This window comes from Arabidopsis thaliana, chromosome 3 (genome assembly GCF_000001735.4).
Source record: "Arabidopsis thaliana chromosome 3, partial sequence".
NCBI classification, from domain to species: domain Eukaryota; kingdom Viridiplantae; phylum Streptophyta; class Magnoliopsida; order Brassicales; family Brassicaceae; genus Arabidopsis; species Arabidopsis thaliana.
Window position 1 is genome coordinate 4,838,940 of NC_003074.8, and position 464,603 is coordinate 5,303,542.

At 36.9% G+C, this 464,603-nt stretch overlaps 137 protein-coding genes, 17 long non-coding RNA genes, 9 other non-coding genes and 9 pseudogenes across 276 annotated transcripts, besides 1 other annotated feature; 101 read left to right on the top strand and 71 right to left on the bottom strand.

Moving 5' to 3' along the window:
* The first annotated feature begins 10,599 nt into the window (after positions 1-10,599).
* CID9 (CTC-interacting domain 9) lies at positions 10,600-12,739 on the top strand. Its single transcript, NM_112305.2, has 9 exons — positions 10,600-11,193; positions 11,290-11,397; positions 11,485-11,529; positions 11,710-11,782; positions 11,890-12,002; positions 12,108-12,167; positions 12,245-12,361; positions 12,457-12,518; positions 12,602-12,739. Exons 1-9 carry the CDS (start codon positions 10,849-10,851, stop codon positions 12,660-12,662), a joined length of 984 nt encoding a protein of 327 aa, NP_188063.1. The 5' UTR covers positions 10,600-10,848; the 3' UTR covers positions 12,663-12,739.
* A 17-nt stretch (positions 12,740-12,756) lies between these two features.
* On the top strand, positions 12,757-12,873 carry AT3G14452 (uncharacterized protein; the record flags this gene model as incomplete). Its single annotated transcript, NM_001125153.1, has 1 exon — positions 12,757-12,873. One exon carries the CDS (start codon positions 12,757-12,759, stop codon positions 12,871-12,873), a length of 117 nt encoding a protein of 38 aa, NP_001118625.1.
* A 177-nt stretch (positions 12,874-13,050) lies between these two features.
* AT3G14460 (LRR and NB-ARC domains-containing disease resistance protein) lies at positions 13,051-17,511 on the bottom strand (the record flags this gene model as incomplete). Its single annotated transcript, NM_112306.2, has 1 exon — positions 13,051-17,511. Exon 1 carries the CDS (start codon positions 17,323-17,325, stop codon positions 13,051-13,053), a length of 4,275 nt encoding a protein of 1,424 aa, NP_188064.1. The 5' UTR covers positions 17,326-17,511.
* Positions 13,352-14,259, top strand: AT3G14463 (uncharacterized protein; the record flags this gene model as incomplete). Of its 2 annotated transcripts, none has more annotated exons than NM_001338117.1 (3): positions 13,352-13,537; positions 13,583-13,818; positions 13,917-14,259. In NM_001338117.1, 2 exons carry the CDS (start codon positions 13,352-13,354, stop codon positions 13,706-13,708), a joined length of 312 nt encoding a protein of 103 aa, NP_001327721.1. In that variant the 3' UTR covers positions 13,709-13,818; positions 13,917-14,259. The 2 variants fall into 2 exon arrangements, with proteins under 2 accessions (NP_001327721.1, NP_001327720.1); NM_001338118.1 differs by having other exon boundaries at positions 13,352-13,818; positions 13,929-14,070; positions 14,169-14,186.
* Positions 17,512-17,597: 86 nt separating the features above from the next.
* Positions 17,598-17,984, top strand: AT3G14467 (uncharacterized protein; the record flags this gene model as incomplete). The annotated part of the gene is made up of 2 exons (NM_001338119.1): positions 17,598-17,654; positions 17,847-17,984. Coding segments are annotated over 2 exons (192 nt in total), but the record flags the coding sequence as incomplete, so codon positions are not given.
* On the bottom strand, positions 17,599-17,944 carry AT3G02945. The gene has a single exon (NR_140957.1). It is a non-coding gene; the product is annotated as an other RNA (long non-coding RNA).
* A 540-nt stretch (positions 17,985-18,524) lies between the features above and the next one.
* Positions 18,525-22,354, top strand: AT3G14470 (NB-ARC domain-containing disease resistance protein). Of its 2 annotated transcripts, NM_001338120.1 has the most exons (2): positions 18,525-18,756; positions 18,972-22,308. In NM_001338120.1, exon 2 carries the CDS (start codon positions 19,001-19,003, stop codon positions 22,163-22,165), a length of 3,165 nt encoding a protein of 1,054 aa, NP_001319549.1. In that variant the 5' UTR covers positions 18,525-18,756; positions 18,972-19,000; the 3' UTR covers positions 22,166-22,308. The 2 variants fall into 2 exon arrangements, with proteins under 2 accessions (NP_001319549.1, NP_188065.1); NM_112307.3 differs by lacking the exon at positions 18,525-18,756 and having other exon boundaries at positions 18,806-22,354.
* On the bottom strand, positions 21,950-22,070 carry AT3G14475. The gene has a single exon (NR_141592.1). It is a non-coding gene; the product is annotated as a snoRNA (small nucleolar RNA).
* Positions 22,355-23,213: 859 nt separating the features above from the next.
* Positions 23,214-23,741, top strand: AT3G14480 (glycine/proline-rich protein; the record flags this gene model as incomplete). Its single annotated transcript, NM_112308.1, has 1 exon — positions 23,214-23,741. One exon carries the CDS (start codon positions 23,214-23,216, stop codon positions 23,739-23,741), a length of 528 nt encoding a protein of 175 aa, NP_188066.1.
* A 459-nt stretch (positions 23,742-24,200) lies between these two features.
* On the top strand, positions 24,201-24,402 carry AT3G02955. Its single transcript, NR_140958.1, has one exon. It is a non-coding gene; the product is annotated as an other RNA (long non-coding RNA).
* A 271-nt stretch (positions 24,403-24,673) lies between these two features.
* On the bottom strand, positions 24,674-27,010 carry AT3G14490 (Terpenoid cyclases/Protein prenyltransferases superfamily protein; the record flags this gene model as incomplete). The annotated part of the gene is made up of 7 exons (NM_112309.2): positions 24,674-24,988; positions 25,084-25,329; positions 25,408-25,546; positions 25,628-25,846; positions 25,929-26,313; positions 26,386-26,659; positions 26,765-27,010. The coding sequence occupies 7 exons, from the start codon at positions 27,008-27,010 to the stop codon at positions 24,692-24,694; spliced, it is 1,806 nt and encodes a 601-aa protein (NP_188067.1). The 3' UTR covers positions 24,674-24,691.
* Positions 27,011-27,466: 456 nt separating this feature from the next.
* Positions 27,467-27,883, top strand: AT3G14500 (annotated as a pseudogene; the record flags this gene model as incomplete). Its single annotated transcript has 1 exon — positions 27,467-27,883.
* A 321-nt stretch (positions 27,884-28,204) lies between these two features.
* On the bottom strand, positions 28,205-29,701 carry AT3G14510 (Polyprenyl synthetase family protein). Its single transcript, NM_112311.2, has 2 exons — positions 29,103-29,701; positions 28,205-29,029 (listed from the first exon to the last, which is right to left on the bottom strand). The coding sequence occupies exons 1-2, from the start codon at positions 29,364-29,366 to the stop codon at positions 28,439-28,441; spliced, it is 855 nt and encodes a 284-aa protein (NP_188069.1). The 5' UTR covers positions 29,367-29,701; the 3' UTR covers positions 28,205-28,438.
* Positions 29,702-30,184: 483 nt separating this feature from the next.
* AT3G14515 lies at positions 30,185-30,876 on the bottom strand (annotated as a pseudogene). Its single transcript has one exon.
* Positions 30,877-30,901: 25 nt separating this feature from the next.
* AT3G14517 lies at positions 30,902-33,200 on the bottom strand (annotated as a pseudogene; the record flags this gene model as incomplete). Its single annotated transcript has 1 exon — positions 30,902-33,200.
* Positions 33,201-36,717: 3,517 nt separating this feature from the next.
* AT3G14520 (Terpenoid cyclases/Protein prenyltransferases superfamily protein) lies at positions 36,718-39,399 on the bottom strand. Its single transcript, NM_112312.5, has 7 exons — positions 39,050-39,399; positions 38,688-38,958; positions 38,191-38,575; positions 37,888-38,106; positions 37,654-37,792; positions 37,315-37,563; positions 36,718-37,228 (listed from the first exon to the last, which is right to left on the bottom strand). The coding sequence occupies exons 1-7, from the start codon at positions 39,302-39,304 to the stop codon at positions 36,929-36,931; spliced, it is 1,818 nt and encodes a 605-aa protein (NP_188070.2). The 5' UTR covers positions 39,305-39,399; the 3' UTR covers positions 36,718-36,928.
* A 752-nt stretch (positions 39,400-40,151) lies between these two features.
* AT3G14530 (Terpenoid synthases superfamily protein) lies at positions 40,152-41,544 on the bottom strand. The gene is made up of 2 exons (NM_112313.3): positions 41,018-41,544; positions 40,152-40,944 (listed from the first exon to the last, which is right to left on the bottom strand). The coding sequence occupies exons 1-2, from the start codon at positions 41,507-41,509 to the stop codon at positions 40,354-40,356; spliced, it is 1,083 nt and encodes a 360-aa protein (NP_188071.1). The 5' UTR covers positions 41,510-41,544; the 3' UTR covers positions 40,152-40,353.
* An 836-nt stretch (positions 41,545-42,380) lies between these two features.
* On the bottom strand, positions 42,381-45,073 carry AT3G14540 (Terpenoid cyclases/Protein prenyltransferases superfamily protein). Of its 2 annotated transcripts, NM_112314.3 has the most exons (7): positions 44,752-45,073; positions 44,395-44,665; positions 43,911-44,295; positions 43,617-43,835; positions 43,399-43,537; positions 43,066-43,314; positions 42,381-42,974 (listed from the first exon to the last, which is right to left on the bottom strand). In NM_112314.3, exons 1-7 carry the CDS (start codon positions 44,995-44,997, stop codon positions 42,675-42,677), a joined length of 1,809 nt encoding a protein of 602 aa, NP_188072.1. In that variant the 5' UTR covers positions 44,998-45,073; the 3' UTR covers positions 42,381-42,674. The 2 variants fall into 2 exon arrangements, with proteins under 2 accessions (NP_188072.1, NP_001325469.1); NM_001338121.1 differs by having other exon boundaries at positions 42,381-43,314.
* Positions 45,074-45,623: 550 nt separating this feature from the next.
* Positions 45,624-48,548, bottom strand: GGPS3 (geranylgeranyl pyrophosphate synthase 3). 3 transcript variants are annotated; one of them, NM_001338122.1, is made up of 4 exons: positions 48,213-48,548; positions 47,439-48,115; positions 46,515-47,145; positions 45,624-46,405 (listed from the first exon to the last, which is right to left on the bottom strand). In NM_001338122.1, exons 3-4 carry the CDS (start codon positions 47,004-47,006, stop codon positions 45,815-45,817), a joined length of 1,083 nt encoding a protein of 360 aa, NP_001319550.1. In that variant the 5' UTR covers positions 47,007-47,145; positions 47,439-48,115; positions 48,213-48,548; the 3' UTR covers positions 45,624-45,814. The 3 variants fall into 3 exon arrangements, with proteins under 3 accessions (NP_001319550.1, NP_001326728.1, NP_188073.2); NM_001338123.1 differs by having other exon boundaries at positions 47,439-48,548; NM_112315.4 differs by lacking the exons at positions 47,439-48,115; positions 48,213-48,548 and having other exon boundaries at positions 45,627-46,405; positions 46,515-47,056.
* On the top strand, positions 48,034-48,347 carry AT3G02985. The gene has a single exon (NR_140959.1). It is a non-coding gene; the product is annotated as an other RNA (long non-coding RNA).
* A 1,575-nt stretch (positions 48,549-50,123) lies between the features above and the next one.
* On the top strand, positions 50,124-51,276 carry AT3G14560 (uncharacterized protein). Its single transcript, NM_112316.3, has one exon. It carries the CDS (start codon positions 50,429-50,431, stop codon positions 50,891-50,893), a length of 465 nt encoding a protein of 154 aa, NP_566489.1. The 5' UTR covers positions 50,124-50,428; the 3' UTR covers positions 50,894-51,276.
* Positions 51,277-53,470: 2,194 nt separating this feature from the next.
* Positions 53,471-63,941, top strand: GSL04 (glucan synthase-like 4). Of its 3 annotated transcripts, NM_001202964.2 has the most exons (42): positions 53,630-53,956; positions 54,083-54,183; positions 54,263-54,384; positions 54,461-54,548; positions 54,650-54,760; positions 54,898-55,017; positions 55,101-55,193; positions 55,276-55,367; positions 55,454-55,580; positions 55,683-55,820; positions 55,894-55,970; positions 56,063-56,228; positions 56,614-56,745; positions 56,825-56,942; positions 57,017-57,345; positions 57,524-57,576; positions 57,666-57,726; positions 57,828-57,909; positions 57,997-58,046; positions 58,118-58,204; positions 58,304-58,438; positions 58,554-58,648; positions 58,746-58,830; positions 58,912-59,072; positions 59,164-59,287; positions 59,382-59,503; positions 59,605-59,651; positions 59,730-59,752; positions 59,845-59,996; positions 60,114-60,220; positions 60,302-60,424; positions 60,524-60,592; positions 60,670-60,838; positions 60,934-61,045; positions 61,146-61,265; positions 61,346-61,461; positions 61,569-61,652; positions 61,743-61,855; positions 61,937-62,166; positions 62,243-63,091; positions 63,187-63,372; positions 63,459-63,800. In NM_001202964.2, exons 1-42 carry the CDS (start codon positions 53,704-53,706, stop codon positions 63,687-63,689), a joined length of 5,853 nt encoding a protein of 1,950 aa, NP_001189893.1. In that variant the 5' UTR covers positions 53,630-53,703; the 3' UTR covers positions 63,690-63,800. The 3 variants fall into 3 exon arrangements, with proteins under 3 accessions (NP_188075.2, NP_001326811.1, NP_001189893.1); NM_112317.3 differs by having other exon boundaries at positions 53,471-53,956; positions 59,605-59,752; positions 63,459-63,941; NM_001338124.1 differs by having other exon boundaries at positions 53,510-53,956; positions 57,714-57,726; positions 59,605-59,752; positions 63,459-63,874.
* A 72-nt stretch (positions 63,942-64,013) lies between these two features.
* On the top strand, positions 64,014-65,290 carry AT3G14580 (Pentatricopeptide repeat (PPR) superfamily protein; the record flags this gene model as incomplete). Its single annotated transcript, NM_112318.2, has 1 exon — positions 64,014-65,290. The coding sequence occupies exon 1, from the start codon at positions 64,073-64,075 to the stop codon at positions 65,288-65,290; it is 1,218 nt and encodes a 405-aa protein (NP_188076.1). The 5' UTR covers positions 64,014-64,072.
* A 40-nt stretch (positions 65,291-65,330) lies between these two features.
* On the bottom strand, positions 65,331-69,128 carry NTMC2T6.2 (Calcium-dependent lipid-binding (CaLB domain) family protein). Of its 5 annotated transcripts, none has more exons than NM_001202965.1 (11): positions 68,919-69,015; positions 68,511-68,585; positions 68,203-68,346; positions 67,964-68,059; positions 67,756-67,887; positions 67,516-67,668; positions 67,385-67,426; positions 67,212-67,263; positions 66,989-67,081; positions 66,593-66,900; positions 65,331-66,510 (listed from the first exon to the last, which is right to left on the bottom strand). In NM_001202965.1, the coding sequence occupies exons 1-11, from the start codon at positions 68,940-68,942 to the stop codon at positions 65,509-65,511; spliced, it is 2,121 nt and encodes a 706-aa protein (NP_001189894.1). In that variant the 5' UTR covers positions 68,943-69,015; the 3' UTR covers positions 65,331-65,508. The 5 variants fall into 5 exon arrangements, with proteins under 5 accessions (NP_001189894.1, NP_001326569.1, NP_001326568.1 ...); NM_001338125.1 differs by having other exon boundaries at positions 68,222-68,346; positions 68,686-69,015; NM_001125154.5 differs by having other exon boundaries at positions 65,339-66,510; positions 68,686-69,128.
* Positions 69,129-69,791: 663 nt separating this feature from the next.
* On the top strand, positions 69,792-71,582 carry AT3G14595 (Ribosomal protein L18ae family). The gene is made up of 4 exons (NM_112320.5): positions 69,792-70,254; positions 70,848-70,917; positions 71,014-71,122; positions 71,225-71,582. Exons 1-4 carry the CDS (start codon positions 70,098-70,100, stop codon positions 71,285-71,287), a joined length of 399 nt encoding a protein of 132 aa, NP_566490.1. The 5' UTR covers positions 69,792-70,097; the 3' UTR covers positions 71,288-71,582.
* Positions 71,583-71,689: 107 nt separating this feature from the next.
* Positions 71,690-73,350, top strand: AT3G14600 (Ribosomal protein L18ae/LX family protein). Its single transcript, NM_112321.3, has 4 exons — positions 71,690-71,848; positions 72,294-72,409; positions 72,504-72,567; positions 72,653-73,350. Exons 1-4 carry the CDS (start codon positions 71,834-71,836, stop codon positions 72,992-72,994), a joined length of 537 nt encoding a protein of 178 aa, NP_188078.1. The 5' UTR covers positions 71,690-71,833; the 3' UTR covers positions 72,995-73,350.
* Positions 73,351-73,384: 34 nt separating this feature from the next.
* Positions 73,385-75,733, top strand: CYP72A7 (cytochrome P450, family 72, subfamily A, polypeptide 7). Its single transcript, NM_112322.3, has 5 exons — positions 73,385-73,899; positions 74,025-74,242; positions 74,329-74,576; positions 74,651-75,023; positions 75,139-75,733. The coding sequence occupies exons 1-5, from the start codon at positions 73,626-73,628 to the stop codon at positions 75,562-75,564; spliced, it is 1,539 nt and encodes a 512-aa protein (NP_188079.1). The 5' UTR covers positions 73,385-73,625; the 3' UTR covers positions 75,565-75,733.
* A 116-nt stretch (positions 75,734-75,849) lies between these two features.
* Positions 75,850-78,237, top strand: CYP72A8 (cytochrome P450, family 72, subfamily A, polypeptide 8). The gene is made up of 5 exons (NM_112323.5): positions 75,850-76,327; positions 76,434-76,651; positions 76,733-76,980; positions 77,051-77,414; positions 77,486-78,237. Exons 1-5 carry the CDS (start codon positions 76,039-76,041, stop codon positions 77,912-77,914), a joined length of 1,548 nt encoding a protein of 515 aa, NP_188080.1. The 5' UTR covers positions 75,850-76,038; the 3' UTR covers positions 77,915-78,237.
* A 150-nt stretch (positions 78,238-78,387) lies between these two features.
* On the top strand, positions 78,388-80,763 carry CYP72A9 (cytochrome P450, family 72, subfamily A, polypeptide 9; the record flags this gene model as incomplete). 2 transcript variants are annotated; one of them, NM_112324.2, is made up of 5 exons in its annotated part: positions 78,388-78,823; positions 78,915-79,132; positions 79,243-79,490; positions 79,598-79,967; positions 80,045-80,470. In NM_112324.2, 5 exons carry the CDS (start codon positions 78,394-78,396, stop codon positions 80,468-80,470), a joined length of 1,692 nt encoding a protein of 563 aa, NP_188081.2. The 2 variants fall into 2 exon arrangements, with proteins under 2 accessions (NP_188081.2, NP_001319551.1); NM_001338127.1 differs by having other exon boundaries at positions 78,559-78,823; positions 80,045-80,763.
* Positions 80,764-80,817: 54 nt separating this feature from the next.
* CYP72A10 (cytochrome P450, family 72, subfamily A, polypeptide 10) lies at positions 80,818-83,009 on the top strand (the record flags this gene model as incomplete). 2 transcript variants are annotated; one of them, NM_112325.2, is made up of 5 exons in its annotated part: positions 80,818-81,193; positions 81,293-81,510; positions 81,598-81,848; positions 81,966-82,338; positions 82,423-82,848. In NM_112325.2, 5 exons carry the CDS (start codon positions 80,851-80,853, stop codon positions 82,846-82,848), a joined length of 1,611 nt encoding a protein of 536 aa, NP_188082.2. The 2 variants fall into 2 exon arrangements, with proteins under 2 accessions (NP_188082.2, NP_001319552.1); NM_001338128.1 differs by having other exon boundaries at positions 80,917-81,193; positions 82,423-83,009.
* Positions 83,010-83,191: 182 nt separating this feature from the next.
* Positions 83,192-85,755, top strand: CYP72A11 (cytochrome P450, family 72, subfamily A, polypeptide 11). Its single transcript, NM_112326.4, has 5 exons — positions 83,192-83,543; positions 83,644-83,861; positions 83,967-84,214; positions 84,349-84,718; positions 84,801-85,755. Exons 1-5 carry the CDS (start codon positions 83,267-83,269, stop codon positions 85,224-85,226), a joined length of 1,539 nt encoding a protein of 512 aa, NP_188083.1. The 5' UTR covers positions 83,192-83,266; the 3' UTR covers positions 85,227-85,755.
* An 82-nt stretch (positions 85,756-85,837) lies between these two features.
* Positions 85,838-88,668, top strand: CYP72A13 (cytochrome P450, family 72, subfamily A, polypeptide 13). Of its 3 annotated transcripts, NM_112327.3 has the most exons (5): positions 85,838-86,297; positions 86,400-86,617; positions 86,714-86,961; positions 87,098-87,467; positions 87,547-88,668. In NM_112327.3, the coding sequence occupies exons 1-5, from the start codon at positions 86,021-86,023 to the stop codon at positions 87,970-87,972; spliced, it is 1,539 nt and encodes a 512-aa protein (NP_188084.1). In that variant the 5' UTR covers positions 85,838-86,020; the 3' UTR covers positions 87,973-88,668. The 3 variants fall into 3 exon arrangements, with proteins under 3 accessions (NP_188084.1, NP_001326384.1, NP_001326383.1); NM_001338129.1 differs by having other exon boundaries at positions 86,400-86,961; NM_001338130.1 differs by having other exon boundaries at positions 87,098-88,666.
* A 74-nt stretch (positions 88,669-88,742) lies between these two features.
* On the top strand, positions 88,743-90,079 carry AT3G14670 (uncharacterized protein; the record flags this gene model as incomplete). Of its 3 annotated transcripts, none has more annotated exons than NM_001338131.1 (2): positions 88,743-89,372; positions 89,696-90,017. In NM_001338131.1, 2 exons carry the CDS (start codon positions 88,893-88,895, stop codon positions 89,927-89,929), a joined length of 714 nt encoding a protein of 237 aa, NP_001327682.1. The 3 variants fall into 3 exon arrangements, with proteins under 3 accessions (NP_001327682.1, NP_001118627.1, NP_188085.1); NM_001125155.4 differs by having other exon boundaries at positions 88,908-89,372; positions 89,699-90,079; NM_112328.1 differs by having other exon boundaries at positions 88,908-89,372; positions 89,696-89,929.
* A 5,311-nt stretch (positions 90,080-95,390) lies between these two features.
* On the top strand, positions 95,391-97,705 carry CYP72A14 (cytochrome P450, family 72, subfamily A, polypeptide 14). Its single transcript, NM_112329.4, has 5 exons — positions 95,391-95,815; positions 95,932-96,149; positions 96,251-96,498; positions 96,635-97,004; positions 97,098-97,705. Exons 1-5 carry the CDS (start codon positions 95,539-95,541, stop codon positions 97,521-97,523), a joined length of 1,539 nt encoding a protein of 512 aa, NP_188086.1. The 5' UTR covers positions 95,391-95,538; the 3' UTR covers positions 97,524-97,705.
* Positions 97,706-98,232: 527 nt separating this feature from the next.
* CYP72A15 (cytochrome P450, family 72, subfamily A, polypeptide 15) lies at positions 98,233-100,932 on the top strand. 2 transcript variants are annotated; one of them, NM_001338132.1, is made up of 5 exons: positions 98,233-98,747; positions 98,864-99,081; positions 99,167-99,414; positions 99,504-99,873; positions 99,946-100,932. In NM_001338132.1, the coding sequence occupies exons 1-5, from the start codon at positions 98,366-98,368 to the stop codon at positions 100,369-100,371; spliced, it is 1,644 nt and encodes a 547-aa protein (NP_001325567.1). In that variant the 5' UTR covers positions 98,233-98,365; the 3' UTR covers positions 100,372-100,932. The 2 variants fall into 2 exon arrangements, with proteins under 2 accessions (NP_001325567.1, NP_188087.1); NM_112330.4 differs by having other exon boundaries at positions 98,378-98,747; positions 99,946-100,865.
* Positions 100,933-101,378: 446 nt separating this feature from the next.
* On the top strand, positions 101,379-102,459 carry AT3G14700 (SART-1 family). 2 transcript variants are annotated; one of them, NM_112331.2, is made up of 2 exons: positions 101,379-101,591; positions 101,694-102,459. In NM_112331.2, the coding sequence occupies exon 2, from the start codon at positions 101,769-101,771 to the stop codon at positions 102,381-102,383; it is 615 nt and encodes a 204-aa protein (NP_188088.1). In that variant the 5' UTR covers positions 101,379-101,591; positions 101,694-101,768; the 3' UTR covers positions 102,384-102,459. The 2 variants fall into 2 exon arrangements, with proteins under 2 accessions (NP_188088.1, NP_001319553.1); NM_001338133.1 differs by having other exon boundaries at positions 101,769-102,459.
* An 82-nt stretch (positions 102,460-102,541) lies between these two features.
* AT3G14710 (RNI-like superfamily protein) lies at positions 102,542-104,125 on the top strand. The gene is made up of 3 exons (NM_112332.2): positions 102,542-103,514; positions 103,611-103,751; positions 103,838-104,125. The coding sequence occupies exons 1-3, from the start codon at positions 102,606-102,608 to the stop codon at positions 104,114-104,116; spliced, it is 1,329 nt and encodes a 442-aa protein (NP_188089.1). The 5' UTR covers positions 102,542-102,605; the 3' UTR covers positions 104,117-104,125.
* A 2,536-nt stretch (positions 104,126-106,661) lies between these two features.
* Positions 106,662-110,103, top strand: MPK19 (MAP kinase 19). 3 transcript variants are annotated; one of them, NM_112333.3, is made up of 10 exons: positions 106,662-107,141; positions 107,234-107,642; positions 107,728-107,855; positions 107,957-108,016; positions 108,218-108,367; positions 108,444-108,599; positions 108,754-108,962; positions 109,078-109,179; positions 109,266-109,426; positions 109,570-110,103. In NM_112333.3, the coding sequence occupies exons 1-10, from the start codon at positions 107,118-107,120 to the stop codon at positions 109,965-109,967; spliced, it is 1,797 nt and encodes a 598-aa protein (NP_188090.2). In that variant the 5' UTR covers positions 106,662-107,117; the 3' UTR covers positions 109,968-110,103. The 3 variants fall into 3 exon arrangements, with proteins under 3 accessions (NP_188090.2, NP_001326969.1, NP_001326968.1); NM_001338135.1 differs by having other exon boundaries at positions 109,078-109,426; NM_001338134.1 differs by having other exon boundaries at positions 109,078-110,103.
* Positions 110,104-110,238: 135 nt separating this feature from the next.
* AT3G14730 (Pentatricopeptide repeat (PPR) superfamily protein) lies at positions 110,239-112,407 on the bottom strand (the record flags this gene model as incomplete). Its single annotated transcript, NM_112334.2, has 1 exon — positions 110,239-112,407. One exon carries the CDS (start codon positions 112,405-112,407, stop codon positions 110,446-110,448), a length of 1,962 nt encoding a protein of 653 aa, NP_188091.1. The 3' UTR covers positions 110,239-110,445.
* Positions 112,408-112,657: 250 nt separating this feature from the next.
* On the top strand, positions 112,658-112,758 carry U6-1. The gene has a single exon (NR_141593.1). It is a non-coding gene; the product is annotated as a U6-1; snRNA (small nuclear RNA).
* A 306-nt stretch (positions 112,759-113,064) lies between these two features.
* Positions 113,065-114,571, bottom strand: AT3G14740 (RING/FYVE/PHD zinc finger superfamily protein). 2 transcript variants are annotated; one of them, NM_112335.3, is made up of 2 exons: positions 113,390-114,571; positions 113,065-113,293 (listed from the first exon to the last, which is right to left on the bottom strand). In NM_112335.3, exons 1-2 carry the CDS (start codon positions 114,365-114,367, stop codon positions 113,246-113,248), a joined length of 1,026 nt encoding a protein of 341 aa, NP_566491.1. In that variant the 5' UTR covers positions 114,368-114,571; the 3' UTR covers positions 113,065-113,245. The 2 variants fall into 2 exon arrangements, with proteins under 2 accessions (NP_566491.1, NP_974313.1); NM_202584.1 differs by having other exon boundaries at positions 113,122-113,299; positions 113,390-114,484.
* Positions 114,572-114,607: 36 nt separating this feature from the next.
* AT3G14750 (structural maintenance of chromosomes domain protein) lies at positions 114,608-116,815 on the bottom strand. The gene is made up of 4 exons (NM_112336.5): positions 115,815-116,815; positions 115,567-115,730; positions 115,324-115,409; positions 114,608-114,951 (listed from the first exon to the last, which is right to left on the bottom strand). Exons 1-4 carry the CDS (start codon positions 116,432-116,434, stop codon positions 114,826-114,828), a joined length of 996 nt encoding a protein of 331 aa, NP_566492.1. The 5' UTR covers positions 116,435-116,815; the 3' UTR covers positions 114,608-114,825.
* A 594-nt stretch (positions 116,816-117,409) lies between these two features.
* On the top strand, positions 117,410-118,367 carry AT3G14760 (uncharacterized protein). Its single transcript, NM_112337.3, has 2 exons — positions 117,410-117,959; positions 118,059-118,367. The coding sequence occupies exons 1-2, from the start codon at positions 117,501-117,503 to the stop codon at positions 118,104-118,106; spliced, it is 507 nt and encodes a 168-aa protein (NP_188094.2). The 5' UTR covers positions 117,410-117,500; the 3' UTR covers positions 118,107-118,367.
* Positions 118,368-118,394: 27 nt separating this feature from the next.
* On the bottom strand, positions 118,395-120,765 carry SWEET2 (Nodulin MtN3 family protein). Its single transcript, NM_112338.5, has 6 exons — positions 120,203-120,765; positions 119,810-119,846; positions 119,506-119,722; positions 119,261-119,419; positions 119,058-119,177; positions 118,395-118,964 (listed from the first exon to the last, which is right to left on the bottom strand). The coding sequence occupies exons 1-6, from the start codon at positions 120,261-120,263 to the stop codon at positions 118,848-118,850; spliced, it is 711 nt and encodes a 236-aa protein (NP_566493.1). The 5' UTR covers positions 120,264-120,765; the 3' UTR covers positions 118,395-118,847.
* Positions 120,766-120,778: 13 nt separating this feature from the next.
* Positions 120,779-121,023, top strand: AT3G02995. Its single transcript, NR_140960.1, has one exon. It is a non-coding gene; the product is annotated as an other RNA (long non-coding RNA).
* A 1,814-nt stretch (positions 121,024-122,837) lies between these two features.
* On the bottom strand, positions 122,838-124,630 carry AT3G14780 (callose synthase). The gene is made up of 5 exons (NM_112339.4): positions 124,286-124,630; positions 124,045-124,145; positions 123,741-123,862; positions 123,315-123,636; positions 122,838-123,215 (listed from the first exon to the last, which is right to left on the bottom strand). The coding sequence occupies exons 1-5, from the start codon at positions 124,524-124,526 to the stop codon at positions 122,958-122,960; spliced, it is 1,044 nt and encodes a 347-aa protein (NP_188096.2). The 5' UTR covers positions 124,527-124,630; the 3' UTR covers positions 122,838-122,957.
* Positions 124,631-125,165: 535 nt separating this feature from the next.
* Positions 125,166-128,136, top strand: RHM3 (rhamnose biosynthesis 3). Of its 2 annotated transcripts, none has more exons than NM_001338136.1 (3): positions 125,166-125,368; positions 125,545-127,402; positions 127,493-128,136. In NM_001338136.1, the coding sequence occupies exons 2-3, from the start codon at positions 125,843-125,845 to the stop codon at positions 127,934-127,936; spliced, it is 2,004 nt and encodes a 667-aa protein (NP_001326092.1). In that variant the 5' UTR covers positions 125,166-125,368; positions 125,545-125,842; the 3' UTR covers positions 127,937-128,136. The 2 variants fall into 2 exon arrangements, with proteins under 2 accessions (NP_001326092.1, NP_188097.1); NM_112340.4 differs by having other exon boundaries at positions 125,169-125,368; positions 125,852-127,402.
* An 84-nt stretch (positions 128,137-128,220) lies between these two features.
* AT3G14800 lies at positions 128,221-131,335 on the bottom strand (annotated as a pseudogene; the record flags this gene model as incomplete). Its single annotated transcript has 1 exon — positions 128,221-131,335.
* Positions 131,336-132,004: 669 nt separating this feature from the next.
* Positions 132,005-135,595, bottom strand: MSL5 (mechanosensitive channel of small conductance-like 5). 2 transcript variants are annotated; one of them, NM_001202966.1, is made up of 6 exons: positions 134,133-135,595; positions 133,557-134,033; positions 133,340-133,463; positions 132,967-133,254; positions 132,677-132,879; positions 132,051-132,587 (listed from the first exon to the last, which is right to left on the bottom strand). In NM_001202966.1, exons 1-6 carry the CDS (start codon positions 135,275-135,277, stop codon positions 132,284-132,286), a joined length of 2,541 nt encoding a protein of 846 aa, NP_001189895.1. In that variant the 5' UTR covers positions 135,278-135,595; the 3' UTR covers positions 132,051-132,283. The 2 variants fall into 2 exon arrangements, with proteins under 2 accessions (NP_188099.2, NP_001189895.1); NM_112342.4 differs by having other exon boundaries at positions 132,005-132,587; positions 132,967-133,260; positions 133,557-135,582.
* A 2,346-nt stretch (positions 135,596-137,941) lies between these two features.
* AT3G03005 lies at positions 137,942-138,254 on the bottom strand. The gene has a single exon (NR_140961.1). It is a non-coding gene; the product is annotated as an other RNA (long non-coding RNA).
* A 1,532-nt stretch (positions 138,255-139,786) lies between these two features.
* AT3G14820 (GDSL-like Lipase/Acylhydrolase superfamily protein) lies at positions 139,787-141,302 on the top strand (the record flags this gene model as incomplete). Its single annotated transcript, NM_112343.2, has 6 exons — positions 139,787-139,850; positions 139,952-140,137; positions 140,223-140,353; positions 140,442-140,666; positions 140,764-141,016; positions 141,106-141,302. 6 exons carry the CDS (start codon positions 139,787-139,789, stop codon positions 141,300-141,302), a joined length of 1,056 nt encoding a protein of 351 aa, NP_188100.2.
* A 2,346-nt stretch (positions 141,303-143,648) lies between these two features.
* AT3G14830 (epstein-barr nuclear antigen) lies at positions 143,649-146,921 on the top strand. Of its 4 annotated transcripts, NM_001338137.1 has the most exons (9): positions 143,649-143,814; positions 143,973-144,235; positions 144,360-145,016; positions 145,415-145,654; positions 145,752-145,841; positions 145,931-146,080; positions 146,175-146,299; positions 146,382-146,511; positions 146,602-146,918. In NM_001338137.1, the coding sequence occupies exons 3-9, from the start codon at positions 144,447-144,449 to the stop codon at positions 146,725-146,727; spliced, it is 1,431 nt and encodes a 476-aa protein (NP_001319554.1). In that variant the 5' UTR covers positions 143,649-143,814; positions 143,973-144,235; positions 144,360-144,446; the 3' UTR covers positions 146,728-146,918. The 4 variants fall into 4 exon arrangements, with proteins under 4 accessions (NP_001319554.1, NP_001319555.1, NP_188101.2 ...); NM_001338138.1 differs by having other exon boundaries at positions 143,973-145,016; NM_112344.5 differs by having other exon boundaries at positions 143,663-144,235.
* Positions 146,922-149,068: 2,147 nt separating this feature from the next.
* Positions 149,069-155,170, top strand: AT3G14840 (Leucine-rich repeat transmembrane protein kinase). 2 transcript variants are annotated; one of them, NM_112345.7, is made up of 24 exons: positions 149,069-149,431; positions 149,524-149,698; positions 150,151-150,222; positions 150,314-150,382; positions 150,483-150,554; positions 150,655-150,726; positions 150,835-150,906; positions 151,003-151,074; positions 151,175-151,246; positions 151,354-151,425; positions 151,517-151,588; positions 151,682-151,753; positions 151,854-151,919; positions 152,013-152,072; positions 152,159-152,200; positions 152,293-152,333; positions 152,442-152,827; positions 152,907-153,102; positions 153,199-153,360; positions 153,462-153,580; positions 153,672-153,882; positions 153,984-154,221; positions 154,309-154,459; positions 154,554-155,170. In NM_112345.7, the coding sequence occupies exons 1-24, from the start codon at positions 149,332-149,334 to the stop codon at positions 154,950-154,952; spliced, it is 3,063 nt and encodes a 1,020-aa protein (NP_188102.5). In that variant the 5' UTR covers positions 149,069-149,331; the 3' UTR covers positions 154,953-155,170. The 2 variants fall into 2 exon arrangements, with proteins under 2 accessions (NP_188102.5, NP_566494.1); NM_112346.4 differs by lacking the exons at positions 150,314-150,382; positions 150,483-150,554; positions 150,655-150,726; ... (16 more) ...; positions 154,309-154,459; positions 154,554-155,170 and having other exon boundaries at positions 149,168-149,431; positions 149,524-150,174.
* Positions 155,171-156,486: 1,316 nt separating this feature from the next.
* Positions 156,487-158,846, top strand: TBL41 (TRICHOME BIREFRINGENCE-LIKE 41). Of its 2 annotated transcripts, NM_202585.3 has the most exons (5): positions 156,487-156,938; positions 157,607-157,778; positions 157,866-158,041; positions 158,135-158,293; positions 158,372-158,846. In NM_202585.3, the coding sequence occupies exons 1-5, from the start codon at positions 156,676-156,678 to the stop codon at positions 158,670-158,672; spliced, it is 1,071 nt and encodes a 356-aa protein (NP_974314.2). In that variant the 5' UTR covers positions 156,487-156,675; the 3' UTR covers positions 158,673-158,846. The 2 variants fall into 2 exon arrangements, with proteins under 2 accessions (NP_974314.2, NP_188103.2); NM_112347.4 differs by lacking the exon at positions 156,487-156,938 and having other exon boundaries at positions 157,002-157,778; positions 158,372-158,754.
* Positions 158,847-159,201: 355 nt separating this feature from the next.
* On the top strand, positions 159,202-159,273 carry AT3G14855. Its single transcript has one exon. It is a non-coding gene; the product is annotated as a tRNA-Cys (tRNA).
* Positions 159,274-159,364: 91 nt separating this feature from the next.
* On the bottom strand, positions 159,365-162,107 carry AT3G14860 (NHL domain-containing protein). Of its 2 annotated transcripts, none has more exons than NM_202586.3 (7): positions 161,829-162,107; positions 161,642-161,713; positions 161,372-161,539; positions 160,926-161,096; positions 160,585-160,797; positions 160,382-160,470; positions 159,365-160,293 (listed from the first exon to the last, which is right to left on the bottom strand). In NM_202586.3, the coding sequence occupies exons 1-7, from the start codon at positions 161,953-161,955 to the stop codon at positions 159,652-159,654; spliced, it is 1,482 nt and encodes a 493-aa protein (NP_974315.1). In that variant the 5' UTR covers positions 161,956-162,107; the 3' UTR covers positions 159,365-159,651. The 2 variants fall into 2 exon arrangements, with proteins under 2 accessions (NP_974315.1, NP_188104.2); NM_112348.4 differs by having other exon boundaries at positions 159,418-160,290.
* Positions 162,108-163,331: 1,224 nt separating this feature from the next.
* Positions 163,332-166,938, top strand: AT3G14870 (hypothetical protein (DUF641)). Of its 5 annotated transcripts, none has more exons than NM_001035619.2 (3): positions 163,332-163,594; positions 163,874-163,991; positions 165,232-166,936. In NM_001035619.2, the coding sequence occupies exon 3, from the start codon at positions 165,232-165,234 to the stop codon at positions 166,645-166,647; it is 1,416 nt and encodes a 471-aa protein (NP_001030696.1). In that variant the 5' UTR covers positions 163,332-163,594; positions 163,874-163,991; the 3' UTR covers positions 166,648-166,936. The 5 variants fall into 5 exon arrangements, with proteins under 5 accessions (NP_001030696.1, NP_001327077.1, NP_001030697.1 ...); NM_001338139.1 differs by having other exon boundaries at positions 163,571-163,594; positions 163,673-163,991; positions 165,232-166,938; NM_001035620.2 differs by lacking the exon at positions 163,332-163,594 and having other exon boundaries at positions 163,968-165,103.
* Positions 166,939-167,586: 648 nt separating this feature from the next.
* AT3G14880 (transcription factor-like protein) lies at positions 167,587-169,098 on the top strand. 2 transcript variants are annotated; one of them, NM_112350.3, is made up of 2 exons: positions 167,587-168,032; positions 168,423-169,098. In NM_112350.3, exons 1-2 carry the CDS (start codon positions 167,626-167,628, stop codon positions 168,748-168,750), a joined length of 735 nt encoding a protein of 244 aa, NP_188106.2. In that variant the 5' UTR covers positions 167,587-167,625; the 3' UTR covers positions 168,751-169,098. The 2 variants fall into 2 exon arrangements, with proteins under 2 accessions (NP_188106.2, NP_001118628.1); NM_001125156.2 differs by having other exon boundaries at positions 168,444-169,098.
* Positions 169,099-169,736: 638 nt separating this feature from the next.
* Positions 169,737-174,326, top strand: AT3G14890 (phosphoesterase). 2 transcript variants are annotated; one of them, NM_112351.4, is made up of 17 exons: positions 169,737-170,162; positions 170,269-170,331; positions 170,420-170,701; positions 170,829-170,894; positions 171,003-171,131; positions 171,260-171,553; positions 171,794-171,856; positions 172,001-172,078; positions 172,170-172,238; positions 172,338-172,421; positions 172,560-172,616; positions 172,700-172,776; positions 172,978-173,059; positions 173,150-173,266; positions 173,579-173,712; positions 173,881-173,950; positions 174,053-174,326. In NM_112351.4, exons 1-17 carry the CDS (start codon positions 169,812-169,814, stop codon positions 174,119-174,121), a joined length of 2,085 nt encoding a protein of 694 aa, NP_188107.3. In that variant the 5' UTR covers positions 169,737-169,811; the 3' UTR covers positions 174,122-174,326. The 2 variants fall into 2 exon arrangements, with proteins under 2 accessions (NP_188107.3, NP_850586.2); NM_180255.3 differs by having other exon boundaries at positions 169,803-170,162; positions 170,829-170,864.
* Positions 174,327-174,351: 25 nt separating this feature from the next.
* On the bottom strand, positions 174,352-176,403 carry EMB3120 (uncharacterized protein). Its single transcript, NM_112352.4, has one exon. It carries the CDS (start codon positions 176,336-176,338, stop codon positions 174,503-174,505), a length of 1,836 nt encoding a protein of 611 aa, NP_188108.1. The 5' UTR covers positions 176,339-176,403; the 3' UTR covers positions 174,352-174,502.
* Positions 176,404-176,471: 68 nt separating this feature from the next.
* AT3G14910 (Rab3 GTPase-activating protein non-catalytic subunit) lies at positions 176,472-178,922 on the top strand. The gene is made up of 8 exons (NM_112353.4): positions 176,472-176,837; positions 177,034-177,168; positions 177,266-177,457; positions 177,570-177,631; positions 177,754-177,914; positions 177,996-178,144; positions 178,223-178,363; positions 178,445-178,922. Exons 1-8 carry the CDS (start codon positions 176,493-176,495, stop codon positions 178,625-178,627), a joined length of 1,368 nt encoding a protein of 455 aa, NP_188109.1. The 5' UTR covers positions 176,472-176,492; the 3' UTR covers positions 178,628-178,922.
* Positions 178,923-179,001: 79 nt separating this feature from the next.
* AT3G14920 (Peptide-N4-(N-acetyl-beta-glucosaminyl)asparagine amidase A protein) lies at positions 179,002-181,537 on the top strand. Its single transcript, NM_112354.3, has one exon. The coding sequence runs from the start codon at positions 179,336-179,338 to the stop codon at positions 181,163-181,165; it is 1,830 nt and encodes a 609-aa protein (NP_188110.1). The 5' UTR covers positions 179,002-179,335; the 3' UTR covers positions 181,166-181,537.
* On the top strand, positions 181,522-184,207 carry HEME1 (Uroporphyrinogen decarboxylase). 3 transcript variants are annotated; one of them, NM_112355.3, is made up of 7 exons: positions 181,522-181,758; positions 181,845-181,996; positions 182,295-182,677; positions 182,761-183,045; positions 183,141-183,376; positions 183,461-183,644; positions 183,727-184,207. In NM_112355.3, exons 1-6 carry the CDS (start codon positions 181,736-181,738, stop codon positions 183,636-183,638), a joined length of 1,257 nt encoding a protein of 418 aa, NP_566495.1. In that variant the 5' UTR covers positions 181,522-181,735; the 3' UTR covers positions 183,639-183,644; positions 183,727-184,207. The 3 variants fall into 3 exon arrangements, with proteins under 3 accessions (NP_566495.1, NP_850587.1, NP_974316.1); NM_202587.1 differs by having other exon boundaries at positions 181,652-181,758; positions 181,841-181,996; positions 183,727-184,020; NM_180256.2 differs by having other exon boundaries at positions 183,461-184,207.
* Positions 184,208-186,244: 2,037 nt separating this feature from the next.
* On the top strand, positions 186,245-190,947 carry PPC3 (phosphoenolpyruvate carboxylase 3). 2 transcript variants are annotated; one of them, NM_112356.4, is made up of 11 exons: positions 186,245-186,427; positions 186,601-186,812; positions 187,001-187,395; positions 187,482-187,566; positions 187,663-187,885; positions 187,973-188,076; positions 188,160-188,250; positions 188,357-188,511; positions 188,685-189,686; positions 189,770-190,156; positions 190,241-190,947. In NM_112356.4, the coding sequence occupies exons 2-11, from the start codon at positions 186,645-186,647 to the stop codon at positions 190,535-190,537; spliced, it is 2,907 nt and encodes a 968-aa protein (NP_188112.1). In that variant the 5' UTR covers positions 186,245-186,427; positions 186,601-186,644; the 3' UTR covers positions 190,538-190,947. The 2 variants fall into 2 exon arrangements, with proteins under 2 accessions (NP_188112.1, NP_001326778.1); NM_001338141.1 differs by lacking the exon at positions 186,245-186,427 and having other exon boundaries at positions 186,444-186,812; positions 190,241-190,867.
* A 100-nt stretch (positions 190,948-191,047) lies between these two features.
* Positions 191,048-194,163, bottom strand: TTL2 (tetratricopetide-repeat thioredoxin-like 2). Its single transcript, NM_001338142.1, has 7 exons — positions 192,941-194,163; positions 192,666-192,861; positions 192,401-192,585; positions 191,981-192,314; positions 191,703-191,907; positions 191,514-191,620; positions 191,048-191,429 (listed from the first exon to the last, which is right to left on the bottom strand). Exons 1-7 carry the CDS (start codon positions 193,951-193,953, stop codon positions 191,277-191,279), a joined length of 2,193 nt encoding a protein of 730 aa, NP_001319556.1. The 5' UTR covers positions 193,954-194,163; the 3' UTR covers positions 191,048-191,276.
* Positions 194,164-196,901: 2,738 nt separating this feature from the next.
* AT3G14960 (Galactosyltransferase family protein) lies at positions 196,902-199,175 on the bottom strand. The gene is made up of 7 exons (NM_112358.4): positions 198,663-199,175; positions 198,348-198,500; positions 198,164-198,246; positions 197,970-198,069; positions 197,757-197,870; positions 197,509-197,651; positions 196,902-197,401 (listed from the first exon to the last, which is right to left on the bottom strand). Exons 1-7 carry the CDS (start codon positions 199,010-199,012, stop codon positions 197,313-197,315), a joined length of 1,032 nt encoding a protein of 343 aa, NP_188114.1. The 5' UTR covers positions 199,013-199,175; the 3' UTR covers positions 196,902-197,312.
* Positions 199,176-200,131: 956 nt separating this feature from the next.
* Positions 200,132-200,794, bottom strand: AT3G14970 (RING/U-box superfamily protein; the record flags this gene model as incomplete). The annotated part of the gene is made up of 1 exon (NM_112359.1): positions 200,132-200,794. The coding sequence occupies one exon, from the start codon at positions 200,792-200,794 to the stop codon at positions 200,132-200,134; it is 663 nt and encodes a 220-aa protein (NP_188115.1).
* A 78-nt stretch (positions 200,795-200,872) lies between these two features.
* ROS4 (Acyl-CoA N-acyltransferase with RING/FYVE/PHD-type zinc finger protein) lies at positions 200,873-206,586 on the bottom strand. 6 transcript variants are annotated; one of them, NM_001338143.1, is made up of 10 exons: positions 206,185-206,586; positions 206,014-206,083; positions 203,605-205,935; positions 203,261-203,378; positions 202,861-202,943; positions 202,435-202,676; positions 202,225-202,311; positions 201,931-202,030; positions 201,526-201,727; positions 200,873-201,461 (listed from the first exon to the last, which is right to left on the bottom strand). In NM_001338143.1, exons 3-10 carry the CDS (start codon positions 205,870-205,872, stop codon positions 200,992-200,994), a joined length of 3,570 nt encoding a protein of 1,189 aa, NP_001326245.1. In that variant the 5' UTR covers positions 205,873-205,935; positions 206,014-206,083; positions 206,185-206,586; the 3' UTR covers positions 200,873-200,991. The 6 variants fall into 6 exon arrangements, with proteins under 6 accessions (NP_001326245.1, NP_188116.1, NP_001326246.1 ...); NM_001338146.1 differs by lacking the exon at positions 206,014-206,083 and having other exon boundaries at positions 200,887-201,461; positions 203,605-205,577; positions 205,713-205,935; positions 206,185-206,581; NM_112360.3 differs by lacking the exon at positions 206,014-206,083.
* Positions 206,171-206,389, top strand: AT3G14981 (uncharacterized protein; the record flags this gene model as incomplete). The annotated part of the gene is made up of 1 exon (NM_001125157.1): positions 206,171-206,389. The coding sequence occupies one exon, from the start codon at positions 206,171-206,173 to the stop codon at positions 206,387-206,389; it is 219 nt and encodes a 72-aa protein (NP_001118629.1).
* Positions 206,587-208,436: 1,850 nt separating the features above from the next.
* On the top strand, positions 208,437-211,032 carry DJ1A (Class I glutamine amidotransferase-like superfamily protein). 3 transcript variants are annotated; one of them, NM_112361.5, is made up of 8 exons: positions 208,437-208,591; positions 208,696-208,896; positions 209,171-209,320; positions 209,415-209,600; positions 209,692-209,772; positions 209,939-210,139; positions 210,255-210,395; positions 210,485-211,032. In NM_112361.5, exons 1-8 carry the CDS (start codon positions 208,571-208,573, stop codon positions 210,680-210,682), a joined length of 1,179 nt encoding a protein of 392 aa, NP_188117.1. In that variant the 5' UTR covers positions 208,437-208,570; the 3' UTR covers positions 210,683-211,032. The 3 variants fall into 3 exon arrangements, with proteins under 3 accessions (NP_188117.1, NP_001030698.1, NP_850588.1); NM_001035621.1 differs by having other exon boundaries at positions 208,461-208,593; positions 210,485-210,938; NM_180257.1 differs by lacking the exon at positions 208,437-208,591 and having other exon boundaries at positions 208,650-208,896; positions 210,485-210,938.
* Positions 211,033-211,255: 223 nt separating this feature from the next.
* RIP1 (cobalt ion binding protein) lies at positions 211,256-213,516 on the top strand. Its single transcript, NM_112362.4, has 4 exons — positions 211,256-211,770; positions 211,942-212,039; positions 212,124-212,189; positions 212,548-213,516. The coding sequence occupies exons 1-4, from the start codon at positions 211,382-211,384 to the stop codon at positions 213,180-213,182; spliced, it is 1,188 nt and encodes a 395-aa protein (NP_566496.1). The 5' UTR covers positions 211,256-211,381; the 3' UTR covers positions 213,183-213,516.
* A 269-nt stretch (positions 213,517-213,785) lies between these two features.
* On the top strand, positions 213,786-217,078 carry AT3G15010 (RNA-binding (RRM/RBD/RNP motifs) family protein). Of its 2 annotated transcripts, NM_112363.4 has the most exons (2): positions 213,786-215,123; positions 215,667-217,078. In NM_112363.4, the coding sequence occupies exon 1, from the start codon at positions 213,905-213,907 to the stop codon at positions 215,117-215,119; it is 1,215 nt and encodes a 404-aa protein (NP_188119.1). In that variant the 5' UTR covers positions 213,786-213,904; the 3' UTR covers positions 215,120-215,123; positions 215,667-217,078. The 2 variants fall into 2 exon arrangements, with proteins under 2 accessions (NP_188119.1, NP_974317.1); NM_202588.2 differs by having other exon boundaries at positions 213,786-217,078.
* Positions 216,802-219,310, top strand: mMDH2 (Lactate/malate dehydrogenase family protein). 2 transcript variants are annotated; one of them, NM_112364.4, is made up of 7 exons: positions 216,802-217,442; positions 217,569-217,742; positions 217,894-218,062; positions 218,209-218,270; positions 218,360-218,481; positions 218,652-218,769; positions 218,865-219,310. In NM_112364.4, exons 1-7 carry the CDS (start codon positions 217,200-217,202, stop codon positions 219,000-219,002), a joined length of 1,026 nt encoding a protein of 341 aa, NP_188120.1. In that variant the 5' UTR covers positions 216,802-217,199; the 3' UTR covers positions 219,003-219,310. The 2 variants fall into 2 exon arrangements, with proteins under 2 accessions (NP_188120.1, NP_001078156.1); NM_001084687.1 differs by having other exon boundaries at positions 217,129-217,442; positions 218,652-218,775; positions 218,870-219,309.
* A 3,431-nt stretch (positions 219,311-222,741) lies between these two features.
* On the top strand, positions 222,742-225,213 carry TCP4 (TCP family transcription factor 4). 4 transcript variants are annotated; one of them, NM_112365.4, is made up of 3 exons: positions 222,742-222,837; positions 222,982-224,659; positions 224,742-225,176. In NM_112365.4, the coding sequence occupies exon 2, from the start codon at positions 223,369-223,371 to the stop codon at positions 224,629-224,631; it is 1,263 nt and encodes a 420-aa protein (NP_188121.1). In that variant the 5' UTR covers positions 222,742-222,837; positions 222,982-223,368; the 3' UTR covers positions 224,632-224,659; positions 224,742-225,176. The 4 variants fall into 4 exon arrangements, with proteins under 4 accessions (NP_188121.1, NP_001189896.1, NP_850589.1 ...); NM_001202967.1 differs by having other exon boundaries at positions 223,158-224,659; NM_180258.3 differs by having other exon boundaries at positions 224,753-225,099.
* A 551-nt stretch (positions 225,214-225,764) lies between these two features.
* AT3G15040 (senescence regulator (Protein of unknown function, DUF584)) lies at positions 225,765-227,806 on the bottom strand. Its single transcript, NM_112366.4, has 2 exons — positions 227,663-227,806; positions 225,765-227,342 (listed from the first exon to the last, which is right to left on the bottom strand). Exon 2 carries the CDS (start codon positions 227,235-227,237, stop codon positions 226,506-226,508), a length of 732 nt encoding a protein of 243 aa, NP_566497.1. The 5' UTR covers positions 227,238-227,342; positions 227,663-227,806; the 3' UTR covers positions 225,765-226,505.
* Positions 227,807-227,939: 133 nt separating this feature from the next.
* Positions 227,940-229,074, bottom strand: IQD10 (IQ-domain 10; the record flags this gene model as incomplete). Its single annotated transcript, NM_112367.3, has 4 exons — positions 228,879-229,074; positions 228,689-228,805; positions 228,283-228,624; positions 227,940-228,185 (listed from the first exon to the last, which is right to left on the bottom strand). The coding sequence occupies exons 1-4, from the start codon at positions 228,951-228,953 to the stop codon at positions 227,940-227,942; spliced, it is 780 nt and encodes a 259-aa protein (NP_188123.1). The 5' UTR covers positions 228,954-229,074.
* A 280-nt stretch (positions 229,075-229,354) lies between these two features.
* Positions 229,355-229,428, bottom strand: AT3G15055. The gene has a single exon. It is a non-coding gene; the product is annotated as a tRNA-Ile (tRNA).
* A 736-nt stretch (positions 229,429-230,164) lies between these two features.
* RABA1g (RAB GTPase homolog A1G) lies at positions 230,165-231,601 on the top strand. Its single transcript, NM_112368.4, has 2 exons — positions 230,165-230,520; positions 230,654-231,601. The coding sequence occupies exons 1-2, from the start codon at positions 230,300-230,302 to the stop codon at positions 231,084-231,086; spliced, it is 654 nt and encodes a 217-aa protein (NP_188124.1). The 5' UTR covers positions 230,165-230,299; the 3' UTR covers positions 231,087-231,601.
* Positions 231,195-234,501, bottom strand: AT3G15070 (RING/U-box superfamily protein). Of its 2 annotated transcripts, NM_112369.4 has the most exons (7): positions 234,315-234,501; positions 234,021-234,101; positions 232,688-233,426; positions 232,277-232,599; positions 232,073-232,171; positions 231,807-231,962; positions 231,195-231,697 (listed from the first exon to the last, which is right to left on the bottom strand). In NM_112369.4, exons 3-7 carry the CDS (start codon positions 233,403-233,405, stop codon positions 231,533-231,535), a joined length of 1,461 nt encoding a protein of 486 aa, NP_566498.1. In that variant the 5' UTR covers positions 233,406-233,426; positions 234,021-234,101; positions 234,315-234,501; the 3' UTR covers positions 231,195-231,532. The 2 variants fall into 2 exon arrangements, with proteins under 2 accessions (NP_566498.1, NP_001189897.1); NM_001202968.2 differs by lacking the exon at positions 234,021-234,101 and having other exon boundaries at positions 231,334-231,697.
* Positions 234,502-235,276: 775 nt separating this feature from the next.
* Positions 235,277-237,627, top strand: AT3G15080 (Polynucleotidyl transferase, ribonuclease H-like superfamily protein). The gene is made up of 9 exons (NM_112370.4): positions 235,277-235,466; positions 235,566-235,635; positions 235,735-235,813; positions 236,188-236,269; positions 236,470-236,578; positions 236,717-236,805; positions 236,882-236,946; positions 237,063-237,141; positions 237,221-237,627. The coding sequence occupies exons 1-9, from the start codon at positions 235,380-235,382 to the stop codon at positions 237,386-237,388; spliced, it is 828 nt and encodes a 275-aa protein (NP_566499.1). The 5' UTR covers positions 235,277-235,379; the 3' UTR covers positions 237,389-237,627.
* Positions 237,628-237,684: 57 nt separating this feature from the next.
* On the top strand, positions 237,685-240,220 carry AT3G15090 (GroES-like zinc-binding alcohol dehydrogenase family protein). The gene is made up of 7 exons (NM_112371.6): positions 237,685-238,138; positions 238,448-238,675; positions 238,777-238,850; positions 238,992-239,151; positions 239,246-239,365; positions 239,482-239,590; positions 239,753-240,220. The coding sequence occupies exons 1-7, from the start codon at positions 237,908-237,910 to the stop codon at positions 239,929-239,931; spliced, it is 1,101 nt and encodes a 366-aa protein (NP_188127.1). The 5' UTR covers positions 237,685-237,907; the 3' UTR covers positions 239,932-240,220.
* Positions 240,221-242,840: 2,620 nt separating this feature from the next.
* HCF243 (Serine/Threonine-kinase pakA-like protein) lies at positions 242,841-245,301 on the top strand. Of its 3 annotated transcripts, none has more exons than NM_001084688.1 (2): positions 242,841-243,099; positions 243,351-245,142. In NM_001084688.1, the coding sequence occupies exon 2, from the start codon at positions 243,453-243,455 to the stop codon at positions 245,109-245,111; it is 1,659 nt and encodes a 552-aa protein (NP_001078157.1). In that variant the 5' UTR covers positions 242,841-243,099; positions 243,351-243,452; the 3' UTR covers positions 245,112-245,142. The 3 variants fall into 3 exon arrangements, with proteins under 3 accessions (NP_001078157.1, NP_188128.1, NP_001118630.1); NM_001125158.1 differs by having other exon boundaries at positions 242,969-243,287; positions 243,671-245,301; NM_112372.3 differs by having other exon boundaries at positions 242,841-245,153.
* A 37-nt stretch (positions 245,302-245,338) lies between these two features.
* AT3G15110 (uncharacterized protein) lies at positions 245,339-247,003 on the bottom strand. Its single transcript, NM_112373.4, has 4 exons — positions 246,537-247,003; positions 246,150-246,371; positions 245,749-245,774; positions 245,339-245,659 (listed from the first exon to the last, which is right to left on the bottom strand). The coding sequence occupies exons 1-4, from the start codon at positions 246,882-246,884 to the stop codon at positions 245,455-245,457; spliced, it is 801 nt and encodes a 266-aa protein (NP_566500.1). The 5' UTR covers positions 246,885-247,003; the 3' UTR covers positions 245,339-245,454.
* On the top strand, positions 246,921-247,037 carry AT3G15111 (uncharacterized protein; the record flags this gene model as incomplete). The annotated part of the gene is made up of 1 exon (NM_001125159.1): positions 246,921-247,037. One exon carries the CDS (start codon positions 246,921-246,923, stop codon positions 247,035-247,037), a length of 117 nt encoding a protein of 38 aa, NP_001118631.1.
* Positions 247,038-247,052: 15 nt separating this feature from the next.
* Positions 247,053-248,557, bottom strand: AT3G15115 (serine/arginine repetitive matrix protein). Its single transcript, NM_112374.3, has 2 exons — positions 247,757-248,557; positions 247,053-247,642 (listed from the first exon to the last, which is right to left on the bottom strand). Exons 1-2 carry the CDS (start codon positions 248,411-248,413, stop codon positions 247,280-247,282), a joined length of 1,020 nt encoding a protein of 339 aa, NP_566501.1. The 5' UTR covers positions 248,414-248,557; the 3' UTR covers positions 247,053-247,279.
* Positions 248,558-249,153: 596 nt separating this feature from the next.
* Positions 249,154-257,026, bottom strand: AT3G15120 (P-loop containing nucleoside triphosphate hydrolases superfamily protein). 2 transcript variants are annotated; one of them, NM_001338149.1, is made up of 6 exons: positions 254,834-257,026; positions 254,247-254,387; positions 252,362-254,123; positions 251,976-252,214; positions 250,830-251,689; positions 249,154-250,730 (listed from the first exon to the last, which is right to left on the bottom strand). In NM_001338149.1, the coding sequence occupies exons 1-6, from the start codon at positions 256,541-256,543 to the stop codon at positions 249,548-249,550; spliced, it is 5,895 nt and encodes a 1,964-aa protein (NP_001327597.1). In that variant the 5' UTR covers positions 256,544-257,026; the 3' UTR covers positions 249,154-249,547. The 2 variants fall into 2 exon arrangements, with proteins under 2 accessions (NP_001327597.1, NP_188130.1); NM_112375.3 differs by having other exon boundaries at positions 249,427-250,730; positions 254,277-254,387; positions 254,834-256,778.
* Positions 257,027-257,462: 436 nt separating this feature from the next.
* On the bottom strand, positions 257,463-260,432 carry AT3G15130 (Tetratricopeptide repeat (TPR)-like superfamily protein). Its single transcript, NM_112376.2, has one exon. It carries the CDS (start codon positions 260,281-260,283, stop codon positions 258,214-258,216), a length of 2,070 nt encoding a protein of 689 aa, NP_188131.1. The 5' UTR covers positions 260,284-260,432; the 3' UTR covers positions 257,463-258,213.
* Positions 260,433-260,486: 54 nt separating this feature from the next.
* Positions 260,487-262,941, bottom strand: AT3G15140 (Polynucleotidyl transferase, ribonuclease H-like superfamily protein). Of its 2 annotated transcripts, none has more exons than NM_112377.2 (6): positions 262,500-262,941; positions 262,001-262,203; positions 261,653-261,733; positions 261,273-261,398; positions 261,052-261,175; positions 260,487-260,973 (listed from the first exon to the last, which is right to left on the bottom strand). In NM_112377.2, exons 1-6 carry the CDS (start codon positions 262,776-262,778, stop codon positions 260,773-260,775), a joined length of 1,014 nt encoding a protein of 337 aa, NP_566502.1. In that variant the 5' UTR covers positions 262,779-262,941; the 3' UTR covers positions 260,487-260,772. The 2 variants fall into 2 exon arrangements, with proteins under 2 accessions (NP_566502.1, NP_001327308.1); NM_001338150.1 differs by lacking the exon at positions 262,500-262,941 and adding an exon at positions 262,301-262,472 and having other exon boundaries at positions 260,505-260,973.
* Positions 262,905-265,220, bottom strand: HPY2 (RING/U-box superfamily protein). Its single transcript, NM_112378.3, has 7 exons — positions 265,054-265,220; positions 264,760-264,831; positions 264,289-264,399; positions 264,084-264,194; positions 263,855-263,994; positions 263,507-263,589; positions 262,905-263,413 (listed from the first exon to the last, which is right to left on the bottom strand). Exons 1-7 carry the CDS (start codon positions 265,141-265,143, stop codon positions 263,271-263,273), a joined length of 750 nt encoding a protein of 249 aa, NP_188133.2. The 5' UTR covers positions 265,144-265,220; the 3' UTR covers positions 262,905-263,270.
* Positions 265,221-265,427: 207 nt separating this feature from the next.
* Positions 265,428-269,570, top strand: AT3G15160 (AP-5 complex subunit zeta-1). 2 transcript variants are annotated; one of them, NM_112379.6, is made up of 16 exons: positions 265,428-265,744; positions 265,837-265,983; positions 266,079-266,170; positions 266,289-266,385; positions 266,678-266,721; positions 266,795-266,883; positions 267,123-267,220; positions 267,300-267,446; positions 267,616-267,763; positions 267,863-267,939; positions 268,160-268,231; positions 268,395-268,442; positions 268,508-268,635; positions 268,740-268,884; positions 268,983-269,187; positions 269,291-269,570. In NM_112379.6, exons 1-16 carry the CDS (start codon positions 265,643-265,645, stop codon positions 269,338-269,340), a joined length of 1,689 nt encoding a protein of 562 aa, NP_188134.2. In that variant the 5' UTR covers positions 265,428-265,642; the 3' UTR covers positions 269,341-269,570. The 2 variants fall into 2 exon arrangements, with proteins under 2 accessions (NP_188134.2, NP_001327408.1); NM_001338151.1 differs by lacking the exon at positions 265,428-265,744 and having other exon boundaries at positions 265,786-265,983; positions 269,291-269,534.
* A 1,272-nt stretch (positions 269,571-270,842) lies between these two features.
* Positions 270,843-272,669, top strand: CUC1 (NAC (No Apical Meristem) domain transcriptional regulator superfamily protein). The gene is made up of 3 exons (NM_112380.3): positions 270,843-271,171; positions 271,685-271,968; positions 272,047-272,669. The coding sequence occupies exons 1-3, from the start codon at positions 270,973-270,975 to the stop codon at positions 272,494-272,496; spliced, it is 933 nt and encodes a 310-aa protein (NP_188135.1). The 5' UTR covers positions 270,843-270,972; the 3' UTR covers positions 272,497-272,669.
* Positions 272,670-272,933: 264 nt separating this feature from the next.
* On the top strand, positions 272,934-277,129 carry AT3G15180 (ARM repeat superfamily protein). 2 transcript variants are annotated; one of them, NM_001202969.1, is made up of 18 exons: positions 272,954-273,067; positions 273,167-273,230; positions 273,380-273,488; positions 273,614-273,676; positions 273,776-273,879; positions 274,112-274,178; positions 274,276-274,347; positions 274,430-274,591; positions 274,698-274,771; positions 274,861-274,958; positions 275,067-275,162; positions 275,264-275,371; positions 275,542-275,639; positions 275,823-275,960; positions 276,069-276,116; positions 276,350-276,464; positions 276,576-276,673; positions 276,778-277,068. In NM_001202969.1, exons 1-18 carry the CDS (start codon positions 273,013-273,015, stop codon positions 276,862-276,864), a joined length of 1,656 nt encoding a protein of 551 aa, NP_001189898.1. In that variant the 5' UTR covers positions 272,954-273,012; the 3' UTR covers positions 276,865-277,068. The 2 variants fall into 2 exon arrangements, with proteins under 2 accessions (NP_566503.1, NP_001189898.1); NM_112381.5 differs by lacking the exon at positions 275,067-275,162 and having other exon boundaries at positions 272,934-273,067; positions 276,778-277,129.
* Positions 277,082-278,676, top strand: PRPS20 (chloroplast 30S ribosomal protein S20). The gene is made up of 3 exons (NM_112382.4): positions 277,082-277,466; positions 277,616-277,776; positions 278,216-278,676. The coding sequence occupies exons 1-3, from the start codon at positions 277,277-277,279 to the stop codon at positions 278,471-278,473; spliced, it is 609 nt and encodes a 202-aa protein (NP_188137.1). The 5' UTR covers positions 277,082-277,276; the 3' UTR covers positions 278,474-278,676.
* On the bottom strand, positions 277,755-278,236 carry AT3G03025. Its single transcript, NR_140962.1, has one exon. It is a non-coding gene; the product is annotated as an other RNA (long non-coding RNA).
* Positions 278,550-280,121, bottom strand: AT3G15200 (Tetratricopeptide repeat (TPR)-like superfamily protein; the record flags this gene model as incomplete). Its single annotated transcript, NM_112383.1, has 1 exon — positions 278,550-280,121. The coding sequence occupies one exon, from the start codon at positions 280,119-280,121 to the stop codon at positions 278,550-278,552; it is 1,572 nt and encodes a 523-aa protein (NP_188138.1).
* Positions 280,122-282,363: 2,242 nt separating this feature from the next.
* ERF4 (ethylene responsive element binding factor 4) lies at positions 282,364-283,623 on the top strand. The gene has a single exon (NM_112384.2): positions 282,483-283,623. The coding sequence runs from the start codon at positions 282,533-282,535 to the stop codon at positions 283,199-283,201; it is 669 nt and encodes a 222-aa protein (NP_188139.1). The 5' UTR covers positions 282,483-282,532; the 3' UTR covers positions 283,202-283,623.
* A 718-nt stretch (positions 283,624-284,341) lies between these two features.
* AT3G00330 lies at positions 284,342-284,902 on the top strand. The gene has a single exon (NR_143801.1). It is a non-coding gene; the product is annotated as an uncharacterized misc_RNA (transcript).
* Positions 284,903-286,469: 1,567 nt separating this feature from the next.
* On the top strand, positions 286,470-287,459 carry AT3G03035. Its single transcript, NR_140963.1, has one exon. It is a non-coding gene; the product is annotated as an other RNA (long non-coding RNA).
* On the bottom strand, positions 286,891-287,161 carry AT3G03045. The gene has a single exon (NR_140964.1). It is a non-coding gene; the product is annotated as an other RNA (long non-coding RNA).
* A 191-nt stretch (positions 287,460-287,650) lies between the features above and the next one.
* AT3G15220 (Protein kinase superfamily protein) lies at positions 287,651-293,391 on the bottom strand. Its single transcript, NM_112385.4, has 21 exons — positions 293,212-293,391; positions 292,719-292,856; positions 292,508-292,564; positions 292,221-292,248; positions 292,017-292,139; positions 291,754-291,865; positions 291,624-291,661; positions 291,458-291,511; positions 290,920-290,988; positions 290,672-290,788; positions 290,517-290,585; positions 290,348-290,427; positions 290,037-290,165; positions 289,694-289,961; positions 289,341-289,433; positions 289,088-289,252; positions 288,803-288,933; positions 288,593-288,725; positions 288,375-288,499; positions 288,132-288,287; positions 287,651-287,990 (listed from the first exon to the last, which is right to left on the bottom strand). The coding sequence occupies exons 2-21, from the start codon at positions 292,811-292,813 to the stop codon at positions 287,960-287,962; spliced, it is 2,073 nt and encodes a 690-aa protein (NP_188140.1). The 5' UTR covers positions 292,814-292,856; positions 293,212-293,391; the 3' UTR covers positions 287,651-287,959.
* Positions 293,392-293,507: 116 nt separating this feature from the next.
* Positions 293,508-294,030, top strand: AT3G03055. Its single transcript, NR_140965.1, has one exon. It is a non-coding gene; the product is annotated as an other RNA (long non-coding RNA).
* Positions 293,832-294,030, bottom strand: AT3G03065. The gene has a single exon (NR_140966.1). It is a non-coding gene; the product is annotated as an other RNA (non-coding RNA).
* Positions 294,031-294,504: 474 nt separating this feature from the next.
* On the top strand, positions 294,505-297,093 carry AT3G15240 (Serine/threonine-protein kinase WNK (With No Lysine)-like protein). Its single transcript, NM_001084689.2, has 7 exons — positions 294,505-294,917; positions 295,009-295,062; positions 295,557-295,691; positions 295,853-295,958; positions 296,058-296,099; positions 296,192-296,248; positions 296,340-297,093. The coding sequence occupies exons 1-7, from the start codon at positions 294,742-294,744 to the stop codon at positions 296,856-296,858; spliced, it is 1,089 nt and encodes a 362-aa protein (NP_001078158.1). The 5' UTR covers positions 294,505-294,741; the 3' UTR covers positions 296,859-297,093.
* Positions 297,094-297,322: 229 nt separating this feature from the next.
* On the bottom strand, positions 297,323-298,256 carry AT3G15250 (TPRXL). The gene has a single exon (NM_112388.2). The coding sequence runs from the start codon at positions 298,242-298,244 to the stop codon at positions 297,564-297,566; it is 681 nt and encodes a 226-aa protein (NP_188143.2). The 5' UTR covers positions 298,245-298,256; the 3' UTR covers positions 297,323-297,563.
* A 9-nt stretch (positions 298,257-298,265) lies between these two features.
* AT3G15251 (uncharacterized protein) lies at positions 298,266-298,379 on the top strand (the record flags this gene model as incomplete). Its single annotated transcript, NM_001125160.1, has 1 exon — positions 298,266-298,379. The coding sequence occupies one exon, from the start codon at positions 298,266-298,268 to the stop codon at positions 298,377-298,379; it is 114 nt and encodes a 37-aa protein (NP_001118632.1).
* A 1,365-nt stretch (positions 298,380-299,744) lies between these two features.
* On the top strand, positions 299,745-303,934 carry AT3G15260 (Protein phosphatase 2C family protein). 2 transcript variants are annotated; one of them, NM_202589.2, is made up of 6 exons: positions 299,757-299,947; positions 300,242-300,496; positions 300,579-300,855; positions 300,942-301,096; positions 301,166-301,315; positions 303,457-303,934. In NM_202589.2, the coding sequence occupies exons 1-5, from the start codon at positions 299,903-299,905 to the stop codon at positions 301,301-301,303; spliced, it is 870 nt and encodes a 289-aa protein (NP_974318.1). In that variant the 5' UTR covers positions 299,757-299,902; the 3' UTR covers positions 301,304-301,315; positions 303,457-303,934. The 2 variants fall into 2 exon arrangements, with proteins under 2 accessions (NP_188144.1, NP_974318.1); NM_112389.4 differs by lacking the exon at positions 303,457-303,934 and having other exon boundaries at positions 299,745-299,947; positions 301,166-301,902.
* Positions 301,426-303,384, bottom strand: SPL5 (squamosa promoter binding protein-like 5). Its single transcript, NM_112390.5, has 2 exons — positions 301,992-303,384; positions 301,426-301,904 (listed from the first exon to the last, which is right to left on the bottom strand). Exons 1-2 carry the CDS (start codon positions 302,315-302,317, stop codon positions 301,685-301,687), a joined length of 546 nt encoding a protein of 181 aa, NP_188145.1. The 5' UTR covers positions 302,318-303,384; the 3' UTR covers positions 301,426-301,684.
* AT3G03075 lies at positions 303,778-304,165 on the bottom strand. The gene has a single exon (NR_140967.1). It is a non-coding gene; the product is annotated as an other RNA (long non-coding RNA).
* An 860-nt stretch (positions 304,166-305,025) lies between these two features.
* Positions 305,026-305,811, bottom strand: AT3G15280 (uncharacterized protein). Its single transcript, NM_112391.3, has 2 exons — positions 305,594-305,811; positions 305,026-305,519 (listed from the first exon to the last, which is right to left on the bottom strand). The coding sequence occupies exons 1-2, from the start codon at positions 305,729-305,731 to the stop codon at positions 305,205-305,207; spliced, it is 453 nt and encodes a 150-aa protein (NP_566504.1). The 5' UTR covers positions 305,732-305,811; the 3' UTR covers positions 305,026-305,204.
* Positions 305,812-305,998: 187 nt separating this feature from the next.
* Positions 305,999-307,921, top strand: AT3G15290 (3-hydroxyacyl-CoA dehydrogenase family protein). Of its 2 annotated transcripts, NM_112392.4 has the most exons (4): positions 305,999-306,300; positions 306,589-306,810; positions 306,920-307,032; positions 307,311-307,921. In NM_112392.4, the coding sequence occupies exons 1-4, from the start codon at positions 306,115-306,117 to the stop codon at positions 307,672-307,674; spliced, it is 885 nt and encodes a 294-aa protein (NP_188147.1). In that variant the 5' UTR covers positions 305,999-306,114; the 3' UTR covers positions 307,675-307,921. The 2 variants fall into 2 exon arrangements, with proteins under 2 accessions (NP_188147.1, NP_001327595.1); NM_001338152.1 differs by lacking the exon at positions 305,999-306,300 and having other exon boundaries at positions 306,556-306,810; positions 307,311-307,917.
* Positions 307,922-308,304: 383 nt separating this feature from the next.
* Positions 308,305-309,401, bottom strand: AT3G15300 (VQ motif-containing protein). Its single transcript, NM_112393.3, has one exon. It carries the CDS (start codon positions 309,269-309,271, stop codon positions 308,612-308,614), a length of 660 nt encoding a protein of 219 aa, NP_188148.1. The 5' UTR covers positions 309,272-309,401; the 3' UTR covers positions 308,305-308,611.
* A 3,758-nt stretch (positions 309,402-313,159) lies between these two features.
* AT3G15310 lies at positions 313,160-314,703 on the bottom strand (annotated as a pseudogene; the record flags this gene model as incomplete). Its single annotated transcript has 1 exon — positions 313,160-314,703.
* Positions 314,704-315,268: 565 nt separating this feature from the next.
* Positions 315,269-316,132, bottom strand: AT3G15320 (annotated as a pseudogene; the record flags this gene model as incomplete). Its single annotated transcript has 1 exon — positions 315,269-316,132.
* A 1,103-nt stretch (positions 316,133-317,235) lies between these two features.
* AT3G03085 lies at positions 317,236-317,481 on the bottom strand. Its single transcript, NR_140968.1, has one exon. It is a non-coding gene; the product is annotated as an other RNA (long non-coding RNA).
* Positions 317,482-319,809: 2,328 nt separating this feature from the next.
* On the top strand, positions 319,810-320,658 carry AT3G15330 (annotated as a pseudogene). Its single transcript has one exon.
* A 100-nt stretch (positions 320,659-320,758) lies between these two features.
* Positions 320,759-324,006, bottom strand: PPI2 (proton pump interactor 2). 3 transcript variants are annotated; one of them, NM_112397.4, is made up of 8 exons: positions 323,711-324,006; positions 323,034-323,379; positions 322,786-322,962; positions 322,546-322,692; positions 322,258-322,452; positions 322,069-322,167; positions 321,470-321,973; positions 320,759-321,391 (listed from the first exon to the last, which is right to left on the bottom strand). In NM_112397.4, the coding sequence occupies exons 2-8, from the start codon at positions 323,364-323,366 to the stop codon at positions 321,077-321,079; spliced, it is 1,770 nt and encodes a 589-aa protein (NP_188152.3). In that variant the 5' UTR covers positions 323,367-323,379; positions 323,711-324,006; the 3' UTR covers positions 320,759-321,076. The 3 variants fall into 3 exon arrangements, with proteins under 3 accessions (NP_188152.3, NP_001326301.1, NP_001118633.1); NM_001338153.1 differs by lacking the exon at positions 323,711-324,006 and having other exon boundaries at positions 323,034-323,703; NM_001125161.1 differs by lacking the exon at positions 323,711-324,006 and having other exon boundaries at positions 322,786-323,426.
* A 3,229-nt stretch (positions 324,007-327,235) lies between these two features.
* Positions 327,236-330,290, top strand: AT3G15350 (Core-2/I-branching beta-1,6-N-acetylglucosaminyltransferase family protein). Of its 2 annotated transcripts, NM_112398.3 has the most exons (6): positions 327,267-327,402; positions 327,507-327,615; positions 328,136-328,887; positions 328,992-329,067; positions 329,149-329,264; positions 329,438-330,212. In NM_112398.3, the coding sequence occupies exons 3-6, from the start codon at positions 328,311-328,313 to the stop codon at positions 329,941-329,943; spliced, it is 1,275 nt and encodes a 424-aa protein (NP_566506.1). In that variant the 5' UTR covers positions 327,267-327,402; positions 327,507-327,615; positions 328,136-328,310; the 3' UTR covers positions 329,944-330,212. The 2 variants fall into 2 exon arrangements, with proteins under 2 accessions (NP_974319.1, NP_566506.1); NM_202590.3 differs by having other exon boundaries at positions 327,236-327,615; positions 329,438-330,290.
* SPA3 (SPA1-related 3) lies at positions 330,156-334,166 on the bottom strand. 5 transcript variants are annotated; one of them, NM_001338162.1, is made up of 7 exons: positions 332,834-334,166; positions 332,547-332,704; positions 331,482-332,442; positions 331,251-331,397; positions 330,821-331,132; positions 330,677-330,736; positions 330,156-330,579 (listed from the first exon to the last, which is right to left on the bottom strand). In NM_001338162.1, exons 1-7 carry the CDS (start codon positions 333,539-333,541, stop codon positions 330,388-330,390), a joined length of 2,538 nt encoding a protein of 845 aa, NP_001327624.1. In that variant the 5' UTR covers positions 333,542-334,166; the 3' UTR covers positions 330,156-330,387. The 5 variants fall into 5 exon arrangements, with proteins under 5 accessions (NP_001327624.1, NP_683567.1, NP_001327621.1 ...); NM_148725.4 differs by having other exon boundaries at positions 331,275-331,397; positions 332,834-334,098; NM_001338163.1 differs by having other exon boundaries at positions 332,547-332,734; positions 332,834-334,062.
* Positions 334,167-334,556: 390 nt separating this feature from the next.
* AT3G15359 (uncharacterized protein) lies at positions 334,557-334,866 on the top strand. Its single transcript, NM_001125162.2, has one exon. It carries the CDS (start codon positions 334,654-334,656, stop codon positions 334,840-334,842), a length of 189 nt encoding a protein of 62 aa, NP_001118634.1. The 5' UTR covers positions 334,557-334,653; the 3' UTR covers positions 334,843-334,866.
* Positions 334,867-335,462: 596 nt separating this feature from the next.
* On the bottom strand, positions 335,463-336,584 carry AT3G15356 (Legume lectin family protein). The gene has a single exon (NM_148726.3). It carries the CDS (start codon positions 336,477-336,479, stop codon positions 335,664-335,666), a length of 816 nt encoding a protein of 271 aa, NP_683568.1. The 5' UTR covers positions 336,480-336,584; the 3' UTR covers positions 335,463-335,663.
* A 424-nt stretch (positions 336,585-337,008) lies between these two features.
* AT3G15351 (P53/DNA damage-regulated protein) lies at positions 337,009-338,782 on the top strand. Of its 7 annotated transcripts, NM_001161146.1 has the most exons (5): positions 337,120-337,185; positions 337,780-337,870; positions 337,944-337,999; positions 338,087-338,354; positions 338,447-338,689. In NM_001161146.1, the coding sequence occupies exons 4-5, from the start codon at positions 338,087-338,089 to the stop codon at positions 338,590-338,592; spliced, it is 414 nt and encodes a 137-aa protein (NP_001154618.1). In that variant the 5' UTR covers positions 337,120-337,185; positions 337,780-337,870; positions 337,944-337,999; the 3' UTR covers positions 338,593-338,689. The 7 variants fall into 7 exon arrangements, with proteins under 7 accessions (NP_566507.1, NP_001327626.1, NP_001327625.1 ...); NM_112399.3 differs by lacking the exon at positions 337,944-337,999 and having other exon boundaries at positions 337,009-337,185; positions 338,447-338,782; NM_001338154.1 differs by having other exon boundaries at positions 337,009-337,185; positions 337,780-338,354; positions 338,447-338,782.
* Positions 338,783-338,871: 89 nt separating this feature from the next.
* AT3G15358 (uncharacterized protein) lies at positions 338,872-340,027 on the top strand. Its single transcript, NM_202591.2, has 2 exons — positions 338,872-339,106; positions 339,204-340,027. Exon 2 carries the CDS (start codon positions 339,266-339,268, stop codon positions 339,698-339,700), a length of 435 nt encoding a protein of 144 aa, NP_974320.1. The 5' UTR covers positions 338,872-339,106; positions 339,204-339,265; the 3' UTR covers positions 339,701-340,027.
* Positions 340,028-340,418: 391 nt separating this feature from the next.
* COX17 (cytochrome c oxidase 17) lies at positions 340,419-341,726 on the top strand (the record flags this gene model as incomplete). Of its 4 annotated transcripts, none has more annotated exons than NM_112400.3 (2): positions 340,419-340,616; positions 341,326-341,726. In NM_112400.3, exon 2 carries the CDS (start codon positions 341,327-341,329, stop codon positions 341,549-341,551), a length of 225 nt encoding a protein of 74 aa, NP_566508.1. In that variant the 5' UTR covers positions 340,419-340,616; position 341,326. The 4 variants fall into 4 exon arrangements, with proteins under 4 accessions (NP_566508.1, NP_001327630.1, NP_001327631.1 ...); NM_001338158.1 differs by having other exon boundaries at positions 340,419-341,242; positions 341,326-341,551; NM_001338159.1 differs by having other exon boundaries at positions 340,419-340,803; positions 341,326-341,551.
* On the bottom strand, positions 340,594-341,347 carry AT3G03095. Its single transcript, NR_140969.1, has one exon. It is a non-coding gene; the product is annotated as an other RNA (long non-coding RNA).
* MT3 (metallothionein 3) lies at positions 341,703-342,647 on the bottom strand. 2 transcript variants are annotated; one of them, NM_001202970.1, is made up of 3 exons: positions 342,343-342,647; positions 342,081-342,128; positions 341,703-341,997 (listed from the first exon to the last, which is right to left on the bottom strand). In NM_001202970.1, exons 1-3 carry the CDS (start codon positions 342,384-342,386, stop codon positions 341,886-341,888), a joined length of 204 nt encoding a protein of 67 aa, NP_001189899.1. In that variant the 5' UTR covers positions 342,387-342,647; the 3' UTR covers positions 341,703-341,885. The 2 variants fall into 2 exon arrangements, with proteins under 2 accessions (NP_001189899.1, NP_566509.1); NM_112401.2 differs by having other exon boundaries at positions 341,728-341,997; positions 342,337-342,598.
* Positions 342,082-342,359, top strand: AT3G03105. Its single transcript, NR_140970.1, has one exon. It is a non-coding gene; the product is annotated as an other RNA (long non-coding RNA).
* A 2,054-nt stretch (positions 342,648-344,701) lies between the features above and the next one.
* Positions 344,702-347,990, top strand: UBC25 (ubiquitin-conjugating enzyme 25). The gene is made up of 7 exons (NM_112402.3): positions 344,702-344,990; positions 345,508-345,663; positions 345,754-346,509; positions 346,595-346,658; positions 346,741-346,880; positions 346,974-347,285; positions 347,401-347,990. Exons 1-7 carry the CDS (start codon positions 344,919-344,921, stop codon positions 347,728-347,730), a joined length of 1,830 nt encoding a protein of 609 aa, NP_188154.1. The 5' UTR covers positions 344,702-344,918; the 3' UTR covers positions 347,731-347,990.
* A 152-nt stretch (positions 347,991-348,142) lies between these two features.
* On the top strand, positions 348,143-348,850 carry AT3G15357 (phosphopantothenoylcysteine decarboxylase subunit). Its single transcript, NM_112403.2, has one exon. It carries the CDS (start codon positions 348,225-348,227, stop codon positions 348,654-348,656), a length of 432 nt encoding a protein of 143 aa, NP_566510.1. The 5' UTR covers positions 348,143-348,224; the 3' UTR covers positions 348,657-348,850.
* A 451-nt stretch (positions 348,851-349,301) lies between these two features.
* Positions 349,302-350,897, top strand: TRX-M4 (thioredoxin M-type 4). Its single transcript, NM_112404.5, has 2 exons — positions 349,302-349,770; positions 350,199-350,897. The coding sequence occupies exons 1-2, from the start codon at positions 349,509-349,511 to the stop codon at positions 350,516-350,518; spliced, it is 582 nt and encodes a 193-aa protein (NP_188155.1). The 5' UTR covers positions 349,302-349,508; the 3' UTR covers positions 350,519-350,897.
* A 717-nt stretch (positions 350,898-351,614) lies between these two features.
* EXPA12 (expansin 12) lies at positions 351,615-353,258 on the top strand. Of its 2 annotated transcripts, NM_112405.3 has the most exons (3): positions 351,617-351,842; positions 351,933-352,242; positions 352,728-353,258. In NM_112405.3, exons 1-3 carry the CDS (start codon positions 351,710-351,712, stop codon positions 353,041-353,043), a joined length of 759 nt encoding a protein of 252 aa, NP_188156.1. In that variant the 5' UTR covers positions 351,617-351,709; the 3' UTR covers positions 353,044-353,258. The 2 variants fall into 2 exon arrangements, with proteins under 2 accessions (NP_001327548.1, NP_188156.1); NM_001338165.1 differs by having other exon boundaries at positions 351,615-352,242; positions 352,728-353,230.
* A 1,005-nt stretch (positions 353,259-354,263) lies between these two features.
* On the top strand, positions 354,264-357,652 carry AT3G15380 (Plasma-membrane choline transporter family protein). The gene is made up of 10 exons (NM_112406.5): positions 354,264-354,564; positions 354,848-355,206; positions 355,286-355,431; positions 355,532-355,715; positions 355,807-355,880; positions 355,987-356,100; positions 356,184-356,543; positions 356,628-356,888; positions 356,970-357,197; positions 357,305-357,652. The coding sequence occupies exons 1-10, from the start codon at positions 354,380-354,382 to the stop codon at positions 357,494-357,496; spliced, it is 2,103 nt and encodes a 700-aa protein (NP_566511.1). The 5' UTR covers positions 354,264-354,379; the 3' UTR covers positions 357,497-357,652.
* Positions 357,583-361,455, bottom strand: SDE5 (silencing defective 5; the record flags this gene model as incomplete). Of its 3 annotated transcripts, NM_112407.5 has the most annotated exons (12): positions 361,223-361,455; positions 360,037-360,600; positions 359,900-359,925; positions 359,351-359,419; positions 359,185-359,255; positions 358,848-359,089; positions 358,675-358,754; positions 358,512-358,568; positions 358,352-358,419; positions 358,124-358,245; positions 357,969-358,030; positions 357,668-357,869 (listed from the first exon to the last, which is right to left on the bottom strand). In NM_112407.5, the coding sequence occupies exons 2-12, from the start codon at positions 360,590-360,592 to the stop codon at positions 357,750-357,752; spliced, it is 1,473 nt and encodes a 490-aa protein (NP_188158.4). In that variant the 5' UTR covers positions 360,593-360,600; positions 361,223-361,455. The 3 variants fall into 3 exon arrangements, with proteins under 3 accessions (NP_001189900.1, NP_188158.4, NP_001327652.1); NM_001338166.1 differs by lacking the exon at positions 359,900-359,925 and having other exon boundaries at positions 357,750-357,869; positions 361,223-361,436; NM_001202971.2 differs by lacking the exons at positions 359,900-359,925; positions 360,037-360,600; positions 361,223-361,455 and adding an exon at positions 359,498-359,666 and having other exon boundaries at positions 357,583-357,869.
* Positions 361,456-361,699: 244 nt separating this feature from the next.
* Positions 361,700-362,575, top strand: AT3G15395 (HrpN-interacting protein from malus protein). 5 transcript variants are annotated; one of them, NM_001035623.1, is made up of 4 exons: positions 361,700-361,818; positions 361,912-361,941; positions 362,031-362,150; positions 362,265-362,575. In NM_001035623.1, the coding sequence occupies exons 3-4, from the start codon at positions 362,075-362,077 to the stop codon at positions 362,366-362,368; spliced, it is 180 nt and encodes a 59-aa protein (NP_001030700.1). In that variant the 5' UTR covers positions 361,700-361,818; positions 361,912-361,941; positions 362,031-362,074; the 3' UTR covers positions 362,369-362,575. The 5 variants fall into 5 exon arrangements, with proteins under 5 accessions (NP_001030700.1, NP_001078159.1, NP_001319558.1 ...); NM_001084690.1 differs by lacking the exon at positions 361,912-361,941 and having other exon boundaries at positions 362,066-362,150; positions 362,265-362,504; NM_001338167.1 differs by having other exon boundaries at positions 361,701-361,941; positions 362,265-362,568.
* A 107-nt stretch (positions 362,576-362,682) lies between these two features.
* Positions 362,683-364,258, top strand: ATA20 (anther 20). Of its 2 annotated transcripts, NM_001338169.1 has the most exons (2): positions 362,705-363,033; positions 363,088-364,258. In NM_001338169.1, exons 1-2 carry the CDS (start codon positions 362,739-362,741, stop codon positions 363,987-363,989), a joined length of 1,197 nt encoding a protein of 398 aa, NP_001319559.1. In that variant the 5' UTR covers positions 362,705-362,738; the 3' UTR covers positions 363,990-364,258. The 2 variants fall into 2 exon arrangements, with proteins under 2 accessions (NP_188159.1, NP_001319559.1); NM_112408.3 differs by having other exon boundaries at positions 362,683-364,258.
* A 7-nt stretch (positions 364,259-364,265) lies between these two features.
* AT3G15410 (Leucine-rich repeat (LRR) family protein) lies at positions 364,266-368,635 on the top strand. 2 transcript variants are annotated; one of them, NM_001202972.1, is made up of 22 exons: positions 364,353-364,505; positions 364,671-364,688; positions 364,769-364,832; positions 364,923-365,059; positions 365,147-365,233; positions 365,325-365,400; positions 365,487-365,561; positions 365,680-365,749; positions 365,832-365,909; positions 366,021-366,081; positions 366,186-366,264; positions 366,392-366,482; positions 366,596-366,656; positions 366,761-366,828; positions 366,904-366,974; positions 367,072-367,209; positions 367,327-367,431; positions 367,518-367,642; positions 367,723-367,819; positions 367,970-368,044; positions 368,122-368,177; positions 368,265-368,620. In NM_001202972.1, exons 1-22 carry the CDS (start codon positions 364,441-364,443, stop codon positions 368,338-368,340), a joined length of 1,773 nt encoding a protein of 590 aa, NP_001189901.1. In that variant the 5' UTR covers positions 364,353-364,440; the 3' UTR covers positions 368,341-368,620. The 2 variants fall into 2 exon arrangements, with proteins under 2 accessions (NP_188160.2, NP_001189901.1); NM_112409.4 differs by lacking the exon at positions 364,671-364,688 and having other exon boundaries at positions 364,266-364,505; positions 368,265-368,635.
* On the bottom strand, positions 368,636-369,570 carry AT3G15420 (Transcription factor TFIIIC, tau55-related protein). Its single transcript, NM_112410.3, has 4 exons — positions 369,267-369,570; positions 369,141-369,191; positions 369,009-369,060; positions 368,636-368,901 (listed from the first exon to the last, which is right to left on the bottom strand). Exons 1-4 carry the CDS (start codon positions 369,348-369,350, stop codon positions 368,765-368,767), a joined length of 324 nt encoding a protein of 107 aa, NP_188161.1. The 5' UTR covers positions 369,351-369,570; the 3' UTR covers positions 368,636-368,764.
* Positions 369,571-369,619: 49 nt separating this feature from the next.
* On the top strand, positions 369,620-372,840 carry AT3G15430 (Regulator of chromosome condensation (RCC1) family protein). Of its 6 annotated transcripts, none has more exons than NM_001338170.1 (8): positions 369,620-369,879; positions 369,986-370,021; positions 370,176-370,807; positions 370,935-371,144; positions 371,230-371,340; positions 371,426-371,794; positions 371,885-371,992; positions 372,294-372,840. In NM_001338170.1, exons 3-8 carry the CDS (start codon positions 370,469-370,471, stop codon positions 372,621-372,623), a joined length of 1,467 nt encoding a protein of 488 aa, NP_001325716.1. In that variant the 5' UTR covers positions 369,620-369,879; positions 369,986-370,021; positions 370,176-370,468; the 3' UTR covers positions 372,624-372,840. The 6 variants fall into 6 exon arrangements, with proteins under 6 accessions (NP_001325716.1, NP_974323.1, NP_001325717.1 ...); NM_001338172.1 differs by having other exon boundaries at positions 369,717-369,879; positions 369,986-370,090; positions 372,294-372,806; NM_202594.3 differs by having other exon boundaries at positions 369,620-370,021; positions 372,294-372,806.
* Positions 370,230-370,376: a sequence feature (AT3G15430.uORF1).
* A 15-nt stretch (positions 372,841-372,855) lies between the features above and the next one.
* On the bottom strand, positions 372,856-373,567 carry AT3G15440 (RING/U-box protein). Its single transcript, NM_112412.2, has one exon. It carries the CDS (start codon positions 373,413-373,415, stop codon positions 372,984-372,986), a length of 432 nt encoding a protein of 143 aa, NP_188163.1. The 5' UTR covers positions 373,416-373,567; the 3' UTR covers positions 372,856-372,983.
* Positions 373,568-374,044: 477 nt separating this feature from the next.
* Positions 374,045-375,185, top strand: AT3G15450 (aluminum induced protein with YGL and LRDR motifs). Of its 3 annotated transcripts, none has more exons than NM_112413.4 (3): positions 374,045-374,316; positions 374,407-374,771; positions 374,869-375,182. In NM_112413.4, exons 1-3 carry the CDS (start codon positions 374,111-374,113, stop codon positions 375,057-375,059), a joined length of 762 nt encoding a protein of 253 aa, NP_566513.1. In that variant the 5' UTR covers positions 374,045-374,110; the 3' UTR covers positions 375,060-375,182. The 3 variants fall into 3 exon arrangements, with proteins under 3 accessions (NP_566513.1, NP_001030702.1, NP_001030701.1); NM_001035625.2 differs by having other exon boundaries at positions 374,407-374,704; positions 374,869-375,180; NM_001035624.3 differs by having other exon boundaries at positions 374,407-375,185.
* Positions 375,145-377,322, bottom strand: AT3G15460 (Ribosomal RNA processing Brix domain protein). Its single transcript, NM_112414.3, has 8 exons — positions 377,053-377,322; positions 376,828-376,969; positions 376,370-376,448; positions 376,110-376,234; positions 375,911-376,012; positions 375,755-375,823; positions 375,569-375,667; positions 375,145-375,474 (listed from the first exon to the last, which is right to left on the bottom strand). The coding sequence occupies exons 1-8, from the start codon at positions 377,247-377,249 to the stop codon at positions 375,340-375,342; spliced, it is 948 nt and encodes a 315-aa protein (NP_566514.1). The 5' UTR covers positions 377,250-377,322; the 3' UTR covers positions 375,145-375,339.
* Positions 377,323-381,335, bottom strand: AT3G15470 (Transducin/WD40 repeat-like superfamily protein). The gene is made up of 7 exons (NM_112415.4): positions 379,355-381,335; positions 379,166-379,256; positions 378,916-379,073; positions 378,753-378,804; positions 378,581-378,663; positions 378,386-378,479; positions 377,323-378,289 (listed from the first exon to the last, which is right to left on the bottom strand). Exons 1-7 carry the CDS (start codon positions 380,927-380,929, stop codon positions 377,691-377,693), a joined length of 2,652 nt encoding a protein of 883 aa, NP_566515.1. The 5' UTR covers positions 380,930-381,335; the 3' UTR covers positions 377,323-377,690.
* A 5,886-nt stretch (positions 381,336-387,221) lies between these two features.
* Positions 387,222-388,996, bottom strand: AT3G15480 (fiber (DUF1218)). The gene is made up of 3 exons (NM_112416.4): positions 388,638-388,996; positions 387,870-388,075; positions 387,222-387,781 (listed from the first exon to the last, which is right to left on the bottom strand). The coding sequence occupies exons 1-3, from the start codon at positions 388,725-388,727 to the stop codon at positions 387,550-387,552; spliced, it is 528 nt and encodes a 175-aa protein (NP_566516.1). The 5' UTR covers positions 388,728-388,996; the 3' UTR covers positions 387,222-387,549.
* A 1,188-nt stretch (positions 388,997-390,184) lies between these two features.
* AT3G15490 (Regulator of Vps4 activity in the MVB pathway protein) lies at positions 390,185-391,707 on the top strand (the record flags this gene model as incomplete). The annotated part of the gene is made up of 3 exons (NM_112417.2): positions 390,185-390,917; positions 391,053-391,156; positions 391,248-391,707. Exons 1-3 carry the CDS (start codon positions 390,846-390,848, stop codon positions 391,705-391,707), a joined length of 636 nt encoding a protein of 211 aa, NP_188168.2. The 5' UTR covers positions 390,185-390,845.
* Positions 391,708-395,517: 3,810 nt separating this feature from the next.
* On the top strand, positions 395,518-397,257 carry NAC3 (NAC domain containing protein 3). The gene is made up of 3 exons (NM_112418.4): positions 395,518-395,972; positions 396,066-396,334; positions 396,440-397,257. The coding sequence occupies exons 1-3, from the start codon at positions 395,792-395,794 to the stop codon at positions 396,941-396,943; spliced, it is 954 nt and encodes a 317-aa protein (NP_188169.1). The 5' UTR covers positions 395,518-395,791; the 3' UTR covers positions 396,944-397,257.
* Positions 397,258-400,282: 3,025 nt separating this feature from the next.
* On the top strand, positions 400,283-400,704 carry AT3G03115. Its single transcript, NR_140971.1, has one exon. It is a non-coding gene; the product is annotated as an other RNA (long non-coding RNA).
* A 3,788-nt stretch (positions 400,705-404,492) lies between these two features.
* NAC2 (NAC domain containing protein 2) lies at positions 404,493-406,571 on the top strand. The gene is made up of 3 exons (NM_112419.4): positions 404,493-404,946; positions 405,109-405,416; positions 405,502-406,571. The coding sequence occupies exons 1-3, from the start codon at positions 404,757-404,759 to the stop codon at positions 406,096-406,098; spliced, it is 1,095 nt and encodes a 364-aa protein (NP_188170.1). The 5' UTR covers positions 404,493-404,756; the 3' UTR covers positions 406,099-406,571.
* Positions 406,572-409,953: 3,382 nt separating this feature from the next.
* On the bottom strand, positions 409,954-410,548 carry AT3G03125. The gene has a single exon (NR_140972.1). It is a non-coding gene; the product is annotated as an other RNA (long non-coding RNA).
* On the top strand, positions 410,173-410,815 carry AT3G15518 (uncharacterized protein). Its single transcript, NM_001125163.1, has one exon. It carries the CDS (start codon positions 410,282-410,284, stop codon positions 410,600-410,602), a length of 321 nt encoding a protein of 106 aa, NP_001118635.1. The 5' UTR covers positions 410,173-410,281; the 3' UTR covers positions 410,603-410,815.
* Positions 410,660-413,853, bottom strand: AT3G15520 (Cyclophilin-like peptidyl-prolyl cis-trans isomerase family protein; the record flags this gene model as incomplete). 4 transcript variants are annotated; one of them, NM_001338175.1, is made up of 13 exons in its annotated part: positions 413,831-413,853; positions 413,320-413,613; positions 412,908-413,168; positions 412,731-412,820; positions 412,445-412,540; positions 412,128-412,235; positions 411,989-412,038; positions 411,806-411,908; positions 411,641-411,694; positions 411,360-411,518; positions 411,162-411,284; positions 411,026-411,075; positions 410,800-410,932 (listed from the first exon to the last, which is right to left on the bottom strand). In NM_001338175.1, exons 2-13 carry the CDS (start codon positions 413,491-413,493, stop codon positions 410,800-410,802), a joined length of 1,401 nt encoding a protein of 466 aa, NP_001326694.1. In that variant the 5' UTR covers positions 413,494-413,613; positions 413,831-413,853. The 4 variants fall into 4 exon arrangements, with proteins under 4 accessions (NP_188171.2, NP_001326694.1, NP_001326693.1 ...); NM_112420.5 differs by lacking the exon at positions 413,831-413,853 and having other exon boundaries at positions 410,660-410,932; positions 413,320-413,758; NM_001338174.1 differs by lacking the exon at positions 413,831-413,853 and having other exon boundaries at positions 412,908-413,173; positions 413,320-413,758.
* AT3G03135 lies at positions 412,218-412,707 on the top strand. The gene has a single exon (NR_140973.1). It is a non-coding gene; the product is annotated as an other RNA (long non-coding RNA).
* AT3G15530 (S-adenosyl-L-methionine-dependent methyltransferases superfamily protein) lies at positions 413,760-415,623 on the bottom strand. 2 transcript variants are annotated; one of them, NM_112421.3, is made up of 3 exons: positions 415,377-415,623; positions 414,768-415,270; positions 413,760-414,693 (listed from the first exon to the last, which is right to left on the bottom strand). In NM_112421.3, the coding sequence occupies exons 2-3, from the start codon at positions 415,252-415,254 to the stop codon at positions 414,314-414,316; spliced, it is 867 nt and encodes a 288-aa protein (NP_566517.1). In that variant the 5' UTR covers positions 415,255-415,270; positions 415,377-415,623; the 3' UTR covers positions 413,760-414,313. The 2 variants fall into 2 exon arrangements, with proteins under 2 accessions (NP_566517.1, NP_850590.1); NM_180259.2 differs by having other exon boundaries at positions 413,936-414,693; positions 414,768-415,519.
* Positions 415,624-419,775: 4,152 nt separating this feature from the next.
* AT3G15534 (uncharacterized protein) lies at positions 419,776-420,415 on the top strand. Its single transcript, NM_001338177.1, has one exon. It carries the CDS (start codon positions 419,937-419,939, stop codon positions 420,141-420,143), a length of 207 nt encoding a protein of 68 aa, NP_001319560.1. The 5' UTR covers positions 419,776-419,936; the 3' UTR covers positions 420,144-420,415.
* A 1,368-nt stretch (positions 420,416-421,783) lies between these two features.
* Positions 421,784-422,383, top strand: AT3G15536. Its single transcript, NR_143940.1, has 2 exons — positions 421,784-421,870; positions 421,976-422,383. It is a non-coding gene; the product is annotated as an other RNA (non-coding RNA).
* Positions 422,384-425,061: 2,678 nt separating this feature from the next.
* IAA19 (indole-3-acetic acid inducible 19) lies at positions 425,062-426,756 on the top strand. Its single transcript, NM_112422.4, has 3 exons — positions 425,062-425,569; positions 426,163-426,256; positions 426,349-426,756. The coding sequence occupies exons 1-3, from the start codon at positions 425,161-425,163 to the stop codon at positions 426,437-426,439; spliced, it is 594 nt and encodes a 197-aa protein (NP_188173.1). The 5' UTR covers positions 425,062-425,160; the 3' UTR covers positions 426,440-426,756.
* Positions 426,757-428,123: 1,367 nt separating this feature from the next.
* On the top strand, positions 428,124-428,225 carry AT3G15548 (uncharacterized protein; the record flags this gene model as incomplete). The annotated part of the gene is made up of 1 exon (NM_001125165.1): positions 428,124-428,225. The coding sequence occupies one exon, from the start codon at positions 428,124-428,126 to the stop codon at positions 428,223-428,225; it is 102 nt and encodes a 33-aa protein (NP_001118637.1).
* A 39-nt stretch (positions 428,226-428,264) lies between these two features.
* Positions 428,265-431,179, top strand: AT3G15550 (trichohyalin). Its single transcript, NM_112423.5, has 7 exons — positions 428,265-428,570; positions 428,700-428,815; positions 428,896-429,014; positions 429,110-429,272; positions 429,356-429,564; positions 429,645-429,963; positions 430,052-431,179. The coding sequence occupies exons 1-7, from the start codon at positions 428,412-428,414 to the stop codon at positions 431,154-431,156; spliced, it is 2,190 nt and encodes a 729-aa protein (NP_188174.4). The 5' UTR covers positions 428,265-428,411; the 3' UTR covers positions 431,157-431,179.
* On the bottom strand, positions 430,910-433,045 carry AT3G15570 (Phototropic-responsive NPH3 family protein). Its single transcript, NM_112425.4, has 2 exons — positions 431,991-433,045; positions 430,910-431,915 (listed from the first exon to the last, which is right to left on the bottom strand). The coding sequence occupies exons 1-2, from the start codon at positions 432,759-432,761 to the stop codon at positions 431,328-431,330; spliced, it is 1,359 nt and encodes a 452-aa protein (NP_188176.1). The 5' UTR covers positions 432,762-433,045; the 3' UTR covers positions 430,910-431,327.
* AT3G03145 lies at positions 431,319-431,816 on the top strand. The gene has a single exon (NR_140974.1). It is a non-coding gene; the product is annotated as an other RNA (long non-coding RNA).
* A 1,541-nt stretch (positions 433,046-434,586) lies between the features above and the next one.
* On the bottom strand, positions 434,587-436,156 carry APG8H (Ubiquitin-like superfamily protein). The gene is made up of 5 exons (NM_112426.4): positions 436,031-436,156; positions 435,881-435,936; positions 435,668-435,720; positions 435,313-435,431; positions 434,587-435,224 (listed from the first exon to the last, which is right to left on the bottom strand). The coding sequence occupies exons 1-5, from the start codon at positions 436,059-436,061 to the stop codon at positions 435,136-435,138; spliced, it is 348 nt and encodes a 115-aa protein (NP_566518.1). The 5' UTR covers positions 436,062-436,156; the 3' UTR covers positions 434,587-435,135.
* On the top strand, positions 434,752-434,934 carry AT3G15578 (uncharacterized protein; the record flags this gene model as incomplete). Its single annotated transcript, NM_001125166.1, has 1 exon — positions 434,752-434,934. The coding sequence occupies one exon, from the start codon at positions 434,752-434,754 to the stop codon at positions 434,932-434,934; it is 183 nt and encodes a 60-aa protein (NP_001118638.1).
* A 53-nt stretch (positions 436,157-436,209) lies between the features above and the next one.
* On the top strand, positions 436,210-436,282 carry AT3G15585. The gene has a single exon. It is a non-coding gene; the product is annotated as a tRNA-Phe (tRNA).
* A 165-nt stretch (positions 436,283-436,447) lies between these two features.
* AT3G15590 (Tetratricopeptide repeat (TPR)-like superfamily protein) lies at positions 436,448-439,080 on the bottom strand. Of its 2 annotated transcripts, NM_112427.5 has the most exons (4): positions 438,933-439,080; positions 438,691-438,749; positions 437,980-438,532; positions 436,448-437,879 (listed from the first exon to the last, which is right to left on the bottom strand). In NM_112427.5, exons 2-4 carry the CDS (start codon positions 438,717-438,719, stop codon positions 436,629-436,631), a joined length of 1,833 nt encoding a protein of 610 aa, NP_188178.2. In that variant the 5' UTR covers positions 438,720-438,749; positions 438,933-439,080; the 3' UTR covers positions 436,448-436,628. The 2 variants fall into 2 exon arrangements, with proteins under 2 accessions (NP_188178.2, NP_001327555.1); NM_001338178.1 differs by having other exon boundaries at positions 436,462-437,879; positions 438,691-439,052.
* Positions 439,081-440,492: 1,412 nt separating this feature from the next.
* AT3G15600 lies at positions 440,493-442,478 on the top strand (annotated as a pseudogene; the record flags this gene model as incomplete). The annotated part of the gene is made up of 3 exons: positions 440,493-441,002; positions 441,123-441,284; positions 441,375-442,478.
* A 2,028-nt stretch (positions 442,479-444,506) lies between these two features.
* On the bottom strand, positions 444,507-446,828 carry AT3G15602 (annotated as a pseudogene; the record flags this gene model as incomplete). Its single annotated transcript has 1 exon — positions 444,507-446,828.
* A 1,555-nt stretch (positions 446,829-448,383) lies between these two features.
* On the top strand, positions 448,384-452,032 carry AT3G15605 (nucleic acid binding protein; the record flags this gene model as incomplete). Of its 4 annotated transcripts, NM_001202973.1 has the most annotated exons (12): positions 449,049-449,075; positions 449,140-449,235; positions 449,322-449,507; positions 449,617-449,703; positions 449,826-449,994; positions 450,101-450,283; positions 450,376-450,656; positions 450,841-450,867; positions 451,093-451,185; positions 451,348-451,426; positions 451,535-451,625; positions 451,723-452,032. In NM_001202973.1, exons 3-12 carry the CDS (start codon positions 449,352-449,354, stop codon positions 452,000-452,002), a joined length of 1,446 nt encoding a protein of 481 aa, NP_001189902.1. In that variant the 5' UTR covers positions 449,049-449,075; positions 449,140-449,235; positions 449,322-449,351. The 4 variants fall into 4 exon arrangements, with proteins under 4 accessions (NP_188181.2, NP_001118639.1, NP_001189902.1 ...); NM_112430.2 differs by lacking the exons at positions 449,049-449,075; positions 449,140-449,235 and adding an exon at positions 448,384-448,642 and having other exon boundaries at positions 449,322-449,703; positions 451,348-451,432; positions 451,723-452,002; NM_001125167.1 differs by lacking the exons at positions 449,049-449,075; positions 449,140-449,235 and adding an exon at positions 448,384-448,642 and having other exon boundaries at positions 449,322-449,703; positions 451,723-452,002.
* Positions 448,441-448,605, bottom strand: AT3G15604 (uncharacterized protein; the record flags this gene model as incomplete). The annotated part of the gene is made up of 1 exon (NM_001125169.1): positions 448,441-448,605. The coding sequence occupies one exon, from the start codon at positions 448,603-448,605 to the stop codon at positions 448,441-448,443; it is 165 nt and encodes a 54-aa protein (NP_001118641.1).
* AT3G15610 (Transducin/WD40 repeat-like superfamily protein) lies at positions 451,908-454,302 on the bottom strand. The gene is made up of 7 exons (NM_112431.3): positions 453,740-454,302; positions 453,453-453,588; positions 453,262-453,343; positions 452,935-453,110; positions 452,701-452,838; positions 452,471-452,610; positions 451,908-452,372 (listed from the first exon to the last, which is right to left on the bottom strand). The coding sequence occupies exons 1-7, from the start codon at positions 453,855-453,857 to the stop codon at positions 452,137-452,139; spliced, it is 1,026 nt and encodes a 341-aa protein (NP_566519.1). The 5' UTR covers positions 453,858-454,302; the 3' UTR covers positions 451,908-452,136.
* AT3G03155 lies at positions 453,091-453,763 on the top strand. 2 transcript variants are annotated; one of them, NR_140975.1, is made up of 1 exon: positions 453,091-453,284. The 2 variants fall into 2 exon arrangements; NR_140976.1 differs by lacking the exon at positions 453,091-453,284 and adding an exon at positions 453,568-453,763.
* Positions 454,303-454,316: 14 nt separating the features above from the next.
* UVR3 (DNA photolyase family protein) lies at positions 454,317-457,872 on the bottom strand. Of its 2 annotated transcripts, NM_112432.2 has the most exons (14): positions 457,250-457,872; positions 457,078-457,149; positions 456,886-456,966; positions 456,615-456,794; positions 456,464-456,535; positions 456,157-456,243; positions 455,973-456,071; positions 455,813-455,896; positions 455,631-455,717; positions 455,478-455,549; positions 455,292-455,405; positions 455,070-455,157; positions 454,893-454,988; positions 454,356-454,714 (listed from the first exon to the last, which is right to left on the bottom strand). In NM_112432.2, exons 1-14 carry the CDS (start codon positions 457,607-457,609, stop codon positions 454,536-454,538), a joined length of 1,671 nt encoding a protein of 556 aa, NP_566520.1. In that variant the 5' UTR covers positions 457,610-457,872; the 3' UTR covers positions 454,356-454,535. The 2 variants fall into 2 exon arrangements, with proteins under 2 accessions (NP_001030703.1, NP_566520.1); NM_001035626.2 differs by having other exon boundaries at positions 454,317-454,714; positions 455,070-455,405; positions 457,250-457,697.
* Positions 457,873-457,901: 29 nt separating this feature from the next.
* Positions 457,902-458,912, bottom strand: AT3G15630 (plant/protein). Its single transcript, NM_112433.4, has one exon. The coding sequence runs from the start codon at positions 458,570-458,572 to the stop codon at positions 458,249-458,251; it is 324 nt and encodes a 107-aa protein (NP_566521.1). The 5' UTR covers positions 458,573-458,912; the 3' UTR covers positions 457,902-458,248.
* On the top strand, positions 458,457-458,847 carry AT3G15635 (uncharacterized protein; the record flags this gene model as incomplete). The annotated part of the gene is made up of 2 exons (NM_001338179.1): positions 458,457-458,578; positions 458,766-458,847. The coding sequence occupies 2 exons, from the start codon at positions 458,457-458,459 to the stop codon at positions 458,845-458,847; spliced, it is 204 nt and encodes a 67-aa protein (NP_001325655.1).
* Positions 458,913-460,051: 1,139 nt separating the features above from the next.
* Positions 460,052-462,806, top strand: AT3G15640 (Rubredoxin-like superfamily protein). 2 transcript variants are annotated; one of them, NM_112434.3, is made up of 6 exons: positions 460,052-460,511; positions 460,728-460,813; positions 461,008-461,058; positions 461,930-461,996; positions 462,123-462,202; positions 462,364-462,806. In NM_112434.3, the coding sequence occupies exons 1-6, from the start codon at positions 460,334-460,336 to the stop codon at positions 462,430-462,432; spliced, it is 531 nt and encodes a 176-aa protein (NP_188185.1). In that variant the 5' UTR covers positions 460,052-460,333; the 3' UTR covers positions 462,433-462,806. The 2 variants fall into 2 exon arrangements, with proteins under 2 accessions (NP_188185.1, NP_001078161.1); NM_001084692.1 differs by having other exon boundaries at positions 460,171-460,511; positions 460,731-460,813.
* Positions 462,807-464,603: the final 1,797 nt, after the last annotated feature.

Consider the following 464,603-nt stretch of genomic DNA (forward strand, 5'->3'; position numbering starts at 1 on the left):
AAATACAGTTGCCGGTCAAAGAGTCAAACTTCCATGTTATTGATACGTGGACACTTAAGATTGGAGGACACCAACCCGACAAAAGATTTCGTCTCCATGTGTTACGCACGCTCATGTCAGACCATATAACACTAAGATGTCCAAACGCAGCCAATTTCAGTTCAAGTTTATTTTGTATCCATTTTTTAAATAGCTTGTATTTCTCTTTATAGTGTTACGAACGTATAATCATTCACATAGCATTACAGAATCATATATATTGATCAGATTTGAAAATAGTTGATTTTTGAATGGAATTTGGTTTTTGCAATTCATTCAAAAAGATATTATAATTTCGGAAAAGTATTTACATCTGAAATAAGAGAAACTCTAAAATAATAAAGAAATAAGACTAAGATTGATTTTGAATTGAATAATTAAAAAATTTATATACTTAAAGATGTATTTTGCTTGATATTTGTTTTTCGTAATCAAGAAATTTTGGATTGAAATTCATAATCTTTTAAAATCAAAGACCCGACGAGATTAATATTATAATTTATGTTGCAATATTCTATTTGAAATCTAAAAATAAATAAATTGTTGGATAATGGTGATTCGACGGGTGCTCTCGGATACATATACATTTGATCTCTTATGTAGTCTATGAAAATTAAAGATAATAAAGTCATAACTAATATTTAACTAATATTACATGTTGTGATTTCGAGTATTAAGAAATTACGGACTTTTGGTATTCAAAAAAATAAAATATATATTTAATTGTTTCATATGCAAAATTCATGTCTCGCTGCTCGTGTATATATTTTTTTTCTTTTTGTTAAATGCTCGTGTATATCTTGTTTATACATTTTTTCTTTGTCACGAGGATAACAAATCTTTTAATAGTTGAAACTGAAAGGTGTTGACTCCTATTTTGCCTAAATTCTTCCTTTCTATTTTAATGTTTCAGATGTGCGCTGATGCAAAAGGAATTAACGCGTATACACATATAAGTGTGCGTGTATTCAAATTAGTATAAATCTTGTTCTTGTTTTTTTCTGTCATATATAGTTTGTCACAGAATTTGTTTTCCTTTGCAAACTATGGTCCTAAATAAATGCAAATTATGTGATAAACGTAATACGAAGTGAAATACGTAAAATAACTACGCATAACTAATTATGGATATCCGCTGACCATGAGTTGGGTATATTCTAAGTGGCTAAGAATATTTTATATAGTTACTTTAATATATTTTTGTTTGGCTGGGGTTATTATTCCCATGTTATTGGACAAAATGATGATAAAAAAAAAGGCTGCACCTGATATATATATATATATATATATTAAAAAGTAGCTCCAATCTAAAATTAACCAAAAATAAAAACAACCGTGAGTTTATGATAATGGGCCCACATTATTGTGCTGTGTGTGGGACCATCCAAGTGCTCCTGAGTCACTTGACTTTTTGTTAGCCTTGCGCCGACCGGCCAATCAGCGTTCAGATATACCATTCACATACATGTGCGTAAGACCATATCTCTCTCTCTATATATAATCTATATATATAATACAATTAGTTACATGTGTGTTTATCATATGTTTAATTAGATGAATGCTCGAGTGTTTTAAAAAAGTTTTATGAATGGTTGAGAATTAAAAATGGTGAAGATAAAGAGGGATTTATTTATAACAGTTAGTTTAGTACCCACAAAATGCTATTAAATTTTCGAAACGTAAAGTAAAGATACATAAAATGCATATCATAAATTAAAAATAATGTAAAACTGAATGTATAAGCTTTCAATATTATAAAAATTGTAGAAATATTATTTCTAACTATCCAAAACGTTTTACGTCACCAAAAAAATTGTTTGCATCGATCACAATTTTTAAGCGTCAGTCTTTCTCTATAATGATTGATAATTCACAAAACTTTCATTCAATTTTTATCTGAACAAGTGTTATCTAGACAACTCTAACTATATCTATCTAAATTTGGTCACAATCGGTGTCGCATATTTTTTGTTTTGGAAGTTCTTAATCAAAATAGATCGAAAACTAGCTATATATGCCTTACGATTTTTTTTCCATATGTTTATATATGTGAATATAAATAATTGGAGCCAATATGTGTGGGTATGAGTATGACGACATTGGAAGTTTGACCATGACCTACTTGGAGGAGAGACAAGCACGAGAAAAAGGGGAGCAGAGTTAAGGACATGTTTGGCAGGTGTCAATATCAAGCTTCTGTTACTACTAAGAGTTGCAGAGAAAACGCCACAATTTGGCCCCCACTCCAAACGCTGCCTTATTTTATCGTGCGCATGTTTTTTTTCTTCGAAATGCATTCTCAAGTGTGAAGAACAAACTCAAATTGAACGCTGACATTACTATCGTCAACATAATTTCTTTGATTTCTCGTTATAATGCGTACAAGTGATCATTAAAGATGTGTGTGCCGTTGAAATGGTAAAGATAGCTTTAATCCGCACAATGCTTGTTCTTGACAAAAAAAATGTTTTAACTTTTAAGTTTTCTTTTGTAAATTATATGTTAAGAAAAGGAAAAAAAATGTTAGGGGAATAATAGAAAATTATTATTTTCTTTATTAAAAATGTATACAGATAAATAAATATGATGTAAGAAAAGATAAATGTATATGTGCCCGAATAGTGCCTAGAGTAGGTATGCGAATATGCTTATTATCCCATATGTTCATTATGCTTCTGTTTATTCATATGCATTGATTTTGTCGTTGATTAACTTCCACGTAATAGAATTTCTAGAAAGACCTTTTTAGAAAAAGTAAATGGCTTAATCAGTCAAAAGGAAAGTAAAAAAGGGCTTTTCAATGAAATTACCAAAAGAAGGCTTTTCTAATCCTCATTTAATTTGTTTAGTCTTTACATTTAACTAACTTTGCTATATGAGGAGACGATATTTATTTTCCTCCATCAGCCAGTAAAGTTGGTCAAAGTTCAACGTATTTATATACATCACTAATTCTAAGATCAAAATCAAAGTATTACGTCTCACTAATATCTTAATTAGTTTTTTTTTAATTCGTAGGTATCGATAATAATCGTCGTCATTATCTTCTCCGGATGAGATATACTAGTCAAACAAAAAAAAGTTATCAAAAAAAGATTCTAGTCAAACAATTTCCTTTTTTCGTTTGTTCGAAATGATTTCCAAAATTAATGAGCTCGACTATATCATATCATATGGATGTCTCGTTCTCTATAATAATCGACACACATCACAACATTCTAAATTAGTTTTATCAAAAAAATAAAATTCTAAAAATAGTAAGCTCGACGTACCAGAATTTGTTTGTTACAAGAAAATACAAGTGTAAATTTATAAATGACAAGCACAATTGCACAAATCACCTTATCAACAACATTGTGACACGTCTCATATTTTATAACACTAATGGTCTTATTAATAATATTGCAACTCATGTAAATAAACAAATGTTTTTTTCTGTGTGTCAAATCAGGCCAAACAGTTTGCTCCATCCGATGTGGCTATCTATATGATTTAAATCAAGTATTTTGATACATCTTAATTTAATTATTTTTTATATATTAGTCTTTTCTTCTCTTTTTGCCAACATATTAAATATTAGTCATAACAAGGAATTAGTGGAAAAATACAACAATTTTTTAAAATTAATTCAATAAAATCCATAGAATAACGGTTGACAGTAATAAATTTGGAGGAATATACATTAAAAGTTACTGGTTCAAAAATTAAGTATGCATTGTATAACTACAGTTTCTTACCGTTGCATGCAATTATTAAATACGACCAACGAACTAAACGACTGCAAGCACTGGAAACAAAAAAACACACTGAATTTTTGTTTTCTTTCTAAAAGCAAACTTCTGATGTCGGCAAACGATCACTAAAATGCTATTATATATAATCACTGAATATCATTTGCCTGATTGGCTAATTTGATGTCAGTTAAAATCACTAAATCAACTCTAATTAAAAAAAAAAATCCCACCGTCGAATAGTTGTCGTTCCAAAGATATGTGTTTGCGTGGTGAGCTATCGCACCCGAAACCGCGTTCACGTTCATGAGACACACAGTTTCTGGAGTGGGATTTATTAATATTAGTTCCTTTTTATTATTATTTAACTTAAGCGAACACAAATACCTAACTATTATTTGTTTGAATTACATTCTTAACACTACCTGTAGGCAAAAAGGGCAGTGTTTTGTACCACACGGAATTTGTGCAGTACTAGTAGATGTCACTAATAACAATAATTTATAATAATAGCAACATTAACGTTAAGATACATACTTCCACTGCTAACTCGTTTTTTCTTTTTATTTTTAATTTCTTAAAGTTATTCTTAACGCTCTAGATGAGAGTAATGGAGGTGATGACAATTCCCAGATGAGTATATAAAATTATAAGAGATGTGACAAAAATAAGATCTTTCTTCTTGAAGAGCTTAGTTGTCGTTCGTTTATTCGTACCTAACCAAGAGTGACTTATATAGTTAGTATGTAATATTCTCTTTGTTGACCTAATATTGTATTTAGCAAAGCCTTATCTTTGTAAGCTTTTTCATTTTTCTATTTTGATTTTTGTAATCTATGGTTCGGTGTACTTGATCACACTTTTCGGGATAATCAAAGACTGCTTTTGATATGATACGGATTTAATCACATTTTGAAATAAATTAATTAAAAAGGTTCAATTGATAAAGCTTAGCCTACTATGTATAAACAATTGGGAGGGCCGGGTTTATGTTTCTGATATAAACTTTTAAAGTTAATCCACTTTTAACACAATATTATGTATCCCGTACTGTTTGACATGAAAAGGACAAAAATTCATACATTTATCTAAAACTAAAATAAATTTGGTAATTGTAGCCATATGTAGCTAAATCTTAATTCTTCTTCAATAGCACCAAAGAAGTTAAACAATGTTTTTTTTTTTTTTGGAACTTTCTTCTCTTTTTATATTCTTCGTTTTATGGGGTGGGCTTTAATTTAGGTCCTAATTGCACTGATGAGTTGCATCTTCAGTGCCCCTACATCTTTCAATGTAGCTTCAAACAAGCGAATAAATATCTAGACCATTGTTTATCACTTTATTCACATCAAAAGACATGTGTGTTGTTTCTATTTGAATCACAACAAAACTTTCTGTGTTAGATATTTTGGCATAACTATTATATTATATATCTCCTGATACTTTTATAGTCCTACGGTTAAGATCTTGAAATCGCTCAGACGTCGACCATTTTCCAGTGCAGTTGTCTGTTTATATATGTTTTAGTTTGTTGTGAAATAACACTTCTCTTATATTTAAATCCTAATAATCAACCAATTATTGTAGAAGGAAATTCATATCTTAGACTCGTTTATTTGTATTTATATCAGAAACATTGTGGTGGTGGAAGCATAAGTATTTTTGACTGGATCAATATTAATATAATTATATATCATGACAATTTAAACCCTTTAATTAGGCTTAGTTTTGTTTTTAAAATAAAATGAAAAAAAAAAATTTGGTTCGATAAACATTTTGCATTTTTGAATATATGAGTTGCCTTATCATCCATTCCTAAATATTGGTGATAAATATGGTAAGACATGCTTTTCTTGACAAAATAGTTATGTGTATAAAAGCATAATTTTATTTTCAACATTAGTTTATTGTTGTGTCTACTGAAAGATTCTTTTAGGTGAAAGATATATCAAACAATTTTCATCATTATAGACATTAAAACATTTAATAAGAACAAAAAAAAATCAAAAGCAGTTGTGATTTGTGAGAACTTTATATTTTTAGGAAGAGAAAGCTAAGGAAGAATGAAGACTCCTTTAAAGATTCTGCATAGCCATATCAAAAGCAAACGAAACAAAAAAACAAACGATTAAAGGGAAAAAAATATCATAAAAGGTGAAAGCATATGAAATATCTTTAAAGATGGGGTCAAAGTCAAACTTACTAAATAAGCATGCAAACAAAATTTTATAGAGGTCAATTGATCCTCGTCTGAGAGTTTCGACAAACAAGAGTAATTAGAATTCTAATTAACTTAACGAAGCCGTATGTGGTTTTACTATAGTCTCGAATGCAAATGCACGTTCAGCTAACGAACCATTACAGTTTTTTTTATTTTTTTTTATTTTAAGAAAGGGTTATAACCATTATAGTTTTAATTGATATTGAAAACTGAAATTTGTACTGGATACTTGATTAATTGTTTCAATATAGATGATTGACTTTATTCTATATATGTTTTATATAATTGTGATAAACGAACATAACCTCCACATTGTTTCGACTTTTCTCATGGAGAGAGAGGACAAAATAAGGTATGATTAAAGAAGGTGTGTAAAATAAAAGATAGAGACACTCACTACCTCACTTTTTCATTGATTCATGCACTCCTTTCATTTTAATAGCTCTCTTCCAATCAAATTTCTTTTTCTGTCCCACTCTCTCCATATCTCTTCTTCTTATTTTAGTTATTTTCATATTTTCGTTTTATTCGACCGTCTTGTCCAATCAGTGCATGTCGTTGAATATCTATTTACTTTAAGATTCCATATTAAATGAAAAAAGAGAAGAATAAAGGTCTCTATCAAATTCTATAATCTATCTACTTAATTAATCATGGATTGGCGGAGAGAATAATTCTTTTCTCTTTTTTTTTTTCTTTTTTTTTTGTTACATGTGGGTTTATACACCAAATAGCGAATTACTTCCGATAAACAGCTTCAATCGTAAGCTTAACCGAAAAAAATAAAATAAATTAAAATCTATAATATACTATTTTGGTATATATAGACAATATTAAGTAAAATGAAAGTGTATTATCGTAGATCTTTTTTTTGGTCAAAGTATTATCGTTGATGTACCAAAAAAGAGAGTGTATAATCGTAGATTTCAGACAAGTAAACGTCACTAAAGCATGGAAAAACCGAAAGTAGACAAAAGAAGAAAAAAGGCATTTTATGTATTTGTGATACTTATTGATGTATATATCATTACTGTTCTTTGAAGAAAAGAAAATAACAATTATCATCGAACAGTAAATAAAAAACAGAGTAAAGATGGGGTTCTCCAACGGCTCAAAACTGCCGCCAAAATGTACGATACCGTTATTAAAAAGACACGTCACTTCCGACAGAAAAAGACACGTAGGAGAAAACGTGTCCGTCTCACCAAGAAAATTGACCAACACGTGGCTTGGCGTGATTTTGTGATTTTGTGCTTTTGAGTCTTTGGAACGCGTTTCCATAACGGTCATCAAAACGCTTTAACCGACCGCACTTAAGTTGAAACTTCTAATTGCTTTAATTATTTTGCTAACGCAATCCTACAATTTACGACCTCTTTATATTCCAGTGTTATACATGTGGCACTAATTAAACAAAATTATCAAAACTTATTTTGTAAATTGGTCATTTAAATTTGATAAGAAATGTAAGTGCTATTATCTTCAAAATTGCTTAGTGTTGCATTGCATACGAAAACATTTTCTAGAAGTATTACAAATTTAAAAAAATGTGAAGTATTATTTTTTTGGGTAGTATTATTTTTTTGGGTCATTTTCAGTTTTTATTAGTTAACAGGATTGATTTTTTTTAATAAATAATGGTATTTCTTCTTCTTTCTAACTTCTCGATGTTAATAACTATAATCATATATATGGTTATATAAACATTCTTACGGGTTTTACGTATTAAGTATGTTATTAATTTGAAGTGAATTGATCGAAGATACACATTTAATCAAATACAATCTGGTAGTTTTCCATGCAATTCGTTAAAAACACACACATGTAATCAATGAAAAAGATAGGTCACGTTGATACATTTCCGTTTATTTTCTTGTGAAACGTATATAGTTTGTCTCACCTACGTACCATTTGTGGTCAATTCTTCTTTCACTATAAAAAGACGTTTTCATAGTATATAAATGTTCAAGGAAGTTTCTTAGAATTTGTTTTCGAAGAAAAATAGAAAAAGGAACTCAATTCCAATTTTGTTAGCTCGAAACCTCGAATAAAAATTTGGTACGTTGGTTGATTTGGTATCTTCGAGAAGTCTTCCGATAAATCGAGAATGTGTTCATATTTTTTTTTTTTTAAAGAACGGTGGGAAATGATTGTATACGTAACATAATTACACGTGAATGAAACCAATCAGTGATTAAAAAAAATCATTTATGTTAGAAACCAAAGAAGCTTTTTGTTTGGTTGACTTCTGGTATTTAGTGTAGTTAAGGGATGTAGGCCCATGAAAGTTAGGCCTAAATATTAGAACCCAATATAAATGGTCTCTTATTCGATTAGTGATGTTGAGTTTTTGGGAAATAATGATGGGCCTAAATGGCCAATGTGTTGTGGGACGATTGTTTGGACTTTTTGAGTGACTTTGCATGTGTTCATAACTTAAAATAAAAATTGCATTCCCATACCTCTTTAAGAATTCAAACTTCTAAAGGCCTTTAACTCGTACAATAATTTAACGTGAGACGGTCATAATTCAGTTAAGAACGGATTGCGAGGCTTGGCCAAACCCTAAAGGTGTTGGCCTGCTCATGAAATGCAACATTAGTTGGATCTTACGAGACCGTACGTGGGAAACCAAGTTCCATGGACAATGTTCACGTTTTGAGGCCAATTTACTAGTTTACAGTTTACACTGGGCAATTGAATAACAGTAAACGAAAACAAAAACAAAAACAATCGTATCACTAATTACTAGAATTTGTCGAGTAGGGATTGAATGTTTATATATATGAGATATTAATACAACGGCCAACACGTGTGTATCTGAAAGTGTACATACTAACATTTATGGTAGAAAGGAATTCGTGTCATCAAGTCAAGTAAAACCTTTTTTGTCCGTTGTGTAACCTACACAACGATATATTCAAACAAAACATATGACACATATAATCGTATGTGTCATGTTTATACATATACAATATGAAAAGCAAAGAGAACGACACATTAGTTGTTTTTAGTTACGTTTGGTCTTAAAATTAACAAGTCCCTCGTTAAACATCAGCCGTGTGATAATTAACAAGCATCCATCGTTAAACACTTCCAATATAACATTTTTTGTCGTGAAAGTTGATTTTGTTCAAGTCTTCTTCGATAGGAGTTACTCATTTAAAGAAAATAGCATCTCTTGTATGTAAATTTGATCACTCCTTCCAATGGTCCAGACTCCAGAACAAAGGAAACTGTATTCACAACGAATAAATAGATAAAGGGATCCAGAAAATCATGTAATGCATGATACATTATTAGAAATATATATAGAATAACTGAGTAAAAAAATATATATATATATATATATATATATATATAGAATAAATGAGTGACAACTGACATCACATTAGTATTCTCTGTATATATAAGATAATTTATATTTAGATGAAAATGTACTCAATCGAGAAAAATGTAATAAACGAAACTAATTAGTTGACAAAAAGGGAAAATCATCAAAGATAAAAGTTTAACTACATAAACATTATAAATTCACTTTCTACCAAAAAATAATAATTATAAATTTACTTTATTCCAGTTTCGACGAGGAGTGTGGATTCTGTTGTTGAATAAGCAGATATTTGATTCGCCGAGATTTTAGATTACAATATTCAAATAATTTCGAAAATACTGGAGAGGAACGAGATTAACGATAATTAGAGGAAAAAAGAAGACAAAATCCTAACAAACGCAAAACTTTATGCAGCAGTAGCAGCAGGCAGCGGACTTATTAGTTATTTAACGAGTCTATGACTCAAAAGACAAATACGAAACAATAAATTGAAAACAAACTATAAGAAAAATAAGAAGAAGAGTTTAACAAAAATGAAAAGAAAAGCAAAAGAGAAGAATATAACCACAACGTGGAATAAAATAATAGCATGGTCGATATTGTCACTTTATATGATTCCTTATACGATAACATATGAAGTAGATTTTTTACTTAGACACAGATTGCATCGAAATTTGAAAATCGTATCAATATAAAATCATCAAGTGTGCAGTATTTTCGATATCTCTGCTAAAAATATCATATTTACTAGTAGAATAAATTTGCTATAGAACCAATAGATACACAATAAGTTAAGTAGGAAAATCGTAAATAAGTGACAAATCATTTTGTTTTCACGGTTTAATGAAAAAGTCATCCGCAATCATACATGTATTAATTAAACAATGTGTCATTGGATAAAATGAGATAAAACCAAATAAAATCTAAAAAATGTTATTTTATCCAAAGATTATTTTGCAAGGAAAACTTGATAGGGAGTAGTATTTTTAGTGAGTGTAAGCTATTTATTAATTCCATTATTTAGGGTCTACGTAAACTATGAGGCATTCGTGCAAACAATAAAAAGATAGCGGGACTCAAATGTAAATTAATTATGACACTCACAACAAGAATAATTCTCATTTTTTTTTTTTTTCAGTCTTATGAATGAAAGTTAGCGTCTTAGCGAAGTAGAAAAGGCCAAAATAGAGAGCGGCCAAAACGGAAGCAAAAAAAACCTCATCATTCTTCATCTCCTCTCTTCTCTTCTCTTATTCATGCTCACCGCCATAACCACACCACCACACATAAGCTTTCTTCTGTAATCTCAAACTCTTTTATGGGCTAATTATTACATTTTCACTATATACGTCTACGAGAACGAGATCAAGCACTTGCTAATTATTTTGTTGAAGTTCTTGAATGGTTTTCCTTCAGTGTGTCACATTTTTGGATTTAGCTGAATTGTTTTGATCATAAGGAGAAAACTTTCTCTTCCTTGTTTTTTTTTTTGGTCTAAATTTTCTCTGTTTTTTTTTTATCCAATGGCTACGGTCACTGAGATGCCCACTGATGTTGTTGTTGTCGACGATGTTAAGGAAGTTAGTACCAAAAGCGAAAAGATCATCGATGAGGGAATTGAGAAGAGCTCGATCACGGATTCTAAAACCGAAACTGAATCTCGGCTTGATATGCACAAGCTTGTGGCTATGTTCAAGAAACTGAATCCTTTGGCCAAGGAGTTTTTCCCTTCTTACTACGATCCGAAGAAGAACAATCAGGTAGCTAAGGCTAACCAATTTCTGCCGGCTGACGATTTTGAGACCACCAAGAAGCAATCTGGTGAAGAATTTGATCTTGATGCCAAGAAGGATGACAATACCCGCAAGGTAAAAATGGATTTGATGATTCCAATGTGAGTTTTGTTGTAAATCTTTAAACTTTGACTAAGGGGTTGTTGTGTTTATTGGTGTTTGTGATTATAGAGAAGAAACTATAGCCAAGGGAGAAGGAGGTTAACTGGAAGAATTTCTAAGGCTCAAAGAGAGGATAGTATTAGAAGAACAGTTTATGTTTCTGACATTGACCAGAGTGTTAGTTTTGTTTTTAGTCTTTTAAGGTTTTGGGAAGAATTCGAGTTAATATTCATTAATGTAACATAATTCTGCTTTGCGATTTAGGTGACTGAGGAGGGTCTTGCTGGCTTGTTTAGTAACTGTGGACAAGTAAGATGATCCTTAAAATCTTTAAATGTTGGTTATATCTTTCTATTTCATGTGTTTTGGACAATGTGTTAAATTTAGACTAGTTTTTGAGTCCGTGCCAAAGGTTCTGTTGAAAAAATGTTACTTTGGTGGTATAGTTGTGTGTGTGAAGTAACGTTAAGTTCTTCTTCTTTTGTGAAGGTTGTTGACTGTAGAATTTGTGGCGATCCACATTCGGTTCTTCGATTTGCGTTTGTTGAGTTTGCTGATGACCGTAAGTTTGGCTGCTGGAATCTTTAAATGCTTTAACAAAAATGTGCATGTCACTTTTTTAACCCCTATAGTATACTATTCATTCACATAGTAAGTTTGTTTCTACAGAGGGCGCACATGAAGCTTTAAGCCTTGGTGGAACAATGCTCGGGTTCTACCCGGTGAGGGTCTTACCCTCAAAAACTGCCATCCTACCAGTGAATCCCACATTTCTTCCAAGGGTAAATGCTCAAATGTTCCTCTGAAGTTCCACTAATCAATTTTGGTTTTAAGTTTTGAGTTTTTTCAATCTTACTTTGACATCTTCTATGTTGTGGTTAATTCAGTCAGAAGATGAAAGGGAGATGTGCACAAGGACAATCTATTGCACCAACATCGACAAGAAAGTAAATGCTGAACAATCTAATCTATATATATTAATTTCTAAATATCTCCTGGTTTAAGATTTTTTCTACAATTGCAGGTTTCTCAAGCTGATGTGAGAAACTTCTTTGAATCTGCATGTGGTGAGGTAACTCGTCTGAGGCTTCTTGGCGATCAATTGCATTCAACTCGCATAGCTTTTGTTGAATTTGCTCTGGTGAGCTCTTTTCTCCATGGATGTGACACAATGTCTTGGCATTGTTTTCACCTAAAAACTCAAAAACATATATTTTGTTTTTCTCTTCGAAACAGGCAGATAGTGCACTTAGCGCGCTCAATTGCAGCGGAATGGTCGTTGGATCACAACCGATAAGGTAAACTTCCATCAATACAATGTCTTAAAATCTTTCTCTGAATATGTCCAATTGTTAAACACTTGGCTCTGTTTCCTTTTCAGGGTAAGTCCATCAAAGACACCAGTGAGGCCAAGAATCACTCGACCACCATCGACAAACTAGAAAGAGGCCCAACTAGCTCAGAAGAGAGATTTCATTTTCTTCAGCAATTTTTTTCCCCCATTATCTCTACGTTTTAGAACAGTTATCTCCAGTTATGTTAGTTAGCTGGAAACACTATGATCCTGCTTCTGAATTTGGAGTTCTTGTTAGGCTTTGTCTTTCGAGTTTCGATTGCGATACTTCCATCTCTTTCATCATCTTTCTCTCTTAAGGGATTTTTGAAGCATTTGCTTTTGAAAGTTCTTTGCCTTACATCTTTTATATTGTTCAAGGTTAGATCAACAGTGGAGATCTCTGAGAGAAGAGCTCTGTGAAATTTACAATGTCGTGTACATCAAGTAAGGTCTCTAATGTGTACATATTACAAATAAATAAACAATCTTTTTCATCAAGAGAAGATCTCGCCATCGATTTCCACGTATGGAATGTTCAAAACCTTGAAGAACTCTGTTTCCACTTCAGCAAAAGTCTCAGTCAACAAAGAACATGAGCTTATTCTCAGACAAGACAAAGGAGGAAGATCTTCATCTATCGATATCTGTAGCTTATCACAGCCGCTGATCTCCATCGTCTCAATAGCTTTTGTATCATGAAACCCTTTTCGATTCAGAGTCTTGAGGTTCTCGAAACGACTAATCCGCAGAGAAAAAACACTTTTTGGCAATAACCCTTCCTCAGGAAACGATTCAATGTCTTCGTTTCCTCCATCAATCTCGAGATTTCGAAGATTCTCCAAATCTCTCAATCCCCATTCGATTCTCGGTGTAAGCTTGTCGCAAAGGCTGATGCAAAGTGTTCGAAGATTACTTGGGAACCCTCCACCAGGAATCGTCTCGATTTCTGGGCATTTGATTATAAACAGTGACAAGAGAGAAGTGAGTCCAAACAATTTCTCAGGTAAAGCTTGAAGCTTTTTGCAGTTTGAGAGTAACATTGAAGAAAGTTTCGGTGTTGGAAGGCCTCCTTGTGGGAAAGTTTCCAGATTTGGGCAATCCCTAATCTCAAGAGACTCGAGTGCGATACGATCGTCTCCGAGTCCTGCGTGAATCGAGAAAGTTTTGAAGCTTTCACAATCCCTAATTGAGAGGCTTCTCAGCTTCGGAAACAATGATAGAGGGAAATTGACGAGATTGCTGCAGCTACTTCCGATGAAAAGGTACTCGAGCTGTGAGTAACTTCGTGTTGGTTGCAAACTCTCTGTGAAATTTAGTTTCTTGCAGTCTCTTATGTATAAGGTTTTCAATGTGGTTGGAGGGTGGCTTCCAGGGAAAGATTCTAGAGAATGACAAGCAATGATGAGTAGTTCATGGAGGTTTGGATAGCTTTCTGTTAAGTTCTCCGGTAAGGAAGTGAGTCCGTCGCAGCTGTCGATGTGGAGTGACTGCAGATTCTGAGGAAGCTCCATGAGGTGAGATATGTCTGTCACTTTTAAATATTCCATGTCTGTTTCATCATCATCATATTGTGACGGCTTTATTGCTTCACTTGACCGTGGACTCGGAACAGATGACTTAATCCCATATTGATGGTACTGGTAGCTACTACTTCCAGGAAGAATAGAACCTTCATTTTTGGGATCTGGAACAAGTGATGTTCTTGACATATACGGACTTAACGTGCTAGGTATATCCGAGATATATCCTGAGTATCTTGCCGAGATCACAGCAGGTTCTTCAAATTGTTGTGGTAAGCTTCCAAGTTGAGTTTCATATTGGTCGAAATCTTCTGTTTGACGGTCCTTTGGTAAAGATGACAAGCTTGATGTTGAAGTTACTTCATTGTCATCATTACTTTGACTACTTGAAGCAAAACCTGGCTGAGCACTGGTACTTGCATCTGATTTTGGATTCCCTGTAGGGGAAGACAGTTCCCTTCTGCTCATAGAGGGAATGCTGGCTGGACTTTCTGGAATATTTGTCAGACTCCTTCTGAAGGAATTTTCTCCTCCAGAAACTGCTCTTAGGGGACAATCAGAGATGGTGACTTCAGTGGATGAAGGGAGTCCTTCTGGAAACTTTTTTCTTAAGCTGGGGCATCTTTGTATTATGAGTTTTTGGAGGCAAGGAAAGATCCCATCTTCTAGTTCCGGACAAATCCATTCGTCCCATCTTGGCATGCCATAGAACTTTAGAATTTGCAAGGATTGAAACGGTACACCTCTAGAGTTGTTCTCACCGAAGAAGAAGTCTAGACCAACCTTCTGCAGAATATTAAATTTTTCAATGCTGAGATACTTGAGTGAAGGCAACTGCCCCACTGGAGGCAGTGATATGCAGAGGTTGCAGCTACTGAGAGTGACGGACGTAATACCGAAGAATGAAGAATCACCCAACCACTTAGGAAATGCTCCACCCTGATAAGATTCAATGCAGAACGTTTTCAAGTGTGGATGGGGTTCTAGCATCCTTAGGACCTCTTTCTGGTCACATGCCAATGCATTAAAACTACCAGGGACGAAGCCAGAACCTTTGACAGTCCACTTCAGGATTAACCCGTCAAGGAATGGCTTTCTTTTCAAACCAGCATCTTTTGCTTCTGAGGCAAACGCCACATTTTGTAGCTCAGAGATGCGAAGTGTCCCTCGGAGATGAGAAAGTTCTTTGAGCTCATGCAGCCCGGCACCACTCAGCCTTCCTATAACAAAATTTGATAACTTCTGCAAGCTTCGCAGCTTTTTTATTCCGGGTGGCATCTCTACTAAAGGAGTGCCAACGAGGTCAAGGAGGCGCAAATTGATAAGTTCGGCAATGCTTTTTGGCAGGCTTGTGAGGTCACGACAATTTGACAACAATAGTGTCTGCAGATTACAGAGAGTACACACAAACTCTGGGAGCTCTTTTATTTTGGTGCTTGACAGATCTAGATACCGTAAAAGCTTCAAACCTTTTAACGATTTAGGCAAGTTGGTTATCTGATAATGAGACAAGCTAAGAATTCGTAGGCCACTCAATGCATTGAGCAAAGGATTCAAAACTTTTTCTGTTAGTTGGAGAGATTCAAGACTTGTTGGCGAGTTGAAAGGAAGAATGGTTCTCAGAAACTCAGCTCCACAGATGGACCTAAAAGCCACAGAAGCATCACATTGGCTTCTAGAAAATGAAAAATGTCGAGTTGTGCTTGGTATCTCCGGAATGTTGTCATCTTCCAGTCTGAAACAAAAATCTCCTGAAACAGCTTTTGCCAAATCATTCATAAGATCATGCATCACAAAGCTCGTCATGGTGATATCCAATCTCTGAAAAAAAGATTGAGCAACTAAATCACCAAGGTAATCATTTCCAATATCTTCCAATCTTCTGCTGCTCCTTGGTTGGTATAAGAGGTCTATTGCCATCCATAGGAGTACTAATTCCTCCCTATCGAAAACATGACCCTTGGGGAATATCGAGCAGAGGGCAAAGCATCGCTTAAGTTGAGGAGGAAGAGAGTCATAGCTTAGTTTAAGAACTGGAAGGATACTGTTGGTGTAGCTTGAAAAATTCTTTGATACAGCATACCAGTCGTCAGGATTTGGCTTTGAACGGAGATGAGATGCAATGGCTCGTGCAGCTAATGGCAAGCCCTTGCACTGTTCTGCAATCCTTTTGCCAATTCCTTCTAGTTCTTGGTTGATAGAACCGACTGATATATTTCCAAAAGCGAATCTAGAGATCAGCTCCCAACATTCTTCATTAGTCATCAACTTCATTTGGTAGATTTTTTCAGCCTTTGCTACTGTGGAGACAATTTCACTTCGTGTGGTTAGAACAATCTTGCTTCCTTCCTCTGCATCAGTAAAGGCGACCTGGAAACTCTCCCATTCTGAATCACTTTCAGACCAAAAATCATCCAGAACAAGTAAAAATCTCTTCCCCGAGAGTGTTTTCTTCAGCTGAATTTGAAGTGAAGGTAGATCCTCAGTATTAACTGCACTTGAAGTGATATCCTGCAGAACTGCTTTTGTAACCGTAAAGACATTAAAGTTTATCCCAGCAGAGATCCACATTTTAACCTCAAAATGTTCGGTCACCCTGTAGTCATTAAAAACTATCTCTGTCAAGGTAGTCTTTCCAACCCCTGGCATACCAACTACGGAGATAACAGCTGGTTTCCCAATGCTTATTTCATCATCAGAAAGCAGCAAATTGACTAACGCTAGCTTATCTTCCACTCGCCCGACCAATCTGCCTTGTGGAAGATCATCAGGTCTTGACCGTGATGCTTGCCTCCATTGTGGTTCTCGAGTCTCGCTATATTCTTTCAATCCAATAACTTCAATGTGTTTCACATGATGTTCCAGTAGTCTAACTACTTTTTCCATCTTTGGTTCTATCTTTTTCTGAATGGCTTCTCGACCAGCCATGAGATTCTGGAATAGTCCTCCTAAGCCTCCTGCTTCAGCTACTACTCTTCTTCTCAAAGCTTCTGTTTGCAACTCATCAAGGATATCCTCTGCCTGGAAGAAAGCATCTTTGATTCCTGTAAGCCAATGTTTAACTTCCCGAACATGTTCTGCTCTCTGATCAGCATCCGCAAGCACCGGGTTTGCAGTCACCAAAGCAACCTTCAATCTCTTCAGCAATGCACTGGAGGACTTTCCTTTACATAGTTCGACCAATTCTTGAGAAGTATTAATCCGTTCAACCATCACGTTTGCACAACTTGATAAATAGGAGTTCGCCATGTTTTCCCTCGTAACTTGTTGGAGCCAAGGAGATGCAACAAGTCACACAGGAAAAACCCAATCCAATTATTGGAATAAGCAAGCAGAAAATGGTTTTTTGACTTGCTGTTCTTTATGCAATTTGTCAGCTGGCCTGCAGCAAATGATGATAATGTCAAGTTTCTTGAGATTCTCTTCTTCCATTTGATTATGATATTCATAAGTTTGCAGACATTTTTCCTAAAACTACTATTTACATTTTCTAAAAGTGTAATTACATTGTTTTTTGCAGTGACCATGGAGCATTCAACGAGTCACATTTAAGAAAAAGTAGACAAACTAAGGGGGAAGTAAGGTGAATCTGACCTGTTTTTATTTTATTTTTCTGCTCTGTTTTATGTTTACTCTATCTCGCTTGTGTTGTCTTCTTCCTTACCCCTGTTTCACACATTTGTTAAAAGAAGAATTTTTCTTTCTTCTTCGTCTTCCTTGTCCTCTTATTATGTTCTGCGTTGTGTCTAAACTTTAGAACCTTTGTGCAGCATTTAGATCAGACGAGGAAGCCAAAAAGGGTTTGGCTGCATAATATTGCGATCTTCTATGTTCCTAAGAAGGTCCAGGGGAAGAAATGGTCCTGCCAATCTCTCGGTTCGACCAATAAGTACCACATGACGTGAGTTTTCTTATATATCACACCATCCTTTTTTTCTTTTCTATCTTCTCTAAATTATCTATATTATCTGTAAAAAAGATTTGACAGATGGTGTTGAATTCACCACAATTCTGCATTCCAATGAAAAAAGAAATTTTGAATTAGAATTATGTTTCCCTATTTACAAGGTTTGTTGATTTGTTCCTTAAATTTACGTCTAATCTGGGCTCCAGAAAGACATTGTAGACCCTTCACGCCTTGACCAATAGGAGACAATTTTTGTTTTAAAGATCTTAACTATATACTAAAGAAGACTCCAAAATGTACCTCCGTTGATTTAACATATGGTTTTGCATTTTTGTGTTACCTTGTAAGATTGAATTTGTCTCCGTTGGTAGACCAAGACAATGTAAGACTTTTCATGCCAGCTCACGATGGAATCAATCTAGAATTTAATATTTTGTTTGTTTGTTGAAGATGAACCTTTGTTAATTTGAAGTCGTCTTTTGCATATTATTTAATCTTCCATCTGTACCTAATCAGAATTTTCAGACTATATTTTTTTCAAGTCAAATTGAACATTCCTCTGGTAGTTTTAATCCAAGTAAATGATTATGACTAATTCATAAGTTTCGTCCTTTACAAGATATCATCAAGTTTTCTCCATGGAAAATGCAGGCAACTTCCAATCATTTTCGGAGTAGTTTCAGTTGGTGATTGTGGAATACATTTCGGTGGCATGGTTCATGGTGTGTTTTGTCAAGTCAACGTAGTAAAAGAACTTCATTCCCTTAAGTAAGGTTAGTTTCTCTGAACTTTTCCGACCAAACTGTTTTGACCACTTGCTTTGTAATTTCTTAGTTATTGGAATGTTTGATTATACGAGTGTATTGCTTTGGCGAATTGAGCCCTGTGGATCAAATTATTTGAGGATGATAACACTGAAGAAATAGATAGCCTGCTGTGAAGTTGTTCTTGATTTTGTCTTTGTCTCTTGCTTGTTTTGTTTTTCCAGAAGGCTTTGTGTGTGGAAAGACAGACGACATGACCGGCATAGGAGAGATGTTCCTTGCAGCTTTTTTACAAGCTCTCTTCCAGACGCTGGTGTCTGAACCTTTCAGGAGCTTCTTCAAGAGGCGAGAACTGAATGAGAATTTACTCGAGAGGCTCAGCACTGCGTTGTTGACAATAACTGCTGTTCTGATAGATGCAGAGGAGAAGCAGATTACAAATCCGGTGGTGGAAAAATGGGTTAACGAGCTGAGAGATGTTGTTTACCATGCTGAAGATGCTCTTGATGATATTGCTACAGAAGCTCTGCGTCTCAACATAGGAGCTGAATCTTCTTCCTCCAACAGGCTGAGACAGCTTCGTGGCAGAATGTCCCTGGGAGATTTTCTTGATGGGAACAGTGAACATTTGGAGACCCGGCTTGAGAAGGTCACAATTAGGCTCGAGCGTTTAGCCTCACAAAGAAATATCCTGGGTTTGAAAGAGCTTACTGCAATGATACCCAAACAAAGGTTGCCAACAACATCTCTTGTGGATGAATCTGAAGTGTTTGGTAGAGACGATGATAAAGATGAGATAATGAGATTCTTGATTCCAGAGAATGGGAAAGACAACGGTATTACCGTTGTAGCTATTGTTGGAATTGGAGGGGTTGGAAAAACCACACTTTCACAACTCCTTTACAATGATCAACATGTTCGGAGTTATTTTGGAACAAAAGTCTGGGCTCATGTCTCAGAGGAGTTTGACGTTTTTAAGATCACCAAAAAGGTTTATGAATCTGTTACTTCCCGGCCTTGTGAATTCACTGACCTGGATGTACTTCAAGTCAAATTGAAGGAGAGATTAACAGGAACAGGCTTACCGTTTCTGCTTGTTCTAGATGATCTGTGGAATGAAAATTTTGCGGATTGGGATCTTCTACGCCAACCTTTTATACATGCTGCTCAAGGGAGCCAGATTCTTGTGACAACACGAAGCCAACGTGTTGCATCCATAATGTGTGCCGTCCATGTACACAACCTTCAGCCATTATCTGATGGAGATTGCTGGTCGTTGTTTATGAAAACTGTATTTGGTAATCAAGAACCGTGCCTAAATCGAGAAATTGGAGATCTTGCTGAAAGGATAGTGCACAAATGCCGCGGTCTGCCTTTGGCTGTGAAAACACTTGGTGGCGTTCTACGGTTTGAAGGAAAAGTCATAGAATGGGAGAGAGTTCTAAGCAGCCGGATTTGGGATCTTCCAGCTGATAAGAGCAATCTACTTCCAGTTTTACGTGTAAGCTATTACTACCTTCCAGCTCACTTGAAACGATGTTTTGCCTATTGCTCGATATTTCCCAAAGGGCATGCATTTGAGAAGGACAAGGTAGTTCTTTTGTGGATGGCAGAAGGTTTCTTGCAACAGACGAGAAGCAGTAAGAATCTAGAAGAGCTCGGGAATGAGTACTTTTCTGAATTAGAATCAAGGTCACTTCTTCAAAAGACCAAAACAAGATATATAATGCATGATTTTATCAATGAGCTGGCTCAGTTTGCTTCAGGAGAGTTCAGCTCGAAGTTTGAAGATGGATGCAAACTTCAGGTTTCAGAAAGGACCAGATATTTATCGTACCTACGAGATAATTATGCAGAGCCTATGGAGTTTGAGGCTCTACGTGAGGTCAAGTTTCTCAGAACTTTTCTACCACTCAGCCTCACAAATTCTTCTCGGTCATGCTGCTTAGATCAAATGGTCAGTGAGAAGTTACTTCCAACGCTCACCCGCTTGCGTGTTTTGTCTTTATCACATTACAAGATCGCGAGGCTGCCGCCAGATTTTTTCAAGAACATTAGCCATGCTCGGTTTTTGGATCTCTCTCGCACTGAACTCGAGAAACTTCCGAAATCCCTTTGTTATATGTACAACCTCCAGACACTTCTTCTCTCCTACTGTTCAAGTCTGAAGGAGCTGCCTACAGATATTAGCAACCTCATCAATTTGCGGTATCTTGATCTGATTGGGACGAAGCTAAGACAAATGCCGCGGAGATTTGGTAGATTGAAGAGTCTCCAGACTCTTACAACATTTTTCGTGAGTGCTAGTGACGGGTCAAGGATTTCTGAACTTGGAGGGCTTCATGACCTTCATGGAAAACTTAAAATAGTTGAGCTACAACGAGTTGTGGATGTTGCTGATGCTGCAGAAGCAAATTTAAACAGCAAGAAACATCTGAGGGAGATAGATTTTGTCTGGAGAACTGGATCTAGTAGCTCAGAGAACAACACAAATCCTCACAGGACGCAAAACGAAGCTGAAGTGTTTGAGAAGTTACGCCCACATCGTCATATTGAGAAACTTGCCATTGAGAGATACAAAGGAAGAAGGTTTCCAGATTGGTTGAGTGATCCTTCGTTCTCTAGAATTGTGTGTATACGCCTCAGAGAATGTCAATACTGTACCTCCTTGCCATCTCTTGGTCAACTACCATGTCTCAAAGAACTTCACATTTCAGGAATGGTCGGGCTTCAAAGCATAGGTCGCAAGTTCTACTTCAGCGATCAACAACTGCGTGATCAAGACCAACAGCCGTTTAGATCACTTGAAACACTGCGATTTGATAACCTGCCAGATTGGCAAGAGTGGTTAGACGTAAGGGTCACAAGAGGAGACTTGTTCCCTTCTCTCAAGAAACTTTTCATACTGAGATGTCCAGAGCTAACCGGGACTCTACCTACCTTTCTTCCTTCTCTGATCTCACTTCACATCTATAAATGTGGCCTCTTAGATTTCCAGCCAGATCACCACGAATACAGTTACAGGAACCTTCAAACGCTAAGCATAAAAAGCAGCTGTGACACTCTCGTTAAGTTTCCTTTAAACCATTTCGCCAATCTCGACAAGCTTGAAGTCGATCAGTGCACATCCTTGTACTCTCTTGAGCTCTCAAATGAGCATTTGCGTGGTCCGAATGCCCTAAGGAACCTGAGAATCAATGACTGTCAGAACCTGCAGCTTCTTCCGAAACTAAACGCTCTGCCTCAAAACTTACAGGTCACGATCACGAACTGCAGGTATCTCAGACAGCCAATGGAACAGCAGCCTCAATATCATCATCCTCAGTTTCATCTTCCAAGATCAAACGTGTCAGGCTCACCGAAGTCTCATGGTTCACACAGATCATATGATTCACGTTCATCTTCAAGATATGACTAAACCTGATTCGGTCGCATCAATCAAATACGTTTTTCTTTGTTCCATTTCTATGTAGCTTTTTCTTTCCCGTTGTGTGATATATGTGTACAACTTTTCTAAGTTTTGTCAGTAATCTTTTCCTCAGTAACAGGGATTTTCCAACTAAAATATAAAGCTTTGCTCATTCTCATCAAATATAGAAAATATCAGGGTGCAATTTGTAATAAACAAAAGATTGATCTAAAACGGCCCAAATGGGTGTAGCCTTATTCATAGCCAAGCAAACATCTTTTTCTCATTTTTCGGGCTCTCCGATTGGTGGACTCTCTCTAATTAGTAAAGGCAATCAACAAAAAACAATTTTGATAAAATGCCAAAACCTTAAAAACCCATATTTTTAGTATGCCGATAAAACTAAATAAAGAGCAATGATGTCAATGAAACAATTGGTTGATATATCATATGCTTCACTTAAGAAGAGAATATTTCTTATAATCACACCAAAATTGAAATTTTAACCCCAAAAAAAACATACCCAAATTGGATGAGATAATATTTATAAAATTCCTAAAAAAAGCATAAACACATATTACCTTATAAAGAAAGTTTTAGAGAAAAAAAAAACTCAATACAAGGCAGTCAATGACAAATCTATGAAAATCTTTGATTTTCTTTTTTGTTTGTAAATATTGATAAACATATTTTTGCTAAATCCACTATTTTTTAAAAATCTCAACTTTTTAAGTCAGTAAATCTACACATATCAATAACTTTTTTTTTTTGGTTTTAATGTTAAAAAAAAAGAAATAACTTTGATAAGCTTTCTGTATTATTTTTGAGGAAATAGAACAAAGGAAGGAACTGTTCTAATTTTGATTTTCATGAAACTCCCACATGTCATCTTCTAAAATTAAAATAATTTAGTTTTGATTTTAAAATTACAATTTAATTATTTCTTTGAAATATTTTAAAATAATAATACTTTCTTGTTAAGATACTCGTTTTGGTATGTAAGGATGGAGTTGGCGTCAATAGTTTGATTCAAGTAAATTGGTAAGAAACTAAGAAAATGTCGGATTTGGTTATTGCACTCGTAGCCTTCGCCGTTCTTTTTGTGGTGTTTATCATCTTAAGCTGCATCATGGGCGGCGAAAAAGATGTTCATTCTCCACCGCCGCTTCCACGACCAGGGCAACTCCGGATGCCTGTCTATAGAACCAAAGATAAAGATTTAGGAGGCGATGGCACCGCCATATCAGTGGCTGGAACCGATATCTATGGTGGTTCAGGTGTTGGTTCTGGCGGTCATGGAGGTAGAGGCATCATCACCAGCGATACAAAGCTTCCTTCTCCACCGCCACCTTCACCACTCCCACCACGACCAGTGCAGCGGCCGAAATCAGTGTCTAGAACAAAAGATCGAGAATTGATAGACACTGGCACCGCCATGTTAGTGGCTTCATCCCTTCTTACTAGTGGTTCCGCTAGTAGTTGTAGTGGTGGTGGCAGTCATGGGCATGGTTGTGGCGGTGGGGGAGGAGGTGGTGGTGGTGGTTTAGGTGGCGGCGGTTGCGGAGGCGGCGGTTGTGGAGGGTGATAAGCTCTTCTCTCGTTAAAAAGTGCGAATAATTACTGAATATGTTTCATGAAGTTAATATGTTTTACATTTTTTAACCATTTTCATTTTCTATTGCAACTTTTGATTTAAAATAATAAAATACACAAAAAAATAGAATTGTATAAAAATACAAAACATCTTAATACGTGAACAAGTGAATAATTAGAGTAACGGTGAATTAACAGAGAACAAAGGACTACTTTTTTTTTTTTTTTAATTTCACAACATCCCCGAATAGACCTAGAATATTGGTGTGTGTTCCACGTCATTATGAAAGGGGTATTAATTGGGTGGAGGTACAAGGATGTCATAAAGTTTTCGATTTTTCCTTTGGGATCACAGTATCCATCAACTTCCGTGTAGAACACGTCGAAGATACGTGCAATGTTGTGGCATCGCAGAAAAACTTGGCGCGGCAAATGATCATGTGTGTTCATGAACTCCTCCATAACCACTTTGTAGTTGTCTTTATTCATTTTACGCAACTCTTGGGATGCTTCTTCCTTGGTGACTCCATGTTGTTTCATGTAGAAGTCGAGCCCATTAGCCACCTCTCCTCTGCTTATCTCAGTCTGCAAACATCATTTATTCATGAGGACAAACAAGATGAGAAAACACACACACACACACAAGATGAGAAAACACACACGCACACAAGATGAGATACCTTTAATTTGAGGTGTACCTCGTAGGTTCCTACGTCATTTACTAGACGGAACATCAAAGTCAGAGTTTTGATGATTAGGGGTTTAGAATTGAGCCAGTCAAAAGTTTCCTTCTCATTGATATCTTCCAACCAATAAAGCTGTACGCTGCAAAATCATCCATCCCGCCTGACTTATATCCAACCTCCATGTCCTCATCAAAAGTTGGTACGTGACCCGTCCGTGCACATACAAGTATTTAATCTTAAAGTGTTTTCACAAATATCAAAGAGGAATTGGATGGATGAACAAAGAAGTGATGACTTCTTTAAGCATTCCGAAATAAGGATCTGTGAATTCATCTCTCTCCTTGTAAAAATGATGGATGGGTCGTGAAACGTTGAGGCATCGCACCAGAATCGGACGTGGCACAGCGGTTGTCGTCAAGTACTCCTCCATTATTATTTTGTAATAATTACTATAAATCTTGTTCATCTCTCCAATCGCCTCTTCTTTGGAAACACCATGTTGCTTCATGTAACAATTCAGCCCTTTAGCCACTTCTCCTCTGCTCATCTCTTGCTGCTCATCCATTACACTTAGTTACGTTAATGTGTAAGACAAAACCGGTTGATGATGTGATCGCTTATTGTCATGCTTTTGTATGTATCAATTACCTCAAAGGTGTTTATGTCGTTCTTAATACGAAACACACCATTCAGAGCTTCCATCATTTTAGGTCTGGATTTGTACCACTCGCACGTTTGATTCTCATCACAATCTTCCATCGCGATAAAGCTATAGGCTGCAAAATGATCCATTGACGTCTGCATACCAAACTCCATGTACTCCTCAAAGGTTGGCACGTGACTTGCGCGTGCCCATTTCGAGATAGCCAAGTATGCTTTCCCCAACTTCTTGATCTATATGCAAAGCACTCAGTTTTTCGTAAAGATACAAACTTGACTATAGTTATTGCTACCCCAGTGTGGAGGACTCACCTCATCTACCGCTACTTGCACAATGCGTGACCTTCCCTGTGGCCTCATTTCTTGTTCAATCTCTTCTAAAGTTTCAAATACACCTCGAAAGACGATTTTTACATAACTTGGTAGCTTTTCTATGTCCCCAAGATCCCACCTGGACAAGAAAATTTGCATGTCATTTTACCTATTTTTAAATTTAATCATGGAAATAGGAGTTAGGAGTGAAAAACAACACCTTTGGAAAGAATCAACGAGGCTTGTAACTTCAGGAAGAGTACCATATGCATCACATGTATCATTAAAAACAGTCACAATCATGGTAATTTTAGTGACTATAATTCTCCCTAGTGAATACCGTGGCTCAAAATACAATGCGAGTGCCCCAAAGTAGACCTCTACAATTCTGTCCCTGATGTAAGGCAGCTTAGATGCAAGATCTAGCTCCTTCCACCATCTGCAATTAATGAACATAAACATTTTAAATAAAGCAAGACATACAAATATAAAGATTGACGACATGAACTAACACAACCTACTTGGTCAGATCTTTTAGCTCTTGGATATAATGTAGCTGGCAATAGTTGAAGTTGAGTTTTGCAAACTTGAGCAGCGTCTCGTCATGATCTTCTTCTTGTTCGTAGAAAGAGATATATTCTCTTGCGACTAATATCTCCAAGTTATGATATCGAGCTCTATATAGTGCGTTTTGTATATGTTTAGAGAGATGGGGACTAGCAGTTGCTGTGTGATTACTTGTCAACGACTCTAAGCGATACCGAGTGAAGCTCAATGCTTCGTCCATAATATCTTCAGATGGTGTCCCGAGATGTGCTGCTTCGTACAACTGTAGCATTCCTCTAATATCCTCAGCTAGACTTTCCTTGAACCTCCCATCTTCACCTTTGAATCTATTGAATGCATCTACAGTGAAGTCGAAAGCCAAATTATATATGTGTATACATATATGTGAATCAAGGTCACCAATACTCTTACAGCAAGGCATATAGTAACCGCGTAGTCTGAAAACCTCAAACATGGTGGAGATTGTTTCCAAATCATTTTCCTTGGCTATTATATCGTCCAAATTCCCAAAAGCTTGGCCAAGAATCTCATCAATCTCAATCTCGAAATGATATGCGATTCCGAGGTTCATTAGCAAATGGATGAGACGGATCCTCTCATTGTCGCTGTTTTTGGAAGACTTGAGCATGTCTCTCACTTTTGGCTTCATCGTCACTTCAATCTCTCTTGAGAAATCATCAAATTCCTACAATTATTAAATATACAATGCAATTTATAAAAAAAATCGTTCATGTTGTCTGAACCAACAATTATTGGGGTCATCTTGTGCTTCTTATATCTATCTACTTACAGCGACATGGAGGGGAACAGAAAGGAAGTGATCTCCCCAAAGAGTGGGAGAAAAGTGTGCCAAGGGACGACTACTTTCAAGATTATCATTACTCTCAGTAGCCCTAACGCAGACCAAGTGGTGTTGTTTTGCCGGTTTCAAGGAAAGAGTGTGCTTGTGAAGCCAACGCCGAGGAAAAAGAGAGGGGTTTGTTGTGGGGCAGAGAGGGGCGTTATGAAGACCAAAACTCGTTCTTGTTGCTTCCATATTGTTGATGTAAAAAAAAAGATACAGGCGAAATAATATTTAGAGGTACTCTGTTTTGAATGTTCGATATCTGTTCCAAAATTTGCTCTGTTTTATTATGAAACCCTAGACGTGGACGTTTTTAATGGCTGATTTGAATAAAAACAATATAAGTTAACTATACGAATCGTATATATATTTTTATTTTTTTTGAACCGGGAAACATTGCGAGAAAAAATGTTAGACGATGATTTAATTTGATAATTTCATGGGGAATCGAAGCATTAAATTTCTTCACGAGGTAAACAGTGTTTATCAAAGTAGTATTGTTGTATTAAAACCCTAGAAGCTGCCTTCCGCTGGCGTTTGAAATGGATGATTTGTTTTTACTTTATTTTTGTTTTCTTGGGCTGGGCACATATGTGAACATTAAAAATTTAAAAGCAATCACTGGAAAATCTTAGACAATCATTTAATATGATTGAATTAATTGAGAATCCAAACAATCAATGTTCAATCTCTATCTCTCTAGCAGAACTTCGAGGAGTTTATTATGGGTTGTATCTTACTTGGGAAAAGAAGATTATGCGTTTAGAAGTGGAGGTGGATTCGGAGGTAGTAGTTGGGTTTTTAACGACAGGGATTGAGGAAATTGAGGAAACTAATCCGCTGTCCATCCTTGTACGCTTGTGTCATGGCTTTCTTAGAAAGGACTCGATAGTCCGAGTGTCTCATGTGTATCGGAAGGCTAACCGGCTTACAGATGGGTTGACTAACCATGCATTCTCTTTGCTTTTGGGCTTTCACGCGTTTGCTTCAGTACCTGTAGAAGTAGTTTCGATTTTGCGGGAAGACGTCGATGGAGTTTTACGCTCACGACTAGTCCCTTTGTAATTTAGTTTCTGTATATTTCAATAAACCCTGGAGTTTCTCCCGGTCACTCACCAAAAAAAAAATCTCTCTCTCTCTCTCTCTTTCTCAATGGCATTAAATTCCTTCCAAGTTACGACATAGCAGTGTTTGTAAGTACAGTATCATGTTCTGCAACAAAAAACCATTTCCGGTCGACTGTGATTTTGGTCCGTCTACATATGAAGGCTGGTCTTAATAAGGAGAGGCACACTTTGAACATAACTTTTTGGGTCCGAAATTCGTTCGTGCTACTACTTCAATAACAAAAACAAATATAGTGGCAGGAGTCGTACCCTGTTTTAGTTGAAATCTTCCGCACACTTGTTCTAAATTATCTGAATCCTTACACTATGATTTAGTTCCCATGAGAAACCCTTATTGATATTTGTTTAAACATGACATTAAGATTCACTATGAGAGAGATGATCACAACATATATGGTTCACAACTTCACAAGAAAAAAAGATCAGAGATCGAACTAAATGTACTTGTTAGGAGATCATATGCATTGAAGATCTGATAAGTCCATGAAAAGTATCAGTCGTTTCTGCAAGAAATGTAGCTAGCAAGAGCTACCAGAGGCGCCGCCTTGTCAGACTCAAACCCTAGAAGCTGCTCCTCGGCTTCTCTGCTCAGTTTCTCCGCAACTTCCCTGGATCTCTCCAAACCTATCAGCCTTGGATACGTCAGCTTTCCAGCCATTACGTCTTTTCCTGCAGTCTTTCCCAATTCCTCTGTAGATTTTGTTACGTCAAGAATATCATCAACAACCTGAAACAATAGTCCAATACACCTAGCATACTTTCTAAGCTTTTCGATCTCTTCCTCTGTTCCACCTCCCATTATGGCACCTATAACCGCTGCTGCCTCCAACAACGCCGCCGTTTTGTGGAGGTGGATGAACTCTAGACGCTCCAATCCAACGTCGTGTGGATTCAATCTTTCGCTGCTTAGGTCAACCACTTGCCCTGCCACTAACCCTTTTGTCCCTATGGCCCTTGCCAGCTCAACCACTGCCCGGATCATCCTCTCGGAAGCGACCAACCCACTCGACACAACCGTCATGTGCTCAAACGCCAAAGCAAGAAGCGCATCACCGGCCAAAACCGCCATGTCTTCTCCAAATACCTTGTTAGATCAAACACTGATTTAACACTAGTTCAACATTATCTCTGAGCCTTTATATGATTTAATAACATACCTTGTGATTGGTGGGCTTGCCTCTACGGAGGTCGGCATTGTCCATGCACGGAAGATCGTCATGAATGAGAGAGCTTGTGTGGATCATCTCGACCGCGCAAGCAGCTGACATGGCAGTAGCCTCGTCGCCTCCCACAAGCTCGCAGACAGCAATGCAGAGCAGAGGCCTCACACGTTTTCCGCCCGCTAGCAATGAGTACCGCACGGCTTCCTGGACCGTGAGGGGTTCTCGGAGCGGTACAGATCGAAACGTCGAGAGCCGCATTTACAGATTCGGCTTTGCGGATCATATACAACTTGAAATCAAAAGCAGAGTTGTGATCATTGCTTTTTCCCTGTGGTGGAATCATGTCTCTGCCACCTTGTGAGGTGAGGGCAGAAGAGGGAGACAAACCTGTGCGTTTTTTGAGACTCTTGACGGAAGATATGGAGTTGTCTCTTCTTCCTCTGGATTGGATGAAGAGGGAGAATGAGCTGAGATGAACAGTAGTAGCCATGGCCGATCCAAGAGTAATTGTGTTTGCCAATTAATAGCATGTGGAGCTCTTAATAGGTTTATTGGATTTGGAAATAGTATGAATTAAAAATGCATTATCTTCCAACAAAGTAGTATGAATTACGGGATGAATAAACAAGGTTATAATATTTAAATACAACATGGTTATAAGTTTTACGAGTTTACCTTTGTCCAATCCTTTAGTCCATGACTCATGAGATTGTGAACTATAAAATATGCAACATGGCTATAACTCAACATGTGGCAATCAATACTTGCGAATTTCGATACTGTCTAAAATATTTTCCTATAGAATATTAATAAACTAAATTTAATTGGAAAAGTGATTACATTCAACATCTATTAGTTTTGATTAAACGATAACGATAAATTATGAGGTGAATTTGCTATAACAACTAAATTGGTGAATATAACTTGCAGAAAAGACATGGTGGCATTTTTGGTTTCAGGAAGTCACAAAACAACCATTCTTTCTACTTTCATAAGAAATTTTGTTTTTTTGTAGAAATTATCTGCCTTGGCGTAGCAGTGAACAAACAGAGAACCTGCAAAAGGCTACACAACATCACCAAATAGACCTAGATAGGAAAAACGGAGTCATAATATTTCTTCTTAGAGATTATTAAAAAAGAAAAACAAAATAAGAAGAAGCAAGGATTAACTTAGAAAATTGGTGTGTGTTGCACGTCATTATGAAAGGGGTATAGGGTGGACGAACAAGGAGGTCATAAAGTGTTCAGTTTTGCCTTTGGGTTCACTGTATCCATCACCCTCTATGTACATCACATCGACGAGGCGTACAAAGTTGAGGCATCGCAGCAGAACCTGGCGCGGCACATGGTCATGTGTGTTCATGAATTGCTCCATAACCATTTTTTTGTTGTCGCTGTACATTTTAAGCAACTCTTGGCTTGCTTCTTCCTTGGTGACTCCATATTGTTTCATGTAACAATTTATCCCATTGGCCAGCTCTCCTCTGCTCATCTCAGTCTGCAAACATCATTTATTCATGAGGACTACAAGAAGAGGAAAACAAAAATCACAAGAACCAAAGATATCCTTTTTAGTTTGAGGTGTACCTCGTAGGATCCTACGTCATTTCCTAAACGGAATACTAAATGCAGTTTTTGGATGATTAGGGGAGTGGTATTAAGCCAATCTTTTTTTTTTTAATAAAATGTCAAATTATATTCAAAAAGAAAAATAACTTTTTACATCAGCTTAATCTTATGTGAGTTGAATTATTTGTTTTGATAAGAAATTACAATTTGAGAGCTTAACAGAAAGAGCAGAGAGAGTCTAGAGCCTTGTCGAGAACCAGACTTGTAATCCGTTCTCGTAGCGGCGGTCTCCTGTCGAGATTATGATGGAGAGTTGATTGCGAATCTGTTTGTCCATCCAAGTAATGAGATTGGCTGACGTTCTAGGCTCCTCACCATGGCGTCGATCATTTCTCTCCTTCCAAACCGTGTGTACTGTGAGTTGGAAGATATAACGTGACAAAAAGCTCCGAATTCGATCAGTTTGAGTCTCTGAGATGTAATTCACTATTGTCTGCCAATCTGTTGAGAATCGATGTTGTAAAACATTCTTTGCAATTGCAGTCCAAATCGCTGAGGCATAACTACACGAGAAGAACAAGTGGTCTCGTGTTTCAATAGATGTGGAGCAGAATGTACACTTCACATCAGAGCCATTATTCCAAAGCTGCATTCGATCTCCCGTTGATAACCTATTACGCAAAGCAAGCCAAGTACAGAACTGATATTTCGGAGTAGAGTGACTGAACCATACCCCTTTATACCAAGCCACCTCGTTTGATTTTTTACGAACCTGATTCCATGTGTCTTTGGTGGAAAAGCTTGTCTTAAAAACGTCCCCCTTACCTCTCCATAAAGCTGCATCTTCCCGAAGCAAAATGCGTGTCTGATATTTCTGGTTTAAGGCTGCCTCAATATCATTTAGCTGTTCTGTTCGATGTTTCCTTCTCCTTCTATTACTCCAAGCCTCGGCCACTGTTTTGTTCCGGCTTATTCCAAGGTCTATTTGCCCCCTCTGTCCTGTTACATCCATCAAATGGCCCATTCCCGACCAGTTATCAAACCAGAACGAAGTCCGAGCTCCATTATTCACCTCTACTCTGCTAAACGGCTTCGCTGTTTCTCTATACTTCAACATTTTTTTCCACATCCAAGATCCTAAGCTTGAGTTGGGCTTTAGAGACCAAAAAGACTCTTGTTTAAGCAGATTCATTTTTGACCATTTGACCCACAATGAATCATCATTCGAGGTTACTCTCCATATCAACTTTAAAACACTCACCACATTCGCCTCTGTTAAAGACCGCAGACCAAGTCCTCCTTGTTTTGGTTTGCAAATGTCATCCCATGATACCTTTGCCTTTCGACGATTTAGCTCTGGTCCTGACCACAAAAATGCTGAACAAATACTGTTTATCTCTTTTAGGCATGCACTTGGTAATCGAAATGCACTCATCCAAAAGTTCATTGTACTCCATAAAACAGAACTTATAAGATTTAAACGACCTGCAAAAGAGAGATAACGTGAGGTCCACGTTCCAATTCGATTGCGTATCTGCTCAAAAAGGGGGGAGAGGTCTTCTTTGGTGAGTCGTTTGGTTACTAGTGGGAGACCGAGATATCTAACCGGGAGCTGAGCCAAACCAAATGGGTAGCGACTGATCATCATGTGACGATTGTGATCAGAGACTCCAGCTGTGTACAATGTTGTTTTCTCCATATTGATTTTTAACCCTGAACGTTTAGCAAATAGGTTCATAACTTCGACAATGCCATCTACTGAACGGACTTTACCATCAGTAAGTATCATGAGGTCATCGGCAAAACAGAGATGAGTGAGTCCAAGGTTTTTGCATTTCGGGTGAAAACCAAACCGTTTCGCTCCCGCTGCCTGATCTAACATCTTTGAGAGAACTTCCATACTGATGACAAACAAATATGGAGATAGCGCGCATCCTTGTCGGATTCCTCTTGCACTTCTGAAATAACCTGCTAACTCACCATTGACCTGAACTGAAAAAGATGCTGTAGTAATGCAACGAGATATCTAGTGAATAAACTCTCCAGGGAAATTCATAGCAGATAAAGCATTGATAAGGAAGGACCATTGAAGAGAATCGAAAGCTTTCGAGATATCAATTTTCATGGCACAACGTGTTGAAACGTTACTCTTATGATAATCCTTGACCAATTCCGTTGCTAGAAGTACATTTTCAATGAGAAGTCTATCTTTTACAAACGCCGACTGATTCCCCGAGATGAACTTTGGTAAAATCCTCTTCAGCCTATTTGCAATTATCTTAGAAATCACTTTGTATAGGACATTACAACATGAGATAGGTCGGTAGTCCCGCATCTCCTTGGATTCTTTCTTCTTTGGAATGAGCGCTAAAATAGTAGAGTTCACCCCTTTTGGCAGAAAACCTTTAGCAAAAAAAGATTGGATCGCTATTATGAATTCACTTCCAACAGCTTCCCAAGCTTCTTTATAGAACTCAGTTGTGTAACCATCTGGACCGGGCGATTTATCACTTGGCATAGAAAACAGAACTTTTTTTATTTCTCATGTAAATCTTCCATACCAATAAAGCTGTATGCTGCAAAATCATCCATTGCACCTGAGATATATCCAACCTTCATGTACTCATCAAAGGTTGATACATGACCCGTCCGTGCCCACTTTGCTATCTCTAGGTATGCCTTCACAAGGATCTTGAGCTGTGTGTATGGACTCAAAGAACTAATATTAAGAGTCTATTAACCTTTTTTTTTCTTTGTCAATCAAGAATACACTAAGTCACTAACTGTATATATATAATCTCTATATACAAATACAAATATTGATTACCTTCTCTGTTGATTGTTTCACGCCGTAAGATCTTCCTTTTGGTCTCATTTCTCGTTCAATCTCTCCTATGACCTCAAACAAACTTCCGAGGACGATTCGTAAATAGTCTGGTAGTTCATCACTGACACCAATATTCCACCTGGTCATACCAATATTTTTTTCCACGCTTGCATTAATTTAAAAGAGAAAGAAAGAGCATATACATTGAGAGAGAGAGAGAGAGAGAGTACATCTGCAAACATTCCGTAAGAGCTGTAACTTCGGGAAGAGTTGCAGATGATGCATCATATGTATCATCAACAACAACCACCATCATCATGATTTTAGTCACGATGATTCTCGCGAGTGAATACTGTGGCTCGAAATACGCTGCCACAGACGCCAAGTGACACTCCACAAGTCTATCCCTAATGTAAGGTAACTTAGATGCAAGATCTAAGTTCTTCCACCATCTGAAACCATGCATAAAAGTAAATGAATTGGAAAAATTGAAACCGAGACCGATGTTATTAACAAGATGGAAGAAGAGTATGTCACTTGGTGAGAGTTTTGAGTTCTTGGATGTAATGAAACTGGCAAAAGTTGAAGTTAAGCTTTGCAAACTTGAGCAGGATCTGGTCGTGACCATCTTCTTGTTCGTAGTAAGATATATATTCTCTTGCCACTAGTACTTCTATGTTACAGTATCGAGGTGCGTATAATGAGTTTTGTATCTGCTTCAAGAGATGGGGACTAGCACTGGATGCGCTATTACTTGCCAAAGACTCCAAGTGGTAACGCGTGAAACTCAGCGCTTCGTCCATTATAACTTCAGAGGGTGTTCCGAGATGCGCCACTTCGAACAACTGTAGCATTCCTTTAACATCTCTGGCTAGATGCTCCTTGAACCTCCCATCATCACCTCTGAATCTATCAAAGGCGTCTACAATAAAACCGTATATATAGCCAATCATATATATAAGTAAACATATACATAATATACGAATTAATATGTTGCATGCATGTATGCGATTCAAGGAAAATGATATACTCTTACCACAAGACATCTTGTGACCGTAAAATCTAAAGACCTCAAAAATGTTGGAGATTGTTTCCAAATCATCTTCCCCAACTATTATGTCTTCCAACTTTATGAAACTTTGTTTAAGGATCTCTCGAATCTCCTTATCAAAATGATAAGAGATCCCAAGGCTGATAAGTAAATGAATGAGACGAATCTTCTCCTTGTCGCTGCTGTGAGAGGATATGAGCATGTCTCTCACGAGCGGCTTCGTAGTTTCAATCTCTTTTTCTAGCTCTTTAAACTCCTAGAAAATTAATAATAATAAAATAAGTGGCTGGTCAAGCAAGAATCATGTATTCTGCTGCAAGATAAGTGAATATAGGGTCATATCATTCACTTACAGTGATGTTGAGGGAAACAGAGAGAAAGTGATCTCCCCAAAGAGAGGGAGAAAAGTGCGTCGAAGGACGACTACCTTCAAGATCATTAGACCGTACAACGAACAAATTCTGTTTTGTGGGGCTCCAAGATAGAGTGTGGCTGTGAAGCAAACGGCGAGGAAAGAGAGAGAGGTTGTTCTTAAGACAGAGAGGAGATTTGTGAAGGTGAAATAAAGTTCTGTGACCAAAACCCATTCTTGTTGCTTCCATGTTTTATCACAGTCGTCGAGAGGGAGAGAGAGATAGCTATTCTGTTTTACTTGAAGTACTCTGTTATTAGGTTAGGTTTCTATTTCAAAAACTACTTCATATCTGCCGGCTGCTGCTCTTATTCCCGTTAAGTTAACAAAGGAAGCTAAACATTTTTGTGTAAAAAGTAAAAAGTAATAATATTAAGGAAATTTATGTATACAAGAAAATCCGGGAAAAGTGGGATACTTTATCACGTTCGTATTTTCGAAAAATGTGTTCCCTCCTAAGTCCTAATTTTCAACTAAATTATAATGCAAGATCCGGAAGTTAATATACAAACACGATGTCGAGAACACCATGACGCCATCAAAATTCAAATTCGAATTGAGTTAATGATTTTGGGATGATTTTGTTTTCTGAAATGTATTGAAATCATGCCTTATTGGATATAGTATTTGTTGAAGTTATTAGACTATTATTAATGGATCGATCATATATAAAAATGTTATGATCAAATGTCCTGAAATTTATACTAATCACATACTAAGATTTCTAATAGTAATTCTGCAAAATTATCTCAAATCATTTTAAATCCGTCTAAATCTCCACAGATATTTTAAATATTCATATAACCAAAATCACTAAGCCGGTATAGTCTTTTTTTTTTAATGTAATGTTAAATTATATTCAAATGAAAAATATCATTATTACAACAAGTGCAGCTTTGGATTGAAAACAGCTGAAAATCTACAAATCAAGAGAGGTTAATTGTTGGATTCAAACCACAGTTGTAGTCCCTTATCATATCGTCGATCGCCCATCTGTCTTTAGTGATGATTTGGACACATACTTCGATCTCTGCAGCTTTACATATATAATACATATAATCCAGTGATGCTTTGTGATCACGTTTGTATTACTCCAAGAAAGGTGATGCTTTGTGATTATCTGCTTTGCGCTAAAAGTGGATCCTGAGTCTCTTATCTTCAATACGAATATGTGAAGCTGCAGAGATCTCTTTCATCTCTATTTAAGGAGATGTTCCCATTGACTTTTTAGTGTCAGCGTTTTTTCAGTTCACTTGAATTTCTTAACAACATCTTTAATCAGGGATTCTCCATATCTTAAATAGTTACGTTCTGCTTCCTAGTAACTTGGAAATAGAGGTTAAAAACAAAAACAATCCCTAAAGCTACACTCTTCAAGTTCGTCTCTATCTCTGCTTCTATATGTGATGCATCTCAGCTCATACTCAATACGTCTAGTCCATTAATTTAACTGCTTTTAACGTTACTATACAGAGCTTAACAATATACTAATCTTATCTTCGGTTATTGTTGGACCCATATGTGAACCGGGAAAAATGGGAGGGACAAAGTCATACAATCATTTAAGTTGATTTATGGAGAATACAAGCTATCATGTTTTTCAGTTAACCGGTCACCTGACCTGTTCAATGTCTTAAGTGCATTAAATTGAGTATTCCCTCAAAGTTACGACATAACCGTCTTTACGATCATGTCCTGTAACAAGAACCACATCGGGTCAACTGATCTGGTATAGGCCTGTGTAGATACGGAGATTGGTCTTAAGATAGAGAGGCACACTCTTAACGTGAGCTAGCTTAAGAATGAACAAATTCAACATGGTTAGAAGTTTTACGAGTTAACCATGCAACAAAATGACTTTATATTAAATTAAAAATTAAGAATATTTTAGATATTCAGTCTTGAGGCAGGTAACAGAGTCATAAATTTCTTCTTAGAATTGGTGTGTGTTGCACGTCATTATGAAAGGGGTATTGGGTGGACGTACAAGGAGGTCATAAAGTGTTCGATTTTGCCTTTGGGTTCACTGTATCCATCACCCTCCGTGTACATCACATCGAAGAGGCGTGCAAAGTTGAGGCATCGCAGCAGAACCTGGCGTGGCACATGGTCATGTGAGTTCATGAACTCCTCCATAACCACTTTTTTGTTGTTGCTGTATATTTTACGCAACTCTTGGGATGCTTCTTCTTTGGTGACTCCATATTGTTTCATGTAACAGTTGAGCCCATTAGCCACCTCTCCTCTGTTTATCTCGGTCTACAAATATCATTTATTCATGAGAACTAAAAAAACAAAAATCACAAGAAAACCAAAGACATCCCTATATTTAATGTGCCGTGTACCTCGTAGGTTCCTACGTCATTTGCTAAACGGAACATTACATTTAGCGCTTGGATGATTAGGGGATTGGAACTGAGCCACTCAAAAGCTTCCTTTTCACTGACATCTTCCATTCCTATAAAGCAATATCCTGCATAACCATCCATCCCAGCTGTCACCAACCCAACTTTCATGTACTCATCAAAGGATGGTACGTCGCCCGTTCGTGCCCACTCTGTTAACTGTTTGTCCGCCTTTGCTACGTTCTTGAACTGTGTTTTAGAATCCAAGAACTAATTAGATTCCACTAACTATACATATACATTAATTGGCTTCATATTCAGCTTATTTGGCTACATTACCCTTTCCAACACTTGTTTCACGCCGTATGATCGTCCTTTCGGTCTCATTTCTTGTTCAATCTCTCCCATAACTTCAAACACACTTTCGAGGACTGTTCGTAAATAGTCCGGAAGTTTATCATCGGCACCAATATTCAACCTGGTCATGCCAAGATTTTTACACGATTGAATAAATAAATAAAGAAGAAGAAAGAGGCATATATTTATGAATAAACACATAAATATAGCAAGCACCTCTGCAAACATTCGGTAAGAACCGCAACTTCGGGTACAGTTGCATGTGCATCATAAGTGTCATCCACAACAACCATGGTCATGATGATTTTAGCCACTATGATCCTCCCAAGAGAATAGTGTGGCTCGAAGTACGGCCCCAAACCCCCGAGATGGCTCTCTACAAGTCTATCCCTAATGTAAGGTAACTTAGATGCAAGATCTAGGTCCTTCCACCATCTGCAACCATAAAAGTGACTGAATTGGGGAAATTGAAACCGAGACTAATGTCATCAACAAAAAGATTGGAGATGAGTATGTCACTTGGTGAGAGTTTTGAGTTCTTGGATATAATGAAACTGGCAAAAGTTGAAGTTAAGCTTTGCAAACTTGAGCAGGATCTTGTTGTGACCTTCTTCTTGTTCGTAGTAAGATATATATTCTCTTGCCACTAGTACTTCTATGTTACAGTATCGAGGTATGTATAATGAGTTTTGTATATGCTTCAAGAGATGGGGAGTTGCACCGGATACGTTACCACCTATCCAAGAATCCAAGTGATTCTGGGCGAAACTCGATGCTTCGTCCATTATATCTTCAGAGGGTGTTCCTAGATGCGCGACTTCGAACAACTGTAGCATTCCTCTAACATCTTTGGCTAGACTCTCCTTGAACCTCCCATCTTCACCTCTGAATCTATCAAAGGCATCTACAATAAAACCGTATAGCCAAATTATATACTGTTAAGTAATTAAATACATATGTCCTTTTATGAATATGCTGCATGCATGCATGCGAATCAAGGAAAGTGATATTCTTACCACAAGACATCTTGTGACCGTATAGTCTAAAGACCTCAAACATGATGGAGATTGTCTCCAAATCATCTTCCCCAACTATTATGTCATCCAACTTTGTGAAACTGTGTTTAAGGATATCTTGAATCTCCTTATCAAAATGATAAGAGCTCCCGAGGCTAACGAGCAAATGGATTAGACGAATCTTCTCCTTGTCGCTGCTTTGAGAAGACATGAGCATGTCTTTCACCAGTGGCTTCATAGTTTCAATCTCTCTTTCTAGTTCATCAAATTCCTAGAAATTGAAGACAAAATTGGCTTGTCAAGAACCATGTTTTCTGCTACAAGATTCGAGAAAAAAAAGAAGTTCATATGAATGCACTTACACCGCGGTCGAGGGAAACAGAGAGAAAGTGATCTCCCCAAAGAGAGGGAGAAAAGTACGTTGAAGGACGACTACCCTCAAGATCATCACTACTCTTTGTAGACCTTACACATACCAAGTGGTGTTTTTTTGCCGGTTTCAGGGGAAGAGTGTGCTTTTGAAGCAAACGCTGAGGAAAGAGAGAGAGGTTGGACGTGAGACAGAGAGGAACGTTGTGAACGTTAGGAAGACCAAAAAACGTTCTTGTTGCGTCCATGTTGTTACTCTTAACTCTGTTTAGAGAAGAAGTAATATCTAGAGAAACTCTGTTTTTAATGTTTGATGTCTATTTCAAATTACTCTGTTTGATTGGACACATTTGTGAAACATAGGGAGAGAAATGTCAGATGTTCATTGAATTTGGTTAAATGGCTTGGAATCCAAGCTATCATGTTAATTTACTTCCCATGTGCAAAAAACTCGCAATTGTTGCTTGCTTCCACACTGCTATTGCCGAAAACATACATATGATATTGATATTTAGAGGTGTACTCTGTTTCTAATGTTTGATTTCCATTTCAAACTACTCTGTTTTATTTTGTTTGGGCTGGACACATATGTGAGTGAACATTAAAAGCATTCACAGGCGCACATATGATTGAATTAGTTGAGAATGTTAGACAATCATATTAATCAATCATATTTAATATGATTGAATTATGTTGAGAATGTTAGACAATCATTTAATATGATTGAATTGATTGAGAATCCAAGCAATCAATGTTCAATCTCTATCTCTATCTCATAATTGCATTAAATTCTTTCCAAGTTACGACAAAGCAGTGTTTGTGAGTATCAAGGTCTGCTCTGCAACAAGAACCACATCGGGTCAACTGTGGTTTTGGTCCGGTACATACGAAGGCTGAGGCACACTTTCAACATGAGCTGGCTTTTTGGGTTCCGAAATTCGTTCTTGCGAAGCTTCAGTAACCAAAAAATACAAATCTATATTCTCTGTTTTTGGTTGAAGTACATTGTTTACTATAGTAGGAGATCTTTCAAACTCTGGTTTTAAATAAAGCTAACCTGCGCTCACATTTTAGTTCTGATTTGTCCGAATCCTTACGCTAAGATTTAGTTCCTATGAGCAAACCGTATTGATATTTTTCCAACATTACATTATTAAGATTCAAAAACATAATACAACTTGAAAACACATGAGAGAGATGATCACACAGCATTGATGATTTATAAAAAACAAGACCATAGATCCAAGTAAAAGGACTTGTTAGAAGATTAGATGCATTGATCAGTCCATGAAAAGTATCAGTTGTGTCTGCAAGCAATGTAGCTGGCAAGAGCCACCAAAGGCGCCGCCTTACTTGGATCAAACCCTAGAAGCTGTTCCTCTGCTTCTCTCCTCAGTTTCTCTGCAACTTCCCTGGATCCCTCCAAACCTATCAGCCTTGGATACGTCAGCTTTCCGGCCATTACGTCTTTTCCGGCTGTCTTACCCAATTCCTCAGTAGATTTTGTTACGTCGAGAATGTCATCAACAACCTGAAACAGTAGTCCAATACACCTAGCATACTTTCTAAGCTTTTCGATTTCTTGCTCTGTTCCACCTCCCATTATAACCCCTAAAACTGCCGCTGCCTCCAACAATGCCGCCGTTTTGTGGAGATGGATGAACTCTAGATGCTCCAATCCAACCTTGTCTGGATTCAATCTTTCGCTGGCTAGGTCTATCATTTGTCCAGCAACTAGCCCTGTAGTCCCTATGGCCCTGGCCAGCTCAACCACGGCGCGAATCATCTTCTCGGGAGCGACCAACCCACTCGACACAACCGTCATGTGCTCAAACGCCAATGCAAGGAGTGCATCACCCGCCAAAACCGCCATGTCTTCTCCATATACCTTGTTTGAGCAAAAGTTGGTTCAACACTAGTTCAGCATTATCTCTGAGCCTTCATATAATTAAACAACATACCTTGTGATTGGTGGGCTTGCCTCTACGGAGGTCGGCATTGTCCATGCACGGAAGATCGTCATGAATGAGAGAGCTTGTGTGGATCATCTCGACCGCGCAAGCGGCTGACATGGCAGTAGCCTCGTCGCCCCCCACAAGCTCACAAGCGGCAATGCAGAGCAGAGGCCTCACACGTTTTCCGCCCGCTAGCAAAGAGTACCTGACCGCTTCTTGGATAGTAAGGGGTTTCAGAAGCGGTACGGAAACGTCGAGAGCCGCATTTACAGACTCGGCTTTGCGGATCATATACAACTTGAAATCAAAAGCAGAGTTGTTATCGTTGCTTTTTCCCTCTGGTTGAATCATGTGCCCTGCGTCTTGTGAGGTGAGGGCAGAAGAGAGAGATAAAACGGTGCGTTTTCGGAGACTCTTGACGGAAGATATGGAGTTGTCTCTTCTTCCTCTGGATTGGCTGAAGAGGGAGGATGAGCTGAGATGAACAGTAGTAGCCATGGCCGATCCAAGAGTAATTGTGTTTGCCAATTAATAGCATGTGGAGCTCTTAATAGGTTTATTGGATTTGGAAATAGTATGAATTAAAAAATGCATTATCTTCCAACAAAGTAGTATGAATTACGGGATGAATAAACAAGGTTATAATATTTAAATGCAATATGGTTATAAGTTTTACGATCCTTACTTCCTTAGCCATGAGATTTTGAACTTTATAAAAAATACGACATGGTTATAAGCGCACAACATGTGGTAATCAAATTTTCCAAATTTTAATATTGTTTTAAAATTTGGTTAAACTACTCTGTTTGAACTTTGAACCAAGAAAAAAGAAAGATAAAGTACTCTGTTTTGGTTAAACTATGTTTGTATCGAAGAACTCGATTTTATGTTTGATTTCTATTTCGAAAGCAGTCTCTTTGCACTCTATTTTTCGTTAATCTCGAAAGAAAACTCGTTCTCAAGTTTCAGTTCCACTCACCTGAATCCCACATATGTCATTGACGAGGCTGAAACATTAATGAATGTATCTTATCTTCGACTTGGTTTCAATACACATAGGAAAATACTTACAACTTTGATAAGTCTTCAAAGAGGAATTGGTAGTATGAATTACGGAATGAATAAAGAAGGTTAGAATACAACATGGTTATAAGTTTTACGAGTTTACCTTTGTTCAGTCCTTTAGTCCATGACTCATGAGATTGTGAACTATAAAATATGCAACATGGCTATAATGTGGCAATCAATACTTGCGAATTTTGATACTGTCTAAAATATTTTCCTATAGAATATTAATAAACTAAATTTAATTGGAAAAGTGATTACATTCAAAATCTATTAGTTTTGATTAAACGATAAATTATGTGGTGAATTTGCTATACAACTAAATTGGTGAATAAAACTTGCAGAAAAGACATGGTGACATTTTTGGTTTCAGGAAGTCACAAAACAACCATTCTTGCTACTCTCATAAGAATTTTTTTTTTTGTAGAAATTATCTGCCTTGGCGTAACAGTGAATAAACAGAGAACCCAAAAGGCTACACAACATCACCAAATAGGAAAAACGGAGTCAGAAAATTTCTTCTTAAGAGATTATTAAAAAAGAAAAAAGAAGAAGAAGCAAGGGTTAACTTAGAATTGGTGTGTGTAGTTCGACGTCATTATGAAAGGGGTATTGGGTGGACGTACAAGGAGGTCATAAAGTGTTCGATTTTGCCTTTGGGCTCACTGTATCCATCACCCTCTGTGTATATCACATCGAAGAGGCGTGCAAAGTTTAGGCATCGCAGCAGAACCTGGCGCGGTACACGGTCATGTGAGTTCATGAACTCCTCCACAACCACTTTTTTGTTGTATATGTACATTTTACGCAACTCACGGGATGCTTCTTCCTTGGTGACTCCATATTGTTTCATGTAACAGTTGAGCCCATTAGCCACCTCTCCTCTGTTTATCTCGGTCTACAAATATCATTTGTTCATGAAAGACTAAAAGAAGAGGAAAACAGAAACCACTAGAAAACCAATGAGATCTCTAAGATTTGCGGTGTACCTCGTAGGTTCCTACGTCATTTGCTATACGGAACAGTACATTCAGAGCGTCGATGAGTAGGGGATTGGAATTGAGCCACTCAAAAGCTTCCTTCTCATTGATATCTTCCATTCCTATAAAGCAATATCCTGCATAATCACCCATCCCAGCTGTCACCAATCCAACCTTCATGTACTCATCAAAGGTTGGTACGTGGCCTTTCCGTGCCCACTCTGTCAACTGTTTGTACGCCTTCGCAATGATCTTGAACTGATGTTTGGAATCAAAGAACTAATTAGAGTCCACTAACTATACATGTACATTGGTTAGTTTCATGTTCAGCTTATACATTACCCTTTCCAACACTTGTTTCACGCTGTATGATCTTCCTTTCGGTGACATTTCTTGTTCAATCTCTCCCATAACTTCAAACACACTTTCGAGGACGATTCTCAAATAGCCTGATAGTTTATCATCGGCACCAATATTCAACCTGGTCATGCCAAGATTTTTCACACGCTTGAATAAATTTTAAAGATATGAATAAACACACACACACATATATATAGCACCTCTGAAAATATTCCGTAAGAACCGTAGCTTCGGGTATAGTTGCATGTGCATCATATGTGTCATCCGCAACAACGATTATCATGATGGTCTTAGCCACTATGATCCTCCCAAGAGAATACTGTGGCTCGAAGTACGGTCCCAGACCCCCGAGATGGCTCTCTACAGATCTATCCCTAATGTAAGGTAGTTTAGATGCAAGATCTAAGTCCTTCCACCATCTGCAACCATAAAAAGAAAATCAATTGGGAGATCGAGACCAATGTTATGAACAAGGTTGAAGATGAGAATGTCACTTGGTGAGAGTTTTGATTTCTTGGATGTAATGACACTGGCAAAAGTTGAAGTTAAGTTTTGCAAACTTTAGCAGGATCTCGTTGTAACCTTCTTCTTGTTCGTAGTAAGATATATATTCTCTTGCTACTAGTACTTCTATGTTACAGTATCGAGGTATGTACAATGAGTTTTGTATATGCTTCAAGATGTGGGGACTTGCACTGGATACGTTACCACTTGTCAAAGACTCCAAGTGATTCCGCGTAAACCTCAATGCTTCATCCATTATATCTTCAGAGAGTGTTCCTAGATGCGCGACTTCGAACAACTGTAGCATTCCTCTAACATCTTTAGCTAGACTCTCTTTAAACCTCCCATCTCCACCTCTGAATCTATCAAAGGCATCTACAATAATAATAATAAAGAAAACCGTATATCCACTATAAGTAATTAAACATGGTTCATCAATGTATTTATGTGAATAAAGGAAACTGATATTTTTACCACAAGACATCTTATGACCGTATAGCCTAAAGACCTCAAACATAATGGAGATTGTTTCCAAATCATCTTCCTCAACTATTATGCCATCCAACTTTGTGAAACTGTGTTTAAGGATATCTTGAATCTCCTTATCAAAATGATAAGAGCTCCCGAGGCTAACGAGCAAATGGATGAGACGAATCTTCTCCTTGTCGCTGCTTTGAGAAGACATGAGCATGTCTTTCACCAGCGGCTTCATAGTTTCAATCTCTCTTTCTAGTTCAACAAATTCCTAGAAAATGAATACAAATTGGCTAGTCAGTAACCATGTTTTCTGCAACATGATTCTTGAAAAAAGGCTCATATGAATACACTTACAGCGTGGTCGAGGGAAACAGAGAGAAAGTGATCTCCCCAAAGAGAAGGAGAAAAGTACGTCGAAGGACGACTAGTCTCAAGATCATCACTACTCTTAGTAGACCTTACACATACCAAGTGGTGTATCTTTACCGGTTTCAGGGAAAGATTGTGCTTGTCAAGCAAACGCTGAGGAATGAGAGAGAGGTTGGGCGTGAGAGAGAGAGGAACGCTAAGACCACCAAAACCCATTCTTGTTGCTTCCATGTTGTTACTGTAAAAAGGATAAAGACGAAAAACTATTTAGAGAAACTCTGTTCTTAATGTTTGCGCTGATGCTTCAAACTTTCAAATGGCTGATTTGAATAAAACAAAATAAAGTAACTACGAATCGTAATTAGTGGTTTTTTTTTTTTTTTTTTATGGTTGGACACATATTGCGAGGGAAAATGTCAGACGAAGATTTAGTTTGATTTAGTGGGAAAATCCAAGCTATTATTAAATTCTGTAATGTTTGGGTTGGGCACATTAGTGAACATTAAAAGCATTCATTAGACAAATCATTTAATATGACTGAATTATGTTGAGAATGTTAGACAATCATTTAATATGATTGAATTAATTGAGAATCCAAGCAATCAATGTTCAATCTCTATCTCTGACTGGCATTAAGTTCGTTCCAAGTTACGATACAGCAGTGTTTGTGAATATCATGGTCTGCATTCAACAAGAACCACATCGGGTCAACTGTGGTTTTTGTCTGGAATTCGTTCTTGCTGCTGCTTCAATAACAAAAATTCAGATCTTTATACTCTGTTTTGGGTGAAGAAAACCCATAAGCTAAACTTGCGCTCACGTTTTAGTTCTGATCATCTGAATCCTTACGCTACGATTTAGTTCCTATGAGCAAATCTTATTGATATTTTTCGAACATTACATTATTAAGATTCAAAAACATAATACAACTTGAAAACAAATGAGAGAGATGATCACACGGCATAGATGATTTATAAGAAACAAGACCATAGATCTAAGTAAAAGGACTTGTTAGGAGATTGATGCATTGAGGATATGATCAGTCCATTCAGTTGTGTCTGCAAGCGATGTAGCTAGCAAGAGCCACCAGAGGCGCCGCCTTACTTGGATCAAACCCTAGAAGTTGTTCCTCTGCTTCTCTCCTCAGTTTCTCTGCAACTTCCTTTGATCTCTCCAAACCTATCAGCCTTGGATACGTCAGCTTTCCAGCCATTACGTCTTTTCCTGCAGTCTTTCCCAATTCCTCAGTAGATTTTGTTACGTCGAGAATGTCATCAACCACCTGAAACAGTAGTCCAATACACCTAGCATACTTTCTAAGCTTTTCGATCTCTTCCTCTGTTCCACCTCCCATTATAACCCCTAAAACCGCCGCTGCCTCCAACAATGCCGCCGTTTTGTGGAGATGGATGAACTCTAGATGCTCCAATCCAACCTTGTCTGGATTCAGTCTTTCGCTGGCTAGGTCTATCATTTGTCCAGCAACTAGCCCTGTAGTCCCTATGGCCCTGGCCAGCTCAACCACCGCGCGAATCATCCTCTCGGGAGCGACCAACCCACTCGACACAAACGTCATGTGCTCAAACGCCAATGCAAGGAGTGCATCACCTGCCAAAACCGCCATGTCTTCTCCATATACCTTGTTTGAGCAAAAATTGGTCCAACACGAGTGAATATTTACTAAAATCAATGAACGATTCAAATCTAGTGAGCATTTCTTTGAGCCTTTATATGATTTAACAACATACCTTGTGGTTGGTGGGCTTGCCTCTGCGGAGGTCGGCATTGTCCATGCACGGAAGATCGTCATGAATAAGAGAGCTTGTGTGGATCATCTCAACCGCGCAAGCAGCTGACATGGCAGTAGCCTCGTCGCCTCCCACAAGCTCGCAGACGGCAATGCAGAGCAGAGGCCTCACACGTTTTCCGCCCGCTAGCAATGAGTACCGCACGGCTTCCTGGACAGTGAGGGGTTCTCGGAGCGGTACAGAAACGTCGAGAGCCGCATTTACAGATTCGGCTTTGCGGATCATATACAACTTGAAATCAAAAGCAGAGTTGTGATCATTGCATTTTCCCTCTGGTGGAATCATGTCTCTGCCACCTTGTGAGGTGAGGGCAGAAGAGGGAGACAAACCTGTGCGTTTTTTGAGACTCTTGACGGAAGATATGGAGTTGTCTCTTCTTCCTCTGGATTGGATGAAGAGGGAGAATGAGCTGAGATGAACAGTAGTAGCCATGGCCTATCCACCGTCTCTAATAGAACTTTATAAATGTGGAGCTCTTAATAGGTTTTTCTTTCTTCTTAATAGGTTTCTTGTAGTTGGAAGCAATGAGGGTCAACATCTTCAGCTTCACTGTTATTTTGAATTGTAATTTCTGCAAACAATATAGTATGAATATTTTTCAATTATGGGATGAAAAAGTAAACAATCTATGTACATACTTTAACAAAGTAAGAAGTTTAAAATAATGATTAGAATAATTGAATGCAAATCAGATTTCGTTTAAGTAGTGATAGGAGGAAATTCTAATAAAAAGATTGACATCACAAGTAGAGAAAATCAAGTACCCCAATTTGTGAAGTCCGATCCTAGAACATAATGATTGTCTTAACGTTTATGCCACTTGATCAGAGTAAGTGAAATACAGAGAATTAATTAAGTACTTACAGTTCATAATCGATTTGTTCTAGGAGAATATGTAAGTGAATTTTGAACTAACAAGTTACACGCCATGCTCATCTTCACAATTCTGCAGTTCATAGAAGTTAGATCAATGCAGCCAAAGCAGATGTTGTGACAAACACACACTACTGAGAGCACAGAGCTTTGGATGAAACTTTTTTCCTAAAGCATACATCTTATTAAACCAACGAAGCGCCTCCTCATGCTCTCCACTGCTGACAAACACAGATACTATAACGGTACAGTTGATATTGTCCTTATTTAGCTAACACTAAGAACAACTCCACAAATTTAGAGAGGACTCCTTTTCCTAGAAAATCCATTTGGTTATATTTGCCAAGGAAACCACATCTTTCTTCTAAAAAAGGTTCATAAGCTTCAAATATTTGGTCATGCTCAGACTCTAGAGGAAATGGAAGAAACGAACCCAAAAATCTTCCCACAGGCTTTAAACATGACAGCAAAAGTGCTTCAATTAACTAAAACCTCAACTTGTCTCAATTATCAGAAAACAAACCAAACCCATCTCTGAAACAAGCTTCAATCATATATATAGCAGTTCATGCAACCATATTTTTCTCAGGGCTCCTCTCTGGCTTCAACAAAAAAGTTCCCATCAAACAGCAAGCTAATACGATCTCAGAATTCTCTTCTACCACACCCTGAAAAAAAGATGCTAATAGCCTCGTTTAATTTGATTATTTTCAAATAACCACTTATCTAGGCGTTCGAAGAAACCATAAATATTCCCCCTTTTACCTAACGCTAAGTCACGTTTTTCTCAGGCATAGAAGCGAACACCACGTAGTAGTCTTCCTCCGACATCGAACTATAACAAGTTTAGTTGTGGTTCTCTCAGGCATTTCATCGAACACTTTGTCTGCTTTGATCATCTTACCATTTTTCATACATCGCAGCACAAGTAATTATATTTCAAAACGACATACACCTGAAAGATTCTTCCAGATTTGATATTCCAGAGGAAACGCCACAAGTATAAACCCATGTGGTTGAAATCGCCCGCATGAGTTGATTCCACGGAAAGGCGGGAAAATATCGAGGGTTTCTATCAGCGCAAACGCAAGCCCGTCGTATATATAGTAATTAAAGGGTATTTTATCTCCATCATACGTTACCGTTACTTCTTAATTTGTATTAGATCCTTAATTAATTAACTTGGTCAACACCATGCATATTGACCTGACATGTATATTTATTTATTTTGCTTATGTTCTCAAAAAAAGATTTCAAATCGATTATTCATCTTCTCAAATGTTTGTATTAATTAATTAGAAGGGAAAAAACACGAAATTTCTGTAATAATAGTTTGATGCGTGGTTTGATATTATAAGCTTGTAAATGTTTACAAGACGACTTTACCATAAACTCCGTATACTTTTAGTTTTAAGAATCAAAAACCATGTTCTATTAGATCACTATATATGATATAACCCATAAAATAATTTCCGATATAATTTTTGACACCATATCAACATTAAAAACTAAAAAGTTTTTTTGTCAAATATAGTATAGGACTCTAGGAGGTAATCCGACAAATATATTGGAGAATAATTGGAGAAGATTAAAGAAGAGCAAAAGAGAGGTGTAGACATGTGAACCGAGCGATAATTGATGCGACGAAGAAGGAGTGGGTCGGTCCACTATAAGAACCACCACTCGTGCTAAACGCTATGATGCTTCGAATTGGATCTCATTTATTCGGTCAAATCATTTCTTCTCCAACGTCCAACACCCACATGTGACACGTACGTACCTTATCAAGCATATCGTATACGACCCCCTAAATTAAAGTTTCCTTTTTGTATATCTTTATTTATCAATTTTGTGTCGGTACGTGTATTGTGATTGTGACATCCATTTGCATTCTTAGCCTGCATCATATTTATTTCAAGCCTATATACATGGTAGTGTCCCGAACCGTTTTTATTGGCGTGGTAATTGTTCATTTGTACAAATTATAAAACTTATGAAATTGTTATTTATTAGTTTGATTTAGACTTTTAATTTATTCTAAAGTAGATATATATATATATATATATATATAGCTTTTACAAATGCTGAGACATCACACACGAATTTGATTTTAGTTCTCTAGTCTATGATAACTCATAAAATAACTGGATTTCTCCATTGATTACTAATCATATGAACTTGTAGAATTTTGATATTTTTTCTTAAGATATCCGAATCATTCCATTTAATCTATTATACAAATGATGATGGTTTATGAATTAAAAAGATGATGGCATTGGTGTGTGAATTGAATTTTGACATTTCATTTAATTTATTCTTTCATATACAAATCAATTCCTCAAGAATAAAATCTTCCATAAAATAATTACTTTATGGATATGTTTTTTTATAGTAGTGGTTTTTTCTTTGTCTACATATTATCCGAAGCATTTAAAAAAGTTCTCCTTATAAAAATTAAATAATTCTACGTCCGTTGATTTGTTCCTAAATTAAATGCAAACACGAGTAAAGTAGATGTCTCGGCTTTGTTTCTTTGCCTGTCCTAAAACCATATCTATAAGTGGGTTGTGCATTGTACCAAACTTGAAAGATCTTGCCTATACGCATATTCCACTTGTACATTTGGAATTTGACATTCAACTAACTTTATTATTATATAAACATGCCCAAGAATTAATTTCATTCAGTCATGTCTCATCGATGGTCCATTATCAGTTGTTAGGCCAAAAGCTATACTATCCTATTCTTATAATTTATTGTTAACTATTATTATCATCATCAATATCATCATATCACATTACATATGATCACATGATTGGTCGTGTAGTGTGGGGGGACATCTTCTCTCATACGCCAATATGCCTAATTAATTAATTAACCTTTCTCTATATATAAGACGTTAGTTTTGGCTCAAGCCATAACATATTTCCAAAGTTATATACTATATTTGATCTTCTTGAACTCTTTCTCTCTTCTCACAAATGGCGTCTACGCAATATGGTTTTGAACATCAAGGCGGCATGGAGATTATCAACGATGAGCTTATCTTGTCGTTTTTGGAAGAAGAATCGCCCGTCGAAAATCATAGTAGCATCAACAAAGAGGAAGAAGAGAAACTAAACCGTGTGATTAGGTCGCTAGAAGTGGAGATCAACATGAGTTCTCCAACCATAGAAGCTAGGAAAATGAATATGCAACAGACGATATCCGGTCTTGAAGATGATTTTGGGTGGCTTAACGACTTTGATATTGGTATGATTTCGTTGCAAAATGATGATGAGATGATGAATTGGTGTACGGAACTTTCTTACATGGATGGTGTGGTAGATAGTGGTGTTCTTGAGATTGAAGGTGGTGATTATTATTCTCATATTAACTATGCACTCACATTTGAGGAACCAACTCTTTCTCTATGGCAAGAGAATAATGATGTAGTTATGTATTGATTGATTTCGTGAAGTCATAATATAACAAAGGCTGTTTCGTAATCCGTTAACCCCCAAAAAAAGAAGGAATAAGAGGCTGTTTCATTAATCTTTAACAAATTAAAAGGAAAGAAGAAAGGGAGGCTGTTTTAATCAGTTATCTAATCTTTTAAATTTTATGTATGTATTCGTAAATGTTATGTATGTTGACGTTACATGTTTTTATATATATATATATATATTATGATTGTTGAGAAAGCAATACCAATATACATAGAATTATTTTAAAAGATTCTCGTGATTATCAAGACTAGCATGCATCAAGATGTAACTGTAGCGGCCGGATGCAAACATATGAAAGTTCAAATGTTTTTTGTTTTTTGTTTTTAATGATTAATGTTTTTACAAAGTATATTTTAACCATAATATAACTTGATGTAAAAAAACATGATCGTGCTAATTACGGTAACTTTTAGGAAGTTTTTTTTTCTCCCTTTCTATCCAATGAATACCCGTTGACGATAGCCAGAACTACAAATTTGTACATTTTGTTGAATAGAAATAGTCGAATATTTAAATGGTATAAAATTAAAAGAAATTTGAAACGACATTAGCCATTGAATTCCCACCAAAATATTTATTGGATTTTGTTATTCATGAATCATGATTACATAATGGATGCATATTCGCATAATTAATTTATGATAAAAAGGGGTAGACTCTAGAGGCATGTCCACTGTCATATCAAATGATAGTAACATAACTTACATAAGTGATCAAATGGGCTGGTTTATTTGAGACTCTTGGTGTGGAATGAATGAATTTGGTTATAGAATCTTGAACGTAATCATAATTTCTGAGTGAAAATCATGTTTATTTTCATAGCAAAAAAAAAAAATCATGTTTATTGACTTTAGAAATATACATAACAACTTCTTTTTTTTTTTTTTGGTAATGAGAGCTTTTTTTTTGTCGGCAACATGAAATACGGGAGTTTGGATTCAGATCGTGACACATAAACAATATCCGTACATAGTGCTGATTGGAGGTGAAAGTTTTTTTTTAATAAAATTTTAAACCATAAGATATTAAAAATTTATTGGATAAAGATGATTTGAAAACTAAAAAGGGTTAAAGCATAGTATATTGATTTGCTTATAAACTGCATAACATAACATAAGGCCCACTTTAACCAAAACATAAGGCCCATAAGATATGGGCTTTTGATTAAACATAGTGGTGGATATACTCAAAAGTCCATTTCTATATATCAGGCACAGACATCAGCTCATCACACTAAATAGTGATACACACTTTTGGTTAGTAGTTCGTAACTAGCATCAATTAAGCTTCACTACAGGCCTATCACCTTTTTTTTTTTCGGGAGGCCTATCACCTATGCATTCATTATACACCGGTTAATGTATAGAAATTAAATTATTGTTTCCAGTACATCAATTATCCATAAATCTAGTGGCTATTTTTAGAATATAGGTTGTTGAATAAATAACGTAGGAGTAATTTTAAGACAAACAATAAAAATACAAAAAGAAAACTTGAGTTTGGTGGTGTTTTTTAAAAAAAGAATTGGTTTTGATTTGTACACCAAGTTATTTTTGTATAGTCCTTTAGTATATTCTTAGTGACTAAGAAATAGATACAAATGCACATCAAGTATATGCTTTATATTCCAATTCATTAGAAAAAGATTTGGCTGCTTTACAGTGAATAAACTTTTTCAATGTTTTTTCTTTTCCCATGCACGTTGATGGTGTAGATTAACAAACACTTTTTTTTTTCCCATCAACAAAACTAGTAAAACTACATGTGCCAAAATGCCTGTTTCTGCTTATCTTATTAACTTTCACTTTAATTAAGTATGTAATTTGTTTGTTTCGGAGAAAAAAGCTTACTTAATTAAAAAGCTAAGCTTTCCAACTTTAATCTTTCTGACATTTAAGACCAATTATGCAAACTAATTAACACTTCCCTCTATTGATTGATTTAATATAATAAATAATAAATCTCAACTTTCTTCTATATGAATATGACAATGATTTCAAGGATTTAATCACATCATGTACTAATAAAAATTTGGACCTACTACTTACAAGTTACAATTAGGAATCCAAATTACATTTCTTCCAAAATCGAGGTTTATTATTATTTTATTTTGTTTGTATGTGAATTAATTAACCCAATTAGACTAATAAAAAAAGCCGGTCAATATTTATATTTCTTCCAAATATACTATATCACCTATTTATAAATTACTAAAAGAGCTCTATGACGTAACTTTAAATAGCAAAAGGCTACAGTAAAGTGAAAATAAATTGTTTCACATATCCAACGATGAAAAAAAATGACAAAAAAATAATCATGGTTTTTTTAAAACAAAAATTCGCCGCAAATTCTATTACTGTAAATCAAGAATTTTATCATCTATCTAACTCCTAAATTTTTTTAAAAAGAATATTTTCTAAAAGTTTTCTCTAGTTATTAAAATACATATTGTTATTGTTACTGAGAAATAAATAAATCCATATAATAAATTAACCTATAGTTTTCCCTCTCAAAAAAGAACGGCCAACTAAATAAAAGAAAGCAAAAAGCCAAAAAGAGGAAATCGCACCCATTCATCATTCTCTCTTCAAAAAATTCCGCCATGGAAACTAACCTCACTAAGCAATTTCCTCTTTATATAACTCCTTCCTTCTCCACTCCTCTCTTCCCTCCTTCCGATGCTTCCCTCCAAAACCCCACCGACGACCTAATCCCTAGAACACGAATCAGCTTAATTCGTCTGATTCTGATTGATTTTCTCCCAAAACATGTCTCACGAAATCGTCCCCGTTGATCCCATTGATGTTCCTAGCACGAGTTACTCACGGCCAATTCTGGGTCCTCGTGAAGATTCGCCGGAACGTGCTACCGAGTTCACGAGATCCCTAACTTTTCGGGAACATGTGTCGTCGGAGCCTTTTGATAGCGAGAGGCTTCCAGCGACATTAGCTTCCGAGATTCAGAGGTTTCTTCGTATTGCTAACTTGGTTGAGTCTGAGGAACCTCGAATTGCTTATCTATGTGAGTTCACTCTCTCCTCTTCCCTAATTTTGTAGGTCAATATTTCACTGAGTTTTTCTTCGAAATTCAAGCTTTCTTGTTGAAGAATCATACTTGAGTACCAATGTTGAAATTCTGTCGCTGCAGGCCGATTTCATGCTTTCGAGATAGCCCACCACATGGATAGAAACTCTACCGGAAGAGGTGTACGGCAGTTCAAAACTTCTCTTCTTCAAAGGCTTGAACTGGCAAGTCATCAAACAGATGAGTAGAAAGTTTTTGAATAAGTCATGAAATTTCTAAAAAATCATCACTTTACTTTTGCAGGATGAAGAGTTCACTGTGAGAAGAAGAAAGGAGAAGAGTGATGTTCGGGAACTCAAACGTGTTTATCATGCTTACAAGGAATATATTATCAGACATGGTGCAGCTTTCAATTTGGATAACAGGTATCTAATGACTGTAGCTAGTTGAAGTTCAATTTCAGCGAGCTAACACTAACCTTTGGAATTTTTATCTTGATAGTCAGCGAGAGAAGTTGATTAACGCACGCAGAATTGCTTCTGTTTTGTATGAAGTTCTCAAGACAGTCACAAGTGGCGCTGGCCCGCAGGTTCTTGTCTAATCTTTTTGTTTCTCTCCACCAGAATCTATATAACTTTGCATTGATTTCAATTTTGCATGTCTAACTTGAAATATTTTTGTTCCTGGTAGGCCATTGCGGATAGAGAAAGTATTCGAGCAAAATCTGAATTTTATGTGCCGTATAACATTCTTCCTCTCGATAAAGGAGGGGTACACCAAGCAATTATGCATCTGCCTGAGGTATAAAGATACATGGCCTCATTGGGAAACAGAATTGTTGCCACTTGCTTATTATGATTTTCCATTGTAGTATAGTTATGTAACTCAGCATATTGAAATTTTAATGGTGAAATGTTCCTTTATGTCCTAAAATACAGATTAAAGCTGCTGTTGCAATTGTACGTAACACTCGCGGGTTGCCTCCTCCAGAGGAATTTCAGAGACACCAGCCTTTTCTGGATTTATTTGAATTTCTGCAGTATGCCTTTGGGTTCCAGGTACTTGTCAGGAACTTGCTATCGGTATTGTAAAGACTGTAATTACACATGGTGACCAGACTTTCAATTTTTTTTGCTGCTAGAATGGAAATGTTGCCAATCAGAGAGAGCATCTGATTCTACTACTCAGTAACACCATTATACGGCAACCACAGAAGCAGTCTTCAGCTCCAAAGGTGTTGTATTATTTCGACTCTTTATTAATTGATTAAGTTCTCCATCTTTGAAACTGACATTATCTTAATTTTTTGTAACCAGTCTGGTGATGAGGCAGTAGATGCATTGATGAAGAAGTTTTTTAAGAACTACACGAACTGGTGCAAATTTCTTGGGAGAAAAAATAACATTAGGTAATTTTTCATCTTTTCACTTTCGATGTTTTTCATCTCTTTAGCCCATTTATTTCTAACTGTTCCGTCTCACGATCTACCTGCAGGTTGCCCTATGTGAAACAGGAAGCCCTACAATATAAAACATTGTATATAGGACTCTACCTTCTCATATGGGGAGAGGCGTCGAACTTGAGGTTCATGCCAGAGTGCCTGTGTTATATTTTCCACCACGTAAGTGGAAAATTCTGTTTCTATGTTATTAATACATCTTCTTAGAAAGTTCATCAGTCAGTCTGATCAATATTCACAATGTTGATGTTGATGGTAATTCAGATGGCATATGAATTGCATGGAGTTTTAACCGGTGCAGTTAGTATGATAACTGGGGAGAAGGTTGCTCCAGCATATGGTGGAGGACACGAATCTTTCCTTGCGGATGTAGTTACTCCCATATACATGGTTGTCCAAAAGGTGAATTTCTGTTTGAGGAAGTGCTTGAATTAACTTTAAAGTGAGTAGTCAATTGTATAGTATATGCCTGCAGGAAGCTGAGAAGAATAAGAATGGAACTGCTGATCATTCTATGTGGAGAAACTACGATGATCTGAACGAGTTCTTCTGGTCAGAATATTCACCATATTACATCTCTTTGCTACCATATCTGTGTTTAAAAGCCGTGAACATCACTAATCAGTTTTTTACGTCTTCCACAGGTCTCTTGAATGCTTCGAAATAGGTTGGCCAATGCGTCCCGAGCACGATTTTTTCTGTGTAGAATCATCAGAAACCAGTAAACCAGGGAGATGGCGAGGAATGCTTAGATTTCGCAAGCAGACAAAGAAAACGGATGAAGAAATAGAGGATGACGAAGAACTTGGGGTACATGTTTTTGTAACTCATGGATCTCTTCCCCTGATTATGCATTTGCATATACACACTAAGTAACCTAAAGAATAATGGAAGCTTTATTCATCAGTAGCCTGTTCATTTGTGTCATAGCAGTATGGTGTTCCTAGCTTGTTCAAGAGACTACGGAGCATATTATCGCTTAATATCTAAGTAAGCACACTATTAAAATTGGTCAATTGGCGTGTGAACGGCTTCCAAAGTCAGAATTCAGAAAGAACAATAAATGGGGTCGTCAGTAGGACTAACATTCTTAGGTTCAGCAAATTGCATTGCTTTTGAATTCATAACAAATTCTCTTGTATGTTTCAAAACGCTACATAGTTATATATCTCATGTGATCTTCTCGTCACTGCAGGTTCTCAGTGAGGAACAACCTAAACCAACCTCAAGATGGCTGGGGAAGACAAATTTTGTAGAGACTCGTTCCTTTTGGCAGATATTCCGGAGCTTTGACAGAATGTGGAGTTTCTTTGTTTTGTCCCTACAGGTTCTTCTTCTGCTTTTTCATCATTCAAATTACATTCCCAGTAGATTTGCAAATGATGAATTTCCTATTTCTCTTTCAGGCATTGATAATTATGGCTTGTCATGATGTGGGATCTCCACTCCAAGTGTTTAATGCTAATATATTCGAAGACGTCATGAGCATTTTCATTACCTCAGCAATTCTAAAGCTTATAAAAGGTTATCAGCCATTTCTTCAAAATTAAACGTAAGATACAATACTTACTGCTAACATTTTATGGGGATTGTTGCAGGTATTCTTGACATAATCTTCAAGTGGAAAGCAAGAAACACAATGCCGATCAATGAAAAGAAGAAGCGGTTGGTGAAGTTGGGCTTTGCTGCGATGTGGACTATTATTCTACCAGTGCTGTATTCTCATTCAAGAAGGAAATACATTTGTTATTTCACAAATTACAAAACCTGGCTTGGTGAATGGTGTTTTTCTCCATACATGGTGGCAGTCACGATATACCTGACAGGAAGTGCAATTGAGTTGGTCTTGTTTTTCGTTCCTGCCATCAGCAAATACATTGAGACCTCCAATCATGGCATCTTTAAAACTTTGTCTTGGTGGGGACAGGTACTTAAATCTCAGAAACTCCACATTTTTGAGCAAATTTCTCACGGTTGAGCATGAAAGCACATTAATGTTTCGAACAATGTTTTCAGTTAGTCTGTTTTACTTTTGGTGCATTTCAAACTCACTTTACAAGTTACCATCCGATTACTTTCTAAGCTGCTAGCCGATTTGTTTGCAGCCTAGGTTATATGTTGGGCGAGGAATGCAAGAAACTCAGGTGTCACAATTCAAGTATGCCCCGAGCCAAATTTCCTCTATATTTGTTTAGTTAGTCTAGTCATTTCTATTTTTCTGTGGTTTTTATTTTTATTTCTGTTCAGATACACTTTCTTCTGGATTCTGGTTCTCCTGACCAAGTTTGCTTTCAGCTATGCATTTGAGGTAACGAACTGATGTATTTTCCAGATAGGTGCTACTGATACCTGATGTTGTATGTGTTGAGTTCAAACAGTTTCTTACATTTTCATGATCTGGAAATTCAGATAAAGCCTCTAATAGAACCTACACGACTGATAATGAAAGTTGGTGTGCGGAATTATGAATGGCATGAAATTTTCCCAGAAGGTTTACTCTTATACTTTATTTTTTCTCTTCTGTTGTAAATTATGTATTGCAGCACACTAAAGAACTTTTTGTTTTCTCCTTTTATAGTGAAGAGTAATGCTGCTGCAATTGTTGCAGTATGGGCGCCAATAATGGTGGTGAGTTCTCAGTAGGTGAATTTCCATCCCCATGCATACCTTCAATTCTGAGACAAATGCTAAACTTTCAGGTCTATTTCATGGATACACAAATATGGTATTCAGTTTACTGTACGATCTTTGGTGGACTGTATGGTGTTCTGCACCACCTTGGTGAGGTAAGCACATGTTTCTGCTATGCGTGAGTTGTCATTTTTTGCATTTTCCTGCCAGGTGTGCTGTTTCCAGAGTTAACATGTTCCTCTATTTCTTTTCAGATTCGAACTTTAGGCATGTTGAGAGGCCGGTTTCATACTTTACCTTCAGCTTTCAATGCATCCCTTATTCCACACTCAACAAAAGATGAGAAAAGGAGAAAACAAAGAGGTTTTTTCCCCTTCAATTTAGGCAGGGTAAGAGATTGTGTGAATCGACCATGTGTATATGCCCAAAGACTAAACTATACATCTTTTAATGAGCTGGACTATATATGAGTTTCATAAAAAAGTCGTGTACTTTGCTTTGCAGGGGTCTGATGGCCAGAAAAATAGTATGGCCAAGTTTGTCTTGGTCTGGAACCAAGTCATTAACAGTTTCAGAACAGAAGATCTGATAAGTAACAAGTAAATTGCTCCCTTCTGTATTGCTTGCATGTAAAGTTCTGAGTCAGAAACTTCTGACATATAAACATAGCTAATAAGTGTATATTTTTATCTTCAGGGAATTAGATTTGATGACGATGCCGCTGTCATCGGAGGTATTATCAGGAATCATCCGTTGGCCCATTTTCCTCCTTGCAAATAAGGTACATTTTAAAATATTTTCTACACAATTGTTTTGGTGGAACTTCGGTTTGTTGGTAAATATAGCTGCCCCATCTTACTAGTTTTCAACAGCTCTGAGCATTGCAAAAGATTTTGTCGGGAAGGATGAGGTTCTCTATCGAAGGATTCGGAAAGACGAGTACATGTACTACGCAGTAAAAGAGTGCTATGAATCTTTGAAGTACATTCTTCAGATTCTTGTTGTTGGTGATCTTGAGAAAAAGTAATGCCTTCTAGTAGCCTCCTCTAGTTACAACTTTTGCTTTTTTTCTGCTGGCTGCGGTATTTAATTTATATATTTGATATTGGCTCAGGATTATATCTGGTATAATAAACGAGATAGAGGAAAGCATCAGACAGTCAAGTTTGCTTGAAGAATTTAAGATGGCTGAGCTCCCAGCGTTGCATGACAAATGTATTGAGCTGGTTCAACTCCTGGTAATTATCTTGTGGCGTTGTGTCAGCTGTTTTCTTATAAATGTAGTAGTTCCAATGGGTATTTTTAATACGTAAGTTCTTCTGTACATTCCAGGTTGAGGGAAGTGCCGAGCAACTCCAGGTTGAGAAAAGCGAAGAACTGCATGGTAAACTTGTAAAGGCTCTTCAGGATATCTTTGAGCTAGTAACAAATGATATGATGGTACATGGTGACAGGTTAGTGAATTTCGAAGTTATGAAACCCCTGTTGCTTTTAGTTCTCTTTCTGTGAAGGATTGAACAGGCTAAACTTCCTTAATAATTCTTCGAATGTTTAGAATTCTGGATTTGCTCCAGTCTCGGGAGGGGTCAGGAGAAGACACAGGTATTTTTATGAGGGTTATAGAACCACAGTTGTTTGAATCCTACGGAGAATGGAGATGCATTCATTTTCCGCTGCCAGATAGTGCTTCATTGAGTGAACAGGTACCATATGAGCGTGCTGCAATGTGTTCTTAAATGATCCAACCCTGCGAAAATGCTGCACTGTGCTGATATTTCTATGTTGGTTTTGTCAGATCCAGCGTTTTCTGTTATTGTTAACTGTCAAAGATAGTGCAATGGACATACCAGAGAACTTAGATGCTCGGCGGCGCCTATCTTTCTTTGCTACTTCGCTTTTCATGGATATGCCCGATGCTCCGAAAGTACGCAATATGATGTCATTCAGGTCTGCCTTCACGACTTTACCTTAAAAAGATATACAAATTATTACTTTAGTCTCTAGGAAACTAGAAAAGGAGTACATGCTTGGATCATCAATTGATGACTAACACTTTGGTTGCAGTGTTTTGACACCGCATTATCAGGAGGATATTAACTATTCAACGAACGAACTACATTCCACCAAGTCTAGTGTGTCAATCATCTTTTATATGCAGAAGATTTTTCCAGGTAAGTCACAATACGTGTTCATTTTGATTTGTGACTGTCTTCTCTGTTTGTGTTTCAAGGTTCTAATTTTTGAATTGTTAGATGAGTGGAAAAACTTTCTTGAGCGAATGGGATGTGATAATTTAGACGCCTTAAAGAAAGAGGGTAAAGAAGAAGAGCTTCGAAACTGGGCATCATTTCGTGGACAAACATTGAGTAGAACAGGTGAGACGAATAAGTGTATGTGAAAATTGTCTAATTGACCCTTATCACACTTTGATAGCGAACTAACAAAATTTTGTTTTGTTTTCATGGTTAATACAGTTCGTGGTATGATGTATTGCCGAGAAGCTCTGAAATTGCAAGCCTTCCTTGACATGGCAGATGACGAGGGTTTGTCAGCTTGATTCTAGCCTATGATCTTTGCAATTTCTTTGGTTGATTCCAATATACTCCTGTTTCTCCTCTAGATATTCTTGAAGGATACAAGGACGTGGAACGAAGTAACAGACCTTTAGCCGCACAACTTGATGCATTGGCAGATATGAAATTCACGTATGTTGTTTCTTGCCAAATGTTTGGAGCCCAAAAATCATCTGGGGATCCTCACGCGCAGGATATACTTGACCTGATGATAAAGTAAGCTTTTAAAATTGTACATGATCTCAGTTAGATTTAGTAGCCAAAGTTGTACATGCTTCCCTAAAGCACTGTTACATGACTGTTGCACTTAGGTATCCATCTCTCCGTGTTGCATACGTTGAGGAGAGGGAAGAAATCGTGTTGGATGTTCCAAAGAAGGTTTACTACTCTATATTGGTAAAAGCTGTTAACGGTTTCGATCAGGTATCAATAACTTTCCTACAATGCTTGATAATTTGATGTACAAGTTGAACTGTAAAATCATAGTAACAGTCGATGACCAAACTTGATTTTGATAATCTAGGAAATTTACCGTGTCAAACTTCCTGGACCACCTAACATTGGAGAGGGAAAGCCTGAGAATCAAAATCACGCCATAGTTTTCACTCGAGGTGAAGCACTTCAGACGATCGACATGAACCAAGTAAGTTTTCTGCCTCTTGGATTTACAATATAATTAATGAACCGCCTTTGTGTCTTCTAAACTTCTGACATAAATGATAGGATCACTACCTGGAAGAGGCTTTCAAAATGAGAAATCTCCTTCAAGAATTTCTTCGAAACCGTGGAAGAAGACCTCCAACAATTCTTGGTTTAAGGGAACACATATTCACCGGAAGGTTTGTTCCACACATGCATACATGCATATAAATACCATTCTCCCCGTAACAACCAGAACATGGTATATCTCATAAACATGGAATTTACTGAGTTTCTGATATTGCAGTGTTTCTTCTCTAGCATGGTTCATGTCATATCAAGAAACCAGTTTTGTCACAATCGGTCAAAGGCTTCTTGCTAATCCTCTCAGGCAATAACCCTTAAGTCCTAAACCCACAAAATCACAGTTTCCACTTGCTGCGGCTACAAAAACCTAACTTTTTTTTTCACTGATTTATAGAGTCCGGTTTCACTATGGGCATCCAGATGTCTTCGACAGAATATTTCACATAACAAGGGGTGGCATCAGTAAATCATCGAGAACTATTAACTTAAGCGAGGACGTTTTCGCAGGTATGAAATCACATATTAAAGAGTTGTCTCAGCGATTTCATAAGATTTACTTGTAATTACATTCTTCTTTGTATTATGTAGGTTATAATACTACCTTACGACGTGGATGCATAACCTACAATGAGTACCTCCAAGTTGGAAAAGGTCGTGATGTTGGCCTCAATCAAATCTCAAAGTTTGAGGCCAAGGTGGCTAACGGAAACAGTGAACAGACTATTAGCCGTGACATATACCGTTTAGGACAACGTTTTGATTTCTTCAGAATGTTGTCTTGTTATTTCACAACCATTGGATTCTACTTCAGTAGCTTGGTAACGTTCATAAAACTTTAGCTGAATAATTGTTTCAGTTGTAGATGAGCTCTAATTTCTTTTGACGTGTGTACAGATTTCCGTGATCGGGATTTATATTTATCTCTATGGTCAACTCTACCTCGTACTCAGTGGGTTGCAGAAGACGCTTATTCTTGAGGCCAAGGTGAAAAACATAAAATCATTGGAAACAGCCCTTGCCTCTCAATCATTTATCCAGCTAGGTCTCTTGACCGGTCTACCAATGGTGATGGAGATTGGGTTGGAGAAAGGATTTCTTATAGCCTTTCAAGATTTCATACTCATGCAGCTACAGCTTGCTGCATTCTTCTTCACTTTCTCTCTAGGAACTAAAACGCATTACTTTGGCAGAACAATTCTCCATGGAGGTGCCAAATACAGACCCACAGGGCGTAAAGTAGTGGTGTTCCATGCCAACTTCAGTGAAAATTACAGATTATATTCTCGAAGCCATTTCATCAAAGGTTTTGAGCTCATGATTCTTCTGGTCGTCTACGAGTTGTTCAAGCATACATCTCAAAGCAACATGGCTTACTCATTCATCACTTTCTCAGTGTGGTTCATGTCTTTTACTTGGTTATGCGCCCCGTTTCTCTTCAACCCTTCAGGCTTTACCTGGGAAATAATAGTCGGTGACTGGAGAGACTGGAACAGGTGGATCAAAGAGCAAGGTGGAATAGGGATTCAGCAAGACAAGAGCTGGCAATCTTGGTGGAACGACGAGCAAGCCCATCTACGTGGCTCTGGTGTTGGAGCTCGCTGTTTGGAGATAATTTTGTCCCTCAGGTTCTTTGTGTATCAGTATGGTTTGGTATATCACCTTGACATTACCCAAAGCAACACAAATATCATAGTCTACGCGCTTTCTTGGGTCGTGATTCTCGCCACATTCTTCACAGTCAAGGTAAAATCTCTCTTTCTCTTGCTGTGAATAATAAGAAGATGCATAAAAACAGAACCAAACTCAAGCTAAACAATATTTTCTGTTTTCTCTCGCAGGCAGTAGACCTAGGAAGACAACTCTTCAGCACAAGAAAGCATCTCGTGTTTCGGTTCTTCAAAGTCTTCGTCTTCGTGAGCATACTTACAATCATAATCACTCTAGCAAACATCTGTCACCTCTCTGTCAAGGACCTTCTAGTCTCTTGCTTAGCTTTCTTGCCCACTGGTTGGGGTCTGATTCTGGTACCACAAATGAATCTACCTCTCACTGTTTCTAAAAAGAATATCACATTTACTTTCTTATGACATCCCTTAAATCGTTGTTGCAGATTGCACAAGCGGTTAGGCCAAAGATAGAAGGAACGAGCTTATGGGAGTTCACACAGGTTCTTGCTCGAGCTTATGATTATGGAATGGGCGTTGTTCTGTTTGCACCAATGGCTATCTTAGCATGGCTTCCTATTATTTCTGCGTTTCAGACTCGTTTTCTATTCAACGAAGCTTTTAACAGAAGACTTCAAATTCAACCTATTCTTGCAGGGAAGAAGAAGAATCGATGAACATATTCCTCTTTTCTTTCTTCCACTCTTCTGCTTTTGTACATGTTGTAACTATTTCACTTATTATTTGCTCTGTACAAAAATCCGGTTCATACCAAATATATCACTGTTGTTCAACATAGTGAATTAGGAGTCTTGTACATTAAAACCGCTCCGAACCAAAGTGGAATCCTAATTGCTGCTACAACTTGGAAGCGAATCAAAATGTTCGGTACATTTGTCTTGTAAACCGGAACTAAACCACAATTTAATCAAACAAACTTTCTGAACCGAAATATCTGAATACTTTAACCACTTGGTTTAATTTCTTCTTGGACCGTTTTGGTTTCAAAATCATATTTATACAGTTACTAGTTCAAGAGTTTGTGTAGCAAAAACAAACAATGATTCTTCGGAGGCTTGTTCTGTCTGCAACATCGAATTCAAATCCCAGAAGAAGCCAATCACTTTCATCTTCTGGTGTTCGTATTCTCTCATCATCATCTTCAGATAGATATACGTCGTCCTCGCAACGATATTCCGGTGACGATAGACTCGCCAGGCTAAGGCACAAGGACTGGTTAGCCCCAAACGAAGTTTTGAAAATCTTCGACAATGTCAAAGATCCGAGCTTCCTGCTGCCAGCTTACCAGCATTACTCTAAACGGAAAGACTATCAACCAACGGAATCTCTCTACGCCCTTATGATCAACAAGTTTGGCCAAGCTAAAATGTACGATGAAATCGAAGAAGTAATGAGAACTATAAAGCTTGAGAAAAGATGTCGTTTCTCAGAGGAGTTTTTCTACAATTTGATGAGGATTTACGGGAACTTAGCCGGAAGAATCAACCGAGCGATCGAGATATTGTTCGGTATGCCGGATTTTGGATGCTGGCCAAGTTCTAAGAGTTTCAATTTCATACTGAATTTACTTGTTTCCGCGAAGTTGTTCGATGAGATTCATAAGATCTTTGTGAGTGCTCCTAAGCTAGGTGTTGAGATCGATGCTTGTTGCTTGAATATACTCATCAAAGGACTCTGTGAGAGTGGGAATTTAGAAGCTGCACTCCAACTGCTCGACGAATTTCCTCAACAAAAATCACGGCCTAATGTGATGACGTTTTCTCCTTTGATTCGTGGTTTCTGTAATAAGGGAAAGTTCGAAGAAGCTTTTAAATTGTTGGAGAGGATGGAGAAGGAACGAATCGAACCAGATACTATCACGTTTAACATTTTGATTTCAGGGCTTAGGAAGAAAGGTAGAGTTGAAGAAGGGATTGATCTTTTAGAGAGAATGAAGGTAAAGGGGTGTGAACCAAATCCTGGGACTTATCAGGAGGTGTTGTATGGTCTCTTGGATAAAAAGAGGAACTTGGAAGCTAAAGAGATGATGAGTCAGATGATTTCATGGGGTATGAGACCCAGTTTTCTGTCTTACAAGAAGATGGTTTTGGGGCTTTGTGAAACGAAGTCGGTTGTGGAAATGGACTGGGTTTTGAGGCAAATGGTGAATCATGGTTTTGTTCCAAAGACATTGATGTGGTGGAAAGTTGTTCAGTGTGTTGTTTCAAAGAACAATGATGACTCTCAAGCAAATTTGGATCGTATTACTGCTTGCTAGGAAACTCCTGGTTAAGGTTTTTATACATTCTGCTGTATTGTTTAAAAGATAGAACATGCTGAGCACTGAAGCTGTCTGATCTTCAAGTAGAAGAAAACAGAAGAAGCAAACAGATTCTCGAAAGTAAGACGAAGACTCAAAACTAAAAAGCTGTACAAGAGTCCTTTGGAGTACATCTACAACTAACAAAATCAAATTTTTCATCCTCAAGCTTCTGATTATTTACCTATGATTCCTTTTCGATTCTTGGGGGTGGTGACTTTCTCGGCTCCAGCAAAAGAGTTCCTGGCATCACTATATGTAGTTTCCAAGTTTGCTAAATTTTTCTTTGTTTCCTTGTTTTTCGAATCGTCTTTGGAGTTCGCGGATGTATTTACATTATCATCTTCACCTGCCTTGACAGTCTTTCCTTCAAGTTTTGCTCTTCTTAGTGTCCCCAGGTCCTGCACATTGCTAAATGCAGATTTGTCATCAGAAGTTTCACTTAGACATTCAGAGTCTTGCTCTGACACAGTTGAACACTCGTCATCTCTTGATTTCCTTGATCCTTTATGCGAAAAAGCATGCTTAAGGTGTCTTGCAGACTTTTCAGCATGTTTTAGAATGCTTTTTGCAACATCCTTCATGTGTCTCTTGTGCTGACTGTCTTCAGAATCAAAGCTCTCACCTTTTGGACTTCTTCCTGTGAGAGGCCCCGATAGCCTGTCTTCAACGATGAACTTAACTCCAACATCCTTTTGATTTAACGCCTTCAAATTAATCCGAGGAGACCTGATATCCTCTTCAATGCTCCCTGTATGATGACATTCTTCCTTTTTTCCATTCTTATGGAACACTAAACCGATTTTCTTCAGCCCCCAACCAACAGACTTCATCTCGCTCTTCCCTTCCTGATTTTTATCAGTGCTGCTGCTTTCATTGTTGGGCGACGTAGATGCAGTGGAACGGACACTGCCAGCGCACTGTATTTTGTTATCAAGGCATCGACTCTTGCCTTTTCTTGGTTCCCAAATCTGTGAGACTTCAGTTCCTGGTTGATGTACCCAAATCCCAGTCTCTTCTTGTCCTTCGATGTTTATTGGTTCCATATTATCAGGAACCCTTGGAGACTTGTCAGATACCACTGATGAGAAGGAACCTTTATTTGTAACGTCGGAAGCAAAAGAAGCCCACATGTCTTCCTTACATATTGTCACTCCTTCAAACGGATCATCGTTCAACTGTAAAAGAATGCATATTGCATAAGAGTTGATCATGAAACTCTTACGTTAAAGAAAACTAAACAGAAGAAACTCAATCTACCTTTGCCTCGTCCTCAAGTACGGTTATAGCAAGGTGCAATCTCCCCATTTTAATGTTCTGAAGAGGCAACCACATATCATTTCTTTGGCCGCCTCGAAACTCTGCAATGTTCACTGAACAGTCGCCAAGACTGTCATCGCTAAATCGGTCTTTGTCTTGAACTTCAATGTTAAGAATATTTGCGGAGTCCCATGTGCAGATTGGTATCTTGAACTCTTCTTGCCATTTGGGAGCCAAGGTTTTCCATAGTATCTTGGTTTTGAATCTGTAAGCGCCAAGCTGCCCTTTCACGTAAGGATCAGCTAAACCTGAAGCATCCAAAACCAAGAAGTTCATAAAACGTAGTTCAAACTACTAAAGCGGAGGAAAATAACTCCCTGTGATTTCCAGACTAACCGTTTAGATCTGATGGTTTAACATCACATGCTTCAACGACTTCAACAAGAGCGTGTGCTACTGGTTCTTTCTCATCAACAAAGAACCAATTATCTGGAACAAACACAGACAAAGAAGGTACTCATATGGACTGATTGGATGAAGGTTTAAGAAGTTTGAGGAACCAATAAAAAGAAGTACAAGATAGAAGTCATGGATTGTGAGCATCTCCTGCAATAGTTACCTCCTGACTCTGGGCTAACAAATTTCTCCATATCAACTACCAGCATATTTGGCTGCAAAATTAGACACAAGCTTCATGTAGCTAGAGTAATTGTAATGCAGTGTTTGCTTAACTACAGAGGGGATTAATCCAGAGCATCCGAAGAGAAAGGCGACAAACAACAAGAATCTTACCTCAACAAGAGTCTGCTCAAATGCAACAGACAAAAGTTTGTCCTGATTGAGAAAGAAAGATATTGGTTGGAGTGTTAGAAGAGGAAAAACTCAAAAAATCCAGAGAAAGCTCATCAGGCGTCAGTACTTACTAGCCATCCTGCAATCCCTGGAAGCACAGCAACATCAAGTCCATGAGTGGTAATTGGTTTAACAGTCATTTGGAAATAAGGTGGCTCTGCAAAACACACTCGTAAACGCCCGAGAAAAGGCCATCGACGAAGGAACTTCACTCCAATCAACACCTTCAATAGTTAAAGATACCGATATGAAGTAAGATACTTCATTGAAGGAAGCGTGTAAGTGAAGCTGCAGAAAAGAAAATGCACTACCTTTCCTTCAACATGCATTCCTGTCAAATGCAACTTTGTCCACATTCCAAACCCAAGTCTTTTTCTTAACTTCACAGCGAGTATTGCGCTCATATCATCTGCTGTGAGGAAATTCATTCCAAGTTCCAGTACCTGTACACACTCCAATATAAGTTATACTTTCTCTATAGAACTTAGAGCTTATAGAACTGAAATTGTGCAACTATACCAAGTGATCATCACCCGTAGATTGCCGTAGAACCCTAATATCTGTCAACAAAGGAGGGTTTCTTCCCAAATAAAGGTGTTGTATCACAACTTTTTTCTGCACAAATTATCATTCCATCAATACTAAGTCGGTTTTTCGACTGTAAACTGAGCTACAGTTAGTGGCCTAGCTAGTACTACTACAAAGGGCTAACTAGACACAAAACGAAACTGGAAAGACTCAAAATTTGAAAGAGTTACCGCAGTCCAAGGTCTATACTTGTCCAAGAACCAAGGTATGATCGGACGAAGAATCTTCTGAGAAGCAATCTGTTCCATACAAATAGGCCATATCCTCTCCACGGCATGATTCAACCACCGCACCGATTCAGAATCAGATAGAACCTACAAAGTTGTATTTAAAAAATAAAAATAAAAAAAGATTACCATTTCATGCAAACAAAGGTAAAGTCAGTATCTTCCAATACAAGATTGAGAAGAACCCTAGAACTTGAACAAATGTATACACAAAGCAACTTAAAGTCTTAAACAACAAAGTAGAAAATTACACGTCTCTGGTTAGCTTGCTTCCTCTCTTCAAACTGCAATTTCTTCCTCAATCTCATCACATAGCGTTCATGAACCTAAAAGAAACCCACCAAAACAATATTTTTCACCAAATCCAATAAAAATTGAAGCTTTAACATCTAAAAGAAACATTTCTCCAGAGAAGGAACAACACACCAGGTAAAGATAAACGAGAGAGAGGACATAGAAAACCGCGTGTGATCGATTCAAGTAAGATAGAACCCAAAGTAACAGTAACACAATCACCACATGATGGATTACCGAACACTCCATTATTATTATACTTCCTTTGGTTACAAAACCCAGAAGTGAACAACAAACTAGTCCAAAGATTCTTGCTTTTTTTTCTTAAATCCAAAGGATCAAACAACAATCTCATGAAACAAAACCATCCGAAACGAGTCGCACTTCATGTGTGTTGGTTAGGAAAGGACAAAGAAACAAGTAATAAGATGATTTCAGTTTTTGTTTGTTCTCGTGGATTTTGATTAGTTAGTTCAGAGAAAAAGACACAGAGACAGAACCAAAGAAAAAAAAAACATTTCGATCTAAATTTACTCTGTTTTCTTCCGCGAAGCCAAAGAAAAACGCTGTCGTTTTTTGAAAAGCGAAACGCGTCAACCGCCTGAAAGAGTGCAAACGTGTCAGACACGTGTGAGGAGACAAGGATAAAGGTCCCACTCCAATGTCATTGTTCAATTAATCGTGAATTAGACGATCCTATCCGTTCATTTTTAAAAGCATTGATCTGATGGACGGCTTACAATTTGACTTGTTTCATATAATCTCATCTCCATAGAATATCTACTTTTATTAGATAACAATAGCTATCTATTCTACATTTTATATTAAAAATAATGAAATAATTCCACTAAATGGTCAACAAATAATTTAATATTAAATGTTATTCTAATCTATTGTTATGTAGAAGAACAAGTGGGATATTTTTCTATATTCATCTCTCTCTTTATCTCTTTTATTATATAATCAAATATTTTTTTGAACTTGCATAATCAAATATTATGCATCTCTTATTTGAACCCAAAATAAAAATGAAAATATGCAAATTAGAGGTGCATGTCACTTGTTTTAATAGAGAAGAAAATTGTCTTTTTTAAAAGTGAAAAATTGAACTAAAAAGAGTATAATTTATAAGGTGAATAATAGTGGAAGGTGCAGTGTCAATTGAGAAAGCCATTGCGACTGTGACATAAACATTAAAGCCAATATGATTAAACGATATATAGTTAGAGAATATAGATACAAGAAAGAAATTGAACAAAAAATTTCATTTCCGTCGGTGTTTGTTTTTATATTTAGGAAAAAAAAAGAGAAGCGAATGTTTCCCCTGGGATTACGCAAATATCAAAGATTATTATAGGAAAATCTGGTTGAGGAAAGCTGACTAACCACCACATAAAAAGCCACGTGGCACATGCACTTCCCCTAGAAATACGAAACTTTAATAAGAAGCATCCAGCAAAACCGAAATCTTGGTTCACCACCGTCTCCAGATCAAAGAAAACAGAGAAACATCTGTTTTTTTGTTTAGTTTGATCTGTTGAGAGATGACGAGCGGTGGCGACGATAAAAACAGATCTGTGGTGACAGATCATCAACATCAACAACAGCCTCCTCCTCCGTTTCAAGGCGTCTCTAACTATCCACCGCAGCAGCAGCCTCCCGCCACCGGTTATCCTCAGCCTGCTCAGCCCTACGCCCAAGGTTTCTTTCTTTCCTCATCTCTCATTATATGGACAACATCATCAAAGCTGTCGTTTTGTTTTGTTTTGTGTTTTGTTTGGTATAGAAGCTTCATTTTATTCTTGATCCATTATATCGAAGATCCTTTTTGATCAACTTTTTACCTCATCTAAGATGCTAAGATTCGCATTGGATTAAAATTTGATTATTTGAAAATTCGAGTGATCCAGTAATTAGAGAGAAATTGTATATTGCCTCTTCTATGATATAAATCAAGATGCTAGATTCACTTGAGAATAATGACATGAAGAAATGAATCTTTTTTATAAAAAAAAAAATCAGGTTTTTGAAATAGATAATGCAAATAGAAGGTTCTCTTTTGGCGTTTACGTCTTACAATTTGACAAATGATTTTTTTGCTTAGTATTTTGAACATTGTGGATTCATTTGGAAACAAACATCAGAATCTCTTATCTCATCTGCCAAAATTTCTAGCTAAACTGTAGTTTCTCAAAAGGATTGTATCATTATTGCAACGTACACACACCACTTGGCTGTTCTAAAGCTCGTTTTGGTTATCTCTAGTTTTCATCAACTATAGTCTTTGGTCGCAGGTTATGTTGTTAATGGAGTAAGACCAACAGAACACGGTCGTTGTTGCGGTATCGGCATTGGCTGGGTATTGTAAGTGATCTTTATCATTTATTTTTACCTAACTTCTCTTCTCATTACATTCTTGATAATTTTTGAGAGTTTTTTTTGGTTTGATGTGTCTTGAAGATTCATCCTTGGTTTCTTCTTCGCTTTGCCCTGGTACATCGGTTTCTTCCTTCTATTATTCTCTAGGAACCCGCGTGAGAGACCAGGATATATAGCTTGCGCAGTTGGGGTAAGTCCACTACTCTATATATCTCTCTCACTCAACAAGAACCATTTCTCTTTTCTTTATCACAAATATAAATCAATTCTGACTAACCCTTCCTTTTCGCAGGCTGTTTTTGCTACCATTATCGTCATCTTTGGAACCGTAAGAGGATCAGGGGTGTGGTCATGAAGGTGAAGATGTCAACAATCTGAATCCGTTGAGATTTTGTTTCAGAAGAAGATCGATCCATAATGTTTGTTTACATAATGTGTATTGTCTCTAGATTACAAAACAGTACTGTATATGTTTCTTTGAAAAGTTCTTCTTCTGAAAACATACTAGTGTTTGCATTTTCAAAGAATTTTTTTTATATAAAAAATTTGCATTTGTTTAGATGATACGAATTCAAATGAATCTGATTATAAGCTCATTTAGTAAATGTGTTTGACCTGAACCACTGACTCATAAAAACACTTGAGCTCATTTGACCGGCGACAGTAAAAAAGTAAATTTAATTTACCCGATTTACCCGCTGCAAATATTTTTGTAACGCCAATGTAATGAGAAGAATAATTAAAGGCCCAAGTAGGAAAAAGAAAAGCCCACAGAGACGGCCCCTAGGGTTTGTCCTTTAGAGAAACCTCTTTTATAGTTTTCTCATGAGCGCCACCGTTTAGCTCTTTTCTCTCTGTTTTGCTCTTGGCTGATTCGTTGGAGCTTGATCTCTCCGTGGAAATGGGTGGTTTCCGGGTAAGTTACTTCTTTAGTCTGTGTATAGGATACGTGATTCTGGGTATTTGGACTTCTGAAGATTTGATTTGGAGAATCATCAACTGTGCTCGGTCGGGGATAGTGTATTATAAGGATAAATAGGTTCTGATTCGCTTAGAAAGTATGAAACTTTTTCTATGTGCATCCGTTAAATTAATATGAATTTGAAGTGTTTATTTCCGGATTTGGTTTGTTCTGTATGAATCTCTAGGATGATTGTTTTAGTGCTTAATGTCTTCTAAAATGATCATTGTGAATCATTTTAAGCTTCATTAGCTATCCTTAGGCCCAGAGATCGGTGTTGTCTTGTGACTCACTGAGAGAGTTGATATGATGTAAGGATTAGGGTCTGGTGCTGTTTAAGGTTTTACCAAAGCTGATATTTTTGTTGGTTTGTGATTAATTGATTCAATGTACATTGCAGTTTCACCAGTATCAGGTGGTTGGGAGAGCCCTCCCGACAGAGAACGATGAGCACCCTAAGATCTACAGGATGAAGCTTTGGGGTAGAAATGAAGTATGCGCCAAGTCCAAGTTCTGGTGAGCCATTCGATTTGATACCAGTTTGTTAATGTAAACTCCATTTTGTCTTGTTTATTTCCTGATCTAAAATGGATTTGCTCGTTGTATCTAGGTACTTCATGAGGAAACTGAAGAAGGTGAAGAAAAGCAACGGACAGATGCTTGCCATCAATGAGGTATGGATTGCATTTTACTTAGATATCTTAGATATGCTGAAAGATGGCTACTTGTATCTGATCTTGTTGTTCTACTTTATTATAGATTTTCGAGAAGAACCCAACGACCATCAAGAACTACGGGATCTGGTTGCGTTATCAGAGCCGAACTGGGTACCACAACATGTACAAGGAGTACCGTGACACAACACTCAATGGTGGAGTGGAGCAGATGTACACTGAGATGGCTTCTCGTCATAGAGTGAGGTTCCCTTGCATTCAGATCATCAAGACTGCGACTGTCCCTGCAAAGCTTTGCAAGAGAGAGATCACCAAGCAGTTCCATAACTCGAAGATCAAGTTCCCTCTTGTTTTCAGGAAGGTCAGACCACCAAGCAGGAAGCTTAAGACTACATACAAGGCATCAAAACCTAACCTTTTCATGTAGAAGCAACCGACATGATTCTCATCAGAATAGGCTTCTTGTTCCTAGTCTGAACAAAACACTGGAGTTATCTTCTTTTGAACATTTTTCAACTTTTTTTTTGTTCTAGATATGATACAATATTAAGGTGACTCATCTCCAATTTTCGTCAGTTTCCAAAGTTTTGCTGCTTTAGTGTAATGTTGCAGAAAGTTCAAAACTGTACTATCTCCCACTATCATAAACCAATCTGCTTTGTATGCCAACGACCACTAAACTAGCAACACTTCATTCTCATTCTTGTATGAAACTATTCTCGCAATTCCATAAATGTCTTCATCTGCAGTCTGGTTTATGCTACATGTCCCCGGAGCTCTCGGCGTCTGACACACACTTCACCCAAAAAGGATTGAGAGCAGTTCAATTCATCATGCTCAGTGGATCACTTTTCATGATTTATCGATTAAAAAAATTGCAAGTAGACGAGAACAGATGGAAAACTCTTACACGCAAGTACACAGAAAAAGCCCCTTTTCCGGCAAAGGATTTGGAGTGTAACTTGTATAATCAAAACTCCAGTGACAGCCAAAAAGTCTCAATCTTTATAAAGACCCACAAAAACTTGCGGACTCCAGAGTGAGTGTGAGAATCGGAGATGTCTTTTTCAGTAGTAGCAGCTTTACCGGTGCTTGTAGCAGTAGTGGTACTGTGGACATGGCGGATCGTGAAGTGGGTCTGGATAAAACCAAAGATGCTTGAGAGTTCTTTGAAAAGACAGGGTCTTACCGGAACTCCTTACACTCCTCTCGTCGGAGATATAAAGAGGAATGTTGATATGATGATGGAAGCGAGATCTAAACCCATCAATGTAACGGATGATATCACCCCACGTCTCCTTCCTCTTGCCTTAAAGATGCTCAATTCTCACGGTATAGTGTCTTTTCTTTCTTTGTTTCAGCAGAGTTGGGAAGTGAATTGTGTAGAATTTAGTTTGACTTGAGATCTCTGTTAGGTTGAATTGTTGGTGCTTGATTGAGTTATGTTGGTGGAACAGGAAAGACTTTCTTCATATGGATTGGACCACTTCCAACGATTGTGATAACGAATCCTGAGCAGATCAAGGAAGTCTTTAATAAAGTCAACGACTTTGAGAAAGCTTCTACATTCCCTTTGATCAGATTGTTAGCAGGTGGGCTTGCAAGTTACAAGGGAGATAAATGGGCGAGTCACAGGAGGATCATCAACCCGGCTTTTCACCTCGAAAAAATCAAGGTTTTGGTTTTTTTCTGTTGTTTGAATTACGTTAGACTGTGCATATGTGTGTGTGATCGTTTAGTAACCTTTTGTTTGGTTTACAGAACATGATCCCTGCGTTCTACCATTGTTGCAGCGAGGTTGTCTGTCAATGGGAGAAGCTATTTACAGATAAAGAATCGCCTCTTGAAGTCGATGTTTGGCCTTGGCTTGTGAATATGACTGCGGATGTCATCTCACATACTGCTTTTGGAAGTAGCTATAAAGAAGGGCAGAGAATATTTCAACTACAAGGGGAATTGGCTGAGCTTATCGCACAAGCTTTTAAGAAATCTTACATCCCTGGATCGAGGTAAAACCACGATCTCCATTGTCTCTTTGTTCTGTTGCAAACTAAAGATTTTGAGAATTTGTTGTTTGGTGTAGGTTTTACCCAACAAAGAGCAATAGAAGGATGAAAGCAATAGATAGAGAAGTAGACGTAATATTGAGAGGTATTGTGAGCAAACGGGAGAAAGCGAGAGAAGCTGGAGAACCAGCAAACGATGATTTGTTGGGGATATTGCTTGAATCCAATTCAGAGGAATCTCAAGGAAATGGAATGAGCGTAGAAGATGTGATGAAAGAGTGCAAGTTGTTTTATTTCGCGGGACAAGAGACAACTTCAGTACTTTTGGTGTGGACTATGGTTTTATTAAGCCATCACCAAGACTGGCAAGCTCGCGCACGAGAGGAAGTGATGCAAGTACTCGGTGAAAATAATAAACCTGATATGGAGTCCCTTAACAACCTTAAAGTCGTAAGTGAAGAAAACACAACTTTCACCATTCTCGTCCATCTAACAACTGCGTTTATAGTTAACAAAGTCAGTTAAATTTCAACTGAAAGGTTGTCTTTGAATGTTTTTTCAACAGATGACTATGATCTTCAATGAGGTTTTGAGGCTATACCCTCCGGTGGCTCAGCTTAAACGAGTTGTCAACAAAGAAATGAAGCTCGGAGAGTTGACCCTTCCAGCTGGAATTCAAATTTACTTACCAACTATTCTTGTCCAGCGTGACACCGAGCTTTGGGGCGATGATGCAGCGGATTTTAAACCCGAGCGGTTCAGAGACGGGCTCTCAAAGGCAACAAAGAACCAGGTCTCTTTCTTCCCCTTTGGATGGGGACCTAGGATTTGCATCGGTCAGAATTTTGCTATGTTGGAGGCAAAGATGGCAATGGCTTTGATTCTACAAAAGTTCTCCTTCGAGCTCTCTCCTTCTTATGTTCACGCGCCTCAAACAGTCATGACCACTCGTCCCCAATTCGGAGCTCATCTAATTCTGCACAAGCTCTGATTTTGTATATCCATGGATATGTCATCAAAAGTCTCATATTATGTAACAAAAAGATGTCATAGAAAGCCCTGTAGCCATATGTTGTGAAATTGTCAATATCTTTGTCTGAAACTAGTCGCTATTCTATAAGGTAAAAGTCTTCTTCAGTCAAGTCTAAGGTCGTTTTCTATCCTGGCTGCATTATTAATCTTGAAAAGTCTATTCCAAGAAGCCAATTTCAACTCTACCATCTTTAGCATGTGTTTTAGATAAGCCAATCGTTTTTTATGTCATAGGCCAGTGGAGAAAGATTTAGCAAAAACATAAGTATTTTATGGATTTAGATAATCTAGAACATTCGTTGAATTTTCCTCTGCCTCACACTTTAAAATAACATCAAATCTCTATCTATTTATACAAACCCTTTTCATCTGGCATCTTCAGTTCAGTAAAATAGAAGAAAGCATCTAACGAATTTTACAAGTAAGTGCGTTTATGAGTGATACAAAGATATCAGCAGTAGCAGTTGCTGCTGCTGTAGTGGTGGTAACTACGGTTACGGTATGGATATGGAAAGGTCTGAATGTAGCTTGGCTTAGACCAAAGAAAAATGAGGCTTATCTAAAGAGACAAGGTCTCTCTGGAACTCCTTTCACCTTTCTTGTCGGAGACATTAAAAGGGAAGCCAGTATGGTGGAGCAAGAAAAGTCCAGACCCATCAATCTAACTGATGATTACACGCATCGTGTCATGCCTCTGATACAACAGACCGTTAAGGATCATGGTAAGAAATGGTTTGATCTGAACTCAAAACAGATATCCTCTGTTTTTCTAATTTATGCGTTGGTTAGTGTTAATATCCTCTGTTTCTATGGTTGGTTTTTGTTTAGGGAAGACATCTTACATGTGGATGGGACCTATAGCGAGTGTGATTGTGACGAAACCAGAACACATCAAAGATGTTCTAAACAGAGTTTACGATTTCCCGAAGCCGCCAGTGCACCCAATCGTTGAGCTCTTCGCGACTGGAGTCGCGCTGTATGAAGGAGAGAAATGGTCTAAGCACAGGAAGATTATAAACCCTTCTTTTCATCTTGAAAAGCTCAAGGTCTTACTTACATCAGTTCTTATGGTTTCACACTTTTTACCAATCCTTATCTGATTGTTTGCTTTTTTCTTTATTTTGTAGATTATGATACCTGCATTCTACGAGAGCTGCAGCGAGATGATAAGTAAATGGGAGAAGTTGGTGACCGAGCAAGGATCATCGAATGAGATCGATGTTTGGCCATATCTTGGAGATTTAACATCAGATGTAATTTCACGTACTGCATTTGGTAGTAGCTACGAGGAAGGTAAGAGAATCTTTGAGCTTCAAGAAGAACAAGGCCGGCGAGTGTTAAAAGCTCTTGAGTTGGCTTTTATCCCTGGAATGAGGTAAACGGTCTTTAGTGTTCTTTCGCTTTTATAAATATGGAAAGATCATATGCTTCTTCTCATTGTTTAGGTTTCTACCAACAAAGAACAATTTGAGGATGAGACAAATTAACAAAGAAGTGAAATCTAGACTGAGAGAGATCATCATGAAAAGACAGAGGGGTATGGATACAGGGGAGGCTCCAAAGAATGATCTGTTAGGAATACTTTTGGAATCGAATTCTGGAGATCATGGTATGAGTATCGAAGATGTGGTAGAAGAGTGCAGGCTGTTTCACTTCGCGGGCCAAGAAACCACCGCGGTGCTGCTCGTGTGGACTATGATAATGCTGAGCCATCACCAAAAATGGCAGGATCAAGCTAGAGAAGAGATATTAAAAGTCATTGGGAAGAACAACAAACCTAATTTTGATGCACTCTCTCGACTCAAAACAGTAAGTACTCTTGTGTATTTTTCTGATAATCAGAGGATTACCAAAACTTAGACTTACTTTTCTTTTGACAGATGAGCATGATCTTGAACGAAGTTTTGAGGTTATACCCACCAGGGATACTACTTGGTCGAACCGTAGAGAAAGAAACAAAGCTTGGTGAAGACATGACACTACCAGGTGGTGCACAAGTAGTGATTCCTGTTCTTATGGTTCATCGTGATCCCGAGCTCTGGGGTGAAGATGTGCATGAATTCAATCCTGAAAGATTCGCAGATGGTATCTCAAAAGCCACAAAGAACCAAGTTTCGTTTCTTCCGTTTGGATGGGGACCAAGATTCTGTCCTGGCCAGAATTTTGCTTTGATGGAAGCTAAGATGGCACTTGTCTTGATTCTGCAGAGATTCTCCTTTGAGCTGTCTCCTTCGTACACTCACGCACCTCATACGGTTCTTACACTTCATCCTCAGTTTGGTGCTCCGTTGATCTTCCACATGCTCTGAAATCGAGTCACAGAGTACACCAAATTTCGAAATTCCTCTGTCTTTTTTGTTTTTCTTAAATCAAATTTCAGTAGCATATATAACCCAATAATACCACGATGAAATCAAGTTCGATTCAAACATTTAGGGAATATTCTCAGAGAACATATCATAAACATTTGAGCATGAACACGTGATTTCTATAATAACTTTCCTATTATGTTAATATAGAATTTTTTACTTGACTAATTACTTTCCATAAAAACTTGAGAATACTAAACATATGACCATTTTATTTTATTTGCAAAAACAATTGATGACTCGTAATAAGTTAATTCATTTACTGCATGTGTTTCTCTTAGAATAAGATGGATTTCGCATGGCTTATTATTGATTAAGTCATTAATAAGTCTGAAGTATAAAAGTATAATATATAACAATAATGGCATATTAGTTAATTGTTTAACCAAGAATACAAAGACTTGAGGCATGGAAGACAGATGTGGCCAGAGGTCGTGAGGAACCTGAGTAAAGGCCAAAGTTCGACGGTTACAAACAATATTTTATTGTCCGAACACAAATCTATAAGTACTAAAGACAAATCAGCACATGCATTTTCTTCATCAAAATTCTCAAAAATTTTAAGAGACCAAAAACATCAGCAAATGGAGATAGTAATTGCATCATTGGCTTTAGTTGTTGTATTGTGGTGTATATGGAGAATTTTGGAGTGGGTTTGGCTTAAACCTAAGATGCTTGAGAGTTACCTGAGAAGACAAGGTCTTGTCGGAACTCGTTACACGCCTCTTGTAGGAGATGTGAGAAGGAGTTTTAGCATGTTGAAGGAAGCAAGATCCAAACCGATGAAACCAACGGATGATCTCATCTCACTTGTCATGCCTTACTCTTTTCACATGCTCAACACTTACGGTTGAGATTTTAAATTCTTTTTGTATTTACTAGAGGTCTAAACGGTTCTTCTTCTAATATATATGCATGTATGTATCTGTGGCTACAACAGGGAAGACATTTTTCACATGGTCAGGACCCATACCTGCCATAACAATAATGAATCCACAGCTGATCAAAGAAGTGTACAACAAGTTTTATGATTTCGAGAAGACGCACACGTTTCCTTTGACTTCATTGCTAACTGATGGACTTGCTAATGCCGATGGAGATAAATGGGTGAAACACCGGAAGATTATCAACCCGGCATTCCATTTTGAGAAGATTAAGGTTTCAAATCCTCTTCTCTAATATTGTCACAAAACCATGCATGTTAATATTGCTTCTGGCTGACGAGTGAATGGCCTTTTTTTGTGACCTGATTATGATTTTGTGTATAGAATATGGTCCCTACGTTTTATAAAAGTTGCATCGAGGTCATGTGTGAATGGGAGAAGTTAGTTTCAGATAAAGGGTCGTCGTGCGAGCTTGATGTTTGGCCATGGATTGTGAATATGACCGGAGATGTGATCTCTCGAACCGCTTTTGGTAGCAGTTACAAAGAAGGACAGAGGATATTCATATTACAAGCAGAATTAGCCCACCTCATCATACTAGCTCTTGGAAAGAATTACATTCCTGCATACCGGTAAGAAACTTTACTTGTTTTGGTCTCTAATTACTTAGCATGACTCTTGGTTACAATACTCTTCTTGGAACTGTGAATTTCATTCTTCTTTGTTTTTGTATGTGTAGGCATTTCCCAACTAAGAATAACAGAAGGATGAAAACAATAGTCAAAGAAATCCAAGTCATACTAAGAGGGATCATTAGCCATAGAGAAAAGGCGAGAGACGCTGGAGAAGCACCGAGTGACGATTTGTTAGGTATACTTCTTAAATCGAATTCAGAGCAAAGTAAAGGAAATGGACTGAACATGGAAGAAATCATGGAAGAGTGCAAGTTGTTTTATTTTGCGGGACAAGAGACCACTTCAGTACTTTTGGCTTGGACTATGGTTTTGTTAAGCCAACACCAAGACTGGCAAGCTCGTGCACGAGAGGAAGTGATGCAAGTTTTTGGCCATAACAAACCTGATCTACAAGGCATTAACCAACTCAAAGTTGTAAGTATTAACCAAACCAAAAAAAAATCAAGTTGATGCATTTCTTCAATTTTGTTTTGATGATTTTGTTCCTACAGATGACAATGATTATATATGAAGTCCTGAGGCTATATCCTCCAGTAATCCAGATGAACAGAGCGACTCACAAAGAGATAAAGCTAGGTGATATGACACTACCAGGCGGTATTCAAGTCCATATGCCTGTTCTGCTAATCCACCGTGACACTAAGCTTTGGGGCGATGATGCAGCGGAGTTCAAGCCCGAGAGGTTCAAAGACGGGATCGCAAAGGCAACAAAGAACCAGGTCTGCTTCTTGCCTTTCGGGTGGGGACCGAGGATTTGCATCGGTCAGAACTTCGCTCTGTTGGAAGCAAAGATGGCTCTGGCTTTGATTCTTCAGAGATTCTCCTTCGAGCTTTCACCTTCCTATGTTCATTCACCTTACAGAGTCTTCACTATACATCCACAGTGTGGGGCTCATCTTATCCTGCACAAGCTTTGATACTATACTCCACGTGATGTTATCAAAACTTATACATATGAGAAACAAAATTTCATAGAGGAATTTATTCAAGATAATAGTCATATTAACCATGTTTTGAATTGAGAATGCTTCCCTAATAACAACTAATCCATCTATTTTTGAGTATTATTTTATACCAAATAGAAATGCCTTAGTGGAAGAGATGATATTTAAATAAGAATCTACAAATTTGGGGAAAAAATCTATAAAGTTTAAAATCTCTCAACTTTTGAAATACACAGTTGTAACTCCCCAATAAAAGCAAAATTGATCAATTAGTGACTCAAGTAAAGCAAAATATCAATGAGTCAAAATAAAACAATTTTGTCCAAAACACAAACTATACAGTATTTTAAAACATGAGGGGTGGTAATATCCATATCCATACCTTCTTCGAAACTATCTCTCTTCTCTGGGAGAGAAAAATGGAGATATCAGTTGCATGCGTAACAGTTTCTGTAGTTGTAGTTGTTGTGTCATGGTGGGTATGGAGAACTTTACAGTGGGTTTGGTTTAAACCAAAGATGCTTGAAAGTTACTTGAGAAGACAAGGTCTTGCCGGAACTCCTTACACACCTCTTATCGGTGATTTGAAGAGGAACGTCAACATGTTGACGGAGGCAACATCCAAACCCATCAAACTAACCGAAGATATCACACCTCGTGTCCTGCCTCATCCCTTCCAAATGCTCAAGACTCACGGTATGTGTCCTGGTTGGCCTTTTGCTTCCTCTCTGTTTTAAACTGTTGATCAAGAGAAAAAGAGTTTCAAATTTTGTATATCTATGTGGTTTGAAACAGGAAGGACTTTCTTTACATGGCTTGGACCCAAACCAACCATCACCATAATGGATCCAGAGCTAATCAAAGAAGTGTTCAACAAAGTTTATGATTATCCGAAGGCGCAAACGTTTCTTTTGGGCAGACTAATAGCCACTGGAATCATTAATTACGATGGTGATAAATGGGCGAAACACCGAAGAATCATCAACCCTGCTTTTCATATAGAGAAGATCAAGGTTTAAGGCTTTATTTTTCAGTCATGAATCAAGTTGTATGCTCATTTTATTCTGAACTAATTTGTGCATTCTAACTTCTATGTATAGAATATGGTACCTGCGTTCCACCAGAGCTGCAGCGATGTTGTTGGCGAATGGAGCAAGTTAGTGTCGGATAAAGGGTCGTCGTCCTGTGAGGTAGACGTTTGGCCTTGGCTTGTGAGTATGACTGGAGATGTGATCTCTCGTACTGCTTTTGGCAGCAGCTACAAAGAAGGGCAGAGGATCTTTGAGCTACAAGCAGAACTAGTACATCTCATCTTACAAGCTTTTTGGAAAGTTTACATCCCTGGATATCGGTAATAAAAGATCTCAACCTGCCTGGTTTTAGAACTTCACTAGTGCTGCAAACTATTACAGATTGTGAACCATGATGTGTCATATACTCATATTCTCTCTGTCTTCTGTTTGTGTAGTTATCTCCCTACGAAGAGTAATAGAAGGATGAAAGCAGCAGCTAGAGAAATCCAAGTTATACTGAAAGGGATCGTTAACAAAAGGTTAAGGGCGAGAGAAGCTGGGAAAGCAGCACCAAACGACGATTTGTTGGGAATACTTCTTGAATCAAATTTGGGGCAAGCCAAAGGAAATGGAATGAGTACTGAGGATGTGATGGAGGAGTGCAAGTTGTTCTATTTCGCCGGGCAAGAGACAACTTCGGTACTTCTGGTCTGGGCAATGGTGCTGTTAAGCCACCACCAAGATTGGCAGGCTCGTGCACGAGAGGAAGTGAAGCAAGTTTTTGGCGATAAAGAACCTGATACAGAATGTCTTAGCCAGCTCAAAGTTGTAAGTATAAACCAAATCATAAACCTTCAGGTGACTTTAGTACTTTTATTGTGTTTAGATGGTTTTGCTGAATGTTTCCAACAGATGACAATGATATTATATGAGGTTCTCAGGCTATATCCTCCTGTAACTCACCTGACCCGAGCGATTGACAAAGAGATGAAGCTAGGTGACTTGACACTACCAGCCGGTGTTCATATCAGTCTACCTATAATGCTAGTCCAACGCGACCCCATGCTGTGGGGTACTGATGCAGCAGAATTTAAGCCTGAGAGATTCAAAGACGGTCTTTCAAAGGCAACAAAGAGCCAAGTCTCCTTCTTTCCATTTGCATGGGGACCGAGGATATGCATCGGCCAGAATTTTGCCATGTTAGAGGCAAAGATGGCAATGGCGTTGATTCTACAGACATTCACCTTCGAGCTTTCTCCTTCCTATGTTCATGCGCCTCAAACAGTCGTTACCATTCACCCGCAGTTCGGTGCACATCTTATTCTGCGCAAGCTATAATTCTATAACCACATGTGCTGTTGTCAAATAAACATAGGAAAATAATCCAGATCATAATATAAAACTCAAATCTTTTTCTTATTTGAAGTCAGAACTTTGTCCTCACATATGTCTTGAGAAACCAAAATATTTCCAATAAAAAGAGTGAAACGCATGGACCAATAGATTTCTTCCTCTTTTCGTCGCTTTTCACACAAAGTCCAAATATGCTTCTGCGCTTTGGTGGCATGTGACTGTGAGGGTCCAAGTAAAGCAAAAGATCAATTAAGCACAACAAAATAATTGTCCAAACCACCAAAATATAAAATATAAAATAATTTGTGACCATCATCACCACATCCATATCTTCTCCGATATTCTAAACCCTGAGAATGGTCACAAATTCTCTAACTCTCTCTCTCTCTCTCTAGTAGAAAACATGGAGATATCAGTTGCATCGGTAACAGTTTCTGTAGCTGTAGTTGTTGTGTCGTGGTGGGTATGGAGAACTTTACAGTGGGTTTGGTTTAAACCAAAGATGCTTGAGAGTTACCTGAGAAGACAAGGTCTTGCTGGAACTCCTTACACGCCTCTTGTCGGTGATTTGAAGAAGAATTTTAGCATGCGGGCTGAGGCAAGATCCAAACCCATCAACCTAACGGATGATATCACACCACGTATCGTACCTTATCCGTTGCAAATGCTCAAGACTCATGGTATGCTTCCTTGTTGGCATCTTGATTCCTCTTTGTTTAGAACTATTGTAGAGTATCTAGAAAAGGTTTCAACTTTCGTATCTCTATGTGGTTGAAACAGGGAGGACTTTCTTTACATGGTTTGGAGCCATACCAACAATCACCATAATGGATCCTGAGCAAATCACAGAAGTGCTCAACAAAGTTTATGATTTCCAGAAGGCACATACGTTTCCTCTGGGCAGATTAATAGCCACTGGAGTCCTTAGTTATGATGGTGATAAATGGGCGAAACACCGAAGAATCATCAACCCGGCTTTCCACCTTGAGAAGATCAAGGTTTAAAGGCTTTATCTTCCATAGTCCCCAATCAGATTAGATTGCTTTATGTATGTATGTTCATTTGGCTCTGAACCAAATTGTGCCTTCTGCTTCTATGTATAGAATATGGTACCTGCGTTCCACCAGAGCTGCAGCGAGATTGTTTGCAAATGGGACAAGTTAGTGTCGGATAAAGAGTCATCATGTGAGGTAGATGTTTGGCCTGGGCTTGTGAGTATGACTGCAGATGTGATCTCCCGTACTGCTTTTGGCAGCAGCTGCGTAGAAGGGCAGAGGATATTTGAGCTCCAAGCAGAACTAGCACAGCTCATCATTCAAACGGTTAGGAAAGCTTTCATCCCTGGATATAGGTAATGAAAAACTCAACTTATCTGATTTAATATAGGTCCTTCTGAGCTTGACTCTTGATCTTAAAATGTCGCAATCTATTCCTTAAAGATATGAACCGTGTTAACATTATCTTTCTGCCAATCTTTTTCTGTAGTTATCTCCCAACAAAAGGTAACAGAAGGATGAAAGCAAAAGCAAGAGAAATCCAAGTTATACTGAGAGGGATCGTTAACAAAAGGTTAAGGGCCAGAGAAGCTGGTGAAGCACCAAACGACGATTTACTGGGAATACTTCTTGAATCGAATTTGGGGCAAACGAAAGGAAACGGAATGAGTACCGAGGATCTGATGGAGGAGTGCAAGTTGTTCTATTTCGTCGGGCAAGAGACAACATCAGTACTTCTGGTTTGGACAATGGTTCTGTTAAGTCAACACCAAGATTGGCAGGCTCGTGCACGAGAAGAAGTGAAGCAAGTGTTTGGCGATAAAGAACCTGATGCAGAAGGACTCAACCAGCTCAAAGTTGTAAGTAAAAGCAAATCATAAACCTCTTGGTGACTTTTGTTGTGTTTTGATGATTTTTGATGAATGATTTGATCCCACGCAGATGACGATGATATTATATGAGGTCCTTAGGCTATATCCTCCAATACCTCAGCTGAGCAGAGCCATTCACAAAGAGATGGAGCTTGGAGATCTGACACTACCAGGCGGCGTTCTGATCAATCTACCTATCCTTCTAGTCCAACGCGACACGGAGCTGTGGGGAAACGATGCAGGAGAGTTCAAGCCAGATAGATTCAAAGACGGTCTCTCAAAGGCAACAAAGAACCAAGCCTCCTTCTTTCCTTTTGCGTGGGGATCGAGGATCTGCATTGGCCAGAATTTTGCATTGCTTGAGGCAAAGATGGCAATGGCATTGATACTCCAGAGATTCTCCTTTGAGCTTTCTCCTTCCTATGTTCACGCACCTTACACAGTCTTCACCATTCACCCACAGTTCGGTGCTCCTCTTATCATGCACAAGCTCTAATCGTTCGTAGCAACCCATTTTGTTGTTATCAAATATACTTTCCATTCACAGATGAAACAATTCCATATCAGTCTACCTATAATGCTAGTCCAACGCGACACCATGATGTGGGAATTCAAGCCTGAGAGATTCAAAGACGGTCTTTCAAAGGCAACAAAGAGCCACGTCTCCTTCTTTCCATTTGCATGGGGACCGAAGATATGCATCGGCCAGAATTTTGCCATGTTGGAGGCAAAGATGGCAATGGCGTTGATTCTACAGAGATTCTCCTTCGAGCTTTCTCCTTCCTATGTTCATGCGCCTCAAATAGTCGTCACCATTCACCCACAGTTCGGTGCACATCTTATCCTGCGCAAGCTGTAATTCTAGAATCCCATGTGCTCTTGTCAGATAAACAGAGGAAAATAAACCAGATCATAGTATAAAACTCAAATCTTTTTATTAATTGAATTCAGAACTTTGTGCTCACATATGTCTTGACAAACCAAAATATTTCCAAGAAAAAGAGTGAAACGCATGGACCAATATATGTCTTCCTATTTTCGTCGCTTTTCACACGAAGTCCAAATTTGCTTCTTGCGCCTTGGTGGCACGACTGTGAGGGTCCAAGTAAAGCAAAAATTAATTAGTCATTACAAAATAATTGCCCAAAATATCAAAATATAAAGTATTTAAGACATCAGGGGTGATGTCATCACCACATCCATATCTTCTCCGAAATTCTAAACATTTATACATCCTGAGAATGGTCACAAATTCTCTACCTCTCTCTCTCTCTCTCTCTGGTAGAGAAAATGGAGATATCAGTTGCATCGGTAACAGTTTCTGTAGCTGTAGTTGTTGTGTCATGGTGGGTATGGAGAACTTTACAGCGGGTTTGGCTTAAACCAAAGATGCTTGAGAGTTACCTGAGAAGACAAGGTCTTGCCGGAACTCCTTACACGCCTCTTGTCGGTGATTTGAAGAGAAATTTTAGCATGCTGGCTGAGGCAAGATCCAAACCCATCAACCTAACAGATGATATCACACCACGTATCGTGCCTTATCCGTTGCAAATGCTCAAGACTCATGGTATGCTTCCCGGTTGGCATCTTGATTCCTCTTTGTTTAGAACTATTTTGTAGAGTATCTAGAAAAAGTTTCAACTTTCGTATCTCTATGTGGTTGAAACAGGGAGGACTTTCTTTACATGGTTTGGACCCATACCAACAATCACCATAATGGATCCTGAGCAAATCAAAGAAGTGTTCAACAAAGTTTATGATTTCCAGAAGGCACATACGTTTCCTCTGGGCAGATTAATAGCGGCTGGACTCGTTAGTTATGATGGTGATAAATGGACAAAACACCGAAGAATCATCAACCCGGCTTTCCACCTTGAGAAGATCAAAGTTTATAAGCTTTCTTTTCCGTAGTCCCAGTTTAGCTTTATGTATGTATGTCCATTTGGTTCTGAACCAATTTGTGTCCTCTGCTTTTATGTACAGAATATGGTACCTGCGTTCCACCAGAGCTGCAGCGAGATTGTTGGCGAATGGGACAAGTTAGTGACGGATAAACAGTCATCCTGTGAGGTGGATATTTGGCCTTGGCTTGTGAGTATGACTGCAGATGTGATCTCCCGTACTGCATTTGGCAGCAGCTACAAAGAAGGGCAGAGGATATTTGAGCTCCAAGCGGAATTAGCACAGCTCATCATTCAAGCTTTTCGGAAAGCTATTATCCCTGGATATCGGTAATAAAATCCCAAACTTGTCTGCTTTTAGAACAAGGCCTTTTAGAGCTTCAGTAGTGCTGCATTCTACTAGAGACTTTGAACCATGTTTTGTAATAAAAACCCTAACTTGTCTCTCTGTCGTCTGTTCGTGTAGTTATTTCCCTACAAAGGGTAATAGAAGGATGAAAGCAGCAGCTAGAGAAATCAAATTTATACTGAGAGGGATCGTTAACAAAAGGCTTAGGGCAAGAGAAGCTGGGGAAGCACCAAGTGACGATTTGCTGGGTATACTTCTTGAATCGAATTTGGGACAAACAAAAGGAAATGGAATGAGTACCGAGGAACTGATGGAGGAGTGCAAGTTGTTCTATTTCGCTGGGCAAGAGACTACTACAGTACTTCTGGTTTGGACAATGGTGTTGTTAAGCCAACACCAAGATTGGCAGGCTCGTGCAAGAGAAGAAGTGAAGCAAGTTTTTGGCGATAAAGAACCTGATGCAGAAGGCTTGAACCAGCTCAAAGTTGTAAGTAAACCGAACCAAAAACCTTCAAGTGACGTGAGTTCTTTTGTTGCATTGAAGCTGAAAATTTGATCCCTCACAGATGACGATGATATTATATGAAGTCCTTAGGCTATATCCTCCAGTAGTCCAGCTGACCCGAGCCATTCACAAAGAGATGCAGCTAGGTGACCTGACACTACCAGGCGGCGTTCAGATAAGTCTACCAATTCTGCTAATCCAACGCGACAGGGAGCTGTGGGGAAACGATGCAGGGGAGTTCAAGCCAGATAGATTCAAAGACGGTCTCTCAAAGGCAACAAAGAACCAAGTCTCCTTCTTTCCTTTTGCGTGGGGACCGAGGATCTGCATTGGCCAAAATTTTGCACTGCTTGAGGCAAAGATGGCAATGACACTGATTCTACGGAAATTCTCCTTTGAGCTTTCTCCTTCTTATGTTCACGCGCCTTACACAGTCCTCACTACTCACCCACAGTTCGGTGCTCCTCTTATCTTGCACAAGCTCTAATCGTATAAACTCCTTGTTCACAAATATACTTTCCAATTTCCATACACAGATGAAACAACTCCATATTATCATACAAAACTCAAATCTTGATACGGTTTTGAAGTCACAGAACTCACGGAACAAATCTCAGTTGTGAAACAAAAACCCAAGACTATAGACAAGAGATCACAAACCCTTTTTTTGAGAATTGACTCAGTATTTGTTCTTCATCAACGACTATTCTCTTCCGGTTACTGATTAGAAGCGGCAACGCTTGTATCCAGAGAAGCCGTAGCCAAAACACTTCATACCAATCAAACATGTTGGATTACGTCGTGATTTCGCCTCAACAATGCTCAACCAAATCTTACAGTCTCTTTGAAACAGAGTAACCCATAGAATAATCGAACGACAGATGAGATTCTCCAAATCGATCGCTTCTGAATTCGCTAAAAACCCCAATTTCTTCATCAACGGTGATATTCGCGGAGGAGAGGTTCTATATGACGGCGCAATGTTATAATTTGAGAAAATGTCTGAAAACTCCCTTTTTGTCAAGAGCTAACCTCATATCTCCCCAACGAAAACAGAAAGGAATTTTGATTTATTTTTAATTCGTTTTGTATGGATTTTACTTGTATACCCCAACTGAAATCGAATATTTACAATAAAAATTTGGATCTATTCGATCCAGACCCGATCCATTATCCCAAAGAGAATATATTTTATTGGATCTCTCTTCTATTCTTCGGTTTCTTTTTCTTTTGAAAACGAAACTGAAACTTCTCCTTCTCAATTTCAAAAGCTTTTCGATTTATGTTCCTCAAACCTCAAACCGCTCTCGATTTCAATCCTCTCCCTTCTCTACTCAAATTCTCAACAAGAATCCTAATCTCTTCTTTCTCAGAATCTTTTCTTCTCCTTCTTTAACCCTAACCCTAATGCCGCTGAAAACAATGCTGAGAGGAGTAGGAACGAAGGAGAATTCAACGACGGAGGAGCCTCCGCCGGGAACGAAGCCAATCGATGCTGTCACAAAGGCAACGACGGAGCCTCCGATGACGACGGAGGAGCCATCAGCGTCGAAGCAAAATCCGGTCGTAATTGAGGGAAGAGGAGTTGAAGAAGAACAAATCCCGACCATAATCACGACCGTAGTGGAAGAAGGAGAGAAGTCTGACAACAATGAGGAAGAAAATTCTGAGAAGGATGAGAAAGAAGAGAGTGAAGAAGAAGAGAGTGAAGAAGAAGAGAAAGAAGAAGAAGAGAAAGAGGAAGAGGAGAAAGAAGAAGAGGGGAATGTTGCCGGAGGAGGATCCTCCGATGATAGTAGTAGAACCTTGGGCAAAGAGTCCTCCTCCGATGAGAATATGGATGATGAGACTGCAGTGGGAAAGCAAGTGGATATTCCGGCGGCTATGGTAAGGATTTCTCAAGTATTTGAATGGTGTGAAACTGGTAGAACAGGATAATACTATGATTTCTGTAGAAAACTGTCATTACTAGGATATAACTATGTGTATGAATTCTGGGTAACATTGGTAGTACTAAGATAGAACTATGTGTATGATTTCTGGGTAATACTGTCATTACTAGGATATAACTATGCGTTTCTGGGTAATATTGTCATTACTAGAAAATAACTACGTGTATGATTTCTGGGTAATACTGTCATTACTAGGATATAACTATGTGTCTGATTCTAGGTAACGTCGGTAGTAATATGAATGAATGTTTGTTGCAGAAGATCAACGAGATGGGCCAAGAGAATGATGGGGATCCGAAAGAGAAGGATGGTGATCTAGAGAAAGATGGTGATCAAGAGAAGGACCCGAAAGAGAAGGACCCAAAAGAGAAGGATCCGAAAGAGAAGGACCCAAAGAGAAGGACCCGAATGGTCCTTCAAAACCCGTGGAAGCAAACTTCACAAGAAGGACCACTCAGAGAACCAAGAGTTGAATTTGGTTGTACTTGTTAGGATTTGAATTTGGAATGTTTGGTTTTAGGATTTGAATGTGGTTTGTTTTGTTTGGATTTGACTCCGGATTTGTTATGTTAGGATTTGAATTTGATAAGTTTTTTTTGAATATCAATTTGGATATGAATTGGAATTTGATATGTTAGGATTTAACGATAATACTGAGAATACAAGAGAATACTAGGATTTAACGATAATACTGAGAATCCAAGAGAATACTAAGATTTAACGATAATACTGAGAATACAAGGGAAAACTAAGACTTAACGATAATATTGAGAATACAAGAGAATACTAAGATTTAACGATAATACAGAGAATACAAGGGAAAACTATGATTTAACGATAAAACTGGGAATACAAAGGAATACTTAATGACGATAATACTGGAAATACAAGGGAATACTCAATAAAAGTCTTACAAACCAAAGACAGAAATTAAGTTCACACAAACCCAATAATTCCTCACTTTCCACAACAAACTCTCCACAAAGTCCCCATCTTTTTTTGGATCTCATCCAACTCCGAACGCATTTCTTGGTTAGAGTACTCCAAGCTTTGAATCTTTTGGTGATGGTTATCAACTTGCTCTATCCCATAGCTTTATCCCAAAGTTTCCGAATGTATAACCCATCATTCTACAAAACATGAATTCTTAATAGAAATCAATTATTCTAAAACAAGATTGATGATATTTATATCTTCAATTTACCTTATACACGATGCATTTATAGTATCTTTTTCCTTTGTCACCATCGTTCTCAGAGATTTTGTCAAGGATTTGTCCACCACAAGGACAAATTGCCGGAATTCCTTCCATCATTGCAACTTCTTCAAGTTGCTGTATTATCCTCTTAGCGCTCTTCATCTCATCATACCATGGATCACTCTCACACAATCGATCCATAAATGATTGGAGAGAAGAATTTTTGAGTGAGAGAGAATGAAGAGAATGAAGAGAAATTGAGATCGGGAGAGAGAGAGAGAGAGAGAGAGAGAGAGTGAATTTCGAGAGAGAGAGAGAGAGAGAGAGAGAGAGAGAGAGAGAGAGAGAGAGAGAGAGAGAGAGAGAGTTTATTTCGATAGAGATAAATGATTTCGAGAGAGAGAGAAGATATTTTGTGGGAAATTGGTTTTGGGGGGAATTTGGTTTTGGGGGAAAATTTGTTTTGTTTTGGGAGGAAATTGAAATTGGAGGGAAAGTTAATTTTTGGGGGGAAAGGTGTTTTCCACGTGGGCGCAGATATTTAGACATGTGCGCCGTTTTTTTAAAGTTAGTTGTACTCTAGTTTTTGGTTGTACAAAATGCCCACATAGTTGTATTTTTTGTGTTTTCCAGTTTAGGCAGTATTACATATCTTTTAAGATGATTTATCTAGTTGTTCAGATTAAGGAAGTCTATCATTATAGAATTCTAAAGGTTTAATGTAATTATATGTAGACAATATATGAAATTGTAAAATTTCAATCTTAAGTTGGAGTTTATATCAAACGTGAGCTTAAAAGTATAAGGAATATGTAGGATAGTGTCTATTAAAATGTGTTTTGACCAAATATTTTTTTTCCTAATTTAATTTGTTTTAATTCATTTTTAAGAGTTCTTCATCTTTGCATAATCTATTTAATATTTGATGTTTGAAACAAACATAAATTCGAATTTTAATATCCTTCAATAGTATTCCCTTGTATTTCCAGTATTATCTTGTAATCATAGTATTCCCTTGTTTTCCCAGTATTATCGTCTAATCATAGTATTCCCGTGTATTCTCAGTATTATTGTTAAATCATTGTATTCTCCTGTATTCTCAGTATAACCCTTATGCCAATAAATTAAAACATAGTATTACTGAAGGAAAGTCTAGTGTTACATAGCTGCACAACACGAATAAGGTTTACAAATCATAAAATCAAATATTATGGGTGCCAAATAACAACCATTGCAGCGACTGCCTCGGCCTCCTTTTGTCTGAGTCTTTTGACGTTTTGGATGTCTTTCTCCGGTGGAAAGAAACCTAAGCACTTCTGTTCTACCCTTCTTCTTTTTCCGAGGCAGAGGTAATACCTTCAACGCTTTGATGTCATCCGGGATATCCCACTGTGATCTATTCGGGACAAAATAAATAGTCCTATAATACGCTAATGCCCACAACTCCGCCCAATAATTCTTTGAAACCAATTCATGTAATTCCATATCTCGAGTTCTTGTTGTATCGTGATCCAATCTCAGGATCTTGAGTATCATCAACCTCCACTATTGCCTCATTTTGTTCTGTTTCTTGTCCCTCCAATTCGCCCATCACGATGGCAGCATTATCTCTCATTTCATCATCATTTGAACCCAAATCAGCATAGTTCTTACCAATAGAACTTTTATTGACGACCTCCACTCTCGACAGTTACTTGGGCAATTCCGGTGGAGTGATGACGTCAACAGTCAAAGGATATCTACTAACCATTTCACCTGAAGATATATAGACACCGACATCCTCATCATCACTAATGTGTATCTCTTGAGTTGGTCCCAACATCACTGCATTGCACTTCATTTGCAATTTAACCATACTTTTATCTAATCCAAGCTTCGTGCAAATCCTACTTTCTAACATGGAGAGAGTTATTTTCCCTCCTGGTGTATTCATCAACAAGTTGTACGCTCGATCTTTCCATATAAAATATATAATCACCTTCTCCACCATTGTATCCTACAAAATCAATACAAAAACCTCTATCAGATATACTAGTTATACTACAATTCTGGGTAACACAAGTATAACTAGTTATACTACACATATCTGTATAATACAGTTATAACTAATAATAGTACATGTAAATGGGTAATACTACTGTACCTAAGAAATACTACATGTAAATGGTTAATACTAGTGCAACTAAGTCATACTACATACATCTGGATAAAACTAGAGCTACGGGTAATACTACATATATATTTTTCAATTGAATCATGTGCAATTCTACTCAGTTCTACCAGTTGTATTTCCCGACAATAACTCAAATCGCATGGTTTCGGGTTCAAAACTACAATTCACTCTGATTCAGTTGTTGTAATCCATTTCTTACCCATTTTACAGATCTATTCAACCCAGGCAGTATGCATAAACTTCCAATGTGCATACCCAAACACAATTTGCTTAATCTCAAATCTAATTGACAACAATCTCCTAGTTTTCTAGGTTCAAAACTTCAATATTAAGCTCTATGCAGCTCGAGTAAGATACCTTTTCTTTCTATCTCGACGCAACTCGTCGGAGGGAGAGGATACGACAACAATGGCGACTGAAATCAAATTTCGATGATGAGAGCGATGAGAGCTCGAGCGAGAAGAAGCTGAGAGGAGAGAGAGAGGAGAGGCAAGAGAGAGTCGAGAGAGAGTCGAGAGATTTTTTTTTTCCTGTTTTATTTTTTTTTTCTTTTCAAAAACTAAATAATTTAAAAATGAATAAAATAAAGAAGGAGAGGGTAAATTCGTCAACTCACAATTCATTAATAGAGTGGGGGATATGAAGACAAAAATAGGATACAAGAGGTTAGTGTTTGGCAAAAAAGGAGTTATAAGATTATTTCTCTTATAATTTAGACTGAACGACGCCGTTCGAATAGTTTTTTTAATCATTGTTTTTTTCCGTTCCAAACTATGTCGTTTGATCAAACTCAATTTGTGCTACCAATTATTAATTTGTGTCATACTTATGCTAAGACCATGCTAATCTTCTTCTTTTTTCTTTTTTGAAGCTAATGTACTCGGAGGAACAATCGATATATCCACTTCAAAACTGAAGCTATTTCTAGGTGATTTAAGATTTTTAACATCGTTAATGAGTATTTCATGGGAAGTTCACTATAAATTATAAAGTAACCCTATAATTATGGTTATTGGTGAGTTAATTATATTCAGTAGCACTTTAAAAAGAAATGTACGTTCAGTCCAGAACAATTACAGCTTACGATCGAAATCTGAAATCAAATCACTCTAACTTTAAAAAAAAAAAAAAACCTTAAATGTGTAGGTTTTTCTTTTGGAATGAAAAAGAATAATCCTTGCGTAATAAGATAGCAATTGATTGAAAAACAAAATAGCTCATGTCGGCCTATACACTATAATATTCTAGACACGTCCCTTTCTGTTGGTTGTTAACTAAAATAGCTCATGGCGGCTATTACAAAATGCACCACTTGAGATGACTATGAAGGTACAACAAAATAAATATTTGTCATATGTGAGAGCAAACTAATTGGAAAAACAGGATGAGATTGAGATCATAACAAATGAGCAATACTAAAATACACTAAACCAGGTTTAGTAAACCTTATGTCCTTATCAGAGTTTTACGCCATTTTATATAGTTTGTGTTTTTGAGGGAGTTGTATATTATTTCTGACGTTGGAGGGATTTAGTAGTTTTACTTTTCTTTTCTTTTTTTTTGTCGTTTTACTTTTTTTTTTGATATTTCTTTATTTCACGTTTCTATTTAACTTAGAGTTTTTTTTATATATTTATGTTTTTAGTTTCTTCTCTACATATATAAAAATTCTTAAGTTATTTGTAAGATACGTTTTATTATCTAATTAATAAAAGTAAAGAGTTTTTTTTCTCTAATTGGTAGAATTTCAAGAATTTCAATCCTTTCAAGTTCGACAGTTTGACATAATACTTGTTATTCCTATCATAGACATAATGCTTGTTATTCCTAGATATTCTAAATGTGTCAATTTCTCAAAACATTGTAATTCTCAAATTTAAATATGAAAGTTTTTAGTTATTTTTCTTTTTTGAAAAAAAACTCTTACGGTGATCATCGACAATTTTGTTACGATGATCGTAAAACAATATTGTTACGATGATCGACAGTTTTTATTCATTATGATATATTTTAGATATTAATAAGAAGCATATCCTAAGATCTAAGTTAAGAAAAATTTAGATATTTTATGTGATTATTTATCAGTTTTAAATGAATATGTTAAATTTACTTTAATCAGTGTTTGTTTAGCTAATGTGCTGAGACCGGAGAGTGCTAAGATACAAGGTCTAAAAGTAAAAAAATAAAATATATAGATATTAATTTATTTTTAATAATAGATATTTTAGGTTTTTGTATATATAACAGCATTTGGTCTATAAAATATATGAGCAGGGCCTGACTTTAATGCAAAAACAACAGTAGCCTATGTACATGTACAAAAAAGTCGTTTTAGTCAAATGTGAAAATCAAATGATTTTGTAATTATTTTTGTTTTAAAGAAATGTCAAAAAGTTGAAGACGTTCATGTCAGAGCATCTTTACTGGTGATATATCCAATATGGATGTCTAAAACATTTTTTATAGTTAACTTATTATATATTTTTTTGTTTGGTCAACATTATATTATATTTTAATACGAGTAACTAAGAAACAGGATGGAGTTAGGCGAGATGTCAAATTTTGTTTATTACGGCTTCGTGGCAAGGGACTGTGAACCACGACATCAGGGGTGATGTAATCAACTAATCACCGCATCCATATCTTCTCCAAAAGTTTCAACTTTATGTTCCTAGAACTTTTAGCAAATTATCTACCTCTATCTTTCTCTCTTCTTTAAGAGAAAAAAAAATGGAGATATCAGTTTCTTCGGTAACATTTTCACTAGCTGTAGTTGTTGTGTCTTGGTGGGTATGGAGAACGTTAAAGTGGGTTTGGTTCACACCAAAGATGCTTGAGCGTTCCCTGAGAAGACAAGGTCTTTCCGGAACTTCTTACACGCCTCTAATCGGCGATTTTAAAAAGATGATCAGCATGTTCATTGAGGCAACATCCAAACCCATCAAACCAACAGATGATATCACCCCTCGTGTCATGCCTCATCCCTTGCAAATGCTCAAGACTCATGGTATCCTTCCATAGTTCGCTTCTTGATTCTTCTCTGTTTAGAACTTATAACAAAACTGTTGCAAAGTATCTGATCTATATATAAACTTTTGTATCTTTATTATGCTCTTGGAACAGGAAGGACTAACTTAACATGGTTTGGACCAATACCAACAATCACCATAATGGATCCTGAGCAAATCAAGGAAGTGTTCAACAAAGTCTATGACTTCCAGAAGGCGCATACGTTTCCTTTAAGCAAAATACTAGGCACGGGACTCGTTAGTTATGATGGCGATAAATGGGCGCAACACCGAAGAATCATCAATCCGGCTTTCCACCTTGAGAAGATCAAGGTTTAAGGCTTTATTTCTCAGTCACATATCAAGTTGTATTTTTTCATTTGGCTCTTCTGACCCAACTTTTGCGTGGATCTGCTTCTATCTATTATATATAGAATATGGTACATGTGTTCCACGAAAGCTGCAGCGAGCTTGTTGGTGAGTGGGACAAGTTAGTCTCGGATAAAGGGTCCTCATGTGAGGTGGACGTGTGGCCTGGGCTTACGAGTATGACTGCAGATGTGATCTCCCGTACTGCTTTTGGTAGCAGCTACAGAGAAGGACACAGGATATTTGAACTCCAGGCAGAACTAGCACAGCTAGTCATGCAAGCTTTTCAGAAATTTTTTATTCCCGGATATATGTAATGAAAAAACTCTACTTGTCTAGCTTTAATATAGTGCTTTTAAATCTGGATTCTTGATCTTTAACTTTTAGTGCTGCAATCTATTAGAGATATGACCTGTGTTGTCATAATCATGTGCTTATTGTTTGTGTAGTTATCTCCCAACAAAGGGTAATAGAAGGATGAAAACAGCAGCCAGAGAAATCCAAGATATACTGAGAGGGATCATTAACAAAAGGGAAAGGGCAAGAGAATCTGGAGAAGCACCAAGCGAGGATTTGCTAGGTATACTTCTTGAATCAAACTTGGGGCAAACGGAAGGGAATGGAATGAGTACCGAGGATATGATGGAAGAATGCAAGTTGTTCTATTTGGCCGGGCAAGAGACAACATCAGTACTTCTGGTTTGGACAATGGTTCTGTTGAGCCAACACCAAGATTGGCAGGCTCGTGCACGAGAGGAAGTGAAGCAAGTTTTTGGCGATAAACAACCTGATACAGAAGGCCTTAACCAACTCAAAGTTGTAAGTATAAACCAAATTTTTTATAAAACAAACTTTTTCAAATGACTTCACTACTTTTGTTGCATTTTGATGATTTAAGCTGATCCCTCACAGATGACGATGATATTATATGAGGTCCTTAGGCTTTATCCTCCTGTAGTCCAGCTGACCCGAGCCATTCACAAAGAGATGAAGCTCGGAGATCTGACTTTACCAGGCGGTGTTCAGATCAGTCTACCTGTTCTGCTTGTCCATCGCGACACGGAGCTGTGGGGAAACGATGCAGGGGAGTTCAAGCCTGAGAGATTCAAAGACGGCCTCTCAAAAGCAACAAAGAACCAAGTCTCCTTCTTTCCCTTTGCGTGGGGACCAAGGATCTGCATTGGCCAGAATTTTACATTGCTTGAGGCAAAGATGGCAATGAGTTTGATTCTACAGAGATTCTCCTTCGAGCTTTCTCCTTCCTATGTTCACGCGCCTTACACAATCATCACCCTTTACCCACAGTTCGGAGCTCATCTTATGCTGCACAAGCTCTAATCACATAACCCCTTGTTTTGTTATCAAATAAACTCATTATCTTTTTATGTATCCAAGTCAGAACTCGTGTCATAGTTTAATAAAACCCTTCAAGATGTGTCAAACCCTGGATTGCAATATAATCATCGACTGTTGCTTGACACTTCTTTTCAAACATCACTAACAAGAGACAAACTATGTCTTTATTAACTCTGATTCTTCCTCCCTAATAATTATGTGTTGCACCAAAAGATATTAGACCGAACTCGTGTCTCTCAAACTATTATGAAAACTTCCCACATTAACATTACCAAAACACTTGGAATTCATATCTTTATTTGAAAAGCAAGACCCGAGATACAGAAATGATCGAAATGAATAATACAGTCTCACAACAGAAGAAACTAAATAAAACACTTCCAGAGATACAGAACAAAAACAAAGGGAACAGAGAGATATGTAACTTTTTTTTTTATTGAAGTAAAATATTATAACAACCCGTTGAAGAAATACAGAACAAAAACAAAGGGAACAGAGAGATTTAAAGTTTACTTTTTATTTTATGTCGACAAAACAAAATACTTCAAGTTCAATGTTTAGGTACCAAAAAACCCATTGATTGGATGGTGGTGGTAAATGACAAAGACACGTCACAAAGTTGAAGACGTTCGTCCCTTGCCCGCCAGTCAAGTTATGACTTATGAGAGTCACATAACCAATATTAATATATCTCCTATTTTGTCTACTTTTTTTTACAGAAGTCCAAATTTGGTTCTTGCGCCTTCGTGGCACGCAAAATATCGATTACTTCAAAAGAATTATATCAACACAAACACTATAAAGTATATAAGACATCATCGGTGATGTCATCACCACATCCATATCTTTTCCAAAGTTTTCAACCTTTTATTCCCCGAAATTTTTTAGCAAATTCTCTACCTCTATCTCTCTCTTCTCTGGGAGGAAAAATGGAGATATCGGTTGCATCGGTAACAATATCAGTAGTTCTAGCTGTTGTGTCATGGTGGATATGGAGAACTTTACAGTGGGTTTGGTTTAAGCCAAAGATGCTTGAGCATTACCTGAGAAGACAAGGTCTTGCCGGAACACCTTACACGCCTCTAGTCGGCGATTTGAAGAAGAATTTCACCATGTTGTCGGAGGCAAGGTCCAAACCCCTCAAACTAACGGATGACATCTCACCTCGTGTCGTGCCTTATCCCTTGCAAATGTTCAAGACTTACGGTATGCTTCCTGTTATGGTATCTCTCTTCACTGTTTAGAAGTTTAGAACTGTTGCAGAGTATCTGATGTAGAGAACAGGTTTCAACTTTTGTATTGCTATTATGTGGTTGGAACAGGAAGGACTTACTTTACATGGTTTGGACCTATCCCAACCATCACAATAATGGATCCTGAGCAAATCAAGGAAGTGTTCAACAAAGTTTATGATTTCCAAAAGCCGCATACATTTCCTTTGGCCACAATTATAGCTAAAGGACTCGCTAATTATGATGGTGATAAATGGGCAAAACACCGAAGAATCATCAACCCGGCTTTTCATATAGAGAAGATCAAGGTTTAGTAACCCGGAATCAAGTTAGATTGTTTATATGTATGTACATTCGTTTGGCTCTGACCCAACTTTGTGATTCTATGTTTAGAATATGGTACCTGCGTTCCACCAGAGCTGTAGGGAAGTTGTTGGCGAATGGGATCAGTTAGTATCGGATAAAGGGTCGTCATGTGAGGTAGACGTTTGGCCTGGGCTTGTGAGTATGACTGCAGATGTGATCTCTCGTACTGCATTTGGCAGCAGCTACAAAGAAGGGCAGAGGATATTTGAGCTCCAAGCAGAACTAGCACAGCTCATCATTCAAGCTTTTAGGAAAGCTTTCATCCCTGGATATAGGTAATGAAAAACTAAACTTGTCTTCTAGTACTGCAATCTATTAAAGTAGAACGGTGCTCTCAGAATCTTTGAGCCAATTTTTTGTGTAGTTATCTCCCAACAAAAAGTAACAGAAGAATGAAAGCAGCAGCCAGAGAAATCCAAGTTATACTAAGAGGGATCGTAAACAAAAGGTTAAGGGCCAGAGAAGCTGGTGAAGCACCAAGCGACGATTTGCTGGGAATACTTCTTGAATCGAATTTGAGGCAAACGGAAGGAAACGGAATGAGTACCGAGGATCTGATGGAGGAGTGCAAGTTGTTCTATTTCGCCGGGCAAGAGACAACATCAGTACTTCTGGTTTGGACAATGGTGCTGTTAAGCCAACACCAAGATTGGCAGGCTCGTGCACGAGAAGAAGTGAAGCAAGTGTTTGGCGATAAAGAACCTGATGCAGAAGGACTCAACCAGCTCAAAGTTGTAAGTAAAACCAAATCATAAAGCTCTTGCTGACTTTTGCTGTGTTTTGATGGCTGATTCGATCCCACGCAGATGACGATGATATTATATGAGGTCCTTAGGCTATATCCTCCAGTAACCCAGCTGACTCGAGCCATTCACAAAGAGCTGAAGCTAGGCGATCTGACCCTACCAGGCGGTGTTCAGATCAGTCTACCTATTCTGCTAGTCCAACACGACATCGAGCTGTGGGGAAACGACGCAGCAGAGTTCAATCCTGACAGATTTAAAGATGGTCTTTCAAAGGCAACAAAGAGCCAAGTCTCCTTCTTTCCCTTTGCGTGGGGACCGAGGATATGCATAGGCCAGAACTTTGCCCTGTTAGAGGCAAAAATGGCAATGGCATTGATTCTGCGGAGGTTCTCGTTTGAGATTTCTCCTTCCTATGTTCACGCACCATACACAGTCATCACCATTCACCCACAGTTCGGTGCTCAGCTTATCATGCACAAGCTCTAATCAGACAACACATTTGTGTTGTTGTCAAATATACAATAAACTTGTTATACAGAGATGAATCGAGATAGATCATAATACAAAACTCAAATCTTTCCTTTTATGTTCAAATCAGCACTCGTGTCACACAGATTATAACCCTTGAAGCAGTGATTCCCAAGGAACAAATCTCTGTTGTGAAACTAAAACCCAAGATAAAAGGATCGAAATTTACGACTCGCCCAGTATTTGTTCTTCATAAGCCATAACCAAACATGCAATGCCAATCAGACGAGTCGATTACCTTTTGAAATTGTGCTCAACAGTGCTCGCCTAAAATCTTAGAATCTCTTGAAATTTTGAAACAGAGCACCAATAGAAAAATCGATAACAACATTGGAGATTCCCCAAAATCATCGCTTCAGAACGCCCTACGGTTTGACTCGCTAAACCCCCACCCTCCGGAACCCTAATTTCAGAGAACAAATCGAGAGATCAACGGCGAGATTCGCGACAAGGTTCTGACAGCGTTTAAGTTCGGACTGAACGACAACGCTGTTAAGTGTTCGACTGTTGGTTTTTACTTTTTACTCTTTCCGTTTATCTAAACGACGTCGGGTGGTCCTGCGCTTGAGGTGAAAATTCAATTTATTGGCTTTGGGCTTGAGGTGAATTCAATTTTATTGGTTTGTGAAAACATGTTTAGATATGACCATGTTTTCAAAAACCAAAAAAACTAGACAAAAACATCTCCCAGACTATTGCAATTTTTGACATAAAACTAGTCTTTTCTCAAGTTTTATTTGGAAAAAAAAAAAACTACTTTAATCCATCGGATCTAAAGTTTCTGATTCCAAATCCGGATAGTTTTTCTGGTTGGGCCTTTTGTAACTGGAGAGCTACATGTAAAGTTTAATAGCCTTCCCATTTGAGAGAATTATAGTATTAAAATTATTATGTTTTTGTTAAAAAAACTACTTTCATATTTTCCTCTAAATATAATGCACGGTATATACCCTGACGTGGATTTCGGCTTTTATTTAGTTTCGGCTCGTGCGGTGCAAGGAAATTCTTCTAGTCATCATCAGCCACCAAAACTGGCTTCTCAATTAGGGCTCTTGGTCAATCCTTAAAAGTTCTATTGATTTTCATCGACTACACTTTTTTGGCGAATTTATGTGATTGAAGTGGAATCTAAGATTGAGGTTCTTTGTGGTCTTCGGTTCTCGATACATCATCATAAGGTATTGAAAGTTAATTTTCTTATTCTTGTTAGGATTTCTAACTAAGATAGGTCAAAATATAACCTAGATCTCTCGTATCTCTATCTATATATACGTCACAAGGTATTGAGAATTCACTCATAGCTTCTGAATTTCGCGGTGTCGTGTTTCTGTCTCATCATCGGGGTTTTGATAAAGATGTCTCAGTCCAAAGTAGCTATGAAAAAAGATTCGATGAGGAAGAATAAGAAATTGGTTATAAATATTGCTCTAGATAAAGAAGTTCTTGCTTCGAGAGTGGAAGCTGATCATGATCTTGGTTCTGTAAGAGATGAGAAAGAGAGGCTTGAATCATCAGAGAGACGAAGAGAGGTTTGTTCCAAAGCTGAAGATATTGTTGATAAGGCCATTGATAATCATTCTAGGGTTAGAGGAGATGGGATTATGCGGGAAGCTGATGTCGGGACAGGGTTATCGGGCGCGTTAAACCGTCTTAGAGAGCAAGGAACTTTCAAGGAGGAAGGCAAGGTTGTTGGTGTTAAGGACAATAATCATGAAGATGACAGATTCAAAGATAGATTTAAGGATATACAGATTCAGAGGGTGAACAAGTGGGGAAGGATAATGACTGAGAAAGAAGCGTATCGGTCACTGTGTCATGGATTCCATGGGAAGGGACCTGGGAAGAAGAAGCAAGAGAAACAGAGGAAGAAGCATGAAGATAAGTCAAAACAGATGGAATCTTCAGAGAGATCTGTGGAAAGAATAAGAGAAATTCATGCCATATCCAAGACTCCTTACATTGTTCTCTAGTCATAAACTTCTCTTTGATTACGATAATCTCAAAGACATTTAATTAAGAACTTCATAAATTTGGTATTTTGCTTTGATATTCTTAAGAGTTCTTGGATGTTTTTACATCACATAAAACATTGCTTTTCACCTATATATGTTACCATTTATTTTGGTATAATCTAACGTTTTTGCATTCTTCTTTGGAATTATATTTTGGTTTTATTAGGGAAACGATTTTCAATGCATCCCGAGACAGAGCAAGCCTGTTTAGTTCCATCTTCCAAGAAGACTAAGCTATGCAGTGAGAACTTTGAAGACAAATTCAGCAGCTTGCTTGAGAGTGTTGTTAGCATAATTCTTAGTCAACTTCCAACTGCTGAAGCTGTTAGTACTTCTGTGTTATCAAAGTCATGGAAGAACATTTGGACAAACATCACAGATTTACATTTTGATGATACAAAGCAGAGGGATCCGAGTGATTCTCGATTTACTGACTTCGTTGAGCGTGTGGTTGGCGACATTGGAAGTCCGCACATTAGCAGTTTCTATCTATGCTCTGTTAATACTTTCGATGAGACTCTTCTCTTCTCGTGGTTATCAAAGGTACTAAAGCGCAATCTTCAGAGACTTGTTGTCACTTGCAACGATCTAGAGATCATCAGTTTTTCTTCACTTTTTCCTAGTTTTGTTTCGCTTGTGGAGTTAAGGCTCCGTACAAAAAGCATTCTTGACATTTCGGCTCCCGCTATTCTCCCGAACCTTAAGTTCCTTAGTCTCGAGGATGCTAGAATCTTCAACATGTCTTCTGTCTCAAAGAACCTCGTTCTGAACTTTCCTGTCTTGGAAACTTTTGAAGCCTCTTATTGCCGCTGCTTTAGAACCGATACTGTGATCATAGACTCTCCATTGCTTAGGATCTTTGAGATGTTCAAGTGTACATCTGAACACGTACCTAATCCTTCTCAAGTGTGTAAGATCAGGGTGTTAGCTTCAAAGCTTGAGAAAATCACATTCTGTGGAGACGAACCCCGAAAAATCCATCTGTCTTTTCCACCGTCTTTACCTGATGCTTATCTTGCCCTCAGCAGATCCGAGTGGCCCAAGACGTTTCTACGTAGCTTCACATGCGTGACGAGTTTGGCTCTCGTGGTTAGATAAAAATTACATTACATCTTCCTCTTAACTTTTCAAAGCTTTTAATGGCTCAAGTCACTCACAACTCTTTATCTCAATGCCCTTTCTTAGCTTAGCAAGGATTTTCATGTGATGGCAGTACCCAAATTCAGCCAGTTGGTATACCTGCATTTGATATACGACATGACACAACATTTTAGATTAATGCAGTTCCTTAAATCCGCACCAATACTCGAGATGCTCAGCATCCGCGTAAGTCTTAACTATATCGAATGTTGTGACAGTACCAATATCTTTTCTCTTTGGCTGATCTTGCCCTTTTCCGGTGAAACAACCAGGACCTGACATCTCCTCGTTCAACACCTACTGCAAAGTCCTTGAAGGAACTACGTTCAGTAGAATCTCCGGATTGCGTTACAACAATGCTCAAAGTCCTGCAGATCAGGAACTTTAAGCCAAACAGGCTACAGATATCAGTGTTGAGGTACGTGTTGGACAATGCTGAGATTCTTGGATCAGTCATCCTTTCCTCGCCCAATCCAATCACAGAAGAAGAGAAAGCAAGAATCTTGGCTTTTCCTAAAGCCTCTCCCCATGCCTCTGTCTTGTTCGAATGACCAAAAGTTGACCTTTTGCAATTCTCAGTTCCTTGTGGGTTACGGCAAAGTTATTATCTTTGTTTCGATCATCACTGAAACTTTGATATTAAAACTCTATGTGGATTCTCTGATTCAAAGAAAAGAATATGCCTTTTGGACAAGTTTTAAAGACAGAAACAAGTGTTGTTGATGTGCCCTTAACCACATGCAACTTCTTCTGCCACTCCCACTTGGACCACTTCTATGCATTATATTATGATTTGTTTATATGATGCAGCATCCTCTATTGTCTTCTTTTATCACCTAGTTTATTGCATTATTTTTTGTATAGTAATATAATTATTTAGACTAAATCTTATGATAAGAAATGGTCCTCTGTTTTTCTGGTTTTAAAGATTGAAAAAGAAGTTTTGGAGTTATGTGTAAAAGATACTTTTATTTTAGTTGATGTAATAGGTGACACAAACTTATTAGCGTAATAATTTTGATAGTGATGTGTTTTAAATATTGAACTATAAATTAGGTTCGTTGATTTTAGAAGGCCACCAAACAAAACAAGAAAAAGTTCTGCTTGGCAGAGATATTTCGGCTCTTATAATTTACACCACTTTAGAATAAATCCAAAATCAAAGAAAAGTTATGTTTCATGTGGTCGATTTTGTCATCTCTACTGTCTTGATTGTTTTAAACGGTAAAAATAGTAAGTGAAAACAAATAGAAAAACCGTAATTTATGATCATTCTAGTGGATTTCTGTTGGTTTAGTTTTTTTTTTTTTTTGGGTGTGTTTGTTGTTAGTATATATTATCAGTTAGATTTACAGTTAAGTGATGTTTTTTATTGGTTTGCACTTTGCAGCTAGTAACCAAAAAATATATATACTATAAACTAATTTTCAATTATTGAAGTTGCTTAATCCGAACTAGAAGAACTCCAAAAAGGTATATAATCTGAATCTGATCAAGGTCAACAAACCGGAGAGTCATATTTTATGTTCAAAATTTTTGTGATACTTGTTGATACTTCAGCGGTGACATATTATATTGAGCAACTCCCAAACGTATGGGAACATTTTGTGATACCCGAGTTATATAAACCAAAAATGTAAGACTAAATCAGCCATTTTTTGTGCAGTGACGTCGAGACACCGAGGTTCACGTTTTGGTAATACAACCTATTAACAAATACAAAATATAAAAGAGACAATTGGAGAAGTTTATTATTTAAAAAGGGTCACCGGAACGAAGAAAGCGTGATGGAAAATGAAAGTTCAACTTTAGCTTAAATGTTAAATTATTATCACTTATTTGACACCTTGCCTTACATTTTTATTAATATATACAATTTGTGTGGCTTACGAGTTGAGATTCTTTTTCATCTATAATATGTAAATAAGTCTTTTTCATGCTTTTAGCTAATGGACCGACTTTATATCTCACCCATATGTTTACAAAAATCTAAACTTGAAGAATTAAATTATTCATCCAATAAACTTATATCAAAGTCTTTAATATTAAACTTATAATAAACCATGAGTTAACGTAATTACGTCAACAATATAGGCTAAAAATGTGAATGGCGAAGTTAAAATATAGTACATTTTAGTCCAACCCTAACAGAAAACTTAGTCTCTTCGTTTTTTTTATTATCAAATTAATTAATTACTCAAATACAGTATAAACAATCGATCATTTGCATAAATTTGACCTTGACATCGATAATAATTAATTTTCACAAGTAATATTATACTTATTTTGTTATTTATTTATGTTACACTTGAAAGAGAGCCCAACGAAGACTTGCAAGTAAGTTACAATTTTATTTACCTTGAGCTTAACGTTGTAGCGGCAACAACAGTAACTAAGGAAGGTCGCAGATCACTTGCGGATGTCATTATCCTATTTTGACACTTAATCACTACTATACATTATACAAGAAAAAAAAACTAAAAACTCTTTTATCATACTATTAAATTTGCGACATGTGTATATACATATATAACACATGTGAAATTAATGTTAACGATGATTAGGTAAGTTTTACTGCTATGTAAACTTGTCGGATTTATTATGTTATCTTATCTTTATCAAATTTATTGAACCATTAATAATGACAGAGATCAATTTAATATGTTATCTTATCTTTATCAAATTTATTGAATTACCATTTATAATGACAGAGATCAAGCTAATAACGACTTAACTGCTCTGAGATCTACACTTTTGGTAAAGTTAGATAGAAAATCAAAATTACCAATAAATATTACATAATGTATTTTTAAGAAAATAGTGGTTGAATTTTTATGAGTGAAATAATTTGAGGGTGACACCTAAAAATATTGAAATTGCAACATAGAAATATTTTAAATAGTAAAACCGGTCCATCGGTAGTTGCCTCACAACGGGTCAATTTCAAAAAGATCACCGACAGTGGACCTAACAAAACTATCAACCCTCAGAGTTTTATTAAATTACGAAATTGCCATATCATTCCTCGTGACCTGTACCCCGTACCCAATAAGTACCACGAAAATTGCTAAATTTAGGAAAATCACTTCTTCTTCTTTTTTTTTTTGAAGAAACAACAAAATTAGAATACACGGAAATTAAAAAGAAATCACATTGCTTATAAAAACATTTCTCATCTTCAGATTTTTATTTTCCTATCCGTCTTTTCTCCGATCGCTGGATCTTGAAGATCTCTAGATTTTCTCATCTCTCTCTGTTCACGGACTCTGTGTAGATAGAGTTCGTCTGTTTTTCGGAGTTCTTGTGAGAATCTAGGGTTTTTTTCTTAAATCTCGATCGGGTTTTGGTTTCTGTGATTTTTTTTTAAAATTTGTGATTCGAAGAATTGCCATTTTCTTTGATTAGTCATATTTTTTAATTGCGATCTCTACATAGAGATCATCGAGGGGTTTTTAAATTGAATTTTTTGAAATTGACGAAGACGATAGAGTTGTTGAGCGGTATTGATCTTTTGGTGTGAAGACGATAGAGTTTAAATTTGATTTGAAGAGGATGCAAAAAACTCAGGAGAAGAAGGTTGGTTGCTTCTTATTCATCGGAGGACCTTATGATTCCTTTGTTCTTGACATACGATTTTTGATAATTTATTTGCTAATGCTATGTTTCAGAACATGAAAGAGATGGAGTTTTTCACTGAGTATGGTGATGCTAATCGTTATCGGATTCTTGAAGTTATTGGGAAAGGAAGCTATGGAGTTGTATGTGCAGCTATTGATACACAAACAGGAGAGAAAGTTGCTATTAAGAAGATTAATGATGTTTTTGAGCATGTCTCTGATGCTCTTCGTATTCTCCGTGAGGTTAAGCTTCTACGGCTTCTTAGGCACCCTGATATAGTTGAAATCAAAAGTATCATGCTTCCGCCTTCTAAGAGGGAGTTTAAAGATATATATGTTGTTTTTGAGCTCATGGAATCAGATCTTCATCAAGTCATCAAAGCTAATGATGATTTGACTCGTGAGCATCACCAGTTTTTTCTTTATCAGATGCTTCGTGCTTTGAAGTATATGCATACAGGTGAAAATTCTATCCTTTTTTCCCTCTCTCAGATTTGAGGTGATTCGTAAACTTCGTGATTTAACTGGATTCTGTTTGGATGCAGCTAATGTTTACCATCGTGATCTTAAACCCAAGAACATACTGGCAAATGCAAACTGCAAGTTGAAAGTCTGTGACTTTGGACTTGCAAGAGTGTCGTTTAATGATACACCTACGACAGTCTTTTGGACGGTATGCACCCTTGTCTACACATTTTGCTGTAAACTGTTAATTCAGTTCTGGTAATCTCTCCAGTGTTTTTGATTTCCTTCTCTTTGTCTTTTTTGTTCCAGGATTATGTTGCCACAAGATGGTACAGGGCACCTGAGCTCTGTGGATCATTCTGTTCTAAGGTTGTTGTAATTCTTCTTCTCCTTCCTTGTATGCTTGTTCCATTTTTCTGTGTGGTTGTTACACGTTAGAGTTGTGTCCTATTGGAGATAGAATGAACCACCCACACATGAAAATAATTCGTGTTCAACCTCAGGTAGCCTAGGCACTTTTGTCAGAATTGGTCGCTCAATATTCTAATATGCAGTTTTTATCTTTTGCAGTATACTCCAGCAATTGACATTTGGAGCATTGGCTGCATCTTCGCTGAGGTATTAACAGGGAAGCCTTTGTTTCCAGGAAAAAGTGTTGTCCATCAGTTAGACTTGATTACCGATCTTCTTGGCACACCAAAATCAGAGACCATTGCTGGGGTATGTTCTTTTTGCTTCCACATTACCAAGTTCTTTTTTCTGCTGGGAGGAGACTAATAATATGTCTCTAATGCAGGTGCGAAATGAAAAGGCTAGAAAATATTTGAACGAAATGAGGAAGAAAAATCTTGTCCCCTTTTCGCAAAAGTTTCCTAACGCAGATCCTTTAGCATTGCGTCTTCTGCAAAGACTGTTGGCTTTTGATCCAAAGGATAGGCCGACTGCTGCAGAGGTGTGTGTTCTGTCATTATATTGTCAGTTGTTACTAGTAGATTCTTTTTCTTTCGTCCCTATTAGAACAACTGACTTGCTTCTAGTGCAGTAAGCTCTAGTTCATATTTCAGCTCCTTACATGGTGATGTTAACACTGTGATGTTCTTTGACAGGCGCTGGCTGATCCTTATTTTAAGTGCCTTGCTAAGGTTGAAAGAGAACCCTCTTGTCAGCCGATTTCGAAGATGGAATTTGAGTTTGAAAGAAGAAGGTTGACAAAGGATGACATTAGAGAACTAATATACAGGGAGATACTGGAATACCATCCACAGCTGCTCAAGGATTATATGAACTCTGAAGGCTCAAGTTTTCTATATCCTAGGTTTGTTACGTCTTCCCCTTATAAACCATAGTCATGTCATTCATAGCAAAATAAATGCGAGACACTGCACTCTCTTGTTAATCATTTAACTGATTAATTCAATTTTACATTGCAGTGCCATCGGTCATTTGAGGAAACAATTTGCGTACCTAGAGGAAAATAGTGGCAAAAGTGGGCCAGTCATACCTCCAGACAGGAAGCATGCTTCACTTCCACGGTATGTTTTCTCATCCATTCATACCATACATCTCTGTTGATTCAGTATGACACTTGTGATTAATATTTACCTCTTCATCTTCGTAGATCTGCAGTTCATTCCAGTGCAGTAAACTCCAACGCTCAACCCAGTTTAAACGCATCAGACAGTCGACGTGTTTCTATCGAACCTTCAAGAAATGGAGTGGTTCCATCAACTTCAGCATATTCAACTAAACCTTTAGGGCCTCCACCAAGAGTACCATCAGGTAATTCCCGAATTATTATCTATGAATGTAATTGACTTTTTCTCTGGGGATGAAAATTTGTAGCAATCTCCCATCACAGTTAAAATCATAAATAGATGCACAGTATTGTTCTCAAAGTCAATCGCCTTCCTTATGTCTAACAGGTAAACCAGGCCGTGTTGTGGAATCATCTGTAACTTATGAAAATGACAGAAACCTCAAAGAGTCGTCCTATGATGCAAGGACATCATATTACAGAAGCACAGTACTCCCTCCACAGACCGTATCTCCTAACTGTTACTTCCTTCCAAACACCATGAATCAAGAGAAGCGCAGTGGTACAGAAGCTGCATCTCAGCCAAAACCGCAGTTTGTCCCCACCCAATGCAACTCTGCCAAACCAGCTGAGCTGAACCCAAACCCTTATGTCCAATCACAACACAAGGTGGGTATTGATGCTAAGCTGTTGCATGCACAATCCCAATATGGTCCTGCTGGAGCCGCCGCGGTTGCAGTAGCAGCACACCGGAACATTGGAGCTGTTGGGTATGGCATGTCTTAGAATTTAGCACATTGGCGCTGTTGGCTATTGCCAGAAACTCCTCTTGTTATAGTCGTTATGTAATGTAAGTATTATTCGATCAGGCCTGATTTGAACACATTTGAGATTGTAATAAAAATGGTTCAGTTTTAACCCCACCAAACGTCTCAACGAAATCCAAATGTGCTCTCGGAAACTGCTCCGGTAAGCCTGGATCATCCAGGTGACATCTTATGGGAAGAGACTAATTGTGGTCTTTCAAGATCAGGACGTTGTTTTTCACTATGTCAAAAAGAAGAAAGGATAACAACAAAAAAAAGTTGATGTTAGTACAAATTGACCTCTTGGCTAATAAAACAGAGCAATGGCCAAAGAATTTACAAGTCCTAAGATGTGGTTGGTTCGTAGATTTTTATAGTCCGTAAACTATTGTCTTTCGCACAACAGAAATAGTAAATTATTACTCAATGGTTACAAACATATCTGATGTCTACCTAAATTAGTCGTCGACCGTCATATACTCATGACCGTGCATATGAGAAATCACTAGGCTTAACCAATCGTGGATAGATTTAAATTCCGGGTGAGTCTGATTGCCGGTAAAGAACGTGTGAACACCGTTCTTGAGCACAATCCAGCTGCAACCTGGTGTCTTCTTCACATTCTGTTGTCTCATTGCGTCTCTAACGTCCAACACTTCCTCGTACTTCCCAGCTTCCACATAAACATTAGACATTAATACATAACCGCCACAATGCTCTGGCTCGAGCTCATGTAGCCGCTTTCCTGCCACCAGTGCGAGATCTTTGTTCCCGTGGAGACGACAAGATGACAATATTGACCGCCAGACTACAGGATTATCGCAAATGGGCTTTGATATTGCTAACTCATATGCTTCCTCTAGCTTGTCTGCACGGCCAAGCATGTCTATTACACAAGCGTAGTGATCACTTGTTGGGAGAATGTTATATACCGTCTCCATCTGTGCCAAAAAATTTCTCCCTTCGTTCAAAAAACCAGAGTGGCTACACGCTTGTAGCAACCCAACAAATGTGATTTCATCGGGTTTGACACCGGCTCTGCACATACATGAAAACATATCCAAAGCTAACTCACCGCAGCTCTGCACACCATAGCCATTAATCATAATATTCCAAGAAGCTGAGTCTTTAACCCTCATTGAGTCGAAAACCATCCGAGCGTCCCTCAAGTCCCCGCATTTCACGTACATATCCATCAAAGAATTATGTATAAATTCATTACTAGATTTGCGGTTTAGAAGTCCACTGACGATCATGTACCCATGAATCTCTCTGCCCTGCCTCAGTGAAGCTAGACGACCGCAGGTGGGCAGAACAGTTGTCAATGTAACAATATCAGGTCGGATTCCAGAACAAAGCATCCTTTCGAAAAGAGCTAATGTTCCATCATGATCACCACAGTAGTCATGAACACATAAAACAGAGTTCCATGTAAACAGGTCTCTCTCATCCATTGCTTCGAATATACTGTTTGCCTCTTCTAGCCATTTACTCTTCCCATACATATCAATCAATGCATTTGACACAACAATATCAGAACCAGATCCCGTTTTCACCGCAAGGCCATGGATTGACCTACCGTTGTCAATATCCCCTGAAACAGTAAATGCTGATAAGACGCTTGTAATGGTATGCCTGCTCACACCTACACCTTCTTCACGCATTTTACTAAAGACTAATAAAGCATCCTCAAATCTAAAAATCTGTGAATACCCATTAACTAAAGCATTCCAAAGCACACTGTCATCTCTATCAGGCAATTCATCGAACACCTTCTGAGCATCCTCCACTGACATGAACTTCGAGTAAGAAGTAACTAAGCCACTCCCCACATAACAATCGGAATCAAACCCAAGTTTAAACGCCAATCCATGAACCTTCTTAACATCAGAAAGCTCCATAGCATCGCTTCCTTTTAGCAAACTAGGAAATGTATACTTATCAGGTAAAATCCCATTAGCTCTCATTTCTCTGTACGTCTCCATCGCATCCAAAGGAGACCCATTTACCACAAACCCAGAAATCAAAGCGTTGTAACCAAATACATCGCGTTCGGATCCACCAAAGACCAACACCGCACGCCGCATGAGACCACACTTAGCGTACATGTTAACGAGGCTCGTGCCGGCGCGTGGCGAATCATCCAGAAACCCTTTTCTAACCATGAAACCGTGGATCTGTTGGCCGGAAACGTAATCTTTGCGCTGTGCACAGCGTTGCAATGTGGCGATACATGTAGCAACATTGTGGTGCTCGTATCTCTTCGGGTTTTCTTCGATTTGCCCAGAAACAGTCGAATATAAAGATGCTAAAGCAGAAGAAGGCTTTATAGCTGCGAATAAATCTGGGTTCCGTGGGAGAAATCTCAAAATTCCGGCAGAACAATTTTGAATCTCGATCCGTAGAAACGAGACGGTCATTGTTTTAGTTCCACCACGATTATATTTGAAATTTACGTGAGTGTGAGTGAGACTTGCATAAGAAAATAAAATCTTTAGTTGGGAAAAAATTCAATAATATAAATGGGCTTGAGAAGGAAGCGAGGGATAGGCCTTTTTCTAAAATAGGCCCATTTAAGCTATTAACAATCTTCAAAAGTACCACAGCGCTTAGGTAAAGAAAGCAGCTGAGTTTATATATGGTTAGAGACGAAGTAGTGATTGTCCCTTCGGGGACATCCGATAAAATTGGAACGATACAGAGAAGATTAGCATGGCCCCTGCGCAAGGATGACACGCATAAATCGAGAAATGGTCCAAATTTTTTTTGGCAAAAATTTTCAGATTTTTTCTTCATCTGTAGATTTCTGGGTTTTTTTTTCCGTTTCGTGAATCATAAGTGAAGTTTTGGATGCAAATCTGCGCGAAAAAAGTTGGACCTGCAATGAGCTTATTTAGATAGCTAAGACAAAGTGATTGGTCCGTTGTTTCAGTTCTGATTGTCAGAGAGTTTGTTTCGAGACGGCGACACCAATGCGTTTTGTTAACCAGATTTCGGGTAAGAAATGTATCGAGAGTTTGTTTCGAGACGGCTACATCATTTTCTTATGAAGGGTGAAATTAGATAGACCAAAGATTGAAACACAACATTTCTTTCACAAAAATATAATAAACTTGATAGCATTTAGGATCAGCTACTCTCACTAATCAGATAAATAAGAAGAACAAACGTTTTAAAACAATCAAATACATGAGTGGAAGCTTCAGAGTTGCAAGCAAAAAAAGCATGGTCTTCAGGTCATGGCCCTTGAGCTTTCTCCTACTTTTTATCTTCTTCTCTGGCAACAATCTTGTACTTTCCACTTTCCTGTTGCTGACAAAAAAAAGTTACCATCAAAAATTGAGCCCTATACAAAACATCCACAACTACACAGATCAGAAGAAAGTTGGATACAAATCTTACCCTTTCCCAAAGTTTGGTATGCTCATTACAGAAACCAACAACAATACCACCACTCTTCTTCCCTTCACGATACTCAATACAAAGATCTTCCTTTAACCCACAAGTAACATGAAAAGCCAACTTACATCTCATCTCCGAACACTCAATAACACAACCGCGTCTAACCTTACACAAATAACACCTATCTTTCCATCTCTTACTCAATACCTCACTACAACAAATCCCTTCTCTTCCTTCAGGATCCTCAAAGTAAACTTCCGGAACAAACAACGCACAAGTAATATGAGCCCATCTACCATCATTCGTAGGTTTCATCGCCCCGCCTTTAGTTGTACACAAGCAGCAAGAGAAGATCTTTTCTCGGTTCTTCGACGATAAACACTGTCTACAAAACCAATCACCTTCTGGAATAGCCTTAACAAGAGGATTCCCATAGCAAGAAGCATGAACCATCAAATCACAACCATCACAGAACACAATTGGATTCAATGGATCACCATCTGTACTTTGACATACAGCACACATAATCCCATCTTCATCTTCTACTTCTCTATCAGAGAGATCTAAAGCTTTTCCTTTCCCTAGAGGATCTATATTCTCTTTATCATCATCTTCTTCTACCTCTAGACTAGATTCAACATTTAGAGTTGACTTTTTCTCAATTGATTTCTCTTCAACATAAGGCTTATACTCTACATTTAGATCAAAAGGCGAAAAGGGGTTACCACCACCGGAGAGAAGATCGGGATCAATCGCCCAGATCCTTTTCTTCGCCGGAAGACAATGATAGGTGGGATTGGAGTTCTCTGCGTCGTCATCGTCATAATCAACACGAGTCTGCTTCCTCTTCTTTGCCGGCAACTGCAACGACTTCATCTCCGGTTGGTTCGGTAGCTGGTGCTGTTGAGCAGCTTCGAGATCTCTCTGCAACAGTCTTAATCTTTTGAGAGGAGGTAGATCTTGATATTGAGCATCCATGGCTTCTTAGTTTCAGATCTCTGGGTTTGTGTGAATGGAACAGTCGTAGATCTCGGAGAAATTAAAGGCATGAGAAATTGATATTTACCCGCCAATTGACTTCTTTGTGCGCCAAATTTCTGAAATTTGTTCCGATTTTAAAATTTCGTTAATTTTCTTCTTCTTCTGTTTTTGGTTCATCAACTGAAACTAAAATTTTAGAATTTTACCCGCCAATTGTTAAAAAGAGCGAGGGAGGTGGTCTCTTATGGGCCTTTATTCGGTCCATTGAAGATGTTAATGGGCTTATTTAAATTAAAAAAACTGTGGTTTCCAAGTTTCTTACTTAACAACACTTTAATATGTTGGCTTTGTTCACAATCTATCAGAGACTATCAGAGTATACAAAAGGGAGGCTGCTTTAATTTCATGAGAGTCGCTTGAAAAATGGGCGACTTTGACTTTGAATCTTGACTTTTTCATCGATGTCCTTGTCCTTGTGGTGGCGGCTGCTGCTGCTGTTGCTGTTGCGGATCGTAGCCACCAGCCCACGCAGCCTGTGGTCCGTAAGGAGGAGGATAATAGCCAACAACGCCTGTTTGTGCCTGAACCAGCATTGTTATCATATCAGCACATTACTTTACATGTGTATGAATGTATGCACCTAAAACTACAAGAATAGGAGATATATGAAGATAGATGTTGTTCAGTTACATATTCTGTCACAGGTTTCATCGACATCAGCTCACATTGTTGACTTAGATTGGTCTAATAAATCGATTAAGCCAGTTCCGTTTTACATCAGATTGACTTGTTCGAACTTTAGGCTGTACTATTGGCTACTGAAATTCGGTTTAAATTCAAAGTTCAAACAAAGTGTGAAACTGTGTAGAGAGAATTATGGTGCGTTCAGACATATCATCTACTATGCACACGCAATGTAAAAAAATATAAAAAGTCAAAATTTTATAACTTACTGGATTCATGGTATAGTTGGGTTGATAAGGATTCACAGGATACCCAGCCTCAGGATTTCCATATCCACCACCATAAGCAACTCCACCTGATCAAAACCATGTTTTTTGATTAACATTGCTATATGCATTCAACTGTTGATCGACTGTCTATTGCTAGTTATTAGTTTTCCTTTCTACTTGTGCATTTAATAGGCATTGTGGTGACTGCTTATAAAGGTTTACACTTATTCAAGTTTATCATACCAGGATTCCCAACAGGACCATTAGCATAAGCACTCGTTTCTGAGTTAGCAATCTCTGCTCGAAGCTTCTCCAGTTCCCGAGCCATTGCAACTAATTTATGCTCCATAATTTTGCCATGCTCGTAGTTTTCCGCGTACCCTTTCTTCTCATAATCAATAGCCGCTCTACAAAACAGAAATCACAGCTTAACATACACATTATCATCAATATGAACAAAGGCAAATCTTAAAAAAGAGACTGGTCAAAACCTTGCGCGTTGCAGCTCTTGCTTTGTGTTCTCAATTTCTGCAGTTAACGTTGGTATCTGCTGCAAATCTGCTGTAAGTCTAGCTAAATCTTGAGTCATCAGGTGAACCTGACTCGTTAGTTCCTGTCTACCTGAAGTAAACTCTTTGATATCCGCACGGATCTTTTGAATCTCAGCTCGCATAGCATCGACTTCACGCAATTCCATTTCGGATCGCATAGATTTATCATACATCTCCCTCATCATAATCTCTTCCTCAGCTCTCAAGGAATCAATGTAATGCATTATTCTTTGCAATTCATGCTGAGCAACTTCTAACTCCTGTTTAAGCGCAACATGAGTCGCAGCCAGTCTCTGGTTATCAGCGAGTAAGCCCTGAACATCTTGATTCTGAGCAGCGAGACGATCCTCCAGAATCGAAAATTGTGGAGGAAGACCTCTTGCATCTACTCTAAATTGAGGTTCTCTACTATCATCAATCATAGAAGGATGAGGAGGAGGAGGCACTGGTCCTCCTCCTAAGCCTCTAACGAAAGGCGGTTGATGAACCGGAGCTTGTAAACCACTGTAAGATCCACCTTTCATTGATGGAGGAGGAGGTCCACGATTTCTTCCAGACATTATCTTAATGTTCAATACTACGCAGAATCAAATTCTAGTTTCACTTCCTGGAAAATTCGAGTGCCAACAGAGGAAACGAAAAGGTGTACAAACTCAGAATCACGAACTGACCTTCGACGACGAACAACAGAAGTTTTCACAACCGGAGAAAACAAATTAGGGTTCTTAAGATGACGCCTAGTTCACTAAATCGGAGATCGATCAACTAAAAACTTATTATAAGAACGTTCGCACAACTGTAGAAAGAATCTCCGATTTGCTCAAGGAGATCAAAACCCTTCCAATTCGCCGGAAAAGTAGATAAAGCGGAGGTTTCGTTTACTAATAGTAATATTTTAAATTACTCCTTTTAGTAATTTGTATTTACACATTATATCTCCATGATACTACCTGAGTTTCAATTTGCACCAAAATGTTTTGGATGTTTCAATTTGATCCTTCATCTTTAATTTGTGGTACCACAAGGTCCACTAGGTCCACCCAACAAGAACATGAATAGACATTGTATGGCTCGTGATCTCATCAAAACCTTCTGTCCCTACAAGCTATATAGATTCCATACTACAAATCATGCAAGTAACCTCAAATCTTAAAAAAAAATTAATCAAAATTTGACTACCTACCTGATTACAATTTGATCATTCATTTCTTTGCTAATCTTGAACCAAAATTTTGACTACCTTCCTGATTAACTCTCAACTTAAAAACAATACGGAAGGTTACACAACTTTCCAAAACCTTACAATCATACAAAACGTTACAATCATACGACTAATAACAAATGTTACATTTAATTTTTTTTCGTATGCACAATAAATTTATATAGTTTGCGTTACGAAGACTACAACGGATATATTTAATACCCCACTTATATCTATACCCAACACAATGAATCAACAAGGTGAGATGAAAGATTTTATTGATGGGTATATAGAAACTATAGGTTATAAATACCATAATGATGAATAAATCTATAACGGTGGAATTCACATGAAGCTCACCAATTTCACCTATATACTTAGCTCTCAAGATAGACTACTAAAAAAGACCCCAAATTTAGCAAAAAATGGAAGCCTTGTGGAAGTTGGAGGAGAAACTGAAGCTAACTACGAAAGAAGCCGTTGTGATCTTGGTCGGAACAGCGGCTGCGGTAACGCTACTCTGCATAGCCGCAGCGTTTCTCAACCGCAATTCTCGAGGGAAGCAAGTAGCAGACGCAGAGTGGGCGTCTGAAACAGCGTTTGGGTCAAGGACTATGGAGGAAAAGAGGAAATGTAAGTGGAGCAAAGTGAAAAGAACGTTGATGGGTTCTTTTTGTTGGAGCTCTGCTGCGAAGTGGATGGAGATGGAAACAAGGCGGCAGCCACCATTGCTTGCGGTTAAAGAAAGGAGTCTTAATGCGGTTGATCCGGTTTGGCAGCGACCAATTCTGATGGGTGAGAAATGTGAATTGCCTCGGTTTAGCGGCCTTATATTGTATGATGAATGTGGCCATCCGCGTCATCATCCTCAGCTTCAAGAAAAAGTGAGTGTTAATTTACTCCTGACCTAAATTTAACAACAAAAGTGTTTTTTGGTTTTGGTCAGAGATGGATATAAGTTCTTGTCATTGCTGTTTTTGTAGGTAAAACAGAGTTCTGTGGTAAGAACAACTCTGAGAGATTTGCTTTGACAGTGATTTTCTCTAGAAGGAAGTCTCTTGAAGTTTCGTGTACTACAAGTTATAAACCACAATGAAATTAAAGGTCAGATTCTGAGAGCGCTAAAAAAATGTGTATGTATCAATGTCTTAAGTGATGTAGATGCAAATTTTCTTTCCTTTGTTTTTTTTGTGTGTGTTATTGATTGCTTAGAGGTACAAAGGAAAAGCACAATCTTATGAACAGACAATTTGCTCCAACTTAGATGGTTTTTGTGTGTGTGTCTTTTTGATTGCTTGGAGGGACAGAGAAAGTGGAAATCTTATGAACAGACAAAATAGAATAATCCTTAACAAACGTCTTCAAATCAACCCACCAGAGATTTCCATATCAAAGAAAAAAAATCTTATGAACAAAAAAATAGAGTAATCTTCAAAAAAAACAAACAATATATGGACAAACGTTATCGACCCACCATGAGATTTCCACCACACAAAAACAAAACCCACGTACACCAGTGAATCTGTCATGTGTCTTCACATAATCTTCAGCAATTGAGCCATCAAAACTGAAAAAGACTTCCATCCTTCGATCATGACAGAAGCAGAGAGAATAAACATCTTCACGCCATGAGAGAATGAAAGCCGGTAGATAGTCACAATGAGCTACACAGAGTAGACAACAATAACAACAACAACAAAGAATCTTGATGTCACCACATTTTCTGGTTTCTTTTAATTTCCCCACTATAAATTTGCTTCTTTGCGCGAACCTCACACGTAAGAAACAATCAAAGGCTCTTTTGTTTCTTCTTCTATAGAATTCCTGTGGTAGTAACAGTACAAAGCCAGCTGCACAATGCCAAGAATCGTTCCTATTCCATTTGGTGTCTGAGTGGCCAAAAAAACAACAAGTTTTGTAATTAGTACTATCTAATGAAAGAAAACAGAGATTCCAATAGGAAATATTGTTGAGTAACTTACATAAACAAAGGCATCGCTGTTGAATAACCCGTAAAGAAGGAAGGAAGCACTCATCAAGAAAGTCGATAGCGAGAGATAAAACGGCATAAACTCAACGCTCTTAGTCCGAATCACTAGGTTCTGCAAAGACCAAACAAGTCAGGCAATCAAGAAAGCTACATATATATTTTGAAAAGATTTGTTGACATTTTTTGGGAACTTACAATAACAAACAACGGCGAGGCAAACATTGAAACAAGAGAACCGCAGCTCAAGAACCCGACAAAGTACCACCGTGTGAGCTGGTCAGGTATCTGCAAACTTCCAGCTACAATCACTCCAACCACAGCAAACACCACAAAAAGCAAACCAAGCATCTTCATCTGCCATGATCAAAATGTTGATTTAGAGTTAGAAAAAAAAACAATAATTTGTTTGTGTGAGTAAGAAGTAGAAACAATCCAAAAACCTTGTTCTTCTTGTCTGTATGCATGATGAAGAGGATAATGTAGCAAAGCTGAAACGTAGCTCCAACGGAATTCACAGTCATAAGCATGGCATTGCTGTGTGATATGAAAGGTGTGCCATACCAAAGGCAGATCAAGCAGTTTAAGAGAGCGTAAATGTATGGTAAACCGGAGAATTGCTCCGTCGATTTGTTCCTCATGATCCTCCTAAACGTTGGCCTGAAAGAAGAAAAAACAGTCAAGTCCATAGACAAAGAAAAACTCTGTTTAATACATACAACGAATAAGTGAATAAGAAGAACTCACATTGGTGAAACGAAGAGTCCAAATGCAAATATGTTGCCTGAACACAGAAGAACAAATGAAACAGTGATATTAACAAATGGAAAAAAGTTTCTATCTTTGTTTGTGAATTGCATCAATTTGGACTCTACAGAAGCAGATTTCTAGAATTTTTCCGACAAAATTCAGAAACAAATTTGAATCTTATTAACGTTGTTTCAGTGCCTAGAAAAGGAAAATATGCGGACCAAAAATGGCCAAAATATATACTGATTTGGGGATATTCATGGAACCTAAGCCAGATCTAGTTATATATATTACATGGAATCAAAAAAGGAATTTGAATATTGGGTTTTACCACAATTAGCTTAAAATTACCAAACAAAAAAAAAACAGTGAATAGGATAAAGTTATTACCTGCGATTCCGGCAACATCTTTACACATGGATAAAGAAGCATTGAAAGCAAAAACATCCATGAGCTTCTCTCTGTCTTAAACTCTCTGTTTTGTTTGTTTTCTCTTCAGAACAACAAAGCTTGTGCTTTCTTTTTTTTCTTGCTCTGTTATGTTCTTATGGAAACGGATCAAAACGTTAAAGAGAGAATTAAACAGAGACGAGATTTCTTCTTATAGAAACTTTTATTTTAAAAAAAAAAAAACTGAAACCCAGAAACTTAAAAGAAGACTTTCTTAAAAAGGTAAGGAGCAAAAGGCTGAATGTGTACGACTATATATATGCGGTCCATATTTGGCTTTGTCTACTGTTTAACTATCTTACAAACAAATTAATTACGAAAAAGTGTCGTAACGTTATACATATTTGTTAATAAATTCCATTTAAAATAATATAGATCATGAAAAAATTAAGGTAAACATATGCATAATGGTCTAAAAATTCTCTTAAAAGTCTTAATGATATTCGAAATTTGATCCCATTGATTAAAAAGATTGAAAAAACTCGAAAGGTTTTGAAAATCATGCCTAAAAGAGACACTTAAATAATATGTCTTCTCTGTTTTATAGCCTGAGCTGTAACGTTGATCCCCGTCGACATTGATCTCAACTTGATTATCTGAAAATAGTTGCTGACCAATCAATTTTTCTCGTTTTTTGGATTGAGTTTGGAGCTTCTTTTTTTTTTCTTTTGAGTGGTCTACATTTGACATTCTCTTAGAATTTTAAAATGATAAAGAATAGAATAATATTAATTAACATTTGGTGGTCGTATGTTCTAGTCTACTTCAACAAGCGTTCGGGATTAACTCATGTGTCTCGCGCTGAGTCACTCATCATAATCTTAAAACCCTAAGGAAAAAGAAAATCCAATGGCACACGTAAATTACACTTTCTTTCTTTTTATAACAATTATACTGTTTTTAAGAGCATCGTTAATAAAACCCTTCGAGTGATCAAATCCCATTTGGTTTCCAGAAAACCATCATAAACTTATTCTTCTTTCAGGATCTCATTTGCGGATTTGCCTCTCAATTTGGTCAACACGTATACTATCCTAGCGAGACGCTACTCATACGCTCATTATTACAATTAAAGTACAATCATTTATATTATGAGTGAAGTTATTATCTACGTTATCTGAAATTATAACTTACGTACGCGAGTGAATACATATACTCCAACTTGTGAAGAAATTAACGTTTTTCCGATAAATCACTTTATTGATATATCAAATTACCGATGATATAGTTGATTAAGCCATGTCGCTGTTTCGCTGAAGTATGTTTAAAGTACGACGCCACGCGATCTGTATAACAAAGCGTGGGACAATCAATCTTTCAATCTAGCTAACGTTACGCTAATATCACGAATTTTTCTATTCTATATATGTATTCAATGGGTTTGACTTTTACTTTGTGACACATTTATTCTTCATTAAGCTGATTGGTTAAACAGATTTAAACCTTTCTCTTTACAATAACCATTATAACCTATATAACATAACTCATGTAATAAGCCGATAATCGAGCGCGAGACACATGAGTTTATCCATTAGTCACTGTCAGTCTGTCACCAACCATTCAGAACATTTGTTTTAAATTTTAATTACGTGAATGATCTAATTACGACATTGTAGTAATCAAGTGGCTAAGCACTTAAGCTTATCCAATTTTCAGAAATTATATATACCATTCGATTTCGGGTGTATACAAAATGTATACGGCATTAAATAAAATAAATATTTGATTTATAATGTAACGTAGAATATATTTTATTTTTGAACAATTACGTAGAAATATCAACTAGATTAACCAGAAAAACACGTGAATTAAGCAAAAGAAAAGTCATTAGGAGACTTTTGCTATTGATTTTAAAATATTTGTGGCGCTCTGAATGTCTTGGTTTTGAATATGATGTTATTCATTATATAATTTAATTAAACGGAGAAATATATAACCTTTTTTTTGTCAAAAGGAGAAATATATAACCTAAGTAATCAAATGTGTCTAGTTTTGTTATTTTTCTAAATAATTATGACCAGGCCTTGTCGAATTAAAAGTTAACAAGTTATGATGAATGTGTCCGAAAAAGTTTGAGATACATAAATCAATAAATCACATCACGTAGACATCAACAAATAATTTGTGTATTTCTAAACGTGCAAATATTTCCTCTGTCGCAATTTCCTTGAATCGTACAATAAAAAAAAAAAAACGCATGGGTTAAAAAATAAGTGTGGCTGAGAATTGATAGGTAGAAGTTGTTGTTAAATTATTGAACAAGCCAGCTCCATCGGTAGTGTGCCATATGCACCGCAAAAAAAGTGATTATCAACTACGATGGTTAAAAAAGAAAAATCTTCTCTTACATTAAAAATAATAAATTCTTTTTGTTTTACCGTTTCAAAATGGATTATATTTCCAAGCAGTATCTATACAAAATTAATTCCATACATACTCTAGTTATTAATATTTTCCATATTTAAAATAAAACTTTGATCTACTTTTCTATTCTTTTATCAAATAGATCCGTATTTTGAATATATGTTTTAAGGAATTAGATCTCTCTCTTTTTTCCTGTCATGCAATTCGTAGACAAAAATATAATTTGTAAACTAATTAAATATTCGAAAACATAAGTTCAAAGATAACTTAAATGTAAATATTTAGTGTCTTACAAACCATAGGAATAGAACAACTAGATAGAAGATAAAATTTAAAGGCTTAGTTTGTCGTTTTTGTTGTTATCGGTTTGGTTTGCTCTCATAGATGGAGGTACTTGGTCTGGAAACATGTTTTGCATCATGTTAGTCCAAAAGTCGACATCCTTGAGTTTCAGCTCCATCTCTTCAATCTTCTTCTCCAGCTTGTTCAACTTTTCTTGTGTCTCGAGATACTTATCTTCGTAAAACAAAGATGGAACCGCCTTCATTGATCCATATGCAAAACGTTTGTCTTTCTTTATTTGAACCTCCTAAAACCCCCAAAAAAATACTTTTAAAAGAAAGTTAGTTGATAACTTATAAAATTATTGTTAGAAAATAAATAATTTTTAAAAATTCAAAAGTGTCACCTCTTTGTATATGTCATCTTTTTCATCTTGGGTGAGATATTGGTGGTCTCCTTGAAACATTTGAGTTAGTCTCTCGTCCTCTAAGACTTTGCTCTTCTCAACTACCAACTCGGCTTTTTGGTCGACAAAGGTCTCGTCCGAATTTATCTTGTTGGTCTCCTCCATTGAGGTGTCCATATCAAGGAGCTCACCAATCTCCTCATCCCGGTTTAATTGTATACTTTCTGGGGTTGAGGCACGGCCCATACTTGATTCGATTTTCCTTAGAATTTCATATAAAACAGAAGCAATGCTGCGTGCATTTATCAACTTCTCTTGCTGACTATATTCAGATAAATTTCCATAGGTTAATGTTGGTTCGTTGAAATTGAACTAGAACTAGCAATAGTCAGTAGATTTTTTTAAAAATGGAGGATATATATATACCTATTATCCAAATTGAATGATGCACCATGTCTGATGATGTATTCATTGTAAGCATGATAAACACGTTTGAGTTCCTTATGATCATTTATTTCCTTTCTTCTTCTTATAGTAAACTCGTCATCCTACTACAAGTAAACAAATTAAAGATCAAGACAAACAACATAACAACTTAATATATAAGGTTAGAAATTTCATGAATTATCCGGAGACTGATCCACACCATTCATATGATCGGTCATATCTTAAAAAAAATCAAGAAACTAGCTAGAATCAGTGTCACGTTTTCTACTCTTAGGTGACTTGCCTTCTCTAGCCTTCGAAGAAGAGAATTTTTGAACTGTCGTACACCTCTTCCGTTAGATCTACTGTCAATGCGGTGAGCTTCTTCAAAAGTATAAAAACGGCCTACGACCAGAAAAAATAAAAAGATTAACATATAAATTATGATTCTTTAACAAGAAAGCGTGAATTTCGACTCAAAAACAGAGAAAATCCTAAAGTAGTACTCAAATTTAGGGAATTAGACGAGAGTAAAGTAAACTCACATAGATAAGCAACACGAGGATCATCAGACTCAACCAAGTTTGCTACACGAAGAAACCTTTGAATCCCTGAGGCTAATGTCTCCGGAAGCTTCTCGCTGTCATAGGGCTCCCACACATATTGTTCTTTCAAAGCGAGGGGTCTCGTGAACAAGCTGGTTGCCGGCGAATCTTCCGGGAGGATGGGATCCATATCAAGAAAAACATCGGTAGGATCCACAGGGGCGATTTCGTTAGACGACATTGGGAGATGAAAGCTGCTTCTTCTATTGTTTTAGTTGGCATGGAGATAACATTGGAGATGGAATTAATTATATAAAGCAGCACTTGCTTAGCGAGGTGGAATTCTATAAAATAAACAATGTAAAGACGGTGTTTGAAGTGTTAATTAAAAGTGATTTATTGGAGGAGAAAAATGCTTTCTACTAGTTTGGTACTAGAGAAAGTGGTTTCCTAGCAAAAGTTTACACTTTACACGATAATATCAACGTGCATGGGAAAAGAAAAACCATTAAAACAAGTTGAGATAGACTAAATCTTATGAATTGGAATATAATTAAAGCATATGTATATATTTCTTAGCCACCAAGAATATACCAAAATATAGACTACAAAAATAACTTGATGTCCAAATCAAACCAAATTGTAAAATGTATTAAAAAAAATTAGTCATCTTTTTTTTTTTTGTAAAACAAACTTTTTTAGTCATCTTTCGGTACAAATCATAGATGAGTAGTCGATGTGTTCAAAATTATCATTTTATTTATTACCATTTTATTAATGGTAATTTTTGTTCTAACTATTTGTTTAGTTTGAATGTGTGATGAAATTAATTTCTAAAGCGTAGTAGTAGTAGTAATGGGTAATTTGGTCATTGCGTAGTCTCCCACTGGTTCTCCGTAACTGTCTCAAAATTACTCATTTGAGACGCTCATTCGTTTTCCTTCGTTCCCTCTCTTTCTTCACACTCCTTTTTTTATTTATTTCCATTGATCTCTCTCCTCTCCTCGATTTTTCCCTCCTTTAATCCATCTCTGCATATTCTTCAAGCTTGGGTTCATCTTCATCTTGATCTGAATCGATCCGGTATGTGAACTCTTTCTCTTTCCCTCAATTCTCTATAAATCTCTAAGCTCAATTCGTTATTGTACGTCTTCGTTCTGCGTTTGATGCCGTATCCTGAAGTTTTTTTTTTTTTTTCGGTTCATGATGCTTTCTCATCGTTTTCCACTGGATCTGCTGCTAAATCTGGGAAATTTTAGCGTATTTGGATTTGCTACATTTGTCATACATACTTCTGGATCTAGATCTGCCTTATTTTTTCCTTGATCATTTCGAATTTTGGATTAATAGTTGTAGCTTGTCCTTTTATCAATTCGAATCTCATGACTTTGATTGTACTGAATCACACAGTGAAATTTTGTAAAAAAGGATAGATTTTTGAATGGTTCTGCTTAGTGTGTAGTCTAACTGTTTGATTAAATGTCGCAAGATGAAGTTTTTCTTGTGCTGTTTCGTCTGTCAATGAAGCTTTTCTGAATTGAATTTTCATGGGTTTTGATGTTGCAGATGGCTACATATAAGCCTAAGAACATCCTCATCACTGGGGCTGCTGGATTCATAGCCTCTCATGTTGCTAACAGACTAGTTCGCAGCTACCCTGACTACAAAATTGTTGTGCTTGACAAGCTTGATTACTGTTCTAATCTGAAGAACCTTAATCCTTCTAAATCCTCTCCCAACTTCAAGTTTGTGAAAGGAGATATCGCCAGTGCTGATCTCGTCAACTACCTTCTCATCACTGAAGAAATCGACACCATTATGCACTTTGCTGCTCAAACCCATGTTGACAATTCTTTCGGTAATAGCTTTGAGTTTACCAAGAACAATATTTATGGTACCCATGTCCTTTTGGAAGCTTGTAAAGTCACTGGCCAGATCAGGAGGTTCATCCATGTGAGTACTGATGAGGTCTATGGAGAGACTGATGAGGATGCTTCAGTGGGTAATCACGAGGCTTCTCAGTTGCTCCCAACTAATCCATACTCCGCCACTAAAGCTGGAGCTGAGATGCTTGTCATGGCATATGGTAGATCATATGGGTTGCCGGTTATAACAACTCGCGGGAACAATGTTTATGGTCCTAACCAGTTTCCTGAAAAGTTGATTCCTAAGTTCATCCTCTTGGCCATGAATGGGAAGCCTCTCCCAATCCACGGAGATGGATCTAATGTGAGAAGTTATCTCTACTGCGAAGATGTTGCTGAGGCATTTGAGGTTGTTCTTCACAAAGGGGAAGTTAACCATGTCTACAATATAGGGACAACGAGAGAAAGGAGAGTGATTGATGTGGCTAATGACATCAGTAAACTCTTTGGGATAGACCCTGACTCCACCATTCAGTATGTGGAAAACCGGCCATTCAATGACCAGAGGTACTTCCTCGATGACCAGAAGCTGAAGAAATTAGGATGGTGTGAGCGAACCAATTGGGAAGAAGGACTGAGGAAGACAATGGAATGGTATACTGAGAACCCTGAGTGGTGGGGCGATGTTTCTGGAGCTCTGCTTCCTCATCCACGGATGTTGATGATGCCCGGTGACCGACACTCTGATGGCTCTGACGAGCACAAGAATGCAGATGGTAATCAGACATTCACGGTGGTTACTCCCACCAAGGCTGGTTGTTCCGGAGACAAAAGATCCTTGAAGTTCCTCATCTATGGGAAGACTGGGTGGCTCGGTGGTCTTCTGGGAAAACTATGTGAGAAACAAGGGATTCCTTACGAGTATGGAAAAGGAAGACTAGAGGATAGAGCTTCTCTCATCGCAGATATTCGCAGCATCAAACCAAGTCATGTCTTCAACGCCGCTGGTTTAACTGGGAGACCCAATGTTGACTGGTGTGAATCTCACAAAACTGAAACCATCCGAGTCAACGTTGCTGGAACTTTGACTCTTGCAGATGTTTGCAGAGAGAATGATCTGTTGATGATGAACTTTGCCACTGGTTGTATATTCGAGTATGACGCTGCACATCCAGAAGGTTCAGGGATTGGTTTTAAGGAAGAAGATAAACCGAATTTCACTGGTTCTTTCTACTCAAAAACAAAGGCAATGGTAAGATAATATCACATAACCAAATCACATCTGATCCTCAGTCTCTTGAACTCTGTCCATAAAAAATCCTCTTGTTTCTATTTTTGCCAGGTGGAAGAGCTTCTAAGAGAATTTGACAACGTATGCACCTTGAGAGTGCGGATGCCAATCTCATCTGACTTAAATAACCCGCGAAACTTCATCACGAAGATCTCGCGTTACAACAAAGTGGTGAACATTCCAAACAGCATGACCATACTAGATGAACTCTTACCAATCTCGATCGAGATGGCGAAGAGGAACCTAAGGGGAATATGGAACTTCACCAATCCAGGAGTGGTGAGCCACAACGAGATATTAGAGATGTACAAGAGTTACATCGAGCCTGATTTCAAATGGTCCAACTTCAATTTGGAAGAACAGGCTAAGGTCATTGTTGCTCCACGGAGCAACAACGAGATGGATGGTGCCAAGCTCAGCAAGGAGTTTCCAGAGATGCTTTCCATCAAAGATTCGTTGATCAAATACGTCTTCGAACCTAACAAGAGAACGTAAAACACAGACACACACACGCACTTCCCCGCTCTGTGTTCACTATAATGTTTCTACTATAGTTTTATCTGATTCATTTACTCTCTTTTTTTGCATTCTACGACTTGCATGTAGCTGTCTTCACTCATTCTACGTCACAACACATCTTTGTTTTCCATTAATGTTATTACACAGATCGATTTGTTGGAGTTGTCTCTCCTTTCATTATTGGTTCCTCCTACTCCTATTCTATAATCCCTGTTTTGTTTTCATGTTAAGCAAGATATAGAAAAAGAAGAAACAAAATTGACTTTAACTTATTTCCCTTTGCTTTAAACTTGAGGATTCTATTTGTTACAAACAGCAAACTCAAATGCATAAATAAATTAAACTTCTGTACTTTCTGTTCCATCTACGCAACACGACCATCTAAAAGCATTTGGCTTTCTCTTCAGTTTCACCACCTTAGAGAACTACGAGTGACATTCCATGATCTTTTCATCCTACCACAATTCAAAACTAGTAAAGTTAATGTGTATCGAGGAAAATAAAAATTTATTCACTTAGAATGATGAAGAAAACGGTGGAAGTGAGGAACGCAAAGACCTCAATACCTTGTATTTTGTTCTTCTCTTCACAGAGTTTGAGGGTATTGTCTAGACAATGGTAGAATTTCTTGGCTCGTTATAAGAGATTTAAGTCAGTAGGAGTTGATGATTGATTGGCTTTTGAATTCTTATAAAGGAGAAGAAGACTTAAATAGAGTTTGAGATTGTACCCTCTGTTTCTGTAGACAACCAGTCATGTGCACAGAACAAAGCCTGTCTGATATCAGGGTTCAAGGAACTCTGACTATCAGAGATCACCGGTGTCCCAGAGTTGAAGGTTGAATCAGGCGCACAGATTGACATCGGCGTACCCAAAATGTCACGGGCCAACAAAGAGAGGATAGGGTATCTTGGTGTATGGACCTTCCAGTAATTCAGAATGTTGAACTCGCCACTACGGGGAAAGATCGGTTCAGACAAGTACTTGTCCAAATCCGTTGTTGTGTTTTGGTTCTGAGAAGTCTCGTGAAGAAACTTGTCGAACCCTTTCAGTCTGTCTCTAGTGTCCATACTAGCTCTACCTAAACCGGATCCAGAGAAGGAATCTTCACCGACAATGGCTGAGCACATCGAATATGCATCAAGAAGCTCCTTGACACCATTCGACACTTCCTTGATACGATCCAGAGCGGTACTGCCATAGATCTTAGAGTAGTAATACTCTACCAACTTCATCTTGAATCGCGGATCCAATATCGCAGCGATTGCTAAAACAAGGCTGCATTTGTTCCAATACTCATCGAATTTAGCCTTCATATTTGCTGCGAGAGAACTCAAGAAGTTGTCCTGGTTCTTGCACCACTCGACCAACTGGATGTGGATATCACACATCTCAGCAAAGTATACATTTGCTGTAGGACATTTGTTTGCTGAAAAGTCAGAGGCAATATCGAATACAAGTTTAAGATAACCAGTAACGTATCTTGTCCATTCCCACTCCTCGTCGGTTAGAGATGAATCAAAGCTGTGATCGTGATCACGCAGATGGCAAAACGCACCCTTGTACTCCAATACGGTTTCAAGCATCACGAACGTAGAGTTCGAGTTAACAATAGAATCAAGAACCAAGATCTTCTGGGAGTTGATTCCGGCGAGTTGAGCAATTTCGTTGAACCTTACTTGTGTTGATTGCGAGCTCTTGACATATCTCACACTTCCTCGAATCTTTTGGATCACATCTCTCATAGCCTCCAAGCAATCTTCGACAAGAGAATTCAGAAGATGAGCGGCAGATTTCAACTCAAATAACTGCCCGTTGATTAATATCTGGCTGCTCTGAGACATATGGTCTTTAATTCGCAGGACAATCTCTTCATTAACAGAAACACTGTCGAACGTAACAGCGAAAAGCTTGTTCTCAAGACTCCATTCAATCAAACATCTGATGATCACTTCCGAGAGCATATCTTCAGTATGAGAAGGATCCAAGGTGATAAAGTTTAGAACATTCCTATGTAGCCTCCACTCCTCATCGATATAATTAGAGGCCAAACACACATAGTTAGAATTATCCCGGGAAGACCACATCTCCACCGAAAGATTGACTTTACCGTATAAATGATTCAAAGTGTGCTGCACTCTCTGCTTCTCCCTAATGTAAATCTCCATACATGAATCCTCAATTGTGCTATTTGGCACAGCTTCAAACAACGGCTGAAGATTCCTAGCAAAAACTTTGAATCCAACATGATCAACCATGGCTAACGGATAATTGTGCAAAATAATCATACGTGCAAGATCAACCTGACTCCTTTCTTGACTAAACCTTCCACCACTTCCTCGGCTTAGAACCACCTCGTCCCTTCGTTGGTCCTGATCAAACTTAGGTCTAAGATACTCTTCTTTCGCTTGACCGTCATCAAAATTGATAGTAGCAACAGTAACTGGATTCTCTTTTTTCCTTCTTTTAGGTGTCAGCAACTGAGACATGTCGTGATTAGTTCTTTTGAGACACCGCATAAGATGGTTCCGAAGATGAGTTGTTCCGCTGTTGCTCGAACCACTGAGTTTTTTATTACACTGAATGCAAACAGCATAGCACACATCAGCCTTTCTCACTCTCTCAAAGTAATTCCAGACAACAGATGTCAACCTCTTTGATTTCTGCAAGATTATCTCATTTGATTCATCCATCATACAAAACTTGTATCCCTGCTACACCAAAATCCCTATTCATTGATTTAAACAACACAATTAGACTGAAACAAAAAGATCAGTTTTTTTACACAATTACAATGGCGTGAGAGTTCTGTGATTATCCTAGAGCATCACACCATCAGCATCAAAACCAAGTTCAGTAAGACGAAAGCCTACTTGATGAATGCACCACATTCATTGATCAAAGCAACAAACTTGAGACTAATTTACACAATTAGAATGGCATGAGCGTTACAAAGATCATCCCAAAGCATCACCATCAGCATTACACAGTCATAGCTTTGATCAAAACCAAAAAAAAATCACCATTGCAACAGAGATCATCAAATCATAAAACCAGGATGCGCCACATTATTCAACAATAAAAACCACCACACAAAATTCAATGAAATCAATCAAAGGTACAAACTTTAGGATGAAATTAGTCATACACTAGAAACAAACAAAACCCTTATGAATTTTGCGAGCAAGCTTTTGATATCAAGAAATTAGCCGAGAGAGTGAAAGAAGAACAGAGCAATAGCAAGAAAGTTTGAAATTTGGACACCTTTGTTTATAAGAGAAAAAAGCAAAGCCGTCAGAATCTTTGGAGACTAGAATCGGAGGATCCGAGGAGCTCTTTTAAGGGTTACGGGTGGAAGAAGCTGGATCGAAGAATATCAGATCCGATGGACGATTTGGGTTTTAAAGACCCGCATTTAGGGGTTCGGGTGGGTTAAACCGATGGAGGAGAAACCAAAATCCGGTTTTGGATCCGAATTTATCCCGGTTTCGTTGTAAACGCGGTTTTTGGCGCGGTTGGATAGATCTGATTAGTGATCCGATCTCAATTAATCCAATATTCTTTCTTTTTGTTAATTATAGACTTATAGTATTCAAAATTAAGATGTTAAGATAATGTTTAATTTATAAATATGAATCCTGTTAATGGTAAATGATAACTAGTTAACTACATTGTCAAATACATATTTAAGGGTATATTGACCTAGCTAACAAGATGGTCGAAGAATAACAAATCTCTCAAAACACTTTAATCTAAACTATTTATCATAATCTCAATGTGTTTTGACGTTACGAAAAACTTCAATTTCATTTCCTTCTCATCAATTCCATTTATAAATTATATATTCTTCTTTTTAAAAATATGGGAGTATATGCTTAGTTAAAACTCGAGTAATTTGCAAAAATTATAATAAAATCATTTTATCATTTTCAGTGATATTTTAGAAGAAGAAATTTTTTTTTTATTAATGTGAGGTTTTCAACTTTCAACTTTCTATACATAACTAAATATTTTTTGACCTATTATATTTTACAGTACTTTTTATTGGATTAATTAGTTATAGACTTATAGAGTTATAGTTAATAATGTTTGTACAATTGCGCTTTCATTTCCTCGATTTAGTAGAACAACATCATAAAATGTCTCAAGGCCAATAACTTAGCTACAACAATGACTACTTATTGCTTAAATTACCACAAACTAACTTACTTCAACTTTTACAAAACCACTCATACATATTATATACACCATTAACAATCATAATCTTCTTTCCCATAACGCAACGAAAAATGCATTTCTCTGTTTCTCTAGAATCTTTCAAATTCAAGGACCGCGTTGTTGCATCCATGAAGGAGGAATGCGGTCTGAAGAAGTTGGATTAGCCGTAGGAGGGAGACTTCGAACATTAATGTTAAGAGGATATAAGCGATACTCGATATCTAGCTCTCTACAAGTTTTTCCCACTTCCTCTAGTAATAGACCTCTTCTTATATACCTCTCTCCCATGTCTTGATGATTCATTCTATGTGTCAACCACACCGCTATCTTCACACTATTCAAGTCATCCATGCTTAGGAACACAATCATAGGTGCAGGATACCAATAATCCTTCTTGTTGTCTACGTAACTGCATCAAAACATAAGAATATAGTTTAGACTTCACTTTCAAGAGACTTAACCTAGTATATCGGTCAGATTTAGGGTTTAACGACGAACCTTAGTATTCTCTGTTTAATGGCAGTGATCTTTTCAGGAGGAGTTGCTATATGAACACAGAATTCAACCGCGTCTCCCATATCGGGACTTCGGTAATAGTTAGCTATAGGTTTTGTGCCGAGGACACTATTCGGATATATGATCTTTTGATTATCATATCGCAAGAAAACAGTCGTCAATATGTTCATCTCCTCCACTACCAACTGGTATATAAACAAGAAAAAAATATCAGAACAAGGTCACCATATTATTATAAGAAACAAAAAATTGTTGTATAATAGGGAACAAACCTGAACACCGTCGATTTCACATCGGTCACCGACATCAAATGGGTGCATAACAAAAAGGAAAATGATGGCTTCGAAGATGGTTTTGCAGGAGTTTCCAAATACAAAGGCTACTAGAAGGAGCTGAGAGCTTAAGACTAGCAAGAATCTGGTTGTGGCGATTCCTAGTATAAGAAGCCAGATGATTATGATTATAATGCCAATTACCACGTTGATTATACGGTGAAGTCTGTCCACTGCTGTTTTTGTATCGTTTAAGGTCAAAGCCAGAGCTCTCCTTTCTCTAAACGCCTTAACCTGTGAAAGAACTCGCGAGATTAGATAACTCTGTTTCCATGTAAAGATTCTTAATTGATATATTGAATTTGAGACTTACCACCCAATTCTTGAGGCAAGACTTGCTGATCTTATCGCTCTCTGAAGCTCCTTCAAAGAGAGCCATGGCTCTTTCAGCCTCCTCTTCACATAGAAAACGCAAGAAGTCTTCCAAATATATGTACCTAAATTAAACCAGAAAAATCCTATCAAGATTTTGAGCTGAAACCAAACAAATCAAGAACTTTGAGAAATATGATCAAATTCAAGGTATATACCTAGAACCTGGCTCGGTGACGTTGTGAAAAATCTTCCTAGCTGCGCATTTAGCTTCGTACTCGCTTCTTATATGCGTAGCGTCCTCATCCTCCTGAGTAGTGTCCTGCATATTTTGATCCAAAGTAGAAATAGCGCCTTTTAGTATTATATTCATCAATCTCTTCATGTTCCAAGCAGACACATTCTTTGTGTTCATTCTCTTCAACTGATCAATCCTAATCCCTTCGCCATCTTCTCCTCTCTTAGAACCAATCCGATTCAGTCCCGGACTTTTCCCGACTTTCATAAAACTCTTGACGGTCGCTTTTAGAGCTGGAGGCAGCTTAGCTCCGGCTAATTTCTCTAAGCTCTTAACATCTTCTGCTACTTGTTGCTCTTCTTCCTCCATTCTCTGAATCTCCATCAAAGGAGGACCGGAGAGAGTTTCAATCACGTATTGAGTGAACAACGACTCCTGAATCCGATCAAAGTAAGTGCTCATGTGGAACGATGAAGCCAAAACTTTAACCAGAATTGTTTTAACCAACCAAATGATAAGAGCCACAAGCAAACATACCAACACTCTCGTCACATACCGAAGAGCAGTGCTCCGAGTCTCTCTTTCGACTTTCTTATCGAACAAGAAATGCCACGCGAGCAACACTAGCCCTAACCACAAGCAGTTTTGAACAGATTTTCTCACTCCGTAGACGAAATACAAAACCCTTTTCCTCCAAGTGAAGTTTTTCTCGACCAAGAAGACAATGATTCTCACTATCCAACTCGAGACTAATCTCCCACATATCAACACCAAAACAGTCACTTCCCATTTCCACAAATCCAGCTTCCACCATGTCTTGCGTTGCAAGTTATGTATGGTTAAGCTACAGACCAAACTTGTGACTATCAGAACTAGACTTATCCATTCAAGGAAAACCCAGAAGCTAAGTTTGTCCCTTTTGAATTCCTCCGGTAAATCCTCGTCTAGAAACGGATCCTCCTCTTCTTCTTCCTCAAACCCATTCCGACCCGGAGTACCCGCTTTAGGGCTTTTCCCAAGAAACCCAGATTTAAAAATCCCGGATCTCCGACCAGACTTCATCTCTGTCTTGTCAATCGCTGGATGTGTCGGTGTTGGAGGATCCTGCAATCTTGATTTGGTCTTGTTCCTACTCAACATCGGTTTCTTCGAACCACACTTCAAAACCTCTGCTTCGTCTCTGTTTCGACCTTCCTCGTCGCTACTTCCACCTAGCGATGTTCTGTTCTGCCTCCGTCTTACTGCGTCTGCTTTAACTTTAGTCTTAACCGGAGAAGAAGATTCAGAAATCGTCGTTAAGCCACGTCGCGGCGTGTTGCTAGCAGTTGCAGGACGTGGCGGCGTGTTGCTCTGTAGCTCTGCCATGTTAAGCTCAACATCTAAAGAGATCTCATCTCCTGAAGCTCTCTGCTTGTGAAGAAACTGACCAATTAGCTTCGACGGCGGATCAGATAACTCAGCTGACGAATGCCTCCGCTCTCCCCGCTGCCTGAAATGGAAACTGCCGCCGTCTTCGTCTTCGTCGTCTCCTTTCTTATCATTCTTACCCTTTTCACCATCCCAAAAGTCATAGCTTGACTCTTTCCAAATATTACCTCCCTCAGCATTGCTGCTTGACCCTGTAGCACCGACGGCTCCACTCTCTTGGCCGTTGATGTTCACTATGAAGTCCCGCCGATCAGTTGAATCGACAGCCGCCATGATTCCGTTAGAGATCTCACAAAGGCAAGAGACTAGATTTTCTTACCTAAAAGAAGTAATTATTTCCGGAAAAAATGGAGAGAGGTTTTTTTGGAAAGTAATGATTTTTGTTTTCAGAAGAGACGAGTGATAGTGTACGATCAAAGAAGAAGATGAGGGTGAGAGGTAATAATGCAAGTAATAATAAATGTTGTGAAAACAAAAACCAAAATAGCAGGTGGTATTTGATGATAAAGAGAAAGTGGAAGAAAATTTGTTCTCAATATATCAACGTGTGAAAGTTTAATTTTTTGACGAAAGATTTTTGATAGTGCAAGTAACTTGATGATCAATGTGGTATATATATGATGTGATGTGATTTGGTGAGCTGAACGTTGTGCTAATTGCTAAAAGCAACAAAAAACAATAATAGGAAATGTTTTTTTCTTCTTTCTACTATGGCCCTTTAAAAAGTAACAATGGTGTACGGATGAAAAGGAATGCTATGATAATGGAAATTTTTTACAAATAATGGTAACAAAGGTTTTCGACAACTATGCAATCCTGAATTTTGGGTTGTATATTTTTGGGGTAAAACCAAATAGATTGTTTTGAAAAAAGGTGTAAACAATGTAGGACTACGTAAAAAAGATACATGCAATTTCATGTCAGTGGTTTTATTTACTGATTAAATAAATAAAAAAATCTTTTGGAAAAGAGGTATACTAGATCTCTTTTTAAAAAGTAGACTAATTTTATGTGTTCTTCTAATCTTTTGTGTTGTATCTAATAGAAGCAAAATAGGGCACTTAAGAGATGTTATTCTTCTGATTACTATATAAGTTTATTACATTTCATTCTATTACACCTACTTTATTTAGTAAGTTCTACCAATTTGACCTAAACTATCATATTCGAATTCAAGTCAGATAGCACTGAAACATAATTCTGCTGACTGATTGAATCATTTTTATTTGGATGGAGTCATTACAAATCATCACTGATATATGATTTCTTTCCAATTCCAATAAAATATTTATTTATTTGCACCACTAATTCTTTTTATAATCCTAGTACGAAGGCTCGTGTCGTGCTGTCGATGGTTTAGCCGATTAGGTTTAATAAGTCAAAATGTACACAGAGTTTGGAGTTTGGAAGCTCAATAACGCATCCAAAACTCAAATCGTGTTGTTTCTAGATTTATTTCGACAATATGCATATGCGTTAGATATCTAAAAATTACGGTTTTATTTGTAATTAGCTAAAAATATTGCTTCATGGCTAAGACTTAAGAGTGGTGCATGTCTCTGCTTTTTTGTGCTCTTTTTTTTTGTTTTATAGAAAAATCGATTTCTATATTGGACTGTCAGCAATGTAGAAAGCATGTCAGTTATCCACTATACGATTAGCTGTTAATATCAACAAGAATGGATTATAATTTATAAGTTGTAAACTGTACTCCAATTTTCCATACCGTTTACGTATTTTGTTAGTTAATCGATCTCACGTTTGCCAATTACCATATATATATATGATGTTGCTAGCTACTTGTATATACTCTTACACAAATTATACCGTCCCTTTAAAACCCAATTTCGCTATGGTTTTATCATCGCAGTTTTTTAATACCGATTTTGGCTAGAACGTTTTGGTTAGCAGCAAATAATGTAATCCTTTTTTACCTTTTACTATGTAGGCGGGAGCGAAGAAGTAAATTTTCCAAAACATTCGAAAAGTCCGATCACCTAAATAAACGAATCATACGGAAAATAAAATAAAATAAATTCACTGTTGTGCCAGACTGGCTTACGTGGCTGCGTATTAACGGCGGAAAGAAATCAGCAAAACGCCAGTTGGACTGATAAGAAAGGTACACGTGGTTGGCCACAGTTGGTCGACCTGGCGAATGAAAACAAGGTTGGTTATAAAGAAAACGACAGGAAAGTGACTCGTGAGAAATGAAAACGGCACACAAGCCACATACGCAACTAACTAGAGGTCAATCGACATGGTTCTCTCGACAGGATTGGACACTCCGTGTTATATATTGCTGACTCTATATCTCTCTTGTAATTATCACTTACTCGACTTGGATATAAATCTTATAATATACAGGTTTTTAGTTTTGGTAATATTCAATTCTATTTGGCTTTTCTGTTCACATTTTTTTTTCAGTATTTTTTTTTCATTTTTGAAACTCGATTTTACATGAATCTCATGATTATATACGTTTGATATTGATTTGTTGATTTTTAGATAAAAATAAAATAAAATCAATCTAATCAAAGTTAAAATGTAATATGTATCATTTTCATATCCGACTTTTTAGGTTTAGTTCACATGTGTTCAGTTCGATTACTGAAATTTGTAAAAATCTACCTTAAACATCATTGAACGAGAGCATAAAAAATCTATGAATTGAATGATGGCTAAAGAATAATACAATCAGAGGATAAACCGTGTACGGTTCTTTTTATTAACCAAATCGTGATATATAAAAACAATGAAACTATCCATCAAATGAATATATTAATTAAGTTAGTCAAATATTTGATTATTGCTGTTATAAATTCCATGAATATTTCGCAATCCATCAAGTGTTTATAATTAGTATTCCAAAAATAGTAACCTTATAGTAGTTTTAAAAACATCGTAATTAGTGAAAGACTAAGAAAATTAATCCTTTTTTGGTAGCCGATTTGGAAGATGGCTTAATCTATAAGCACGGTCCAAAAAAATAATGAAAATAAATGCAGTGATTTGGTGAACGGGAACATGACAAGAAAAAAAGCAGGTTTTAATTTGTTGGAGTGAAAAAACTAAAATGAAAATGGAGGACTTTTTTGTTCGTGACCAAATAAGATCAAGAACCATGCATGGACCAGATTTCATTGGATTTCGAATGTCTCGGTCCAATCATCATTCATCTAATGTTTTTGTCTATGGGCCATCTGATTTTTGATCGTGTGAGCTTGGAACCGCCGACCGCTTCACCCATCCACATGTACTCACAAATCAACTAAAAACATTCGAAATGAAGGTATGTGTATCAGTACATATACGATAATGTATATTTATATATACATTTTTGCAGCCATTTTAGCAAATAAATCGTAGAGTTGAACTTATTTACAACTAAATGCCATTAGCATTAAAAAAAATTTCCAAAATAATTAATTTTACATTAAATTTTTAATTTAAATTATTAATCACATTATCAATCAAATTTAATCCAAACAAACTTCACATCAATCCCCTAAAATTAGCATAAACTTCACATTAATTATTTAGACATAAAAATATTTATTTAAAGATTTAAATCTTCTAAATTTTTGCTTTTAGAGTTATTATATCATTATCTAAAAGGCAAAAAATATTAATTTTTTAAATATTATTATTTGTATATTTAAACTTCATAAAACATTATTAATATTTGAATTTATAAAAAGTTTAATCTATCAAAAATAATTAACATCATTATATAATATATAGTTTTAAAAAATCTCAAAAAAAATTTCGTCATATTTTGTGATTCGAAATTTTAAGAATGAACATATATTAACCAATTGGCGAAAAATGTGTGGGTTCAACGTCCCGCAACGACTAATATATTTTGACAGTGATTCATAAACTTATTATAAATTAAATCAATATTAATAAAATAAATAGTTTTTTTTGTGGACGGGTTTGGAAGGACGGGTTTGGCAGGACGTACTTAGTAACAATAGTAAACTATAAAATAATTTATAAATTTTTATATATATATTAATTTTAAAAAATGAATTGTCTCCGCGGTGTACCATGGGTTAAAATCTAGTTAACTATTAAAGACGTTCAAAAAGCTATATGCATGTATATATGTATATATTTACAACAGAACGTTATTTGTTAATTAATACAGTATTTGCAGGTGGATCTATCAATTTATTTTACATGGGCCAAAAATTTAAATAGAGATTACTTTACCATCTTTCAAATTCAATCAAGAAATGGAAAACGGAATAAAATATGTTGAATAAAATTAAATGATTATATGCTAAGAAGGAAATATGAATTGACGTGTGAAATGAAAAAGGAAACAAGATAATTCTAAATGGCAAATAACATTCAGTTTTGAGAAGTGAATATGTTAATGGGGGAAGAAATTATTTTTTAAAAGGGGCGATTTATTAATTTCTTAGAAATCTATAAGAAAATTAGAAAATTTATGGGTGGCAAGAAAGCAGATCCGCCCATGTGCATGGATGTGAGATCATTTTCTTGTAATATGTATTTTGTTTGATATTTGTCCTTTAAAATATCTCAGATTTTGTAATTTTGATTTTTAATTTCTGTATAAAATTTTGCCTGAATTCGCTCTTTCTGTTTCCTTTTCAACATATTTTGTTTTTTTCATTTTGTTTACGGTTACGTGTATCATTTTTCAGACAGTATATATATGTCGGTGTGTCTCAGTTCTCATCATCTCCATAACAAAAAGAAAAATTGTAATCTTAGTTTCTCACTCGGTTAACCATAATATCTAGTAACATGGATCTGCATCTTATAGGTTTTCTCTTGTGGTTTTTTGTTGTACAAGTGACTACAAGCAGTGGTACATACATCAACTTGTTTAAGATTAATTTGATTACAAAACAAAACAAGTTTTTTTTTTTAATCACGTTCTAATATATTTTGTTTCTTTTTGGAATTAAGCTCATAGGAACATAACAACAACAATACCAGCACTAATAGTTTTTGGAGACTCAATCATGGATACAGGAAATAATAATGACATCCCCACTCTTCTTAAGTCCAATTTTCCTCCCTATGGTCGAGATTTTCCTGGTGCTATTCCTACCGGTAGATTTTCAGACGGGAAAGTTCCATCGGACATCATTGGTAACTATCAAAACTTTTTCTCATTTTACTTTTCTAGTTGCTTAGTCTATCTTGTAGTCCTTATTTCTTTTTAAAAACATTACAGCGGAATCGTTAGGAATAGCAAAAACACTACCACCATATTTAGGCTCGAATCTAAAGCCACATGATCTTCTAAAAGGTGTAATCTTTGCTTCTGGAGGTTCCGGTTATGATCCATTAACATCTACATTACTGGTACAAATATTTACATTCGTTATATATTATAAATATTATTATGATTATGTTTCTAAATTATTTTGGCTTTTGTACATACTTTTTTCAGTCTGTAGTATCAATGTCAGACCAACTAAAGTATTTTCAAGAATACCTAGCAAAAATTAAGCAACACTTTGGAGAAGAAAAAGTTAAGTTCATATTGGAGAAAAGTGTGTTTCTTGTGGTCTCTAGCAGTAATGATCTCGCTGAGACTTATTGGGTTCGATCGGTCGAATATGATCGTAACTCATATGCTGAATATCTGGTTGAGTTGGCTTCAGAGTTCATCAAAGTAAGTTTTTTTTTTTTTTTTTATTTTGTTATAAACCGCCATCATTTAATCACAAAAGTTCTCTAAAAATGATATCTCTATTCTTCTAATGTTTTAGGAATTATCTGAACTTGGAGCTAAAAACATTGGACTGTTTAGCGGAGTACCAGTAGGGTGTTTACCCGCGCAAAGAACACTTTTTGGAGGCTTTGAAAGAAAATGTTATGAAAAGTTGAATAACATGGCACTTCATTTCAATTCAAAGCTATCTTCTAGTTTGGATACTCTAAAGAAAGAACTGCCCAGCAGACTAATATTTATCGACGTTTACGATACTCTTCTCGATATAATTAAAAATCCTACAAATTACGGTAATTTACATGAATTCATATAGTTTTTATTTATTTACGTACATCAATGTTAATATTAACATACTATATATGTTTGTGGATTCATGTAGGATTTAAAGTGGCAGATAAAGGATGTTGTGGTACAGGAAAAATTGAGTTGATGGAATTGTGCAATAAATTTACTCCTTTTACATGTTCGGATGCATCGACTCATGTGTTCTTCGACTCTTATCATCCGAGTGAAAAGGCATATCAGATTATCACTCATAAATTGTTAGCAAAATACCGTAAATACCTAAACACCTGAATCGGTTTAATCAAGTGATTTTAGTTACTTTGATTTTATTTTTTTTCCTTTCTACAATTTAATAATAACGATTTTTTCATTAAAGTGTTTTAATTTGATTTATTTTACGATTACACTTATTTTTGTTAGTCTAACCGACTATATAATCATTCCGTCTCTATGATGTAAACTTAACTTTGGTAACTTTGTCCAAACAAAAAAAAAAAACTTTGGGTGACCAACAAAATAAAAACTCACGAGGGGGTATTGGAATTTGTTTGGATTTGAGAGGGAATGCTTGTCCTATATTGCCCTAATAGAATGTTGATTAGCATGATTTACGTGAATGTTATAAAACTATATAATATTATTTAATTCAAAGATATATCGAAGGGTTAATGTTGAAAATTTAACCACTAAGAAATCGTTACGTAATCGTCCCTAATTTTTATAAGTTATCAACAACTTAATTATTGTTGACACCGAAAGTGGATTTAATCAAGGTGTGGCCGTAATTACAACACTAAAAATCCAAATTACTATGGAGAACCACCTGGTCGATGTGATAAATTAGTGACAGCACATATGATTAAATTATAAAATAATAATAGGAATATTGTTGTATTGGAGACTTACCACACGATAAAGAGTTAAACTAAAAAATGAAAGTAACTTGTTAACTTTTCGACTTAATTAATCTCTACAACTTTAAACTTTACAACCTTATTCTCCTTTTTAATATGTCGGCAACTTTGTAGTTTATGCCCATGTCCATAACATATTCACAGTGTCAACTTTAGCTAAATATATAGTTATCTTTAAAGATACAAATAATACTGATGAAGAATATTATAACTATCTATAATCTTATTTGTCTTCAACAGTTCTATCCCATGCATAACCAATAATTCAAAACAAAAAGATTCTCGTTTTTAGAGATATATATCAAATGGGGGCCATGTAAAGTATCAGAAAAATGTGGTTGTATAATAAGCACGTTGACAAAAGAATGTCGTAGGGCCACGGAGAATCAATGGGATATAAAATTTACCCAAATATTATTAGTTTGATTTATGTTTCTAAGAAACCGGTGAACTTGAATCACTACAACATGCAATTTGATATGTTTACTATTTGGAGTTGATGGTCGGAAGGAATTGTTATCTCTGATTTTGTGAACTTTCGAGTGTTGGGAGAAGATTCTAGCTAGGTTACTGGTCAAGAGAAGCCGATCAAACTGATCTTCATCACCTTCTAGCTAGCTAGTTATAGTTCAGAGAGTTTCCGGATAAGTAATGTTAAATATATACTATGAAGGAAGACTGGAAGAGGTTCTTTAATTGGTGGATATAATTACAGATGTGTGCAAGAACTCTAACCAAATATGTATCACAAACTAATCATATCTCTAACTTCATCTCAAAATTATACTTATTACATCCTGCCTTACTCGCATTTTCGAATATCTCTACCACGATGACCAGCTATTGGAGAAGAGAAGTGGCGGGCGCAGAAAGGGAAAACACACAATCGAGTTTAGATTTGTGTGTTCCGGATCCAATCTCACACAAGTCCCACAAAGAGGGAAAACCTCATAGGAGATGGCGATACGATTTGATAAGAAGATACGAATTACTATGCTTAACGTAAATGTTATTAAGCTATTTCATATATATAATTATTATTTTATATATGATGGTGAGGTTTAAGAATCAAGCCTAATAACATTTACGTTATATAATTAATAACTTAGTGGAATCTTTGGCAAAATCTGCTTTTATATATATTATCGCCTCTTATAGTAGTAATTAGAAGAACAAGGAACAATCATTAGTCAAATCTTTTATAATAATATTATACGTTATCAAGAATTTTATTACTATTGCAAAAGAAGATTTGATTAAGGCGGGAGTACTTACAGCACCAACTAAAACTCCCCTGGAGAATTATGTGGTTGGTGTGATAAATTAGTGCCATGCAAATAGGATTAATGTATAAAATAAGAAAATTAACTTATTCTCCCTTTTATCCGTCGCTACCAGGTGACAATTTTATATATATAGTTTTATACGAATGTCGATGAACATATTTATACACTTTACAGTGTTACCTTTAGGTTATATACGTACCGATCGATTAGTAGTTAAATAATCTACTACTGCTGTTTAATACCTTAGTTGCATTCTGTCTTCAATATGATTCTCATTTTGCAAGATATTAAATTGGGCATATACGTTGTCAATAATGTAGTGTGCGCGTTGAGACAAAATATAATAGGCTCACGGAGAATCAAAGCTAAAGGCCTTTTAATAAACGGGCCCATTTAAGTTGTTTGCATCATTCATTCCTGCGAAAGAACGATACATACACAAATCGGTTCTCGATTTTCTTTTTCGCTTTTTAGAACCATACACGAAATTCTCAAAGCATCTGAACATTATTTAAAACTTCTAAAACAAAATTTTTATCCAAAATGATGTAACTTATTAACACATCAACACGTTTTATCAACCACAGTTAACCGATACGTAAGGTAAGCCAAACTTAATCGATCTTTATCGTCACCCTCAGGCTCTCTTAGTTAGCTTAGCTCAGAGAATTCAAGAGTTTTTTTTTGTGTGGATATATATATTTGATTTTTAAGGAACTTAAACAAACAAAAGAAACCCATAATTTATTGGTTAAAATTAGATAAAATGGTGGCGTGAGAAAGAGGCCCATTATCAAGAGCCAAAGGTATTGCTTTCAAAGTGGCGGTAACTGGTAAGGTTAATCTCTGTGTGCCTGCCTTCTTCTCAGCTCTTCTCTTTCTACTTCATTTCCCTTGGTTCCATGGCCATGCCCCTAACGCTTCGATTACTTTAATTCCAATATTTCCGATCTTTTCGTCTTCGAGTTTCTATTGAGCGTCGTCAAACCCTAATTTTGACTTCCGGGTGGATAATCCCAAATCCGTAACTTTTCTAACTCTTTCTCTCAGTTTATTAATTCAAGCTTCTGGGTTTGTTTCACAGGTTCCAATTGAGTGGTTTTTTAGCTTCGATCCTAGCTAAAACTTAAACCTTTTTCTTTTCTCAGGTTTCATAGCTCGATTTCACTGATAAATTTCCGAGCTTTCGGTGTTTTGATTCGCATGAGGATTTGAATTGACTAGGAAAGATAAAGATGTCTATGGAGAGATCTTTAGAAGCTTGGGAAGAGGTTCAACGACATGGACAAGACTTAGCTGATCGACTTGCTCAAGGATTTACGGGTTTGATTCATATAAACCCACCTTCGTTTCCATGGCCGCCGAATCACCATCATCTTCACAAGGCGAAACTGTTCGATCTCGAGTTCCCAACTCAACATTTCAGTGTTATTAAGGATTCTAGGTTTAGTATCAACCAACCAATCAACGGTGTCACAGCGATTCTCGATATTGGGAATAAGATAGGTCAAGCTGGTGTTGACTTTGGTGCTGGGTTGAATGTGATGGTCCAACAGTTCTTCAGGAGGTTGCCTATACCGTTCTTACACGAGGATAATAACAAGCTTGTTGTCTCTGTGGATGGTGATAAGAGTACAAGGAGCCATAGAGCTTATGTGATCACAAAAGGGGATTTGGGAATGGCTACAGAACGGTTGAGGGACTCAGGGTTTTCTAAGACAGATGATACTGCTTCTGTTACTATGTCTGAGGAGGAAGTTGCAGATTCCTATCTTAGAGCTGCTGGATTGCTTGGAAGATCAAAGGTAACTGATTTTTTTGGTTCCTCTTCTTCTGTGTTTCACCTGATTTTTTCTGCTTTCTGGGAATTTTATAGCAGTCTAAGTGACTTGCCTTCAAGTTTGGCATTACTGCAGGGATGTATCTAGATTGAATTGCAATGTAAGATAGTTTATAGAGAATGAGAATGTAATTTTTTTGGAAATATAGATGCTAGTTTGATCCTGATCCGGCAAGACTAGCATTAGGCTAGTGCCTAGTGGTAACTGTGAATCCAGAAGAAACTACTGATGTTTCGAAGCAAGATAGACAATGATAAGCCTAATGTGCTGTGTGTTTTTGGGAGACTGAAAGTTGTTTTTTTGTGTGTTTGTTCTCTGTCTGCTTGTTGATCTAGTAACAGTATATTTCTCGGGGAATGCAGGGAACAATTGATACGTCATCAAGTTATGACAGTAGGACAAATGGTATGGAACATTCATTGGCAGCCAGAGGAGATCTCTGGAGGGTAGAAGCTTCACATTCGAGTTCTACTGCAAGCGATGGAAATTCGTCTCTCTTTCTTCTCCAACTTGGACCACTTCTCTTTCTACGCGATTCAACTCTTCTTTTACCGTTACACTTATCAAAACAGCACTTGCTCTGGTATGGATATGATAGGAAGGTATGCTTACAAAACTTTGCCCACTTCAATGAGTTTTATGTCCTTTTAGAATTCTTCTATCCCAAAACTCATGTAACTCTGCTAATTTTCGTTGCAGAAAGGTATGCATTCACTCTGTCCAGCTATATGGTCAAAGCATCGGAGGTGGCTTATGATGTCAATGCTCTCTCTCAATCCTTTAGCTTGCGTAAGCCGCTCTTTCCCGTAAAGCTGCTATTGTGTTCTCACTTCTATGGAACTGATTCCCTGAACTTGTCATCTATGTGCTTTGGACAGTCATTTATGGATTTGCAATTTCCAAACGGGCAATTGACATATGTATCTGGCGAAGGACTGACGACAAGTGCTTTTGTGCCTTTTTGTGGTGGTCTTCTTCAAGCACAGGGTCAATATCCAGGCGACATGAGATTTAGTTACTCTTGTAAGGTTAGATACCGATAGGAACTTGTCATGATCAGTGTGGAGCTTATTCTCATGAAACTTAAATGTGATTTTTGAAATCTTTTTGTTTGTGGAACAGAATAAATGTGGAACCCGAATCACACCAATGGTACATTGGCCTGATAAATCATTTGGGTTGGATCTTTCTCAACCCTTGGCTTGGCGTAGATCCGGACTACTGATGAAACCGACAATTCAAGTCAGGTAAAACAGCTTCCTCTAACCCCATCTCCCTCTCAACTGGTAAAGAATTTGTTTTACTTACATAATTCATAAACCGGAACAGTGTATGTCCCACATTCGGTGGAAGCAATCCCGGGATTAAGGCAGAAGTTATTCACTCGTTGAGCGATGACTTGAATCTGATATGTGGCTACGCACTCAATGCACATCCTTCAGCATTTGCCTCTGTAGCTGTAAGCAAAACTTCTTATATTTTGGTTCTCTCAAACCTGACCGTCTCTTCTCTCTTGTGACCATAACTTGTTCTCTATCGAAAACTGCAGTTTGGTCGGTCGAAATGGAATGGAAACATTGGACGCACGGGAATAGTTGTTAGAGCTGATACTCCACTTGCAAGTATTGGCCAGCCTTCTTTCTCTATCCAGCTTAATAACGCTTTCGAGTTCTGAATCTTTCCAATATAACATAGGAGAAAAAAAACTCTGTCCATTTAGTCGTCATGTACATATATATGTTTGAACAGACTGCTTTTATCCCTCGGTCACTTTTGTATATGGTAGTTTACTCAATTAACCCACAAGACAGTCTCTGTAATTCCAGCAAATATTTTCACCACGTAAAGATTACAGTTTCACAATTTACATGTTATTGTTTTCGTTTTTGTCTTGGTTTAAAGTTTGGAAAAGAAACTACATTATGTTATTTATATGTGACTAGTGTGGGTCTCTGACACTTATAGTTGGATCGTAGTCGTAGGTCCATAAAGACTAGCGTTACAAATTATATTAAAGTTGGTACACGACATTAATTGCAAACCTCCTTTTTCTTTTTGTTTATTCCAATTTGACCATGTTTGACCTTCTGAAACTACTACATTTTCCGGATTTTGGGTTATATATATGCGATAATGTGATAACTGGTAGAAGAAATATCGTGGAACGTTTTCCAAATTTGTACATACTAATACACTATTATAATATGAAATAATTAGTGGACCCGATGCTTATTGAGAAATTGTTAGGTTAGAAAGTGATATTCTTTTGAATTGATTAAAGGTCCCACTGAATAATTTGACGACTTTTCATATAATTGTTAACTATCAAAATTATTCAGTGGTTTATCAAAATCTGTCTCGAGTCTAATAAGAGTGGCTTTGAATTGTCTTCGAGATTCGTTCTTTGATCCAAAGTTAATGTTTAAGTTCAAAGAATTAATAAGGATGACTAGGAAGTATAGAAGAAAAAGTATAATTGGCAAATGTGATAACAAATCTAACATTGTCTCTATTACTATGATACGCGATTTTTTAAAACATTATGAAATAAATTCAGATTTCAAAAATAACTACGGGACTAGAAAACAATCAGCATGACTTCATAAGAATCAGTAGGATAAAGTCCACCAGCGACGATACGGCGAGGACAATATTCTGTGCAAGAGTTAAATATTAGTATTTGGAAGAGTTATATAAACGAAACCCGATTAGAAATTTCCTCTCTTACAAATTCTAGAAGAAGTAGACAAACCAAAAGGAAATTGAAAAAAGAAACGAAATTCGAATAGACAAACTTTTCACGTTCCAAAACAACTTGTATTAACATATATTTGCTCGTACGTTTTAGAACAGTTGACGCAAATAACTACATAAACTGTGTTTAGATTTTCTGAGTCTCCTTCTCATCTTTCTATTTAACATACACAATATTTTTGTATAAAAATTTGTTGCCCCGTTCGCTTGAGTTGAGTGTAAAAAAACCTTTAAACAACAACCACATTAATATCCCTTAAAAACAACGTCAACATTCTTCTGTAAACTAAAAGTTAAAACTCTACCCGTTAATTAGTATTAGCTCATCATTCAAGTTGATATCTTATCATTATTTGTTTCCCTATACTTTTTAGGATTGAAATAATCAAAAGAAAATTCCTATATCCACGTCAAATTACGGGGTCTTACATTAATACATGTAATCAAGGTATCAAACAAACTTTACTACTTTTTTCTACGTACGTACGTACCTACTTACCTAAAGCCAGAAACACACTAATCACGACCACGTACTTTTATTTGTTTGCTAAAAGAATTCTTAAAAGTTATTAATGTGCGGGAAAGAAAAATTAGGGTCCAGCCTGGAACTTGCTGCGTTAATTATTAATTTCCTTCGGTCGATGACTCTATTGATCTAGTATCGATGACGTTATACAATTGACTTACAATAATTTTACGAACATCGATCATGCCATAAATCCCACCAAGTAAACATATAGAAATGGTTCACAACTTAAAAACAACTATAATAGAAATGGTTTTAAATGTTGATAATGTCACACACGATTCAGTTATAGAAAACAAAACCTAACGATCTTATATTATATATCCCCATATATATATATATATATATATATATATATATGCCGTACCATAACCAGTGTAGATCAATTTTGACTAAATTAAATTAGTCATTATATAAAAGCTATTATCCTTTTAACAAAGCTACCAAACAAAAACAAAACAATCAATATATACTTATCTATCCTTTTATTGTAACAATAATCTCATGACTTGATGAAAACTAAATAATTCAGTTATTTGTTTCATATATTTCTGGAAAAGAAAACATCAATTATTTCGTTCGAATCAATTATAGTTATCTACTTGGTTTTTTTCCTTAACAGATCTATGAATTATTTCGATGGACAACACAATTCGCTGGCCCTCTTTGTTTTTCTTTTTCTCAACCTGGCCCACTATGTTTGTTCATGCAAGTAGCAAATTAAAATTCATATCTTCTTTATTAAAACAATAGAAAAGACCAAAATAAAATAAAAAAAATATTCTCTTTTGTTTTAATAATGTTGACTTACTTATCTCCTCTCCTTTTCGAAATGTCTTCATGAGTCTCTCTTCTTCTTCCCCATTCGTCACATAATTAAACATCGCTTCTGACTTCACTCTCACCAAATCTCTCTTCTTTCTCACACACAACAATAAAAATCTTGAAACTAAATAAGAGTTCTCCGACTTCAGATCTTCTCAAACCCTAAATGTTAAAATGTCGTTAAATCGACAACTTCTATTCACTTACTACTTCATCGTCTCTCTTATCCTCTTCTCCGATTTCGTATCCTCTGCAACATTACCAAAAGAAGAAGGTACCAACTTATACAAAAGTTTATGTCTTTGTACGTATATGTTTGATTCGGTGTAATGATTTGGTCCAATCGACAATTTTTGAAATTGGCAGTGGATGCTTTACAAAGCGTCGCGACGGCGTTGAAGAAGAGTAATTGGAATTTCAGTGTGGATCCATGTGACGAAACCTTGTCTGAAGGCGGATGGAGGAATCCTAACGCCGCTAAGGGATTCGAAGACGCCGTTACTTGTAACTGCTCCTCCGTCATCTGCCACGTCACCAACATGTGCGTTCTTCTCTCTTTTTCAACATCCTATCTTTTCTTTGTCAAAATTATCATTAATATCTAGTTTTAAATATTGAAGAAATTCAATTATATTATTAATGGAAAAAAATAAAAAAAATCTTGGTCTCATTTTCCAAAGCGTGTTACCATCAAATTATTGAAGTACTGTTAAACCCACTTGTTTTTAATTTAATAAAGTAGGTTTAGATGCTTGAACGTGGACAATTTATTAACGCCGTCGCTATTGACCTTTTTCTGACGCGTCCGTGAATCTTGTTTTGGTCGTTTTTGACGAGTCCGTGAATTTAAAAAGTAAAAACTAGTCGACTTTTACTTCTTTTTTTTTTTTTTACTTTCGTGTTGGGTCGAAAACATAATGGGCCTATAATTTCGAAGACCGTTTTTTAAAAACTCGTTCTGTTTTTTTTCTTTCCCTCGTAATATTGAAACAGAGTTCTCAAGGCACAAGACCTTCAAGGATCTCTTCCTACAGATCTTTCAGGACTTCCTTTCTTGCAAGAGCTGTAAGCAGAAGATTCACTCACCAATGTTACTATTATTACAACATCTGCTGCCACTCTTAGTATCTCTCATTAACTATTCTTTTATCTTCAGTGATCTGACTAGAAACTATCTCAACGGTTCCATTCCTCCCGAATGGGGAGCCTCATCACTTCTAAACATGTACGTATAGATAATTAGATATAGACTCATTGATTTGATATATATGTATAAATATAGATTGATTTGAGTATGTTTGTTTGTTGGGATGATGAAAATGCAGCTCACTACTTGGAAACCGGATAAGTGGTTCAATCCCAAAAGAACTTGGAAACCTTACAACCCTTTCTGGTCTGTAAGTACACTTCTTTGATCTCGATCTTCAATTATGTTTCTCAAAGTTTGTTTTTTTGTTTTCTTTCTATCTTTAATTTCCTGGAACATTTGGTTTTTAGTGTCTTGGAATACAACCAACTCTCAGGGAAGATACCTCCAGAGCTCGGGAATCTACCAAACCTTAAAAGACTGTATGAATATTTGTTCCAATTTCTTCCAAACTGTTCCTTTTTTCTTCTGTTAACAATTAGTTATTGGTCTTTGCTGGCTGGTGTTGAGACTATGTTTACCCTTTTTAGGTTACTTAGCTCGAATAACTTGAGCGGGGAAATCCCAAGTACATTCGCCAAACTTACTACGTTGACTGATTTGTAAGTATTCCTGTGTTCTTATTTGATCCGTGGAACATATGTGTTGCCGAAGATTTCTGACTTTTTCTTTATATGTATCTTCGTCTTGGTTTATAGACGTATTAGTGACAACCAGTTCACTGGTGCTATACCAGATTTCATCCAGAACTGGAAAGGACTAGAGAAACTGTAAGCGACCCTTTCAGCTCAATGAGATTTTTTCATTTTCATATCCGTATTGGTTACTTTAAAATATTGAAATTAATGTTTGCTTTGCTTCTTTAATCAGGGTTATTCAAGCAAGTGGTTTAGTTGGACCGATTCCTAGTGCCATTGGTCTTCTGGGAACCTTGACAGACTTGTATGTACACGAATTTTGCGTGTGGTGATTCGTTATTTTCGCCTCTCATGGGCTGACTTACCTTCAACAATGTATATTTACTCTATTCCAAATATGAAATTTTGTAGGAGAATCACTGACTTGAGTGGACCTGAATCTCCATTTCCGCCACTAAGAAACATGACATCGATGAAGTATTTGTGAGTTTGAGACTCAGAATAGACGAGTTTGGTATTGGTTTCTTCCACCTTCAACTAGCTAACTTCTGTTTATACTCGTTGTTCGTTGCAGGATTCTTAGGAACTGTAACCTTACAGGAGACTTACCTGCGTATCTTGGACAGAATAGAAAATTAAAGAATCTGTAAGTAATCTCTTTTTTTCTTCGGCAAGCATGAAACCAATTTGTCGAAGATGGAAAAGAATTTAAGCTGACATTATGAGACTCGTTGTGCAGAGATCTTAGCTTTAACAAACTGAGTGGACCAATCCCAGCCACATATTCCGGTCTTTCAGATGTAGATTTCATGTATGATGCTCTTTTCTTCTCTTCTTTCTTCTGTTTCAAGAAAAAAGCTTTATATGGAGTAATATTAAACTGAGCTGAAATTTGTTTTCCAATCGCGCAGATACTTTACAAGTAACATGTTAAATGGACAAGTACCAAGTTGGATGGTAGACCAAGGAGACACGATGTGAGTGTTCTTCACTTATATGTATATTACATTTCTTTGTAATGAAAACAGTATAACTAACGTTTTCTTTGGTTGTTGTATCGTTTTTGGCAGTGATATTACTTACAATAACTTCTCCAAAGATAAAACCGAAGAATGTCAACAAAAATCCGTGTAAGAAGAACAATAAACGATTAAACTTGTCATGCCTTCAAAATTCGCTATAAAGCTTATGGTTTCTTGGTTCCGTTTATTTGCAGGAACACGTTTTCAAGCACAAGCCCTTTAGTGGCAAATAACTCGTAAGTCTTTTCTACTTCTCATAACATTTCGAAAGCTCTGGATTTATACAACACTCACTATAATATTGATGTTACGTTATGTTTACCTACAGCTCAAATGTTTCGTGTCTGAGTAAATATACCTGTCCTAAAAGTAAGCCTCTGAAGCTATATATATATATATAATACATTACAGAACCATATCGCTTAATACCTACCTGCGTATCTGATTTATCTTCGGTTACCAATCATTTGTTCTCAGCTTTCTACGGCCTTCATATAAACTGTGGTGGTAATGAAATAACAAGCAATGAGACTAAGTATGATGCTGACACATGGGATACACCGGGTTACTATGATAGTAAAAACGGGTGGGTTTCTAGCAACACGGGAAACTTCTTGGATGATGATCGGACTAACAATGGAAAATCAAAATGGTCGAATTCATCAGAGCTTAAGATAACAAATTCTAGCATAGATTTTAGGCTTTACACACAAGCGCGTCTCTCGGCTATCTCCCTCACTTACCAGGCATTGTGTCTTGGAAAAGGAAACTATACGGTTAATCTTCATTTCGCTGAAATTATGTTCAATGAAAAGAACATGTATAGCAATTTGGGAAGACGATACTTCGACATATACGTTCAGGTAATTTAATTGATCTTGTTTCTTGATTGTCAGAAAGATTGTATAGCTGAATCAATTGGCTGGTGTGATAATATTGCAGGGTAAACGTGAAGTGAAAGATTTCAATATCGTTGATGAAGCAAAAGGTGTGGGAAAAGCTGTTGTTAAGAAATTTCCTGTCATGGTTACAAATGGGAAACTGGAAATAAGATTGCAGTGGGCTGGGAAAGGAACTCAAGCTATTCCTGTGAGAGGTGTCTATGGTCCTCTCATATCTGCTGTATCGGTAGATCCAGGTAAACTTTGCTAAACCTCAAACTATTTACGAGAGACTTCTCCTTTGTTTGAGTGTTTTTGTCTCTTGACTTTACTCCCATGGTCTTGCTTTCTAGATTTTATTCCACCAAAGGAACCGGGCACTGGAACTGGTGGTGGAAGTTCTGTTGGTACAGTGGTTGGTAGTGTAATCGCTTCTACGGTGTTTCTTGTGCTTTTAATCGGCGGTATATTATGGTGGAGAGGCTGCTTAAGACCCAAGAGTCAGATGGAAAAAGGTACATAGTTTGAGTTGCTTAAATAGTATTTCAACATTCCAATTCCTTTTGAGTTCTGTCTCTTTGTATCTTTCTAACTCAGCTGTGTTTCTTCACCTCAGATTTCAAGAACTTAGATTTCCAGATCAGTTCGTTCTCCTTGAGGCAAATCAAAGTTGCCACGGATAACTTTGATCCTGCAAACAAGATCGGAGAAGGTGGTTTTGGTCCTGTACACAAGGTTAGCATTATACTGTGAAATGACATTGTTATGAGAGACAAAAGATAAAAGATATATGATCTTTAAGGTTTGTTAATTGTTTTGATTACAGGGAATAATGACTGATGGAACTGTAATCGCGGTGAAGCAGCTATCGGCAAAATCAAAACAAGGGAATCGAGAATTCTTAAACGAGATTGCTATGATTTCGGCTCTGCAGCATCCACATTTGGTTAAACTATATGGATGTTGCGTTGAAGGTGATCAGCTCCTGCTAGTTTACGAGTACTTGGAGAACAACAGTCTCGCGCGAGCTCTTTTCGGTTAGTCATTCCTTTTAAAACACCTTACAGCTTAAAATATTCTATCCAACCCAATTGTTGTTTTGCTCAATAGCAATGTTTTTGTTCCTATCAATTTAAAGGACCTCAAGAGACTCAGATACCACTAAATTGGCCAATGAGGCAGAAGATTTGTGTTGGAATAGCGAGAGGATTAGCTTATCTCCACGAGGAATCAAGACTCAAGATCGTACACAGAGACATCAAAGCCACTAATGTCTTGCTGGATAAGGAACTAAACCCAAAGATTTCAGATTTTGGGCTTGCTAAGCTTGATGAAGAAGAAAACACACACATCAGCACACGAGTCGCTGGAACATAGTGAGTCAAACAACCAATCAATCACAAACAAGAAGTTTCAACTCTGAGATTTCATATAACCAAAAACAAACTTTTTTTTGTCTGTAGTGGATACATGGCTCCAGAATACGCCATGAGAGGCCATTTGACAGATAAAGCCGACGTCTACAGTTTTGGCGTTGTGGCCCTAGAAATCGTTCACGGAAAGAGCAACACGAGCTCACGATCTAAAGCTGATACCTTCTACCTTCTTGACTGGGTAAATCATCACTTCACACCTCAAAAAGCCTAAAACCTAAACCTAAACCCCTTAAACCCTAAATTATGGATCTGAATCTCAATTTCTTTCGCAGGTGCACGTTTTAAGGGAACAAAACACTCTACTTGAAGTAGTAGATCCAAGGCTAGGAACAGATTACAACAAACAAGAAGCATTGATGATGATTCAGATAGGGATGCTCTGTACCAGTCCAGCTCCAGGGGATAGACCTTCGATGTCGACGGTGGTGAGTATGCTCGAAGGCCATTCAACGGTGAATGTTGAGAAACTTCTTGAAGCTTCGGTCAACAATGAAAAGGACGAAGAGAGTGTGAGAGCGATGAAAAGGCATTACGCCACGATAGGTGAGGAGGAGATAACGAACACGACAACTACCGATGGACCTTTCACGTCGTCTTCTACGTCAACCGCCAACGCCAACGATCTTTACCCTGTTAAGCTCGACTCTGCCTATTGGAACACTAGAACTTAATTAAGGATAACGTTTTTGCCAAAAAGAAAGAAAATTATGGAGTTATGTTATTATGACGTTTTGTATTTTGCTTTTTGTAAAGTTTTTTTATTTATGATTATTCTATTTAAGACAATTGGAAGATTACGTTACATGAAACAGAAAATGAGAATATTTATCTTAAGAGAATCAAAAGGTCCAAAACAATTTAGATGAGATAATATTTTGTTGTTAGGTTCTTTTAACTTCTTTTTTATTTGTTTGACGTATGATTTGGCTTTTACTTTCTTAAATGAAATCATATTGTGATTTACAAAATTTCATACAAAGGCGAAAATTAAATTTCACTCGGCTTATTTGGACACTAGAGCTTTACTATGATCTAGAATTGTAATGCAGAACCCCCTTGAAATTGCAACGATAAAATAAAAAAATATATGACTATAGGATTCCGTAACTTCTAGAAATTTTTATTTAAGATTTGTGAATATGATTTCTTTTTAAAAACATTTTCAAAAATTTTTAAATTATTTTGAAATATTAATTGCACCGATAACGGCATTATTGTCCCCTTAATATGATTGTTTAGTCAACCATCCTATTAATAATTTAATACGTTTCATGAAACCAGAATAATTATGTTAGATTATATAAGTGCTACCGAATAAATTGTTGGTCTGTTAACATCTGTTTCCATGGACAATAATTTGGCTTGTAATAGTTTAAAGTTTAATAGGTTTATCTATATTGTCGTTTAGAAAATTACAATTAAATTATAAGGAATGAATGATTAAATATGAATTTATAGGTCCTCAAGCTTTTCACGGGGCAGCACCGGCAAATGAAAATCCTTTTAAATAGACCAAACAAAAAGAAAACTCTTCACAGAATCTTTATGGTCCGAACAAATCGAGTTATTTCAAGGAAAACAAAATTTTAAGCATGATCTCGAAGTAAATGGTATAAATAAATATCGACCTTGTAACCGACATTTTGCAAATTTGAAGGTGAACAAAAACAAAAAAGATCGTGAAGTTGTAATTGGTAAACATAAATATCGTACTTAAATCATTTCATTTAAGTTGTTGACCATATGTAAATTACATTACTTGGATTTCAAAATCCAAAATCATGGAAATCAATGTTAGTAAACTACGTCATTAAATAGTAATGATTTGAGTTTTACTGACTTTTTAATTTATATAATTTGATGATTTTAGGGAAGTTGATGTGATTTATTGTAAATTTATTCAAATTTTATCTAAAACTATAAGATTTGGATTTTTATATATTTAACTAAAGAAGTCTTCTCAAATAATTCAGAATTAAAAAGAATCAAATCCACAAACTGTTTTCAATAAGAGTGAATTTTAAGATAGATTTTTAAATCATTAGTTCAATAACACTAGATTTTATTAGAGTTTTTAAAATTTATGATTGAATAGCATATGATTTATAAATTTTACACAAATCATTGAAAATATTAGATTGAATACACTCTCTAAATGCACACAGAAATGTTGAGATTTTTTTTTGTTGGTCAAAGAAATGTTGAGATTTGTTTTCAAGATTTATTGCCAAAAATCTATAGTTCACAACTTCACATATTTGACTGATAAAAACTTATCTTCCTTCTCTTTATTATGACAAATGTGACTTATATATATATTTTATATATAGATGCGTGGGTGTATAAAAACCAGCTGCGTATTTGAATATCTCTCTCTCTCTTGTCTGTGTTGAAATGGGTTCAAAGGATAACGCCATTTCTAATGACTCTGCATTAGTTTTATCGCTTCTTCTTCTTCTTCTTCTTCCCCTGCTTCACGAAGCAGCAGAAGGATGTGACATGTTCACGGGGCGGTGGGTGAAGGACGATTCTTACCCTCTCTACAATTCCTCCACGTGTCCGTTCATAAGACATGAGTTCTCTTGCCAGAGAAATGGACGGCCAGATCTCGATTACTCTACCTTCAGATGGCAGCCTCTTTCCTGCAAATTAGCAAGGTATCATCCATTCTTTATTTATTACATACATTTTTATCTTTTCAAACTTTTTTTTTTGGGTGTCTAGCTATTGAACCAAGGTATCGTTATAGATATGACTATTTTTATTTTTTTACTTTTGATTCATGATTTTGTTTTAATATATTCGTCGGTTTTTATTTGTTGAAATATGACATTACATTAGCGTTATAGGAGGACCACAATTTTTTGATTTGAAAGATAAACGCAATAATAATTCAGCAGTGTGAAGAAATCTTGATTTGGTTCATATAATTACTTTTCAAGAAAGTTGAAAATGTTTAGAGATATTGTTTTTGTGTTTGTAAAATAAAGCACTTTTGAGTGAGCAACCAATGAGAAAAGAGAATGCTATTTATATAGTTGTTTGCTATAATTGAATGGTGTTTAGAATCTCCAAAATTGCACGAGATGAAAACGAACTTTTTTTGTCACAATATATGCCAAGTGGTGGATCCGGCGTGAGTTACACGCGCCGCCATTGAGATTAGGACAGCCACCAAACTCTTCCTCATAAGAAGACATAAATTCCCCCACACTTGTGGGGACAGTAACTCAAATCTTTCGACGGTTCTGTCCTCCTGTTTCTTAAGTTAATTTCAATGCATGCCACCGACATAAAACGCCACCGTTTATATTGTTTGTTCTAGGTTCAATGGATTGCAGTTTTTGAAGAAAAACAAAGGGAAGAAGATTATGTTTGTTGGTGATTCTCTTAGTCTAAATCAATGGCAATCGTTGGCATGTATGCTTCATTCCTCTGTTCCAAATTCTACGTATACTTTAACCACACAAGGTAGTATATCAACCTACACATTCAAGGTAGTTGTTATTACCAAATCTACACTTGTTTTGGTCAAGTTGAATAGAAAACCGGGATGAACTAAACCGGAGTGGTGAAAATTGCAGGAGTATGGACTGGAATTGAAGCTTGATAGGAATGTTTATCTAGTAGATATAGTTAGGGAGAAGATTGGGAGAGTTTTGAAGCTTGATTCGATCAATGATGGAAAAAATTGGGTAGAGATGGATACATTGATTTTTAATACTTGGCATTGGTGGAGTCGGAGAGGTCCTGCACAACCGTACGTTCAAGTAACTCTGAATTAATATGCTTTGTTTTTGGCTTAATTACATGCAATGTTCAAAGTTTGGATTTGTTTTGTTAATTTTGGCAGATGGGATTTGATTCAAATAGGGACTAACGTTACAAAAGACATGGACCGTGTGGCCGCGTTTGAAATTGCGCTTGGGACTTGGGGGAAATGGGTCGATACCGTCTTAAATACTAAGAAAACTAGAGTCTTTTTTCAAGGAATTTCTCCATCTCATTACAAGTAAGTTGATTTTGTTGATTAAAAAGATGATCAACTAAAGAAACTTGTATTTAAAAAGTTGGCTTTGTTGTTTACCAGAGGAGTTCTGTGGGGCGAACCAGCGGCAAAGAGTTGCGTGGGACAGAAGGAACCACTTTTGGGGACAAAATATCCAGGAGGATTGCCAGCAGAAGTGGGAGTTTTGAAGAGAGCACTCGGGAAAATATCGAAACCGGTGACATTGCTAGACATTACGATGCTTTCGTTGCTTCGCAAAGATGCTCATCCTTCGGTTTACGGTCTAGGCGGGCGAAACTCCTCCGGTGACTGCAGCCACTGGTGTCTCTCTGGGGTACCGGATACTTGGAATGAGATTCTTTACAATTATATGGTTGAGTAAAAGAAATAAAATACGGAAACATCAATTATAGCATTTGTTATTGTGATTGATCATTTAAATCTGAATAAAAGGTCCGTTTCTGAATTTTGTAATCATACATAGGTTATTAGAATTAAAGAAATCGAATGATCAAGAAAAATAATTAATCTAAACCCTACCTCCGTGTAGTGTAAGTGAACACAATATGAAACTGTATAGATCAAAACTTCTATAGCTAATTCATTTAGTAAGGTCGTTTTTCAACTGATCGATAGTTTGTCAACAAAGCACATTCCAATTATTAAAGTTTCAACCAAATCTCTACAATAATTCTATAAAAATGGAACTGAATGAAGTCAAGTTATTATCAAATTCGATCTTAAAAAATCATATTCGTATGAATGAAGTCAAGTTATTATCAAATTCGATCTTAAAAAATCATATTCGTATTCGTACTCTCTTTATCTCCATGCCAAACACATAGATTTTACTCTGTTCTATCATGAGCACCTAATATTTTTGTAATGAATGTATCATGAGTTGAACAAAAGGGTCCTTAGCTCAGTGGTAGAGCATTTGACTGCAGATCAAGAGGTCACCGGTTCGAACCCGGTAGGGCCCTTCATTTTTTTTTCCTTTTTTTTTTTTTGACTAAGATTCTTTACAATTATATATACTTTCTTAGGACCATGGTTAGCAAGGAACCTATCTCTAGCAGCCAAAGATCTATATATAGCAAGCAAGAATGTGTTAATAGCAAGTTAGTAACGAAGAGCCTGTTCTTGTGATCGTATAAGTTCATAATACATCAGATTTTCAGTCATGATTCATCAATCCTTCGTTACAAGAAAAGCCTTTAACCTCTTTTTCATCATCTGTGTAATAAGATTTTCTTAGTAACTAACAAAAAGAAAACATAAGGAATCTCCTCAAACCAAGGACAAAAGAAAGGGCACAACATACTCAGAAAAGGGTTCTAATGAGTATGTGATTTTACTTTCTAGAATCGAAATGGAGTTTCAGGTCCATACTTGCTGCTCCTCATGTTGTAATGATCAAACTTTGAACTATTACTGTACTCCACAGGCTTCACCGTATCTGATGGTGTTGGCTTTGGTTCTGTCTCGGTTGTTTTATCTCTATGACGACGCCTTGACCGCTCTTTATGGATCTTCGGTTGGGCAACCTCTCCCGAGGCATAGAACTGAGCATAGTCCTGCCGTTTTGATGATGTCCGATGGTGCTTGGATGATGACAAAGTAGGGTCCTTCATTACACTACTTGATCTTAGCTTTGGCGTCTTATGTTCAGGGTAACTATCATCAGCTTTAGGTAAGTGAGCATGTCGGGATTCTGAGATTGGTGCTGGGGCAGTATGCCTTTGGACTCGAGGTGGTTCTTGTTCGTCTTCAGGCATTATGAGTCTATCTTTTAATGGCCTTAGATTGGGGTTGGTTTGGAATCGGGCTGGAACTAGGTGGCTGGTTATAAACTCGAGAGCAAGTTTGCAGAGATCAGTAAGGAGTTGCCCAAATGATGGCCAACCAGGTTCTTCCTTGGTTATTGTTTTCTCATGGACAGGCCGGGAGAGTTTCTCTTTTCCTGGATGCTCTTCTTCATAGCTGGTTTCTGATCCTACCTGCTGTAAGATAAAACAGAAATTGTTGTTGTTTGTAGCATATGGTTGATGAGAAGCGAAAAGGCACGAAAGAGAAGAGATAGAAATTTACCGTCTTTGAGAAGAAAGAATTTCCAAAGCCCTGCTGGAGCATACAAGTAGCATAACCAATGAGAACAGCACCAATAACCAAGAGTATATCTGCACCGAATGTAAGCACGCAATGATCTTCTGTTAACACTCTCAAATCCACCCCTAAACAGAGTGTATGCAAAATGATCTATGTAGTGGGAAGAGGTGTTTTTGACTTCTTACCAGTTAGAGAGATTGAGCTATCATCTTGATAGTCACAGTCCTCTTCACTGAGAGAGATTTGGCGAAGAGCCGCATTTCCTCTATCGATGACCAGCAACGAGCAGGTAGGCCGAACATATACGACATCAAAATCATTTGAGAACTTTGCATCCTCACTTGGCCCATCTCTATACCCAGCTATATTTGATTTTCCCCCAGCTATCGTAGTAACACCTGTAACAAAAATGTTTCAGACTCTTAAGAACACAATTCTTCTCAGTTTAATTATATTTTTCAACAACAAGCAACCATTTCAGTTTTTGAGTGCTGATGTAAGTAAAACCTATAGAAAACTTGTATACCTGAATCACCAATCTTTCGGATGGCGAGATTCAAAGTATCAGCGACATAAACGTTCCCTTTGTCATCCATTGTAACGCCTCTCGGATGGTTAAAACGAGCCTCACTCGGTTTTCCATCTGCATGCCCTGTTTTTCCTTGAAAAGATCCAGCCACCAATCTTCCCCTGCTGTCTGCCCACAAGTACATAGATTATAAACAAAGTCATAAAAACCTCCAACACTAAAAAAGAAAGAGAAAATCAAATGTTTCATATATAGTATAAAGAACCAGAATATTGAAGTAAAATAGAAAATGTAATGCTACAAGCCAAGATCATCAAAAGATCACAGTAGTATCGTTAGTGTATCAAGTATAATCTGCGATGGCATGTGTATATGATTGGATGTACTTAAAACTGCAAAAACTAAGTCATAAAGAAGAGAACTTGTGGAGAACGAAGTTTTACACTGAGACAAGGGAGGAGTGATTTTCATGATGTTGCTATTAAGTTCATCAACAGCATAAAGTTCTCCATCATCAGAAACTCGAATCTTGTAAGGAACAACACCAATATCGTTTCCTTCCACAACAGTTTCGACCAAGTAACCATTCTCAAACTGAAGAACATTAGTGTCTGCACCACAAGTAGCAGTTAGAGAAAGAAACATCAAAACCAAGTTTATGAACAACAAACAATCAAGGCGACCAAATTCAGTCGTACTAATTGAGAATTTACCTGATTGGGATAATTTAGAGGATGATCCAGTAGTCCACTTGAGAACCGATGACATGTGCTTAATCAAGGAACCTAAATTCAATTTACAACAATTGACATAAAAAACCAGAAATTGAAGAGTGAATTCACTAAGAAAGTGAGTGAAGCAGATAGATCAAAGCAACGAAGTTAAGTATGGTAAAGTTACCAGAAGGAGCAGCTTGAGCTTGAAATGGAAAGGAGTGAAGAGTAAAGAAGATCCATAAAGTGAAGAAAGTATTGAAAGAAGAACAAGTAAAGCTCTCAGCGTTTAGAAGAATCTGAGATTTGCCCATCTCTTTCTCTGTATCTTCCAAAAGTACAATTTTATGTTGGAATCGAACCCTAGTAGAGGCGATTCACATCTTCCAACACACCACAACACCAACTGATAGAATGAAACCAATTTGCAGATGACAACAGATTTTTTTCTTTTCTTTTTTGAAAGTAAGAAAAGAAATTGTGTAACGAACATAAAGTTACCTTATTGGGTTACTCGTGTTTTTTATGGGCCTTATAATAGGCCCATTAAGGTTCTTACCTTTCAATACGCCCATTTAGTGAGTGCTAAATCCTTTATACTCACTGCCACTGGGCCACTAGAAGTCTTGAATACTAAAAGACAAAACTAAAGTAAAGAAACAAAAAAAAAAAAGCCGATCAGATCAGAAGCACTTCTACGACATGTCCAATCGCATCAATACCTTTTTCTTGTCTGTTTCAAAATAAGGTAAATAAATTATATGCAACTTTATAGTATGTGAATAGTCGTTAATACATAATAAAAAAATCAAGAATAGTCGTGAATAGAGAAAATCCTTTTTATCAAATCCATACTCTCATAGGCTCATAGCTCTCAATTCTTGGTTTGAAATTGAAATCGAATTGTCTCTCAAGCTTTTTACTTTCCGTTAAACACGGACAATTAACTCACTTTGTACTAACTGATAAAATTACATGCATATGCCACTCCATCACTGCATCAGTGCATTGTATTCATAACTCGTACAAATATAACTGGAATGATGTATTCTCACGATTTCTATATTTATAAAGTTTGCATTTAAAGCCCACCAAGACTAATTTGGTTTACTTATTGCTTATAAGATGATTCAAACTTTGGACTTAGCAATTTTCAATCTTGATTTTGCTTTCATCGATAGGACAACTGTACTTATTGAGTTGCTTCACGTATTTAGTGAAAGCTAATACTGCTATTCAGCTGTCTTTTATGCAACTTGACAAATAATTTAAGAGTCTTATTTTATTTTTGTTCAACATTTAAGAGTCTTATTTAAAAACAAAAGAACTTATAGAGAATGAACTTACATAATTCTCGTTTGATTAAATAAACATCAAGGCAGTTAAATACGGAACTAAAGAAGGGTTAACAAATAGAAAGCGTTTTCAGGAGAATGTGGGAAATGGTTACACTTTTTTTTTAATTTGCCACGTGTCTTTCATCTATCTCACTCATACCGGACGGACCGGTCTTCGCGTACGTACGCAATAACAGCTTCCAAGTAGTTTCATTCCCAACCCAAACCGTGTGATTTTGCGTTCTGTCTGAACATCTTATTCCCTGACATACCGAGAACACCCCTACTTCCTTTTCGACGTTTCTTGGAGTAAAGTAGCAATGTCGGTGTAAATGTCCCTTTACCATGAGGGTATTTACGTAAATCTATGTCCTTTGAACTTCCCTAGGCTCACCCTTCTCTGTCATTTATTACTCTCTTCTCCTCTCCTACGACTCTCTCTCTCAGTCACTCTAAAGCCTTTTTCCCCTCTTCTCATTCTCGAGCTCCGGACTTGTCTTGAAACCGTGAAGGAATCTGTATCTTTTGTATGTTACCCATTTTATTGTCGTTAAGAATCAATTTAGAGGCAAAACGCCGAGAGGTTTGCCCGGGAGAGTGTTTTTACATCGATCAGGTTGGTTAGCTAATCAATATTTATTAATTATCATCTTTTGTTCTTCTGAATGATTTCGTCTTCATTGTTATTCTGCAGTTTCTTATATTCTCATTTTCAATCAAATGAATATATCATTGTGACTTGTGAATGCTCTTACAATCCCATCATTCATACCAATAATGCCATGGTCAAGCATTCACATCAGCTTGAATATTAGTCTCATATTGGTTCTGTGTTTATCCTTTTTCCTTTGGTAGGTAGTGATTTATAATTTCATATGATTGATTTGATCTGCAGGGTTTAAGCAGAGGTTGGTTTGTCATTTCGCCAGTTTGCTTCTTCAAATTCACTCTACGATGAAGTGAGAACAACAAACAAAACATAGATAAGATAGAGACCTTGGAACTGTTGGAAGGTAAATTCAATACAATCTTTTTAAATGAACTTTGCTTCTAAAGTTGTATTAAACCCTGAGAACCATATTAATTTAGACCTTCTGGAGTAATACTGGTTATGTTGCTGAGTTTATTATCACTCTTTAACATAACTCTTCTCATTAGTTTTCCTTTAATCCGTGTGCTTTATGGTCTAAGCTCTAGTGAAATAGAGAAATATGGTTGTTTTGTGAGTAGCTTGTGACTGTACTAAATGTTAGGTAGCTATATTTGGCTTTGAGGCTGTCTTACTTTTTTTTCAAATGAGTGGAATCAAATGACCATTTAAGAGAATCATATACATAGAGACATGTGTGTATTTGTGTGTGGGGGCACTTTTATGTTCTTGGATTCTAGTTTAACTGATTTGGTTTGTAGCAATTATGAATCCTGAATACTCTAATCCTTTTATCAGTGTCCCATAATTGTAAACTTATGAACAACTTTGAGTATATATATGTATTTAAACTCATTAGTTCTTTTTGTATTCACTTTCGCACTTTTTTCTTGACTGTTCCTTTTCAGAAAAAAGTTGAATAGAAAATAAGAACGAGGGGTGTTGAATTATTTGCATGTGTCATGTGTTCTGCAGATAAACCCATTTGGGTGTTATTTTTATTATATGTTGTTTTCTCACTTTTGTTTGATTCTATAGCAGCACAATTTGACTAAATAGCCCCACACACATATATAGCAAAAGATTTCAGAACATTAATAAGAAAGCAAAAAAGTTGATCGGTTCATGAAAAGAAATGGTACTACACACGCAAGTTGTTTATTCTTCTTCCTTGGACATTTCTTGATTGTTTATTCCTTGTAAATTAAAACATTTTTTTCATTTATATATGAACCACATTGTCCCCACAACTCTGGCTGAATCTTTAAGCTGTATCCACTAGATAATCTAAGCATGTATGTCTCTCTTTCTCTCTGTGTGTATATATATTTATTGCAAACATCTCCCTCCTTTCCTTTGTGACCAAAAGTGTAGTGCGAACCATTTGTGAAACAATCTCTTCAAGCTTCTTGTCTGCTCTTCATCTTTTTTTGTTGTTTTAACCAAAGAAGTCTACAAAGTGAAGCTCTATTAATGGTCCTAGATCTAATTTTGCTTTTACTTTTCTCTTTTTGTTCGATATAGACATTGTTACAAGTCCTATTCATCCACTTCTTCACTTTTTTTTTTGTTATCTTACTAAAGCATTGGTGATGAATCTGCAGATGGAGTCTGTGAAACCATTGGATGTTGTTTCTTCAGGAAAAGGAAAACTCAGACGCACATTTGCTAAAGTCATCAACATGAAAAAGCTAACCGGTGTTGTTCCAGAAGGTAACAACAAGGTTGAAAGAGTGAAGAAGAGCCAAGAAAAGGTGAAGTTGGATAAAGATTTAGCAAAGAATGCTGCAAATCTGTCTGAGTCCTTTGACAAGCTGGAGGAAGAGTATGAGAAAAGACTGGCCATGGAGGCTCTTCTTGCAAAGCTGTTTGCTACGATTTCTTCGATAAAATCTGGTTATGCGCAGTTGCAGTATGCTCAGTCTCCTTATGATCCAAATGGGATTCAGAAAGCAGATAACTTGGTAGTAGCAGAGCTGAAGACATTATCAGAGCTGAAACAGAGTTTCTTGAAGAAACAGCTTGATCCTAATCCTGATAGAACTCTTGTTCTTGCGGAGATTCAAGAGCTAAGAAGCGTCTTAAAGACTTATGAGATCATGGGGAAGAAGCTGGAGTGTCAGTTAAAGCTCAAAGACTCTGAGATCATATTTCTCAAAGAAAAGTTTCAAGAATCCATGACTCAGAACAAGTTGATGGAGAAGAGATTAAACCAAAGTGGCCAACTTTGCAATCCATTGGATCATAATCTTCATCTATCGGCGGTAAGTTCGACCCATTTCGTTACTTATCTGCACCACACTGTCAAATCCATCCGAGGATTCGTCAAGTTGATGGTTGAGCAGATGAAACTCGCTGCTTGGGACATCGATATGGCTGCTGAGTTAATTCAGCCTGATGTACTCTATTACAAGCAAGACCACAAGTGTTTTGCCTTGGAGCATTATGTCTGCAAGATAATGCTTGAAGCTTTTCAACTACCTTACTTCTCAAACGAATCATCGAAGAAGACGAGCAGAGAAGACAAAGCAATGTTCTTTGAGAGATTCACAGAGCTTAGATCGATGAAACCAAGAGAGTATTTAGCATCTCGGCCTAAATCAAGATTGGCTAAGTTTTGCAGAACTAAGTATTTGCAGCTCATACATCCAAAGATGGAGCAGGCATTCTTCGGACATTTGCATCAAAGAAACCAAGTCACTGCAGGGGAGTTTCCAGAGACGAGCTTGTGCACTGCGTTTCTCGAAATGGCGAAAAGGGTTTGGCTTTTACATTGCCTTGCTTTCTCCTTCGATCCTGAAGCTTCAATCTTTCAAGTATCTAGAGGTTGCAGATTCTCCGAAGTGTACATGAAGAGCGTGTCGGAGGAAGCGTTTTTCTCACCGGAGCAAGAAGAAAGCTCGTCGGAAACTGAACCGGGGGTTGCGTTTACGGTTGTTCCTGGGTTTAGAATTGGGAAAACGACGATACAATGTGAGGTCTACCTCTCGCGTTCATGTCAACGCCGTCAGAGCAGATAGATTCCGGTGATGACGTCACAGGGGTATTAGGGTAATTTATCTTGGGGAACTTTTTGGGGGTAGGAAAATATATGAGAGAAAATTTGTTGACCGTTGGATTAAGAGAAGAGGCAAGTATGTATGTTGCTTGTTGAGATTTATGGTTTTTATTTTTATCTTTGTCAATATTAGAGCAGAGAGAGAGTCAGAAGCATCTCTTAGCTGTTTTCCATCAAATTATTAGATGTTGTCACTACCTTATATCATATGTAAATTATTCGTAATAATTAGTAACTATTGCTATTTTCATTATTCGTGTTATGTTGTAGTTGATAGTATAATATGATATCAATATCATAGTAGTGAATCAAAGAAGAATGTACATATGATTAAAGTGAGTAATTCTTGTATGAGTGGAATGGAGATATCAGATATCTTCTAAAAGTGATTTCGAATCATGGACTTGTAAAATTTTTCTTAATTTTTGACTTTTTGATGACCAATTCCTCTATTTATTTATTTATTTCCACAACCGACCAAATATTTTCAGATAATATACTCTGATGGGTCCATTGTATTTTGGGCCAAAAAGCAGTCCTCTATTTTATCAGGATCAGTGGGAATTGACTCGGTTTTGTTCTACTTGTAATGGGTTATGACAAACTGAGACCAAACCAGCCATTTTACCCCTGCATTCTTATTACAAAACGGCCAATGTTATATTGTCAACTGAAATAGTTGAGAAATACAGTTTACAAAAATTTGGCACCTAAAAAGAGATTGAAACATTCTACAAAGCGATAAAACTTTACTTTATCTTTGACCGGACAATAAATGATAGGCATTTCTAGAATTTTAGGAAAAAAATGAAAAAAAATCAAAATGTGAACGTTGATACAATAAGAAAGTCGGTGAACAAAAAAAAGATAATATAAAAGCATAATATAGACAATATAAAAATTGGTTCGACCATCCCAAACACTACGGAGGACCCAAAATATGAGCCAAGAGACAGCGATAGCAAGCTTCAAGAAATTCCAACAGTCATGGATCGAGCAGCTACGAAACCACCTGAACCACCTCCGCTCCGCCCAAAACCATCACCGGAACTCTGCTACCGGTGATGAGGAACGGTTAAGGGAGGCTGTGGACAGAGTGATGGAACACTTTAGAGAATATCACAGGGCCAAGTGGGCTGCGACGGATAAAGACGTCATCGAAGTTATGGCTTCTCCTTGGGCTTCAGCTCTTGAACGGTCGCTTCAGTGGGTCGGTGGTTGGCGACCAACCACCTTGTTCCATCTGGTTTACACTGAGTCGAGTATTTTATTTGAGTCTCGTATCGTTGATATACTTCGTGGCTTTCGCACCGGTGATCTCAGTGATCTCTCCCCTTCTCAGTTCAGGTTCTACACGAACCCCTAATTAGCTACTTTGTTTACTAATCACAACTACTAGTAAAGATTTTTTTATCTAATTTAATAAAATATCCTTAAGTTACGTTGTAATTTGATTGAAGTAATATCGTGATTTGCGCGTGTTATTGTTTACCAAAACTAATACAGGTTCACTCCTACACCTAGAGATATCAAATATGTAGATTAGTTTAGAACATACGATGTTTATTTGTTTACTTTTCTTACCAAAAATGTTTTAGAAAGTGAAAAACACATTTGAGGGATAACAATAAATTTGAGAGATTAAAACACTTATTTTACTTTCTTTTTTTTCAATGTGTAAACAATAACATATGGACTAACTAAACATATTTTGATTACTTAATATTTAATATTTAGGGTTCCATTTGTCAAAGGCAGGACGGTAAGTGAGCTACAATGTGAGACCGTGAAGGAAGAGAATGCGATAACGGAAGAGTTGTCGGAGTGGCAAGACGATGCGAGTGACCTTGTCATGGGGACATCGTCAGATCCCGACCAGAGGATCCGACGGCTAGCAGAAATCGTCCACCGAACTGATGATCTGCGACTGAGAACGATCACACGTGTGGTGGAGGTCTTGAGTCCGCTCCAACAAGCGGAGTTTCTTGTCGCTGCGGCTGAGCTTCGTACAGGCGTTGCTGGTTGGGGGACTAGCCACGACCGTCGTCGAAGTTCCGAAGTTTAAAGCTAACTAAAACCGGTCTAAAGGTAATGAGAATCGAGGAAGAAAAATAGTTTTTGGATATTAATTATATGTTTTTACCATGTTTTTGGTTATCCAGACTGAGTTTGGTTTTACATGGTTATGAAAACAAAAAAAACTCATATGTTATGTCTCTACGGTTGCAATAAAGATCAACCCACGTGTGGTGCTTGTTAGTTTACCTTTTTTAGTTAGAATTTTGTGTGTTTGATTTTTTTTATGAGGTAATTATCGGACCTTATTGGGGCTTCTGATAGTTTGTATATAAAAAATACTAAAGACAGAGAATCGGGGACATGGGTCATTGTTGGTTTCTATAGACCAAGTGGATAAACAGAAAACAAAAAGTCAGCTACAGAAAAAGACATGAAGTGAACGTGGCACTGCCATGTCTCTTGAAGACATGCAAGAGGACACTTGGTGTGGTACGCGTCCTCCTATCACGGTGTCGATTCCAAACATTTTGTTTGGTTTAGTTTTAAGATTCTTCTTCGAAAGAATCTCATTTTTAATCGAAAGATATGATGACATGACAAATTTCTTCTTACATAAATTTGCTCTTATAATGTTTATTTTCGTGTAAGTTTTATATATTTTCTAAAATATTGAACTTAAACTAGCTAGACCCTTTATAAAAATACTATCAGCCCTTTTATATAATGCTTTGGTGACAACAGAACGACAAGAAAAACTGAGAAGAGACCTAAAAACGATTATAGCGGTTTTGATTGGTTGAAGATGTGTCACAATTTTTTTTGTTTATTTCGTTTCATTTTTATTTAATATGCTAGTAAACCTGTTTTTTTTTTTTAAAACTGTATTATAAAAACGTGTCTTGTTAGGCCTTTAAAGCCCAAATAAGCCCAATGAAAGAGGAAAAGAGGAGACACTGAGATTTGGCCCAAACTAACGCATATATTTGTGTTTTACATTTATACCCCTATGACCGACATCAATTTACCGACAGACTCTACTTTCGAGAATGGCGGGAACGTGAACTGAACCCTAATCACCTTTTTTCTCGATTCCCCACCAATGGCTATATGATTACAGTAGCCCCCTTCGTGTCTCTTCGTTTCCAGTTCCCTCTTTATATAATAAATCGCTCCACTCTCTTTTTCCGAGAAAGAACACAGTATCTCGTCTACAACACCTGTCACATTTTGAGAACAACGGCGAAAACAATGCCGGTGGTTGCTGAGTACGCGAAGTCGAATCGGTCGTCGTGTAGGTCATGTTCGAACAAGATAGCTGTGAAATCGCTTAGGTTAGGGTTGATTAGCAAAGGACGTGGCGGGGTTGACATGACCAGGTGGCACCATTTCGATTGTTTTCCGACTGATTCTGAGTCGATTGCTTCCGTTGATGATATTCAAGGCTTATCCGCTTTAGAGGTTAGGGTTTCCTTACATTTCTGTATTTTGGACTCCCTAGGTTTTTTTTCGTCTAAAGCTTTTCACTTTCGGTTATTTGTGTTAACGCTTGTGCTTATGGTTACAGAAAGAAGATCAAGATGCTTTGACGAAATTGGTGGAACAATGTGGTAAAGTACCTGCAAAAAAAGTAAGACTTTGGAAAGTGATGCTCTTTAGTCTCATTTGCTCATATCTACTTTTGCCTAACTGCTTGTATCGGTTTAAACTTAAAGCAGCCTGATGAGAAGAAGGGGAAGGCTAAAAAGCATATAATGGGGCCGAAGGGGCTTACGAAGGCGGCAACATCTTCAAAAGTTATTGCTGATAATGCGAAATCGAGCAGATCATCATGCAACAGGTGTTCTCAGACAATCGTTTCAAAGGATCTGAGAGTGGGGCTGGTTACTGAAGACTCCAGGGGATTTGATATAACAAGATGGCATCACTTGGGTTGTTTTCCCATTGATTTTCATCCAATTGATTCTGTGGAGGACATTGGTGGATATTCATCGCTTGAGGTTAGTTTTTGTTTACATATTAGGAATTTTCAGTTCAGTGTATAGAGCTTTTGGATGATTGCATATGACATGTGGTAACTTCGCTAACAATATCTTTTTTATTTGATTCATTTGTCATACTCAACAGAAAGGTGACCAGATGGAATTAAAGTATTTGGCCGAAGTAAACAAGAAGGATAAAACTTTGATAGATGTACTATCCATATCCCTTGTCATAATATTATAGTCTGTTTCTGCAAATGTAGAGAACTTTACCATTTCAGGCTTTTTGAAACTAACTTCTTACTTCCTTTGCTGGCAGGATGTCCAGAAGATGGATGAAGGTGATGATGAAGCTATAGCTGATAATGAGCTAACGGAGGAGACCAAAAAAGGAAAACATTCTCCTGTTGCAAAATTGGTGGAACAACCTGGCGAGCCTGCAAAAGAAGTAAGTTCTGGAAGCAACAATCTTCTTTTATGCGAGGAAGAAATGATATGCAGACTTCAGTCTTATTTTCCAACCTAGATGTAGATTTTTGACTGAAATACTTCTTTTAACTGCTTGTATCGGTTAAGGATGAGGATGAAGAGAGTAAAAAGCCTGCATCAGATGAAATAAGTGAGCAGAAGACTAAGGATGTGAAAAATTCTCCTGATTCTTCAAAAGTTATTTCTGAGTATGCGAAATCGAGCAGATCAACATGCAAGAAGTGCTCTCAGACTATCGCTGCAAAGGAACTGAGGTTGGGGCTAGTGACCAGAAACTTCCGTGGCTTTGATATGAAACAATGGCATCACTTGGGTTGTTTTCCTGTCGACTCTGATCCAATTGTTTCGGTAGAGGACATTGGTGGATTTTCAGAACTGCAGGTTAGTCTGTATTTAAAGATTCAGGGGATAGAGCTTCTAGATTATTCATGTATCTTCTGGTAACTAGGATCATTTGAAACAGATGCTATTTGGAATATAGATGTTGGTATATAGTTAATTTATTGTCAGGTTGGCATGACATCGTTGTCAGTGTCGTGCAAAATTAACACCCAAACATGTATGTATTCCTTGTTTCTGCTAACACATCTTTATATTTGATTTATTTTTAATTATAAACAGAGTGGTGATCAGGATGCATTAAAGGAATTGGTCCAACAATGCGGGAAGCAGACTTTGGTAGATGTAATAGCAAATCCCCTTTTCATAATATTTGTTTTCTTTGGCGAAAGCATTCTGTTTAAAAGTTTTATCATGTCTTAACCAGAAAATAATTTTAGAATTTATGTCTAAACTAACTTCTTACTTCATTTCGTTGCGGGATTGCAGAAGATGGATGAAGATAATGATGACACTGAAGCTAAAATTAAGCTAACTGAGGAGACAAACAAAAGAAAACATTCTGAGGTTAATAAATAGCAATAATCACATCTTTTTATACTATAATTTTGTTAAACTGGAATATTCCTTGACCTGTAATTTATTGTTTCTTATAAAGGTTGGGGAGATGGTGGAAGAAGATGAATCGCTAACTAAAGCGAAACAACAGATGGCTAAAACACATAAGGTATACAAGCAATGATAAGTATTGAATACCTTCTAATGGTAGCCACTCTTCATTGTGGAGAAATTATACTTAATGATTTTAAAATATTGTGTTATGCAGGTGAACATGAGTGAGTCAACTTCTCAGGTCGAGGTTGAAGCAGAAATCACTCTTTCAGCGTCTGATGTGAAGGATAAGTACAGGGTAAGCACTTATAGTGTCTAGTAGGTTAAAGCCATGTATTCCTGTGTTAAATATTCTTCTTGGAGTTTGTAGCTTTGGCATTTGATCCCTTTTTCGAGTTCTTTTATTTTTCTGGCTGCTAATCTTCTTGTTTCTCAGGATGCCAATCTATTACCAAAATGGAAAGCTTTTGAGACAGTTATATTCCTTGAGCGGGTGAGAAATCATCTTCAGATATGATGTACATGATGGTAATATATTATGGCCTAATGGTATGTTCCTTTGTTGCATTTTAACAGGATGATGGTCTTAATGATTCAGAAAAAATAGCTGCATTTGACTTTGATGGATGCCTTGCAAAAACATCTGTGAAAATGTAAGTAGCTCTTTGGTCACCCATAATATTAGTGTGTTCTCTGTTTTTATGGACATATGGGCTTTTCATTCTATCTCAAGTGATTGCATTTCTGCAATTTTTGTTTATCCTTTTAATGGTGTTATGCACGAACCTCGTCTTTCAAGGAAAATGAGAAACATTGTAATGTGTCATAATGTTTTATATTCCCTTCTTTCTCAGAGTAGGGGCAGATGCATGGTCCCTAATGTATCCTTCCATTCCTGAGAAACTGCAAAGTCTGCACGATCAAGGCTATAAGCTGGTATTTTATTTTCAGCTAGAATTAAGTCTTAGGTACTCAATAGTATTGTTTATATAGATTATAGAGTAGCTGATTTTAAATGTTCAACAGGTCATTTTCACAAATGAATCCAACATTGATCGATGGAAGAACAAGCGGCAAGCTGCTGTAGATTCGAAAATTGGACGGCTCAACAGTTTTATCGAGCGCGTGAAGGTCCCCATTCAGGTTAAGTGCTCTTCCGTTTTCATAAGTAAGAACGTGATTGTATCTATTCAAGAACACTGTGTCAACAAACCCTAGCTATTATTATGAGTAATGATAAGAAACTATGATGTATTCAATGCCTTGTTCTGTACTTAGTTCATATGGCTTTAATGATTTGTTCCGGCGTATAGGTATAATCAGAGAGAAAATAGTGATTCTGTCTTGCTTGTTCTTATTAGTTAACACCCCAAATTTTCAAAGTCTTAAAAGTGCCAATTCCCTACATTGTTGCTGATACTGTGAAGATTATAAATGGTTTTGTTCTGCAAACAGGTGTTTATAGCCTGTGGAGTCTCAAGTTCTGGTGGTAAAGGTGGTAAAGATGACCTTTACCGCAAACCCAAGGCTGGAATGTGGCAACTCATGAAGAAGCATTTTAACTCTGGAATTGCAATTGATATGGATAAGTTAGTTTTCTCCCCACCTGCTCCTAAAAACTTGAATTTACCTGAAACTTCTAGCAATGCTGGAAGATTACACTCATTTGTCCACCAGCCTTACTGATTAAACACTCCGTTTAAGTCCACTAGCACATTTTTTGTTGTTGATACTGACATCTGTGCTATGCTCATCAGATCCTTCTACGTTGGGGATGCAGCTGGAAGAAAAATGGATCACAGCGACGCTGACATCAAATTTGCACAGGTATTTATTGCAAACGTCAGACAATACCCATCCTTTATTTTATAAGTCACCCTATTTACTTTTCTGACTTTCCTCATAGACAACTACTTTCTTTGGTTGCAGGCGAGTGGGCTAAAGTTTTTTACCCCGGAGGAATACTTTATCCCCTCAAGTACATCGCCAGGGACTTAGCTGTATCAGTCTTGTGCTTGTGTTTGCAGTTTGCAACTTCTTTTGCTTTTTTTTTTGTGATGAAACTAGTAGCTAGCTTTTGTGATAAAACTAGTAGTGTGCTTTTGTGATCAAAGTATTAGTATGTGTTTTAACTCTTTTTGTATATTACTGATATTTAAGCGTCAACTAGAGCTTATTGAACCAGGAAAAAGAAACTCCTTTGAACAGGCAGGATTGCAAAGTCAACATAACAAACCACTGATAACAAAAAAAGTTCAAATTTCCGACTCATTTACATACATGGGATTGGGAAAGTTTAAAATCTCTTATGATGCTAATAACATACATCAAAAATTCACTCTCCTTTTCACTCTTTAATCAGAAGACTCAGACATGAAATCACTCCTTCTGACCAATCTCGCCTTCCAAAATGGCGTGTCTTGTCAGAACAATCTCTTTGACAAGGTTTCTGTAAACAAAGGGCCTAACAGCAGCACGGAGAAAGAGCTCAGGTGGAATCCTACTCTTCTTTATCTTCTTCATCCACCTTCCATATCCTACTGTCTTCCATTCTTCTGGCTTCACTTTTGCCTTCTTACCTCTCATTTCCAACTCATCTCCTTCAATCTCTCCCTTTTCTCGTTCCTCCAATGCCTTTAACTGCTTCTCATAAAACTTATCTGACACCACCATACTCATCTCCGCAAGCTTCTCCATCCGCTCCGCATTGTTTGTCGCTTTGTTGAATTGCTCTTCCCAGTACCTCTCATCCTCTTCCGGATCCGACTCCTCTATTTCATCTTCCAAACTGTCTTCTTCAACGTTTCCCTCCACATCGACAACCATGTTATCATCATCATCTACTTCTTCCACCTCACCATCATCATCATCATCATCATCATCATCATCGTCATTGTCAGCTTCATCTTCAATCCATTCTGAGAACTCAGCCTTCTCTGAGCTTCCACTAATGCTAATCTCATCCTCATCTTCATCTGGAGCATCACACCCTAACTCCATCTCCTCCAACTTTGCTTTCCATTCTTTTGTATACGGATGCAACAGCTCGTTCGGGTGGTTTCCAAGCAAGAACTTCAACACTCTGGACTTCTTTTCATCACTCAACTTCTCATAAGCATTCACCACATCATCCACGAAAGCTGTCTGTCTCACCTTCAACATCTTACACAATCCTCCGTAATAAGTACTCAACTCCACTCTACCTTCATCATCCTCCACTTCACACACAAATCCAGATTCCGTCACCGGGTTTAAATAAGGGATAAGCGAGTTAAAGAAATCTTCTTGAGGCTCAAACCTACACTGAAACACAGGCTTCTTCACATACACAATATCAGGTCTAAACCAAGCCGCACATTGACATATCAAAGACCGAGACTTGTTCCCTAATCTCCCCATCAAATTCCACTTATCCAACCTCTGCTTCTTATCCGCTTCCACAACCACTTCACTAACCAACGTCCATTGCTCCCACGGTAACTCACTGAGTCTCCATTTCGGATGCCTGACAAACACCCAAAAATACCTCAAACCAACATTCGAATCCAACTCCTTAACCCTCTTCTGAAAAGCTATATTCATCTCATGCTGCTCAATCTTCTCAAACTCTTCATGATTCTCCACTTCACCAATCATAGTAACACACTCATCAGAGATAGTACCACGAACCGGATCACCAACCACAACACCACGCCACGAGTAAGGTCCAAACTCTCCATACTTGAACCAATCATAAGGATGACGCAATCTCGGGTCATCCTTATCCATAAACCGAACCATCCTATCGTAACCAAGCCCAATCATCTCAAGCTCCTCCTCAGTAAACTTATCCGGATGACTACTGAGAATCTGACTCCGACTCTTGTCAGGGTTATTATACAATCTATAAAACAAAGATTCCGCTAGCTTCTTCGACTTTTCACGAGCATTCCTCTTCACCTGCTTCCTCATATCCGAATCTCCTTCTATCCTTCCACCAGATGAACCTCCTCCAAGCTTTTTCTTGCTCCTCCCGGCCAATGCCCGCACGTCTCGCCGGAATCCACCATCTTCTCTGAGCAAAAGCTCCGACCTTTTGACACTAAACGCATAATTCCTCTCGGTAATTGCCGGTAAAACCGAAACGATCCTTCGTACCCCGGAATTGAGTGGAGATTTACGGAAGGAAAAGCTAGGGTTCAGGGTTTTAGAAAAGGATAAATCTTGACTCAGCATTTCTTCTCCCGACACAGCTTAGAGATGACGTAGCAACTGTAATAATATAAGCCAAACGATACGACGGCGTTTTGCTACTGCGCCATTAGTAATCAGAAAAAGTTAAAAACCTTGTCTTTTTTTTTTTTTTTTTGGTTCAATAGATTGATTAGCGATGGCGAAGAGGATCCACCTGACGGAACTAGGCTGCATCGCGTGTGAGGAACTTACTGAGCTCGGTGCGGGTAAAGAAGGATGGCTCGTGAACAATCCAAACCTTTTGAGTGCACTTGATTCTCACTCTTTAGCCCTAGCCAATCGATTTCTCATATTGATTGTGAATTGGGGTGATCCTGATGCGCCTCGTGTCAAGATCAGACCTGATCTGTCTCCGATTGAGGCTGAGTCGATTACGGCGATCGAGTGGTTAGTGTTTGATGATGTCAGAGTCGTCGTTGCGGGGACTTCTTGTGGATATCTCTTGGTTTACTCTGTTACCGGTGATCTGATCCATAAGCAGGTGAAATTCTGAAACTTTTTGGTCTGCATTGTTAATTTATCGATAGGTGATGTTTGCTTGAAATGCTGAAACATAGGTTTTATGAACATTGTTGTCTCAAAACATTGTGCAGTTCTTTGGTTGGGTACTTGAAGAGATCTTTAGCTTAGTTCAAGTGATTTTATGGATGAATTACTTATTTTGTATGTGTTTACAGATTGTACATCAAAGCCGTATATTAAAAATAAGAGTTCGAGGAACTAAGAAAGATTTGATGCAAGAGACATCCTCTGAGGAGATTTGCATTGTATTGCCTGGTGTTATTGCCCGCTTTGATGGCTCTAACATTCAGGTATTGTTAAAAAAACATTCTATTAAAGTATAATTTGTTTGAGGTGATGTTAAGCTAAGTTCTGAGATTTGTTTTATTTCTGTCTTCATAATTGTAGAGTATGGTTCAGAAATGGGTTCAAGAGAAGAATTCGAACTTTTGGGACCAAAAGAATAGAAAGGGAGATGCAGAAGATACTGGTAGCTTGTACCAACGTCTACCGTATCAGATATGGAATGTCAACAAGAATGGTGTGTGTGTTGATGCTACTGTCACTGGCGTAATGCCTCCTCCGTTACTGGAACTCCAGGTGAGACTAGTGATGTCTATTTGATTGTTTCAAACTAGGAACACACTGATACTGCGGACGTTTTTGAAGTTTATTCCTGTTTATAAATCTGGCTGATTTTATTCTTTGACAGTCAAGTCAACGTTATTATTGTGCAGTGACCATTGGAGAGGATTCTGTAATCTCAGCTTACAGGTTGGTAATATCTTCATTGATGTTTTCCATAGGCTGCTTTCATGGTGTTCTTTTGTTGGTCAAAGAAATCTTTTATGATCACTTTTGTTAATTAGAGTTATTATGTTATGTTTCTTTGGAAGGCTCTCAGAAGATAGAGGGAGATCACTTGTTGGAGCGATTCTATCAAAAGTTGTGCCTGCAGCTGCTTCAACGATAGCTTCTTTCTCTAAACTGATCTGGAGAAGTAATGATCAATCACCAAAGCGAAAGCCAGAAGCCAAGACTCAGTCATTCGCTCGAGGTAGGTTTCATGGGTCTTTAATCCCTACAATTTTTGAACATCCATCTGTGGTGCTTAACTTTGTTAAAAATGTTGGTACAGCATCGTCCTTGACATGTATAAAGGACTACCCAAGGAAAGGAGAGAAGCTCACGTTATCCCCGAGTGGAACATTAGCTGCCATAACAGATTCTCTTGGTCGAATACTTCTGCTAGACACTCAAGCTCTTGTAGTTGTCCGGCTATGGAAGGTTTGTTTTAACATCTTAAATACTTATTTGCTTAAATTTCCTCTCTGTTTTCTTTAAAATTTGAACTTTCTTTGTTAGGGTTATCGTGATGCAAGCTGTGTGTTCATGGAGATGTTAGCCAAAAAAGATAAAGGAAAATCTGTGATTCACACAGAACCGGTAAAAAGTGATTATTGTCTATGCTTAGCCATTCATGCTCCACGCAAAGGCATCATCGAGGTAACAACATTGCCATCTCTCAATAACATTATCTTTGTTTTGATTGTATTCTTGATTGATTATGCACTCAATTGAAACCAGGTGTGGCAGATGAGAACGGGGCCACGTCTTCTAACGATTCAATGCGCAAAAGGTAGCAAATTGTTGCAGCCAGCGTACAGGTTTGGATCAAATTCTTCATCTTCTCCTTACATTCCTCTTGAAGTCTTCTTACTCAATGGAGATTCCGGCCAAGTCTCTATGCTCAACCGATCTCTCTCTTAAAATATCTCTAAACTAACATATCACGAATTTGATATATTCACCAACTTTCTTCAGTTTTTTTCTCAAACCTTTTGTCAATAGCTAAGCCAAGTCTCTAATTGATTATAAGTGCAATTGATGAACAAGAACTTTGCAATGATTCTTAATGTGTAGTAGTAATCGGTGTTTATGTTTATCTTTTGATAGTTGGATTTGATCATATGATTGTAACTAGATACCTACCGTCTATAGCTTTGCTTTAAAGATTCAACCAATAGTTTTTATTCTATACGTTTTGCTATGGATTTTCTAGAAAGTAACAATATATTTATGATAGATCTTACATTATAAATAAATGTATGTGTTTAGTAAGAAATAACTCAATAAGTGTGCATCACAAAACTAGAATCAATGATCGAAATGGATACAGTAAAGAGAGAATTTTGAATGATCGAAATTCTCGAGTTTCTCAAGTGTGTAGGAGGGTAATTTGGTCATTGTAGTATATCACCTAATGGAAGCTCTTTTTATATTACAAGGAATGTTAAATAATGATCCCAAGAAATAATCAAATCAGCATGTTAATCACTGACTATAATGTAAGGTTTTGTTTTCTTGGAAGCATCTTAAGTAAATAAAAAAAAAGATTAGTATAATAATAATCATTAAGAGAGGCTCTTTCTTTAAAATCAGTTTGATTACCAGACAGAGACCAAAAGCAAAAACGTCATGACTTCCTCTCTTCCTCCACTCATCTTCTTCTTCACCGTCTTCTTCGTCCACTCTCTCTCCGCCGTCTCCGATCTTCACGAAACCAGATCACGTTTCAAACCTCCTCAGTTCTCTCCTCTCTTCTTCTCCTCTCTTCCCCAAAACGTCACAAAATCCCCTACTCGCTACTTCGAGGTTCAAAAACCTCCCGTTCCAAATCTCCCGACAGCTCAACAACCGTGTTCGTATCAAATCCTCCACCATGACTTTGGCTACACCTACGCTAAACCACCGGTTCTCTCCAATTACACACTCCCCTCTCACTGCTCCTCTCGAGAATTCTCCAAAATCGTCCTCGAATTCAAATCCACCAGCCAAGGAAGACAATTCGATCGTATCTTCGGTGTTTGGCTTGACGGCGTTGAGATTCTCCGGAGCTGCACCGCCGAGCCTAGACCAAACGGAATTGTTTGGTCTGTCGAGAAAGATGTGACCAAGTATCACTCTTTGCTCGTCAAAAACGAGACTCAGATTCTCTCTGTTTATCTTGGTAATCTTATCGATAAAACCTATACTGGTGTTTACCATGTTGATGTCATCTTCCATTTCTATCAATCCGAAAGTAATCTTCAAGATGTTTCTGGTTATAGCTCTTCTAAAGCTGATATGATCCTGCCGATTTCGAGAAATCTTCCGTTGAACGATGGATTGTGGTTTGAAATTGTGAATTCGAATGATACCAAGTATAAGGAGTTTGAGATTCCTAGGAATGTTTATAGAGCTGTGCTTGAGGTTTATGTTTCTTTTCATGAGAATGATGAGTTTTGGTATGGAAATCTTCCTAATGACTATGTTACTGCTAATAATCTTAGTGTTGCTGGTAATGGACCTTTTAGAGAAGTTGTGGTTAGTCTTGACGGTGATATTGCTGGTGCTGTTTGGCCTTTCCCTGTTGTTTTCACCGGTGGGATTAATCCTTTGCTTTGGAGACCAATTACTGCTATTGGCTCTTTTGATTTGCCGAGTTACGATATCGAGATCACGCCGTTCTTGGGAAGTTTGTTAGATGGGAAGACTCATAAGGTGGGGTTTAGTGTTACAAATGCTTTGAATGTTTGGTATATTGATGCGAATTTGCATCTTTGGTTGGATCAAGAGAAGGAGATTGTTGAAGGGAAGGTGTTGGATTTCAGTAGAAGCTCTCTGGAGATTAGCTCTGTCTCGGATTTTAAAGGCTTGAATGGAAACTTCACCACGAAAGCAAAGAGGTCGATAACTTCGGTTGGGTTGGTTAAATCTTCTCATGGGGACATTATAACTAATGCTAATCAAGAATTTAGCTACGAGAACAAGATGGTTTTAGGTAAAGATGGGAACTTGCAGATCATAGATCAATTGATCCAAGCTGATGATCGTATTCATGCCAAGAGAGCCTCCAGAGAGATCTACGCAGCGAAATCTATCAAGAGTTTTCCTTTTTACCTCGACTCTGACACTTTGGAGCAGCAGAATAACACATATCTGGCGGTAGCGAATGTCTCGATGGCATTCAACGAGGAGAGATCAGAGAGCGACAAAGGGTTGATGAGAACGTTTAAGAGCAAGCTTGAAAACAAGCAAGAAGGGCAAGGAGTAATGGTGGTGAAGAATAACTTAGTGGTCAGTGGATATGGAAGCACACAACAAGTGTATAACTATGTTGGAAGTGACCAATGTTACTTCAGAAACATCAGTAGTTACAACTACACTATTCTCTATGACAAGGTTGAATCTGTTTGCAAGAAGAAAACACTGAAGCTGCCTCCACGGCTCGAGCATTTACCAAGACAACACCCCTTACTTGCTTGATATATGACCAGAGACAGTGGAGAAAGAAAGATCACAATTAAAAATAAACAGTTCCTTAATGTTTCTTCGGTTTTTTCAACTTTTCATACATTGTCTTTCTGGTCAACAAGGATCACAGTGAACCGGTATCTGAACTGAATGTAACAGAACCGGTTAATGTCTTAATGATTTATCAACCGATCGATTTGAATCCATCTCACAGTGCAAAACAGAATCTGAATTGTGTTTGTTCTGCGCAAAACACTCTGCTGTGACAATTAACCGATCAATCTGAATTGATATCAAATTGCTCAATACCGAACCAGCGAATCGTACCGGAAATATTACCCCCAAAGGCCAAAGGAGAAGCAACAAAGAAATCCGGAAGGTGGGTCCTAGTATTATCCAGATAGATCATACGTGGCATCATTACAGCCGTCGAAGTGATTGACTTAAAAAGGTCAAACCTTGAATCTCATCTCTCTCGTCTCCCCTCGGCGATAAGGAAATATCTAACCAGACCGGCCCAAGGAGCGGGCAAAATCAGAAAGCATTTGATCTTCAAACTCTTGGGTTCTTCTCTGATTGAAAATGAGCTTATCATCGCCAACCAGGTCCGATAAAGTTCCAATTTTTGTTCTTTCGATTACTGTTATGCCAATTTTAGTACTTTGCTTTTGCTAAATTCTGTTGTAGACAGTGCTTGTAGCTCGTCCAGATGTTACTCCTCGGGATTATCGTTTCCGATTGGATTTGGATCGAATCCCATCAATGTGGGATTGGTTTGTTACCCAAAAAGATACAGTATTGCTGCTCGGAAGTTCGTAGTGGCTTGCTCCTCCTCCTCTTCCGGTACATAATGATTTATGCTTTTTGATATTGAAATGATTTTAGTCGATTCGGGTTACTAGCTGCTCATTGGAATGTCATATTTTTAATTAAGCCTGAGTTTAGATGTTGAGCATGAATGTTGCCCTTGAAATGCTCTTTTTTTCGCTTGTGAGCTTGTGGAATAGATTGAAATTTCCAGTTTTGGGTCACTTCACTTGAAATTTAGCTAATCAGGATAAATGAATCTGTAGCCTTATACTTTTGTAAGTCTAAAGAAGCTTTCTCACATTTACACATTTTGTTCAAAATGTGTAATCAGATCCACTTTTGGTTAAGGCTGCAAAAGGGCAAGCCATAAGTCGTCCTCCAGCTTGGATGATGAGGCAAGCAGGAAGGTATATGGCTGTTTACCAAAAGCTCGCCAAGAAACATCCGTCCTTCAGAGAGAGATCAGAGAACACTGATCTAATAGTGGAAATCTCTTTGCAGCCTTGGCAAGCATTCAGACCAGACGGTGTCATCATTTTCTCTGACATCCTCACCCCTTTACCTGCATTCGGTGTCCCTTTTGATATTGAAGAGGTAAAAGGTCCTGTAATCCAATCTCCTATCCGAACTGAAGAAGATATGAAGAGATTACATCCCATTGATTTCGAGAAACTACAGTTTGTTGGAGATTCTCTCAAGATTTTGAGACGAGAGGTGGTTTTCTTCTTCTTCTTAGCCTTCCCCTAGACTTGACCAAATGTCTTCCAGTTTGTGAAAATGGATTCTTGTTTTGAAAGGTTGGGGAACATGCTGCGGTGTTGGGTTTCGTTGGAGCGCCTTGGACAATTGCAACATATATTGTTGAAGGAGGAACAACTCGAACATATACAGTCATAAAGAATATGTGCCACACTGCACCAGATGTATTGAGAGCTCTATTATCTCATTTAACCAAGGCCATTACCGAGTATGTGGTTTACCAAGTTGAGCACGGAGCTCACTGCATACAAATATTCGATTCCTGGGGTGGCCAACTGACTCCGGAGATGTGGGAGCGCTGGTCCAAACCATACATTGAAGAGGTACAATTAAATGCTTTCAACTTGATTACTTGAAAGTTGAAACATTTTCTTTTCGCGTTTTAACGTTTTTTTTTTCTGCCATTTGGGCTCGCCAGATCATACATGCTGTAAAGAAAAGATGTCCAGATACGCCGATAGTTTTCTACATCAATGGAAATGGTGGCCTTCTTGAGCGAATGAAAGGAACTGGAGCTGATGTTATTGGACTTGACTGGACTGTAGATATGGCTGATGGAAGGAGGCGATTGGGAAGCGAGGTAAGTGTGCAGGGAAATGTTGATCCAGCTTACCTATTCTCTCCGCTTCCTGCTTTGACCGAAGAAATTGAAAGGTAGGTCACTTTGTTCAGCTGAATAAAAAAGTAGTGCTTATAATTCAAATTAAGAAACTGAAAGAAATGTATGTTTTGTGTCAGAGTTGTGAAGTGTGCTGGACCAAAAGGGCATATTCTCAATCTAGGACACGGTGTCTTGGTAGGGACACCAGAGGAAGCCGTGGCTCATTTCTTTGAAACCGCTAGAAACTTGGATTACCAAACACTTTTCCAAAATCATGTTCCTGCAGAAAAAGCTGAACCTGAATTGGTTGTCTGAGAAATGGTGACTAGACAAGTGCCTACGCCGAAGAATTTGCTGTTTAAGTTTTGTGAACATATGTCTGAATCTCTTAAACTTGGTGCAGGAATGAGAGAAAAAGTTCCATGTCTGACCCTTAATCGATGCTAGAGTTGGTAACTTGCTATGAGATATATGCGAAGCTGTCCAGTTTTTGTTTGGCTTGCTTGAGGATTTCCAATCTTCTGGACCAAGCTCTGCTTAACGTTTAACAATGTATTGAGTTGCTCCTAGGCTTCAAATGTTGCTGCTTCTTTTGGAGATATGACTCTGGTTAAAGTTTAACCAAACATTCATTTATCTGGTTAATCTCAAACCTTTGCTATGTTTGTTATCCCACTTTTTTCATATGGTTCTTTCTAGATCTCTGTATCTGGTGTGTCTTCTCTCGTGATCTCAACATTCGATGTGAAACCAGGTAGATTGTAATATTGTATCATAGACTGCAAAAGATAACGCAAAAGAGAAGTCTCTGATCTCAACCTGAATCAGACTTGTTAGGAGTCCCTCTTGTTTGGTTTAATTCAATTTTCCGGTTCGGATTTCTGGATTATAAACCGAATTAACTACAAACGGAAAAACGTACCGCGTTATTGCGGTAACCAGCAACTTTAATTGGCCTATAGTAGAATCAAATGAAAAGAAAAGAGCAATTTTTTTTTTTTTTTTTTGGTTTTTTGGTTAAAGAAGAAAAGAGCAAATTGGAAAAACAAATAGATAAGATAATTTATATGATTTAAAAGTCAAATGTAATCACAACATATAAATTTTAACTTATAAAATATAGTCACACCATTGCCTCATCGTATTTGCTTTCATGAATCATCCCACCACTTGTAAGCTTTATTTTATTAAGAATGAAAACGGAGAAATATAAATTGAACACTATATACTATTGTCGTCACCCTCCCCGAATGTTTCTGATAAATAATGTTAACTATCATCTAATACGTCAACCGGATTATCACCGACACTGACCCCACACCTAACCACTGATGCACAAGTTTATATTAGTGTAGGTATCATCCACAATATATTATCCAATAATTGAACCTTGTTAATGTCTTTGGTTCATAAAGCGATCTATAATCAATTCAGCATTATTGCTAAAATTCAAATTAAGAAGACGGCATGATTTGTTAAAACCATAAAGAAATACAAAAGGGTCAATGATAAAACTGTTTAAACGAATCAGTCTACCCAAGAGCCGTCTCTCGAATACTAGTTTTAAATTCATAAGCGTATAGAGTTTAGTGATTCCAGAACACTTTACAGGCCAAAATCTAATATTTCGATATTTTGAAACGACATTTTTAGTCCTATAATTAAATTTGCAACGTATTAGATTACTTTTAAAATGTGATACTGCGAAGAAAATGAATCAAAAGATTGAATCGAATATTCGAACAGACGGACAAGAACCCACGAAGCGATACAGATCAGAAACTCTGCTTCTTTTTTTAACAAGAGATCACAAACTTGGTTGACTTGAGTTCATATTATAATGACGTACTCAGTGATTCGAATATTCCATAAATAGTCGTAAGAATAAAGACCTTAATGTATACATTGTTCATTTCGTATGCCACATTGACGAAGATCACTGATATAAATTTCAATTATATAAATGTAAAATAACAAAACAAAAAGTTACATGTTATCAAATAGTGTCATTAGCTAAATAACATGTTACTTGGCCACCACATCACTTTTGTTGAGAAATTTCTAAAATTTGGCTATTTAGTGCATATACCCTTTAAAACTTGTTGTAAAAGCAAGGAAGAGGAAAAAAGATTGAACCTATAGCAAAGGAAAAAGAAAAGAGAGTACATATTCTTAAGTCTTGATTACAATATTTTGTTCTTCAACATATTCTCTTAGAGTTGAGATAACATAAATTATAATATAGATGCTCTATTGGGTAGCAGTAGATAGAAGAACATATGCTGAAAATCATTTTTATAGATCTAGCAAATCACCTTTATAAAGGATCCAGATTTTTTTTTTTTTAACTTTTTGAAAGTCAACTTGATCATATGTGAAAGTTAGAGTCAGAGATTTATGCATCTTCGTGCATAGACAAAATGCATGCACGAGCTCACACGATCCTGTTTTTTTTTCTTAATGAGGTAATTTTCTTGCTGTCATTTTTTTTTCTAAAGTTAAGATTCATATAAAAACCATATCAGGTAATTCCTTAATTTTGTGTAATAATTAAGAAATCAGGATCATTAGATCTTTGACCACCAAAACTCAAATTTGTTCCCAAATACACTCAGTTAAAGTACTATCTTTAATCATTTCATATTCGTTACTTTGTAAATTAGTACAAAGTAAGTAACAAATTTTAGTTTACCCAATGAAATGGAATGAAGTTAATGAAAATATTCGTTCTTTTAGAATATTCTTCTGCTCTTGACAGTGTTTAATTATTTAATTTTCTTACTTGAAAAAATAAAATTGACCAACAATTATTTTTCTTACCTCATGTAGATAACTTACAAAATAAAACATATATATATGTATATATATATTTATTTTCAACTCAGAAATAAATAATTCTAACGAAAAAATATGAAATAATAAAAAAATCTGACTTAAAAAGCGCGCATCGCTCATGCCAACACACTCCCTCGTCTATAAATACTTCACTCTGCTTTCCTCAATCACATCCATCTCTGAATCTGATTCCACATCTTAAACCCTTATTCCCTAAACATCGAATTTGGTTCCTTCTCCCACAATCCGCAGAGATTTCTTCTTTTCAGGTTTGTCAATTCATTTTTTTTTTCAGTTTGAGTTTTGTTTTGTTTTTTCGTGATTTTCGGTCAGTCTACCAAATCCCCTGTTTTTCCGGCGATTCAGTTGTCAACAGATTTTGCTTTTCTTTTTCCCTTTTTGTGTAAAAAAACTCATTTCCTTTTTGATCTGATGATTACAGAAGAAGTAAGAGGGTGGCGAAGAAGATTTGATTGATCGGCGATAATGGCGGGTCGGAACATAGAGAAGATGGCATCTATTGATGCTCAGCTTCGGCAACTCGTTCCTGCTAAAGTCAGTGAAGACGATAAGCTTGTTGAGTACGATGCTCTTCTCCTTGATCGCTTTCTCGACATTCTCCAGGATTTACACGGCGAGGATCTCCGTGAAACGGTACACATCCTTCTTCTTTGGATTGAATCGATACCCATTTGCTAGAGATCCTAAAAATCTCATCTTTTTGTTTCGATTAGTGATTTTAAGTTTACCCGATTATTTAACCTACGTGTTAGTTATGTATAAAGGATGGAACTTTTTTGTTTAGATTCATTTATGTATTGATAAAATGATCTTGTGCACAGGTTCAAGAGTTATACGAGCTTTCTGCTGAGTATGAAGGGAAGCGTGAGCCTAGCAAGCTTGAGGAGCTAGGGAGTGTCCTAACGAGTTTGGATCCTGGTGACTCAATTGTTATCTCCAAGGCTTTCTCTCACATGCTTAACTTAGCCAATTTGGCTGAGGAGGTGCAGATTGCTCACCGTCGCAGGATCAAGAAGCTGAAGAAAGGTGATTTCGTTGATGAGAGTTCTGCAACTACTGAATCCGATATTGAAGAGACTTTTAAGAGGCTCGTTTCGGATCTTGGTAAGTCTCCTGAAGAGATCTTTGATGCCTTGAAGAATCAGACTGTGGATCTGGTTTTGACTGCTCATCCTACTCAGTCTGTGCGTAGATCATTGCTTCAGAAGCATGGGAGGTTAGTTTTTGACTTAGTTGTTTTCTGGAGAGAGTGAGAAAACTCTGTTTGCTTGTGTGTTGACCTGACATTAAATGTTTTCTCAGGATAAGGGACTGTCTTGCTCAACTCTATGCAAAGGACATTACTCCTGATGACAAGCAGGAGCTAGATGAGTCTCTGCAAAGAGAGGTAAGAACTCAACCTCACTGGATTGTAACATGTTGATTTGATATAATCCTCGGATAATAGATAGATTGGCCTTTGAAACTCTCCTTTTTTGTTTAGATTCAAGCTGCATTCCGAACAGATGAGATTAGAAGAACACCTCCAACCCCACAAGATGAAATGAGAGCTGGAATGAGTTATTTCCACGAGACAATCTGGAAAGGTGTCCCCAAGTTCTTGCGCCGTGTGGACACAGCTCTGAAAAACATTGGGATTGATGAACGTGTTCCTTACAATGCCCCATTGATTCAATTCTCTTCGTGGATGGGCGGTGATCGTGATGGTACATGCGTTTTTTTGGATTACTGGCAAACGAATCACTCTCTTGTTTTCTCTTGTTCACCCTCTAATCGTCGTATCTGAATTTCAGGTAATCCGAGGGTCACACCTGAGGTCACTAGAGATGTGTGCTTGTTGGCTAGAATGATGGCTGCCAATCTCTACTATAACCAAATCGAGAATCTGATGTTTGAGGTTTTTATCTCTTTTTACTTGTACTCATTTCCCGGTTTTCATTCTTTAAGATTCTCTTGATTCATTCGTGTTCTTCTTGGCAGTTATCTATGTGGCGTTGCACTGATGAATTCCGTGTGCGGGCGGATGAACTGCACAGGAACTCAAGGAAAGATGCTGCAAAACATTACATAGGTTAGAAGCTTTGGACATTTTCTTCTTAAAAGAAACACATACTGCAAGTATACAATGGTATTGGTTTTGCATTCTTAACTTATTTTTTTTCTTTAACTCAATGCAGAATTCTGGAAGACAATTCCTCCAACTGAGCCATACCGTGTGATTCTTGGTGATGTGAGGGATAAGCTGTATCACACACGTGAGCGTTCCCGCCAATTGCTGAGTAATGGAATCTCGGATATTCCTGAAGAAGCTACCTTCACTAATGTGGAACAGGTGAGCAACCTCTATACTCTGAATTTGTTCCTTACTAAATTGTTTCCTGATTTTAACAACTTGTTAGTTCTTGCCATTAGAGTTTCTATCATTATCCAGCCTTACACTTGTTTCCCTCAATAATATTCACGGAATTCAATTGTGTTTACTGTTCTTTTATTCTATTTATGCAGTTCTTGGAGCCTCTTGAGCTCTGTTACCGATCACTATGTTCATGTGGTGACAGCCCGATAGCTGATGGAAGCCTTCTTGATTTCTTGAGGCAAGTCTCTACCTTTGGACTCTCCCTTGTGAGACTTGACATCAGGCAAGAGTCTGAACGCCACACAGATGTCTTGGATGCTATCACCAAGCACTTGGACATCGGTTCCTCCTATAGAGACTGGTCTGAAGAAGGCCGACAGGAATGGCTTCTTGCTGAACTAAGCGGCAAACGTCCACTTTTCGGACCTGATCTTCCCAAAACCGAAGAAATTTCTGATGTCCTGGACACATTCAAAGTCATATCTGAGCTGCCTTCAGATTGTTTTGGAGCTTATATTATCTCTATGGCAACTTCACCTAGTGATGTGCTTGCGGTTGAGCTTTTACAGCGCGAATGCCATGTGAAAAATCCACTTAGAGTTGTTCCACTCTTTGAGAAGCTAGCTGATCTTGAAGCAGCTCCTGCCGCTGTTGCAAGACTCTTTTCTATAGACTGGTACAAAAACCGTATTAACGGTAAACAAGAGGTTATGATTGGTTACTCAGATTCAGGGAAAGATGCAGGGCGTCTCTCAGCTGCTTGGGAGCTATACAAAGCTCAAGAAGAGCTTGTGAAGGTTGCTAAGAAATATGGAGTGAAGCTAACTATGTTCCATGGCCGTGGTGGCACAGTCGGAAGAGGAGGTGGTCCTACTCATCTTGCTATATTGTCTCAGCCACCAGATACAGTTAATGGCTCTCTTCGAGTCACGGTTCAGGGTGAAGTCATTGAGCAATCATTTGGGGAGGCACACTTATGCTTTAGAACACTTCAACGTTTCACAGCAGCTACTCTAGAGCACGGAATGAACCCTCCGATTTCACCAAAACCCGAGTGGCGTGCTTTGCTTGATGAAATGGCGGTTGTTGCAACTGAGGAATACCGATCTGTCGTTTTCCAAGAACCTCGATTCGTCGAGTATTTCCGCCTCGTAAGTATTCATTCATATCAATCCAAATTTCACCAAAGTTTTTGTGTGTTTTAAGTACCTAAAACCGTTGGTTTGGTTTGCAGGCTACTCCGGAGCTGGAGTATGGACGTATGAATATTGGAAGTAGACCTTCAAAGCGAAAACCAAGCGGTGGGATCGAATCTCTCCGTGCAATCCCATGGATCTTTGCTTGGACGCAAACAAGATTCCATCTTCCTGTATGGTTAGGTTTCGGAGCAGCATTTAGGTATGCGATCAAGAAGGATGTGAGAAACCTTCACATGCTGCAAGATATGTATAAACAATGGCCCTTTTTCCGAGTCACCATCGATCTAATTGAAATGGTGTTCGCCAAGGGAGACCCCGGGATCGCTGCTTTGTACGACAAACTTCTTGTCTCAGAAGATTTATGGGCTTTTGGAGAGAAACTCAGAGCCAACTTTGATGAAACCAAGAACCTCGTCCTCCAGGTATAACATAACAAAAAACAGGGTCCTCTGTTTCATATTTGTTGGGTTTGTTCTTGCAATAACACTAAACTTGCGTTGTTGCAGACTGCTGGACATAAAGACCTTCTTGAAGGAGATCCTTACTTGAAACAGAGACTAAGGCTACGTGACTCTTACATTACGACCCTCAACGTTTGCCAAGCCTACACATTGAAGAGGATCCGTGATGCAAACTACAATGTGACTCTGCGACCACACATTTCTAAAGAGATCATGCAATCAAGCAAATCAGCACAAGAGCTCGTCAAGCTTAACCCCACGAGTGAATACGCGCCTGGACTTGAGGACACACTTATCTTAACCATGAAGGGTATTGCTGCAGGATTGCAAAACACCGGTTAAGTGAGTCAGTGAAAGAAAACAAAACTTCGAATCTCTCTTTTTTATCTACCCTTTTTAATAATCTCTTTTTTTCTAGAATCCAAAATAATTACGGTTGGATTACAGTTTACTTTATGTATCCACCGTTGAAATCTTAATCTTCCATTGTATCAAACGTCACTGACTCTGTTTCTGGAAGTGTAAACAAGAACAGAGACAGTGAATCTTAATGTTATCTTCTTTGTCTTTTTCTTTCTGGTCTCTGTCTCAGAATCGTTTACATTTGTTAATACGTTTAAATTGCACGTCGTCTAAAGTCTGACTGTGGTCCCTGAAACATGTTAATAGAACTATGCCGTTAAAGAAGGGAGGTGCTTTGAGGAAACGACACCATTTTTTGTTTTGCTGTTTAAGACACATGGCTCGCATTTGGTCTGCATGTATTATAGCGTACAGTTCTCACTGTAACACTGCTTAAGACTTAATTCCACCCTAGTGTTAATCAAAGAGACAAAGAATACGTAGACAAAGACTTTTTTTATTGATGGAAAAATGTTTTGACAACATGAATGAATGGTTTTCTCTCTGCTTATTTTATATGGTTTCACCACCTAGGTAGCCAAAATCTGCTCTATTTACACATTACTAATCTCTCTCTTTCAATTTCTAAATCTAACAGAGCAATAAATGAATCAAATCAGATTACTGACAAGTTCTCCCCTTTTTTTTGTTTTTGTGAATATTAAGTGTTTTGAGTTTGCTAAAGGCCATAGTGCCTCACTGTTTTCTCCAGCGCTTCCTTGCTTGGACACACAATCTCTTTCATCCGAATCCCAAGTTTGTATATCTTAAATGTTGGCACAACTCTCACTCTTTCTGCATTACCCACTTCTGGACATTTTACAATCTCCACCTGTTGAAAGACAATTTCACAAGTAAGTTTACTTGTTCTTTGGTTTACATATAAACAGTTGTTTCAAAGTTTTTGTTTTTTCACCTTGAGGAAATGCAAAGATGGGTAACGAACACATAGTGCGTCCACGAAAGTGGATATCTCCTTGCATTGTGGATCAGAAGCTCTAAAAAAGTGTACAACTGAAACTCCTGCCAATGAAGTATATGTACAACAAGTTAATAATGAAAGTTCACTGACTATAAGAGCATAGAAGATTAAGATATCACTTACCAGGACGAGTTAATGCAGCTTTTAACTCTTCAAGACTAGATATTTCCTCAACTTCACCTCCAAATTCCATGTTTAGAACTACTTCGCCGCGAGATTTCTTTAATGCAACTTGAGCATGAAATAAAGATTCAGCAATTTCCTTGTCATAAGGCAGTTCCTTTCTTAAGATCTCATAATCACTCACTGCTTCAGCCCATCTTTCCAACTACAGTTTCATCAAAAAGAAACTTAGCGCAAGTGAAATGCAAAACTAAGTCATCATACCATATATATTTTACCTTGGTATATAAAGCAGCTCTTTGAAGACGAGGCTTTGTGTAACTCGGTAGTATAAGCAATGCATGGTTACAATCTTCTATTGAGCTCTCCCACATTCCAACCTTAAAGAAACAATCTGCTCTGTAACATAACAGAGTAGCATTGGATGGATCATACTTAAGGCCTTCTGCATAAGCTGATCTTGCTTCAGTGTATCTTTCTAGTTCATAAAGATCGTTACCACGATCACGCGCTCTAGTTATTAATCTAACATTTTTATACAAAATTTCAACTTCATTGTTTTGTGGATCAATCTTTGAAGCTTTCTCTGCAGTTACAACTGCATTTTCAAACCTGCAAGAATTCATCATCTTCACTCCTTTTACCAATATGACATCACAATAAAACAATAATCAATCAACATGTGTATAATTTTTCACCTTCCTAGAGCCAACTCCATTTGGGATTTGACAAAAGATGTGTAAGCTTCAGCGATCATATCGAAAAACCGAGTATGTGAGAAAGAAGCTGGGAATGGTTCCACTTTGGGGACACATTCTAGTACTCTTTGAGCATCATCAAGCCGAAGAAGTTTCAGTAGTGCTTCAGCTTTACACATAGCTAGCTACAAAATTTTTATATATGTAAAACACTTCATTTATTCATAAAGTAACACAAATCAACACAAGAATCTTTGTTCTTTACCTGAGGAGAAGAATCAGCTCCAGACGCAATGGCTGCACTTACTTCAGTCAAAACAATACTCCATTCACCGCGTCTTCTTGCATATGTGCATTTGTTCAAGTGTTTATCTACTTGTTGAAGCATCTTCACCACCGTTGGATCTAATGGTTCCTCCACTGAATATAAATGTATCCCTGCATTATCCACATAACCTAATCTGCAAACCAAGTAAAGACCAAACTGATTATAGATATCTTTTCTCGACCAACATTCTATAATAAAGATTTTGATGTTACCTAAGAAGCAATGAGGCTAAACGGTGATGAGCCCTTGCAAAGTTTGGATCTAATTTGATAGCTATTTCACATTCATTCACAGCTTCACCAATCTGACCCAAACTCGACAATGCAGCTGCACGGTTGCTATGGTAAGTAGCATTACTCGGTGATAGCTCTATTGCTCGATCATACAACTTCAAAGCCTCAGCGAAACAACCTTTCCTGAACATTTCGTTACCAAACCTCTTTACTTCTTCAGGATTAGAACCATATATAGCTATCTTCCACGATGTATATGCATCAGGACCACCGGTAGAGTTATTACTGAGAGTTAAAGGCAAAACAGAGGAAGAATCAGACATCATCGTTGGCTTCACCGGAGATAAGTTGTTTCCTCGTATAATGCTACCGTAACCGTATGATTTAGCACCTGGTCCAAGAACCATGCTTCTTGGTTTTTCTTGAGTCATGCCTGTAATCTGTACCTTCCCCGATGGGACAAGGTTCCCGGCGGGAAGTATTTTGAGGCTCTGTTTCGACGAAACAGAGCTTTTATTACCAGATGGTTTTGTCGTAACCGAAGCTGAGTTTGATGATGGTCTTATTATATTCCCGGTTTTAGCACCAACTTGACTGCTTGCACGTGATTGAGCACGGGCAGGACTATATGACCCACCAAATTGAGCGGCGGAGGAGGGAGTAGTACTAGACTTTGAAGATTTCGCGGCGGAAGAGAGATTGCTAGATTTAGACTTAGAGGCGGAGGGAACGGGCTGAACGGAATCTGGTTTTCTTGTAACCGGGGGAGTATGTCCGGCATGACCTGTGACCGATCCAGAAGAGCTAGAACTGAAACTACTGGTGGAAGAAGAGAGTCCACTCGGCTGAGTCTGAAGCGGTGTAATTGGTGATCCAAGATCGACATTAATAGTATCTGGTTTATCATTGTTATTATCTTCCATATTCAACGAGTCACAGAGCTTATCGGCGACACAGTTAGATTCTAGTATAGGTTTCTTGAGCTTCGACATTGTTGTATCTTAGCAAGATTACAAAAAAGAATAAGATACCTGATGATGACCGTTAATGGCGAATACAAGGTAGAGACGAAACTGTAGGATCATAAATATTCTGATCAATGCATGGAAAATGAGAGAGAATAGAAAGATTGGATCTTGCGATGTCGAAGATTGAATTCAGAAAAGAAAGAAAAAAAGAGAGAGAGAAAAGTTTCAGAGAAGAATAGAAGAGAGGTAGGAGACGAAGAAGATCAGCGAGTGACACAAAAAAATAATTTAATATGTGAGTTTAATTAAATTATTTTATTTCATGCCAACAAAAAAAAAGTGATTTATACTTTTATGGTTTGTCACATTACTATGTAATACAACATTAAGTAGGAAATCTTATACTATAAGGATAAAATTAAGTTCGATTTTAAGAGAACATTATAGGTTGTTATTGATTGTCATCAGATTTTGGTTTAATTTGTTCTTTTGTTGTTATTTGTAAAAGAATTTCACGAGATTTTGCTTAGTCAAATGAAAACTAGTGTCACTATGATCTAAATTTTGCGATTTGAGAATAAATTTAGGATTTGGTTTTAGCTATTTTAATAATATTCAATTCTTGACTGAATCCTTCTCGTGGCTTGCGCTGCGACTATGTCCACGCTACAACATAACACTCTATGTATGTCTCTATACACAATTATAAAATGTGAACCTTCATAAAATCGGCTCTGATTATTTAACACAAATAATTGGAAATAGTACTTGTTGACAAAAAATAGTCCCCCTACTGCTTCACCTTCACGAGACAGTTTTCATTTATTTTATCTTCTCTTTCTCAATTTCGAAGGAATGTCTTATCATTAATTTAGTACACAATAATAAAAAATATATATATAAATAATCTGCTAATCCAACTTTGTTTTATTTGGTTTTACGTACCACTTGATAAAATCCTACGTGTGTCACATATGTAACGCATATATATGGCAATTCACATAAGCAAGCGCCAAGGCGCATGCAGAATCGTTTCATCTACGTATCGGTCATGTAGATATAGCTTACCGATGGATCGGTTAAGTTTTGTTTCTTTTGTATATGCCCACACGCTTTAAATACTTATGTCCAACACTTCTGTTATACAGTATAAAGATATAGATTGCAAAAAAAACAAAGAAAAAAGATAAAGATTGTAAATCATTAAAATTGGCCTACTTAATTCTTAATTCACAATGCTCGCTTTTTACTATTTTAACGTGAAATACAGTGGTTGGTGTGGGTCTAATAAATTTGAATATTTGATCCTATTGACACTTGGGAGGCAATCTCCGAGTAAAGCATTCACAATACTATACACATTACACACAAATACATGCATGCACACATATATATGTGTGTTACTAGAATCCTATATATGTATATTTACAGCTGTTATTACTTATTTAGATGCGTAAAAATAAATGCAAAATACATTTTTAGATAAATATACGACCATGAATATTTACTTGGTTGGTAGGTTCATGGACCTACTTCTAATTAGATAATGGAGGTTGTGATTAACATGTCTAGATTTTGTAGTAAGAGTGGGTAAGTACGCACTTAATTCTGTAACAGAAAGTTACGCATTTAATTGGCTAATACTATAATATTCCATTCGTTTCGTAGTCAGTCCATTTCACACACAAAAAATGTCGTTTCAACATTTTATTTTTGTTTCACAAAGAGTATCATTTTTTTTTTAATACAGATTTTAAAAGTAAATCTCAATTTTTATCTTTATTGATTCGGCTTATTACTTAGAGAGAAAAGGCTATATAGTGTGTTACTAAATGGTAGAACATAATTTTTATTCTTTTTTAAAAAAAGAGAATAGAATTTGTATATTTTTAATTTGTGTGAAACAGAAAATATTATTTGATGTTTTAACAACAATGCATACTGATTAATATATATATTTTGCAACAAAAACAACAACATAAATTAGTCCTTGTTTTATACCAACATTTTACGTAAACAACTAAACATCACTAATTATTTGAAACCATAAACACAATTCGGATTTAAATAACAAAGTATCTACGCTTCATAATTTCGAAAGTATTTACGTGTAAAAGAATATGTGATGAAATATGTATGTAAATGTTTAGGAAGGATCGAATTTTGAGAATTCATCGGATGATTGACTTTGATTCGAGAGTGTTTCGAATAATATTAGATTTGCTGGATATTAGTGAATTTTGTAGTGAACAATTCAACCACTAATAGATAAAATAATGTTAATTATGCTTCTCAATTGAGACATAGTTTTCGTTGGATTATTCTGCATAAAATGTTCACCAAAAGTTCCATATAGTCGGTTCTATATAGAATTCGGAAGGATTAACCATTCCTCAATGCTCAATTAGAGAACTACTTAACACTTAAACACATACTTTGGTAACTTTAAAATACAATGGTGCTTTTCTAACGACATTCACCCATAACTAATTTGGTGTGTATATCTGATGGTTTTTAGTGAAGCCATGACGTTTCTAAATATGAGGTAAGACTAATCATATCATTGGGCAGCAGTGTAAGATGGGTCCTGATCTTGTTCTTATTTTTATAGTAGTGTGGGGTTTGACAGCTTTTAACTTGCTTACACAAAGATAGTTAGATTCCAACTTTCTCTTATGTAAAAACCATAACAGACCCCATTTTTTTGGCTACTTCTACTTTAGTTTTTAAATTTTCGCAGACCCAAAGAAAGATATTTAACAAATATGATAAAAATTCTCAATCTTAATGTGACAACATTTTTATAGGAAAAAAATACTTCACGGACAAGTAAACATCCTAACTTTTGGTTTTCTTTTAGTAACAAATATATTGATTAAGACTTCACGACAAATTAAATGCCAGCTATATTATTGTCAATAGGTTCATGTAATACTTATTAGTTGTCTGGTTGTCAAAAAAAAAAAAACATTCTCTTAACTTTCGATCTCTCATTTCTCCCTTTTCCCTGTGTAAGCCTTTAAGATTCACATAAAATAGTATATTTATGTATGAAATTCTCAAACTATGTAGCTTTGATAGTTTCACACTATAACAATGTTTAATCTTATACTTGTACAACAAGGTATCGCCCAAAACTTGTGATACACCAAAATTACTAACCCTAGTTTAAAAATTCCCTAAAGCCGTCTAAGCGAGATCAACTCTCGTTGCTTTTTCTTGCATTCCCACCGAAAATAACAGATCAGAGTAAGTGAAAAGACTTGCACAATCTCTGTGAAGCTACTTCAATGGTGGACATGTCAGAGAAAGAGATCTGCAAATTGTTACGCCTCGGATCTTAGATCATTAAAGAAGAAAATATTAGATGGCAGAATGGTAGATCACTCATCATCCGATGGCAAAGTCGGGCTTTTTGAGCAGCTCTCTAGCATGTGAAGTTCCAACATCCTTTTCTCTGGGTTACAGAGGCCTGCACCAGTAACATTTTCAATCCAAATTGTGATCAATTGTTGTAGAAATGCTTATGCAGTGTGACTTTAGATCCATTCTTCAAGACGGGGACGGAGAAAAACGAACCTGAGCATTTTGGTATATCCCAAACAGCAATGGAGTATGGTGAGCACTCTGGTTCACAAAGGGTGTGAAGGTTCTCGTGGTTAACGTTCATTGCCAGCATCCACGCACCTATGGTCACGTCCTCATTGCTAAACATCCTGAAACTGTAGTTTGGGAAAAAAAATTACCTTGTGAAGATGAAGTCCTAATCGAAGTATATCACTCGTGGAGAGTTCAAAGACAAATAATATTAAGGGGACAGAACTTGCCTGTTGTTCTTGAGGGCAACCAAACTAGTGACAACATCAGCAGAAAGAGCATATATGGGGCCATAAGCATGAAGAAAGTACTCTTTCCCGAGCAGATCTGCCAAAGGTTCATACCTGCAAAATTCCAACCAAACCACAAGAGATTTTCTCAAAAGGATAAGCATGATTCGAGTGTTCTGTTAGTTGTTCATTATAAGTTGTTTCTATGCTTACCATTTAAGCTTTGGATCTGTGAAAACCGGACCTTTTTTCATGCATCCAAGGTATGTCTGCGAGTGACCCCGCTCTTTAGCCAACAGTAAAGACAAACGATCTGTGAAGAAAATAACAGCCTCTTACCAAATCCAGAACTTTACTGAGAACACAGATTGCAAAAACCAGAGAACAGAGAAATGCAATCAAATTACCTGGCCTCAAGTATATATCATCATCAGCTTTGACATAGAATTCTGAATCATATAGTGCATATGCAGCTTTGAAGAAAGCCAAACTACACAACGAAAACACATAAACAAAGACCATGAATTAGAGCCTTCCGAGTTATCTATCATATGAGATATGAATAGAAAAAGAATTAGTCTCTAAACTAACGTTTTGTAGGGGAGCTTACTGTACTCCTCCTCGATATCGAGCAGTATAAAGTCATCGTACATTGCAACTTCGCTTCTCAGCTCAACCATTTTGGCCTCGTCTTTGGTTTTGCCTATAATAAATCTAATGGCTAATCCTGTTGATTCTTCCAATCTGCAAAGAACAATGGTTTTTTCAGTGAGTGTACTCAGACGATTGCTAAATTCAGTCTTTAAATGATGCAAAAGTTCATTACTTTGTGACAAATTGATTCCAGAGAATCCTAAAGCTATAGCAGAAATGGATCGGACGGTTGAGAGAAGGTTGAATCAGTACCTTCGAAGGCCTTCGGGATCGGACGGCATCCATGTGTTCCTGAGAGCTCGTCTCCGGCCAGCAGATCTGAATCCGGTCTGGATTCCGACGAATCCCATCACTTTGTGCCTCTTGACTTCGCCATTAACGATACTATTACCAGCGACGTCCCAGACGATTTTAACAGTCTTCGGTGGCAAGTTGGTGAGGCAGGACCGGCCAGATAACCGGAGACCAGGGAAAAGGATCGTTGATAATCCGAAAAGGAAACCGGTTAGACCGATAGCGAGAGAGGTGAAGACGATCAAAGGCGTCGATCGGCGCGTGAAGAATGATGGACGCGCGTGAAACAGCTTGGGAGAAGATGACATGATTTTGTAACGACGGATCCTCCAGCTACGGCGGATCCACTTTCTCGGAAGCGTTTGTAACGGTTTTTTTGTTTTGTTTTGTTTATTCAGATCAGGTGGATCCGATTATCGGATTCGGGTCGGATCCTTTTGAAGGTACACGGATTTATGTGTATGTTTTGTATGGAAATTGTGAATAAATACAATTTGAGAACTAGGGGTATGACTAAATACAATTTTAGAACATTAATGATAACAAAAGTTAGGCAGGTAATTAATTAATTTGACCCACAAATGAAGACTCTTTTATGTGAATAAATACACAAATTAAGTAGATAAGAATAAATAATAAAAATAAAAACAAAATAGATAAGAACAGCATTCTTTGATAATAAAAAAGTTGATTGTGTTTTACTTGCTAAAAGTTGTTAGTAGGCAATACTTATTTTGTTTACTAGGGGATGAGGGTTGAAAACTCTCACCATTGGCCATCATTAGGTTACATTCACTTGGATGAATATATTGAATTCAAAGGACTATATATAGAGAGTACTGTACCGAATTTAAGAGACCATTTTTCTCTATTTTGGGAAACCATCACAATAGAATCTTGTTTTTTAAGACGGTTCCACTAGTCAAAGGCTCAAAACAAATGAAGACAAATTACAGTATTTAACTCAATGATGAAAGATGTTGAAATCGTTTTCATTACTAAGACATTACATATCGGAGTTGTTTACACATAATTAAGAGTTACAAGAAACGGCAAATGCAATATCTTAAACTAGAAACTTAACAAAAATTACATAGAAAATGTTCTTATACCCTCTATCAAGATATTTGGAAATGAATACACTTTCGATATCACTCAAAACCCTACCAACTAATTACTAAATCTTACCAAATCGTTAACAATTGTTTTAGTTTCTATAAAATCTCTAACAATCTTTTTTAAATCATCAGAATATCCTTGACCCCCACCAAATTTATTAGATCCACAAATCAATAAAACAGCAATGAAATAGCTTGATGAATCATATTGTACAGAACATTCAAATGCATAAAGGAAAGAAAAAATGAAAGGATTACGTAAACGGTAAACGAAACTAACACAAATGGTTGAGAGATGGATTTTAGGGTTTAGGTCGGAAACATGGCACGACACACCGGACAAATCCCACTACACCTAAGCCAATCTTCACCACACGTGCGATGAAACACGTGAGAACACGGCATTCGACCCGCAGCCACATCCAATCCAATCCGGATCTTATCCATGCATATCACACACCAACTTTCATTCTCAACAACAACCGTCTCCAAGTGTTGCTCCACCGCTTCATTGCTCGCCGGGGCCACCGCAAGTCTCACATCTACATCATCATCATCATCATCAGGAAACCTCCACACAATAACATTGATGACTACATCTACCTCTTTCACGTTAGAGATCTTATCACACTTCTTTAAATCAAGGATCGCATCAATGAGTTCTGTAACAACATCAATATAACGAGGGGCTTTAATCAAATCAAGAATGTGACAGACAATGACTTGTATTTGCTCCCTATCTCCACTGAAAAGCAATCCTTTATCAAACTCGTGAGTTCGATCAACGAGTAGAGTTTCAAGATCGAGAGGATTTTCATCTTCTCCATCTGAATTTACTTCAGGGGCAAGATTGTAACATAAATGAAACTTGAACATCAAGTTTTGGGTTCTGCCAAAATCGCCTTCATCGTTATAGATCGGATAATAGTAAACGAAGCTGTCGGGGTCTGGATTGACAGCATCAAAAACCATGATTTGTTCGGAAAAATGGGCGTTTTGATATTTGGTATTTAGGGTTTTGAGGCTTGATAAGACTTGAAAATGAAAATGAAAATATAGAATCCTCTTTTATGCGGTTTCCTTATCTTAGTAGGGTTTTCTTTCAAAAAAAAAAAAGTGACGAGAGGATATAGAGAAAGAAACGATCATAGTTTTTTAGTCTAATAATATTATTCCGAATCCTGAGAGCTATCAGAGTCAAGCTGTTCATCAACACAAAGCAACATCTCATCGCTAACATTATTTACTACTCCTAGTCCTAGACCACTAACTTCTTCTAAAGCTGCAGAGGAAGAAGAAGCCCTTGTCGTTTCTTTTCCTTCTTCTGATAACTTTGATACATCTTTCTGCAAACATTCTTCTTCTTCTTCTTCTCCTATAGAGACTACTGTTGTTTTATTTGGCCTATCATTGGCATTGCTGTCTCGGCTTGGGTTCTCTGTTTCTGAAGTTGGTTCTGTTTGATCGGCTCCGAGTGGTACGGGGAAGCCTGGGGATGGCTCATCATCTGAACCTGCTGGAACCATCTGATCACAGCTCTCAACTTGGGTACTCATGGGAGACCCGGCTTTGTCTAGACCTGGCTCTAGATCTGCTTCTTTGTTTGATGGGTTATTGCGTTCTTTAGAAAGACATACACCTGTACAGGAGCAAAAATCAAATGAAGTTCGTTCGAGAGAGAGGGAGAGAGGAGTTGGCTTTACCTTTCATAGTGCTGGGTTTTGTGCTCTCGTATAGTGTTTTCTTGAGCAGAGTTGTCCCAGGGAATACCATCAAGTTTATTCTTTTGAGAGCATCACGCTCTTCATCATCCATGGGTTTGAAGCCAAAACCTTCAGTCCAAGTTTCCACTAAACTCGGCAATGCAGCTACCACAAGCTTCTCCACTTTGAGAGACATAAGCATCTGCAGCCAAAACCAATGAATAGTTTTATCTATTGATAGCCCAGGGATCAAGACAAGACTGGAAGAGAGATCATATGAGCTAAGGGATTATCAAGGTCAGCATATGAGCGGTGCTGTATGTCTATCATTGTACTAAGTTTAGACATTATTAATGTGGATGTAGCTTCAAGAACAACCACATGGTTACATTCTAAATATCGTACCTCTTCAATGGCAGCCACGAGGATTCTACACATGCCCTGTCGGCGATATTTGCTGCACGTAGCTACAAGAGGCATCTCTGCAATAGTTACTCCGTGCACCCTGGATATAGTAAAATGGGGTTTATATGTAACTCGTTCCAGTGGATGGAAGTGAAAGAATAGTTCTAAGCATCCATTTGGTGATAGTGTCAAATTTTGTTTCATTGCCTGGAGGTTCTAGAAGACATACCAAACACTTTGATAGCCATGAGATTACTGTTTTTTCAGCATGAATTCGAGTTTCTTCATACTAACCTGATAGATGCTACTGAGATCATCACATCATCCTTTTCCACAACCACTGTGTAAAACCCATCAAAGTCTAACCGAGCAAATGTTGACCTTTAAGTGCAACAAAGATTCAAAAAAGGTAAGACAAAGCGATGAAAATGAAGAGCAGAACTGAAGGTACAGAAGTAACAAACAGAAATCTAAGTGTGCAAGCTAATGACAAAAGGACGTTACCCCCAGTTGTATAGCACATGAGGTATCATGTCAATACCAGTTCTTGGATCTACCATAGACAGAAAGCTTTCCTCCATAATTGATAGGGCAACAGCTAATTTCGAGTTGCATTCAGCCTTCAGCGCCAACCTTCGGGCAGAATGAACCATTCCATCTTCTTGAAAACATTTAAGAATTGACCAAGACAGACCATCAGCATTAGGGTTAATGATCCCAACACGAGAACTAAGACCATTGTACACCTGCATTACACGAGCTACTTAATGAGAACCTTGAAAGTTGTGAAGCAGCTGTAACATGCTAACATCTTCTTTGTTTATATGTCAAAGAGCCCAAGAGCAGCGAAAAATATACTATTATTCTCAATGTAAATTTAAAAACTACCCATTAGTTGTTTAAGTCACAGTGACTAGGTATGATTAATACCTTCTCGCAATTTTTACCACAAAAGTAGGTCTCTGGAAAAAGCTTTCTGCGTTTACTTATCCCTTGCAAACATGTTCCATGATCTGATAACATAAAGGTAACAATCATCAGCCAAAGTGGATTTCATACCAAAATAACTAATGTGGGATCCAACTGTCGCGAGAGGCATAACTCCAAAAGTGAGTTTTACAAAGTGTCAATTACTAAAGAAAGAAAATTGGAGAAGTGCTGAGCCTGGCAGAAAACCACCATCTACAACTGTTACTGATGAACAGTGACATCAATCGTGATAAAATCTCAGTGAGACATGATAGAAGAGAATTCAAATCAGGGGTTTCCTTTCATGTGATAAAGAAATAAATCATAGTTTCTAAGAGATTGCGAGCTGTAAGATGATTACATTTATGCGCACACTGGGAACATTTAAAGTCCTGAGAGCGTTCAGCATTATCACTAACCAACTCGCTGCATATCCAACATGTGCAGCTCGAGCAATACCAACTTCCTTCAGGGAGCACCTGGGTAGAAAAAGCAAAAGCAATACAGCAACTCTCTTTAGAGGGTACCAATTTAAGGTAAAATATCCTAGTTATACTAATGCCGTGTAAGTTACTAGAGTTGAATTAGTAAGAATCACAGAATCAGCCAAGAAGTTTCACCCATGTGTATGTTTTGCAAAGAGTTAATTACCGGGATAAATAATAGTTAAAATGTAAATATACCCTGGAATGAGTCAGACAATACCTGCATTGATAAGCACGCCTGATGGAAGGTAGATGGACAATTATCACAGCAGATCAGCTCACCCCCATCACCACAAACTCCACAAGAATCATCATTTGGATCATCATCAGAGGCTTTCTCTAATCTCCATCCATTTCTTCGCGCCTTATACTCAGCAGACCAAGCTTCCAGCTGACATGAAGCGAAAGGCTTTCCTGACCCCATGAAAAGATTCAGACATGGACAGTTCTGGTTAAATCCAGCATGGTTCTTGAATTCAGAAAGTGACACAGTCTTGTTGCAACATGTACAAACCACTCCATCTTTAGTTACCAGGCCTGTTTTTACCACAGTATCATCATCTGGATCTCGTAACTGGATTACTTCGTCTCTAGAAATTACTTTGGTAGCTATCAACCATGATAAGACAGTTCTAGGACCCAAAATAGACCAATTTCCTTGAAAAAAATGATTTTCCACATTGCTTGAGCTTCGGGGAAGCAACCTGCACCCTCCCCTATTGTTTCTTTTCTTTGTTCTAGCCTTTGGCTTCTGTGTTTTCTTTTTCTGGCTTGATCTGCTGAACTTACCTTTGTTTCTGGTTATTGTCGACCCCATAAGGTCATCATCTTGAGTATAGTGCTTCCTAGCTTTCTTTCTTCCTTTCTTTGAATTGCAACATGAATTATTCATCTTCTCATTCCTCAACCTTTCATCCCGACTTCCCTTTGAGACGAGGTGAATGTTGCCCATCTCTTTATCCTGGAATTCAAAGCTATTGAGAGAATTAGAATCTAGTGAATCATGTTGGTCCAAGGAAGCTGGTTTGATATCGGATATTTTCTTTGATCTTCTGTGTAAGTTCTTTCTCATAACACTTTCATGCATGTCTTCTGCTATCAATTTTGAAGCTACAATGCCCTTGCTAGCCTCCTGCTCATGAGTCCCAGAGATTTCCTTACCAATTATGCTCTGCCTCTCTAGTCTTGAAGAAACTTTTTGAGAGGAAATTTTAGTTTGCACCTCAAGATCTGAATGTATCTCTTGGTTAGCATCCACGTCATGAACAAGATGACTGCCTTCAGATACTGTCAGCACACTTTCAGGACAGCCTGAAATCAGGTTCAAACAAATTGTATCTTCTTTCTTCAACTTGTCTGGATTTGAATTCCTTGCAACTTCAACTTTATTTCCTTTTCTTAAAGAACCAACTTGCTTAGAAATGAAGACAACAACCACAAAAGGCTCTAAGGCACTCCACCAAAGTGCCCGTGTGTTAGCAAGATTTAAATTTTTCATGTTCTCCTCGATGTCCAACAGTGTAAGAGAGAGATCGGACCAGAAGTCATTAATACCAGTCCATTTCTTAGTACCAGTATCCATTAACTTACGATCAGCTAATAGGATCCCACCCAATGCTTTCCAAGCTGACCCAAATTCACGAAATTTCCGTCCCTCTGGCGATATGTAAAATGTGTCTACATGTTTCCTACCTGCTGATCTTTCGCGCTTCTCAATTTTCCATCTGGCAGCAGTTAGAACCTTACAGACATACTTGTAGAGAAGAGGACGGGGGTCCTCTTTAGGATCAATCTTTAGGCAGGTTTTAGACATAATTAACTCATTAGGAGATACTTTAGATCCGTTGTTCAACTGTAGCGGGAAGCAAGCCTTCTCACTATGCGGCGTAGAAGCACCTACAGAGATCATTCTGGTTGCGAAGCTCTCCTGAGAAACAGGAGAGGCAATAGCTTTAAATTCCTTTCCATCGCATTTGTCCAAGTTTAGTGACTTACACTTTCCAGACACAATGCCACCCAGATAAACTTCTCTTCCCTTTACTATGCTGTGCTTCAACAAATATGAGCTAGTTGAAACACCCTTGTTAGATGATTCAACTAAATGGAGAGGTATCGTCTCTCTAGCTATGTCCGAAGTTGGAAAACCATGCAAAGCAGATCCCTTTTCGTCCCTTGCATCCAAATGCTTATTACCTGAAAGCTTCACTCTCTTAGCTTTAGTGTTAAAATCTGAACCATCTCTTGAAGCAGATGCCTCAAAACCTTGTGGACATGCATATCCACTAGTTACCACAGAGTTGGAACTCAGAGAGGAATTGACATTCTTACTGGAATCACATTCGAAGTTAATGGCTCCAGTAACGAGACATCTTTTAGTAGTATTTCCAGGATCACTTCCAAAGAAAACTTCTCTGAATATCTGATGATCCTCATATGACCCTTCAAAGCAGTCACCTCCTAACATCTCAATCTCAGCTCCGGGAAGCATCTCCACAAACTAACTGCATATTCCACTTCACCTTAACTTAAAAGGAAGGTTGTAGATAGATACCTGCAATTATATAAAGTAATGAATAAACTCACAGAACCCAAAAGTTTGGAACTCGACATCCTAATCCAAAACACATACCCATAAGCGGAAGCGGATTCAAAACAAGATAAAATCAGAGATCCTTCTAGAAAGGCCAAAACTTTGAAGCCTAGAGCAAAACGATAGACCAGATTTCATGAAATTGAGATGTTATAATGACTAATTACATCCAAAAAGAAAGCTCAAAAATTGGGAAATGCAGGACATTACCAGCATGCAGAATGAAATCAGAGCTGTGAAATCGGAGAAATGGCTTCTTCTCACTGAAATAGACTCATTTCGTCGCCCTTATCCTCTCCAACCGCAAGTGGGAAACGCATTTTCATTCCATTTCACGTTCTCTGCACTCACACACTCTCTCTCCTTGATCTCTATCTCACACACAGAAAGAACAACAATTTGTCTATCTTTTTAGCTTTTTCTATAATTGTGGAAGAAACCCACCTCTGATTCGGTGTTAAATCTCTCAACCAAAATTCATCAGATAGATAAATTCTGACGAACTTTTTTTCACCTCTCTGAATCTGCCTCTATCACTTTGTTGTGCACAGTGTGTGTATACTTATTATTGGCTATTTCTTTCTCTTCTCGTTTTTTTTCTTTTTTTCTTTTCTATAAATTGTGTGCTGTCACCAAAAAGGCATCTTCGTGTTTTTATTTTATTTTTCCTTCGTTATACTGAAAAAGTCATTCTTCATTTTTCACCTTAAGATTCTGTCTCCTCTCTGATAACAACGGACCAGCAGTTATAGTATATGGAGTACTTAAATTCGTTTAATTACACAAATTAAAACCCAAATATTCGTCGTTTTTTTCTTCTGTTATCAAATTCTTAATCCTGTTAATGACGATCGTATCACTATAAGCCAATATTAATGACTATGGTTTTAAGTTCTTGACAAAGTTTTTTTTTACTAAATTCGCCACAGACAAAAACTGTTCTGACAAAAATAACAGACAAACTAAAATGAAAAAAAAGGTTAGCATATTTAATTGCCAGGTTTCTAACTGTTCTTCTGTTGTCGTTTTAAATCATTTCAGCTTATGTTTTTGTCCTTTAAAATTCAGTCATCACCGATTGTAACAGGTTTTGTCTTAATATGTATAATCAATATCTGTTAAGTGGATTGGATGCTTTGTAATTTGCGCGGGGAATCTTTACGTGTCTTAACGATAACAAATACTGTACTATCAAATAGGTGCATGCGATGATGGACATAAGTCGTATTTTAACCTATTTTGTTGTGTGAACAGATTAGTTATTGCATGTTTTGTATTAACTATATATAGGAATACGGCTCTGAATCTTTGTTTCTTCTTATTCGATTTTGATATATGAAAATTCCAAAAAGTACATGTACCAGTACGATGAAAACGACTGTGTTATGTGAAAGTATTTGTTTTTAAAAAAAAAAATATTTAGAGGGGATCAATTCTAGATACTTTTTTCATTTTTAAGGTTTAACTATGGTTAAAAAGAAACGATTCTTTTTTAAAAGGGTAGATGGTAGACCTCATTTGCTAATTTTGATCCACATAAGTCAATAACAAATAATTCGGCTCGCTTGCGAAGCTAATGCATGAGCCACGTGTTTTGCTTTATATTTGGCTTTCTGTATTGAGACATTCTTCTTCATCCTAATTGTGAATGGAATATGTTGGACCCAACGAAGCCATCAAACATGGTTAAAACACACAAACATGTGATTTAATCTAGTTTAATTTCGTCTATTACAATATAAGTGAATTTTGACACACATCCTTGGATTATATCTAAAACGTTAAGTTTGTTAAAAACACTTTGGACCGGATAATGGGTATTGATCATTTATTGTTTGTTGCATGTTGGGTTAGAAATTAGAGATCATAACAAAAATCATGATTTCAGGCTGTCCATTTTGAAAAATGTGTGTGTTTGTGTTAATTTGAATACACCGATTCATCCAAAAACCATCTGAACAGTCTCTTAATTAGTTTACCGTGTATATATATCATATTTATGGGATCATATTTGGTTAAGTTTAACTAGTAGTTTCAAATTTCGCGTTAATAGCTATTTGAAAGGGTAGGAGTACTTTTTCGACCGGTTAACACTCCCATATAAAGCCCATAAATTATTGGAACGCTACAAAATTAACAAAACATCTCTTCAGAAGTTCGTCCGGTTTACTCTACTACAAAGTACATGTATCAAAAACGACAACACGTGCTTCCACAAAATTAAGAACCAGGACGTGATGTCGTTGTTGTAATACTTTTTTCTCGCCAACTTCACGCCGTCTTAGTTTACCGAAACCAAAGTGGCTTTTTCTGATTTTATCCAATACAATGACGTGGAAAGACTCAAAAGAAGCTTTCGCCACGTTCCACCAATGAATGTTCGACACGTATCGTCGAGTTTCTTTTTCTTTATGCTTACGTCATCGCACACGTCTATCTTCTTTTGGTTAAAGTGATAAAAAGGAAAGTCGTAAATGGCTTCGTCACTGAGTCTTTCCTACTATTTTAACCCCATTAGTGACACTCCTTTCTTCTCCACTACACTCCATTTCTCTTTCTTCTTGACTCGACCATCGTTTCTCTAATCTCCGCAACTATGGCTTCATTTACGAAAACGGTGTGTGGGGTTTCACGATCCCGAGATCATACTTTTTTCCCTCCTCGTACGTAACGATTTTTTTTTGTGATTATTAATCCAAGGTTTTTTGGCGTCTCTTTTAGGTTTTGATCCCTATTGCGCACGGTACGGAGCCTCTAGAAGCGGTGGCGATGATTACCGTGTTGCGTCGAGGTGGTGCTGACGTGACGGTGGCGTCTGTTGAGACTCAGGTTGGCGTTGATGCTTGTCATGGCATCAAGATGGTCGCTGATACTCTTCTCTCTGATATTACCGACTCTGTTTTCGACCTTATTGTGCTCCCCGTAAGTCTCTCTGCTGATTTAACATTGTCCATTTGTTTTGTTTCTTTGTGTGTAATCTAAGAACTAAGGACAGCCAATAAGTGGATCGATCAATTATCAATTAGCTCACTTAACTAAAGTTTCGAAAGTGATGTTTATAGTTCCTACTAAGAACGATGGTTTTTAGATGTATCTGTTGCAACTTTTGTTCTCTGAAACAACTTCATAGATTCTTGTTTTCTGAAAGATTTCATAATTGTGTTGCTGATATACTTTTTGATATGATTGGGAAAAGGGAGGGCTTCCCGGTGGCGAGACTCTTAAAAACTGTAAATCTTTAGAGAACATGGTCAAGAAACAAGACTCTGATGGCCGACTTAACGCAGCTATATGTTGTGCTCCTGCCTTGGCTCTTGGTACTTGGGGTCTACTAGAAGGCAAGAAAGTAAGTCAGAAGTGATCAGTATATTTCCAAGGGCGTTTATTTATCTTTTTTTCAGGCCTTGTAATGTCTTGTTATTACATGGGGTTTCTTGCAGGCAACGGGTTACCCTGTTTTTATGGAGAAACTTGCGGCTACTTGTGCAACTGCTGTTGAGTCAAGAGTGCAAATTGATGGAAGAATAGTGACCAGTCGTGGACCAGGAACCACCATTGAATTCTCCATCACGCTTATAGAGCAGTTGTTTGGGAAAGAAAAAGCTGATGAAGTCTCCAGTATCTTGGTATGTTTTGTCTCTGCCTCTTTTATCAACCGCTGTGGTACGTGTTCATGTCACCTCCTCGTAGACTTACTTGTTATCCTTTTGAAATCAGCTGCTTCGTCCTAACCCTGGTGAGGAGTTTACTTTTACTGAGCTTAACCAAACAAACTGGTCATTTGAAGATACACCACAGGTAAATGTTCAGTTGCCTCTCCACTTGGCCCTTTTAACATTTTTCCAAGACAGGCTTTGTTTGATCCGTTATACAGATTCCTAGGAACATGCTGTGTTGTAAAGCTTTTGTCTTTCTTGATCAATAGTCTTTTATGAGTCAGAGAGATAATGTTTTCCCTTTTCAGATTCTCGTACCCATTGCAGAGGAGTCAGAGGAAATTGAAGCTATAGCGCTTGTAGATATCCTGAGGCGGGCAAAAGCAAATGTAGTGATTGCTGCAGTTGGTAACAGTTTGGAAGTTGAAGGATCTCGCAAAGCTAAGCTAGTAGCAGAAGTTCTTCTTGATGAGGTTGCAGAGAAGTCGTTTGATCTGATTGTGTTACCTGTGAGTATTGCTAACTTCCAAAATGTGAATATACTATTTAGTCTTAAATTAAATTTTAATATTCTATGATGACAAATAACCAAAAACATAATCCAACTTCTTTGATGAACTACAGGGCGGTCTTAACGGTGCTCAAAGATTCGCAAGCTGCGAGAAGCTAGTTAATATGTTAAGGAAACAGGCAGAAGCAAACAAACCATATGGAGGAATCTGCGCATCGCCTGCTTACGTCTTCGAGCCTAATGGTTTACTCAAGGTGCATAAATCAAACAGTACTAGAATTGTAGTTTCTTGTTCTATCTTTTAAGTCATTAAACTGAGATATAAGAGACATGTTTTGTATAGGGTAAGAAGGCTACTACTCACCCAGTGGTGAGCGACAAACTTTCGGACAAGAGTCACATTGAGCACAGAGTCGTGGTAGATGGAAATGTCATAACAAGCAGAGCTCCAGGGACTGCAATGGAGTTTTCACTTGCCATTGTCGAAAAGTTTTACGGGCGAGAGAAAGCTCTTCAGCTCGGAAAGGCAACACTTGTGTGATTTCAAACAATGAAAGTATGAGAGTGGCTTGAATAAAAAGAAGGCTTTGCCTTTTAGTTATCTCTCTCCATTAGTAATTACTTACTTTATGATATATGACATATGAGCTTGGCTTAGTGATTGGTGTGTAACTTTATGCCTTTATAAATGAATAAACGAGATTTTTCTATGTATGTTGCCGATATTTTCTTTAAACCTCTGCAAGAGCTAGAGGGTGTGCTGGAGAAAAAAATTATTTTATGGAGAAAGATATTTTAGTCACACATTTTCACCAAATTGACCTTACAATAACTCTAAAATACGAATTTGCCCCTATGTTTAGCTTTGGAATATTTCATATTTGTAAACCATTTAATAATATGATTATTACCAATTTAGTGAAAATAAAATCTTCAGTCTTCTCTTCTTGTATAAAAATAGCTTTTTTATCATTTGAAAACAGAGTAATGTCACTAATTTCTTGGCGAAAATGTGTTTATTTGTAACTTAAGGTAAAATAGGGGCAATTTTGTTGAATCTGATAAGATCAGGGGGTAGTACCGTAGATTTCGCTGTCCAGTTCAGTTATGAAATACCTAAAATGCCCTCGACTCATAATCTACTATTAAACCCTCATAAAACCCTTGATTTCATTTCTAGCTCATCTGTTTTCACACTCTCTCCTAGGGTTTTATCTGCGAAGCCCAATCTAGAGCTTCCATGGCGACGCATACCATTTCTCGATCCATTCTTTGCCGACCGGCGAAATCTCTTTCGTTTCTGTTCACGCGATCCTTTGCTTCATCTGCTCCTCTCGCCAAATCTCCGGCGTCTTCTCTGCTCAGCCGGTCCCGTCCTCTGGTCGCCGCTTTTTCCTCCGTTTTCCGTGGCGGCCTTGTGTCTGTCAAAGGTCTCTCGACGCAGGCTACATCGTCTTCTCTGAACGACCCGAATCCCAACTGGTCGAACAGGCCACCTAAGGAGACGATCCTGCTCGATGGTTGCGATTTCGAGCACTGGCTTGTCGTCGTGGAGCCACCTCAGGGTGAGCCTACTAGAGATGAAATCATTGATAGCTACATCAAAACCCTAGCTCAGATTGTTGGCAGGTAAATCCCCAATTCAAAACTCTCTCTCTCTCTCTCTCTCTCTGTGTATGTTCTTCTAGGGATTTTAGGTTAAATAAGTGAGAAATCCACTACTGTGTATGACGGATCTGTGTGTTTACTTAGATCATTTTTGGAGCTGTAACATGATATATCTCGTTTTGGACATTTCAGTGAAGACGAAGCTAGGATGAAGATCTACTCGGTTTCAACTAGGTGCTACTATGCTTTTGGGGCACTTGTGTCAGAAGATCTTTCTCACAAGTTAAAAGGTTAACTCTTGCCTTTGTTGGGTTTTAGTTTTCCTCATTTCTGTGTTATAATCTGCCTTCTAACTTTCTTCTGTAACTCTCCAGAGTTGTCAAATGTGCGCTGGGTTCTTCCTGACTCTTACCTGGATGTGAGGAACAAAGACTATGGAGGTAGGCTTAAGTGTATTATCTGTATCATAACCTGGGTTTGAAATTGGGGTAGTTGCTTTGCTCGTCCATTATACTTTTGCTGGGTTTGAAATTTTCAAGGGAAACTACCTGTTGCTAGTCTTCGCTCTGTGGACTCGTTACTTGCTCCATGCTTTTGTGTTAGATTGACACATGGGGCGACTTCTATTTATAGTTAATTAACATTGTGGGTGCATCTGTTAGATTTGATTTAGTGATATCTATTGTGAGACTGGTGTTGTAGAAGTCGCAGTGATGTTGCTTTGGTGAGAGTTTAAATCTTTCTGGTGATCCTATTAGAGAGTTAGTTTGATGCGTTTTTGTATATATTGACTTTCAGGGGAACCTTTCATCGATGGGAAGGCTGTTCCTTATGATCCTAAGTACCACGAGGAGTGGATAAGGAACAATGCTAGAGCAAATGAAAGGAACAGACGCAATGACCGTCCTCGCAACAATGATAGAAGCAGAAACTTTGAGAGGAGAAGAGAGAACATGGCAGGAGGCCCTCCTCCTCAACGTCCTCCCATGGGAGGCCCTCCTCCTCCTCCGCACATCGGTGGCTCTGCACCTCCTCCGCCTCATATGGGTGGCTCTGCACCTCCTCCACCTCACATGGGGCAGAACTATGGACCACCACCACCAAACAACATGGGAGGACCAAGGCATCCACCACCTTATGGAGCACCACCGCAAAACAACATGGGAGGACCGAGGCCACCTCAGAACTATGGAGGAACACCACCTCCCAACTATGGAGGAGCACCACCAGCAAACAACATGGGAGGAGCACCACCACCAAACTATGGAGGAGGACCACCACCTCAATATGGAGCAGTACCACCACCTCAATACGGAGGAGCACCCCCACAGAACAACAACTACCAGCAGCAGGGTAGTGGAATGCAGCAGCCACAGTACCAGAACAACTACCCACCTAACCGGGATGGCAGTGGCAACCCCTACCAGGGTTAAAGCAGTTGAAGCAGTCGTGGGTTTCCTTTTTAATCATGCATTCTGGGCTGTGTATAGATAATTTGAGGAAGAGAGAGTGCAGTAGCAAGACTTTAAAACTCCTTTTATCTCGAGTGTTTATCAGTCTGGGATTATGTGAGAGAGAATAGCCTAAGTTACTGTGGCATGGTTAGAACTTTTCACTCTTGCGTTTCTTTTTAGTAGTTTATATCCTAAATCGATCTCAAGTTCTTCCTTGTGATGCTTGCTACTCTTATGTCCACTCCTGGTTCTGCATTAAACGGGATTTAGTAACATGTCTCCCACAGGCTATTGTTTTGTGTCTTTCTTTGGCTTCTTCCTAGTCTTAATTTCTAATTCCCCAATCATGTTTACATGGGAATGGGATACTCATATTATAACAGGAAGAATGACAAATGTCATCAATATCATATTTCTTTCGACAAACTTGACAGAACACACAATTTGATGATGAGAGAGAGAAGCGGGTGTGAAGTAACAAGATGGGCTTTGTGTTCTTTATCCCGGCCCATCATTCTAAATTTCAGCCCAAAATGGAAAATCTCGTAACCGTATAAAGCCCTCGCTTCCCTCATATGTTTTTCCGCCGTCACATATTTTCCCCTCTTTTTTTTCGTGTCAGATTCGCTTTCTCTACGGCTGGACTAGAAGGATTAGGGATTTACCGGTGAAAGAATAACTCCAGAGATAAATCTGTAACCATGGATATGATGAAGAAGCGTAAGCTCGATGAGAACGGTAACGGACTCAATACCAACGGTGGCGGAACCATTGGTCCAACTCGATTGTCGCCGCAAGACGCGAGGAAGATTATCGAGCGATTCACCACTGATCAGCTGCTCGACTTATTGCAAGAGGCTATCGTACGCCATCCCGACGTGCTTGAATCTGTCCGATTAACCGCCGACTCTGATATCTCGCAGCGGAAGCTATTCATCCGTGGTCTCGCGGCGGATACTACTACGGAAGGTCTCCGTTCGCTTTTTTCCAGTTACGGAGATCTAGAAGAAGCTATTGTGATCCTTGACAAGGTCACTGGGAAATCGAAAGGGTATGGTTTCGTCACTTTTATGCACGTTGATGGAGCTTTACTAGCTCTGAAAGAACCATCTAAGAAAATTGATGGGCGTGTTACAGTAACGCAGCTCGCGGCATCTGGAAATCAAGGTACGGGTTCCCAGATTGCAGATATATCAATGAGGAAGATCTATGTGGCGAATGTTCCTTTTGATATGCCGGCGGATAGGCTATTGAATCACTTTATGGCTTATGGAGATGTTGAGGAAGGTCCTTTGGGTTTTGATAAGGTTACTGGTAAATCTAGAGGCTTTGCATTGTTTGTCTACAAGACAGCGGAAGGTGCGCAGGCTGCTCTTGCTGATCCGGTGAAGGTGATTGATGGAAAACATTTGAATTGTAAGTTGGCTGTTGATGGTAAGAAAGGAGGGAAGCCTGGAATGCCACAAGCTCAAGATGGTGGTTCTGGTCATGGACACGTTCATGGTGAGGGAATGGGAATGGTGCGTCCTGCAGGACCTTATGGTGCAGCTGGTGGTATCAGTGCTTATGGTGGGTACTCTGGAGGACCACCAGCGCATCACATGAATTCCACACACTCCTCAATGGGTGTTGGTTCTGCTGGGTATGGTGGACACTATGGTGGATATGGAGGTCCAGGTGGTACTGGCGTCTACGGTGGACTTGGCGGTGGGTATGGTGGGCCTGGTACTGGAAGTGGGCAGTATAGAATGCCACCAAGTTCGATGCCTGGTGGTGGTGGTTATCCCGAGAGTGGGCATTACGGTCTTTCATCATCTGCTGGGTATCCTGGACAGCATCATCAGGCTGTTGGAACGTCCCCTGTGCCAAGAGTTCCTCATGGCGGAATGTACCCCAACGGTCCACCAAACTACTGAAAAGGTGCGGTTGTTCTCCCTTGTATATTTTGGGGTTTAAGAGTGTGTTGCATTATCATGATTCATTGCATAGTTATATATTCTTCCCTACTTTGTGGCATATTGTTTTTGCAGGTTGTGCGTAATTTTCTTGCTAGAAATTCTCTGCTATTCTTTTCCCTGTGTCTCTTTTAGTCTATTTGCTTGTTAGTACTGTGTTAGCTACTTGATGCAATGCCTTTAGTCGATGTTTTTTTGCTTGTGTTCATTCCTTTATTTTAACGCATGAAAGATAGCCAGAAAAGTGGCACCTTGAACCCTTTTATGGGGAATGTTTGTGGCATTCTTTCATGCAGTTTTTCTGTTTGTCTTTAAGCTGCTAGTCTGTGCACCATGCTTTGTCTCTCTATCATTTACTTTTTGTAGTAATGAGAGTACGCATGTGATCGTTCCATCTTGAGTCCTTGTTTTCCTTCTCAGTATTTAATCTTCTTCTGAGGATAGCATGAGGTTGATTTCTTTGATAATGCTAATGACCAAATTGAGTTGTGAATGGGTGTTGATTCAGGTTTGTGACAGCATATTGGGTGAAGATGCTTTTTGTGCTTAGTGGTGATTACCTGATTGCAGCTCTTTAATCTCTGGAATGATGAATGTATAGCTGCTTTGACCTATCTGCACTTGACCTGAATGTGCTTTGGTTTCTATAATGAATGATTAGACTAGGATATATTTATGTACTTTTAAATATAGACATACTCGGCAAATGAGTTTTGTTGGTCAGATTAGTGAGTCTTCAATAATATGTTGTATTTTCTCCTACATTGTTTTCTGGTTTATGTCCAGCCACTCTATTGGGCTTCCTGATTGGTGGTTATATTTCTTGAACTTTGATACTTAAATGTTTGTGACTTTTGGATATCTAAACCTTGCTGATTGGTGGTTATATTTGTGACTTTTGAGGACATCCAGACTGGCCCTAGAGGCTATGATTTGTGATTATTGACTAATGATGCCTAGGTAAAGTGGTGCATATTTTGTGACCAGTCATTGGCACTGTACGTGTTTATCCATGTCAAAACCATAACTTGAGTAGTGCTGAGTTTGCATAAAAATGTGAAACATGAAGGTGGTGTTGAAGTCTTGCTGTTATTTCATGCTAAATTGCGACCCAGTTGGTATTGTATGACAGAAACTATGTTCTTTCAAAGCTTAGTGTGGTTATTCCAAGGGTATGGAGGATATATCGAGTTGTTGACTTGTTTAAATTATGACATTATTGTATCGTGAAAATCTCATGGCTTGTGATGTCGAGGTGTTGCTTCTCTGATCCCAAGATGCTGAGTTTGTTTTTGTTTTTTGGGATTTGAGAAAATGATAATGTGTTCTTAGTCTATGGTGGGGTCATTTATTTGTCACTTCGAAGACAGATTTTGATGCCCGAATAGCTCTTCTTGCTTCTTTCTTGGTCACAAACAAAAGACAATTTGTCAATTTGTGTGTTTTAGGTGTAGAAAAAGGCTAGAAAGCTGTCATTGTTAAGCTTGTATAGACTCTTTTCTTGCCAATGACCATTCGTTTTTTTTCCCCTTACATTTTGTCCTTTTTGTCGAGCGAATCTTCAATGTTCCTAACTGAAAACGGAGTGGGCTGAAGAAAATCTCAACAACGGCTGGAGGCGATGTAACTTGAGCTATCGAAAAGGAATGGAACTGCGACGAAACCATGTAAATAATAATAATAGTGTATTGTTGTTCTTTGGTATATTTTCACACACACTCTCTTCTGTAACTTACAAAAGAATATTCATAATCACGTTTGAATAGCTCTTAGACACAAATGAGTTGGGTTATAAATTAGTAATTAACAATGGCATGTTACAAATTAGACTAACAACATTGTAGCAAATCAAGCCGATTATATTTTATTTAATTAGTAAAAGATTAACACAACAAAAGAAACCTGAAAATAGTTAAGTGGAGGGCCCCATGACCACTAACAAAAACATATAAGCTCTTTTCGTTTTGTTACTCTCTCCATTGAATTCTGTCTTGATCACTTTCGATTCTCTCAAAAAATCCCATAACTTTCCCAACGAAAAATGTTCCGATCAATGATTGTTCGATCTGCTTCCCCAGTGAAGCAGGGTCTTCTCCGCAGAGGATTCGCCTCTGAATCTGTTCCCGATCGCAAAGTCGTCATCCTCGGTGCCGCCGGTGGGATCGGCCAGCCACTTTCTCTTCTCATGAAGCTTAACCCTCTCGTCTCTTCTCTCTCCCTCTATGATATCGCCAACACTCCCGGCGTTGCTGCTGACGTCGGTCACATCAACACCCGATCTCAGGTACCCGATCGCTTCCATGTTTTCATCTTCGGTCTAGATTCGATGATCGTCCACGATTTGCTAATTGTATTGGCGATAATCTGTAAAATCCTTGTCTTTTATGTGCGATTGTCATGTTTCAAACAGGTTTCTGGGTACATGGGTGATGATGATTTGGGGAAAGCTCTAGAAGGCGCTGACCTCGTCATTATTCCAGCTGGTGTCCCAAGGAAGCCTGGCATGACCCGTGATGATCTTTTCAACATCAATGCTGGCATTGTCAAGAACCTCAGCATCGCCATCGCCAAGTATTGCCCACAAGTAATCATTCTCTCTTCTCTCTGTTTTTTATAATTAGATATTACTGTTTGTTCACATTCACTAAACAACGTAGGTTTTGCCTTGCTTACTCTTGATCTGGTATATAACCAAATGAGTGAGATCTTTGTAAATTTATTCTTTGTTGAATCAGGCACTTGTCAACATGATCAGCAACCCTGTGAACTCCACTGTTCCAATTGCAGCTGAGATTTTTAAGAAGGCTGGTACCTATGATGAGAAGAAATTATTCGGTGTCACCACTCTTGATGTTGTCAGGGCTAGGACTTTCTATGCTGGAAAATCGGATGTCAATGTTGCAGGTTCCTCTTATTGTCTTTTCTTGGCCTTTTCCTAGGATCTTTGGCTGAATACTTACCACTTAGTTATCTATCTGCTTCAAACAAGATATTAATGGTATATGTTGTTATAGCTTCTGATGTTTAGATTCGAATGCTTGCATATGCAGAGGTTAATGTTCCAGTTGTTGGTGGTCATGCTGGCATCACGATTCTTCCTCTCTTTTCTCAGGTTACCTATCGCCTTTTCTCTTTCTTGTATACTGCTTATCATTTTGGTCTGTTTTTGTTCTCAAAGTGTTTTGTTTAATGTATGTATAGGCTAGCCCTCAAGCCAACTTGTCGGATGATTTAATCAGGGCCCTCACAAAGCGTACCCAGGACGGAGGGACAGAAGTCGTGGAGGCAAAAGCTGGAAAGGGTTCAGCTACATTGTCAATGGCGTAAGTTCATAAATGTCACTTTTTGGGTTCCGCAATGGTTGAAAGATACCGCCATTACACACTTTCTGATATTGTCACATCACAAATTGTTTTGTGCTATCTCCTCTTTCTGGTATTCTTTGAGTTATGTCTTTTGATTGTTCTCTTATGAAATCTGCTTTCTGTGGAAGCTATGCGGGAGCACTCTTTGCTGATGCATGCTTAAAGGGACTCAACGGTGTTCCAAATGTGGTGGAATGCTCATTCGTCCAATCTACCATCACCGAGCTTCCTTTCTTCGCCTCAAAGGTAAGAGTACCAAAAACTATTAACCATATCAAAATCACCAAGATTATATAAGTCATGATGTTCATTTAACCCCTTGTCTCTTTGTGATTTGGCAGGTAAGACTGGGAAAGAACGGAGTGGAGGAAGTGCTAGATCTAGGGCCACTCTCAGACTTTGAAAAGGAAGGCTTAGAAGCCCTCAAGGCAGAACTCAAATCCTCTATCGAGAAGGGCATCAAATTTGCCAACCAATGAGTTTTTGCATCTTGAAACTATTGATTTTGGACTAAACTTTAGGTTAATGTTTGTCTTTCCAATTTTCCGGTAGAGTTGTCTTCTTCCTCTGCGGATTTTATAATTTCCCTTCAATAAATTCTCCATTTCTGCTCTTGAGGAACCAACCATTGGGAACTCTGTAATAAAAAGAACAAGCTGTTGTGCTGCTATGTTGGTTATGATTCGTTTTCCTTTTTCCTTATTGTTTGCTAGAAAAAAGAAAGAAAATAATAAATCGTTGTGAGTTGCATTATTTGGGCAACTACTACTACTATTCATAAGTTGCAATTTATCTACCCTTGCAGTATATAATTAATTTACAGACAGATGAAAGTGTACTTGTTGATGATATTTGTTGGATCACGAGCCTTTCTGTCTTTATGATTTTTTAATTTTTTCTTACTTTGATGAATAAATTGATGTGAAAAGAAGTGTGAGAGTGTGATAGGACATCATGTCCCTTCTCAATGTCTCACCTTTTTTATTTGTTTTACTTCTCTTTTTTTTGTAAACAAACAAAACTAATGTGGAAATAAAAGACTTATTAGTAAGTTCATAAATAAATTTCATACGATTTAATAAAAGTTATCAATATTTTTGTTTTTATTTGAAGACATTTTTCTTATTGACAATGTATTTATTTAGTTTTTTTTTGAAAAGGGTTATTTATTTAGTGTTTTCAAATCTATCTTGTGTAAATATGAGTAGATAAACACAAGAACAACAACGAAAATATGAGTAGTAAATTAGATAGCTGGCTAGAGACCCTTCGAAAATGACAAATAATATCGAACAAAACAAAAATAATTTTGATAGCGAATGGACAGTGAAGGTGTTTAATACTTATTCATAAGAAAGAAAGAAAAAGTAATCAAAATTTTATGTTTTTGAGAATAAAGGAAACATAGAGACAACTGATTTTATACAAGTGATCCGAATGGTACTATCGATATATAACATACGACAAAAAGCACGAATTTGCCTGTAAAGGGTAATATCGTGATTTCGTTAAGAGCCAAAGGGTAGAGTAGGTGAAGTGTTAATGTTAAGTGGAGCAATTTGTCATCTGTCGCCACGTCATCATGAGAAGCCATGTCCTACGTGCCAATTCGATGTTACGTGTCTTTTCTCTCTCTATTCAAAAATTCGGAAGAACTGATTTTCTGTTATTTTCTTGTTTACTCCTTATACTCTTAAAAATAGGCAGATCGGACCCCTATCTTTCTATTTCTATAATTTGACCCATGATTCACACCCAAATTGAATAATATAATGAGAATTTTGACTAAATGTTTAACCAACCAATGAATTGGGTGGTCATCGGGTCGATTGGAAACAGAGGAAAGTATACATTACATTTTTGAGATGCATAGTTTAGATGTTTATATACTATGAAATCTGTTTCATTTTTAGATCGAATATTTGACAACAAATTATTACTACGATACTAGTAATTGAATTATTTCACTTTTAGAATATTGACCATCCTTGAAACTTTTTTTATATTCTTTTTCTTTTGCCATTCTTGAAACATGATTCCAACTTGTGCATGTTTTTATATTACTGACGAGTGAATGATGACAGACCAAAGAGAGTCATGAATATCCGCAAAGCATTGTGCCTCCATGTTACTATTTTATTTCCATGATAACTTATAAATAACCGATTACTTTGATTAATAAATCATATCTCATGACATTTAAAAAAGATAATATCGTATTTCTCTTCTTTTATAGTCGACTACTACGTCCTTCTTAATGCTCGAAGAGCAAACTAAATAAGATGATCCATACATACTACTTGCCTACTTGGCCATATTGTCAACTACTTTGATGATCACAATATCATTTTGATGAGGCGTATATATATACATTTAATTAATATTGATGTCAAAAACTAAAACTGACGTTAATAATCAATGACATTATTGTGCTTAATTATTGCATTTCATACAAATTTCCCCATAATTAAGAATTTAAATCTCTCGTAATCATTCTATTTTGTTGTGTTGCAAATCGTGACCGTAATTCCAAGTGGAAGCTACTTTTGATTTACATTTAATTAATATGCAACCGTGGGATGACATATATTCTCCTTTTCTCTACTAAACAACCTATTTCATGTTTAAATATTATATTTTGTTTTGTTTGATTAATTATTTTATTGTGTTCGTATTAGGTTTGTTAATTGACCCTTTTCTATCATGCTAATATGTCACTTTCTGATTTATTATTACATTAAAGTAGGTGGTCTAATAGTAATTATTTATATGAATAGTTTTAAACTATCAAATAATGCTGTATACTATATATATTTTTCCAACTAAAAAATTATATAGTTATGATCCTTTGCGTCAAGTTTTTATTATTGCTTTGAAGAAAAAACATATTCAACTACTTGAAAATTACGTTAGCTTACCGTACGTGTGTTCAAATTTAATATGCTACAAAATTGTGTGAACAATATAATAGGTTTGTTGTATTTATTCGTTTTTCACCAATCTGGAGATATTTTGTGGTACAAGTATTATAACCACAATATATTCCATACATGAATTAGTTGTGAGAGTTATAGTCAAATTGGTTGGGATTCAAGAAGCATTATACTATTATTATAGAGTCCCACCAATTATTTTTGAACTCGTAAAATTCTCAAGATCTTAGAAATGTCTCCGTTGAAGCTTAGATTGTCTTTTACTCACCTTTATTAGTTTATTTATACGTCGTATTCTTCAATTTCAAAATACCTTTCATATATGAATTTGGGTGATATGCACACGAACACGATACGGTGAAATCAATTAGTTCCACAAGTCAAAATAGCTAGAAAAGAAGTATTGGATTTTAGAACAAAGAATAACGAGAGTCTTATTGTGTTTGTTACTAGTTTATAGAATCTAAAACAGGATTGCAAAAAACAAAAACATCAAAAACGAAGATGAGAGATGAAAAAAGAAAATCTTAGATTATAAAGAGCCCTAATTGTATTGCTAACTAATATTATATTCTTCTTTTAACGAGTTCGATTTTTCGAATAAAATCTACTTTAGTTAACTATTGAGATTCTTACAACAAAAAGGTAAAAAGAAGTGGAGCATCAACAAGCTTTATGTATTTGCATTGAACTAGCATGGGTCAACCCTTAAAAGAAACCGAGAAGCACAAAAGGTTGAATTGAACCTTGACCCATCTAACACCATAGGTTTTTAGGGTATTTATTCATTTATTGAATTCGGAAACTCGAAAAATAAAGTAGCTAGTTCATTCCAGTGATTTCAACTTTTTAAGTATATAATCCCCATGATTATGTATGTATGTGGACATGTCCACGAAAAGAGTGCCCATTTTCATATCAAGGAAGTTAGTAACTCTGACCAAAAGTAGATGTTTTAACACATCTTAGTATTTTTATATCACACTAAATTAAAGTAGTCTGTTTAATGTATTCTCTTAGAAAATAACATAATGATTTGCATGCACATAACAAATCCTATACTATTATTTTGGTAAACAAATTTGGTTTTGGAAACATCTAACTCTAAAAACCATCATTATTATTATTATTATTTTTTTTCTAATATTTTGGCATCCTACAATTTAGTTTATGATTGTGTTGATTATTATTTGGTTGTATTTGCATCTACACATTAAGTTAAACATTGATTTTAAAAATTAACATGAACAAAATGAATACTTACTGTTAAAACCTTATAACAATCAGATTTTTTTTTTAAACAAAGAATGGAAAAAAATGAATAAATTTGGGAAACGAGGAAGCTTTGGTTACCCAAAAAAGAAAGAAAGAAAAAATAAAAGTATTGAATGTGGAGATGAGAGGAAAAAAACACTTACTGTCATCTTACCCAGTTGCGTCATCATCAAACCCACAACACTCTCTTCCTCTTCCCTCTTCCTTCTGCTTATTTTACTTTTTCTCTTTAACCATTTTCCCGAGAGAGAAAAATAAAAAGAAAAGCTTTCTCTGGGTTTTTCTTGATTGGTCAATTACACATCTCCCTTTCTCTCTTCTCTCTCTCACCTTCGCTTGCTTTGCTTGCTTCATCTCTTTGGTCTCCTTCTTGCGTTTTCTATTTACTACACAGACCAAACAATAGAGAGAGACTTTAAGCTATAGAAAAAAAGAGAGAGATTCTCTCAAATATGGGTTAGTCCACAATTTTCACTAAACCTCTTCTTCTTAGGATTGTTTTTAGGGTTAGGGTTTTGAGGTGAGGAGAGCAAGTATGCGGGAGTTTCATCCTTTTTGAGTTACTCTGGATTCCTCACCCTCTAACGACGACCACCGTCGCCGCCGCCGCCGCCGTCTCGACGAATATGCTCTACCAATGTCTGACGACCAATTCCATCACCCGCCGCCTCCTTCTTCAATGAGGCACCGTTCTACGTCGGATGCGGCGGACGGCGGCTGCGGCGAGATTGTTGAGGTGCAAGGTGGTCACATTGTTCGGTCTACCGGAAGAAAAGACCGCCACAGCAAAGTCTGCACGGCTAAAGGGCCACGTGACCGGCGCGTGAGACTCTCTGCTCACACGGCGATTCAGTTTTACGATGTTCAAGACAGGCTTGGTTTCGACCGACCTAGCAAAGCCGTTGATTGGCTTATCAAAAAGGCTAAGACTTCCATTGACGAGCTCGCTGAGCTTCCTCCCTGGAATCCCGCCGATGCAATTCGCCTAGCCGCTGCTAACGCTAAACCCAGAAGAACCACCGCCAAAACCCAAATCTCTCCGTCTCCGCCACCGCCGCAACAGCAACAACAACAACAACAGCTTCAGTTCGGTGTTGGCTTCAACGGAGGAGGAGCAGAGCATCCGAGTAACAACGAGTCGAGTTTTCTCCCGCCGTCAATGGATTCAGATTCGATAGCTGACACTATAAAGTCGTTTTTTCCGGTGATTGGCTCTTCAACGGAGGCTCCTTCGAATCATAACCTTATGCACAACTATCATCATCAGCATCCGCCGGATTTGCTTTCTCGAACTAATAGCCAAAACCAAGATCTCCGTCTCTCGCTGCAATCGTTCCCGGATGGTCCACCGTCGCTTCTGCACCACCAACATCACCACCACACCTCTGCTTCCGCCTCCGAGCCTACTCTGTTCTACGGACAGAGCAATCCGTTAGGGTTTGACACATCGAGTTGGGAGCAGCAGTCGTCGGAATTCGGAAGGATTCAGAGACTAGTGGCTTGGAACAGCGGCGGTGGCGGCGGAGCAACCGATACAGGAAACGGAGGAGGGTTTCTGTTCGCTCCTCCTACTCCTTCAACGACGTCGTTTCAGCCAGTTCTTGGCCAAAGCCAACAGCTTTATTCTCAGAGGGGTCCCCTTCAGTCCAGTTACAGTCCCATGATCCGTGCTTGGTTTGATCCTCACCATCATCACCAATCCATCTCCACCGACGATCTCAACCACCACCATCACCTTCCTCCACCGGTTCACCAATCAGCAATCCCCGGAATCGGATTCGCCTCAGGTGAATTCTCTTCGGGTTTTCGCATACCAGCACGGTTTCAGGGCCAAGAAGAGGAGCAGCACGACGGTCTCACTCACAAGCCGTCCTCTGCTTCCTCTATTTCTCGCCATTGACAATCGAAACTAATCCTCTAAGTTTCAGGTTTATCTCAAGTTCTGTCCTTTTACATCAAATTCACTACTTTTGTACTTCTTTGGTCATTGAACTTTAAACCATTTTGCAGGGCTTGTCTAGCTTCCATGCACATTGAAGCTTGACTTAGATTGTCCGGAACAGGGAAGGTGTTCTCGGTTTGTGTAGTCAATGGCCTGAATCTAGAAAACGCAAGGAAATGAAGAAAGAACAACAGTTTCAGGTTCTTCTTCTTCTTCTTCCAATATCTTAACCTTGCCGATTGTAATTTTTCATATTTTCACCAGTTAGACCAACGTTCTTCTGTAGCTCAATTATGGTTAGATTCCAAGGTTTCGTCTTGTTGTGTTATGTTTGTAACTTTGTATCATCATCATCCTATTGTTACTGCTCCCTGTTCTTATTGTGTAACTCCGTGGATGTTCTAATAAAGTCTGAAACTTTCTCTTTGGGTTTTACTTTTACTGCTCTGTTCAGGCTAGATCCTTGTTATTTAAACAACATGAGATTCCTATTTCTCACGTAATCTTTTGGTCCCAAGAGATATAAGTTGGTCATTTTCCATGAACAGTAAGTTTTGAATTGTTTCTTCTTCTGGAACATCAGGGGGATTTAGCCAGTTCCCTTAAATTACAAGTGAAACTTAGCTCACTAAGAGTAAAAATATGATTATTGTTTTCTATGTCTGATGTCAATAATTGTTCTCTCTCACCTACTTTAGTGGTAGGAGGAGATCCACCAAACTTGAATGTGATGTTGTCTTTGATGAGTAAAAGAATGGGGACATGAGATAGGTAAAGAGAGCCACCCATGTTGGTCTAAATGAAGGAAGTTGATCAAAACTAGTCTATCTTCTCTATCATCATCATCTTTTGATAATAATATTGGATTTTTGCAAAGTTTAGTCAAAAACACTTGGGGTCTAAATGCATGTGTATTATAAGAATATTTAACTTTACCTTTTAATAGAAAAGCAGCAACACCTTTTCATGTGATGTAATCAAAACACACCAGATGGATGAGTTGAGATATCATAAAGTACGTTTACATCAAAAGATAGAAAAGAAGAATCTTCAATTTAAAGGTCTAATGAGTCATGACACAAAGATCATATCCAATCTACCGTTTATTCTGTCTATTCGTTTGTCAACAGATAAGAAGATCATTAAGTTTGTTCTATAAGACAGTTGTACAGTACAAACTTGTATCAAGTAAAACGTTTCACATTAAACCTCAAAATATCTAATGGGTTGAAGAAGATGGAACCAAAATTGTAAAAGAGCTGTCGCTTTAAGGAATGGTCCCCTCTCTCACACTCTTGTAAGATCTCAATGCTTTTTTGCTAAAGATCTAGTTAAAAAAGTCATAGCCTTTTAGACTCTTGACAAGTCCATAAATAAATTGCATGAATACCAATTTGAAATGAGCAAAAACTGCAAAAAAGAAACACATTAAAAGCACAAAAGGTGATCATTTTTCTCTTTAAAGATTAATCAATTTAGATCATAGGATAAGTGTCAACCTCAGTAAACCATATGTAAGAACTTTCATGGATTCGAACAATGCAAGAATTTTCCGAGACTGTCATTAAGGGATGCATAAATGTGAGACTCAAACCTCAAAACAACTCTTAAAGCTCTCTCTCACCAACATCAACATGTGAAGCAATTATAATAAACATGTGCAATCACATCAATCTCTTTGATATGAAGTAAACAAATCGTCTAACGTAGACAACATATGAACATACACATTGACAAGTTTCTGTGGCCAAATAAGGGATAAAGTAGTTCATCAATTGGGATAACAAATTAAAGAATCGTCTTTCTGAAGAAGAGAGTAAAAAAAAAAACACTCAATCTATGAAACCGGTTCTTCTGAAAACAGCATTCCTTACCTGCCGGAGATCTCTCCCTTTAAGTGTCCTTCCTGCTCCTTCAAGCACAGAGCAAGATAACAACGACGACTGAGCCAAAGACCGAGCTACAATCTCGTGAGGCGGAAGCATTTCGCCTTCCTCTTCTTCCTCATCATCATCCACCACATCAGTCAGCTTGAATTCCTTCTTATGACGATTCATCATCGCAGACGACACTAACGGCACTTGAACCGGAGCTGATTGAGGATACTTCCCACCACCTACAAAAGAAGCTGAAAACGGAAGCCTCTCTTGAGGCGGTTTAGGCGCGGTCGGGATAGCTCGAGCTGAAGACGAAGAACCAGCTGATGCACCACCACCTGAAGAAGACGATGAAGAAGCTGTGGAGGAGACAGAAGTAGAGAGAGCAGCCGCAGGTTTGTGGTGAAAGACATGACTTAAGTAACTACTACTCCCAGATGATTCAGGAAGAGCCGCGAGGATACCAGACGCTTCCACATTCTTCAAACCGCTTTTGCTCCTCTGAAGCTGACGAGCAGGAGTTTGTTGCTTCGCCGGAGATGATACAGGAGAATGACGAGCTTGAGGCGGCGCGTGAGATATGTCGATTGCAAAGATGTCGTCTTCATTCAGCTCACCGTCTGCAGAGTCGGAGATAGTGGCTAACGACGACGGTGAGGAAAAATCGAGCCGTGGATTTTTATTCATTGTTGCTAAAAAAACAAAACTCTTGAGATCTGAGAATCTGAGAAATTAGGTTGATTTGATAAAGAAGAGTCTTCACCCACCAAAAAAGATTAGATTTTTAACGACCTGAAAATTAAAGAGTAGAGTTTGGAATTAGATCGATCCATTGTTGAAAGTTTCGATTTTTTTTCAATTTTCTGGGTAAAAAAGAAAGTGAAGGGTCGTTTTCAATCAAATCTTCCAAGAGATTTACTCAAGGAACTCAATCATAACCGCAATAAATTGAAAACCTTTCATGTGAACATGATAATTAGGTCGTTCTTTTTTTCCAGAAATCTCGAATCAATGAAAATTGTAGCAAACCAAAGGTCGGATTCCAAGAAGATGAATTTAAGCAATTATCTCAAAGAGAGATCCAGAATCAAAAAAAAGATTCGAGAAATTACCTGAACTCTGGGAAGAAAAAGAAATAACAGCAGCTAATCAGGTGCACGAACCAGGTAAGCGATCTAAATGTTTTTAGCAACAGAGAGAGAGAGACCAAAAACAAGAAGACCTGAATGATATTTTCTAGAATTTGGTATCCGTACAATACGATGCCGTTTTTGTAACAATAAGCCCAATAGAGTAGGCCCAAATATAGTTTGTATACAAAAAGAAACCAAACCAGACAAATTTCAGTTGTAAACATAAACCGGTTTTTTTGCTAATGATTGATCAAAATTATCCGGAACCAGGCTTTTTCGAGTTACCAACTTCATCCGGTTTAGCAGAGGTTTTTGTGATCACATTATTGGGTGATGATTTCTCCGGTTTCTTAGATGGTTTGATCGGTTTAACGACGTAGCATTGAGCCCTAATCTCCCAAGGTCGAGCCGCAATCCACCGTTCTTTCCAACTCCATCCCCAGCTTTCTTTGCCAAGGTTAAACGAAGCTTGACCTAGATACTGTGTAGCATTAGCCCTCCACTACAAAATACCAAAAAACAGAAAGTTACTTGAGCCACAAGTTATCTAAAACACAAACCAACCAATGTAAGTTTAAGAGGTCTCAGTTTTGATTGACCTGATGAGAGAAAGCATAAGCCATTGCTCTTTCACGCTTAACCGTAGCTTCTTCTTTCTGTTGTATCTTTGCGAGAATCTCCTCCATTGTTTCAGAGCCTCCACACCATTCAACTTCTAGCTCGTGAAGTTTGATCTCCAGCTTCAAACGATTCTCCAATCTTTTGTGTTGGAGTCTACCTTGTGTCACCATATACAAACGTCGTGCTCTGATCTGATTCTGTATATCGTACCAAGAATGAATCACATTGAGTGCAGTCGAGGTTTGGTTCATCACTGTATGGCCTTGGATCAGCGAGTTAAATCTCCTCGCACTCTTCAAGCTGCATAGTCTTTTTCTCGCCTGCAGAAGATTCGCAACAACGTTAGGTAAAATTGGAGCGGTAAATAAGTGGAAAATGACAAACCTTGAATGCTCGAAAAGCCTTTTGAATGCGAATAACAGCGACTTCTACGGTAAGCTTAGTAGAAGCAGCAGAGCTTGATTCAACCGGTTTGACACGGTTTGATGTTTCAGAATGTACCTAATAATAACATATTTAAAGTCATCTACGACAAGAAAGAAAAAGAGAATGAAACAGAGTTTTTTTCACTAACGTTGCCTCGATTTGATTTGTTCTTCTTTGTTCCGTTTAGACAGATGATTGAGCGGAGCAGCCATCCAGATCCCATAACAGAAGACTGGCTCAGTTTAAAGGTAAGAGATTCAGAACAGCACAATGTTTTATCGGTTATGATCACAAAATCTGGCTCAATATTTAACTAGATTATGTGAAAGAGATATGAGATTATAATGTGTTCTTTGTTTTAAGGCACAAGAAGGTTTAATGTTGAGTGGTTTTCAAGTAAATGAGAGAGAGTGTTGAAGCTTCGCTCTCTTTGTGGTGAATAAACCCATCTTGGTGATTGACATTTCACCCAATGGGGAAGGTGTTGTTTTATCTTTTCTTCAAATTCAAGGTGGTGCTGTTTCTGATATTTTTATTAGTTTAGGCTAAGATTGTGGAGACCGATCAAATAAAGGATGAGATTGGCAAAAGAGGATGATGTAAAACAAATAAATTTTCAACCATTGGTCCCGGCGGGGCTCGAACCCGCGACCTTCGGCTCATAAGACCAACGCTCTAACCAACTGAGCTACGGGACCTGTTTGAATATTATGTTCCATACTTTTATTTCTCCTTTTTTTTATTAATCCTTTTTAGCAATTAATGAATTAAACATTACTATTCCCAAATTCTTGCATCCAAATAAATTTCCAAATTCAACTTTGTATTGTTAAAGCTAGGTTTTATGCTTTTCTCAAGCTCAAAAAATCATGTATTATAGACACATGTTAGTGAATAGTGAGATGCTTACATAATACGCATGTTTTTCACTCTTGATGCGTGGTGGAATCATCAAAGCTTTGGGCAGCAAAATCGCAAACTGAGAAAAACCAGGGAGATTCACCCGTTTTACTGCACTTGTAGACTTGTAGTCCTGAAGAACAAGTCTTGTTGGTTCCTGTTTATTAATTATCCTCCATATCCTCATCGGACATTAAGCTATTCCATAACCACTCTACAGAAACATCTCTAAGAAAGCTTTTCCAAAACCAGTATGGAGCTGGAGCTCGTTGAGGATATGCTAGAAGAATTCTGTATCCCCAATTTTTTAGTTCGCACAGCGTACGAGCTAACCCTTCCAGTTGCTCAGAACCGATTATGAGCATTATAGTAGCTACGTGTTTAGTTTATATGGGCCATTACGTGTGGCCCAAATAATTACTTGTGTTAGGTTTAAATCGAAGAATATATTTGATTGGGCTTATAATTACTTTTACAATTGGCCCAGTCCAAGAATCAGATGGATCTGAATCCGACCCGTAAGAAGATGTGAGTAAAAATTTCATCCACTTGCGTGTCTCTCCCTTTCAAAGGCTCAAAATTTAAATCTCTCATTCTTCTTGTGCGGCGTTTCTTTTTCTCCTTTTGTCCGTACGCGTTTTCTTACCGGTGACCTGAAAGTCTCAAAAAATGGCGGCGTATAGAGCTGACGATGATTACGATTTCCTCTACAAGGTGGTATTAATCGGTGATTCCGGCGTCGGTAAATCCAATCTGCTTTCTCGATTCACGCGCAACGAGTTCAGCCTCGAGTCTAAATCCACCATCGGTGTCGAATTCGCCACCCGAAGCATTCATGTCGATGAAAAAATCGTCAAGGCTCAGATTTGGGACACCGCCGGCCAAGAGAGGTAATATATTTACAATTCCCTTTAAAATGGAAATGATTCCATGACTCTCCTCTGATGAATCTGAGGAAAGCAATTGGTAGGAGAAAGGTTTGATCATGTGTATGTATTGATTTTGTTTTTGTTGGAACTTCAGATACCGAGCAATCACAAGCGCATACTATCGAGGAGCTGTTGGGGCTTTGCTTGTTTATGATGTTACACGGCATGTGACATTTGAGAACGTTGAGAGATGGTTGAAGGAGCTTAGAGACCACACAGAGGCCAACATTGTGATCATGCTTGTTGGGAATAAAGCGGATCTACGTCACCTAAGAGCTGTTTCAACTGAAGATGCTAAAGCCTTTGCAGAGAGAGAGAACACATTCTTTATGGAGACATCTGCACTTGAAGCTTTGAACGTTGAGAATGCTTTCACTGAAGTGCTTTCTCAAATATACCGTGTTGCAAGCAAGAAGGCGTTGGATATTGGTGATGATCACACTACTCTTCCTAAAGGACAAAGTATTAATGTTGGGTCTAAGGATGATGTTTCTGAGGTTAAGAAGGTTGGATGCTGCTCAAGTTGATCTTGATCAAGCCATTTTGTCTGTTTCTTAGGCAAGAATATAGTTTGATTATCTATGGAAGACATGCAGATGATTCTTTCTTGTGTTTTTCCTTTAGTTGCTTCTTTTGGTGTAAGTTTCTCAGATCCTGTTTTAAATATTATTTTTTACACAATCATTCGTATGCGATAATCTATGAACAAAAGAGATGTTTTAGATGAAGAAAGTTTAACTCTAGGAGCAACCAGAATGTACAAAGAACCAAAAAAAGCCTATACAGTTTTTATAGTCACTAAGCCAATCTTAGCTTTAGACTGTCACTTTAATGTGCACAAAAGTACAAATTTACAGAATTTGGGGGCTGAAACATACCCTGACTCTGTTTCTCTCTTATAAAACCAATAGATAAAAAGCGTCTTAAAAACCATCAGCGATAACCTCTTTTAGGTTGTAGCAGCAACCTCTTCTCATCTACTACTTAACCTTAGCTTCTTCTTCTTCTCTATGACCAATGCCTCTGATTTACAGATTGGGCAAACGTTCTTGATAACCAACCACTTCTTCAAGCATTCTGCATGGTATTTGTGCATGCAATCCAGCGTTGCGATCTTATCTTCGTTCTTGTAGTTTTCCTGTCAGATCCCCATTATATATAAAAAAAAAACTTTTTACTACTAAGATGAGTGAGTGAATGTTTACATAAGCTTGGAGGATGTAGTCTCAAGATTTTACTGGCTTTACCTGGCATATCGTGCAAGAATCAGTCTCTAGATCAGTAGATGGACCTTCTTCCAGGTTAATTCTGGTCGAGGTTCTTCTTTTCAGAAGTTCTTTAACATCTTCTGATGACAAGCCTGTCTTCACAGTTCCAATCTGGTCGCTCAAAGCAAGAAGCTCCTGCGCCACCCAGGTTTTGAATGTTATAAGATAAGACAAACCAATGTGAACTCATTAAATACCTACCTATATGGTGAAAGAGTAAAGAATATTTGTCGTCTAGGACTAACCTCATATGACATATCTTCTATGTCTAAGCGCATGTCTTGATGATGATCGACATAATTAACAGCATTGTAGAAGTCTCCTACTTCCCAAAATGCATTTTCCTACACATATTAACAGAAAGAGTAAAAAAGCCATTATTGAATAGTGAACACTCTTTTGAACAAACTGACACTATAAGATGAAAAATGTGCTAAAGATGTTAGTACATTCGCGGGCATTGCTCTAAAGTGAGGCAATTCACGGTGTCTTAGAATTGCTGCAGGTACAAAATCTTCTCCGGGATATTGGTTTATCCTGAATCCGGTTGATTGAACCTGTCCCATATGACTGTATGAAGCAGGATGCAAAGTCTCAGCGTATGAGGCTGAAGGCATGTGAGGGTATACGATGGGAGGAGGAGGTACGGGGTGATGGCTAATATAGTGGTTCCTTTGGTATACAGATGGCGTGGGGTTTCTGCTACTAGATGTTTCATGGTATCTTGGGAAGCAAACATTACCAGATTCTATAGATCCAGTAGCAATGTTACCTAAGAGATCATTCAAGAAGAAGAATAAAATTATCAAGAACTTGCCAAAAGACCAATCGCAATGCTGAGAATAAGTTAAGGATAGTACCATGCATATAAGGTACGGCAGGTGCTTGAGACCAAAGCGAAGATGATCCATCAGATCTGTTGCCATTACAGTGTTGGTCATACCAGATTGAGCCAAGAGGTGGAAAAGGATGAGCTGCATAGTTTCCTTGACTGAAGTTGTTATGACCATGAGAGAGAAGTGGATCCATTGTAGCTGCTCCTGCTCTGTTCCTCACACTTCTCTGATCTAGTGGTTGTGGATAAGTACCAAAATGTGGGAATGAAAAAGGTGCTGTCTCCGATGTATTCAATTGAGGGAAAGAACAAGGAGCAACTGGATACTGAGAATTTCCAGGTATTACTTCAGAACTCTTTCTTTTGAATCCGTGATCCATAAAATGGGCATTTCTCTCATGTTCAGTGGAAGTAACTCCAACAACTGCATCATTACTTCCATGAGACAACAGAAAACTCGGTGGAGCTTCATAATTCACATAAGGGACATAGAAATTTGGTGCGGTTGACATGCCAGAACCAAGATTTGAAGCATGTTGATGATGGTACTGTGGAGGCCCGTAGAACATTGAGTTGTTATCATAAGGTTCTTGCAGAGAATGAGCTTCTAAATGAGGAACAGTGTTCACTGGTGGGATATCTGGATACAGATAGTTAGTTCCAATGCGAGGTTCAGGATGGGGAACAAAGCTTTGAGAATTCTGCTCCATGTCTGAACCAGTCATCATATTTCTTTGTCGCATATTGCTTGTTGCAGAAAACACCTGGTAGTTGAATTTACAAAGATCAGCAACAATGCAACAAAACAACAATTAAAATTCACCCACAAAGACAGCTAAAACTCGATGCTAGTTACACCGCACGCTGATTCTAGCTAGTGCACAAACTACTGATATCTAATAATGGAATCAAAACATACAACAAGTAAATATCATCCCAACTTGTCCCGTGAATGGGATAAGCCAAGTCTCAAAACATCCCAGAATTTTTTCGTCATCATCGCAAGTAATGGAGACACACACACAAAAAAAACAGTATCCTGACAGCACAGAACATTCAAGGTCCACGGATACATTGTAGAATATGAAACCTTAGCTGCAGAGATCAAACCCCAAACATTCAAAAAAGTAAATCCTTCGAACCTTTTCCTAACCCAATAATTTTCACAGAAACTAAGCAGTGGCTTTAGCAAAACTCACCACCCTTGTGGCAGAAAACAACACTAAATTACAATTTAATGAGGCACAAGCCACGTTGCCAGACATGCCTTAGGAAAATCAAATCAAACCCAATTCACGAAACATAAACCAGAAAATTTTAGAAAAGAAGTAGAGAAGATTTGTTATTAAGTTGCTGACCTTTCTAGCATCAAAGATTGAAGAAACAAAGCTTCGAAAATTCAGCAAAAACCAACCAACTCGTATTAATCGGAAGCTCCCCTGAAGCATAAACAGAGTTTAGAAAATTAACAACCTAGACGATCAAAAGAAGATTAAGCCTAAATTCCGACTAACCAATAACAATGCAATTCTTCAGCAGCTCTCGTATTAAAAACAATTTCAAAACCATATTTCACCAAAAACGACAAATAAAAACTCATAATCAAAAAGCTCGAGAATCTGATAATCGTTAGGATCATAAGAGATAAGTACCTGATTATTTTCCTCAGGGAGAGAGAGATCCAAGGACGGACGAGAGAGAGATTAGATGAAGATTAAGACGTCGGTTTTCTAGTTTCTAATTTATTTTCCTCTCACGGTGACGGAAGGTTTTTTATTTTCCTCTTCTTCTCAGTTTTATTTAATTCATTTATTCTCTTATGCTTATCTTTGCTTTTTTTTATTAATTTATTTGCCCTTTTTTCATTGGTTTCTTGAGTTTTCGGACAGCAAATATTTTTTTATTCTAATTAAAAAATGAATATCCCTTATTTACCAAACGACATCGTACAAGGATCGAAAATAATTAACTCAAAATCTTTTGATTTCCCCATCTAATTACTACATTTAATAGCATGATCGTTTTTGTCTTGTACTAAAGCATGCCATTGAATTTAACAACAAGATAAGCATGTCACTGGCAGCCATTAATGAAGGTATGCTTCTACTCTAACTAACAATCTTTTTTAAAAAAATTAGACCTCTGGAATTTTCACTATCATAGGACGATTAAAAAAAAAGTTAGGCAAAATGTTGAGAAACAGAAAAATTAGGCAAAACTTAGAACTAAAACAATAGATCAATGCGACGGAACAGAATTGAATTATCCCATGAGGCAAGTAACATATGATGCGAATATTTATAGGGAGGTGATTCCCAATCCCATGTGCTTCTTTTTGGTTAAACCACCTTCTCACCTAATCTAATTGTGCCCAATTAATCATCCAAGTCTCTCTGTTTATGTTAAGAAAGAACATTATAAAAATACAACCATGTCTTTTTTTTTTTCTTCTAAATACAACCATATCTTATCTTAGCTTTTATAAGCTATGAAACAATGATTTAATACATGTGTATATTTTATCATATACCAAAGTATAATCAAAGCAAAAATCATAACGTGGTGAAAATCGTATTATTATTATTATTGGATGCTAGAGAAACGGCAGCGTTTTGGGAGGTCTTAATTCTTAAACCTTACTCTTGTGATTCTCGAGCCGCTTCAAGGAGCTTCGTGCTTGTCAACAAATTTTCCAAGCGCCCGCTGAACTAAAAAAGATGAGTTCTGATCTGAAGAGAAAGCCGAAGAAGAAGATAACTCCTAAACCTGTTCAATTAAACCCTAATTGGTCACTCCTCCAACAAGTTAGTCTCTATTTCTTTCTTCTCTTAGCTAATTTCTCCTGTTTTTCTTCCAGACTTTTGTTCAGCCATTGATTTGGTTCCCGTTATTTTTCCTTGTAGAAACTGAAATCTGATTCTCATGGCAACACTCGAAAATCTTCAAACCCAGAAAATCCCAGCTCCATATTAGGTAGCATTCAACCTAAAAATTCGAACTTTAAGCTTGGGTTTAGGGTTTATAGACTGGTTTGGTTTCTCAGTTGTCTTAACTCACACAACAAACTTGCAGGGAAGCGAAAGGAGAGACCCGATTCGGAGGTTGATGTTCCTAAGATTAATCCCTTAGCTCCGGTTAACGACGATTCCAGGTTGGTCATGTTTGCTATTTGGCTTTGTGGACTTTCTGTTAGTAAATGGTTTTAATTGCTACATGATGACTAATAACTAGCTCAGATATACACAATGTCATGAGCTTTACATTGTTAGTGTCTTCCTGCTCTGGGAAATCAGGGTTCTTGTTGATGAATTATAATATCTTGTATAGAACTTTTGTTTATAAGCTACTATCCTCCTCTGCTTTTCATTTTTGTGAATGTTGGTGGTTGTGGAATTGACTTGGGTAGCTTAAATAGTAAAAGAATGTTGAAATAGCTCTAAGCAAAAAAAGAAAAAAGGATTTTGCCAATAGATGTTTCTTTCTTTGTGCAATCTTGTATATCAAATCTCACCAATCTGTGGGTAGTTTGACAGATGAAGTGGCTATGGACTGTGAAATGGTTGGTGTCAGTCAAGGAACCAAAAGTGCCCTTGGACGAGTTACCTTGGTACACATTGCCTTTCCAACTTTTGTGTTTTTCTTTTTTAAGTATCATGAGGCGAAATTTTCAGTTTGTTTCAGTTCTGAGCGCTTGAATAAAGAGTTGATGTCATTTCATTATCGCTTTCTCTTTATCCATATTTTGAGGTGTATATCTGTCTCTTCTTCTACATGAAGGTCACTGATTATTTCACCATTTATTGACAGGTAAATAAATGGGGAAATGTTCTATATGATGAGTTTGTCCGTCCAGTGGAACATGTTGTTGACTTTCGTACTTCTATTAGCGGGATTCGACCTCGAGATTTGAGAAAGGGTTGGTTTTACTTTCAACATTCCGTACCTTTTTTCTTGAATCTGTCAACATTCTTGCTTTTTAGGCTGCAAAATGAATTGGATCATTTACTAAACAGTTTGGAACTTCGATCTTAATTTAGCTTTCTTTTAACCACAGCCAAAGATTTCCGCGTTGCTCAAACCAAAGTAGCAGAGTTGATAAAGGGAAAGATTCTCGTGGGACACGCCTTGCATAATGATCTCAAGGTCTGTAGGTTTCACGAATCTAGGATCTGGTTACAATATCAATTCAGAGTTTTAACAGAAATAAACTTTGTAACAGGCTTTGCTGCTAACTCACCCGAAAAAGGACATAAGGGACACAGGAGAATATCAGCCCTTTCTCAAGTATTCACACTCTAACCCCTCTCTTTCTCTATCTGATACTTGTCATACTTTCTTTTCCCAAAGTTACTTCAAACCTTTGAATCGAGTCCTAATGAAACTCGTAATCTTCCAAACAGGGGCAAAACAAGAAAGTCTCTGAAACATCTCGCATCTGAAATTCTAGGGGCTGACATTCAAAATGGAGAGCACTGCCCTGTAAGTGTGTACATATAAATATAAAACAAACAGCTTCATGTTTTGGAGCTGCAAATCTATAACTATTCTTCAATGGCAGATTGATGATGCAAGAGCTGCGATGATGCTTTACCAAAAGAACAGAAAAGAGTGGGAGAAAACTGTGAAAGACCAGACACGGATGTGGCTGAAACAAAAGAAGCGTAAGCCTAAGAAGAAAGCTAAATATGGGAACAACGCTTCCACCAATGACAATCCAATTGTTTGAATCAATCAGCGAGAGCAAACCTGACTAAACAGAAAACCAAGAATCGCTGAAAAGTTTTGGTCGTTTTTCCTTTCTTTTTGATTGTTCTCAGCATCAGGCGCTGCATCCAAATGTACTATCGTCTATTACAATGTTATACCAGATTAGATCATGTATTATTGTTAAACAAAAAATATACATTTTTGGAGGTTCCGAAATTAAGCTAATCGTTCTTGAGTTCAGTTTTGTCCAATTACGGTTGAACATTGTAGAAACCAAAACCTCTACTTCTCACATCACATATACTGTACTGATCAAATCGGTTCGGTTTGGAGTAAACCGGTTAATTACATAAAACTCTAGAGGTTGCATGTACAGTCAAGTAAACAAAGCCGCTCTGCGGACGCAAATGCTGCCACGTCTTCAATTTCCGTTTCTGTGTAAACAAGAAAACCTAAAAAACAGAAGCAAGCAGATTCTCGCATCAACGAAGAAGAAGAAGAAAAGGACGAGTAGATTGATTTCTTAGACGACGGAGAAATGCGAGTGATGAGATCATTGCGCGGTAATTCCGGTGCTGGATTGGTTTTCCGGCCGGCGAGGTTAAATTCTCTTCGGAGCGTCTTTACCGGTTGCCGTGCTGTGATTTTGCCCCGCTTTGGTGGTCCGGAGGTTTTTGAGCTCCGGGAGAATGTTCCGGTGCCGAATCTGAATCCAAATGAGGTTCTTGTCAAGGCGAAAGCTGTCTCCGTTAATCCTCTTGATTGCAGAGTGAGTGTTAATCTGCTTGATCCGTTTTGATTTCATTTTATGAGTGGCATTAGATATCTTCGGAGATTGCTTTATTTGGGAATTAAGATTGGCGTGATCGGTTAGCTTGGATCTCTTGCATATGTTCTAGGAGTTTAATCTCACGTTGATGATAATATCCAGAATGTTTGCTGCTTGCTGCTTCACTTCTTTAGATTTCAAATCAAAATCTTGTCTTCGATACTTTGAAGAGTAGTGAAATTGTTTTTTTCATGATCATTTTGCTGATATGGCATCAAGTGTTAAGATGAGAAATGTGTTTGTTTTCAGATACGAGCTGGATATGGACGTTCTGTATTCCAACCGCATCTACCTATTATAGTTGGACGTGATGTCAGTGGTGAAGTTGCGGCAATTGGGACTTCAGTAAAGTCACTTAAAGTAGGACAAGAAGTTTTTGGTGCGTTGCATCCGACGGCGTTAAGAGGTACTTATACTGACTATGGAATTCTTTCGGAAGACGAACTCACGGAAAAGCCATCATCAATTTCACATGTGGTAAGTAGAAAGATCTAGATACCCTTTAACCTCTCTACCTTTTTTTTTATATTGTTTTTTGGTTAAGTGATTTCAGCTATTCTTGTGTCTGTCTCTTGTAGGAAGCAAGTGCCATTCCTTTTGCAGCTTTGACTGCTTGGCGTGCTTTGAAGAGTAATGCAAGGATAACTGAAGGGTATGATTTTGAGAAACTATTATTCATGTGGCAAGAAGTTGATACTAATTCACCTTTCAACATTCACACAAATGCTTTTCGTGTTTTTTGTGAACTACTATGAACTCAATAGCATAATCTTAAAATCCTTTTTATTTGCAGACAAAGACTATTAGTCTTTGGAGGAGGAGGAGCAGTAGGTTTTTCTGCAATCCAGCTTGCGGTAGCATCTGGGTGTCATGTTACAGCCTCTTGTGTTGGTCAGACTAAAGACAGAATACTTGCAGCTGGGGCCGAGCAAGCTGTTGACTACACAACCGAGGTAATGACACCAGCTGTTTATTTATCTGCTCACCCAAAGTAGAGCCATTATGATCTTGTTCTGATTCTTGAATCTGAATCTGTTTCATGTACAGGACATTGAGTTGGCGGTAAAAGGAAAATTTGATGCCGTGTTAGATACTATTGGTGGGCCTGAAACGGAGAGAATAGGCATTAACTTCTTAAGGAAGGGTGGAAACTATATGACTCTTCAGGTATATAACATTTCTTGTGTTTCTGCTTTACAAGCTGCAGTGACCTTGGTTGGTCTTGGATTTTGTTTTAACAACAGTGATTTATTTTTTCCCTCTTTTGAATTTATCTGTTAAAGGGTGAGGCTGCATCGTTGACTGATAAATACGGTTTTGTGGTTGGGCTTCCCCTTGCAACATCGCTCTTGATGAAGAAAAAGATACAATATCAGTATTCTCATGGAATAGGTATATGATGTATATATATATATCCTGCATTACTCTCTCTCTCTCTCTCTTTGATTTTGAAGTAACTATTCTGATAATAAGACCTGTCTCATTGAGCTTTTGAGTGGGAAAGAAATGGTTAATGTGATAAAATCTGACTGTGATGAACTTATATAAAAACAGACTATTGGTGGACGTATATGAGGGCTGATCCTGAAGGTCTAGCCGAGATTCAGCGTTTAGTTGGAGCTGGAAAGCTAAAAATACCTGTTGAAAAAACATTTCCAATAACCGATGTTGTAGCAGCTCATGAAGCCAAGGAGAAGAAACAGATTCCGGGTAAGGTGGTTCTAGAGTTCTGAACTACATATACATAGTAGAAATAATAACACCTGCATAGTTCTCTAGCAGTTGTTCTTTCTAGAATTTACACGCAGAGAAACAAATGTTTCGCGTCTGGAGTTTTCTGTAAATGAGATCTATCAGGCTTAGATTCAGATCAAGAACTTGAAGTGTCTGTATAGACTTTCCAAAGGGTTCGTTTTTATTTGGATTTTGTCTGTGTTGCAAACTACTAAGCCAAGTAATGGAAATGGTTTAGAAAGATCATTTTTGTTGTCATCTATTACTTGGAATCTTACCAGTACTAACAATAAACATAACAATCACATTTCTGATACTCTTCTTGATTAAAATTGAAACTATTACTTGCTATATAGTTAAACCCCAGATCTAACGTGAGAAAACTGTAAAGGTATGAGAGAACGTAGATGTAACCTCAATTAATTGAAGACATGCTTATAGTTGCTAAATGTGTGACACCAAACTAAAGTTGATCACATGATCGAACAAATCCCACAAAATCAAAATCCAACCTCATAGAAATAGCATTCTCTGTTTCTTACTTGATTAAATTATGTTTCAAAGATCATAACATGTAATAATTAATTAATTTTTAAAAAGGTCTGGAAGTGTCATTAAAAGCATAACATGCAGTTTAATTAAGTGATTAAATGTATGTTTTGTCTGGTTCTCGTCCTTTAATGGTCTCTAGTCAAACTCATCTCTCCTCTACCAGATCAACAAACAACTGAATCCTTTTTACGCGCCACTCTGCTGCGCGTGTACTTCACAGCCTGTCATAGTAACTCCTAGCGACGTCAGTGAGAACTGAGAACTTTCTCCTTCTTTCCTAAATTCCAAGTCTTGAACACTTTTTTCTGTTAAATGTTAGTGCCGAGTCTACGAAATCGAAACCTTCTTAAGTTCTTTAATTTCTTCTAAATATCTCTAGCAAGATCATACTATATCTACGTACTTATTATTTTTGGGGGACCAATGAGCACATGTTTATATATCAATCATATTAATTGTCAGTAAAAGCACGTAGACACCTTCCATCTTTGTAATCAATTTGGCATTTATTATGGATAATTGTTTGTTTTTGTATACAACAAATGTTCTTGCTGTTGAAAACGGGATTATTACATCTTATAGTACCATTCTGGTCATAGTAACAACAGTATAATATAATTTACAAAATCTATTTATTTTTTCTGAAAGTTGTCTTTGTAACAAATTAAATTATTAATATAGCAGAAGAAAGTATGCATTTAGTATTTACTATATATGGTTTTTCTAGCATTTAGAAAAAATAATTAGTCTAGTTGAAAAATAAAATAAAAGTAGAAAAAGAGTTATTAAAAGCATGTTAATGCTAATATGAGGGTGGTCCTGTTAGTCTTATAATGGTCTGGTCAAACTCCTCCTTCTCACGACTGCCACATCACACAACCCATCTTCTTCCATTTTCTGTTTAGTGTGACCGTTGCTTCGCGCCTTCGCGGTTCAGTGAGAAGCTCACGCGCGTTTTCTTACCCGCGTGATTTTTCACCCCATTATCTCCTTTATGTGATTCTTCTGTTAAAGTTCCGGTTTATGTATCTGATCCGAATATCTCCTTTATGTGAGTCAAACATATGTGTATGAGTGAGTTTATGTATCTGATTATTTAATTTTATGGCTTCCTTAATTGAATGATTTAAGATTAATAGTATGTCTCTAACTATTTGGCCACCATACTCACATTCGGAACAACATAAATGATAAAGAAGCTAGCGAATGGGTCCGACTCCTTTTAAGTGCTACAAAAAGCGACACGACGTCCTTAGTTTCATGCATCCATCCACACGAAAATGTAAAGTGAGAAGAAAACTCAAAAACTAATAAGAAATGTTAAAATTAATAAGAAAAAACAAGGGCCATGTCGAATCATTACCCTATCTCTCGGTACTCCGATCACGTGCCAACTTTGGGTTCTATAATGCTTTTATTATTCATATTTAATGTATTTTTTTCTTTAATTTCTTTTATTATCTGTCTTCGACCGTATTTAGTCCAAACCATGTGAAGATTTCCGGTCTACTGTTTTTATCATTATGAAAAAGAAAAGGAAAAAAGCTATGGTCCTCTCTAATTAGAGTTGATTAAAAATTTGAATAAGAAATAATTAATTTATTTCACTCTCTCCAGCTTGTTCTTTGTGGTTTGGCTTATACTGAAAAATTGAATTCCCAAATGTTTGGTCCTATTGAGTAAATATCATCCATTTATCTAAAATGATAATCATTTCAAACCTAAACACAACAAGAAGGATTTTAAAACAATAGACCTGAACTCAATCTTACTAATTCATTGGTTAAGTTGTCACGACATGTATATGTTGATAACAAAAGGATTGGTTACAATATGGGTGCAAATTGTGGTTGTGGCTTAATGTTTTTAAAATTCACAAATTTTCAAATATTGTCTAAAAGTATCCCACTTGTCATAAATTACCATCCAAGATCCTTCCAATCTCTACATGCATATATGTCCAATAAAATCTAGCTAGAGTACGAGAAAAATATCCAAAACTTTTGAATTTGACAAAAAGTCTTATCTTTCCAAAGGAAAATAAAAGTTTGTATTATTTATTTCCACCAGAAAAAAATCTACTAAAAAAAAAAGAAGAGACTACGAAAACAATACATGCAAAATACACAAGAGACATGCGTGTCTGAGTGTTTGTGTTTTTGGGAAAGCCAATAATACCTTTTCCCTTTAGTGTGCACATGTGTGTATCCACAGAAGCGTACGAACCCTTTCTTTAACTCGTTTCACTCTCATGGGCCACATTACTTTCACCATCCCCTAAATTACCACTTCACCCTTCTTCCATATCATTCACACAACTAATCAAATTACCTCAAAAACGCAACAAAACTAAATCGTGATCAGTCAAAGATGATTACATAGATTTAGGAAGAAGGAATCTCTTACCCTAACTAGATCCAGGGGTATTTTAGTAAATTATCATAGGTACCCCTAAAAGTCTCTCGATTCCGTTACACTCTCAATATCTCTCCAATGGCTATGGTTACTACTACACTCTTCTTCTTCTTCTTCTTCTTCTTCTCCTTCTTCTCACTGTAAAAAAGAAAAAAAAATGGCGGAAACTGAGAGACCCCACCGGTCTTCAAGTATTAACAGTAGTAGCAACAACAACAGTGGTTCATCAACCGATCTATTCATTTGTTTCACATCTCGTTTCTCTTCTTCTTCCTCTATGCGTCTCTCTTCTAAATCCATCCATAGCCCAGCTCGTTCCGCTTGTCTCACCACTTCTCTTAGCCGTCGTCTCCGTACTAGCGGTAGCTTGAAGAACGCTTCAGCTGGAGTTTTGAACTCTCCCATGTTTGGTGCTAATGGAGGACGGAAGAGATCTGGATCTGGCTACGAGAATAGTAACAACAACAACAATAATAACATAGAGCCGTCGTCTCCGAAGGTGACGTGTATTGGTCAAGTTAGAGTGAAGACTAGGAAGCATGTGAAGAAGAAGATGAGAGCTAGATCTAGAAGGAAAGGAGGTGAGAATAGTTTCAGGAGATCCGTTGATCAAAACGACGGTGGTGGTGGATGTCGTTTTAAAGCGAGTGAGAATCGTTTGGTGCATCTTCCGGTGACTATCTGCGAGTCGTTGAGATCGTTTGGGTCTGAGCTCAACTGCTTCTTCCCGTGTCGATCTTCCTGTACGGAGAATAGTCATGGAGATGGGAGGAGAGCTGAGAGTAACAACGACGGTTGCGGCGGCGGCGGAGGAGGAAGTAATTCGTGTGGTGCGGTGTTTACGAGGTGGTTTGTGGCGGTGGAGGAGACTTCGGGAGGGAAGAGAAGAGAGATTGAGCTTGTTGTTGGTGGAGAAGACGAAGTTGAGGAGGATAGGCGGAGGAGTCGTCGGAGACATGTTTTCGAGGGGCTTGATTTAAGTGAGATAGAGATGAAGACGGAGAAGAAAGAGAGAGGAGAAGAAGTTGGACGGATGAGTATTTGTTCTCCGCCGAAGAATGCTTTGTTGTTGATGCGGTGTAGATCTGATCCGGTTAAGGTTGCGGCGTTAGCTAACCGGGTTCGTGAAAGACAGTTGTCGTTAAACGACGGCGTATACACAGAGGAGGAAGAAGATGAGAGAAGAAGAAGGTTTGAGCTGGAAATTGAAGATAAGAAACGGATCGACTTGTGTGAGAAATGGATCTCTGGTGAGACTACTGTGGAAACAGAAGAAGTTTCAGTAGCAGTTGCAGAAGCAGAAGCAGAAGCAGAAGCAGAAGCTCCTTTGCCTTCAAATCCAGCTACAGAGGAAGAAGAAAGAGTCAAAGTTGTGGAAGATTCGATTGTTGAAGAAGAACAAGAAGCTTCGAAAATTCTGGATTCGTTTGAGGAAGAAATAGAAGCTACGATCATGAAAAAAATTGAAGACGAAATCAGAAACGCTATAGAAGAAGAGGAGAAACTTGCTGAGATGGAAGAATTAGCGGTTGTGGCGGTGGCTGAGACGGAGGAGGTAGAAGAAAGCAAAGAGGTTGTTCCTGATTGTATACCTCAAAATGAGGAAAGATCCGAACAAGGAAACCGGGAACCCGACCCGAGTCCGGAAGTGGTGATGAGAAGAAGTCTACAAGAGGAAACAACGGAGAAAGAGAAGACGACGGCGACGCCGTATAAGGTGTTACCGGATTGTTTGCTGCTTATGATGTGTGAACCAAAGCTCTCAATGGAAGTCTCTAAGGAGACTTGGGTTTGCAGTACAGATTTCGTCAGATGTTTACCAGGAAGACCTCCGGCGAAGAAGATACCACCAGAAGCCGTCGGAGACAATCATCATCATCATCAACCCAAGAAGCGAATCGTCACAGCCGTTGATTCCAACGCATCCTCTCGCCGGCGGTCAATCGATAGACCACCACTTCACCTACAGCCGCCACGGTCATCGTGTTCATACCCAGCAGCTCCACCGATAATAACGGCAGCTGCGGCGGTTGGGGAACAGAGGGTAGCCGGAGCTAATAAGGTACAGCCACCAGTGCTGCCACGTTGCAAATCGGAACCGAGGAAGTCAGCGTCGAAGCTAGCGCCGGAAGCTTGTTTCTGGAAAAATAGGAAGCTTGAGCCACACCCTCCGGCAACCGTCGGTGTCGGCGGCGCCGGAGTAGGGTTCTAGAAGAAGGAGACGTGAGTGGGAATAAAGGAAACTATTTGGGTGTAATAGTAATTTCAGAATACTATTTGTCCTTGTTTGTAAATTTGTTTTGTTAGTCATAATTCATTTTCTATCACTGTGCCAATGTTTTTTTCATGAAAATCTGTATCCGTTTTTTTTGTCCGTTAGTCTAATGTCTCACTCTCTGGTCGATGAAGTCCCATCGAAACTAACAACAACTAACGCTTCCCAACAAACAGATAGATAGTTACAATAAATTGAAAAGAAGAAAACAATTTTATGCATAGTTGGCTACATGAATATGATATTATTAATACATGTTTCATAGTAAAGACCGGACTAATCAATCACCTGAACTTTGATCCTCATTGCTTTTATTTACTTCACTGTTGTCACCTGATGATGAGTCTCCAGGTTGTGTTGTGGCCTTCATGTTTTCTTCAGCAGAATCTTCATTGAAGGCTAATTGACCAGAGTAAAGGAGAAGTCCGAACGCGTTGAGACCGAAAACAAATGTTGCTAGATAGCATATACCGTTGATGATAGTCCTGCGGATCAAAATGAAGAGTTTAGTCTTAAGAATTTGCGAGAATGGCTTGTGATGAGTACATAGAAAAGTGGTAAAGCTTAAATGTACCTTACGGTTACCGTGATTTGCCTAACCTGCAATAAATAGAAGTACATAAAATTCAGAAACTGTGGAATAGGCAGACTCTTCTTAAAAACAGCAATGATCAAGAGGGCTAGCAAAAGAAGGAATAAACTGGGAATCTTTAGACAGCTTCGTGTTTCGATAAGAATGGAACCTTTGCATAATGAACTTAAGCTAGTTGCACAATGAATTCAGAAATCATGGACAAGAATGGGTCCTCTCCATAATGAATATAGCTATTTCTCAATTATGGGCATTTACAGTTATTGAGACCATGATGATACTTGGAACACAAGGTACTGTTACTTTACCAAAGCAAGTTAGACAGAAACAGCAACTTTGACACAAGCAATGGATGATCAAAAAGAGAGAGAGAAGAAACGAACCGAGAAGTTATCAGAGATAGTCTGACGATTGAGTCCTGATTCAACTGTAACAGTGAATTTGTAAAGAATGAGAGCAATGACTCCTGCGGCTATCGCACCAAGAAACGCCTGAGCCGCCGATGGAGTTGAATTACCACCTTCTATCGGAGTTGAACTTAACGCTTTTAGATTATCCATTGCTTCTTCTTTCAACGATTTCTTAGCTCCAGTAGATCTAAATGTCTACAATTCCACACCAAATCACTCATATTCCTTCCCAAATTTCAAACACAATTCTCCCAAATTCAAGTGTAACAGATCAAAACCATTGGTTAAATTCGATTTAGACCAAATTCGGTGGTTATTTGTTCCTTAAGAATGTCTAGGGTCTAAGTAACGAGATATTACCAGCTCTTTGGCGCGTTTAGCGCGCCGTCGAACGGAGCGGATGAGGAAGACAGTGATGGCACCGGTAAGAAGCACACTGGTGGCCAATTGGAGAGGAGTAGGATCATCGGAAGTGGCGAAAATGGAGTTAGTAGACGAAAACGGAGACGTGGACGACGTAGGAAGCTCAATTGGACCATCTTCTTCCACCTCCGCCACATCGGCGATTTCTTTTACGGCGGATAATCGGATTATACCGGGACGGATCCTGGTAAAGGAAGAGAGCGAATGGATTGGAGAGATAAGACGCGTTGGACGGAGACGGTAAGGGAGAGAGAAGAGACATTGGTGGCTCTGCAACACTAACATTTTCTTAGCCGTCGAAAGATTTTTATCTCACCATTAATGTCTTCTTCAAATATCCTCACTCTAAAGCCTCTCTATCGTTTAGAGGGTCTCTTCTTCGTAGACACTCTCCGCGAATTAGAGGCTTCCCAAGTTACCATTATACTACAGAAATAGTAAGTACCACATTTTATATAGTTTCACTTGATTGTTTATCGCATTCTTCTTCATGTAAAATATTACTTGAGTTCGGTTTCTCCGTCGAATAAAAAAACTCATCATTATGATTGTTATTTTTCCTTATTATTGTAGGTGAAATGATAGATGAATGTTTTTGAACATAAAGGGAACCAAAGAATATGAAATGAGTGTTTGTTTATACGTAGAAGCAATTTGTTTGCTAATGAAAGTGAATGATATCAGCATTCTTGTCGAACATTACTTGCGACGGTTCGAGCCCAAAACTTTATCTGAGCTTTCATGTCTTTTCTCGAATCCTTTGGAACCCAAACCGGAATCGGCTGTCCCACCACCGCTGTAGACCGGTTTTTCCCAGTGGTGGTGCATGGGACCTTCCTCTGTTTTTCTTCGTCTTCTTCTTGCTTCTTCTCTGTTTCAATGTGAAAATCCTTCAACATTTGAATATCTTTCGTCTCGATGCTGCTTAACGTTTTACGCAGCGTTTTGCGGTTTGGGCTTTTTTGTGATTTGACGACCAATTCTTGAATAGCGTCTTCTGATCTTGAGTTTCTAGGTGGTCTATGCCTTGGAATGCATGAAACCTATACAAAGTTTTAAAAACTTTCTGGTCAAATTCAGAGTCTCAACAACAGCAATGATTCAATCAAATCATCCAAGAATTGAAAAGACTAATGTAAACAAAGAGAGATCATCACCTTTGGAATGTTCTGTTTCGTTGGAGTAAATCCAGAAGAAGAAGAAGAAGAAGAGTTAGCGATGGCTTCACGGATCAAAAATCCCATTCTTGAATCATCAATCTCTTGATCTTGAAACTCATTTACATCGTCTTCTCTTCCTAAGTAACTAGGCAAAGTCTGAGTTCTCTGCAAACTCCCTCCCATCGAGCAACTCTGGACACTATTATTGTTACTACAACTAATTCTTGTTCTGTTCTTCTTCCTCGAACCTTCTTTAATTCCCTTCTCTCGAACTACAGGTTCCTTCTTTTGCAAGTAAGTTCTTCGTTCTTGAACCCTAGTCTTCTCAGAGAACTGCCTTCTCATCACCTTATTTATCTTCTCAGGCTCGCCTCCGCCTTCTTTTTTCTCTATACACGGCGGCGGAACAAAGTCTCCCCCAGTAGAAGCTTCTAGAAGCTTAATCTCCGAATCCGAATCTCCAATTTTCGGTAATTCGGGTTTGGGACAAGTTGAAGAAGAAGAAGAAGTAAAAGGGTAAGGATCTGAATGACAGTACCTCAAGATCCTTGATCTTCTGTCAAGTAAGTTATCAAAGAACCAGAAATCTTCGAGGAGATCATCAATGGCTTCGAATTGTTCCAACTCTTGATGATCATTCGAAGTAGAATCCATTTTTTTTTTAATTCAGACAAAAGATAACATAAAGAGATAAGTTTGTGTTCTTGTTTCTTCTTCTTCTTCTTTTGTTCGGTTTTGTATTTGAAGCATAGATTCTGGGGACTTATTAGGAGGTGCCCATGTGGGCAACCATTCAGCACTTATTTTCTAAAAATATTGTTTTTATTGTTTTATGTGGAGTCAATGTTTTTGTACATAAATAAAAGATGAAATTTTTTGAGTGAAAACAAAAAATGGAAATAAATTGACTTATTCCGAATTTGAAAGATTCTTTCTTTTACAATTGTTCTGAATTTTGGAGTCAATAATATTTTAACTTCTAGGGAAAAATATTGGCGCCACAAGTTTTTTAATTTCAGTAATCTTTTTGTATATTTAGGAGATTGCAGAGACGTATTAGCTGAATAGGTTTTGGAAAAGAAAAACCAATAATTAAGTGTTCTAAGTGGATAATTAAAATAAAATTAGATAACAAATCAAAAGGATTTCTGGCAACAACTAAGAAAAATAAGGTTTTTCAACAAAAGTTATGATTGCTAAGAAACGGCATAATAAGCCCTGTCATGACAGTCAACATGCCATGTGATTCTTAAACTTAATATGTAAACAATTCGGTTCTATATCATATAAAATAATACATACAGTTTTTGTTATATATTAATATTATTTCTTATCCATCGCCTCCTACGCGACAGCTAAGAATTATAGTAATCTAATAAATACAAAAGATATTGGTAATATTAAAATACATGTGAATGTAAAAGCATTAAATCTCGAGCTCTGAACCTACATTGTTCTCCAATTATAGTATGACATTGCATATAACATTAATTATGTTCATCAGCCGTAAATCTTTATTAGGTGACATGTGGGATGTGGCTAATCAGTCAATTTAGCTGCGTACCTGATGATTTGTTGACGATGCTGAGAAACGAATGCTAATCACATCACAAATAATCTCACGAGAAAGATATTAGTACGCACTACGCAGCTTGAAGAAACAGGAGTTTGAGCCAAGAAACTGCTGATTTTTTCATATCTGAATTAAAATATTTTACTAGTCTTGTAACTGCAAATCAATGGCAGAGACACCAGCTGATTTGAGTAAAAAGTTTACAGATGAATCAATCAAAAAGGCTTCATCTCAGTTGCAATTAACTCTATGAGAGAACCAAGGCAGAAACTATCATATTTACAATGCAAAGAGCGGTCATCTTCAGTACTCACCGGAACCAATATTCCATCTTTGAAAACGAATACTGGTTCAAGCCAAGTCTTAGGTCTTCGATATGTATTTCCCTCATCTAAGCTCCCTTGCATTTCAGCAGAATGACTGCAACATTCGACAGAGGCAAGAAAATTACCGGATAAGCGTTTGCAAAAACATGCTTCGTTTTCTGGACATTCCTCATGATCTTTGACCTTCGCTTCCTGCATGGTACCATTGTTTTTCACAGAGATGAACTTTCTAACAGCAGAAATAAGCTCCACTGATAATGAAGAAACCGCATCATGTATACCCTCTGTTGTGATGGAACTCCTACCAAGTCTCAATTCGCGAGTAACTAATTTATGCATTGAATCTTGGAGGATGGAGACGCACTGGGAGCAGCAACGGTACAAGCACACCAAGCTAGGGTCATCCTGAGGATTGGTTCTTCCAGTCGTTTCAACTTGTTCAACTGGTTCAGGCATGTTGTTTGCGGATTCTAATCCATGAACTCCATCCCAGGCTTTACCGTTATTTGAGTCAGCTGATTTGTGGGGATCTTCCAGGGATATAGAATTGGAATCCCCAGATCCATTAGGATTGTCTAGGGAATCAGCTTTTTCTTGCAAAGAAATTACTGTTCCTGTAGTTTCTACCTCGCATGATCCATGTGGAGTTTCATTCTGTTCATGGTCAGCTGCAGGAGAGTTAAGATCAAGGAGAACAGCCTGCCGAAAGGGATTCACTCCTGAATCCTCAATCATCATTTCAGTATCTGAAATAACATCAACATTCTCTTTGACCAAAGTTAAGCCATCCGTACTGTGGGTTGTAAGATGTCCAGTATCTTCAAGAAAAGATTCATGATTTGTTCCATTATGACCATTTGCAATCTCTACAACTGGCTGATGATTGTCGGTAAGATTACTAGATGCTATAGGGTCTGGACAATTCATGTTTTGGGTATCTTCTTTCAGGTCTTCTTCTGACCCTTTTAATTGATCAGATGTTCCTTGCTCAGTTGGCTCATTCCTCACTGATGGATTGACTACAGAACAAGGTAATGGATTCGTTGACTCTGTTTGAGTGGTTGATTCGAAACTGTAAACAATGAAATTGTGTTAAAACAAACATAAAAAATGGAAGTTATGTATGTGTATTAAAACGAACATACATAAAACAAGATATTATAAGGCATACCTTCGCATCGCGTATACCCAACTATTAACCAGATCTTCCAGATAAGCAACTTGAGACAAAATTCGAATATATCGACATCTGTCCTTTCCAGCATTAATTTTAACACTGATCCGTCCAACTAAGAGCTCCAGAACTTTCCGTACCTCAAATGAGACTTCCCTCAGCGATATATAGGTTCCTCTATACGCTGATAATCCAACAGCAGTAAGACCTCTGACAATTCCAGTGGAATCTTTTCCTTTAACATTGTTGGAATCGGAAGAAGTAATAGTCTGCTCCGAGGAATTACAAGGGCGAGTGATACACGAATTAAATGGCCATCCCCTCCAAGGACCAGAAACATCTGCACTTGGCCCTTCCTTAAGCTTTGATGTCACCCAGCAAAGTTCAGCAAATTGAGGATACTGTAGTATTTGATAACCAAATGTGGAGACAGCTAACTGCAGGCTTGATTTTGGTTTCACATTGATGTTGATAGGTAATGGTGGAACTTTTAAAGAACCATCATCAAGACGTTTTGATTTAACAACTGCTTCTTCCCCTGCTCTGTGATCAGTATTATTCTGAGGAGCTGCATCTCTGCAACCCTGGTCAAGATCCTCTCCTTTGTATTTCTTCTTTAAGCCACAGTGAGTATGGGATCCCTGATGCACCAAATGAAGAAATACTTGGATTGCCCGCCTTAACAACTCAGTAGCAGACAGGTCAATGGCTATATCCTGGTCAGAACTTTCAACAACTTGTACATTGAATTGTGGAACAGCCTCAGACATAGTTGGCTGACACTCCTTTGATAGGTCAGTCTTAAAGAACTGTTGTATCTTAGGAGGCAGGAGTTTGTAGGGCATGCCAGAAGTAGCCTATCACCAAAAAATAATCAATTTTAGTCTCAAGTGTTGAGTCTTCTCAGAGACTGCTAATCAACAAAAAGGGAACACAAAGATTTCAAGATGTATAGTACAGAAAACTAAGCCTTACATTACCCTTCAGAAATTAAAAAAAAAAATAAAATCAAAAAACATAAGACTAACCAAAAAATAACTACAATAACAAGAAGTCCAGACACTTACAGCCCATTATTAACTGCCGAAACAAGGAAAATATATTGGAGAGAACAATATTAAGGAAATAAAAAGTTAAGCATACCAGAATCATCATCTTTGTGGAAACTCGCAGCGTTTCTACTTGCTCAAAAAATGTGTTCCAAGCATGTGAAACTCGAACACCATTCTGCAATGCCTTTTCCTCTCCCATTTCTGAACAATTTTCCTGTACAGAATCATCATCACACTCGACCTCTTCATTCAGAGGAGTTTCTGTCTTTACAGCCCACAAGTCAACCCTTGGCATGAATACCACACATGATTTCTTGCTAGCACATTTAACTACAAGCAGACCAGATATTCCAGTTAGCGAAGTTCACTGGAAATGGGCTAGGAACCAAGCAAATAAAAAAGTAACAGAAGATGAACGACTTAAATATCCTAATTACAGAAGTAACAGCATGGAAATCTTAATAATGAAATACGTACTTAATAAGTGAGTTACACCTAGCACCAGATCCCCATTTCCTTCTTGTGAAATTGTTGCTGTGTCTATCTTTAGCATCTCTGCATTACCAATAAAACAATGCAAGACACAAGAAGCAAGATGTCGTTGACCAGATTTAGGTCCTCCAGCAATAAGTAGTTGGAACCCTGACTTGCTCGTTGATTCTACAGAGGCATTCCCCAAAACCCCAGGATGTCTGCAGACTCTAGGTACCATGAATTTTGCAGAACCCAAACTACAGTCGCCAGTACCAGGAATGCTTGCAACAGATCCAACCAAGTCACATCCTCCATCCAGTATCCCAGTACAAGAAAGTCTTTGTACTATATCCTTTACAACATCTACTTCATGGAGAAGGGTATCAACATGAGACCACCAACAACCCTCAGTTATCTTCTTGTCGCTCAAAGCAGAACGGATCACATTTTGGACATCAACCGCAGCTTTGGAAAGAAGAGGTGGTAGGAAGATACGTTCATCAAGATGAAGAGCAACAAGTAAAGAACATAATGGCGGCAATAAAGAAGGTACCAAGTAAGTAGGAAGCGGAGAAGAAAATATATCACTAGCTGCTATTCCTGCTCCTCTACGTGAACATGGGGGTGGAGAGCGGGATAAAGCTTCCAACCAATCTCTTTCTTCAACTGAGAAGGATGGAAGAGCAGCACGATTACTGCTAGACACTCCCAACTCTGCAGCGGCCAAAGATTCTTGTAAAGGGAAACTCCTATTTAAGGCAATCATGGCAGCTTGTGTGCAGAGAGCTTGTATATCAGCACCAGCAAAACCGGCAGTTTCTTTAGCAATCCACTTGAGCAAGTATCCAGACACCGGCTTAGGCCATTTCCTAGTGTGGAGTGAGATGATTGCAGCCCTATCGTCGACTGATGGTAGTGGAAAATAGATCTCCCTATCAAACCTCCCAGGCCTCCTTAATGCTGGGTCAATAGCATCAGGGTAGTTGGTTGCACCTATGACCACCACTGAGCCACGTGACTTTAAGCCATCTAGTAAAGCCAGTAATGTGGATACAACGGAGCTATGAGTTTGATCTTGCTGCCTTGACCGCTTTGGAGCGAGACCATCTATTTCATCAAAAAATATGATGGATGGTTGGCATTTTTCAGCGACCTGAAACAAGAGCCTCAACTGGCGCTCAGCATCACCAACATATTTTCCCAAACAGTCTGCCCCTTTGCGAGCAAAGTAGGCAATCCGTCTATTCCCACGAGCAAGGGAACCGATCAGCGCTCGAACCACAAGAGTTTTCCCAGTTCCAGGATGTCCATGTAAGAGGATGCCTCTTGGAGGTGTAAGTCCAAGGTTATCAAAGAATTCTGGATATAGTAAGGGTATAAGAACAACCTCTTTCATACATTGAGTTACACCTTCAAGCCCAGCAACAGAGTCCCATCCCTCAAATGCCTTTCCACTCTCAGAATCAGAACCTCCAATATACTCAGGAGCAACTCTTAATAGATCTCGATGCAGTCTCTTGCTTTCACGTTTTAAAAATTCTTCATCTTCACCACATTTCTCAAACCACTTTTCTTCCGCTTCCACATCCTTGCGCCAGGCATCATTTGAGTGCTTCTTCATCTCCAATCGCATCCTCTTGGTTTTCATCTTCGTCATTCTGACTTGACATTGGCGACCATGGGGTTGGAAATGATGTCTATGGTCTGTGCAAGCAATGAGAAATTTACGGTGATCAAAGATGCAACCATTAGCTCGTGCACAAGGCTGCAAAATACAGAACACCAGAAAGAAGTTGTCAGAGCAAGATACAGGAATAGTTACAGCTGCAAGTTAATTACTCTATATCTCAAGTGAGGAAGGGAAACCGGAAAGGGAGTAGTAATAGACCAAATGATAGGTTCTTGGACATCGATCAACCCGACAGCCAGTGGTTGCCCCAGGTCTATCACAGCGAGTGCATTTTAATGACCTCCCTCTGAAAAGTGCTGCCCTTATATTCTTTAAGCATCCTACACCAGCAAAATAAACCTGCAGCACAAGAGTATTGAACATTAACGTTTACAGAAAACAGGGTTCAGTAGAAAAGAAATTAATGAAAAAACAGTAAGGGTATAGTTACAATAGATAAATAAATTTACAGAACGATTGTATGTTTAGATCAAGGAATACAGAAATTTAGAAAATCAAGATAATGGACAAGCCTTTTTGTCTTAAATTTCATAAAGAACAGTAATGACACATACACCATGTCAGAGATATATCAATGTTACGAAACAAACTCACAGAACATCAAAAGATTAAGCGAGAGAAAACACACAGAATTTATAAGAAAAAGAAACACTAATACTGTGACAGAATTGAACACACATTGTCTATCAATGAACCCAATAAACATATAAAATTGAAGGGATAAACACATGTCACTTAAGCAATCAAAAGACGTGTTGTGTCATATAATCAGAACCACACAATACCTCGGGACTCCATACGGCACAGTTCTGATGAACCCAAGTTCCAGAAATTCCATAACGATCGTTTATAGGGCCCAAGAGACGGCCAAGCCATCCAGGATCATCCCCAAAACCATCCAATATGTCATACTTTTGCTCCTCTGAAGATGAAGACCCGCTAGGTGCCTCTACGTCACTGTCACCATTATCTTGCATCAACTTCTTCGGAAGTTTGCCATCAGTACCCACTCCACATAAACCACAGCGTCTGGTTTGTTTGAAGAGAGGTTTACCTAGTCTATCTGATGAAGTGGAAACTGAGTCAACTGCCTTCTTGCACGTTTCATTCTGAATAGGTAACTCGTCAGGCATTTCCACACTTTCACCCCCTCTATCAAGAAACTCATTATGTTCCTTGGTCTTATTATTAGATGGTGTTCTAGAAACACCTTGCTCTCCGATATCATCATTCTGCTTCAAACTCTCATTAATCTCGGTGCTAGCTTCGCCAAGTAGTTCAGGATGTAAAGTATCTCCTTCTCTGTTCTTAACTTTAGCAGCAAAATCACTATCATCTTCTCGTATACCAGTGCCATTTCCACTCCCCGAAACCATTACTTCCATCTTCTTATTCTCACCTTCTAGTATACCAGTGCCATTTCCACTTTCCGAAACAATTACATCCATCTCCTTATTCTCATCTTCTCGTATACCAGTGCCATTTCCACTTTCCGAAACAATCACACTCATCTCCTTCTTCTCATCTTCAACTCCCATCTCAATCTCATTTTCCAATTCTTCCATTTGATTCCGACTTTCATTTTGTACTGCTTCCATTGTAACATTAGTATCAGCTCTCATTTCCTCCACATTAGCTTCAGTCTCACTTCCTGTCTTCTCTGCACTACATTGTGTCTCACTTTCCCCCTCTTCATCACTATCATCAATCTCATTGTCAGTGCTGTCTGTTCCATCCTCGCTCTCAGTCTCCGTTCTATCAACTTCAGCTTCATTCTCACTCTCTAAAAAAACGGATCTTTTGGTAGCCTTCTTCTCCTGGTATTTCTCTCTAGCTGCACTGTCAGCCTGCATTGATTCCTCTGACTCGCTAGCACTCTCATCTTCCGAATTACTGGTATCAGACTCCTTTTGCACATCTTCCGAATTACTGGTATCAGACTCTTTTCCCCCATCTTCCGAACTTTCTGATTCCTTAACATCCACTGGCTTTTTTGCTTTATTCAGCTTCCCACCTTTAAGGGCTCCTTTTTCCTCTTCCCTGTCACTTGCCTCTGCTTTTTCACTCAACTCACAGGCACGGTTTCTGAAAACGAGCTTCCTTTTCCCCTTTACCACACGTCTCTGTCTCCCACTCGCTTGGAAACCAACGTTCTTCTTCCTCCTTGACCTCAACCTGGATTTCCAACCATCCGGGGCATCCGAATCTCCATCCTCATTTCTCTTCCCTTTCTCTATACTACTGGAACTCTTATTAAAACGCTGCCTTTTCTTTGGTGGCGGAGGAGAAGCATCCAGGATGGACGGAATCTTCCTGACCCTAGAGCTCCGCCGAAGTTCAGAGTCAGCACAAGCTAACCCAGACCCACCATCTCTGTCCTGGGACTCTCCATGATTTTTCTTGTATTCCTCCTCACATATTGCAGCAAGCTTCTTACTTTTCTTCCCAGAAGGAGAACCCGAATGATTCTTTGTAACCTCATGCGATGATTTCATGACGAATCAACAGGTATAGAGATACTACGCATACAACTATTCTTCTCGAGACTGATCCAAATGAACATAAATAAAATTAACCGCTCAACGAACCTAACGCCTTCCAAATTAAGCTAATGAAGCAGTCTCGCGACGGATATGCTTAAGAATAAGCATTGGAGCGACTAACCTTCGTTCCATGATCAGCCCAAATTTGCAGAAATTATTTCGAATGAACCCAAACCCTAGATCCTACTTTCCACTAATTAACTTGCGAATTTCAAAATTGGGATGGTAGTGATACAATCGGAAGCTTTTTACTCCGAGAGTTCGTCTCTCCGATGATTACTCCTCCGCAATTTACCTCGGAGTCTTAGGGCTCCACGGTTGCGCAAGTCCAATAAATACTAGAAAATGAGGGAAAAAAAAATCTAATGCCCAATGAAAAATTGAATATTTAAGAATTAATTTTGTTTAATGATTTTTCTTTGAAGCGAGTGTGTGTGTGAGTGAGTGAACCAATAAGATTCGAATTATGTTTGACTTAATAATGAATGTCAACACATGCATATCTTAAGGCTGAAATTGGGCTTAGTCCTGGGCCTGTTTTTTTTTGTTTTGCTATTTCTCATATTTTCCTACAAAAAGTTGCCGCCAACCAATTTCATTTATAAATAATCTCACAAGAGACGGAAGAAAATGGGTGACCTCTAGACCTCTAGTCTAATCAACTTAGAACACAGGCCAGTAGATCTGCAAATCCTTCTCATCACCACATCACATTGTCTTCTTCCCTAGACTAATCTTCTAATACTCAAAATCTCTGTGTATTCTAAGCTTAATTTGAGTATATATATATATATGGTTTTATCTTGTTCTGAACTGAAACTCACGTTTTTTAGATTGGACTTTGCTCCTTCTAGCTGTGCTTATAAAACTTGCATCATCATGAGAAATCTTAAGATAAGTTAAGAACGGGCTTAGAAACTTGAAAAAAGCCGAAATCAACAGCAAATTGAACAATCGCTAGCAGTCAGACAACGCAAGAAACACAATTGACCAAGAAACATGAAATAGACGACATCCTAAGTTATTAGCTATTATAGATAGAACCGTAACGAAGATCATGAGTGACTACTGACAAGCAGTTAGATTAGCAAGAAGCAAATCGAAATCATCTCTTTCTTTCCTTTTGCGTGGTTGGTTGATTTGCAGGAGATAACAGGAAGAGCACACAAGTGGGGGACAATATATTCGCAGAGTATATCCGAAATTCCCAGTTTCCCCCACATAGACATTCAGAGCTTCTCCGAGGCTCACAGATTTAAAGTAGCCGTCATCTCCAATGATAAAAGTTGTGCGGTACCGAGCGGTCTCGGTGTGTAGATGTTCGTCTACATCTAAAACCACAGCAACTTTCTCTTGCTCATCAAAGAAGAAGCTCCCAGAGGATAGAGTTGTGGTCAAATCGAACAGCAACAAAACCAGTGAGTAGTGGTCTCATATCCACTTTCAAAAACTTGCTCCAGGACACAGCATTGGGCTCAATCTTGGTCGAAACCTAAATCTCCAATATATCAATTGAATCCTCACCCTGCTGATATAGCACCACGAGCTGTTCTTCCCTAACACATGGGAGGGTCACAGTCTAGGAAGCACCGGTACGGGGACGAAGTAATCAAGCTTGATGATCACCAGTAATCTCCACAGGAACAACAACCATCTTCAAAACTGTGAAACCGAACAGCATCTCTCACAACGTACGCTATCTTCGTGATTTTAGACAACCCCTTGATGAACTCATGACAATCTACGCATACTCTCAAGTTCTTGAACACTCTTATTGTCTTTCCTTTCTGGTTTAACCCGCCTGTTGCCAATGCCAGACCAATCGCTAGCTTTTCGCTGTGAGCTCTAAGGTTCTCCTCCTTTGACTCATCGTCTATATCATGCAGCTCATGTTTCAGGCCGTAAACATATCCCAATTCTTCTCTCAGTCTTCTTTCAGCTTCTTTCAAAGTTTCTTGGATCACAGGTGTCAGAGGATGTGAATCCTCTCCACTACGGAAAAAATGTACCTCTCTCTCAATCTCGACCCAGCTCATACCAGCTTCTTTCTTCAACCCTTTTATATTCCCAAGCTCTCGTGCGTTCCCTTGTTCGTTCCAATAACCGGCTTGCCCATAAAGGTTGGACATCATCACGTAATTTGCAGGATTCTTTGCATCGATCCTTAAAAGAATCTTACCCACTTCTTTCCCTAATTCGATGTCCCCATGTACTCGACAGAGGCTAAGAAGTGTTTGCCATATTCCGACATTTGGTTTTATCGGCATTGTATCAATCAGATGTTTAGCTTCCTTCAAACGACCAGCTCTTCCTAATAGATCAACTACACATGCATAGTGTTCTACCCTAGGTTTGATTCCATGTGTCTCTAGTAACTTCGAAAAAAGTTCTTCACCTTCTTTGATCATACCAGAATGGCTACAAGCTGAGAGTACAGCTAAATAGCATACCTCATCAGGCTCAATGTTATGTCTCAACATTTCGTAAAAAATTCTAACAGATTTTTTGCCAAGCCCGTGCTTCCCATAACCAGTGATCACTACAGTCCAGGAGATCACATCTTTCAACTGCATTTCGGCAAAGCATTTCTCAGCCTCATCAACTAATCCACACTTGAGATACATGTCCACCACTGAATTCAAAACAGATGTTTCTAACCCAGACGGAAGTTTAACAGCAAGTGCTTGCATTTGCTTCCCTTGCCGCAAGAGGGCAAAATCAGCAAAGACTCCAATGATGCTAGAAAGAGCAAAACTGTCAATCTGAGAGTTTAGCTCCTGTAGTCGCTTAAACAAACCCATCGCCTCCACGAATTCACCCTCTTGTGCATATCCAAGAATCAATGAACTCCATGAGATCATTGTCTTTTCCTTAATTTGATCAAAAGCTTTCCGAGCACTAAAGAGATATCCACACTTGACATACAAATCAACAAGAGAACCGGTGATGGTTGCGGAACTTGGACAATGGAACCCACTCCTAACTAGAAAACCATGTATCTGTTTTCCTGCATAAATCATACCAGTACTACTGCAAGCCTTCAACAAGCTAGTCAAAGTGAACTCGTCTGGCCTTTCCTTTATATTTGCCTCTTGCATCATCCCAAACGTATCCAAAGCTTTACTACCATAACCCGCATGTACAAATCCAGCAATCATCGCATTCCAGCTTATCAAACTCCTATCCACAATCCGACGAAACACTTTCTCAGCTTCATTGATTCTCCCACATTTTGAATACATGTCAACCAAAGAATTGCCCACTTCAACCATCATTTCAAAACCAATCTTCAAACAAAACCCATGAATCTGCAACCCCTTTTCAAGCGCGTTAAGCAAACCACAAGCTTTTAGATTCGTCGAGAAAGTGAACTCGTTTGGGTAAATACCCTGACGCCCCATTTCACTGAAAAGAGACAATGATCCCTTAAGGTCACCATTAAGTACATGTCCACTCATTAGAGCCGACCATGAAACAACATTTCTCTCAGGCATACTGTCGAACACCTTGTAAGCCATCAACGGTTCTCTGCATTTACAATACATATCGATAAGATAGTTGCTCGTAATCAAATTCAACCCTGATCCAGACTTGAGAAGATAACAATGAACTTGACCTCCTTGATCAGAAAGCCCCTTCCTTGTGCAAACTCGCAAGATACTAACAAGGTTTTGTCTCTGATTCGGGATCATCGGTGTAATCTGGTCCAAATGAAACACGAATATAAAATGCGAGTTTGTCAATATTACAAACCCAAGCCCATGATGAATTTCTGTTTGTCAATAGTACAAACTCAAGCACACGAGAGTCCTCTTCAGTCAGCGAGTCTGACAAAATGAACGAAGTTGCTGTTTGACTTTCCGATGAACCAGCACACAGTCTATTACAGCCGATATTGGGCCAATTCATGGGCCTCTTATTCATTTTCGAGATTCTCAGATTTTCCTACAAAAAGTTGCTACCAAGCATTTTTGGGCCAATTCATGGGCCTCTTATGTCTTCGTAATCTAAATATCATAGCTCTGAAACATGTGAATCTACAAAACCTTCTCACCACATCACATTTAGGCGTAACCACATTGTCTTCTAAGAGTTATCATCTTAATACTCAAAAGACTTGACTAAGTAACTAATTTATGGATCATGGAGCTTGTTGGGTTTGTCATTTTTCCTTGAGAGCTTTACTTGATCCTGTTCTTGAAGAGAAACTCGACGTTTCTCATATTGGATTTGCTCCTTCGAGCTGTGAGCTTGAGAACTGCACCTTCTGAGAGCATCCGTTGCACCACCCTCGTGATGTTCTTTGTGTCATCAATGCCCAGATGGTGGCTTCCCATGAGTTTTATTCCACACTGCCTCATCATTGACACCATTCCTCTTGCCTGTCATGTCATCTACTATTAATGAGTTTACAATAACATACAATAAGATGATGATGCATAGTGATATCTCCAATTTACCTCACGGCCATAGAAATTCAAGTAGACGTCTTTGAGATTGATCCACTCCATAAAATATGGCGGAAGATTGATGTTTGAAACTACGCATTGCTCAGGAATCTTTGTCTTTATATCCCAGTTTCCACTGATAACATTAACATAATCAGTATCCCAAAGGAAATCAGTAATGAGAAACTCAAAGATTTACATAAGCAGCCCCATCTCTTATCATTAATTCTCACCAGGTTACAAAAGCTGCATCGTTCAGACCCCAATCTGTATCTTTATCCCACAAGTCATGCTCAGCTAACCAAACTTCAAACTCCTCAACAACTTGCTTAAATGGAATAGCTGTGTCATGCCACACACTACAATTCGATTTTTTAAAAGTTAGTGCGACAGTCTCAGAATCCAAAGAGAACCAAAAGAGGTGTTGGGAGAAGTCTGTGGAGTGTGGACTCTAAACCAATTCTTAGGATTATCATACTTAGCAGAGTAGTCAATTATAGCATTTGGTAACGCATGCATTAAGGATTGACTAGTGCAACTAGACAGAAAACATAACAAGCATTGTAGCCATATAAATATATCTACACCTAGAAGTAAGATAGTAGTAGCATACCGATCAACCCCGAGTTCCCCATACTTGCCTTCGATGTATTTGTTAATTGCTTGCTCGCTCATTTTGGTGGGTCTTACAAACCTTATGAAGAAGTATAGAGAACAAATAATCAACCACATTGTAAAATTGAGGAGTAAAATTATTAGAGAACAAGCAATAATTAACATTGTGGTATCTAGCTATGACCAATAACATTCTGAAAGAAAATAAATTTCTGAGGTCTTCTTATGTCTAAACAACTCACTAACAGTTCTTACTCCAATGACACAAAATCAACCATCCAAACAGCCAAAGACCTTACGATTGTTAAGAAAAGTAATGCCATTAAAGATAGGAAGCTGTTATGACCTGTGGAATAAGTCTACGACTTCCATGGTTTTGGCATCTACGATCAAAATAGGAAACTCAAGAATCTCAACTTTTCCTTCCAAGTCAATAACCAAGAAAAAATTGAATTCTTGTGACTTCTTTCTCTCAAGATCAGCAGCAGCCACTCGAAGTTCCTTTGAACAATCGTGGTTAAAAATCTCCAAATGGGCAGGATCATCCATCTGATATCATCAACATAAACTTTATTACCCATCATTCACGATTATTTAGGTATAAAAAACTAGTAAAGAATAACAATGTAACGATCGAGACACAAACAATAAACAAGTTCCAATCTCGTTCAGACATTCCATCGAACAGGTCGCAGACATTGCATAGTTGATTCAAATTTCGCATCACTTGTTTTCGAACAAGCATACGGAGCAGGAACCAATCAATAAAGAAATGGAATTTAATTCCGCATTCCGCTGTAGCAAAAACTAAATTTAAAAAGAACGACGAGTAGCAAAGTGTTTACCTTTGTACACTTTCCGTGGGTGTAATACAAGCACATGGGTCTCCACCTTGCATTTTCACTTGTTTCCATTAACGAAAAAGTAGAAGGAGAAGAAGAAGAAGAAGAAGAAGAAGAAGAAAAGTCAGAGGGAGAAGGAGATGGAGATACAGAATGCGAAGAGTTGCACATGATTCGTTTGGTATGAGCTAAAGCCAACGTGGCGGGATAAGAGAACCGGGTATCACGGAAAGGACTGATTCTGGACAACGAAACCCTAAATGCAGAGAATGCGGACGCCATTTTCGTCGATTAGCATGAAGATTGAAGATGAAGATCTTCCTTTCGAGTACAGGGACTGGGAACTGGGAAGCTAAAAGCCTTTAGTTTGTTTTAGTAACCAATTCAAATCGAACCAAAAATTGAATTTGAAAACCAAACTGGATTTATATCCACACAAACTCTTAACCAATGCCAAACCATACCATGAAAAACTAATAAACCGAGTAGACCTAATAATGGTACTAAATCGAAAATTCTGACTACAAGAAATGAAATTAAGCTTTGACTAGCCTCAGGAAATGAACGTAAACTTGGCAAAAAAAACAGCAGTTGAATTCAGAATCGGAAGAGATCGACTATTTACATCCTCCATAAAGTGGAAACAATTGGTATCAAATTTCACGTTTGATAAAATATACCGAACGGACTAAGAATAGCAAAAAGTTGTGAAACATATGGCTTCAACTTGTTTCATTGCAGCGCTTAAAACCCGGTCCAAGAAATGTCTGATCTCTAATCTTCATCCACATCTTCTGTGAAGTCTTCAATCACTTCAGCCCTATTAGATTGTTTGTTCAACGAGCGCATCTCCTCTATTTCAAACTTCAACATTGCATCACAAATCACTTTGCTATTCTGCAGTTTACCTCGGCACCCTGAGGATTTCAAGAGGTCATACAAATGACAAATCAGCATGAAAGAACAAAGTAATGGTGTCTAAAGATGTTTTTGAGCAAGAACTATTTTACCTGCTACAGGACAATTCGCATTTGGATTGTTGACTATGTAATGCAGGATTACAGATTTTTCATAGACGTGCCTGCAATCCATACTGCAACCATAAAAAGGATCAGAGAGACATGGTATCAGTTCACCGCACAATTGTATATTATTATTTGATTAGTTCTACTGCTACACGAAAGATGAAATCATATTCAAGCTTTATGGTCATGTATAGAAAGAAGTCAGTATCGACTGAATATGGCTTTTGAGGATCATCCTACATAGACATCAGGCATGGGAGAGGACAAGCAAATCGTCCGAACAAAACAAGACATCCAAGTTAAGGGAAAAAAGACAAGAAACATCCATTGTACCTGCGAACTGGATCTGCTAATTCAGTGACAGGCTTCCCGCTCAAGGGACATGTCATGTTTAGAAGAGGGCACTGAGTACTGGTCATAACAATGTCCTCATCATCGTCACCAGGCATTGGTTCACCTGCATGATGAACATTCTGCAGCAAAACATTGACAATAACTTAAAAAGGAAATCGGACTATAGACCTATTAGATACAAGCCAAGAACTTTAAGTTAAAAACATACCCAAACTGCTTCCCTGAACTGGCGCATCAAATGATCATTTTGTGGCACTGAGGAAGGTGTAGCCTTGAGCTTTGTGAATTCATCATCAAGCAACTTTTTAAAGTCCGTTAACTGCAGTCATTAGAGTAAAAATCAATTTGCTACATCTAAAAGTATGCAACCGAATAAGAAATTAGATAACACATGAAAGAGGGAAAGTGAGTACTTGTTCCACGGGTTGGTACCGATTTGCAACGGATTGAATTGCTGTCGAACGGTGATTACAATCACTATGCAAATCCAATAACTCAGCCACAGAATTTTCAAGGTCCTTAACCTGTGGAACCCAAAATATAAAAATGAAGAGCATATATAAAGAGCATTTAAGAAAAACAAAGACAGACATCAAGGAAAGAGTGTTGGCAAGAGCAGACAATAATACAATGTCAGAATGAAAGAGATACGTGATAACAAGTTTTACAGCAATGCAATTAACCAAGAATCAATCACATTAGAAGAAAGTCTAGGCAGTTCCCACAAGTTTAAGATAAGGTCACTTATGATTAGCCAATACAAAAACTCAAGGAGATGAATGAAACTACTCTACATTGTAGCAAAAAAAAAAAATGTAAAACGGCTACAAGTGCGTTTATCCCTGAAAACGCTTCCTCTCATATCAGACAAAATAATAACCAACCTTGTCCGTTTGATTTTCTTTCTCCAATTGAACTGCAATGTTCTTCATCATTGCCACAGCTTTGCGGATATCCTGCAAATAAAAGTAAAAACAGATACGAGATAAAGCAGATTCTAGGCTATAAATTTTGCCCAAATTAGAAATCCCTTGTTCACTTCTAACTAGTCAAACCCATTATAAGCCGAAGCTCCTATCTGTTAACATCTCGGAGGAAAGATTTCAGGAACTTCTCAGAAACCTATATTTACATCAAAAAAAAAAAAGAGTGAATTTGGTTTGAACGAAAATACTCACAGCAAGCGTGGAACTGTTATCGGAGACAAGAACCAAAGAAGCGTTCTGAATCCTTCCGGCAACTCCGTCAGACGAGGACGCCGACGCCATATCTATCGCTCCTTCGCTCCAATTTTCTCTTCCGAGGTTTGTTTTGGAGGGAGAAATCAGAAGACGGAAAGAGTGAGAGAGCCTGCGATATACGGAGGTTTGCTGAATAAAATGCGTGCCGTCTTATGCTACTATAAGCGACACGTAGTTAATTAATCCTATTAGAAAACGTGAAGAAGACAAGTCGTACCGGCCGAACGAAGTCGTACTGGCCAAACGATGTCGTATCGCTGCAACAAGCTATAAAAAGGCCGCAGCCAATCCATAGCCCGTCTAGGGGGTTTGCTTGATAAACTGTGTGCCGTCTTATGCTACTATAAACGACATGTGGACAAGAAGAGATGGCATGTAGTTTAAGGATATAGATCTTTGAATAAACGACGTCGTCTTCTTTCCAATCCTCTTTCTCCGGGACTCTGGAGTCGCCGAAGCTGAAACTTCTTCATCCATCATCATATCATATGAATTTTTTCTAGTGATCTTCTTTTTGATTGAGAACATGAGTGATCAAGAAGGAGACTGGGATTTTTACCTCAGAATCCTAAGCAACAGCGCGCGGGATTCTACGGATCCTGCTTCTGATCCATCTATACTACAATCAGTACGCATCTTTTGTCCATTTATTGAGAATTGGCTTGAGACTGGTATTAAGTGATACATTGCTTTCGTTTTGTTTGAATGTATATGGATTAGGTGAAGAAGCTGCATGGGTTCTGTAAAATGGAGAAATCAGATGATCTTGTGGCTAGAATTTATCCACAATTCAATAAAGTCTTCCATCGTTCGGTTGCTTCACTATCTCAGTCCGAGTCAGGGGCGTCCAAAGGCCTTCTCTTGCTAGTACATTATTCTCCCTGAAGAATTTCAGATGAAAGTTTGTTTTTTTACGTTTTGGGTTCTAGTGTGTATTAAGGATTCTGTGTTTGTGTGTTTAGGCCATTCTTCAGTTTTTTCTTGATTTTGGGGATATGGTTCTGCACGATTCTGACCCAAGTTTGAGGACATTCTTCCGCTCATGTCTTAGCCGGTATGGACTACCTTTTATGTCTTGACTGGGTCTTGTTGTGGCTCTGTGCTCTGAGATGTGTGCTACTATGCGTTTATGTAGATAAATTTTGCTGATATGATCATGATTTTCTTTGTAGTGAGTTCTCAGATGCCGCTGTGGCAGAGGCAACTTGTGAATTCCTTGTTGTGAACCAAAGAAAGCTCTTAGCATCTTTCCCAAACTTACTCCCTCAGGTATTAACTGGAATGACTAGCCATATAAATCCTTAAACTTTCTTTTAGCTTTCAGTCTCAAGAAGATTACTCTCTTAATTAGTAAAGTGCCTCTATTTATTGTGTTATTACTGTGTGCATCAACATATGTAATAGAACTGTATCTTTCTGTCCTTATAGCTTTATGCAATCTAGCTGTTCCTTCTGCTTTCATCTTTCTTAATTTGTGTCCATTTACATTTCCACCGCTTGAACAATTAAGCCATAACAGATATATTATATCTCTATCTAATTCAAGAAATTGTATTTGCAGTTTTTCCCGTTGTTGCTTAAGCTCATTGCCTGGAATTGGGAGAAGTAAGCTGAAAATATGCACAAGTGATTTGAACAATTATCTCAAGGAAATAAATTTTCTTTGTTCTAATTTCAGGTTGGAGAAGTCCTTCCTGAAGATATTTCCAGGACTGATATCACCTGGGTCATTTCTTCCTCTGTTTCCATCCATTGTAGACTTGCCAAGTGAGTCCGCTTGTCTAAAAAATGCTACTCGACTTCATATATTTGTTTGTACTCTAATTTGGAGACCACTTGGATGACTCCAACTGTACTAAGATGTATTTGTAAGCTGACTGGTTTCCATTGTTTTGAGCTTGTTTGGTATTTCTCCATTGATGCTTGGACTTTATTCTCTCAGCCTGATTGAGTTTACGAGTGTACTGTGTACTAATTATGTATCTTCTTGTTAATATTTTTGCTAGTATTGGTCGTGGCATTAGAAAAGGTGGAAAGGAGCTCGGGGTCGGGGTCAAGGGTTGGAGGTAGCATTGCTTCAATTCAGAAGAGTGCAGCTCCGGAGGTCTTATATCTCATAAAAACATAAACCATATGACAGTTCTTAGATAGTCAATGAATGACAAGGATACCTGTGAATGCAGATGCTTCTTGCCCTTATGGATGAAGCATATACTGGTTCAACCATCGGGGATGGAGGGGATGACTCTGAATCTGAAGATAACAATACAATAGATGTAGCTGATCCTCTGTTTCTGGAGCTTCTGAAGGACGAAAATGATGGTCTAGCGGTATGCATCCTTCCTCTGGCTTTGCTTTATTCCAAAAACTCAACAGAAACAGTTTTATATAATAATTGTCTATTAGTAAAAATTTAGGGCCTATGTGAAAGTTGGTAGTTTTTTAAACTGTCTGATATATTAGACAAACTGAAAGTATTTTGTCAAATTTGTGCTGCAGGAAAGACACCGCGCTTCTCCTACATTGAATGCAGCGCTGCAGGCTGCTGCAAGTGGTCCTCGGTCAGAGAGGATGAAGCAGACTCTTAAGATTGCTCCCCGACTTCTTGATGTCTACTTTAGTGTTACATTGCGAGATGCAAATGACTGTAAGATAATTTACAGCCTTCCTAGTTTGTTTTAGTTGCTAAAGGAATATAAGTCAATTTCCAACTTAGTTAGGCCGTTGACAACTTTATCTTTTGCAGCTCTGATCTGTGCTTTAATCCCTCTACTCATGACAAGAAACTCTACAATGTTTCCGGATAAGATTTTTTCTCATGAGGTACACGCATCTTCTGTATTGTTTTTCTGAAGACTTTCCTTAGAAAATCATTAGAACAGGCTAATTGACAATGTTTATTGATTTCTCTCCTCTAGATATGAGTGTAGCGTCCATTAATATTTCTTCAGAAATGCCAATGCTATTTTGACGTTTTAGTGTATAGACCTGTATCACTGCCATATTGGACGTTATCTTACAGAGATATTGTTTGCGTACACAGATCCGTAGGAGGCTACTGGAATTTGTACTAGCTGCATTTCAGAGGTCTCCAAATTTCATTGCCCTGTTGAAAGTAATGTCTGCCTATTTTATTTTATTTTTTTGTGCGAGTAATAGCTTTAGAATTTAGATAAGAAGATTTCACAGTGCATTATTAGATACATAGTCTTATGATTACCGCTTATTTTCTCGAGTAATTTGCAAGATATGCATTCTCAACTTCTTAAATAATACAGAAGCCTATTATTGACCGACTTGGGGAAGCTTACGATGATGTTGCAAAGGTCAGTTTCTAATATTTAGACGGATGCTTTGTAAGATAATCTCCTCTAAGCATTTTCTTCCGTAGAGAGAGTTAGCCTTACAGCTATGTTGGGCAATTGGAGAGTATGGTGGTGGGGGAGAATCTCACAAGGAAGCTGCTCGAGAGCTTTTTGAAAGTTTAGAGTTGCTTGTATATGAGAATCTCTCATCAAGGTATTACAAACTTTTGTTTGTGTATCATCAATCTGCTTTCTTGGACAGAAAACATAAATGGTAATTACAATGTTTTCCCTATTTGTTTCCAACGACCAAAAAAGCCGCCTAGGTTTGAGGCAAGAATCTGGGAATGGTTCAAGAAGAACAACACAGTCAAGACTTCTGTGTTTTGTAGTGACAGCTATCGCAAAGCTCGCAACATATCACCGAGAATTATTACCAAGAGCCCGCGTCGCCTTGGGAAAGGTACACAGGAAATAATTGAATCTATTAATGCACTTACCAATGATTAGTTGATTACTAAACATCTGGAATCTGAGTTCCACAATTATGTACATGTGTAGGTAGTAAAGTCTCGGATATCTGATGCAAGGGTTTGGAGACGAGCACATGATTACTTAGGACTAATGAACGAACCAGGAATCTGTTGGTCTGTGTTAGGACCTTCACGGGTTTCAGAAAAACGGTTTCCAGGCACAGTTAACTGGAGCGAGGGTGGACAAAAAATGGTTGCACACATTCCATTTCACATTCTTAGTGAACAAGGAGGTTAAGAGACTCTTCTCATCACTCTGTTAAAAGTTAAATTCAACAAGATGATAATGTGGTTGGATTTAGAAAAGATCTAACGTTGTGTCGTTGTTTTTTGCAGGTCCTCCATTCCATGACTTTGCTTTCTCCGATATCATCCCCAAAAACTAATCAAACAAACAAGTCTCTTAAATTGTGTTTTATTGTGAATAGTGAAACTCAAAGGTGTTTGTGTTTGTATACATCGGCATCTCTTTTTTTTCTAGCAGATGTAGTTTTGTAACCTTCTTGACTATGGTTCGTTCAAACTTGGCAAAATTCTTAATCAGACCCGGTTGGATCCGGTTTAAATTTGGAAGAAATTTACAAAAGAAAATTTAGTCCGACCCAATTATGACGAATTTTCTCTCGCCGTATTCTTTTTTTGATCCACTTTTCTAACAAGCTCCGAATGAGAAAATGCCAAAAGAAAAACTGTGGGTGGGTCCGGAACTTAGCCGTAGACTCGAAAAACGACACCGTAGGGTTCAGGGCGGAGGTCGGCGGAGATGATTCTCTCATCCACCACACTACTCTCACTCACACATACGTCACTCGACCTCTGTCGCCACCTGTGTGTAAAAATCTCTTGATACGCGAGTTTTTTTAACTCTCTCTCTTTTCTCTGTATTAATTCTCTCTTGGTTTTTAAAACAACAATCCATAATTATTGATCCTCAGCGTCATTTATGACCTTCTATTTTAATCTTTCTTTCTCCCAACAAAATCAGCAGCTGACATTGATCTTTTATTATTGTTTCAATGAATTTTCTTGAATAAACGTGTGTGTTTTCTCAAAAACAAAAATGAAACTCCTGAGATATTTCTTTCGTCTACTTAATAACATATCGTGTAGGTTTTTAACCAAAAAAAAATCAAAACACATGACGGGTCGGACCATAAATTAAGTTGTTAATTTTTTTGCATCAAAAGTTTTTGACCTTTTTAATAGGAAAAAATAATAATAATAGGTAGAGTTATTTGTGAGACCGTAGACTAGGGGGTGAAAATACAGAAGGAGAGAGGGGAAAAAAATGAAAGATGCATGCAAAATAAAAGAAAAGGATGGGAATATGATTTGATGTAAAGCCTGTGACAACTCTCCCTTTTAAATATTTTTCAACGCGACGTTACCTTATTGCAGACATGACGCGTCTATATCCTATCCGTCCATTTTTTTTCTTCAGATGCTGATGGATGGATGTGATTTCTTCTTATGATTTGATGCATCCATGCACCTCTTTCTTTCTTCATATTTGTTTTTTTCTCTCTAATAAGTTTTGGATTAAATGTACTAATGCGTTTAGAATTATCGTTAAAAGTATCTTGTAAACAGACAAAATCCAAGTAGTATCCAATAAGCTAAAGGTCTAAAGTGTTTCATAAAGTTAAATTTATCGTCTTTTTCTTTAGGCTGACGTAGAATCCCCTGAATTTCACAGTCACGCACGCATTGCATGCTCAAAAGACAAATGTCGTCCAATAATATCATATAGATCCTAAACAAGTTTTAGCAAAATTATTACAATCCTATACACACACATATATATTCGTTTTGTGTGATGTATTGTACACATCAACATCAACTCTATCTGTCACTAGCTACTGTCAAATATCACATCAGTTGCTTGTAGAACAGGAGAAACACAGATCATTAAAATAAAGGACCTTTTTTATTTTCCTCTTCTTTTCTCTTCCTTTATCTTTCAACATTTGGGAACTCTAGGGTTTTGTTATTTTTAGAGCTTTCTTCTTGTGCCGACAATGGATGTTGATGTGTTTAACGGTTGGGGGAGGCCAAGATTTGAAGATGAATCCCTTATGCCACCTGGGTTTAGGTTTCATCCAACTGATGAAGAGCTGATCACTTACTATCTCCTCAAGAAGGTTCTTGACTCTAATTTCTCTTGTGCCGCCATTTCTCAAGTTGATCTCAACAAGTCTGAGCCTTGGGAGCTTCCTGGTAAGCCCACTTAACTCAAGTCAACCCACCTTCTGTTTCACAGGATGCACTCAAAAACTTTTACAAAACTTGATAATAAGTCCCATCTCTAGATTTTTGCTTAAATCGTCATAAACCCTAGTTTCATCAAGGCCAACTTATTAGACTTTCCTCTGTTCTTATTGCCATATCCAAATTCTAGGACTTTATTTCTGTGATAATGTGCTAGATGAGTAGATGTTAATGTAGCATGATATAGGCTTAGTGGAGACACTGTTAGAACTCTTTAATTAAACTTTCATTAGTTTTGAAACTAAACCAGTCCTTGTTCGGTTCTGAAACAGAGTCTCTACGTAGTTATAAATCTTGCTAACGACTTTGTTATAAATTATTAATATTTGATCAAGTTTTAAAGAAATCAAACTCTTGTTCAACTTTATATCAACCCTTCACATGAGTGACCAGTCCTTGTTCGGTTCTAAAACAGAGTCCTCCTTACTCTGTTTGTAACTTTCACTTATACCATTTGAGCAGAGAAAGCGAAAATGGGGGAGAAGGAGTGGTACTTCTTCACACTAAGAGACCGTAAATACCCAACGGGACTGAGAACGAACAGAGCAACAGAAGCTGGTTACTGGAAAGCCACTGGTAAAGACAGAGAGATCAAAAGCTCAAAGACAAAATCACTTCTCGGGATGAAGAAAACTCTTGTCTTTTACAAAGGCAGAGCTCCTAAAGGAGAGAAGAGTTGTTGGGTCATGCATGAGTATCGCCTTGACGGCAAATTCTCTTACCATTACATTTCCTCCTCCGCTAAGGTAAAGTATTAAATCTCTATATATCAATCCACTTTTCTCATACATATTATAATCAAAATATGTTTTCTTTTACACTAGGATGAATGGGTTCTCTGTAAAGTTTGTCTGAAAAGCGGCGTAGTTAGTAGAGAGACGAACTTGATCTCTTCTTCTTCTTCTTCTGCCGTCACCGGAGAGTTCTCCTCTGCCGGTTCTGCAATTGCTCCGATCATCAATACCTTTGCGACGGAGCACGTGTCCTGTTTCTCCAATAACTCTGCTGCTCATACCGATGCGAGCTTTCATACATTCCTTCCCGCTCCACCGCCGTCACTGCCCCCACGTCAGCCACGTCACGTCGGTGATGGCGTGGCGTTTGGTCAGTTTCTGGATTTGGGATCATCGGGACAGATTGATTTCGATGCAGCAGCAGCAGCGTTCTTTCCGAATCTACCTTCTCTGCCTCCCACGGTTCTTCCTCCTCCTCCGTCATTTGCAATGTACGGTGGAGGCTCCCCCGCCGTGAGTGTGTGGCCGTTTACTCTCTGATCGCCATGCGGTCATTAAACTATCTTTACTATCTTTTAATCTAAGAGAAAAACTACCTTGGGTTGCTTAATATTAGTGGCTTTGTATTAGTCTCGAATCATTTCCTCGTAGCATTTTGCTGTTGTACGTGTTTGTAGTAACGTCTTTGTGCATGTTTTTAAACATGAACCTGCTAAGTACTTATTTGTAGAGGTTTGTCCTTCGGTGATAAGATTTTAAATTTTTAAGTGATGCAGAAGCAACATGAAACATTACAATTGTAATATGACAATTTCGAATCGCATGGATAACAAATAGTCAAAACACTAGTCATATTGCTCACTCTAATGGGCCTTATCATTTAAATGGGCCAGGCCTTATCATTTAAATGGGCCAGGCCTTATTTAAAGAGTTTTCCAATTGCCACGCGTTTGATGCAGTGTTTAGAGTGGTCATCAAGAGGTCTTTTTTGTCTCTCATTCAGCTTGCTCGCAACGAAACATATTTTGTTGGAAAAAAAAAACAAAGGAAATCGCCATGGAAGACGTTAACCAGTTGTTCGATGCTGCTTTCGAGTTCGCACACTATCCCGGTAAGCTAAGCTTCGCATTCATACCAATTTTTCGTACCTAATTTTGCGATTGTTTCAATTCCGTCGTGATTGAAATCCGATTACCGTTTTCGATCTCAGGCGCTCAAAACGAAACTTCCGTTAAGGAATTCCTCGATCGCTTCCCTCTTCCTGTTATCTTCAAGTGATTCTCTTCCTCCAACTTTGTATTTCATTTCGTTTCCTCTTTGAATCTGTTGTTGTTGTGGTTTTTCCAGGGTTTAAGTAGTTTATGAGTTCTGGGATTATTTTTTTATAAAGTTTCTAACTGAAAATCTCGAAAATCGCCTGCAGTGCTTTGCAAACCGATCCGGATATACCAGGATTTGAAAACACGTTGGTGACTTGCTTGGAGAGGTTGTTTAAGACTAAGTATGGCGCTTCACTTATTCCTCAGTATATGGTAAGACTCTATTTATAGAATTGGTTTCGTGTTATATGTGTATTTAATTGTCAGGATGAAATATGTTTGAGCCAATTGCTATATTTGGAGTCTAATTTATACTTTTCTGGTGTTTGTTTTTATAGCCTGTTCTGCAAGTTGGTCTCAAGGCAGATTCTGCAGTTGTGAAATCTCTGGCTTGCAAAACTGTAAGTGTCTATAAAAGTAGTGGTTTATGCTGTCATAGTGTTTGCCTGGTTTGAAGTGTTTGCTAATAATGTTGGAGTCTTGTATCGGTTTTTCTGAAGGTTCTGTGTCTCTTGGAGGATTGCGATACAAACGACGTTTCTTCTGTTCAGCTAGTTGTTAACAATGGCATATACCCTCTTCTACTTGACTATATCATTAACAGGTGAGAAGCCATGTTTAATAGTTATAGATTATATTCTTACAGTTGTGTTCATTCGTGTGGGATTACTCTAGTTTAACAATCTATGGACTAACCGGAAACAACTAGTGGAAGATTGTTTGGAGCAAGCCTTTGGATTAGTCTTGCGGGATTCAAATATGGCTTTAATAACTCGAAATAGTTGCTTTGCCTCAAAATTCACCATTGACTTGTTCTTTTTATTTTGCTTCTGTAGCGATGATGAAGTTGCAAATGCTGCAAGTGAGACAATTAAGAGCCTAGCTCGCTTTCCAGATGCAATGGTCTGTGTTTAAAGTCTAACCGGTTATTTTGGCTCAGTGGCTAGTTCTTTTACACCGTCCATTTTGATGCATAAAACTCAAACCTCTTTTTTCTCAGTCCGTAATTTTCCCTTCTGAAACCAACGATCCTACACATCTTCGTAACCTTGCTGCAAGGTGTTCATCACTGGTAATGCATCGCATGATAAAACTTTTGTACCATGATGTTCCATTTCTTGTTTTCGCTTTATAATTTTCCAACTGTTTTTCAGGCACGAGTCCGGGTTTTGTCGTTGATAGTGAAGCTTTTTTCGATTTCTCGACTTGTAGCTTCAGAAGTTAAGAAATCGGGGCTTCTTGATTTACTGGAGGCAGAAATGAAGGGTACAAAAGACACTCTTGTGATCTTAAATGTTCTGGAACTCTACTATGAGGTTGGCCTCTGATGTCTGATATTATTATTCAATCTGTTTCCTTTGTTGCCCTCTTTTGAAAGGAAAAGATAGAATTATATTGAATAATTGTGTATGAACGCTGAAGTTAATGGAAGTGGAGCACAGTTCAGAGTTCGTGCCACAAACATCACTTATTCAGCTGTTGTGTTCTATCATCAGGTACAAACTGTTGAACCTTACCCTTAACTATTAAGCTTGCATCAGCTCATCCTTCAGTTTTTTTTCTCTGGGTCTTATGTTTTGTATAGTGGTACATCGACGGGACCCTATGAAAAGTTAAGAGCAATGATGATAAGTGGCAGACTACTCTCAAAGGAAAATATCTACAAAGTCGTGGAAGAAGCTAGTAAGATTTTCATTGTTTTTAGCCTTTATTGGTTAGGAAATGAGATTGTTTTGTTTTCTTTCTATGTGCTTTCACAACAGGGAGTTTTTAGGGACTATGTTATGTTAGGACCAGTTGTTCCCTGTCTCAAAGCCTCTGTTTGTTGTGCCCATAAAACGAGTGACGAAGTTGAAAAGTTAACTACGAATTGCTTTGTTTCTGAATGTAATCTAAGGAAGAGAAAATAGCTTTAATAATAATAGACTTAAATTTGTAGGCTGTACTGTAGCTGGCAATAAACAACTTTCAACTTGTCCTGAATACAGGTGTGAAGGCGTTAATTTCAGCTATTGATGGGAGTCTGGAGTCAGTTGAGATGAATGATACTGATGCACAGGAAGCTGCCATTGATGCACTTGGTCAGATGGGATCAAGTAAGTGGGTCACTTTTCTTTGAAACTTTGTTTGTTGCAGTCGTCTTCTAAAAGAGATAGCTAGAGAGGCCATACATTTAGAATTATGAATTATAAGAGCATCCGACAAGATATTCGTTTCCCATGCAATGATCTTGTAACTTATATGGATATTTTTACAATAATCTTAGCAACGAAGGGAGCGGATCTTGTCCTTTCAACTTCACCTCCAGCTGCAAGACATGTTGTAGCTTCTGCCTTTGATCGTAATGCACATGGAAAACAGTTGGTTAGTGTGTTTTTGCTTCTCATCAATTGAAATTCTGCCGATTATATGCTCTTACTACATTTTTGAAGATCCAATTTTTCCAGTTTTAGGATTTCTAATTCTAACTATTGAGGGTTGAAATTTTGCTTCATTAGTAGAGACATTCATGAAATTATATGATTGTTTCGTAAATGGCATGTGCAGGCTGCACTGCATGCACTGGCAAACATCGCAGGTGAAACACGACCTAAGAGCAACAGAATAGTTGATGGAAAAGCTGAAGAAAGCCTTAGATGTTTGATATACGACGCTGCAGCACAGAGCACAAAACTAACCCCATCCGTAAGTTCGTTTCCTCTTTTACTTATTCTTCTCTCAGAAGTGTGCAGATTACATATTTTTGTTTGATCCGTAGCATGAGCTAATTTAAGCATGTCGCACAAATTGCAGGGTTTATTCCTCTCAGTTCTTCAACAAAGCTCAGAGATTCGTCTTGCGGTAAACCTTTAACTCAGCATCTGATCTATCATATCTTCTCCCCCTTTGTTTCTCTAGTTGGAAATTTCAAAATGACACACTACATTTCATTCAAAATTAAGAAATCTCTTTTGTCCTTCTACACAAAACTCGGATACATGTCACTCATTTGATCTCACATAAGACCTTCACGCATTGCCTAGAGGTAACTATGTTTTTTGCTTATAGTATATTGTTTACAATGTTGTTTGCAGGGTTATCGAACGTTAACAGCATTAGTGGCTCGGCCATGGTGCCTGGTGGAAATCTTGGCCAAAGAAGAGATAATAAACATAGTTACGGATGCAACCACTGAAACTGCAAAAATAGGTAAACCAAGTAACATTCCTCGCATCACCCACACTCCAGCCATTGTATTGGCTTCTTCCTCCCTCAACCTCTTTGATCTACGAGTCTAAATCTCATTTTTTTTTTACTCAGCAATGGAAGCAAGGTATAACTGCTGCAAAGCAATTCACGAAGCGTTCTTGTGTAGTAACTTTGTTGATGACCCTCGTCGTCTAAAAACCGGTGACAAGGTTCCATACTTTTCCTCTGCGCTCTTTAAGATGGAAGTTTCGAAAAGGCTTTTCTTTGATGTTGTACTTTTACTTGCTGATGACATGTTTGACATTTGTTGCAGTTGCAAGAAGCTGTTCGAAGTGGACCATATATGTCGAAGAAGCACAGAGGCGCACGACCAGAAGTAATGACAGGCGAAGGATTTTAAAGACAACTAAAGAAAAAAAGTTAAAACTTCTTTGTTAACCAAAGTTTTTTATATCTTCTCTGGCTGTTCGATAAGTAAACTTTAGTTCTTTCTATAAACAACGAAGGCTAGGAGTAAACGTTTTGGCGGTTGAAATTTGTGTTCTTTAATTTTTAGTGTTGAACTTAATCAAAGAAAAAAAGGAATAACGAGTTTGGTCCGTTTCTCATCGTTTGCCATTAGCCCACGCGGGAGATCCAAAACACTGGGCTAAACTGGAGTTAAGACGATAAACCAAGGGTAATATAGTAATTGCGTTTCCAGACATCATCTCTTCCTTTATGGATAACACTGGTTCGAAATGGAGCCATTACTCTTTACTAACAGAGGGAGAAAGAGCAGAGAAGAGAGAAGAGGAAGCTTGTAGAAATCGATGGCGACGATAGTGCAGTGTCTTTCTTCCTGTGCGACCCTCGAATCCCAATTCAAAGTCCTTTCGCTTAAGGGAATCTCTTGTTCGTCACCATCTTCTTCCTTCTCCAATCGTCGTGGTGCTTCGGCTACCTTATCCTCTTCCCTTAGCTTCTCTCAGAGCGTTTCTCAATGCGTCGCCTTCTCAACCGGTAAACCCTACTTCAGAATCGTGAATTTCATCCTGGTCATGGAGAATTATTGAAATGTTATCGGCATTTTGAATCCATTCGTTTTCTTATGCTTTCGCTAGTGTCAAAATTTTAGGGGTTTTGGAACTGAAATATACATGTTTGGACAGGGAATTTGTGGGTACAGAAGCCAATGAGGCAATTGATTGTGTGTGAGGCTGCTGCTCCTACCAAGAAAGCTGATTCAGCTGCAAAGAGAGCTCGCCAAGCTGAGAAGAGGCGTGTTTACAACAAATCTAAGAAATCTGAAGCCCGTACCCGGATGAAGAAGGTAATGTTGTAAACTTCATACTTTCTGTGAAAATATGTTGGAGTGCTTTTGAAAATTTGAGCTTCTGTTTGAAGATAGGATACAAGATTGTTGATAAGCTTGTAATGCTGTTCCTCTGAAGTCTTAGTGATAAGTTAGGTGGAAATATATCAGGGAATGTTTCTCCTTGTGAATTCTTGTAGCAACCTATGAACAACACTGAACATTGGAATCCAAGTAGGTGGATTAGTTATCATTGTTTGCAACCGATTTATCGAAAAATGGAACTCAAGTGGAAGCTGTTGAGACGGTTTCATGTTGTTATTAGAACTTGGGAGAACTTTAAAAGTCTTGATAGTTTAGAACATCTCATTATCCTCGACAACTAAGACTTATAAATGTTGTAAGTAACTTTTTTACATACATGCAAGATGAGAGTAAAATTCATTTGAGTAAACAGGTCTTGGAAGCACTTGAGGGGCTCAAGAAGAAAACTGATGCGCAAGCTGATGAGATTGTGACGGTGGAGAAACTGATAGGAGAGGCTTATTCTGCAATTGACAAAGCAGTGAAGGTTAAAGCACTACACAAGAACACTGGTGCCCGTAGGAAGTCTCGATTGGCTAGGAGGAAAAAAGCCGTTGAAATTCACCATGGTTGGTACGTCCCAGACGCAGCTGCTGCAGCACCATCAGAAGCTGTGCCCATGGCTGCATAAGAACATGGGGATAACGGAAATTTGTTTTTGTTACTAGATCTTTCAAAATCAAAATCTGTTTCTTTATAATGTACATTTAGTCGCTTTCAGACTCTTCGCTTGTTAAGTTCGATCTAAGCATTTTGTCTTCTACTCTTGGCTTGGTCTTGTTCTGGTTCAGTAACATCTCAGTTCTTGGCTCTGGTACCATTCCTTTTGACATCATCTCTTGAAAGTAACTCAATGCTTCTCCAATTTTCCCCTTTGTGTGCAGACCATGAATCCTAATAGTATATGTTCTCTGATCTGGTCCTAATCCACTTCTCTCCATCTCACTCCATATCTCTCTCACTTTCTCTTCCTTGTCCCATTGCACATATAACCTAAACATCAAATTGTACAAATCGCTTGTCATTTCACACTTGTTCTTTGCCATCCTTTCCAAAACTATGTCAACATCCTTCGATCTCTGCGAATACTTGAGCAAGTAACTGAATGTCACATCGTTAGGCGAACAACTACCACCTTTAAGTTCCATCTCTTCCACTAGCTCCCAAACTTTCTCAGTTCTCCTTATCTTGCAGAGATGCTTCAAAAGTGAGTTATACGTCACAACATTCGGGTCGGGACCTTTCTCACTAATCTCCCTGAATACTTCAAGAGCCTCAGGGATTCTCTTCTTGAAACACAAAGCATCAATAACGTTATTGCAGATTTTAACATCCGGGTTTCTTCTGGTGTCCCACATTGCTCTGTATAATTCCATAGCCTTTCCCAATTTCCCCTTCTTCGTCAATGCATTTATCATTGTCCCATAGCTAACAACATCTGGCCTGCATTTAGAAGCAATGATATCTTTCCAAAACCTCTTAGCTTCATGAACATTTCCTAATACACACCACCCGTTGAGAATCATATTCATCGCTTTTATATCGCAACCAAACTCTCTTCTACGAGAGCAAAACAAAGTTTCCGCAAATTCAACATGCTTATACCTACACAACCACATCAAAAGCCCATGAAACGCAACCAGATCATCATCTATCCCAAACTCTTTCCTCCTCTCAAAGACTCCTACAGCTTCATCAACTTTATGTGCAGCAGCGTAACGGTTTAACAAAACTTCGTACGTCTTCTCGTTAACAAATCCATCTCTCTTAGACATTTCGTCGAACACTTGGTGAAACTCTTCAAATCGCCGCATTTTCCCAAGAACATCGAGAATCTCGTTATACAACATCGAGCTAGATAGATGAACAGATTGTTTAACGACCAATTGAGAAAGTATATAAGCTGGTTTCCAATCAGATCGATTCCGATTAACCACTTCTAAAACAAGCTCTTCGGTTAAGTCTATCCCGCACTTATCGAGAATCCGCTTAATCTTTTCAGGTGAACTTCCACGGTGATGCTTTATGATGTTATGAACATCAAGAGCAGATTGCTTGTCTTTGTCGTCGTTGAATCTATTTGGAAATTTGTCGGGAGCTCCAAGAGAATGAAGAAAGTGTGTACCCAGAAAGTGGAACCTGGAGAGAGTGATATTGTTCTTATGATTCGGTGTCTCGGGAGGAAAAACACGGCGAAAATCGACCAATGATGAGATCCGGCGCCGCGATAGAGCACTTTGTAGCTGAAACAAGATTTCAATTTTGTTTTTCCCTCCCATCTTCACTAAACTCTCTAAAGATCTTCCGAAGCAAAACGTTACATATACAACAACAAAAATTGCAATGAAAAATACATATCTTTTTACCAAAAATGAATTAAACCGGATTTTTTTAGTAAGGTTGAATGATCATTATTTGTTTAAGAACAGCATTATTTGTTAGTGATTGCTATTAAAATACGAATGATAACAAATTTTAGTATATGAAATTTCATTCGTTTCGGACAAAAAAAATAATTTTTATTGAATAAAGAATTTATTTCGATTGAAGTGATATTGTTTGGTACCGAAAGTTTTGCTTACAAACAAACAGAGGTTTTGAATATAGAGACAGCATAAAAGTGAAGCTAGCTTAAGTCTATAATCATGTTTAAGAAAATTAAACAGTAGTATCTTCTTAATGAAACGTAAAGATAATATATTTAAATAAATGAATCTTTTTATTTTCTGATATCCAGCTGATTCTGTGGCCCAAGAAACCCAATCCATTATCCATGGCGTGAAGACATATGTAGCTGTCGTAAAAGAATAAACAAAGACCAATTAAAAAAGAGCCAATTAACAACCAAATTACATAAAATTTATTAAAACTAATCTATTAATCACACGTCTTGTTCTGCCGTCAGAATGTAATTACCGTCCGTCTTTTAGGAAACAAAGAACAAAACAAACGGCGGGCCCACCGCCGTTAGAATCTCTCTCGGTTAGCCGACGCGGCCACCATTCTCTCTCTCTCTTCATCCATTCTCCACGCGTCGCGTTGACCACGTGGCACTATACATCTTTAAAACTCTTTCTATTTTATTTAAATAGCGAGTGCGTTGTGGGCCATCTTTGTTTTTCTTTGGCGGAGGGGCGGCTAAATAGCCTTTTGTTTTTATTTTAGTTTTATTCCGCGAAAGAAAAAGCAGTCAAACTCCAAGTTGAATTTGGAGCTGAGTCTACGAAGTCACGCATAACGCTCTTTCTTTCACGCGATCGCCGTCGGCACGTGTTTGGCGGTGAGATTCACGCTCGTACATGGAAACGCGGTTCCCAAGCCGCGCGTCCTCAAGGTGTTGCCACGTATTTTACATTTTTGCGTCATCCAATACTGTTCTTTGGTTTCTTCTTCTCTCTTCTTTTCAGGCGCCGCTGCTTAACTTATTTCCTAGTTTTTGAAGTTACTCTTGTCTTTAACTCACACTGCCATATAGTATGACTTTATTTACCTGTATTTTCAAATTTTTACACACATAACAGTATCTTTAGTTGTTTATTGGTCTTACAAAAAATTGGGTATTTTTTAAACCAAAAGTTTTGAGATACGAAAACAAAATTGATATGATCTGAAAAATTAGTTACTCACATATTTGTTCAAGTTTTTTTCTCAATTATGCAAGCATTAAGGTTGATCCAACAGGTTATGAGAAAACAAACTGAGTTCATTACAAGTGTACTCACTAGAGCAAGCTTGTGTAGTTATATCCTAAATCATGAGGGTAAATGGCACATGACAATTCGTAGTTAGATTAACTATATATATTAAATTAAGATGTGGGATTACATTCTTAATTCCCTCGGTTATGAAAATCAAAATCTTATCACCAGCATTCAAGGGAATACGCTGTGTAGACAAAACAGCAAACAACATGCATCTCCATTAAATGCGTCAAATACTGTACGGATTTCTTTAGTTTTTTTGTTACAAATTGTATCAAAAGTTTGTTAGTACATTGTACATACAGATAACAAATGAATTTCACTTTTTAGATAAAATAGTTTACACAAAAAAAAAAAAAAAAGACTTTGCATCCAATATTTTCCACCACAAAATAAATCATTCAAAATACGGATTGATTAAATATGTATCATAGTAAGATCTATATTTCAAAATTTATCCTTATTTCATTAAGAACTTTAATGCAAAGATTACATAGTCCAATTAATTTTCTCATTGCCAAATATTAATAATTAAATTAAAGATCCAGTGATAAAAAGTTTTATTTTAAAATTAAAGTCAATCAAATTAATGTATTTAATTTGTATCTATATTTTTGACAATGTATTCAACTTTTTAAATACATCAATAAATTCATTAATAAGATGATCAACAAAAATTGAAAACGCTTGGTGAGGTTAAAAAAGAAATGAAGGGTTGATAAGAAAAACAAAATTCTTTGAAAGAGGAAAGAAAAACACGTGGCAAAAGATAAGTGGAGGTAAAAAAGAAAACCATGAAAACCGCTGGTGTTTTGTAAGAGAAGCCGCTAAAACCATTTCAGGCTTTGACTGTTCACAACAAAGCGCCCCAAAAGGAGCGTCGCTTTTACTCTCTCTCCCATCCTATATATAAACAACTCTCTCCTTTCCTCTTCTCCCTTCAATTATCTATCACACCACCACTCTCTCTCTAATCTATCTATCCGAGAATGGCCAAGATGGGCTTGAAACCCGACCCGGCTACTACTAACCAGACCCACAATAATGCCAAGGAGATTCGTTACAGAGGCGTTAGGAAGCGTCCTTGGGGCCGTTATGCCGCCGAGATCCGAGATCCGGGCAAGAAAACCCGCGTCTGGCTTGGCACTTTCGATACGGCTGAAGAGGCGGCGCGTGCTTACGATACGGCGGCGCGTGATTTTCGTGGTGCTAAGGCTAAGACCAATTTCCCAACTTTTCTCGAGCTGAGTGACCAGAAGGTCCCTACCGGTTTCGCGCGTAGCCCTAGCCAGAGCAGCACGCTCGACTGTGCTTCTCCTCCGACGTTAGTTGTGCCTTCAGCGACGGCTGGGAATGTTCCCCCGCAGCTCGAGCTTAGTCTCGGCGGAGGAGGCGGCGGCTCGTGTTATCAGATCCCGATGTCGCGTCCTGTCTACTTTTTGGACCTGATGGGGATCGGTAACGTAGGTCGTGGTCAGCCTCCTCCTGTGACATCGGCGTTTAGATCGCCGGTGGTGCATGTTGCGACGAAGATGGCTTGTGGTGCCCAAAGCGACTCTGATTCGTCATCGGTCGTTGATTTCGAAGGTGGGATGGAGAAGAGATCTCAGCTGTTAGATCTAGATCTTAATTTGCCTCCTCCATCGGAACAGGCCTGAGCTTTTAACGGTGTCGTTTCAATTCGAAGCGCATGCGTTTCTTCTTCTTTTTGAGCTGTGAAAATTCGTTTTCTCATAGTTTTTCCTCTCTCTCTCTCTCAGTCTAAATTTATTACCAGTTTTTAGAAAGAAAAAACAGATTAAATCTGAGAGAGAAAAATATAATTTTAGCTGACATGGATCGTTATGTACATATTATTACATAACCGGAGATCTGAACTTTTGTTGTGTGCTTTTAATTTTTTGCGACTTGGTTTCACCCCATGTTGTTTCTCTATTTTTTTTACTACTTTTTTTTTTTTTGTTCTTCCAAATTTTCAATCAATAATTTGGTAATCTTCAGAATTATCTTGTCCAATCCAATTTCCGAAATTTTGATTATTACTACTTGTGGGTTGTGGCGGCTCCTTCTATTGGCTTTCCTTTTCTATCGTTACCACCAAATTAAAAAAATTGAAGGGACTAAAATTACTTATTTGACAAAACAAAATAATTGTAAGTTGAAGTATAAGAAAAACTAAAATTCAAAGTGAGATTAATAAAATGGTAGTTGAGTATCGTCGGCTTTTAACAATGGTCCAAGTTTCCAGCAGACACGCAGCCGGCGTGTGTGGGCCCTCGTTTTGCTCTCTGCGGCGTAAGTTAGAAAATTCTTTGCGCTTACGTCACTTAGTAGTAGGGTCCACTCACAGAGTACGGACATACTCATTTCTTTTCTTTCTAGCTAACTTGGAAGAGTCTTGAAGCTGAGAGTTAACACTCTTTAGGTCTGACAGAGAGAACCTAGATTTTTAATTTGATAGATTCTTAAATTTGGAAAAGAAACTGCCACAAAACAAAGATAAGATTTTGTTCAATTTTTTTTAAGAAAGATCTCTAGTTTCGTAAACAAATTTTTGTCGGCAAAAAATGGAAAAAGAGTACACAAAGTCTCTAAAGAAACAACTATGACTAGTCTAGATATTGGTTTTTTTTATCTGAAAGCTTTTAGAATATATAGCTTATAGTGCAAAATTAATTTTCTTTAAACTATGACATTGAATTGATTCGGAGTTGAATTGGACTAAACCAACATCATTTGACCCGTTAAGCTAACAATAGTGTTATTTATAGATATTCTTTTGGCCAATTATTTCTAGATGGCTGGTCTTTTTGAATTTTATTTCGTTGTTTTAAATTTGTGCGGAAAGTAAATTTAACTTGCGAAATTTTTTATTGAATGATGGCGTGATGTGTTGAAAATGTAAATATAGGTACAAAACAATGATGTTAAAAGTTTGAAAGAAAACGACGACGTATAAGAGGGTGTGAAATAGAAAGCGGCTTCATAATGAGAGGCAGAGAAGAGAGGTTTTTGATTGGATTCTTGTCTCCAACTCCGCAATCAGAAAGAGTCAATAACTATCCTTTCGTGATTCTCGTGTAGATCCAACGGCTAGATTCTATTCTTATCCACGTGTCTGGATCATACACTTTCATGTTTATTAACTACGCAAAAAAAAAAAAAGAGTGAAGCGGCACCGACGGCCAAGCAGCGCGAGTCATCATCATCCTTTTCAGAAGAGACCGAATCAGAGACGGTGGCGCCCACATTCCCATTTTTTTTAATAATATATTTATGAGAATAAGACTTTTTAGTAGTATTATTTCAAAGTCTTTGTCCTCTCAAAGAGAGTATTTATAGCGAGTAAATTATGTTTACAAATATATATATATATCTAGAAATAAAGAATGTTTTTACGCATCTTTTATCGTATTCAAATAATTTCACTCAGACAGAATAGTTGAGGTATATTTTAGAAGTTAATTTGATAAGTTAAACTCCTGTTTTTAAAAGAGAGACAATTTTGCAGAGGAAAACATTGTATGCCCGTAACAGTTCATGAAGATAAAATCACTTAAAATAAAAAAATTAATATTTACTTTTCCTATTGGTAGTTATCCAAGTAGAAGTCCACCAATTATAATTGACCTAATATGCCTTAAAAATCCGGTTCGATTGACTCTGTTAACATATTTCTTAAGTGAAAACCGGAATTTTTACAGAAGATGTGTGTGGTTGAGCATATGGCGCGTGTGAAAGTGGCATGGGATGTAAATTCCGTGTTGACGAGGTTTATGTCGGGATATTGGGTTGTCTTCACGTGCATCTCCACCGTCCGATAAAGTTTGATTCTCACTGTCTTTCTTTTCATTTCATTGATTTATTATATATTTACTAGCCTTATTTGTTTACGTGAAGGACTCCGTAAATTGAGGTAATTTCATTTTGGCCCCTCATCTCATCATCTTGTCCCAAAGAAACCCCACCTCCCACAATTTTTCAATACCAGAAACTTTAGACAATAAGATTAATTTTTACATTAAAAAAAATAAAAAGAAGAAGAATATGCAGAGAAATAGGCATACTAATTATACACATGGATGATGGGTCATGTGTAGAATTAATAAAATACAGGTTAGTTGCAGATATGGATATCAGGATCACATCTTAATTAAAAATATATTAGCATTATAATATTCGAGTGGGAATAATAATTCATTTTAAATCTTAACCAAAAATAAAATACTGAGAGACACGTGTGAAACAAGATTAGCTGCGGCGGCCGCTTTTTCTTGGTGGAACCCACACGCTTCATACTAAGGTCATCCAGAATCTCAATCCCAACCAACCAGATTTTTTCCCTCCTTTTTCTTCTCACCCGATTCGAAGTCGGCTACATAATGTATCTATATTGCTTATTTATCTCATTTCTTTTGGTCTTTTACATAGAGAACCCTATCATTTATTAATCTCAACAAAAGTATCCCAATCATCCATTTTTATGGCACACTGCATTAAAAGCTCACAGGAAATTAACTACAGATCCATTACGCACCGCTTCAATATTAGTTTCAAAAGTAACATCATTCACCGGCATTTCATTAATTGGAGAAGATATTTTTCTCCTTGAGTAAATTTATTACTCGAGTACAACACGCATAAACAAATTCAATAAGATGGTTTTTGTATTAGATCAGTTTTCAATCGAATTTTCTTTTAACTATAAATAATGATTAGTAACATTTATCAATCCTAAGTTTCTAAGACTACGAGAGCTTCATAAAATTTTGCACTAACAAAAATTGAATTCCTGAAAAAGGTAAGGGGTTCGCATGAAGAAGAATGAGAATAATAGAAGGAGTATTTTTGGTAATAAAGTTTGAACCAATGTGAAGAAGCCACGCAGATAGCGTCACCTGGACACATGTTACCAAAAATGGGGACAGGTGGCGTCGTGAAATGTCGTAACGTGACAGACAGTCACTATAGAGAAATGGTTGCGTCGGCTGTGTGACGCTGATATCATTCCCACGTGTGTGCGCGCGTGAAACGGGTCCCTATTGGGTCCAAGTGCTTTGTGGCGCGGCGCGTGAGCCACGTGTTTAGAGTTCTGCTTACTATAGAACCCTGTAACCAAAACAAGGACCACTTATTTCCATTCTACGTATTTATTAGATCACATACACATTCGTGTCTCTTTTTTTTCGTTTATGGACAAAAAAAACTCTCCAAATAATCGTCTGAATATTTTGAAAGTCACTATGTAGTTATATTTTGATTAAACGCATTTCTCACCCTGATTTGTTATTCACTCGTTAAAGAAAAGTTAATGTATTTGATAAACCTAGTTGTATTATTTAATGGGAAAGGGCATTATGGACGGTAGCCATTACCGTTAAAGCGCCGTTAGCTGCGGCATATGAGAGTTGGGTGATGTGTCAGGTCAGTTGAACTGTCGTCTTTTTCCATGAAACTTCGAGGAGACCTGATTGGGTTTCACGTGTCTTTTTGACGCCGTCAACTCCTTTTGTCCTTTTTTTGGTATAACTAAAAATCATGTAATTAGCCTTTTGAACTTGTTATCGCCGTCCTTCACGCTCCTTGCATTCCACACTCGATTTTGTTTCTTTATACGAGTAAAAGGTAACAGCCTCATTTACTCTTTGATTGCCGACATAAAAAAAGTTTGTTTGTAAATTCAAAGAAAAAAAATTCCGATTGTGTCTTGACTCTTGAGGCATTTTAGTAATAATCGATTGATTATACAAATCACGTTAGCTTTTTGATACCCAATCACAAAATAGTAAAAACTAGGGGAATCAAAAGTAGTAACATTATTATCGCGTATCTTTCAATTTCATAATTGTTTTAACGGTTTTATTATTCTGTCATTTTAGTGTTATTTTTCTTCCGCTATCAATTCTTCGAACTGAAATTTATATCAATTGTTAGGTAATTTTGTCTAAATTAATGGGCTTACATGAAGGCCTGATCAAAATTACACTAAAGAGACCCAGAGTATATGTTGGCCTCTGGGCAATTAGCCTATATTGAACAAACTTATCTAGATATGGTTTTTGTTTAGAAAGGATGATAACTAAACCACTAAACAAGAGAACTAGTCATAAAAATTAAAAAGTCAAATATCTATATTATTGTTTATCAAATATAAGGTCTTGGAGATTTTACATTTGTAAATTGTAACAATACAAAAAAATTGAAAAAAGCCACACCCTTGATTATACACAACTATGAATAGAAATTCCTCTTAAAAACTTGGGGAAAGGAATGCGAAAAAAATAATTAAAAAGGAATTTATAAATACATTTTGAAAGCAGACTATGAACATAAATTACCAAAAATCAATGCATCAAAGAAAATAAAGAAGCACAAACCAATGATTCCATCTCTGTAGGTTGTCTCAGGGTGGGGGATTAAAGATCACGTGATGATTGGCCTAGCCATCTGCAGAGAGACATAAATAAACCCATTTTGAAATTTTAAAATCAAATCTTCATTAAGAAGACACTGAAGCTCTCAAAAATTCAGATTTCAAACTCAGGAAAAATTGTTTCATGTATCAATATTTTCATCATTCGAACAAACCTTGAGAGTAAGAATCTGCCGAGTGGGCTAACATTTGTGTTGGAACTAAACTCCTTGTTAGCTTGTTTCATTTTGTTCTCTGCATTGTCGGGTGTGGTCTTGGCAAAAACACAGACCGCCATATCGTGCAATTCTTTCACCGAAGCTTCTTTTGAACTGTCATCGAATTTATGTTTTGTGTCAGAATAAGTTTGTAATCAACAATAAGATGATAAAACATGTGTTCTTTAAAGCTCCATGTACCTTCCCAAAAGTTCAATCAGCTTGGCAACAAAAGCTTCACAAGAACCAGGCTTTTCACGTTCCATCATCACAAGGGATCTCGACACTGTACGCACAGTAGATTCTTTAGAATCGTCACCAAGAGCCTACACATGATTAAGACATTCAAATCATTCCAACTCATTTTTTTCATATATGCAAGTAAAAAAGATGAGAATGTAGTTATATAGCTGGATTACTTCTTTTAGGGACGGTATGAGCAACACTGACAATGATGCAGGCAATGATTCCCATATGGAGTCATCTTCTTCATCACTCACTTGTTCTGACCTTGGAACTACTTTTTGTTTACTAGACTTATCGCCGGAATTTCTGCATAAATTGTAGCTTCGTGTTAGAAACAACCATGCTACATTCTCTGACTATGAGAAGCTAGAATCTAGATTCACCTTGAATAGTCAGAATCATCTGCCATTTGCTCCCTTCTTCTGTTAACCTTCCCATCATTATTGTTATTTCCCATTCCAAGTCTTTCTCTAGCCTTACCCCTTCTGAAACCTGCGTCGAGTGCTGCCTTTGCCTGAAAGATGAATTAAATTCAAGTGTAAGAATCCGATGATAAATCCAGATGAACAGAAGATATCTAAAGCAATATAAAGATATATTGAAGAATGAAGGCAATTCAACGAGATAACCCTTAAAGATAATAAAATGATTAAAGGGGATATATAAACCTCCGCGAGATTTGCGTTGCTATCTTCTGATGCACTCGAAGTTCTCTCTTGAATCCCTAGTCTAGATTTCGGGGTTCGAGGTGATCCAGAGTCATCGTACTGTCCACGGACAACAACAGTTCCACTTGCTGAAGCATCATCAAAAGCTGCATACCTGCCGCTAGACTACAAAGTAGAAATGGAGTCATTTATAATACACCAGGCCTAATTAATTTCTGTATAAGATGTTAAGAAGGTGCCAGAAATTTCATACCCCAGAGCTTGGTTCACGGAATACTGAAGATGATTGAGAACTTCTTGGGGTTCTTATGACAACAGTTCCCGATCCACTGAGCGATGAATCGTCCTGGATTCGGAAGGACAAGGTAAACATATTTTTATCTTGTTCTCATTCTTAAGAATACACAGATATAAGGAGTTACAATATAGTAATCCTACACGTGAAACTTAACCAAGTTCCCTAACTGTAAATGATTACCCAAGTAACATGAAACATACATATCGTGACATGCTTTAGAAGATTATTTCAGGGTAATAGTAACAGCAAGAAATTTTGTGTCAAATAAGACAGACTGCATCTCGCACACAAGAGGCAAAGGATCTTACCTCTTCGTGGAAGCCATCTTCATGGTCATTCTGAAAAGGGTGTCTTCTGACAAAACCTCCTTCAGAAGCTTCAGAAATTGTACTCCCAGTCGCAGATGACCATTGATTACCACTAGGTCTTGTTGTTCTTTGCGAAATCCGATTAGGAGAAACTTCTTGGCGCCTCTCCCTTGCTTGAGGAGGTTTTAAAGCACGAACTGTTCCAATACTCTGTGACCCCCCAACGGTAAAGTCCCATCCAGCATTTTTGACGGTATTCCCCTGAAAACTGTAGCTACGAGTTAATAAAGATTTTATCAAACAAGCAACAGAAGAAAACCAAAGCGCAGAACATTCATCCAACCTATATCCAGGCGCGCCTTGGCTTCTTTCATCTCTAGCTATCCTAACAGTACCAGATGATTCAACTGGAGCTTTGGCCCCATTCCTAGGAGTCTCTTCATCTTCTTTTACTTGGTACTTTGGCCGCTCTCTTTAAAGAGGAAAAAAGGACAGAATAACAATCGTGCTTATTCTGGATTTTCTTTTGGCATATAAAAGATCAAAACAAACATACGGGAAACCATCTAAATGTTACTTTTGACATACAACTGAATTAGGAAAGTCATAATTGAAATCACATGCCAAAGCTGTTGAAGAGAAAAAGTATCAAACCTTATCCTCTCAAGAAGTTTCGGACTTTTCCTAGCATTCTTAATAAATCTGTGTTTAATAAGTTCTTTGGCACTTGGTCTCTGAAAGTATAAGACTTGAATAAGAGATCTTGAAATGCCACTGCTGCCAATAAAGAAAGCAAAGATTACAAGGATTGCATTGCAAGTACCTCGGCAGGGGCCTTCTTCAGGCATAATGAAACAAACTCCTTTACTTGACGGGAAAAATGCTCATCTAACTGCCCAGAAAAGGTAAAATTCTGCTGAGGCAAAGCACAGTGACCAGTATAACTTTTATCATGTTTAAAATGAAAATATGTGAAACCTGTGGTGGAGTTTCTCGAGGAATGATAAAAAGCACTCTCATGGGATGAAGGTCAGCTAGGGGAGGTTCTCCTTTTGCCATCTCAATAACTGTTATTCCGAGCGACCAAATATCTGCCTAAATGACAACAATCCCAGCAACAGAAAAAGAAGGCAAAAAATATTAGATATGCTAAGGAAACAAGTATAGCCTCTACAAACACACATGTCAAGCTAGGAGAAGTGAAGCTCAGTATATAGGCGAGATACCTTCTCATTATACCCTTCTGAGTTCTGAATAACTTCTGGTGCCATCCAAAATGGGGTTCCTACAAAAGTCTGTCATTCTTTAACATATCAGCGCACGCAACCCAGATGAATGAGTGAAAATTGCAAACCATCAGCAGAGAAGTAAAGATGAGATGTTGTTCAAATTGATAAGATTATCTTTTCAACATAGCATATAAATTATCCCATAGCTGAAACATAGACATGATTCTACTATATAAGGCTGTAGATAAGAAACTGGAACTGAAGCTGCAGATAGGTTGAATAATAATTGGAAAAAAAAAATAAGTACTAGTGCGTTGGACTATTCAGGAGTATCCTAGTCCCTAGAAAATTTAACCAATTAAAAAATCAATAGACCTCACAATGCAAGAAGCAAAATCTAAACAAAGAGGCCAGAAATTTCATTACCAGCCCTAAGCATATATTACGGGGATGTAAAAGATATATTCACAGAAGAAAATGAACCAATAACAAGAATTAGAATCAACAGTGATCATTGGCATAATAGAGTAAGCACCTTCCTTCTTGATATTGTCCGCGTTAGCTGAGCAGACACACCAAAGTCCGCCACCTGATACAGAGTGAAAATGATGTTGAGGATGAAGCTTGTCCAACTAATACTCGATATAGAAAATATTGATGATTTAACTGTCACAATAAAAGTTAAAGTTAAAAAAATAAACCTTAACATCGCCATTCTCGCTCAACAAAATATTCGCAGCTGCAAAAGAGGAAGAAAGTGATTTTCTGTACCAAGCAGTTAAAACACATTTCAACAAATAAAAAACAATACTTCTATCAATGCACACAAACCTTTAATGTCTCTGTGGATCTTTCCCTCATTATGCAGATATTCAACAGCATGAAGCAAATCGCGTGTGATACAAGCGATTGATGTTTCATCCAACGGATTATTAGATTGAAGCTGCAAAAGATATATCAGTTTAAGGATTATAAGTTGCATCAAAGAGAATATAAGTGCAGGACAAGATCTCCACCATGCGTGCATGATCACACACAAAGTTATACTTCCAAATTCCAAGAGTTCTGAGCTACAAAGTAGTGAGTTAACATACAAGATCAGCAACAGAGCCACCGGCCATATATTCCATGATGATCCACAACTTGGTCTGATGAAGGTAAGAACCATAGTATTCGGTGATATATGGGCAACGACATTGTGACAATACTGAAATTTCCTGGGGTCAACAACAAAAACTGAGCATGACAATCGCCACACAAAAATATAAAGCACAGAAATAAACGTCAATAAGAAATACCTTCTGAATATCTTCGATCTCATCTTCTCTGCCAGATATCAAGTAAAAAGGTTAGTTAGAAAATTACTGAGCCTGATGGTATTCTCAACCAAAAATCCTATTCGTATAGTGGAAAGCCAAGGAAAGGTTACTGTCCCTTAGCCTTTGAGAACCGTGAACAAGTAACATTCATAGAATCATAATTGTAGTTACTCAACTTATAAGACGATAAACGTTATACAACTCAAAATCTTAAGAGGAGAATTGCATATATGATGAGAAAATACTAAAATAAAAAATATACTCACGATTCTTCCAGGTCGATTACTTTAATGGCAACTTCTTTATTGAGGTCCTTATCAAACCTGATAAGCAGCAGCAGTAGTTGTTCAGAATACAGGTAAGATAGACCTCTTATACAAATGTTCAGAATAGCATAATTCTAATCAGATATATTATATACGAGTATAATGGACGAACAGAAAATAAAAAAAAGTCAAGAGTGTGATAAATACTTACGCTTTATAGACATCACCAAAAGAGCCTCTTCCAATCAACTCAATCTGGCTAAATCTGGCTCCAGCTGCCTCTTGTAAACCCGCAACATCGTCCATCTCCACATACAAGGAAAAACCACCTTCTCTCCCGCTCCAACCACTATATTACGAAGATAACAACAGAGTCAGAACAAACTATAATACTTTTTACCACTCCCTCCCCTTTTCATTACATCTAAACTCTCCCCTCATAAATAAGTACCCAGAAGAAAGCACCAAACTTAAACTAAATCCCTTATACTCAAAGCAAACAAAATCAGCAAAAAAGTTAGGTGGATTGGAGCAAGTGACAGCTGACCAATAAAAATTTGCAAGTAGCCGAGAATATTCGTCACTCTAGGACACTGAAGAGAAACATCTTCACTGATGTTTTTCTCCCGTTCGATCAAAATCAGACTTAAACGAAAATAATCATAATCAAATTCTCTAAAGTTCAAGGGATCGATCCAAATTACCTGGTAATTCGACAGAGAAGACGAAATGGGATACTACAGATCTCTCTGTTGCTCTTTCCTTTCGTTTGCTATGTCATTTTGCCAGAAAGCACTCTCTCGAGCACCAAAGAGATCGACAGAAACTGTTTGGGAGATGAAGTCGAATTTATTTTTCATGTTGTTTTTCCTTCCAAGTTTCATTATGGAAACCATTTGTTACGAAGAACAACCCAACCCAACTGTTAAAAGCACTAAAAGCCCAATAAGCTTTGAAGCTCATTTAACGGCCCATATACTAGGAAGTAGAACTAGAAACCAACCATTGTTTCGGCCTTTGCAGCAATTAACATGATCTCATATTCGACTTTCTTTACCCACAAATTGTTTTTCTTTTTCCTAATAAACGGTGGGTCCCGCAAAAGAAAAATTGTAAGTAAAGAACAGAGCCGGTCAATGCGGAGCTAAGACTCGTCAGGGTTTCAGACTGATGCAATCCAGACCAACTCTCTGTTACTCCTGTCCTATTTTTTTAAGTTTACGTCACTCACACTTCTCACTCGCCACCCTTTGGTGTATTCATCAGACGATTTTGTTTCTTCTTCCTGGTTTGTCTCTGTGTTTCTATGCGTAGTTTATACGCGCCACGAGGTCAAAACCAGACGCTGGGTCATGGTTGATGACAAAGCCACTCGAGTCTTACACACGGCACGTGCACACGTGACTCCTAAATCTCTTCTTCCTATATATTCTCTTTGTCGTGCCCCCTTAATTTGCGTGCGTGTCACACCCGTAGTAATATGAATCTTGGTCCTAAACCGAATCCCAAGTTTGACGACAACTAAATAAAAGCCTTTTTCTTCTTAAGAAAAAACACTTTCACATTTCATGGTTTTAATTGTATCACTAGAGTTATATATAATACTAAAACTAAAAGACTGTGTTTTTTAGTGGATAAAAATGTCGACTGACTAATTATGTCATTGTAATTGTATCTTTAATCATAACAACAACAGTTTATCCACTCGAAACCATATGATTATTTCTCTTTCAGAAAAGCAATATGAAGTATAGAAAATCAATGGTTGATAATTGGATTCCATTCAAACAAATATAAAGCGAACTAAAATGATTTTTTCAGGAAGATTTTCAAGTATCTTTGACTTTCTTGGCCTAAGAGATAAAAAACTTTTACATGCAAAAAACTTTAACCTTGTGTTCAATTGGTTCTCTGATAATTAATTATATATTACTTATTGTTAACTATACCAAACCCCAAGAAATTCGTATCCTTGCCACAAGATTGTAAGATTTTATCAAAAAAGTAATAAGAACTAAAATAGCATATTATTGTGTAGACAAACAGTAAATGTTGGTTTGGTAATCATATAATTAGTCTAAATTAGAAAAAAAAATTATAAACATTGAAAATAAAAGAAATTTAGAACATAAAAGAGTCCATGAGAAGCTTGAGCAAGGAAGGCAGCAAAGAAAACCTAGAAGGCCAAAACTAGAGGAGAAACCCATATAACACACACCGACATATTCATATAGATGGTGGGCTCGGAACATCATCACCATCATCAACAACATCATCATCAAAACCATCAGCAGCAGCAACAAAGGAGCAAAGAAGCTTTAGGGATGGTGGCTCTCCACGACGCCCTGAGAACTGTTTGTCTCAACACCGACTGGACTTACTCTGTCTTCTGGTCCATCCGTCCCCGTCCGTACGTATCTCTCTCCTCAGCTCCTCTCTTTTTTTTTTATTGACATGATCTATCTATCTCTCCTCAAAACGATGTCTTTTTTGTTCTTCAGGAGAGTTCGAGGCGGTGGCAACGGCTGCAAAGTTGGCGACGACAATGGAAGCTTGTAAGTTACACTTCTTACAAAAAAAAATTAGGTTACCCGTATAGTCAAGAGACTTAGCGTACTATAGTTAGTCTTTATGAAACATGATTAAAAAGTCAACATTTTCCCTTATGGTTTATCGTATTATAGTCACCGGAAACTTTCCCCGGAAAGAAACTAACTAGACAGACTAGTATTAGTACTCTAGGCTTGAATTAACAAAACAAAACAAAAATCCAAAAAATGTTGCATGGAGATCCTAGACATGATCATGATCACGTAGCTCTATGCATCTATATATATGCGATGAGACTGTATCTACCATTCGTTTAAGTTGTGAATCATGATTTGCTGGAAAAAAACACATCAAGTCATCTCTTTTAGATGATCTTGTCTAATAACCATTGCTTCCTTTAATTAATAAATAAATTAATGAAAATGAAAATGAATGATTTATGATGAGTAGATTTACAAATATGCGCTACGTATTGATATATTGATGTTTGGGGCTACAGGATGTTGATGTGGGAAGATGGATACTGCAGAGGAAGAGGAGGAACAGAAGGTTGCTATGGAGACATGGAAGGAGAAGATCCTGTTCGTAAATCTTTCAGCAAGATGTCTATTCAGTTATATAATTATGGCGAAGGGTGGGTACTTGGTAGGTCCTTAATTACTTTTTATTATCATATATGTCTGCATGAATATATGCAGCTCCTGACCTTATTCAATATTCACTGCAAATTAGCCCAAAATAGAAACTATTTATCTTCCTCTTTTTAAGTTTGCAAAATATATTTCTGGCCAACAGGTTAATGGGGAAGGTTGCTTCTGACAAATGCCATAAATGGGTTTTCAAGGAACAAACTGAATCTGAATCTAATGCCTCTAGTTACTGGCAAAGCTCATTCGATGCTGTAAGTTTGTTTATAATATAATGAAGCATTTACGTATAATAAGATTTTAATCTGCAAATTTGTAAGCCGGCTGAGATCTATCTCTAAAAAAAAATGCAGATTCCTTCAGAGTGGAATGATCAGTTCGAATCTGGGATTCGGGTAAAATAAAGAACACTAATCATATATGAGAATGTTCTTGACTTTCTTGTTTCTCAAGTCACCTTTGTAATCTTTTCTTATTGTACCTACAGACCATAGCTGTTATTCAAGCCGGACATGGCCTTTTACAACTTGGTTCTTGCAAGATTGTAAGTCTTTTTTATTTTGGTTCATGGTTAAAAGATTGTAAGTCTTCTCTTACTTGGGATCTTTGCGGTTATGTTCTCTAAACTTACTCAGATACCTGAAGATCTGCACTTTGTTCTTCGGATGAGGCACACGTTTGAATCACTTGGCTACCAATCCGGATTTTACCTCTCTCAGCTCTTCTCCTCAAACCGAACCACTTCGTCTTCAAACACACCGCTCATGGCCTCGAACCACCCTCTACTACCTACACAGACTCAGCCATTGCAACCCACTCTTCCCCACTACAACTGGAGTGGTACGAGCCAACGACCAATGATGCCTCAAACCTCTTTGCCTACCTACCAGCCTCACATGACTATGCCTTTCCCAGTAATGCCACACTCAAACAAAGAACAAGACCCTGACGTGAAATGGCCCACGGGCCTATCTTTCTTCAATGCGTTGACTAACAATGTCAACGCTAAGCTTCTGTTTGATTCAGAGGGGTTAGGTGACAAAACAGACCACCAGAACCAGAGCCAGGAACAGAGCAACTCTGAGAGTCAAGCGAATCCGAGCGAGTTCTTGAGCCTTGATAGTCACCACCGAAACATGAGTTTCTTAGAGTGATATGACTTCATGTATTCCCCTCGTAAGAACTTAGTTTGGTCTTTTTTCTATGCCTCTTGTTTGTTGTTTGGATCATTTTATCATCACTTATGTTAAACCTAGTTAATCTACTCTCTTTTTCCATTCTACTTTTTTTTCTTAACAATTTACTTTTTCCGTCTAAAACTTTTTTTGACATTTTTTTTTTCAAACGGCATAAGTATGTGTTTTTATAAAGTTATACCAAATTTATTTAGTAAAGTTTTATATGACTTTAAATCAATAAAGATTTTTTCTTTGTTGAAGAATAACTTAAAATGACATTCTCCCTAGTATAACAATTGGAATTTTAAATCTAATACACATAAATATGCTTGTTTTTATAATTCAAGAGATTGCAATAGCATTTTACAATAAAGAATCATACTTAAGTTGTAAAATTACAAAACTTTACTGTAGATTTTGTTTCTTCATAGTGTGATGCTGTAGTAAAGATATTTCTATTTACAAGTAATCAAAGAAAAATATATAGATACACAATTGTGAAAAGTGAAAACCCACAAGCCCAATAGAGTTTTTGCTTACTGTTGAACAATCAATAGTTCAATACTTTCGTTATGTAACTTATGTTCATAATTATAACCACGTCACAGTGTCACAAGTCTTCACTATTGAACAATCAATACTTTCTTAATCATAACCACGTCACAAAATCACAAGTCTCACTCAAGCTCCCTCCAATGCATGACACTCTCTACAAACAAAAATAGCCGCCATCAAAAGTTTTCTCCACAACTTCATCACCCTACTCACCCTTCTCTCTTCCGTCTTCTTCCTCACCCTCACCGCCTTCTTCTTCCGGCCACCGACCCTTATCCCTCCACTCATTCTCACCGGTACCGGAGTTATATATTGCCACCGCTGCGATGAATACGACCTGTACAGAGACGTTGTCGCCATCTCCATCGCCTTCCTTCTCTTGTGTTGTGGCGACGAGTAGGAGCTACTGCTCATCGTATTTACGGTTTTGTCACATCTGCTAATTGGAGGCTTCAACTTCAAATCCAGTGGCTCTTGATTAATGGGGCTGTTGTTCTTGTTACTGGTTGAATAGCTCGTTCTCGGAGATTGAGAAGTTGAGCTGTTGTTACTACCAAAACTACTGCTGCTGTTCGTACTATTGCACCGGGAGGTGTATTCGCTGGTCGTACTCGAGATTGACCGCTTTGTATAAATACTGCTCGCCGCCGGGAATGCGTGTGGCAAGAGACGGCCGTTGAAAAAGAGATGATCGGCGGGAGAATTCTCTGAGAAAGAGTCTTGCGACGGAGAAGTTGGAGTCAACGATCCGAACTCAAACTCCGGTGGTGGCTCGTCGGAGTTTGTTGTTACTCGATGATTCTCCATTTCTTTTGGTGTGTTTGATTTATGCGGTCGGATTCTTGTTTAAATAGAGGGGAAGACACGTGGCGAATTGGGAACGGAAGTGGTGTGGAAGTCAAGCCAGGTCAGGTTTTGACTACACGTGGCAAAGTGAATTGATGGTGTTCGTAATAGGCCTGGACGCGAAGCCAATATTCAAAAAATTTGTGATATTTGTTATTCGATTCGTTCTAAACGAATATTTGATTTTGTGATTTGCTTTGCTTCGAAAATTTCTGGATATCCGAAATTTCGAATATCCGAATTTTTTTGTGATATTTGCGGATATCCGCTTTAATACATTTAAATATTAAAAAAATATGTATACTATATAATCATATCAGATATTCAAAGTTTTTATTTAACATGCTTTCAAAATAAGTTCTAAATAACAAACATAACCGTTGTTGGTATCACCGGTCAACAAAATGTTATCAAACTAATTCCAAAAACTAAAACCCGATAATTTTTTATGCCATTGATCAAAACATAACATGAAAAAAAAATGATCAAACAAACATCTTAACATAAAAACATAAAATGGCTACAATACATAAACTATTTATGATATCTATATATAGATATAACTATATTTTTTAATATTTATAAAAAAATACGGATCGAAGCGGATATTCGACTTTTTAAAAAATAATATTTATTATTTGATTCGGTTTTTACGAATACTACATTTTCCTATTTGCTTTACTCAAAAATCTTACAGATATTCGGATTTTTCGAATCAAATCAAATCAAATACCGAATCGAAGCGGATCGAACGAATATTTTGCCCAGCCTTAGTTCGTAATCATCTTGTCTAATTAATGTCGACTGTCGACCGGATCACGGATTAATAAAAGATTGATCTTATAATATAAAGTTTAAATACGATAATTAATCTTCTTAATTATCATCCATATTTATTAAAATCTTTAGTTTATCTTAGCACTTACAACTATTTTAAATCGTTAAATCTCTCTGCTATATGTAGCTCACATGTTTTACGCAGGGGACACAAGTTTCCCAAAGATACGCTTTGGGTTAAAGCAAAAGCAACACTAACTTTATTTATACAAACTTATCAAAATGAGCTTATTATTAGACAATTAACAAAAGTGGGAAAGATTCTCTGTTGGTAATCTAACCAAAAACATTTTAAAATCTAATAGTTTTTTAAATAACAAGAAATTAAAAACAAAAATTTAAAGACAAAGAACTCGCACTAAGGCTTTTGTCTCCCATTGGCCATTTTTTTAGTGTCTCTCTTTACTCTTTAGGACCCATACCATAAGGAAAACCTATCATCATTAAATTAGTGCTAATCATATTTTAGATCTTCAGTAAACTAGTGGCTATTTTGTTTATAATTAACATTAGAGATATGAATCTTAGAAGTAAGCCCATAATAGTTTGGGCTTTGAAACGGCCCATCTAACAACATTTTTGGCCGTTTGTAATAAAAAAAAGGAAGGAAAAGTCATAGGTGGCGCGAAGCCGCAAAGAAAGCGGCGGTGGAAGCTGAGACATGCAACAATGGCGTTCGTGTCATTCTCTTCTTCTCCTTCTCTCTCTCTTACACTCGCGATTCAACATTAATTTCGTTCTTCTTCATACACATATATAGATAGTGTCTTCATTTTCCAACCATGACCGGTAGAGAAATCCTCCACAAGATGAAGGAATCCGTCAAGGTAATCGATTCTTTCTTCTCTCCATGTCGCTTGAACAATCGCTTCCAATTCGATAGTTTCGAGAATATGGCCAGTAAATTCGAGTAGATCGATTCGAAATTGGATTTGATAGTAGAGCGTAGCGAAAAATCTATGTGAAGCTGTAACGTCAGATCTAGATATACTTGTTGGAATTTGTGATACCACAAATTTAATTTAGGTTATTGATCCCCGATACGATACTAGATATTAGGTTTCAACATTGGCTGTTGATTCTGTCTCTGTTGTAATTTGAAATTTCGGCTCTGTGAGCAGGAGAAAGTTGGGCTTGGTGCATCTGCTTCATCTGCAGATTCAGGGAAAGGTAAGAGCAAGATGTTGAAGCAGATCACACATGGTTTTCATTTGGTGAAAGGGAAAGCTTTTCACGAGATGGAAGATTATGTGGTTGCCAAATTCAAGGAAGTTGATGATAATGAGCTTGGTCTGTTTGCTATCTTCGATGGCCATCTTAGCCACGAGATTCCGGACTACTTGTGCTCCCATTTGTTTGAGAACATCTTGAAAGAGGTAATTGAGTTTTACCCGGAAGTGTTTTTTTTTTTAACTTGAGAATATGAACTTGATGTTGTCCTTGTTTTTAATTGTGAAGCCGAATTTCTGGCAAGAACCTGAGAAAGCGATAAAGAAAGCTTACTATATAACGGATACAACGATTCTAGACAAGGCAGATGATTTGGGAAAAGGAGGTTCTACTGCTGTGACTGCGATATTGATCAATTGCCAGAAGCTGGTGGTTGCTAATGTTGGTGACTCTCGAGCTGTTATTTGCCAAAATGGTGTTGCGAAGCCACTCTCAGTTGATCATGAGCCGAACATGGAGAAGGATGAAATCGAGAACAGAGGAGGATTCGTTTCTAACTTTCCTGGTATCTAATCAATTACATTTCTACATATATAATCTGATCATATATGTCGCATATGTTTGATTTTGATTTGTTTTGAACCACTTCAGGGGATGTTCCTCGAGTTGATGGTCAACTGGCTGTGGCAAGGGCATTTGGTGATAAGAGTTTAAAGATGCATTTGAGTTCAGAACCATATGTTACGGTGGAGATAATTGATGATGATGCAGAATTTCTTATCCTAGCAAGTGATGGACTATGGAAGGTTTTGATCTATCAATATCTATTTTCAACAACTTACTTGTATGGTCGCTGATTATTTAAAATCTCATAGGTCATGTCAAACCAAGAAGCCGTTGACTCAATCAAGGGAATAAAAGATGCGAAGGCTGCAGCAAAGCACCTTGCAGAGGAGGCTGTTGCAAGGAAAAGCTCAGACGATATCTCAGTCGTCGTCGTGAAATTTCAGTGACATTAGCTTTCGGTTAGTCTTTTCTTCTTCTTTTGAGCGACTCTAACACTTTACTTGAATCTGTATTATAAGCCTTTTCAATTAAGACGTTACGCAAATAAGAATCAAGTCGAGACTCGAGAGTAAAAAACACATTACAATCATATATAATCAAACCTACAAAATCAATAAACATTATTAGACGCAAGACTATGCGAATACATTTCCGGATAGATATTCATTACAGGACAGCATAGAGGGGACTAGAGGTTTATAGTTATATATCCGTGTAGGATTTAATACCATGACCAACTTTTCTTGACATTGTTAGATGCCATTATTTGTCTAATAAGAGTGTAGATAGAGCATATGTAGATGACAGAAGAGAGAGAGCGGGAGGGTTTATCTGATCTGTGGTCGCTTGAATGATGAGTTGGTCATAGGAAGTTTCCTGTCTACCCTGTTTCTTTCTTGAGTCTGGATCAGTTGACCGCTAAACCCTCTCCGGCCTGACCCTTCTCCAAAACTGTCACCAGAGATCTTCCTCCTCCTCTCATTGTGTCCAGCTAAGCGCCTCCTGCAGCTTCTTTTAGCTTCATCAAACTCTGGTAGCTCATGAAACCTGCTCAAAACCATCAAAACAATCAAATTGAAAACAAACCCCTACTTAATACTTTGTATAAAGTAATACTGAAGGGAAGAATCATACCTGCTGCATTGTTGACAAAAGCGTTGCCTGACCCCTGCAACAGTCGCAGCAGATGCCTTTGCATGTACTTCACATACTCTGTGTCTGCGGTAATACTGCTTGGCCTCAGTCAAATTAACAGTGCACCTATCGACCTGGCACAGTCGCGATGGAACACGGTCAGTGCTAGGACCTCTAACTCTTTCCATCACCTTCTTCCTTTTGTCTTCGTCTCCTCCATCCTCCTCTTCTCCATCCATGCCATTCTCCATTTCTTCTTCAACAAGGTTGGAGACTGTAGCCTTGTCTTTCAAGTAACCCCGGCGTTGTGTTCTCTGACCCTCCATTTTCTGGTAAAGCTTTAAGTTGTATTCGTGGGAAGATGATGGTGGATTTCTGGTTAGGAAGCAATGTTGAAGGATGGGCTTTGGGGGTATGGAATGAATGTTTTTTGAAGTGTTTAAAAAGAGGAAGAAAAGTCGGGAGATGGACCACTGTGTCCTTGTATGCTTCTCTGGTGGAATAAGTACATGATTACGTGATGTGCTTGCTTCCCCAAAAAAGAAGAAATTAAAAATGGAGAGTATAGGTCAATAGATTGGAATTACACAAGTGAAAAATTTCTTGTAACTATTTCATAGGCCTTTCGTGGTTTTGGTTTCTTCTGATGCAATTAATAGTTGATACAAGATTGGAGCTGTATATTGTACTTCCGGGTTTACTGTTTTGAATTTTAATTTGAATTTCTTATTCAAATTGGGGACCCTTTTGTTTTTAACATTGATGTCCTTCTAGGTAATTAAGGTGAACCTTATTGATCAGTGCAACTGTAGACATATAGTACAGGGAAGAAGAGCTGGAATATCATAATTTACCCATGGTCTTCTCATCTAACTTTATAATATATCTCTAGAAACAGACAAAGGTCCTAATAAATGGTGACATCCTTTGTCGATGTAGACTATTGGATTCCTCTTCCTGCAACCCTAGTGGTCATCTATTGTTGGACCCATCTAGAGTATAGGCATTTAAGGTTAGCTTAGGATGAGAGGTAAAATGGTTATGTTCTGTTTAAACACATCGTTGTCTTTATTATTACATACTGATTTGTATCTGGTTTTAAAATTGCCTTGTCTGTGGTATATGATGTTGGCAGCATGAATATCGTCTGTTCTGGACCATAGCATATCAACGCATTTTAGTTGATGCCTTTGCACTTTTTTTCTTTCTTTCGGGTGCAAGGCATTTATCACTATTTCCTATAAAGATGCTATTTTGTGGGAGTGCAAAATCAGAGATTAAAAGTAAACAATGAGATCTCTTTAGCTATAAAGGGTCAATGCAAACGACACGTGGAACTATATTCTTATGATAGAGAGCTTTGATGTTTAAGGTTTAAAGTTTAGCTGCTCAAAAGAGTAATAATAACGATAAAGGTTTAAAAAAAAAAAAAACTTTTAACCTTGTTTTGTTTTTGCTTTGATAGGAGAAGAGACCTCTGCAGACTGCAGATCCCTTTCATCGCAAGTCTTACTGGTCACTTAAACAAGTAAAGAGTCTTTGAGATTGGACCAGCTAAAGAAAGAATCACAAGTATGGGCGTTTCCTCTGTAAGATGCAATTATCACCTCTATGTTACTCTTTTCTTTTTTTCCTTTTCAACTCTGTGATTATCTCTAAGTCTGTTTCTTTCTGGGAATAAAATTTTAACAGTGAAAAACTTTCTTTGCTTCTCTTTTTTTTTGTTGTAAATGTTTTTTGTTATACAATAGGGCAGTGTAAGAAAGATGAAATAGTTAGAATTAGTGGGTAGTGAAAGAGACAGGACATAAAAGGTTTCACATGCCAAACTGTACTCATGTCTCGAGTCTATGACCTAAGCTTTTGGGGTTGTTATTTACAATAACAGAATAAATAAGCGTTGTCCCTTTTTTCTCACATCTCCCCTTCGATTTTCCTTCATTTTCAATTGTTGGTGGTCCTTATAATTAATTTTTTCTTAGCACCCTAAAATTCAAAGAATACGTTATAGTTTTAAGGATATAGTTTTGCTTTTGTTTTGTAATTTTTTGTGTGGGCAAGAAGTGGTCCTTTTGAGATCATGTAAAGAACAAAGTGAACACACCATTTAACAAAAAACAGAGTGAACTTAACGTAGGATATGATAAGCTAATGCTCGTCTCCGTCTGCTCGGGCCACTTTCAAGTTTTGGCCCTACAATAAAAAAAACAGATTCGAACCCGAACTTACAAAGAGGAAAAAAAGAGATGCTATCGTATAAACCCTGAAGTGGAGAATATATTTATGCAGTCATATTTCCTTCATGGCGAAATTTTCTAGCTTCGCATTTGTCACTTAACGTAAGGAAACAAAACGCACGTAGCTATCCTTAAGCCACTACTACACCAAATATCAGAGATGCCTCCTCTCGTTTTCGGTTCCACTTGTCCCCTACAGAACCAAAGAGCATTTGTTATGTTTATTTGTCATAGATGCCAAAAACTGGATATGACAGAATCATGGATTAAATAACTAAAATATATTTACATTAAAAATTTGTTAGAACTGTAGATTTGTTCACGATAGGCGTTTATAAACAAAAGCAAATGGGACTAGTGATAGTTCATATTTTTATGTATTCACAATTGTTTGATTTTTTTTCTGTGTATATAAATACTTTGATTGTTTTTAGAGGAAGAAGTTGAATTACTAGTTTTAGTAAATAATAGTACACGATTGGTGTCTGATCTGTTAGAGCGTAAGCCTAGAGAATTTGTCCCTCCATTTACGGGAATTTTCAATGACACCAGCTTTAAATATTTGCCAACGTGAGATTCCTTGCAGACTATGCGATCCAGCTGTGTTCAGTCCCAACCCCACACCAAAACTCCGTAGATATATGTCAATTTACACACCCACTTATCGTATCAGTTCTTGCATGCAATCACATCATATTTGTATTATCCTTTGATGAAAAATATTTGGGAGATTTTGACGTAAAATAATTATGAGATAATGTATGTGCATATAAATTTTAGAAAAAAACATCTAGAAATTTGTTCGGAGAATCGGAGTAGTTGTTTATTTTGCTTTAGTTCAACTAGTAATAAGAGTAAATTGTAATGCGATCTAAGCCACGGTCCATTCATAAACCTTTAATTTGAACCACGAGGCACAAGCAACCTCTCACTGAAACAACAATGAAAGAAAGGATAGACACCCTAACACATTAGCTTAGGGTGACTTAACTTCTCCGCCGGTTTGCTGATGTAGATCCTCCACACCTCTATACTCCGTCGTATCCACAGGCTGTTGCACATCCTTCAATTCCACTGCGACCTTATCCTCTTGAATTCTGCCGTCATCATCATCGCCCGTAACCGCATCGCTAATGTTTTGACCCGTTTCCTTAGCCGCTTTCCACGCACCATCCATCGCATCCTTCATGTTATCACCCGTGCTGACGGCTGCGTCGGTCGCTTTCTTCACCCCTTCCTTTGCCTTGTCTGCCACGTAACTCGTCGTGGACTTATCGTCATGAGTAGAGCCCTACAAATAAATCCGTAATTTATTAGCGATAATACCAAATAAATATATACTTTTGACGAGAAAAGTGGACACACCTCCGTTTGCTTAAATCCGGTTGAGAAGTGGTTGATTCCGATTGTAGCTTGTCGGAGAGCATAACCGGAGAAATCTCCCCCAGGAGTTCTTGAAACATTCACCGCCGTGAGTCTCTTCACCAAAAACCTAGTCGCCATTGTTAATTTTCGTTGTCTTGATTAGATTTTAATCTGTTGTTTCCCATTATCCCTCACTCGCTTAAGAAGTAGTTAGCGAAGATCCAAAGGTTACGGAAGTCAGTGGAATGGTGGGAGTATCAGACCAGCGACACGTGGACAAACGTACGACACGTTTCTCAGTTAATGTCTCACTTCTCGACACGTGCTCGAGACGGTTCCCATATCCTTATTATTGGGCCGTTTCTATATTTTGGCCCGTTGTAGCCATTTAGGCCCATTATAGTTAGTTAGGGCCCAGTTTCTGAAGCATAGCTGGAAAATGTTCTCTTTAATCTGGAAACTACAGAATAACAGAACAGAGAGATTACGATCGCCGGCGATTCAAAGAAGCAGATAGAAAAATGGCGGAGATGAAGAGTGTCGGAGTAGTTGGTGCTGGACAAATGGGTTCAGGAATCGCGCAACTCGCCGCCACGAGTGGCCTCGACGTTTGGCTCATGGACGCTGATCGAGATGCCCTCTCTCGAGCCACCGCAGCTATCTCCTCCTCCGTCAAACGATTCGTCTCCAAAGGTCTAATCTCCAAGGCAAGATCCTCCTTGTAATTTAGATTTTCAATTTATTAAGTATTTCTTTCTCCGTCGAATCAACTAATTGAGAGATCACCGTTTTAGCAAACATATTCAAATCATAGCCTGTACTGTTTTTGATTTGTATGCTCGCTCACGCATATTGATTCTTAGGCTACTTCACGATCCTATGTTAGTTTTATGATAGTGTTAAGACTTTGATATATTTTGCAGGATTTAGGAAAATGTAAAATGGGAGAAATTTGTGGTGATTTATTAAGACGAGAGTGATTTTGTATGTTGCAGGAAGTTGGTGATGATGCTATGCATCGTCTACGATTAACATCGAATCTTGAAGATTTGTGTTCTGCTGATATCATCGTTGAAGCCATTGTGGAATCAGAAGACATTAAGAAGAAGCTGTTTAAGGATCTAGATGGTATAGCTAAGAGTTCTGCGATTTTAGCTTCTAACACAAGTTCTATATCCATTACTCGTCTTGCATCTGCTACGAGAAGACCCAGCCAGGTTTAAGACTCTTTTACTTCCTCTGCTTGAGTTGATTATTTATCTGTTCATGAGTTTTCAGGTGCGATCATTTCGAACCTTATATTAAGTGTTTGTTTATCGTCTATAGGTCATTGGAATGCACTTTATGAACCCTCCTCCAATAATGAAACTGGTTGAAATCATTCGCGGTGCAGATACCTCAGAAGAGACGTTTCTTGCTACAAAAGTTCTGGCTGAAAGGTTTGATATTTTCTTGAAATAAAGTTTACATTGTATGAGATATTTTCAACTTAGTATCAAATGTTGGAATGAAATCAAATGCATTATCTATCAAAACTGTTACCTTTGGGTCACTCGAACGCAGATTACAAATCTCTTTTAAGGTCGAGAACAATTTGATTATAGGACATCCTTGAAATAGCCTTCTTGTGTTTGATTGCGCGGTTTAACTAACTAAATCGCTGATTCAGTTACTCTCTTTAGATTTAAATTTAACTGTATATCCCTGAAACCTGCAGGTTTGGCAAGACAACAGTCTGCTCACAAGACTATGCGGGATTCGTAGTGAACCGAATCCTCATGCCTATGATCAATGAAGCGTTCCACACACTTTACACAGGGGTAGCTACAAAGGAAGACATTGACAGCGGAATGAAACACGGCACAAACCACCCGATGGGTCCTTTGGAGTTGGCGGACTTAATCGGTCTAGACGTGTGCTTGTCCGTAATGAAAGTGTTGCACGAGGGACTTGGGGACTCAAAGTACGCACCTTGCCCTCTTCTTGTTCAATACGTTGATGCTGGGAGATTAGGAAGAAAACGAGGAGTAGGAGTTTATGATTACCGTGAAGCTACACAGAAGCTGTCTCCGCGGCTCTGAGAAAGCAAATACCAAAGTAAAAAAACAAAAAGAAGAAACGTTTAGCACTCAAGACAAGAACAGTAAATGCTGTGTGGATCGTTTCTGGATTATTTCTTTGTTCCTTTGTTTCTTGGTAGATATGAAGTTACTGGTCATCATTAGCGACCTTGTGTTGTAATCTTGATATTGTACTAAATAAAGTTTAGCTTCAACAAATCAATAAGGTGTTGTTACCATGTTGTTATCTAATCAATTTTCTTTATAATTTTTTTGTTTCAAATTTAATTATCACTTGCAGTAAAGCGACAAGAAGAAATGTTATCCAAGACAAACCATTATTACTTACTTGTTTGGTTTGATTGGATCAAATATCAAAATTCATATATATCTTTCTTCTATCTATTAAGTACTAACCAAAAGTTTGAGGGAAATTCAAAAGAAAAACGTCAGAGAATTTTGTCAAGTTATCAACTTATCATCGATGACGAACAAATTTAAGAGATAATGATTAAAATCGTGAAATGATAACTTTTGTAAGTTGATGATGCAAAGAATAACTAGTCAAATAGCAAAAGACAAATCTCTCTGTTGACGTAAACAAAATCAGCAAAAGACAAATCCCTTACACATTTATTATTACTATTAATCCAAACTTCAACGGTAACTCCTTTTAAAAATTTAACCATGCATTGTTCTTTAATAAATTCAAGGGTTTATTTTTCAAATTGTAGCGTAATTTTTTCATCTAATCACAAGCTACTAGTTGTAAATTTTATCTTTCACCTCTCCTTTTCTTTATTTATTTATTTAAAAACTTAATTAGCATATTTTACTATTTTAAAGTAAATAGTATAATAAGCCGAAACAGGGATAACGATATATTAAAAGCAGAGCAAAGTTAAAAAAGAAATGAAAGTTCCAGTCGCAGTAAAAATTTATAAACAGGTCTCTCAGTCTACATCTCCGGCGATAATCTCGGAGAAGTCACCGGGAACAGAGGCAGAAGCTGCGGCTCAGAATCTCTCGGAGTTGAAATCGGAGACCGGTGCAGGTAATAACCCTTGTCTGCGATACCTCTCTCTTCCTCCGATAATGGCGACATCTTGTCGAAAGGATCGCCTTCGTTTCCGTTGGTTCCCTGCTTTAACGGCGTCACGGGACTGTTAAGTGCAAGCTTGGGGAAATCAAGACAGCTAGGCGACAAAATCTCCTGATTTCTCGGCGAGAATCTTGGACTTCCGGCGCCACCACCACCGATCATGAGTGTATTAATCATGAGACTGTTCTTGAGGTTGTTGTTAAATCCGCCGTGTGATCTTCTCTCGTAAAGTTTGTTACCAGAATGTTTCTTCGGTTGTGCGGTTTTGATCGGTGGAATCACAAAATTACCCTTGCCGGAAGGAGTCGTCGGAGGACGCGGAGAGTCTGGAGATCTTGGGGAGGAGCTTCCGGTGAGCATCTGAACGACTTGTTTGAAAGAAGAAGAGTCAGCTTGAACAAAAGTTGTTGGATAATGATCAGATCTAGTTATGATGTGATGATGTAAAGATCCATTGATAATGGAAGATGAAACAGATGATGAAGAAGATGATGGTGGGTTTGTTGAAATCTCCATTGATGTTTTATCCTTTTGGAAGATTTCTTGATTTTAATGGTTTCCTCTAATAGTTTGGAAAATTCTGTGTGAGTTCGAGTGAAAGAGAAGAAGAGATGAAATGAAAATGAAGGCTTCTTCATAAGGTTTTGGGATTATAAAAGAAGTTTGATTGGTTATTTTATTTAATTTGGAATCTTTCTTTATGAGAAAAAAACTTACTAAAATAAAAATATCATACAGACAAATAAAAGCTGACATGAGGATTTGTGCCCGGGGAATCAAAAGATGTTTTTATTAGGCAATTTTTAATTTCTTACTTTGAATTTGTCTGCCATAGTGCATAAAGGAAATTTTTTGCAAATGAATGAATGGAACTTTGTCTTTATTAGGATTTAGGACTCTACTAATATTGAAATTCTATAATTTATTTACACACTATTCATAGAATGCTTGCATAACTTATCGAACAACAAATTATATTTGATACTTTAGTTTTTATAATTATAACATAATTACTTTTTCCTTTTTTAAAAATAAATAAATCATATTGCTAAAGTAATTGCTTTGTACGACTTTATGTGCATGCATACACCTCTACATATATAAATATTTAGATTTTTCGTATCTCGGTCTCCTATAACTTTTTTTAATATCCAGGAAATGTTCTAAATACCAATCAAACTCGTAAACATGGCCATATTATTGTGTGTGACATCGACGTATCAAATTTTCATTTCTGATGATGATAAAAGAAAGAAACTTCGAATTATTTGTCTTAGTGGACTATATATGTGCGATATTACACACTTTCTATAAAAAAAAATCATGTAGATCATAAATCCTATATAGAAAGTTACTGAAAGTTACCTTTTTTCGTTTTATTGGAAATTTATGAAAAAAAAAAAAAAAAAAAAAAAAGTTACTGAAAGTACAAACTTCCATTACCTATAAATTACAAGAAAAAGAGAGGTATTACACTATAAAATAAATAAATAATGAATTAGTCGAGCTTTGAATACGTATAATGCCAACTACGTGTATCTCAAAACTATACATACATTACAATTATTTGGATTAGATTTATATCCTGTCGTTATGACTCGTTCACATAAGTAGACTTTGGTTAAAGAAATTTGTAGACATTTTCTTAATTCATTTTCATTAGAATAAGTCTTAGTCAATATTTCTTTCCTAGAACTAACAAAAATCTTTTGTACAAGTTTTAATTTAGACTGGTTATTTTAAGAAACGAAGAAAACTAGAAAAAGAAAGATGCGATAGGCGTGCATGTATTGAGCCGCAAACCCTAATTATGATTTTTTAAATTAAAAGTCGTCTGACTATTGAGACACTTGTACTCCTGTTATTGGTTTATTTCTCATAGCTCGTTGAACGGGCAAATACTCCTATTAGTCTACTTCTACTAACTCTTCTTAACTTCGGATTGGCCGGTCTAATTATTTAGACGAATTAATTATGTCGTGTTTGGTTACACTTAATTCGTAGAAGTACAGATGTTGCGATAGACCGATATGGTTGCTCAGTCCAAGTTTTTGTTCCTAAAAATACTTTTTTCTCATCTTTAATCTACATAATTAAATTGCTCTTCTCACCCGAAAAAAAAACGAGTTAAAATAGTTACGTTGGTGATAATTAAATTGCTCTTCTTTTTTTTTGTTTTTGTTTCTCAAAAACTGTTCCTCTTTAAGCTGGCTTAATTTATTTGTTAATACGATTATGTAGTATTTGGAATACATTCATTTAGCGCATTGCCGATGGCAACAGAGAAATACTTTTTGTTTGGATCATATTGATGATATGATTGGTTAACGTAGGAAAAAATATATTTTATCATAGCTGTGTTGAAAGTCAATTGCAATAATAAGATGATGAGCCAGAGACTATTTATTAGTATTATCTATGAATGCAAAAACAAACTGTAATTAATAAAATATAAATTAGATGATTCTTTACCGCCTAACCCACATAGTTTTTTTTTGTTTGTTAATTGCCTAATCCCATAGTTGGTTTCCCACTTTCTTTCTTTGTTACTTTTTTTTGGTTATTAATGTGCTTAAGAATATATTCGTACTACCTCAAATTTATATGATTAAACTATTAAATAACCATTCACCCACCATTACTGAAAAAGAAAATAAAATTAAAACATTTTAAGGTAAGCTAACGATGCTTATATTAGTGGCTAACAACGGCTTTCATGTCATAATCATTAAGTAGTAGGATTCTGTAAAATTCTATATATTTCAAGTTAGGTTTAATTATCTTCATTCAAACCAAATATTCCCGTTCTACCTAAATTCTGCCTCAAAAGAATGATAGAAGAGTTTGCCTATCGATATAAATGATTCTGATCTTCTTTTATGATGGATGTAAGATGTTTGATGATGATAAATCTGTCATCTTTCAGTTCCAAAAAAAAAAGATCCCAACACATGTGTCAACCACCAACCTTTTTCCGCTGTACAGCGAACACAAAACAATCGATAAAAGTGATTTCTTTTTCCACAAGGAAAATATTAATTATTGATGAAACAAAGAAGCCAAATGAGACGTGTTAAAACCCTAATTCACAGTCGACTTTTCCCCACGAGCTGCCTAGCTTCGTTAACTAACAGTTCAAACATATATATATTATCAAACGAACAGCAAAACAACGATCTTTCATCTACTCAAACTAGACAATAAATTAGATACATACGAGCTTGTCTTATTTGAGCACACACTGTTTCCAGGTCAATTTGGGCCGATATGGCCCATGAGGATATCTTCGGAACCCGCTAATGGATGTACCATGTACGTAAACCCATAACCCTCTCTTGCGTCAGATGATTTCTACAACATGTTTACCTCACTGTAACATAATATATAGGATATCTTGACATTACAGAGAACATGAAGCTATAGCATGTAGACTATATAGTCTTATAAGATGTCATGTGCGTAATAGTCTTGAATCAATGAAGAGAGTAAATATTGTTTTTTGGTAATAATGAAAAGTTGTATACATTTTAAGAAATTATTATTGATTAACTCAACTGAATTTCCACCGGCGCTTAGGTCAACGGTAAACGTTGGTTAATAGTCAACGTGAAGCTCCAAGTAAAGTAATGAGTTTGTGCGGTGGCGATGCGATTGTCACAAACACTTGATGTGAGAAATAAACGACACTTGGAGAGAAAACATTAGAGTATCTTAGTCGAGTTTTGCAAGTAATCGTGACGGACATGTGACTCTTACCTAGTTTCGTGGCACATCCACCGTCCCCACACGTGCAAGGTTTTGCATAGGTTTCGGTTTGAGACAACTCATGAACTGCATGACTCTTCTCAAGTTAGAATAACAGTAAACTGTCATATACTGCGTAAGTGACATAAGAATGAAATATTATTATTTATTCAATTCAAGTATAATAACTTGCAACAAAAATGTGATATTTTAATTTGGTCTTAGTAGGAGGGAGGAGTTGATTTCGTGACCAAATTTCCCCCCAATTTATACTATCTCAAGAAAAGCTGTGAATACTATTGGTTAATGAATACATTTAATGCGAAAGTACTGCGGTAATTTAGATCCCCCATGCTTCAATCAGAAGACTAACGACAGTTTCCCGAACTTAACAAATCATATGCTTGTTATTTCTTTGTAGATAGAGGATTCTCTGAGAAACATTATATTAATCTTCGAAACTCTTGGTTACGCTTGATTTTAAAATGAAAAAGTTGGAGGGCTAAGAGCATCTCACCATTGGAGAATGGTGAGAGCCATCCATGGGCTCTCACCATTTTTTTAAGAATAAAATTTTCAAATTTATGAGATGAGAGCTTCTGTTAAATTTTTATAATTTTGCCAAGTTCAATGGTAAGCTCTCTTTGTGGGATTCTCAGAAAAAAATAATATATTTTTTTTATTATTTATTTCATAAAATTGAAAAAGATTTTAATTTATAAAATATTAAACATACAATATATTCATACATTTAAAATAAATTTGCAAAAAAAATAAAAATGATTAGTTATCCTGTTGATTGTTGCGAAATTTTCTCCATATATGCTCAACCAAATCACTTTTTCATTGTTGATGCATATTTTGATCACGAAGTTGATTTCGCATGCCCATCATATTCTCGATATTTAGAGGCATACCTGTAGAATACGATAAATCGACTTGTGGAGTTTGGTTTCCTTCAACTTGTAGGAATTCTGAAACATCAAACTGAATGTTGTACCCATCTCGTTCGTCTTCGACTATCATATTGTGCAGTATGATACATGCTTTCATAATATTTCCAATTTTTTCCTTATCCCAAACAAGAGCTGGATTTTTAATAATGTGAAAGCGAGCTTGCAATACTCCAAATGCACGTTCGACATCTTTACGGTCCGCTTCTTGATGTGTTGCAAATAAAGTGGCTTTCCGATTTTGTGGTAGTCGAATAGATTGGATAAAAGTCGCCCATTTTGGATAAATACCATCTGTGAGATAGTAAGCTAAATGATACTCTCGTCCATTGACTTTGTACTTCACATTTGGGGCTCGACCTTGTAATATATCATCAAAAATTGGTGATCGATCAAGAATATTTATATCGTTTAAGGTACCTGGAGGTCCAAAAAATACGTGCCAAATCCAGAGATCTTGTGATGCGATCGCCTCTAAAACGATGGTTGGTTTTCCAGAGCCACGTGTATACTGGCCTTTCCAAGCGGTAGGGCAATTCTTCCACTCCCAATGCATACAATCGAGACTTCCTATCATCCCGGGAAATCCGCGTATCTTTCCGATATTGAGTAGTCTTCTCAAATTTGTGGCCGTAGGTGCTCTTAGATATTCATCTCCGAAGAAAGAAATAATTCCCTTTGTAAAATTCTCCAAGCAAGACATTGCAGTGGTTTCACCCATACGGAGGTATTCGTCAACCGCATCAGACGCATAGCCATAAGCTAGCAAACGAATGGCTGCCGTACATTTTTGTATTGGAGAGTGTCCAAACCTTCCTGTAGCATCTCTTCGATGTTGAAAGAACATGAGTTCACTGGAGAGTCGATCAACAATACGCAAGAACAACGGCTTCTTCATTCGAAAACGGCGGCGAAAAGTTTGAAGTGGGAAGATCGCATTATCACTAAAATAATCGTTCCATAAAAGGACGTGTCCTTCTTCGCGTTTTCTGTCAAAATAAGCTCGTTTCCTATTTTTCTTGGCCACCTCTTCGCTATTAGACAATTCGACGAACACATTTTCGAATTGTTGATCAAGTAATTGATCAAAGCTTTCTTCCATGGCATCGTTGAAGGGAGTACGAGACGAAGAGGCCATATTATTTGGTAGGTTTGGTGATTGATTATTTTGTGGTAGAAACAAAGAACAATTAAGGGAAAGATTGTTTTTGTAGTTGAAGCAAAGAAGAATAATAGAAAAGATTGATTTGTGAGATATCGAGAGACGATTCCATTATTTATAGTCAAAACATACATAGAATAAAGTTTGTGATACACATTCATTCTAAATTATTCGTGGTACACAATTTTCATACATTATTTGTGGTACATATACAAGTTTCAGTCGTGTGGAAATAAATATACAAGTCTCCTTCTTTTCTTTTCGTCTTGACACTCTCCTTTGGCATCTAGCAAAAAAACACTTGCATACATTGGTCTTTTTCGCATCAGACAACACACCACTTGCACACATTGGTCTCTTTGGCATCAGACAACACACCACTACTTTAACCTGTGACACAACAAGACAAATGCATATCAGACAAGACAAGTGCATATCATACAAGACATGTTAAAACATGATACATAAAACTAAATAATATCATACAAGACAGTTACAAAGCAATAGAGTACCGAGACTTAAACTAGAACTTAATACAATATCATACATGAGACATTAAACAAGAACTTACGAAGCAATATCATACATGGGACATAAAAACAAAAAGCATCTGATGCTTAGCTTAAAACTTAGGACCAAACTAGAACTTAAGACTTATGACCAAAGATCCGTGATTAGCTTATTTTTTAGGAACAAGTCAATGTCCGAAAGAGGCTCAGTTTTTGAAAGTAGTCTTTCAAGCTGTTGATGCTTGCTTTGTTTTTCTTTGCGATCCCAATCCTTCTCTTTAAGTTCCCACAAATTCTGAAAATGTTCCACAGACTGGCCTGAATCATCTTTAACCGTGGCTGGCTTCTTTCCTTCTTTTATAGTGGCTGACTTCCTTGCTTTAGCTTTGGCTGCCTTCACACCAGGAGGACGACTCATGACTGAATCATCTTCAACATGGATTGGTTGGGAACTTGCATTACCATCCCCACACTTCTTTCTTTTAGCATTTTTATCTCCTTTACGACTTGTAGCTTCACACCATTTCTGGTCATACCTTAATTCTCTCCAAGCATGATCTAAAGTGAAATTCTTCTTGGTATCATTGAAGTAGATCTCGTAAGCTAGCTTCATAACATCATCCTCTGACTGACCACTAGTTTTATGAGTTGTTGTTGTCTTATAACAACCCACAAACTTGGTGACACTTTTATTGACTTTTCCCCACCTATGTTTACACTTAGCATGTTCTCTCTTTGGCAGACCATCAAGGGAAGGACTAGCAGCAACATATGCTGCAATCCTCTTCCAAAAGGATTGACCTTGTTGGTCATTACCAATCACAGGATCCTTGCTGGTATTGAGCCAAGCACTAACGAGAACAATATCTTCTTTTGCTGTCCATTTCTTTCGTGATATACTTTGCTTCGGTTTGACTTCATCTTCACTTCCTTCAAGATCACTTCCTTCTTCAGACAATTGACTACTAAAAGCTGGGACTTCAGTTGACCCACTTGCAAACTGAGACATGTCTTCTTGTTGACTTTGCAACAGGTCCATAAAACCCGATGACTAATAGAATGGATTCATATCATCCATTTTTTAGATATGAAAGTGAAAGTGATTGTGTTTTGTGTTAAGCTGAAGGTTAAAGAAGAAGACTGAAACTGATTGTGTTTTGTGTTCGGCTTTTTTTAAGTAAGATGACTTTATTGAAGTATTAGCAATGAATGCCAAGGTAAAGACACTAATTGTCTTAACCTACAATACTCCAACTAGAAAACATTTACAAAAGCAAAAATTGTCCTAATCAAACACAACCCAAGCATTAATCACATAGCACAAACCGGTAATTAAATGAGACAACCACTTTGAACTGACCTTGATTTTGAGGCCGTAATCGATGCCTTCTCCACTTGTGAGATTTGTCCTTTCAACTACTTCATTTAACCTCACCAAAACAGAGACAAAGAAAGAAATACTAACAATAAATTTTCAAAATGATTCAAGTAATTACTAAGATATATTGATGCAATGAGCAAATAAAAGAATCGTGTCTACAGAGTACTGAAATCAAACAAAGAAACACCAGAGTCTGTGTGTTGGTTATTGCCTAATGCAACTAGAACTTGAAAGCTTTAAGCCTTTAACTAATCTTTTCAGCTTTGATGAAGTTTATATTTCAGAATAAAGATAGCAACTATTTATTAAGGAAACTATTAAGGAAAGATCAAGGCATTCATAATTCAAAAATATAGTCTCCACGCATCCATAATTCAAGAATCAAAGCATTTTAAGAAAAGAGCTACATACATGATCGAAACTATTTACCATAGATTAAGCATTCTATGACTCAATTCGATTTTATCCTTACAAAGAAATATCAATGAAATCCCTAATGAAACAATCCTAATTCAATTTGATTCAATCCAAAACTATGAACCCTAAAAATCAAACATCCAACGACTCCTCCTCACTTCAATCATGCCAAATAACAAACACATATCCTCCAAATAATTTAATTAACCCCTTATCAATGCTTAGAACTGAAAGCCCTAATTTTTAATACTATGAACCCTAATTTCAAAAATTCAAAGAACTCTAAAAAAGAATATCAATTACCCCAAATAAATCATGATAACGCACAAAATAAGTAGATGCTCTTACCAATTACGATCCAAGCTGAATCGATTACTCTCCATCCATTGAATTTGGATCTCTAATTTGCAGTGTTCTCTCTCATTCCCGATCGTTACATAAGATGCATCATCATTCTCATTTCCGACCACTCAATTCTTCCCTCAATCTTCGCCGTCTGCCTCAATCGTAGGAGAAAATCGATACCATCATCATCGCCATCACTGGCAAAAAAGAGAGAGGGAGAAAGAGTCTTGTTTTGTTTTGACGCGTGATGATGTTTTTTTTTTTTTTTTTTTCCTTTGTTTTGTCTAAAAATCGACCAATGAATGACGCCACGTCATCGCCTCTCTTGCATCTCAAAAACTCTCACAAGAGAGCTGTCTTTCTTCATATACCATGATTTTGATTTATTTTTTAAATTCTTTTTCATGAGAACCATAGAAAAAAACCCAATATATGAACCGTTGGAGATGCTCTAAGGGGGTAAATTTTAAAAAATTGATATAAGTAGAGAAATCATCGTATGCAAGATTTATATTCATAAGTTATTTAATAGATATGATATATGCATACGTGCACCATGATTCCATGTGAATGTAGTATGTATATGTATTTTGTAACACACAAGCGTTAGTCGTCGGAGTAATAGATAGTATATATATGATTCAATCTAGTCGTTAATTTCCTTAACCTTAATTTACAATAATAAATATATATATATATATATATATATATATAGATATTTAATTGTTTACTATTTGCTCATACAGATTTGAGTGTTTTTAAAGATCAGCTGAAATTCGTCTTTAGCTAATATTTATGGTCTGGCCAATTTTAACTCAAAGGGTAAGAAGACTAAAGTCACTGTACATAAAATACACTTTATCAGTCTATATCCAAATGTTATTAATTTTTTTATTTATTATATACTTAAAATTGTTTAGTTATTAGTAACAAATATGCATGTAATCAAAATTTAGTATAAACACCGGTTAAAACAATAAAATGTATAAATTCCAATTCATGAGGGGACAAAAATTAGCTTTATCCATACTATATTCACTAGACGAAAACACATGACAGCAATGAGAAGATAGAACCGCAGAGCAGATTTTCCACATGCATTAGAACTTATAAAGGTCTCACCGTCTTAATCACAAACATCTCTTCATTAGTTGTTCTTCAATCTTGGTTTAGATTTGGAAAACACATGATTATAATTTTTATAATTAGATAATAAACATACTACGTTACGTATAGTAACATCAATCATTTTAGTTATGATTGTAAGAATAATTTAATGCATTCCTAATATGATATTTATAAGATCGACTGCATTGAAATAAACTTTAACATTGGAGCCAAAGAAAAACTATGTAACTCTTTCTTTTTTGTGGCCACGAGAAAAATCTATAACCCATTAACATTTTCTTTTTAATAGAATCCCAAAAACTTATTGACAACCATAGGTAATTTTATCATCCAAATTATTGAGAATTGATCAGATAGTGATTTGAAGTACTATAATTTCTTCGCAGTATATTTTATTAAGATAATTTTTTTTATCTTCGCAATATATTTCATGCTTCACCTTTGAAGCCTTGCCATACCTTCATGTGGGTTGGATTGATAGCATTCGATGTGGCCTTTGTTTCCGACAGTTGGTTGATTGTGCCAAGCTGCCAAGCGATAAATGGTGGTTAAAACTAATAGGTGTGTTAGCCACACTTGCTGGTATGATTGTTCTCATTTCGTACATATGGTCAACGACAGCCAAAAAAAATCTTAGGCGTTTCTCTTTCTGTCAATTGGATGGTTCATCTGATGATGACGAACCAACAATTGCATTGGTAACAATCAAAAAGTAATAGTAGCTATGGGATTTTGATATGTTGCAGAGAATATATGATGAGATTGTTTTGACATGTGTATATGAGGGGAGTTCTGATATGAGGAGTAGAATATATGATAGGATTTTGATCGGAGGAGTAGCTTATTGATTGAGTACATGATTGATGTATACTTTTGATATGTTGAGATTTTTATTGATGAACAAGTTTTGGCTCTCCTTTTACTTGGGGTCCGTGTGACCACTTGTGCTTTGCTTTGCCACATAGTTTAACTCAATTTGTATTTTGAAGAGATTGGACATACGTGAGTTTATCTGTTTGTTCTCTTTGTAGTATTGCAGAATGCAGTAATAGCAAATTAGCAATGAAGAAATAATACTCCAATTAAAGGGTTAAAAACTAATGTCGTTTGTTTTAATAAAAAAGGATCTCCGATTTATATATTGTAAAGTAATTAAAACTTTTACAGAAATTAAGAATGATTTAGCATAACAAAAAATAAATTGGGATTTCCTTTTTTCGATTTTTTTTCTTCATAAAATCTTCCTCTTTTCATTCCAATAGATACCTCAATTTCTAGAATAGGGTTTTAGTGCCGAATAATCATCAGGTACGAGATTTCAGTTTCCCCTTTGTTGTGTTATTCTTTCTCAAGTATCGAATAACCACTGATTCATGGAAAACACGATCATCTTTCCTTTTCTTTTTTTAAACTAGAGAACTAAGATGATCGATCCAGTGATGATGAACGAGTCATCATCATCATCTTCTTCTAGTAGTAATTGTAGTCATTTGTTTGTTCGTCACGGAATCTGCTTCGCCTGTAAAAAGAAGGTGAGTTGTGTCCATGGCCGAGAATTCGGTTATCTTTTCTCCGGTTTACGTCTGAGTCACGAAGCTGTATCCTTTACAAAGCATCTCACAACCCTAGTCTCAGTCTACGGACGCAAGAAGCTTCACTTGGTACTTGACTTGGACCACACGCTAATCCACTCCATGAAGACTTCAAATCTTTCCAAAGCAGAGAAATATCTAATCAAAGAAGAGAAATCAGGTTCAAGGAAAGATCTGCGTAAATATAACAATAGATTAGTTAAGTTTCGACCTTTTGTTGAAGAGTTCCTTAAAGAAGCCAACAAGCTTTTCACCATGACTGCTTACACAAAAGGCGGTTCCACTTACGGTCAAGCTGTTGTGAGGATGATTGATCCAAACAAAATCTATTTCGGGGATCGAATAATAACTAGAAAAGAGAGTCCTGACTTGAAAACACTTGATCTTGTCTTAGCTGATGAGCGTGGAATCGTGATTGTGGATAATACGCCAAATGTTTGGCCTCATCATAAGAGAAACTTGTTGGAGATCACAAGCTACTTTTATTTCAAAAACGATGGCAAAAACATGATGAGGTCAAGATTATCCTACGCCGAGAGGAAGAGTGATGAGAGCAGAACCAAAAGAGCATTGGTGAATCTTCTGAAATTCCTCAAAGAAGTTCATAACGGATTCTTTACCTGTGGACTTGAAGAAGAGTTAGATTTTAAGGACGTCAGGTATTTGATAAAGGGTCCCTTAAAACCACACGGATGTTAGGTTTTGAAATTTGTTTACTATCTTGTAGAAACTAGATTTAGCTTCTGAAATAGTATGTAACGAGAGACAAAAGTTGGAGGAAAGCTTTATGTTATTTGCAATTTCTAAGTATATATGTAGTCAAGATACTTGACTAGATATAAAGTGGATTCAATCCACAATGTTCACATAAAGACAACATGGAGTCTCTATGGACTTACAGAAGCTCCTATTAGGATGTTTCTCTTTTTTATCACACAACTCTCCGAAGAGACAGAAACATATTAACCAACATCTAAGGTTATGAAACTAAAAGCTAACTTTGAAAGTCTAGAAGCAGCTCTTCCTTCACTCACTCTATCTCTCCATTAGGCAAACTCAAACCTCTTTAATGTCTCTTTCCTTTCTCAATTTACCGTAGAAGTAAAACCACAAGGAAGAGTGCGACAGCAAGTGCAGCAGATGAAAGTCCCCAAACCCAATATTTATGAGCCTTTCTACGGTTTAGGATGGCCTTAGGGAGAGCTTCGGTTCCTCTTCCGCGGTGTTTGTACCTGAAACTTCTCTGCTTTGGAAACAATGATCTCTCCTTTTGGTGTTTTTCTTTACCTGAAACTGCTAGAGTCCTAACCTTTTCCAGGTCTTTGGTTACTTCTTGTGAGTGGTCTGATTCTGAAGGAGAGGAAGAATTTGCAGCAGCTTTCTTCTTGGCCTTCTTCTCACACTCCTGAAAACAAAACAAATAAATAAGAAACAGACAAACGAAAGAGTAAATAAGACACTGAAAAAATGGAAATTAGATTGCCTTGAGTTTCTTTTCAGCTTCCTTTTGAGCTCTTATAGCAGCTTTAGCAGCAGCTTTCTCTTGAAGCTTCCTCTTCCTTTCCATTGCTAACCGGGCTTTCTCTAACTGCTCTTCTCTTTCCCTCTCCTTCAAAGTTTCTTCATCGACCTCTTCTTCTTCCTTCTTTGGTTTCTCATACACCGAGAATTCCAAATCTGTAACATCACTCTCCTCAGCACTCGACCTGTTGAAATCCATCGCCTTTTTCCTCGTTTCTTTTTTTCGTTTATCTGTAATTACACTTCCATATTGAGACGAGTTGGAGCTGGAATCTTCTCTATTCGTCTCGTGAACCTTCTCGCCTCCCTTAACCGGCACTTTCTTTTCCCAAACAACCTGAACTTCAGGATCTTTAATCCGACCATCTTGGTTCAGCTGTCTTTCACATAGTGAAGGAGATATTCTTTTTACGTAATCATCCCTAAAAGCCTTGTCATCATTCCATTGAGTCATGAATCTATCAGCCTATAAAAAGACAGAACCAAGAACAAATTCTCAAATTTCAGAAAGCGATACCGAACCAATCAATCTTGCGATTAGAAGGAACTAAGTAAACAAACCTCGGAGCTGGCAAACACTTCAAGATCTCTAACATTTCCAGAAGCAGCCAATTCTCTAGCTTTCCTCATAACAGGAAGGCTCTGGTAAAAGGCAGCTTTCTACACGCAAAAAAAGAGAAGCATTACCAAATGTTATTAGATATTTGAGATCATCCACAAGCAAAAGTAACAGAAAGACAAATATCGTACCCCTTTGTCTCGTTGTATTCTCAACATCTTAATCCTTTCATAGGATCTGTCCCTTTCCTCAAGTATGTGTGCCTTTTTTACATCCAAAACCCTGAGGTTGTTCTGACTCTTCCCCACTTTGTCACTCAAATGGTTTATCTTCCATGTAATCGCATCAAGCTCCTTCTTTACTTCATTCAATTCCACAGCCATAGACTAATGATGAAGCAAAAAAAAACTCACAACATTAGATTCAACAATGTTTTTAGCAAATCCTCCAACGAGTTAAAAACTTTGATTAGAGTTTACCTTGACACGGTTTATGGAGGCTTCTTTCTCCGCAAGAGAATCCTCACTTAGAACTATCCCATCAGCCTTCTCAGTCTCCTTAAGCACCCAATCTTCTTCCTCAAAACCAATGCTACCATGTTCAATCTGATAATGAGCTATATAAATCTGCATCCACCACACCAAAACACTTCTACAATCAGAAACAAAAATAAATAAAAAATTTGCTATATAACAAAATGATCTAATGGTTGTCATTACAAGATGATCGAGCTCCTCCTTCGAAAAACAAAGTTGATCACTAGTAGAGCACCGGAGATTCCGTAGAGATTCATGTAGAGCATCAAATTCCATCTTCTTCTCTTCAATAACCACTCTATATCCTTCCGATTTAGAAACCAAACTCTTCATTTGACCAAACAGAGACAAAATCTCAGCCTACAAGAAAAAAAAAACATATTAATCATCACAAAAAAACAAAAGTGGGCTTAAAGAAAAAACAGACTCACCTTTTCGGATTCCTGAGCATTGGAGACAACAATTCGGTCTTTATTATATCGATTAATCTCATGACCAGCTTCATCGATCTTAGCTTTGATCTCGGGATCATCGTAAGCTGGTTGCTTAACAAAGTAGAAAGAGAAAGGTTTCTCTTCAGGGAAATCCTCTTCAGTTGCACCTCCCGGTGAACTATCACCGGAAAAAACAGTGCCATCTTCGGTGGTGACCGTTGATACATCGCAACTTGATACAGATTGGTTGCTTCCGAAGAGTACCAAATCGTTCATCTCCGGCGGAGGAACCACCTCGAAGCCTTCAGAGAGTATAATTTGCGCACCCATTTTTGATTCTTTCCTTTAAAATAAGAACAAGAAAAAACTCACTGTAAGAACTGTGACATTGTCGAAATGAAACTGAGATCAAGACAGAGACTTAAAAAGAGATGTCCCACAAAAAGATTTGTCTTACAAAAACTACAAATTTAAATAAAGAAGATTTTAGAACATTCGAGAATTTAGGGGAAAAAAAAGATGTGTAACGCAATCAACAACAAAGATATGTCTTTTAAATCAAAGCCAATGATAATATTTTTCAGCTAGAGATTTTTTGCAGGAACAAGATTTTAAGACTTTCAAGAAAAAATCGACTTTTTAAGCTTTAACCGAAAAAGTAATTGGGAATTTACCTAGAAAGAAGAAATGAGTGTCACACAGATTCTCCCAAAAATCTCAGGGTTTTTGGGCTGAAGAGGCAAAGTTTAATTTGATTACTGGAAAAAAAAAAAGAAATGAAATCTAAAGAGAGAAAAAAAAAACTGGTGATCCAATCTATGTTGAGAAAGAGAGACACCCTGTTTTTCTTCTTCCTATCAATAGAGAGAGATTTTTCTTTTGGCTATTTCTTCAAATCTATATCTTCTAGCTTTTAAAAAAAGATCCTCTTGTTCATCCTAAAATCATATTAAGGAAATATAGATTTTCTTGTAGTTAATCACTTTCTCTTTTTTTTTGTTTCTATCCAAAATTTGCTATACGTTACGTTTTTTAAAAATGTAATTGTGGACCTTTTCATATTCTTTAATTTTTTTCATTATTTCTAGTTTTTCCAAAAAAAATACTTTAATTTTGCGTTATGCTAATGTATTAATTAACAAAAAAACCACTAGTTAACAAAAAATAAAAAAACACTAATTATTATTGTTACAAAATTTACAGTTACAAAATATAACTTGCTTTTGACTAACCAGGAAGGGCAAGTCCATGATGTTTAATGACAATAAGGAAACAATCTGTGTCCCTAAGCTTAGCATATTCAAAGTCAACTCTTGTTTATATAAGTTGACTGTTGACTTTATATGAATTTGACTAGTTAATTAATAAAATCCTCATTTTATTGCATGAATTCATATACTATATGTAATAATATAGAAGATTTTGGCAGAAAAAGAGAGAGATTAATTATCTGTCTAGATAAACCTTATTTCTTGCATTCAATAGATAATTTACTTAAGTTATGGGATCATAAATGCTGACAAAGCATAACCATTGACCCATTACTTTGACATAATTTGAGATGGTTCTGAAAAAATTTGTCTAACTCACTAACATGATTAGATTTATTGCCCCATATTGTTTTCAAATGCTTCTAATTAAACAATAATAAGTTTGTTCTCAAACAAATCTAATATTTGACGTTAATATAATAGTTATAATTAACGAAAATCTCTATTGAAGGGTTTACAGGGCAAAATTCGATTTTTGGTTGGTGTGTTAATTGCAAAAAGAGTTGTTAATTACAGTAATTTACTATGTTTGGATATAGAACTAATCTCCACGTATCCCTAACCACCTAAAAACAAAAGAGTTCTAGCATTTAATTACGGCTTTAGCTATCGGTTACACAATTTCTAAGTGGACACTTATATACGTTACGCAAGAAAGTATGCAACGGACTAAAAACAAGAATTATTTAAATATTTTAACTAGTTTAATTGCTTGTTCAATTAAAAAGCTGTCAAATTATCGTATAGCTGAGTTTTCTTCTAATAAAAAATGTTGAATATCATGGATTTTTTTTTTAAATTACTTGACTCTACAAGTGAAACTCACACTCACACCAATATTTATCCTCTATATATCACCGAAAATTGAACAAACGTTTCATATTTATACATTTGAAAGTTTTCACTGATGTAATCGAACAAGTGAATTTGAAAGCATCGGCTATTTGAACTAAAATAAAAATAAATACTAGATCATATCAGTTATATTATATTGAAAATTTTATGTTGGAAAAAAAATGCAGGAATTATTCAAAAATTTCCGTATTTATTAAAGTATCTTGAAAATGTTTTGATGATAAAAATGAAACATTTAGTTTAAATAAATTTACATGTCCTGATATATATTAAAATTCTATTTTGAAAAGTACAAAACCATATCTTCATATCTTGTCGGATAGATGGTTTGTAATCCGCCGACATTGCAACTTAAATTTAAATAGAAATTATTAAACTAAATAGAATGTTTTAACGATAAAAATGAAACATCTAGTTTAAAATAAATTTACGCGTCACGATATATATCAAAACTACATTTCGAAAAGGACAAAACCGTATCTCTGTATCTTGTCAGATAGATGGTTTATACTTCGACAACATCACGACACAAAAAATTAAATGTAAGTTATAATGCCAAACTAGCACAATTGACACATTTGAACTAGCCATTTGGAAAATTCCGTTATTTGATACGAGCTATAATTTATGAGAATCCGACAAAAACGATTTCATTAAAAAAGAATTATAGAATATAGTTTATAGTCCGAAAACATAGCGACACGTAAAATTAAATGGAAGTTATAACTTCAAACTAACACAATTAACATATTTGAATCAGCCACTGAAATAATTCGTTATCTAAATGCGAACTACTCCCTCCGTCCCATAAAGATAAATTTTTTAGGAAAAATATTTGTCCCACAAAGATAGAAGTTTTATATTTCCAATGCAAATTTTTAAACTGTTTTCCCGTTTTACCCTTAGATAAATATTTATTATTATTTTTAAAGTATATTAAGAGGTTAAAATTGTCTTTATACAATATTTCTTAAAGAATGTGAAATTTAAAAAAAATTCATCTTAGTGGGACGGAGAGAGTATAATTTATGAGAGTCCGAACCGTTTTTCACTAAAAATTAAATTATAGAACAAAAAAAGGGCACATTTCTCTTTTGTATACATACATATTACTTTTTGACTTTGAAGGATTTTTTTTTCCACAGATTTTGAAGGATATTATGACCTAACATTTAAGCATGTATATGTCCCGCCACACTGTCTTTTGAAAAAGAAAGGGATTGAAAGTCTAGTTTGTTGGGCTTCAGTCGACGTCAAGAAATACACTGTTAAAGCCCATCAAATCTCAACAGTGACCGATCTCGTGATAGAACAAAGTTACCCAGAGTCACTGAAAGCCCATCAAATCTCAACAGTGATCGATCTCGTGACCACTCCACGCGCTTGTTGGCAACTGTCAACACGTAATTAGCGCAACATACAATAACTTTAAGATTATAAAGTCGTATTCGAATGCCAATAATATTCAAGCTACTCATGTGTATGAAACCAAAGATTTCTCGAGACTCCTGCTGTGGACCTCACTTAAAATAATTGAAAGCAACGATTCTCGTATAATAATAATTTTCAAATTTTACGAATTTCTATGACTATGACTATATTGTCTTTTCGTTAAATAAAAAAAAAATCGTCTTTAACTCTTTACAATTTTTGTTTTAAAAGATTCGAGTGAAAATACAGTTACATTACCATAAATTCGTCAAGAGAGCATCTTTTTAAGAAATGTAATAAATTATGGTAAGTGTATGTAATAAAGAAGTATGTTGATGTTGCTATCAACATTACCATACGTGTCTGTTACTATACTAGCCCCAATGACTACGCAATAGATATGTTTTTTTCGAATAAGGACAAGAGCTCGTAATCAGCTACACGCACGTCCACATATATACTTCAATTTCATCCATTGGATCTGATTATGATTACGTTTTAACCATTGGATTTATTAATCATACAGGTCTTAACATAAACGAGAAGTAGGTAATAAATACTAGAAGCTACCCCAGTATCTTAAAACTCTGAAAACGTGTCAGCCAAACGGTTTCTTTTTAACACTTCGTGTAATTAATTAATGGGATTGAAAACTTACTTATTAAAAATCGTTATAGATTCCAGAAATAAAGGAACAGAGAGACACACACAAGATAAAAAAAAAAGTAACGAAATTGAGAGCTGAATGAAACCAAAGATTTGGAATTTTTCTTTGTATAGTTTTTCCACGAATCGGAGTATCACACACGGTCTTGGAATTTTCCAGCTTAATTTCTAAGATTTAAAATCGTAATTTTTATTTGGAATTTCACTGTCTCTTCATGTTGTCTATATAACTTTTACTCGGAAACAGGAGTGTCCCGTGTTCTTGAGCACAAACAAAGTAGCAGAACAAAGCATATACAAAAGCTTCATTGCCTCGAGATTAAACAGCATCAAGACAACATCCAAAAATTACCCAGGTTTCTTCATTTTCTTAATATATCGTTTTTGTTTCTGGATCTCCTTTCTAAATCTGTAGATTCAGGCGTGTGTAGATTTAGTTTTTTTGTTATTGTTTGGATGAGTAAAGTATGTTCTACAATGCACTAGATCTAAATCTCTTCGAGATTCTGATGGTGTGTTGGTGTTGTATTAAATTGATTTTGGGGATAATCTACGACAAGGGTTTCTTTTAATGTTCCTTAGGAAAATGGTAATGTAACGTTTAAAGGGTTTTAAGAGTTGCTTAATATAGCTGTTGAGATGTCTGATTGATTATGAATCCCGATCCAAGAGTTTTTTTATGAATAGAAGAGCCATGTCGTTCTTGATTGAATTAATCTTAATCATACTGTTTCGTAATTCTTAAACTTTGAGCTTGATGTTGCGTGAGAATCTGGGAACTTTAAATGTGTCGGCTGGGTTCTCTAGTTTGCTTCTTCTTTCTGTATTTGGCTCTGAGAAACTTACTAGAGCTCTAACATTTGTGCTTGCTGATAGGTTTTTGTGTTTGAAACTCGAAGATTGTTGCGGATTCCTGAAAGATTAAGGCTTTTAGCTCCAAGTTTCCAAGAGTGCTGTGAATCAGCTCCCACTCTGTCTCTGCATATTGCAAGACACCGGTTTTGTTTCAGAAGTTTGTTTCTTCTTGTCTCATGATCACTAGTTTTCAGCAATGGGGTATGTAAACGTGGAGAAGAGATGGGTTTTTCCTCTTGTCATCACATCTCTCGTCTGCGTTTTCCTTCTTGCAACTTCTTTCAACATGGGACTAGTCTCTTCCCTCCGAACAATCAACGGGATTTTCTCCATCATACCTTCCCGTCTCGTCAAGAACCAAACGAGACTTGATTTTGCAGAGTCTAAAGTTGCTAGACAAACCCGTGTTTTGCCTCATGAAGACAAGCTTCCCCGTTTTGCATACCTTGTTTCCGGGTCTAAAGGGGATGTAGAAAAGCTTTGGAGAACACTTAGAGCAGTGTACCATCCAAGAAACCAGTATGTTGTTCACTTGGATCTTGAATCACCTGTGAATGAGAGATTAGAGCTGGCCTCTCGGATTAATAACGATCCTATGTACTCTAAAACCGGGAATGTATATATGATAACCAAGGCTAACCTTGTGACATATAAAGGACCAACGATGGTGGCAAATACTCTTCACGCTTGTGCTGTTCTTCTCAAGAGAAATGCGAACTGGGATTGGTTTATTAACCTTAGTGCTTCAGATTATCCTCTGGTGACCCAAGATGGTATAAAAAGCTTTGATCTCACTTTCTTATTAGTTTTGCATCAAGATATTTCTTCAGTCTTGTCTTTGATTAACTTACTGTCAATAATCTCTGTGTGTTTGAAGATCTGCTTCATACGTTTTCAACATTGGACCGGAACCTCAACTTTATCGAACACACAAGTCAACTGGGATGGAAAGAGTGAGCATATTCACGTTCTTGAGTTTCCTATTTGGTTTAGTCTTATGTTCTAGTGGACTGAGTTGTTGTTTCCTTGTGAAGGGAGAAGCGAGCACAGCCATTAATGATTGATCCTGGACTCTACTTGTTGAACAAATCTGATATTTACTGGGTCACACCTCGCCGAAGTTTGCCAACTGCCTTTAAGTTATTCACTGGTCAGTCATCTAATCCCTCTAAACTGCATTTGAATGTACATTGGATCAAAACTTCTTCTCACCATTCAAATCTTGAAGCATTATTCTCGGTGCTGTTGTATATCTATAAGACCAAAACTCTAGTCATATGCATCAAAGCTTGAAATATTTTTTCGTTACTGTTGTTGTCACAGGATCAGCTTGGATGGCTCTATCACGCCCGTTTGTAGAGTATTGCATATGGGGATGGGACAATTTACCACGAACTCTCCTAATGTATTACACCAACTTCGTTTCATCGCCCGAAGGTTACTTCCAGACCGTGATTTGCAACGTGCCTGAGTTTGCAAAAACTGCAGTAAACCATGACCTACACTACATTTCCTGGGACAATCCGCCGCAGCAGCACCCACACGTGTTGTCACTCAACGACACAATGCCGATGATATGGAGCGGTGCTGCGTTTGCTAGGAAATTCAGAAGAGATGATGAAGTACTTAATAAGATCGATAAGGAATTACTTAAACGGAGGAATGATAAAGATAGTTTTACTCCTGGTGGATGGTGCAGTGGGAAACCAAAATGCTCCAGGGTCGGTAATGTGGCTAAGATTGTTCCTAGCTTTGGAGCTCAGAGGCTTCAAGGACTTGTGACCAGGTTAGTCAACGAAGCTAATACAGGAGTTAGTCAGTGTAAATAGAAAGAATTCGAAGAAAAAAAGAACCATTATCGAAGTAATGGAGAGCGACTGTCATGATATATATATTTATACAACATATAGAGAATCTTGCAGTTGCAGGCTTTAGATAAGACTATTAGACATTGTTTGCATTGAGTAGAGATGCCTTGTAATGCCACGACCTACTGGGATTCATTTTTGTTTGTTTGAAGTCATCTCCTTCAAAATCCAATAAAATTATAACCTTTTTTTATTGAGATGTTTTCAGTTATAACAGAATATACAAATACAAAGATCCAATATTTGTATCCTCTCTTCTTTTTTTTTTCTCAATAGAAATTCTATACACAATGTTTCCACTTTCCTATCTTTTTTTTTTTTTGGTAAAAATGGTTTACCCTATATCAATCACTCCAGCAGAGCATATCTCTTGCGGAGAAGAAGAACAAGAGATCTATGAGAGGCTCAAGTCATCATCTCCAGAATTTTTATGTTGCCATTGGAGTTAGCAGCGACTAACGTAGACGACTGTCCTCGCCAGCAGATTGAAGATATGAACTGTGATGCATCGTCCACTTCGAGACCAGACATAGAGTCAGTGTTGTTGAACATGTACGACATCACTGGCATTGGGAATGCCTTGTGGTACACGAAAACCTGTAATAGATTCACAACAACAAGAAGCTCAGATAATCAAGTTTTTAGGAGACAATCTGTCAGAAAGTTCATTTTTCTTTCTGTATCAAGCCTTTACCTCGTTAGTCTCTGAGCCTGTTGCTATATACCCATCAGAGACCGATAAGCCAACAAAGTTCTGCAACACATCACAAGAACATTACATCTCAGAAACCGGAGACCGAAGAGAGTCTTGAAAGCATATTTCAGGGTAAAATGTTACCTTTAAATTAGTGTGTCCAGTGAATGAGTGAAGAGGGGATTCATTAATCCCAGAAGCAGACATCGACAAGTCCCAAAGCTTCAGTGTGTTATCAGTAGAAGAGGACACAAGAGTGGATGAATCTACAAACTTGACATAACTCACTGTCTTGCTATGACCAATCATTGTGCACAGAGGAATCTTGGGGTTTCGAAGATCGTAGTAATACACTTTATGATCTGCAGAACCAAATGCTAGAGACCGTCCGGAGTCTGATGGAAACTGGACACAGCATACATTGGCCTTTGTCTTGATGGTCCCAATGCTAACTCCCTGAAAACATTTCCAAGAAAAACAAACTCTTAATCATACATTCTGAGAATGAAGATGTTTGCATTATTGTAGAAATCAGTTTCAGTTTTCAATAGCCGACATTTCAAATTAGAATTGCCTGATTGATACTCCAGAGCTTAACGGTTCCATCATCGCTTCCGCTAGCCAGCAAAGTCGGGTCTGCTGATGAAATATCGATGGACCATACTCGCTTCTTGTGCTCCTTCATCTCTGTAACCAACTGGCTTCTTGCAACATCCCATATCTGAAAACAAAAACATATGTATCCCAAATTGGTTTTATGAAACTGGAAGTTTTTAATAACGCTAGAGCTGAATGTAAAACTAACCTGAACAACACCATCAAAGTTACTTGATGCAATTTGGCTCTTTATGTAGCTGTTCCAACATAAACTACTTAGCTTTGACCGACCAGCCAATTCCACCACCGGATAGTGAATATCCCGGTTATCGTTTACTATGGAGTTACATTCGAATATCTTGATTTTCTTGTTGACTCCCGCAGTGGCGAATAATTCTCCTTCTCGGTCAAACGCAAGAGCGCAAACGAGGTTAGAAGAGTTCAACAAATCTCCTTGTTTCAAATCAGCTTTCACTCTTAGCTGACTGAATGATAAATATCTGCACAAACCCTCAAGGAAAGGATCTATCCACCCCCCTTGTCTCGAGTCATTATTGAAGAAAGCTTTGGGTGCCACCGGGTTGCTTACTGAACTTTTCTCTGAGACAATCATAGAACCTCTTCCATTTTCACTACTTAACGGCGAATGTCTAGTTAATGATTTCCCTGAAGCAGCAGCCTTCATTTGCCTGCGCCTTGTCAGAAAGTAGACCGATTCTAGTTTCTTGAAGTTTCTCATCAACCGGGAGCTTTCAAGAAGTGTGCTTCCTTGACTCTCTTCATCAACTTCAACACCGTTTTCCAATGCCAGAATCCCTTGTCTAACCCGTTTTCTTGAGGCCAAGAATGCTGATGGCTCCTCGTTTGCCTGGAAACTCATCAATGGCTGACCAGAGGTATATTGATGATCATCTTTACTGAAATCAGAGAGTGAGCTTCCCCTTTTCTTCAAAATTAACTGTCTCTTTACAACTTGCTCAATGTCAGAAGAAAGAAGTGAAACAGTATCCTGCAATCTATACGCAGATTCTTGCTTCCTCTGTTGAATCAGTAACAAGAACTCGAGTAACGACTCCTGTTCCTCGATTCTGTCCCGAAGCTCGATTGCTGCTTCACGTTCTTCCAAATTATCTCTAGGTTCAGTTATAAACTCGCTTTGCAGCAAGTCACTGCACCATAAAAGACAAATTCCCCATTAGTTCCATGTAGTAAAAGATGACAGAGACTAACAATGCTCAACCTAAGAACATGAAGTATAAGACAATATGTAAACCTCATTGATGGTCGACAAGTTGGCTCAGGATGCAGTAACCACAAGCAGAAAGAAGCTTCTTTTGGACATTTGAGCAATATCTGAGGCGGAAGAACGCGATGTCTAAGACTAGACATAGTTCTAGACTTCTCTTCTCTTGAAGGTACAGGGCAAAATAGCTGCAAAGGGACTAACTTTCATCTCATCACCTTTTCAAGAAAATAAACACGCAAAACAAAAACAGAAACTTTGAATCCAAAAGCAGTTACTAATTTGTTAGAAACAATGTTTCTTTCTTTATCACAAACCTCGAAAAGAAGAACGCCAAGGCGGTAAACATCTGAAGCACAAGTACTTGAAGAACCAAAATCCTCTTCAGGGCTTGTGTACCAACTTGTCTCCATTGCTAATATATGTTTCATCGGAAAAGGTTGGGTTTTTTCTTCCTCTAGTTTCTCGATTTTTCTCTCCAACAACTTATTGTAGACTCCTTTCTCTTCTATTGCAATAGCTTTCGATACAGCTTCCTCTCTTCTCGAGCTACCGATTTCCTTCTGGCTAATTGGACCATCCTCCAAGGAATCAGAGCCAGAGTCCGAACAAGAAGCAGATTCAATGAACGAAACATGGTTAAACGAAGACATGACAAAACATGATGGCCTGACATTATGAACAACAATGCCTTGAGAGTGAGCCGCATTCACAATCTCAACAATTTGTCTGAAAACGTGCAAGCACTCGAAAACATCAACAGATCGTTCAGGTTTATCCAGCCACTGTCTCAAACTAACATCACCCCATTCCAAGGATCTAACAAAAGGATCAATCCCTAAAGAATCATCTTCACCAGACTTGTGTGTGCTAGTACTACCAAACAAGCTTCTGACATACTCATCAACATGAGAGGAAGGCTTGGAACGAGTAGTGAGTCTCTCAACAGGTAAGAACTCAGTGTTCCTATCTGAAACACCAGAGGTATTGAATCCCCTAGAGTTAGAATTTGAAGAACCTTCCATTTAACATCCACCAAAAGCTAACCAGAAACCAACACGTAACCAATGACTTCTCTGTATTCCCAACTCTAACTGGAATCATTTCGGATTCAACAGCTCATTGCTTAAAGATCGTTACACATTCGCCAAGAACTTAGACTCTCACAATGTAAAGCCCCTTTTTTAAGTGATCCCACTCAAGAAACAAACCCTAGGCTATAAACAGAAGAAAACTCAAGAACCTAGGAGACCCATTTAAGAACAACAACACTCAAAAGATAAAAATATATACAAGAAAAAATGCAAATCTTTTGATCATGTAAAGAGCCAAAAAAAAGAAAGGAAGCTTCTTTACCGCAAAATTAGTGAGAGGGAGAAGATAAGAAGTATCTAAAGGAGAGAGGCCACCCAGAAATAATCTTTACGAGATTGAAACAGAGCCACACAACAAACAAACACCAAACACAGTTTTAAACTCGGAAAAAAAAGCAGAAGAAGGCTCTCTCTCTCAGCCTCATAAATTCTCGGCCTTTTAGAATAAAAACAAAAAAACGACTGCTGAAAGAAACGATTCACTGTCGAAATCGTTCTTTAATATATTTATATAATATATCTCTCAGTTCAGTTTTTTTTTCAATATTGATAATCACCCACCCTCTCTTTACACGCAAGCAACGTGGTTAATCTTCGACCTCACAAATAACAGAACGTAAAAGGAATGACCTTTTTTTGTGCCAAATGTATAAATTTAGACAAACATTGAGGGTCAAATCTTCAAACTTTTGCTCTGGAATTAAGAAACATTTTTTTTTGTTTTAGGCTCCTTTATTTCTTCCCAACAGAACAGCAACTAATTCTGGGTACATAATTGAGGTTCTTATGAAAACAAAAACAAAAATAAAGACCAGATCCTTTTAAGAGGAGTGAATCACTAAAGTTCAAAGCATGTAGTCCTCTCTTGAGTCTCCTATAAACCCAATTAACAAATGCAAAAGCAAAACAATAAGGCATATTTAAAACTAAATAAAGATTTGGCTCCGGTTACCAGTCTCTGAGACAATACCTAAACTGGATTGGACCGGTTTAGGTTTAGCTGTTCTTGGCGCTGTTTCTCGAACGACCAACTCAAATGTGCCATGATACTAGCAAAACCGGTGGACCGTGGACATGTTTTCAAGAAAAAACTTAAGAGCGATCTCCATAACAAAACTAAATGTCAGACCAACATGTCTCCAATGCGATCATATTTGACAGCTAAGATGTTGGGTTTTGAGAATGCCATTGTCGGTTTTGTTGAGACTATCCAGGCATGGTTTCGAAGTTAAATTTGAGAGAAGAATTGGTGTCAAAAAGCAAGATTACAGAGTTTTGTGAATCGTCATTTCGTCACTGTAAGACATCGAGTTTGAAATTGTTTTACGGCAGAACAATTATTTCATTCGAAGCGTCATTTCAATAACGCCAAGTGGGTGCGTTACAAACGCCACCAGAGTCTCCAACAAAATTGACCTATCTAGTGTGTTTATCTATCCGATTGGGGATAAAAAAACGATATTCTTGATTATTGAAGTCGAATAATAATCGATTCTACTACTTGTAATTCGTGTCCCCTATCTTAAATGAAACATTTGTTTAATTCATATTTCGTGTATAAATCTAAGACATTCCACGTTTATAATCTTCTGCATGGGAAGATATATTTTATATTTTATTCCGTGAAGAAAACAAACAAAGCTAAATTATCCTCCGTTTATTTAAATATAAACCGTTTTCATTGCGTGGATGCAATAATTTGCTCCTTTTATTTTATCATCTTCAATCGATAGAAACATGTATGTATCCAACTATCCATGACAAATACAATAAGACGACGTCTAGAGCTACTGATGTTGTATAGAGCTTAATACAATCTCCTACCTTGCAAATCATGCAAATCCAGTTACTAAAAAAAAAGAATTTGGAAAGGAAGTTTATTTTATTGAAAACCTCTGAATTATTCAGACTGATTACACAAATATGAAAATACAATGCAGAGTAAGCCACAGGTCGGCTTATTTTATTCATACCTTAATTATTCACTCTACAACAATTACAAAAACAAAGCAAACGATACCTAGCCAAACTGAACCGAACCGAACCGGTTTACTTAGTTTTCAAACGACCAGCTCCAAACATCGTGACGCTCACCGGCACGTCCCATGGAACCAGCAAAACCAGCGTACATGTTTTGAAGAAGAACATCATTGAGTACTCTCGAACCTTGGATCAAAGGCCTCTTCGGTTTCTTAACGTTTTCAGGGGCGATGGTAATGGTATTCCTAGAGTCTTTGCTTCTGAACTCGATCCAAGCCTTGAACCTCTCTCCACTGCTAAGATTCACATCTTTAAACGACCAAACTTTTCTTTTTCCGACTAATGTCTGAACCCAATAACCAGCTTTCTCAGCGACAAGAGAAGTCATCGAGTTGATGTTGATTCCGACATGGTTACCACTAATGTCATTAGACTCATTGTTCTTAAACGTGTCGAATTCGATAAATATGAGGTTGTTTTCTGACTTTCCATCGTTGGTTTTGTTGAGGATTCCGAGATATCCTCCGCCGGAAGCGCCGGAGTTATCAGCGGCTGGGACAATGACGAAGGCAAGGCCTTGACCAGAATTAGGTTTGGTGCGAGGAGTGATGGAGAAAGTGAAAGAAGTTTTAAAATCAAAAGGAGAAGAAGTGTTTGAAGATTTGAATTGGATTGGATTGATGTAAAGACCCTGACCATGAGAGAATGGGGTTTCGTCTCGGGTCATGGAAAGAGCTCCGGATCGGCTTACGCCATCAGAGGAAGGACCAAGCTCAGCGTCTCCAAGGAATAACAAGTTGCTGCCATCGAAGGAATCGAAGTTGAATTTGACGGCAAAAGCTGCATTAGCTAAGAACAGAGCAAGAAAACAGAGTTTGTGAATCTGCATTGTGTTTCTTTTGTTGTTGTTTGTGATTCAAGTGTGGAGAAGATTGATGATGAAAATATTTGGAGGTTGATAATATGTTTATATAAGAGTTAACATAAGCCATCGAGCTTGAATATTCAAAATCTATGATTCGAAAAAGTGGTCAAATAAACAATGCCAAGTGGATGCGTTGGAGACGCCACCACAAGGGGCTTAGCAGTGAAATGGACCCACCCAGATGTCTTTCAATGAACAAAATCTTATCCTTTTGAAAAAATATTATAATGGATTCGAGTAATAATAATTGGTTGATTATATTATGTGTTTCTTGTCCCCTTCTCTACGAAACATTGTGAATTTTAATGTCTCGTGTACAAAAAAACACATTGACAAGCTTAGTTGATATCACGAACTCGTTTTTGGATGCAAAAAAGTTACTCTGTTTTATGACTTTATCATCTCAAATTATTAAATAGGTATATTTTTAAATACCAAATAAATAAAATTTACATTTTCTTGTGCTACGATACGACGGCGGGAACGATCGCACCTTTCAATGGTATGATTAGTGGGCCGGGCCTTTTATAGCCCAAATACCTAGCCCATAACTCAACTCGGGGGTTTAATGTAATTTATATTGTTAATAAACTTCGTCCCTCTCATTGCGTCACCGAGATTCTCACCGGACCTCTGCTTATTAAATCTTCGTCTGTAAATCCATTTAAAGGTTATTATTTTGTTTCTGAGTTACTTCGTCTCGCCCTCTTGTTAAGATGCTGCAAAAATGAATTAAAGAATCGTTTTACACTTTTGTTGGTGTTGTGGTTGCCTTCGTTATTGCATCGTAGGAACGAGAGATTTTGTGAATTAGGTTTTAGGGTTTCGGAATTCAGGGTTTTAACCATTTAGGGTTTATCAGAATTGTTAATTTCTATAATCGTTTCTCTGAAATTGGATGAAATCATTAATCGTATCAATATTGAAAAATTTGGGAATTCAATAATCACTCTATAGAATAGAAGCTGAAACGATGGTGAAAGGTTTAGTATGATGTTGGTACATACATACAACGAAAACATGGAGTGGCTTATGGTACTAATTAGAGTCTTTGAAATTGAGCTTAAGCAAACAAAGTATCCATAGCTTCACTTTTTTTCTGGCTTCGTTGTGGTTTGATTTGTGCATGAAGATGTAGGTTAACATGGAGATGTACAGGATTAGGAAGATTGACTATACCACTTATCAAATCTTTTCCTTTTTCCCCTTCAACCAATAATGCTTTATTTGATTCTGAGCCTATTTGTTTGTTGGAATCTGTTAGACTAGAGATGGATTTGGATCCAAAGAAGTTTGCTGCACTATTGGACAAAATTGAAGCTGAAGCTGATGAGTTTCTATTAGCTCGAAATCAGGTACTCGGGAATCTGCTTTGGTAGTATCTAGTTGGAAATATTCACTACTTCGTAATTTATATGTGATTGACAGATTGAGGAAAGCACAAGATTTTTCAATCTATTGTTGTCTGCAACTTATTTTGTCTTGTGAGAAAACAGATATTATATGATATGTATTGTTGTTAGGTCAATAAGTTTTTTTAACCAAAATGGAGCTTGTAATATGTGTAATAGATGGTGGAGAATGACAAGGAGAGGAATGCAAACCGAGAGGCTCTTACAGCACTAAGGAAGAGAGCTCGGACAACAAAGACTAGTGTTATGTCTCCATTTGATTCTATGATGAAGGATATCCATGGGAGCTCAACGAAACCTTTGGTCCAAGAAGTTTGCTCCACATGTGGATCCCATGACTCTAGTGAACCCACCTGGATGATGCTCCCAGGAGCTGATCTTTTTGCTGCAATTCCGTTTCATGCTGTGCATACAATGCTAGAGAAAGGTATCATCTTTGTTTACATTTATTTGCTACTCTCATTTAGAGACTAGTGCAGTTTCCTCATGAGAAAACGGCCTACTTGTTACTATGTGAAGATGAAGAGAAAATGGAGTTTGAATCGAAGAAGTTACAGAGCTTAGTGAAGGAAAAAGCTCTGTTTATATCGGAACTAGGGGCTCTTGCTGATGGTATTTCTCCTGGCGTTATCAGATCGTTGGTGGCTTTAGAGGACAAACCTTAAGTTAAGTAGAAGAAGTAGAACAATGTTAGTTTGTCACAAAAAGGATATGTTCATTGATTCTCTTGTATGATGGGAAAAGTCATTATCCTTAATATTAATTAAAATCACAAAACTTTCCTTGTGTCTTTTGATGATTGCTTTCCACTGATTAATATTTTTACCAAAAGTCTTGGATAAGTTTGCTAAACAGATGATATTATTGGTATAAATTTGTTTTAAATTATATTGACAATTGTTTCTCTCAACTATAAATTTGTTTATAATCTCTCCCACTTATAATCGGAAACCAATCTTTATACGGTGGGTTTGAATTTCTGTTGAAGAAAGAGGAGAAGCTGCCAAAAGAGGACCGAGATCAAGTCAAATATCTTCTTTTGCAACAAGACAAAATTAGGGTTTATCCATAAACAATTCCCAGAAGTTCTCTTGTGGAATTCAAAATCCCTGAAATCATATAATCTCTCTATTCAAAACATTTGCTCTTGCAAAAGCTTAAACATCACAGCTTCCTCAGGTTTGAACCTTCTCTATCTGTAAAGTTTGAAACTTTGAATAATATGCGTTTTTTTGTTTGGTTCCATCTGTTTTTGACCTTTTCTCGATATTTTCAGGTGATTCTTCGAAAACCCAGCAAAAAAGTCAGATTCTTTCTATTGGAATCAACAAAGGTCCGATGAATTCATATCTCTTCCGCGTAATCTGTATACTCCATTCGATTATCGCACTCACAAGTGGAACTCTGATGATGTTCTACACAGAGAAAGCTTCGATCTTTGGACATGGTAGTGATATAGCAAACAAGCTCAAAGGATCAACACCTCACGACGAGCAGCTTATTCAGATTTCTCAGTCATTCTCTGGTTTGCTTCTCTTTGCTATCGGATTGGTGCTTTTCATGGTGTCGTTTGTGAAAGACAGAGAGTTTCATAGCTTCTTTGCAGCTGGTTCTGTGATTCTCTATATGGTTATGGCTTTATGGAGAGTTATGTTTGAGTGGAAGATTGAAGATCTTGCTTTTGAATGTCCCAAGCAAGCCCTTGGAGATATTGCTTTAGCTGTCTCATGGGTTTTCTTCCTCGTTTATACATGGAGAGAGAAGTATGATTGATGTTTTTTTTTTTTTTCTTAAACTATTGTCGGTTTTTATAGATTCAGATGATCAAGTGTCAATGAAATAGAGGAATTGTCAATGAAAATGGTTTGTTTTTTCAACTGTGAAAACATCACAAGTCTTAGGTTCCTTCATTCTTGAAACTTATTTTGTAAATCTGTGTAAATACTCTGTTTGAGTGAAATTCTCATTTGTGAAACATTGTTTTTTTTTCTGCAAGTATTTCAATATGTTGGCAAGGTACTACAATCTAGAAACAAAGATGGAGATGAGCAAACTACAGCAGTTTCCAATAAGGGATAATAAGTTCATCTGCTATAAAAGGAATGGTTCTGTGGACAATTAAACTCATAGGAAGTCCAACTCCATAAGCTTCATCATCATCAATGTAGATTGAAGCGTAATGAGAATAAGCAGCTAATATCAGGATCACAAAACTTCCACTCCCTAATGTCTCTCCTCTGCCAAGCAAAGATTGTAGCTTTCTTTCGTTTCAGCCTTACCCTGAGTCTCAGTATCTGTAAAATCTCTTTGCAAGTGCTAAAAAACATTATGTTTCATCTTCCACAAGCTATAACTCTCCATCTGTGTGAGAGATGTTGAATTGCTGCAATCTGCCAATCTTTGGATCCATTACTATCTCCATTTGTTGTCAGTGACTCAGTGCTAAAACAAATGGGCCTAGCCCACTTTAGACCAATCAGATGGGCTCGTAGCTAAATTCGATGCTTGTGTATAGTAGAACATTCAAAAACAAAACAAAAAAAATCGTATTTGGTGGTGGCTTGTTTGCTTTTGAATTCGCCTCCTTGTTCAACCTGAAGCCAAGTGTTCTTCTTTCCTTTCGAACCTGTCGCCGACATTTTCACCGGTTCTCTGCTCTTTGATTCTTCCTCTGCAAATTCATTCAAAGGTTTCTTTTTTCTTTTTCCTCTTTTTGAGAATTTTATGTCGAGAATTGTAAGATGCTGCAAAGGAAAAAAAGGGAACATTTTTCGCAGATTTGATTTGCTTGCTTGCTCGTTGAATTGAATTGTTACCCAATTGGCTTATGAGTTTGGTGTTGTTGTTATCTTATTGATGAGATTTCGTAATTTAAGGTCAGGGTTTTGAGATTCAGGGTTTTAAGTCGTCTGATGTTTCTTAGGGTTTATCAGAAGTTCAATTTTTTTAGATGTTCAGATGGGTTTATGCGTTTTTAAATTTTGATTGAAAAATCTCGAATTTAATATAATAACCACTCGTAAGTATTTTCAAGCCACTCATTTCGTGATCACAAGTTCTCAATAAAAGTCTTTGTGGTAGATTTATGCAGTCATTGTTTTCGATTTCTTACCAAGTAGACTATTGTCATGGAATTCTATACATTTGTTAGCTCTTATTGAGCTTGGTTTTTGAGAACCAAGTATATTATTTCGATCTTTGTTTGTGTTTGCTTATGAGCACATCCCAAGGTTTAAGGACTTGATATTTGATCTTTAAGATCGCTTCTTTAACAGATGAATGATAAGTTAGGATTTGAAGGAGAATTTAGGCGATGTGAGTATGTGACTTATGTTTATGCCATTTGTTCTTTATCATGTTCATTTTTTTTACCGTGTTCTTTTTTTCGTTGTCTACAGGATGACTGATCAGCCAGCACAAAATGGATTGATTCCTCCACCCACTTCAGAGCCAAGCAAGGCTGCTGCCTCAGCAGAGACGAAACCAAAGAAGAGGATATGTTGTGCTTGCCCTGATACCAAGAAGCTGAGAGATGAGTGCATTGTCGAGCATGGTGAATCGGCTTGCACTAAATGGATCGAGGCTCATAAAATTTGTCTCCGAGCAGAAGGTTTCAACGTCTGATACTTTTTTTTCTTTTTCTAATACGTAATTTGATGGATCATCAAAAGGAATGAGCAACAGAAGATTGTTCATCACCCGGTATGGGTTTAGGGTATAAAAGCAAGAGATAATGTATGCATTTGATACAAAATCCCATTTTGATGCGATTGATAATAAAAAGAAACCATCTTTTCAATTATCTTGCAAGTTTCTTTAGTTTTATAGGGAAGGGAAAGAAGGGTCATAACCCATTACATCACACCATACTAGAGAGTAGTAATAAGAGAGACATGAGCTCAATAGATGAGCCCACATCAACTTTTATTCATATTACATTTTGATTAAAGAAGCTTCATTAGTTGGGGCAGCAAGTGCAGTTGACGCAGCTGCAAGAGGAGCCGCACTTGCACTTGCAATTTGCGTTGTTCTCCTCGGCACCAACGTCCATGATCATGGCCTCCTTGTAGCTGCAAAACAAATAAATTGTTCCATCATTATGAATATGATCTCGTTGTATCATTACTATTACAAACATGTCATTTGTTATTACCTCTCCTGAGTCTCGACGATGTCGAAGGTGTAGCTGGTTCCCTTCTTTCTACAGTCACAGAGTAACAAAGCATAGGTCAATCAAGATCTAGAGCAACATAAGATTTACAGAAGACAAAGATTATAGTTTCAGACACAGATCAAGCATCAAGATCCAAAAACAGAGAGGTTTCACTCTGCTGTTGGCTCAACAAAATCGATAACTCAACGAATCAGAAACAGGGTCTTTCTCAAAAAAAGAAACAGAGGACACTTACACGCACTGGGTCTTGTCAGCACAGTCGCAGCTTCCGCAGTTGCTTGACATGATTGAGTTTTTGAAAAGGCTTTAAAGGATGTTTAGTTATGAAGTGTTTGAGTTCTTGTTTGTTGTTGTTGTTGTTGTTCTGTTTTGTGATCCGATGGCTATGTAATTTATAGAAGGATAGAGAGAGTGGAGAATCTCTGCAAATTATGTGACAACCGAATCTTTTTTGGGTTATGGAGAGAAAAGCCTTTCGTTGCCAACCTCTCGTGTCCATTTCACTCCTTTTTTCCCACTATATTCGTTATTCTTCCCTTTTTTTGTAGTAATCCATTACAACTCTTTTTTTATATAACAAATTTGGAATATAGTTGATTAACAACTGAAATCAAAATATATGAATTTTAGCATATGTAGTTGGAATTACTATTAGTATAAATAATCTAGTTGAAATATTTAAATAGAGGCGTGCTCCTCAAATCATAGGTGACAATTTAAAGTCGTTGCCTCCCAGACAAAATTGTGACGTACTCGTGAACAAGATTTAAAGTTTTGAACAAGATCTTTGTTTTTATAATAGATCAATTTTAAATCTATACTCCTATGATTCGGGGTAATTTTAACTTTGCGAAACTCATGATTACTCAAAGATTCCAAAAGGATATGATTTGAATGTAGTGCTCTATATCCTTTTTCCCAAATATGAAATATGACTAGTGTCCTACTGATGATTAAGCTTATTTCCAATAGAATCCAAATACAATCATTAGAAGAATAAAAGTTGATTTATCTAATCTAAGTTCAAATACAATATTTTATGGGAGAACTAACATTATTTGATGCATGACTATTTTTGTTTCGTAAGATATATCTTGTTTCCCCAAAAAAGAAAAAGAAGAAGATTATATCGAAATCATTTTTTTTTAATCATTGAGGAAAGATTGTAGATAACTAAAAACCATTCTGTTCCATTTTAAACTCTTTCACTTAGATTATCCTTATAATATTCACTTGCGTTTGTGTACATTGTCTGAATTCTGAAATATTAATGTCCTCGGCATTTCTTACATAAACATCATTTTTTCAGTCACGAAATGACGAATATGTCCCAAGAAGAATGAGCAAAGAAATGCATGTCGTTTTGTGAATAAAAATCTATCCACTAACTTGCAAAGACCAAAAAGATGGCTTTCTGTCTCTTTCAACTTTTATTAATTTGGTTCTCTAATTTGAAAATTAGCAGAGCATATGTTTCAGAAATTAGTGACTTAATAAAACAAACAACTTCATTATCCTCAACTACAGTAGATTACAAAGCCTGTGATGACTGATGACTATCTCATGTTTATTTTTCGATCAAAAAGTTCGACTGTTTCTTTTGTTTGTTTGTTTTCTTCTTTTAACTTATGTTATGTTATCATGTTTGTTTCTTTTGTTTATTTTTACTGATGATGCCCATTTGTAAAAGCCCATAACATAAGAAATAATGTACATAGGCCCAAAATAAGACCAGCATGGATCTCTCTCTCTCTCTCCTTTTTTCTTTTGTTTTAAAAAAATCTCTTTTCTAATTTTTTTAAAAAAATCTCTTTTCAAACAAAAAAAAAGAGATAAATTTTGTAAAAAAATCAATAACGACATATGTCAGTATGTCACACCAGTTTAATTATTTTAAATTTAAATTAATACATTTTTATTACTTACTGTATTCAACTTTTCTTTTTATATATCTAAACAAACTTCATCTTTTTTTTTGTTGTTATTAACAAACTTAATCTATTAATAGCTGAAAGTAAGAATAAGATAATGGGCCAAAACACAAATAATAATAGCACTATAACATTGATGATCATTGATAATAGCACTATTACATCTTTTTTTACATTGATTGATCATTCATTTACTGGTCTTTTTATTTAAAATAAATTTATAATTTAATCAATGATACTAGTCAGATTCATCGTACTTCTTTAGAAAAAATATCAGTGTATTCTTTATAACTTAAAAAACAACTCAATTATATCTTCTCATTAGATTTGCTATGATTATTCTGTTACTATAAAAAAAAAAAACGGAACCAAAAAAATAGTTCCCAACCGTTGGATTAACCCAATAACTTGTTTATCTCACATCGAACGGTTCTAAAATCATAGCCTTGGTCGAAATCACCTAACCTTGTTGTTTAAGCTCGGTCTATTTCGTCTACAGCAGCAGACCACACTAGTACTAGTAGTACCTTCATCATCACCGTTAAATAATAATTTCCAATATAAACTTCAATCGCAACCGTCAATGTAAAAAGTGGGCCCCATATGCGTAGACTTTCCGTATTGACTTGTTGAATAAAAACGCACAAATTGGAAAATTTTCATTAATCATCACTGTTTTAATTTAGGTCTTTAATTTATTAAGATTTAGGATTAATAGAGAGAAAGAGGAATTGGTTTTAAGTGTTAAGAGAGAAAAGCCTTTGCGCAATCTCACTGTGTGTTGGTATATATTACGGCGCCAAGGTTTCTTTGATCGATTTCTTCTTCTTCTTCTGGAAAATTATCTCGTTTTCCGTTTTTAGTTCTTTGAGTTTGGGATCGTTCAATGGAGCCCAACGTAGTGGAGATCGCTACTCCTCCTGCCGCTTCTTGCTCGAGAATTCGAACGCCAACAAAGGTTATTACTTTACCTAATTGAATTGAATTTGATCGGATTTTAATCTCTAGAGGGTAATTCTGTTTAACTGTGTCTTAAATTCACTGATTTACCTAATTTGAAGTTAAAATTGATTTTGGGGATTGTGTGATTGTGTGATCATCAATCTGGGTTTTGAGGTCTTTGTTGATTTATTGGTTTTAGTGAGTCATCATCGTTGATTTTGCTGATGTGTGATTGGGGTCTTTTGTTTTGTTGGCTCACTTGCATTATGTTTTTTATTTGTGTATGTTCTCTTTGAAGGATCGTCATTCGTTTCGGCGATCACTTTCTAACGTTTCATGTTTCTGATCACTAGAAATTGACTGTTAAAGTTGTTATAGACTTGTTTTTGTTATGTAATGTGATGTCAAGTCTATGAATGTTTTGTCTTTGGTTCTTTGTGATAACTATTTTGCTCTTTGGTGGCTTTGCTATTCAATTGGATATTATTATGTTTATCTTACTCTGGATTTTGGGTGGGATCATGAACTTGTAGGCTGAAACTCCAGAAGTGATTGATGTGGAGGAATATGATTTGCAAAACGGTGGTGTTCCTAATGGCAACAATGTTGATTATAAGAACAAAGGGAAGGCTATAGACTTTGATTCCATGTCTTACGGTGACTATGGTGAAGAAGATGAGTATGCTGTGGTAAATGTTTGAATTTTCGTTTTTTCTTTTCTTCTAATGAGTCTACTTACGTTGTCACAACTAAAAGGTCTTTTTTAAAAATTATTCTAGGGATCTCCTGGTGATGATTATGGTTATCCTGAATCATCTCCACTATCAAATAGTTTGTTAGACCCAGAGTCTTTGATCTATGAAGACGACGAAAACTATTCCGAACAATATGACTTTGAAATGGAGGCGGAGCCTGATAATTACTCCATGTATCAAGACCTTTTCGATGGTAAGGATATCCCAACTGGTGTGGAGGTTTCAATGGATTGGTTTCCAAATTCAGCTGACAAGGAATCAGCGAGTAGTAGCAAATCGTCTCATGCTAATAACGGGAATAACAGTTCCAAGAAAGCAACAAAAGCAAGTGGAATCCATTCTCAATTTTCTTCAGATATGGAAACCCCTGTAGCTCAACCATGGAATGCTTTACCGCACAAAGCTGAAGGAGTCATACCAAACTCTGCTTATGCCTTGCCACAGAACAGCAAGGCTTTTCAACCACCTTACGCTGTCCACTATTCAGCCCTTAAAACTGCTTTTTCCAATTATCTTCAGCCTCAGACTCCTGATACCGTATTGGGGGAGGCTCCAGCTCCTGCTGCAGGTTCTTCTGGTTTATTGCCACCAAACACACCCGGTTTTAAAAGTAATGCTGCTCGGTTTAAAGAGGAGCCGCCTATATTACCTCCGGATGATTCCAGAGTTAAGAGAAATATGGAGGATTATCTTGGGCTTTATTTGTTTTTCAAAAGATTTGACATCGTCGAAGATTTTTCAGATCACCACTATGCTTCTAAGGGAACAACTTCAAAGCAGGTTGCCAGATGAGCATAAGTTAATCTTTATAATGGAATGCTTCTTATGTTTTTTCAAGATTTAACTTTTTTCTTTGTCTTATCAGCATTCAAAGGATTGGGCGAAAAGGATCCAAGACGAGTGGAGAATTCTTGAGAAAGATTTACCAGGTTGGTATACACGCTGTCTTATACAACAATCTCTGTGGCTTTTATCAGTAATTTTTTCTTACATTCTTTGTTATTGGAACAGAGATGATATTTGTCAGAGCTTATGAATCTAGGATGGATCTTTTAAGGGCTGTAATTATCGGAGCCCAAGGAACTCCCTACCATGATGGTCTCTTCTTTTTTGATATCTTCTTCCCGGATACATACCCTTCTACGCCACCGGTAAGTCAACTGAACTTTCTCAAGTTGAGTTTTTTTTATTGTTTTCTAAAGGTTGTCTCATTTGATATGTGAATTTCCTCTTGGTTTTACAAGATTGTTCATTACCATTCTGGTGGGCTAAGAATCAACCCAAATCTGTACAATTGTGGGAAAGTGTGTCTGAGTCTTCTCGGCACTTGGAGTGGTAACCAGAGGGAGAAATGGATCCCCAACACTTCGACGATGCTACAAGTTCTTGTCTCGATCCAAGGTCTAATCTTAAATCAAAAACCTTACTTCAACGAGCCCGGCTACGAGAGGTCAGCAGGTTCTGCACATGGTGAGAGTACCTCTAAAGCTTACAGCGAAAACACATTCATACTGTCTTTAAAGACTATGGTTTACACCATGAGGAGACCACCCAAGGTAAAAGCAAAAACCTCATCCCATTACACTTGTCTCTCTCTACTAATAAAAAAGCGTAAACCTTTTCACTAAAACTTGAGATTGATTGTTTCTGGTGGTTTTTCGAATGCTACAGTATTTTGAAGACTTTGCGTATGGACATTTCTTCAGCTGTGCTCACGACGTGTTGAAGGCGTGTAATGCTTACAGAAACGGAGCTACACCGGGATATCTGGTGAAGGGGGCTCCAGATGTGGAAGAGAATAGCGCGGGCATGAGCTCTCTGAAGTTTAGGACAGATGTGGCTACCTTTGTGGAGACAGTGCTGTTGAAAGAGTTTATTCTTCTAGGTGTCCTTGGTCTCGAACCGGAAGAAGAAGAAAAAACACCTGAGACTATAATCGTTGCAGAGAGTAGCAAATGTACCAGATCAAGGTCCAAGAGAGACAGAGTTTCTTCTAGTTGATCTCCATTGCTCCCTTTTTTTTGTCCTTAATTTTTCTTAATTTCTGAAGAAACCGGTGACTTAATTAGTTTCTCCCTTCTTACAATCATGGATCCTCTTTTTTTCTCTTAACTATGACATAAATCTTAAAAGACTATTGAGAACTGAGAAGTCACTCTCATATGTACAGTTCCCTTTATCAGTCAGATTTATTATAGCCTCAATTTTCTGAGCTACCAGAGAAGTGAGTAAAAGTCAACGATACAAGGTTTGGATTTTGACTTTTAAGCTTTATTATCCCTCCTAATCAAGACAAAAGATGTGAACCAGATTTACTTTACCGACGTGTTGTTGTACTTTCAACTGAAAATCTAAACTACAGTTCTGAAAAAGAGATACGTAAATGTACACGTGTCTATCCACGTGTCAACTCCTACTAAAAACCCTAAACCCTTCCCTCTCTTTATATTAGCCGTCCTAAACTCTTTATCAGTCCCAGTACACTGCGATCAAAAATGGCTTCAGCTTCATCATCGGCGGCGAGATCACTCATCCGCGACGGAAAATCGTTGACGAATCTATTCCTCCGTGGACGTAAGATCAATCTCACCGAGACAGTACAGAACAATGGACCGGCCATTCGATCTCTGCTTTGTTTTAACCAGATGCCGGCGGCTAGCCAATACCCTGTTTACTCTGAAACTTTTCCGGTTATGAAATCCGGTTTACGTGTCGGCTTCGTTCAGAAGGAGGCCGTTTCGGAGAGAGTAGGGAAAATGGAGGCGGCTCATGGAAAGCGAGTGGTGGACAACAAAGATGCTGATTCAGAGGAGGACACGGATTTTGATGAAGACGAGATTGATGACGTTGACTTTGAAGACGATGAAGATTCTGACGAAGATGATGAGGAAGAGGAGGATGACAAGTACACAAGGAAGAAGAAGTAACTCTTCATTCTTCACAAAATGCTTTCTGTTTTTTGTTTGCTTGAGATTAATGGCTTTAGACATAAACCTTCTTTGATGAAATGGTTCTAAAATGACAATTTCTTCTTCTTTGTCCAGTATATTTTTCTTCACATCCCATTTTAACTATTAAATCTGTGGTTTTGGTTATCAATGATATATGTGACATTCGGGGGAAAGAACAAAAAAATTCTCAAACTGACGAAAATGTTGCAACTATCTCAGTAAACTATTAAAATGGTATCGATTAGACGATGGTGATTAGATTATTATAACATCCCAAATCGAGTTTTGTCTTCTTTTTTTTTTCTCTCAAAACAAGCTCAATACTATTTGGAATCGAGTTTTGAACAAGTTTTCTCTAATTTATGTGATCATAACGCTTAGTAATAGAATCCATATGTATTTATGCAAATCTGTTTTAAGAAAAAAAATTACTCTCCAAAGAAAAGTTAAACTATATATAATATAGACACCCTTTCATAAAGTGATATAAGAGTCCAATCCTCAACCTTAACTAATGAAAAAAGAACATGTCCGTCTTCGTAAATAGAATCGACCTTATAGCAGTGCTGCCTAACCGAATTGGTGCGGTGCTGCCTAACCGAAATCAGATGTGCTGCCTAACCGAAATCAAATTTGATAGTCGGTCTACTAAAACAATTGACGGTTTACAGGAGTCCTCTAAACGTTGTCGTTATCTCAAAGGAAAGAATGACGTGGCGAGGATAAAATCGCATTCGCCTCTGTGTGTGTTCTCAAGTCATTCAAATTGTCACCCGTATCTGCCAAAAACCCTCTAACCACTCAAAAAAATATCTCTGCTCTGCTCCAATGGCGTCGTTACTCGATTCCGTCACCGTGACCCGCGTGTTTTCTCTGCCGATTGCGGCTTCGGTCTCGTCTTCTTCAGCTGCTCCGTCGGTTTCACGACGCCGGATTTCTCCCGCCAGGTTTCTGGAATTCAGAGGTTTGAAGTCTTCGCGGAGTTTGGTGACTCAGTCGGCCAGTCTGGGTGCGAATCGTAGAACCAGAATCGCTCGCGGTGGACGAATCGCCTGTGAGGCTCAGGACACCACTGCCGCCGCCGTCGAAGGTAACTTCAGTTTTCTTATAGTACAACTCGTAGATCTGAACCTTAAATCAGTGAGGATTCAACTTCATCATCTATATAATTACTTGGATTGTTAGTCTTTAGTATTATCTGATTTAGTTCTCTAAAACTAGGATTCATAGGGAGTGGATTCTGATAAAACATTGTAGTCAACGTTATTGAATACTCAACTTCTTCATCTATCAAGTTGTTGTATGATCAAACCAGGATTGATTATACAAATTGATAGCAAAGATACTCTGTGATAAGATTTTAGCATATGGTTTAAATAACTCAAGAAAGAACCAGAGTCTTGTTGGCATTGAGCATTGATGTGCTCTGTATACTATTTCACAGAACGGTTCTCTCTGATAGTTGCATAATTTCAATCACCATTGAGATATATCTAACTAGTTTGTTTGATGTTGCAGTACCAAATCTGTCTGATTCAGAATGGCAAACAAAGGTTCTGGAATCAGATGTCCCAGTTCTGGTCGAGTTCTGGGCACCATGGTGTGGACCTTGCCGTATGATTCACCCCATAGTTGACCAGCTAGCCAAAGATTTCGCAGGGAAGTTCAAATTCTACAAAATCAACACTGACGAGAGCCCAAATACAGCAAACCGTTACGGGATACGAAGCGTTCCAACAGTAATCATCTTCAAAGGCGGTGAGAAGAAAGATAGCATCATTGGAGCTGTGCCTAGAGAGACGTTGGAGAAAACTATAGAAAGATTCTTGGTCGAGTAACAAAATTTGACTCTTTTGTCACTCTGAACCATTTTACCTTATCTTCTCTCTTGTAATCTCTGTAAAGTCTTTTAAGTTTTTGACTATTATGTTATCGTGGGTCCTCTTTGTCTTCTTCAATAAAAAAAATGGAAACAAAGTAATCCACCGACGCATGAGAAGCATAACTCCACGTTGAACCACATGCCATTGTTCTTCCTAATTCACCGTACAATCTATATACATACATATGTTTTGAGTAATGTAGGCTTCCGTACTGTTTCATTCTGTGTACTGCATAGGACATATATTAATACCACGAGGGGGTCTATGTAATCTTATATTATATCATGTATGTTTTCGATTTCTAATCCAATTATGTGAGTATATACTATGTGGCATGTCCAAGCCATGTCTTTACTAAACGATCAGGAGAAAACGCGTTTCGTTTTTAAATCAGTTTAGTTGGATTCCCATATTTAATCTCGGATTACACAGGTCATTTCGCGACTAAAACTTAGGAAACTTAGATCTCAAATTCCCAACCTTTGATAGCACCGAATAATTAAGATACGAAATCCTGAACTAAATATACAGCTAGATATCGAAAACGTTTGTCAACTCTGCCATTCTCTTCCATCATTTTCCTCTCGGAACCAAATGTTAGTTACAGTCAGATTACAAGGCAGTTCAATCTCTAACCAGAGCTAAAAATATCATTATCTTGTAGTATTTCAAATACTAGTATTTTGTTATGGGTAATTCTCCTCAGAAACTAAAATGTTGTTACTTAATATGCTTCTATATGGACATATCAAAAATATTTTTCATTAACTACTTCACCAAAAAATAGCTATATGACATTAAAGTGTTTTAGTATTTCAACTAGGAAATTATGTTCCCCTGTGTTTAGACCTATATTCAATTATTATAGAATTTTCAAGAGCAATAAAAAAAGAAAGATCCAACTAAGAAAGATAACGAACACATGCATGAGATTGTGGTGCATGTAAGTGAAAATAAGTCGTAATAATCACCGACAAAACGCGTTAATACTTATTATAGATCCTTATAAAACGAGTCCAAATGTCTTCCTTCTTCTTCAAGCAAATAAGCAATCAATTGTGAACTCAAAGCTTTCTTTTCTCGACCTCTCTTTCTTTCATCACGAAAAATTTATACTTATCTCAAATAAAATAAAAATATATATATATGGATATGAAGGGAACATACTTAGTAACGGTTATTCTCTTGGTTAGTACGTTAAGTGTGGGGATGTGTTCTAACGGTTGGATAAGAGCTCATGCAACGTATTATGGTGTCAATGATAGCCCTGCTTCACTTGGTAAAAAGGCCATTAAACTATTGTTTAATATACGTTTTTGTTACTTCAAAGTTTGTATGGTAAATTTGTTTTTTAGATACAATTTTATAGGAGGAGCTTGTGGGTATGACAATCCGTACCACGCCGGATTCGGAGCACACACGGCGGCGCTAAGCGGTGAGCTATTCAGAAGCGGTGAGTCATGCGGTGGGTGCTACCAGGTGAGGTGCGACTTTCCGGCGGATCCTAAGTGGTGTCTCCGAGGAGCCGCCGTGACGGTGACGGCTACAAACTTTTGCCCAACGAATAACAATAATGGTTGGTGCAATCTCCCTCGCCATCACTTTGACATGTCCTCCCCCGCTTTCTTCCGCATTGCCCGTCGCGGCAATGAAGGCATCGTCCCCGTCTTCTATCGCCGGTAACTTATTCGATGCTATAGGAGTCAATTGCTTTTTTATGCATATAGTGTTCATCCTTTTTGATAAGTTAATAAACTGAAACTATACATTAAAGTATATTTTGGAGTTTTTTTTTTTTCTTTTTAAAATGTAAGGTAGAGAACATTATACAACCCTATCATTATTTTAAGTTATTAACATTATTGTTTAATTTATTTCATCTACATATCATTATTTTGCTATAATGATCATTAGCAAGCTAGGTCATTATATATTATAGCAAAATTTATAAGGAAAGAATGGATGAAGTTTAGATCAACATCACATTATAACATGTACATATACGTACGCTCACAAACAGAAAAAAAAAAAACAAAAACAAGGCCAATCCTTCAAAAGAATCTGGAAAAAGGTTTAAATGGACTTTAGTTAAATAAAAATATAGCATGTAATTACTGTGATATTTATGCAAAATATCTAATAGTTTTGTAATGTGTATATATAGGGTGGGATGCAAAAGAAGAGGAGGCGTGAGGTTCACGATGAGAGGGCAAGGTAACTTCAATATGGTAATGATCTCAAACGTTGGTGGTGGCGGCTCGGTGAGATCAGTAGCGGTGAGAGGCTCAAAGGGAAAGACTTGGCTTCAGATGACCCGTAATTGGGGTGCCAACTGGCAGAGCTCCGGTGATCTCCGGGGACAGAGACTCTCCTTCAAAGTTACTCTGACGGACAGCAAAACGCAGACATTTTTGAACGTTGTCCCTTCTTCTTGGTGGTTTGGCCAAACCTTCTCTTCTCGAGGAAGACAATTCGTTTAACTACAAAACTAAGTCGTGCTCTGGTCAAAACGCAATTCTTTGCTTATTTCTGAACTTGCCCTTGTTTTAATTGGGCAGTGTTCCTTTGTTTCTCTTTTATTGCTAAATAATTTCATGCTTAATTTTATTTAACGGAACGGTTTCTCATTTATGTATGAAGCATTACTCGACAAGTTAAAGAGTTTTGCAGAATTTATATTAATGGAAATAACATTTTTTACAAGTTCATTTGTCAACAAAATTATCAGAGCTAATAGACACCATGAAAAAAGACTATTATCAGATAAAAGCTTCATAAAACACAGATTAGTATATAAATGTAATGTTACATGCTAGCTTTAATTGAAAAAGAACGACATTGTCAGGTACGTAACTTGAAATAACTCTTTATCTTCTTTTTTTTGTCAATGAAATAATTCTTTCTATAAAATAATAATAATAATAATAATAATAATAATTCTTTCTTACATAAAGATAAAATAAATATATAAAAACTATAATAAATAAAACAGAGCAATAAATATATAAAAACAATTTTTAAAAAACAAGGTGCTGGCCCATGCTTTTTAAAAAACAATCTGTTGATTTTTCAAATACAAACTAAATATACTTAGAAAGTTAATTAAATATCACTAAAACCTACTTTTGGGAAGGTTATTAAAAATTTCCCTCCAACTTGGGAAGAATGTTTGTGAGAGATTAACAAAAAATAGATGAAGGTTTCACACCACATTCAGTTCCTTATCAACAGATTGATGTGAGCTTTTAATGAATAAAAAGCTGTTTTCTTTTTGTCATCAATTTCTTCTATACATAACTCTGGTCCATTTTTTATTCATGTTTTAATAATATAACAAAGAAAAAGTGGAATCATTGTATTTTTAATGAAGTGGATGGCGTTACAGTTGCAGTCTTGCAGATCTCAAAGAGAATAAGAACAAAAAAAAGCTTGATTTTAAAATCTATTCAAAAAACAGAACAAAGATTTTTAAATTAGGTTTAATACTAGGATTAAAGGAACCATTTAAAAATGGTCATAAGAAATCTCAAAGCCCATAAGAACCAGACATGGATTCTTTTCATGTGCCATGGATGATATAAGATTGAACAGAAACCATTTAATTTTATCTTTTACCAAAAAGAAAATAACTTTTAAACAGAAAAAGACATAAATACCCTTCAAGTGCTTTCACACTCTCTTCTCGAACAATGAACACAGAGAAAGAGAGAGAGAGAAGACACTTAGTAAAGAAGGTCTGTGTGCTGTTCTCTCCGAAATTCCTTTTTTTGGTCTCGAGGGTTTTTCAGACTGTGAAGAGACATAGCTGTGGCAAAGATGAGAGGACCTTTAGGAGCAGTGATTGGAAGATATACTTCAAGTGATGGGAGTGCTCCAAATGATGGGATCATCAAGCACAATAGAAAGTGCAGAGATATTACGTTTCTCATCATCTTCATTGCCTTTTGGGTTTCAATGATTGTCAATTCCAGCTTTGGTTTCAACCAAGGCAACCCATTAAGGTAATGGTTTTTGCTCCAAATCTCTTTGGACAAACAAAGCGTCCTAGAACCTTAAATGTTTTGCTAATCTTGCTTGATTTTACCTTTTATTATACCAAAGTTTGTACCTTTATATCTGTATTATAAGGTTCCTACTTTTCTTCTGCTTGGTGTTCTTTAGTTAAGAGATTTGGTGTGAACTCAATTTATAGAACATAGTTGTGCTAATTTGTTCAGTGAATTGTGCTGTGTTAATCAAATATCGTTTTTGAGTGGTGATGTCTTATATGAACTGTTATTGCAGACTCACATATGGATTGGACTATGAAGGGAATGTGTGTGGTAGCAAGCATCGTCACCGTGACCTTACTCAACTTGAGCTTAGATATTGGTTAAACCCTAACCAAGTTTATGAAAGTGGTTTGAAAGATGGGGAACTTAAATTGGCTAATGCTAGAACTATTTGTCTCTTGGATTGCCCTGCACCTTCTGATGATACTCTCAACTGGGTATGTGACTATCCTGACGGCGAGATTCGTCTCAAGATGAATGATTGGATCGATAGGAACTATGATTATTTTGAGTTTCTTACTCCAGAAATGAGGAATTCCTCTCTTCAGCTTCAGGGTCCTTGTTACCCTGTAATATTCCCTAGTGTGAATGGTAAGAGGCACACAAAGCTTATTCTTATTTTCTATTCTATTGCTTTTTTGTAACAAGGTTTGTTCTTTTGATTCTTTAGTTTATTGGAGCTGCCAATATATTGCTCGTGCTTCAAATTCATCCTTACGCCACTGGCAGCAGATGGGTGGTGTTAATATTCAAGAGGACATGATCATAGACAAATCAATTAGAAGGTCAATGAACTCTCGTGCCTCAGTTCTAAAGGTTAGAAGGATCCTCTTCTCTATTGACATGTAAACATTTCTTTGTAAAGTGATGATTTTTGAAGAATGCTCTAAGCTTTTTTGTTGGTTGTCAATCGTAGCGTTATGTGGCTGATATTGGGAAGTCATGGCCAGTATTGATCGTTTGTGGAGGCCTTGTTCCACTGTTTCTATCCATTATTTGGCTGCTTCTTATTCGACATTTTGTTGCCGCCATGCCCTGGATAACTGTTGTCCTTTTCAACATGCTCTTAATATCAGTCACAGTGTTCTATTACCTGAAAGGTTGGTTAGGAAATCATATTTCTATTGTATGTCTCTATGTTTCAAGTCATATGGACTCAATATACTTATTACACTTTTATATCTTTTGTAGCTGGATGGATTGGGAATGATGCTGTAACACCTATTATTGGTGAGCATGACCCATACTTTCATGTGTATGGTCGAGTAAGTTTACATTCTCAGCCTTAAGCTGCTTTCACATTCACTAAATTATGAGACCATTAGTCCCATTTTCTTCCAAGCTTATTTACATTTGCTGCTTATTCCTCAGGAACTGACTCATGTTCGTGGAGTTGCCATTCTGATGACTTTTATCTCTGTTGTTGCTATTCTCACTTCAATTGCCATTATCCGCCGAATTCTCATGGCAACATCAGTCCTCAAGGCGAGTATTACTTTCTTAGTCACTTGGTGACCAGTTTGGTTTATGCTAGAAAGGTCATTTTGCTGTATACTTGTGAAATCCAGGTAGCTGCTAAAGTAATTGGAGAAGTTCAAGCGCTTATTATATTCCCGGCTATACCGTTCGCGATGCTAGCAATATTCTATATGTTCTGGATATCAGCGGCTCTCCATCTCTTCAGTTCTGGTCAAGTTGTTCAGAACAACTGCAACAACACTAACTGCTGTGCGTATGATCTCGTGTTAAAGAAAGTTAATTGTGACCGTTGTTGCGGTTATAGCATACATTACACCCCTCACATCACCATTGCTATATTCTTCCACCTGTTTGGTTGCTATTGGGCTACACAGTTCTTCATTGCATCTTCTGCGACAGTGATTGCTGGCTCTGTTGCCTCCTATTATTGGGCTCAAGGGGAAGCATCGGTAAGCTAAACAATTCTGAGCAAATATATGAAACTGTAGATTATTATTATGTGTTGATTCTGGTTTTATGGTTGAACAATTCAGCCAGAGATACCGTTTCTTCCTGTTTTCGCATCAATGAAGCGGCTTGCACGCTACAACCTAGGATCCGTGGCTCTTGGTTCACTCATTGTCTCTTTTGTTGAGTCTGTTCGGTTCATTCTCGAAGCAATTCGTCGTAAAACAAAAGTAAGCGGGACCATACCTGATCACTGGTTTTGGAGAATGGCTCATTACACTTCACGTGGTTGTCTCAAAAGTGTGGAGTGGACCATCAAATCGGTTAACCGTAATGCCTACATAATGGTAACAGAAAATCTCCTTCTTTTAGATCCCATTCTTTGAACCATTTCTTGATAGATTGTCTGTCTCTCGGTCTCTTTTCAGATTGCTATAACAGGGAAAAGCTTCTGCAAATCGTCTGCAATCGCGACAGAGCTGATCATAAGCAACATTCTGAGGATAGGGAAAGTTAATGTGATAGGAGATGTTATATTGTTTCTAGGAAAGCTTTGTGTGAGTCTCTTCAGTGCTCTCTTTGGCTTCTTGATGTTGGATTCGCACCGATATCGTGCTTCTCACAACAAAGTCTCATCCCCGCTATTACCTGTTTTGGTAAAATCCTTTTCCTTGCTCTCTAGACTCAATTGTAAATACAAAGACAGATGTTTTTTTTTTTAGCTTAAATAGGTTTGCTTGCTTGTGACTCTCTCTATGCACAGGCATGTTGGGCATTGGGGTATATTGTGGCAACACTTTTCTTTGCGGTGGTTGAGATGTCGATAGACACCATCATTCTCTCCTTCTGTCAAGACTCAGAGGAGAATCAAGGGAATGCTCAGCACGCACCACCTCTTCTGCTTGAAACTTTAGATAGCAATCAGGAGGAAGAGGTTCAGAGTCTTACTCACTGATAGATCCATACTGTATAAGTTTTGTTTCTTCTTTGGTTGGCCGGTTTATATGGTTTTTTAAAATAGAATCTTTTATCTCTACAACATTCTAAGCATATTGTAATGTCAGATGGCTTGATAATTCTTCGATTCCGAAACCAAAAATCATATTTCCGCAAAATGCATCTTTGTTTGGTTACATAACAAATCATAATGCTTTAAACGTTGCAACCAATTTCTAATAGAATGAAGCAAAAGAATAAACCAATGGTTCTTATTTCTTGGCAAAACTCAATTTCTTGGGGTCAATCTCATCAACCCGAATCATTATCACGAGGCCGCCATCTTCTTCAGTCCAAGGAATGGATTCTCCCTCCAGCAGCTTTACGATATGCTAAGAAAACAATATAAATAGAAGCAATTTCAAGCTCTGTTCAGAGATGAAGACTTCAAGTTCTTTGAAGAGATGAAAACAGATGAGTAAAGATGGGACCTTTCGTTTGCTCTTGAAATCTTCCTTCTTCTCACCCAATTGGACTCTGAGGTACTTGAAAGCTAAATCACAAATAGAATACAAACTCATCAAACAGATTAGATTTGTTTCTGATAGAACAAAAAAGGTTTAAAAAGAGGGATTTAAAACTTTACATGAAATGCCAGAGAAGTAAATAAGTTGGCGCTTGAGAAGACGAAGAGCTTCTTTTGCTTCGTGTTCATTCATATTTACTGTCACTACCTCGTCTTCCTCGTAAGTTGAATCATCTTCTTGACTATAAGAATGGTTTAAAAAAAAATTCAACTCTTCCTGCCAATGGAGCATACAGAAGAAAATGACAATAGAGGACTGATAATAAATGGATTGAGAAATTCACTGACTTGACGTCAATCATCTTTGCTACAGATTTGTCATCTGCTTCTCGAGCTTTTTGTCCAAAAAAGTGTCCCTATATTTCATGGAAGATATCATATAGTTGTTACATAGAAGACAAGAAAGACACTGATCACTTTCAACCAAAAATTTCTTTCCAAATTGTACCTTCTCCACGAGTCTGTGTGCTCGCTCGGTTTCTCCTTTGGAGAATGCTTCTGCAGCCTGTCAAAAAGGAAGAGGTTTTAGTTATGCAACCATCACATCATGACAATCATATAGCCATTACAAACATATAAAGGTATATCGGGCAATTATCTCAAAGACTTACAGCTCCATAATATTCTTTCATCTGATTCAAATGCTCGCGTACTGCTTTACGATGTGCCTTAAATTCATTTTCATCGTCATCTATCACAGGAGAAAAATGATAGTTGAGCAAACGCTTGAGGAACAAAAGAATAAACTCAAATAAACGTGTATGTAAGACTACGGCATGGTTACCTTCTTTAGATGTATTGGACGATTGTTTCACAGCAACTACTCTCTCTTGAAAAGGGTCTTCCAGAGGTTTAAAAACAGGACGACCAGCAACTCCAGGTCTCCTTTCTCCAAAATGTCGAGTTACTTTTGGTTTGTCCACATATCTTTCCGCACCTGAGAACAAAGCTTCTAAAACTTCCTTTTCAAGACCATTCTTAGCATTACGCCCTTCCTGTGAACCTGTAAAGGTTCTTGCTCCAACACTGCATCATCACAAAAAGCAATTTGAAGAGGAAAAAAAATCAAAAGGATTGCAAAGGGAAAGTTTCGGTACAAAGATTGACTAGGAAAAACGTGCCTCTGAGAAATTTTTTGTAGTTCCATTTGGTTGCAGGATGTAGATTGTCTTTGAGGATCAACTTTTGACATCTATATAGAAAGGGAAACAAAGCAACAGAGTCAGATTTAGAAGAAGACGCTATTCTATAACAAAGACCAAACTGAAAGTCATAATAAAAGCTCACAACTTCATTGGAAATTCCAACATCAGCATATTTCTTGGTATCAGAAAAGTCAAGCAGTTTCTCCGTACTCTGCAATATAATGAAGAATATAGTGTAGATGCCAAAAGAAGAAGTTGTAACAAAAGCAGGATCAAATGAAATACTCACAAGAGCCATATGCCAAGAGTTATAGAGATACCACTAACAATCAAGTGATCAAAATTAGAGGCGACAGTCGGTATGAAAAGTCAACTTTATCTCAAATTTTAGTCAGCAGTAGTACCAAGACAGAGAAAAGGATTGTCAAAGTGGCTCAAGGGTATAATTGTAATTATTGTTAAAGTAGCTCAAATAAAGAGTGATGCAACTATAAAGGTCACAGGTCATAATTAAGCGGTGGTCATCTTGATGAGCTTCAACGTATGGGGCTATATAATATAACTCAGCCAGGAAAAAGTAAAACATTTAAAATATTTTAGAAAAAGAAAGAAAATGAAGGCATATGGGAAAGCAAAACGCTGTTAAAGAAACAAAATACATTATTTTTCAGAGCTAAAGGCATCGGGTTACCTTCTTCACATCATATCCGCATACGCCTGATAGTTTAGTGGAAAAGCAGATTAAGTTTAGCAGCTAAGGTCGCCAATACCACCATTAAAGAAGAAAAATATGTAAAGCAGAATCAAGGAAAGCTAGAGAATGCTTACCAAGAACCTGGTGAATGACTTCTTGGCTAGCTTGAAAACCTTCTCCAAGCATCTTAACAATAAATTCCTCAACATCAGTTGGAGCCCTGCTTATCTTTCCCTCGTTACTTTTTCGCATTTCTTCACTCCATATCTCAGTTTCTGGAATATCCCTTGAGTTTATCTTCAATGGTTTAGTTGCTTCTTTGGGAGCATTTGATATAGGCCTGGTTCTAGCATACTCCTTACCAATAACACTTGAAACAGTACCATTTGATATAGAATTTCTCTTCGGCCTCCATACTTTCGCTTTGCTATCCTCTTGTCGTGGAACTTCCTTAGGAACATAGACCTGAGTTGGTTTTGAGGTTGCTGTCTTCATTTCAACTTGGTCACATTGAGGCGTCTTTTCAGCCATTGCAGAGAGAATCTCACCAGCTACATCGACATTCTGGCTAGCTTGGCAGTAAGCAGCGGCAATGTCATCAAGAGAAAAACGAGAACCAAAAGTATCGAGAAGCACTTGTAAGCTTCTTGAATCAGGATCACTATTCGAAGAGCTTGCAATCTTTGACATTCCTCCCACTAATTCACAGTGCAAAACAAATGGCTTGGTTAACAACAGTAGCTATGCAAAATGTAGAATGCTGAATGATTAAAATGTTCCCTACATTACAACCAAAATGTTATGCATTTGAAGCTGCAAAAAAAGCTAGTTTCAATCATCTTCCTAATAACCATCACTGACTACGAAACTAAAGCAGAACATGGCTTGTAATCATGATACTACTCTCGGTCAAAATTTCAATGCTCTACCCAAAATTGCATATAACAAACACCTGGCAGGCATTATATCTCCGATCTAAGTAGATAAATGGAACTGCTCAATTATCTCTACACAAGCCAATCAATGATCGTTTCTGAGAGTTCTAAAGTAATACAAGTGAAGCAAATCAATGGCAAAGTGAAAAGTCCAAGAACACCTTTTTACTCGGTATCGATAATCACAACGCAATTAGGGAAACGCATTATCAAAACGAAGAATGTGAAACCTTGAGAATCAGACTAAAGAAGAAAGAATCTTTCTAAAAGAGCCAACTCGAACTCGTTTGGAAACCGCATTACACCACAAAGAAATCCATTTCCAACAATCAGCAATGCAAGACGCAAAAGAGTAGAGACGGAGATAGTGTAAGAGTACACTTACCAAAAAAGCCCGAAGCAAAAGACGCCGGAATCGAGAATCGGAATATTAGGTATTTCGATTGCAAAAGATCGAATCTTGTAAAATCGAAACGGAGAAGAAGAGGACAAAGTAGAGAATTGGTTAAGCAGGGAAATACATTCGGTGCATGAGACGAGAGGAGAAGGAAGTAAAGTTTCTATAGGCTTTGCTGCGAAAAGCAAGCGCCTTTGCTTCCTCCAAATTTTATAGGGAAGACAGTGACAAATTCTTGTTATTTATAAAAAAACCAAATTTGAAAATCGAAGAGCCAAATTGCAAAATAAATTTAACATTTTTTTATCGGATGTTACAAAAATAAATTAGATATCCACATAACATGTGCGAATGTTATTGATAATTTTGTATTAATCAACAAAAAATACATGTCGGGAAAGAAAAAAAAGTGTTTCATTTATTGTTATGAACCCTTTATAAGTTATGTATTACCAAAATAGCACTCATTGTTTTAAAATTACAAATTAGTCCGTTCTTTTATTCCCGTACTCGTTCCTTCTTCTTCTTCTTCCTCTCATCGTCATTTTCTCGATTCTCACTCTTCCGGTCACCGACTAATTCTGGTTAGCTCACATTCCTTATGCTCATTCATCCACAGTTCCCTAATTAACGCTACGAATTTTGTTTCTCCTCTTATTTCTTCTTTCCTCTTGTAGAATAAGGTTTATCAAAAGAATAAGAATAAGGTTTATCTCTTAAATCTCCGATAATTAGCAGAGTTTTTTCAGGATTGAGTTTGATTTGCTGTTTTGGAATCATAAATTTTGCGTTTTAGTGGATAAAAAGCTAGCTTTGAAAGAGTTATTGCAGAGAAAAAAAATGGGATCGAGAGGGATTATCAACGATAAGTGGTCAATGAGGATTCTATGGGGTTGTGCTATCGGAAGTGCTATTGGTATGATTGATCCATCTTTCCCACATTTTCATCTTAGAGACTATGGTTTTTGTTACTCAAATTCATGAGCTTTTTGTTTGTATGGGACACTTTCTTTAACCCATAATTGTTTAGGTTTATACATGGTTGCTGTAGAGAGACAAACTCAGAACAGGGCTCGTGCTATGGCTGAGAGTTTGAGAGCTGCTGAATCACAAGGTGATGGTGATAATGTCTAATATCTACCAAGTAGTGCTCAGTTGAATACTCTCAGTTGAGTTTTTTTTTTTGGTGTTTGTTTTTGTTATAATGACTTCTTCTGCCAAGATGGTGTTGATGTAGTTTCTTTTTTGCAAATAATCGTAATAAGGTTTCGAAACTTGGAGAGTTGAAGTTGCTGAACATACGATTTGTGTTATCGCAAAAAAAGTTATTTCTTATGCCTGTCATGCTATGTTTGTGAATTCGATTTTTAATGCGTATTTTCAGCAAGGCGTCTTGCGTTTAGGGGATGTGTTTTCTATTAAGTAAAAGTCTTCCTTCCTATAAAAGCATGAGGGATCATTTTATCAGGAATGTACAGCAGGATCAACTTATTACATAGAAATAATGGCTCAGGGACACCAAGGCTTATGCTTTGGGTTTATCTTCTTACTATGCTTCTTCAGCTCTACTTTTGCACTCAGGATTCTTAAGGACCTCCCTATGATGGAGCCAAGAAAGCTAGATCTGAACCATGAAATGATGCCTGGGATGGTTATGCTACAGCCAGATCATGAGGTCCAACCTGAGCACACGGTCAAGCCTGGCCATACACTCCAGTCCATGTCCGGTGTATCAGAACATCCAGAGCACACGGTTAAGCCTGGCCATACACTCCAGTCCATGTCCGGTGCATTAGAACATCCTGAGCACAAGGAAAAGCCTGACCATAAACTCCAGTCTATGTTGGGAGAACATCCTGAGCACAAGGAAAAGCCTGACCATAAACTCCAGTCTATGTTGGGAGAACATCCTGAGCACAAGGAAAAGCCTGACCATAAACTCCAGTCTATGTTGGGAGAACATCCTGAGCACAAGGAAAAGCCTGACCATAAACTCCAGTCCATGTCTGGTGAATCAAAACATCCTGAGCACAAAGTCAAGCCTGATCAGATAATGCAGACCATGGCGAGTGAACTGGAAGAGGAAGATCCTGACCACACAAGTAAGCCTATGGGGTATGGTGTAGGTAGGGGCTATGGAAGTGGTGGGTCTGGTGTTGGCTATGGCGTTGGAATTGGCTCTAGTGGAGGCAGTGGCTTTGGAGAAGGTATTGGCTCTAGTGGAGGCAACGGCTTTGGAGAAGGAATTGGCTCTAGTGGAGGCAGCGGCTTTGGAGAAGGAATTGGCTCTAGTGGAGGCAGCGGCTTTGGTGAAGGAATTGGTTCTGGTGGTGGTACAGGTATTGGCATTGGAGAAGGAATAGGATCCGGGTCTGCCCAACCCAATTGCGGCCCTGTCACGGGAGCTCCAGGTAGCGGATTCGGTGAAGGCATAGGACAAGGTAGTGGTCCAGGGGAAGGGATTGGTATCGGTATAGGACAGGGTGGACCTAGTGTAGTAGTCCCAGGCACAAGAATCCCTCCGATAGTGGTTCCAGGCGCACAGATTCCCGGTTTTGTGATTCCAGGTATCACAGTTCCTGGCTACGGTACTGGATGCCAAACAGGTGGCTGCAATCCGAACCCACCACACTACTATATCCCACCAAGCTGTCCCCATTGTCCACCTTTCACATCAGGACAAGACAAACACATGTCAGACAAAGGAGCCATGACCGAAGCTCTTGCACCCACTTCACCGGAGATACATGTTTAAGCTTTAAGAGTCCATGAAACACCAGTCTAATAAATCACTCATAATGAAATCTATTTTGGTTTATAAAAGCTTCACAGAAAGTTGAATAATACAACTTTCTTGCTCAAGTAAAAAGATATATAAGGGAAATGCATATAAGAATAAGTGAGAAGTACTCAGAGACAGAAAAAGATTGATTAAGAATTAGGCAGCTGGTAATTGCATTTCCATGGCTGTGTATCTGTATGACTGACAAATGAGTTTAAATAGACCGGTCCACAAATCAAGTTAAGCTCTCTACTTTAATGGAAAATACGAACTTTAGCTTATATAATTTCTTAATTTGAAATGACATAAAAAGAGGTGAATTTTTCTTAAAGCATTAAACTTTCCGAAAGGAGAGTGGTGGCACTGTAATAACGACGGAGAAGAACGAACGAACGCGAGAGATCGAGAGAGAGAGAAATATTTAATGGATCGGATTCTGAAAGCAGCTCGAACATCTGGTTCGCTGAATCTTTCCAATCGTTCTCTCAAGTAAGATCCATTTTTTAGTCTTCTTTGGATTTCAGATTTTTGTGGGATTAGATTGTTTTAGTTTTTCGAATTGTGTTAGAAATGTGAATCATCTATCATCTTTTGATCGGGGCTCAGTAAGTTTTCGTCTTTTCTAAATTATCATTGAATCTTCGATGTTAGAAGTTTTGATCCTATTACCTGGTCACGAGATCTCATTGTATATGAGCTGCAAAGTCTTTGTTTACACGACTGTTTATATTGATTTGAGATTCAATTTTCAGGGATGTACCTACTGAGGTATATCAATGTTTGGAAACGACCGGAGAAGGAGAAAACTGGTGGGAGGTGATCAAAATGTTCCATCTTTTGAATCCTTTTCTAATGCATTGTTCTGTGATCAAGTTTCCTAAATGGATAAATTTCCCCATTTGGCAGGCTGTTGATTTGCAGAAGTTGATTTTGGCTCATAATGACATTGAGGTTTTAAGAGAAGATCTGAAGAACCTTGCCTGTTTGGTTGTGCTAAATGTCAGTCACAATAAACTCTCTCAACTTCCAGCAGCTATTGGGGAGTAAGTATTTCTGGATCTTTGTATTTGTGTTCCACTCTGTTCAGCTTGGTAATCTCCAAATGTTTGTTCTCTTAAACCCATTTGTAGGCTTACTGCGATGAAGTCTTTGGATGTGTCCTTTAACTCAATATCAGAACTTCCTGAGCAAATTGGTTCAGCAATTTCTCTTGTCAAGTAGGTTATCTCCATCCTGTCATAAAATTCTGTGGTTTGACTTAGATTAGGGCATCGGACTCATTGATTAAACTCCTCGTGATTGTTTCAGGCTTGACTGTTCAAGCAATCGGCTTAAAGAATTGCCAGATTCTATTGGGAGATGTTTAGACTTATCCGATTTAAAGGTTGTTCGATGTTCTTCCTTCTGGTTCAGTTGATTTTTGTTTACTTTTTCTTTCATGGGAATGACTGTGCTTATTGTTATCCACAGGCCACAAATAATCAAATTTCCAGTTTGCCAGAAGACATGGTGAACTGTTCGAAATTATCTAAACTGGATGTGGAGGTATTATTGTAGATTTCTTCCTAGAGTCTAAAGTGATTACTTGGCAATTATCTTTTTCTTCTTTCACTATCTTCCAAGTGCAGTATGAAGATGATTTACCGATGTAAACCTATTGCAGGGAAACAAGCTCACAGCTCTCTCTGAGAACCACATAGCATCATGGACCATGCTTGCAGAACTTAATGCATGTAATGATATTCAACTTTTCTTTTGTGTTTCTTACATGTTGAAAGATTCTGGGACACATTTTAATATCTTTTCACTCTGCAGGTAAGAATATGCTGGGTGTTCTGCCACAAAACATCGGAAGTCTTTCGCGTCTTATCCGGCTTGACCTTCATCAGAACAGTAAGTGTAAACTGAGAAGATAATATTTCTGCCATACCTTTTGCTCCAGTAATAGTCAAACTTGATTCTCATATGTAGTTGCTGAATTGTTTTCGTATTTGATTCACGCAGAAATTTCGTCTGTTCCACCATCAATAGGCGGTTGCTCCTCTCTTGTGGAGTTCTATTTGGGGTCATTCTCTACTACGTTTTATCCAGAAATATTTTCTTGGAATCACATGGAATCTTGTTAGAGACTTTCACTTCTGACATTCTTCTTTCTGTACTTAATTCCAGAATAAACTCACTATCAACATTACCAGCAGAGATTGGAGATCTATCACGTCTAGGAACATTGGATCTTCGTTCTAATCAGGTATTGTGCTCATTTCTTTGATGGATATTGTTTTCTGACAATCTATATATATTTTCGAAACCTTTATCTATTGACAGTCACTTTCTAATCAATGGTCTACACACTTGTGCTTTCTCCGAATTTTCAGCTCAAGGAATATCCAGTTGGGGCATGTAAATTGAAGCTCTCGTACCTAGATCTTTCAAATAATTCCTTGACAGGATTGCATCCTGAGCTCGGTATGGTTAGCAAACAGCACTAAGCATTTCTGCATCCCCTGCTTGCTAATAAATTTACATATGACTTCATAAGAATAGTTATTAGCATAAAACTCATGTCCTCACATTTTTAGGAAACATGACTACTCTGAGAAAGCTTGTGCTTGTTGGCAATCCTTTGAGAACCCTTAGAAGGTTTCCTTTTACTCCGTCTCTGTCTTGTTTCTTGATTGCCTAGTCTTAAATAGATTGATACTTGAAGAGGCGAATAATTCTCTTTTGTTTTTTTTGCTCTCCAGCTCATTAGTAAATGGTCCTACAGCTGCTCTATTGAAGTATCTTAGGAGCCGCCTTTCTAATAGTGAAGGTACTTTGGTCCAACTTCCCTCTTTGTCTCTCATCTAAGTGGTCATGGCTAACTGTAAAAGGTTTGCAATTATAGAAACAAGTGCAAGCACTCCAACAAAGGAAAATGTGATTGCTTCAGCAGCTCGTATGTCCATTTCTTCAAAGGTAAGTGAACCACAGATCTGAGCACCATCCTGTTAAGAATTCAATGTTCTTAATAGAAACTAGAAGTTATTATCTTAATTGATTGCACAAAACTCAGGAACTTTCTCTGGAAGGTCTCAACTTGAGTGATGTCCCTTCAGAAGTTTGGGAATCTGGTGAGATCACGAAAGTTAATCTTTCTAAGAACTCTATCGAGGAATTGCCTGCTCAACTTTCTACATCTGTTTCCCTTCAGGTAATAGGTTTACCATACATCTTCTTTCTATATATAAAGAAAGATACTACAGTTGCCTTTGCTACATAAAATCTGCCAATTACTGTCATGAATTTCATAGTATCTTTGTAATTGCAGACATTAATTTTGTCAAGGAACAAAATTAAAGATTGGCCAGGTGCAATCTTGAAATCACTTCCCAATCTTATGTGCTTGAAGCTGGATAATAATCCCCTGAATCAGGTATGGTGATGTTCAAAGAGAATAAAGAGTTGCTTATAGCTTCCACCAAGAGCTAATGCATCACATTTTTTTTATGTTCTCGTAAGATTCCACTGGATGGGTTCCAAGTAGTCTCTGGGCTTCAGATTCTAGACCTAAGTGTTAATGCAGTTTCCTTCAGAGAGCATCCTAAGTTTTGCCACTTGCCACAACTGCGAGAGCTTTATTTGAGGTTGGTTATGATACTTTATATTATTCATTGTCACTATACACTGTTTTAAGATACCGTATACCTTATACCTCACTTGACAGTCGAATCCAGCTATCTGAAGTCCCTGAAGATATCCTCAACTTATCTAACCTGATTATTCTTGACTTGAACCAGAATTCACTTCAATCGATTCCCAAGGTAATATAGCTTTATATTCTACTTTCTGGTTTTTACTATAGAATTGCTGCTGAATCTGTGGTTTGAATTTAGTGTAACCTGGCATCAATCAGCTAATCAACTAAAGTCTCCATGTAATGTTATTATATTGGATCTGTTTTCCCCATGCAGGGTATCAAGAACATGACTTCACTCAAACATCTAGACATATCCAACAACAACATTTCAAGTCTTCCTCCAGAACTGGTAAGTCTCTGTTGCTTTTTTTAACTGAAACATATACATGTAAAATGTTTAGTAACAAGTCATGTGTTGTTCCTTAGGGTTTGCTTGAGCCTACACTTGAGGTTCTACGACTTGACGGGAACCCATTAAGAAGGTATAAATGATAAACACTGATACATTAATAAACACAAGAACTTTCCAGATCGATTGATTTTCTTTTTCACCAACGTTCTTAAAACAGTATCAGGAGGCCAATTCTAGAAAGAGGAACAAAAGCTGTGTTGAACTACCTGAAAGACAGACTTCCAGATCAGTAGCTTCTACAACATTAACATCAACACCTATGTTGTTGTTTGTAAGATTTGTGTGAACACCAGATTGATTTTATTGATGAGAAATGCGTGTGTCCCTTGTCTAAGATATTTTCACTTTTGTTGGTGTGTAATCCAGTACGTCTGGTTCTGTGATATGTACTACAAGTCTATAAACTCCAATGGCCTCAACAGGAGAATTTTTTTGTAACAAATTGGTTTCTTCTTTTTGTTTCTGCATTTTTCATTGTCGAATGCTAATTTATAACTTAAACTTTAAGAATCTTTTGAAGTTTGGCAATAAGCAAGTCCAAAAAAATCTTTTAACATGAAATGAGAATTATCATTCCTAATCATTTAAAAAAATTTGTAACCTTTCTACACATACCCATAACTCAGCTCTCCAATGACTTAAACAAGGGAAAAACTATTACAAATTGTTTGTTTTTGTTTCTCCATCATCATTGTCTAATGCTGCTAATCTAAACTTAAGAATCTTGTGGAGTTTTGCAACAGGTTCAATTATCTTCTTATGTGGCATCTGGTTTTCACTTGCTGAAACTTCTTCTGCAAAACCAAAATAAAAGTAAAGAAACCTCAAAAATCAGCTTCAGTAAAAACATCAAGGGACAAAAGAAGTACGTGAACCAATAAAGATGAAAAGTGAAACTAACCCTTTTCAGAGAAAGCAAGGCATGTACCAATCGTTTCAATATATTCTCCAACCTGAGAGATCATCAAATCTAACACGATTAAGAATGGTTTAAGCAAAAGAGTTACTCAAACTCAAGTTATAGAAAACTCACCAGCTTGATTTTGCCATCAATGGTCAACACCGGATTCAAAGTATCCAAACCCTGAGAAATAATAAACAAAAGTCAAAACAAAACCAATGCAAAGAGTTTAACTAAAGAATATGGATTTGAACTAACTGATAAAGTATAAGGAGCATCTGATGGAATCTCAATGTGCCTTGAAACTTCATCAAGATCAATCATAACAAATTCCTCCTCCATCTATCTATCTCTATCTTTTCCGTTGAATCTTTCGAGAAAATACGAAAACCTTAAGTGATGGAAACTGAAGAACAAGCCTGATTAAGAGTAAGAGGAAGATGAAGATTCGTGTCAATCGATTCTCTGCTTCTTCTTCTTCTTCTTCGTCTGTCTAAAAATTGCTCTGTTACGAGAGACTCACTTTTGGGCCCATTACTATAACCTAAAGCCCAAAATATGGAGGGCCGATTCTTCATCTTCTCACTTCTTTTTCTTCCACGTGTCAAGCACGGAAACTACATCCAATCTCAGACCGTAAAACTAAACCGGAGGATTTTGTGAAGCCGGAGAACCGGAAATAGTTATGCAAATAACCAAGTTACCAATTTAATTTGAACATAAACCAAGCAAAAGTAGTGGTGAAGCAGAAAACACATAAAACTCTCAGCTAAAGCAATAAAACAGAGTACATTCAAGAGCCGACGACTAAGTAAGCCTCAAAAGATTCTGCAAACAGAGAGGAACAATCGCCACGAAAGAAGCTTAAGAGGCAAGATATTGAATTTTCCCCTAATTTTCTATTCGTCCTCACACGTCTTTCACCATTCTCTTATATAAAAAAGTTCTTTTTAGACTTTTTGGTTTCATTTGTTTAGTGGGCAACCAAAAAGTCAAGACCTTTTGCTTTCCAGGTAAGGATCTATCACCACTAACCTCTTTTCTTCTTCTCGATTCCTCGTTCCCTATTTTCGATTTCAATTGTACGTTTTTCAATCGAAAGTTTTCTCCTTTTTGAGGGATTTGTTTAGTTTGATTGATTGTGGATTGTTCTGTTCTTCGTTGCAGTTCGAAGAATCTGGCGTGTTCAGGTGGATTGATTCTTGCGATCTGACCCTTCTCATGATTAGTTTCCGATCTTCGAATAGACCAACTGCGAGATTCTCATCTATAACTCCGTTTTCCTATTCGATTTCTTATCTCTTTCTACCATCCAACGTGTTCTTCATACATTACTTCAATTGCTCTCGATTTCGCCTCAAAATCTGATCCTCTAGTAGCTTGAAGCAACCCAAAGTCTCGTCCTTTACGTTCAATTAGGTCATTTTGAAACCCTGTTCTTAGAATTAGGAAGGGAAGAAATGGCTGATCGAAACTGTTTGATTTCGTTCGAGGATCTTCCTTCTCATTTGATCTTGGAGGTGTTGACCTCTGGGAGGCTTAGTGCGGTTGATCTACTTAGCTTGGAATTGACTTCTAAGGTTTTCGGAGGGAGCCATGGATTCTATCCTTTGAAATTCAGATCATTAGCTGATTATGCGGCGTCTCAGCTTTGCTCTATGCACCCTGTCTACGTGGGAATGGGTTTGACTACACAGAAAGAGCTCTTTGCCAATTGTGAGGGAAACTGGAAGCGGCTTTTTAGTTTCTTGCAGTCAGTTGAGCAATCCTCAGATATGGTTGAAACCTCTCAAGGCAAAGTATGCTTTCTGTCATTTCATATAGTCAGTAGTTTTAGGTAGTTCAGTGAAGTTGCTATGGAGAAAGTTGATTCTTGGTTAATTTGGTTTAGAAGTCTCAGATGCATTTCTTTTATTTTTTCTGCAGATGCAAATTGCAACAGGAAAGTATCACACTTTGCTAATCAACAACTCAAAGGTTTATTCTTGTGGTGTAAGTTTGTCCGGTGTTCTTGCTCATGGCTCTGAAACTACTCAGTGTGTAGCATTTACACCTATAGAGTTTCCGTTCCCTGCTCAAGTGGCTCAAGTCTCAGCCACACAGAACCATTCTGCTTTCGTATTGCAATCTGGACAGGTTGGTAGCTTCTGTTTCACTTAAAACCTATCCTGTGAGTATATTGTCGTTTGCCATAATCACTCATATTTGAAATCCGGCACAGGTTCTCACTTGTGGGGATAATTCATCGCATTGCTGTGGTCATTTAGATACTAGCCGTCCAATATTTAGGCCTAAGCTTGTTGAGGCTTTGAAGGGGACTCCTTGTAAGCAGGTAGAATTGATACCAACCCTATCTAGACCTATTGATTTTCTAAATTGGTTCTATCAAACATTGACAAACTTATCTTCTATACCAGGTGGCTGCTGGGCTTCACTTTACTGTGTTTCTATCAAGGGAAGGGCATGCATATACTTGTGGATCAAATACACATGGGCAGCTTGGTCATGGAGATACCTTGGACAGACCAGTACCCAAAGTTGTTGAGTTTCTTAAAACCATTGGCCCTGTGGTGCAAATTGCAGCTGGACCCAGCTATGTTTTAGCTGTAACACAGGATGGCTCGGTTTACTCGTTTGGCTCTGGTTCTAACTTCTGTCTTGGTCATGGAGAGCAACAGGACGAGCTCCAGCCGCGTGTTATTCAGGCTTTTAAAAGAAAAGGTATTCACATACTCCGTGTCTCTGCAGGCGATGAGCACGCCGTGGCACTTGATTCCAATGGCCGTGTAAGTTCTTTGTTTCTATCTCGTTCTGTCTCCATTTGGTCTCAGAAACCAAAAGAACTCTTGTTTTAATAATTCTTTCTTGCAACTTAGGTCTACACATGGGGTAAAGGTTACTGTGGTGCTCTAGGCCATGGAGACGAAAACGACAAGATCACTCCTCAAGTTTTGGTCAATCTCAACAATTGCCTTGCTGTCCAGGTTAGATTCGTCCCCCATCTGTACCATCTCAATGTCTGAGATAATGATCCCTTTACACCTTGTTCCTATATTCTCTAAGACCTTCAGCGGTCTCTAAGAACTAATAAGTGATCAGTTCAATTAGAATCAAAACTTAGCACAAGTATTTTAGTTTAGAGGATTTTCAGTATAACATTCAGTTTATTTTTCGGTTTTGGTAAAGAAAACCGAAGCTGGATGTGTTGGCCTTTGTTTGTATGGAGTTTTGCTCCGTTTAGGATCAGTTAGTCAGCCCTGATCATGACTCTGCTTTTACTTGCAGGTGTGTGCAAGAAAAAGGAAGACTTTTGTTTTGGTGGAAGGTGGATTACTATATGGATTTGGGTGGATGGGGTTTGGAAGCCTTGGGTTCCCGGACAGAGGAGTTTCAGACAAAGTTCTTAGGCCAAGAGTATTGGAGTGTCTGAAACCACACCGTGTCTCTCAAGTTAGCACCGGTTTGTATCACACCATTGTGGTCACTCAACGTGGTCGCATTTTTGGGTTTGGAGATAACGAAAGAGCTCAGCTTGGTCACGACTCACTCCGTGGCTGCTTAGAACCTACCGAAATCTTTCTCCATTGTGGCCGTTCTCGTAGCCGGCTTTGTTGATCCAAGGTATAGATAAACAACCATGTTTGTATGAACCGGATTGAGATTGGATTTACCGGTTAGTGTATCTTGTATTGATTTGTATCTGTTTGATTTCTTCAAGTTGTGAGAGTAATAGAAGATATTTCCAGACACCTTAGTGCAGAGAATTATGACATGAGTTAATTAATCTAAGAAGTTTTACAACTTCAACTACATAATAACAAATACCTTAACTCTTGGTGATAGTAGATCCACTCAAGACTTAGCAAAATATCTTAGTCTTTAGAACATTATAGAATGTAAAAGTAAAAAACTGAAAACAACCTAGAAGCAAATGAAGGAATCATTGTAACGACCAAGATGCAAAAGAATAATAAATCACTCAACATCGATCTCATCATCTTCAGGAAACATGTGTGCAACAACTTCAATCTTTACTTTTATCTTCTCCAATTTCTCCAGAGGTGAATTCAATATGCTTTGAATTTCTTCAGCAAATGTTTTCATGATCCCTAGATACGGAGGAACACCAACATCATTGAGGATTTCGTAGATTGTGGCTTTGATTTGTTCTTCATCTTGACCAATGAACTCGTCTCGACCATATCTTTGAAGTTGATTTGTAGTCCTTGTTTTAACCTTACTGGACATGTAGTCAGATTCTCCATCACTATTTGGCTCAGGCACTTTTGTGTAGACAACTTCAAAATCAAACAAAAAAGTCTGACGATCTTGAGTTGTTTCTTTCGAATAATAGATTGGCGTCACCATACATGTACTATCCGATACATCATCCACAATACACTCCATAATCTCTATGCAATGATGGGAAAAAAAGAAGTTAAGAGAGAGTTAGGTTTTTCAAGCTATGAGAGTGTATAAAAAATATTTGTGTGAAAGGAAAATTGTAACCAGGAATGAGTAATTGTTGGGATTGAATACGAGATTTTAGGAAATAGTTACAATAGGAATTCTTCATTAAATTAGATTGATCATAACTACAAAAGTTAACATTCATACATATCGTTAAGGTTCGATGAACCATAAATAGATATTCCGATATTTAAAATATCTTATATGATTGTATTAATAAAATATCTCATATATTCAAAATCATATTTCACTTAACTATTTCGCTGTCAAAAAATATCCTACCACTTTTCCAACATGACAAAAAAAAAACATACTACTTTTCTATCGTGGCACGTTTAAAAAATCATATCATTCCAAAAAGATTTACTCGTCAGATTAAATATCTAATCATCATTGGATTCACAATTTGTTTATTTACCTACCAGACACTTTAAAAAAAAAGATTAACTACAGAATAATTTTGTCTAAAAAGAAACGGATAAGAACACGTAAGACATGTCAGTCTTATCTTAAAATCCAAGTCAGCATCTCGTGTAATAATAATCTCGTACCTTTATAAAACCCCTCATTGTCTTCAACAAAAACATAACACATTTCAAGCATTGGATTAATCAAAGACAAAGAAAACGAAAATGTTGGCAATATTTCAGAAAGCTTTTGCTCACCCACCGGAAGAACTCAACAGTCCGGCTTCTCATTTCTCCGGCAAAACTCCTAAACTTCCCGGCGAAACTCTCTCCGACTTCCTCTCTCATCACCAAAACAATGCTTTCTCTATGAACTTCGGCGACTCCGCCGTCTTAGCTTACGCTCGCCAAGAAACCTCTCTTCGTCAAAGGTATATACTAATATACATAAAACACATATATACAAGTCAAATCTCTAAATCCAATTCATAGATTCATAATGGTTTTGTTGTTTTGCTCAGGTTGTTCTGTGGACTAGATGGGATCTACTGTATGTTTCTAGGGAGATTGAATAATCTCTGTACATTGAATCGACAATACGGTTTATCTGGGAAGAACTCAAACGAGGCAATGTTTGTGATCGAAGCTTATCGAACACTTCGTGATCGTGGTCCTTACCCAGCAGATCAAGTTCTTAGAGGTCTTGAGGGAAGCTTCGCTTTCGTTGTCTACGATACTCAAACTTCCTCTGTTTTCTCAGCTCTGAGTTCTGATGGAGGAGAGAGTCTTTACTGGGGAATTTCTGGAGACGGATCTGTTGTAATGTCTGATGATATTCAGATCATAAAGCAAGGCTGTGCTAAATCGTTTGCTCCTTTCCCTAATGGTAAACCAAAACTTAAGTTTTTCATTAGCCCTATAAAGAAAGAAACATACTTTTGAGTTTAGATCTTGATGTGTGTTTTGTGTTTTTGTTATTGCAGGATGTATGTTTCATAGTGAGACAGGGCTTAAGAGCTTTGACCATCCGACTAATATGATGAAGGCAATGCCGAGGATTGATAGTGAAGGTGTTCTTTGTGGAGCTAGTTTCAAAGTTGATGCTTGTTCTAAGATCAATAGTATCCCTAGAAGAGGAAGTGAAGCTAACTGGGCGCTGGCTAATTCTCGTTGATTTTGCTTCTAGTTTCGTTAACTCTTGCTTCTTTGTTGCGTTTTCTTTTTATGTACTCTTGTTTATGTAAATATAGCCTTATGAAGACGATAAAGAAATAAAATTGATTTGCTTCTTCGTGACATAGCAGTCTTTACTTAGACAACTGTGTGATAAATTCGCAATCTCACTCTTTGATAGATAAGAGGGAGGGAAGAAAGCAGTGGTAAAGACAAAACTGTGTTGATTTTGTGAATTTAGAAGTTTACAATAGCAAAAAAGAAACTTTGGTCGACTTTTATCATTCATCGTTCCACATGTCTGTAAATTCATCAGGCTCCAATGGGTTTGAGAGTTCATGCATCTTTCTTCTTGTTTTTGCCTTTATTTTCTTAGCAAATTTCCCAGCTTTATTTCTTTTCTCCAAAGCTCGAATCTAAAAGGCAGGAAATTGGAATATATGAGAACTCTGACAGATAATCATATATAGCAATGTGATCTATCAAGTTGCTTATAGAAGAACCAAGTACCTGGTTTGGAGATACATAGAATGGGTTCTCGTAAAGCGTTGTACCTCCAAAGCTGCCTCCAAATATCTTAATTGGATTTAAACAAAACCTTGGACCAACCTGTCATCAGGTTTTTACTTCAATCAACAACTAATTCTTCAGAAATTATGTAAGTTAGTGTTAGTATATATATAGTCATGGCCTGACCTCAATAAGAGTCATTTTATCCAGATCGCCTCGTGCAATCTTGTCTGACTCGTTATGAGGTACCGATATCTGCAATGGAAGCCTTGGCTAGTTAAACGAAACGTTTCCAAACTGAAATGAAATGAGAGCATGAGAGATGCTAAAATTTCAACTTACCTGGTAATTACGGAACCATATATGGTCATCAACAATGGAGAAAACAAACACATGGTCATGGTAAGGTTTAGACTTCCTATGTCCCTCGGGAATTCCAAAAATCTGTAAGCAAAAAAACAAAACTTAAAAGTTGAAGATATAAACCAAACTAACCGCGACTACAAAAGGATCGTCCACAATTCAAAAGTGAGAATGAGACCTGAGTTAACATCTCTTTCAGAAGTTTCCAGTGTGCATCGTTTTCAAAATTGGATGAGAATGTCAAAAGTGGGCGTGAACCTTTCAGATGATTTCCAGTGAGTTTCAGCTCCTCCATTGTGTGAACTTCACCATACAGAAATTTACAGAAACACTACTCAGAGACGATACAAATTGATAAACTCATCATTACCCAAAGTATTATTATATCCATCAGTCACTTATTTTGAAACCAAATAAGAGGAGCTGGAGACAAATTACCAGCATTAACCAAGAACTTAACGGAAGGTCCACCAGGGGACTTCACCATCCACATGTAAAGATCTTTGTGCTTCCTACACTGAAGACGAACACAAACAAACACGTACTAACTTCAGTTTCTGGGAAGAAATCAAGAATACATTGACTTTGCAGTTTAATACTCTACAGACATGCTGAAATCAAGTAAATCCAGACATGCTGACATTTAAAACAGAGAGACTAGAGAGCCCAATTTGAACCAGACAAAAGAGAATTCAATCTGTAATGCTCTTTGTTTCTATCATCAATGGTACGAAAGTTTTACCAAGTTACATTTCATACCAAATAGGTAAATACATGGAAAAAGAAATTAAGAAGATTGATACGAATATGATTACCAAACCCCTTACGAAGAGCAGACCATAGAACAGTAACTGGTTCTGGAATTAAGGTAGCCAAAAAAAAGATTGAAACTTTACCTCGAAAAACAAACAGGAAGAAGAGCCCTTAAGCTCGATGAGCTCATTAAGAGTGGCACCTCTACTGCTCTTAGCTTCTACCTTACTATCCTTCTTACAGTGAGGTAAAAGTGACACCATGTTCAACATCAAATGTCGATACCTTCCAACGAATTAACAAAGTTACTCCATGATTCATAACCATTAAACCGAATCAAACCCAATGTAAATTTCAACACCATTCACCTGAAATTGATCCGACGGGAACAAGTAACGAGAACCTTCTCTTTATTCCTGAATACAGACGCATACGCAGGTTTAGAGTTCTCAGCATCTTCCTTCTTATCTTTCCAACCCAAAAGAGTCCTTTGAGGTCTCTCCGGAGCAGAATCCTTCACCGGTGCCGCCGTAACAGTCTCGCTGTGCTTTCTCTTCCTCCCCATTTTTTGTGTCTATTGAAGAAGAAACAACGCTAAATTCTCTGATTTAGGGTTTTAGTACAAAACTCAACAACCTAAAGAAAGAGACAAGCTGCTTTAACTAAAAATGTCACAACGAAAACGACAACGTTTCTCACTTTTATACAAGGAATTTCAATGGGCCGGATCAAGCTTACATGGGCCTTAATGACACGCAAAAGAAACTACATTGCAAAAGAATTTTCCTTTTTTGGTTTCTCTCTTTCTATTTCCAATCAATAAACATATCTCTCTGTTCGTGTGTCTGTAACTCTACAATGATCTGTATAGTTTCTTTCTCTCTTTTTTTCTCTCCATTTTCCTGGAAACAAATCTGTAACAAAGAAGAATAGGAACAAAAAAAAGCTCAGCTAACAATAATACAAACCTCACTCGATTTTTCTTCACCACTCTGTACAGTTTTTATCAAATCCGAATGGGCAAACCAAAGTTCTGAAACGTTCGTATCTCTCCTCTGAGACCTGCAGTGACAATCACCATTCCCCAAGAAGCCGATACATTCCCTGAGTTTCCATTTGACGACGACATATCCGTACTCAGACGATTCCCACTTCTGTTCCTTGCAAACAACAGTTTCTCTTCAGGCCAAGTCGCTGACATTCTATCGAAAAAGTATCCGTTTGTTGCGCTCGATATGATCCCATTCCGTGGACTGTTTAATCGCTCCACAGTCCCCAGCTGGTCTACCGGTGTAGGCGGATGGTTAGCTGTGGAGATATTGTCCAAGTTATTGGTGCTTCCGTTAAACCCCGCTCTGTTTTGGGTTCCCCAGTTTTCTGTTGAGGCCATTCCAGGCCATGAGATGGCTGCAGAGACGTCTTGGCTATGGAAATGCTCGTAAGAGTTTGTGACTGTCACGTTCTTGTTGTTGTTACTTCTGCTTGGTCGAGAAGCAGGGGATTCGTACTTCCATATGTACACGTGTGAATCCTCGCTTGCTGAAACTACGTATTTCCCATCTGCTGTGATTGAGGCAGAGATCTGGCTGCTCGTATTTCGAAACCCTATCAAATGAAATGAAAACAGAAAAGATCGATACTTTGGCTCGTAAACAGAAGACAAAGCTTGAAACTTCAAAAGGCGATTGTTTGTCTGTTTACCTTTAAGTTTGTTAACTAGATCAGTTCCATCAACAACACGGATCCTTGAATCGGAAGATGTGACAAGCACTTCAGATGAGCTCCCAGGAACAAACTAAAATATGAAATGAGACAAAGCAAGGAACTTTTAGAGCCATCAAGAACAACGCGTTTTGTTTCACCGGATATTGCTCCTAAACAAGTGATTTTCGTTACCTGGAAACCAGTTATCTTTTTTTGATGAGCTTTCTTCTTCTTGTTCTGTAAATTTATCTGGCTTTTCTGTTGCAGCTTGTTATCTGAAAAAATAATTATCACTTAGTGTCGAAACATAAGAAATAGCAGAAAGAAAACCAATATCAAATCCCAACAAGAACTTCATCAGTACCTGATGCACTGTACATCCGACAGCTACCTTTGTATGAACCAACCAACACACCCTTCAAGTTTAAACAGAAATTCTTTAGAAAGTTAGGAAACTCTTTTAAGGATTCTTCATGAGATGCCAAAAAACTGGACTTCAGATCATAACTTGGCAGATTTCAGTGTACCTGACCATCTGGAGTGTAGCAAGCAGAAGTGACCATCTCATGAAGATCATACCAGTCAACTACTTGACGATCTGGAATGCTCCAGACGCGAACTTTTGCATCTAAGGATCCACTGATGAAGTATCTATCATCAACCGGATTAAATTGAATGCAAGTCACTGTTCCAATCAATAATCAAAACACACATTGTTAATTTGATAAGTACCAAAAGACGGAACAATTAAAAGCAGTTGGCGCAGAACCTACTAACCGTAATCACTGTGCGAAAATACTTTCAAGCAAGTCTGGCTGGACAAATTCCACAAACGAACTGTTTTATCCATTGATGAAGAGAGCAAATGCTGAGGAAACAAATAATAGAAAGCTTGTTTACTCATAAATCTTCTCTACCATTCAATTTCTTCCAAATAGTACCAAGGAAATAAAGTGACTAACTAACCTGAGACTTGGACCAAGCAAGGTCAAGTACATCATCCACATGTCCCTGAAAGGAACAAAAGGGCTTTTCCGAAAGCCCGAAAAGAGAATCTGGAACAAATATGTTCTCTAAACTCAATGACTTTCTACTTATAGAAGTTCTCCCTCTTCTCCTTGGTGACATAGTAGTCGGTTCTGGAGACCCATTAGTAGCCAAAAGCAACAGTTCCGGTCTATCAAGTAACAACTCACCCTTCTTCTCAGCCTCAACGACTTGCCAGATGTGAATGATGCAATCCTCACCAGCACTAGCAAGATATTTACCATCCAAACTAAACTTAATGCTCCAAATAGAACCATTATGCGCTTGAATCTCCTGCGTTTTGTACAATGCCGTGAGCTCTTTAGATGATTTCCCATACTGTCTAACCCTAACTCTTTCCGGCCCATGAAAAGAAGATTCCTGAGAATCATCAGTAGCAGAGCTCGACCTCCGACCACCTCTCTCTGACGATGTATCTCTATCATCGCTGCTTCGTCTCTCTTTGCTATGACCAGTCATGCTACTTGCAACACTCTTAATACTCTTAAACCAACTTCCTTTCTTCTTAGACTTGGATGCATTATCCTTATTACTATTCCCACTGTCTTCGTTTTCCTTAGACGTGTTCTTATCAGAATCCTCAACGTTCTGTCTTCTCATAAGCTCCTGAACAATGGGAGAATGTCCAACACACATCTCAAACTCCTCCATCGTCATCTGTGTTCCAGTTCCCACTTCCTTCACCTTCTTCCATGTACCATCTTCTTGAATCTCATTCACCACAAACTCTTTCCCATTATCAAGATTCTTAATAGTACACACTTCCACTTCCTCATTCACTACACTCTCTCTCAGTACACAATCAGAATCTCCATTTAACCGCAATGAATCAGCACTAACTGATCCTACACTGCAATTCACAAATGGCGAGCTGGTTCTACTGATCTCTGAATGTGAAGAATGATGAACAGAGAGTTTAGAGACGGAACAAGAACAAGGATTACCAGGAGACGTATATCGACGGTCACGATCACCACATTGGCTAGTGGTAATGTCGGATTTCGATCTCACGATACAAGAAGCACAACCGCCGACACTTTCAGAACACTCTCCATGATCTCGCCGAGCCAATTGATTACACGAGATCGATCGAGAAATCTCGAAGCCGGCGGCTCCGGTATCTTTGGAGCTGGAAGAATCTGAAACGGGTTTTAACCGGGAGAGAACCGGGTCACGGCTAAGACCCATTTCGTTTAAAAGCTTGGAACGCCTCTCAGAGACAGAAGCAGGTTCAGAGGTCCAAACGTCGAACTTCGAAGCTCCCATTGGAAACCGAGGAACAGGGAATGGGTATCGACGGCGGCGACCACCACCGTAGAGTTCTTCAGAGTCATGAGAAGCGGCGGAGGAGATCCGAGGAGAGGATTCGGAATCGTAATCAGAGTTAGAAGCGGAACAAGAGCAAGAAGAGGAAGAAGCTAAACGATCAAGAGACTCGTAGAAGCAATCGTTGGTGTCTCCTCCTTCCTCTTCTTCCTCGTTTTGGTAGCTCATGGTCGTAGCTGTGATGAAGCCAGCGAAGACATTCCCATCGGAAAATTCCTTCGCCGGTGAATTTGATCAAACAGAAACAAAACAAAAAAAACGCAGACTTTATAAAGCAAATTCTATAAATATATTTGGTTTCTCAAGTCAAAAAGATTGAAACTTTTTGGGGATTTTGTGATTTGGGGGTTTTGTCGTTGAAAAATCCGAAGAATGAGATTGTGGGTTTTCGGGAAAAAGTCAGATCCGATGAAGAGCAAAGAGAGAGAGATGAGTTTGGGGGTTCGTAGAGATGTCTGTGTAGAAGAAATCAATGGAGAGAGAGAGAGAGAGAGAACTTTTTTTTGTTTCGGTTTTTTTTTCTTTTGGGTTCAGCTCTCTGTTTTAATTTTTGGTTTGTGGACCTTTGCACTTTGTAAGGCGCTGAAAACCAAAGTTTTTCATCCAGAAATTAGATCTTTAAAAGTATTAAATTATTAATTTTTAATTCCGACAAAAGAGAAGGTATTATATATACTATTATATGGTTTTAATTTGATTTTGAAAATATATGATATGTATATAGGACAATCAATAATGTAATTGCCATATGCTTTGATTAGTGTCCATTAAATAAAGAAGGGCGTGTATAGCATTATTTAAGTTGATTTATTTTCTTGCTAAAATAAAATATTTACCACAAAATAGTATATAGTATTTATTTACATATATATTACAGGAAATATTATATATAAAATACATCACAAACTAATTTCAGTGATATTTCATAAAACCAAATTTAAAAGTTTGAAGTTATTATTTAAAATTGAGTTTAAATTTATCATAAATATTTGCCACGGTTTAAAGGTACATAGAACAACAAGAATAACACTGTTACTTAGTAGTTTCTCTAAGATTGAACAAATATGTGTACAAGAAAGAAAAAACTGGAGAAAAAAATGTGAGTACTACATGTATATCAAAAACTAAACCATCAATTTAACTCCCAACATATCAAATCAAATCACATAAAGGTTTAAGAAAGATGATGATTAATAAAATCTACACATCTTTCGTTTCAAAAGGCCCACAACACCAAAAGAAATTGGAAATAAGAACCATAAGTAACGCTCAAATCTCAATCTTTTAGTGATTATACGAGGTTTTATTTTGTTTCAAAAACACTATAAAACTTTTGAAAAAAAAAAAAAAGTGGAAACAAGATGGAGGGAGGAGAAATGGGCCTGTAAGGCCCACAAAGAGTAAATGCAGAGAAGAGGACAGCTAATCAGTAACACATGCCTCTCTTCCCCTTCCCTACTCTATTTTCTCCCGTCCCACCGTTATTTACATTACAACACCGTTTCTTCTCTCTCTCTCCGGGACCATTCTTTTTTATACCGATTATGATTAGTATGCTAATCAAGAGCATTATGCAAAAACACTTGGCAAACGTTAAACCAAACAAAAAAACAAAATAAACATTTGACAACTAATGATATAACCGACCACTAGTATAAACATGTTTAATACACAAAGACATGAATATATCAAATCACGAGACTATTATGGATTTAAGTTTTTTGATTTGTTTGTAAGACATTTCTTGGAAGATCTATATCAATTCCTGGCTTTGTTTAGGTTGTTTTGGACTAGTTGGATAAATATATGATATAACGTGGATCAAAAACCATATATACTGTATACATCATTCACTTTTGTAACCACAATATTGGCATATATAATGGTTTACTTGTATCTTGTTCTATATTAACAACGATTGGTTAAGACTAAAGTTAACTCGTTAGCGCCGGTTTAGATTGTGTAGTTTAGCTTGGAGATGGTTGTTAAGCTCGAGAGAGCTTGACATGAATGTAGTTACATAGATTTGATTCCTCGTGTCGTTTAGCTCTCTATTTCTTTACGTACTAATTATGTTCTTGAACTCAGTTTGTATCAGCGACATGTGAGGTCGCATGCTTAATTAAATCATCAACATAAAATGATTTGTTTTGTCAACAAACACCAAATGATTTGATGATATCACATTAGTAATAGTTTGAAATTTGATGTGAAACATGTGAATGTTTTTATGTGATAATTCAAAAGTTTATTTATGCTAATTCGTGCGAATAAACCCAAGATTGCATTATGAAGTTTTGTTTGGTAGTAGACTCTATACACCACAGAGGAATATCTAAAATGAAAGCTAGGAAATCGAAGGAAAATAAAATTTATAAATGAGTGAAAATGAGGTGACAATAAATGAAAAAGCAGGATCTTCTATTTCCATATAAAAGTCTCTGAGCTCTCTTTGCGCCATTATGTTTTTTCTTTCCCTTTTTGCTGTGTTTGCATTTTCTCTTGGTTTAACGCATACATTTACAACAATGTTTCACGTTATTTAGTAACCACACCTTCAATAAATCAATTAAATGGACAAAGAGGATATAGGTATGTCAGAAAGAATTCGAAGCTTTGAAGAGTGACATAACATTGCGAAGTTAAATGTTTGAGTCTCGATGGTGTTGGGCTGGTTCTGATGGAGTACAACATTGATCGCAACACATGACACGAGTGAAAGCATAATTTTGTGCAGACATAAATAAAACCAAACGAGATGATAATATAAGAAAATGTGATCTATAGTTGTTTCATGTTTGTGGTGTTTGTCGTCTATATGTCATCATCCAAATTAAAACGTATAATACATGTTAGTGACAAAGTATTACGAGAAACTACCGCTGGATATATGATTAACCTACAAACTATGTTTTCAAGACCCTTTTAGGTAAAATCAAGGTCATATCGCTAATTTTTTCGTTAACGTAGATATTTTAATAAAAAAGAAAAAATTAACTATGACTAATTCATCCCAACATCTATTAAAATCTAGTTTATTGCAAACTTCAAATCAATCACAAGCACCATTCTCTGTCATACAACACATAATGGAAACCTTATCATCTATCTATAAAAGTAGATTGTTTAAAAAAAATATATATATATATAAAGATCACCAATGAATATTTATTTGAATTTACTAATCTTTTTTTCCATTGCTCACAGGAGAGAAGTTATATGAAACCAAAAAAAAAAAAAAAAAAAGCAAGAAGAAAAGTGGAAAGTGAAAGTAATGGTGAAAAGGAGTATTCAAGAAATTCATTAGAGTTTGTATAATTTGGAGTTTAAAGTGAAAATATCGTCGGGACAAAAGCTGAAAAACGGTCTGCGTTTATGTCATATATTTGTTTTTTAAAAAGCATATTAAAACAATATATTATAATTATAAAGAGTGCAAATAAAATGGAAAAAAAGAGTATGATAGGGTGTCGCCGTCGGCCGTTGTCAGTGTCTTCAGATCGGCCACGTCCCTCTCCTCTCCCCATTCCTCTCTCTTTTGTCTTTTCTTCTATTTCATAATCTTTCATATAATACCGGCAAATACATTTATTTAGTGAAATATATATGACATTTCGATAATTATAATGAAAAAATGATACTTGGAAATATTTTCTAAGTACTTATCATTTGACAAAAGAATCGTAATTACCCTAGTGGGTTATATATATTTTCTCTAATTAGGACTATGACATGAGAATACCACGTTAGGTTTGTTTCATGAATTTGTTAGATCAAAACCGATTATATATTGTCAAAAAAATCGAACATATATTGCCATTTTATAAATTAAAATATATAAATGAAAATCAACTAGGTTTCGCAGACTAGGTTTGTTTTGTTTTCGTAGCCTAACAGGTTCAACTATTCGAGTAACAAAATTTTAAAAAAAACAAACAAGAAAGATGGGGAAACAGGTCTTTTTATCAAAGAAAAAACAACACATAGCTACATCTTCTACAAGAAAAGGAAAAGACAAGCAAAAGTCAAGTATCATATCTAATGTAAATAGGTGTTTAACTTTTATAAATTAAATGACATTACAACATTAAAGATACACAAACCGTTAGAAATTAAATGGTCTGAATCATTCTCACCCACCAACCTCTAGTTAGGGCTCGTTGGCATAACTTTATTCATTCGTTTAAACATACTATATAATTAACATTACACATTTTTATTTTTTCTCACGGAACAATTAATTTAGCATCTTTATATATTTACAAGAAAAATAGATAACGTATATTGATAATAGAATAACTATAAAAAGTAACCAGTTTTGAAGTGATCATATGTTTAGATAGGTTTTCGGTGTTAGCGGAAATTCAAAAGCTATAATAAGTTTTAAGATAATTTTATAAAATTTCACAAGTTAACGATCATTCCAACATACTGTATATTACTATGAGTGATAAACAGTACTCACAAGTACCACAAGTAAAAAGACTCGCCATGTGAGACAATAACATTTTATTCAATCCAAAAGTATTTTAATGAAGTTGTTTTGCTTAGTTACAAAATGAATCACAAAAGATGTTACATGGGTTGGATATGTCATCCAAATATTGTGGAAGTCACTATACTTGTGAGAAATTGAAGCTATTCACAAATATTGTCGACGTCACTCGTAAGTCGTCAACTATTAAGTATCTATTCTAACAAGCGAAGACAAGTCTTGACCAATTGAAATAATCACAATTTATCTTTCTTCTTCTTCTTTTTTTTTTGTCATATATTTTTTCTTCTTTTTCAACATCTTCTTACTTATATCTTTATTAAAATTTCTGAGTTTAAAAACTTTTATGCCTTTTTAGTCGTTAAATGTGCAGATAATTCCCTTTATATGTTGTATTTTCTTGAGGCTAAAGTAGAGTTTGACCATATTTTTCGTTGTCGGGGAACCCCAAATCTTGCAAAGCAAACACTTGAGAATTGAGATAGCTTTGTTTATCCTGTTTGGTTAGAAATAGACGCACACGTCTAGCTATGCTTTTATATAGTATAGTCAATAATTAATTCTTTATGATATAATAATTGTGATTATGTTACATTTCGAATCTAAAAAGAATCATATAAAGTAAGTAATCAGAATGAGAAAAAGAAAAAAAAAACAAATTAACAGATGCATTTAAAATTGTTTTTCTATCTCAACAAGTATCAGGATAACATAAGAGTTGTATTAGGAGTCATATTCTCATCTCTTGTTTTGTCTGAGGATTACTCTCTACCCGTCAATTCGATTAAACCATTTCAGTATAAACCTTTAATTATGACTATTATTAAACAAATTCAGTTACATAAATGTATACTATGGCAAGAAAACTAGTGGCAAATCATTAAACTAATAAGTCAGGGTAATGGTTTTTTATATTGTCGTTAAAATTTAATTGGAGGGTGGTGCCTACTCAAATGCACGAGAAGACACTAAAGTAGATTTTAATATGTTACATTTATAATAAAATTAAGAGAAAAGTACGGATGAAAATGTGACTTAAAAGTATCTGAGATCAAACAAAGGACAAACCGGTGTGTGAGCAATCATTAAGTTTTCTCTCTGGAGATCGTCTGAAATTTAAATATATGCTAATATAAAATGAAGCAAAAACGCAATTTCCCACATGCAAACATACGAAATTAGAATACGTGTAACGTGTGAATACATGCGATTGTATACACTATATATGCAATGTGTTAATGTGAACGTGCAGGCTTAAGTGTTAAATTTGTACTTCCGAACATGGATAGAGTTTAGTTATAACAGGATCTTGTTTTTTTCTTTTTGAGTGAAAAGTGAAAAAATTCATTGGCCCATTATGTAAATAAACCTGAAAAGAATATTTATTTGTATTTTGCTTATATTATCGGATATAAAAATGTTAATACCCTGACAATAGTTTGAAACAAGTGTTGTTGTATTTCCGTATTATAATGGAATGTCATGTGCCATAATGAACGCATGTGTTGCCACCAATAATTTCGTACTTGAACACATATGTTCATAATTATACTATCATATTGTGCTTTTGCTGCTTAAACTCCTTAATTACTGTATTGGTTTTAATGTCCCCGTAGGCCTAAATGGGCCGACCATTCACCATACTATTTAGACAGTTTACCAGTATTTTTCAATACTGTATCCAAGGCTGGTCTAACGTTATCATAGATCTATGAACAGTCCAAGTTTATGTGATATTTGGTATTTTACGATGTTTATGTACAGCAACGAAATCGAATCAAAGACTTCCGCCTGCAGCCTGATATGGGCCCTATTCGTAGGCATCTGTTACTCTTTACAAGTTGGGTTCCTGACAAGTGCTGCCTTCAAAATATGGATGTATCTGATTATCTGAAACATTTTATCTGAAATAATATAAAACATACTCATTCTTTACTTTTCTTCATTTTCAGTTGAACTTTAAAAAATAAAAACCAAACTAAACCGGAAAAATTCAGTTCTAGTTTAATATCATTCATTGTTCCCAAATCAGGCATGTCAACCCAAACCAATAAAACAGTGATCACAACAAATCATGGTTTTCTATTCTTTAGTATTCATTCACACATTACAACAGAGAACATAACAATATACGAATCTTAGAATATAACATATCAGTGTTTGCTTAAGAGACAACATAAAACCTAAACATCCTGATAGGATAACTAAACACTGGACAATACTAAACAAACACAAAAAGACAAATTCCAACTCTTGATGCTTAAACGTTTGCTTGCTGTGGAAGTTGACATTTTTAGTAGGAGGGATTCTGGTACGCATCTCTAGCACGAGAGTAGCAAACGTAGTAGAACTGAGAGACAATGGCGGTGAAGAGTGTGAATGCAGCACCAGCTGCAAAAACTCCTTTCCTTATAACTTCACAGCTTGGTGGATCTTCAACTTTCCACATCTTTCTATACTGTGTGTGGTACGCATTTCTGATTGATGCCGCAAGCAAACACATCTCAGCGATCAAGAAAAACACCCTGCAACATAACCATTTTTCGTTGTTTCAAATCAACTGCTTCGAGAAAAACCCAATCCAAAGACTTTATAGGATGGATGGATGGTTACCAGCAAATGAGGAAGAGAATAATGGCACAAGCTCTTGAACCGCCAGGGTTAAGAGACTTTCCACAACAGAAGCAACGACTAGCAGCCATAATAAGGACTTGGCTTACAAAGAGAAGAACAAATGCACCAGCTCCATAACTTGTAGCAATGTCAGTACCATACACACAGTAATCATATTGCTTGTCTCTGTCTGTTTCAACCTTGCCCTGTCAAAACAACGACTCCTTCAAGATATGAATCGTGTAAAGAAAAACATAAGCAGAAACCACATTTCAGATACATACAAGATTTGGATTTGATCTAAACATATAACTTCTTCTTTAGCTAACCACTTGTTCCAATGTGGATATTCACAACACTTATCTAGAATGTGGAATTTCAACAATACAGTATTACTAAGAAATTTCTATACTCACTACAATGTTATGCTCTGCATAAATTCTAGGTCATGAATCGAAACTATGCATTTGGATCTTCAAATTCAAGTGGAATCTGACATAACGTTCCAATTGAATGCTAACTACAGCTTGATTTTTCAATTCACAATACACTTATTGAACAGGAAACAAGATTGTGAATCAGATCTGATAAAACACTTCAAAATTCAAAGATCGCACAGATTTAGAGAACTCGAACTAGATTTCGAACTACTTATAGAGTGAAGCTTCGCTAACACTAATCGAGAGATTCTTTCAGAATCACAGATAGAGATTGAGCAAAAACGAAATTCTATGAAGCAGAGGAGAAGAGAAGAGAGTATGAACTTACGACACTTCTTCTCTGCTCGGCGGCAATGGCTAACCCAACGGCGATGAGATCGAGGATAAACACAATTATCACTACAAGCTTCGAAGCCATTGCTGGATTTTCTCAGAGCTCACTTATCTCTATCTCTCTCTCTCAAGTAGCTTTCTGGTGATTTTCTCAGCTCTCACTCTCTCTCTCTTTCTCCCTTAATCGACGATGAAGTCAAAGAGACATTGACCCAATTTTCGAATTTAAATGATTTAAATATTTTTAATTCTGTTTAAGAAAACATTTAAGAAGATTAAGTGTGAAAATGTGCAAAAATTAAAAACGTTTTAAAAAGTGGATTAGTTAAAAGTCACCGTCTATTAACGAAGAAGACACATTGAATGGTTTAGATTTAACCGGCTGATCTGTCGACTGCTGTATAATACGCGTCGGTTTTTACCGGTAACTGATTCTTCCGGTTTGTCGGTCGGCTTTCTTTTTCACAGAAGTATGTTAATTGTTAAGTAACCAATAAGATTGCAGGTCAGTGTTTAAGAAATCGGTCAATAGTGTGTCTTATTTGCAATTATATTAGTCATACACGCATAATGATATTTTTGATTTTTTTTTTGTTAACATATAGTAGTACGTAATGATCACTTTTATAACACATTAATCTTATGTTTCGTGAACTTTAGTATACGATGGATTTATGCTACTTTCTGATAAAAGGCCCATATTGTTATGATACTTGGGCTTGACTATGCTAATGAATACTCCTTTGTTCTATGAAGTTTGATGTTTTGGTTTTTATTTTTGTTCCATGAATATTAATGTTGTAGGTTAATTTTATTAATATTTTTATTAGTAACCAATAGAGAAAAGAAAGAAGTAAAACTTATATTATTAAATTAACAAAAAAGTAATAAAAATAATATTAAAATTTTTTTTTTTAATTTATGTGAAAAACTCAAAACATCATTTTTCTAGGAACAGAGAGAGTAGTTTATATCTTCTGGTAAAAGATCAACTAATCATGGTGTTCCACTAATTTTATATTTACGAGTAAAAGATCATTGTTCGATTTTTTTTTTTTACGACTATAGACATAAAATGACTTGCACCTATCCAAAAAATTAGTTTGAGTTTTGGTTCGAAATTCCTAAGTTATTAATGAAAAAAAAAGAACCAAAATAAATATTTATATTAGCTTTACTACAAGACTACAAATATTAGCTTGTAAAAACTGATTCTTTTTACAGATTTTGTTTTTTGGGATAATTATACTATATGTATATATCTTTAAATGATCATTAAGTTTATTTTATTTTTGACAAGAAAAGATTATTAATTTTTCTATTCAATTCTTAAAGATTTAAAATAATAAATGATTTAAAAGATACAGTAAATATTTGTTTCGTTATCGGTTTGATATGGAAAATAATTTATTTATTTTAAGATCGATAATTTTGAATTTAGTCTACGATATATATTCCCAATGGGCTACAAAACAGAGAAAACATTTTACTTAAGAAAGGAGGATTTAGTAAACATAGGTATAAAAAAAAAAAAATAGGTACGTATATTGCAATTTTGATACTATAACACAACGATGATTTCATTGATTGTCCTTACTAAAACTGAAATCTTGATTAAAAAATATCAGGCGACGATTAAATTGCCGCCTCTAATAAATGGAATATTGCAAACTCATGATTCATGAAATGCTTTTTGTATTCCCTTTAGTTAAGTTACTGATGAATCTGTTAATACAAGGAACGTTAATGCATTTAGATTTTCACATTTCATATTGGAAAGGAAAATGCGGGGTTTTCCAGATTTAATACACAAAGTAAATCCTCCTAGTAATTATCTTTAATGTACCACTTTTTAAGGATAATATATGTAGATTTCTTGCTATATATATTCACATCTCATTATTAGGCCTTACTTATAAGAATCTGTTCACATTCTTCACAGAGGAAAGTAAATCATGTTTGCCAAGAAACCAGAATCAAAGTTTGGGTGCTTTTTTAACATATTTGGTGTTCTTCGGTCTCGTTCTTCAAGATGGCGAAAAGCTTCGAAGTGGTAAGAATCTTGGTTTACTTGCTTTACACGGTTAAGATTTCGTTTTTGTTTCGAGTTTTTTTTAATTAATTAATCTGTCTTGTTTGCAGCAAACTCTATATCCAAAATCTGTTATGTTCTGTTAACTTACATCGGAATAGAAGAGAGTGTATGGTCAGACAATCACGGTCCGATATCGCTCAGCTCCTTTCTTATGGTCGCTATTCAGAAGCTCTTCCTAAGGTATCTGAGATTAATCTCAATCACCTGGTAGATTTTTGCTTATTTGATCAAAATCTCTATCACATCACTTAATTTGTTGGTTATTATCCCTTGATTCATCTTTCTTATTCTGATTTGCAAATTTTAAAACTCTAGGCGAAGCAATTCTATGAAGATGAGAGAAGGTTATCGGCATATGATCAGGTTGAGCTCTTCTGCACAACCATCTTGCAGAATATATCTTCTTTGAAATATGAAAAGTAAGTTGTTATTGATATCTTGTAACATACGGTAGCATAAGGAAACCAAAACGGTTCGTAAACCCTAATTTCCGCATGTTTCTCTCGCCAGCAATGTTGATCTGTTACCGGAAGAAACTAAAAAAGCAATGGCCGGAATTATATTTGCTGCATCAAGAATTGGCGAGCTTGAGGATCTTCAACACATAAGGAGCTTCTTCGTTCAAAGATTTGGGCTTAAGTTTGATAAAGAGTGTGTAGATTTGCGCCAAGGAAACGTCGTGGGTTTTGAGATAGTCAAGATTCTAAACACGAATATGCGGGGAGATGAAATTACACATATTGTAAGGGAACTTTCTCATAAGTACAAAACCAACATCACTACTTCTACGGATTCAATAAGTGAAGATTTGGCTTCAAGTGACGATCTCGGCATTGCCGATTCTGATGCGATGAAGGTTGAGAAAATGAAAAGGGCTCTTCGGAGAAAGAAAGTTATGAAGGAGAATTCTAAGTTTTTGCATCCAAATCTTAGAGAGTCTCAGGGAAGAGATCGATCATTCAGAAGATAAGAGTTTGATTGGGATTGTTATTTGGTTAAAAATTAAAATCTTATTACTGTAAAAGAAGGAAGAAAAAAAACGCAGCATATACAATTTTTGTTATATTTTCATAGTATACAGTATTTGATTATTTTCTAATTTTAATGTCAATAAATATCATTATTTTATTTATGCCTTCCTAGAATACTTCTCTCTTGATGCAAATTTTATAACAATGATGCCAAAACATCACATAACATTATAATGCTTTCAGTTTTGTAAATATGATTTTTGAAAATTTATGTTCATTAATGATATGTAACTTCTCACAATAAAAGTCTAATATCCTAATTTAGTTTTTTTTTTTTTAATGAATCATGATCTATAGTATTAAATATAAACATAAAAATATTTAGTTCAATATAAGTGAAAGATATCAAAGGAATATTTTGTAACAGAATTTATCTTTTTGGGTTTGTATTCTTACCCGTAGATTATTTCAATTTTTTATATAAAAAAAAAAAAAAATATGGGTGAAAAATTGATTCAAGAAACAGTTACCAAAGAATTTCATATTTTCACACCAGATTTGAGACTTATTTATCAGCGAATATAAATTGTTTCGTCGTGCTAAAAGTAAAATTATCTAATGTGAAAATGGTACATGTGAAACACCGTCGTGTGTAAAACAATTCGATGCTTGGAAATGGTACTCTCGCTAAATTTAGTGGGTCTCCAAAATTCCATGCGACGACTTAGTTATTTACATAACACTATGAATGGGCTATGCAGTATTTGTTGAGATTGAGATATAATCGTTTTTGCTCTCATTTCATCACATACTCAACTGAATTAGTTCATATGATACTACATCTAGAAGATTATTGGGTAGTTTTCGGTTCAGAATTGCATGAATTCAAGAGATTTAGGACTCCGTATCTGGTACAAGCTTAAATGAACCTATTTCAAACAATAAAAATTAGTGGGCCTGAAACTTTGTTGGGCTTAAAAAATCCTACATACTTTATCGGCTGTAGAAATATATCGATACCTAAACACTAAACAGACCAATATCAATAACAGACCTACTAAACGACTTTGTTCATGTTTAGCGTTTATAAAAAAAGTTAAAAATGTTGGCAACAACATCATCCGATCCATATACTCTTATCAGGAACGGAAAACAAAAAGGTCAATAACAAATAAAAAAATATAATTGGCCATAAGTAGTGAATAGTGATTAAATATGATTTATCCTACAATTATTCGTTAATAACTAACTAAAAATATATTTTCTTATACCAAAGAAAACTATACAAACTACTTAAATCAAACTTGTAAGATAAGATATAGTTGGATGAAGTGGGGGTTTGATCTACGATGGTCATCTTCATTGTTTGATTCCCCCTTTTTCGTTTCTATTCTATTTTAAGAATATGAAAAGACGTATAATATGCACAAGTTGGAGAGAATATTTATCAGCTTTTCAGAGTTTAGTATACTATATATGATCTTATCGAAATTTATACCTTTTCTATATATATATATATATATTAAATCGAAACTTTCTTTGTTATCAGTAGCTTAATGTTTAGAAATATTCTTATTATAGTGTTTGATTAAATATGTTTCTAGAATCGAAAAAAATAAAAAGAAATCATTATATTAAATTACGATAAAAAAAGAAAAATTAATTTAATAAAAAAGGGAAACATTATTTCATTTAACTAGCTAGTATTTTAACAAACAACTAAATAGTTGTAATTTATTGTCATAATATATATATTCTGAATAAGAAAAATCCACATATGTAGCAAATGTATTATACATGTGTATGACAAAAGTTTTACAAAATGGTTGAACTTAAAAAAAAAATATGTCTTAAACATACGTAAGACTACACGTAATATCAAAATTAACATGCTTAGACATAGTAATTATAAAGCTTTATGTAAAGCAAGACTGATTCTATTAATTAATTGATGGATCAACACTTTTAGCAATTGGGGATATTGTACTATTTACTGGATTATGCTTGTGGAGGGAGCTCATGGTGCTCCAGATTATCAAATTTTATATATGGTAGAAAAATAATTATACCATTACAATGTAAAGCATTCGAGTTCGAATTTCATTGGCGCACTTTGATTTTATATAGGAAGATTGAGGTTAAGTTGTAATAAGTGTGATATTCATATTATTATTGGAAGTTTATTGGTTTAGCCATATGGTTTATTCAGCAAACCATTAACTAAACTCACATGTCAAAAGTTGAAACTTATACCACCTTGATATCCACGTCATCAATTCTTAATACACTTTTGTATTTTGACCCAAATTTACGGGGTTACACGTTATGTAATTATGATATATGCATGACATACACGTTATGATATATGCATGACATCGCTAAAATAGCATAATGTTAATTAGTTATCTAAAACTAAAGACCTGTGTGTGGATATTATCTTCCAACATTAACAAAAAAATCCCGAAAAGGAGAAGAACAAAAGCTTTTAAAAAAACTTTGATCACCCCGTTCTATACCAATTGATGTATCTTTAATGGAAGAGAACCATTATAAATAGAAACGAATTAACACCAAATGCACCGTGACACGAAAGATATTGAGTGTAAGAAACCCCAAATTCCTTGTTATATTCGCTTAGAATTATTTTTACAGCACCATGTACATGTGATCACAAGATATCAATTAAAGTTAGCTAATTAACTTTATTTTTCATTTTTTGGGCTACTAGTTTGCTAATTAACTTTTTACCGAGAAAAAACTATCAGTAGAAAGCCAAAAAATTCAATGAATAAGAAAAAAAAAAAAAAAGCCTAAACTTACATACATATATGATATATCTACGATAAATTTGCTGATAAACGATCTGACTTCTAACTAAGATTCCTGTTTTACCTATTTTAAAAAAAAATCGAGAACCATGAATCAAAGCTCAACTATGTTAATCATGATTGAAATCACGTACGTTCTCGAATGCTTAAATAAATATGTTAATCAATAAACCGCCATAAATTGGTTAAATATAAATCTACTTGCAAGAAAATTGTAATTGAACTTTATTTTCAATTGGTAAAATGTTCCTTTTTCACGTACACAAAAAAGTGTTTGAAGAGAAGCGTGTTTGTGTTATACGGACTTACGAAAATCTTGTGTTCCCATTTCTCAACCACAAAAGCCTAATTTCTTGGTACCTCTGATTGTATACTATCGTTTCACAATTACAGTTTCATCTGATTTCAATCAAAAATTACAGTCTCATATGGATCAAATAGAAAAATAACGAGAGTCTGCATCATCAACTCGTGTTTGTTGTTTGTCCCTCTCTCTGATCTTTAACGGCTTTTGACGAAAGAAAAATATCCCGCCTAACTCAACCAATAGACACAAGACATGTGTCGGCTTGTGGTAGTTCTATCCGTATGAAAAACGCTTTCCATGTTACCATCCAGTGAACTCATCCCATCATTCACTTACACGTGTTTTTTCTTCTTGACGACCAAAAAAAAACAATTTGGCACATACCCATTAAAAAAAAAATACTTCTTATTTTTCATAATACTTTTCGTAGATTGTCACTGTTATGTAACTCATTCATAGAAATTTACCGCGTAAATTGCATGAAAAATCACTAGTCTTAAGAATCACCTAATTTGTTTTTCTGAACTTACAAATATTCGCAAATTACTTTCAGTTAACTCCCTAATACTTGGGAAGACCATTGACAATACAAAAAAAAAATCATAAGAGGAGGTACAGTCACACACACAATATTACAACATTACTAATATAAATAATCAACTTTATGGTATAGGTTCAAAGAACCAAAGGGATCGCATAAATCACGACGCTCTAATTGATCCACGTGTCATGATAAACATAAAGTGGGACCCGTATTGAGGCTGCACGTTAACGAAGATTGGGCGGCGGTGTAATATTATATTATATATATACATACACGAGTAGCAGAGCTTCGAAATCTTTAATCTCAGAATACAAAAAAGAAAATCAAAGAAGATAGTTTTGTGATTGTTTTCTATAAAAAGTGCAGATATTTTCTTTGTCCTAGAGAAAGAGGTGATAGGAAAAATGGGTCTCCAAGAGCTTGACCCGTTAGCCCAATTGAGCTTACCGCCGGGTTTTCGGTTTTATCCGACTGACGAAGAGCTGATGGTTGAATATCTCTGTAGAAAAGCCGCCGGTCACGACTTCTCTCTCCAGCTCATAGCTGAAATCGATCTCTACAAGTTTGATCCATGGGTTTTACCAAGTACGTATAACCTAATAACCTTAACCGTGTTTGGTTTCTTTGTAGCTAGTTATGTTTTTTTCTCTTCTAACTTGTCTTTTTGGTTCTTTGTAGGTAAGGCGTTATTCGGTGAAAAAGAATGGTATTTTTTCAGCCCGAGGGATAGGAAGTATCCAAACGGGTCAAGACCTAATCGGGTTGCCGGGTCGGGTTATTGGAAAGCCACCGGTACGGATAAAGTTATCTCGACGGAGGGAAGAAGAGTTGGTATCAAGAAAGCTTTGGTGTTTTACATTGGAAAAGCTCCAAAAGGAACCAAAACCAATTGGATTATGCATGAGTACCGTCTCATCGAACCCTCTCGTCGAAATGGAAGCACCAAGGTATAAATTTAGTTAAATACATGATGTATCCAAAAAGATAAGTATATAGTAATTGTAATTATACTGTTCAACGAATAACATATTTTAAACTGTTTTTATGTTCAGCTTGATGATTGGGTTTTATGTCGAATATACAAAAAGCAAACAAGCGCACAAAAACAAGCTTACAATAATCTAATGACGAGTGGTCGTGAATACAGCAACAATGGTTCGTCGACATCTTCTTCGTCTCATCAATACGACGACGTTCTCGAGTCGTTGCATGAGATTGACAACAGAAGTTTGGGGTTTGCCGCCGGTTCATCAAACGCGCTGCCTCATAGTCATAGACCGGTTTTAACCAATCATAAAACCGGGTTTCAGGGTTTAGCCAGGGAGCCAAGTTTTGATTGGGCGAATTTGATTGGACAGAACTCGGTCCCGGAACTCGGACTGAGTCATAACGTTCCGAGTATTCGTTACGGTGACGGTGGAACGCAGCAACAAACTGAGGGGATTCCTCGGTTTAATAATAACTCGGACGTCTCGGCTAATCAGGGTTTTAGTGTTGACCCGGTTAACGGATTTGGGTACTCGGGTCAACAATCTAGTGGGTTCGGGTTTATTTGATTGTGTAATGGTAACGTAATAAGAAAAACATATTTTTATTTTTTGTCCGTGTCAGATTAGTTAATTAATATAGCGTAGAATTCGAACTCTAGGGTTAGATTTAGGTTCTACGACTTGTATTGTATATTCGTCGTCATTTGTCCTGACATTTACATTTTTGTAAACTTTTATAGCTGGAACTTTTGTATTGATCAATTATTTATTAGAAAAACAGATATTGCATTGGATCTATAAGTTTTGTACTTGCTATTGCTAACGATAAACGATAGAAATGTGAAAGTTTCCTTATCATTCATGACACATTTTTGTGTCAACATCATGTAGTATTATCATTAACAACGAATCAGCGATTCATAATTTATTATATTAATCGCCATAATATATCGATAATCTAGGAACCATAAAGCGAATATGACTTTGCTCGCTATCGCTCATCGTTTAATATTAGTACCAGCTAAAACGAACAATAGATTTGTCATCATCTTTCGCTGATGACGGTAACCATATCATAGCGAACATGACCAAAAATGTATGTTTATCTGAGATGATTTCTAGCCTATAGCACTAGTATACTTTTGTAAAATATAAAAATACTATTTATATAAACACATGTGGCATAAAGAAATTTCGCACGCGATAGTTGTGTATATATTCATTTATGTGCAATGGCATTTGCAAGCCGTAAGGTTTGAAATAGTAATATTGTACAGCTGTTTAAAGAACGTTCAAAATTTGTTAGAGAAATTGATATATATATATTTAAAAGGATATGGATAAAGATGTTATATTGTTTAATGGGAAAAGGATAGTGATGGTATTAGATGGCCAAATCTTAAAGACCAATTGGGGTTTGAAGATAAGAACAGAGAACGGACCGTTTGGGGTTTCCTGAAATTGCACGTGTGAGTCAGCATGGGCTGCTTGTTTGACTAGTTTAGAATCATTTCTTTCCTAAAATAGTAACAATTCACACCGTACAAGTTTTAAACACATCTACGCTTTTTGTTCGTATAAGTAGATTTTCATAATCAAAATTTAAATAGATTTTATCTGATTAACTAATTAGATAAATGTTGTGAAAAATAATTTTTACACCGAAATTAGCTAGGGAGTTTTTCTTTCTAGTCTACATGAATATCCATTACATTGAAATTTAAAGAGTTTATGGAATTTAAAGAATTGGCTATAACTTACGTCTTATTATATTTATTTTCTAAATCACTTAAAACCCTAATAATCGAATTAAGAGAAATCATTGGGCGATTGTTAGTTACTTTTGTCAAACCAATTCTTTGTTCTCTTTGTTTACATTGAAATCTTTTGTCTTCTTAAATAATCCAAAAATAAAATAAATAAAAACACTGTCTTCTTCTTACAAAAACTTTTGGCTACTCAAACAACTTGCGAAACTATAATTTTCTTTCTGTATCTTAAAATCGCAGAAAAACGAGAGATGGAAATGAGTTTGTTAAATATATATTTTCGTTTAAAGTTTGATAATTAAGGTGGCTGGATGTGAAAATATTTCAATTTAAAAAGAAGAAAATATTAATGTTCTACATGTAAATTTTGTTGGACGAAGCTCTACGCAACCCCTTAGAATAGCATATTCTATCGTAAATACATGAAAACGAAGGTTTTGAGTTTAATACTTTGTAACCATTTTGCATAGAAATACTTGTGGTCCATATTCATCAAGATGTTATTGTACGCTAAAGTCTAAACAAATAACCATTCATTCGTCCATATGTGATTAATCAGTAAACGAATACAGGCGCGTACGCAATTACGCATGGCATGGGGTTTAGTGATGTATATTAGTACTTTATTTTTTGCCATGCATCTATTGTAAAAAGTCAAAACATGAAATTAATATAAATCATTTGTTTATATTTTGTTCTTACGCGTAATAACAAATGATTTATACAATAATTTATGATTTTTGGTAGTTTATAACTGGAAGATTCCAAACCAAAATCTAAATTAACGTGTTATTCAAAGAAATGAAAATTTGTCCATATGGTAATTAATGTTTTATATAGGACTTGAGTATGTGTTGGGCCATACGCAAAAAGTGGATTCAGTTAGGCCTATGTATTTCTTTAACAATGGGCCTGAGTATTGGAAACGCAAATTATATATGTATCCAATTATATTTTTGTTAAAGAACGCAAATTATCTTGATCGTGATTATTTTCGTACTGACCGAGACTTGAGAAATCAGACTATTTTCTTTGACAACTTATATTTTAAACAAAAATAAACGTACATAGATACAAAAAAATCCTTGAGTATAACCTTTTTTTTTTCCTTGACTACAACTTTAATGAAAAATAAATCTAAAAACTCAAAAGGCTGAACAAAATGAGATGATGATTATCAGGTACTGTGTATATAAGTGCATAATATTTTGTTATAAAAATTTCGACTCCAAATATATTTTCGAAATAAAATTCAAAAGTGCTTTATAAAAGAACAAAGTTTTTCATTTTTCGCGACCTCAATTGTTCTATGGAGAAAGTTTTTTTTATTGGAGAAAATTTAAAGCTTCATCCATTATTAGTAAACTGGTTATAATTGATGTCAAACGAGTGCAACCGTAAATATAATATCTACGAGTGATTTCAGACTAAGCAATCAGTCTTTAAATATCTCACACATGCAAGTAATGCAATATCTTATAGTATCTAACAATGACATCTGCGATATAAAATACATTTAACCTAGACAAACTTTTTGTTGCTGGGTGATTCTACCGTTGCTTGTGTGACCTTCCGGGGCGTTGAGAAGGTAACAAAGTATATTTAACGAAGCAGACAATTGAGGAGGTCCTTAATCACTTTCCATTTTAAGCTTAAAGACAAAGATTAGAAAGAAAAAATAAAGCAAAGTCTCAGCAGAATCATGTCTTAATCTACTTGATTGATTCTTTCATCAGGCATAATTAATCATGGCCATTAATATCTCTAGATCATATCTCTAAGGAATACTTACGTATAACTTACGTTAAGTTGTACGTATTAGACATGACTAGTTTTCAGAAGATATCAGTAAAAAACATGTGATTTGAAAACTGATTTATATCATTTTGATTACAGATTAAAACTATGATTCCAACTAAGAAAAAGCATAAATTTCGAAAATTGTTTGAAAAATAGTTAACAACAACTTCATAAATAAATTATAAGCATATATATACATAACAACTTAACAAGATGTATATGGTTATAGGGAAAATATAGCTATGTATTTATACATCTTTTTTACATGTCAAAAATATATGGACCGAGTTGGAATTTTTTGGTGAAAAGGGATGGCCAAATAATTATCTAATCAAACATTGGGGCACACAAGATTTTTTAGTTAATTTCATTTTTTCATTTCATTCTTTGTATGCAATTAAAACGAACACATGTGACATGTGAATATGTGATATACCAATTACTTAATATTTCGGCTTTAAAAAGAAAAAAAAAAACGAACAAATCGGACACTGATTTGTTTGAACGGTGCGTACGTGGTGGGATGATGAAGAATTTGATCTTCCATATCGCAAGCTCATAAGATTCTCGCAGTAGTGTTTTTATTACGTGTTCTTTATTTTTTTGTTTAGAACTTGATTACTTAAATCAATCTCCAAGTTTCTTAATTATGTTAATTCTTCGTTTTTTGGATTCTTGCTATAACTTATCTACGTCAAAATTTTGTCCAATTTTACAGAAAAATCACAAAATTAGCATTTTAACACACACACACATACATATATTTAATTGGAAAAAATAGAACTAACAGCATTTTCTTCGTGAAACAAATACAGGAGCACGCATTCAAAAAATTAAAAGGGTCATGCAAAAAGAGCTTTTCTCAAATCCGTTTTGTATATAAGAAATAAGAAAAGAAAATTGTAGCTTTGTTTGATGTCATAAGATTCATGTGTTCTCTTTAATATTATTCTCAACTCTTGGAAATTTGACTAATTAATATGTAAGTTGCACAAAATAATGTAATTATAAGATCAATTCAGAGTTCAGACCAAATGTTTTGTAAGATGTCTCGAAATCTTATACTATATATCCACCATTTTTTATATATATCTTCCCCAAAGGAGTATATTATGTTCACAGCCGATGAATTCGTTATATCCGGGAAAGACCCAAATCAGTTCGAAAGCATATTCTTTTGAAAAAAAGGTTCAAATTAAACACGTTGAAAAATAGAACAGTTTAATTATCCGAGTTAGTTTCTAAAAGGCATGTGTCTTAAAACTTAAATTGAGTGATCACTAACTAACAACCTAATTTGTAACTAAATTTACATTTATTTCATTTAAATAAATTTATCGATGGAATCATAAACGTCTACACATCATATTGGCTTCTGTTTCAGATATCATATAAATCAATAAATCTGAATCTAATGGATGCTTGAAATGAAATAGCACTTTTTTTTTTTGAGCTAAAGAATTTTTTTTGTCAAAATGTTTGACAATCGTCCGATGTTTGGCATGTCACGTTACATAAGACCGTGTAATATGATGTTTAACTTGGCTTAGATATTTTTCTAAATAGAATAAAAGTGTGGTATCACATGATGAAAACTATGGTTACAAATGTTCACACACTGGATTATTTGAAAGTAGGTCGTTTTTTCTGCATAAAGATTTTTTATGAGGAAAGTTTTAAATACAATAAAAAGTTTGAAGTTAGGTTTACTATTATTAAACACCTTGTATGTAGTAGAGTGAAATTTACCAACCTGCTAACATATGTAATATACATGATACATGATACATGCCACGCATGTTTTTGTTATACAATATGCATAATAGTCATATATTAAATGTTTGATTCTTCACATTAAAACCAAAAAAAAATATATATTAAATGTTTGAATTGCCCTGGCATCCCACTTGCTTTAGCTTGGGACTTGTTTAGAGAGTTATAATTAAAATCCAGATTATCGAAATTGTCTTCTTATTTCAAATTTAAAACTAGTTGGTAATTAGTTGATTGGCATGCAGATCTTAGTTAGTAGTGTTGGTACTTTTCCATTGCGCCTAGTCCAAAAAAGATTGTTTTTTTTTCCAATACATATTATTACTGATTTCATATTAAATTTGAAAATTAAAACATTGAAAAGTCGAGTTTACGACCAAAACACTTTGAACGACATTTGGATTGAAGCAAATAATGATATTCTAGTGGTCATCATCATATTGGTCCATATCAATGATATTTTTTTGATAGAAACACCTTTTTACTACTGTAAAATGTGTGAATACTCACAACGTACTAAAAATTATAGGTTCGACGATCTAATTCTTCCCCAAAACTTTCATATAGCACTAGAAGTTTGAAAACTCTTGGTTAAAGAAAATAAAATGGTACTTTCAACAGTTACAAGTGTCTGTATATAATATAATATATTCAATTTATACGTAGTCCAGTTGTGATTGCACGATAACACCGTTATATATTTGGTATCTTTATCAATCAAGATTGTTATATGTTGATTTTTCAAACTAAACCATAATAATATTGACATACGGGATAAGCCCACTATTCAGTACCCACGTTATGTTGAAGATAACACTTACAAATAGGGGTCCCTAACAAATAGTTTAGAGTGTATATATTTGGTAAGAAAACTATTTTAATTATAGAACTCTTAAGTTTTGTAATATATCAAAAAATTGTGCGTGTTTGTGTTGTTGTTGAGATTCTGAACGTCTAGCAAAAAAGAAGTGGTGTGCAACCATGTAAAGCACTAGAAATCTTTGTGAATGCAAATAGAAGGATGTCTCTTGATCTGATGGATGTGACTAAAAAATGATGTAATTAAATTGACTAATTAGAGGTAAGCATTTATTTTAGTTGGTACAACGTGTGTAAAATATGGTCCACATTTCTCCTTTTTTTTTTTTTCTTTTTTTCTTTTTACTACTTTTTCTATTTGTTTTTCAAACAAAGTGCTCTAAACTGACAAAACTGGAGAAATAGTAGGCTGTATTTGATTTTGTGAACCAACCAAAAAACCTTTGTATTTGATTTATAATATTGTGTGTTTTAAACATAAAGAAAAAGATATGAGATAAGGAATCTCATGGTCAGAAGTCAAAACTAGAAAGTCATAAAATAAACCACTCCTAAGAATCTGATAAGTAAACAAACTATATATTTGCACACTAAACGTAATTTAGTGGTCGAAAAATATGCATGGGTTATAATCATCTTATGACGTTGGAAAAAAAACAAGAATAAATCATATAATAATGAAAATATAAAAGTAATCGAAACTTAAAAATGACATGAAATTGGTCGATTTGTTTGTTTCCATAATATTTATTATCTAAAATTCAAAAAATATTCTGGTGGTGCGATTATCTCAATAACAAAAGCGTGACATGTGACATCTGAAACGTAAAACTTTTTTTTTTTTCCCACACCCACCCGGCCATCTTTTTCCACGTCATCAATTTGTTACCTTCTCTGGCGATTTCTGTGGGCCCTACTGCCCCGATTGCCACGTATGAATATATCGTCCATAGGTATCACACGTGTCGATTATTCATTGGATATTTAACAAGAACAGTAACCACACAAAATTAATAAAATCGTATTACAGCATACAAGATGAAATTAGAAAATTTCTTCAACTTTTTTTTGTTTTGCGATATTGTCTTGATAATGTATTATAGTAAGATATAGCGAGTATTTGATTTTATGTGTTAGTGTAAATGGCGAAAGCGATATATATCTTGAAATTATGTACAAATTTTTTGTTTTGTTAAGATATATCGTTTTCGACGTTAATTCCAGCCTCCTCTCCATTGTCGTAGTTCGTCCGTGTCGCGAGGCTATACATAAAAGTCATAAACGCAGAGAAAGAAAATTGATATTTAATTCAATGGTTAATTGTAGCTATTATGTAATTAGCAATGACTAATCTAACCTTATGCAGTTTGGTTAATTTAGTAATTATACACAGACTCGACATGATTAGTCAGGCTTTGTATATGTGTCGCATTGTCGCCACATTAAGATCCTTTAGTGCAACCAAAACACACTAAACTCGGCTGAAATATGGGGCATCTTGTACCTTTTAATTATCGCTGATTACTGATTCACATCAAATATATGGTTCCAAATTATTTTATTAACTCAAGTGTATAGTAATGTTTGACTCTTTTTTCTGCAAATGTTTCGAAGACAAAGTGCTATTAAGTTTTATCAAAACTATGATGTTTTGTAGTTTTAGATGATTATATAACGTTTGTCAATCTGTCTTTTAATTTACTTAAATCATTAGGGCAGGTAACTATATTTAAATAAAAAACAGAGATTGTGTATGAGTTTGAAATAAAAACGTGTTAAAATGGAAAAAATAAACCATGCCAAGTATTTACTTTACTACAAAGGAAAAAGTATACAGAATTTTTACATGATGTCGTATGAATTACATCATGTAATAATAGTAACTTAGATATTCTGTAAGAAAATTAGATTTGCATAATTACGTTAATATCCGAGGGTGTATATAAATAAGAAAGAAAGAACAGAGGATTAAAACCCACAAATTGGCGTTTTATACATCCCCATTTAAAAAGAATGGTAACGCCGACTCTGTGAAGCATTTTTCAGCACTCCTTTCCTTTCCCCCACAAACTAAACAAAAAACCATTAACAAAAAAACCATTCACAAAAAAAATAGAGAGAATCATCTGAGAGAGTAGTAGTGATGATATGATCGCTTCTTCTCCTACAATCTCAGAAACCTCCGATCACGGTTTTAGATATCTTCTACAACGGATACAATGGAGAGCACCGATTCTTCCGGTGGTCCACCACCGCCACAACCTAACCTTCCTCCAGGCTTCCGGTTTCACCCTACCGACGAAGAGCTTGTTGTTCACTACCTCAAACGCAAAGCAGCCTCTGCTCCTTTACCTGTCGCCATCATCGCCGAAGTCGATCTCTATAAATTTGATCCATGGGAACTTCCCGGTACGTACGACCTCATCATCATCATCATCAACAACTACTTTTTTATATATAGTATTATTTGATTTATATGAATTTGTGACCTTTTTTTTGGTTATGATGATCTAAATCTTTTTCTTCTTTTTTCTATAATTTTTTTTTGGTTTGTGGATTCGTTTGTTGCAGCTAAAGCATCGTTTGGAGAACAAGAATGGTACTTCTTTAGTCCACGAGATCGGAAGTATCCAAACGGAGCAAGACCAAACAGAGCGGCGACTTCAGGTTATTGGAAAGCGACCGGTACAGATAAACCGGTACTTGCTTCCGACGGTAACCAAAAGGTGGGCGTGAAGAAGGCACTAGTCTTCTACAGTGGTAAACCACCAAAAGGCGTTAAAAGTGATTGGATCATGCATGAGTATCGTCTCATCGAAAACAAACCAAACAATCGACCTCCTGGCTGTGATTTCGGCAACAAAAAAAACTCACTCAGAGTATGATTCATCGAAATTTTCAAATATTCTTGATTCTTGAATTCTTGATCTTGATTTTGGGAATATTTTTTTATTGTGTGTGTAGCTTGATGATTGGGTGTTATGTAGAATCTACAAGAAGAACAACGCAAGTCGACATGTTGATAACGATAAGGATCATGATATGATCGATTACATTTTCAGGAAGATTCCTCCGTCTTTATCAATGGCGGCTGCTTCTACAGGACTTCACCAACATCATCATAATGTCTCAAGATCAATGAATTTCTTCCCTGGCAAATTCTCCGGTGGTGGTTACGGGATTTTCTCTGACGGTGGTAACACGAGTATATACGACGGCGGTGGCATGATCAACAATATTGGTACTGACTCAGTAGATCACGACAATAACGCTGACGTCGTTGGTTTAAATCATGCTTCGTCGTCAGGTCCTATGATGATGGCGAATTTGAAACGAACTCTCCCGGTGCCGTATTGGCCTGTAGCAGATGAGGAGCAAGATGCATCTCCGAGCAAACGGTTTCACGGTGTAGGAGGAGGAGGAGGAGATTGTTCGAACATGTCTTCCTCCATGATGGAAGAGACTCCACCATTGATGCAACAACAAGGTGGTGTGTTAGGAGATGGATTATTCAGAACGACATCGTACCAATTACCCGGTTTAAATTGGTACTCTTCTTAATCAAATGTGTTTCGCCGCCGGTGTGAAGAATTTTCCGGTGACAGTGAAGATTTTTTTCCGATTGGTGGGGTCATTTGCATGCATTATATAATTTGAGATTTGTGTATATGTTTTGGGTTAATTAATTGGTCACAGGGGTTAGAGGAAGAAGATTATTTAGAGAGCGGAGAAGAAGTGAGGCAACATATAGAAAACATAGGTTTAAAAAATATTACTGTTTGTTAAGTTTAATGATTAAATGTATAAATCTTATACTTAGATGTTTATATATAGTTTGTATAGATGCATATAGTTTCTCTCAATGCTATTTTGAGATTGTATTTTCTTGTAAAGGAAATGTTTTTTAAAAAAAAAAAAAAAAAGTTGTGTAACTATGTATTTTTCTTCACATATGTTGAAAATCACTGATGTTTTTGGACTGAGTTATTGGCTTATTGCTTATGAAAGTTTGGAGGGTATTTTATATAAATTAAAAAACTTCTACTATATGATTATAAATTTAGTTAAGGCGAAATAGTCGATGGTATCAATCAAACTAATTTAGCAATTGTCTGGATAGCATTAAACGCATATTACTCACTATTTTGTCGATTAAACTAATTTAGTCGTCAGTTTTACTAAAACTGTGGTGATAAAGCACCATCAATAAAAAGGATTGTATAATTTTAACTCGTCCCATACATGATTAAATAAAAGTGAGTAGTATATTAACTGGATTTGGAAAATGATATGTTAAAGTATCATTTTACAGAGAAACAGAATATTATGTACATAGTTAAATGATATGTTTTTCTCTTATTTCAAGCACATGCATCCTAATTTTTTTATTCCATTTCCTATATAACGACGCAGTGCCCTGTAAACATTTAAAAAATACATATATTTAGACTTTATATTATAAAAGATAGTGAAAACCAATCCTCTTTAGAAACATCCTGAACTGATCAAAAGTAATGATAAGCTTCAAGTACGTTGTGTAGATAAGAAATTTCAATAATTGCATGTAAAGCTATAAGTATAATATAGTATTATTTATATTATGTTATATATACGAGGCCCATCTCACGTTGATAGTGATTTATCTACTTATTTTCTATATAGTTTTTGTTTGTTTTTTGCATCTATCATTTATTTCATACCAAACCAATCCTCAATTTATAGTAAGAAACTATTTATTTGTCTCGGCAACCCATAATCTTTTGGAAGCAAGAGCGAAACAAATTCGCGCAACTGGATAACGAAAAAAACAAGGAAGAAGAGATTTTCATTATTTTAAACATAAATTTTTGCGTTTGTTATAATCTAGCAAACTAGTACAAATTTTGTTTACTGTATTAGAGTACTTAAAAGTTAATAAAAACATTTTTTATAACGGCCACAAATGAATGAAAATAAAAATAAATCGAATATATAAAATTATAAATTAAGATATTTATTTCATATTCATCTTACCTCAAACTGTAGTAATTTTGTCCTTGATCATAATTTATTATATGATTTGAACAAATAACCCCCTACTTAAAGTGTTTCCAGATATGTTCAGTTCAGGTGTGGATGTCATTTTCTGCTCACAACTTTTTTTTTGTGTGTGTCAACCTGCTCCGAACTTAGATTTTGATTAGACATCGCCAAATATATTCCCATTAACCATTAGATCATACACTCACAACTACAAGCACACAAAATAGATCCCAACTTTAAGGAAATGTTACATTGTTTGATTAAATGATGAGAAAGGTCAAAGAATTGCGATTTATGAAAGGTATTCTTTTGAAAGAAAATATAAAACTAAGAGATAGTATGTATTCTTCGAACATGATTTTTGCTATATTTATCTAGTGGTTATGTCACGAGTTCTTCAAAAAAAAATGATTAGTAAAAAATAAATAAATTTATATATATTGCTATGAGAAAACGGATGAAGTTATCTGAGATATTGATTATTGCGTATTTTTGGACATTTTGACACGTAAATTATATTACGCTTTTGAATCATATTGTATCGTATGTTATTTTTCATAGAACTAACTAGTCGTCTACTTCAGACAAAAAAAAAGGTCAAGAAAGTGGATGTTTAAGAAAAATAGAACGAAAAGATATATTGGAAAAAAGCAGTGTGTGTACATTAAAAAAAATGACGAGCAATGGACCATATGCTTCTACATCAGCAAAAGGAATCATTATCTTTAAACCAAGAAATTAAAGACGCCTTTAATTACATTCCTCTTCTGGATAATAAGTACAAACCACCTTTCAGAAATTTTTATATCCATAGCACTTAATTTTGGAAAACCTATAGTATTCATTTCAGGTTACACTTGCACACCCATTTCTTTTCTTACATTTTCTTTTTTCTTTTCTATATCTTTTGAGACTCATAAAATTTCTTGAAATATCTATATTTTTGCTCCTCGTAACAATTTGGTCCTAAAAATCCCAAAAGGAAAATAGTGCGCAATATCTTGTTGTTTTCACTTCATAAGTTGTTGAAAGAAAAAGAAAGAAAGATTCTGTATAAACAGAGGTAGCAAAATAAAATTAAAAAGCGATTAAGATGAAAAGAACAGCAAGTAAGAGGCATGGAAAATGCACAACGAAGCTCGAGGACAGCTATGTATAGAAAAGCAAAAACAACCGTTACATTATGTGGATATAGATTATTAAATTAAGAAACCAGTAAATACATTTCATTTAAATGGATTGTACAATAAGACCCTAAAACTTTCCTCAAAAAATATCTTTACTTCAAGAATTCAATATCTATTTGAGAAAATACAACTCAGGTTTACTTCACAACCATGTTAACATTAACAACAACAACAACAACAACAACAACAACAACAACAACAAAAAGTGAAAACAAAAGAGCAGCAATCTATTAGTACTTGAATTGATGATTTAACTCATCAAACACATCTTATGTCAATTTGCAATACACAAAAAAAAAAAAAAAAAAAATGTGTACGTGTGTGTTAATGTAATAAATGGGTGATACTAAATTATATTTTGTGGATTAGTAGAGACTAAATAAAAAGTGAGGATGAAATATTAATGAAGGTAAAATAAGGGTTGGTTGGTGGAGAGGTAATGAAGAGATGAAATATAGACAGATCGGGGAATATGAACTAACGCTGTCTTCAACTCTCTATTGGGCTACATGACGATCCTTTGATTACGATAGGAGTGAATTTTTAGAAACCCTCCAAATTTTATTTATTAAAAATCATTTATTATTGTAGGATGATAATAAACACTTTTATTCACAATTTCAGTTATATATGTGAGTCATCATTACATGATGGATTCATCAACGTACAAGGATTTGAATCCCAAAATTATATTATTATTTTCTGTCATATTAATTTATATGAATTGATGTTTTGTTTTATCTTGTATGATATTAAATTCAGTCTTGAAATAAAATTTACAAAAACGGTATTTATATTGTTTTATACTCCTGGACAACGGATTCATCATTTTAATTATTTCAAAAGTTTTTTTTTTTTTTTTTTTCTGTTTTGGCACAAATGTATTTAGGTTTACAGCTTCAAATACAAGTACATTCCATTTTAGCTGAAACTAATGACCCACAAAACAAAATGGTACAAGGGAAGAAGAAAATGAGATAGATCCAAATATCCAAATGATGCAAAAGCCCATTTTTTCAATCCCAATAAGATATAATGACAATAGTACAATACCAATTATTAAAATTACATGGACCTCTATTATGGAGGTGAGAAACTTTCTATGGACCTCACTAAATTTCAATTCATTCTCAATATGGTCTATACACTAAAGATAGATTGGATCCAAAAAAACCCAGCCTATATAGCTTTGGCCTTTGTGTGAGAGTAAGCTGGTAAAATGATTAAATAAGTTGAATTTGGCAGAAAGCATGTTTGCATTGAATTTTCTCATTTTGTTTCTTCTAAAGTTTCTCCGTTGACCTGTTGGTGAACTTGGAATTGGTCAAACATTCAAACTTTGACAAATAGAGCATTCAGAATTTGAAAATTAGACCAACCGCTCCATTACAAAAACATGTAACCAAGTCAGTGGTCTTGTTCTCTTGTGTTTCTTTAATATAGAGAAAGAAGACTCCCTTGACTCTCTCTCACAGCTAGTTTATAAAGAAACGTTTCTTGCAAAATTCTTAGCAAGAGATACACGTCAGTTACTTATGCAGGTTTCGAGAAGGATCCCATCTGGTGAAGGCGTAGAGATGCCAGGAAGATCCGAGACCAACCGGATCAGACGGAGGAGCCACGGGTCAGGTCTGAGGGTTCGGGTAGCTTGCACTTGCTCAGGACGGCCTGGTTCAACGAAGTGTGCACGGCACGGGTTTGTGGTGCCAAGCGATGAGAGGCTTATGCGGAAGGCGAGTGACGGAAGCAGAGAGGTGTTGCGAAGAGCTTTGACACCTCCGATCCGGCGGATGAATCTCCGGTGGTTAAATTTCCGGCCAACACCTAGCCGTCTCTGTAAAATGTCTTCTGTTTGATCATGAAACTGGGACTCAAAAAATCAAGGCTGAGAACTTTTTGGTTGAATGTAAATAGAGCTCAAAGCTTTTCTTTTTCTTGTAATGTTGGAAATCCAATAAGAATCATACCCAATTGCAGAGAGTTGAAACTCTTAGCACTCTGTTTATGGACAAGAAAGTCTTAGAACGTTTTGGATGTAAAGAAAGAAAAAGAATCAAGTGGATTCGTTGATGTTGTTGTTTTGAACAGGCAAACTAAGGCGGTCTTGGCCTTCAATTAGTTTTGCAGATTTGATGATATCTCCAGTCTTGATCTGCCCGAGAATATCTTTTCCTGCTATTGTGTATCTGCAGAATTTGGAGCACACAAGAGCAACCATCAATTCAAATGCAACTTGCAAGTTCTGAACGTCCGAATAAGAAAAGTTTTAAAACCAATACCCGAAGACCGAGAACTGTCCTTCGTCAAAGGATAATCCTCCTAAGCCAGACTGCAGGAAAATACAAACAAGATTAAGAGCAAGCTTCTTAGTTTCAAAAATGGAATCAAGCTAAGGAAGTTTGGAGTGATGCTTACGTTTCTTTTATCGTATAGGTAGAAGAAGAATTGGTAAGGAGAAGAGTATTCTTCTGAGTTTTCGCTGTGCGCCATTGCTACAGCTCCATAAACCGATAAAGGAAGCACTGGTAACTCCCCATCCTTCCAATGTCAAAATGCAAAAAAAAAAAGTTAAGTCAGGTTTTCTGGTTTTGATTTGGGAGTAGGAGTCTATACCTGGACACTCAATGGCGTTCTGTAGAGAGGTTCGAATTGTCCAGAAGGCATTACTTCCAATGGAACACTAACACTCTCCACCTTACCACTCCCATCCTCTGTGATAACAGCCTGGTTTACAGTATTGAGTTTGGCTCCATCATATGCACCGCTAGTTACCTGTAAAAAAACGAGAAGCAAGAGTTTGTGGTGCCCAATCATCATTTCAAGATTTAAGAGTACAGCCTCTTTAGGTTCAAGATCTGGAGCTAACAAAGGTTGTTCAGAGTAAACTACCTTACCAGTTTTGCAAAATTCCCTGCGGTTAGAGGTGCTGAATATCCATCTATAACGATCTGAATCCACCATATAAGCAAAAGCAGCATTCCGTGAAAAAGCAGCTTAAGTAATCGGGGCGTAAAAGGCAACAACAGCTGCATATATAAGATCAGATTTAGCTCTGATACCTGTACTGTAGCACTCTTTCTTTGATCACCTCCAGCTTCAGCTGAAAAAGTCGAACCATCAGCTTTCTCAATGGTGATTTCCACAGTTCCTCTTCCTGCTAACCTACAATTCCACAAAATATCTGTAAATTTTGCAGCTAATAAGAGGGGATTAACTCAGAGAGACAGAAAAACTGGATTCACCTGGGATAGTTTAAGTACTGCTGAGGAAGTAGAAATGACAACCCAGATGCCTGCAATAACATTCTTTAACGTCAGCAACTAATTCTTGCGCTTATGTGTTTCATTTCCCTACCCATAAGAGATGAGTAGTGATGTATACCTGTAATAACTCCAGATCCGCAACAGTATCTAGTGATGCTGCCAGCCCAAGGGACACTTTATCAGGATCTTGTTTCTTAATAGACGTTATAAGTGCTTGTAGTCCACCCTTTCAAACAAAGGAACATAAGGTTTATACGCGCCTATGACAAAACCAAATGAATCTAAAACTTAAAACCACCTGTTGTAATCAGTTGCAAACTAAGAAAACTTTACATTTAACAAAACCAGATCATCTTTCACCAAACTTAAAGAAAATATTACAGGTATTACAGCCCATCAACTTGAGAACAGAGTTGCGGTTTAATTCCCACGTACCTTTCCATCAATCAGAGTTGTATACAGTTCTGAGCCCTTGTCTTTTAAGTCTACTGGTATACTAGCCAAGATCTTATCCTTATCATCTATAGCCACCTGAAACAATTTCGTCAAAGCATACTATGCTTCCACTATTCTTGCAAACTTAATACAAATCAAGAAGTAAATCCACCACTTCAATGCCAACCAATCAAGAGTCTCTCAGAACATACGAAACTAAGAGCCTCAAACAAGATCAATAAACTAGAAGCTTCTATAGAAAATAAACAAGAGTAAAAAAGTTTACCTTTAAAGCTTTCTTTACATTGCTCTCCATGGTACCGTAAGGCTTCCTTTGAGGAATTCTGAGAAGATATGATATATCTTCCAACGAAGCCTAAGGAACAACAACACATAATAGTATAACAGTCAATGATTTCCAAAAGCAAATACACCACATAGAAAGTCTAAGAGAGTGACGAGCCTGTATTATCTTCATGCTTGGATTAGCAGGTATAGCCCTTCTTAGAGCAAGTTCTCCAGTTCTTGGAACTTTAGTGTCCGGAGAGTAAAGAACTGCCTCTGCAGGTGAAATGTAAGCAGAGTCTAGACCAAACAAGGGCAATGGAGACCATACTTGAACAAATATCAATATCGTTGCAACCAATTTCTCGAGGTTTTTAGATCCAGCTTCAAAAGTGTTCAACTTCGAATCAATTGAAGAATTGCAGGAATGTATAAGTTCCTGCACTGCTGAAAACAATTTTATCACTAATCCATAAACCCTTAAAAAACGATTTTTTTGCCTAACGATAGATATGCGTAAACTAAGTAAAACCCTAATGTGAAATCAGTATAGAGCATTGTACGCATTCGCGAGAATTTTAAAACCCGACCTTAGTGCCAGTTTTACTGGATGTAGAATGCAGACGCATGCGGAAATCTCCGGAATTGGTTCGATTAAAGGGTAATTTGGGTTTTACGAAGAGGAATTTGCGATTGAGAGGTGAAGGATGGAGAAAAAAAAGGCGGTGAGAGACGACGGTGGAAGAAGACAAAGGAGAAGCCATTGATGGGAAGCTTGCAAGTTACAGAGACAAGGATAGGGAGAATAAACGATGAGCTTTCTTCTTTGGCGCGCCTCATCTCCGAAACGCTTACGTGGAGGTATTTGAATGGATACACGTGCCCTACTCTGAAGTTAAGAGAAACGGCGTGGTGTTCTACTTTGTACAGTCGACACGCATTGCATCTTGCAAAACAACTCAACGTTTTGAGAATTCGCTTGTGCATGCTTTGCCGGGTGTTTAACAGACAAAAATGAAGCAAGAGTAGCTTTAAGGCTTGGCCCAAATCTGGCCCAAGTATACTAAAATAATAAATTAATAATATATAGGGAACAGATACCACATTGACGTGAAGTGACAATGACAAGTCATTTAATGCCCAACCATATCTACTACACAGACGACATTCTTGAAATTCACTCAACAAAGCTCCAAATTTTTTATTTTTTTTTCGTACACAGTTTCAAAGTTCAGCTACTTCTCTCCACGACGTTAGTTTTTTACCCGCGTTTGAAAACGCAACAGTAAAAAGACTCTTCTCTGAATCACATATTAAGATTCAGCTTAATATGTTAATAAAAACTATAGGTTATACAAATACAAGACAAAAACGCAAACGCAGCGTTATGCCTCTTCATCAAAGCATCTGGTTCCGCTTCGCCTCCCCAGACGCCACATACATTTTGATTTTCTAGTGTAGTAGTAGTAGATTCGTAATTAATATATTACAATTATAGTGTCGAACCTCCAGACTTCTTCAACTACGTGCCGTTTTTTATATAACGAACCGACACACATCACTGTCGTTTTGAACACCACGTCATCATCTCCAATCGAGGCGGACTTCACGGGGCCCGGCGACGAGTTCACTGGGTTTCCGGAACGAAACGATGTGACTTCCGGCCATAAACGCCGTGACTCGCTCCGAGACTCGTATATCTTCCATCTTTAGCTCTTGAAGACGACGCACGTACTCCGGCACGTGTAAGAGATCCCAAACCACACACAAACCTCCTGGCTTCACAACTCTCACAATCTCTCCGAGCACTCTCATTCTCTCCGCCGCAGCTTCCACCGACTTCTGACCATGCTCTTTCCCCACCGTGTGAACGAACACCGACGAGACCACCACGTCGAAGTAATTATCGCCAAACGGCAACGTCTTCACATCTCCTTCACGGCATGTCACATACTCTTGCACACCTACACAATTTTGAATCACAAAAACAATGAGAATCTCAAATTCGATTTGAAATTAGGAGAAATTGATCAGTTACCTTCGAGTTTAGCGGTGCGGAGAGTGGAGAGAGTGGTGCGTTTAGAGCGGTCTAACCCGACGACCCGACCGGAGCTACCGGTTTTCTTAAGCTGTGTAGCGACGGCATTGAGGAGGATACCACGGCCACAACCGAGATCGAGAGCAGTTTTGACACAAGACCAGTCACCGACGGAGCTAACCATGCGTTGAGCCATCTCGTACTGAAGCGGAACATCTGAGTAAACGAAATTAGCTGCGGCGAAGAGTAGACAAACCGCGGAGAGAGCGGTTACAGCACCGGTGAAACCCGCGGCTAATCTGGCGGCGCCGGAGAGGAAGAAGGAATCGAGGAAGAAGCAAATCTGATCGAAGTAGATGAGGAAGAGAAGAGAGAGAAGAGAGAAGAAGAAAGCATGGAAGAGAAGGAAGACGAGTGTCTGCCATTGTTCGATTCCGTAAATAGCGTAGATCTGAGTCCAATCTCTGTTCCCGGTGGTTTTACCCATTAGATTCCGATCAAATCTGATGCAAACAAAAACAAACAAAAATCCGATCTACGAGTTAGTTAAATTTGAAAATTCGAATTTCAAACTCTGAATAACTAACATACAAAGTAAAAAGCAAGTACCAGAGGATCAGAGACGGTGAAAACAAGCTGTTTTCTTCTAGAAACAAAAACAGATCTCAAATTCAAAAACAGGTAGTTAGCAATTCCTGAGCTGAGACGATGAAGAAGAAGGTGATTTTGAGGTAGGGGTAAGTCAGTGAAAGAGTGTATCGTCGTCACAGGAACATGTTGGGGGGGGGGGGGGGGGAGAGAGTGAAGTTATTATGGATGAAGAAGAAAATAAAAATGGGGCAAAGGAAGGAATTATGGAAAGGGATATTTTTTTGCAACTTTTGGTCTTACAATTTTTTCACGCGCTTTCTTTTTCACTCTATGCTTGTCGGTTTCTGCATTTTTCAAACCACTGGTTTCTGAATTAAAAAACCCGTAAAGTCGCTAGATTTTTAATTTGGAGGTTGCTAACAGAAAATCATTAGCTAACCTTTTTCTTTTAAATTTATTTAAGATACCTTTAAGTATTAAATACTGTATACATAACATTTTCATACGTAATATTTTCTCTTGTTTACAGTGAACACTAATTAAAGCTCTTGATTCAAATTTAAATAGTTGATCTAACTTTTAGTGATTTTTTGTAAAATAACACCATGCATTATACAAATTACGAAATGTGGAAGGTCACACAGTAATGAAAGTATCATGAACCACTATTTCATGTTATTTGATAATGCAAACATTCATAATTTTGGTTTTATTTAATGATGCATTTATGCAATTTTTTAACTCAATTTATGGTGTTTTCTGTTAACTGGTTAAGAAATTTTTGTTTATCATAGATTAAGAGACAAATATTATTAACTAAAAGTAAAAAGATAAGAATATTTATCTGATTATTCTGTAGTTTAATTACCACATGATCACTAGCTAATGAGTGAGTTTGGTTTTACTCAGATCCTATCTTTGAACACTGAGACAGAAAATTTAAATTTCTTAAAAAGAATTAGCTGAGAGAGACTGACCATGTGTAAAAGTCTCTTCAAAGAAGAAGCGCGTTCAAGATGAGAAAGCTTATAAAGGCGACAAAGACTAAAGTATGGAACTATGTATGCATCTTCGAGATAATGTTGTTTAATATAGAAAATAGAAATATCTCTCTTTTATTAAAATTGTAAATACTGTAACAGGTATAAAATATGGTTTTTGATAGCCAGTGGAGCTACCAACAGAGACGACGCGAGATTTGAATCGTAAATAGATATGTCTATTATCATGCATGCACTGTGTTCCGAGATTCGAGATCGCCTGCAATTTTCCACACAAAAAAACAAAACAAATAGAGAAATGTGTATGTCTCTAGAGAAGGATCCAGAAAATATTGATGAAAATATCGTGAATATTGTTACCATGTTGTGACGTTGATGAAGATATTTTTAATTAGTAGTAAGATTAATCTACCATTCATCTATGTTATCTATCCATTAACATTATCCTTGTTTCCACTCGAAATACTATCATCATTCAAATCCAAGATATCTATTTTATTGGTATGGACTATAGTTGAAGAAATGCGATGAAACAAATGATGGACAAAGAGGTGGAGGTGACACAGACAAGGAGAGAACATCCGTTGCGTAAGATTTTTTGTAAATCGGTAAGTTCATTCATCAAATTGCAGCCGTACATCTTACACTCTCACCACTTTACAGGACGACACGTGGTATACTAATACATGTTAATATTTGATTCTCCGCTAATCGTGGTCTTGTTTAGTTGTTAGGTGAATAGACCCCTTGTAATTACGATCAGACAGCAACTAGATTCTTTTTCCATCTTCTGCTTTTAAACACACAAATCCGATAATTTCTCATAATCGTCGATATTAACTGCAGCTAGTAAACCGAAACTAACCTTATTTCTGTTTCAGTTGTTTCTAAACCAAGATTACTCAATTAGGTCCATTATATTTTATTTTGATGTAGACAAACTGTCTCGTATGGAAAACAAATTAAAGATATAATCATTAGCTAATATTTTAGATCATACTTTTTTTTTTTGATAAAGTATGTTAAAAAAAAACTTCCCGCTGAATATTCACACTCTTTATTTATAGAAAATAGTATATATAATGCAAAAGTAAAGAAATATACTATAAACTTAGAATTTTTGGGGTCCAATGGTTTGACAAAATGTAAGCAAACGTAAAACGAGTATGGGAAACAGAAGGAGAGGCATTAACCCCACCGGCTTTATTAAGTGATCTTTTTTGAATAACAAACACTAAAGTCTAAAGCTTACGTTCCTACTTGCTACACCATTTTTCTTTTCACATAACACAAAATAGAACAAAAGAAAAGTCTATTCTTTTCGTAAATGCATCTGCATCCATGGGAAATTTATTTGTAGTCAAAAACATATCTATAACAGGATATTGAACTATTTCGAATAGATAGCTACTGATGAATTTTGGACGACAGAAAAAACTAAATTCTGATATTTTAATGGTCGAAATCAAATTCTATTTGAGATATTGTCTCGTACTCTCGTTAGATTCAATAGCTTTCACTTATCGATTGCGAACGCATATTCAAGAGGTTAATCTCAAGGAACGAATATTTAACACGAAAAAAAAAGTGCATGAATGTTGTCCAACAAAATGGTGGGTTGTAGTAAGGACCCTTTTTTAACGTACTGTGTTATCATCACACGAACCAGTGACCACTACGGAAACCTTAGACACTAAAATAACCATCTCAATTTATCGTCAGCAATACGTAAGTTATGTAACAAAAGAATATAAAAACACGTAATTTACGTTACATGCGTCCTTTTTATGTGTGTGGCTTTTGTATATTCTTTTGATTATTGCCAAAAATGTTGCCAGAAGAGCTCGAATGAAAGGTATCTATCTATTAGTATAAAATAATTCGAGTGTGTGTGGGGACTAATCCTCTGGAGTACCGTGAAATACTAAGATTATTAAAGCAATTAACCATTTAATGAAGTGTCGGTGTTCAAGTGTGTTCACATATGCGGGATGCCTCATATCCAACAGAACTAATAAAAATTTCTTGATTTTGGTAACTCACATGACCAGCTAAGCTATGTGAAGTTATATTTTTAAAAATCTTATGAAATGTCAATAACATTTTGTTTGGTTTATAATGGTATCATCAATACTTTACATCACATTGCCTAATTAAGAGGGAAAAGAGAAAACAAATAACCTCCTTTTTTACATATATTACGGATAACAATTTCCTGAACTATAGATATTGTATCTCTACATTTTTACATATTTTGTTGTTGTTTAGTGTGATATTTGAGATTCCATCCATATTTCTTTATGAAATTAATTAAAAGAAAGACTTTATTATATGTCTAAGGAGGAAAAGGAAACATGAATTTGAAATCAAGCCTGATCTTGTTAGCTTTGTCAAAAAAGATTATTGAAACCTGCCTGTTATGCATTTTTTAACAATTATCAACAAAATTCAAGAACAGCCAATGTGATATAAGGACGTATATGTAAAAAGATATTCTCTGAAAACTCAAAGTTTACTATACTATAAAGTAGCAACCTGATTAGTTGGTAGACGCAGAACGACCTAACCCGTCGTTGACTAGTAAGTAACTCTACTCACAACTTTGTTTATATATCTAACATTCCTATTTTATTATTATTCCCTAACACTTTCTTTTCTTAACGTCAAACTTAGTGATTAGTTCAATACAAGTATATAGTTGACTGTTTATGATGCAGAATTATTATTTTCGACAAATTCTCTTGTGTTGTGAGTCTATCTTGTGAACATTTTAGCTTCCATTTCTTCGGGGAAGTAATTCTGGAATAGTCAATTCGTTTAAATTCTTACTATGTAAACCATTCAGAATCTTGAAATTTCCATGTAAATGAAATCTTATAAAAATTAAACTTTTTGTTTCCTGGAACACTGTCTGCAAACTCAGAGCCGTCGACAGGAAATAGATTAATAAGGAAAACGGACAAAAATAAAAAATGTCAAACTTTCTTATAAGCTAGCCCAACAATACAGACCTTAATAAAGAGTGCAAGTTTAAAATGTTTTAGGCCCATTTTGTTTATGTGCTTTTAAATGTTAAATATTTGGAATGAGAAAATTTGACAATTAAAGGTAGAGAGAATGGGTCTTTACGCATGACCCATATTACCGATAAGGAACAGTGACAAACACAACCTCCAACTATAATTTTCCACGTTTACATATACGAGCTGATTCATCAGTGACGTACATATATCGCCTTCACGCAATAACAAAACTCCTAGAAAATAGGAGTTAATATATAAGTTGAATAAGAACATAAAACAATAAAAATGAAGAATTCAGCTGGAAGTTGGGGGTTGTACGTATGTGTACGCACGTCAAAAATTCATTTAAAAATATCAGAATCTCTATAAATATTCATAATTACTTACATTCTACGCCAAACACGTGTGCATCAGTAGGGCAATCATCTTGCACATCTCTGACCCAAATGTATCTTCAAGAACACAAGGAACAGCGTTCTTAGGAGCGATATCGATCACTATCTCCAGTGCATTTTATCCGAATTTGAAAACAAGAATTGGAAGAAGGATCAATAATGGTGTGTTTCTGTTTCTTGGTTGACCAGAAGAGGAAGGTTAAAGGAAGCAAACCGGCGGCAGGAACGTGTTCCCGGTGTGGTCGTGGTGCAAGAGTCGCCGATATGAAGACTTCGACGAGGTTTTGTCTTATACCTATTTATTGTAGATCTTGGAGAGCCATCGTCTGCAGCTTTTGCGGCTCTGTTCTTAAATCCTATCGTTGAGATTTTCTTTTCCACGTTTTCTAGATCTTTTCTAAATTTTAGTTTCTTGTAGTAATTCTAACTTTATAAACCCCTTTGTAAGGTTTTTGTTTTTTTTTTTTTTTTTTTTTAAGGTAGGCTTAACTCCAAGTCTCCAACGTCTAAAGTTTTTGTTTTTTTGAATAAGAGATTGTATCATCTTAAGTTTTTTCATCTTTAAACATATTGGTTGATATGGGTAACATGTCTGTAAGTATAATTTTAACCAATCACAAAAAGTTTAAGAACCGTGATTTATGTTCAACCATATTTGCAGTAATGCAAAACTAATGATAAAGAGTCTCATTTCGTTCCTACACTAAAAAAAGTGTCTCATTTCGTAGCTCATTTAGGTTTGAACTCTCAGATCCATCTGATCATATGGTTCGAATCAAAAACGGAAACGTAAAAGGCGGCTAAAACAAAGGGAAATTCATTATATGGAAACTTAGTTTACATGCACAAATTTAATAATTGTCTATTTGTTTTGAACTTGAAGTACATAAAAACTAACAAATGCTACCATTATATTTCCTAATATTATAATTATGCAATGTTATTGGTACAAATAAACATGAAAAATAATTTTGTTATAAGAAAGTGTGAATTGAATTGTTTTTGCCATCTTTAATAGGGTACCTTGAGCTGCTGATACACGAAACCGATGCCTATGTTTTATACTTTCTCAAATTTCTCTAACGAACAATTTTTTTGTTTGGTAAGACTAACACCACCCATTGATAATACAATAACACACATTCAAGACAATTAGACAACATTCATTTATTACCAAATTTATTATTTCTTGCTGTTTGAACCATAAACAAAACGCATATAATGTTTTATAACTTCTACTAATCGTTAAAAAAATTCTACTAATCGTACTAAACTTTTAATTAGTATCGTTCAAAATCCAAGTGATTTTTAATCTTTAAAATGGTGTAAGAAACTCATTTTAAAACCATTGAATAATATTGTTTATTTTATTTTTAGATCCTTACGAAAATGGGAGAGGAGAAACCCCAACACTCATTTTGTAAGGAATCGGTTAATATGTTTGGTTTTTGTTCATCTTCCTCTCTTTCCGGCCTAGTCCATTGAATAATGTGCATACACTATTAAGTTAGCTATACACATTTATAGTTTTATTTTTTATTTTTTAAAAGCTATAGAAATTTATGATTATTTTTCTACTTCAAACAACTGAACAAGAAATATAAAATTTTCGAATTTTTTGGTCTCTTCACTTCTGATTTTCACAACATCTATTCGAATTTGAATTGATCTTAGAATATCCCATTTTGAATATGTTTAACTCATATCACAATAGTCTTTACATGCATATCTCTAAACGCGCTATTTGTAGAAGTAAAGTTGGGTCCAATTGACAAAAAATCTAAATAATTTTTTCAACGGGGATTAAGGGGTAAAACGTTAGGACATAAGTAAGTCTTCGTATGTGACAAAAATATGAATAATAAGTCTTTCTATCGTGTCTTGAGGGGCAAATGTAAGGACCAAATTAGTTTTGACGTGGCCAATAATCATATATAATGATGTTGTAACAAATCAACTTGTCTCGTCAATTCTCTTCATATTTATCTTAAACTAAGTAATGGCTACTAAACTCTTGTATTTTGTATTTTTGACCGTGTTTATATTGCTCAGTGTGTCCAAAATCTGGTGGGAAGCTGCTAATGAACCACGAGGTAAGTATTTAAACTAAATTTGTAAACATCAATTTTAACTATCATTCAACATTTTTTATGTATACAATTCTTTGATGTAAACAAATCATTTTTTTTTTGTTTTAGTTTTAACGACCAGAGAGTGGCTCGATAGACTCTTCGAAACAAAAAAAGCGTTCCTTCGCATCGGATTTGACGAAGATCAAGAGTATTTTAGATCTTATTTCGTGCTATAGATTTATTTACAACTTCACATGTATCATGGTTTTCTGAACGGCAAAATGTTTTACTAGGAGAAAAATAATGTTTAATATATCCGCAGAAACGGGCCATATGTCGGAAGATTGGGTTAGAAGCTACCGAATCGAAAGCCCAACAAGATATCGAACCAAACCCTATAGTTTTACTTTGGCATACTTTAAACAGATTTTCTGTATCTGACGCCGTTCATTTGTTTTACTTTCTCCTTAACATCCGACGACTATTCTTATGATAAAGAAATAATATCCAAGTTAAATAAATATTTACTCGACTAATGCGTCCGCTAAACACTCGTGCTTTCCTTTTATAGCTTGTTGCCTATTTGTCGGACAATGTTTTATAATTGTTAAAAAGTTTATTGAACATTTTAAAATTGTATATTTTGGAGTCGAGAAGAATCAAAAGTTATTACTAATATTTATTAATGAAAATGACTAACACAATTTAAAAACGGAAAAGTTATTCGCAATCTAAACGTTACATAAACTATAAACTAAAACGTTACAGAACCTATGAAATAGCATACGGCTTAGGGCTCACTAGTTATTGAGAGTTCTAAATTTTGACTTAACTAAAAGTCCTTATGAATCAATATTTTTCATTAACAGTAACCATTTCAGTATTTCTACATAGGAGAGCCTTCTTTTTCTGTCATCACTTATTACTGTTGCCTGAAACTATTCCGGTAAAGATTGGTTTTTAATTTCCCTTCATGCTTAACCAGATATTCACCTGATTCTCCCAGTACACATGTAATTTATGTGCTTTACATAAAACTTAAAAAAATACTGACAATAATTAAAATATTCGTTTGCAGTTTCATAATTTAGTTTATGCTGCTTATGGACGTGGGAACATGCTTGTAGTTTAACTTTTATTTGGTCGTCAATTTGATTAAAAATTATACCTTCATTGATTCTTTTTGAAAGATACGTATTGTGAATAATGTATAAAGGATTTAGAACATAATTATGATCCTTGAGACTTGTAATATTTTATTAACTAACCGAAAACATAAGCAAGAGAATCGTGGATAACGACCTAACGTATAAGAAACATGAGACATGTCACAATCACTTTAAAAGTTTTCCTATCAAAACTCGAGTAGAAGCACATGAAATTTCTGGATATTAAAAATAAATAAATCAAAATAGCCTTATATTATTGCTGTCAGGAAATAATTCTATTTAGACTACCTGAATTTCCAGTTGAACGGCGTTTTTCCAAATTGCAAGCATCATATATTATGCTCATCGTATCATTAGTGCATAAATAAACTATGGACCAATTTCATGGTGAAAAAGGGGCTTCGGATGAAATTTTTGATCAAATTATATTTGTTTATTGATAAAACAAACGTTTTTTTTAAAGGATGACAGTTGTGCGTTTGAGATGAAAACCAAACACTGCTCCCACTCAAAATTTGTAAAAATGGAATTTATAAATATTTGGTGCTACAAATGTCGTTTGGTAGCCTTTGGAAACATTAAAGGTAAACTAGAGATATGGGAGTATGGAACTTAATCTCTTTATGTGGTTGTATTTCATATAATTTCACGTGGCCCAACTTGTTTCTGTCAATCCATTGATCAAAGTTGGTAGACAAGAGTGAACCCACACACACTCACACACATACACACGGTCGATCTTTTTTTCTATTCTCGTGTCCCTACGTCCTCTAAACCCCATCATTATACTTCTTGTGTTTTATTGGTATGCTGAGCTAGAGATAGTTAACAACTACCCAACAATGCGGGTCTGGCTTAGTTTGAACCTATTCGAAACTAGTTATACTCCGCTTGAAGTCATTGGTTCGAGACTAACTTTGGAGATGAGTATCATAAACAGCTCTAACTTAAGATTACAATACATCCTCTTGTTAGTCTAAGTTGAGAGGTGTTGCCATTGACTATATATTTCTTTGGGAATTTGGTTTACCAGGATGTTGCAAAGAAGATTTAAATAGTTATAAATTAGTACAAATTCAATCCATATGATATGATATTCAAAAAACAAAAAAAAAAAAAAACTGATCTAAAAGTCGAACCAAATTCTAATTTGATTAGAGCATGTATATAATTGAATCCCTAAGTAAAATTCAACCCAATACTTGAGAAGGTAGTTATATTCTTATAAATTATGGATATGATTTGATTAAAACTCAAACCTGAACCCAAAACATACTAGAATATACGTTTTTACTTTGTAACTATTTGTCACATTCCAAAACTAAACTCGGTACTATATTTGATTCTGATCCATACAAATTTTGTATATCTGGTTTATATTCTCCATGTGAGATTAAAGCGGTGACCAATCAAAATCATTGCTGGAATATCTTACTATTAAGCTAAATGTTGTTAGTTATATACAAGCCAATCCAAAAAAACTGATGCAAAGAGAGATAAACGAACATATCCCAAAATGGTAGGATTTGATTTAATATTCCCATCCTCTTATTAGAAATGCAAACAAATAGACTATAGTTTTATTTATTTATTTTCACTATAAAATAACTAAATAACATGAACTTATTGAAGAAAAAGTATACTATAGTTGTGATTCTGTGATATACTAGTTAGAACAAGAATCTTTACAAAAAAAAAACACATGGGATGTTAGGAGAAGGAGATTCGGATTCCAATGATCCAACGGTCAGAGAAAAATCAGAAGAAAATTTCACAACCGTAGGATCTGTTCCCTTAACCACCTTGTAATGCCGGTCTTTATTAATTTTGAGAAAAAAATAAAAACAGCACCAAACTTATGTCTCTCATGTGACCGACCACCGCATCCTCAGTTGACCTGTCTCTGCCCCCACTTTGTCTCCCCACACAAACTGAATAACAAGAAGAAGAAGACTTTAGATATCAAATGACTCCACGTGTCGATATTGGATTGGTTTTCATTGGTTGTATCGTGTGGACCAACGAAGCAACATATAAAAAGCACGACGCGGTGCCATTACTACAATAAGAGAAGTGTAGGAGAAGAAAGTTCTCATTTCATAATTGTATCAAATTGTGAGAGGAAAAAAAGAAGTTCAAGAAATGGAGAAGGAAGGACTCGGGCTTGAGATAACGGAGCTGAGATTGGGGCTTCCGGGGAGAGATGTGGCAGAGAAGATGATGAAGAAGAGAGCTTTCACGGAGATGAATATGACGTCGTCGGGTAGTAATAGTGATCAATGTGAAAGCGGCGTCGTTTCATCTGGTGGTGACGCTGAGAAGGTTAATGATTCGCCGGCGGCGAAAAGCCAGGTGGTGGGGTGGCCACCGGTTTGTTCTTACCGGAAGAAAAACAGCTGTAAGGAAGCTTCGACCACGAAAGTGGGGTTAGGGTATGTGAAAGTGAGCATGGATGGTGTGCCTTATTTGAGGAAGATGGATCTTGGTTCGAGCCAAGGCTATGATGATCTAGCCTTTGCTCTTGATAAGCTCTTCGGTTTCCGTGGCATCGGTTAGTAACAATTATGTTCTCTTCCCATAAAAGTAGAGTGGTAATTAGATCATGTGGAAAACAACTAATTATATATAGTTTACAAGACGTCCGATTAAGAACTTAGAGTGTTGTAGTCTTGTAGACGTAATGGAGTAGTATAGTTTAGTGCTGTTCTTTCTTTTTATGTCTACAACCAAACCAACACCCCAATTTATGATACAATGACAACACTAATACAAATATAGTTAGAATTTTGGTTAGCAGTTGAACTGATTGTGGTAGCAATGTTATAGATTTTAATTTAAAGTGTTATGAAAGGACAAATATGTCGAGATTTTTATTAGTCATCTCAGGAAATTTATTTACTTGTTCTTAGAGACTTAAGACTAGTCCTAATTTAACTGGTTATTTTTCTCCAAACTGTTTTGAATTATCTGAAAATTATCTATCATAGAAAATTAGAGGTTTCGGTTACTACATATCCGTAATTTCTAAAAATCAGAATTTATGCACCACTTGTATAGTTGTATTGTTAATTAGACTTTTCTATATACCGAATTCGCCATATTATCAACACAATTTTAAATTTACATATATACATATTTGTGCAGGTGTGGCCTTGAAAGATGGTGACAACTGCGAATACGTTACCATATACGAAGACAAAGATGGAGACTGGATGCTCGCCGGTGATGTACCTTGGGGGTATGTTCTATCTTTTGACTTAAGATATCTCACTACAAAAAGAAAATGTATCACAAACTAAAGTAAATGAGTTTGGATATTTTGATTTGCAGGATGTTTCTAGAGTCATGCAAGAGGTTGAGAATAATGAAAAGATCGGATGCTACCGGGTTTGGGCTGCAGCCTAGAGGAGTAGACGAGTGATGATGACTTGAACAAGAAGCAAGGAGCTGGTTCATTAATTTAATCTTAAACTTGATCATCAAGATCCTTTAGAACATTTTTCCTATTCATGTTATATAAATATATATGTTATAGTATATTATTTTGCAACAAAATTTCATGTTATGGTTTTGCATAATTATCTTCAGAAAGACAGCTATATATATATACACTACTTGTTTCTTGAGTGTTGAGTTAAAACATTAATCTGTTTCAAAATTTATTGTTATTTCGGATCTATATATGTGTGTAGAAACATATGTAATAAGTATCCATTATTTCATCTTTTTAAAAAATAATAATTATTATTTGAATCTTTCATTGTTGATATGTTATGTATACCTGTGTTTTGGAAAAAATATGGATATTATAAGCAAATCTAAATAGATATTTATAAAAAAAGTCTACGTAAAACATTCGTTAGTTTTTACTTCTACTTCAGTAAGTGACATCACAAATCTAAATAGATGTTTTCATAAGTATATAAGTGTAAGATAAAAACAAAGAATTCATTCTTCCTTTTTTTTCTCTTAGAGTTATGCTTGTATAATTTATTAGTACTATAAGATTTTTACTAGTAAGTTTTTATTCCAAATATTCGTATACCTCCGAAGAAATTAGTTAATTCATAATCGTAATTTCACATTCAAAGTTAAGATTGCTTAATTTAAAGATTTAAGCTTATTCTTCATTTTTTTTTTTTTTTTTGTAATGATTCTTTTTATAGATATGCACATCTTGCTTTTGATAGCATAAGTACTATCAATTATAGAAAACACCGACATGTTCGGTATGTCAACCTAGTTTTTGTTTTTCTATATTGTTGTTCTGTACAATAAAATTAGTACTTGGATTTACAAAAATTAACATATGTGATTATGAAACGAACCCATATGATTTGTTACAACTGTGACCTACCCATGTGCGTTCCAAACCAGAAACAGCAAAGATTCAGCCCATCCCCTCTCACTTGTGCTTTTTTCTTGGCCCAAATTAACGATACCATCATCATTATCAACCACACTAAATAAGTCTATTTTTGATTACATACTCTATACTCACTATACGTACTTTTGGATTCGTTCAAGCCTTCAAGGCTTTTCACATATTCAAAGGTCTTTGTATTAAACTTTGGTCAACATTACTATCTAAAATATTTCCGTTATTTTGAAAACCACAAACATGCGTTTATGTTTTAAACTTTTAATGCATAGGAATGTCAACACGTTATCTAAGTCATTTTTGACTGTAGGTTTCCGACGCTGGTAAAGCCGTGCTACTCAGGCCCGACCCAAATGGTGAGACAGAGAGACCATAGCCCATGAATCCAAAACTATTACAGAAAACAAGAAGGAAATAGGCTCAGATGTTTTCAAAGAATAATAGAAATAACCCAAAATATATTTTTAAAAAGGCCCAAAACAATTTAAACACATTTTTAGGGGCCCAAACTTTTTCCAAGCATAAGTTTATATTAAAAAAAGTCTTTCTGTTTTTAATATTCTCTATTAACAACAACAAAAGTTAAGAAAAATACCCAAGAAATTCGTAATCACTAGACCTTTTGATTCACATTTTAAAAATTCAAAAAGGATCCGTAGGTAATCAAAGTTTTTTTGTCACAAGAAAGATGATCATAGAGCCACCAAACTAACTTACTCCATAAATGAAGAGCGTGGGTCCGACGTGGCATATAGCCGTTACAGTCCCACATGGCCGTTTCAATGCTTACGTGGCACTCCTTTTTAAATTTTTCTTCTCCCAGTAGCTGTTATTATTATTTAAATTATTAAAAAGGGAATGAATGGTCATCGTTAAACTCAACTAAAATCCGACCGTTGTTTGAGTTTTATCTTCTTCTCTTGTCTGAAAACAGAACACTCCCAAAAGCTTATTTTTGCTTTCTCTTTGGTTAAAACACAATAATCTAGAGAGATAGTTGATCTTCGTGACTATGATGGGCGATTATGGTATAACGGAGGAAGATCTGGTGATCGAGGAAGCTCAAGGCTATCCTAGAGCTTACACTAAGATCTGTCGCGATTTTGATGCTTTTCCTTACAAAAATGGTCCTCCTTTCACTTTCATGCCCTACATTCTTCAGCAGAACGAGGTAATTTGATCCATTCATGTTTTAGCCAGACCTAGATTGAGTTTAGAATTAGAGTTTTTTTTTTTTTGGAATAACTGGTAGCTTCTCTGTAATGACAAAAGTTATCTTTTTTGTTTGTTTGTCTTGTAGAGCTTGAGATGCAGAGAAGTAGATCAGATGTTTCCAGTGATTGATCCGAAAGCGAGACCAACAACAAAACCCAAGATCTTCCTCAGTCTCTTGTGGAAACAGCTTAATCATCTAGGGTAAGTGCTTAATCTCTTCACAGTACTTAACACACTAGTAGTCAATTTTCAGATTCTTATGATTATGATTATGTTTGCAGAAATGCAGGATTTGATCCAGCTGTTATTCGGATTGATCCATATGGGAATGTTGTTTACTTCCACGCTGATTCAGCTTCTCCTCTTGCTTGGAGTTTTGATCATTGGTTCCCTTGCTCAAGTACACACACTTCTCCCTTGCTTTTAGATTTTGAGTTGCTTTGTTGTCTTATTTATTGATTACAGCTTTTTCTGTATCTAAATTGTTTTTTGTAGGAGGAGGTTTAACAGTACCAAGCAACCTAAGGATAGTGCAATGGCAAGCACGCAAGAACAAGAAGGACAAGCTTGAGTTCTTAGTACCATGGTGGGATCTTCAAGTTGGTATTTCTGTGAATCAGTTCTTATCGATTTTCGCTGCTTCTAGTTCTGATTTCAGGTATAGATAACAACCTTTGGATCTATACCACTATGTATCTATTTCCTTGATGACAAACATCTAATGAAATGCAAATTTTATAGGAGGAGGGCATTTTCATTCTTGTTCAAAGAAGGCGAAAACGAAGAACTTAACGGTATACAAATGGTTGAATCACACCATTTTCCACAACATTTTGTTGAATCAAAAGACAAGTTTGGGCTTGCTTCAGCTGCAGTTGTTTTTTCAAGAAGAGATCCTTATGACCCTTCATTAGTCTTGAGATCCCTTGATTACAATCGTCAAACACCTGGTTAGTATAGTGTTACTAACTACTACTCGGTCCCTCTTTTTACGTATTGTTGCATTGAAACAACTTTATGTATAATGCAGCAAGGAAGATGAGATTTGGTGCAACCAAAGAGAATGAGACTCCAGACTTAATGAAAAATCCGTATCAAGCCATTGTTGCTGCGAGGGACTCACTGAGACACCGGGAGGAAGCGCAGAATATGAGAGCCGAGATGAAGAAGTTGGATGATGAAACGAATGATTTGACAAGAAAGAACAATGAAGATCGGCTTACTATTCAGGAGCTAGAGAATGAGCTGGTTAAGCGAAGAAGAAGGGCTGAAAAGTGCAGGAGATTGGCAGAATCTCAATGCTCTTACAGGAATACACTCGAGAAGATGATCCGTGATGCTATGCACCAGTAAGAGATTTTCTCTGTAAAAGAATTGCATTTTAATATCTTTTAAATGTTTAGTGTTGTTTAATCTTGTTTGTTTGTGTGTTTGTAGGAGTGTTGTGTATAAAGAACAAGTGAGGTTAAACCAGGCTGCGAGTAGTGCGCTTATGGCAAGATTAGAGGCGCAAAAAGCGATTTGTGATGGTTCAGAGAAAGAACTTCACAAGAAGTTTAAAGAAAGAGAGGAGCTGGAGAATCTAGTGAAGCCTGAGTTAGAGAAAGCAAGGAAAAGATCAAGACTTTTGCTGAATGATGAAGATGACTTGTTGCTAGACGATAGAGACAGGAACTTATCTCTGTATCTTCCAGGAACAAGTGAAGAGACGTCGTCACATAAGGAGTTAAGGGTACATTTTGAAGAAGAGCATAAAGCAGCAGCTTCTGAGGCTGAAATTAAGAAGCATTGTGAAATAGAGGAGGAGGAAGAGGAACAGAAGACTCCAGAGGTATCTGAGAAGTCTCTTGTTGCGTTGGAAGATGATAAACCGGTTGAAGAAAAGCCAGATGTAGAAGAGGGGAAGAGAAGCAACAGAAGCTTCAGAGCATTCCATGTTTTCAAGGCACCTGAGAATGAGGAAGATGAGGAAAGCAGGAGAGAGCGAGGGAAAGGAAACGTTGAGAAATGGCTTCATATTTTACTGGAGAACAACAGCAAAAGCGATCCACACGATCTTCAAACAGAGAAAAGCAAGAAGATTGATGAAATGATAGAGAAACTGGACCACAAGTTCCCTTTTCTTGAAAAGGTTGATGAAGAAGAAGTGGATTTGAAGTTGCAGGCTAAGGAGGCAAACAACAACACAAGCAAGGTTGATGAAGAAGAGGTGGACTTGCAGTTGCAGGCTAAGGAGACAAACAACAACACAAGCAAGGTGGAAATAAGAACTGAAAGTTCTCGTAGAAGCAGAATGAGTTTTGATTTAAAGAACACACCAGAGAAGAGTGGCAGAGACAAAGTGGTGAAGAGATCAGAGAGTGCTAGAACCTTCACAAGGATTCCATCATCTCCATCACTCATCTTTGGAATGAAAAAGGGAATAGACTGCATCAGGAAGAAGCCAGTGGTTTCAGGAAACGACGATGAGAATGAGTATCTTGTCAAGAACAACTTCATCAAGTCTTCTCTTCAAACAATCAAACGAGCTGTCAAATTCTAGAGCCCCAATACACTCCCACTCCCACATCTCTACATATATATATATATATGCATTTGTTTAGTGTTTGTGATCAATATGGTTTTATTCATTGTTGTGCATAAAAAGACTTCCCCATTGTTTGCTCCTCCATGTGTAATAACAGCTTGTTGTGTTGTTTTCATTAATTCAAGATTAAGACATAGATTTTCTCCACCTTGAAGGTGTTGTTCTTCCTTTGACAAGCCTTGTCTTCATATTACCAGGAGTCCGTGGCTCAAATCCTTCACCATTGTCACCAGATTCTTCCTCGCCCTTTTCAACACTAACACTTCCTCTAATTGACGGTACTAACCCGAGCCTCTTCCACCGGAAAAAACCTTTACTCCCACCACTACTCTTCTTCTCCATAAGCCTCTCCAGCTGGAAATGCATAGCGCCACACTGACTCTGCAGCCTCACCACATCCTCCCGTAGCCTTCTTATCTCTGCTTGTTGAACATTCATCTCACGTTTAGACAAACACCGCGCTGCAGAACCTCCCTCGAGGTAATGTGAACCAGAAGCGTTTGTTGGACTCCTCGTAGTGCTGCTTATCGAGCTACTATTACAGTCAATGTGACGACTTAGCTTTGTCTGCTCAGTGAACAACACTCCAATGATTGCTCTCACCGGTAAACGATCATTCTGAGCCGCGTGAAGAGCTGCTTCCGGTGATAACTTTCTGCTATCAATAAGTCTACAAAGTTCCTTCCTTTCTTGCTTCAACACCTGAGGATGTGCCTGCAATAGAATCCAAATCTTGAATTCAGTCTTAATTTTCTATCTCAACTTCAAAGTTTCAAGCTTTATTTATACCTTGAGATATGTATCAATGGCTCGGTACAAGCCATCCTCTGTAGTACGAGCATGGCTAGGAAGAGCTGTGATTAAGGAAATAAACTCCGGTAAAGCTAAACCACCGTCAACGGCAGCTTCAGCGAGGTAGGAGTCAACAAGCTTGGCCACTTTAACAAGAGCCGCAGCGGTTTTAACACCTTCACTATCCAATCCAGAAAACTTGTTCACGAGACGCGTCACAAGCTCAATGTCAAGCAAAGTACCAGACGTGTAGCTGAAGGAAGGTATCATAAGCTCCTTGAGAGAAGCTTGGTCGAGCTGCCACGATACTCTGGTTTCAAGCTCCGTTAAATAATTCGGATTAGCTCCGACCATTTTCGCTGTCCTGAGGAGACGGAGGAGGAAATTGCAAGGAACAGAGTCTTTCTCCGGTGGGAGGATTCCGATTAGTGTTTCGACGAAAAACCGTTTCTTCATTACAGATGCAGTGACGCTCTCTGGCTGTGTGTCATTGTGGTTGTTCTTGGATTCTAAGGAGGTGGAGGAAATAATGGCGGAGACATTGCCGGAGAGATCAGGGAGCCATTTTGAAGCGTAATGAGCGATGATGGAACCGATAAGGTCTGGTCTGATTCCTTTGGATTTGATGCCGGTGATTGTTTTGACGAAATAGTTCATGTCTTGGATACAAGATTCGTCGAAGTAAGTGTAGTACTCCATATCACCGACGAAGGTTTCTTGGCGATTGCCGTAGATGGTGACGGGTTCCGGCGAAAGTGTTTTCTTCATTTGTTTCGAGTTTTTTTCTTCACAGTGAGCTCTCGATGTGTAGTGTAGTAGAAGATGATTTTCTATAGAAGAGAGCAAAGTGAAGTGATGGTCTTTTTATTTAAAGTTTGGTTTTATGGTTTTTTGCTCGAAAAGCTCATCACAGAACATAATCATGACTTCCACAGAATTTCAAAAAGTTTTGCGATTTTTAGAAACTAACGAACGAATTAGTTAGATTTCATTTTCGTGAAAAATTGATAAACATAATATTTATTGATACATTGTAGCTGCCTAATAGTGACCGACAATCAAATCGTAACATTTTTTCTGATTTAAAATTGAAAAAAAAATATTTCGTTCAGATAGAATTATTGACTATTAAAAAAAAAAAAAATGACTACATGAAAAAGTATTTTATTATATTTTCGGATTCAAATTTATATAGGTTCCATGCAAAAAAAATAAAATATATGTATGCTAAAACATCGTTTGATTAAAAAGAAATTAAAAATTGAGGGTTACTAGAATGATATGAATATGCAAAGATGTATTGAAGATTATCCATTATGTAGCATAGATTTTACTCTGTATTATGAATTCAGCTGAATAAGAATATATGTATAATGATCTAAATATGTGCTACGGTTTTGATTAGAGATAATCCTAATGTGAGAGGATTGAGAGGTTGTGGAGGAAGATAGGGATAAGAGAAGGATGAAGACAATTTCCCTTGATTTGCCTTGTATATTAAAAACAATTATAGAGATATTTTACCTTATATATATGACAAAGAGAATGAAATTAATGCATAGACTTGTCATTGTCTTACTCTGAGATGCTAAATGGCATTTGTATTCTAGTGTTAACCAATTAATTACTATATACAGTGAACGATTTTTAGTTACATTCTTAGTTTTGATTCTGACTGTAAACTAAACTCCATCATTATGGTTTAATTTGGTTTTGGTCGTCTAAGATAAGAATTACCTAAAAAGGATCATTTCGTTTGACACATTTTCAAACAGTAACTGTTTTGTATAGATTTTTTCATAAATCATAACACACGAAGTACATTCACGAACGACTACAATTTTGACCGTGGAAAGAGACTAACTAGATAAGCTTCTATGCATTTAGCTAAAAAAAACCAATATTTCGAAGAAGACAAATAAATCATAGTCTCTCTGTTTCGATATTTTGTAATATCCTTCTCTCCATGTGATTTGTAAATAAGACGACAATGAATGGTCCCGTTTTAGAATATCATGACCATATGCCGGTTGTATTATCACAATTCACAACCATACGTACATGCCAAAAATAAGATTCTCTCTTCCTTTTCTTTTTTATTCCCATTGCACATTCATTATCACATCACATCACGAGTGCGAAATCATACCAACCGGTTTAGCCCATTAAAGGCCCATTTACAGATATGGGTTTGGCTGTTCTTTGTTTTTTTTTTTTACTTTCCTTGACATAAAGTTATATTCACTCATCTTTTATGTAAATCAAGAGCTAAATAACTCCAACCTCTAGACAAGGCTGGTTTTTCTTCTTCTCTCCAGAGGTTTCAGAACAAAGCTTATACCTTTTGGGCACACATTTGAAAGCACTGAAAACCGTTCATGGTTTTGGAATTTGTCACCAAAATTTTCTGCCTTGAGACATTTGAAGGATGCAAGCACATTTGATTATGTTGGCTTTTGATGGTAATGAAAAGTATACCTTTGTTCAGAAGAAGAGCCTCTATTTTCTTAAAAGAAGATTGGAGTTCTTGAATGCACAAGCCATTATGTAATTAGAAGCCAGAAAAGGTGTAAGAACAGAAAAAATAGCCACAATACAAATATATAAACACTAGGCATTTACCATCAGAAATTGCGAATATGTTAACTCTATACTTGGAAAGATTATCCAGATATCAGACAGACAATACATGTGTATACTCTTCCACACTGTTTCCTCTATATTCTTCCAAGTTTTTGTTTAGTGTTTTACCTTTACAATGTCAAGTCTTATTTCTTATGTTTGTAGCCCAGAGCCTGAACCAGAATCTAATAAAGATACCAAAAGTAGCCAGAACTATTTGCCGGTTGGTGGCCACTTCGTGGTGCTTGCTGGAGAGGAAGCACAAAACTCTTCCCCTAGTAAAACAATCCATTGGTCTTTTGCATTTTCAGGAAGATAAACAATGATGACAAAGAGAGCGTTAAGGGGAAATACTAGTTGGAACTGAGACTGTAGTAGAACGATTGTGCACAGATGAACAAAGTCTAAGGATAAAACAAGCAGCAGTCATATAAAGCTTAACAAGTGTTTGATGTCTTTTGATGTAGTGAACATCTTATGTTTAAAGTATATGTACACAGACACTAACATCATTATTGGATCAACCAAAGGTTTTCTCACTGCTATAGCACATGTAAACGAATCCATCATCATCTTTGTAAGATTCGTAGACCGAGTCCATCAGAGCAGCTGCAGAGAAAAGGAAACACAGAAGACATCAAACAAACTATTCCTAGAAAAAGCCTAGAAGCAAAACCCAATTGAAGCAGAAACTCACCAGTTTGAGGGAGAGTGTTGTTGACAAACACGAATAAGGCTTTACCAGGAGACAAATGTAACCTAGCACTCAATATGTAGATGAATTGGCCAACTGACATATCTCTTGGAACCAGAAACCTAACATTCAAAGACAACTCTCAGATCATATTGAAACCACTTATTCAAATCAAAAGTGATAACTTTGAAACTAAATCAGCTATTTAACTCCTAAAAATGTGTATGAATCTTTGAAGTTATAGGATAAATTAGCTTTCAGTAAAGCATAAATTGAACCAAAGATGATTTTGGTAATCAAACAAGTCATAAGCTAGGCAAGACGAGATCATCAAAATCTTAAGATGAGAAATTTTTACTTCTTTTTCTCGATGGCAGGCAGATCCGTTTTGCAATACTTCTCAGCAATTACCTACAAAATTATCCAATTCTCAGAAAAATTTCCAGGTTTAGAAGTTCATTGTCATTGAACATAAACAAACAAAATCATCTTCTCGGGTACATCGGATAATTGAAGAGATCGGAGGAATCAATTTGAAAAGGAATTAGAATTGAGCTGGATATATACTTACTGGAATCCGAGTAGGGTACTTAGCGATTATCTCCCGCGACTCCGCGAGCCTTTCATCTGCAGATAAGAGATAAGGTTATTGATTACTTTCGTTTTTAATCAACCAGAGAACAATTAGAGAACGGTGATCGATCTTGAGATAGAAACGAACCCAACGTGTATTGTTCCTTGAACGATTTCATCTTCTTCGACCGCCCGGAGATTTCTTCGTCGTGTGTGTTTTTGTCTCCGTCTCTCAAAAGCAAGCGGCGAAGTCAAAAGGAATAATTGAGAAAATAGAAATTTAAACTAGAGATTAATTATTTGACGTATCGTTAAGGTAACAACAAAGCGGGGATAGCTCAGTTGGGAGAGCGTCAGACTGAAGATCTGAAGGTCGCGTGTTCGATCCACGCTCACCGCATTTTTGTATTTTTCAATTCTCTTATAATCTGCTGGGTCCCACGTCATTGGATATACCCAACCCGGTTCATGTCGGCTCTGATGTGTTTATTTATTTACGGTTCAACTTCTCGGTTTCGTCTTCCAATTTCTACTAGTCTAGTTTTTGCTTCGGTTCGATAATTTTTTCCACGTACCTCTAGTCCAGTTCAATTTTATTCCAGTTTATGTCACTTACAAAAAACCACAGGAACACAAACTCAAAAATGAGAAACTTTGGAAGAAAAACGAATCCTCTGTTTATTATTTCCTAGCTTGGAAGCAACCAGAACAAACACTTAACAGCTCAATACATAAGATGATTATCGTTATATGTCAAGTAAAACAGACACTGGACACTTTTTAAACGGATTAACCTGAGCCAGTTTCGCAGCTAGACTCTTGTTCGGGAACACATTGTCTGCCTTCATCCTCTCAATCATCCCGTAAGCAGGAGTTTTGGCGTTGATATAAGCCAGGAGCACGGTTTCATACTGCATAAGCTGAGCTGCATAGCTTGCCCTTTTCATTTTCATGAATACCTTCTCTGTGTTATGAACATCGCCTCTTTTTGCATATTCTTCAAGAATCGCCATGTAAGTAGTGAACATAGGTCTCATCTTATTATCCTTTGTAGCTCTGTTCAATATCAACTCAGCTTTTCCAACTTCTCCTGCTTTGATGTATAGCTTCACAAGCGCGTGCCATGTCGACGGCCCAATCGCAATCCCTGCATTTCCCATTCTTTTAACCAGATCTCTGCCTTTTGCTAGCATCTTGTTCTCTGTGTATATCTCCATGAGGGCAAAATATGGCATCATAGGGAAAATTTTGTATTTCTCCACAAGTCTCTCAAACACTGCCTCTGCTTCTTCGACTTCCTTCAGCTTTCCCCATGCTTTAATGGCAGAAATGCAATTATCGTATCTCGGATTTTGATCAACAAACCTACTCAGTCTTCTCACATTGTCACTGTCTCCTATGTCTGCATAAAGTGGGAGTAATGACCGGCACACCCATGGAGTTTGTTGCAAACCTTTCCCTTCTATCTCCTTCATAAGGTCTTGTGCTCTTTCTTTAAGCCCCGCTCTTATGTAGTACTTAGCCAGAATAGACTGCAGTTCAGGATCTAGTTCGATGCCTTCTTCCTTAATTGTCTCCACGATCTTCTCCATTCCAGTTATGTCTCCGGCTAAACCTTTACTATTGATTAAAAAATGATAGGTAGCACGACTCGGCTTGATGTTTTCTCTCTCCATTAGCAACAAAACATCACTTATCTTCTTTCTATCATGCATACTGTAGAGGAGAAGCAGCTGGTTGCAAGCAAACACACTTGTTGGAAATTTTAGCTCTTTCATTTTGTTGAAAATGTCTTCAGCTTTATTTACATGATGCTTAAGTACACAATTTGCCAGCAGGGTTCTGTATACTACTTCTCCCCTAGAAGATTCTGGAATATCTTTCAAAAAGATTTCAGCTTTTTGTAAACTATGTACCTTGGCCACCAAATCCAACTGAGAAGCATAATTTGCCTCTGTGAACTCAAACTGCGTATTAGCTCCCAACCACTCCCACAACTGCAAATGCCAAAGCCCAAGCAAAGACATACACATTAAGAGGGTGATAGAGACAGAACAATAAAAGATTTGGCAAAGTGTAAAATGAGAACATATTTACCTGCAAACACATAGCATAGGATTTGCGTTTACGCAGATTGTGTATAGCAAGAGTAACCTCAGCTTGACTCAAATCTTTTCCTTCTTTGACCCATTTTTCAAGAACATGTTTCACTGATTTATAAGCAACAATGGATTCGTACAGCTCAGATTGACCTCTTTTCTTAGTTGGTTTCCCACCATCTTTCGAATGCTTCTCTTCAATTTCAAGATCATCATTGTCACTACCAAGTTCAGGCTCGAACAAAGAATCATCATCAACAACTCCCTCTGGTACATCCCCAGAAACAGGAACCGCCTCCTCTGATTCAGACAGCTCCTCTTCCCTAACTACCTCATCTCCTTTATCTTTAGCATCAGCTATAGAAGAAAGCTTGTGGATGCCAAAGAACCGTGAAAACACATCTCTTGCGGAATAAAGTCTGACTAAACCTTGAGGTTTGCTATAAATCAATCCAAATGATTTAAAGACCCGTTCTTTATCACCACCACTTGATACTTCTAATTTACTGACCGCACCAAACGAAGAAGGTGCAAAGTTATATCTTTGACTCCTAAATGACACAATCAAGTAAAAAATAAAACTTTCAATTCAAATAAATCATAACAAACCCCATAAGAGAAGATCTAATTTGCTTGCTGCTAAACCACACACAAGAGCTCTAAAAATTGAAAAAAAAAACCAAAATTTATAAATTAGAAAGCTTTTTACCTTTGGAGAATCCTCGAAAGCGAATACATAACTTCCTTCAATCAATTGAGGTTAGGATCCTGAAAAGCAACACAACACAAATAAGAGTCGACAGTGATAGTATCAACAATCATTTTAACAAGCCGTAAGAATCTTCTAGTAGAATAAACACAAAAGACAGAGAAAATTCGGTGAATTTCAGAATCTGAAATGGAAGCTGCTGAAACGCTAAACCCAGAAATGGAGACGTATGAGAGAATTACGATTTCGAGGGATTTTTTCGCCGGAGCCGGAGAACAGTGATCCCTAATTACTTTCAGGGTTTAATGTCTCTGCTAGGGTTTATACGTGCCAAGGGGACCAAATTCTCAGCGGCTCCTCTTGGTTGAAGAGTAATCTCATATACTCTTTTTATAAAAATTTGTTTTTGATTTTTTTTATTCCGTAAACGAAGTAAATTACTCAGAAAACCCTAAGAATATTGCTTAATTACAACCCAACCAGGGCAAATGGATCCTAAAATAATCCAAGTCCACTGTTTTCGGGTCAAATCCAAATAAAACCCTAATTCCCCTAATTCTCTGCGGTAAAATCGATTCACATCTCTTTTCCTTTGTTTCTTCTTTATTTCTTCACTGTAAAATCCAGTAAAATCATTCTCAATTCTCGTCAACGACAACAATATAACTGTTCGTCGATCTTGGTATATCTACAGGAAACTAAGAAATTGGGGTAAGTGATTTAACTGTTCGTCGATTTGATTCGAGTTGTTTCAGATTGGGTTTTGTGATCGAAATTGATTGAAGAGTAGTGCTAATCCAAATGATTTTGTTTGTAGGTTTGGAGAAATGGCTCGAACAAAGAACGCATGTGTGCCGTTGGCGGTGGCGTCCGCGGCGGAGGTGGTGGTTTCACAGACAATCAATGACGAAGTAGTAGTAGCGTCGGCTGTTGAAGTGGATTCTGAAGCAACAAATTCAATCTCTAACGACGATAGAGCGGTATGAACTTTAAACTTTACACAATTAGAAAAGTATAACTATGTATGAATTTGGTATATCTTTGTTGATATTGTAACTTAGAAATTTTAAAAAGTATATCTATGTATAAATTAGTATATCTATGCATAAATTGAGTATATCTATTTTGAATCTAACTTAGAAATTTTCGAAACTAAAAACTAGGTATATCTATGTTCGAATATAACTTACATATTTTAGAGACTAAACAATATATCTATGTATAAATTAGGTATATCTATGCTGATTTCTACCTTTAAATTATATGAAACTAAAAAGTATATCTATATTTAAACTAGGTATATCTATGTTCGAATATAACTTAGATATTTTAGAGACTAAAAGGTATATCTATTTTCAAATTAGGTATATCTATGCTGATTTCTACCATTAAATTATACGAAACTAAAATGTATATCTATATTGAAACTAGGTATATCTAAACTTGAATTTAACTTATAAATTTTCAAAACTAAAATGTATATCTATGTATAAACTAGGTATATCTATATTCGAATCTAACTTATAAATTTTCAAAACTAAAAGGTATATCTATGTATAATCTAGGTATATCTATGTTGATTGCAGGATTCTGATGAGGAAACTGAAGCTCTTCAACCTCTTAAAATGTACTTCGGTCCGAGTGAGTATACAAAGCCATTCAAGATTACAGCAAAGTGTTATCTTCATAAGGCAGTCGGATTATTGGAGACTCATCTTAAAGAGTCTGAGTTGAAGTGGTTTTTGGAGCACCCACAATTCAAACACTTCTTCCACATGCATAAGGATCCAAATCATAAGGTGATGGGTATGTGGCTGTTATTTCTTCGTACAACATGTTTAGATAAGAAGAAGGAAGTATGGTTTATTGTCAATGGCGTACCGATCCGGTATTCTCTCGAAGAATTTGCACTTATGTCAGGATTATACTGCCATAATTATCCCAAACCCTTGGACAGCTTGGGCTGTACCACTTTTGCTGGCAAGATGTTTGGACTCGGAGCAACAGTTCAGTATCTTGATGTGGAGAATAAGTTATTGTCTATGAAAAAACCTTCTGATGCTCGTCTGAGGGTAGCTGTACTATATTTTTTATGTAGTGTAATCGTTGGAAAGGGTAAGACAGGACCAAACGCACCAAATGTGGAGAAGTTCTTCCTTAGGGCTGTGGCTGATCTAGAGTTGTGCAAAACATTTCCGTGGGGAAGATTTGCATTTGAAAAAAATGTGAAAGACATTTTCTATCTGATGAAAAAGTGCAATGGAGTAGTTGGTCCACAAAAGGTGTTTCCTAGTTTTGTTATGCCTTTGGAGGTATGTCATTTCATTATGCATTTATGAATTGTTTTAAGAAAGTTAAACTGTGTACAACTGTGTTTTTATTAGCAGTTATACTTATTAGTTTTTGAAAAATCTTGTATTGTTTTTATGTAGTATCTAGCATTTGAGGCGATCCCAGTTCTCAGGGAAAATTTCTGCGAAGATATTGAATCCGCAGATCCTCAGTGTCCCCGGATGTGTAAAATGAAGTTTAAATCAAGCACTATGAAAGGGTTTCCAATGTCAGATGTGTATGACAAACTCGGTACAACTAAGGTTAGTGATGACATATTTATTAGTTATCTATCATGTATCATGTATGTTCTATCATGTATGCTATATTAATTACTTTCTTATCATGCACAGGACATTCAGAGTATCTTGGCTCCAACTCCTGATGAGAAGCTACTTTTGGAAAGAATTATGGATAAAGAGTGTGGAGTGAATGATGTCGATGATCTAATAGCTGATGGTTGGAAGAAACGTCTAGTTGATGAGGAGAGGACTATATGTTTTGAACCGTTGTTCAATGAAGATGTAGCACACCGGAGCTTTGTGGCTAATAAAGCTCCGTCTACTGTGGTAAAAGCTCCAAGAAAAGCCGCAGTGGAAAAGAAAGGCAAGGGAAAGGCTGCTGCAGCTCTGACTAGTCCAAGTGATGAAGGTTTGACTAGTCCAAGTGATGAAGGTTTGACTGAGGTTGTAAACGAAATGAAGAATTTGATGGAGAATGGATTTAAGTCCATGAACAAGAGGATGAAAGATTTCAGTAAGAAGTATGAAGAGCAAGATAAAAGACTGAAACTGTTGGAAGCTGCAATCAAATCAATTCAATCAGGCATTAGAACTGAAGACGCTTGTGGTTCAAAGGAGATTGATGATAAAGAAAACGAGCTGGAGGAAGGGAGTGATGCAGAGACTGAGATAGACAAAGAGGTGGCTCAAGGTGATAAGGAGAGAGAGGTTGGAGAAACAGAGACTGAGATAGACAAAGAGGTGGTTCAATGTGACAGTGATAAGGAGGTGGCTGAAAGTGAGATTGGGGTGGCTGAAAGTGAGAAGGACAAAGAGGTGCCTCAAGATGATGAGATGGATGGAGGTAAGGTGGCTGAGAGTGATGGAGAGATGGATGGAGAGAAGGACAAAGAGGTGCCTGAAGATGATGAGATGGATGGAGAGAAGGAGAAAGAGGTGGCTGAGCCAAGTGAGATTGGGATGCCTGAAAGTGAGAAGGACATAGAGGTGGCTGATAGTGAGAAGGAGAAAGAGGTGCCTCAAGATGCTAAGGTGGCTGAGCCAAGTAAGAAGCGAGGAAAGGCACATGAGGATGGAGATGATCCTAGTGAAGAGGTAGTTAAAAAGCCTAAGGTGGTCAAGAAGCTGGCAGAGTCGAGGACGGATGCTAAGCCGGTGTATCGGAGTCCTACAATGACGAGGTATAGGAGGAAAAAGACAAAGAAGAATGTTTAAGCAATTTCAACTCTTGGTTTGTTTTAAGTATAACTATGTTGGTTGTTGAAAACTTGGTACATCTGTTCGAACTTGGTACTTGGTTTTTTTTTGTATTTCTCCTTAAGCTTTTGAAAACTTGGTACAACTGTTGAACATGTTTATTAGGGTTTTTGTTTTATTTTGGTATATCTACTTATGTTTTGTAACACTAGGTATAATTATATGTTTTTGTAATTGATAAGAAAAGAATTTTAACCGAAATAACTAGATTCAACACAACACTTAGTCTTTATAATTAGATTCATATCCATTCATCACATCAAATTCAACACTTAGTCTTCATAATTAAACATTACAACACTTACGCTTGAATTTCTACGACAAACACAACATGCCAACAATTGCCATGGTTATTAAACATCCAGAACTAAAAATGATTATCATATTAAAGTCCTTCCCCTTTTTGTTCTTTTCCATCGGATCTCTTTCCATCCTCTCTTGGTTCCTTTCCATCTTCATCACTCTTACTTCTTCTTCAAGAACACCGAGTTGAAATTCCAATTGTTCAATCTCATGTGTAAAAGCCTCATCTACCCACTTAAACACATGATTGTCGTTCATAAGCTACATTTTGAAATTGTAAAAATTGTTAAATCACATGTATATCTATGTATAAACTAGGTATATCTATTAGGTATATCTATTAGGTATTTCTATTAGGTAAATCTAGGTATTTTAGTGACTAGTCAAATTAGGTTTATCTATACCTTTTTTCTGCAGCTAAACCACACCGGTAATAACGACGGTACGGATTTGGATTTGATCTTGAAATCCTCTCAACGATTTCATCGCCACACCAACACTGCTTTGGAATTCCAGGAACCATTGGTCTTGGTCGGGAAACGGAGGTTCCACACGAGTTCGATGCTCCTGAGAGGTGGCTCATAATTCCCTGAGTTTTGGATTTAGAAATTCTAGAATATTTAATAGATAAACCAGGTTGTACAATATGAATCTTCAAACTCCGAAATCGAAAATTGTCAATTGCATATCAGAAATCTATAAGTGAAACGTGAATTGAATGAAAAATGTACCCAGAAAAACGAAATGCTTACCAAATAATTCCACTCTTCTCTCTTTTTCTCTCTTCTTCTCTCTTCTGAGTCTTCTCTCTTCTTGTCTTTTCTTCTTCTTTTTCGATTTGATTTTCTGATTTTAATTCATAATAGGGTTTTAAAAAAATTCTGCGAATTGGGGGAAACGAAAATTTTGGGTGAAAATTTTTTGATAGTGTGAAAAGTAATGTGAACACGTTTCTTATAGTGTGAAAAAGAATTAACCGTGGGACCCGCGTACGAGTTGTTCGGAACAAAAAAGGTGGGGCCCGCAAACTCTTTGCACACAGATATTCCAAGTTAACAGGTTGTACCTGTGTATACACAGTTTGACTTTTGGGGGTTTTATAATTTTATTAGATATACTTAATTTTAAACTAAACAAATTTAGTTATACCAAAGAGTTTTGATGTTTTATAAACATTCCACATATTTTCATAGGAAAATATGTCTGAAAAATTCAATTTTGTGTGTTTTGCAATGTTATGATGATAATAATTATAAAGTCATCTTCAAAGTGTAAGGTGTTTCTTGTATAACAAATGAATTTGGTAACGACTAATTTTTTGAAGTTTCATTAAATTATGATTTTATCAATCAGTAGTTTTAATACTCAACATAAGTGGTATAATTTGTATAAGAAATAACATTACATCAAATTTTGTTGCAAATTAAGCACATTTGTTACATTTGTGATAGTTGTACCTTTACAAAACCAAGTTTAAACAAGTTTTACAAAACCAGAGAGTACAAAAAACACGAATTTAGAGACATACATAGTTCTACCATTTAAAAATTAAGTTTAACCGAGTTTTACAAAATCTGAAAGTACTTAAAAACATGAATTTAGAGACATACATAGTTCTACCATTAGAGAATAAAGTTTAACCGAGTTTTACAAAATCTGAAAATATTTAAAAACACGAGTACATTAATTTCCGCTTGTGTTTTGGCTAACACTTTCGTGGTTTGGAAAAAACCAGCTCTCCAAGTTTCTGCCTTTCACACGCTTATTCTTGGGGCGACGTTCTCCAACTGATGGGTGTCTAGTTTCTTGAACTCTTCCCTTTTTAACAACATGAACCGGAGGATATGCAAACAATTCTTGGATTTCACTTGGAATAACCCACTCTGACTTATGCGGCACCGGATAAATGGTTCTAACATATGCCATAACCCACATCTCAACAAAGTAATATTTTGTGATCAAATCATATAAACTTTTGACCTCCTCGGATCTATCTTTCTGTTTCAAGTGAGTCATCACAGCCGCTATTGAGTGTACACAAGGATACTTGTCCAAGTCAAAACAACGACAATAACAACTTTTATTCCTCAAGTCCACCACATAGGTCTTACCATCGCGACCAATGACACTATATTGAAGCTCGTAGGTGTTAAGCTCTATCACCGGTAATTTTTGTGCAACTTCACATGTTTCATGTATCTCGTTCTCCACAAAAGGAACAAGTCTATGTGCATTTGATCCACTTAAGGCTTCCTTCCTATTATTGCAGCTCCATTCCGCAAATTTCCCAATAATTGCATCTATCATAGGTAATAGCGCATACCCTCTCACATCCCTAAACACACCATTCATAGACTCAACCGCATTACTAGTGTCAATGTTGTACTTTACTCCCGGAAAATGACATCTTGCCCATTTTTCCAAATCAGTGTTTTCATCAAGATAGGTGGCTACCTTAGGGTGCCTTCTTCTAAACTCTGCATATTCATGTTCAAACTCAGACACTGAACAAATGGATGCAATTCTTCTGAACGTTTTAGCAACCCCTTCTTTGTTGTATGCAACTTTCGTTCTCACATTCTGTGACAAATGATACACACAGTTTCCATGGTGAGAGCTCGGGTACACCTCAGCCACTGCCTTGATGAGGCTAGAATTTCTGTCAGACATAAAGACCAATTCCGTACTGTCTGGTATAACAGTTTTGAGAGTTTCGAAAAACCACTTCCAAGTAACATCTTTTTCGCCATCAGCTACAGCAAACGCTAAGGGATAATGGTGATGATTCGGGTCTTGAGCTGTGGCAAAAATGAGCACACCTTTATATATAGTCTTCAAAAATGTTGCATCCACAATAATCACTTTTCTCATGACTTTAAATCCTTCAATGGCAGCCCCCAAAGCGACAAATAGGTACTTGAACCTTTTTTCTTCATCTAATACCACACTAGTCTTTGTGCCAGGATTCACCTTCTCTAACATATACAAATATTGATAAACCATCTTGAAACTCTCCTCGGGACAAGCACGAATATCACTAACAGCTAGTTTTTTTCCCCTAATAGCAGTCGAGTATGACACAGTTGTACCATGTTTTCCCTGAACAAGGCCAATGAGACTTTTAGGAGTTGGGGTCTTGTACTGACCTGGATAATCTTCATGCAGTACGGTTGCAACTAAACGTGGTGTACCTCTCCTTTTAATGCCTGTAGCAGTATTCGACCGTACACATGTATGTAACTTCCTATATGTTCGAACCGAGAAGCGAGTTGAATCCTTAGCCTTCGAAAATCGTATGTACCATTCACACCCTTCTTCAGCACATTTTACCACATACCGCTTCTTATTCGAGTTGAGTAATGTTAGTCCAAAACAATTCCTATTTGCTCCTGTCTCTACTAAATATTTCACATCATCGCTATTTTCAAATTCTTGACCTATTACTAGATCAAGACCATCATCCCATGGACCTTTAAACTTAGAATGTTGGCTGTCACGTGGTTCCTCAACATATTCACGAATACCATCATTCTCCTTAGTCATACTCAGATTACTATCAACACCATTATCCACATCTCTAAGAGGCTCCAAAGGCTCTAAAGGCTCCAATGTCTCCAAAGGCTCAGCAAGTTGTTCTCCTAGTGGCTCATTTGCGTAAAGAGTTATAGCACCAACATTAGCTCTATCATCATTATCTAGACCACCGAAATTCTCCTCTTCATAATTCACACCAACTGAACTCTTTCTTTGTACTCTCGATTGTTGCTCGTTTACGTCAACCATTTCCAACTCATTACCGACTTCTACATGCAAGACACTTCTACTTTTCTCTTCATCCAACGTGGTTAGATAAACATATACATCATCATCATCCCTAATATATAAATATGTAGGAGGTTTAACACCCGTTGGAATGTAACTCAATTTCCGCTTCATCGTAGATTCATCTATCTTTATCTTTGTGCATATCTTATCCACTAACCACGAATAAGTAATCTCCTCCATTGATGATGTCCTAAACAATATACCATACAAACCAACTACTCTTGGATTCCATTGATATGCTTCTCCGGTTTTTGAATAATATCCATCATAATCAAAATATATGATTATGCCCATTATCCTGAAAAAAACAAAAAAAAAACGTTAGCTATACCTAGATTTTCCTGTTCTAGCAAATTGTACTTCAAACAGCTATACCACGCTCATTTTCAGAAATACCAGTTATACTATTGAAACAGCTATACCACGCTCATTTTCAGAAATACCAGTTATACCATAAATAGTACTTCAAACAGCTATACCACGCTCATTTTCAGAAATACCAGTTATACCATAAATAGTGCTTCACACAGCTATACCACGTTTCTTAGGTATACCTAGATTATTCTGTTCTAGCAAAGATTTTCGGACCAAAAACAGTAATCTGCCTAAGATTAACTACGAATCAACCATTACAGTACATTAAAATGTCTTAATAGACCCAGAATATATAGTTGCCAACATAATGTCCCTTAATTTCCAACACCAATTTCAAATCTATCAAATCTAATTGAAATCTACAAAATTCAAACACAACAACACAATACTTGATGAATTAAGATGTCCAAAGTATAAGAAAAGAATGGTAAAGCTCACTGTGAATAACAGAAGCAAAACGACGACGAACTTGGTCGATTGGATTCAACGTCGAAGGATTCGACGATAGTTGCAGTCGTCGATTTGGATTTTGTGAGGGAGGAAAAGAAATTCTGGGAATTTCTGATAGGTTAATATTTTGTGAATTAAATGGTATTGGTTTGGAGACTTAACCGTAATTAGTTGGTTTGGTTCGTCCGTCCGGTTCCGGTTTGTTGGGTAAGGGTAAACAAGGATTTTTAAAATTCATTAAGAGTATAGGAGTATGTTAGATTATATGAGAGTATTTAGATTCATTTTAGGAGAGTAGAGAGTATATGAGATCATCGTCCGTGCCAAGGAAATAGTACTCTTTTTTTCCCAAACACGTGTGAGGTGGTTTAAAGGGTATAATTGTCAATTTCAAAATAAGAGGTTTATTTGGTGCGAATCTCAAACGTCCAAAATGTTTGAAATCATATAACCATGGGTTGTATTGTAACTATAGCTTACCATCCAAATCATAAAAACAATAAATGATGTGTACATTTTTCCAACAGCGATCATGCTTATTTCTATGAAAAATGATTTTGACATTATTTGAATTGATCTTTATACAAATAAATAAAGTTTTCTACTAGTTTAAAAAAAAATATAAATAAACAAATGAATTATGAATTTATGATTACGTCTCTCTATAATCATATTTGTTCTTTTTTAATCATTGAAAGCTAAACTTATGGGGAATGAATGATCTGAAATGACAGCTTCCTAATTTTTACAGCTACGGTAATATAGGGTAATGGGTCAAGTAAATGTAACGTGTTAAAGATTAAAAAGTAAAAGACGTGCGTCAAAGAAACAGAGACGTCAAGATTAGTTTAAAACTTACTAATTACAGTAGTTAATTCGGAATTAAGCTAAGTCCAGAAAATTCCATGAAGCAGCATCCATCGTCAGCATCTTCAAGTCACACTTTTTCTTATTTTCGCAAAAACCTTCAAAAACCCGTTCCGGTCTGTTTTCTCCTCTCGAAACCCTCGATCGTTGCCGCGAAACAGCTCCGGTGACCTAAAATCGTTCGACGAAACGGTTTCTCTTCCTCCTTGTCGTTTTCACTTTTCACGTCGTTCATTGCATCTATAGGTCTTCGTTTGTTCTGCATTGTACGGATTCTCTTCCGATCGACGATTCAGCTTCCGGTATAGCTTCTCCTCTCTTCCATGGTCTTTAAATCGTCGTTTCTGTTTGATTTTTAGTAACGTTGAGCTGCTTTTGTTTTATCGGAAGCAACGTCCGTACAGGTTTGCATTTTTGTAGCTTAACGGTGAGTGTTTTCCGGTATATTTGTTGGATTTTCTGATCAACGTTTGCTAAAAAACACCGTGTTTTATACAGATTATCTTTGGTATTTCGAATTAACTGTTACATCTGTTGCTTTTGTGTGGAGCTTATGAACAGTAAGCGATTATTTTCAGGTATTTGAGTCTCTGAAGTTTAGGTGGCTTGATTTTGTGGGTAAAGTTTCATATACAGTGATGACATTTTGTTGTTGCTTCGTAAAATGGCTTTGTTATACAGTAATGACTTCAATTTCTGACAAGTTTATACTTGTGAATGGTGGCAACTGTTTAGGTTAGTAGATGAAATGTTGCCTTGTGTTCTTTTGTGGGGTTGTTTTTGACAATCTTCTGTATAGGTTTTGGATGCTTTAGTGAACCTTATACTTTCCTAGTTAGGGAGTACTTCAATCATGTGCTTGCAAAGTTTCCTTTTGAGGTTGAAGACGCCTTAGGTTTAAAACTTATATCCATGATCTTACACTCTCTAGGACTACTTTGGTTGTATCTTATTATGTTTATCTTGTTGTCTCTTTTACAGTTTGGGATATCTCAGCAGGATAACTTCTCTATGTTGCAATCGAATAGTGCTGGTGGAGAAGACAACCCTGATTTTAAGTGGGGTGCTAAGAGAGGGGTGGGACGGAAAGATAATAAAGTCCGGTTCTATGAATCATTTACCCTTGAGGGCATCGAGTACCGGCTTTTTGACTGTGCTTACTTTTACGTACATGGTCAATCTGAGACTTCAATCGGGAAGCTTGTCACATTTACCAGACATCAACAGGTGAGAAGAAAGTCAAGGTCATTTGGTTTTTCGACCTATCGACATCCAGCGCTTCTTGGGAGAGTATGAGCCACAATGGGATGAGTTGTTTCTGGCTTGTGGTGATGAAAAAGGGGTTTCCAATATCAATGATGTGGTAAGTTTGCTGGCTTTTCATCTCCTTCTCTCCTGCTTACTGAATCGAAATAGTAATCTGAATTGATGATATGTTTACTATAGATGTAATATGAGTTTGGGTTTCCTGTGTTGTTGGTCCAGGAGACCATCATGGGGAAATGCAATGTTGTATGCACATCTGATGACCGAAGAAACCCACGACCAGGAACCAAGGAGCTGCGGAGAGCTAAATATATCTTCTCCCGCACTTTTGATACAAGACTCAGAATTATATCAGAAGACTTTGCAGATGCTATAGCCGGAATTGGAGGTTTGGATTAGAACAAATGACTATACTTTATTGTTCAACCCCTAACACTCTTCGAGTATGGATCTAATGAAGCTAATTTTAGTTTCTACTGGCTCTAATATTGCAGTGGATAAACTCTTCAACATGAGAAGAGATAAACAGCCTGTAAAACGTCTAAACTCAAGCGCAGCTGCCATTACTAGGGCTTCTCCAGTTAAATCTTTTCGTCCAGATTTGGGATCAACAAAGTTAGGTAAACATGATAACAGAGATGCAAAGCTGATGAGTAGAACAAGCTCGTTAAAGAAAGGTTGATCCTTTTTCCTATCTGTTCAGGCCACTTATTTCCTATATACTTGTGAAATGGACAAACCAGATTGACACTTACTTTTATTTTGCAAGTCACTTTTCTGGAGGACCGTGCTGATCATGTACATGTGAAAAGGAACCCTCCTGTCAATACTGAAACCACTACAAGAGGTCAGATACCGATACTCAAAACAAGAGCATTTGGGGAGTTATATGCTTCAGGTTCATCAGTGAATGCTAAGCCTTCTAAAAAGAGAAAGCTTATACTCAACACGCCAGAAACAGATGATTCAGATGATCAAGGCCCTCAATCAGGAGAGAAGAAATTAATTAAAAATCCTCCTCTTGTAGAAAAGGCTCCAAGTCAGAACATCGTACGTACCATCTCTATCCTTCTTCTTTCGGTGGATTAGCTGAGAGAAATGTAAAGATTTACAGCACAAAAGTAGTGTATTATTTCTTTGCTTGAGCATAGCAAAAAGATTATTCACACTGTTGATTAGATAGTATTAACTTATGACATTTCCAAATTATTTTCTCCTTTTGTCTGCCTTACAGGAGAAAAAAAGCTGGTACAAGAAACTGGTAAGTTCTTTGACGCTTCTAAGAAGAATCTGAAAACATTTCATTCCAATAGCCATTTTTTCATGCTATTTGGCTTTCATCACACGAAATCAGACCAAGGGAATATTACTGTTTATAGAAACTATGAAATAATTAAGATAAAGTTGGTTAAACGATTTGTCCTGGTTCAAAAGAAAGTCTAAAATCACTAGTTTCTTCATTTAACATTACTATTCCTTTTTCCAGCCTTTTGAGGACGAACTAAAGCCGGCTATAGAAAAAGGTAGGGTGCTCTTAATTGAGAACCTGGAACCATCATACACATCGCTGGAGGTAGAGGTATGTGTTAGTGATTCTACAACATTCTCTGGATCTTATTTTATGTTGTTGTCAATGCAATGCCATCTACATATGTTGATCAAAGACACGTGGAATTAGCAATCATTCTAAAAACCCTGTAAAATATAACTCTCCTCGCCGTTTCCTTTTTGTTCTGTTCAGTTTCTTTTTAGGCAAGCATTCAAAGAAGGAGTTGATGCTAAGATGATCCCTTCAAGTCCCATGTCTAGCCCACATAGTGGTATATGTATATTCTTACACCTTCCTGTTTGCTATTTGTTAGCTCATAATGTTAGGAAAAAAAAAAAAACTGTCAATATATCAAATTAAACTGCATTTATCTAAACAGGCAGGGCTCTTGTGATTTTTGGAACCACAAAGGCAGCTGATTCTGCTATGTCGCGGTTAAATGAAGATTGTCTGATGTTATCTGGCCAGAGGTTACTTACTACTCTTTTATATTCTACTTCTCACGTATATGTTAACTTCATCAAATCCTTCTTTCTTTTACTATCTAATATGATGATCCATTTGCAGAGCTCTAACGGGTAGCAAAAATGTCCCAGTCGAAATTGGAAGATGTAGAAGCTTTACTGGCCATTTTAACATGGTGGATAGATCTCTGATGACGGCTCAGAAGGTAAGTTGTTGCATTACTCTGCGCTTATTTTCAGTTGTCATTTCACTTGTCATGGTCACACATCGAAAGCCCAACAGCCCATGCCAAATTACTGAATATTACAAATTGACCCCACTATTTAGTCTTATAATCGTAAACAGACCCCATAAATTCGTAAATTTTCAGCCACATCCATAAACTTGACTCGAATGAAGATTGACAACGACTGTTTTTCAAACACTTGTTTTGAATTTCCGTATATTCAGTCTGGAAGTAAAAACACAGTAAGAAGACAAAGAGAAGCAGCCATTTTTCTTGGTTCTTTTCTTGGTTTAAGCATCAGATGGTTTCTCTGCGGTTTTTCCTTCCTTGTTAATGTGAAAGCCTTCAATCTTACGAGCAACCTCATCCACACTCTGCTTCGGCTTTGACTCGCTGATCTCTTCAGGATTCACCGGTCCAGTTTGCCAAATTCTGATTGTACCATCTTCAGACCCTGAAGCATAAGACTCACCTGTTGGTGCAAATCTCACACAGTGAACCGGACCATGATGTCCCTTGTTGCATCCTAAAGTTCAGACAAAAAGAAACCCATCAAAACCAAAGGCTTTATGTGACTTAACTAGAACAGCTTAGTTAATCTGCTTGTAGTTTTTAGTCACTCACCAATCTCCTTTCCGGTGTGGAAATCAAAGAGTCGAACCCACATATCTTCTCCACCAGCAACGAATTTGTTGCCAGATTTTGGCTCAAGCGATGCAGATTCGATATTGCAGGGCATGTCGTAACTTTTCACTAGTCCAAAACTGGAAGTTACCAAGACAAAGATAAACACTTTCAGGAGAAATGCTAAGGATTAAAAAAAAAATCGAAAAAAAAGGAATGAGAGAGCTTACTGATTTGCATCCCAAAATTTAACAGTTGACCCATCGGCAGTTGTTATATACCGTCCATCTTGACTCACTTCAGCACTGGTGACAGGAGACTTGGTTTCTAGAGTTTGCACTATTTTGCCACTCCTCACATCCCATAACCTGTTCGAGAAGATGAGACAAGAAACAACACTTGAGTTTCTCCATCTGTCTAAAATTCACAGACAGTTTTTTTTTTATGAGATATTTACTTCATACCTCACACCACCAATATCAGTGCAAGAACTTAATATTGTTTGATCACCGTGAAGCCATGTTAGTGTTCTGATAGAACCAGGAGATTTATCAATTTCTGTAGGAGGTGCATCCAAGCGATTCAAGTCGAAAACACGAAGAATTTTCTCAAATCCTCCTGTGATTAGATATTTCGTATCCTGATCAAAAAGAACCATGTTAGACACATGCTTGATTCTTACATAATACATTGACTTGAGCAATAACACATGAACAATGAAGGGATACATATAGCAAGACCAGTACAACATAGTCCAATCTACCTTAATCAACCAAAGAGATTTACTATACCTGAGAGAAGGCGCATGCTCGAACAATATGCTTGTGCTCAAAAGAATGCAAGACATCCCCAGTCAAAGCATCCCAAAGCTTCCTAAAGAGATTATAGATGTAGCAGGACATCAATCAAACCGATTCGAGCATAAACCAAAACCAAAATCAACAAGAACAGTTGCTTTCATTCCTATTTCTCAATCACTTACGCTGAAAAATCAGCAGATGCAGAAGCTGCACGTAAAGCATTGTTATCAAGACAAGAACTCCACACAGCACCTTTATGACCTTCAAATGTACCAATCCAATCTCCAGTTTCCCCATTTCTCAACATTGGTTGAGAATCTAATCATCAAGAAGCCATGAAATAATATGAAGAGAGTTTGCAGCAAAACATGTTTCATAGTATACAAAGCCAATCAACAACAATAGTGAACAGAACAGATTCCCCAAATTTGGATCTTACAATAACAAATCTAGAAGATCATATTTTTACCTTTACTTGCGCTGATGAGGAAGAAACCATCAGGAGTGATTGGACTGTAGAACAAATCCACAACAGGTCTCGAATGGCCATGGCACACTAGCGGAGTCGCGACTTTCTTCTTCTCCATCTCTCTTTACTAATTTTAACAAAACACACACTTAAGAAGAAGAACCCTACTTAGATCGATCGTAAGACCAAATCTTAGCTTCTAATCAAACGATTCAGTGGTTAAATTGGCGCTAAAATTCACAGCTGATTCAATACGATCCGACAAAACAAAAATTGCTGTCTATTTTCGATTCCTTTTGATATATAAATCTAATTTGGAGAAAATAATTCTCGAATCTAAAACTTGGATCGATCTATAATTTTGATAGGAAGATTTTGCAGCTCCAGTGGAAATGCTGCTTCCCGAAAATTCAAAAGAAAAAAAAAAGAAAGGAAAATTACAAAAGAAAAAAAAGTGGCTAATCGAAGAAGAAAGTAACTGTAAGAAGAAGAAGGAAGCTATTGTTATATGTCTGAGAGATTTCTATTTCGGGAAGCTATTTCTTTGTCTTCTTCAATTTTGATTACTATATGTTTCCTTTTTTACAAATTCGCCTCGTTACTTTACTAATTACATCTCTGTCCAAAAATTCAAATAATTTATATTTGCCTCAAGAGAAGTGTTACATGACACATTGATGCATAACAGATTTTTTTACATAGAAATAGAAATGTAACCATGATTAAGTCATACCAGCTAGAATTATTGTAACAATACACACTTCATCAATTTCAGAAAAGGTTTTTAATCCTCTACCTATTTGAGTTTTGGTCGTTGGTTCCTGATTTTGGACTCTTCATGTTCATCTTTCTGAAGCTTTCTCCTCAAATCCCTCAAATTTTCTTCATCTACTTTACCATCCATCTTCTTGTTCAATGCATATGCTTCACCCATCTTCCTCTTGCACTCCTTGCTTGCTGAATCGTGCAATACCACTGCAAACAACGAAGTTAGAACTATGGCAACTTAAAGAAGACTTTATCTATCAGCAACCTCAAATTCACTAGAACAACTAGCTTCATGATATTGATCACATCATTTCTCAAAATTTTAGACACAATAATGTTTGTATCTTTCTACTATGTATATGTAAATAGAGACGGTATTACTAACTTGGCTTTGGGTAGTCCTTCCCGACTATGCAGTTTGCTTTAGTTTGAACGCTCAATGGTGCTGTCCATGGCTCATATATATATTGCTTTGGCATATCTGAATCAGAAAACTTATTAGCTAATGAAAGAATACACAGTAAACAAACTTACCAGGATGGTGGAAACAAACTTCAGTTACCTTTCAGTACCGGTAGAAAATGCCTAATGTACTTCCCATCAGGATCATACTTCTTTCCGAAAGATATAGGAGAGTAGATGCGGTTGAACTAAAACCATAACAAAACATTGGGACACAAGTGTAAGCATCACAAAAGTTGCTTTACTTCAATTTAACTATACAGAACAAAAAAGCTAACAAAGCCAAAGATAATTAGAAAGAGAAACAGAAAGGAGAGAGTGCCTGGTAAAAGAACGACGAACATGATAACCACATCCAATTTCCATTGTTGATTGCCCAGTCTGAATCGATCAGAAGTCTCTCAAACACATCACGCCCTTGTTCCCAATGTATGAACTAACACCAGAAACTAAGCATGTCAGTGAAATCCTCGGAGATAGAAACCAATAATTGTAGAGGCAGCATTACCAGATCCCCACGAGTAAGAAAACAGGCTACACAGTGACGCGCTAGATGGTGCATCCAACCCCATTTCAGAAGCTATAAATTTCAGAGAGAGAATGATTAAGAAATGATGCTTAAAAGGAAAGCTAAAGGCATTCAGTTTGACTAAAATCTAACCTGAACCATGATGGCATCAATCCAAGGGTATCCTGTCTTACCGTCCCTCCAAGCAGCCAACATAGCATGATCCTCGTTCCATGGAATCTAGTTTGCGTATGGAACAAAAATATTGGTCTAAAAAAGCATGAACATCTAAAAAATGAAGGAACATCATCAGGAAACTATACTACAGTTGTTACCTGTTTGCAGATCCGGTTTCCCTTCATTTTGTCAAAGTTAGGAGTTCCAAATGCAGTGGTATAGAAAAATTCTCGCCACAACAACTAAAGTAAAAAAGTAAAGCAATCAACTTTCTGCAGTCAGGCAGTATAAAAAACGCTCTGTAAGTCAATGACTGACCTGCCCCAGGAGAGAAACTGGCGGCGATGTATGCTTTTTAACATCCTTATAAATATTTTGAAGGCATTGATAAAAGTACCTCGAAGAAAGGCATCCGAACTTCTTAAATGTCAGGAATTAGATGGAAATATTAGGAAAATCGAGGGTGAAGCTTAAGTGGGCAAAACTATGTCATGAAACTCACTTTCAAATATGGTGACATAACTGTAGTAGCAGGCTTCAAGAAAGCAGATGGATCACCCTTTGGTTTCTCAAAGTTTGCCACCCATGCCTACACTACAAATAAAACCCATAACGAATTCAGCCCTTGACTTTGATAAAGAAGATATAAATCTATGAAGTCAATGTAAGAATATCAATTCTAAAATCTTAAAGTGATAAAATTCAAGTTCTCCAGGAGTAAGTTTCCTTCAGTCCGACAAAGTACTCAATCGAGCAGATTCCTACCATTTTTTTCTAAAAGAGAAAAACTTCCAAGTTCTTGACCATACCTTATCACTGATTGATTTAGTCAATCTTTTTAAGGCTTCTGATTCACCACCTCTAAAAGGAGTCCAATCAGCCTACAGACATTTACATGAGCATAAGATTCTCAGATGGATAAATTGTTAAACGACCTAAAGAAAACAGATCACCTCTTACTTGTTCATCATCTTTGTAGCCAAGTTCCTCAAGAGATGGTACTTCTGAAATGCCAAGGTTTCCAATATCTCCAATTGGAGGAAGTGAAGAATAAGACATCACAAGTTCAGATTTAGCACATGAGGGCTCCCCAGCAACCTTCAGAAATGATTGATAACTCAAAGGTGGCTTCCCACCGTTCTAACTTGCAAGAAAACCACACAAATGTACATAAATATTACAGTTCCATAAATGAAACATCTAAACTAACTCGGTTAACACTACCACTTACTTTCTCTATAATGTGTGCGGGATTGAACAGAGTATGGCTCACTGGAGAGAAAACCTCAACTCCAGTTGAAGAAGCATAATCCTATAGAGATTATAAAAATGCACTTGAGTTAGCTAAAATCTCAATGACACGCATAGTTCAATCAGTGGTAAGCAAGATCAAAACTTTAAGGCGTAATGAAACGAATTTTACCTTAACCTTAACATCTAAAGCTTGATAATACGGATCTGTATCATATTCAAAGCAAAGCCTCTTCACCTTCCACTGCCAAAAACCCCATTCATAACATTTCAGATTTCTATGTCTACAGTAAACCAATTTCACAGCTTTTAAACACACTGTCGAATAAGAAACACTACATTACCTCTTGCAAGCAACGAACTAGTACTTCGCCAGGTTCACCTTTAAAAACAAGCAACCGTGAACCAAGTTTCTTCAGGCTAGAATCGAGATCCTTGAGACTCTCAAGCAAGAACCGGATCCGGTTTACCCCGGCGCGAGACGAACCGGGAGAGAACGCAGATGGGTCTGACTCCATATAATGCGGGTCGATAACAAAAACCGGATACATAAATTCAGAACCTTTTGAGGCGTATTCAAGAGCCGGGTTGTCGTGAACCCGGAGACCTTTCCGGAACCAAATCAGTGAACCGGATCCAGTAGCCATTGATGTTATGGGATTGAGACGATAACTTGAAGGTGAACAGACGCAGAATCGTTGCATGAATATGTTTGAGATTTCTATAGAAGTTTCTTTTGAGAAATTCGCGCCTTTGAAAAGCGCGAGAGAAGGTTTCTTAAGACGAAGATGTGGTTAATATACGCTTCTTCAACTCTGTGTTTGCTAATTTGCGCGGTAATCAGCGTAAGATAAAAGAAGGGAATAGGTTATTATCAACGGTTATATTTAGGCCACGTCATTACTAAGGAGCAACATCATTTGGGCGATGTGTTCAATTATCCAACATTTAGTGCTTATTAGTATCCATGATTAGTGAAATTAAGAAAATTTACTTCATATATTTGAGATTGCAATCGTAATTATATTTGTATACTAACATTTTAATCTTTATACGTGTTGAACATATCTACCGATCCAACAGTTAGCATTAACAACTGAGGAAAAAAAAAAAAAGCATTAACAACTGACAACAAATAAAAAGCTAAACTAACTAATGATCCAACGGTTCACAATAAAGCAACATCATACACGATCCAGACCGTACAAACAGAAAACGACGCCGCACAATAAAGCGGTTCTTGAGTATCATCGTAAACAAAAAGTTATTCTTCATCCCATAAAAGAGAGACATTTTAAGTTCGACGAATTATTGATTATTTCTGGATCCGTGACCCGATCCAGTTACTTCTTGACCCGAACGTCAGACGCGAGTCGCGACGCGATCGCAGAATGGTACATAACGTCGTGGAATGTAGAAGCTTCGGCGGTTTTCCTCCGCAGCTGCTTAGCCTTCTCCTCCGTGAGACAACATCGCAGAGACCTCTTTTCAGCTTTATCCAGATCTGATTCCAGATTCACGGTTTTGTTGACGTAATCAGGTTCCGATGACATGCCAAAAAGAGGAGCCCACCATGAAACCGACGAAACAGGTTTCTTACGGGCTGGATCCGATTCGGAAGATGCTCGGATCGAGGAAAGAGCGGAGCAGGAGATGATTGTAGCCATTGTTAGGTAAAATGTGGTTATCTGAGAGAAAGCTCAAAGCTGTTTTTAGGAAGAAGAGAAAGATTAAGGATTTGTAAATTTTTGGATTAAGAAAAGAAAATGGATATGTAGATATTTAGGTGGAATCAGCTGCTATGCGGTGTGGTTTTTTATAGTGTGGAATGTTCGTTTCACTGGTTTTTATCAACGTAAGGGTATTTTCGGAAAGAGTGTGCAACGGTAAATGCGTTGTGCACTACGATAAGTACGGTGGAGATGAGAGCACTGGATTATAAAAAAATTTAGGAGATGGATAAGATTGAAGGCGTGGAGCAGCGTTGCCAATTGTCAAATGTCTTCGTCTTCACTTTTCGCTTTAATTATTTGTTGATTAGGATATTTTTGTTTGGATTTTACATTGCTTGTGTGACTTGTCGCTTTGACAATATCCAAAATGACGTGTACTCATTGGAAAATAGAGTTCAACTATTATGGAATATTCTTAAATCAGGAATAATCGTCGGTGATATTTGACTATATCTCTTTCAACGTATTTCGAACTCGTAACAAAATGTCAGTCTTCTTTTATCAAACGGCAAAATGTAAAGGTAAATGCATGTATATGATGTGATCATTTGCATGGAATAGGAGTTTTTGTTAGATTTACGAATGCTGAACGCATATAAGTCTTTTAAGACTCATGGTATTATACTATTATTGCATGTTTCATCAGCCATAAATAATGTGCAGAGAAAAACTAACTAACAAAACATTGATTATATATTTTATTGTATCTAATAAGTAATAACTAAAATAATTAGAGCTAAGTGATTGACTGATTTCCTTCGTTATTTTGAATTCAATTTTTGGGCTTTTTCCTATTTGGCAGATTCGTATCACATTAGCAACACTAGGGATTTCTGTTTTAGTTGCAAGAGAAGATAAAACGTTATAAAGCCCAAAAGACCCAATTGGTGAAGCAAGCCCGCATAAGAAAAAACCCAAATGTTGAACCAAAAAGATGAGGATGCAAACTTTTCACGCTAGTGTCGTACTAACGGAAAACTTCATATTTGGAGACATCGAGTAGATTTTTTTTATCTATGAGAAAAATAATTCATCTAGAATTTTATTGAGGATATGAGTATAAGATAATAATGAAAGAAACTATTAATTGTGTACGTCTTTATCGTTCATATGTTTTGTTCAATGGACATATATATACATTCTACACACAAACTACTATACCACGATTTTTTTTATGCTAACATTACCTCTAGCTACAGACAGAAGTAGAAAGAAAACCAAAACCATCAGGTATTACATTTGAAGTTTTGAATTGTGGAATTCTCAACGAGGTTCGAGGAACATGAATTTGGTTGCTAACTAAAGCAACTTGCTTGTGCCTGTGTGCATAACTGGACTGAGGAAAAAATAATCCTTACATGTCCATTTCATCATAATTTCATTTTGTAGTATATGCATCATTGTATCATTATTTCCACTTGTATCACTAATTCCACTTGAAATGTCACACAATATAGGGTCCCCTGACACGTGTGTACTATGTAGTTTCACACGTACCGGTTAATATCGAGATTCCAAGTAAAAAAGTGACCAATTCTAAATTAAGAATCTCTCTAATCTCTTCCCAAAGAAGAATCATCACTGAGGAAGAATAAAACATTTGGGGAGTTTCTTCGCTAATCCTTCAAGGTGTGACCTGAGAATCACAACACAAAACAATCTCACTCGAAATTCCTTTGACTCATCATCATCACCATGTGGAGAAGAATCGTCTCCTCTCAGCTCAAAACCCTAGCCGCCGATGTCGTCGCTGCTTCTCCTCGTCGATCGATAGCCGCCACCACCAGACCTGTCGGTTTCTATCTCGCCGCCAATCGATCAGCCATTTCCGCATCTTCTTTCGTTATCCCTCGTCGTTTCAGCTCCGATTCAGGTGATTCATCGTTGCTATAGTTTACGCATTTTCAGATCTCGGCTCAGGACTCTTACCTGCGCTGGAATTAGATTCGATTCACTATGTTTTCTTCATCGCATATTAGAGGATAGACTTAAATCTGTGTTGGTCTCTTAGATTGGTGTTGCTGCAATTTTGTTTTCATCTTCTCAATTGGAAGGTGAATGATTGTTTATTACGGATTGTATTTTGCAGTAGAGACTCCTGCGACGAAGAAGGTGGAGGATGTAATGCCCATTGCGACTGGACACGAGAAGGAAGAGCTTGAAGCTGAACTTGAGGTGATTGCTTATGTTTACTTTATGTATTGCAATTTTAAGATCTGAGTATGATTACAATTGTGTTTGTGATCATGACTTCACTTCTCGATAATTTTCTGGTATAGCAATGCCAATGGAGTGTATATTTCTGCTTGATAATACACTTCAGTTGAGGAAAATTTGATTTTGACTTTTTCATTGTTTTCTTGTGATAGGGAAGGAGGCTGGATGATATTGACTTCCCTGAAGGTCCTTTTGGAACTAAGGTTAGATAAGTTTCTTTTACCAGAGATATGTCGTGACTCCTCTTTGAATATCTTAACCTTGTTTTTTACTGCAAAGTCATCAGTGTTTCTAGGCATGATATAGTTCTTATGTTCATCACTAACACACGGGCATACGTGAAACAAACCAAGGACACTTAACTTAGCTCGAGTATTATGAATGGCTTTATGATAAATGTAGCTGTTTCAATGATCTCAATTAACTAGAATAAGTATGTATCTTGAAACTTATTGCTTCTTCAAAACTAATATGAGTCCAGCTGGTTTACTGACTTATATCGATCAACTTGCATTCTTTGCTATGGTTCATAATATTGCTTTAGCAGGATTACTATATCATGCAGCAATCACTTTGTTATGTCGTTTTGGAGCTAAATCATCTTGATATTACACTGGTCATATTTCTGGATTTTTATTTTTTTTTGTGAATAATGTAATTAGTATATTTCCTTCAATCAAGCACTAGCTTGGGGTTGAATCATATATTGGTTTTGGTGAATTAAAATTAACTCTAAGCTGTGTTTGTTAATTTACGGTGGCTCACTGCCTATGATGCTTTTGTGCACGATAATGACGAAAAGATTGCGGATGTCACATACAACATGTGCAAGTGTCTGTAGATCATGGAAATTCAGTTCTTAACATCCATAAAAAACTTGCTCCAAATTACTGAAGATATGTAGGAGTATATGACTGTTTTGCATGCTATGACAAGACATTTGATTTTTTCATTTTCTTGTGTCATTTTATCTTTTGAGTGAGCAGTATTCATTTTCTTTTGGCTACACAATTGGATACTTATTTTTTCATTTTCTTGATACACAAATTTGGATGTCATTTTGTATTGCCTTAGGAAGCTCCTGCTATTGTGAAGTCCTACTATGACAAGCGAATTGTGGGCTGCCCTGGTGGTGAAGGCGGTAAGTTCTTCCCTTCTTCAAACTTTAGTCGCATATTATGGACAATCTTTAATCGGCAATCGTTGTTGTCATTGAATATATCAAGACACATTATTTACCAATCTAACTTTCTCCTGAAAACTGCAGAGGACGAGCACGATGTTGTCTGGTTCTGGCTGGAGAAAGGAAAGTCCTTTGAATGCCCGGTTTGCACTCAGTACTTTGAGGTAAGTGAAAGTCGTATCAGATACTCTACTCAGTAAATAAATCGACCTAGCCTCTCATTTCATAGTCATAGGCCAGACGAATCTGTCAAAGGATTAGAGCAAGAACTCATTAAGCTTTCGAATTCAGAATATTGAATTGGTTGAATAATGTATGCTTGCAGCTGGAAGTGGTTGGTCCTGGTGGTCCTCCGGATGGTCACGGTGACGAAGACGATGAGCACCACCACTGATTCCGGCCTCTCCCTTGCCGCAAATTTTTCTTTTTTTATTTGCACATTTTCATATCTTTAAAAATTTTATGAATGGAATAAAACAAAATATCTACCGTTTTGGTGAAACACAGTTGAAAATGTTTTTTGATCTTTTTAGAACAAGACTCGGCATCAGAGTTTCCCAAGTGCCAAAACTCTTATGACCGTTGTTTTTATTTTTGTAACACTCTTGAATCAGAATCAGAATCATTCTTGGCTTTTGCTTATTATATGATTCACCTTTTATTTATTTTTATGGTTCGATGTCTTTTCATATAGGGACGTTTTGATCGTGTCCTTGATTCCTTGTGAACGGTCATATAATTCAATAGATTATAGAAATTCCAATTTTCTTCAAACCTTCTTTGTTGATTGGTTAAACACTAATTATTCATACAATGCACCTAATTTTACTTTCCTTAATTTATTGTTTACAAAAAGAAAAATAAAACGGTGGAGGTCTGTAATACATCGAGCCGCTTTTACTCCTCCGCGCAGGTGTCTTTCGATCCTGTCCTAACGTCTTTCGATTTTTTATTTTCCTCAAAGGTTAACAAATTATATATATAGAATTGAAGGTTAACAACTTTTAAGACCAAATTTTACTTGATATTGGAAACGAAATCATGCATGCATGTCGTTACTATTTCAAAATTGCGTTATTTAGCTATTTATGTCATGTACCTTTGATTTTCTCATTCTCATATCAATATTTGTTCATACTTACATGACCAAGCAGAGATTCAAATTATAGTATTTTGTTTCTCTTTGCGAACGTACCACCGTGTGAAACCAAAGCAAAACCTAACAAGCTATAAAATAGATGATAATAAAGATAAACAAAGTAGTATAGCGTTGTCGGAATTTACCCGAGGAATATATTCCAAACAATTCTTAAAAGGAGGAGTCATTAAAATAAACAAATACAACTCTAAAGAAAAAGAACGTCCGAGTTCAATATTCTGTTTCTACTTAAGACAAATCACCAAACATACAATTATTCTCTAATGTTCGACACAGCTTGCCCTCATTACAAATCCTCTCGTTTTCAAACATTTTTATTTGGTAAATATATCTCTCCTTTTTCAAACACGCATGCATGATGCATATCAGCATATATACATACATCTGGGTTTTCTACCTCAACATATATACATATATTTTAAAACATAATTTGATGTATGTCTAGTGTGATTGTGTGAAGTTAGATATAAGTACAACTAATCATATTATCGGTTTAGAACTAATGTCACGACTTTACACCGTCTCCGCTTGTGTGTTTAACAAAATAGTTAAATAAACACGTAGTATTAGCTGACTAATATACACGTGTTTAATATACTTTTTTCTCTTCGGTGTTCATACTTAAGTTTTCGTTTTGGGTCACGACACATATTTTTATATATGGTATACCAAACTTCCTTTACATATATGATATGCTGATCATCCATCCATGTGTCTCTCCGAGTTCTAATGTAGCTGCCGCATCAGAATTTTTGTCGAATTCTGAGAAAGTTACAAATATTATGTCGTATATATTTCTTCAAAATGTAACATACGGAAAAAGAAGAAAGAGTATTCTTTTCAAAATTATCATCTTTAGTTTTTAGTTTAACCAGAACTATTAAGAATACCAGAAATAAATTATAATTTGCTGATAATTTTGAAGAATGAGACATAAAAACTAAGTAACTAACTAATATAAATTCAACATTAACCTTATTTTGCAATGAAAAAAGTCTTTATTTTTCAAATTTCTAGGTAACGCTGATCTTATTTAAAAGTTAAAACATCCACTGCTGAAAATTCATGCAAAGTAGAGAGTATTAGCGCGATATCAAATACCACTTGTCTCCCAATTAAAATACTAAAAAAACTTGTAAATTGCTTGCACAAAAAGATCAATGCAATATGACTAATTTCTCTAAAGTATATATTAACATATTTCAATGTTTATCCATACAGCTACGGGACATTTCATCCTTCACTCCTTTAACTCACTCACTTGCTAGTTGCTACTTGATAATACTTTTTTTTACCGGATAATTTACAGATAAATGAACAATATATACTTTAGTGAGTTGATTAAATTAACTTATTAAGGTTGAAATCAGTATAAAGTGATAATGAAATGTATACCTATGAATATA

What these genes read in the sequence shown, in the direction of transcription:
- AT3G15630 (NM_112433.4), bottom strand. Translation starts at nt 458,572, where the DNA reads ATGGCTACAATCATCTCCTGCTCCGCTCTTTCCTCGATCCGAGCATCT.
- AT3G15140 (NM_112377.2), bottom strand. Translation starts at nt 262,778, where the DNA reads ATGGCGTCCGCATTCTCTGCATTTAGGGTTTCGTTGTCCAGAATCAGT. An exon ending in GATGCAGCTTTTGTAACCTG is followed by an intron (nt 261,176 to 261,272) that starts GTGAGAATTAAT and finishes TAATGTTATCAG; the next exon opens with TGGAAACTGGGATATAAAGA. An exon ending in TGAATTTCTATGGCCGTGAG is followed by an intron (nt 260,974 to 261,051) that starts GTAAATTGGAGA and finishes ATGACATGACAG; the next exon opens with GCAAGAGGAATGGTGTCAAT.
- AT3G14870 (NM_112349.5), top strand. Translation starts at nt 165,220, where the DNA reads ATGAATCTGCAGATGGAGTCTGTGAAACCATTGGATGTTGTTTCTTCA.
- CYP72A14 (NM_112329.4), top strand. Translation starts at nt 95,539, where the DNA reads ATGGAGATATCAGTTTCTTCGGTAACATTTTCACTAGCTGTAGTTGTT. An exon ending in TTTTTTATTCCCGGATATAT is followed by an intron (nt 96,499 to 96,634) that starts GTAATGAAAAAA and finishes TTGTTTGTGTAG; the next exon opens with TTATCTCCCAACAAAGGGTA. An exon ending in GCCTTAACCAACTCAAAGTT is followed by an intron (nt 97,005 to 97,097) that starts GTAAGTATAAAC and finishes GATCCCTCACAG; the next exon opens with ATGACGATGATATTATATGA.
- CID9 (NM_112305.2), top strand. Translation starts at nt 10,849, where the DNA reads ATGGCTACGGTCACTGAGATGCCCACTGATGTTGTTGTTGTCGACGAT. An exon ending in TGTTTAGTAACTGTGGACAA is followed by an intron (nt 11,530 to 11,709) that starts GTAAGATGATCC and finishes TCTTTTGTGAAG; the next exon opens with GTTGTTGACTGTAGAATTTG. An exon ending in CTTTTGTTGAATTTGCTCTG is followed by an intron (nt 12,362 to 12,456) that starts GTGAGCTCTTTT and finishes TCTTCGAAACAG; the next exon opens with GCAGATAGTGCACTTAGCGC.
- AT3G15590 (NM_112427.5), bottom strand. Translation starts at nt 438,719, where the DNA reads ATGTATTCGCTTTCGAGGATTCTCCAAAG. An exon ending in CTTTCGAGGATTCTCCAAAG is followed by an intron (nt 438,533 to 438,690) that starts GTAAAAAGCTTT and finishes TGTGTCATTTAG; the next exon opens with GAGTCAAAGATATAACTTTG. An exon ending in CCTATGCTATGTGTTTGCAG is followed by an intron (nt 437,880 to 437,979) that starts GTAAATATGTTC and finishes TGGCATTTGCAG; the next exon opens with TTGTGGGAGTGGTTGGGAGC.
- AT3G15080 (NM_112370.4), top strand. Translation starts at nt 235,380, where the DNA reads ATGAGTTCTGATCTGAAGAGAAAGCCGAAGAAGAAGATAACTCCTAAA. An exon ending in CCCTTGGACGAGTTACCTTG is followed by an intron (nt 236,270 to 236,469) that starts GTACACATTGCC and finishes ATTTATTGACAG; the next exon opens with GTAAATAAATGGGGAAATGT. An exon ending in ACCTCGAGATTTGAGAAAGG is followed by an intron (nt 236,579 to 236,716) that starts GTTGGTTTTACT and finishes TTTTAACCACAG; the next exon opens with CCAAAGATTTCCGCGTTGCT.
- ATA20 (NM_112408.3), top strand. Translation starts at nt 362,739, where the DNA reads ATGGCTCAGGGACACCAAGGCTTATGCTTTGGGTTTATCTTCTTACTA.
- HCF243 (NM_112372.3), top strand. Translation starts at nt 243,057, where the DNA reads ATGGCGGAAACTGAGAGACCCCACCGGTCTTCAAGTATTAACAGTAGT.
- APG8H (NM_112426.4), bottom strand. Translation starts at nt 436,061, where the DNA reads ATGAAATCGTTCAAGGAACAATACACGTTGG. An exon ending in AGTACCCTACTCGGATTCCA is followed by an intron (nt 435,721 to 435,880) that starts GTAAGTATATAT and finishes ATAATTTTGTAG; the next exon opens with GTAATTGCTGAGAAGTATTG. An exon ending in CCTGCCATCGAGAAAAAGAA is followed by an intron (nt 435,432 to 435,667) that starts GTAAAAATTTCT and finishes TTTGAATGTTAG; the next exon opens with GTTTCTGGTTCCAAGAGATA.
- AT3G15357 (NM_112403.2), top strand. Translation starts at nt 348,225, where the DNA reads ATGGCTTCAGCTTCATCATCGGCGGCGAGATCACTCATCCGCGACGGA.
- PRPS20 (NM_112382.4), top strand. Translation starts at nt 277,277, where the DNA reads ATGGCGACGATAGTGCAGTGTCTTTCTTCCTGTGCGACCCTCGAATCC. An exon ending in ATGCGTCGCCTTCTCAACCG is followed by an intron (nt 277,467 to 277,615) that starts GTAAACCCTACT and finishes ATGTTTGGACAG; the next exon opens with GGAATTTGTGGGTACAGAAG. An exon ending in CCCGTACCCGGATGAAGAAG is followed by an intron (nt 277,777 to 278,215) that starts GTAATGTTGTAA and finishes TTGAGTAAACAG; the next exon opens with GTCTTGGAAGCACTTGAGGG.
- AT3G15440 (NM_112412.2), bottom strand. Translation starts at nt 373,415, where the DNA reads ATGGAGTGTATTGTGGATGATGTATCGGATAGTACATGTATGGTGACG.
- AT3G15380 (NM_112406.5), top strand. Translation starts at nt 354,380, where the DNA reads ATGAGAGGACCTTTAGGAGCAGTGATTGGAAGATATACTTCAAGTGAT. An exon ending in AACCAAGGCAACCCATTAAG is followed by an intron (nt 354,565 to 354,847) that starts GTAATGGTTTTT and finishes CTGTTATTGCAG; the next exon opens with ACTCACATATGGATTGGACT. An exon ending in ACTTTCATGTGTATGGTCGA is followed by an intron (nt 355,881 to 355,986) that starts GTAAGTTTACAT and finishes CTTATTCCTCAG; the next exon opens with GAACTGACTCATGTTCGTGG.
- AT3G15300 (NM_112393.3), bottom strand. Translation starts at nt 309,271, where the DNA reads ATGGAGATTTCAACAAACCCACCATCATCTTCTTCATCATCTGTTTCA.
- SPA3 (NM_001338162.1), bottom strand. Translation starts at nt 333,541, where the DNA reads ATGGAAGGTTCTTCAAATTCTAACTCTAGGGGATTCAATACCTCTGGT. An exon ending in AGCTCTGGAGTATCAATCAG is followed by an intron (nt 331,133 to 331,250) that starts GCAATTCTAATT and finishes AAATGTTTTCAG; the next exon opens with GGAGTTAGCATTGGGACCAT. An exon ending in CAGGCTCAGAGACTAACGAG is followed by an intron (nt 330,580 to 330,676) that starts GTAAAGGCTTGA and finishes AATCTATTACAG; the next exon opens with GTTTTCGTGTACCACAAGGC.
- NAC2 (NM_112419.4), top strand. Translation starts at nt 404,757, where the DNA reads ATGGAGAGCACCGATTCTTCCGGTGGTCCACCACCGCCACAACCTAAC. An exon ending in TGATCCATGGGAACTTCCCG is followed by an intron (nt 404,947 to 405,108) that starts GTACGTACGACC and finishes CGTTTGTTGCAG; the next exon opens with CTAAAGCATCGTTTGGAGAA. An exon ending in ACAAAAAAAACTCACTCAGA is followed by an intron (nt 405,417 to 405,501) that starts GTATGATTCATC and finishes TTGTGTGTGTAG; the next exon opens with CTTGATGATTGGGTGTTATG.
- AT3G15480 (NM_112416.4), bottom strand. Translation starts at nt 388,727, where the DNA reads ATGGCTTCGAAGCTTGTAGTGATAATTGTGTTTATCCTCGATCTCATC. An exon ending in CCGAGCAGAGAAGAAGTGTC is followed by an intron (nt 388,076 to 388,637) that starts GTAAGTTCATAC and finishes TTGTTTTGACAG; the next exon opens with GGCAAGGTTGAAACAGACAG. An exon ending in ATTCTCTTCCTCATTTGCTG is followed by an intron (nt 387,782 to 387,869) that starts GTAACCATCCAT and finishes GTTATGTTGCAG; the next exon opens with GGTGTTTTTCTTGATCGCTG.
- AT3G14920 (NM_112354.3), top strand. Translation starts at nt 179,336, where the DNA reads ATGACTTCCTCTCTTCCTCCACTCATCTTCTTCTTCACCGTCTTCTTC.
- CYP72A13 (NM_112327.3), top strand. Translation starts at nt 86,021, where the DNA reads ATGGAGATATCAGTTGCATCGGTAACAGTTTCTGTAGCTGTAGTTGTT. An exon ending in GCTATTATCCCTGGATATCG is followed by an intron (nt 86,962 to 87,097) that starts GTAATAAAATCC and finishes CTGTTCGTGTAG; the next exon opens with TTATTTCCCTACAAAGGGTA. An exon ending in GCTTGAACCAGCTCAAAGTT is followed by an intron (nt 87,468 to 87,546) that starts GTAAGTAAACCG and finishes GATCCCTCACAG; the next exon opens with ATGACGATGATATTATATGA.
- UVR3 (NM_112432.2), bottom strand. Translation starts at nt 457,609, where the DNA reads ATGCAACGATTCTGCGTCTGTTCACCTTCAAGTTATCGTCTCAATCCC. An exon ending in CTTTAGATGTTAAGGTTAAG is followed by an intron (nt 456,967 to 457,077) that starts GTAAAATTCGTT and finishes TAATCTCTATAG; the next exon opens with GATTATGCTTCTTCAACTGG. An exon ending in CTAAATCAATCAGTGATAAG is followed by an intron (nt 456,244 to 456,463) that starts GTATGGTCAAGA and finishes TTTGTAGTGTAG; the next exon opens with GCATGGGTGGCAAACTTTGA.
- AT3G15534 (NM_001338177.1), top strand. Translation starts at nt 419,937, where the DNA reads ATGGTGTGTTTCTGTTTCTTGGTTGACCAGAAGAGGAAGGTTAAAGGA.
- AT3G14910 (NM_112353.4), top strand. Translation starts at nt 176,493, where the DNA reads ATGGCGAAGAGGATCCACCTGACGGAACTAGGCTGCATCGCGTGTGAG. An exon ending in TTGATGGCTCTAACATTCAG is followed by an intron (nt 177,169 to 177,265) that starts GTATTGTTAAAA and finishes TCATAATTGTAG; the next exon opens with AGTATGGTTCAGAAATGGGT. An exon ending in CACGCAAAGGCATCATCGAG is followed by an intron (nt 178,364 to 178,444) that starts GTAACAACATTG and finishes AATTGAAACCAG; the next exon opens with GTGTGGCAGATGAGAACGGG.
- RABA1g (NM_112368.4), top strand. Translation starts at nt 230,300, where the DNA reads ATGGCGGCGTATAGAGCTGACGATGATTACGATTTCCTCTACAAGGTG. An exon ending in GACACCGCCGGCCAAGAGAG is followed by an intron (nt 230,521 to 230,653) that starts GTAATATATTTA and finishes TTGGAACTTCAG; the next exon opens with ATACCGAGCAATCACAAGCG.
- IAA19 (NM_112422.4), top strand. Translation starts at nt 425,161, where the DNA reads ATGGAGAAGGAAGGACTCGGGCTTGAGATAACGGAGCTGAGATTGGGG. An exon ending in CTTCGGTTTCCGTGGCATCG is followed by an intron (nt 425,570 to 426,162) that starts GTTAGTAACAAT and finishes ATATTTGTGCAG; the next exon opens with GTGTGGCCTTGAAAGATGGT. An exon ending in GCCGGTGATGTACCTTGGGG is followed by an intron (nt 426,257 to 426,348) that starts GTATGTTCTATC and finishes TTTGATTTGCAG; the next exon opens with GATGTTTCTAGAGTCATGCA.
- AT3G15518 (NM_001125163.1), top strand. Translation starts at nt 410,282, where the DNA reads ATGCAGGTTTCGAGAAGGATCCCATCTGGTGAAGGCGTAGAGATGCCA.
- AT3G15530 (NM_112421.3), bottom strand. Translation starts at nt 415,254, where the DNA reads ATGGGTAAAACCACCGGGAACAGAGATTGGACTCAGATCTACGCTATT. An exon ending in CCGCACCGCTAAACTCGAAG is followed by an intron (nt 414,694 to 414,767) that starts GTAACTGATCAA and finishes AAAATTGTGTAG; the next exon opens with GTGTGCAAGAGTATGTGACA.
- AT3G15260 (NM_112389.4), top strand. Translation starts at nt 299,903, where the DNA reads ATGACCGGTAGAGAAATCCTCCACAAGATGAAGGAATCCGTCAAG. An exon ending in AGATGAAGGAATCCGTCAAG is followed by an intron (nt 299,948 to 300,241) that starts GTAATCGATTCT and finishes CTCTGTGAGCAG; the next exon opens with GAGAAAGTTGGGCTTGGTGC. An exon ending in CAAGTGATGGACTATGGAAG is followed by an intron (nt 301,097 to 301,165) that starts GTTTTGATCTAT and finishes AAAATCTCATAG; the next exon opens with GTCATGTCAAACCAAGAAGC.
- EMB3120 (NM_112352.4), bottom strand. Translation starts at nt 176,338, where the DNA reads ATGCTGAGTCAAGATTTATCCTTTTCTAAAACCCTGAACCCTAGCTTT.
- AT3G15358 (NM_202591.2), top strand. Translation starts at nt 339,266, where the DNA reads ATGAATTCATATCTCTTCCGCGTAATCTGTATACTCCATTCGATTATC.
- TRX-M4 (NM_112404.5), top strand. Translation starts at nt 349,509, where the DNA reads ATGGCGTCGTTACTCGATTCCGTCACCGTGACCCGCGTGTTTTCTCTG. An exon ending in CACTGCCGCCGCCGTCGAAG is followed by an intron (nt 349,771 to 350,198) that starts GTAACTTCAGTT and finishes TTGATGTTGCAG; the next exon opens with TACCAAATCTGTCTGATTCA.
- AT3G15410 (NM_001202972.1), top strand. Translation starts at nt 364,441, where the DNA reads ATGGATCGGATTCTGAAAGCAGCTCGAACATCTGGTTCGCTGAATCTT. An exon ending in AAGGAGAAAACTGGTGGGAG is followed by an intron (nt 364,833 to 364,922) that starts GTGATCAAAATG and finishes CCCATTTGGCAG; the next exon opens with GCTGTTGATTTGCAGAAGTT. An exon ending in CCGCCTTTCTAATAGTGAAG is followed by an intron (nt 366,829 to 366,903) that starts GTACTTTGGTCC and finishes TTGCAATTATAG; the next exon opens with AAACAAGTGCAAGCACTCCA.
- AT3G14600 (NM_112321.3), top strand. An exon ending in TGCGCCAAGTCCAAGTTCTG is followed by an intron (nt 72,410 to 72,503) that starts GTGAGCCATTCG and finishes CGTTGTATCTAG; the next exon opens with GTACTTCATGAGGAAACTGA. An exon ending in AGATGCTTGCCATCAATGAG is followed by an intron (nt 72,568 to 72,652) that starts GTATGGATTGCA and finishes ACTTTATTATAG; the next exon opens with ATTTTCGAGAAGAACCCAAC.
- mMDH2 (NM_112364.4), top strand. Translation starts at nt 217,200, where the DNA reads ATGTTCCGATCAATGATTGTTCGATCTGCTTCCCCAGTGAAGCAGGGT. An exon ending in ACATCAACACCCGATCTCAG is followed by an intron (nt 217,443 to 217,568) that starts GTACCCGATCGC and finishes TGTTTCAAACAG; the next exon opens with GTTTCTGGGTACATGGGTGA. An exon ending in ATCGGATGTCAATGTTGCAG is followed by an intron (nt 218,063 to 218,208) that starts GTTCCTCTTATT and finishes TTGCATATGCAG; the next exon opens with AGGTTAATGTTCCAGTTGTT.
- GGPS3 (NM_001338122.1), bottom strand. Translation starts at nt 47,006, where the DNA reads ATGGCTACTACTGTTCATCTCAGCTCATTCTCCCTCTTCATCCAATCC. An exon ending in GCAAGCCCACCAACCACAAG is followed by an intron (nt 46,406 to 46,514) that starts GTATGTTGTTAA and finishes TGCTCAAACAAG; the next exon opens with GTATATGGAGAAGACATGGC.
- AT3G14780 (NM_112339.4), bottom strand. Translation starts at nt 124,526, where the DNA reads ATGTCGTCTAACGAAATCGCCCCTGTGGATCCTACCGATGTTTTTCTT. An exon ending in TCCTCGTGTTGCTTATCTAT is followed by an intron (nt 124,146 to 124,285) that starts GTGAGTTTACTT and finishes TTCTGGTCGTAG; the next exon opens with GCCGTTTTTATACTTTTGAA. An exon ending in TCATTCAATTTGGATAATAG is followed by an intron (nt 123,637 to 123,740) that starts GTATATATATAT and finishes ATCTGAATATAG; the next exon opens with TCAGCAAGAGAAGTTGATAA.
- PPC3 (NM_112356.4), top strand. Translation starts at nt 186,645, where the DNA reads ATGGCGGGTCGGAACATAGAGAAGATGGCATCTATTGATGCTCAGCTT. An exon ending in TTGCTTCAGAAGCATGGGAG is followed by an intron (nt 187,396 to 187,481) that starts GTTAGTTTTTGA and finishes ATGTTTTCTCAG; the next exon opens with GATAAGGGACTGTCTTGCTC. An exon ending in ATGAGTCTCTGCAAAGAGAG is followed by an intron (nt 187,567 to 187,662) that starts GTAAGAACTCAA and finishes TTTTTTGTTTAG; the next exon opens with ATTCAAGCTGCATTCCGAAC.
- AT3G14960 (NM_112358.4), bottom strand. Translation starts at nt 199,012, where the DNA reads ATGTCATCTTCTCCCAAGCTGTTTCACGCGCGTCCATCATTCTTCACG. An exon ending in ACAGATCCAAAGCTTAAATG is followed by an intron (nt 197,871 to 197,969) that starts GTAAGCATAGAA and finishes GGAATTTTGCAG; the next exon opens with GTATGAACCTTTGGCAGATC. An exon ending in GTTGCCCTCAAGAACAACAG is followed by an intron (nt 197,652 to 197,756) that starts GCAAGTTCTGTC and finishes CCCAAACTACAG; the next exon opens with TTTCAGGATGTTTAGCAATG.
- AT3G14890 (NM_112351.4), top strand. Translation starts at nt 169,812, where the DNA reads ATGATTACAGTAGCCCCCTTCGTGTCTCTTCGTTTCCAGTTCCCTCTT. An exon ending in AGGATAAAACTTTGATAGAT is followed by an intron (nt 170,895 to 171,002) that starts GTACTATCCATA and finishes CTTTGCTGGCAG; the next exon opens with GATGTCCAGAAGATGGATGA. An exon ending in ATTGCAATTGATATGGATAA is followed by an intron (nt 173,713 to 173,880) that starts GTTAGTTTTCTC and finishes TATGCTCATCAG; the next exon opens with ATCCTTCTACGTTGGGGATG.
- AT3G14470 (NM_001338120.1), top strand. Translation starts at nt 19,001, where the DNA reads ATGACCGGCATAGGAGAGATGTTCCTTGCAGCTTTTTTACAAGCTCTC.
- AT3G15290 (NM_112392.4), top strand. Translation starts at nt 306,115, where the DNA reads ATGGCGGAGATGAAGAGTGTCGGAGTAGTTGGTGCTGGACAAATGGGT. An exon ending in CTACGAGAAGACCCAGCCAG is followed by an intron (nt 306,811 to 306,919) that starts GTTTAAGACTCT and finishes TATCGTCTATAG; the next exon opens with GTCATTGGAATGCACTTTAT. An exon ending in ACAAAAGTTCTGGCTGAAAG is followed by an intron (nt 307,033 to 307,310) that starts GTTTGATATTTT and finishes TGAAACCTGCAG; the next exon opens with GTTTGGCAAGACAACAGTCT.
- AT3G15120 (NM_001338149.1), bottom strand. Translation starts at nt 256,543, where the DNA reads ATGAAATCATCGCATGAGGTTACAAAGAATCATTCGGGTTCTCCTTCT. An exon ending in GTCCAAGAACCTATCATTTG is followed by an intron (nt 254,124 to 254,246) that starts GTCTATTACTAC and finishes TGTATTTTGCAG; the next exon opens with CCTTGTGCACGAGCTAATGG. An exon ending in TGGGTATACGCGATGCGAAG is followed by an intron (nt 250,731 to 250,829) that starts GTATGCCTTATA and finishes CATTGTTTACAG; the next exon opens with TTTCGAATCAACCACTCAAA.
- AT3G14840 (NM_112345.7), top strand. Translation starts at nt 149,332, where the DNA reads ATGTCGTTAAATCGACAACTTCTATTCACTTACTACTTCATCGTCTCT. An exon ending in GAATGTCAACAAAAATCCGT is followed by an intron (nt 152,073 to 152,158) that starts GTAAGAAGAACA and finishes GTTTATTTGCAG; the next exon opens with GAACACGTTTTCAAGCACAA. An exon ending in CCTTCTACCTTCTTGACTGG is followed by an intron (nt 154,460 to 154,553) that starts GTAAATCATCAC and finishes TTTCTTTCGCAG; the next exon opens with GTGCACGTTTTAAGGGAACA.
- AT3G15359 (NM_001125162.2), top strand. Translation starts at nt 334,654, where the DNA reads ATGATACTAGCAAAACCGGTGGACCGTGGACATGTTTTCAAGAAAAAA.
- TBL41 (NM_202585.3), top strand. Translation starts at nt 156,676, where the DNA reads ATGGGTTCAAAGGATAACGCCATTTCTAATGACTCTGCATTAGTTTTA. An exon ending in TATCAACCTACACATTCAAG is followed by an intron (nt 157,779 to 157,865) that starts GTAGTTGTTATT and finishes TGAAAATTGCAG; the next exon opens with GAGTATGGACTGGAATTGAA. An exon ending in ATTTCTCCATCTCATTACAA is followed by an intron (nt 158,294 to 158,371) that starts GTAAGTTGATTT and finishes GTTGTTTACCAG; the next exon opens with AGGAGTTCTGTGGGGCGAAC.
- AT3G15640 (NM_112434.3), top strand. Translation starts at nt 460,334, where the DNA reads ATGTGGAGAAGAATCGTCTCCTCTCAGCTCAAAACCCTAGCCGCCGAT. An exon ending in AAGGTCCTTTTGGAACTAAG is followed by an intron (nt 461,059 to 461,929) that starts GTTAGATAAGTT and finishes GTATTGCCTTAG; the next exon opens with GAAGCTCCTGCTATTGTGAA. An exon ending in TTTGCACTCAGTACTTTGAG is followed by an intron (nt 462,203 to 462,363) that starts GTAAGTGAAAGT and finishes GTATGCTTGCAG; the next exon opens with CTGGAAGTGGTTGGTCCTGG.
- AT3G15350 (NM_202590.3), top strand. Translation starts at nt 328,311, where the DNA reads ATGGGGTATGTAAACGTGGAGAAGAGATGGGTTTTTCCTCTTGTCATC. An exon ending in AGTCAACTGGGATGGAAAGA is followed by an intron (nt 329,068 to 329,148) that starts GTGAGCATATTC and finishes TTCCTTGTGAAG; the next exon opens with GGAGAAGCGAGCACAGCCAT. An exon ending in TGCCTTTAAGTTATTCACTG is followed by an intron (nt 329,265 to 329,437) that starts GTCAGTCATCTA and finishes TTGTTGTCACAG; the next exon opens with GATCAGCTTGGATGGCTCTA.
- AT3G14530 (NM_112313.3), bottom strand. Translation starts at nt 41,509, where the DNA reads ATGGCTACTACTGTTCATCTCAGCTCATCCTCCCTCTTCAGCCAATCC. An exon ending in GCAAGCCCACCAATCACAAG is followed by an intron (nt 40,945 to 41,017) that starts GTATGTTGTTTA and finishes TGCTCAAACAAG; the next exon opens with GTATATGGAGAAGACATGGC.
- AT3G14710 (NM_112332.2), top strand. Translation starts at nt 102,606, where the DNA reads ATGCATCCCGAGACAGAGCAAGCCTGTTTAGTTCCATCTTCCAAGAAG. An exon ending in TGACGAGTTTGGCTCTCGTG is followed by an intron (nt 103,515 to 103,610) that starts GTTAGATAAAAA and finishes GCCCTTTCTTAG; the next exon opens with CTTAGCAAGGATTTTCATGT. An exon ending in TCGAGATGCTCAGCATCCGC is followed by an intron (nt 103,752 to 103,837) that starts GTAAGTCTTAAC and finishes TGAAACAACCAG; the next exon opens with GACCTGACATCTCCTCGTTC.
- SWEET2 (NM_112338.5), bottom strand. Translation starts at nt 120,263, where the DNA reads ATGGATGTTTTTGCTTTCAATGCTTCTTTATCCATGTGTAAAGATGTT. An exon ending in ATACAGACAAGAAGAACAAG is followed by an intron (nt 119,420 to 119,505) that starts GTTTTTGGATTG and finishes TGATCATGGCAG; the next exon opens with ATGAAGATGCTTGGTTTGCT. An exon ending in CCTCGCCGTTGTTTGTTATT is followed by an intron (nt 119,178 to 119,260) that starts GTAAGTTCCCAA and finishes TGGTCTTTGCAG; the next exon opens with AACCTAGTGATTCGGACTAA.
- AT3G14760 (NM_112337.3), top strand. Translation starts at nt 117,501, where the DNA reads ATGGAAGCCTTGTGGAAGTTGGAGGAGAAACTGAAGCTAACTACGAAA. An exon ending in ATCCTCAGCTTCAAGAAAAA is followed by an intron (nt 117,960 to 118,058) that starts GTGAGTGTTAAT and finishes CTGTTTTTGTAG; the next exon opens with GTAAAACAGAGTTCTGTGGT.
- AT3G15180 (NM_001202969.1), top strand. Translation starts at nt 273,013, where the DNA reads ATGGAAGACGTTAACCAGTTGTTCGATGCTGCTTTCGAGTTCGCACAC. An exon ending in ATGCACATGGAAAACAGTTG is followed by an intron (nt 275,640 to 275,822) that starts GTTAGTGTGTTT and finishes TGGCATGTGCAG; the next exon opens with GCTGCACTGCATGCACTGGC. An exon ending in GTCTAAAAACCGGTGACAAG is followed by an intron (nt 276,674 to 276,777) that starts GTTCCATACTTT and finishes CATTTGTTGCAG; the next exon opens with TTGCAAGAAGCTGTTCGAAG.
- CYP72A15 (NM_001338132.1), top strand. Translation starts at nt 98,366, where the DNA reads ATGTCATCACCACATCCATATCTTTTCCAAAGTTTTCAACCTTTTATT. An exon ending in GCTTTCATCCCTGGATATAG is followed by an intron (nt 99,415 to 99,503) that starts GTAATGAAAAAC and finishes TTTTTTGTGTAG; the next exon opens with TTATCTCCCAACAAAAAGTA. An exon ending in GACTCAACCAGCTCAAAGTT is followed by an intron (nt 99,874 to 99,945) that starts GTAAGTAAAACC and finishes GATCCCACGCAG; the next exon opens with ATGACGATGATATTATATGA.
- CYP72A8 (NM_112323.5), top strand. Translation starts at nt 76,039, where the DNA reads ATGAGTGATACAAAGATATCAGCAGTAGCAGTTGCTGCTGCTGTAGTG. An exon ending in TTCATCTTGAAAAGCTCAAG is followed by an intron (nt 76,652 to 76,732) that starts GTCTTACTTACA and finishes TTTATTTTGTAG; the next exon opens with ATTATGATACCTGCATTCTA. An exon ending in GCTTTTATCCCTGGAATGAG is followed by an intron (nt 76,981 to 77,050) that starts GTAAACGGTCTT and finishes CTCATTGTTTAG; the next exon opens with GTTTCTACCAACAAAGAACA.
- CYP72A7 (NM_112322.3), top strand. Translation starts at nt 73,626, where the DNA reads ATGTCTTTTTCAGTAGTAGCAGCTTTACCGGTGCTTGTAGCAGTAGTG. An exon ending in TTCACCTCGAAAAAATCAAG is followed by an intron (nt 74,243 to 74,328) that starts GTTTTGGTTTTT and finishes TTTGGTTTACAG; the next exon opens with AACATGATCCCTGCGTTCTA. An exon ending in CCCTTAACAACCTTAAAGTC is followed by an intron (nt 75,024 to 75,138) that starts GTAAGTGAAGAA and finishes TTTTTTCAACAG; the next exon opens with ATGACTATGATCTTCAATGA.
- DJ1A (NM_112361.5), top strand. Translation starts at nt 208,571, where the DNA reads ATGGCTTCATTTACGAAAACG. An exon ending in TCGACCTTATTGTGCTCCCC is followed by an intron (nt 208,897 to 209,170) that starts GTAAGTCTCTCT and finishes GATTGGGAAAAG; the next exon opens with GGAGGGCTTCCCGGTGGCGA. An exon ending in CATTTGAAGATACACCACAG is followed by an intron (nt 209,773 to 209,938) that starts GTAAATGTTCAG and finishes TTCCCTTTTCAG; the next exon opens with ATTCTCGTACCCATTGCAGA.
- AT3G14860 (NM_202586.3), bottom strand. Translation starts at nt 161,955, where the DNA reads ATGGGCAAATCTCAGATTCTTCTAAACGCTGAGAGCTTTACTTGTTCT. An exon ending in AGCTCAAGCTGCTCCTTCTG is followed by an intron (nt 161,714 to 161,828) that starts GTAACTTTACCA and finishes AATTGAATTTAG; the next exon opens with GTTCCTTGATTAAGCACATG. An exon ending in TAGCTCAATCTCTCTAACTG is followed by an intron (nt 160,471 to 160,584) that starts GTAAGAAGTCAA and finishes CATTCGGTGCAG; the next exon opens with ATATACTCTTGGTTATTGGT.
- MT3 (NM_112401.2), bottom strand. Translation starts at nt 342,386, where the DNA reads ATGTCAAGCAACTGCGGAAGCTGCGACTGTGCTGACAAGACCCAGTGC. An exon ending in GCTGACAAGACCCAGTGCGT is followed by an intron (nt 342,129 to 342,336) that starts GTAAGTGTCCTC and finishes CTGTGACTGTAG; the next exon opens with AAAGAAGGGAACCAGCTACA. An exon ending in ATCGTCGAGACTCAGGAGAG is followed by an intron (nt 341,998 to 342,080) that starts GTAATAACAAAT and finishes TTTGTTTTGCAG; the next exon opens with CTACAAGGAGGCCATGATCA.
- AT3G14560 (NM_112316.3), top strand. Translation starts at nt 50,429, where the DNA reads ATGGCGTCTACGCAATATGGTTTTGAACATCAAGGCGGCATGGAGATT.
- AT3G14700 (NM_112331.2), top strand. Translation starts at nt 101,769, where the DNA reads ATGTCTCAGTCCAAAGTAGCTATGAAAAAAGATTCGATGAGGAAGAAT.
- UBC25 (NM_112402.3), top strand. Translation starts at nt 344,919, where the DNA reads ATGGAGCCCAACGTAGTGGAGATCGCTACTCCTCCTGCCGCTTCTTGC. An exon ending in AAGAAGATGAGTATGCTGTG is followed by an intron (nt 345,664 to 345,753) that starts GTAAATGTTTGA and finishes AAATTATTCTAG; the next exon opens with GGATCTCCTGGTGATGATTA. An exon ending in CCATGAGGAGACCACCCAAG is followed by an intron (nt 347,286 to 347,400) that starts GTAAAAGCAAAA and finishes CGAATGCTACAG; the next exon opens with TATTTTGAAGACTTTGCGTA.
- AT3G14510 (NM_112311.2), bottom strand. Translation starts at nt 29,366, where the DNA reads ATGCGGCTCTCGACGTTTCGATCTGTACCGCTCCGAGAACCCCTCACG. An exon ending in GCAAGCCCACCAATCACAAG is followed by an intron (nt 29,030 to 29,102) that starts GTATGTTATTAA and finishes TGATCTAACAAG; the next exon opens with GTATTTGGAGAAGACATGGC.
- AT3G14830 (NM_001338138.1), top strand. Translation starts at nt 144,447, where the DNA reads ATGTCTATGGAGAGATCTTTAGAAGCTTGGGAAGAGGTTCAACGACAT. An exon ending in CTCTCAATCCTTTAGCTTGC is followed by an intron (nt 145,842 to 145,930) that starts GTAAGCCGCTCT and finishes TGCTTTGGACAG; the next exon opens with TCATTTATGGATTTGCAATT. An exon ending in GATTTAGTTACTCTTGTAAG is followed by an intron (nt 146,081 to 146,174) that starts GTTAGATACCGA and finishes TTTGTGGAACAG; the next exon opens with AATAAATGTGGAACCCGAAT.
- AT3G15395 (NM_001035623.1), top strand. Translation starts at nt 362,075, where the DNA reads ATGGGATCGAGAGGGATTATCAACGATAAGTGGTCAATGAGGATTCTA. An exon ending in TGCTATCGGAAGTGCTATTG is followed by an intron (nt 362,151 to 362,264) that starts GTATGATTGATC and finishes ATAATTGTTTAG; the next exon opens with GTTTATACATGGTTGCTGTA.
- AT3G15550 (NM_112423.5), top strand. Translation starts at nt 428,412, where the DNA reads ATGATGGGCGATTATGGTATAACGGAGGAAGATCTGGTGATCGAGGAA. An exon ending in GCTTCTAGTTCTGATTTCAG is followed by an intron (nt 429,273 to 429,355) that starts GTATAGATAACA and finishes CAAATTTTATAG; the next exon opens with GAGGAGGGCATTTTCATTCT. An exon ending in TTACAATCGTCAAACACCTG is followed by an intron (nt 429,565 to 429,644) that starts GTTAGTATAGTG and finishes TGTATAATGCAG; the next exon opens with CAAGGAAGATGAGATTTGGT.
- AT3G15010 (NM_202588.2), top strand. Translation starts at nt 213,905, where the DNA reads ATGGATATGATGAAGAAGCGTAAGCTCGATGAGAACGGTAACGGACTC.
- CYP72A11 (NM_112326.4), top strand. Translation starts at nt 83,267, where the DNA reads ATGGAGATATCAGTTGCATCGGTAACAGTTTCTGTAGCTGTAGTTGTT. An exon ending in GCTTTCATCCCTGGATATAG is followed by an intron (nt 84,215 to 84,348) that starts GTAATGAAAAAC and finishes CTTTTTCTGTAG; the next exon opens with TTATCTCCCAACAAAAGGTA. An exon ending in GACTCAACCAGCTCAAAGTT is followed by an intron (nt 84,719 to 84,800) that starts GTAAGTAAAAGC and finishes GATCCCACGCAG; the next exon opens with ATGACGATGATATTATATGA.
- MSL5 (NM_112342.4), bottom strand. Translation starts at nt 135,277, where the DNA reads ATGGCGGCTGTCGATTCAACTGATCGGCGGGACTTCATAGTGAACATC. An exon ending in CTTGCCTCAAGAATTGGGTG is followed by an intron (nt 133,261 to 133,339) that starts GTAAGTCTCAAA and finishes GTTCTTTCACAG; the next exon opens with GTTAAGGCGTTTAGAGAAAG. An exon ending in GTGAAATCGACGGTGTTCAG is followed by an intron (nt 132,880 to 132,966) that starts GTTTGTTCCCTA and finishes TTTATATACCAG; the next exon opens with TTGGTAGTGGAGGAGATGAA.
- AT3G15356 (NM_148726.3), bottom strand. Translation starts at nt 336,479, where the DNA reads ATGCAGATTCACAAACTCTGTTTTCTTGCTCTGTTCTTAGCTAATGCA.
- TCP4 (NM_001338148.1), top strand. Translation starts at nt 223,369, where the DNA reads ATGTCTGACGACCAATTCCATCACCCGCCGCCTCCTTCTTCAATGAGG.
- SPL5 (NM_112390.5), bottom strand. Translation starts at nt 302,317, where the DNA reads ATGGAGGGTCAGAGAACACAACGCCGGGGTTACTTGAAAGACAAGGCT. An exon ending in TTTTGTCAACAATGCAGCAG is followed by an intron (nt 301,905 to 301,991) that starts GTATGATTCTTC and finishes GGTTTTGAGCAG; the next exon opens with GTTTCATGAGCTACCAGAGT.
- RHM3 (NM_001338136.1), top strand. Translation starts at nt 125,843, where the DNA reads ATGTTGCAGATGGCTACATATAAGCCTAAGAACATCCTCATCACTGGG. An exon ending in ACTCAAAAACAAAGGCAATG is followed by an intron (nt 127,403 to 127,492) that starts GTAAGATAATAT and finishes TATTTTTGCCAG; the next exon opens with GTGGAAGAGCTTCTAAGAGA.
- AT3G15115 (NM_112374.3), bottom strand. Translation starts at nt 248,413, where the DNA reads ATGGATTCTACTTCGAATGATCATCAAGAGTTGGAACAATTCGAAGCC. An exon ending in CGAAACAGAACATTCCAAAG is followed by an intron (nt 247,643 to 247,756) that starts GTGATGATCTCT and finishes AACTTTGTATAG; the next exon opens with GTTTCATGCATTCCAAGGCA.
- AT3G15280 (NM_112391.3), bottom strand. Translation starts at nt 305,731, where the DNA reads ATGGCGACTAGGTTTTTGGTGAAGAGACTCACGGCGGTGAATGTTTCA. An exon ending in CCGGATTTAAGCAAACGGAG is followed by an intron (nt 305,520 to 305,593) that starts GTGTGTCCACTT and finishes ATTTATTTGTAG; the next exon opens with GGCTCTACTCATGACGATAA.
- AT3G15420 (NM_112410.3), bottom strand. Translation starts at nt 369,350, where the DNA reads ATGGAGGAGGAATTTGTTATGATTGATCTTGATGAAGTTTCAAGGCAC. An exon ending in TTGATGGCAAAATCAAGCTG is followed by an intron (nt 369,061 to 369,140) that starts GTGAGTTTTCTA and finishes ATGATCTCTCAG; the next exon opens with GTTGGAGAATATATTGAAAC. An exon ending in CCTTGCTTTCTCTGAAAAGG is followed by an intron (nt 368,902 to 369,008) that starts GTTAGTTTCACT and finishes TTGGTTTTGCAG; the next exon opens with AAGAAGTTTCAGCAAGTGAA.
- RIP1 (NM_112362.4), top strand. Translation starts at nt 211,382, where the DNA reads ATGGCGACGCATACCATTTCTCGATCCATTCTTTGCCGACCGGCGAAA. An exon ending in CTAGCTCAGATTGTTGGCAG is followed by an intron (nt 211,771 to 211,941) that starts GTAAATCCCCAA and finishes TGGACATTTCAG; the next exon opens with TGAAGACGAAGCTAGGATGA. An exon ending in GAGGAACAAAGACTATGGAG is followed by an intron (nt 212,190 to 212,547) that starts GTAGGCTTAAGT and finishes ATTGACTTTCAG; the next exon opens with GGGAACCTTTCATCGATGGG.
- AT3G14520 (NM_112312.5), bottom strand. Translation starts at nt 39,304, where the DNA reads ATGGACGCAACAAGAACGTTTTTTGGTCTTCCTAACGTTCACAACGTT. An exon ending in CGGTCACAAGATGTCTTGTG is followed by an intron (nt 38,576 to 38,687) that starts GTAAGAATATCA and finishes GTTTTATTGTAG; the next exon opens with ATGCCTTTGATAGATTCAGA. An exon ending in TGAAACAAGTGTTGGAAAGG is followed by an intron (nt 37,564 to 37,653) that starts GTAATGTAGCCA and finishes TCTAAAACACAG; the next exon opens with TTCAAGAACGTAGCAAAGGC.
- AT3G15220 (NM_112385.4), bottom strand. Translation starts at nt 292,813, where the DNA reads ATGGACGATGTTGCGGGTTTACAAGAGGCAGCTGGAGCCAGATTTAGC. An exon ending in CTCGAGAAACTCCACCACAG is followed by an intron (nt 290,586 to 290,671) that starts GTTTCACATATT and finishes TTTTCTGGGCAG; the next exon opens with TTAGATGAGCATTTTTCCCG. An exon ending in AAGATGGCTTCCACGAAGAG is followed by an intron (nt 289,434 to 289,693) that starts GTAAGATCCTTT and finishes TTCCGAATCCAG; the next exon opens with GACGATTCATCGCTCAGTGG.
- AT3G15610 (NM_112431.3), bottom strand. Translation starts at nt 453,857, where the DNA reads ATGGAGAAGAAGAAAGTCGCGACTCCGCTAGTGTGCCATGGCCATTCG. An exon ending in CCTCATCAGCGCAAGTAAAG is followed by an intron (nt 453,589 to 453,739) that starts GTAAAAATATGA and finishes CTTGATGATTAG; the next exon opens with ATTCTCAACCAATGTTGAGA. An exon ending in CCACACCGGAAAGGAGATTG is followed by an intron (nt 452,373 to 452,470) that starts GTGAGTGACTAA and finishes TCTGAACTTTAG; the next exon opens with GATGCAACAAGGGACATCAT.
- AT3G14750 (NM_112336.5), bottom strand. Translation starts at nt 116,434, where the DNA reads ATGTCTGGAAGAAATCGTGGACCTCCTCCTCCATCAATGAAAGGTGGA. An exon ending in CAAGAGCTGCAACGCGCAAG is followed by an intron (nt 115,731 to 115,814) that starts GTTTTGACCAGT and finishes TCTGTTTTGTAG; the next exon opens with AGCGGCTATTGATTATGAGA. An exon ending in TGGTCCTGTTGGGAATCCTG is followed by an intron (nt 115,410 to 115,566) that starts GTATGATAAACT and finishes GGTTTTGATCAG; the next exon opens with GTGGAGTTGCTTATGGTGGT.
- ROS4 (NM_112360.3), bottom strand. Translation starts at nt 205,872, where the DNA reads ATGCTTCCCGGAGCTGAGATTGAGATGTTAGGAGGTGACTGCTTTGAA. An exon ending in TTCCCAGTGTGCGCATAAAT is followed by an intron (nt 202,944 to 203,260) that starts GTAATCATCTTA and finishes TTATGTTATCAG; the next exon opens with ATCATGGAACATGTTTGCAA. An exon ending in TCGTGGCTGCCATTGAAGAG is followed by an intron (nt 201,728 to 201,930) that starts GTACGATATTTA and finishes TTTTGGCTGCAG; the next exon opens with ATGCTTATGTCTCTCAAAGT.
- AT3G14540 (NM_112314.3), bottom strand. Translation starts at nt 44,997, where the DNA reads ATGGAAGCAACAAGAATGGGTTTTGGTGGTCTTAGCGTTCCTCTCTCT. An exon ending in CTGTTTCCCTCGACCACGCT is followed by an intron (nt 44,666 to 44,751) that starts GTAAGTGTATTC and finishes TTCATTTTCTAG; the next exon opens with GAATTTGTTGAACTAGAAAG. An exon ending in CTTACGGAATATTTTCAGAG is followed by an intron (nt 43,538 to 43,616) that starts GTGCTATATATA and finishes TGGCATGACCAG; the next exon opens with GTTGAATATTGGTGCCGATG.
- AT3G15090 (NM_112371.6), top strand. Translation starts at nt 237,908, where the DNA reads ATGCGAGTGATGAGATCATTGCGCGGTAATTCCGGTGCTGGATTGGTT. An exon ending in TTAATCCTCTTGATTGCAGA is followed by an intron (nt 238,139 to 238,447) that starts GTGAGTGTTAAT and finishes GTTTGTTTTCAG; the next exon opens with ATACGAGCTGGATATGGACG. An exon ending in AATGCAAGGATAACTGAAGG is followed by an intron (nt 238,851 to 238,991) that starts GTATGATTTTGA and finishes TTTTATTTGCAG; the next exon opens with ACAAAGACTATTAGTCTTTG.
- MPK19 (NM_112333.3), top strand. Translation starts at nt 107,118, where the DNA reads ATGCAAAAAACTCAGGAGAAGAAG. An exon ending in CTACGACAGTCTTTTGGACG is followed by an intron (nt 107,856 to 107,956) that starts GTATGCACCCTT and finishes TTTTTGTTCCAG; the next exon opens with GATTATGTTGCCACAAGATG. An exon ending in TCCACCAAGAGTACCATCAG is followed by an intron (nt 109,427 to 109,569) that starts GTAATTCCCGAA and finishes TATGTCTAACAG; the next exon opens with GTAAACCAGGCCGTGTTGTG.
- ERF4 (NM_112384.2), top strand. Translation starts at nt 282,533, where the DNA reads ATGGCCAAGATGGGCTTGAAACCCGACCCGGCTACTACTAACCAGACC.
- NAC3 (NM_112418.4), top strand. Translation starts at nt 395,792, where the DNA reads ATGGGTCTCCAAGAGCTTGACCCGTTAGCCCAATTGAGCTTACCGCCG. An exon ending in TGATCCATGGGTTTTACCAA is followed by an intron (nt 395,973 to 396,065) that starts GTACGTATAACC and finishes GGTTCTTTGTAG; the next exon opens with GTAAGGCGTTATTCGGTGAA. An exon ending in GTCGAAATGGAAGCACCAAG is followed by an intron (nt 396,335 to 396,439) that starts GTATAAATTTAG and finishes TTTTATGTTCAG; the next exon opens with CTTGATGATTGGGTTTTATG.
- AT3G15460 (NM_112414.3), bottom strand. Translation starts at nt 377,249, where the DNA reads ATGGGGAGGAAGAGAAAGCACAGCGAGACTGTTACGGCGGCACCGGTG. An exon ending in TGAAAGAGATGTTAACTCAG is followed by an intron (nt 376,013 to 376,109) that starts GTCTCATTCTCA and finishes TTTTGCTTACAG; the next exon opens with ATTTTTGGAATTCCCGAGGG. An exon ending in TATGGTTCCGTAATTACCAG is followed by an intron (nt 375,824 to 375,910) that starts GTAAGTTGAAAT and finishes CTTCCATTGCAG; the next exon opens with ATATCGGTACCTCATAACGA.
- EXPA12 (NM_001338165.1), top strand. Translation starts at nt 351,710, where the DNA reads ATGGATATGAAGGGAACATACTTAGTAACGGTTATTCTCTTGGTTAGT. An exon ending in GTCCCCGTCTTCTATCGCCG is followed by an intron (nt 352,243 to 352,727) that starts GTAACTTATTCG and finishes GTGTATATATAG; the next exon opens with GGTGGGATGCAAAAGAAGAG.
- AT3G15351 (NM_112399.3), top strand. Translation starts at nt 337,787, where the DNA reads ATGGATTTGGATCCAAAGAAGTTTGCTGCACTATTGGACAAAATTGAA. An exon ending in TTCTATTAGCTCGAAATCAG is followed by an intron (nt 337,871 to 338,086) that starts GTACTCGGGAAT and finishes TATGTGTAATAG; the next exon opens with ATGGTGGAGAATGACAAGGA. An exon ending in GCATACAATGCTAGAGAAAG is followed by an intron (nt 338,355 to 338,446) that starts GTATCATCTTTG and finishes TACTATGTGAAG; the next exon opens with ATGAAGAGAAAATGGAGTTT.
- HEME1 (NM_180256.2), top strand. Translation starts at nt 181,736, where the DNA reads ATGAGCTTATCATCGCCAACCAG. An exon ending in TTGCTCCTCCTCCTCTTCCG is followed by an intron (nt 181,997 to 182,294) that starts GTACATAATGAT and finishes ATGTGTAATCAG; the next exon opens with ATCCACTTTTGGTTAAGGCT. An exon ending in TTGACCGAAGAAATTGAAAG is followed by an intron (nt 183,377 to 183,460) that starts GTAGGTCACTTT and finishes GTTTTGTGTCAG; the next exon opens with AGTTGTGAAGTGTGCTGGAC.
- AT3G15130 (NM_112376.2), bottom strand. Translation starts at nt 260,283, where the DNA reads ATGATCCCGAATCAGAGACAAAACCTTGTTAGTATCTTGCGAGTTTGC.
- CUC1 (NM_112380.3), top strand. Translation starts at nt 270,973, where the DNA reads ATGGATGTTGATGTGTTTAACGGTTGGGGGAGGCCAAGATTTGAAGAT. An exon ending in TGAGCCTTGGGAGCTTCCTG is followed by an intron (nt 271,172 to 271,684) that starts GTAAGCCCACTT and finishes CCATTTGAGCAG; the next exon opens with AGAAAGCGAAAATGGGGGAG. An exon ending in ACATTTCCTCCTCCGCTAAG is followed by an intron (nt 271,969 to 272,046) that starts GTAAAGTATTAA and finishes CTTTTACACTAG; the next exon opens with GATGAATGGGTTCTCTGTAA.
- GSL04 (NM_112317.3), top strand. Translation starts at nt 53,704, where the DNA reads ATGTCTCACGAAATCGTCCCCGTTGATCCCATTGATGTTCCTAGCACG. An exon ending in TATGCAGAAGATTTTTCCAG is followed by an intron (nt 60,221 to 60,301) that starts GTAAGTCACAAT and finishes TTGAATTGTTAG; the next exon opens with ATGAGTGGAAAAACTTTCTT. An exon ending in CTTCTTGCTAATCCTCTCAG is followed by an intron (nt 61,653 to 61,742) that starts GCAATAACCCTT and finishes ACTGATTTATAG; the next exon opens with AGTCCGGTTTCACTATGGGC.
- AT3G14740 (NM_202584.1), bottom strand. Translation starts at nt 114,367, where the DNA reads ATGGATGCTCAATATCAAGATCTACCTCCTCTCAAAAGATTAAGACTG. An exon ending in ATACCAAACTTTGGGAAAGG is followed by an intron (nt 113,300 to 113,389) that starts GTAAGATTTGTA and finishes TTTTTTTGTCAG; the next exon opens with CAACAGGAAAGTGGAAAGTA.
- AT3G14880 (NM_112350.3), top strand. Translation starts at nt 167,626, where the DNA reads ATGAGCCAAGAGACAGCGATAGCAAGCTTCAAGAAATTCCAACAGTCA. An exon ending in CTCTCCCCTTCTCAGTTCAG is followed by an intron (nt 168,033 to 168,422) that starts GTTCTACACGAA and finishes TTTAATATTTAG; the next exon opens with GGTTCCATTTGTCAAAGGCA.
- TTL2 (NM_001338142.1), bottom strand. Translation starts at nt 193,953, where the DNA reads ATGTCGAAGCTCAAGAAACCTATACTAGAATCTAACTGTGTCGCCGAT. An exon ending in TTAGCCTCATTGCTTCTTAG is followed by an intron (nt 192,862 to 192,940) that starts GTAACATCAAAA and finishes CTTGGTTTGCAG; the next exon opens with ATTAGGTTATGTGGATAATG. An exon ending in ATGGAGTTGGCTCTAGGAAG is followed by an intron (nt 192,315 to 192,400) that starts GTGAAAAATTAT and finishes GAATTCTTGCAG; the next exon opens with GTTTGAAAATGCAGTTGTAA.
- AT3G15240 (NM_001084689.2), top strand. Translation starts at nt 294,742, where the DNA reads ATGGTGGGCTCGGAACATCATCACCATCATCAACAACATCATCATCAA. An exon ending in GGCGACGACAATGGAAGCTT is followed by an intron (nt 295,063 to 295,556) that starts GTAAGTTACACT and finishes TTGGGGCTACAG; the next exon opens with GATGTTGATGTGGGAAGATG. An exon ending in GGCAAAGCTCATTCGATGCT is followed by an intron (nt 295,959 to 296,057) that starts GTAAGTTTGTTT and finishes AAAAAAATGCAG; the next exon opens with ATTCCTTCAGAGTGGAATGA.
- AT3G15040 (NM_112366.4), bottom strand. Translation starts at nt 227,237, where the DNA reads ATGAATAAAAATCCACGGCTCGATTTTTCCTCACCGTCGTCGTTAGCC.
- PPI2 (NM_112397.4), bottom strand. Translation starts at nt 323,366, where the DNA reads ATGGGTGCGCAAATTATACTCTCTGAAGGCTTCGAGGTGGTTCCTCCG. An exon ending in ATGCTCAGGAATCCGAAAAG is followed by an intron (nt 322,963 to 323,033) that starts GTGAGTCTGTTT and finishes TTTTTCTTGTAG; the next exon opens with GCTGAGATTTTGTCTCTGTT. An exon ending in AAGTGTTTGCCAGCTCCGAG is followed by an intron (nt 321,974 to 322,068) that starts GTTTGTTTACTT and finishes GTCTTTTTATAG; the next exon opens with GCTGATAGATTCATGACTCA.
- AT3G15470 (NM_112415.4), bottom strand. Translation starts at nt 380,929, where the DNA reads ATGAGCTACCAAAACGAGGAAGAAGAGGAAGGAGGAGACACCAACGAT. An exon ending in TTGCTTGGTCCAAGTCTCAG is followed by an intron (nt 379,257 to 379,354) that starts GTTAGTTAGTCA and finishes TTGTTTCCTCAG; the next exon opens with CATTTGCTCTCTTCATCAAT. An exon ending in ATTTTCGCACAGTGATTACG is followed by an intron (nt 379,074 to 379,165) that starts GTTAGTAGGTTC and finishes TGATTGGAACAG; the next exon opens with TGACTTGCATTCAATTTAAT.
- AT3G15250 (NM_112388.2), bottom strand. Translation starts at nt 298,244, where the DNA reads ATGGAGAATCATCGAGTAACAACAAACTCCGACGAGCCACCACCGGAG.
- AT3G14595 (NM_112320.5), top strand. Translation starts at nt 70,098, where the DNA reads ATGACGAGCGGTGGCGACGATAAAAACAGATCTGTGGTGACAGATCAT. An exon ending in TGCTCAGCCCTACGCCCAAG is followed by an intron (nt 70,255 to 70,847) that starts GTTTCTTTCTTT and finishes CTTTGGTCGCAG; the next exon opens with GTTATGTTGTTAATGGAGTA. An exon ending in ATCGGCATTGGCTGGGTATT is followed by an intron (nt 70,918 to 71,013) that starts GTAAGTGATCTT and finishes TGTGTCTTGAAG; the next exon opens with ATTCATCCTTGGTTTCTTCT.
- AT3G15430 (NM_001338170.1), top strand. Translation starts at nt 370,469, where the DNA reads ATGGCTGATCGAAACTGTTTGATTTCGTTCGAGGATCTTCCTTCTCAT. An exon ending in TTGAAACCTCTCAAGGCAAA is followed by an intron (nt 370,808 to 370,934) that starts GTATGCTTTCTG and finishes TTTTTTCTGCAG; the next exon opens with ATGCAAATTGCAACAGGAAA. An exon ending in AGGGGACTCCTTGTAAGCAG is followed by an intron (nt 371,341 to 371,425) that starts GTAGAATTGATA and finishes CTTCTATACCAG; the next exon opens with GTGGCTGCTGGGCTTCACTT.
- AT3G15450 (NM_112413.4), top strand. Translation starts at nt 374,111, where the DNA reads ATGTTGGCAATATTTCAGAAAGCTTTTGCTCACCCACCGGAAGAACTC. An exon ending in GAAACCTCTCTTCGTCAAAG is followed by an intron (nt 374,317 to 374,406) that starts GTATATACTAAT and finishes TGTTTTGCTCAG; the next exon opens with GTTGTTCTGTGGACTAGATG. An exon ending in GTTTGCTCCTTTCCCTAATG is followed by an intron (nt 374,772 to 374,868) that starts GTAAACCAAAAC and finishes TTGTTATTGCAG; the next exon opens with GATGTATGTTTCATAGTGAG.
- NTMC2T6.2 (NM_001125154.5), bottom strand. Translation starts at nt 68,802, where the DNA reads ATGGAGTGTTCGGTAATCCATCATGTGGTGATTGTGTTACTGTTACTT. An exon ending in CTCTCGTTTATCTTTACCTG is followed by an intron (nt 68,586 to 68,685) that starts GTGTGTTGTTCC and finishes GGTTTCTTTTAG; the next exon opens with GTTCATGAACGCTATGTGAT. An exon ending in CAGGGATTGCAGGATGGCTA is followed by an intron (nt 67,427 to 67,515) that starts GTAAGTACTGAC and finishes TTTCTCAATCAG; the next exon opens with GACAAACTTTTGTCTGTTGC.
- AT3G15570 (NM_112425.4), bottom strand. Translation starts at nt 432,761, where the DNA reads ATGAAGAAAACACTTTCGCCGGAACCCGTCACCATCTACGGCAATCGC. An exon ending in CCATTGATACATATCTCAAG is followed by an intron (nt 431,916 to 431,990) that starts GTATAAATAAAG and finishes ATTCTATTGCAG; the next exon opens with GCACATCCTCAGGTGTTGAA.
- AT3G15110 (NM_112373.4), bottom strand. Translation starts at nt 246,884, where the DNA reads ATGTTAGTGTTGCAGAGCCACCAATGTCTCTTCTCTCTCCCTTACCGT. An exon ending in CTATCTCTGATAACTTCTCG is followed by an intron (nt 245,775 to 246,149) that starts GTTCGTTTCTTC and finishes TATTTATTGCAG; the next exon opens with GTTAGGCAAATCACGGTAAC. An exon ending in CAAATCACGGTAACCGTAAG is followed by an intron (nt 245,660 to 245,748) that starts GTACATTTAAGC and finishes TTTGATCCGCAG; the next exon opens with GACTATCATCAACGGTATAT.
- AT3G15070 (NM_112369.4), bottom strand. Translation starts at nt 233,405, where the DNA reads ATGCGACAAAGAAATATGATGACTGGTTCAGACATGGAGCAGAATTCT. An exon ending in TGCCGTACCTTATATGCATG is followed by an intron (nt 232,600 to 232,687) that starts GTACTATCCTTA and finishes ATGATCTCTTAG; the next exon opens with GTAACATTGCTACTGGATCT. An exon ending in TAGAAGATATGTCATATGAG is followed by an intron (nt 231,963 to 232,072) that starts GTTAGTCCTAGA and finishes TGGGTGGCGCAG; the next exon opens with GAGCTTCTTGCTTTGAGCGA.
- AT3G15160 (NM_112379.6), top strand. Translation starts at nt 265,643, where the DNA reads ATGAGTGATCAAGAAGGAGACTGGGATTTTTACCTCAGAATCCTAAGC. An exon ending in ATCCATTGTAGACTTGCCAA is followed by an intron (nt 266,884 to 267,122) that starts GTGAGTCCGCTT and finishes TATTTTTGCTAG; the next exon opens with TATTGGTCGTGGCATTAGAA. An exon ending in ATTGCGAGATGCAAATGACT is followed by an intron (nt 267,764 to 267,862) that starts GTAAGATAATTT and finishes TATCTTTTGCAG; the next exon opens with CTCTGATCTGTGCTTTAATC.
- HPY2 (NM_112378.3), bottom strand. Translation starts at nt 265,143, where the DNA reads ATGGCGTCGGCGTCCTCGTCTGACGGAGTTGCCGGAAGGATTCAGAAC. An exon ending in AAGAAAATCAAACGGACAAG is followed by an intron (nt 264,400 to 264,759) that starts GTTGGTTATTAT and finishes TGGGTTCCACAG; the next exon opens with GTTAAGGACCTTGAAAATTC. An exon ending in TGCGAATTGTCCTGTAGCAG is followed by an intron (nt 263,414 to 263,506) that starts GTAAAATAGTTC and finishes TGAAATCCTCAG; the next exon opens with GGTGCCGAGGTAAACTGCAG.